The 534,526-nt window shown below is 31.2% G+C and overlaps 2 protein-coding genes and 1 pseudogene across 5 annotated transcripts; 2 read left to right on the forward strand and 1 right to left on the reverse strand.

Annotated features, from left to right (window-relative positions):
• Positions 1 to 3,529: 3,529 nt before the first annotated feature.
• On the forward strand, positions 3,530 to 75,526 carry LOC148283576 (dipeptidase 1 pseudogene; annotated as a pseudogene).
• A 4,490-nt stretch (positions 75,527 to 80,016) lies between these two features.
• Aptx (aprataxin) lies at positions 80,017 to 82,081 on the forward strand. Its single transcript, XM_088243628.1, has 2 exons — positions 80,017 to 80,823; positions 81,889 to 82,081. Exons 1-2 carry the CDS (start codon positions 80,409 to 80,411, stop codon positions 82,041 to 82,043), a joined length of 570 nt encoding a protein of 189 aa, XP_088099754.1. The 5' UTR covers positions 80,017 to 80,408; the 3' UTR covers positions 82,044 to 82,081.
• A 2,786-nt stretch (positions 82,082 to 84,867) lies between these two features.
• Positions 84,868 to 484,958, reverse strand: Nmdar2 (glutamate ionotropic receptor NMDA type subunit 2). Of its 4 annotated transcripts, XM_088243626.1 has the most exons (18): positions 484,787 to 484,958; positions 340,485 to 340,658; positions 328,967 to 329,148; positions 326,071 to 326,308; positions 292,125 to 292,299; positions 277,981 to 278,128; positions 233,647 to 233,876; positions 158,184 to 158,385; positions 137,844 to 138,002; positions 110,498 to 110,665; positions 109,186 to 109,310; positions 106,580 to 106,730; positions 104,923 to 105,025; positions 104,313 to 104,461; positions 102,851 to 103,071; positions 96,673 to 96,859; positions 90,510 to 90,614; positions 86,504 to 86,999 (listed from the first exon to the last, which is right to left on the reverse strand). In XM_088243626.1, exons 1-13 carry the CDS (start codon positions 484,812 to 484,814, stop codon positions 105,020 to 105,022), a joined length of 1,986 nt encoding a protein of 661 aa, XP_088099752.1. In that variant the 5' UTR covers positions 484,815 to 484,958; the 3' UTR covers positions 86,504 to 86,999; positions 90,510 to 90,614; positions 96,673 to 96,859; positions 102,851 to 103,071; positions 104,313 to 104,461; positions 104,923 to 105,019. The 4 variants fall into 4 exon arrangements, with proteins under 4 accessions (XP_088099753.1, XP_088099750.1, XP_088099752.1 ...); XM_088243625.1 differs by lacking the exons at positions 86,504 to 86,999; positions 90,510 to 90,614; positions 484,787 to 484,958 and adding an exon at positions 417,696 to 418,421; XM_088243627.1 differs by lacking the exons at positions 109,186 to 109,310; positions 110,498 to 110,665; positions 137,844 to 138,002; ... (6 more) ...; positions 340,485 to 340,658; positions 484,787 to 484,958 and adding an exon at positions 93,569 to 93,676 and having other exon boundaries at positions 84,868 to 86,999; positions 106,580 to 106,708.
• Positions 484,959 to 534,526: the final 49,568 nt, after the last annotated feature.

A 534,526-nucleotide genomic window follows, 5' to 3' on the forward strand; every position in this document is an offset into this window, starting at 1 on the left:
ATAAATTATTTGCTATTCCCAGAACCAGACGATTCCGGCTCTGAATTCTACTATATATAGCCTTGATACATTATGGTAAAACTTTGTTTATATTTTGACAATTATTTCAGTCTGCATATTACAGTAAATATAAGTTTGAAGTTAATGAAAATTAAACAAATAGCTGCTTAACTGCCGATATGTACAGAAAAATAGATTTATTTTATCCGCAGAAGCCGTATTCAGAAAGTGAATCGCCTTATTAATGGGTGAATTCTGACTTGCATTTGTACGGATTTTCGGTGCGTAAAACAGCGCATGAGATCTCACTCTGAAACAATTATTGGGAACATTCAAACTGATCTTTTTAAATATATTTGGATGATATATACTTCCAGAAATCAGCTTAGAGTAACGTTCCTCAAGAAAAAAAAAAGATGACGAGATTCGAGGGTGCTGTAATCTAGCATCTCTGATAAAAATAATGATGAGTACGCTAGTGAATTTTTTTTTTTTTTTAATACATAAGTTTCTCAAAAATCGTTTTTGAACCTTCTCTATTTCAAGGATGTGGTTTGATTTTCGTAAGGTAAAATACATGATAGTCGGCCTCGTGGTGTAATGGTCAGCGCGTTTGCCAGCCATGCAAGAGGACTCGAGTTCGATTCCTGGCATGGGTGATGTGAAATATTTATTTAAAACGGTGTTAAACATGAAGCATAAAACTAATCATCTTTCTTACATGTAACAAAAATGATCAAGATACGCAGCAATTGGTGTACCAATGCAGTGTTTTATGCATAATTAGGTGCGGAAAGGGAATGAAGAAAAAAATACATTATTGCAATAATATTTTTATTTGTTTCGAACATAAACGGTAGGGCCTGCCATCCAATTATATGAACTTACTTCATATTAATAAAATAAAGCGACTGTTTAAACAATGTAAAAAATAAGGGAATAAGCAACTGAAATCATGTTTTGATATAAATTAAAATAAAATAAATTGGGACAAAACAAGTGGACAGCGGGAATTGAAAAGAAGAAAAATGATAAAGAGTGTTAGAGAAGGAATGAAGGAATGTAGAAGTGTATTTGATTTGGGGACGAGAAATTAATAAAGAGCAAAAAAAGACAAAAATAATCTTCTCTGTTATTCTGAATCAAGTTTGTTAGTTCTTATCTGTACCTATTATGTGAAGTGTTAAATATATAGATACTATAACCATTCTTATTTTTTAAAAATCACATATATATCTATATAATGGATATATATATTTAAGGGATGGTAGAATGTTTTCACTGATTAGTCAAGGACTAGCGAGTGAAATATCCTCGTGTCAAAAAACATTTGGACATTCTTAGTCAAAGTTAATGCTTTAAATATTTTTCGTTTGCCAGTTTTGTCTGTGTTTCGACACACCCACGAAAATAAAAGGAAAATACTCGCAGTTGGGTAAATCTGACCCCGGCCACGTGCAAGACGCTAAATGTTCTCTACGTGACGAATAAACAAAACAGGAATATCAAATAAAATAAAGTCCGAAGAGAGTTGAGTAAACTCCGGACTAAGGTTTATTAAGAGAGAGGGAAAATGACAAGGGTGGGCTGAGTGGGAGGGGAAGAAAGTGGTGAGGGAACTCTCAATTCTCATAACCCATAAGTTGGATTTATATTTGAGTGCGCGAATTACTTGTGAGATTTGGGACTAAAGTATGGAGATATTTCAAATTTCGTGTATCGGTTTTATTTATAAAGACATTTTTAACGTGATGAAATCTTTATATATCGACGATTTATCCTTTTTGTATATTATAATATCCGTGTCGTAATGTAAAAACGAATATGGTGTATTTGTGAATAAATTTCTGTGTATTTGAGAATAACTATTTTTTTTTTCTAAAAATGGATGTGTTCGTATGATACTTATTGCAAAATAAATTGATTGGAGTTTCTAAAACCAGATCAGATTAATTTAACAATATTATTGTTTTTGTAATTCTATTTATATATACTCGTATTATTCCATTTGTTTTTCCTTAGGGCGCTAAAAAAAACAATGTATAAATGTTAAAACAACACATAATAAAATTAAAATAAAAAGAAATAAAATTAAAATAAAAAGAAATAAAATAAAATAAAATAAAATAAAATAAAATAAAATAAAATAAAATAAAATAAAATAAAATAAAATAAAATAAAATAAAATAAAATAAAATAAAATAAAATAAAATAAAATAAAATAAAATAAAATAAAATAAAATAAAATAAAATAAAATAAAATAAAATAAAATAAAATAAAATAAAATAAAATAAAATAAAATAAAATAAAATAAAATAAAATAAAATAAAATAAAATAAAATAAAATAAAATAAAATAAAATAAAATAAAATAAAATAAAATAAAATAAAATAAAATAAAATAAAATAAAATAAAATAAAGTAAAATAAAATAAAATAAAATAAAATAAAATAAAATAAAATAAAATAACCAAAATAAAATAAAATAAAATAAAGTAAAATAAAATAAAATAAAATAAAATAAAATAAAATTAATAAATTTTAGAGAAAGAATCAAGATGTCTAGGCATCTACATAGCTAACGACCTGTAATTGGGTGGTTTAAGTGGCCACTTTAATGACAGGTCATACTTATTTTTTCCCTTCTCAATGTTCTTCTTCTCTGTTGTAATATGTTAATATTAACAGTTTCTTGTTGGGTTGAATTCAATTTGGACATACTCTAAACACCGTTTAATTAATATTCATGTTTTACATTTTTATTTATTTAATACACAATTTTATAAAGCACAATTATTAATATTTGTATCCCGACTCGAGGGAAATTCTGTTTTAAGTCAGGACTTTTCCTTACTTAAATCAATTCATTTATAAATATTTTAACTCATACATAATAGATAATTAAAATTTACACACGTCAAAAAATACAATGCATATAATTAATTTAATAATACATGGTGTAGCAAATATGAGATCATATATCTAAAATTTTAATTTATTAATTTTATAATTTCGTTATTCAATTGAATAATTAATGTTGATATTAAAAGTGAAAATAAAAAAAATAATAATTACGTATTTATAGGATCAAATATACAATTTATTAGTTTTTAAATAGGAATATGAATAATTGCGTTCTAATGAATTACCTAAATATTTCAATTTTGGGGCCATTTTCAACAAGTTGTAAATAACTCACTACTGGAAAACGGGATTCAAGTTGTAGTAGAGCGGGGTGCAAACCTTGGACCTCTGATCCATGAGTCCGCGACATTAGCTACGGCATTACAACTTGGTTTAGTTAGTAAGCAGATTAATAAATAATTTAATGTTTCAATAAGCGGTAGTTAAAATATGTATCCATCGATCCTATGAATTTATTCCCGGAGTTATGTATAATAATAAGTTTTTAAAAATTCCCTGCCTTTATCCTTTACTTTTTTGCTAGTAAAGTGTCCACTCTCCTCTATCCTCGTCAATCCTCCCTTCCTTAGTACCTGGTATGGAAAGGGGGTGTAATTACAGCAGAATGACTATGGGAGAGCACTACCAATCTCCCTCGCAGGCGGGAGTGTAGGTGGAGCGTGAACACTTCCACACTTTTGTCTGCCTCCCTGAAAGGCAAAGAATTTCAGCTGAAATTGTTTCAGGAACCGTCCGAGGGTTGTATCCAGCGTACCTGGTGACATACTGAAAGTCGGGACCTAATCGAATTTCGAACGTGATAGAAAAAACAGATTATGTCACCCAGCATCCCGTTCATTTAATCGTGATGTACGTATATTAAGAAAATAATATATAAGTAAAACCATTTATTCTTTTTATTTTTGATCTTAAAATAAGGCAAGCATAAACATATTCTTATGTGTACTCTAATAAAAACAATGTTCAAATATTTCATTTACACATCGAAGTTATTGAACAAATATTTCTTAACCTCCTTTTTGAATTTAATATATTTTTTTAAATATTTTTTTTCCCAAATCAAAACGTTTTTAACTGTCGTATACAAGTATAATAAAAAATAATTTTGTGACTTCAGATTTTTTAATTTTCTTCACTATTGTTATCATGTTCATGTGCCATTGACCGTTTTTTCCCAAAATTTTGTGTTTTTTTAGAATAAATAATATAATACTCAAATATAATCGTGGCGTTAAATATTTCACATAAGGAAAGCTTTAAAAAATAATTATACTTTGATCAATAATCAAACATTTCAGAATATATCAATATACTTATACATTGAATATATGGCCTACTTAGCTCACGCCCCCCTTTTCATCCCCTCCCTTTTCTTACAACTATTTCTACCACAACATAATTTTTTTTTTATAAACTAATTAGTGCATGTGCTTATTTAAATGCATGTCGTGATGGTTACATATTTTTATGCAACTATGGTGAAGGTGTATAGTGGATTGTGCATGTTGGTTTTATTAGTGTTCTGACAAAGAAACGGGTACGTCTCGAAACCGGTAAGCATAGAAAAGTCGGTCAGTGGCTTTAAACAAATATTCAATAACATTTAACTAATTTCAAATTGTTTGTGCTTTAAATTCATTTGACATCGAATTCACACTTGTGAATCTGTTTTTTTTTTCAAAATATTTATTAAAGTTTTGTTTCGTCATATGGTTAGCATTTACAAAGTTACCTTATGTACGAATACTAACAGTAATTGCTGTATCAGCCCAAATGTGTTCATTTAAGTATCGTAATTTCTTCTACTTTTTTAATTTCTTTCCCGTACCCAATGGTGCTTAGGGCACTGCATTAGTATACAAATTACAGCGTAACATAATTTTTGTTACATAAAGGTAAGATAATCTGTCGTACGTTTCAGGTGCCAATCCAGGGACTATGAAATATTCTAATGTAAAAAACCTTTAAAAATATTTTGTTCGTGTCAACCACGGCACGAATCAAACCTGAGACCTCTTGCATGGTAGGCAAATGCCCCGTCCGTTCGACCACGAGGCCGACGAATGTTTTTTTTTTCTTCGTATTTTTTTTTTATAAAATATTTTATAATAACAATGTTAATATTGATTTCCCTTGCAACTGTTTTTTTTAAAATAAAACCTAAAACTCAACATGAGAGTTTAATCAAACGGCAACTATTATTCGTATAAAAAGAACCTTTGTTAATATTTAGGTTAGTTTAAAAATAATAACAAGAGGAAACGCGTCTCACTGTAAACTCTTGTATATTTAAAAAAAAAAGTAGAATTCAATATTTTTTTTTTAATATTTCGTATACCTTACTAATAATTAAACGTAGTAATGCAGAAAGAAGCCGGTCCACAATTTCGAAAAAATTAGATATTGGTGTTATCGAGTACAAAAATGTCAATTCTATGGTCTGCTAAGAATAGCCGGAATGCTTTCATACGAAAAACTATAATATTCACATTCCGAAAATAGCGTCAACCAAAAAAACGGCCTTTGTCAATTTTCAGAAAACATTAGGCTCTTAAAAATCTAACGATACTTTAAAAATCATTAAAATCCGTCAAAAACGTTATTCTATTCTTGTTTGTGGTCCAAAAAAAAACTTATGTATTCAATGTTTGTAATTTGTCAAAAGTCGAAAACATTCCAACTGTTGTGTAGATGTGATTATTCATTATTTTCACATACGTGCTATTATTTCAGTTCTCATTTTCTTTGACTGACTGCTCTCTGCATAATTATGTTCAATTACAATCGAATTCATTTAAATAACCGCATTTAAAATAAATAAAATACCTATTTAGTAATTTAAAATTTCCCACAATAAATCAATATTCCTGGACTAGTACCTACATCGTTAATTCATTTATTCAGCATATTTAAATAGACTGCATTTGGAGCCCTAAGAATCAGTAAATTCACAAGTTTGCATAAGGTACTGCATTGGTACACTAATTGCTGCGTATTTCGATCATTTTAATAACCTCAAAATAATATGATCAGTCTCTAACACGATTACCGAATTGAACCCGAGATCTCTTTTGCATTGTAGTCAAACGTGCTGAATACTAAACCACAAGACGGACATTACACTACACTCACGTACGTTCAATACATCTTGTACTTGCTCATAATATTATCGTTATTGTCAATCTATGTCCGCTCCCTAGTTGGGACATATGGTGTCCACAGAGAGTCTTCAGGCATCTCTGTCAGCTGACAGCTCGTCTCTTGCGGTCTCGCAGGTCGGGTTAGGATGTAAACTGCAGACAAGCAGTCAGCAGTGGAAGTCCAGGGCGTCGAAAATCCGATACCTTGTAAAGTAGGCAAGCGCGGTTAAGGCTCTTAGGAGGCATCCACAATATATAACCCAGTCAACCGTATAGCCTCCGTTTTATGACGGTTGTCACAGGAGTTTGATGCAACCATTCTCTTATTATTTAATTTCTTACAAAATCAAACCCCAGCACACCCAAGATTATACAACATCTGTTCTCAAAATTTAGTATTTTGTTATGCAGGCGTTATATGGGAGGAATTTGGTTTTCACTTAGAAAAATTCGATCTTCATACAGTCTTTTCTGTTTAATGTGACGCGTGCTATTCCTAGCCGCGTTCCCAGTTCTTTTTGGATGCTACCATTTTTCGTAACATTTACTTCCAGGTATTTGAAATTTTTGAGAATTTTTTTCATCGTGTGTTGTATCGAGACGCGTCAATACAGCACATAAGAGCCATGTAATTTTGTCCCTATAATTTCAATTTCAATGTATTTACTTTATATACGTTTATATATATTACAAAAGTATTTTAAGACATACATAACATGAAAATATAAATACTGACATTTAAAAAAACGAAGATGGTGAATTAAAAATACCCAGCAATTATAGAAAAAGGATGTTATCCTCTCTGAACTTTTTTTCTCTAATATGAAAGATGTCGATATCCAAAGAAAAACGGTTGGGCAAAAACATTGTTCTTTCTACTAGCATTACCATCGGCAGGTTGGTTCTGCAAGCATGAAAATATAACAGAATAAACTGCCTATGTCTAAGGTAGTCATTAGGAACAAAAAGAAAAATATTCTTCATTACACCTATGTTGATCGTAATACCATGGATTAATCGGAAAAAATACATAAGAAAGTATTCATTTCTTCTTTTCTCCCAACTATTATAGCCAAGCATTCCTAATATGAAGTCAGACGGGTACAACTACGGATAATAGTCGCACTCCTTTAAGTATAAATCGTCAGAAATTTCTTCTGAACCATTTCCAGCATAACAGAGTACATCAATTCGTGGGGCGCCTAGATCAGAGCCAAACTCAAGTCTGCTCCGCACCAATGAGTAATAAAGAAGCCTAAGAACACGAGTATTAAAGAACACCTTAGCTGTTTGGAGAAAAAATCCCAACATTTTGCGCGCGATCTCACAGACAGTGCCTATGTGAGTAAGAAATTTCAGTTTAGCATCAAACATAACTTGCAGGTCTTTGACAGTGGCAGTTCGCTTAAGTGAATATCAATTTAAGCTATACGCGCTAGATGGCTCCCCAACACACTACTCCACAATACATGACAGCAATGTAATCCAACCTTAATTAATAAATTTTGGACATTGTGTTATTGTATATAAATACTGTTTTGAATTGTTTATGATATAAATGTTTTTAGGATTTTGAATACCGAAAAACAAACACTTTGAGTAGTCAGTAACTTTCGAAAAGCAAAATAGTTAAATGCAAATCCATTGCTTTTATGAGTACTGAAGGTGTGGCTCTAAGGGTTAATGATCTAGCTCCAGGTTTAATACATGTTTTGTTTGAAACCCCTTTATCAACATTTAACCCACTAACGCCCCTTCCTAGTACCTGAAAAGGCACAAACGCATTTCAAGAGGGTGCTAAACAAAACAATGGCGGATAAAGAGGTTCCGTGTAGGTACTGTAATAAAGAAACTGTCACTAAAAGGCCATTTTAAGTTTATGTATAAACGGACCTTAAGAAAACATTGTTCGTAGTTTGTATGTTGTTTAATGTATCTTAAGTTTGTTTGAAACAAAATACTTCTTAATCAAACTTTACGAGTATACGTACATTATAAAATAATAAAAAAAAACGATTTAGAAAATGTATATACATATTTATTAGATTAAGGAATATTTTTTTAATCAATCATTTAAAAATAACTTATTACTCAATTGTACAATTTTTGTAACAATATGGTATTGTAGGATGGGGTGGTGCATATGCCAATAGATCAAACCCTCTTTAAATAGTACAAAGATTAATTATTAAAGAAACCCTCAACATTCAATACGGGAAGTCTATATAAAATATTTAAGGTTCATACAGTAGGCACTCTTTATAAAATAAATAATGTTATACAAATTTATAAAGAAGAAAAAATTAAAGAATTTGAGATGAATAAGTCACTTAGATACCAACATAATATTAAAATTCCTAAATTCCATACAAGTCATGGTCAAAATAGCTATGTTTTTAAAGGTGTAAAAAATTATAATAATCTTCCAATGAACTAAAAACTATTAAAAGTAATATATCGATAAATAAATTTAAAGATAATCTTAAGAATTTTTTTAACGATTTGACATGAAAAATTTTGTCGTTTTCTAATTTCGTTCCAAGATATTAGTTTTATTTTTAAGAACAATTTATGTTCCCCAGAGAAAAACGAAAATTTCCATCCATTTTCTGTATCGATCCTTTGTTCAAATTAATTTGATTAAAGAATATCACGTTTGCTCTTTTTGTGAGAACCCGTTCGAGAAAAATATTTAAGAAAATGTTTTTCAAATTTCCGCAATATATTCAAAACACTTGTGATTTGGAAGGAACTTCGAATGTCTCCTTTTCTTGATTCCTAATTAAATTTTATGTTTCTTCTGTCTTATCATTAATTTATCTTGGAGTAAAAGCCTTATCCTCCGATAAAGCCACCCTTTGGAAAACCTGTTAGATGGTAATTTAATTTTGAATCTCCCGCCACTCTGCCCGATTGCGAAAGTCATTATACATTCATTTCATTTTCATAACATCCGAAAAATGTGAAAGCGCCATTTTAAATTTGTTTCACGCTTTTCAATAAAAATTAAAAGCACATTTTTAAATAAGATAACTTTCGTGACTGCTTTTTTAACCCTTAGTGTTGAATATAAGGAAAAACAATCGGCAAAAAAAACATACATCCTTTTTTTACCCATAACCATAATTTGTATTTTTAACCGAAAGTAGTGATAAACGTTGATTGAAATTAAGTTTTGCAATTATTGTTTACCATTATTGTATTGCATCTGTTCAATAGAATTTGATCGAATTCTTTGTAATGTAATATTTTTTTTTTTAATTTTTTTATTTGTTTTTTTTAATGCATACATAGAATTTTAATTACAAAACATACACTTTAAAGATGCGTCTTAAAATTGAGCCAAAACATAATTTGGAAAAAATGCCCTCAAAGACTTCAGCGTCTGAGCGGGGACCATTCTTTTATTAATGATTTAAAAGTTTAAAGCTTATAAATATAGTATGACATAATCATGAAGAATGAAAGAAAAAAAAACAAACAAGATCAACATAAGTCTAAGTCTAGTCTCATCTATTATAAATCATGTCTGATCAACTTTTGGACCACAAGTAATAAACAAAGAACACAACAGGAAATAATTACAAGATATTCCTTAAAAGTAAATTACTATGTACCAAAAAGTAAAACAACTTTGGCTAAGAGACATTTCTCTGTGGTAGGTCCAAGAATTTTTAATTTACTGGATCAGGTAACAAAAGAATCTGAGGCATTTTCGAAATTCAAATCTGGTTTGAGTAACTGGTTTGCTCGAATGGAAATGTATTTATGCGATCAAATGTGGACTAACTGGTAAATGATTAACATGTATTTATAAATGTAAAATACAATAGGTAATGTATAAAGTATCAATTATGTGTATAAATTTAATATATATGTAAATGTATGTATAAAATATAAAATAAATATGTATGTGCGAATAGATATGTATATATGTGTGTGAATGTATGGTTATGAATGCATTACAAGTGCCCCGACTCAACACGGATTTTCTAGCGAGTCGGAGCAAGTTCACAGACATGGGTCGTTCCTGATTGTGTCGCTATTAACTGTGTCTCTGTCCTTAACAAATGTATGTATAATGTAATTAATAAATAAATAAAAAAAATAATTAATAAATAAATAATATGCTGATAGAACAAAAAACAGAATTTATTTGTAGTATTTTTTTTTATTTTTTTTTTTTTAAATCAGGTGTCTATCTATTCTTTCCATTCTAATCCAAGACCTTAAACCTACTTTAAACGGTATCAGTGATTTGATGTTTTGTAATTATTTAGGTAGAAGATTGAAAGATTTCGGACCAACATATAAGGAGTGCCTCTATGCGAGCTTAGTTGTTTTAACCACTTATTATTTGTATATAACCAATTTCACGACTTTTTTATGTCTACCGGTTTCGGGACGTACCCGTCTCTTCGTCAGGACACCAATTAATCCAACATGCAAACCAATATGCAAAACCTACTATACACCTTCACCATAGTTGTTGCACAAAAATATAAAACCAACACGACATGCATTTTAATAAGCACATGCACTGATAATAACAAACATGCATTGATTAAATTATGAAAATATTAAATGATGTTTGAGGTATAGTTAAAAAAAGGTTGAGGGGATGGAGGAAGGGTGCTTGTTGCATGGGTGCATGTTGGTTTAATTGGTGTCCTGACGAAGAGACGGGTACGTCTCGAAACCGGTAGACATGGAAAATTCGGTAAGTGGTTATATACAAATATTTAATAACATTTGACATTTGAATAATTTCATTTTTAAAATGTCTGACTACAAAGTGAATGCTTTAAATATTAATAATACCAATTATTTATTTAATTTACCACCGGTTTCAAGAAGGAAGAATTTTAGAAGTTTTTTTTTATTTGTTACATGGCCATCAAACTAAGCCCATCATTTTTTTTAAGGATCGTATTTATCACTGTGATTTTTTAAAGTTACGTAATTTAGAAATTACTCCGCCCGTGACGACACTAGTTGTTGTCGGTGAATTGTGCTGACTTTTAAAAAGATAATCCCGTGCGTATGAAAATACGCTAAACATAGCTTCCTAGAAACCGGAAATATATCAAAACACAATATTGATTGGCTATCCTGAACAGATGTTTCCTAGAACTTGTGAAGTTTTAAAGTACTTATTTTTCAGATAATAAAATAAAAAATAAAACATAAAGTAAAAAAATAAAAATTTATAGTTCTTTTATTAAAACGTATCTTTATTATTTTTTCATTTATTTTTTAGAAACTTCACCGCACAATTATATGCTCTAATTTTCACAACGTGTAAGAAAGCATTTTTAAAATCCAATTTTCCATAACACTGAACACTAAGCTTTCTCATTGAATATCAATTATATTTTGTAATTTTAACACAGTTTAAGTCTTGTACTTATGGAAGTGATAAATCAAGACATTATGTCAAGTTTTAGACTTAATACCCCGTTAAAATGATATAATAAGACTTATATTCAGTTCTCAATTATTATTCTTCAATAAAAGAGTACGCGTATCTCCGAAACCAGTCGGTAGTTAATTAAATAATTAGTGGTAAATTGGGGTATTTTTATTTTTATTCAATAATAAATAACGTCAAAGATAGCGCTTCAAATATATTAGGGCCGGTTTTATAAACATCCGTTCGTTAACCTGATACCATTTTTAACTAATATTTGGTATACCGGCCGATTATTGCGTTTTATAAACGTTCGTAGCGTTACGAGCCGTTAAATCTATGGTTAAATGGTTACTGGCCGATTTTGACCGGTTAAATGCATTACGATCCGTTACCTTCAGCGCCGCTGCCGTATTTGACATGACAGTTGTTTTATTACATTGTTATTTGATCAAATCTCCGCCCAATTAACATGCAGATAGTCATTATTTTGGGATTTAGTTGAATTACATGTTTTATATGTTTTTTACTCTGCGTGGTGGTATAAAATCAACTTTAGTCTGATGGATAAATATATTCAGCAGTTCATTTTTTAAAATTTTAAACGTGGTTTATTGATATAAATGTATACTAAAATAACAGATTATAGTAAAAACTATCCATCGTACCTGCTCGCTTTTAATAATTTTAATTTTAATTCATAGTACTCTCAATTCATAGTTCTTTTTTGCCTAAAAACTTCGTTCAAAATTGACGACTATTTGCATTTAATGTATTTTTTCATTCAATGCGAATGCGCACCGTTCGCATTTGACAGAAAGAGCTTAGATAAAAAGTTTTTCCATAGACAATTGACAGAAAAATTTCAATTTCTATGAAAATGCTTACCGGCGACCGTCCGTTAACAAAAATGGTTTATAGAACACAAAACCGTCGGTTATCGTAACGAACGACCAACGGTTCGTTACACTTACGGAAGTTTGATTAGATGTTTATAAAACCAGCCCTTAATATACCTACATTAGTATAATTTGAAACAAAAGATATTTGTGAAATTGAAGAATTTGTGAACAATACTTTCAAATTAAGATTTTTTTTATTTAGTCAGTTGTAATTGTTTTCAGAATTAAGTACTGGAAAAGCGAAAAATTATTGTCTTTATGGCTTTATTATTTTTTTTTAATAAGGCACTTCAAATGTACGTAGGGTAAGATTTTTTTTGCGTAACAGTTTTTTATGAAATTCATATTCTTTTTCCTCTCGGTCTATTTTGTGTGACCTAGACTAAGAGGAAAATCAGGAAATTTGAGTGAATACGATTAATAATTTTAAATGCCACACCTTTGTCTTCTAAAAATGTGAGTAGCCAGAAGAAAGACCGAAAGAAAAACAAAGTGGATTAGGATAAAACTCCTTGATACAATGATGCTTTTGTGCTCTTGTAAGAAAAGCTCATATAATTTTCTCGAAAGACCATTCCTGATAAAGCTCACCTGTTTTAGAATTAATCAAAGTGCATCAGCAGGAGCATAATGAGCATGCGGAATAGTAACTTATTAGAAAACGTTTCTTTTGAAATAATTATTTGTAGTTTTTATAAGAAAAGATGAATTATTTTATTTTTAATATTATTGAAAGCATAAACTTTTTGTTCAAACATTTTATTAAATGTTAGGAAAATTGTTTTTTTTTCATTTATTTCCTTTTTGTTTACATTGAGAACATTACACAGTATCCAATGTATTCCTAAAACATTAATAAAATATATATATAACAGATTGATTGAATAAAAAAAAGTAATGTACCATAAAATGAACATATACTAGTATATTACGATTTTCAAATTGCCTTCCTAAGATAAATCCCACTGTAATGATATACTCGTATATCGATATTTGAAGGGATACGACTAAATAACACGATTACCTACGATTATCTACCGGCATAATCATTGTCAGGTTGCTTCTGCATAGTGGCAAGTAGAACCACCTGTGTCGAATATGATTATCCTGGAAAGATGGACCAAATTCATTCAAAATATCTGAGTTTACAAATGCGGTCACCAATCAGTTGAAAAATAAACATCCAAATGAATATCCCTTCTCCTATAAGAATGATTGGTAGCCAAGCATTCCTATTAAAAATTCGTTTGAAAAAAGCTAGGGATATTCTTTGAGATACAGATAACGCATATATTTTTCTGCACACTATCATTTAACAATATGTAAAGCTACTTCTCACCAAATAATTGAATAATATTTTCAGAACCTGAATACTTGAAAAAATCTTGGCATTCCTAAGAAATATTCCGAGGATTTTAAGGGAATTACTGTCTAGTGATATTATACGTCGATTAAATGATAATTTCGCGTCAAACAGCATTCCGAGATCCCTGGACGTCAACGTTCGTTCAAACTTTTCTTCATTCATGATATAACGGAATATATATAACCACATACCGACTACTCGAGAAGTACCCGTCTCTTTGTCAGGACACTATTTACACTAGCATGCAAATCCACCTATGCACTTTCACCATAGTAGTATTTGTACAAAAATATTAAACTGACGTGCTTATAGGACGCATGCTGTTAATAGTAAACATTAATGTGCATTTATGTGTATATTTTTTTATGTGACCTATTATGGATTTTACAGGTTTTGTGCAAGAAATAGTTGAAAAAATGAGAGGAAAAAAGGGGTAGGCCATGAATTTACTAATTATAGGGTAACCGTTACATTGATACATCCTTTTATTGGTTATATTCTAAGGTTATTTAATTTTATCGATTTAAGGGATATAATTTTTCAAAGACTTTCTAATGTGGAATATTTTAATAATACTTCTTTCATTATTTGTATGTAAGATTTAAACTCTCCTATCTTTGTTAAAGTCAGGATTGAAATTAAGTCAATGATTTAATGTGCTCTTTACTACGAATATTCTTCCTTATATTTTAAATGTATTTCTAACGAACGTTTAAGGACAAGAATCGCATTTCAATTGGTAAACACTTGAGTTTTTTGATAATAATAATAATAATAATTATTATTATTATTAATCACTAAAAGTAGGCAGCCCTTACTCGTGCGCCTATACGTCGTGTACTGTTTTTTGTCTACGTTTTTCTTCCTTTAAAAAAGCATCCAAATGGTTTACGAACTAGTTGACCAAAACAAAATTGGCTTGGCAATTTAATCCAGTCTCTAACCATTTGCTGGAAAGAAAGTTTTATTTGGGATTGAGGTGGGATCGGGGACGATAGAGCTTCCAGTTATGACTCCGTAAATTTGTGTCTCGCAGGTATACACGCATGTAATATATACTAATTCATTATTTTTAATTATTTCAGATGTGCTGTCCGGGTCCAGGTCACTCGACCACCACCACCTGTCAGGTATGTTGATAAAAATGAAATCAAAATACCAAGATTTTGATAGTTTAAATTGAAATGTAAAGTACTTTAGTGTTCCGATAAAACTATTATTTTAAAATCATTTTTCACACTAAAATTATTGATCTTATGATTGATTTATTATTTATATATTTTTTTAAGCATAAACATATTACACCAGAGGTGAAGACCATTTTACAACTACTACTAACGTAAGTGACCTTCGCGGTGTAGAGTGGTTAAGACACTCGACTTAAGAACGGAAGGTTCCGGGTTCGATTCCCAGTGAGAACACAAAAATAAACAAATGTGATTTTTCTCAAGCCTGGGTAGTTTGTGTGGTAATTCACCACTGCAATTGGGCCTTCTAGTTTGTCGAAGTCTATTTTTTTTTTATGTTAAAAAAATAGTCCCTCAACTGGTATCTGAAGCGTAAGACTGATCATCTTGCCTTCACGAAACAAAAAAGTGATCAAGATACTCTGCGATCGGTGTACCAATGCAGTGCCATTCGGTGCGGAAAGAAAATGATGATGATGACTACCATCTCGCTAATTCTACGTAGTGATACGCAGAGAGTATGAACCACCCCACATATCTATCCTGACATACATGTTGTACAAGCCCTTCGGTCGTGTTTACATTTGACATGACCAGACTTGAGACTTTGGTTTATCGCGTCACGTATTTCTTGGTCGTCTGTGTTAATGCCACATGTACATATTTTACCATTGTTTCGTCATCCATTCGTTCTACCAGACCAAACCATCTAAGTGACCCTCTCTTAATCTTATCAATTATTCCTGTCACAGATTTACAAACATTTATGAGAAAGAGATAGAAGTCTAGGCATAAACAGCGCTATTGACCAGTCATTGGCTAGATTAAGTGGCCATTTTACACGTGTAATATCCAATATACCTCTTATGTTTGAACATCCGAATTTCTTAAATTATTATATTTATTAGTTTCTGTACAGTTAAAGAGCTGAAACCTTTATTAACTAAAAACTCAAATCAGCAATGATAAGTCATACGCCCTGTAAATGCTAAGACTTCCGTATTTGCTTTAAAATATCCCTCTTAGGGGTGAAAAAAGTAATTAATACTTTATTTTAAATCCACAAAACTTTTGACCTACGATTAGTTGAAACACTCATAATTTTCTCATTAACACCTTCGCAAAACTTTTTTTTTCAAAGGTGTATTTTTTATCAAGAGTGTTACAAAAATGTCTAAATATAATACAATACATTAGTACTGCATTTAAATTATTGAAAAATATGACATTGAATTACTCAACTAATATTTAAATTAATAAAATAAACAAAACGAAATAGTAAAATAAAACAGAAAATATATTTTTAAATGTAGAGTTTATATAGTTTCAACATTAAGTTTAAGCAAGGTGATTAGTTCAACGCTTAAATTGCAGTCTTGGAACAGTGAAAAATATTTCAGTTTAAATTTTTCAAATCAATATTTCATGATGACCTTTCTAGGAATCAAACCCAGGACCTCTACAATATGTATTTTATTTTTAGGGTTTTTGTCAGGGAGCCGCCATCTAGTATTTGTGTATAAACACATAAAAATTTATCAATTAACCTGTGAATAGGTTTAAAACAAAAAATATTTAAATGAATTAAGTTGATTTAATGTAAAATCTGGATAATTATATCTAATTCCGAATTAGATTTTCTTGTTCTCCCTCTTGGCTAAAAGGTTAGCGGTTAGCGCAAACCTAATAATAATAAATATTCCAGAATATTCTCGGGGCATGTTTTTCGAAAACATTGTTAAACAAATCGTCCCCTCTTCATTAATTAAGGTTTCATAATTTAAAATGAACATTTTAAATGTTCACGTGGAAATTTTACGTACTAAACGGAAATTGTGTTAAATTCATGTTCATTTAAATTGTTTTTTCTCCAGGATAATTAATTTCTTGATGAAAAACATGTCGTTTGTAAAGCGGAATATCTGCGCGTCATATTCCAGAGTTATCGTGGCTACAAACGACAAATGCTTTCAAAAGATTCAAAAAATAATATTCTATTCAAATGTTACCATAAATTTAAAGGTTAATTGTTTTAGGAAAACATAAAAATATTTTTTATAACGTTGAATTTCAATTGTCAAGTAAATTAAGGTACCTAAGTTATTGGAAAGCATTACATTTAAGGGGAAATTTGGATACCCCTAACACTTAAATCAAATACACATTAAAATACTTTTAATGCATCCACTTAACTTTTCAAATAAAATTAGTAACTTTTTTAAGAATATCGATTAAAAAAATGTAGTAACAAAGCTTTTTAAATGAAAAATATTTTTGCTTTAATTTTTAGGCGCGTAGCCCCGGACATGGTTATTAATTGTGACCAAAAGGTTTTAAAGATTTACAAATGTAACAATAAAAACAAAAGTCTTAAATACTTATGTAAACATAATCTTTCTTGGCCCAACTATCGCGTGTATTGCATTAAATCCAGTCATCTTTAAATTTTATCCGCAAATTATGCATTTTGTCTTCATTTTAGAAAAATAAAATATTTTACCAAGTTTTCTAGACTAGATATTTTAACTGTTACTCTTAGTCCCTGTTTTCAATTTTATCCATAATTTTGTTTTGTAAGGTAAAATTTTGCTCCTACTGGTATTTTTATTCCGTTTTCAATAGGAGAGTGGTCCCTTTTACAGTGGTTACGTTTGTTCAAATTCAAATTGATTTATTTGACCAAAATAATATATATTAAAGGCATTTGGACAACATATCAAACTAGGAACCCTCGAGCAATGGTTTGACATTATTACGGTATAATACTCTCCAATAGCAAGAATATTTGCCCCTCAAACACAGTTTCATTGATGTGAAAGAAGTCAATATCCAAAGTGATAATGTTCAGCTACCTGACTAATCTTCCAATAGGCATAACCAGAAACAGGTTGGTTCTGGAAGCCGGGAGATAAACACTCGACTTACTCTATTTATGACTTACTTTATCCTTAAATAAGAACATTATTAGAGTATTTCTTTAATAAAACTATTTTATTTTTTTTAATAACAAAAACGAAGACAAAAAGTTATTAAATCTTTCACAAATATAATAATATAAACACCGCATTTTACACACACACTCCATAAACCACATTCTACAGTTCATATTCACAACAACAAATACCTACACAAATATAATCAAGTATTATACACATTCTCGTTACATTTTGTTGTCCTGATCAATTTTTTTTAATGCATGTTGTGTTGTTTTTTGTTATAGAAATAAAAAGTAAATAATACTTTAATATGTGAATCAAAAGTATCGCTCATTTTTCATTTCTATAATTAATTACAACGAACTTCCATCGAGAATTTTCAATAACAAACTTTAAGATTTTATGTCGTTTTTTATGCGTAATTGATGCTGTTTACGTTTTTCTGAACTAATTTAAATGTATTATAGCAACGTAGCACCGTGTGCACAGTAATAAATATAAAAAAATAATTTAAATGTTATTTTAAATGCCTTAAATCAAGCAAATCAGCAAAACAATTTGAGTAAGTTAAAACAATAATGAGAAAGCAAAACATAAAATAATGTCCGGGGCTACCCGGCATTATTGCGTTCGGGACTACCTGATCGTCATGATGCAAAATTTTATGCCACAGCTCTTGATATGTTAAAAAATCTTACAAATATTATTACAAACCTGAAATAGGTTTTTTTTTTAAAAAACAAGAAAATAATTAGTCTACCTGGTAACCTCAAACGAAATTTAAGAGGAGCAATAAGAAAAAAATTGGCTGAAACAAAACACGTACCAACTAACTTCTAACTTACTCGGTGTTTGAGTCATAGCGTAATTGTTTTTGTTTTAATTTTAAAAGAGACATATCAAACACAAAGTTTGACCTGCGCAAGGCGGTTTTTTTTTATACAAACAAATATCCGGGGTTATTCGCTGTCCAAAGCTACCCAAACTTTCCCTCAATTCATTGTAGGGAGTAATTTTCATTTAATGGTTCACTTTCCGGGTTGAAAAGAAAGCTTAAATAGACTTCCGTTAAAGCATATTAATGTTTCACCTAAATTTACCACAAAATATTTGAAATAAAAAGAAAATTTTCACAATATTGTAATATTGTAAGATCAATACCATTTTGCTGAATATACTCTTTTTTACAAATAAATATATAACCCGTTAATAAATTTAATTACCTCATTATCTTACAATATTTGAGTGCATAGAACATATATATTATCTTAATATAAAGTTTATATTTGAAGCACTAACTTTGTGGTTATTCATTTAATAAAATAAATAAAACAACTTTGTTTTTAACCACTAATTTTTATTTTTCACCGACCGGTTTCAAACCAAACAAGCTTCTTCGTCAAGGTTTACGTAAACCTTGACAAAGAAGCTTGTTTGCATAAAAAGCATAATTACATAACAATGAAATACATATTAATAGTAAAAATAGTAAACAAAAAAATCCCACAAAGGCATGGCCTGTTCGTGGGTATACAAGAAAATGTTAATGAATTTTTGCTCCTTTAATAAATAAAGGACAAACAAAATTGGTTTTTAATAGATCCCAATCAGATAATTTCCCTAAATTTCTTATAACGTCTACCCGTTTATATCTTTTTACTAGATTTTTAGTAATACTAAAATAATATTATATAAATTCGATACATTTTTGAAAATCACATTCCTAAAAAAATGCACTCTTGTTGGTGAGAAGATCAGAGCTTGACATTTGCACTTTTCTTTTAGCATTTGATTTCTATATTATTTGAAAATTCATTATTTTATGTTTTGTTATTCAATCACAAACAAGTACTTGGGTACCTACTTAAATTCAATATTTGAATACTAATTATTTTCAGATTTGGAATTGAATCATAAAGTTACACCATCTATTTTACGTTTATTCTAGTGAATCTAGCAATAGCAAAGCATAGCTCGTTATTTGTATAAAGGTTTATAATATTTTTCAGATATTTTTTTTTTTAATTTCTCTTAATATTATTAAATACAACTTTTTTTCTTAAATACGCAGTACAAAAATGAACATAACGCTAATTCAAATTCTTAATAAGAAATTGTACGAAAAATTTAATTGGAATTTACAAACGAATCCGTAGGAGGTTCATAACGTGACATGACGTCATTTGGGCAAAAGTGTAACTTGAGAAATTATTACGGGGAACCGTCAAATGTTCGATTAATCATCATTAAGTCAACAGCTACATCAAAAGGTCAACGGGAGTACTAATACTTTTAGAAGTTAGCTACGGTAAAAAAAAATCAGTAAAAAAATCTGTTGAATTAACTTTACGCTTTTGGGAATTGTTAAAATTGACAGTTTTTCTAATTATTTTCAAGATAGATTTTTACTATTTATATTTTGAAAGTCAGTTTTTAAAACACTTCAAATTTATGGTTTACAATTTGTTTTTTTTTTGTGCGTTTTATAATATAAATAATATATATATATTAGCAGACAACAGTCAGCTATCGCCGACTGTTATATGCTAGAGAATTTGGCCCTTCAGGCACTGGAGGCCTGAAGGGCCGAAATTTGGGTCGAAAATGACCCAAATTTAGCATTGATACCACTATAAAAAGGCTTAAATTCATAGGCGCGAGTATAAAGGACAGACGCAATCGATCAGTTCTAGAGTACTCATATTATAGATTATTATGTAAACCAAGTACATATGTAAAGTGTTTTGAATGTGTGAAATACTTGTCAAAAATTTAGAAAGTTTCTCACTAAACGTTATTTATTTAAAGAAAACAACAGCCATTACCTACAACAAAAATGCAATATCTTCAAATAAACCAAAATTATAGGCCGATCATTGTTTTCCAAAAATATTTTTTTAAATTTTAAAAAAAGCACACTTGTGTTGGGTCATTCCATGTCACTTTATTTGCAAAAAATATTATGTTAAGATAAAAATGAAATTGAAATAATACGTACAGGAATAACAACTTTTTTGTTAATTCGGAGTTAATTTTTTATATCGCCAATAGAATCACAATGGGTAACCGCAGATGAGGTTTTTTACACAAGAAAAATTAAATATTTCATGAAAGTTTATAAATCAGTTAGATTAAAATATAACGAAAAGTTGCTATTAAGGCTCTAGCCTTTCTTTTGTAGTTTGTAAAGTGATGACATGATTAGAATAAACATTATATCGAATTTTTATTTTATTTTATTTCACTGGAAAGCCAACAGACATTTATAAATTTATAATATACAATAATATTATAAATACATATCATAAAATCCAATTAGAGGCTTCCACATAAATGCTATCCCATAAAGTTTATACATAACATTAAATGATTAATCATACACAACTTATAATATTAGTAAAAATGTATGTGTTATACATATTATTAAAAATATATCTACTTTTGAATATTGGTCACACAATTGCACATTATAATATAAAATACAACTAAAGTTGACCATGTGTACATTATTATGTGCCTGCATACAGAACTGCACATAACCTGCATAATATAGGTCGCGGATTCAAGGCGCATCATCATAACTTGATTTTTTTTTTGGAAATTTAATTTTTAAAAGAAGTTAAAGATTTATGTTATTAATATCAACACAATGAAGTTAATGATAACAAATATTGCAAGTTCTATTAACTAATTAATTTTGAAAAAAAATATTGGAACATTTAGAAATTTAAAGATTTGTTTCTGATCTGCGTTACTGGGACTCTAAAATTAATAAGCGATAGAATCTTACGGCAATCTTTCATGTTATTTAAAGTTTTATACATAAAAATGGCGTCAGCTATGTGCCTGCGAATGTGGAGAGTTTGGAGTTTAGGTAAGTTTGTAAATTCATCTAGACCTCTATTCAGAGTCAACCGTCTAAAATTGCAATAAGATATAAATTTAGGTTAAATTCGGTTAATGCATTTTTTTGTATTGAAGGCTTTAAGCTGGAGATGCGAATTCTAATTGACTTCGAACACATTTGGAGTATAGAATTCTAAGAGTGCGCGCATGATTGAATTCTCTCCCTATACGGAAGAGGAAACCTAACATTTGATATGATTTTTTCACAATTGAGTTGACATGTGCCTTATACGTTAACTTATTGTCAAGTAGAGCCCTGAGATCCTGCATCTCATTAACTTTAGTAAGTACTTGATAGTCAAAGCAATAATTATGGATAATTTAAAAGTTTTTCCTTGAGAATGTGAGCACAGAGCATTTTTTAATTTTCACTATTGGTAAGTTTTGTTTAGAATATACATTTCATCTATTGAGATCTTTTTGGAGTTTGATACAGTCTTAATTTGATTTGATTGTTAAATATATTTTCATGTCATCAGCAAAAATTGAAAAATTAGCAAATTTAAAGCACTTGCTAATGTGATTGATAAAAATTATAAATAAAAACGATAGGTCAACACTTTAATACTCAGTTCGATATATCAAAAGACGGTTCTACTTGTTATTTTACGGTAATACCAGTCTGACGATGCCGTGAGAGTGATGAAAATGGTAATTTGTATTTTAAACTTTTTTATTTTTTTAGTTTTACTTGTATCATCTTAAAATTCTTTTTGTGTTATTTGTTTTATATTATTTATATCGGGTAACGATATTTTTAATCTTGTTTTTCTGATTATTCATAATTTAAAATGGTCATATGGCTGTTTAAGTAATTCACTACCCGTCTAATTGAGCTGGAAATTAGTGATTGTTAATATAAACTAATTTTTTGGTGTCATTTATTAAAAACTTAGCTATATAACTTTAGCCCAATTTTTTCCCAAGAGTCAATTTGAATATTCTAATTATACTTAATGATTTTTATACAGTAAAATTTATGAATGCAGTCAAATTAACGATGCTGACAAAGCCTTCTGTTTGTTGTTGAAACAATTAATTAAAACAGTATCACAGTGGGGTGTGGAGTGAAAACAGCCATGTACCGCATTTGTTCGCGGATTCCAATGATTGTTTGACATTATTTTGTGGCAAAATTCATTAACTTCCTGCATTACTTGGGCTGGACAGGGGTAGTTAAATATGGAGCAAAAATGTGACCCGGAGGGGTAGTGAAATGTACCGTGATTGCTCGTGAATTGTTCATGAGGGTCTCCCACTAGTTACCGGCCACTGGCTACTCAGAAACTTTGGTATTTTAATTCAGTAATTACAACTTTCTAGAAACAATAACCGGCGCTTACGCTTTTCAACGTGGACATTGTCTCAAAATTTTTATACATGCATAAATGTTTTTTTTTGTTTGTAAATATTGTCTCCAATAGAAATAAATCAATATATTTGTATCAAGGAATTTCTTATAGTATAAGTTAAATCAAACACTTATTTAAGTCTAATGAACACTTTTTTTAATTTTTATAAATATAAAAACTAAAATTTCGTGACAATTGATTTGCCTTATTAAGGCATTTTCAAACGAATGTGAAGATAAGATCTACAAAATAAACACCAAATCAATCAATAAATAATTTCATGTTTAAGATTTTATTTTTAACATTTTTTTTTTAAACCAACGAATAAAAAAAATCCATATTTTTAGGCTCCCATTTACAAAACATTATAAGTTTCTGCAAAAGAATACAAATTTGATGTACCCTGAGACAAATAAACTTAAAATGATCGTGTCTGAAATTATTAATGTCTGATAAATATACCATACACTAATATGTACTTTTACCTAGGGGCTGTGCAAAATGTAGAAAAATAAAATCACCCACCGTTTTCCTGAAACTGTTTATAGAAACTTGTGTCCTCTTTCATTTTTATTTTCTTTCTGAACCTAATGGTGCATAGGGCACTGCATTGGTTCATAATTACAACGTATCTTGATCAACATTTTTATATGAAGGAAAGATGATCAGTCTTACGCTTTAGGTGCAATTCTAGGGACTATGAAATATTCTAGGGTTAAAACACCGTTTTAAATAAATATTTCACATCGACCACGTCGCGAATAAACCCGAGACCTCTTGCATGACAAGCAAACGTGCTGACCACTACACTACGAGGCCAACGTGTCCTCCTTCAGTTTCACGCATTCACTATCAATTGTTTAAATAAATTTAAGCGAAATTTCAATATTTCTTTAGAATCAAACCTCCAAAATAACAAAACATTTAAATTCGAAAAGTTTTTATTGATTGTGATCAACCTTATAAACATGATCAGTAAAATCACCTTATTTTCCCAACATGGGAGTGAAGGAAAACAGTGTAAGTTTTAAATTGAGACCGTGGCCATAAGTACGGAAAATATTAAATGAAAGAGGAACGTAGAAGAGGAACAAACAATATAAACAAAAACAACGACACAAAATGAAGAATAATAAAATCGTGTTTTGTACTTCATCTAGTACGTTTATCGATTCCTCGTGTCTCTGTTGAATTCTCAAATAAGCAAGTTCAGGGCCTCGATTATGATGGAAAGATAAAGACGTCATACCTTCACCTTTACGGTAAAATTGAAGATAAATTCCCTCTAGCGATTACAAAGATATACCACCGACCCTCGCCTTCAATATTTGGGTAGGTACATCGATATGAAACAAGGGGAAGCGTACGTCATGGTACACATATCTACGCTCTAAAATAACATAGCTTCAGTATGACGTCATAGTTAAAGATAAAAGTCTCCCGACCGACTGCAAAGATATACGACCAATACCTCCACCATCAAGTTTTGATGCAAGTACATCGGTTTATACCGACGGGTCTAGAACCCCTCGATACGTTTATATACGCATTAAAAGTGACAAAAAAATTCCAGGGAGCAATTTTTCCTTCAATTATCATTTGTTAAAATTTTTAATTGTTTTAAGGGTTGAACTTTTGTTTTCTAAAGCCAATTCAAAATACGATAGGGAAATAAGTAAATTTTGAAGTCGAGTCAAATTCTGACATAACTGTTATTTTAATAAAACAAACGCCTAGATGCAAAAATAATGTCTCAAGGTTCTGTCCTATTAACGTATAATCTAGGCGTTAGAAAGTTACCACAGTAAAAAAAATATTTATTTATTGTACTTTTTCCATCTGTTTTACTATTTTTCTGAGAGAACGTATCGAGAGTCCGCATTGATTTCTCTCAGTATTACTTCAGAAGATAAATGCAGATGATCGTTAAGCATATCGTTTTTGGATATGGTTAAAAGTCATATAAAAATCAAATTTAAGCGAGCTTTTTTTGCCTGAATTGGGATTTATTTGAGTTTATAATCGCTTTGAAGTGGGCACTTCTATCTCTAAAGTCAATTTAAAATATAAATAACTATTTTCAATGTTAATGACGTAAGGAATGCGGATTAATTGTTTGCGGTGATTTATTGGCTTGTTTCGTTCATATGATGTCGATATGACAAGTAAATAGAACATACCGAGGTAAGATACGGATAGTACAGAAGTTAAGTATACCGTATCGATACATATAGATGAAAAAAGCGTTTATGATCGAGGTACGGGACTGTTTAAATAATCCCAACATCATATTCGTCACCACTATTCGTCAAAACGTTTGAATCATGAGGACCAATTAACATTTTTCAATTCCTTCGTATGACCATCGTTGTCTTTTGTTCAGCTTACGATTTCTTTGTCCTTTAATTATGGTTTATTCTCAAATGATACAAAAACTGCATTTAGACATTGTATATTTGAATAAAACAAAAAAACGTCTTTTGCCTATCAAAATAATTTTGCAGTAGAAAAGCATGACTTGACCATACCAAGCTTTTAAGATTTTTTTACGGCTTTACAGTTTGATTTAGCAAAGCATTTTAATCACATATTTGTAAAACCATCTATTAACAAAAGAAACGCATTCATGAAAAAAGTTATAAAAATAGTTATTCACGATTTCGACAATCTCATATTCGAGTTGAAAATTTAAGCGCCATAGAAAAAATTCGTCATAAATTCCACAGATTGTTTTTTACAGTTTGGCACGCCCCATACCAAAAAAAATATTTTTCACAGATAAAATCATTCAGTTATTGGCAGTGAGCAGGAATGCACGCTAGTTAAATGACCAGCGTATCAATGACTTTTAATTTATTTTGCTATAAACATGCCAAAATTGTATTATATTAATTATAAATTACGGAAAATAAATTATTTGACAGTATCTTACTTCAAAATATTCTGTCATTTGCTTGAAAAAATTTAAATGAAATTATAAATATGCTCAGAGACTTGAAAATATTTTCTTCTTTATTTGTTGATATGAAGTTTTTTTTCTTTTTTGTTATTTACCCTAGTAAATATTTTTAAAAAAAGAATTTATCATAAGAATGCATGTATTCCGTTTGAAGAAATACTCTAGGCTCTGACCGGTTTTATGACTTGTCATGACAGATTTCAAAGTAACTGATTATACGTACATGCGTAAAATTACCCTCTTAAAAAGATTCTTTATCTCTTTTAAAACATTCATTAATTTAGATATTTTAACGCATATGGGGTGTACTACAAAATATGCAAATTTAGATAAACGGTTTTCAATAAAAAATAATAAACATCTTCGAATTATTGCTGTATTATATAATTGAATATTTAGGAAATTTGCTTGTCGTGAGTTTGCTTGGGTCCAGGCCATAGAAGAATACAGTTCTGTTTGTGAAATAGAACCAGAACACTGGATGAGTGTTTTTGACTCAATGCCAACTACAATTCTCTTTTCGCACCTAATCGCAGCGTATCTCAATACGAAAAATGTTACATGAAGGTAAGATGATCGGTCATAGGCTTTAGAAACCAGTCTAGGGACTTTTTAACATTCTAGCGTAAAAACACTGTTTTAATAAAATTTCAATTTGGAGTCTTCTTGCATAGTAAGCAAACGCGCTGACCCCTTCACCATAAGGCGGCAATGCCTGCTCTCAGATGAAAATCCCTAAAAAGGAAATCGGCTTGGGATAAGTCAACCTTGTAGTGTAGTGGTTAGCGCATTCGCGTACCACATTTGGCGTTCTTATGTAGTGGCCTATGCATCATCGGGTACCGATTCAGGATGATGAGTGAAAATGAAAAACCGTTATCAATATTAAAATTTTAAAAAATGTTCTTTAATATTTATATATTTATTTTTGCAATCGTTTGTATTCATATATCTCATGTTATTACCAGATTGCAATGAGTATGTAAAAAGTTTCGTAGCCTTCTGAATCGACCTGCATACTCAGTTTTGACAAACTTCCACTAGAGGCGCCACAAATCGACTCATATTAAAATGACATATCAAAATTTTCTAGACAACATGACGTTTATCTTATTCAGTTTTTTGTTTTTCGTGTAAAGTGCAAAAAAATGAAATAGGTCATGTTTCCGCTTAAGTGATAATATATTTATTTATTTCACTTGGTTATTTTGATACTTTTCATGATTAAATTGGCCTGAAAATGCTGAAAAGCTCTGTCGCTGAAAACATTGCACGGACTATTTAACAACATTATTTCCATTTTAGTACGTTTGCAATTCGAATGACTGAACAATATATGGACACCGAATGGGTGGCGGTTGGTACCGGGCGGATGCTGCTGAGTTAACGCTAATTAGTTTCAGAATAGTGCACTAGAACCGGCATACTATTTGCTCTAAACTTTCATGCAGATAACATCATTAAACGAGGTATCACAACCTTAATAAATATTAATTTTACCAAAAAAAAAAACTTCGGTAAGATGAGGCTATTTGAAATCGCGGGGCCATTCAGAATAAAAAATACATTTTCTTTTTCATCACCATGAATTTATCAAAGCTTTTTTTCAGTCGCCATTTATATTTTGTCTATGATCGTCACAGTCAAACCACAGTCTAAGTACGTTTCGCGTCTGTTCATATATGTTTGCTTTTAAAAAATAACCTTTAAAATTCTAACAAAATTTTCACCGTCTGACTTTCTGGTATATCCAAAATATTTATCAATTACTTTTTTTTTTAAACTAAATATTTTCATTCTTATGATTTACCCAAATATTTCATTTGAATGCCCAACAAATTGTTAATAACTCACTATTAGAAAATGGAAATTAAGTTGGGGTACAGTGAGATTCGAACCTCGGACTTTTGATCAGTGAGTCCAAGACACTAGCCACGGGACCACAACCCGATTTAATCGTTATTTATATAAATGGTGTAAAGCAATGAGTTTTATATTTTTTATATAATGTTTTCCAACTATTTTGGATGTATTAACTATGTATGATATTATGTACGGTCCCAAATGAGTTTTTTTTTAATACGTAACTCCTGGGAGTGTACATATGTTTTATTAATAATAAAAGAATAATAAAATAAACTTTCTTTTTTATTTTAATCAAATATTATGTAATGACAATAGGTTTTGAATTAACGTTTAAATGTCATGTAATCTTCAGTGAGGCTTTTTGAAACGAATTTTGGGGTTATTTAGAACATTTGCCAAACAGCCCAAACAGTACGAGATTATTGTTTCGTTTGAATATTGTTTGGTGGATTTTTTTTTGGTTGTTTTGTAATAAGTTTAGATATAAATGTTGCAATATTTTAAGAACACATACTCAATGCTCGGAAAGAATGTATTTTAGTTTTACATAGGTAATATGTATTAAGTTAATACAAAATCATTTAAATAGGTACCCATAATATATTTTTTATAACTGTATCGATTCGTTTAATTTTTTCTTTCACTATTGTTTAATTTTGTAAGCACGTTTTTCCCCAATCGAGTATTTCGTTTTATCCAATTTTAAAACTAAAAAATTGTTAAAAATAGATTTTCTGATCTATGAAGGGCATTTTAATGAAAAATAAAAGAAAACTACAAAAAATACATAAACGTACTCTAGTATATTCGATTTGAGAAACAAATATCGGTTCAATTAAGTGAATTGATTTTCACGATTTAATAACTTAGATATGAAGAAGACTAAATTATTAATTTTATCTAATATAATTCTCTTAGTCATAATATTTCAGAGGCACCTTTTTTCAAATCTAAATGTTGTAGATTTGCTTATAATTTCAAATTAACCTAAAAAATGTTTTAAATACGATATTTAACATACAAAAATTAAAATCCATATTTCTTTAACTCTCCCAACTGTTGATTTTTTTTTATGACTTCCTAGACTTGCCTAGACTTCCATATTCTAGTTTTCTTAAAATACTCTCCATATCTGTTGTAATTTGTGTATGATAACATGGCTTAGTTCATTGAACGGTCGACTGTAAAAATAGCGTCGCGGGTTTGATTCCCGCCAGTCGCTAGAAAACACTCCAATAAATATATTTTCTCTATTGGCCTGGGTATCGTGGTGTGTTTTTCGTAACTCCCTTTCATATGCTCTCACCTCCACCTGCTGACAAATCTCTAAAACAGAAGGTTTTCCGGTTATTCTTTTAAAAAAGGTTTATAACTCGCTTGAGAGTTTAATTCACTCATTGTTTATTAAAAAATGCAAACAAACGCAATATTCTGTTGAATACTTTTTTCGGTAAAGCTTGTTTGATGCAAATATTGTAATTTACATAACAGTCAACACAGTTATCTTTTTTGTGATGTTGTTTAACATTTAGCAAAGTAAGTTTTTGTTGCATTGAAGTTTGAAAACATGCTCGACAGGTTTCATTAATAATCTGTGGGTTAAATTTAAAAAAAAAACTGCACCTAAAAATCGAATCAAACGGTTCTGTAACGTCGTGTTACATTAAACGAAAGACAAAATATTTTCAAACACAAGCATTTAAAAATAATCGTTCAGCAAATTAATATATTATAAATACCCTAATAATATATTTTCCATGGTTCATAAAAATAATCTTAACTCGTTTGACATCCTAGTTACACAAAAGTTATACATTGATTTAAAATATGTTTTCTTTAGTAAACAATAAAAAAAAGCAGTGTTTGTAAAATACAAACCGGAAATGATGACACTATTAACAATGTCATTTGTACGATGTTTGATGGATGCTTTCAGGGCGCCTTATTCAAGCCGGATAAACAATATTTTTTCTTCTGAACATCTAGTATTTTCACACCCCAAACGTCGAAGATCATTATGTTGGATGTCTTTTGAAAGAGCGAGTTTCCAAGAACTGCCTACGCAAATTCTGTTCCGGGTAGGCGTGGGCAAAGGGATGGAGGAGAGATAAGGGAGTCTCTATACAGGACATCACGAGGAAGGGAGGGATTTTGTGGGTTTCAGTAATTGTTATGATAATATAATTCTTTGACATTGTTAAGGTTCCATATTAAAAAGTATGTTTAATTTAATAAAAAACTTTATTCAAATTAAGTCATTCAATTATGTTGGAAAAAATCCGAAGATTTATTTGTTTTTTCTGATAAACACATTTCAAAATATATATTATTAACCTAAGTATTAGTTTCAAATAATAATACTTTTTTTAAATTTTTTTTATTCAAAATTGTTTTCTTAGTTTTTTTTAACTGGTTCCAAGTATTTTTTATACCAAATTATCCTTTTTTTATCGATAATTTGTATAATATTTTTTATATTTTTTATTTTGTATAGTTTATCTCTTTTAGACTTTCTAATTCGTAAGTTAATAATATTGTTTTAAATGCTCTGTATTACTTATGCTTACATGTATGAATATTTAATTGTATGTGTAAATAATATGTAAAAGGCACTAAGTGCCGTTTATTCTAATTAAATAAAAAGGGATGGAGAATATTTTAGAGAAGGAAATATGGAAGTCTAGGCATTTACAAGGCTTTGAAACTGTCATTGGTTGGTTTAAATAGCCACTTTAAATAATTTGTATTTGTATCTTATAAAGAGTTAAAACTAAGTTAATGAAAGCGATATGACCCCAATTAAAAAAATATGTATTCCACTTTTATAAAAAGCAATACTACCATCGACATAATATAAAAAATGTTTTAAGGATAGTGAAAAATGTGTTCAGGCTGTTTCATTTTTAAAACAATGAATTTAAATAAAACTTCGTTAGGAAAAAATATTCGAATGAAGTTGGAACAAAATAATTATTAAAACGGATTTCGCATTTCGGTGCCTATGAATAAACAAAAATAAACTTTCGACTCCAAAAATATTTTATTCCCAGAATTCTGAGGCATTGAATTTAGTATTCCGAGCTTAACGAAATGAATATTTATTTCTTTGGATTGTATTGAAAACTCGATAAGTTAAATAGGGGTCGTCGTATAATTGAAAAAAAAAGACTGTTTTATAAAACCAATATTCTTTTAAACTTTGAAAAGGAGATAATATATCGATGCTTAACTGACAAAATGCTATAAGTTGTTGAAACAAACCGCGAGATGATCGCATTCAAAGCTTTTTTATTTTTTCATCGCATTATTTTTCCTACAGTTGTCTTTAATTTCAAATTTTTTGAAGCTTTGAAAGATTAATCTTTACTCTTGGCAAAGCATAAAATAAATATCTTTAAGCTTTATTTGAAATATATAAAGACTGTTGACTTGAGTTTTTAACATACACTTTAGTTTGTTTATTTTCAATTGTGAACTGAATGAATTTTTTATCGTGTAAATTTTTCGATGGGCTGACATAAGAGTATTGGTTGGTTGGAAGAAATTGCCATTTGGCAATAAGCCCGCCAATTTACGAATAACATTATGTACAAAAAGTTAAATAAATATAATTGTAAATGTATATACTATATTTCTCTTGTTGTTTTATTTTCCTTTTTATATATCCTTGTTTTAGTATTGTTATTTACTTTTGTATGACTGAACTTATCATCATCATCATCATCCCATGTCCGCTTCCTAGTTGGAGAATATGGTGTCCATGAAAATCCTCGAGGCATCTCTCCCTGCTGCCAGCTCTAGTGCATCCTCCCGAGTCAGGTTTACGTCCTGTAGTTCTGACATTAACTGCCGACAAACAGTCAGCAGTGGACGTCCATGACGTCGAGAACCTGATGCCTTGTGAAGTATGCGAGCGTGTTCAAGGCTCTCGGGGAGCATCCGCAGTGCGTGGTCGAGTCGATCGTATCGCTTCCGCTTGATGACAGTTATCACCGAATTTTGCTGCATCCGTTCTCTTATTAATTATTCCCGCACAAAAGCGAACTACCGTACACCCGAGATTCTTCTTCGACACCTATTCTCAAAACTTATTACTTTGCTGTTTTGGGCCCTAGTGAGGTGCGACGATTTGCACGGAGAATAGATGTTATGCAGGCATTATATAGGCGGCATTTGGTTTTCACTGGGTAAATATCTGATCTTTAGACAGCTTTCATACTGTTCATACTAAAATCTGCCATTTTCCGTAACATGTACTCCCAGGTATTTGAAACTCTCTACCCTTTCGATGTTTTAGATGTTATATTTAATATTGTAAAAGCACTTGTGCCGTATTATAAATAATTAAATTATTGCAAATGAGTCACTTTTCAGGAGAGCGAAAAAACGTTATAATGAATTAAATTATTTAGCTACTGAACTCATATTTTGCAAAATTTGTTATGTCATTAATTTACAGATACTTTCATATGTATCATTTGAGAAATTTGTACAAATCACAGAAATATTCAACATATACAACTTGAATTGTTAAAGATGGGACAAAAAAGTTCACTTTGTACTTCTAGAACTAACTTATATTATTTGCACCTATGAACGAATTACAAAAATGAGTCTACTAACATAACTGAGACTATCTTGTTTTATTCATGCTACTGAAAATATGACACATTTTTCGCATTTACGCATACTTATTTTTTTAAAACCTAAGTTTAATGGGCACAAAGTAATGTATTTATGTTTCAAGCAGTATAAGTGTACCATTGATGTACATTTTCTCAGTATAAATCGCAAAATGAACAAAAATGCAGTTACCCTCTCATTTATTTGTTTATTTAATTCTCGTAAACGCCCGGAGGTCTTTTACATGTATGGTTTAAAGATAAAATATAGAAAGTAAAAAATAAAATATAGCATTTGGTACATTCAAATACATATTCCTACATATAACTAGTAAGAATATAAAGATGACAGGATGTACAAAAATATTGTAAAATATTTTAATTAATTAATATACCCAGTACCCAGTTAGAAAAACATTAAAATAATAGTGTTGCTATATTTTTACACAGTTGTAAACGGGTAGAAAAGAAAATTATAAACAAATTATTTACTTACTTTGAAATCAACAATATTTTGAGTTTGTCCAAATTTTAGTAGACAAGGACTGGATTCAACTCCCCGGGGAGCTGTTAACATTAACCATATTACAAGAGAGATGAAGAACATTTAAGAGAAGGTAATATAGAAGTCTAGGCATCTACAGGGCTTATGACCTGTCATTGGCTGGTTTAAGTGGCCACTTTACACACTATGTAACATTTACCATTCTGCCCATATTTAAACATCTACATTCCTTCAATTCTTTCATCTGTTGATGTTTGTGAAGTTAAAGAGCCGAAATTTTTATTTATGCGGGTGAGATTCATCTAATTGAATTATTTCACCTACACACTAGGCAACCCCTAATTTTTTTTTTTCAATTACTGTACTTCTTTATGGACCAGGTGGATTTATCAACAATATTTTGAGTTTGTCCAATCTTTTGTAGACAAGGACTGGAAGTATAGAAATTGAAAAAAAAAAAATTTTCAGGCGTTGCCTAGTGTGTAGGTGAAATTACTTTGAAGTATTAAACATCCGTGAAAAGGAAGTAAGCAAAACTTATACACACAAGGGAACAAAAAAAAAAGGATTTATGTATCTTTAAAAAATAATCAACAATAGAAAAATAAATTTTTACTTGTAACAAATTTAAAACAATAGCAAAAGATGAAACTATTGTAGATATATAGATAAAAATTTATCTTAAAAATAATCCTCACAAAAATCGCACTTTTCCCTCTTTCCGATTATTCCAAGAAACTTAACATTTAGATATAAGACAAATATATTGTTTTCGATGTTTAAAATACGTATTCAAGAATCAAAATGTATTTACAAGTAATTCAAATAGATCTAGTCAAAGAAGGAATCGCGTGTTAGAAATACCACATTGTAAAACGAGGCTAGCACCGAAACATGCATATTTCATAGGCCCAAATTTTTTTAATTGTTCTTTTACTGATATTTTTTCATTAATCCTAAACTTTCAACATTTTCCTTCTTTAAAAAAAACACGCATTATCTAGGATTTGAACTGAAGATATTAACTCTTTTTTTCTATTACATATTTTTTTGTCCTTTAATATTAATTTATGTTTTTGTGTTTTTTTTTAAATATTTTTATATTTCCTTTTTTAATTACTATAAACAAAAAAAGTACCTTATAATCTTTTACAGATTTTTTTTTTCTCTTTCTTATATTTCACAAAAATATTATACCTGTCTATTTATTAAAGGAGCAAAAATTCATATACATTTCTTGTAAAGGTAGAAGGTCACCAAATTCCTCCACAGGCTGGCGGCGGACTTTTTTGAAGCTGGATTCCAAAAGTGGATTAGTCGTCGACAAAAATGCGTTGAAAAATCTGGTAATTATGTTGAAAAATAGTTAATAAATAAAACTTTCCAATGATTTTTTTTTCAGTTTAAATAAAAAATGCCTTAAACCTGAAAAAAAATTGAGAAGCTTTTTTTTTACAAAACCCTTGTATTTTGTATGTGTCCGGATGGATGAAAAATACAGATCTGCCTGAGAAATAGAACTAGAATCCTCGATGAGTGTTTTAGACTCGGTGGCTGCTCTCAGGTAAAAATCTCGATAAACGAAGGCGAATGGAGAAACGTCGACCTCGTAGAATAGTGTTTGGCGTATTTGCCTACTATGTTCGAGGTCCCGGGTTCAATTCTCGGGAGAGACCTTTGCATCATCGGGTTTATTTTTGATACAGTATATTGATGGAATGCCACATTAATATATTTTAAAATAATATAAAGTCTATATTCATGCAATTTATCGCATAACTGCACACATACTTATAAATGCATATCGATCAGTACGACTTTAATCACGTCTTCTACAACCATTGACATATTCAATTTAATGACAGGTACAGTTATTAAAGTAGAAAACAATTTTTTTATACTAAAACATTACATAACGTCAGTTATTCCATTAATATCTAATTAGGAGTGTAAGATTTCCGCTTTTATAAAACTCAATAATCTAATTATTTTATTATATTCTCAGAGAGAAATAAATTTAACCATCTGCGGAAATTGAATAGACTAGCTTTTTCCCTCAATGGTTGGAAGCTGGTCTTAAAGTTGCATTTTTTGCGTTTAACAAATTCCCTTCTGTTTTCTCCCTAGGGATGGAAATGTTACTTTTAATTACTGATGCAATCTTTTGCGGGGAAAGCGAAGCGAGCTTTCTGTTTATAATAATAAAAGCATTAAACAGTAAGAAAAAGAATATACATGACTTCATAGCACCAAAGTCATTTAAATAAAACTTGTCTTAGGTAATTAGTACTATGATCTCGTAATTTGAATAGTTTTCATTATTCATTATAGTTGTGTACATTTTATCACTCATTGTGATTAAAATGCAATACTCACATATTATTTTATTGTGAACTTATTATTTGAAACACAAAGGGTGTTCGTTATTCCTTCGACTTCTTGGGACTATTAACAAGGGATGCCTATTTTCGAGAACCAATCAGTGTAATTTGCCCATAGATAAGATTTTGTTTATTATTATTTAAAATAAACAATTATTTTACCAAGTACGTACCACTGTTTAAGTGTATAACCACACAACAATATCTTTATAGTTACTGCACTGTTTCTGACAAAATACTTCCCCGGAAAACTTCGTTATCTCAATCCGCCAGCGAGCAAAATGTTATATTAAAAATTTAATTTTGCAAGAACATAAATAAACGGCGCTTAGTTTGTACTTTACAGATTATTTCAGACTGTTTTACCAGTACTCTATTTGTGTACCAAAAAGGCACTTAATTCATTATTCTTCGGGAAAAATATATAAATCTCAGAATATAATAATACAATAGGAATATATCCTCCCGTGAATTATATTTGAATAATTAAAATGTCGATAACGTTTAATTATTTATTTATTGATTAAAGCGATGCGGATAATATTAAGATGTGGGAGACGAACGAATGTTAAGAATATGATCCAACTTCTAGATATCATGACAATTGATCAAAGAATCAAATTCAATGTTGCCAATGAAATAAACAAAATTATTAAAGGAATAGTTCCGAGATATTTTCAAAATAAACTAAAAAATAATGAGTTCTTTCATAACTATGCAACAAGAGGATCTAAAAATATAAGACTGGAAAAGAAATCAAACGCAATGTCCCAGAACTGCCTTATGTACAAGGGAATAAAACTATTTGAAGAAATGCCAGAAAGCATAAAAAATGAAATTAATGTAAATATATTTAAAATTAAATGTAAAAAGTATATATGTGATAAATATTAGGTAGTAAATAGTGTAAATAGTGAATATAATTAATGAAAATGTACATATGAAACAGTTAATATTATAAATTAGGATACTAAGTGTAAAATAGTGATAAATAATGTTAGAATAAGTATAGATGTAAATATTGTGTTGTAAATATATATTAGACTATGTTACATAGAACTAAATAAATAAATAAAATAAAATAAAATAAAATGATAATTAAATCTCAACTAATTACATTTCTCTTTTACTAGGTAAGACTTTATGGCGTCGTATAAAGAGTATTGAATATTTAATATTATCATTGTTTCATTAACGACACTTCCCATGGCTCATTAGTGGAGATTTATATTAATACTAAGCTTTATTATATTCATAAAACATAATAATATTTACACATAAGCTAGTTTAATAACTAATTATACATAAACTTCTGATCGAGTAGTCACTCTCTTATTTTGCTTTTGCATTGTGAGTTAAATTTAATTTCTTTTGGAAATAAATTAAAATGCTAGGTATGAAATATTTAAGTTACTATATTATATTCGCATACTTTTTGCATGTTTTTGTTACTAAACCGTTATTATACGTGAAGCGTGTATTATGGTTAAGTTTGAAAGGAATTTAGAAATTATTATTATTAAATTGTTCTAAAATGATGCAAAGCCGCAAGCAGAGTTTGAAGTGTTTTGTACATGAGAACTTTATCACTTCATTGTCTGTAAATTGCCGCTGGAACAATTCTTTTAACCATTGAGTACCGAGGACCTTGGATCATTTTGATATTAGTTTTAGTTTAATGTCCCCACGACTTTATTCCATATCTTATAATTTATTTTACTAAAGAAAAATAAATAATTTTGACAGTAATTATGAGCAAAATAAAAAATTACATATAAAAAGTATTCACAAGGGTCTGCTATTGATCACAAAGTTTAAATATTTGACAATCTCATTTAAATTTATGATGTGTTAAAATACCTAGATACTTGTACTTCTCTACAAATGTTCGCAATAACATGTGTTAGAGATACCATCATGTAAGCAATTTGTGTACAATACATGTGTCAATTAATAAAAAAACTTGGAACTTCACAAAATGTTATTGGTTTATTTTTCAATAAAATAATGTGATTAATATCAACAATATTTTGAGTTTATCCAAATTTTTGTAGACTTTGACTGAATTCAACTCCCTGGAGAGCTGTTAATATTAACATATTACAACAGAAATGAAGAACCTTTTTTTGTTGTTTTTATTTAATTTATATTTGAATAAGAAAGAACATATAAAGAACACCAACCTAAAATTATATTATTGTCATATTTTACAAAATATTGTCTAAAGATATAAAACTATAAAGCTTCATTAATTATCTTACAATACGTACATGTATGTCAGTAAATACTTACTTTGTTATAAATTTGTCAGAAATTCAAATATAAATACCTAAATTCCCCATTATCTATTAAACACTTAGCCTTGCCCTTAACTATTGGTTTCCCCGCAATTATGATTAATGTACATGCTATAGTTCATAAGATTATTTTTATTTGTTACTCAAGTACCTTGAGTTATATAACTATATTAGGACATTTAATCCATCTAATCTTCACATTCCTTTGAAAATACCCTAACAAGGCGAAACAAATTTATATTTGTAAAAATAAAATAAAGTAAAATAAATAAAACAACTTTGTTTTTAACCACTGATTTTTATTTTTCACCGACCGGTTTTAATGCAAACAAGCTTCTTGGTCAATGTTTACGTAACTAATAAATTGATTTCTTTATTGTATTAATTGTGTAGTATTTAGTGAACGTGATAGAAATAAAATAAAAAGGAATCAATTCATTAGTTTCGTAAACCTTGACAAAGAAACTTGTTTGCTTTGAAACCGGTCGGTGAAAAATAAAAATCAGTGGTTAAAAACAAGGTTGTTTGATTTATTTTATTATAATGAATAACCACAAAGTTAGTGCTTTAAACATAAACTTTATAAAATAAAGTGTTCAGTAGACTCTTATCAGTGTTTGATTTTTTATATTATAAGTTTAATTATAAATTTTCTTGACGCATAAATGCAATAAGATTTATACTGGATTTAGGATGTGTATAAAGTCATTAAAACTTATATTTTAATCAAGTCTATTATTTTACGACGAGTAATAATATAACAGCTACCTATAACAATAATATTTATTATTATTATTCCCAGTGGTATGATCTTGCTTTGTCGTTTGCCGAGGAGCTGATTCCCAGGCGCCGTTGTAACTTATAAAATGTTTGTGATAACTGCATACCTTTTGGCCCAAACACAATTTATAACAGCGTTGTTCCGAGAGTTGTAACGGGGGTATATCACACGCTGAAATACGAGCTTATGGGCTATTTGACTTAATTAATGACACGTCAGGGAGGAAGCTCTTCTACTTAACCCTTCACTTGTGACTTTTGGTCAAACGGAACGTAGGTACATGGTGAAAACACTTTGGAAACGTTTTGCATCGAGTGTAATTGAATTTAGCATAAAACAAGATAGAAAAAATATTTTTCATGGGGTAATCATTATGTTCTGTGCTGTAATTCATTGGGTTATTGGGCTTCTTCGTCTGTTGTGGTGCAAAAATTAAAAATAAATAAATAAATTTCATTTGACTTTTCGTTAATCTCTTTGCCCCTTAAACAGTATGGAATGAAGATGGATTGGCGTGGTTTAGCCCAAAGTCTTATATTTTTATCATATTCATAAATATATTGTAGACCATTATTTTATTGCCCTTGTTTTTCTTAGAAACATAGTTTAATGTTCTTTTTTTGTTCAGCTTCTTGTATTATGTTTCTTCAGGTAACTGTTGTTATTGGCCTACGCAGTATAGGTATATAATTAATAAATAAATGATGTCCAATAATCAAATAATAAAACATGTAAAAGTTCAGATTGATTGTACGTCAGTTTATAGTATCTCGGGAGAGAACATTGTTTTATGTTTCATAATTACAAAAATTTAATTAAATGATTTGAACGATTGTTTTGTACTCAACATTTTTAATTCTTTAATTCCATTTTTATTGATAAATAACATTATTTGTTATTAACATTTAAAGCTTTAACTTTGTGGTCAAACATTAATTAAATGTTATGAAATATTCGTATATAGCCACTTACCGACTTTTCGTAAAATGTTGGTTTAATTAGAGTCCTGTCGTAGAAACGGGTATGTCTCGAAACCGGTAGACATAGAAAAGTCAGTAAGGGGTTATTGACAAATATTTGAAAACATTTAATTATATATTTTTTTTTAATATTATTACATTTCCGCTCCTAATAGAGAATAGAGCCCTACACAGATTCACCAATTGCATCGTATCTCAACCATTTTGGTAATATGAAGGTAAGATATTCAGTCATACGCTTTATGTGCCTGTTCTGAAATATTCTTGTTTAAAAACACCTTTTAAGTAAATATATCATGTCAATCATGTCAGGAATCGAACCCGAGACCTCTTGAATGGTAAGTAAACGCGCTGATCATTACACTATAAGGCAAATATTTTTTTTGAGAACACCTCAATTTTTTATTTACAGATTTAAAAAATGCCTAAATGACTTTTAAATACAGTGAATATATACATATTTGAAATAATTATTATGTGCCAAAAAACTCTTTAAAATCTACATTTTATCTCGTTGACCTATTTTTCACCTCCAAAAAAACACCATCATACTGATCTACGTAAAACGTCTTATGATCGTAATATAGAGGTTATTTAATATTAAAAAGATTCGCATATTTAACAACCTGTGTACAAAAAAGTAAATTGTTGTTGTGGTTGTAAAAATTACAAACAAAAATAAGTTTTTTTTATACCATATTCTCATTCAACCACGCTTCAGCCTTATATTGGGATACTTCGTACTTCTTTCCACGCTTAATTTATTCTAGATGAGGGTTACTTTGGGGTGCTTGTGCTTTTATGTTTTATTTTTAAGTTCTCGTGATGTAGAAAATATTACAAACTTTTTCATGGGGTATTTACAAGTAAGCTTTTAGTTTGTACACTTCAAAGTGAATAAAAACATTAAGTTCTGTCACATGCCTTCCATCCGTCGTTCCTTCCTAACTTTAATAAAATACAAACCGGGATGCCAAACTTAGAGTTTTTTCATGGTTACACGGTAAATGTAACTTAAAAACTCCCCTCGCATCTATTTTCTTTTTCCATTTTTTCTTAACTCAAAATTTAGTATGCAAACTAAAACACAAACACTGGCTGTTTCTAGAAGAGAAAATTAAAGTAAAGAATTATTTTTAGTTTGTATTGAGATATATTTTCTTAGCAAACTAAATTTCAAGAAGTATAAGGTCGGAAAGATGAAAAGTTGATTTATAAGTTTCCGAAGTCTTTAAAACGTTCGAGTTTGGCTTATTGATATTTTATAAAATAAACTTTATGAACGCGTATAATTTACACACAAACATTAATGAACCAACTGAATATAAACTTACAAAAAATTTAAAATTCATTTCTATTTTCGTAATAAATACATAAGACTCATATTAAAATAACTTTGTCTTTCAAATTAAATTAAGATTTTCAAGTCTACTTTTTTGTATGTTGTTTTATAACCATTATAATAATTCTCCTTTTGGCACCAGGATACTGCATTTGTAAACCAAATGCAGCGTATTTTAATCATCTTTTACATGCACGTAAGGTGATCAGTCCTACGGTCTAGGAACAAAGAAATATTACAGTTAAGGAAAAGTAGGCAAATGTGTCAACCATTACACAACAAGGCGGACTTATCTCCACTCAATTCACTTGTTTGGATTTTTCCTGAGAACAGCTATCGATTTGAAAACACTTGTCCCGGGTTCTATTTCTATTTCAAACGAATAACTGTATTGATCATCCTCCCAGAAACAGAGCACTGTTCTATCAACTGATAGTCAAACCATTATTACTTTATAGATTTTAAAAATATTTAAAAAATTTAAAAATCCAATGCAACCTTATAAAAAGAATGTAATAACTATCAATACATAAATCCAATGAAACTTAAAAATGGAATCACACAGATTTTTCATGCAGGATTTAAAAAAATATATTTGTAATTTTAACAATAACGGGTTGCGGCTCAATGCGTAGTATCGTGGACTTAGAATCCGAATGTCTGGGGTTCGAATCCCGCTCTATCACAACTAGTTTTTCTTATTCCAAAATACATTTAAATAAATGCCCTGAAATTGAACTATTTGGATAAACCGTAAGAACGAATATATTTATTGTAATTTTTTTAATGCCCAAAATTCACTGAATGTTAAAACGTTTTAAGCATTGTATTTTTTATAAAATTCTTGTAAAAGTAATGATTGTTACAGTTATTCGAATTTGGTACAATAAATTATTTTCAAAAGTGCTAACTCATTTTAAACGGAAAATGAAATCACAAAGCACCCAGAATAAAATAATTATTTTTAGGAGCGCTTTTTATGGCTTCTAAATCTAGATATTGCTCCGTAAAAATGTATCCCCATATTTTATAATATTTGTTTAATTAAATAAAGCAATTTGAAGAATGTAGAATAATTTGTTTCCTTCTAGTTATTTTGGTTTATTCAGTGAACACCATATTAAAATGGTTTTTTTTCATTTATTTATTAATATACATGTATGACAATATACATGTGTGCCATGGCACGCAGTGCTTTTTACCTTACAAAGATACATATTATATTTGAAAGAATACAAACACTTCAATATAATGTGGAAAACACAAAAATCAAATTAAAAAGTATTATGTTTAATAAATACTTTTTTTAATTTTTTTTATTAAAGAAGGTAAAAACATGAACAGAAAATATAAAAGGAAAAATAATGAAACCCACTCAACCGCGAAACCGGCTTGTCAGCAGGTTTCTTGTTTTTCCTTTACAAAGAGAAACAATAGAGAAATTATATAAACTTAAAAATGTAAATTATTATTCACCATCTTTGAAATGATAAAATAGAGTTGATGTTTATAAATTTTTCTTATGTTAAAAATATCAGCAACGTCAGAATAGTTATTGCCGAGTACATGGAGTTGATTCAGAATTCAGAATTTATCTTTTATTCTTATTTTATTTATTTTTTATTTATTTTGTATATTTTTAATTTAATTCGAAGAAAACTATTTTCATTATTAATTTATTTCCGGTAACTGAAAAATGAAATGATTAGAAATTTGAACCGTTCATGATACGAAATAAAGTTTCATTTTTATGTGAATGTAAAGGATACGGTGTTTCATAAACTTTGACGTTAAGACTAGCAAAATGTCAAAGTTTATAAAACACATAAAAGAAAATATATTTTTCAAATTCGTCTTATGTTATTAGTGACCTGACCCATGTCAACACAAAATGTTACCGTAATAAAATAAATACGATGAGAACGTAGTCATTTAAAAAAATCTTTTTACTATTTTAAAAAACCTATTGTGTATCTATCTACCTCGAGGCATAGAAATTAAGAATTAAAACTATGGTGTCAATTATTATAAACTAAAAATAAAATGAGGTTGTGACTAAGATGTTTTGTGATGTATTAACATAGAAATATTATCTCAAGATTCATTAAGCACATATTAAATCTCAGTTTCGCAAAAAAAAACAATTATATGCAAAAATCAGAAAGGATGTAAGTTTTCAGGTTTTTCAGTTTCCTTATTCAGGCGGCCCTTGAAACCAGACGGCTGCTCCCTCCTGAAAGCTTCCGCGGACTTGTAAAGTTTTAATGAAGGCTGTTGTATTCTTTGAGCCTCTTTTTTGTTTCTGGAGGTGAGAGAGAACGCGAGATCAGTGCTAGATATACATACATATGTAGGTCATAGGTAGAGCAAACTTAACCACGTACGTGCAAAAGAGACAGCATTCAAATAGAAAGAGCTGCACAATAAGCATAAGAGGTAAAGCACCTTTTTATATTTATTTCAGTAAATAAATTTGTATTTTATTGACGCTGCTGAAGATGTTCAAAGATCAACCTAAAGATAAATTTGTTTTTTCAAATTTTTGCAACAATTTTGCATTGTACTTACATGACACACTTAAATTATATTTCATAAATACAATCATCTGTTATATTTTTTAAAAAAGTATTCACTGAAAAAAACTAAATGTTTACTTCGAAACAGATAAAATGCATTACTTGTTGCTATTTTCCATAGGACCCATTTGTCGAAAATATTTGATTTTATTAATATTTGAAGCATTTACTTTGTGGTCAAACATTTTAGTAACTAACTAACCATCACGCCATTTCCCCAGAGGGGTAGGCAGAGAGGATAGAACGCCACACCACTCTGTCCTGGCACACCACTTTGTGGTCAAACATTTTAGTAAATGTTATTAAATATTTGTATATGACCACTTACCGACTTTTCTAAGTCTACAGGTTTTGAGATGCACCCGTTTTTTTTCAGGACACCAATTAAACCAAAAATTGTAAATACAAATATTGAATAACATTTAGTAAAAGTTTATGCTCTTAATTTTAATAATATTTTATCAGCGAGTACGGCCTTAAAATCTTAATATTATAAAAAACTAACAATTAAGTATAAAATCACATCCCTCAATATTTATTTTCATCGTTTTATATTTTTGTGCAACAACTATGGTGAAGGTGTATAGTAGGTTTTGCATGTTGGTTTAATTGGTGTCCTAACGAAGGACGGGTGCGTCTCGAAACTGGAAGACTTAGAAAAGTTGGTAAGTGGTTATGTACAAATATTTAATAATATTAAGTAACGTTTGCTTTATTTAAAACTTAAATATTTTGATGCAACCGGTCTTATATACAATAACTAAAGGAAATAAGCAGTCAATTTATTTATTTATGTGTTTTGTTGTATAAAATAAAGTATTTGCGTTCTTATGACTTATGCAAATATTTAAATTAAGAGGCCATTTTCTTTAGGTCGTTAATAACCATATTTGAAAACTGGAAACGAGTTGTGGTACAGTTAGGTTCAAATTTCGGATCCTCGACGCAACCTTTGGACCACAACCTGTCTCTTGTTTTATATTAAGTAAATGGTTGAAAAAATACAATAAAATTCCATCAATAGTGTAAGGTAAATCTTAACGTTGCTCCTAAGGGTGGAAAAATACTAATTTTTCGTCTTATTTTCATCATCATTCCCTTTCCAGACCAAATCTTGCATAGTGCACTGAATTGGTACATAAATTGCAGCGTATCTTGATCATTTTTGTTACATGGAGGTAATATTATCAGTCGTGCGCTTCTTGTGCTAGTCCAGGGACTGCGAAATATTCTAGTGTAAATCGTGTCAGGAATCGTTTTTTTTTCAGTTTCTTTTAATTACACTTTAACGGCTATCAAGATGATGTGCTGAAAAATTTTACTATCGAGAATTATCTGGTTAATTTATTACGCCAACAATGTTGACGCTTATTACAATCTTAATTATAAAATTTGATAAGATTATATTTACCAGTTAAGCTGGAGGTATTTTCTGCATTATAAAATCATGCTGGTGCTAGAACATTTTAATTTTGTTTTATAGAATGAAATGTTTATGGTTTTCGAGATAACCTTACAACTTGCGTTGATGAATCACGAAGATAGATGGTCTTTAAAAATACGTATAATTTTGGTTTTATTTATTTTATTTTGAATCTTGAACACATAAATAAATTCTTATGTGTAGTCTAATAATTACGTTTTACATTATTTATGAATTTATTAACACATATATCTTAACCTTAATATTGATTTTTTTTTCTTCGTATTTAAATTTAGTGACTTCGTTTTTTTTTTAAAATAGGGGTCTGATTTTTTCCTTATTTCAAGTATTATGATCATGTTTCTGGTATTATGACTATTAATAATATTGAACTGCTATCCGGTCCCCTATTTCTAAATTGAATATTTATAGAATCGAGAGTGTTTAAAGAAAAAATCCTAAAAGAAGAAGATCACAAATTTCATTTGCATTTTCCAAATTATAAAGCTTCTTTAAATTTTCATAAACTTGATTCATTAGCACTCAGAAGAGATATTTTCGATCCGATCCCGCTCTACAAAATTTTAAATAATAAATTTGATTCCCCAGAACTAATTCATCTACTTACCGTGTCCCCTCCAGACCAACTAGACTGTCTGATATTTTAATATTCATAATATTAAAACTAATTATCGAGAACATTCTACCATCCCTCGTTTATGTGAAACATTTTACAAGAATTTTAATGGTCTTAATATAGATAATACTCCATATAATAGGTACAGAAGAGAGCTAATAGGCTTGATTCAGAATAACATTAAATATACGTTTTGTCTCTTTTCTTGCCCATATATATATATATATATATTTAATTTGAAAATTTATTTATTAACCCTTACGTAATTTTACAAAAAAAATATAAACATTTTTTATTCATACTCTCTTGTTCAAAATAATATTTTTTACATCTTTTAAAAGTTTGTCTGAGTCTTTTGTTCAGTTTTGTCTGGTAGTTTATTGTATAATTTCAGTCCCTGGTTTATTAGTCTTGATTGTCCTTGTCTTGTTTTAGAAAGTTGCAAATGATATGTTTCTGATATTTTCGTATTAAATCCGTGTTGACTACAATTTTTTACAAGTTTTAGTTCTTCGTCTACAATTACATTAGTTAAAAGAGTTCAGTTATATTTAATTGCTTAGTTTGTTCAAAAATTTCTCTAGTTGCAGTTAGATAGGGAAGGTCATATACTAACTTAAATATTTTATTTTGCTGTCTTTGTAGTCTGCATATGTCATTTTAATATCTTGTATCCCATAGTAGTTGCGAATAACATATTTTAGTTTTTATGTAGGCTTCATACATTAGATTTTTTTTCGTTTTTGGAACAAAGTTTTTTTTTTTAAAAAAGACTCGATAATGTCACCACTTTGTTAATTAAATTTTTGATATGAATTGTCCATGTCAATTGTCTGTCTATTGTTAGTCCTAAGTGTTTAACATGTTCAATTTCAATCATTAAATTAAATGCAATTTTCCACTACTACTTTCCTTCGATCTTCCTTCACCACTCCTTATCATTTTTTTTTTCCTTTCCACTCTCTCCTTGTTTTGTCAATATTTCTTATATTTTAGTATATAGTTATTTATTATTTATATATTTTGACTCGTCGTCGCTTTATTGCAGTATAATGGCGGCCCCCGTGGTGTAATGGTCAAGACGCTTGACTTACGCACGGGAGGTTCCGGGTTCGAATCCCGGTGAGAACACAAATATTAAAAATGTGATTTTTTTCTAGCCCAGGTGCTCTGTGATGTAATTCACCACTGTAATTAGGCCTCCTGGCCTGTTGTGGTGCAAAAAAAAAAAAAGTAAAATGTAAATGTAAAATATAAATGTAAATGTATAATTTAGTGAATACATATCATTGGATGGCAGGCCCTACTATATATACATTTTTTAAAGTTTTTTATTTATATTCATAATAAATAAAATAAAAAAAAATCTTTTTACGACAAGACTATTTTTTTATTTTTGTAGTTTCAAATCACTATTAATATTTGATTGTTGCAGTTAAAAGTTATCAAACTCGCCATCATTAGATCGCAAGTGTTGAAAATACCTCTAATCGCATATTAACTTCTCTTAAATGTGGTCTATCTAAATTTATACATAAACATGATTTTAATTAAAAAAACATTATGTTTGAAAAAAACGAAAAAATTCTCGTCGGCTTTACAAAGTGTTTCTCACTTTAAGAGTTCACAAGGTTCCCGCGCGACAGGTGTGAAAGTGTCGCTAAAAAAGTACTTTAATAACCTAAAAAAACCATCTACGAAATGGTTTCACGCACATTTTATGAGGTACTAGAATCTGCAGGTCCCTAAAATGGTAATATTGTGTTTAGTTTTGCTAGAGACTTGAGAAAGCTTTAACACTACCGTCTAAATAGTATTTTTTTCACTTTAAAGATACTTTTTTAGATCTTTTTATTTGATTTTGATACCTCAATAAGTTCAAAGCTGGGATTATAATTTTTGATAATTTTTGTTTTGAATAAGATCAATGGAACTGTAGTGAATTTGTTTTCGTGTAAAATAATAATTGTATATAATTTCAATTTACCAATTTTGTTTACAAGTGGCATGTATAAAATAAATGATTTCAACTAACACATTTATCTGGAGTTTTATTTTCAACTTAATTGACTATAAGTGTCCTCGGCACGGGAAACCCCAGTGAGGTCAAATTAATTTTATTATTAATTATAGTCTGTAAGCAAAAAATATGAATAAATAAAAAATTAATAACAAAATAAAATACAATGAAATGAACCAAACCTAACCAAGTTGAAAAAAATTAATGAACGTTAGATGTTATATGTAATTAACGAGGTTATTTCGAAGATAACCTGAATCAATGCTGGGCGGAGAGAGTCTGAATATAGTTTCTTAGTCGTCGGTGGTGTGTTGCGTTTCGGTGTTGGAAGGCCCGGCACCTGAAGATGCAAGAGTCCAGTATTGCAAGTGCCCAAAGAACTTACATGTAATACACCTAATGTAATTTTATCTATTATGTAGAATTCTGTTATTTAAGATACATGCATATCGCACCTCAAAAACACACTGTCGTAAGTCTAAATTTATCGAGCTATGAGCGCAGTTTAACCCCTTTTTTGTTCTCTTTCTTACAACACTCACGTATCTCAACGATTGTCTTAACAAGAAAAAGCAGAAATCGAGTCCAAAATACTCACTTAGGGTATTTTAGACACTTTTTTTTAAGCCAATCAACAGGTTTATGTAAGCCAAAACAGATTGGCTTTAATGAATATATATAATACTTAATCTGAACACTCTTAAAATCTTTTTAAATTTACAAAAGGATATGGCATAACCTAGGCGGACATGGCAAGTGTGTCGTCGCGAGTCAGCAGTGACAACATCACTTGCTTCTTGAATGCTTGCCCTTGCTGTAGCACACAAATGTATTCTTCACCCGCCTGGACACGTTTTACAAATAACATGGTGAATTATGGTGATTCAATTTTTTAGAGTGCAGTTCAGTTCTTTTCAATCATTATTTTTCAGTTCGATTTCTTTCGGGGTGGCCGAGCCTGCGCTCAAGCCTGCGCTCGGCTTCCCCTAAAAATGGCTTTGGTAGAATACCACGTAGAAACGGGGAATAAGTTTTCCTTTGAGTCGTTAATTGTATGTAGACTGAAGAGTCATCAAACGCGATGGGTAAAAGAAGCGATCGAGATTTACAAACATCTTGACAATATAAACTGATGATGGGATGCGATCAAAATCATCCTAGTACCCAGTTATAAAAAAATTACATAAAAACGTAGACTGTGAAACAATGTTTTAAATAATATGCTCCAAACAGCAACATATGTGACACAGTACAAATCTTAGTACAACGATAGGTTTAAAACCGATGTACTCATGCTTGTGGAACGCGAACAAAATGACCTTCAGAAGCGCACCAGGTAGTATGTGGAAGTAACATTCCCTCTCTATACGCATGCGTAGGTTTTGAGGTGTTGCGTTCATCCAGTGTATTTCGAGAAGGAAGTATTGAGACTTTTTCAAGTGCTATGTTAACGCCAGTTAAACAGAGTGATGTTCTCAGATTTATAACTGCAGAAAAAGTGATTCTTCCGAAATGCGGCGCCATTTAAAGGCTGTTTAAAGTGACAATGCTGTTCAAAGGTATTTTAAACACATGATGAAACACACAATGGACGTCCGGTCACTATCACAGACGATAAACATCGAAAACCCGTCGACGATTACATTAAAAATAACCAGTGAATCACTCAAAAGCGTATTGCAACCATATTGGAATATCTAAGAGACACGTCAGCTTATTTTTTGTATAATTGGGATGGCGTTAAATCTTGCAATATGACAATGCTCGTCCAATGAATTTGAGCGCAACTGAAGAGGCTCTGCGAATCCTGAAGTTTGAATCGATTTCACACCCTCTTTACTCCCCCGACCGTGCGCCTCGTGATTTTTTTTCTTCTACTTAAGAGAGACTTCAAGAGTAACCATTATACCTAATATGATGAGGAAAAGGCAGCTATGAAGTCCTGGATTTGAGAAAAGTTGGAAAAATTTTTCAATGGTGAAGTGAAAAAACTTGTTACACGTTAGGAGAAATGTGTTAAGCTTGACGGTGACTATGTTTGAAAATAAATTTACTGTTTTAAAGGTTGAGAATTGTACTCTAATGTAATTTTTGCACGTTATTGCTATTTGTGTTTGTTTGTGTTATTTTGTGTATTGCAGGCGTGTATGCATTAATTTTCATCCTACCCTCCTACATAACGTTTCTCATCATTCCATGTCCGCTCCTTAATTGGAGCACATGGTATCCAAAAAGAGCCTCCATGTATCTTTATTGGCTGCCAACTCCTTTGCGTCCTTTTTTTGTCCTCCCAAGTCAGGTTTTCATCCCAAAGTTCTGACATAAACCGCCGACAAACAGTAAGCAGTGGACGTCTAGGACGTTAAAAACCTGATGCCTTGTAAAGTAGGCAAGCGTGGTTAAGGCTCTCAGTTGGCATCCGCAGTATAAATCCTAGCCAACTGTATTGCCTTCACTTGAAGACATTTGTCACCGGTGTTTGCTGCGTAAGTGCAAGACTTTTTCTTCTGAGACACCTATTCTCAAAACTCAGAATTTTGCTGTTTTGGGCCGTAGCGAGGTGCTATGATTCGCATACGTATCGGAAAATAAGTGTTATGGGCGGCATTTGGTTTTTATTGATTCTGATTTCCAGACTGCCTTCATACTGTTGAATGTGACGCCTGTTACTTTCAACTGCACTCCCAGTTTTTTTTGAAAGCTGCCATTTTCTTTAACATATACTCTCGGGTATTTGAAACTCTCGACCCTTCCCACGATTTGGTTTGACAGAGAAGGATTCTTGTACATAACGTTACAGAATATATAATTACAGAAATAACATCAACCCTGATGATGAACGCTGTTTTACCATATGAAACGCCGGAAAAGAATACAAACGACACTCGATATAATAATCCAGAAAAAAAAAATGGAAGAAGGAATTTGGTTATTTATTTTGAGACGTTCTGTGCAAGTTTTGATTCCTCTTTGCGGGAGAGACTTAACAAAAGAACGTGTTTGTATTTGAGAAGTTTGTATAGTGAACACAAACACGTATTTTGTTACTCTATTCCTCAGTTTGAGTTGAGCCAAGCATCCTTGTTATACAGTTAGTTAGAAGTGATGGGGTTCAAGTTGCTGTTAATGTAAATCGTCATTATCACCAGACTCGACAAGTTTTCAGGAATTCCGCTGAAAAGGGACTTCGCAATAATTCTGAAACACTTACACTTTAGCTGAGCTGAACCCTATTATTTCTTACATCATTTTGTGCTGATTTATTTCATTTAAACTTGAATATTATATCTTAAGTAGGCGGGATTGTTATTAATTTAGTGAATACGTATCTTAAATTAATGATATTGATTTCATGTTTACTTCTGTAAAATGATTAACTTAAAATTAATATGCCTACAGGTTTCAAAACATGGCTGTTCTTTTGTCAAGGCTTAAGAATAAACTGTGAATAAATATCTTAAATCTTACAACAACAAAAAAACAACTAAAATGCGTCACCTGCTAAAATGTGTTAAGTATTTTGCGTCCCAGCTACAAATTCTCAGAAAAAAAATAAAGGGTAGGTGGTTTGTGTGTGATTGGTTGGTATTTTAAATTATTTAACATTTTTGTTAAATGTCGTTATTTTAATAGTTTATAGGATTATTAAGGATGATTATAAAAGATAGTTTTTTTATGCTTGCCCCTGTTTTGATATTGGTAGAAAAACAGGAAATATAAAATTTTTACTTTATTATTATAAAATAAATAAAACAACTTTGTTTTATTTATTTTATTTTAATGAATAACCACACAGCTAGTGCTTCAAATGTAACCTTTATATTTTTACTTCATCTTTACAGTTAATTAGTAATTTTCGAATATTATTTTTAGTGTAGAATGCAGGTTTTGTATTTTTTGGAAAGAATTTTTGAAATTTTAGTTGACGTATGATTTACATATAGGCATATATTATAGGCATTTACAGGGCTTATGAACTGCCCTTGTCTGGACATCCAAATTTCCTCAACTCTTCCATCTGTTGACTTCTGTGAAGTAAAAGAACTGAAACCTTTACCATGCGGGTGAGATTCATCCGGTTGAACTAATTCGCCTACTAGGCAACGCCTGAAAACAATATTCATATTTTGTATTCTTCTTCTTTTACCAGGTAGTTAATTCAACAATGTTTTGAGTATTTTCTCAAAAATGTTTTCCCTCTCTGTTGCAACAAATTTAAATATGAACAAATCCCTAGGGAGAAAATCCAGCCAGTGTGCAAGCATTTGGACATACTCAAAACATTGTTGAATTATTATATTTATCTTGATTAGCATTTATAGGATGATGTAAAAAAATATTTATTGATTTTTGTTTTAGTTTTCTAATTAAAATTTGTTTTATCATTATTTATTATTGTTTTATTGATCTGATTACATTAAAGATAACAATTAATTAATAAATCTCATTATTGTTTATGAAATTCACATACTGTAAAGAATGTGTTTTATTTAAAATATTTTTTCAATAATATATTTCTTTTTTTATATTATAAACTTCGAACCTAGTGATTCCTGTCATGCTCTAGCGCTGTAGTTTAGCCGATGGTGACTGGTTTTGTGTATGGAGGATCGCAGGTTTGACTATGCAATTTTCGGACAAACGCGTTCAATCTAAAAATTAAATTTTAAATATCGGTCCTCCGCGAGCTTACCGTCGCAATATCAATGATACAAGGCTGAAAGCTCTATGATTTACCCTAAATGTATTTTTGAGGTTTCAATGGGTACCTTAAGGGGACAATGGTGTGGCAGGAAAGAATTCGGGTGGGTAGGACCATCACGCTACCCATACATCTAGTCCGTACGTTATATGTAGTAGGTTATACGAGTATGTGCCTGCGGGAACAAAGCCTTACGGGATCCGTGTAAAAGCTTGGAGCTTTTTTGTGCTTTGCTGATAAAAGCTTCTAGGACCGTAATGGAAACTGCCTGGCAGCTCTAAGTAAAACCTTTCTATATATGCGACGCAAATATTAATTATTGACCATAATCTTGTATTTCAAGCGCACGAAAGAGTGTTTAATAATTAACTAATATTTAGTGACAATGTTAGTTTTGTCCAAATTTTCGTCGGCAAGGATTCAATTCAACTCCTTGGGGAGCTATTAACATTGACATACTATAACATAGATAAAAAATATTTTAATGAAGGGAATATACAAGTTTAGACCTGTCGTAGGCTGTTTTTTTTTTTTTTTTTATATTTTTTTTTTTTTTGTTTTTTTACAATATAAATTAGAGGTAAAACAAAGTACACAAAAAATAAAGGATAATTACATAGCAATGAAATACATACTAACAGTTTAAAAGGTAAACAAAAAATCCCACAAAGGCATGGCCTGTGGCCTTGAATATACAAGAAATGTTTATGAATTTTTACTCCCATGATAAATGGACAGGTATAATATTTTTTATTATCGAAAAATAAAAAATAAAATATTCTGTAAGAAATTATAAGGTACTGTTTTATTTTATAGTAATTAAAAAAGAAAATAGAAAATATATTTTTAAAAAAACATAAAAATATTCCTTATTAAAGGACAACAAAATATATCATAGAAAAAAATGTAAATATCTTAAGTGGCCACTTTACGCACTGTGTCACATTCACCATTCTGCCCATATTGAACATCTATAATCCTTAAATTCTTTCATCTGTGGATGGTTGTGATGTTAAACAGCTGAAACCTTTATTTATGCGGGTGAGATTCATTTCATTGAATTATTTTACCTACATACTAGGCAAAGCCTGAAATTTTTTTTTTTCAATTTCGATACTTCTTCATAGACCTGATGAATTTATAAACAATGTTTTGAGTTTGTCAAAATTTTCATAGGCAAGGACTGGATTCAACTCCCTGGGGAGCTCTTAACGTTAACATAATACAACAGGGATGAAAAAACTTCACAAACATCAACAGATGAAAGAATTGAAGGAGTATAGATGTTCAAATATGGGCAGAATGGTAAATGTTACACATTGTGTAAAGCGGCCACTTAAACCAGATAATGACAGGTTATAACATTTTTTTAAAACACTTTTTTTGCACCACAACAGGCCAGGAGGCCTAATTACAGTGGTAAATTACATCACAGAGCACCCAGGCTTGAGAAAAATCACACTTTTTAATTCTTGTGTTCTCACCGGGAATCGAACCCGGAACCTTCCGTGCGTGAGTCAAGCGTCTTGACCACTACACCACGGAGGCCGCCTTGTAGATGCCTAGACTTCTATATTACCTTCTTTAAAGTGTTTTTTAATTCTGTTTCAATAATTAATAAAGAATTATCAAAATACTGTAAAGCAAATAATTAAACTATTATGGCGTTTTTAGCATTATTCGAAGGCAGTTTAGGTACTTTAACGGTACCCCAATAGTAGCATATTATCTCGATTCCAATGAGAAGCTACATTTTAAATAAATCGTTTACATCTTGACCCTTAAGCGTGATAAGCAAACGTACCAATCTGTAAATCACAAAGCGAACTAATCTCTACTTGATTTTGCATTCAGTTTGTTTGACCCTACATTGACTTTAAAATATTTGTAGACATAGCTGGATTGCAACACCTAAAATTTATCCTGAAAACATTTATTGCAACCGAACGTGGGAAACATTTTTGAGTAGGAAACATGGAAGGGTTTATGGACTGTCGTTGGCTGATTTATGTACCTAATCACTTTACACACTGCGTAACATTCACAATGATGCCTGTGTTTGAACATTCATTTTTTTTTTCACACTTTATCATATACGATGGATAGAAAAGTTTATTCTATAACATTAATTTGCATTCTTTTTTGGACTTCTTCTCTATGTCTCTATGTCCAAGTGACTAATGAATGAAGTTCTGCTTATGAAATAGAATCAGAACCCGGACGAGTGCTTTTGACGCAATTGCCACCCTCAGGCGAAAATCCTGGCCAAGAAAATCGAGTAAAAATAAATCCGCCTCGATGTATACTGGTCGGTGCCTTTGCCTACCATTCTTGAGGTTCTGGATTCGATTCCTGGCAGGGTGAACGGCTTTATATTTTTATTTCAAGACTAGCACCTGAAGCTTAAGACTCACCTTCTTACCTGCTTGTAACAGGTCATCCAACTACTCTGCATTTGATTTACCAATTCATTACCCTATGCACCGCTAGGTATGAAAAAGGGGAATAATTATGATGATTTTAATTATTTTAACACTGTCCCAATATTCGTTGTTTCTTTTGAATTTATTTGTTTATTAATTATTTTTTTTACATTTTAAAACAATAACCAATATTAAAAATAATGTGTCCTCACGGGGTTTACCCGTATCAAGGGCACTCAACTATATACTTTTTACATTTTTTTACATGTGAGAATATACAAAGAAAAATAACGCAATGTTAAGACAATTTTAAACACTTCGTATTTATGTTTATATATCTGTATCCTAATATTATCTATCAATCAATAAAAAAACAAAGACATAATATAAACTTTACGTTTAAAAAACCAGTGATTTTATGTTGGTTTCAAAAAAGGCCTTTAAAAATGCCCACCAAATAAATAAAAATAAAATGCGTATGTTCCAAACACTGCATACGTATGTTGGTTGAGACAAAGGGAGTATACTGAAAATTTAGTATTTTGTGTAATTATTTTAGAATCTGTATTTACCTATCTCATATGTATTATTTATACTATAAAATAAAAGAACTAAAACACAACATAAATTATACGCCTGTGGAGCGGGTGATTCAACATTGGTTTGGGCGAATGCGACAATCCATTCAACTACTCTTGAGGTTCTGGATTTGATAAAATTAGTTCCTCAATAAATACGTGAAAAATTTTATATTATTATTTTTACAGCTAAAAGTTAAAATGGACTTGTATAGGTTTTCACTCTTTTTCGTTCGACGTCTCTCAGCTTCAATTCGTACAGCATTTAATTTCCTTGCTTTTGAATAATTCTCAATGCTTTTAATCATTTGGCTATTATTACGTGATCAATTTCTAACGATGCTGCAAGTTCATTTTGCATCAGACATGGGTCTTCTTCGAGTCATGCTTCCAAAACTTCGTCATCAAACTTTTTCAGTGCCGTTATACCGTTCTTTATATTCAACATCAAAATCATTGTTTTTAAAGCGTCGAAACCAATATCTGCATGTTATTTCCGACAGAACATAGTCGCTGTAAGTGTCCACAGTAATTATATATTGAGGAAGATCCGCACCCGCAGCTATTATAGAGTCCTAGGGGACTCTCTGTCAGCTGCACATTGAGGAAAGTTATTATAAATATTCTTAAGGAATACAAACTCAATGCAGATTAAGGAGGGGGAAAAAGATGCATGGACAGAGGTTAATACGTCGTCGTAACTCGTCAGGATCCCCTCAACGCCTCTGTTTTTTTTTTATTCAAAAATATATATTTCTGCAAACAATTTTCACAAATAAACACAAGTAACACAGCAAACATAATTAAAAACACGGATATTTACAATGAGAGAACGGCCTTGAATAAAGATGGACTCCCTTGGTGGTCCGAAGCAGAGGATCCGAATACCGAATACCACCCCCGTAAAGAGGGGACAAAACAAAATAACATGTGCGTTTTGCTCGGAAGGAAGCACAGTCCCACAAGAATTATATAGTATCTATATGCTTCAGCTATAGATTTTTTTTTTAAAAAGTCATGCAATAAAACTCCCACAACTGTCGCGAAATTCGTCATTTTTAACGCAATGAAAAAATATATTTGTGTTTTGGTAAAATAACATATACTGTCATGGTGGATCTTTACGATAGAGTTGGCTGTAGTATTGCCCGATGTAAAAAGACTGAGATAACATCTGTCGGAAACAGCAAAAACTTATTCAAGTTTTTTTAATAATATTATTTCGAGCGGACTGAGGCACGGGAAAAAATATTATATTTTTAAGTGTAATTCAAATTTTCTTAAACGACGTTTTGTTACCATATATGTTTTATATGCAATAATTTGTACAAATGTTCAGGTAGCTTTATTAGACTTAAAAAATAATTATATTGATAGTAAAATAAAAATTATGTCTCATAAAATATTAATCTGTAATTTAGATTTTTTTTCGTTAGTTTGACAGAAGCCAGAAGTTCTTATAGCCTTTGATGTTCTTTGATCTGTGATTGCGGACGGCGAACGCTTCGCCGCTGCGAATCTCAACTTATTATTCCGAGCTAGGAAGAAATATTTAGGTCAAAAGTTTTACTGCATGATAAATGTACTGACAGCTGAAAATGTTACCGTTATTATTACACTTTCAGGAAACACAAAGTCTGGGAACTTATCCTGAAAGCCTGAAAAATTCGAAGCGTTTTCTTCCCCGTGGCCATGTACGAGAATTCAATGAAAAAATCCAACGATTCTCGTGCTCTAGTATTTACATAATCATACCTCTAAGCTTTTTCTTGTAGTTTCCGTAGATATTTTTATCTGTCGAGTTAAGTACATCCAACTGACGGAAATTTTATTTGATAAGTGCTTTTAAAAGGTATAATATGTCCCGGCAATAAATGTACATTTGTTTGTTTAATACACAATACCAGAAAAATTTGATACTGCGTATTTTTTTGCGTAGTTTTTATTCATACATTAATTTTTATTTTGTACGGTTCCACATCCACAGAATTAATTAGATAATTCGGTAAAATTTCTTATTAATTGATGTATAAACCTGCCTTTTCCTGTAATGTAAGGTAAATTTAGGCATGTGAAATAATTTTAAATGAAATATTTTGTCTATAAGAATCTCCAAAAATCACAAAATATCTAGTACCCTGAAACAAATCTATAAAATATTTATTTGAGAGGAAGATATATAATCTAATAAGAGGGAAAGAGAAAGTGATTACCGAGCCATCATTTCCTAACCTCATGCCATCATTTCCTAACCTCAGGTTATCTAAGGTTAACCTGAGGTAACCTCAAGTTATCACACAGTGAGTTGAGGGAGTATTTTCAGATAGTATGCGTTTTTTAGTTTATTTATTCAGAAAAAAATGTACGTAAAATTAAAACGAAATAGAATATTTATTTAGATTTCATATAATATAGATTTATTTATATTAACGTTTCCCATTACTTAAAAAAAACTGTTGTGTACGTAAAGGAGAGTAACAATTTACAACAACGTATTTTTTCAAATTTTGATTATTAAATATTTTCAACCTAAAATATGAATTACAAAAGTAATGAACTGTGTTATCAATGAACCGTAATCTTACGCTCATGTAACAAAAAATCATCAAGCTACGCTGCGATTGATGTACCAATGCAGTGTCTTATGCACCGTTAGGTACGGGAAAGGAATGGTTATGATAATGATAATGTTATCAACAACTGTTACATAAACAAAAATATCCCTTAATGTTTTTTCAAACCCACTTTTTCCGAAGAAATATAAAAATTATTTAATTAAGTATTCAAAATATTATTTATTTGCTCCTACCATTTCGTATGTTTATCAATTATTATGTTAAAATATTGTACGGTATTTTATTTTCTTGTTTGCAGTTTAATGTTAACATATTCTTTCACTTCCTCTTCAAAATTCATCTCTCCACAGAAGTCAGTAGGCTGTGGGCTTTTTTCATACCCTTTCATTCGTCTCTGTCGTTTACCGCTTGGCATCACATTATATTTTTATTTAAATAAATTCTAAGATTGTTCTGGTTGAATTAGTTTAATTTATTATATGTCAGATATGCTAATCAATTAGGGATTTAATAAGCGCGTAGATTGACTTAGAAAAAAATACTAATTTAACAAATAAAAACAAAAAAATTAAATAATAATAATACTACTTTGCTCCCTCCCAATATTAAATATGTAAATATATTTGTTTTTGGGTTACGTAACGAGTAATTGTATTGAAACACCACTCACACCTGATAGTTGTTGGTGAAATTATCTAAACGTATGTACTGATACGTGTGTTGACACAGTTCCGTTTCCTCTTTGTAGCCATAAGTTCTCTTCCTCAGGTGCCTCCGAACAAACTTGATGACACTCGTAAATTTTCCTTCGCGAAAAAGCTCCGGCACTGGCACGGCGCTAACACCGAACTCTGATGATATTTATATAATATTCTGTGCTTTAATAAAGACCAATCTGTCATAATCACAATTCACACTTCACCAGGGAGCTCAAAGAGACACTCAGACAGACTATCACACCTAAGGATTTAGGAAATCTCTGATAATCCATCATAATCCTGACATCGACGGGGGAGATTTCTGCTCCGAAGAAGATTAGTCTCGAAAAAGGATAATATATTCAAAGGTCTTCTAATAATAAAATAAACGATGTAAATGTTGCTTAAAATTCCATCGGTTTTTGTTTCAACTTTGTGCACAAAATTAATTAGTCAATAATATTTCTAAAGTTGTATACAGAAATCCTAGGATACTTGTAAATTTACGCCGACCAGATTAATAATTTCAAGTTCAACATTATTTTTAACTCACGAGTACTAGTAGGAGCGTTTAATAGAATTTCTCCATCACCCACAGAATTTTGTCAGAACCATAGACAATATTCCCGGTTTCTTGTACCTCAAACAGAAGTTACTTAAAATTAGTGTTGCGAAAATAAAAGAGGGAATACTTGGTCCACAAATATAATAAATGCATAGTAAAAACTATTGAATGCACAAAAAAATGCAGCTTGGCATGCATAGAAAAATGTTACTGATAGTTTCTAGGTAAGTCAGAATGTTTGAATATCGCGCAGTTAAGAATGCAGAAAGTATTGAAATGTTTGAAATTATAAATATCTGTATCTTGCAAATCTTTTGTGATGGGGAAAACCAGATATCACATTTGAGTTTGGGAAAAAAAAAATACTATCAGAATCACATATTTTTCTTTTTGAGACCAAAAAAGTTTTTTTTGTTGAAAAATTATTGGCTGACTTTGAATAAACATAAATTTCAAGGTATTTAATTTATAAAAATATGCATATACCAGTTGCTAACGTGGCAATGAACAAACTCTGATTAGAAATGATTTCAATACTCTATCATACAATGCGTTTAGAAGTGTGTTTATATACTAAGGAATAAATATATTTTAGACATTTGGCTTCTGGAATCTCACGATCGTCGACATTAATAAATGATGTAGTCTTACGGTTATATTCTAAATACGAGACAATTTGCTAAAAAATTTCCCGAAAATTAATTGTATTTATGCCACAAAAAATTAAATGAAGGTTCCTGGTTGCGCGAGGGGTTAATGAGATTGAGTGGTTTGAGGCTGGATGGACTCTCAGTTGATAAAGGTCCACCTATCCTACATCTCACCCTTTGATTTCCCAACCTATCTCTAAATATTTATTTATTCTCCTCGTTGCTAAGGCCATGGGTAGATACGGTTGATATGAGACCAATTTTTCATATTCATAGCAACCAACAATAATTTTTTTTTTCTCTCTTCATAATTTGTCTGTTTGTCTTTTCATTCTCATAATTTGTCTGTCTGTCTTTTCATTTTCTGACCGCCGCGCCACCGCATTCATATAGATATAATAATGTATTTATTAAAAGTGCTGTGTTTTGTGTTTGCAGACAAAAACGAAGCACTACGAGGAAGAAAAAATTTTAGAATCCAGATTTCGGTCCCTGATTCTCTTAGGATTTTTGATTGCTATAGTTCGTTTTTCCGCAGACTTTTTATCCGCTTCTACCATCTCCGCGCACCGCATTTTTCTTACGCCGCCAAATTAACACAGATCAAAATTTCTATGAAATATTCTCACCAAATTATAATTTGCCACCCCATTTCATATAACCAGAACTGATTCAAAGGTCTTTAAAGAGTGGCAAAACCCTTAAGAAATTACTCGATGAATGAAATATTTTGTTAATAATTCTCGTGTTAGCGTTAGGTTCGTGCAGTAACGCGACTACATTGTTGTATTAACATATTTTTATTGATATTGTTTCCAAAGCTCATGTGCCAAAACCTTCCTTCAGACATCAGAAATAAAACAACAATTTCCACTAGGCATAGAATGTTGCAATATTTTTGGTTTTCATTTGGAAGAAACATTTGCAGGGGACATTTATTGATATTGGTGAAATTTATTGTTTTTTCCGTTGTATTTATTGTGTATTTGGCGTCTCGACGCACTACCTTCTACCCTCTACCCTTTCATTACACGGTACTAATATGCTATGTGTACTTACCTTTATCCAAGCAGGTGTTGACATTTTATGCCCAAGAAAAGCGCACTATGGAATATCGTATTTCAATCTAGTTACTAACTACCAACTCCTACGCGACAGAATAAATAATGCGCAAAGGAAATTGTACAAACAAACAATAAACTTTATTCAACCTGTAAATAAAGTACAATTTAATGATTTGCATAAAAGAGGGGCTATAAATTAGTTTTTTTTTTCATATATTGACAAAACATACTGAAATTCAAAAAAAAAAAAAAATGACATAGTAAAAATAATTGGCAACGAAATGAAAAAAGTCTCAAAGCAGAAATCACGAAAATGAGTAACGCAATATATTTATGTTAGGGAAAAAAAAATCACAATAAATTAGACCACAAAAAGTCAGAGATGTCAAAACAATGCTTAATAGAGCGGAATTTTTTTAATAAACATTGCATTAGAAATACAAAAAAATATCTTAAACTTGCTGTTAGCATTAACTCAATAAACTAAATTGTAACAATCTATTGAATTATAACAATTTCATAAATATCTACCCAAATCCCTAGAGGTATTTCTTAGAAGAAAATTACGACCTTTAATTTCAAAAGAGGGCTTAAGAAAACATGATGAGGCAAAAGAAAATTAAGGGAAATATTACCCCAAAAGACTTAAACCATGTTAACTTTAATGAGAAAATAGATATATATAATGAAAAATTGAAGACCTACAATAAAATCTACCCTGGTTGGCTCAAACGCCCAAATTACTTGGATACAACTACGCCTGGACAAGGAATGGGAATATCTCGTTAAGAAAAACCATCGACTCTCCCATCATATACATAATATCAAGGATTCTAATTACACCCCTCTTCACTGAAGATTGACGATTATATTAAAGGGATGCAACACCAAAATCTTCTTATTCGGAATGAATGTGAAAATGTAGAACGGCTCAATTGTCACTTAGAAGAAACCAACTTTAACATCATGAATTTAAATTCTATCTAGAAAAAAGGATTAAAATAAACTAGGAAACACTAGGGAAATAGTTTGATATTGCCAATGTCCTCTTTATTGCTCAACTGTTCGCCCTCTTCTAGAATATGCCTCCGTGATCTGGTCTCCATTCTATGTCAATCGCATAAACCACATTGAATCAGTCCAACATCGCTTGCTTCGAAAAATAGCGTGGATGCTCGGACTAGAGAGAGATAATTATTCTTATGCTGAAATAGAGTCAATGTTAAATATTTCTAGTCTACAAAAACGTAGAACTAATATTGACTCCATATATATGTTCGGCATACTAAATGGTATAATCGATGTTCCATCATTACTGGGACAAATAGAATTCAATATTCCGACTCGTAGATTGAGAAACAATGAAGTACTGTTCATCGATCAGCATAGAACAAACTATGGCCTAAATTCTCCAATGACCCGCCTTTGTCGTATTGTTAACTCAAGACAAGATCTGGACTTTTTTGGTTTAAGTATACAACGATTTAAACGAGCACTAAATAAATAGTCCAGATCTTGTCTCGATGTCCCTTATGTTTGTCAATGCTTCTTTTCTTTTTTTTAAATGTTTTAAACTATTCTTTTATTGTAATATTTAAACCTTATAAATTGTTTACATGGACAATGTCCGTTAATAAATAAATAAATAATAATATCACATTAAGCCTTTAGAAACCGTTTATAAACTAATTAATAAAATTAGACTTCAAAAATTTTTACTTGTACCTCCTGCCAATTATCCTTAGAAGCTGAACTTTTGGAAATTGACTGTCAACCGTTTCAAATATGTTTCTTTGTGCCCCAACGCTTATTTCCTAAAAAAAAAAATAGATCTGGCCAAATAATAAATAATGTTCTAGGGATTCCCTTTCAAGACTCTGAGACTCATTTTCCATAACTCTAAAACTTTTCATCGGATTCTTTAATTTAAAAATCTTCTCTCAAAACATTACATTATTTTAATAATTTTTATATCTATCCATAAAGGTTCTCACATCTTTTAAGTATACATCAGTCAATCTGGGTTACTCTCCGATCACATTTTCTGTTCATGTTTACAATGAATTCATTGATTTTAATTTACTTAGTAAATGTTATTTAAATTGTTATATGACCACTTACTGACTTTTCTATGTCTACCGGTTTCGAGACGTACCCGTCTCTTCATAGGGTCACCATTTAAACCACAAAGTTAAAGCTTTAAATATTCATAATATGAATTTACTTAATTTATACGGGCAATGCATAAAACGATATTACTTGCCTATGTAGCGATATTCACTTGTCTTTGAAAATTAATTCATTTTATGATTTAAAAGTCAGTAAGTTGATGTGTGAAAAACATTTCTCTTCATAAAAATATGAAGGAAACATAGTGGTTAAAACCCTAATTAAATTTTTTTTTTTTTTTTAAATAACAAATGTATTATACCAACCTGTGTGACATCAAAAAATGTAAAAAAAATACAACACTTCTTTTTAAGTCTAGGTTTAAAGAAAAATTACGGATTGACTTAAAAAATGTGCGTATATTACTCTCTCGAGTTTTAACTAATAAACTCCGTAGAAATACATTGAGATATAATATATAAAGATAACACTCCATGCAAATCCGAGCTAAAAGTCACCCCCAAAGGAAAGGGAATGACCAGTGAAGGGAGCAAGTATTGTCGCGTCATATCACGTCGACTTTGACATGCAAAACAAGTAGTACAGTAAAAAGCACGGACTGCTTACATCGGTCTATTGTAAGTTCTATTCAGTATGTCGCTTCCTTCCGCATTCGCGTCACCTTTGTTTATCGTTTCACTATACGCCCGACTAACTGAGCAGGACAGAGACAAGAGATAGCTTACAATTACGTTGTACGTATAATTACTACTGGTAACATATTAGTAAAACGTTTTTGAACATTAAAAGAGCCATATTAAACAAGTATAGATTAGGATAAAAACATTACTCACCGGTGAAAGGTTATACCATCGCTTTTTCTATATTTTCCAGATCATCATTCCACTGCATTTTAGTAATTGCGAGGAGAAAAGTACCCCGGGAATACTCGCAACAGACTAAAGTCAGTTCTGTCGAACATAATATACCAATTGGGCGCAGGTTGTGGGACCATATTTCGAACGCTCATGTTTACTCTAGTTATATACCTCAATGTAGAAATATTACAATTATGATGAAAAAGAACACATAAAAAGAATGAAAAATGAGTACAAAACAAAAGCAAAAATTGGTTTTTGAAGGCAGCATTAAGTTCTTAAGGCCTCTTCCGGATGACTTCTTCCGATTCTTTTGACCTTTATTATCTAGCGCTTTCTTTTGTAAGCAAAGCTTTTTCCCCCACGTCTAATTTCATGTTTAAATAATGTATGGACTATACAAATAAATAGATTATTTACAATATTTTAATCTTTTCGTTCAATTTTTTACTACATGTCTTCTTTAGAGGCATTCTGTGCTACTCCTGTTTCTACTCAGGACTGTTTGCCTACGGTTCATCACGTACGGGGAGTCAGTAAATGGGACAGAGTTTGTTGAACATGGGTAAATGACGTCCTACCGTATTAATCGTATGTTTCCAGAATTTAAACCATTGTGAATTCCGCCAGACCTGTGCCTGCGGTGTAACTAATGCCGCGTACCGTAGAATTACAAATGTCAAATGCCTTTCAGGTTGTTTGTAGAATCGCTTTGACATTTACATGTGGATTCTACTACCTCGCGAAATTCAGCCATCGATAAATGTGTCTATCGGCTAGAAAGATAGGACAGTAGCTCAATCACGAATAACTATCGACGTGCTAATAAGCGAAGTTATAACAATTTCTCACCATAGTCGTTTATCGTATTCGCGATCACAATGGAACATTCGTGAACACCTAATATTAAATGTCAACATATTTACGTTTCGTGACGTACAATCCTGCTGCGCTATCACGTATTTGAATTTCCCCTGTGTAAATATGGAAAATATTTCAAAACTGCTATTATTAATCATACTATTTATTGCATTTAGCCGAAAAGCATTGCATTTAGCCGAAAAGCAGTCGTCATAGTAATTGTCATTTATTTTTCACTCTTTTGTCTTAGATATACTTCTTACTATTTTTCAAATGCAATATATTGTAAAACATTTAAGTTTGTGAGTGAAAATTCTTGATGGAAGTTCATTGTAATTTGACCGGTTCATCGCCGGTCACTGGATATTCCAAATTTTTGGATTAAAGTATTACTTGTCTTTTATTTATATAATAAATTGCAATATATTGTATTATTTTTCGTCAAAAAACTGTATTTATTTACTAGGAAAACTAAAAACAAACCGACACGTGCGTTGAATTAGAGATTATACACGCGCGAACTTAAGACTGCGATAACTTAATCATGTACATTATTGTTCATTGTGATCGCTCAAATGCTTAGCATATTTTTAAGCGAGTCGATAGTTATTTGTGATTAAGCTACAGCAGCTCAGAACTCTCTATTAGGAAAACCAATTAGTCACTTTTCAAAATTTGAGAAGATGTACGATTTGGACTAATTTAACGACCCAGTGAACGGTTTCATCGCTTTCGTGACATTTTCGAGACTGGTATCTTTATTAAGGAGTTCAATGTATTTACACAAAACAAAGGTAAGGATAGAGAATTCAAAATTATATGAAAGTAAATAATATAAAATTATTTTTATCTTAAGGATCATTATTTTTTTAAGGGTTAACTAATGAGTTGATATAATGCTATTTTAATGAGTTTAGGTACTGTTTATATATTATTCTTAGTGTCCCATCTTTCGTGAGTGTGATTTATGTCAATTATGATTTCTGAAAAACAAAGGGTAAAAAGTCATTAGTAAAAATATTTAAATGGGTATAGTAAGGGAGAATGCACGTGTGTTATTTGTTCATTATATAATTCTACGTCGGGTTTATTTTTAATCTATTAATTTCGAGAATTTCTAGTTTGTCAAGTTTATGGCTTTTAAGTGCAATATGAATAATTTTTTATTATTTTTTCAAATCAAAGGAATGTTGGTTTTCTATTAAATGACTGTCAAAAATTTATTTATCTTCATTTTTAGACCATGATTGCATATGTTCTTTTATTTTATTTATTTATTTTAAATATTTATTTATTAAAAGAAAACAACAGCCATTACAACAAAAAAATAAATATTTACTAATAAATTAAAATTTAAGGCAAATTATAGTTTTCTATACATTACTAATTACAATGTCAAAAAAAGAAGAAAAAAAGCGTACATACGTGTTTTAAAGGCTCTACCCGTTTGGCCTACGTAGCATGTATTTCTAGTTACTGCAATTAATAAGGTAAGTTCCTGAGTTGGAAAATTTATCTTTTTTGTCTTTATCTTTTATAAAACAAAAGAAAACACATATCCGAAACATACTAAATCTACTTTACACATATCATGAAGATCACATTTTGCACACATCTCTCCATAAACCGCACTCCATATTCACAATAAAAACACCAACACAAATAAAATTACGTATTATATCAGAAACTTGTATTATTATTGTGTTGTATACGTAATTCCTTTGTAATAATTTCATTATATTATACAAACATAGCACCGTGTGCACAATAATTGATAAAAATTAATAAGCTAATGTGGGTTCGATGCATTTAAATCCACTGACGATAAACTTTTTAAACCCATAGTTAGCGAATCAATTTGTTGGTAAGCGTTGAAATCATTCTTCATATACACGGTTTTTCAAGGCCAGACAGTGAAATTTAAGAGTAACATTCCTCATGGTAAGCTTTAAAAATAATTCTAATAAAAAATTTCCAGCTTATAATCTCAAAATGTAGTAAATCCTTAATTTCTCGGAAGGGCAGTCTCTCCACAAACCCCTACCCCTCTCCTACCCAGCCGCTTCCCTTGTCCGTGTCTGGTGCGTATCGCTTTGGTCAAATACATTTGTATCGCTTTTTTTTTATCAGGGAGGAAGAGGGGGTTTGCGGAAGGGATGCTAGTCCGAGAAATTAAAGACTTACTCCATTTCGAGATCAAAAAAAAAAAAAAATTTTGAAAATGACTTTTAGAAAAAATTTTGAAGAATTTTTTTTAAAGCATACCATGAGGAATGTTCCTCTGAAGTTTCACGGTCTGGCCCCGAAAAACCGTGAATGTCCTTAATTATAAAACTCCACTATCTTTCATAAATTATATCAAATAAGCGTGTAGCTCAATAAAACCAATTTAACTAATAATAAAGATTGAGTTAAGGACAAGATTAATTGATTTTTAAAAGAGAAAATAAGATAGTACAAGAAGTAATAAATGAAACTAAATATTTATTTACTTACTCAAAAATAAAGATTCGATATTTGATTTCAGAAACGAAGTAATATTTTTTTATAATCATTTACCCTTTCATGATAAATGTCAATATTGACTTTTTTTCAATTTTGCTGAAGTCTTAACATTCTTACAAGAGGGTTGAAATGTGCCATATTGATTGCAAAAATTGGAAGGTAAAAGGTACCAGATGATCTCAGACGCCTACGAGAACGTACGATGACACATTTTCCACAGAAACGAATCAACATTATCGTGAATTATATTAAACAAGTACGTCATATCTGCAATTCGTTTCCTAGTTTCTAACTTTCCAATTTTAAAGAACTTCAATCGTTCTTCATATCATTGAAGTATTCTGCCCATATTACACTTAAATGACAAAGAACGAACGATTTTGTTCTGTACAGTTTCAATTATTCTTGTATTAATCACAAAATTAGGTGACCAAACAATACATCCGAATTCCAAATTGCTGCTAACAAGAGAATTATACAAAAAAAATTGATGCTGCATTTTTAAATGGCTTGGATATTTTGTATATGAAGCCCAACATTTTAAAATATTTATCTTTAACAATATTGAAATTATTGAAAAAGGTTAAATGTGAGTCGAAAGTCATTCCAAGATCTCGGAATGTGCTTTTTGAGTTAAGGTTAATATTATTAATGCAATAAGTAAAACAGCTTTGAGTTCTTTTTCTTGTAAAGCATTTTTGAACACTTAAGTGCATATCATTCAATTCACACCATTAACTTAAGAAGTTAAGATCTTTTGAAAGTATTGCGTGGTCAACTGTTGATTCAATTTTACAAAATATATTTAGGTCATCGGCATGGAAAAGATAATTACAGGGAACCAAGATTGTTTATAAAAATAATAATGGTCCAAGACTAGAGTCCTACGGCACATCAGATGTTACAGTTAATGGTGATGATGCATCTATTTATGCACATAATCTAGGTTCTGTTTTTTAAATAAGATATCATCCAATTTCGACGATCACATGTATACTCATTGCTTCCAACTTTTTTTATCAATATGTGGTAGTTAACTTTATCAAAGTGAGGCCTTCTAGAAATCTGTATTTACGGCATCCACCTGACACTTTTCATTAAATTATGAACAAATAGTCTCAATATTCCAGAAGATAAGAATTAATAGACCTTTGAGGAAGAAAAGTTTAATATTTATCTTTATTGCTTTTTGGAAGTGGAGAAGCATGCGTTTTTTGACATTGAATTTAATAACACTGATCGACAAAATATTTTTTTTTAATGTTGTAAGAACTAAATAAGGTGATTGTTGTATAGCTTATCCTGATAATTCCGAATCTGTCTTTCAAATTTTTCCTTGATAAGTAACATTGTAGGTACATAATCATCATTGCCATTCCTCACCTACTGATGCACAGGGAACTGCATTGGTACACCAATTGCAGCGTATCTTGAAAATAAAAAACAAATGTAACCAGAAGGTAAGATGATCAGTCTTACGCCCCAGGTGCCAGCCCAGGGACTGCAAAATATTCAAGTGTAAAAATACCCCTTTAAATTATAATTTCACGTCAACCGTGTCGAGAATCAAACCCGAAACCTCTAGCATGGTAGGCAAACCCGCTGATCTCTACACTACGAGTCCATGGCACATCATATCATTATTCATTTACGAAACTTATTTTTATTAGTTTTTGCCTGTATTTCATCGCTGGATTGGCTTTTCAAAGGTTCTAATAGTAGTTTGCAAACATGTTTTCGTTCCATTTTCCCTTGCAGGACGATTCAATATGGCTGTTATCTTGGTGAAATCTTTCAACACGTCATAGTAAACAGCAGATACGGGGCCCAAACCTGATCTCCAAATTTACACTCAAAGTACATTTCGTAACCTTTTTTAATCATTTAATGTATTTTTCTTTTTTGAGGATTGAAAATCACTTCTCCACACACGTAATAAAAGTTATTTGGACTATTCGTACAGTTGCGTGAGCAACGTGTTGAAAGCAAATTGCAAAGTTAAACAATTCATTATATAAAGCTTGATTGGTTCAAAAATTTGGTTGGTCAAAGTAAAAAATCAGAAAAAAAAATTAAGGTTTGCACTTCACAAACGACAGTAATAAAATGATCAATTTAGAAAATTACGAATTATTTGCCTTATAGAAAAATTTTGATGGCATATTTGAATTTGGCAGCAAAATTACTTATGAATCAGTAAGAATTATTTTCTCTAAATTTTAAAAATATATTTAACGAAACGGGATTATTTTTTCTTCTTTATGTAAACGACAATATCTTAAATATTTTTCTTGTAAAATAGGTATTTAATGTATTCAGGACCTAGATTTACATAAAATACTCCAAGGTTCACCATCTAGGTTAATAAAATGAGGACAATTTACTTTAAAATTGATAAAGCACTAAAGGATTTCAAAGTAATGTATCTTAAAGTTATCAGTATCGTCGTATACTATGTGGTAATAAAAGCAATAATTCCAATCTGTTTCAAGACCATAAGTGCTCTAGGGTATTTATAAATTCTCATAATTTATGACTGAAATTTCCCATTAATTTAGCGGTCACGTTTCCGTTTTCCGCTTTCCACTTCCGCATTCCACAACGTTCCTTCATCCCGCAGCCTGCAACCAGGGGAAGGTTGTGCGAGAATTATAAGGCCATTACGGACTTTATTTTATCAATCTTTACTCACTTCCGCGCACGAAGCAATACGTGCCGCATACAACATGCGCACTATTTTTTATGTTTATAGTCATTTTTTTTTTTTTTTTTTATGTAATGTATTTTATTCCATTTTTTTTTATTTATTATTAATAAAGCTTAGACAAAACTTGAACACTTAAGGTTGAATTTGCCAGAAAAGAGTCGGTCTATTGTGTTTGGCAAGTTTACAGAATAACATAACATAGAAACAAAAAAGCATTACAAATAAAAAATTGGAAATAAATAAACAATTAAAAACAGAAAAACAACAGCAATACAAAAAAAATATACACAACATTATAAAAAAAACATAAAATAAAGCCAAATCATTTTTCACATAAATACAATTATAAAAATCCAGTTCAGTTAGATATAATTCATAGAAGTGCATGTGCGAGAGTTTTTTTTTTTGTGTGAGCATGCGTGTGTAAAAAAGTGGAGTGTGGTTTTGGTAGGTATGTGAATATGTGTGTGATTGTATATGGGTGTGAGGGTAGGTTTAGGGACAGGGTAAGTGTGTGTTTGATATGAGTGAATAGAAACAATTTAAATTTATAATGTAAAAATATATTTTTTTATAACGAAACATAATTTTTTTCAAATAATAGTTTTTTAATTTTGGTTTTAAAAGTGAGTTTACTGCAGTTAAATATGTCTATGTTATTGAAAAATAAATTATAATTACGCGTCAAGCGAATCAGAGGAGAGTTCTGTGCATAGTTCTGTGCAAATACATACTTTATCATAATTTATTTATTTTATTTATTTATTTATTTATTTATTTATTTAAAGAAAACAACAGCCATTACAACAAAAAGTACAGTATATACAAATAAACCAAAATTTTAGGCCAATTATAGTTTTCTATATAAAAACTAAATAGAATGTAAAAAATTTTAAAAAAAAAATCATTTAACGGATCCCCACGGAGTAGCTTCAGATCAGTTTTTCCTCTTAGACATAAATACAAATGTACAAGTTTATAACAAATTACAAATGTTAAATAGATAGTACTGATTAAGTTAAATGATTATTATCTGCAATTATAGCCTTGGCATTTTTCTTATAGTTAATTAAAGTTAGAAAATATATATCAATTTCAAAAAAATGTTTGTTATAAGTATTTAAGATTCTGGGAAAAGGTGCATTCTTGTTGTTATTTGTGCTTGATCTTCCAACATGAAACAATTGCTGCAGCCGAGTTGTGCGCTGAGGGATACGAATTTTAATTTTCTCAAGAAGTTGGGGACAATCTAATTTGTTATTTACTATTTTGTAAAGGAAGACGGTATCAGATATAGTTCTTCTGGATTGTAAGGTTTCAATAATCATTCCTTTTCCGCACCTAATGGTGCACAGGGCACTGTATTGGTGCACCAATTGCAGCGTATCTAGATCATTGTTGTTAAATAAAGGCAAGACGATCTACGGATCTAGGTCTACGTTTCAGGTGCCAGTCCAGGTCCAGGGGAGTGTGAAATATTCTAGTGTGAAAAAGCACTTTTAAATAAATATTTCATATCAGCCATGTCGGGAACAGACCCGAAACCTCTTGCATGGTAGGTAAACGCGCTGACCATTACACCACGAGGCCGACATACATACTTACATACATTTTATGTAAAAAACACAGTTAATGTTAACTATGGAAGGAAGCTTTTCTTTCATTTATTTTTAATTTTTTTGAAATTAATATATTATTTTAATACATTAATTTTCCAGTACTATTTACGTGTATGGTTTAATTTTGTTTATTCAAAAAAACAACAGCAATACAAAGAAATAAACACAACATTATTTTAAAAAACATCAAATAAAGCCAACTCAGTTTTCCACATAAATACAATTATAAAAATGCAGTTCTGTTAGGTATTAATACATGTAGAAGGTAGAAGTGCATGTGTGGGAGTTTTTGTGTGTGAGGATGCGTAGTATGTTATATTATCGTCTAGAGCTCGAAGTAAAGTGGGAATTATTACGTTTCAGGGTGGTCGAGACCTGCCGGACGTGGCGGAGCGCTGCAACGGGGGGCACTTCCTGACCGCGGACTCCGCCTCCAGCAGCTACTCGTCCTCCGGGGAGCCCGCCAAAGGGCCCGCGCCGCCCCCGCGGCCCTGGCGCCTGTGGCTCGTGGCGCTCGCGCTTCTAGTCGCGCTGGGCGCCGGCCTCGGCCTGCCGCTGGCGCTGGGGGGCCCCGGGCGGCGCGACACGCCGCAGGCGCGCCTCGCCACCGTGCGCCGCCTGCTGCGCGACTCGCCCCTCGTGGACGGCCACAACGACCTCGCCTGGAACGTGCGCAAGTTCATGCACAACAAGATCGGCGGCCTCAACCTCAGCGCGGACCTGGCGCGCGTGGAGCCCTGGGCGCGCAGCCAGTGGTCGCACACGGACATCCCGCGCCTGCGCGCCGGTCTCGTGGGCGCGCAGTTCTGGTCGGCCTACGTGCCGTGCGGCGCGCAGCACGCGGACGCCGTGCAGCTCACGCTGGAGCAGATCGACGTCATCAAGCGGCTCATTGACCTTAACCCCCGCCACCTCAGCCTAGTGACGGGCTCCCGCGAGCTGTTGGACACGCACCGCGCGGGCCGCATCGCCTCCCTCATCGGCGTGGAGGGGGGGCACTCCCTCGGCAACTCCCTGGGCGTGCTGCGCTCGCTGTACGGGCTGGGCGCGCGCTACCTGACCGTCACGCACACGTGCGACACGCCGTGGGCGGGTGCGGCTGGCGGTGACCGTGGCCTGACGCCCTTCGGCCGCACGGTGATCCGTGAGATGAACCGCTTGGGGATGCTCGTGGACCTGTCCCACGTCGCGGCCAGCACGGCGCGCGACGCGCTCAACGCGTCCCACGCGCCCGTGGTGTTCTCTCACTCGGGCGCCATGGCGCTGTGCAACTCCACGCGCAACGTGCCCGACGACATCCTGCGGCTGGTGGCGCGCAACGGCGGGGTGGTGATGGTGAACTTCTTTTCGCAGCTCGTGACGTGCAACGACACGGCGACCATCAAGGACGTCATCAAGCACATCAACCACATCCGCAGGGTGGCGGGGATTGACCACGTGGGCATCGGCGCGGGCTACGACGGCATTAACATGACGCCCACGGGGCTGGAGGACGTGTCGCGCTACCCGCACCTGCTGGCGGAGCTGCTGGCCGACCCGGCGTGGAGCGAGCGCGACGTGCTTAAGCTGGCGGGGCTGAACGTGGTGCGCGCGCTGAGCCGCGTGGAGGAGGTGCGCGACAAGTGGCGCCTAGCCGCCGTGTTGCCGGCCGAGGAGCCGCCGCCCTCGCCGCCAGCCGCCTCCGCCTGCTCCTACCCGCTCTCCTGACCGCCGCCCGTCGCCCGGAGAGAGGAGAGCAGTCGCCGCGGAGGACTTCCTCGGGACATGCCGAGTTCGTGTTTTCACCTGGAGTATTCTCATTCTGTTGTCATCCTTCTCCGTTCCTGAGAAGGCGCGAACATTTCTATTCGTCCAGACTCGGTTTCGATGGTCTTGCCCATGCCTTCGTATTATTAATTACCTCGAGATCCGTATGTACAATATTTGCTTTTATTTGACAAAATAAGGGAGTCCGAATTGGAACAATTAAACAGTGCACCTTTTTATTTATGCGGTTTTTTATCACGACGGAATCCGTATTCGAGTTTACTTAATTCTGCACACAAATTGTCTCCCTAACTTGTAAAACGCGTAAGTCCACAAATAGTCAAAGATTTCATTTTCGCGTTTTCTGTTACGACTTCAAATAATCTATATGTATGTAAAACTTGTATATTCGTACAGTGTTGAATTTAATTTTTTTAATATCGAAAAAACTTCGCCACTGAAGTAAAAACTATTTTTACTCTTCTCTGAACAAAAGCAAGTTTGGGACTTTGGGACGAGTTTTACAAGTTAGGCCGAAGAAATATGAACTGATTCTTTTGATGTCATTTTTGTTGAACTTTCGCAAATTTTATCTAACTACATCGAAATTGAAATGAAGTCGATTTAAAAGAATTTAAATTGAATAAGAAATATAACACAATGTTAAAAAGTCGGTTACCACCTTCGTTAGTTAATGTGTAAGGCACGTACCTAAATAAAATTCAGCATTAAATTTAAATACTTCGAATGTCGAGATGACTAATATCCATCGTTCACAATATTAGGTACTTTTGGTGTTTGTTTTCTTAAATAATATTCATTTTGATCCTTAATTTTTCAGTAATCAATATTTGTTCTTTTTTCACCAAAAATCATACAAGACAATCTACGTGATATCACTTTGTAGCATTTCTGATTTTTATTTCCAGGATAAATGGTATGCATCTCACGATAATTATAAATAAACATCTTTACATTTAAATAACTGAAGATGCATATTAATGAATTGTTTTGGAAAACTTAAAGTGAGTTTATCTGTCGACGCACAAATGAAAATATATCAGTTACTGATTAATATATGAATTAAGTAACTACCTAATAGTCATAATAATCAGACATAATTTTTATCTACTTCTCGTACCTATCTATTATCTATTACTTACCCCATAAGCACTAATTTTGTTAGTTCTATCACTAAACTAATTAAATTTTAACTATTATTCAAAATCAATAAGATTTCGTACAAATTCGTTTGTTTATCACACAGTACTTACTGAAAAAAAACGCATTTTAAATAATACATACAAAAACAACTTCAAAGTTTTGCTTCTAAGCAAAAAACACAAAAAATAAATGTTTATGAAATTGTTATTGTGTTGATGCTAACTAATTACATATTGTGTCATTTTTAAATTAATTAAATAAAAAAATCTCCGCAGATCAAGATTTCGAAAAAATATTAATATATTTTTAATTAAATTTTAATCACGGATGGCATAATAATTATTTTCCCTTGGTAAAAAGCATTTGAAAATAATTCTTAACAAGGGTCAAAATGCAATGAGCGCACTACACGGGAGAATGTTTTTTTAAATTAATTTATTGGAATATTTAACTCATGCGAGAATTTTATTTAAATGTTTATGTTAAGGCATGTAAAATGTTAAGAACTATCGCACAATCTTTCGCAAATAATTTCTTAGGCAATGTTAGCAAAGTTTAGAAATTAAAAACACTAAAATATTATATATCATATAGTTTTGTTAGCTGTGATTTTCCTAAAAATGCTAAACCAAGTACAGAAACTTAAAACTACTAAAAATGGCTTGGCTTCAAACCGCTTGTAACAATTATATTTGGCAAATTCATTTTTATTGAATTAAACATTATTTTTTTCACCGGTAATGATTTTATCAAAATAGTACATGTGATTTTTTTAAAGATATACATTTTCTTGTTTTAACTTAAAATGACGAAAGGGTATCTAACTCTGATATACCTACAATATAAAAAATTAAATATTATTATGTTTTATATTGTAATGTTCGATAAACTAAGCGAAAATTACAACCTATGTTTCAAGTAAAATTATTGGCATTGTCTTATAAATTAGATTTTCAACCATGCCATAATTAATTTGAAATATTTTAAGGTTTTATTACAATTTTAACGTCTGTTTGAATTCATGGTGTGATGCATTATCTTTTGAGACTTAGAAACACTGAATGATTGCTTTTATGTATCACATCAAGGCTAAAATTTATTTTTTTTAATTTTACAAATATTCCAAAAAACCATATTAACATGATGTCAGTATGAATATAGATTTCTTCGTACAAAAACAATTGATTTATTAACACTTTTAGAAATATATTTTATTTACCTAAGTTAGATCTGCCAAGCACCTATATCTATTTTGAAATAGTAATGTTGTTAAACGTTTTGTTGAAATGCGTATGACAAATTTATTACCAGCAAACAAATAATTATCAAATGTTGTTAAGTTTGAAAAATTTTGAAAATTATGTTACTTTAAACAAAATATTTTATAGCCACTGAAATTTGATTAAAAACTTGTTTTGAGTATATTATTGTTAAAAAAAACATTTTTTAGTTACCAAAACATGATGTATTTTATCTTTCGTGTATTTTATTAATTGATACTGCACGCTGTTTTGTTTTATTTACAGTTATTTTTTTAAGTATAAATTTGTATCCACAAATCAAGTCCGGTACGGCATATTAATTTGTTATTAAAAATATATGGTTTAAACATCAGTAGGTAAAATGTTTTGTAATATATTAATTTATAAATGAATATATAGGTATTGTAATTAAAAAAGTATGTTTTGTTTTTTTAACCTCTGTTATTTATTATTATGTACATAAAACATTAGACACTGAACAATTAGCTCATTATCGTCATACTGACACAAAATAAATTACCTATGTACTTACTGCCGACCACACGGTTTAAATGAATTATTAATTTGTTAAATATGCCAAGCATTGTACCTAATATTACTACATAGTTTTTGTCATCAATATTATAGAAAGAATACCTATCATGATCAGCATGAAATGAGTTTTAACAGAAATATGTTAACAGATCAATCTTAGAAGATAGATATAATTAATATGTACTTGGTTGTGTTTCGTGTTTTATAATAAAATTTCGTCGATGGAGTTTCACGAAAACCAATCGTATGTTGTTTATTTACCTAAAACGAAATTGATTGAAAATATATTGATTGATTAAATCACAAATATTACATAATGACTGTAAAATCTGTACAGATTGGCAACAGAAAGCCAATATTTTGCGCACTTTTAAATTTATACTTTTTTAGTAAGAAACACAAAAGTATAAGATAAAGTACATTTGAATGCCAAAGCTCATTAAATTATAAAAAATACGGCATTATTTATATTGGCTTGCATTGGGTGTAGTCGTAGAAAAGAAAATATTTGTTCAATCCGTGTATTTTCAATTTATTACCGAGTTCGATCACAGAGAACTGAAATGGTGTAATGATTAATGAAATAAATAAGTGTAAGAAGCAACCTAAAATTGTTTGTTCTTACCCTTCCACTAATAAATTATAAACTACTTCTGACACAAATAATAGTTCTTGGGATTTTTTCTTATTATTCTGGGAGCATTTATATTTTTTCGTCATGAGGTTCAAAGGCCAGCGAATTTGCCAACCATGCAAAAGGTCTTAGATTCGATTTTCGAAATGATTGACGAATTTATTTTTAAAATAAGATTTTAAATTGTCATATTTCATAGACCCTAGACTGGCACTTAGGCTTAAGACTGATCCGAGAGAATGTTACACAGTGCTTAAAGTGGCCACTTAGAGCAGTTGATGACAGGGCATAAGCCCTGTGGATGCCTAGACTTCTACATTCCATTTTCTAAAACGTTTTTCATCTCTGTTGAAATATGTTAGTATTAACGGCTCCCTAGTGGGTTGACCCCATCAGCTAGAATCTAGTTCTTTTCTACAAAGTTTAGACAAACTCAAAATACTGTTGATAAATCCACTAGCTCCAAGAAAAAGTATGAAAATCGGAAAACTATTTTCAGGCGTTGCCTAGTAGGTGGGTGAAATAATGAAATCATATGAATCTCACCCGCAATAATAAAGATTTCAGCTCTTTAACTGTATACACGTAAACCGATGTAAGAATCGAAGGAATAAAGATGTTCAAATATAATCAGAATGGTCTATGTTACACAGTGTGTAAAGTGGCCGATTAAACTAGCCAATGACAGGTCATAAGCCTTGCGGATGCCTAGATTTCTAAATTCCCTTCTCTTAAATGTTCTTCGTATATGTTGTAATATGTTATATATTGAATCACAAAGTTCTTTTTTTGATAGAATGTATGGCATCTCGTGGGTCAATAAATTTTCATTATCTTAATTTTATACCAATTTTTCGTTTTGTGTTTTGGTCCACAATATGATTAAAAAGTTACAAGATTGCTACTTCATCAGTCAAATGCTTTAAATGCCGGCTAATCTTCTTTATATTTATATAATTCCTCTGTACGTGCGATGTCACCGTACTCCCCTTAAACGGCTTAACCGATTTACGTTCGGTTTTCATAGAAATATAGATCTTTGCGCTGTGCGTGTTTGTAGATATTACATAAATGTTTTATTCATCGATCTACCAGGGTTCCATTTGAGAAGAATGCATTTGCAAAAAATGGAAAGATGTTGTTTTTTGTGTATAAAAAATTCGTTTTTGAATGTTTACAAACAGCATTTGTTTTTTGTGGATCGCAATCAGATTCTTTCCTTAAATTACTTATAATTTCTACCCATTTATTCCTTTTTATTGGATTTTTGGTAACACTAAAATAATATTAAATTCAATACATTTAAAAAAATCATATTCTTACATAAGTACACCTCTTTGTTGGTGAGACGACCGGAGTTTGACGTTTGCAAAAAGAATGCCATATTTGAAAAAATATTTATTTTATGTTTTGGAACTCAACCATAAACATGTACCTACTTAAATTAAATATTTTTTTAATATTGTCAATTTTTAGTTTTGGAATTTAATGACAAACAAGTACTTCTAAAATGAAAATTGAGTTTTATTATAGTTTAATTTATTAACGAATTCGGTTAAACTATCGTTCTTCTATCAATGCGTTGTTTACCCGCGTTTTTACTTGAGTGAAATATAACCACTGTTTTTTTTATTCCAAATCTCAAAAATGTATTAATTTTTTACACATTGTTACACTGTGGAGTGTGACTTTGCAAACTTCAAAAAGGCGAACAAATTAAACCACGTGACAACATGGCATATTTAAACGCAATCAAATAATAACATCGGTCAACAGAATCTTAAAATAAAAGTAAATAAAAGTTTGACAATTTCATATAATAAAAACCAAAAAACAGTAAAAATATTTTATCAACTTATTGGAAAACAAGAATTAAAAGAAAAATTAAAAGACAACAAAAATACGGTAATCCAACAAGCTCTGAAATATTATAATGTAGGCATAATATAATCATAGAATTAAGAATAGTTCAGAAGGAGCGTAAAATCATATTTGAATACATTGGACTGTGTCTAAAAAACCCTCCACATTGCCCCACTTTCACCACACGCATGAGCAAAGTCGCCACGTCATGTTTAATTGCGAAAAATATTATCAAAAAATATTTGTGTTGATAAATGTTAGATAATAAAAAAAATAAAAAAACTCTTTTTAATTTCTCTAAAATTGTATTGTACTCGTGGAAATATTAATTGTCACAGCAGAGTAGAAAAGTAAAGGGTGTTTAAATAAGAGTAATTTAATTAATAAACATTGAACTTAAAAAATGAAACAAATTTAAAACAGACAAAAATAAATTTGAATGCCACAAAATTGAGCGGCCGAGGTTTGGTGGAAAAATACTGTCAAATCGCTTTCAAAATGTTTTCGTTTTTTTGACGGTTAAGTAAAAAAGTCATCGTCAAACGAACTCTCCGATTTAGATTGCTTAAGCATTGATAATCATAGTCATTTCCGAATATGGAAAGGACTATGATTATCAATAGATAGTTAATAAGATAATTAATAAAATAAAATGGTTTTAAAGCAAGGGTAGACACAATCAGAACCAAATAAATATTGAGAACTTCTAAAATGCAGATAGTGGAGATGATAGCAGGTAAAACTCGTGAGCGTAAGAGATCGCGCGAGATATAATTGAGTTTGACTACGAATATCGCAAGATGAAATAAATGGCGAAATGGCGAAATGGGGACTGGTATGGTCATGTCCGAAAAATGGACACCAGCGGACTACCTTATATTGCATTATATAATCAGCCTCATGCGACTCATTCTAGTGGAAGACTTCTTAAAAGACGGGAGGAGAGCCGAAAATTCAGTAAGCAGGAGGAACAACCCTCTGAAAAATATATTACGTAGGAAGAAGAAGAAAAAAATGAGAAAAAAAGGAAAAAAATAGTCTATAATGCTTTCATACATGCTAGAAAACGCACCATTTAAAAAAAAAAAAAACATTGTTTGTAGTGAAAAATGGAAAGAGAGGCCAATACCCTGTAGTTTACCCTGTGTTGTTTCGTGTCAGTTTTCCAATAATAGTGATTATTGCTTATTAGACTAGACCAATCTCTGACGCCATTTTTATTTTAGTTCTATGCCTTTTGAATCTAGATAATGTTGGTGGACCACATTATGACCATAGATGTTCATAATAAAATCATAGAAAAAGTTAAATTACCAGAAATATACTAGCCGTCAGTTTTTGGTTTGCTAAGATTGCTTCTGTTTTCCTTCCGTTTACTGTCAACCACCTGTCAACTGTTAACGCTGTCAAAGTGTCGTTAAATGTGTATATTGTGTATAGAAGAATACATAATCTAAATAATCTCTGTCAAATTGACGTGTTAAATGCACGTTTTTTTATATGTGTTGACTTATTTTGTTTCTAATTATTTTTTTTAAAGTTTTGTAAATTGGCGGGTGTAAATTTTACCCGGAACTTTCGGTAGTCTAATTTTATTTGAAAAGTTATCCGTTTAGTAACCAATATTGGTTATGTTAATTAAAGTAAATTGAGGTTTGGTTGTTTTAATGCACAATATTCTATGGTTTATGCTTGTCTTTACTTGTCGCGGATCGAAAGTAATTCCTCATACGCGTAATTGTTATTTTTGAAAGAAAATGTCTGTGGAAAGTAAACCACCGGCAAAAAAGCCGAAATTATCTCACCACTGGGCCTTAGGACTAATTGGTAGCATGGAAAACCCAGAAAACATAGTCGATCAAGATGATATAGTAACTATTATCAAAGATTCATATCCTAAAGCCAAATTTCACTATCTTATTCTTCCCAAAGAAGATATTAGTGGAATATTTAAACTCAATAAATCCCATTTGAAACTGTTGAGACATATGGAGAACATGGCTAGTAAATTAATATTAGGTAAAGATGCTTGTTTTAAAATAGGATATCACAGTGTTCCCAGTATGCAGAGGCTACACCTTCATGTTATCAGCGATGATATGGTATCTCCGTGCTTGAAAACCAAAATCCATTGGAATAGCTTCACAACTAAGTTTTTTATTCCTTCCAAAGGTAAAGATTATGACATTTTATGCATATTTTATAGACTCTAAATTCAGGTGTAGAATTGAATTGTGTAGTACCTATTTAGCTCAGTGTCTGTAAGCTGTTAGTTTTACCTTAAAGTTTTTATAACCTCAGACTGTAAAAATCGGCAGAACAGTGGTAAAAAGACCAAACAAACTTATTGATAATGTTTTCTTTTAAAATCGGTAGTACATCCAATAATAAGTATTTTCTGAAACTATCATTAACCCATTCATGACGAGAGTTCCACATGTAACCCAAACAATCATTGGCATTCTATCTGCCATGTTGAGTTGTCTTGTGACAGTAATCAAGTTATTTCAAGTCTCAATGCATATATGTACATTTTAAAATTTAGTTGCCTCGAATTCATCATTTTATCTGTAAGCAGAGTTGCAATTTTTTCAGTGTTGAAAATGTAAAAACATCAACAAAAATATTACTTGAGTATTAAAAAATCATTTCATATATTTATGTGGAACTGTTTATTTCTGGATCCTCCCAGGGGGTGGTGATTTTTTTTTTTAATTTTGGAAATAAATATCATTTTGTTCGAAAAAATATCATCATCATGATACGGTTAAGCTAGCTATATAAATGTCGGTAATGGGAAAGAAAGATATTTTTTTGTTATAAGTTATAACAATGTTATCTTCTAAGTCATTTTTCTTCTTTCATTTTGCTCGGGTATTTTCACAGTCAAGATGACAATAATTATAGTTCTATTCTTGATTGACTTCTTTAACCTTAATCATGTTAGTATGTGAGTCACAATATAAGTTCCGATATTAAATTGATGAATATGTAGGCAAAACAAAGTATAGAAGCCTTTCCTATATAATATAATGTGCATTAGGAGATAATTTGAAGAAAACCCCTACATTATCTGAATCATCTTATGCTCTTGACTTTAGATAAACACACAGCCTTCTTACTGTGAACTAAGTGCCTAATAAATAACAGTTCTTTGATATGTATTAAACCTTTTTATTGAATATTTATGTTTATTGTAAACTATACTTTATTAATATTAAAATTTGTTTATTCCAGATCTCATAAAAATGGTTGAGGAGAATAATTGTGTAGTTAAAATATCGGATTCTCAACGTAAAGAATACATGACAGCACTATTGAAGTGTCACAAATGTGATTTAATGCCAATAAACATGCCCCAACTTAAAACACACTTAACCACGCACTTGTAAGGCATTTCAAAACATAATAAAAATTGCCAATTATGTTACTTTATTGCATTTCATTTATGTAAGTTGCATTTAATTGTTTGTTTTTAAAGTATTGATACCCAACATTTAATATTAGATAAAAACTTGTAAAGGCGGCCCTCGCCTTTCGCACATTCTACTTTAGCACTATTCGCTATTTTGCACATTTTTAAAAATGGTTTTTTTTTTACAGATTTTTATCGTTAGTTAAAAATTGTTTGCTTCCATGCTGTTGCTCACTAAATACATATTAAACATTAAACACGTTTAGTCTTGCACTAGACCGAATCGTGAATCGTTTGCTACGATATGTTCAATTTAAAAATAAAATAAAATTATTGAATTTTTTTTACTTAAGCATTCTTCCAAACAATTTTTTAATTCCCGCCAAACTGCAAAAGCAGTTTTTTTTGCAGGTTTTTGAAAAACAATAATAAAATTTAGGAATATGTTCAAAATTGTGGAAACATCTCTTTAAAAATTGTTTCCAAAAGACACAGTAGTGATGGATGAAATGGAAAGATCTTTGTCATCATGGTTTATGGAAGAATGTGATCCCAATGGAGAATGTGTGTGCAAGTACGTAGGGCGATTGAGAAAGACAGAGTGCATGTTATTCAACTAACTCTTGACAAATTTATCAAGCAACCACTTGCAAGCAGTTAAACATGCCTCATTATCTTGTGTATAAATAAATTACTTATGTATAAATAAAAATTTTACAATATTTTTGTTGATTTTTGTACACTCCTTGACTTTTGAACAGTCAACATTTGCACTCATTTTTAGGAACTAATTATGTGCGAAAGTTGAGGGCCTACTGTATTTTTATATTATATTTACCTTGAAATATTAAATTATTAAAATACTTGGTATACTTCCACTTGCTCATTTGACAAATAAGTGATTTTACTTCTCCCCGGCGGCTTCAGGCTGGCAAATATTATACACTGTAAGTGTGAATATATTGCAACAAGAATGCCTACATAACATGCCCATATAGAATGAAAGCAATGTTTCCTTCAAATTCGACTATCTTATCTTATCTTATCTTAATTATTTATCTAATAAAGTCATCTATAAGTTAACTATCCTATCTTTTTAATAACTTACTATTTACAAGAAATATTTTGAAATGATATTGTCGTTAATCGTAGCAATCTGCGATGGGTTTGAAATTCATTAATAACGTCTAAAAAATTGCGACAAACCTCACGCGTTACCTCTCCCTTGCGTGTTTACGCGCGAACTGGAGAACAGGAAATCTGGAGTAAAAATCGCCCTGCTCCTTTTTTTCTTCATAAATGTTTTTACCCATTTAATTTTATTTTTTACTGCCTTATATAAAATTGAATTTTGTGACTTTGCCTTTTTTCTAAATGGAAGTCAGATTTCTACATTTTCTCTGGTATTGTGATCATGTCCATGTTGGCTTTGATATAAAAAAAATCCAAATGATGTGTTTTTTTTAAAATTAAAAATATTATACACAAACATCATTGTATCATAAAATATTATTTGTTTGTATGTTAGTACTTTTAATTCATTTAACATCAACTTTACACTTGTGTATTGGTTTTTTATCGTAATGATTTGTAAAGCTTTGTTTTGTAATATGGTTGGTTTTTTTAAAATTTTCTTTGTTTTAATAAAAAAAAAATGCTGGCACAATAGTTAATGCGTGGTTCAATAATTGTGTTATAAATAATTTTGCATGAATCCTTGTCAATAAATCTTCTAATTCTTCCCAAAATTCAAATTCTTTTTGCAATCTTTTTCGTTATCATCTTAAAGTAAGTTCGGAATCCATCATTACACCCAAATATTTAATTTCACTACGTTATTCAGTTTTTCATTTATATAATTAATTTTAGTGCTTTCACACTTATGTATTACGTAGTCTTAGCTTAACAGAGTTATATTAAATTTGTGATTAAACCATAGGTTATACGTATGACCTAATTATATTTGTTTTGAAGACTAATAGTCTTATTATGTTGATTTAGTGCACCATTGTGTTTTTATTATTTTTGTTTTCTCGGCGAAAACAATTAAGTACAGTAAAACTCCAATTATCTGGATTAATGAGTGCCTGACGTTATCTGGATACGCAGAAATCTGGATAATTGGACTAACCATTAAAACAAGGCAATATTTTGAAAGAAAATCCAAGATGTACTCTAAGATCACTGTTTTTATCGCCTTTGAAATAAAACAGCGATTGGAATCACATAAAAAACTTTCCTAAACATGTCCACCAGAGTTAAATTACTTTGCTGGACATGTTTTAGTAAGTTTAATTTAAAATTCATCTCTTTTATTTTTTATTTCCTGATATCGATCCGGATGTTTGGCAATCCGGATGACTGAAGTCCGGGTGAACATAGTTCTACCGTATTGTAAAGATATTTAACGAATTTTAAGTACATGGTGTAGACCACGTATAAAAAACGCCGCCTTCTGGATGAATTTTCAAGAAAATAAAGAGAAGTGTAGGTATCATTTATTTAGTTTATATATGCCTTCATAGTCAGCGCCCATGCCTACCATGCAAGAGGTTTCTGGTTCAAAACCACCAGCACCCTGAGCGCGGTTATTTTAAATTGTGAATTCCGGGTCAATTTGAACATAAAAGTATATGTATTTTAAAAATATATAATCTTAGACTTACAGAATCCGCTGCGGATAAATTTTGAAGAAGTTTTTTTTGTGATTTTCTCAAAAGTAGAAAAAGCCTCCATATTAGGTTTGTTAGTCTACGGCTCTTATCGTTTATGAAATGGTTTTAAATAAAACAAGGACATTATTATAAAAGGTACATGTATTATAGATACACATACATAATGTTTATATCTTTGTAACATTCATATCCATTAACAAAAGAAATACACCACAATGTTACAGCAAGTTGTCAGTACATATTTTGTTACCGAAACATTAGTGAATTTCTGATACATTTACTATGAGTATAATCGCTTCAACTTATTACTTTAGAAGCTATTTACAAAGTTTATTGTTTATTATCTTTTTAAAGAAACAAATGAAAATGGGAGAAATGATAATGAATGATGAATGAGTACAAAATACATACGTCTGTGATGGTGGAGCGTACACAACTGTGCGGAGTATAATATAAGCGTTATTTGAGATTCTTAATCTATACTACTTCTAAGTTTCGTTGACTGCAGTAGATTGTATTTAAATATATCCACACAAGATTTAGTATACACGAGCAACTATTTACAGAGTTTTGGCACATTTGTCTAGTTTAAATATTCATTTACCAAAATATATTCGTCACTTAAATATTTAAAATAAACGTGTTCTTCTTTTGGCATGCATTGGGAGACTGATACCACTGTTATGTCAAATCGTTAAGTCAAGAGATGCTATCAAAGATGATATTGTATTCGTATACAAGATGTAGTACTCGTGTAGAGTAAAACATAAGTTGTACCCGATCGGGTAATTACATGAAACGATGACCGACAATGTGCTTTGGATAAATGATTGAAATAAATAGCGTATCTAACATGGTAATATGTACAGTGTCATGTTGAGTATCATATTTCCTTTTCCCCAGCCATGGAATAGGAAAAGGTGACACTCGACAATTAATGCCAAGTCTACTGCAATCCCAAAACTGAGCTAAGTGATGTATAACAACAATAACAACAGTTAACAGCAATAACAATCCTTCCTTCGAGGGCGTAACGACATCTCCAACAAATTTCATAATGAGCTATCGACTTTTGTTGAAAAAAATAAATATGATCCTTTCTAGGTAAAAATATATATATTTTCTTCGAAACAATAAAAATATAATTTTGCAAGGGCTTATTTCGCTATCTAATGGGAAACATAATAAACTGTAGAAATTTAATCTGGACGCAATTTTACCCAAATAATATTTATGCGTAATGTATAAAGATCTAGTTATTTTAATCTTATTGAAATATAAATGAGCCAATCTTCAATTTCTCTACCACATATTACAGTCAATTTAAGAATTTAAATAGTTTATTTAATAATTACAACGCAGTTTATTCATTTTCTGTTTACTCTATTATTAGGCTTACAGTAATTGGTGTAAATATTTTCTCGTACGAGTCATACTCTAGGATGAAGACCAATGTTGATGGCAAATCCATAATCCGCTAACTGTACAATGTGAGAATGGCTTATACTCGGATGTACCGAGAAAATAGAGTATGTAGCATACTTTACAAATATAATATGTACCTAATTACCACACTCAGTTAAATATTAATAATATTTATCCATATTTGTCACAATCTCTTCCACTATATAACAATCAATAGTCATTTCAATATTTTCAATGCGGAGAAGTTGTAAAAATATTAGGAATAAGTTTGTATCGAACGTTGTAAAATTTGTAAGAAAAAATACGAATTTTTATTAGTCTACATATACTTACAATATTTTTTTTTCTAATTCTAGAGTCAATATTTTTGTATGTTCATCTAATACCATTGTTGCTGTCACTATTTTGCACATAATTTCACACGATGTTTCATTTATGATTACGATCAAAGCCGCGATAGAATAACTAACTAACTAACTAATGGAAATAACATAAGTACAACTTCTCCATAAAGTGCCTTTCACATTATATTTCCAGTGGCTATTGTTAATACATACGTCAACTAATGAATTACTGCTTCATAAGAATAATGGAAGCTTCATCACATTTGCATTTTCTTCAACCGTTTATCGTAATTTATCTTTCCACCATTCTCTGTTGCCCTTCTTGTATTGGGAATATATACACAAATACACCGGCAGTTTATCAACAGGGGTACGCATGTACTAGTTTACCAATCTGAATATAAACAGATATTCTGCAAGTAGTTGGCGTGGTGGTTATTCGTTGATCACAGAACCGTTTCCATTTCTGCTATTTCCGTTCGGTCAGGTCTGAAAAGAGAAATCAATATTGTATTTATTCAAATTGAAAATTAGCACTTTAACTAACATATAAGATTAATGAGGGTACTACTTGCAAACCCGGCAAAATCCATCTTTCTTTATTTTGAGCAAATCACAAAAAACTGATACAATACTTAACTTCAATTTTTTTTTCAAACATATTTTTTTTATTATAATCAGTAAATATTTTATGAGACATAAGCATGATTATGTCAAGAAACAGTAGTGAAATAATAAATTTAATTTTATACATTACCAACTTTGCAATACTCAAGTAGTGGTTGCCATGTTTGGAACAAAGCCGATAATTTAAAAATCAAGTCTTACAAATTAAGCCGTATTTTTAACTGACAATGTTAAAATTATTGTAAAAAATTGTATCAATAAGTTTCAATTAATATCTCACTTTTTTTAAATTTTGGATTTTGCCGGGTTTGTAAGTAGTACCCTCAAATATCTACTGTGATTTTGCTTTTTGCCAAGCAGGAATACTTAAAACTTTATAAATCAATAACCATTTGAATACAGCTGGAGAAACAAAGCACACATATATCAAATATAGTTGATAGTTAAATAAACAAATTGTTCTTTTATAATTATATAAGTTTAGATAACCAAGAGGTAAATAGGAAATAATAGGTTTGGTCGTTGAAATTCTGCTAGGAGCATAATTCAATTTCAAGCAAGCATAAATTGAACTTTAGCTAATAACACTGCTTAAGTCATTTTTTGTTCTTTTTACAAGACAATGAAAAAACTGCGTATTTTATTGAAAGTTTAACTTAATTACACCATCAATGTATTAAAATGAAACATTTTTCTATAAACTGTCACATATTAAAAACTCTAAGTCTAACATCTAACAGACTCATAGAGCTAATGTATAGGGCCCATTACACGTACAGATCGGATCGCGCATCTGGAACGACATTCCAAACTGGGGGTAGAAACGCGCGCTGAACCGCGCGCCGAAATGTCAGACTGCTGTCCAAACCGTTGAGTCAAAAAAGACACGGCGTTCCCTCGTTCCACGGATCAAACTGTATGTAAAGGCGTTTTGACAGTTTTTAGCGCAGTTTGGAATGGCACGTGGACTGTCCTACAGTTCAAAAGTTTTTTTACGCAGTCCCATACATTTTTTCTCGAGCTTACGATATTCTAGTAACATGGATACTTCTGAGGTTGTAATAGCGTTAGCTGGGCTTGTAGTTGGTTTTAACAAAAATAAAATGGCAAATTTGGGAGAACAAATATGGACATCGATATGGACCAATGTTAAATGAGCTGCGCGAAAATTGCCCGGAAGATTACAGAAATTATTTACGGAGTTTTTACCCGCTATAGTGTCTTCAAAAATTACCTAGAAAGATACAATTATGAGAAAATGCTTATCCGCAGAAGAACATCTTGCAGCCACATTAAGATTTCTTGCAGTCCAATCTGTACGTGTAATGGGCTTTTATTTCTTTAGAAACATCATAAAAAAAAACGGTATGAAAAAACATTCTATGCACTTTGCCAATCTCATTTAGAATATGGACTACTAGGATGGAGATCCGCTGCAGCTACACTTGCAGCTGCAGTTAAACGAATTTTCAAAGTACAAAAAGGCATCATAAAAGTTATTCTCAAGGTACCAATAAGAACTTTACCCACAGAAAATTTTAAGCCCGAGATGTGCCTGAGATATGCCTTATATACGCTAAAATTACTCTGTTAGCCAGATTGGGAGATGGACATTGTCATCACCCTACGCATGAACATGAATATATAACAAGAAATAATATCATTGTCAATAAGGCAGTTTGAACTAAGGTCGAAGGATTATTTTTCTGCCAAATTGTTTCCGCATAAAATTGTGTTAACTAATAACAAACAATATTTAAAAGAGAAATCAAAATCTGGCCGAAGAAAGTTAGGATAGGAAAAAAAAATTAAATGACATGTGAAATATATTTTTCAAAAATTGAACACTGTGCAGCGTACAGTCCTTAAAACAGGTTTGCCTAGTGAGGAAAACTTAAATTTTTTTTTTTTCCAAAAAATATTTTTTATAGTATATTAATGATAATATATATATTTTCTAATCCACTTCACTTCAATAAATTTGTAAACAGTTTGTTCATTGTCATGTAAAAATAAACAAAAATTAAGCAGTGTTAGCTAAGCGACAATATGTACAAATTCAACTATCTTGTAAATTTTAACAGTTAATATAATGAACCATATCAAATTTGTTAGTTTGTTTTAGTGGGTATAAACAAACATAATAAATAATATATATAGTACTAAATGTCATTTCATATCGAGTCCACAGGGACAGCGGATAGCCGTAGAACTCGTCAATCTGTACTCTTCGACATTCCTAACTCAATGACTAATTAAATGAAAAATAGCACTCTTCGAAGAATACAGATTACCAATAATGTCAGTTTTAGTGACATCGAGATATTACACTGTAAATACCATATTTTTATCAGATCTGTCTGATAAAAATATGGGATGTAAAATGCTAAACATTTTTAATTTATCTCCTGCTTAACTTTGAATTTTAACTTTTAATTTTAACTTTTAATTTCAACTCTTAATTTTTACTTATTCATATGTAAATCTACTACCTGCATCTAATTAGTTATTTTTAGTTTTTTTACTAAGAAGTATGAATGTTCATGGGCTTCCATGAACTGCTTAGAGAGAGAGGGGAGGAAAGTAAAGTTGGAGCTATACAATGTCATCTCCCTTTTATGTACTTTTTATTTAATTTTTACATATTTATTTTTTTGAATAAAATGATTTTTTCCCCTCTCCTAAAGTATTCTAGCATTCATAATAAATTAATGTGAAATCTGTAATTGGTCTTTCTTTTTAAAATTGTTCTTTTGTACCTTGTATTTATGAAAAGACTGTATGATTTCCTTAATAAATAAATTAAATATTTGTGTATGACACTTACCATAAGTGGTTACGTACAAATATATTTCTTTTTAATTATATCTACATATATTCAAAATAAGGTACAGAAGTAAACAAAATCTAGATTGCGCCAAACTAATAATAAATAAAAGTTTATCGGCTTTTTTTTAAAACATTTATTTTATTTTATTTTTATTTTATTTTATTTTATTTGGGATTTTTACAGCTATTACATAAACAAAATAAGTAGAAAAATATTAACAATGCTAAAGTCAATCAAAAAAATCCACTGTAAATATATATAAAAAAATAAGTTTCGTAATTGTATTTGTATGATGTTTGTATTCATGTGTATGTGAATGTGTGTATGCGTGAATGAATGAGGGAGAGGATACATGTGCGTGTGGGAATGAATGAGGGAGAGGGTGCGTGTGTGTGCGTGCGTAAGGATAAAAAATAATTGTTTAAAACTTTTAATTGTATTAAAAATAGTACAAGAAAGACAAAATAGTACAAGTTTAGTAAAATGTTTGACTACAAAGTGAATGCTTTCTATATTAATAACAATATATAGTCTTTATTCACCTGTATATGTCTCTTGCACTCCCTCCAATGAACTCTGGAGAAAGCAGTTGACTTCTTGTCATGTCTCTTGTACCAGCTCGGAGAAGGTCAGAAGCACTTGCAAGTCTGAAACATTAAACATTTATTGTATTCTTCACCATTTTAATATAGAATTTATTCTTATTTTTGTATTACATAAACATGTGTTTTTGTAAATAATTTTTATCCAATTGACATATTTTACTGAGTTGTGAAAACTTTCGATATGTTGAACATTCGACTTTAAAAATGTAACACAACCATGTATACAAGAAAACCCCTAAATTAAGATTTTTAAAGGACCGACAAAAAAAATTGTTAATGGAAGGAAGATTTAAATGAAATAATTTAATTCAATTTAATTCAAATTTGATTTAGTGATAAAAAAAATAATTCAGCAAATTTTTTTTTTTAGAGAAATTTATGCTGCAATGTTTAAACCATTTTTTCATCGCTACTTTTTCAATATTATATTCAAAAATAATAAATATCTCTGAAATACAACACATCATCTTTAAAATTACAACTGAAACACGAAAATGGCCGCGATAAATGTTCGCAAAACACAATAAAAAAAACACAAACATGGCGGCAATAATTTTGATTATCGATTTAACTAACCAAGTTAGTATAATGCTAGAGACTAACTTCAGACTCTTGTGCTGTCAGTTTTCAGTAGGAATAGCAATTTTTTCTGACCAAAAAATCAGTACAATGATTAGAGGCAAACTTCAGATTCTTGATTTGTCAAAAACACGAAAATGGCGGCAATAAATGTTCACAAAATACATTAAACTGTCTTTAATTGTAAGTCTCTATAAAAAAGTTAGTATAGTGATAGAAGCTAACTTCAGACTCTCTGTCAGTTTTCAGTACGGATTACAAATTTCACCGACGTTAATTGCGGGAATAAAACGTAAAACTGGGTTTTTAATGTACTCAGAAATTCAAAATGCAATGGGACCACAAATATTATATGTAAATCGCTGGAAAATGCCAATTGCGGGGACGTAATATCGGGGTTTCATTGTAGCTCGAGTCCAACTTTGTATTATTTTTCAAGGAAAGCGATAAATAAAGATTTTTTTTTATTTTCATTTTTTCACAGGTTATGTTTTGTTTTTTTAGTTTTTATTTACAATGTTTTTCAGAAGTATTACCTTCTAAACAACAATATTTTATACATGTATACTTGATTATATATGTGAAGTTGCTTATTTGCCATAATTTAAAACAATGATACAAAATTTAGAAAAGTATGTGTAATTATAAATATTATTTCTCTTCGATAATTGCCTAAATTTTGGAAGAAATCATCTTATTACTTGTTTAATATATATGTAAGTACTATTTATGCAAAGCATGGCATATAAAATATCAGGCATACAGAGTGCTTATACGAGTAGCATAAGTTTAGTATCAAATGATTATAAGGATTTCATTATTTGAAGCCAACCAGAGTGCATATGCTGTATGGATTACTCTAAAGATGAGATGCATTGTGAATAAGCCTAATATTCTTATCTTGTATAATCATTAGATAATTGATCAAATATCGAATTAAAATAGGCATATTTTCATATACATTAGATTACAATGAAGATAACTAATCTTCTAATTAATAGTATTTTTGTTAAATAAAACTTTTTATAAAGTATTCCTGTGTTTAATGAGATAATTTAATATTTAATAATCCAGTTCTTATTATCCTTTATTTTGATCTCATTTAAATATCAATATGTATTTTATTCGGGTGATCCTGTGCAAGTTGGATTCGTTCCGACGTTTCAGCTACCATTGCAGGAGCCATCTTCAGGGTAAACTGTGTGTTTTGTAGAAAAACATACGTGTTTATGTACAAGTACCGTGTCGCAGTCGGCCGCAGGCACATTCCTTGTTATTTTTGTAGTGTGTAGTGCCGGGAACTTAGGGGTTTATGTTGTTTGGATGTTTGTGTATTTCAATTGCCTCTTTTGTTATTCACGCTCTGTAATTTCTAGGTTCACGCAAAATCTTTAGTTCGAAGGCGAAAATATGTCCTGTGTCCATAAAGTGTATTGTAGATTTTTCTGGGTGCCCTAGTTTACACGCTCTTTTATATTCATCAATTATTTTCTTTGCTGTGCTACCTGTTTGTCCAATGTACACTTTATCACATCTTTGTCATTTTAGTTTAAAAACTGCTTCAGTTTCCAGGGGGTTCTTTTCTTTCGGGTTTAATTTAATTTAACTTACACGGGATCACCCAAAAAATATACATATTGATAACAGTGACCGTGAAACCAATGCACTCATTTAAATATGTTTTTTCTTCGAAATTTTTATTTAAATATGCTTATATTTTTTTTAATGATTTCAAATCCAAAGTGCTAACAAATAAAAGCTGCTTTTTAAAAATAAATAAAGCCAAGTAAGCATCATCATCTAACCAGCAATCAGCCCAGCACCCGGCTCATTCTAAGGAGTATCTTCGAATGCTTTTTGAAATAAGTTGCAAAGTAATTAAGATCTACAAATTATTTAGGATAACAGTTATAACAACATTAACTTATTTTATTGAGACCATCCCAAATATAGTTAGCAAATCCTTCCGAATCCACACCAATTATGTTTCCAAAATCATGTTCTTTGTCTTAGCAGTGCATGTGTTAATAATAATTAGGTATTTACATAAACCAAAATGTGTTTGATGAGTGAGTCAACGGTATATTTAAAAGCAACACATTAAATCACCTAAAATTTCTTGTCTCCGTTTAGTCAAATGTCAATGTCTTCAATGAATTGTTGGCTTTCTCTTTCCACAAACACAATACCAAAACTTACATTAAAATCAGAAATAAGACAGTTCTATTGAATGTAATATGCCTTTTAGTTTTGGTGTTATATTTGTGGACAGAAAAAACAACTAAATAACTTTGTTAATGACCCACTTAAACGGAGGCATTGAGAACACTTTTTAGTTTATGTTTTCTGAAGAACTGGTTCTGTGATGCGTATTGGTTATAATTTTGATGGCCTCTCTATTTGGGATGGAGACTTACTCCGAAAGGCGAGACTCGCTGGCTGAGAATCCTTTACAGGTTAGCACTTCTGGAGGAGATTCCGCTGGGACTGGTATGCAAGGCCAACATGATGAACCTCCGACACGCCTAACCGATACCACCCCGCATTATAATTCATATTAAAAATACAAATAAATTTTCTTTGATATTTTTACACCATTATTTAATCCTGTTTGACTTGTGTTTAGACTTTAAATAATGACGTCATTGCAATTCAAAAGTTTTAAACACACATAGATCAAAAAGGATTAGTCAAATTTGTGTGGGTTAATATGTTTTATACAGTTGTTTCTAATATTAGAAAAATACTTGTGTACTTTCATCATCGTCATTCCCCTTTCTGTACCCAGTGGTGCATAGAGCACTGAATTTGTAAACCAAATGCAGCATATTTTGATCTATCGCATGAACTTAAGGTGATCAGTCCTACGCTTCAGGTGCCAGCCCAGGAACAATGAAATATTGCCGTTGAAACAACCTTTATAATCAATATTTCACGTTCATTCTGCTAGGAATCAAACCCAGGACAGCAAGAATGGTATATGAATGTGCCAGCTACCACACAATGAGGGCGGACTATCTCCAATTGATTTCCTCATGTAGGATTTTTACGTGAGAACAGCCATTGAGTAAAAAACACCCGTCCAGGGTTTTGATTCTATTTAACATACATTGTATTCTTTATTCACCTTGACACAGATACATATTGACAGTGTACAGTGATTTGTTTTTTACGAAAACAAATTCCTTGTAATAACTTTTTCTTAATTTTTCTTTGTGAAATTGTGTTATTTCAAGCCTCAGTTTAATCCTGTAAACATGTAAGGTTATTTCAAATTCTTAATTTCGAAGTGAATAAAACTGCCTTTAGAAAATAATCAAGAAAAACATGCAAAAAGTGTTCCACATTTGTGCATTTCTAATATAAGTGAAAAGATGAATAGTAGAAACTGCAGTGTAAAATATAAAGAAATTTATAAATGACGAACACAGAAGCCAATTGAAAATTGTATAAAATGTTCATTACGTAAAACCAATGACTACTGAAGAAATAATTTTACCAAAAGTTTATTGTTTTCGAGTTTATCATAATGAAAAAATAAACAACCATAAAAGTTATATTTGTGTAGGAATATACCGTGGGTATACTGGCAAAAAACTTTAACTCTCAAATCCCTGTTTTGATAATTCAAGCATTTAAGTTTTGTTCCAATTTTACTCTTTCATATCTTATTTAAATATGTTAAGTGCTCATTTAAGAACATGTTTTTAATTTTTCCATTTCTTAAATTTATATTAAGTAAATCTAAGTTATTTTAATTAATGTTATTTAAAACATTTAGCCTTATAGAGGTCATCACCATCAAGCCGTAACGTTGGCAGGGACGAACACCGTTCTGGCTTGCAACGCGTAACCCGACGCAATCTCAGCTCGGACAAGTAATTAAACGTCGTGCAGCAAAAGAATATGCACATTTCATCTTGGCATTTCGTGTCGCCCGTCCACAAGCTCCTCGCCAGTGTTCGCTATTGTAAATTCCTTTTGTACAAAATTGTAAGGATGTAACTCGTGTGTATCTACTCAATAAATAACTTCAATTGTAATCCATCTTTCTCATTTAACCTCAAATCAATTCACGCTTCCATACAGCCTAAATAAAATACCCGGTATACGACTTAACTTTAAATTTATTTTTATAACTACAGATATGTGAAATTTCATATGGCTTAGTTTATTTTGCCAGTTTGTATAGCGTTAAAAACTTTACACAACTACATATTTTCGAGTTTTTTTTGCCAGTATATCCATGATTTATTTGTAATTAACTATTTCTGTAAATATTTTAAACTAAACAATATGCTTTAACCCTCCCAGGGAAGGCCCAGTGATTTGTAGCTAGTACACATTGCATCTAATAACTTTAATATCTTAAAAATATAATAAATGCTGTATTAAAATTTTAGGTATTTCTCCGATATACATTTGTGTATTGCTTAGAATATTTTTTATTTCATAATAAATACTTATTGGGCACAGAAAAAGTGTTTTCTCAAAAATCGAAGCTAAATCACCGATACAATTGAAAGTTTACCAATGCGCATGTCGCTGCGTTGTTGTTGTTTTTAGGTGTTAACATTGTTAAATATGTATAATGAAATTTCAATAATACAAAAAAAAATGTGCTCTTTTATTAAAAATTTTGAATTAAATGAGAGCGAAGATTACATCAAATGACACTTAACAAACCATAAAAAAAAATCCGGAAACAAGTGACTGTCAGGAGTTCTAGTGATGAAATCAATCAGGATATAAAAGTCTCGTTAGAATCAATAGGACGAAATTGGCTCGTAATATTGTGAGTTCGAATAAAAATAAATAAAAAAATCCTTAAAATCAGGATCTTATTTTGATCTTTAAAAAAGTATTCTCGTATTTTCTCCCTGGATTATGGTACGAGAGTAATGATTTTTGTACACACTACAGATATTTAACCATTGCTCTATCATTTTGCTTTTTCGATAAATTGTTTCTAATGGTAGCTAAATCGTCAAAAATCCAAAAAAGCGCCCAGTTTTATCTGCTATTTTCGGATGTACATACACATACAAAAAAAATTTAGTAATTTGAAAAAGTACTGACACGGAAAATTTCATTCCCTTTTTTAAAAAAATAACCAAATCGGTTCAGTTTTGGGGTGTGGAAAATGCGACAGCCAAACGTCGATTTTAGTTAGGCAAAATTAGTCCGATGTGCGGTTTTCTTTTTTGCACAGTATTGGGAACGTTCAAATACCTATTCATCCAAATTGTCCGGCATCGCATGCCCCTTAAAACCTTTAAGGAGATTTCTAACACCCAGGAAGATCATATTTACACCAACAGGTACATATGATCTTCGCATAAAATCCCCAAGAGTTGCCGAGATGTGTATGACAAAAATAGCCCGGAGTGCAAAGAGTTAAGATATTATTTTGTTTTTTCTTGAAAATTATGAAAAACTGATGGCTAGTACAATTATTAATTCTTATATCTTTCCTTGTATATCTTCCGGCCTTGAATGATAGATGAGTTTGATGTTGTACCTTCTGTGTGATGGTTTGACTCCGTGCGCTTCCATCTCCTTGAGAAGTTGGCGAATTCGGAGACGAGCGAGCTCCAATTCGTGGCGAGCCTTCCACAGCCGAGTATCGCACATCGGGTCCACACACCGGTGCTGGCGGATTATGTCTGTGGCTTCAAACACTGCTCCGCGGAATGTTAAAGACTTGCCTGAAATCGTTATAAAAAAGATGTTTTACTAAGGAAATAAAAGAAGTTGGTATTGGAAAAGCGAGAAATAGAAATGGCTGGAAAATCTGTCAAAAACTCCTGGTGGCGCTGGGTTTCTTTACTTTTATCAGCTACTTGCCCTTTTCAAAAAGTATTCTCAAATAAAAAGTTCTAAAAAAAGTGATTTCGAAAGCAGAATTTACAAAAGACAATTGGGTGATTTATTTTCCTATTTTTTGAAATTGTGATAATTTCATTCATGCTGAATATTTCTAAAATCATTGTAAAAAATTGCTGTACCTTTGTCAACATTTTTATTACTACGCTAAAATATTTTGTGAAATTTGAGTATCTTAAAAAATTATATAAAAGATTTTATTGTATGTGTACGAGAGTATTGTGTAAAACAGGTAAAAATATTTGAACTTGTAATAAGTGTACATAAATGCGAATATTTTAGCCAAAAATTATTGGTAAAATTAATAATAACTTGGTAAGGTATTTTCCCTATGAATAAACGTTTGTCTGTTCCGACATTAGCAGATGTTAACGGGTGGACGTCAATGACTACGTTTGGATGTATGGGCTCTATTAGTGATTATGAAGTCAATGATTGAACTTTTGCCTCTATTGTCGAGAAAAGTGTACTTGTGCTGTTCTTTATGATGGAAGAAAGTATTATCAACTCCCAGCGTATTGCGCGTGCAAAAATCCAATGGACAAGCAGGAAATAGCAGATATTTTGGCTCAGGTAGCAGAAGAACGTCACAAATTTGGGTTGGAAATAAACAATCAAAACTAAGCTTATGATCGTTGACAGGGCTAATATGCTACAACCATCAAATAAACTCCAAGACCATGAAAAAGTGCAAGATTTTATTTATTTGGGCTCATCCATCTCTGCAGGGGGTGCTTGCACAACAAAAATTAAAAGACGCATCATGACATAAATTTGGCAAGATCTGGGCATCTGAAAGGAAACATAAATTAAAAATAATAATAAAACAACATAACATAATTTAAAAAATAAAATGCTTTTTTTTTCTTCAGAATACGGTTTTGAAATTTAACATACTTAAAAAAAAAAAAAAAAAAACAATTTATATCATTTCGTCATTTGAATTTTAACAAAAAGGTTTCTTACTTTTTACTAAGCTCTTTATTGTACCATTTTTAATACAATTTACAAGTTTTAAGCAAATATATTATTTTCATACTTACGTACCCATACAAACGCACCCTCTCCCTCTTTCATTCCCACACGCACATGTATCCTCTCCCTCATTCATTCACGCATACACACATTCACATACACATGAATACAAACGTCACACAAATACAATTACTAAACTTCTTTTCTTATATATTATGTGTCATTATATTTACAGTGGATTTTTTTAATTGGCTTTAGTATTTTTAAGATTTTTCTAATTATTTTGTTTATGTAATAGCTGTAAAAATCCCAAATAAAATGAAATAAAATGAAATAAAATAAATAAAATAAAATAAATAAATGTGCATAGTGCGTAAGATTGTGTTTCCAATATTCTCATATGGCACAGAAACGTGGACAGTTAAAGCATGTGAGCAGGAGAAAATAGATGCCTTTGAGATGTGGTGTTGGTGACGAATTTTGAGGCTCCCATGGACAGCCTGAAGAACAAACATCTCCGTACTGTAAGAAGTTAATGTGAAAGTTTACTTATTGGCCGTATATTGCCAACGTATTCTGCTCTTCTTCAGACACATAGCGAGATATGACCCAGAAATTCTAGATAATCACTGGCAATGTGCTAGGATGAAAAAGTAGAGGCAGAGTGGCAGCTCGATGGATCGACCAGGTGAAAACAATTTCACGGGCGACCCTACACGGAGCTGCAGAGAGAGTGCAGAGCCAGGAAGGGTGGAGACACGTAGTCGATTAAATCGTGGGAAAGTACCAACGATGACGAGTCTCAGAACTGGAGAACAACGGAGACAAAAAAAAAGTAATACTTGGCTTGCTTTTACTAGTTTTATCTGACCAATTAGCAATATATGCTTGGTTTACATCCAGCCACCTCTGTTTTTCCTAAAATGCTTTTACAACTTTTCCTGGTTTTTTAAATTGCGACTCTATACTAAACTGAATTTGAAGTTTTGAGCTCTATCTAACGCCCTGATCCTTAAAAACTCCACAGGGAATAATTTTCTTTCGATATTTCCAAGGAAAACCATATTGATCATGACATATCATAGGCATCTGCTCTAGATCCCTGTAACCTTTTTCTTTTAAATTAAAGTGATTTCCGAATTTAAACAAAAAGAAGGGTGTTTACTCTCATGCATTTGTCACAATAGTAAGCGAGAGTGCAGTAGATTCGCATGTTTAGCGCAAGCGGCCTTTTGAATTTTTCATTAAAAAATACAGGAATGCGAGGCAGGAGTATCACCTCTGCCCCTCATTCCTGTATCATGCCATCATGGCATCATGCCGAGAGCAGTGTCAGGGATAAGGGCTTGTTTATATACTTTAGTTGTTTACTTTCCCACTTTGTTCTTACTCCTGTGTTATTAGTCTGAATGTAAAGCGAGTGAAAGCTCTATTTGGTCAAATACATAAGTAAGTGAGAGTATAATATAAGTTGTTTGCCTACATTATATATTATGAATCAGAAAAAGCAGGTTCATGCAATTACAAACATTTATTTGGATTTGTGTCTTATAAATGAACATCAAGTTGTTATCTTTCTTATATCCGTGGGTAGGAGAGTACCTACATCACAGACAATAAATTGTTCTACGGATTTGTTTAAACAATGTTCCAGTCTAAGAGAACTATTCTGTGTTTTTTGTCAAATAGGTTTTGTGGTGTTTTGAGTTTTAATAAGTTTTGTATTTCAATTAAAATTCCAGTAAACCTGGAATCAAACTAAAGGATGGGTCATGGGGTCCACCGCAAACTCTGACTTCGGGCAAAGAAATTTCAGGTTTTTGGGTCCCAAAATATACAGTGTATATCGTTCTAAAATCATGACCCAGATCCAATTTAATAAATTAGCAAAAATTTGTTACTGGACTTGAGTAGAGAGAAGTCAGAACATGTGTCAATATAAATTTAAAATAAATAAAAAAGAAAATTGATATTTAATATTAAAAATTGTAAACTAAATTCACTAATAGGTAGTAATGTTTTGTTTATTTAGCTCCACACAAAAAAAATGTCCACCTCAAACAGGAAACAGGTTGTACCAGTCAGGCAGACTACTCATAATCCAGAGATACCTATTACCATAAAAAATGTTGTAGATAAAAATACTGTAATTTTTTTTGGTAAACCATGATTATTATTATAATTATTAATTTTGTGACTTGGATCTAGAAGGGCCAATATAAGATTTTATATTTCTCTTGGCACCATTTTGTAGAGGGTCGATGTTAATTATCGATAAACTATTTTGTACACGCATACATTATGATGAATGTTATTTATTCATATTTGTTACTAAAGCCATCAAACAGTTCATTTTAAAATCACAAAATGGCTAAATAACTCTCCTGTGTAAAATTACAAATTACGACATTGGTCGAAGCCACAGAACGAGAAAGTTGAGTGGTTTATTTATTTATTTAATAGATTATCAAATCAAGCCAATTAAAAAAAATAAAATTATATGTGTTATATTACAGTACAGCGCTACAATTTTTCAAAATTTTCATTTTTTATATCCAATTTCCCGTTGTTCAGACTTCCGCATTATGCCAAGGATAAAAAAAAAGAAACGGATATTTATTAAATCCAAAAAGTTCATTATGATGAGCACACATTTTATATTATCTAAGTAAAATAAACATTATTGGTATTTACTTGAAGGTTTGATTAAAACTTCTTTGAGAATTGATTTAAAATTGATTTTCCACAACTTTTTAGCTATACATGTGTTAACAATCATTTGAGTTGTTTCAAATATGAAAAAAAACTAAACATATATAAGTACATGCATACATAATAATATATCAGTAATAGTAGAACTCCGTTTATCCGAGCTCCAGTCATCCAGATTGCCAAATATCCAGATCATTATCAGGAAATAAAAAAAGTTACGGAGATGTTAATATAAAGTAAACGAGTTTCTTCGTCATTGCAATTAACTTTGCTGGACATGTTTAGGTATACTTTTAATGTGATTCTAATTTGCTGTATTATTTCAAAAGTGATCTTAGAGTAAACTTTGCAATTTGTTTTAAAACATTGCCATAAATTAATGGTAATCCAATTATTCGAATTTCTACATATCTGGATAATGTCTGGCACTGATTAATCCGGATAATTAGACTTTTACTGTATATTGTTTCAATGGAATATTAAATTAAACTCAAAATTAATTTGCATCAAATTTTATACATATTTTTCTACTATTAGGTGTTAACATAAGCTGTGTCTGTTTTTTTCCAAATTTAAAATGAGAACCAAAAGTTAAAAAAATGGTTATACTTATATTTATATTAGATTATACTTCATTCAAAAGAAAATTTTCTGCTATTCAAGATATTGTGTTTGTTTTCATGTTACATGTATTATTTTGTTTGATTACAAGCCATTAAGCTAGGGTTTTCTAGGACAGCGATGCCCGTATCTTAACGGCCGTAGTGAATGGTGATGCGGTGGACAGCCATCGTAACGGTGACTAGATAGTGGTTTCCTAGGAAAACGGTGTTATCAACACCGTTTAACATCGTTTTCCTAGAAAACCAATCTCTAGTCACCGATACGACGGCTGTCCACCGCATCACCGTTCACTACGGCCGTTAAGATACGGGCACCGCTGTCCTAGGAAACCCTAGCTTTAGTGACTGTTTTCACATTCAACAGAGGGAATAAAACTGTCAAGCTGCTTGCGATATTTGCGCTTAGTACGGTGGATATTCCGTGAATCATTGGCTATTTTTTTGTAAAATAATGAAGTAGAAAACATTATTGACTAATATGTTGTATTTTTTTTTTATCGTGTCCTCTTGTTTTTTTCATTTGGAAAAAAACGAATACAAATTATCAAATGTCATTACCCAATATTACCATTTTAACAATAAATTATCTAGGACTGTTTATCTACTATACTATAGAGATACCTACATAATGTAATAATATTTACCCCAACGATGTAAAACTTCGTTGGTAATAAAATGTCTTCACAACTCTCAGTAATTGTAACCATGCAAATATCTACTTACCACATAAAGAATACCCAATAAAAATAAATGAAATGATACTGAACTAATTGAACAAAATGGCTTTGTAAAATTATAAAATACAAATAACTATGTATTTACATAAATTGTTAGTAAATTTAACACGTACATGCAAAAAGTTTACGCAGTAAGTAACTAAACCTTTTCAGACAATGCGGGTTCCATTACAGTAAGTGTAGACACGCTAACATATATAGGACTTGAGAATTTGTCAAGATTGACTGGAGATCAGTATCCCGATTAGCTATCTGATTTGTATTTAACCTGTTTAATGCATTTTTGAGAGTCTTATGTATTATACAAACACAAATATTTGATACAATCATATTCTGAAAATAATCAACTCGCACTGGCTCAATTTTAAACATTTAACCGATAACCTCAATTCTGTTGAACTTGATGGTTAAGGCATAAATTTACACACTTATAACATGCATTAAATAATAACTACTTGCATATATATACGATTATTACACAACAATAATGAATTGACCGCATCTATGACAATATAGAACTGATTATATTTCTCAGATTAATATTGTGATTAGTGGATAATTGTTGTAGAATTTATTCAAGATGGCCTTCTATAAAGCGCCATGGAACTAAAATTCACGGTACTAATCACTTATACAATTTTAGTTGTATCTCTATCTATTTTATTTCATTATCTAGATGCTAAGACCTGCACAAACTAAAATGAACCCAATCCGTGGGCGGGATGGGGTAATGTTAGATGACCTGTGTTAATTCCATGAGTATTACCCATAGAGAGAGAGATTAGAGCGCAGCATCCTCCCTGGTCTGACTTGGCGAGGTGTTTGCGGAGATACTTGAAGTACATGTGTTCCATGGCCAGCAGCAGAGCGGCCAGCAGGATGCCGGCCATGAGGAGGAGGAAGGCAGACAAGAACTGCTCCAGGGCGAGAGGATCTGAGGACTTGTGTTCTTGCTTCCCGGGCTTACATGTTCCTGTCATCCAGTACCTGGAATTTTGTTTTAATTTTTTAACACCGATAGACATACAAAACTAATGGAAATTTAGGTTAACATATTTCAACAGAGATGAAGAACATTTAAGAGAAGGTAATATAGAAGTCTAGGCATCTACAGGGCTTATGACCTGTCAATGGCTGGTTTACACACTGTGTACCATTCACCATTCTTCCTATATTTGAACATCTATATTCCTTCAATTCTTTTATCTGTTGATGTTTGTGAAGTTAAAGAGCTACTCTTGGCCACAAGAGCTACTCGTGTAAAGTGGCCACTTAAACCAGCCATTGACAGGTCATAAGCCCTGTAGATGCCTAGACTTCTATATTACATTCTCTTAAATGTTCTTCATCTCTGTGGTAATATGTTAATATAAACAGCTCCCCAGGGAGTTGAATCCAATCCTTGTCTACAAAAATTTGGACAAACTCAAAATATTGGAAATTTAGGTGTTTTTTTATCAATTTTTTTATGATATTACGTTCTTATAAGCAGCATTGGCTGGTGTAATTACATTATCTTCTAAATATTTTGTATGCAGTTCTCTTTTTTAAAAAAAAAATCTGAGGTGGTTTTTATTTGGTTAATTGTGATGGAATTGACAAGTATTTTACATTATTTTACAATATTATATTCCTAAAAGTAATTAACCTACTTGTTTGATATTTTTTGAAAAATATGAAAGCTTGCTAAGTGCGTTTAATATTCTTATGTACAATAATAAATAAACCAAATAATAAACTAAGAAATACAAAAACGAAAAATAATTATAATAAGGTAGGTACTTCATATTACGTTAGAAAAATAATTATATCAGTTTTTACCACTCTGCCGAAGAGTTCTTTTGAAATTGAAATGAAATAGTGGATGAGAGAGCTTTTAGATGGCCCCTTATTGGATAATTTTGCAAATTTTACATTATAAAATATTGTTTCAATTGAGAAATTTTACCAAAGAAGATTTTTCATAAAATATATATTTAAAAAAATCTTTAAATAGTGAAGTGATAAGCAAAATATGCTTATAATACAGTAACAGCTAAATTGTTGTAATCCATTCATTAGAATAATTTATAAGACGGTGTGTCAAGTTTCAAAGACTCCTTTCCAAGTAGTGCCTTACATCACTGGTACTTCTCCCTGACAATTTAAAACTGTAGTCAGGTTGTCTTGCAAATCTGAATAAACATCAAATTATATTAAAGCATGCTAATAACTTAATATGTGTATACCTTCTAAGTCTCTCAAGATCACCATTTGCCCTGAAGTCTAATAATCTCTTATTAAACATCTTAACATATTTGGAATTTCGACTAAATGCCAATCCGTAACCGGTCATCGCGTACCATGCACCGACAGTGAGCAGTCTGCAGTCTTCATCCTGAAATCATAAATAATCTACATGACACACAAAGATGACAAGGTATATTAGATTTTGGTTATAGTAATATAATAATACGATTATCTTTAACTTTCACTATCTTTAATTTTCTTTCTCATTATCTCCTTATTTTGTCAGTATTTTTTTTATCAAGAACATACATTTTAATACTTTTTATATTGTTTAAATTGTCGCTTTATTTTATAAAATTTAAGTGAACACATATGCACACATAATTGGATGGCAGGCCCAATAATTGTGTATTCTTTATTTTTTTCATCATCTCTCTAAGTTTGGCATTATAATTTGTACATCTGTTTGTATTCAAAATAAAATCAAATAAACATTTTACGAAAATAAAATATGTTTAAACAAATGAATATGGTGAAATTGGCTCGCACCATTCAGCCTTTTTGCTGGAATAAATTATTACTTTTATTACTAAACGTTTAAGCCCTTACCTGTGAAACCAAATAATCCAAAACTGTCCCGTCGTAAATGAATGCATCCATTTCTCCATTTAACACACCTCCTATTCCATCGGCCACACTTGTCTTGTTATATCTGTAATATTTTGTATGATTTTTTTAGTAGGTGCCTAATAAATCATTTTTTCAAACCTTAAAACTGAAGATTCAAATGGATAAGTATGTTTATCCCAAGTGAACATTAAACAAAAAAAAATAGTAAACAATATCAACAAATAGTCCTTATGTTTTAGATTATCTTACATCGTAATACAATAATATTTTTAGCATAAAAAATATTTACTAAGAACTTAAAATAAAACATATTTCTTAGGTTTTTCAGTGAATCTACATATTGTCACCCTAACTTGCAAAACTCGTAAGTCCACAAATGGCGAAAAATGACATTTTGTCATTTTCTGTTAGGTCTTCAAATAATCAATGTTTGTAAAACTTGTACAAGTATTCATAGTTTTGAAATTTTTTTTCATATCGAAAATAAAAGCTACCGAAGTAAAAATCTGAACAAAAGTAGTAGGTCGATGATATTTTTAGTCTTTGTACTATGGGGTGTTTTTTAAGTGTGACATATATATTTGATCTAAATATAAAAAGCAAATATTTGTTGGAATAAGTTTACAAATATGTGTTTTAATTGTATTCAAAAGAATGAAAAATATTAGAAAATTGTGAATATGCAACATTATTTCCAAAATGGTGCATATTATATTAGCTCCAATGGGAGTGAGTGAGGAACTAATGAGTTCGAGAGTTGTTTTCTTGTTTCCATAGAATATGGACTTAATAGCTTCAGGAAATAATGCAATGGCGTCAAATCACATGATCATGGAGGCCAATTAAAAGGATCATTTCTAAGAAAAAATGTTGTCGCTAAACTTGTCAGGTAGCAAATCCATTGTTTCACGAAGAGTTCTACACGTATGGCAAACTGAACACTGATTTTTAAAGTACATTTTCACAATTTGCACGCGTTGTTTGAGTGTAAGGCATATAATTATATATTGTTAAACAGCACAAATGTAATAAAAATAACTATGTATCTTCATTAGTTTGACAAGGGACTGTATTACCAACCCAAAGTTCTATCAGGACAAAAAAAACATCACGAAATAGAAACTGTCAGTAGGGTTGCAGTGATTTACATTTTGCTGGAGGGTGTGATCCTATAAAATGCTCCAAACGCCCAGTTGCATTCTACCGACAACCCACTGACTAGCCCTACTCGTTAGCGTCCATGTCGTGTACCCCGGGCAATGGGATCACACTCATAACGGGGTGATCACAGCAGATAACGAGAGGATGAGAGGCGAGTTTCTGGCACCTCCAAACCAGAACCAACCAGCTAAGGAAAGGTAATTCCGACAGAAAAATCGAGCAGAGAAGGCAACGGGAAACCACTCTGGTTATCTTTTCCCAGGAATCACAATGACGAGTACATCCATTAACCATTTGTCCTGGCTAAGGAATACAACAGTAACACAGGACCGAGTGCTTTCGCTGTAGTGATCGCCGACGTCGCGGGAACCTGACAAGGCACGGCAAGAAGAAGAAATATAAATATCTACGGGTATCTATCTATTTTGTTTCATAGTGTAGGTTTTCCAAAGTAGCAATGATAGTATCATCTTACGTTTTCATGTAAGCGTGCAATTCCTTGAAGTATCTTGCCAGTGTAGAGTCTGTGTGGCTCCAAGGAATAGTTCCGACTTGAATGTTGGTTTAGGGAGAAGGGGCGGGCTAACCTGTGATCATCTAGTCCTGAGAACTCGTGAAATTCCTCTCTGAAAGTTGAAATTTAACATTTTAAGACTTTGTATATTATAAATTTTGTAACTAAATATAAACACCTACCTAGTATAGTGTAAAAATGTACAAAATTGCTCATTTTAATAAAAATAATATTAAAAAACAAAAATATCAAAAACACATTAAAAATTTGAAATAACATAAATGTGGGAGTATATGTTTTTTGGTTTAGTTAACTTTTTATTATTACAATTATCAAATTATATTATCAAATAATAATCAAATTACAATTTAAAGCTTCAATTAAATTAACTTAACAGTAGAATCACCATGTAAAGCGCCCTTGAGGTATTTTATTACGAAAATGGCGCTATATAAGTTATCCACAATAAATAAATAAAAAATTAACATTTTGCGTTATATTTATATGGTATAATAACTTATTAGTGGAAGTTACCAATAAAAAATACTGTCTTTTCTGGTTTTTATGTTTATAACATTCTAAGTAATTTGAAAACATAATTTTGTCACGTGTTTGGCCGATAATATCATATTTGGTAATAGGCCTCATTGAAGGAAAACAAATTTGTTTTTTTGCAGTTGTAAAACTATCATTATAAAATACTATATTTCTTGATAATAAGAAGGTTAATTTGGTTGCTCACTTGGACTTTTTCTACAAAAAATGTAACTAATTGAATTAAAACATTCAAGTTGTTGGTGAAAATTGTTGATGATTGTTATTTATAGTAGAAATAATAAAAGACCAGTGATAATTTGGTAAACTCAATAATGTCATTGGAGTGTTGAAACCGGTGCATGGTTATTTCAAATTTGTAGATTTAAGTATCACTCATTTAGTATTATTTCTATAATAAATCACAGAATTTAAAATAAAAACATATGGATGCAAAACACACAACTTATACTTTTATACTAAAATTTAAAAAAAGTAATAACCCGTTAAGTAGCCTGCCAGCAAAAGGGAAGGTGGAATATGGAAGGAAGTAAAAATACATCACAACACCAGGAGTAATTGAAAAATAAGGTTTCTTGGATTTTTTCTTGCAACTGGTGGGAATCGAATCCACTAGACCAGTTTCCTAGTTGACCATCAAACCAACTGCACAAGAGGACCTGTCAAAATATCTGTATCTGAGAAGCATAACTTCCGGTTGACATCAACCCCGATGATAGACGCTTTTAGATGCTGAGTTCATCTGAAAGACTGTGAAAATCTAAGATTTTTTGTTAAATGAAAATTAGACGAAGCTTAAAGTTGAATTTCACAAATATTAATATACTGTGTTTGCTAATTAACAAACCAAAAAAGGTTATTAACTTAACTTTTTTTTTATTCAGAAAACATATTTTTTTATTTTTTATAGATGAAATTTATTTATTAACCCTTACAGATTATTACATTCATTTTACAAAAATAAGATATCATTTTTTATTTAAACTCTGTTGTTGATAATCATATATTTTACGCCTTTTGAAAAGTTTGTCTGATTCTTTTTTTTAAAGGAATAACCTGCCAAGCCTCTATTTAAAGGCTTGTCAGCAGGTGGAATAGAGGGGATATGGAAGGAGGTAATGAAAAATACACCAAAAAACCTAGACTAATTGAGAAAACAATATTTCTTGGATTTTTTTCTTGCAACTGGCGGGAATCGAACCCGCGACGCCAGTTCACAGTTGGCCGTCTACCCAACTGCGATACGGCACTGCTTTTGTTTAGTTTTACATAGTAGTTTATTGTATAATTTCAGTTCCTGATTTATTCCTTGTTTTGGAATGTTGTATGTGGTATTGTTCTGATTTTTCTTGAATAATTATGTCCCTGTTTATTACAAATCTTTTCAAGTTTTAGTTCTTTGTCTACAATCATATAAGTGGCTATCTAATGAATGAGTTTTAAAGATTGTAGTTCAAAAAGCTCATTCACATTTAATTGTTTAGTTTTTTTAAAGGGTTCTTTAGTTGGTGGTGGTCATATTATACTAGCTTCAATATTTTATTTTCTGTTATATCTTGAAACTTTAAATGAAATTTTTTGAATCATACTGTACGCGGGAGTATTTTTTTAGTTTATTTAAAAATTACAAATTTTAATTTTAATTTCACTAATTTTAAATTTTAACATATTTTGATCTCTAAATTCATGAAAATAGGATCTCAAATACACCTTTTGATTAATAAAATGATCTGCTACTTAACATGTATTTATTTTATTTAAATCACTGTTGAAATACGATGATTTTTTTTAGACAAAATCTATTCTCCTGTAAAATCATGATTATGTGGCATTCACAATGTAATGATAAAAAATTGACCATTACTGTGACTGAATTTCATTGATGCAACTTATTTTCTTTGTACCGCAGCAGGCAAAGCCTTCCTAAGTTTGTGAAATATCATAATATTATTATTGGAACTTTCTAATCATCACGCCGGGGACCACTAGTTATTATTAAGGTATATTGTTACCTTGTTATCATGAAGGCTGCCAAGTTAGCAGTATAGATGGCAAGAAACACCACAGCAAACATAGCCCATACATTAGTCATGAAGCGAGCTGTAAACCCACGGGGAGAGTCTACATGTACGGCTGCCTGAAATTACGAATCAAACATATTATGTTGTCAAGTCTATTAATTATTATTATCGTGCTCGAAAGCATGTTTTTCTTGTGAAAAATAAAGAGCCTATTGGGAAAAACTATTTGTAAAACATAAAATTTGAAAACCAATTTATATGTAATGGTAGCATGTAGAAAGCATGGATGTTAGCACATTCCATACATCAATAGCTAAAAGAACTAGCAAGGAATTAAAAAAAATAATTTAATATCAAAACGGAAATAACATTGTAATAATTGATGTGAAAGTAGGTACAGTAACCGGGAGTAAATAAAGGACATCGGGCTTAAGAAAGAGACTGCCGGCTTAATTGGCTAACTTCTACTTTGTAGAACTTCAAATCTATCATGCGAGTCGAATATTTGCATGAAGGACAAAGACATTCATAGCAACTGAATTCTTCAAATAAATCTTGTGAAAGAGCTTAAGTTTTTTTTATTTATATATATTTATTATAGAGTTGCCGATTAGATATCCTATCCTATACATCATAAAGGGCTCGTTTTTTTTTTGCAAAATAACACTGTTTCTTCAATAAACTTGCATAAGAAAAACAAAAAAAAATGTCCTTGAATGAACTTAAGTAATTATTTTTTAGTAATCCAAATATTAATATAAGATGAAATTATGTATTTTTTATGTTATTATAAACTATTCGGACACATTTTTAATAATATTATAAAATTTGAAGTGTTATGTCTTTTTCCAAGCATAATAGCAAAAGTAAATTTACGAATTGTCACAATACATTGAAATTATGAATGTATATTAAACAATAAATGAAAGAAAAAATATTATACATAACTGTAATGCGAATACAAATATTTTTTTGATATTTTATAATATTTTGAAAAGAATAAGCAAAAAAAACCATAATAATTATATTTTTCAGCTTGTCGAGACGCAAACCAAATTTATAACAACGCAATGTAAAAAAATATTGAACAGCTAAGGTTTAAACCTAAAAAAAGAAGAGCTCGTTTAAAAGTTTACAAAATAATCATACGTTGATTTAGTCAAGATGAAGACCAAAGTAAATAAATTACTCGCGGTGTTAGTGACATCTGTTGAGAGGGAATAAAATATCGAACAGTACCATTTTCGTTTCTTGCAACCTTAATGAAACTAAATTATGATAGAAACATAGCAAAGGTTCGAACCTGGAAAAGCACCGCCCACACAAGCCAGTAGGTTCGGAAAAGAGAAAACCTGTGAGGTGTGTTTGGTTGGTCCGTTCTGAGAGAAAGCTTCATGTCAAATCCGCTAGGGGAAAGCCACTCAAACAGGAAGATCATGAATGTTGCAGCCTGGATTGCAACCACTCCCACCTAGAATAAAATAAAATAAAAATTAAAAAAAACCAAACGTTTACAAGTCTAAAACGCCAGAATAATAATATTATTATATTATTAATATTTAAAGCATTTACTTTGTGGTAATTTTTTTTACTAAAAATGTTATTAAATATTTGTATATAACAACTTCTAACAATAATGATTTCTCCGAATTCGCCAATCACCTAATTAGTTTTAATCATGACTTTAATAAAAATACAGGTGTTTAAATCTTACATACAAATAATAAAGGGTTAAAAGTAAATAATATGGAAATATTTCACATTAGAAAGGCATTTAAAAATATGTTCCTTTGATCAATAATCAAACAACCTTTCAATATAGCCCGTTATACGATGTTCCATTGTAATGGTCACTCCACTCAAAACCTATTAAACTAAAGTTCCTCCTTCCATCCCCTCTCCCCCTTTTAAAATTATTTCTCAAACAACATAAAATATTATCATAATCCAATCAGTGCATGTTTGTCCTAATCAGTGTATATGCGTGTTGGTTTAATATTTTTGTGCAACAATTATGGTGAAGGTGAATAGTGGGTTTTGCATGTTAGTTTAGTTGGTATCCTGACAAAGAGACGGGTACGTCTCGAAACCGGTAGACATAGAAAAGTCGGTAAGTGGTTATATACAAATGTATGATATATTATTATGTTTTCCGCAGTCTTTTCGGGAGGGATTTGTGTAATTTTTAAGTATGTCTAGGTAGGTAAGTATGTAACATTTTTTGTAATATGGGAATAATACAGGAATTATCATAATGTTTTTATAGTTATAAATAAGGAAAAAACACAAAGAAATTGATTTTTTCACTTTTAAAAATGTATTTTGCGAGCTTACTTTGGATTACATTAATTTATTTATTTTATTAATTCATTATTAATACTTTGTATCCCGGAGCCGTGAAAACACGTGATTATATAACAATGCGTTGTGTCCCGGTCCCGTGTTTTCACGTGGTTTACCAGCTGTCTAAAAAAGTGCATTTTATTGACATCTAGTGACTTTTATAAGTACTTTTTTGCTGCTGGTAAACCACGTGAAAACACGGGACCGGGACAACGTATGGTTATTATAATCACGTGTTTACATGGATCCGGGATACAAAGCACAAAAAAAGGAGTGAGGCCCTGTATATGTGTGAACATTGCAATGCGCAATGTGGCTCTCCATAAAGGCCAATGTTGGCAAAACTATCATACAAACATTACTCATTTAATTATTTGAAATAAATCAGTAGTTTTAAGTGATTTAACTTAGTATTTTCATAATTATGACACTTTTAAGGAACCCTTCACAAAGCACGAAATTTTACAAAAATGGGCCGGGCACAGGGTAAACGCTATGTGTATTCGACCGGTGCTCTAAGTGTTAAGTACATATACTGACAGAATGCATTAAGTCAACAGTCTTTATATATTTATTTTTTTTAAAAATATAGATGCAAGCTGTTGATTTCAAATTTTATGATATGCCTAGAACAAAGATCACTCTTTTAAAGCTCTGAAAAAAAAAAAAAATATTTTGAGAGAAATAATGCGTTGAAAGAATAAAAAAGCTATAAATGCGATTATCCCGCAACTCGTTTTAATGATTTAATGCATTTTGTCAGTAAAGCCTCGATATCATGAATATTATCTCCATAGAAGAGATGGAGCATGGAGCCCACAGGTACACTCATATGTGTATATCTGCAGACAAATAGGTAGGTACCTTTTGTGAAAATTGCTTAAAAAAAAATTGGTGCCATTTTTAGTATTAAAAAAAATATTGAGTTTTACGAAATAAAATTACAAATTCGAAACACAAACAAAAAAATAGCTATCTCTGTTAACATGCAAAAGAAAATTCCAAAGGTACACTACTTGCCCCATACCTACTATAATATGCTCGTCTGTCTGTCTACCTGACCGAGTCTGTCTACCTGGTTATATCTGTATGCCTGTCTGTCTACCCCGACCCAACCCTGGCCCGTGGGCCTTCGTCAATAGACAGCTCGTTTCATGAATACATAATGCATGGACCATTGGAGCATAAATAGAGAATTGGAGAGCTTCTCTGCCAAATACGTGTTGTTGTAATGGCACTTGCACCATGTAGCAGTGACACGTCTCACGTCTGAGCACGTGGAAACATACCAACCTACACGATATGTGTGTGTGTGATTGCTTTCATTTGATTCGTCTACACACAATAAAAGGACAACGAACTTATATGAACGTTAAGGTTCAATGTAATTTATGTTTCATGTCGTCTGGCCGATGCCGGTCACGAATTTGCTTTTTCAGGTAGTTTCAAAATATTCTACGAAAGCTTGTTTACAACAGGACATTACAAAATCAATTAGTACGAAATTACTGTGATCACACAGTCTTATTAAAGACCGGATATTCATTTTCTTGTATCAAGTACCTGATTTTAGTGCAAAATGGCTGGGTAAGAATATAAATAGATAAAGTCCATTAATCCTGGGCCCCGATTACAATGAGAAGTCAACTGACTGTCTATAAAGAAAAATCGATATTTGTGTACGAAAATTAGTACATTTGATTAATTACAGAAAGGTTTGAAATTTCAAAAAAATCAACATTTGGTTTTTCACATAATCGGTTAATACAATCTTTTAATAACATGTTGGTGCAAAAAAACTTCGCCAAATTTATTTCAGGAGAGCCAAAATTGTAAGGCCGTGCACGGCCGGCGTGTGCCCGTAATCCTGTTCCAAAACTTTGACAGCGTTTTTCTTGCAACATCATTTTACGCTAGTTTTGCTGCGATCACTTAAGAACGGCTAAAGATATCGACTTGATTTAAAAAATAAATACATAAAAAGATGTATTACATAAACTAAACTATTGTCTGCATTTTTTTTTTTTAAATACAGTTTTAAAGACAAATAACTTGAATTTTTCGAAGTTTTTGATTTCTTGGCCGCAACTGCTCTAATTTTATAGATTAACTATAGAATTTATGTTCATTCTATGGAAAGAGATCTCAGCAACAAAATAGCAAAAACACTTAACTCGTTCACCCGGAATCGCGGCAAAAAGAAAGTAGTTCGCGAGTTGCGCAATTGCCTTAAGATATAAATATACCTCCCAATTATTAATGTTTTTGGAAATTTCTTAACTTGTTTTATCCATTAAGCATGCATAAAAAACTACCAAAAAAGAAAATTTGTTCATGTTTATTTGTTCGTCCACAACGGTCATTCGAATCTCACCCAGTTTTCAGCCGTTGAAACCTTTCTGGTGCCCTTAAATGTAGGTACCAATGCATATTCTGCTTTTCATACAGAAAACTCAATTTTAATTTGTAAATAAAATTAAAGGTAAACGTTAACTACCCATTGTAATCGGGGCCCAGGATTATATAGAATGTAATAAGATATTTAGACTTAAAGTTATAAACACAAGAACTGACGCATTGAGAAAACTTTGTTTTGGAATGAACGTAGTGTCCTAGAGTTTGGTTCGCCGATTTGGAATCCTCAATACAATACTAACAAAAATCGTATTGAACATATTTAAACCTATTTTCTTAGACAATTAGATTTCAAAAATAGTGTTTCATTTTCAAGTAGGACTGAGTCCGCTAATTTTCACGGTTCAAGGTTCAAAATCTCGCAACTCGGCGTACCATGTTAGATATGAGCCTTCTCTACAAAATTATTAATAACCTAATTGATAGAACGGAAATTGTAAGAGGCATTTCATATCAAGTCCCTGTCCGTAGAACTCGTCAATTTGTACTCTTCGATATTCCTAACTCAATGACTATTTATATGAAAAATAGCACCCTTCGAAGAATACAGATTACTTATAATGACAGTTTTAGTGACATCGATATATTACATTGTAAATACCATATTTTTATCAGATCTGTTAAAGACATTTAAAATTTATCTCCAACTTAACTTTTAAATTTAAATTTTGACTTTTAATTTTATCTTTCAATTTGAACTTTTAATTTCTACTTTTATTTTTAATTTAAACTTTTAATTTTAACTTTTACTTTTGATTTTAATTTTAACTTTTACTTTGAACTTTTAATTTATACTTATTCATATGTACATCTACTACCTGCATCTAATTAATTATTGTTGGTTGGGAATTTTTACTAAGAAATATAAATGTTCATTTAAACTGAGAGAGAGGGAGGAAAGTAGAGTTGGAGCTATGCAATGTTTTTTCCCTTTTATTTCTTTTTATTTAATATTTATGTTTTTACTTTTTTAGAATTTAATTATTTTTTCCTCTCTCCTCCTGCATTCATAATAAATTCGTGTGAAATCTGTAATTGGTCTTACTTTATAAAATTGTTCTTTTGTACCTTGTATTTAAATGAAGACTGTATGATTTCCTTAATAAATAAACCCATAATAAAATCCAAGAATATTTTCACTACAAACATTAAACATAATATTTTAATTGTACATAAATAAATATAAATGAATAGTCGTAAAATAAAGTACTGCAATAAAACAATACAAACAAATTAATAAAAGGTCAATAATGTTTTGAGTATGTCCAAATGCTCGCAGACAGGCTAAATTTCATCCCTCGTGATATAAATTTGTACTTACAAAAGTCAACAGATAGAAGAGTGCAAAAATAATGGTGAATGTTACACAGTGTGTAATAAAGTGGCCACTTAGACTACCCAATGACAGGTCATAAGCCATATAAATGCCTAGACTTATTTCCTCGTCAAAAATGTTTTCGTTCTTTGATGCAACAAATTTAAATCTAAATGTCTCCCAAGGTAGGAAATCCAGCCGCAGAATCATTTGGACATACCCAAAACATTTTTGATTGAACTAAAATGATATAAGAAGTATGTATAAAAATTGAAAAATTATTTTCAAGCGTTGCCTAGTAGTAGGTGAAATAGTTCAGCCGGATGAATCTCACCCACATAATAAAGCTTTCAGCTCTTTTACTTCACAAAGGTCAACGGATGGAAGAGTCAGGGAAATGTGGATGTTTAAACGTAGGCAGAATGGTGAATGTTACACAGTGCGTGAAGCGGTCACTTAAATAAGCCAATGACAGGTAACAAGCTCTGTGAACGCCTAGACTTCTATATTCCCTTCTCAAAAATGTATTCCCTCTCTGTTAAAATTTAAATTAAAATGATATGTAATAATAGCAATACCAAAAGAGACAAGGGCAAAATAAGAGACTGGCTATTCGATCAGGAGTTTATGTATTAATTAAATTCAATATTAAATATTAAAATTTGGTAAACATAGGTATATAAAACAAAAATATAATTGTGTAATATTGACATGGATATTTATAAATGTGTATATATATGGTCATGTAAATGTATGTGTATATATCTGTATATATGTGTGTATAAATATGTATGTGTGCATGTACGGGTATAGATATGGATATCAGGGGCGAACCGTGTATAGAAGCGATTATGCAATGATTGCCATTATATTTGACTAACCATAATAATGTTTTATTGTAACTTTATTTACAGAAAAACAAATAAATAATTAACATTTATTTTGAATCATTTCCACCGTTTATATTTTTATCCTAATAGAAGCATAAATTTTAATAAAGCGCGCCCAGCGTCTGCAGTGAGCTAAGAAACTAGCCGATTATTCCAGTTTATTTTTTCAGACAAATAAGTATACTATATTTTGAATGTACTAACCCCAGTGCGGGTTTTTTCTCCTAGATTAAACTTGCAGATTACACAAATTATTTAAAGGTTCTTGATTTGGAAAACAGTATTTCAAACATTTTTTCTAAAGGCCTATTTTTCTTTGAGATGGTACTTTTGACATAAGACCATAATTACTTTCATGCGTCATGTTGCAAGACATACAGCGCTCCACACGGCCGTTTTTAGCACTATAAATTACTAGAACAATTCGGCCAGTTGACATTTTAATTGAATACCTAATATCGACTGAATTCATAGTGGTATTTTTTACTTATTTTTTAATGAATTATGTAACGGATAATACATCTCTATATAATATAATATATTACGAAGTTATATTGTAAAATTTGATTAAATGAATATACTGCCCCGCAAGAGTCACTAGACAAAGTTCATGTTTATTGTTTTACCGTCCGAACGAAATGTATCCAGTATTATATTATGAAAGCTAACCCATACATGAAAAATTCATATTAATTTTTTGCTCAATTTCGCGGAGTTTCACGGAAACCTTTTTCCTTTTTTTTTTGCGTACCGCAGAGAAACATTTTGTGGGGTCGATTTCGAGTCGCATTTCTAGAATTGTCCACTGATATTAAGGCAAGAATTTGAATAAATTCTCAAAATAAACCTACATAAAAAGGCTTCGGACATCTTTCGTCCGGACGTGTCCAAATATATATGGAAAATCTGTGGGAAGGGAATAAAACTCTTATTGGAATAAAAGTTCCCTATAAGAACATTCACACGTCCACGCGGCGACATATTCACAATACGTAAGTGAATATTAGGCAAATATTTTCCAAGAAAAATGAAATCGGCGCAGGAATTTGTTTAGACGCGTCCTGAAGAATAATCTAGAAAAATTTTCAATTTTGTTCTACGCAGATTTGGGTCACTGACCGAAAAGTCAACATAATGCTGATCTAATGAACCTCACTGCGACCGTTACCTTTATTTTTATGTAGTTACTGAAGCAAAAATAAATTGCTAACTTTCAGACTTTATACCCTCGTCAAAGCTACCGGTCAAGCATGTAGGTATGCGATCATTCAGACTTATGTTTTCTATTAAGATACTTAAATACTATTTTAACCTAATGAGGAACTTCAGCCCTACGGGAAATTGGATATCAAAAATGTTTTCATGCGAGCGGTAAAAATAAAAGCATTAAATTGTAAGGAGAAGTTTCTTGATGATGTACGAAAAAAAGAATAAAAAATAATTTAATAGATACGCACTATTTTGACTGACGTCACTGGTTCATATGAACCAACCAATGGTGTGAGAGCTGTGAAGGATATCCGGTTGGCTTGCCTTAAACTAACCAATGGGAAGAACTAACAAAGAATCACCTCTGACGTCACACGCGGAGTTATTTCAGAAATGCTTATGTTTCACTGCTGCACTTAAATGTAATTTCTAAAATATGTAAAAGCCCATTGGGCGTGTAAATCAATAAATAAATAAATAAATAAATAAATACAAAACTTCAAAAAATCATAGCGCTGATAATACGATATGTATTTTTTTATTATTTTTTATTTGACTTAGTTTAATAGTCTTTTAACAAATAATAAAAAAAAAGACGGAACCTCTTCATTGAATCAAAGCGATCATTTTTAAATACGCAGAAAGGCGAGTAATAATAATTTTAAGTTCGGCGTTTCACTCAGTTTGATCTAATAATCATTATTTTTTATTCCAAGAAAAATATTTTTCAAATCACTTATCATTTGAAATATATGGTCATATTTTTAGTATTGTTGTTTTGAGTTTGTCCGAATTTCCACAGACTAGAATCAACCCCCTATCCCTAGGCTGTTAATATTAATATAGCGAAACAGAGTAGACAGGCGAGTAGACAGAATAGAAATAATAGACAGGCGCCGTGGCGCAGTCGGTAAGACGATCATCTGTGAAACTGGCGTCGCTGGTTCGATTTCCGCCAGTTGCAAATAAGAAATCAAAGAAAGATTTTTTTCCTAATTGGTCTGGGTGTTATGGTGTATTTTTCATTACCACTTTCCATATCCCCTCTATCCCACCTGCTGACAAGCCTCAAAATACAAGCTAAGCGGGTTATTCCCTTTTTCCGGATTTTCTCTGCTCTGTTTGTCCCCATAAGTTGGGCAATCAATGCACCATAAACATTCGTGTTCGCTATTCTTCTTCTTCTTCAGCCTTCTGTCCTCCACTGCTGGATATAAGGCCTCTTCCATATCCTTCTAATTTTCTAGGTTGGTTGCTACTTGCAGCCAATTTTTAACCCCTACAGCAGAAATGCCGTCAGACCATCTTTTTTGAGGTCTTCCGACGCCTCGCTTATTCTCCCAAGGTCTCCATCTTCAAATTTTAGGGGTTCATCTTGCGGGGTCTTGTCTGTCAACATGTCCTACCCATTGCCACTTCAGTCTGTTTCTGTTTCTGTTCCTAATTTCTTCATTTCTTATTTTGTCTCTTGGGCTTATACCAAGCATGAATCTTTTCATGAATCGCTGTGTGCATTTGAGTTTTTTTATATTTCTTTTTGTGAGGGCTATGGCTTCTAATGCACATGTAGTCACCGGTAGTATACATGATTCATATGTTTTCCTTTTCAGACGAATTGGAATATCTTTACACATGCCCTGCGCGTTCGCTATATACACATCAATTTTTCCAGATTTCATCTCCACGACACGCACGCGAGGGGCATGTAGCTATCGTCCTACAGTCCTGTCCATTTGTATCCGTGGTTGGAAGAAAACCATTGTCCTTTGGAGATACTCTGTTCATCTATCTCTAGGACAATGTCTCGGTCCATAGTCCTGTTATAGGTTCAATACTGGAATTTGAACGATCTCGTGTGAATTTACTATAAATTAAGTGATTAAACTGATAATGAGATAAACAATTTAACTAAGGTAACTAATTTAAAAAAAAACGAAAATTTGAAATAATGTTTTCATTAAAAAAAATTGTAGTACCGTTGTAACGACACTTCAGTTACATAATTTTTTCCATAAACTGTTAAACACATATTTTTTTTTCCAAATATATAAGACTTGATGTAATTTTAAAATCATAACCAAAAAAATCTGTTCTTTTGGCGCTATTGTATTTTTTTAAATCCCCGCCCGCTTTCTATGGTATTAAACGGATACGCTGAATAAATTAACAATTATAATTTTTGTTTGGGTTAATAACTAATCGTTATCTTTCCTGGTTAGCTATTTACTTATAAATCAGGCTTCGACGCCATTCGGTATCGGATAGGAAGCGATTGAGCTGTTAATAATTAGCAAGGGATATGGGTAGTTAACGGAAGGCAGTAAAGGTGTGAGTGGGAGGGTTGGGTTGAGGGAAGACCCCCGAGAGCCTTATTCTTAAGGCATGATTTACTGCCGATCTTGTTGGCTCCACAGTCGCTAGGATACGATTAAGTTTTATGGACAGTAAAAGTTATTATGGGCGGTTTATTGCCTAGTATTTTTTTGTATATTTTGTAAAAATAATACGTTAATTAATGTTTTTTTTTTTAACAAAAATCGTGTTTTACGCCTGTATGACAATACTGAAGAAAGGCCTAATTATAATAACCACCTTATGAGATCAAAATTACAAAAAAAACAAAAAGGGCGTAAGTTAGTATTATGCCCTTACACTTCTTTAAAATTTTGTGTTTATTAGTACATGGAAATAAGATAGAATACGTCGCATTTTTTGTGAAACTGTAGGGGCTTGTATATGTTTTACGTTTATTTGCTTCTATCTAAGTTCGCTGATTTGCAAGGCGCGTGTAGAACATACGTACATATTACAGCTTAATTTTATAGGCGTGTGATGAGTTACTGCTATATGCCATTGGACTTGGTGCCTGGCACTTTGAAGCATGCTGTCATATGCCAAGGTAAGTCTATATGCTTCAATAAAAAAAGGGAAATATAACTTCCGCCGTTATAAAGCTGGTTATCTTAAACAACTATCCTATCAAAAAAGGGTTTCATGGGTCGATGGATAAAAAAATCCAATGAAAACCAACAATAAATGTGTTTTAGACCGAAATTGACTTACGCCCAAATGCTTCTGACCGGAACATGTGTGTATTGAAACAATTATATAAAAATACAATTACTTATTATTTTTAAAGTGAGACTTACATTGCTTCATTTTCTTAAAAATAACTAAACTAAGAGACTCGTGAAACGTTGAAGGTAGTTGAAAATAGCCGTCAATATTTATTATTTTTTGTATTAAAATACTTTGGTAATATTTATTTTATTCTCACTCATTTCTTATCCGCATCAAATGTTGGATAGGGTACCCGCATTGGTACTTAACTGTAGCATGTCTGAATCATTTTTGTTACTTGGAAGTTAAGGTGACAGTGAAATATTGCAGAGTGAGACGACATTAAAAAACGATATTTCATGTACGTCAAAGGACTTTAAAATATGCTAGTGTAGAAACACCTTTTTTCGAAAAATCATATCGAATTGAACCCGAAATCTCTGCACGGGCAAAAAAACGTGCTGAACATTTAATTTGACCGCGAGGTGAACAAAAACATTTCTTTCTACGTTTTTTTGTATTTGAGACTTATATAAACAAAATAAAAAAGTTTTTTTAAGAAAATGATTTATTAAGTTTATATAAAATAGCAAATGGCGTATTGGACGTACCGGATTTAACTAGTGTTATCAGCTTAAAAGTACCTGTTCGAAATACTCGGCAGCTAACGTTATTTTTTTAATCTCCTGGCAGTCACAATTATTGTTACAATTCACCAATACCTAGACTACACCGGCTAGGTAACGAGTATGGTGAAGTCGATTTATTTCGTATGTCATCATATTAATATAGGTCAAGTATTCAAAAGGTTATAAATTAATTTGTATAAAGTTTCTTTATATTGTTCTTTATTTACTATTTTTTTTCTCATGTATCTCTATAATAATGTATAAACTTATATGTATGTATATGTATGTGCATGTATGTGCGTGTAAGTGTATGTATATATATATATGTAAATGCATGTATGTATATGTGTGTGTATTTATGCATATACATGTTTATGTATGTGTGTATGTTTTCATATGTAAATTTATTAAATATTATTCTATGTACCTTTCCTTATTTTTACTTATTATTGTATCTTTTAGCTTTTCTTATGTTATCTTTAATTTTAACTAAATTTACATACTAATGTTTCACTGAATTGAATATAATTTCTAATATATGTAAAAGCCCGTAGGGCATGTAAATTAAACAATAAATAAATAAAATTGAATAAATACATAAATAAAAGTCAATTATTTATTTCACTAACGGTAATTTCCGAATAAATTCACTATTCATAAATTCAAGCACTTTTTAAAAAAGGAATACCTTCTAAAACACATATTACAAGTTATTTTGTAACTTCCGCTTATTAGAGTGAATTTCTGAGAAACTCATAACAAGAACATTACCCAATAATTACCTTGAACGTTAAAGTGACAAAAACTTCCGAATCCGCAAAATGTTTCAAGAAAGGTGACTTGTACGATATATTATTATATACACGTCTCTTCGTTATTGTACATTCTGTTCTCACAACTTAAACGAGGAAGTGAATATTTAATTATTCAAAAAATATATTGGATATTAAATAATTTAAGGACTTGAAATGGGCAAACAAGTTATACCGTGGGCGTAACTACTGGCATAGATTATTATAGAACAGTTTTAATATATTTAAATAATATTGACGCTTAACTATTATTTAAATTTATTTCAACAGAGAGGGAAAACATTTTTGAGAAGGGAATATGTGAGTCTAGGCATACATGGCTTATGACCTGTCATTGGCTGGTTTAAGTGGCCACTTTACAAAAAACTCCCTAGATTAGATCCCTCCAAAAATTGTTGAATTAACTACCTGGTAAAAGAAGAAGTATAAAATTGGAAAAATTATTTTCAGGCGTTGCCTAGTAGGTGATTTGGTTCAGCCGGATGAATCTCACCCACGTGATAAAGGTTTCAGCTCTTTTACTTTACAAAAGTCAACGGAAGAGTTGGGGAAATGTGGATGTTCAAACATGGGCAGAATGGTGAATGTTACACAGTGTGTAAAGTGGCCACTTAAACCAGCTAATGACAGGTCATAAGCCCCGTAAATGCCTAGGCTTCCATATTCCCTTCTTAAAAATGTTTTCCCTCTCTGTTGAAATAAATTTAAACATGAAAAACTCCCTAGGGAGGAAATCCAGCCAGTCTGCAAGCATTAGGACATACTCAAACATTGTTGAACTATTATTTTTTTATGAAATACGTGAAAACAGTAATATTAATGGTTTACTAACAAACTTAACCACTTATTTACTTGCTACATTTTTTATTTTTAATAATTTATCAGAATTATGTAAATTTTACCTAACTAGGTAGAATCAATTTTTAGGAAGACATTTTTATGTATGTGGCCAAATAAACGAGACATGACTTCCTTCTAATGAATTTGTTATACAATTATTTTACATTTTTAATTATCCTTTTTATTATTTACTAAATGAACCCAGCAATGCTTTGCTATTGCTAGACTTAGATAGAATACAATCGAATGTTTGATGTAAATTATTGTACAGATAACCTTTTCTAAAACACGGTAGATTGGTTCCTATAAAATACCGTGTTATGTGAAACCGTGTTACACGAGAATTAGAGCGAGCACAAAAAGGGGGCTGAGTTCCAAAAAAAATTTATACAATTTATTTGTCATTAAAAAAATACTTTTACAATCAGCCAATTCTTGAATCAATAATTTTCCTTTCTATTTCTATTCGATACGACTAAACGTAAAAGTTTTTTCGGTAGAATAATAACGTCACCATCTTCATACTCCGAATCGTTTTTATCATTTGCGATTCCCACCTTCTTTAAAAATATGTGATTTTGATATGCTTGCTGTTCCTTAAAAGGTCGTCTAGTTTTTTTGGTACGGAAACGGGTAATTTTCCGGCTCCCCTATGAATTTTTGGCTTCTTCCAGCGAATTGTCCTTTTATTTTTTTGCTGAACTTAGGTCTTCTTGTAATTAAAGTCAATTATTTTTTTCACAATCTTCATTTGTGTTCATACTTTGAATTGTTTTAAAATTAATGTCTGAACCCATTTCCACCAAATCCGATTCGCCAATTTCATCTTCCATCAATAAATATAGAATAGAAATAATTTTTCTTAGGATGGATTGCCTTAATAAAAAAAGAACACAAAAAATATCAAACGTCCTAAATGCTCATACCGCCAAAACAAATATTAATCATTTTTTAATTTACAAAACATAAAAAAACTAAAAAAATCTTATGTATGAGTCAGAATATTATTAAATTCAATTGTCAAAACTACAGCACTACTTATTGAATTTAATTCTAAATCAGTCTCTTCTTCTTCTTCTTAGTTTTTTATTCTCTTTTTCACCTCCCAAATGGGTGTTCTAATTAAATTACTCTCTAAACGGAATCATAGAAACAGACCACGTTATTTGATCATTAGTAAATCTTGGCTTATCACTTTTTCCATAAAACAATCACTCTCTTTTTAAAAAAATATTGGCAGTATTACTTTTGACCTTTAAATATTACTGATGAACAAATAACCAGGCCTTAAAAATAATTTAGCCCCTTAACATTTTTTACAAGACCGATCGAAGATTTTTCAAAACCTTTTCAGGATAACGCTGATCATTTTGCAAAAAAACTCCGCGTAAATCGGGGCGGTAGTTTTTTTTGTTTATCGCGGATAATCAAACAAACAATCATTCATTTAATTATTTAAAATTTCAACGACTAACCAGTTTTATACTAGTAAAATAAATTAAATTTACTTAAAAATATTATAACAGATTTGTCAGCACTAGAATATTAATAAATTATCATAGTTTAATGTGTTTTAGCAATTTCGACTTTTTACTTTTCCGACTTTTCCAACTTCTGACTTTTCTCATTAATTATCTGTGTTCATAAAAATAGTTTATTTATAGTAAGTTTACTTGAACTTTTTTCTTAACATAAACGTTTTTATATTTAATTGTGCCTGTATTTACGCCCGTAGTATACCCTGTTTGCCTATTATATCACGCGCTATTAAGCTGTTTGATCGAAAATAGATGTTAGCCACGAGAGGAAAAAACAGTATTTAATCTTAATTAGTGGTTTATTTTCAATAAAATATTGGTACATAAAAGTACATACAATAAAAACGTGAAAAAGGTCCAGACCATCTTTAATGTGTTTTTATGTTTCTAAGTGAGAGTGGCTCACGTACGCGTGTGGCGAGTGACGTCATACATATATATATCAATACAAATTTTGAACACGTCCCCATTTGATGTAGTCCCCCACCCTTAAGAATGTATGTACATCTATGTTGGGTATACTGTATATAACATAACATAACGCACACACGTACTAAATATAGGCAATATACCAACTTATATTTATAGACTCAGTAAAGGATGTCTTGAACAAATCAATTTACTTATTAATACATTTATTATGCCAAACGTAACATATGTACGTCTCCATTTTTATTATTGTATTGATATTTGGTCCCCTGATTATAAATAGAATTGAATGTTCACAAAAAAATCCTGAAGCAAGTAAATTACAAATTGCATTTGCATTTTCCAAGTTATATGGCTTCTTAAAAATTTCATTACCTCGATTCACTAACGCACAGAAGAACACCTTTAACCATATCCTGCTTTACACAACTGTAAATAATATGTTTGATTCCGCAGAACTAATTAATCTACTTGCTTACCGTGTCCCTTCTAGACCGACTAGACTGTCTGATATTTTCTAGATATTGTTTTAAATGAAATATTACAACCAGAATTATCTTCTTTTTTTTAAAAAAGAATATAATTCTATAATAAAAGGTTTCAACTAAAGTATTTCAATAAATTTTATGTTATTACTGTAAGCACAATTTCAAGTAGAAATAAACGAAAATGTCACAAAAATTTATGTGATTTAAAATGCTTATATTTCTTTTCAAAAACAACAATTTAAGATTTTGCTGCGGCCACTTTCTTGTTCAATTTGTTATCTTCAAATACTTTAAGAAATTTTAGTTAAATACTAAGTCTTTATTGAGATCCCAGATACCTAAGCTTAGTCTAAATTTGGAGTGGCGTAATCTGCCGGTCTAAAAGTAATTACATTTTAGTTATATAAAACTTTTAAGTTTATTTTTAAACAGAAATACATTTCAAAAATGTTGTTTAAATCTAATTTATATTTTTTAATTTTTTTATTATTGCGCGATTAAAAATAACATCCGTTTTAAAATGACAAAATCGGATGATTTCCTAATTTTGCGTTCGTTTTACCCGACTACAGCCTTAAAACTAACCATCGGAAACATTCTACCATCCCTCGTACATGTGAAACATCTAACAAGAATTTTAAGTCTTGATATATTTGACACTCCATATGATAAATACAAAAGAGAACTAACAGGCTTGATTCAGAAAAACAGAGAATAAGCGTTATGTCTATTTTTGCTCTTTATTTCTCGTCATCGAATCAAATGCAATTTTACACTCCTATTCACCCTTCATTCATCCTCCACAACTCCTCATCACTTTCCGTCTTTTTCCTTCCCACTATCTCCATGTTTTGGCCCAATTTAAATTTTGGTAAAGATGAATAATATTGTTCGATTACCTCTCATTTTATTTTTTTGTATAGATAAAGCCATCTTCGTTTTATTTTATTACAATTAAATGAATACGTGTTATTGGATGACAGGCCCTACTATATTCAAATTTTTTTTTTGATAGTATCTATGCATAATCATTTGACCTGTTTGTTTTCTAAATAAATACAATAACATGAAAAAATACTTATATAAAAAAGTATCGATATTGTTTATTTACTAAACTTTCGTTTTAAAACTTATCTTAAATTTTTTCAATCTTTTTTTGAAATCTGATATTTACAAAGTGATACATAAAGTAAATACAGTACAATTTAACGTAGTTTTGCAGAAACAGCCAGTCTACAATTTAAAAAAATGAAATATTGATATTATCAGGTGCAACTTATTGCATTGACCTTAGTCAATTTTATGTTCTGCTAAAAACAACCAGACCGCTGTCACACAAAAAACTGTATTAATCACCTTCTGGAAATGATCTCGATCACAAGAACGGTATTTCTTAATTTGCAGAAAACACTTACAGCACTAGAAAAATCTTACGGTACTTTAAAAATCATTAATACTGGTCAAATTCATAATTAGATTCTTGTTTGTAATGTAAAAAAACTAGGGTATTTATTGTTTATCATTTGTTAAAGTCAAAAACATTCCAACTGTTGTGAAAATTCGATTATTCACCCTTTTCACAAAAGTGCTATTATTTCAGTTTCACTTTTCTATGACTGGCTGCTTTCTGCATAACTACGTTCAACTGTAATCATACTACACACAAATAAAAAAAATTACAAAATAAAAGAATACAAGTATAAAATTTAAAATGTTTGCATTTCGAAATATAAAATAATAATAACAATAAAACGTAAATAACACATTTTACAAAAATAAACAAGGACAATAAAATAATGGTAAATAATGTATTTAAACAATATGATTTACCAATAAAAAACTTAATCTAGGCAATGCCGATCGACCCACATCCCACACTGTATTAGAGGCAAGGAGATTTACGAAAAACAGAAATATCTGTTCTAAAGAACTTCAACGCAGTACAAAGAGTGAGGAGGTTCAGTTCTCTGAGAAATTAGATATAAAATATGTTTTCTTATACGCGGTAAAAACTAGAGCATTTAATTGTTCGGCGGAATTTCACAAACTGTATGAAAAAAATTATAAACATACGTTTTTATACAGATGACCTACTTCAAAGCGTCAGGGGTTCTGGTCAATATAAGAATAGCCAATCAATTATGTGTTGTGATAGAATTTCGGTTTCTGGGAAGCCATGTTTAGCGTGTTTTCATACCTACGGGGTTCTCTTTTTAAATGTCAGCAGAACTCACAGACGAGAACTAGTGGTGTCACAGGCGGGGTAACTTCGAAATTACAAAAATTTAAGAAATCATTCCGATGATAATACGGTACATAAAAATATTTTAAACATTATTTTGGCTTTGTTTGAAAGTCTGCTAACAAACAATAAAAAAACTGACTTCTTCCTTACCGACTTATTAACATATTCTCCATATTGTGGTATAAAAACCAAAGTTGCTGTTTGAAGATTTGATAAACAACTTTAAAAAAAAAACATTTCGGTGTAATCTAATCTTAAGACTACATGTGTACCTTGCGGGGAATCGAACCCGGGACCTCAAAGATATGAATCGGATTCAAACCCAACGCCACCTCAACATGATTCCCATTTCCTAATAATGATTTATTTACAACTCGTTGATCGCCTTATAATTCACATCGCCTTTATTGAAATATTTTAGAAATTATAAAAACGGTGTAAACCACAACACGGTTTAAAGCTAACACGCTGTAAATTATTGATTCTGTCAAATAATATTTCAAAAGATTTTTTTTTCCAAGTCGGTGCTTTTTATCACTAATTTATCAATTTACTGGAAAAAGATAATGTTTTGAATATTGAATACGGTAATAGCTTAGTATTTAATGACTACACAATTCTTAATGAAATTTCATCTGAAAAATACGATCATTGTTCACGTATTAACAAATATTATAGAAGCTAAATATACCGTAGACTACAAAGACACTTCACTCAGAAATCACAAAGCACTCTTTCTTAATATAGATATACCCGTTAAAAGACAAATAAAAGCATAGCAAATATACATCTTAGAATAATAGTTACGTCACATGAAATTGAAAGTTTAAAATAGTTACAAGACATTATGCAAAACGAAATAAAAAAATAACACAAAAACCAACATGAGAAACTTCACAACGTCAAAAAAATAAGGTTGGTTAAATAAAGAAAAATAAAAACAAAAAAAAAACAGTACATAAACAAATAATAAAAAAAAATAACAATCAACTTGAAACCGAAAAATTCTTTTAATGATCTAAGAAATGAAATCCGAACATCGAAAAAAATAGTATCACTAAAATTTTATACAATCTGCAGAAGGCAACAGCAATACAGTTTAGACAATAATAAAAAATTGCCAAAATCAGAAACAAAACAACATTCAGTTAACATAAAAAAAATAAAACTAAAAGATATAATTTTAACAAGTGATATATAAAAAAATATCAAATTTTATCAATGAATATTAAACCAATATAAAGGAGAACCTAGCAAGTAAATTAAATGGACCTTGCCTAAAAATATCAGAAAAATAAAGAAGAAAAATAAATAGTACCTTTCTTTTAGACCAAAAACGACAAAAAAAGAATGTAAAATAACTGATAATATTTTTTTTAATGCATCACCAGGATATGATTAAATTAAACCTACCCTAGTAAAAAACCTTAAAGATGTAGTAAGCCCTGTAATATCAAAATTAATTAACACACGTGTAAAGTTGGAGATCTACTTGGAAGAATTAGAAACTGAAAGAGCAAACTCCTATTAATAAAAGTGGAGATCGAACGAAACCTAGTAATTATAGACTTATGACAAATTTAACTGTATTTAATAAAATATTCGAAATATACATACACAAAAGATTGATAGATAATATAAAAAATCTTTATAAGTACTATAACAATAAGTGGCCTAATGGTCTCACCTTAAGGAACCCAAAAACATTCCACATAGATCCATTTAAGAATAATGTGTCCTTCTTTAATCCAGTGCCAAGAATGTGCAGACACAACACCATTGAAAACGTAAAGAGTAGAGATCGACATTTTTGACGTTGGATTGTTAAGGTTTAAGAAGTGTATACAAAATGCGTTTTTATATTGATGTATAATTTTTTTACATTTAATTTTGAAGGATTACATTGCGGGTTTTGTTTCTATTAGTATTTTATGAATTGTTTTTATTAGTTTTATATTAATGAATGAATTTTTAAAGATAATTTATTTTTAATAATTTTTATTGTTAATTTTATTTAATTACGTATATTATTCATGTTTATTTTATTATAAATTCGTAAAAATTTTGCATTTTTTTCCCAATTTTTATAATAATTTACATTCTCTTTTATATTTTATTTTACTCATTTTGTATGAAAATGTTATAAAATATTTACACGTAATTGATGAAAAATAGGTAGTGTCTATTTATTTTTATTGTTTCAATATTTATGTGTATTAGGCATTATTTTTTATTGTTTGTAAACTAAAAAAATAATATAATTTACTTAAACCAACATAGTTTTCAAAAAAAAAAAACCGGAACTGCCCTAGTCAATTGAATTAATTATGTACAAACAGACATGCATGTTAGAATTCCAATCACAGGAGTGATATTGGATTACAAAAAAAATTGATACGGTACATGTTGAGACCATGATAAAAAAAAAAATATTGGCCTAAAATTTCAAGAATTAAAAAAGTTAGCATTTCAGGAATGATTTATCAAAATTGATTAGATTAAAATAAATTTTAACAATCTTCTTTATGCGCAAACATAAAGCTGTCCCGAAAAATAGGGAATGAGGAATAAACCATCTTGAAAATATCCGTTGAAGAATCTATGCTAACGGTTGTGGATGGAACAAATGTAAAAGTTTTTTAACTTTTGATACTAAACATAAACGATTGATTGAATTCCATAAAAAATCAGTAAAAGAAACCGTTTTTACGTTAAACTTAGTTATAAAACGTCTCAAGAAACATTAAATGTTCCTATCTCTTCAATCTCATTTGTTTATTATCTTCTCTCCTATTTTTTTCTACTTCTCATTTAAGCTGTAAACGGATATAGAAAGAGGAAATCATTTGATTTTGTAATTTTAAAGCGTAGTTCTGTAGAAATCACACATAAAAAAATAAACCTTGTTAAAAATTTTTTTTTTAAAGAAATAGGAGCATTCTATTTAAAATATTTTTTTCAAATATTACGAGTATCATTAAAAATGGTTAAAGCTGAAAAAAAAAATTCGTTCAAATTATTTTTAAAAAAATGAATTTTTGTACATAAAATTTAATTTTTACAGTATTTTTTTAACAAAATAAAATAATTCGGCTTCGTGGTCAGAGCGTTTGCCTGCCATGCAAGCGGTCTCAGGTTCGATTCCCGACATGATTTAAATGAAATATTTATTTAAAATTGTGTTTTCACACTAGAATATTTCATAGTTCCTATACTGGTACCTGAAGCGTAAGACTGACCATCTTACCTTCATGTTACAAAAAATGATCAAGATATGCTGCGATTGGTGTACCAATGCAGTGACCTATGCACCATTAGATGCGAAAAGGGAATGATGATTTTAGCAAAATTTACATTTTCGTACCGGCCGTTTGACGGCATTTAAATTTTGCCACTTCATGGCAAAAAAACGGAAAAATGTTTCTGTTTTTTTTATTTTTTTAATGAATAACCTGCTACGCCTCTATTTTGAGGCTTGTCAGCAGTTGGGATTGAGGGGATATGGGTAATGAAAAATACACCACAACATCTTGACCAATTGAGAAAAAAACCTTTCTTCGATTTTTTCTTGCAACTGGCGGGAATCGAACCCGCGACGCCAGTTTCACAATTATAAATAAATTAAATCTTCAAAAGTAAACAAGCAGATAACAACTCCGAAATTCCTGCAATTGAATGGACTCTGGAAATTATCAACAAACTAAACCGAACTCAAACAAGGAGAGAAAAAAAAACTTTTTTCTGGAACTAAAAGAAACTTGATTAAACAGTAGTAAATCAACAAACTGTGTACGTAATGGCCACCGGTCACATCTGTGTAGAAACTTCCTCTCACAGACTCATCAAATATGATTGATATACACATATGAAAAGGAAATGTGGTGATAATGTACTCGTATTATTAAGGTAGGGTTCTGAAAGTTTAAATTACTCGTTTGAACGTGAATAACTGCATGAGAAGAAAAACTTGTGACGTTCTGTACAGTAAATTATGTAGTACCCATCGCCATTGACATAAAAGTTAAATATTCACGAAATATAACAATGGGCAAAAGTGAGGGAAAAAAGTGGAGGAGAGGGATTTTAAAAATATAGTTGACCAATTTGAGATTTACTTGCGATAATAACATTAACATTTTAAAAGTTACATGAAACAAACATAGAATAAATATTATATTAAACATATAATAAATATTCAGTAGAAATATACATATATACAAAATTTGTCTCAATTGCATTATAATAATAACTTTTATTATAACATAATAACATTATTTATGCTAAGTAATCGCTTTAGTGTGTCAGTTATTGTACACGTTAGTGAGAGTGAGTATACATACGAGTATATTGTGTGAGGACGCATTTTTAATGAGCGTATGTATGGGTGTATGAGTATTGTATAAAAATAGTTTTAATAATTGAAATAAAATATAATAAACCCCAAAAAAATTGCCCTAGATTATGTAGGTTACCCGTGATCTGACATTTAAAAACATAAAATTAACAACAAATTGATAATTCTTATTTTGCATTACTAATTCGACGCGACAATACCTTAATAAAAAACGTTTTTTAATTAATTAAACAATGTTTTTCCCAGTAACGTACAGTATTTAACATCAAAAGCACAAAGCCGGGCATGCTTAAATTATATCCTCAAAATACATTGTGTTAACAACATGGTGTGGTGTATTATTTGCTTGTTTAATATTATGTAGCTAAATACGATCATACGTTGTATGAGTATCAAGCTGTATGTATACATAATAACATCATGACGTAATGTTTTATGTATGTAGACCCGCTCCATTATTACATTGGCGAACCGCTTGTTAAGGAGAAATCCAATATGTCATGCATAAATCTGTCGTCCCCGTGTACATAACGTTTAAAACGGTCTGTATGAAATTCAATTTGATATCATTAACCTGTTGAAAATCTAATAGCAATCTGTTCTCTATAATATTTGTATTATAAACATAGAAACCGCAGTATAAAATGATGAAAGTCGTACCTATAATAATGAATTGGGTTGTGGTCCCGTGCCTAGGGTGTTGCGGACTTTAGGGTATTTGCTTTGTTCTGAATCCTGCGCAGTGCTTGCGGAAATATCTTTCGATAATAGATTAACGACGAAAATATCAACTATGTTTAAAAATTTCTTTAATTTGGAAACATTTGTTCAATAAAGATTTTTTACCAAACTTAATTTTGAAAATTTAATTATCAAAAATACGTACTAAAATAATGCATAGAAAAAATACTGAACTAACACTAAAAAATTTGGTTGTTATTTTAAGCCAATTTTTTTTTATCCAAAGTGTTTTTTTTATCTGCTGTTTATTTTGGGTAACATTGAAAATGGTTTGTCGAAAGAACCTACGTAATATTATGCAAAAAAAAAAACACTTTTAATCGGGTTGTGGTCCCGTGGCTAGGGTTGCGGACTCACTCAAAGGTTAGAACCCCTTTCAACTCCAGATTGATTTTCATGTTCTGATAGTGAGTTATTTACAACACGTAGAAAATGACCACGTAAACTTGAGTATTTGAGTAAATTATGAGAACGCTAATATTTCTATTAAAAAAATAAAAATATATGATAAAGCTTTTTATACCTTCTGAGAATTTTTCATTTAATCACTTTGTGTGTTGTGATGTAGTTTTCATAACTAACTACTATTTTCTCCACCTGCTGACAAGCTTAAATAAAAGAAACTTAGCGAGTTATTCCGTTTATAAAAAAAAAAAGAATATCAGAAATCGAACACAGGTCCTCAAAAATGTACAATGCCAACCACTACAACCACACAACAAGGCGAACTGATTATCCACTCGATTTTCTTACTTAGGACCCAAGAGCACCCATCGAGTCGAAAACACTCGTCGAAGGTTCTAGTTCTATTTGTGTATACATTAATCAACGAATACCTTATTTTTAGTTTTAAAAAAGAAATTTTAATGTTATCTTCTTAATATTTTTGTAAATAAAATCTCTTCCAAAATATTAGCCTCCATTCGCGTTTCGTTTACAAAACTCGCAATGATTTTGAGAGTAGGAAAAGTGTACCCACTTAGTGCTTACAAAATCATATAACATACCTTAAATAATATAAAATCTGCCTTTTTCACATACTAAGACGAATGACATAATAACGACAAAAAGGTAACCACGAAAAAGTTTGAAATTTAAAAAAAAAAAAAAAATTGTATAAAATGTCAAAAAATATCAAATCAGAATTTAATAATCTTGATATGAAATTTTTGTCTTTGTGTCTTTTAACGAGTACTTTATTGTTACAAAATATCAGAACCTTTGATATTCTTCTTTTCAAAAATATTTTATCGTGTATTTTTACATAATAGGAATATTTTAATCTAACGTTTACATACCTACATACTAAAAATAGGGGTTGAACTTTATTCAATAAATATTGAAAAAAAAATATTTAAGTTAGTTGAAATACTGTTTCTTTTATGTTTTGATTATTTATAATTTCAAAGCAGCATAATAATAAGTCTGTTGTAAAAATACTGATTTTTTGTGTGATTAAATATTCTTTTCATAGAATATGGCGTCACGTAAAGGATACGATGAAGGAAACTCAATATATATCGAATATAATACAATGCGTGCATTCTGTACTGAATTATGAAAAATAACAATCAATAGCAATAATTACCCACTTACAAAGAATAAAGACATTTAGAATTTCTTATTTTTCATATCTTCTCCTAAGTGAATCTTTTGGACATAACCAGACGTCTCCAGGAGACACTATCGCTAGCCAGCCATTTTACCTTCTCCCCCATCAATCCCGCGCCCCTTAGTTCGACCGAATAAATTCAAAAGACCCTTATTGACGGCCTTCCAGGACGGCGAAAGCCCTCAGGTTTAAAGATGAGGCAACATGGGTTTAGGTTCTTCTTAGGCATGCGTAGCACCCGTCCAAGCCAGGTCCACCGCCGCAACCGATGTCAATGTTAGTTATGAAATCGAACCACCTTATGCCTAATATTCTCCTCGAGCACTTTTATTTAAAATTTATTTGTCACCAACTCTTTTTTTCACATTTCACATTTTTCACATTTTTTTAGCTTTGCTTTGCGCGGGCAACCCCGTTGATCTATGACACGGAAGCGGTAAGCGATTCTTCTTTGAAAAACGCAACCAACATGGTGAACAACTGAGCGGGACCTGAGATCAGTCGCGCGGATCAAAGCCGTACAAAGGATCCGAAATTCGGTGAGTAAAATAATTACACAGTCTCAATCATTGAAAGCTAGTTTTGCGTACATATATTAATTATCTGAATTTGACAGGATCTCTCGTACGGCTTTGATAAGCGCGAACGATCTCACGTCCCGCTTAGTCGTTCGCCATGTTGGTTGCGTTTTCCACCGAAGAAAGCGCAAAGCAAAGCAATAAAAAATGTGACCTATACAAAATTAATCAAAAATATAAGAACGAAAATCCTGGGTTAATCCAGTGAAGCTTGAAGTATGCAATAAAACATCACATTTCTTGCTAAGTATCATCTTCATTTAAGAGTTGTATGGAACCAATATGATTAAATGAAATAGTTGGAAGAATAAACCACCTTCAAGGATATCAGTTTTCAGAAGAATAGCACGTACCTATGTTTAATATTATATGATATAAGGTTTAGTCTCTCCCAAAGTTATTTCATCGCAATTGGAACCGTAGATATGTTTGTCGTCAAAGTGGTCCACTTGACAAAAGGTTAAGAGAGTACACAATAGTACAGACGAAGATGTTCCGTAACATCAGGATTCAATTTCTGGCATTGGAATTTAACTCTTATGTTAAGCGTAAACAGGGATGTCAAACATCAGGCTCATCATCCCAAAGAAAATAATGGGGATGAAATAATAACTTCTCATATTATCACCATGCACGAGAATTGAATTCCGTAATATTGTTCAAATAAAAAAATTGCCTATCAAAAATAATATTAATTTTTACTCGAAAGTATAACTTGGATTATAAAGAAGGTGTGTTAAATCACGCCCAACGTGGAGTTCAAGGCATGTGTTATTATTTTAAAATGTCATTCTAAAAATATGACATCTAAACTTGGAAAAGGCACAATAATTTTTCGCGTATCGTGATTAATTTATTATAAAAAAGTGTTTTTTTTGTTTATCAATGAGCGAAATGGATAAATGCATCTGTGAAGATGCATTCATCTTAAGTTAACTGTAATTGATTTCGATATAGATCGATGAATCAAGCATCCGAATGGACATAAAAAAAAATATGGGTGTATGAATAATAATTCTGAATAAAATAAATTAACTCGTCTAGAACTGTGAAAAGTAGTTTAAGGTTGACATTTTTATGACCTACATACATGATGAAATACCTATGTTATATATTTTTTTACAACACATTTCTTCAAAACCGTGTTTTATTGACAGCCATTCAATTACTTGTTCTGATAATTTATATTTGATTAAATTAAAATTTATTTATTTAACGGGTTTTAAATTGCCCATTAGATTTGGTTACAGAAAACAAAAGGGAATTTTGATCCTCGAGTCTCCCTGTACTCACATATTGCTGTGAAAAGGTTGTGTTTGTTTGTGAAAATTTACGCAATTATCAATGACAAAAGGCCCATAGAAAAGAAAACGAAGAGAGTCTAGGTAAGCAATATAGTTCACAGGGTTGCCAACAAGAAACGCCGAGCTAGTCAAATAGCCAGAACCAGTTACTCTTGAGTTTAGGTGGACTAAAAAAGTCCTGGAATGGCAAACCAAAACAGCCAGTAGAAGTGCCGGCAGGCCTCAGGCAAGAGAGATAGGGTGATGTAAAATCCTAAGAGGGGAGGCTTATGTTTAACAATGGACGCAAGAGCGCTGATGATGGTGACAGTCCATTATCAAACAAATCATAACATGACAAGAAAACAGAAGTGAAATAATATTTTAAGGATTGCTCCAAAAACATAAACATTCATTTGTTTGAAATTTTGTATGATTTCAATTTTTAATTTATTTTTATATAGTAGCCACATTTGTATTTTGGCATCCTTGATTTAAGATGTTGTTTATGCACACAAACACACGGTTACTCACCCTAGGATTAGTAGTTTTTTCGCTTATTTTTCTAACTCGTTTTGCTTTAGTTTTTATTTTATTTGATCGCTCAAGAACCTTTGCAATGTCAAAGGCTTTCTGTAGCCTCTGTATTTGCGAGATACGCTGTGAAATAGAAAATTGTTTTTGAAAAGGAACGCGTCAGTAAGTCAGTTTTTTAGCGCATTTGAATAAAAATACCAAAATAATTTAAATAAACACAGAACAAACATACGATCTGATGATTGTACAAAAATCATGTTTTGCAAAAGCCCATTTATTTTTCGTTGTTCCTTTTTTTTCTAGTAAATTTAGAGATTACCCAATTTTATTTGTCAGTATTTTATAAAATTTACTGAAATCGCAAATTAAATTTTATGGTAAAGATAAACGTTTTTGAAAAATCATTGTAGAAAAAGTAGCCATGTACTTTGAATGGTTTTTTATTTCGTAGACCAAAGACTAGAACCGGATGCAAAAAATGATCGGAATACTTTGCTAAATTTGTTGCAACAGAGAGGAAACACATTTTTGAGAAGAAAATATAGAAGTCTAGGTATTTACAGGGCTTATGACCTGTCATTGGCTGGTTTGAGTGGCTACTTTACACATTGTGTAACATTCACCATTTTAAATATGTTCAAACATCCAAATTTCCTCAACACTTCCATTTGTTGACTTTTGTGTAGTAAAAGAGCTGAAACTTTTTCTCAAAAAATATTGTGATTTTTTTTATTGTGTAAAAAATTTAGTAAATCTTTTATATTTCCGACAATCATTCATTCCGAACACCCCTACCACTCAACTACAAAAAAAAGATAAAAAAACGCATTTGACCAACGAAGCAATATGCATCGGACACAGACAAGGAAAGCGACTGGGTAGAAGAGGGGTAGAGGTTTGGGGAAGGGATGCTAGTCCGAAAAAATAAGGATTTACTCCATTTTCAGATAATAAATAAATTCATTAGTTTAAAATAATAAATGAAAATATACATATGAAACAGTTAATATTATAAATTAGGATACTAAGTGTATAATAGTGATAAATAATGTTAGAATAAGTATAGATGTAAATATTGTGTTGTAAATATATATTAGACTATGCAAATACATAGAACTAAATAAATAAATAAAAAAATAAAATAAAATAAAAATTGGTTTAAAAAAAGTTTACTATTAGGAATGTTCTTCCGGAGTTTGACGGTCTTGTCCAGAAACACCGTGTTTTTTATTGGTTAAACGAAAAGTCGTACTAATAAATACATAATATGAATTATTTATTGTTAAAATGGAAGAATGGTGTTTCAAGAATAATATTTTTTGTTTACTCACCAACATCCACGAGGCTGTATCGAACGGTTCTAGAAAGGCCGTCGGGGAGATGATTCCGGTCCTTTTAGCTACTACGATGGCTATTCCTGTCTCCATGAATGGGACACTGAAATCCACCACAGCTTCACGTTCCGAATTGATCATCAGCGACGTCATCACCTGAAAACATCACGATAGCCAGTTTTCAAATAAATCTTCTAAATAAGTATTTCATATTTCGAGTAGCTAGATTAAAATATTATATTATTGCCACGGAATTTAATTTTTAGTAAAGGTTTGTGATTTGTATATTTAACATTATTTATTATCGACAGCTTTTTGAATTTCTAATTTGTCGCATTTTGTTTAATTTTAGACCTCTATAAAAAACATGTACGATATTTAAATTCCATTATTTTTATAAAAAATATGAAGTTTGTCATGTACAAAATAGAGCTCATTCAAAATACCACTGCCATTTACTCGATTCATTCATATGGCATTCCATTCATCATTGTGACAGACACGTGTGGTGAGTATTAGGCCTACTGCCGTAATATATTTAATCCGATTGTGCGCGAATGCCAACCTCATGTTATGATAACAAAGTGGTTAGTCAAGATAAGATAGACCTCTAAAGCCTTTTGGCTTTCCCGTGTCGGGAACCGTGAGTGGAAACATCGCACAGTGTTTCGTTTCATACAAGCTTGAGGCTAAAAATTCTAAAAAGTCTCGAAAACCCCTGATGCAAAATATTTCATCCTGCCACGATGAAAAATTGCGTTAAATATGATATTTATTTCATTAAAAAAATAAACGATAATTAACATTTTACAACAGAAATAAAGAACACTTAAGAGAAGATTAAAGAATTCTAGGCATCTACAAAGCTTATGACCTGTCAATGGCGGGTTTAAGTGGCCACTTTACACACTGTGTAACATTCAGAATTGTGCCCATATTTGAACATCTATATTCCTTCAATTCTTTTATCCCTTGATATTTGTGAAGTTAAAGAGCTGAAACCTTTATTTATGTGGGTGAGATTCATCTAATTAAATTATTTCACCTACATACTAGGCAACGCCTACGTTGTAATATGTTAATATAAACAGCTCCCCAGGGAGTTGAATCCAGTCCTTTTATACAAAAATTTGGATTAACTCAAAATATTGTTAATACGATAATTCACTGAAACGAACATATTAAATTCTCAAGAAATATAAATATACATACAAGTATTCGTTTTAAGAGTAAAATTTATTATTTTGTAGCTTTAATTTATTTGTACCATTATTATACACAGCCACAAACTTATCTTGCTTCGATAACCTCTTTCATCTTGAAAAAATCCCTCCCCTGAAAATCGTATTGTAAGAAAATGAAAATAAACATGATATGAGGTTTTGCGAGAAAAAAACCACAAAAGATTACGTTGAACATTAGTTGCTGTACATTACACAATTTTTTTAAAATTTTCGAGAAAAACAATAAAATGATCATACTTGTACATTTTTTTAAGAGTCCCTACCATGTTACAAAATAAAATATGGAAAAAAAACTAAACTACATACTTTTTAAAGTTATCTTCATTTTTTCCGAATAAAAATAAAAACTTTAAACTCAAAATACAACATTGGCCGTGACGCGACAATGAGCAAACGAATGCAGTTAAATACTCACAAATAAATACATATATGTAATTAAGGATGCAATCATTAGTAAATACATGAACTACATTCACCTTTTAAGCATGCATTTGTCAAGTTGATTATCCTGGAATACTTCTAAATCGTTTAAAAACACTGAAGTGGATTTATAGCGTTTATCTTTTATAAAGCGAAACAGTGTGCGGCAGTCTGATTGACATAGAGTAAGTGGATTATATTTATTATATAGAATAACCTCAAAGTTAGTGCTTCAAATATAAACTTTATATTAGTGGACACAAATTAGAATTACAAAGTCAACTAATGTGTAGGCACTTTAGTAACTTATTTTATTTTTTTAGATCAACTTTATTTGCCGTTATAAAAAGAATAAACGCTTATTTGGCCTATATAGGTTCACGATCCATGTTATTTTAGAAACCTGATACTGATCTCAGATAAGTATGTTGTTAGTTGTCAGTAGTCACGGTGTCACAAAATACCTTGTTTAATCAACCGTTAAAGTGGCCGTTATTTGTCATGCGCATCTACGCATGCTTACGCGCAGTTTTCAATCCCAGAATCTGCCCCGTAACAACAAATGAAACGGCTCAAGATTTTCCACAAGAATTATCAAACGAGAAACTGCACGAGACATTGAAATTTTTGAAAGTATTGCAAATCGCATAGTTTTAAAACTAATGTGTCATACCTTCGGATGGGGTGTTTAAAAATCAAAACTCCCCCCCCCCCCACCGCTTGACGCATAGCCCCTAGCAACCTAAAATATGTGCCCGTTGAGAATTTGTTTATATCTTCAGCAAATTAAATTTTGTCAAAAAGTCATTCAAATTCTATTCGCAGTGAAAAAATACAATTTTAAGAACACATACCTAGCTGTGACGTAGTTTTTTACTAATAAAATTTTTCAAAATTCTAAATAAACTCATGTCTGAATTTAGCTGTTTTTCATTTTACCTCCCGGATTTTCGGTCGATTGAAATGGCAACCATAATCACAAGTAGTTTTTAAGACGTATTTTTGTCAGTGACAAATGGGTCACGGGGCGTTGCGTTTCTTATTTATTTTTTTATTTATTAACATACACGGCACGCAGTGCCTTTTACCTTTAAAAGATACATATTAAAAATAATATAAACATTTCAATGTAATGTGAAAAACTTAAAAACTGAATATAAAAGTATTGTTTTGCATAAATACTATATATATATATATAACAAAGCAGTTTTGTATAAAAAACATATTTAGATATGTAAAATAATTAAACAATGTGTGCAAATTAAATTTTACAAGGAAAATAATTTATTTACATATTTTTTTAAAAGGTACAGAATATAAGTAATTTAAAATACAATAAAATTCTTTTGTCTCTAATAATAAATTTAAAACAAAGTTAATATAATGACAATTAAAGTAATTTAAAAAATAAGTATACACGTAAATATGGTACACAATAGTACTCATACAAAAGTAAATATAGAAAGCAATATAATCTAAAAAATGTAAATTACCGTTCATCATCTTTGAAATGATCAAATAGAGTTAATTTACATAAGCTATACTTCAAGTGAAAAATATCAGCAACGTCAGAATAGTTATTGGAAAGAACATGGAGTCGATCTTATGCGGGTTGTGTTTCGACAAAGCGCATCAGGACGCGACATACAACAGCACGACGTGACAGGCACGATGTTGCAATGTTCACTGGGGTAGTGGTACTACACTGTATCTCCATCCCACGGTAAACTTTAATAAGATTTGCATCCATTTAGTATGCAGCCTTTGCGAGTACTCTGTAACAGCCGCTCTAGATTTAAAACTTTTAAATGCAATAATAAATAGCGCTGAGCGCAAGGATACCTAAAATACAACCACTTTTTTACTTTTTGTTCGCCTTGTAGGACTATAGTAACAACGGTCGGAAAATAATTCACTGGAAGATTATCCAGATTTGAGATTAATTAATGACAGTTATTTAGAATGATGAATGTAATTATTATTAAATGATACACAATGTGGATTAATTACGTGAGATTTATTTTTCACTGAGTGTTGGAGAGTTGAATGAAGATTTATTAGTATTATAAAGAGCTTAAGAGATTAGATGGGGCGTATCACTGGCGAGCTGTTGGACTAAAAAAAAAGGACGATCTGTCATGTTCTTCGTTTCACAATATTTTGAAAAGAGCCCTATATTGGCTGGTCCCATTCAGTGATATGTTCAGTCGGTACAACACCTTTAGCTACCTTGCAAAGAAGCAGACGCAGCGAGAAATATTTTTTAAAATATTTTTATATATTCAAGTACAAAGAATAAGTACTTTAGCGGACTTATTGCTAAAAGCAATATCTTCCAGCCAACCAAAAAACAGACGGGTCAACCAGTGAGGGGTGAAAAAAGCCAAAAATAACTAATAAGAAGAAGAAATGAAGAGTTGGTCAAAAGTTTGTACAAAAAAACGAAAATATATATCAAAAGATACATACAAGTAAAAAAAACTAATTATTTGTAAAAAAACAGCCATTTTTTAATGCGGAGATAAAACTTGCACGTATAAACCTAAATAAAAGTAAACTGAGTTGTGTGAATCAGATAATGAGTTTGAAAGGAGAGAGAAATAGGAACCAAGGAAAGAAAATGGATAAAAATATGTATTAAAAAAAATAAAAATACAGAGAGGTCCGGATTCTAAAGATATTTAGTAATGATTCAGGCGTTTCTTAAAAGTGGCTAGAGAAGATGCATTTTTCATATGAAGAGGTAGCTCATTCCAAAGTCTAGCACCTTGAACAGAAAAGGAATAGCGGAAAAATGATGTGATTTGTCAAGGAATGAAAAGTGTTCTCTGCTGATAAGAGCGAAGCAAAAGATCATGATCAAAAAAGTTAATAAAATTTTCAGCGTGATATTGTAGAGTGCAAGAGTTGTGAAGAATATTATAAAGAAAAAATAGAAATTGAAAGTTTATGCGATGAGAAAAACAAAGCCACTTGAGTTTGGAGCGAAAGGATGATACATGTTTATACTCTTTGAGATTAAAAATAAAGCGGATGCTGTGATTCTGCAAATGCTCCTGACGATCTATGAGCTCCATATTGGCGTCAAGACAGAAAATGTTAGCATTGCACAGAAAAGATAATATAATAAATTGAGAAAGATATTTTTTTTTGTGGTTGGGAGAAAATTCTGAAGTCTTTTAAGTGAATGGAGGGTGCAATAAAACTTTTTCTTAACTTCAATTATCTGTTTTTGCCACGTTAAGTATTAGTCCATAATAATGTCAAGATTTTAACTGCTTTTGAGAAAGAAACCCCACTTTGATCGGTTACTAAGGTAGGAAAAGTTGAAAAATTCGGAAAAGGGATTTGTCTATGGCTACCAATTATAATCGCCAGGGATTTTTTCGGAATGATCAATAAGCCGTTATCTTTGGCCCAACAAAAAATCAAACTAAGATCAGAGTTGAGCGTTTAATAACATAACTGATATTTTCTATATCAGTATGCAAGTAAATATGAAAATCATCGGCATAGAGATGAAACGGGCTATTGGTGAAAACATGTTTTTTACACTGCAGTATTTGTTAATCACTTGAATGTAAAATATAATACTTATTTTACACATTGAGGTATATAACTAGAGTAAACATAAGCGTTCGAAATATGTTCCCTCAACCTGCGCCCAATTGGTCTATGTTTGATAGAACGGAGTTTGGCCTGTGGCTAAAGTTTGCCAGCTACTTTTCTCCTCGAAATTACTATAATGCATAGGCATGCGTACATATAAATGTACGCTAAGATACTGCACAAATAAATCTGAAAAAGCGATGGTATAACCTTTCACTGGCAAGTAATGTTCTTATCTTAATCAATATTCCTTTCAAATAGCTATTTTAATGTAAAAAAACGTCTTATTAACATGTTACTCTTCGCAAATTATCTCCTGTCTCCGTCCTGTTTAGTTAAGCAGCGGTGCCCGTATCTTAACGGCCGTAGTGAACGGTGATGCGGTGGACAAACGTCGTAGTGGTGACTAGAGAGTGGTTTTATTTTTTAACGGTGTTATCAACACCATTTTTATAGGAAACCACTCTCTAGTCACCGTTACGACGGCTGTCAACCGCATAAATGTTCACTACGGCCGTTAAAATACGGGCACCGCTGTCCTAGGAAACCCGAGCTTTAGTCGGGCGTAAAGCAAAACGACAAACAAATGTGACGCGGAAGGGAGCGACATACTGAATAGAACTCACAGTAGACCGATGTAAACAGTCCGTGACTTTTACCGTACTACTCGTTTTGTTTGTCAAAGTCGACGTGATGACATTTGCTATCTCCGCTGGTCAATCCCTGTCCTTTGGGGACGACTTTTTAGCTCGGATTTGTATATAGTTTTATCTCTATATATTATATCTCAATGGTTTTACACACTCAAATGAAAAAAAAATCGAGATGCGCTGGAATTAGAGAACCAACATAGGGAACTATGCACTCAGGGAATGATAATGATGATGAGACATATTTCGTAATTGTATTTATTTCATAATTAGGACACACGTCCCAACTCCATAAAACTAACGCCTAGTGTTTTTTTAAAAATTTATTTTTATTTTATTTTATTCAGAAAACATACAGTCATACAAAATAAGTATAAAAAACAAAAAATTTTTACCATAAAAAGACCAATTAAGTTTTCATGAATTAAAAAGATAAATATTAAATGTGACAAAAAAAATAAATAAATAAGAGTTTTAAGTGAGAAAATAATAATTGTTGACATTTGCGTTTCCCACAGAGGTAATAAATTAAAATAAATAAAAATACCGAATGTACACTCCGAGCCATCCACGCACACACATGAACGCACATATAAAACATACACAAACATATACATTACATGCGGCACATATACAGAGCATGTGTTATTTACTATTTTCCAAAGGCGTTTTAAAAAAACAATTAACGTGAGACATTATCCGGTGTTAGATTATCCCGTTTTAATAACAGTTATTTAGTATTATACAAGTTACGATTATTAACCTTCTGAAATTCAGAATCAAATATGTCAGTTGTAAAAAATATTTGATATACGAGTAAGATAATTATTTTAAAAATTTAGTATTTTTCTTCTTCGTGTGGTTCCGAAATTATTGCTGTTTAGTATGAAGAAACATTAGGTTTGAAAGGCTGTTTTTTATTAAATAAAAAAAATAAAATCAGTTGAAATAAAAAAAATAAAAAAATAACAAATAAATTTTAACATATTAGGTCATGGGCCATTTAACCTTACATAATGTAAATAATAAATGGAGAAATCAAACGCTCTCGAGTCGAACTGTCAAATGTGAATGCCATTTTAGGCGGTAGTACGTATTGGCAGTATGGGCACCTAGTGGATAAAAAAAGACGCCATAGAGAGCATTGCCAGGAATTAGAAAACAAGAATATGACATTATTATTTTATTATTATGGGAAAAATAAAATTGTAAAGTAAGTGTTCTACTGCGTTCTCATTTTATAGCGTTTTGACAGCGCCTTGCATATTGTGCGATATTAAGCAACGGCACAGGTAATAGTAATAATAATAAATCTTCATTAACCATAATATACAATATAAAAATAAAATATATTATGTAGAATCTACAGACTCTGAAATTTTTATTTCGTATTAGTGATTTATTCCGGGTCCAGGGGGACGAAGAATACAGTTTTGCCTTTAAAATCGAACAAAAACTCCAAACGAGCATTTTTGACTCAATAGCTACTCTCAGGCTGAAGCTAAAGTAAAAAATCGAGTTAGGGTAAGCCCACCTCTTTGTGTAGTGGTTGGCGCGTTTACCAGTTATTTATGAGGTCTTGGGTTCATTTCCTGGCAGGGCGGATATGAAAAATTGGTTTTAAAGAAATGTTTATCTTCCTGGACTGGCGCCTGAAGCGTAATACTAATTACCTTGCCTTCCATGCAACGAAGACGATCTCGATACGCAGCGATTGGAGTGCAAATACAGTGTTCTATGCACCACTAGATGCGGATAGGGAAATGTACCTATTTAAATACTCCTATACTGTATTTATGTCATAAATATTGAAACTAAAAACTAGCATTAAAATCTTAACAAAATATTGGCAAACAATGCATAAACTTTTAATTGCCCGGGGTCTTTTTTCACCGATTGTTTTGTTTCTCAGATTTCCATTTCTCTAATTCTTTTGTTTCTCCATTTTACATTTTCCATTCGGCTCTATAACGAATTTGAGTCCGTTATAACGAGTCTCTTGTGTGACATTATCAAAAAATATATAGGGGACATTTTTGTATGGGCACGTACAACATTGTGAGATAGGAACCTTTCTAAACAACGCGTTATTCAAATTATCTAGATGTAATATGTTGACAAGAAAATAACGTTCTTTTTAGACATAAACAAAACTTTATTTGAAAAAAAAACATATGCAAATTGTGATGCCAAAAAACAAACATAGCCATCTCCAGCCACCGTCATTTATGAAATTATTAGTTAATATACTAGTTTTGTTGTTTTACATAATAATATTAATTTAACACTTAGCGTTAACCTTTTTTTCTGCTACGAAAACAGTTTAAAAGTAATAGAAACTCATAGTAATATGGATCACTCACAGATCTAAAAGCCTTCGATTTTTTTATTATAGGCATAGGACCAAAATATTTGAAAACGTTAACAATTTTTTTTTTTTTTTTTTTTTTATTTATTTACAATTTTAAAAAACCCGTTAGGGTTACATTAGAAATTTAATATTGTCTAGTCATTTTATGTCTCGTCTAGTCTAGTTAGTTCAGTCAAATTCAGTTCAGACAAAGTTCAGACAGTTCAGACAAGTTCAGACAAATTTAAAATCAATCTGAAGTGCTTTTTCAGATTGATTTTAAATTTGTCTCCATTAAAAGTTTTCAAGTAGTAAGGTAGGTCGTTGTAGTGTTTAAGTCTATTATGTAGTATTTTTGACTGTCCTGTGTTTGTCTTTGCTTTTTCAATATGATAGTGTTTTTGCTGTCTGGTGTTATATTTATGTATGTCAGCATTTTTGACTAATATTATGTCGTCGTCTTGTATGTTTCCCAGTGTTATTTTGTGCACAATTTTTAAGGTCTCAATTTTAGTCAAGTAGTTTATGTCAAACTGGTGTGTTTTTTTGTACAGTTCAGTAGTAGAGGTCAGGTAGGGTAGGTTGTATGTTAGTTTAAGAATTTTATTTTGTTGTCTTTGTATTCTTGTTATGTCTGTCTTGTTACCAGTTCCCCAGAAGGCGATCATGTAACTCAATTTACTTTTGACATAGGCTTCGTATATCATAATTTTTTCCTTTCTTGATATAAAATCTTTAATTTTGTAGAAGAGGCTATGTAGTGATGCCATTACTTTAGTGAGTCCGTCTATGTGTTTTGTCCATTTTAATTGTCTGTCCATTGTGAGTCCTAGGTAAGTCACATGTTCTAGTTCTTTAAGAGTTTCGTTGTTTATTTTTATGTTCATGTTATGGTTCTTCTTTTGTGTTTCGAAATGTATTATATTGCATTTCTTGGCATTTAGTGTAATAATAAATTGGTGACATTTAGAGACCGGCCGTTAGTGTAAATTTGCTCCAAATAGACACTCTCCATATTTGTTTTGTTCCACTCTCTACCAAACACCCGGTACATAATATTTTTTTATTATTCATTTTACTTCCTAGTAGGGTCTTAAGGTTGTACACTTTCCCTGGCTGTGCGTTTTTTTCTGGTTGAGTCCTACATTATAATGGCAACTAAATCAAAAAATTAACTCAAGTAAATCTACTAAATCAAGGAACTTAACTTAAAACTTAACATTTCAGAACGATCTCTTATATAATTTCAAAATTTGAAATACAATTAAAGATCATTTGTTGTTGTCCTGCTCTATATTATTATTGTTATTCTTATTCTCAAAAGTAGGAGTCTAGAAACGTCAAGATCGCATGAGTTGCAGCGATAAATAAAAGAAAATGAAGACGATAAAATAAAGTTCAATATATTATTTAGGTCGTTCATTTAAAGCCACTATTTTATTCCCTCAGTTTCGAAGTAAATACATACCGACATTGACAGAGGTCGAAGTTCTTTTTTTTTAATATTTCGATAAACTGTGACCCTTGTTCTGCCTTCCAAGTGGTATCTTTCCTTCCCTTAATAACCTTTGTCACCTTCAACCGCAATGTATTTTGCGATTTTACAGAAACCCTTTCTTTTTTACCAACCCTTTAGGTCTAAAACCTCCAATTCCCTACATAAGATAAAGAACATCTCAAGTGTAAGATAACATAACTTGCCGAAATAATATAATGTCTTAAGGAAATTTTACAAATCAAAAATGCCGAGTAAACGGAATTTATAAAATCATGTATATTTTAAACATATATCTATATTTGTGTTTTTTTAAAAAGGAATAACCCATTAAGCCTCTATTTTGAGGCTTGTTAGCACGCGGGATAGAGGGGATATGGAAGGAGGTAATGAAAAATACACCACAAAACCCAGACCAAAAAAGAAAAAAACCTTTCTTGGATTTTTTTCGTGCAACTGGCGGGAGTCAAACCCGTGACATCAGTTTCACAGTTAGCCGTCTAACCAACTGCGCCACGTCACTATAAAACAATAGTTTGTTTTTGAATGCTGTTTTTCCAAATGATATTGCGGTACTTGATTTTTTTTATTTAATGGTTGTACTCTTGTTTATATTAATTAAAAAGGTAGGTTTTTAAACGAATAACTAGGTAAAAGAGTGTTTCGGATTCAAAATATATTTCTTACAATAAATTGGTGATAGTTCCTCGCAGTTCATATTTAAACCATGGGAGATGAACTAGACGAGGTGCTGAGTTCCAGCTGTTCTTTTATCTCTTTGGTGGTCTTCCAGGCAGACGGCGACCAGCTGGGATTTAATAGACCTCGGTATAGGAGATTCTGGAGCTGTCCATTCTATCGATGTGATCTCTCCAGAATCGTCCCATTGTTCTACTACACCGTACTATGTCTTTGGTATCGCGACGCAAGTCTGTCTAATTTCTTGATTCCGGATTCTGTCCTTAAGGGTTTAGTAAATAACTCACTATAAGAAAAATTGAATCAAATTGGGGTAGAGTAGTATTTGAACTACGGATTTTCGATGATCGGGACACGGAACCACAACCCTGGCTTACTATTCACAGGTGCTCAACACTGGTAATAAACCAACCTTCCATAGACCCACTTGTAAATCGTATTTACAACCATCATCATCATCATCATCATTCCCTTTCCGCACCTAATCGTGCATAGGGCACTGCTTTGGTACACCAATTGCAGCGTATCTTGATCATTTTTGTTCCGCGAAGGTAAGATGATCAGTCTTACGCTTCAGGTACCAGTCCAGGGACTATGAAACGTTCCAGTATGAAAACACACCTTTAAATAAAGATTTCATATCAACCACGTCGGGAATCGAGTCCGAGACCTCTTGCATGGTAAGCAAATGCACTGAACATTACACCACAGGCCGACAAAAATTCATAACCGGCATGACCTAATGATGTTTATATATGACCACAGACATATAAATGCTTCAACAGTAACCGACAAGTCAAACATATCGTTATCCTAAAGCGAGAATAAAGCAAATGACTGGGATGGACACATATACCATTTGAGGTCAATCGCGGTAACGGTGTGCAAAGTCAACTGATCAATCGACAAATTAGAATCGGCGGCGGAGAACCTTAAACGCAGCGCCATCGCTACATACCATGACAATTGCCTACTGAAAACGACTAAGATGAATCACGAGGTAACCTGATGGAACCGCAAATTAAATTGTCCGGAGAACAGCTCGAGTGTAATTCAATACTACTAGAGATTCTAGAGCTGGGAGCTATATTTGTATACTCGGCCTAGTAACCCGCCCTCCTAAAGACCTATTCTTGCTACAATAGATCTCGGAGCTTGTTTAGCACTGTCGGGAGTCAAGAGCTTATTCAACACTGACCCTCATCTACTTGATAACACGTTAGTTAACTTCTCTTTAAATTACCAAAATTGATAATTGAATTAATCCCGAGTGTTTTAGTTAGACACATGAAATACTCTGTATGCAATATTTTATTTATCCAAAGAATAAAATAACAACAACAAACCATCACGCCGTTTCCCCGTAGGGATAGGCAGCGAGGATACAACGCCACATAACTCTGCCTATGCATTCAGACCTCACTTCCTCTACATTCATACATCTTCTCATGCACGCACGCCGATTATCCCCACTCTCGACATGTCCATCTTCAAGTATTTGATGGACTCGGTCGTGCCATGTCTTCCTCAGCCTTCCTCGTTTCCCGCATCCATCCACATTTGCATATATCCTTTTAGCCGTTCTTTCGCTGTCCATTCGCTCCACATGTCCAAACCAACGCAGCACCCCTTTCTTGATTCTGTCGATAATGCTTGTCTCAGCCTAAGACAGTTCACGAATCTCGACATTTGTGAACCAATCATAGATCGTTTTGCCACAAATTCGCCTGAGGGATCGCACTTCAACAGTATTCAACCTACTTTTATCATTATTTTTCCAATTCCGCACTTCACTCCCATAAATCAGGGTCGGCACCAGAACTCCATTGTGGACTGCTATTTTTGCCTCCTGCGACTAACATTTGTTTACTAAGGTAGATTTCAGTGCACTGTTCACCCTTTTCCCGGCACTTACCCTGCTTTCAATATCTCTCCCAGTCTTCCCATCCTTTGTAAACGTATCATCCCTTTCAAAAACCATTACTTTCGGTTTATCTACATTCGTTAGCAAGTCGCTTATCTTGCGTACATCGTAGACTTTTGTTGCCACGAATTGCGGGTCTTTCTCCGTTTATCATATAGAACGGTTAATCATATACTAATTTGTTTAATTATATAATAGTTCTTGATATTTTATTTACATTTTTGATTAAAATTATTAAACACAAATGAAAAATAAAATCAGGAGAGTGATTGAACGATTTCACTAATATTATGAGACGATTAAAATGATCTTTTATGTACCTTATTGATTCATTTTTAAACACAGGACTTAATTTTGAAGTAAGTTACAGTATTACGTAAATATTAAAAAAAACAATTTTACTTGCTAAATCCACTCATAAAACCAAAGCATTAAAATGATATCATTTGATATGAAATCTTTTTGTTTCAGGATAACTTTATTTGAATGTAGTCCAAACGTTTATTTAAATTACAATATACGTGGAATTTTAGAATGTAGATTATAAAGCAAGAACCACATTGCGGAATAAAAAGATAATATTCCAACAAAAAAAACAACGCCTTTGTTATTTTTTCGGGGAAAAATGAATAAATAATGTGAAAGGTGTTTTCGGAGCATTTCGTAGTGACGTTAGCCGCTTGTTTAGGGAGAAACCTCACAAATTCCCTTCCAATTTCACGTTACCTTCAACACCCCAGAACCCGTACCGCCATAAAACACATTTCCCTGAAAGACGTGGAGTGGGGAAAATTGTAAGTTACATCCAATTTGTTTAAATTACTCACCGATAAAAACGTAATGTAATAAAAGCACTTTATTGTGAAGTTTCTTAAGTTTTTACAACTGTAGAAATTAAGGTTCCTTGACAGTTTATTGTACAAAAGCATGAAAATATATGTAATTCATTAGAAAGTAGCCAGTCCGCAATTTTGAAAAAAATAGATTTTGTATAATCGGGTGCAGTAAGGTTTATTATATGTTCTGCTATAAACAACCAGGCCACTATCACACAAAAATTGTAATAATCACCTTCTGAAAATAGTGTCAATCACAAAAACGGCATTTTTTGCACTGTGAAAAACACCCACAGCACTTAAAATCTTACGGTATAGATGCTGATGAGAAGATCAATTCCTCCAGAAGTATAGTTCTCTTAAAGAGGATAAATACATAAGTATTTTGACTATATTCATTTATTAATTTAAAAACAAATGTAATAAAAAAACGTGTTTTAATACAGAATGTCACCTTATTTATTCAAAATTTGAATGATATATTATTCAAACTAGCTCTCTTTTTTTTCTACAAAATGTATATTTTAGGTTGTGTGGTCAGTCAGACTTAAAAAAGTTCTTTGAAATGTAATAAAATTATTTTAAAAGTTATTGTTACAAAGAAAGTAAGCGATTATTTACAATTAAGTAGCCTAATATAAATATAAAATAATATGTTCAATACATAATGACACAACATACATACATCAGAGTTATACCAAGGCTGGTTGTTTTCTTAAAAATGCACATCTTAGGTTGTGTGGTCAGCCAGATTTTAAACATTATGAAAATTCAACAATGTTTGAGTATATCCAAATGCTTGCAGACTGGCTGGATTTTCTCCCTAGGGAGTTGTTCATTTTTAAATTTATTTCAACAGAGAGGGAAAACGTTTTTGAGAAGGGAATATGGAAGTCTTGGCATATACAGGGCTTATGACCTGTCATTGGAGCCCTGTAAATGCCTAGACTTCCATATTCCCTTCTCAAAAACGTTTTCTCTCTTTGTTGAAACAAATTTAAATTATGAAAATTGATCAAATACACAGAAAAACTATTTTTTTGTGTTGTAAAACAACTAAAGCATTTATTTATCATTTGATAAAGTAAAAAACGTTCCAACTGTAGTGTTGATTTGATTATTTGGTGGGTGAGTTTCATCCGGCTGAACTAATTAACCTTCTAGGCAACCAATAATTTTTTTTTACTTCTTATGAAAGTTGGTTTAATCAACAATATTTTGAGTATGTCCAAATGTTTGTTGACAGGCTGGATTTCCTGCCTTTCCATAATAGAAACGTTTAGCAGGGTGAATCTCGCCCTTTTGGTTAAGGTTTTATATTTTATTTCACAAAAGTCAAAAGATGTAAGAGTCGAAAAATGTGAATTTTTAAACAGAATGGTGAATCAACAATGTTTCAAGTTTGTCATTTTTTTTGTAGAGAAGGACTGGAATCATCCCCCTAGGAAGCTTTAATATTAATATATAACAACAGAGATAAAGAACATTTTAGAGAAGGGATGAATCTCACCCGCAACAATTAAGGTTTCTGTCCTGTCCTGTCTACAAACATTTGAACATACTAAGCGGTTGATTAAAATTTCTCTTTTATAATAATTCTAATGGTTTTAAGTGAGTAAATGCCGAATGCAAAGAGTATCCCGAAACTACCGTTTCAGAAATACTATGAGACGTAGTTACCTGTGATAATATTAGGGGCATATCTGAAAGTAAGGGAGGAAATGAGCTGTCTGATACCAATAAATATTGCAGGTAAAACAAATTAGTTAGATGAGTGTACCTTCCCTAATGGAGTTTCCTTGATCCAGTTTCCTTAAGCCGTTTAATCTCTCTGGAAGCCTGTTTACCTGAAATATTATCTTCAGCGATCTGCACTAAATAGCTTACAAACGGAAAGTTTAATAAAATATGGGCTGAAATACAATGTAATGTAATTTTTGATAAGAAATACTCGTAAATTTTTAGAAATTGTTTCATTATGAAACCTTTATTCTAATACGTTTAATTAACTAGCTTTCGGACTTAGCTCAGTGGCGAAGCAATAAGTTCAACCTAAAGTATCATCATTATTACCTTTCCACACCTAATGGTGCAAAGAGCCCTGCATTGGTACACCAATCGCAACGCATCGTGATATTTTTTTTTGCAAGAAGGTAAGATTTCTCTCTCACTTCTGTTCAATGTACTTCATAGTCCTAACGCTCCTATATACCTGCGTGAAAAATTTCAACGCTTATCAGTTCATGGTTTACCTCTTCGTTCTCATTCTCAAGGCACTCTCTTAATACCCATACACAATTCCTCTTTCTTCTCTAACTCATATAGTGTCCATGCGGCTCGACTATGGAATCATCTCCCATCCACCATCAAAGATGTTACTACATTATCTCTGTTTAAATTACGTCTGAAGAAACATCTCCTTTCTCTTCCTTAATTTCTCCTTCTTTCTTTTTTCCTCTTTCCTCTTTTTTCCCTTTTCCCATTGAGTAATACTTTTGATTTAAGGTAATTTATAAACAAATACGTTTATTTCTATTTTTATATACTTTCAGCTTTTTAATCTTTTTTTTCTATTGAATATGTTCTGTAACTTGAATTATAAAAATAAAACTTTTATTTTATTGGTTGGTTGGAAGAAATTGCCATTTGGCAATGAGCCCGCTAATGTACATATAACATTATGTACAAAAAGTTAAATAAATAAAAAGATGATCAGTCTTAACGCTTCAGGTGCCAGTCCAGAGACTATGAAATATTCTAGAGTAAAAACACAGTTTTAAATAAATATTTTATGTCAACCATGTCGGGAATCAACCCCGCGACCTCTCGCAAGGTAGGCAAATACACTGACCACTATCCCGCGAGGCCGATCGAACGAGTCATTTAATGATTTTATCACTGAGAACTTTTCATTCTTTTTGTTAAATCTTGTGTGGCTATGATGTAACACGAGTTTACGTAGCATACAAGACTTAATATGAACGTAGTTATGCAGAAAACAGCCCACCATATAAAAATGAAACTGGGATAATCATTTTTTTTATGAAAAGAGGATATAAACAAATCTACACTACAGTTAAAATGTTTTTTACTTTGACAAATAATAAATTATGTATACAGTAATTTTTTCATTTAACAAATTATGTTTTTTTAAGTCTGGCTTTTAGTACAACCGAAGACGTATATTTTGCAGAAAACAGCCAGCAAAACTCTAATGTATGTTGTGTCATTGTGTCATTGTGTATTTGTTGTCTTATTTTGTATTAGCTTTTTAAATTTTGTGTTCAAGGATTTTGGTTGTTTTTTTAAGTTTGGCTGACAATACAACCTAAAATATGCATTTCGCAGAAAACAGCCAAATCTAATATTAAATGATACCACATTAAAACTTTGAATTTATGAGGTGACATTTTGTATTAAAACACATTTTTTCATCACAGGTATTTTAAATATCGAATTTATGAAATTAAAATAAAGTCAATACTTTTTCAGCTCAAAGGCAGCAATATTATATAGGCCCGAGGGTATATAACCTTATCCCAGTTTCGTGGAAATGGTGGGATAGCCAGGCTGAGGAAGGTGTTGACTGCATTCTTAATCCATATTGGTCGGAGGGAGTCAGAGAATTTGTTGTCCGATGTAGAAGGACGTAAGCTGGTCGCTTGTTTTAATAGTAATGACTTGGGACTTAGGATATAGAGATTTTGGTATTATTTATGTTTTCTCTGGATATTCATTGTTTACCTTTAAGACTGAAAAAGCACACATTATGATAAAACTGTAAATACTTTTAAATATCATTATAAAATACATAATTTACTGCCTTAGAACGGGGAAGCTATCCCTAGTTAGGCAGTTTAGATGAACCAACAGCAAAAATAAAAAATATGTATGCTTACTGTTACTACTGAATTAATTTGTTGTATAAATAATTACTTGTATATTGCTGTAATAAATATGTAATAATAATAAAAAAGAAAAAAGAAAAAAGAAAAAGAAAAAAATACTTGTGAATTTATCCCATTAAATTTATTTAAGATAACTATATTTCTGAAAACATTAATCTTCCCATCAGCATCTATATCGTAAGTTTTTTTATTACTTTGGGTATTGTCTGCAAATTGATGAATGCCATTTTTGTGATCAACACTATTTTCAGAAGGAGATTATCAAAGTTTTTTTGTATGAAAGCGGCCTGTTGTTTTTAGCAAAACATAAAATTGACCTTACTGCACCCGAAAACACCAATATCTATTTTTTTTTAATCGTGGACTGGCTGCTTTTTGCATAACTATGTTTTATTTATTTCAATGATTAAATTGTATTTTTTGTAATCTTCAAATCGGCATTTTTGCATCAGATTTAGAAAGTAAAATTTGTATAAATATTATGGATTTTAATACAAAAAATATTTATCTTTACTTTGCGAAGAATAACTATACAAATAAAAGTAATACCAATATCACAATAAATTTGTGTTACAGCATGAGAAAGAACACAAAAATTGAACTCATAATAAGGAAGATACAGATGCTGTTCTGTGGCCGGAGTTTGTGTGAAAGAGACAAAAACAAAAGATGAAATTCGTTCAATCAGTCGGTTATTGGCAGTATACGGGAATGCACGCTAGTTATATGACCGGCGTATTCATGATATGAAATTAATTACATATTTTGAATAAATTGTGGAAAATTATTTAACATTGTGTCACAATGTGTATTAATTTTTTTAAATGTCTGAATTTCAGAGTATTTTGTCTTTCGCTAGAGGTAACTCGATGTTACATCACCGCGCGTAAAAGTTTTTATAGCACAGCCTTTTAAGAGTAAGTGTCCGCAACGTGATATTTTCATAAATTGGTGATGGATTTAATTCCTAACAAAGCATTGACCGGAAAATATTTTTTACACTGCAGTATGTCACGCTTACCTCATTTACGAAAACTTATGGGCTATATGGCGGGTTTTCCCGATCATGCAGAAAAAAAAATCACCTCTCATTCACGTAACACATGATCGACATGTATCAATGTATCAATGCAGTGACTTATGCACTGTAGGTGCGGATAAGAGAACGATGATGATGGAGATAAGGTATGTTTTAAGTCTCCTTGAATCTTTGAAATTCTCGTTAATTCTTTAAAAAATTAATGAATTAAATATCCCTATTTTAATTTTTGTACAAAAAGTAACATGGATTGACGAATATTTGCGTATATTGTAACGATTATAATTCATCCTGCCCCATTTAAGCAGCGCGTCACTGAGCACAGGTCCAAATAATATTTTTTGGTACGTCAAAATTCGAGTATGGCAATACCACGACATACCGTGCATTTTGAAAAGCAAAGACCGCCAGACTAGTAATAGTTCTACATTATCTCTGACCGCCAGTGACAGGTGAAATTCGTGAATAAACGTGTAACTTAACAAAATCTAAAATGTAGTTTTTATATTGTAGAAGCATCGCCTTATGGCATGTAAGTACTATGTAACTGAATTTGTAATCGTATTGTCGTTTCGATTTGCCAGAACACGGAATCTAATGATGTATTTTTGTCCATAATTATAGGCTTCCTAAAAACCCCATTTTATTTTTTATATTTAAAATTTATGGTACGAGTATATTACCATCTTTATTATTGATTATTATTACATCTGTCTAAATATTGTCAATTTACGTCAAGTTTTATAAATAAAATCGGGTTGTGGTCCTGTGGCAAGTGTCTCGGACTCACGGACCAAAGGTCCGTGGTTCGAATCCCCCAACTTGATTCCATTTCCTAATAGTGAGTTATTTACAACTCGTTGAAAATGGCCCCTTAAAATTAAATATTTGGGTAAATAATAAGAACGCAAATATTTCTTTTTGAAAAAAAAAAAAAGAAAAAAAAAAAATCTGAATTGTTAAAACCGGTGCCGCATAAGACAATAAGGTCGGTCTGAGGAGGTCTTATTAGGAGGAATGACGCGGTCAGCTGTGGCTTGCGCTAGGATGTTACCCAGATGTACCTTTGAAAACTGGAACCTTTCACAAAATACTCCGGCTATTTGAAACAAAAAACTTTAAATATCTACAAAGAAGATTTTAAGAATTTAACGTCGATGATTGGTGTCAAAAATCAAATATGATTTTTTTTTTTTTTAATTTCCAAATCATTTGCAATTTGGACATCTAGATTTTATATTAAGCTAGGTAAACGCATGAAACTTTATAAATTTTGCTTGTAAGAATAAAATTGTAATTTCGAAAAAATGCCTCTGTTATTTTGCAATTACCTGGTCTACATATTTTAATAAGCAACACACGGTGATTTTTGAGGCTCCGAGATTATGTAAATTTTGAATCTTATTTTTTTATCTTGATTCTTCACACATCTTGTGTGAAGGTCGGACATAATTACTGTCCACATTTTGGAAAGAGATTCTCATCTTTAATGGTTGAGCGACACTGGTGAATAGCGTATATTTTGTGATGGATTTGATCTGAATGTATTTGTTCTGCTTACTTTTTTGCATTGTCTCACTACAATGCACAGACCGGAGCTGTCAACCAATAAAGGCTCCATTTATTTTTTCTACATAATTGAGTGTTGACATTCTCTTATTTTATCAAACTTTTTTCACACTCCTCACAAAGGGACGCTGTAATATCCCGAGCTAATAATTAAATTTTATACTTTATTAAGCATCAATTTTACTTCGTCCTGGACGTCCACCGTTGACAGTCGTCTATTCATGTCTAATGTGTAAACCACAGGACATGTGTATGATGTTAAACGCACAAGAGTTTTTATGATTAATAAAAATATATAAACTATTTGTAGGGGCCTTATGCTGCAACTCTGCAGTAGACGTGAGTTAGAAGCAAAAAAAAAAAGAAAATATAACTACGTATGGTTATTAAAAAAAAACTTCAATCCTGAATAAAAATAAACAGAGGCATTGGGAGGCTCCGAGGGATGAAGACTACATAATGGCCTCATATTAACAATTCAGTTTACTTTCTTCTATGAGCAGCTGATTGTCGCCCAGGATTCTAAAACAGCTATGGGGGGTGAACTTTTAGCTCTACCAATGAATCTGCAACCTCAATGTTTCCTAGCCTTACCATGTCTGTCTTCCTGTTGACCAGGTCAGCAATGAGCCCGTTCCACTTGCCTCCCTCAAGCGTTCCCCAGCGTCCATCCTCCACGCGGACCAGTTCGTACGTGAAGCCCAACTCCTCGGCGAACTTTTCCAGCAGGTCGATACAGAACCCTGAACAGCACTGGTAGAAGGAGCCATTCCTGTGAGCTGCACCCATGTCAACCCTGGAATAAATAAATAAGGTTATACAAGTACAAGCAAAAGTGGTTGGGGAGTATGATATACTACTCTGGATCACATTTTTCAAACCTCCGTAGCTCTGAAGTATATTGTTGAATTCTATTATTAATTTTTTTTAATTTTTTTTATTTATAAATCATAAAACACAAAGTATTTTACAAGTTAAATATGTTGAATTACATTTCCAGGTGTTACAACAACTCACTTCAGGATATAAATAATATTAACATTTAAAAAATAAAATATTCAGAACAACAAAGAAACAAAGCAAGTTAAGCACCTTTACAACTAAATATAGCACAACGATATATATGCCTGAAACCTTTTCTTACACACGCAGAATTAATACTAAAAAAACGCTTTTAAGAATAAAAAAGGAGTGAATCTACTAAGGAAGATAAGGTCATTAACATCACATGCCATGCAGATGATGCAGCCATAGTGATGATGAGAATACATCCATCTCAGTAAGTAAACATCTGAATGCCTAAGAAATGTCGTATAGTACAATGAACACATGATTATTGGAAACATAATTCAGATATACAAAACGTGTGTCAGACCGATCATGGTGTAAACAATAGAGGCGAGGATAAGAGAGAAATAAAAAAAATATGAAAAACCAAGTAGAAAAACTAAATAGAAAAACTAAATAGAAAAACCAAATAACTGCTTAGAACGTCAGAGATGAAAGTACTAAAGGCAATCGCAGGCAAACCCCAAAGAGGCAGAATGCAGAGTCAAGAAGTTAGATGAAATTGCGATACCCAGAGCATAGTAAATAGATTATGGAGAGATTACGTCAATAACTCCATTAATGGACAGCTCCAAAATCCTCTAAACCATTGCCTACCTGGCCGTTTGCCATCTGCCCAGAAGACCCCCAAGGAGAGGGAAAAACAGCTGAAACTCAAAGTCTCAGGTGTTAGCTTTTAGCTGATACCAAATTAATCGATCTTAACCGAGAAGAAGAGGAAGAATAAGCTTTAAATATTTTTTTATTGGTTGAAGTTAATCGATTCACTGTGACTCAGAAATAAGCGACAGTGAATCAATCGTAAGATTACGGTGGATCAGACTGGAACACACTGAATTATAACATTTATATTTGAAGCACTTACTCTGTGGTAATGAATTATGTTCACACTGAATTTTGTTTGAATTCTCAATTCTACCATGATTTCTAGCCGTACAGATACATTATCTTCGGTACTCCAAATAAACTCATTGTCTACGAAAATTTGGACCAACTCAAAATATTGTTGATAAATCCACCTGGAAAAAATAAAGTTTTCAGGCGTTATAATTATGGATAACTTATATAGCGCCATTTTCGTAATAAAATACCTCAAGGGCGCTTTACATGGTGATTCTATTGTTAAGTTAATTTAATTGAAGCTTTTAAATTTGTAATTTAATTAAAATAATTTATTTTGTTGTCACGTGCTACGGATTTATTCAAATGATTTAGAGAACAAGTGGGTTTTAAGTTTTTTCCGAAACATCACTTCACTTTCACAGCCTCGCACCTCTGCTGGGAGAGCATTCCATGCCATAGGGCCTGCGACCGCAAATGCGCGTTCACCAAATTTAGTGCCTAGTATGTTGGTAAAATAATTCAATAACACGAATCTCACCCGCGTAAATAAAGGTATTAGCTCTCGTTCACGAAAATCAACATGTGAAAAAATTTAAGGGATATGGATGTTTAAATGTGCGCAGAATGGTGAATGTTACACGATGTGTAAAGTGGCCACCTTAACTCGCCAATGACACGTCATAAGCCCTGTAGATGCCTAGACTTCTATATTACCTTCTCGAAAATGTTCTTCGTCTCTGCTGTAATATATTAATTAAATCTTTCAATAGAGTTATGAAAAATGATGTTAAAAATGAATGTTTAGTCATGGATATAATTGTTAATGTGCATAAAATGGTTATTTCAACTAAGTCTAAAATTCCATATTAAAACCTAAAGATAAAAACTCGAAGAAATCTTTCGTGCGTAAAATCTATTCATGTATCTTTTATTTAATCATACGAGTAAATCTCATTTTGCCTTGGTTTCACTGCTGAAAGTAAATTTGTCTTTACTATTGTGGGGACCAGAGACAGGAGTAGCACATTAAAGCCCCACCCAATTACCCGAACCCGTTATAGAGGTCTTGTAGCCTTATTTTAGATACGCAAATGTCAACAAAAAAACGTTATGGCTGGTTAATTACTTTAAGAAGAAAACAAATACAAAATTTAGAATTTAATTTACTGCTTTCAATGCCCCTACCACCGCCAGTGCTCCTTTGTATACATATAAAGAAAAAAATTCCATCACTTTCAATCGTATATACAGTAAATTATTGTCCAAGCATGAGGATCCCAATGCACCAATATAAGGGCTTGAAATACGTCACTCACCCATCTCTGCCTCAACCAATATTCCTGTTTACAAGTTTTCAGCTCCCCTGCTTTTCATTTTAATATGAACCCACGACATTTCTCGCGTGTGAAATAAATTAATTGTAATTATATTATCTCTCTGTTTAGGTTCTGTTCTATTCTATACAATTCTGTTTTTTGTAGAGTGTGGAGAGTCACAACGCGATCCAGTAAGACCTATCGAATGGTAACACTGAAAACATTACCCGGTTGGCGACAGCAATTTGGTATCTCCTACGCGAACAACCGCTATGTTCAACCGTCGCATTTCCTACGCATCGATCTTCCTAACCACACGGCTCTTCTTCCAAAGTTTAAATTGTAAATTCCTTCGGAAAAAATATTGATCTTGCGTATCCATTGAAGAATACATCGTAGGTATACTGGCAAAAAACGTTAACTTGAAAATATGCGGATTTGACTTAATGATGCAGTTTTGTAAAGTTTTTAACACAACAAACTTAAAAATAAGTTTAAGGTTAAGTTGTATACCCGGTATTTTATTCAGGCTAAAACTAAAAAAAAACGTAATATTTAATTAATATAAAATTAAGAATCGGAAAAATTAAAATCATGTTCTTAAATGAGAATTTAACATCTTACTATATTTAAATATGATACAAACGAGTAAAATTGGAACAAAACTTAAATACCTAATTTCTCAAAACAGGGTTTTGAGAGTTGAAGCTTTGCCAGTATACACACGAAATATTTTGTAACATAATCCGAGTTTATCTTAGCAATCCCGAGTCAGTTTTAAAAAATAAGTGTATACGCAGTGAAAGCTTATAAAAGAAACAGATAAATTTTATTTTGTTTTTTTTTAAAAATTGTAAATGAATGAATATTTTTCTTACTACCAACTGGTTTTAAAGCTACAAAAGCTTCTTAATCAAGGTGTAGTTAACTAACGAATTCTATCCTATTTTATTTTGACAGTGATTACTAAATATGGCATCGATACATATGGAGTTAATGAGTCAAATCTTTTTGTAATTTATTTTGAAGAAGTGTGAAGTGAGATGGATACGATCTTTAAAATGAGACAGGAGTGGACTAAAGCTTCGAAATCCAGCTGTAGAAAAAAATGAAAAATAAGTAGTGGAAAACAAAGTTGTTAAATAAATATTTATTATTTATTTACTAAGTTAAATTTAAAAAAAAAAAAAAAAAATTTGGAATGTTATTGCATTTAATTCTGCTTTTATTTTTTTTTATACATACAAGGGTATAATATAATGTAATTCGTTTCGTCTTGTTAGGGTATAATTGAATTAATGTAACGTATCCTAGTAAGTGATAATGTTTTAACAAGACGAAACACATCACATTGTATACTCATTTATACGTAAATTTTAAAATTTATGAGTAGAAATGAATACTTTAATATTAAACTTTGTGGTCAAAGATTTTACTAAATGTTATTAAATATTTGTATATAATCACTTACCGACATAATATTCTTTTATTTTGGATATCTTACCAACAATAAAGCTTTTTATTTTATTTATCCAACATTTTACTTTTTTTTGCAACAATTCTTATTAGCACAATATTTGAGTTTGTCCAAATGTTTGTTGACAAAATACTGTATTTCACCCCCTCGGGAGTCATTAAGATTAACAAATTACAACAGGGATGGAGAATACCATAAAGAAGGGAATATGGAAGTCTAGGCATTTACAGGGCTTATGACCTGTCATTGGTTGGTTTAATTGGCCACTTTACACACCGTGTAACATAAAAATAAATATAATCAACAAATGGAAGAACTGAAGAAATATCGATTTTCAAACATAAGCTAAATGGTGAATATTACACAATGTGTAAAGTGGCCACTTAAACCAGCCAGTGAAAGATCATAAGCCCTGTAAATGCCTAGACTTCTATAATCCCTTAATTAAGGTATTCTCTATCCCTGTTGTCATTTGTTTTATTTAAATTATATTTAAAACCATTTTCCGCCTTTTCGATTCATAATTGGAACAAAATAGTCATAAAGAAACCGATATATTTAATTTTTTAAATGTGTAAAAACTGTCATTCCGCGTAAAGAGAAAAATAAAAGAAATATTATCCAGATGTATCGTTATCTAGGGACCAAGATGATGTTTTTTTAACCTTTAAGGGTGGTTTAGCAGGGTAGTTAGGGGATAGATCCGCCACCCTCGGCTTCGGGGCTCGGGGGAGTACGTAACGAGGCAATGGGTAGTCGAGCGTGAAATTAAACATTAAACTCAACATAAATTGAGCTTTTATGATGAGAAAAACATAAAATGTAAATATTTCCTCTGGAAATGTAAACATATAAATAGTATAATTCATAGAAAATGTATTGCCTGTCAAAAAGCTATGCAAAAATAGCTATTTTTACATTTTACGAGTATACTTGTCCATTACGGTGTTCGCGCGTAATTCGAACCGATTGTATATGATTAGAGTGATGCTTCAACGTCTCTTGACCTCCCCATTTGAGATATTGTTTCAATTTATGAAATTACTGGACTTATGTCTTTTTAAAAAAAAAATAGTAATAGGTACATTTCTGGTTATGCGGTTACAAGAGGAGATCTCAGCAAAATTCTTGTACGAGGTTTTCCAGTCATTTGAATGATTTAATACCAAAAACACGTCCGATTTTCGCTCTGGGAAATTTCTCTTCTCTGACTCCAAAAGTGTTTAATATCCTGGATAAACTAAAATGAAGGCCATTTTCAGGAGAAGTGTACAAGCTTACATTTTGTCTAAAAGAAGAGACAATTGCAGGAGACTACAGCGATACATTGCATATATTTATACACTATTAAGCGTTTTGTCCAGATGTTTATAAAATTTTTTGTTTGTGTAATAATTGCAATTTTTAGTATTTTTTAATAAAATGTATGCTTCCATTATGTTGTATCCTAATTCAATACAGGGCTCTTGGCCTCATAGAGTAAGGGACACGTTATTTTTTTTTTGAAATACGTATCTTTACAACGTGCACAACGGAGTTTGGGTCCCAATACGTATGTATGGAAGTGAAACTGGCAGAGGAAGGATGAAAGCCGAGTGAACGTGGTTGAAATACGATCTATGAGACGAATGCGTAGGAAATCAATGTATGACAAGGTTACGAATAATGAAATCAAGCGAAAGTTTAAATCTGAGTCAAGTATAACTGATAAGGTTAAGAAAGGGTCTCTGAGATGGTTTTTTCATATAGAACGAGTATACGACGAAAGAATGATAAGACAAGTATATTTGGCGAAAATTAACGGCAATGTGAAACGAAGACAACCAAAGGAGACGTGGCAAGATCAGATAATCCAAAATCTTAAATCTCTTAGTCAAAAGCAGACAGAACCGAAGGGCATGTATGACACGATGCATGAATGTGGAAGAAGCTAGGAATGTATCCCAGGATAGACGTGTGGTGGTCCATTCTCTCTGCTTACCCCTCCGGGGAAATGGCCTGACGGTAGTAGTAATCTTTTCATGAAAAAATAAATAAGTGTAAATGACAGACAACTGGAAATACGTTTTTAACGTAAAGTATGTATAATTTTGGAAGGTGTGTGGGCGAATTAAGAATTCAATTTTGTATGTGTATTAGAGTCAGAATAAGAATCTTGGACAAACAGTAAATTAAGTGAAGAGAAGTCCGACTCGTACAGTAGTGGTTGGCGCATTTACTTACCATTTTCATATTCTAATATTAATTAGTTTATTAGACCAAAATAACATTACAAATAAAACAAAATAATTAAGGCGTTAAATTTAATAATTTCTCTATTTGATCATTAAATCATTTTACTCTATTTAATAATTTCAAAGATGATGAACGGTAATTTACATTTTTTAGATTATAGTGCTTTCTATGTTTACTTTTGTATGGGTACGATTGTGTACCATATTTACGTGTAAACTTATTTTTTTAACTACTTTAATTGTCATTATTAAAGCTATTTTTTATTTTTTTTAAAAGAATTTAATTGTATTTAATTTACTTATATTTTGTACCCTTTAAAGAAAAATAAATATAAATTCTTTTCCTTTTAAAATTTTATTTGCACACATTGTTAAAATATTTTTTCATATCTAAATATGTTATTTATACAAAACTGCTGTGTTATATATTTAGTTTTTATGTAATACAATACTTTTGTATTTAATTATAAGATTTTCACATTATATTGAAATATTTATATTATTTTTAATATGTATCTTTTTAAGGTAAAAGGCACTACGTGCCGTGTATATTAATAAATAAATAAATGAATTAAAACAACGTACTCGTATCACACCAGGAACCCTTAATAAACGGCTCAATAATAATAATAATTAGTTTAACTCATTATAATTGTATAATTCTTTCCAATAGCGAGATTATTTGTCTCATAAATGTAGTTTCACTGATGTAAACGCTGTTTGAGGTCTCAGATTCGATTCCTGGGAAAGCCATGAAATGCATATTTTAAAGGTGGTTTCAAAGGCACTTTATTGTCTGATCGTGTGCTGATAAGGTAATGCTTGTTAAATACATTATTGGTAAACCCGTCACCCTTAATTTTAAAGTCGACACCATTTAACGCGCTCTAAATAATAATTTCATTAATAAAAAAAAACGAAAACTACAGAAACTATTTGTAATAATAATACAGTAAGAAGCGGTTTAAAATAAAAAAACGTTACAAAAAAAAGCAATAAAAGCGTCGAGGAAAATGACTTAATGTAATAACTTGGTAGTATAATAACATTCTGCATCGCCAAGACGAAAATCACCGAGCACGCCGAACACGTCTAACTTTAGCGGCTGCTACAAAGTGAACGTGAATACGGCTGAAAATTTTAGCATACTTCAGGGGCATGTACATCAATATAATTCTAAAAGTTTTGACAATCGGATTTTTGGAACCCGAGAAATTTAAAAATTCCCGTTATTTTCTGAACAAACCTCGTATGTACACATTGAACTTCTTGCTAACACACACACACTTCTTTAAGTAAATAACATTGTTGTTAGTTTTAAAATTTTAAAACTCTAATTTTTAGTGTTTGCGAGAATAGTTTTAAAACGAAGAAACTGTTTCAAGAAAAAAATATGTTTTAAGAATCTATTGCAAAACAGTAATTGTTGGCTTAACTTGAATAATGGTGCATTAAGATATAGATTAGTAAAAACTAAACAACTATCAACATTTTACAATGACAATCTTGGCATTTACAAGGTTTATGACCTGTTATTGGTTAGTTAAATTAGCTACTTTAAACTCTGTGTACCAGCAAACCAGCCAATGACATGTCATAAGCCTTGTAAATGCCTGTACTCCCATATTACCTTCTCTAAAATGTCTTTCATCTTTATTGTAGTGTGGTTATCTTAGTTAAAATCCCCATGGGGTTGAATTTAGTCCATGTCTACAAACAATCAGACAAATTTTAAAAAAAAGTTGATTAAAAATACGCGTTTTTATGCGTCAAAAAATAACTGAATTGTAAAATGGGCTCAGCAAGTATTGAGACTTATATTTAAATTTAAGTGTGATCAATATAGAAAACCAGCGTTTAAAGTATAAAGGAAAGAAGAAGGAAGATGTGGTTTCTCAAATAGTGCCCAGAGGTAGTCTAAAGAACCACGGCCATAATTATTCAGGATAACGGAAAGGCTCAACCAACTCTCCCCTGCAGTTAAACACCGCAAGGGTAAGCTACCTACTATAGGATTTAGGGATATATAAACGCTGTAATCGTAAAATTCTAATTGACCTTAACAGATTTAATGATTCATTTCATTGTGCATTTATTAAAATAAAATGCTACTTAATTATATGAATAGCCTATATTCCGACATTCAATTTAATTACTTGTTGATGATAAAACGTTATGAAATTTATAATGAAATTTGAATAAAGGAAATCATAAAAACACATTGTATAAAAACACTGATGGAAAAACGGATTGCGTATAACATTTTTTTACACAGAGAAAAAAGATTTGCAGAGAAGCATTTGATTTAATTATGATTGACTGTGTCCGGGTGGATGAAGTTTACAGTCGTAAGTGAGCAGTAGAACAAAAATCCTAGACGACATTTGACTCGATGGCTAAGGAACAAATCCAGATATAAAGGAAATCGAGTGAAGAAAAGTCCACCTGGTGATGTAATGGTTAGCATGTTTGCTGTCGTGCTCGAGGTCCTGAGTACGATCTCTTTTTTTTCTATAAGTGAAACCGATAGGAAGACTTTGCAGTTTCGAGTGTGTAGAGGAAGTACTTTTACTGCAACATTATACTGTCCCTGCAACTCAATCACGAATAACTATCGACGTGCTAATAATCAACGTGATAACAATTTTTCACCATGGTTGTTTATCGTATTCACGATCACAATGGAACATCCATGAATACTTATTATTAAATATCAAAATATATACCTTTCGAGACGTATAATCCTGCTGCGCAATCACATATTTAAATTTCACCGGTGTTAATATGGAAAATATTCCAAAACTGCTATTTTTATTTATATAAATTTGTTGCAACAGAGAGGGAAAACTTTTTAAGAAAGAAATATAGTCATTGTCTGGTTTAAGTGGATACCTTACACACTGTGTAACATTCAACAAATTTAAACATAAACAACTCCCTAGGGGGAAAATCCAGCAAGCATTTGGACATACTCAAAACATTATTTATTTATTATTTACCATGCAATTTATTGCATTCAGCCAGCGATTGGCAAGCCAAATCTCAAGAAAAGCAGTCGCCATAGTTATTGTAATTTAATGTTCACTTTTTGGTAAAAGATACTGCTTACTATTTTGCAAATATAATGTATTGTATTATTTCTATAGTAAACGCCGATTTTTCGCCAGTGAACTGTATTTATTTACGAGGAAAACAAAAAACATTCCGACCCGAGCGTTGACTCACAGATTACACACGCATTGACTTTTGAATGCGATAACTAAAATATGTTCATCATTGTTCATTGTGATCGCTCAAATGCTTAGCATGTTTTTAAGCACGTCGACAGTTATCTGTGATTGAGCTACTGGAATGGTTCTTGAAGTAAAAAAACTGATCAATTTATCTGCCGGTAACACAAGATCGAGAACCAAGATCGATTTTTAACCCTTTCCAGATTTAATCTACGAATACAAACCGTACTATCTTAGCATGTATAAAAATCTTTTTTGTATTAAAAATAATATTTGCGTTTGTTTATTTTCCTCCTTTTTCTAAGCGTAGGCTTTGTGGCCTGTTTTGCAAGAATGATTAGCTTTCAGCGAGGCCAATTCTAATTTCACCAGCTGCTGATTCACTTATTTGGTGGTCGGCCTGAGAGTCATTTACCTTGGGGCAATACAATACAAACCAAAGGGAGTCTGGATGGCTCCATTATCTTCACATGTTCATTCCAATGTTTTCTTTCTTGCCTCTCCCACCAAACCACATCTTTTCTCTGCGCTTAAATGATTTTCTAAAATCTTTTCATTTAAGAAACATTTTTTTGTCGTTTAAAACCATGTAAGGAAATGGGAAACAGTTATGGTAGAGCGAGGTTCGAACCGCGGACCCCAATCCGAAGTCCGCGATACTAGTCACGGGGACCTCAGCTCTTCTCAAAACTACCAAATTGAATTGAAAATAATCTTATTGTTTGATATTTAATAAACAAATTATCGAAGCATGCTGAATGCTGTCAAAATGCGATCTCTTTGGCGAATGTGTGGTAAAACTATGTATAAAAGATGCACAAATGTTAAGGTTCGTACATTGTGTGAGGCTGAGACAAGCATTAAAAAACAAAGGAAGACGTGCCGCGTTGGTTTGGACATGTAGAGAGTGAATGAAAAAAGATATAGCATGACAATTTTTTTTAACGAATACTCAAAGACAGAATAATCGGCGTGCGGGTTTGAGAAGATGTATGAATGTGAAGAAAGCGAGGTATGTATGCGAAGACAAAGTGAAATGGCATTCTATTATCTCTGCCTACCCAGATTCGACTCAAGTCAGCGTGATGGTCTGTTTGTTTGAAATTATTTATAACTTCATTTTGAAGATTTTTGATCATTAGATAAGCACTCAATATAATGTTTGCTTTTATCTAAATTAATCCAATCGAAAAATACGGTTATAAAACATTTAGCCCCATAAGAGACTTCGTTACCTTAAAAGTGTGTACAAAAAATATCTTAATTTACTCTCTATATGTCTCTCTCGTACCTTTTGAGATGAAAGAAAACCATTTATAAATGTCCCTAATTCGTTTAGACCCGATAATAAATGATCACTTTGCCGCTTTACGAAAACCAGAGCATTTTATTCAAAAAGTCATCAAACTAATAGGAAATGAATTCAGGAATTATCTCCTGACGATGTGAGGCTTTGTAACTTCCTAATGCAGCCTATCCATCTAACTGATGGATCGACATACTCCATTCTCTCTCCGTAGACTAATAAACAGGATTTTCATCCCCTATTACGTGAATAAAGGGCATGGTCATCTATCCATACTGTATTTTTGTATACTTATATATATTTAAATATTTTCCAAAACAAATTTACATATAATTATTCTTAAGTATAATTAATTGTATGGAAAAATTGTATATTTGAAGAACTTATTTTGTGGTTGTTCAGTATAATAAAATAACTTTGTTTGTGACGACTGATGTTTATTTTTTTCTGCCGGCTGGCTTTAAAGCTATACAAGCTTCTTTATCAAGGTATAATTAACTAACGAATCTTTTCTTATTTAATTTTAACAGTGTTTACCAAATATTAAATCAATACGTTTGAAGCTTATAAGTCAAGTCTTTTTATTTTTAAATGTTGTTCTTGTATAGATGGAAGACCTGAAGTGAGATGGATACAATCTCTAAAACAAGACAGGTGTTAACTAAAAGAAACAATGTATATTTAGTTATTTTTTTCTTATTATGAATCGCTTTTTTAATTTCTTAGATTTCAATGTTTAATTTTCATATTTTATTTTTAACATAACTTTTGTTTTCGTAAATGGGATAAACACATAACTAAATTATGTAAAAGATTGAGGACAGCTTAAGGCAGCATGTTAAGAACAAAATATTTTGTACCAATAAAAACATTAAGACTTATTTATCAATCATTGGCGGAATCAATAATTAGGTACGATATTACCAGTTGGGGCCTTTTTTGTAAAAAAAAATCAGTCTTTACAAAACTCGGCTCTTAAATTAATTAACAGATCAGCTAGAATTGATAAGGAAGAGGTACACAACCTTTTTGAAAAGCGCGGGTGCCTGTCTGTAAATGCTATTCTATGGCTTAAATTTGTTACTAGATATCGATTTGATAGTAACTACCAGAAAGGTAAATACATAATACAAGGCTAGCACAACGTGAAGGCTTGCCAGTACCAAGTTTTGTAAACAAGTATGGCCAAAGAACACTTCATTATACTATTACTAAAACTTTCACTAAGATTCCTAAGCAGATCTTAAAAGAAAATGTTGACAAAAATTTTAAATTTTTTTTTATTAAATCTCTAATATGTAACAATACTTTAAATTGATTATTATTTTATGCTAACAGTCATCTATTTTAATTTTTGTAAAAAAAAATTGTGTAAAAATATGTATTATTTTAAATTCTTAATATGGTTGATGTTACTTTTTAAATTTATAAAAGTTCTCTAACGTTTTTCTTTGTACAGGAAAAATAAGAAACTTGCAGACAAGCCGGTTTCGCAGTTTGGTGGGATTCATTATTTTTCCTTTTATATTTTTCTGTTCATGTTTTACCTTCTTAAATAAAAATAAATACCAAAAATCCAGTGTCTTGAATTAAAATTATGATTCATTTGTTAATTATACCCTGATAAAAAAGCTTTTGTAGCTTTGAGATGGATCAGTATTTTTCATCATTTCTTATTAACAATTGGTAAATAAAAATAAATAATATAAATGTAATAGTGAAATAAAACATGAAAATAAAAACCTTTGCTAATTCAGTATCAAAAAGATTTGTCGCCTCCTGGTTGTTTAACTTAAGCTGGCGCGTTTGCAAAACTCACACAAACGCATTTAAAATCTACAGAATGTTGATTAAAAAAAAGATTATACAAAATTTTATCCAAATGTGGTATCCTTATTGTTTATCAATACGTGTGTATACATATTTTGTCCAATATAATTTGTAGTATTTATTTTAATTACACTGTATACATTATTATTTTAATGAACCCAAAACATTAAATAAAAAACATGCTTATATAAAAATAAATAATTGAACGTTGGAACGTTAAAAGGAATTGTTTTATTTTACTCTAATCAAAAAAAGATTTTAAAAATGATTCTGAACATTAAAAATGTTTTTCTGTAAGTTTTGCAAAAGCACCAGCACTAGATAATCAACCTATACATAATAAACTTAAATGAAAATATGTATTTATAAACCAGTGTTTTTAATCCATAGCTTAATACATATACATCGAATACATATAATTATATTTTTATTATAAAAAATCGCAGCAAAATTCAGACGGACAAAATTAAATTGTGTAAGTATGTAGGTGTTCATGAAGAAAATTCATAATGCGTATAATAGCTGTTTTATACATCGTGCTTTATTGCGTCAGTAAAATTAAATCCTACCTTTTTCTACAAACATTTGGACAATCTCCAACTGTCTAAGAAGAAGTTCAAAATTGGAAAATCGTTTTCAGGCGTTGCCTAGTATGTGAAATAATTCCCTCAGATAAATCTCTTCAAAACAATAAAGGTTTCAGCTCTTTAACTTCACTTAAATCAACAAATGGAAAAATTGAAGAAATATGAATGTTCAAACACACGCAAATGGTGAATGTTACTCAGTGTGTAAAGTGGCCACTTAAACCAGCCAATGACAGGTCATACGCCCTGTTAATACCTAGACTTCCACATTCCCTTCTTTAAGGTATTCCCCATCCCTGTTGTAATTTGTGAAATAAAATCCTGTTTAAGGCGTAATAAAATATCCCATTTGTTCAATAAATTTAATTTTTAAAAAAGTTTAACATTTTATGAATAAAGTTTTATAAAGAAAAAAATGTGAAGCTGCAATTATCGATAAAAAATCTTTTTTTGGTACATTTGGTAAAAAAAAGTTTTATTTTTATGTTTTACTTCTACAAATGGAGTTTTACATAGAAAACACAACTATTTTTAATCTAAGACAATACTAATATATATAATAAATCTAACAGGTTTAATTTGGTCATGTTTTCTCGGTGAATAACAACAAAACTACGTTTATTCGAAAAGCAAAACGAAAACTGTATAAAACTCTTGTTTATGGGGCAATTGTTTTTCTATGATAAGTCTTAAAACCAGCCATTCGTTTCAACACTAAAGCAAAGCTTTGTTTGTTTTTCCGAGAAGGCAGAAAGCCTTTGTAAATCTTCATTTTATAATAAACTGAGCTTTCCATAAGAAGGTTAGCTGACTTAAGGTGGATGGATACTCGTGATAATTCTTTTAAAAAAGGTTTTGAGTTAATCGAATATGGTATTAGATATTAAGAAAGATTTTTAAAGTACGTTTTATGACCTGTTTTGATGAGATTGATTTTTGTAGTATTTTCAACTAGATTCTCCATTTCAACTCCAATAATTGTAACAATGATGTTTACTATATTTATTTATTAGTTAAAACATAATTTTTTACAAAAATTAAGTACTAGGAGTAGGCTCATTATATGAAGGGTCGGAAAGCCAGAAATATTAGTATGCCTAATGTTGCAATCGGTTCCTATATGGGCAAATGCCTTTTCTAAGAAACCGATTTGTTGCGGCAAATATGGTTTTCGAATATGTTTCCTATAAATAAAAATAAAATTGAAGAAATAGAAAAACAGTTATAGCCCAAAAGAGAAGAAAAAAAAGTACAGTGCACGTTAAATGTAAAAATAAAATTGAATATAAAAATATATATGGGTAAAAAATTATAATTATCTTCCCAATGAACTAAAAACTATTAAAAATAATATTTCAATAAATAAATTTAAGGCAATTCTAAAGAAATTTTTCGAACACGTGTAAAAACTACGTTAAATTTTAATTGGTATGAATGTATTATATTTTTATGTTTTTTCTTTATATATCCTATGTTTTTCTCATGTACTCGTATTTAAAATTATATAAACTCTTATAACAAATAATTAACAACTAAAAAAGTGTAAGTCACTCTCCAAGCACAAGAATAAGTCTCTTTTTTTGGAGAGATACAGTGATAACATTTACTAGATGTGTAAAAGTAGATATGTGTAGAGTTAAAAAAAGAACTTATATGAAATTTATTAATAAAAAATATAATAAAAAAAATATAAATATACACACATACATACTACAAAAATACACGTTTATTATTCATAATTTTCCTTTACGCACAATGATGCATAAGGTGCCACATATTCCTAACATTTGTTCCATAAAGGCAATGTGATCAGTTTTTTTTATTCCAGGACCAATAAAAAATGCCGTTCAAACATTTGTAATACATTTTTTTTTATTTTGAATTATATAACATCAAATCTACAAAATAACTAAAGCGGTGTGGTGCATCAGAAGTAGGTACCGCCGACCGTAGAGCATAGACAACAAACACGACAGGTTGGCAACGAGGATCAGTGACGTAGAAAATAATTTATTTATGAGGTTTAAAGCAACCTTGGAACAAATTGAGGGCCACGCGTGAGATGTTGGATGCAGGACTTCAGACGACTTCCTACACCACATTTTAGCCTGCAGTGCAGGATTAGAAACACCTACGCGTAGCGGATACACGCTGGTCGACCTACCGACAGAGATAATAGTAGAGTCGATAATTGAACGTAGATATGCAGAAAGCAGCCAGCCGTAGAAAAGTGAAACTGAGATAATAGCACCTCAAAGAAAAGAGAGATTTTTTCAAATCTACACACGAGTTGGAATGTTTTTGACTTAAACAAAGATTAAACAATGAATACATGAGTTTTTTTTTTATATTACAAACAAGAATTTTATTATGTAATTGACCAGTTCTAATGGACTTTTCTATTGGTGTGAGTATTTTTCGCAAATTAAGAAATGCCGTTTTTGTGATGGACACCATTTTCAGGTGGTGATTCATTCAGTTTTTTGCATGAAAGCGGTCTGGCTGTTTTTAACAAAACATAGAATTGACCTTACTGCACCCAAAAACATCAAAATCTCACTTTTTCAAAATTGTGGACTAGCTGCTTTCTGCATAACTACGTTCAATTGGTGTCCAACACAACTTACGACCCTGATAATAGGCCCCTCTACAACGGTATAGCACTCTCGAGCATAACAGCGAATCTCCGTTTTGGAAAGTTACAGTTTTAAGATTAACTGAAATTGAACATGTTAAATACTTAGGACTAACAATAGACAGACAATTGACATGGTCAATTCATATTAACAATTTAATTGGCAAACTAGCGTCACTATCGAGTCTTTTTTTTTAAATCAAAAACTTTGTTCCAAAAACGGATAAAATTCTAATGTACAAAGCCTATGTAAAAACTAAAATATGTTATATACAACTTCCACGGGGAACAAGAAATCAAAATGACATAAACAGACTACAAAGACAGCAAAATAAAATATTTTAGTTAGTGTGTGACCGATCTAACAGCAACTAAAAATCTCTTAAATGTAACTGAACTCTTTAAACTAGAATCCTTAAAATTTATTTATAAATTAGCCACTGATGTAATTGTAGACAAAGAACTAAAACTTGAAAAAAATTCTTGTCCTTAACATGGACACAATACGAGAATATCAGAAAAATATCATAACCAACCTTCTAAAACGAGACAAGGACAGTCGAGACTAATAAACCCCGGACTCAAATTATACAATAAACTACCAGACAAAACTAATCAAAAGACTCAGAAAACAACCTTTACAAAAGACGTTAAAAATATTATCATTAACAGTAGAATGTGAATTTAAAAAGTAAAAATATATATATATATATATATTTTTCTTTCATAAGGGTCATAAGCCCTGTAGATGCCTAGACTTCTATATTACCTTTTCTTGAATGTTCTTCATCTCTGTTGTAAAATGTTAATAAAAATATTTTGTTAAATGTATGTAGCCCGTAAGGGTTTATCAATGAAATTGAAAAAAAAAAACTGAAAATATGACAGTAGATTGTTAAAGAAAAAAAAAAAAATCCTTTGTAACCATATTAATTAGAAAAAAAAACAACTTCAAAATCAATATCAAAATACCAATATTAAAATCAATACCGAGGAGAACTTTTCTGCACTTGATTTCCTTACTTAAGACTTTTACCTGAAGCAGCTATTGAGTCGAAAACATTCGTTCTGGGTTTTGGTTCTGTTTTACACACATAACTGTTTTCTCCATCCGCTTGGACATCGAATTTTTATTATTTTGTAGATCTTTTTCCATAAAACTAGTCGGCACTTCTAAATAATTGTGTTGCCCAATTCGCAATGTATCAAATGACGGATTAAAAAAAAGAATTAAGGGATGAGAATTATTTCAGGACATCGATCTTACTTTATAAAGTAATAAATATGTTAATTAATTTCAAATCTGATACTAAATGGGTTATGAATGAAGCTAGGAGAGTCTTATAATTGGCTTGATAATTTTTTAAAGTAGATTTTTAAAAATTTTACTTCAAAATTACTGAGAAGTAAAATTTTTCATACGAAAACATGAATAAAAAAATAGTTACTAGTTCAAATGATAAGTTATTATAAGAGATGGCGAACGAGGCTGATGACCAATTAGTTGGTTTGTTTAAGTGCCCAATTTACACACCGTGTAACATTTACCGTTATGCCTTATGTTTGAACATCGATTTTTAATTTTTTTATTCCATTTGTTGATTTTCATGAAGTTTGGTGAAGCAGAAACCTTTTCTGAAGCGTTATATATATATATATATATATTTCAATTTCAATTTATTTATTTTAAAAACGTTTATGTACATAACAAAAAAATTCAATGCATACATAAAACGAAAAAATGAACACTAAAATTTAAATATACAAAAATGGTAAAAATAAAAAATACCCAGCAATTATAGAGAAATGAAGCAATCCTCTCTGAACTTTTTTTCACTAATATGAAAGATGTCAATATCCGAAGAGATACGGTTGAGTAAAGACATTGCTCTTCCTACTGGCATTACCATCGGCAGGTTGGTTCTACAAGCAGGAAGATAAAACAGCTTAAGCTATCTATGTCTAAGGTAGTCATTAAGAACATAAAGAAAAATACTCTCCGTTATACCTATGTTGATCGTAATACCACGGATTAATCGGAAAAAATACATAAGCAAGTATGCATTTCTTCTTTTTTCTAAACTATTGTAGCCAAGCCTTCCCAGTATGAAGTCAGACGGGTACAACCACGGATAATATCCGCACTCCCTTAAGTAAAGATACCTCAGAAATTTCTTCTGAACCATCTCCAGCATAAGAGAGTACTTCAATTCGTGAGGCGCCCAGATCAGAGATCCACACTCAAGTCTGCTTCGCACCAATGAGTTATAAAGAAGCCTTAGAACACGAGTATTCAAGAACACCTTAGCTGTTCGGAGAACAAATCCCAACATTTTGCGAGCATTGTCACAGACAGTGCCTATGTGAGTATGAAATTTCAGTCTAGCATCAAACTAGCATATAAATATATATATATATTATAAACTATCGAATATCTCAATATTATAAACCATTGAATATCTCAATAAATTAAATGGGTCCTTGAATTTTAACCGTCCATCCGCTTAGTAGCTGCAAAACTTGTTGCAATCTAACTTCTGTTTTTATAAATTTGTTTTTTATTTCGTTTTTTAAAATATCACTTTAACTCTTAACTCTATTACTATTTATTTATAAATTATTTATATATTTATTTATAATTTATTTAAATAAAAATATATTTTCAAATATATATATATATATATATAAATATATAAATATAAATAATTTATAAAGCGTCGTCCTCTAGGGCGCTGTGTAATAAATAAATATCCCAGCATGACTTGCAGCTACAGAGCGCAGGAAAAGTAAGAAATCTAGCCACATTTACGTTTTTTGATTTTATTATATTTGTCAATGAAGTTTAGAGTAAAGTGATATATTAAAAAACGAAATTAAAAACAAATTTATAAAATAAAAGTTAGATTGCAACAAGTCTTGCAGCTATCGGTTGAAATTCAAGGCCGGTTGAAATTCAAGGCCCCATTTAATTAATTGAGATATTCGATAGTTGATAATATTTACATATTGACGCTTGATTATACAGCTAGATTATTAGATTATAGAAGCTATGGGTACTGAAAAGTAGGCAGAATAGTGAATTTTACATAGTGTGTCAAATGGCCACTTAAACCAGACATGTTAAAAAGTTGGTAAATATTGAGACATCAGTATTCCCTTCTCTTAAATGTTCTCCATTCCCGTGGTTATATGTTAATTTTAATAACCCTCTAGGGAGTGAAATTGAAAAACACGACCTCGAAAAGTATTGATGGTTATTAATTCATCAATGCTGGATTTTTTTTTGAAATTTATTCACGAAATCGTCGCCTTTCGTTAGTCCTTCTAGAACAAATGTTTGATATGTGATAGCTACGTGTGAAATGATTAATGATCCGACGTTATTCAGCTGAGCTTTTTCAGGAACAACGTTAGTAAAATCTCTGCTCGACAACCATTTGTTTACCCTGAAAAACCGTTCAATCACAAAGCTGAAGGCGACCTAAGCGTAAGAAAGTTGACAAAATACGCTTTGCTTTCAAAACGTTGAACGAGATTTTGTGAAACGTAAAAATTAAAATGATCATTGGGAATATTTTAAGGAAGAATAACATTGATATGCCGTGTTGTGGAGTGGTGTGTTGGTAAGCTATGGTCGGAATTACACTGTTCTTGCGTGATGTGTTGTGGCGCGCCATCGATGCAGTTTAGATCGAACGATTTTCGGTCTGCGCCAGAGTGATGGAAGGAGGTGATGGTGCGTCACAATACACAACAAAAACGCATTCAGTCACTGTTCACAGCTACGAAAGCAGGAAGCGAGCTAAGCAAAAATGACGAATAATCAATAAAAACGACAGAAGAGCCCTTAACACACCTAACCTCTCCACTACACACAAGAACATAGTAATTCAAGGTTTATTCGTTTTAATTGATCGAATTTCAACGAAACTGCTAAAAAACCAAAATTACCACATGCAAAACAATTATATGTACTGAATTGGCGTATTGGTGTGAGGCGCTAACTCTGACAGTAAAGATCGCTGAAATGCTGGACACTTTTGAACGAAAAGTACTCAGAAGAATCTGCGGACTTGTGAGAGAGAATAATCAGTGGCGCATTCGGTATGACAAAAAACTGTACAATATATACCGGGCCCCGGCATCTCAGCACATATGAAGTTGCTTAGATTAAGATGGGCCGGACATGTACAGCAAATGCCTGACTCACGTGTCAATAAAATATTAATGAGCGGACACCCGGGTGGAAGGAGATCAGTGAGAAGACCCAGGCTGAGATGGAAAGATAAAGAGAGAAAAGATGCAGCGCAGTTTCTTGAGGTGGCAAATGGGAAGACGGTGGCTGAGGATGACAGAGTTGGAGGCGAAAGTTGCATGAGGCTAAAGCTCGATATGAGCTGTAGCGCCTTCGGAGAGATCAACGGAACTGCCATGAAAATATCAAGAACAAGTTTTTATCCTCAATAATTAAAAACTACCTGTGTATTGAATGATTTATTTAGTTTATTAGGGAACAATAGCATATAACTTGACATACATACAAGATAAACAATATTAATAGACCCGTCACCCTTCATAATTGCTCTCAGCATGCGATGTGTTACAAATAGTAAATTGATAAAAGTAATAAAAAAGTATAAAAGCTTCTTTGTCTCTCTCGCGTTGCACTTATAAATCGTATTGCACATGCGAGAGAAGGGATTACAATATCCTGTATTCGAGGAAAAGCACTCAACTCTAAAGATGCCAGTATAACGCAGTGGTATATTTCACAACCACGATCGAATTTCATATTTATTCTGTCATTAAGGGCAACAAATTGAGAGTTTGCCTTAATTTTTGTAAGTGATTAAGATTAATATATTACAACAGAAACGAAGAAAGTTTATTTAGAGAATATAATTATAAAAGGAAAATGAAAAAATACTCATGTTCAAACATAGGCAGAATGGTGAATGTTACACAGTGTGTAAATTGGCCACTAGAACCAGCCAATGACAAGTCAAAAACCCTGATTCAAAAGTGCGGAAAAAGCTTCAAATAATAGGGTAATAAATAAAATATATGAAAGTTAAGCTAAAATGGGCAGATCAACAATAAATTATCAATAAATTTTTCAGAACAGTAAAGGCACAAATAAAAATATTATCTGTTGGACGCATATTCAATAAATAGGTTTTCATTAAACGTAAAATATATATTTTAAACAATCACAGAAAATACGAAAAAAACCGATCTTTATTTTTTTTTCAATTCCTCGCTCAAAAAGGCAAAACGAGCTCGTAGTGGCATCGTCGCATTTTTAAGTTTTTTTTCGCCTGCTGTAACCACATATTTTTTCCTTCAAGTTATTACTTACAAGATAAGAAGCTTTATTTTGGTAGTTATAATTTATCATTTTATCAAACCCATTCACGAGAAGAAAATGCCATTAATATTTCGAAAATAAAAAAAATGCAAAGAGACCCTTTTTACCGTACGCTCAATATGTTTTGACTAGGATTATTACGAAAAGCGTAAGAACGTCACGAGAGACATATTTTACAATGTCAATTTTCTGTCAATAAATCTTGTGGGACATTTATAAACAAATCCCAGTAAAACTCAATGCCGTCCGAGCGAAGGGGCCTCGCTGAAATGGCCTCAATGGATTAAGAATGAAAAATTGATCTCTGACTTTCGGAAGATAGCTCGTAAATAATTGACACAATGGATTTCTCGCCATATTTTTTAAATCCCTTACGTTTGTAAAATCGTAATAACTACTCCGTAAGCAGAAAACATTAAAACGATTTTTTTTCCACATTTAGATACAATTAATTGAACGATGGGTTGATACTTCTATCCTCAAAATTTGATAGAAAAATAAATTTTCGGGTTTCATAACTTTTGCATCATTGCCGTGAGTAATATTGCAACATTTTTGTGATTATAGGGTATTTAAAAAATATATATAGATAAGTACAAACACAGTGAGTAATAATTTGACCTTTATTTTCATTGAAATTACTAATTAAAAATACTCGGTACACTTTCACTTATTTGTTCGACCAATTAGCGCTTCCACACTTTAATGGGCATCTTCAGACCGGTCTAGTGTTAGTAACTTTTATGTCAATATAAGTTATTACGTCAATACAATGGAATTCCATCGAGTATTGTTAATAAATGATTTAAATTAAATTTTTGTGATTATTGTAAAACTGTCAAAATTTGACAATTTACAAAAGTCGTACGGTGTTCCTGGTAAGGAGCATTTAAAAAATTTATGAATTTTTAGCAAGAATTTTCTAGCAGTGAGACGAAACAGGTTTCATAGTTTTTTTCTAAAACTGAGGGAATTATAAATATTTTGAATATGTCCAAATCATTGCTGACAAATATTGAAATCTTACCTTCTTAGAATTCCATTTATGACTCTAAAACTTGGACTCTGAATGTGAATGTAACTAACTGGTGGACAAAAAGCTCCGTAGTCCATGAATTGATATGGTCAGGTTAGTAAGGTTTTATATTTCAGTCATGCTGATGGGAAGATAAACATCACCTTCTTCAGCTGAAAATCGAGGGCGAGATGAAGGGACTACGGAAAATTTGCCGGAGGCAGTATTCCTGGCTCTGTAATATAAGGGATTGGGCAGGAGTGAGGACTTGAAGGTCGAGGACATGTTCCGAGTAACGCTGGACAGAGATGCTTTCACTCTGCAGTCTGCAGTGATCGCCAACGTCAAAGAAAGATGACAAGGCACCCGAAGAAAAAAACATTGTAAAAACACTGAATAAGATGTTTTTTTTAAATATTTGAATTATTAAGAAATGTGGATATTTAGGCATCAGCTGTCATTGGCTGGTTCTATTTAGACTTGACAAGTCAATTTTTAAGTATTTTTTATTTTGGTCATACCACGTCTTTTTCATTTTCTGCATTTATTAACATTTTCATCGTATACATTTTGAGTCCCCTTTTTACTATCCATGTTTTGCGTGTTAAAGTATATTAAAAAATATATCAAAGCGAAGAGTTTCAAAATGATAATATAAGAGGGTCTTTCTAATCTTGGTACTTTAATTTCGTTTACTCTGTTCAGTGAAAAATTCAGTAAAGAAACATATTCACCCCTTTTGTTAGTCCAAACAGCGTGTGACCGCTTTTCATCAAGGCTCTGTAGTGCCTTGGAGTTTAGTGTTCTACACCCTCCTAAAGTGAACCTACTAAATTATTTGAAGCCTCCTTGAACCCTTTCCTTATTGGCATGTCACGAATCACAAGCAGTTCTATTGACTTACCTTTTTCTCTTTTGTTGACCTGAGCAAAAATAAATATGTTCTATTGAGATTAACGGCGTGTTTTGAGAAAAATGAAACACTAGCAGGAATAAACAAACAGAATAAACCAAATCAATACGAACAAACGACCCTTATTTTTTAAATTATAAAATCAAAATAAGCTCTCTGTAATCAATTGCAAGGTCAACTCATTTGGCTACAGCGCATAAGTAAAACTTCTGATAGTGTTTACCGGCAAGATGTACATGAAATTTATTTTATAATTGGAATCAAAAACATTTTTCACTTTGTGGTATGACATTTTACACAAATATATTTAAAAATTCGTATAAACCACTTTTATTTTGAGTTACACTTCGACCGGTTTCATCAGGAATTAAACTAACTTATAATTACACGCGTATCTATTTATATTATACGAAAGAGACAGAAAAATGAAAGAAAGATAGAAAAAGAAGATTCAATAAATCATAACGGGAATACTTTTTAAAGAGGACTCGAAGTTAAATTTAACTGATTATTTATTATTTGAAATTTTTGACTAGTGGTTTTACTAATTTCTAATCGTTCTAAATTGTCTAAACGAAAACCATTTTAATTGACAGGCAAAATTTCTACACCCGTTTCTTGATTAAAATTATGGTTTTCGGATATTTTTATTTTTTATTTTATTTATTTACAATTTTAAAAAACCCGTTAGGGTTACATTAGAAATTTAATATTGTCCAGTCATTTTATGTCTCGTCTAGTCTAGTTAGTTCAGTCATCATGTGCTTTTTCAGATTGATTTTAGATTTGTCTCCATTAAAAGTTTTCAAGTAGTAAGGTAGGTCGTTGTAGTGTTTAAGTCCATTATGTAGTATTTTTGACTGTCCTGTGTTTGTCTTTGCTTTTTCAATATGATAGTGTTTTTGTTGTCTGGTGTTATATTTATGTATGTCAGCATTTTTGACTAATATTATGTCGTCGTCTTGTATGTTTCCCAGTGTTATTTTGTGCACAATTTTTAAGGTCTCAATTTTAGTCAAGTAGTTTATGTCAAACTGGTGTGTTTTTTTGTACAGTTCAGTCGTAGAGGTCAGGTAGGGTAGGTTGTATGTTAGTTTAAGAATTTTATTTTGTTGTCTTTGTATTCTTGTTATGTCTGTCTTGTTACCAGTTCCCCAGAAGGCGATCATGTAACTCAATTTACTTTTGACATAGGCTTCGTATATCATAATTTTTTCCTTTCTTGATATAAAATCTTTAATTTTGTAGAAGAGGCTATGTAGTGATGCCATTACTTTAGTGAGTCCGTCTATGTGTTTTGTCCATTTTAATTGTCTGTCCATTGTGAGTCCTAGGTAAGTCACATGTTCTAGTTCTTTAAGATGATTTGCAAATGTTGAAAAATTATTATTACTGGGACATCTTATATGTTTTTTGATTCTAACATTAAATTTACGTGAAGTTTTTCCAAAATAGAAATTTGCGCAATTTACACAATGTAATTAAAAAATTCCTGAATGATTTAAATCATCACCCTTTTCTTTACAATTTGATAATATTTCACCTATTTTATTATTAGAATAAAAAATAGCCTAATATTGTTGGGTAAAATTTGAGCGATATTATTAAAAAAAGAATTAATGCACAAAATTGTACGCCAATTCTCATTATTGTTAGAAATATTTTGATAAATATAAAAGTTTTTCCTATAGTTTATTTAAAGTTTTTGATTCAAGATTAATTAAATTTAGTTTATAACAATTATTGAAAGCAATACTCTTTGTAGTATTTAATTCTAAGTCAAAACTTTTTATTTTTAGTAGTATTAAAGTAAGACGATGTATCATAGAATGGAAAGCAGAATATTTATGTGATGAAGGATGATTAAAAGGTTTATGGATGACCAAATCTGTATATGTCAGTTTTCTAAATGTATTTTAAATTCAATTTTATTTTTTGTAATAATTAAAGTTAAATCTAAAAAGTTAAGTTGTGAATTTGATTCAATTTCATAAGTAAATTGTATTTTCTAAACATGAATTACATTGACGATCTGAGCCAGTCCATATACAAATGACGTCAGATAGGCATTTTAGTAATTTCGAGGAAGAAAGTATCTGTCAAACGCTCGCAACAGACTAAAGTCCGTTGTATTAAACATAGACCAATCGGCCGCAGGTTCAGGAAACATATTTTAAACGCTTGCGTTTACTCTAGTTATATACCTCAATGGCTTGAACAAATAAAAAACACTTGTAACTTTATTGCATACATCAGGGCGTTCATTGAATACGATAATTATAATAACGAATAAATTTTTTTTTTTAATTTGCTACATCCATTTTGTACGGACAGATAATGACTATAGTCAGTTTATCTGCTTAACCAAAGCACGTATTGGTATACGATACGATGGGTATCTTTTAAATGCTTTATTTTATTCTCATAGCGTCCTTCTAATCCATAAAATTACTATCTTCAGGAAATATTGATGTTCATATTATCTCCGGAAAGAATTTTTATGTCTTTGGTCTATTTATGATTTATTAGTCGTGTATAATAAACAGTAATGATGGCGAAGAAAAGTAATATATTTTTCGATAAGATTAACCGGAACGTTAAAAAATAATATTTCAGTAAAAATATTGTATTTTTCTTTGTTTTTGTGGTCAGATATGTTATGTACTTAAATAGTACGTATTGTATTTAGTTAGCTGATGGTAGACATTACGTTCTCCACAAGATGTAATATACCCAAAGTTCTGATGCATTTGGCACTTAACCATCTGGTAAAGCCCCCTAGGACCAATATTATCATCTTACGGAATGCAGAAATCATCTATTTTTATTTAACTCATGTGTGGTTATGAGGTAACGTTAGTCTACCACGGGAGAAAGACATTCCTTGACATTCCAACTACTTTTTTGTAATCCTTATATGAACTTTTTCTCACCGAAATAAGAAAACGTTTTTTTAATAAAAAAACGGTAACGTTAAAGTACAAGCTAAGAAAATGAAAATCAAGTTGGAGTAGAGTGGGGTTCAAACCTCTGACCTCTGATCCGTGAGTCCACAACTCTAACCACGGGACCACAGCCCAATTCAAATAATATTGTAAAATTTAACAAAAGAAATTTTAATGACAATTTTATCAAAAACATTATTTAAATTTAGCGAGTACTCTCAGGTAAAAATCCTGCAAAAGGAAATCGACTGGAGATTAGTCGTTCTAATAGTGTACTGGTTATTGCGTTTGCCAGGCATTAAAGAAGTAAATATTTGTGAAACAATAAATATCTGTCCACCGTATTGTAAATAAGGTCCATCAGCGTGTATACACTACGCGCAGATGTGAGATGCGATCAACTCATTACCATTTTCGTTGTTAACGTCCAAGTTTAGTTCATCCATTAGGCTAACTATTTCATATGTGATAGTTTCCAGAGTTTCAAACATAATTGTTTAGAAGAAACCCTTCACTGTTGACTATTTTATTCAGTACCCAAGTCTCCAATATAGGTTATTGCGTCCCATAATATCATATCACAATTTTACCAAAATTATCGTACTTAGGGACACCTTCTTTTTCAGTTTTCAGTTTTCTTGATGACCTGTGTCATTATTTTCCTCACACAATATCATTTAGAAGTAATAAAAAACGTAATTTATAAAATGTTCGAAATAGCAAACCTTGCGCAAGTAGAATGTGCAAATTCGAGGGCTGCCTGCATTTCGTTTATCTGGTATAAAAAATATGTTTTTTTGGAGAAACTATACGATAAATTACTCGGTTTTATCAAATATCGCCTTAATTTGCCTTAGAACATATATATGTATATATATATGTAAACTTTCTTTTTCATGCATTTTTTTCTCTGTTTTTGATGTGTATTATTATTATCTTATCTTTTTTTGAAATTAATTTATCAAATATTTTTTGTGTCCCATATATTATATTATTATCTTATAATGTACTTAATGTTAACATCTTCTTATTAATTATTTTTAATTTCAATTTGTTAATACCATTTTTTTGTTTGAATTCTTTATAAGTTATTTACAATTTGCTTTTTAATTCTAACATTTTTTTAGATCCATATTTTTTTTTTTTTTTTTTTTACTGACTAAATTAAATTAAATTTCACTTTTTATTTTGCATTGCAGCATGCTCTTTTTGTTTCTACATGTATACAAAAATTTGTAGTTTATTTTTAAAATTATTACTTATTATGTTTGTACAGTAAATTTTTTGTAAATGCCCCTTGGGCGTATTGTAAAATTAAAATATGTATTTATGGTCTAGGTCAATTTTAAACGCATGTTATACATTGTAAAAAAATAACAAGACCGTGCATTTTCCTAAAAACATATCAGTCAAATTGTTGTAATATATGTCTACATATCCAAAATCACCCCCAAACGAGTGGAGGCGTATATAATAAAAATAAAAATAAATGTCTACATATAGAGGTTGTGCACGGAATGTGCCTGCTGCCAACTGCGACACGGTACAAATTACGAGTACAAAATCACATATTTTTTCTACAGAACACTCAGTTTACCGTACCGTCGGAACGAATCCAACTTACACGGGATCTATACATTAAAGTGTAGAGAGGTTGTCTTCAGTATTCTAAATTTATTATATTCAAAGCAAACTTCATATGTTTCGGTAGAGGCAACATCCCCATGAGTAATTATTAAATATTAATAAAAATCAAAACATAAATCAGTGTTCAGAAATTATGTATAAGTACATGTAAGGTAGTACCCCCTACCCACGAACTTTATTGGATACAATGGCACTTAATTGGATACAATTACATGCTAGACTGCCTAGACGTCCATATTCCCATCTCTAAAATATTCTTCATTTCTGTTGTAATATGTTATTTTTATTCATGCTTCAATTTGTATTATTATCGGTATGTTTTCTTATTTATATTCGTGTTTTATTTTCAAATTATTAATGGTACATTTTCAAATTTATATTAATGCTTCAATTTTTATTATTATCAGTGTGTTTTCAAATTAACATTCTTTTATTTTTTTTGATTAAATGATTAAAAACACACGTAAAAAAAGAGGTCGTGCGTTAACACTGGAATTTCCTAGCTAGTCGGCATCTGAAACAATGAACCACTGTACATTTAAAAGTTGTGAAACAAATCAATAAATTCCTGATCGTTTTACTTTAGCAAGATTTTTATCTCAGAGTAACTTTAAAGTCAGGGACACTCGTCCTAGGTTCTGGATCTTTTTAAAATGCATACCTGTGTTTTCTATCCGCCCGAACGCAGAATAAGTCAAAACAATAAAAAGTCAATTCATCTGTCAAAATTTAAATGGTTTTCCAAACAAACAACTTTGATACAACCCTAACATTTTTTCATAATAAACCATTATTAACAAATAAAATAAAAACTCTTTTTCAATTCAGCTTTCACCCTACTCCGCTCATTCATCGACTGAATTAAGATTTATTGACACAGAATTTGATTTTTCGTTAGTAGAAACAAAGTGAAGGAATTTCCGTTTAATATTTATTGAGCAGACGTATGAGCATTAGATTTACTGAACGCAGAGCGAGAAGTAAAATGGTGATACTGGATGTCCCAGAAGCGAACATCAAAACTGATCTTTATTCAACTGGTTGAGTTGACTGACCTAGATTTTTTACAATCGGAATTTCGGCACGAGGAAAATAAAAAAGAAAATAAAAAATACCGTTGAAAAAGAAAACACATTTGAGAGTCAGCGAATATTGGATAAACATGAGAGTATTTGTAATATTTTCGTTTCTGACGCAATCTTGTTGTCAGGTGATTTGCCTTGTAAGAAAAAGCATACATTACTCAAAGTGACAGAATCAAAATATATCAGATATCGTATTATAATTTGTTTATTTGAAACTATAAATCTCCAAACGGACAATTTTTAATTAATGTTTTAAGCATGTCCAAATGTTTGCAGACAGGCTGGATTTCCTCCCAAGGAAGTTAATTAAATCTCAATGTGTTGCAACACAGAAAGAAAACATTTTTCAGAAGGGAATATGGAAGTTAAAACATTTACGGGGCCTGTCATTAGCTCGTTTACGTGGCCACTTTACACACCATGTTAATTTCACCATTCTGTAGATGTTCAAATATCTACATATCCCCAACTCTTGCATTTGTTGACTTTTGTGAAGTAAAAGAGCTGAGACTGAAGCAGAAAACAGAACAATTGTTTTCAGGCGTTGCCTAGTATTTCATATGACAAATAAAAATATTTGCCTAAGAATTTAGATTCTTTCGTGAATTGGTTCAGCCAGATGAGTCACACTCACGTGATAAAGGTTTCAGCTCATTTACTTTACAAAAGTCAACAAATAGAAGAAATGTGAATGTTTAAACATAGGAAGAATGGTAAATATTACACAGTTTACTTAATGGCTACTTAAACCAGCCAATGACAGTTCTTAAGTCCAGTAAGTACATAAACATTCTTACGTCCTTCTCAAAAATGTTTTTCCTAACTGTTGCGATAAATTAAAAAAAAACAATAAAGTAAATAAATATTTTTCCATTTAAAAAATCTAATTACGAAATTTGATTATAATTTGAAAAAACTTTTTCCTTCTTTTTTAACTGTATTGTGAATTTATAATTTGATACTTTTTTAAAATAAATTCTTACCTTCTTATGATTTACCCAAATATTAAAAGTTTTGAGGTCATTTTCAACGAGTTGCAAATAACTCACTATTCGAAAATGGGAATTAAGTTGTGGTAGAGTGGGGTTTGAACCTCGGACTTTTGATCCGCGAATTAACAACATTAGCCACGGGACCACAACCCAGTATATTTAATCTCATACTCCTTTAGCATGTATTCTGTGCATGTAATTTTGAATGTTTTTAAAAAAAATAAATTTAAAGCTACTATAACGTATACCTATAAGTATTTTGAAAGACGTTTCCATACTTCTTTAGCTTGAATATGTGTATTTGTATATTCAAACTTTTTCACACTTTTTAAACATTTATTACGTATATGTAATAATTATTAACGCTTAATCACATTCTTTTCAGCTTGTATACCGTAAAATACGTAATTTAGAATTTTTGTAATTCTTCATATATTCATGCTTTTTTGCTTGTATTAAATGTAATTTTTAATACTCATAATAGCTCAGAATTTAAAATATAAGTTTGTGATAAACATGTTTTATTTTCGACCAAGTTTTGATTTATAATACCTATACCATAATTTTTATTCTTTTTTTACAAATAATAACATAGCTCAAAGTATACAAACGTTGGTAATAAATAATGTTATGTGCCTGTTCCTTAAATATTTTTATCAAAAAACTCCTTGGAGATATTTAATTAAATTATGTATCATATGTTTTCTTAATAATAAAAAATTTAAAGAAAAAGAAGATGTTAATGTTTCACTAATAGAAGTTTTGATTTATATTTGATAATTTTTTTCCCCTTAGCCAGTAAATTTTGCATCTAACTAATACCTAATTATATTATTTAATTATTACAAAGAACATATAATGCATTGATTGTACCCGCAGTTCACATACACCCGGTTAACACTCCTTGCTTAAATAATTCCAGTTGACGTCACCACTTAGGAATCTTTTATGAAAGTAATTTCATTTTGTTCAAAGAATTGTCCGGTATCAAACGAACCTTGTCAGCTTCAGACAAAACATTTTGCTAAAATGGTTTCACCAAAACGAAAAAGGAGATAATTTTCCGTGAACAAAAATAATAAAGCTTTTATTTTGTATTCTTCACTTTGATTCAAGGACGATACAATATTATAAAAATAAAACTTTGTTTTTAAAATTGAGTTTTATATCACCCGATGAGAGTTTAGATCCTGTACATTGCAACCCTTAATTTGACTCTGTACATTGCAATAAAACAATTAATATTTAAAAAAAATAGAATCCTCCCTTATAGTTTATTTTATTTAAAAAAATAAATAAGTTTATTTGATTTATTCATATAATTATACATTTTTACAGTTTAAACATTTCAATTTTCATATTTTAACTAAAACTATAATCTCACCAAGCCACTTTCAGTGGCTTGTTGGTGACTCTTGAGTTCTCCACCAACTTATATTTTCAATAATTTTATCCCACTCTGTTTTATTTAAATATTATATTTATTACAGTCCGTTTTTATTTTCTATTCACTAGTTTTATATAAATTCCTTGTTACAAAATATACACACTTATTTTATGCAATAAATTTATAAAGTAAATAAATAAATATCTCTTTCGGCTTTTAACTTAAATATACCCACACTTAAAATAATATTTAGTTTTGCATAAATGATCCTTACTATGTATGATATTTACCATTTTATAATATTTAAAATTAGAGGGTGAAAGCGCAAATTGGTCAAATAAATAAGTGGACGAGAATTGTACCAAATATTTTGAATGTATAACTTATTTTATTTAAATACGAGTTCAAGTTATTTTATCAATTATATATATTTTTAAATACATTACACATTAAATTAAGACTATGTTCCTTTCTACTTTTACGCAACATGTTATCTTTATTTATAAAAGGAAGTTGTGAAAAATACACCACAACACACAGACCAGTTGAGAAAAAAATCTTTCTTGAAAACTAAACTTTAAGAAAAACTACTTTTTACATTAAAAAAACCCCATATAATTTAACGGAGCCATGCAAAAAAACAGCCAGCCGTAGAAAAGTAAAACTGAGATAATAGCAATTTTGTAAAAAGAGTGAATAATCAAAACTACGCAACAGTTGGAATGTTTTTTACTTTGACAAATGATAAATAAGGCATTGAATAGTTTTCTTCTAATTATAGAAGAAAGTATATTAATACAAAATAATGAAATTATGTATTTGACCAGTTTTAATGATTTTTTAAGTCTGGCTGATATATATCTTTTGGAGGAAACAGTCAGCTCTACTAAAACTCTAATGTGTGTTGTGTCATTAAATATTTAACATATTATTTTATAATTATATATGAGTACATAATTTGTAAAGAATCACATAAAGGAAAGTGATTATTATGGTTTTTCGTATGAAAGCTTGTATGAAGTTGCCCAGCTGTTTGACCATACTACACTCGATAACACCAATATCTCAGTTTTTCAAAAATTTTACCAAAAATCCTGTAAACTGTAGACTGGTTGCTTTCTGCATAATAATGTTTAATTGACAAATGGGCTGTAAATTAATAAAAAGACATACAAATATTTTAGAGGAAATATCCCAAGGCATGGGTGAATCAATTAATTTAATTGACTTAAAAAAAACCGTAACCCTTACTCTATGAGGCCAAAAGCCCCATGTTGAGTTGGGATAGAACATAATGAAAAGTGAAAGCTTGCATGTTATGAAAGAATACTAAAACGAAATTTAATAATTATCTGGACAAAGCGCTTTATGGTATACTAGCGGACCTAAAAGACGTTGTTCTGCTCAAACGATGACTTGCCTGCTATAAGCTAGTTCACCAAATGTTTTTTTGACATTCGAATTTTGGAGAAACTTTATATTAAGTTAAATTTGAGATTGAGTTCGACATTTCAATAATATTTTCTTTTCGTAATTTTGTGATTTGCTGTTGCCCAAAGCAAAATAATAAAAGGAAGTGAAATATCACCAGCCATATGTATATAATTTTTCTGTACGTGTGATGAATTATTATTATTCAATATATTTCATTGAAGTAGGTACCAAGGTACCTTTTTAATGGTTGAACTCCAAAACGTAAAATAAATATTTTTTCTAAATGTCAAACTCTGTTCTTTTAAAAACAGGGGTGCAATGACTAATGTTATCATATTTTGGTAGAAGGCCCTAACAAAAGAAAAAAAAACAAACGTTAACTTTATTTAGGATCGCGATTAAAAATGTATTAATGTCAGTTAATATTATTTTAGTTTTATCAAAAATCCTGTAAAAAGAAATGAATAAGTGGAAATTATAAGGAATTTAAGGTTATGATTTAAGGAATAAGTAATAATTGAGATCCACAAAAAACGAGCGTTGTTTGTGGGCATTTAAATTCAAAAATTTTAATATGCATAAAAATTACATCTTCCCAATTTTTAAGTACTCGGATACGCATTCTCGTTGAACGTAACTCTGGTAGGTCGATGAATAAAACATTTATGCTCCTAACTTTTTTTGCACATAAGATTAAAGATTTTATGATTCACAAACGTGCGCAGCGCAACGATAATTATTATGCGAAAAACCACTCGTTAATCGGTTAAGCCGTTTAGGAAGAGTTTAATGACATCACTCGTACAGAAGAATGATATATTTAAAGATAAATCTATGTAATGCCTCGCAGTAGTCTCCTGTAATGGTCTCTTCTCCTAGACCACATTCAAACTTGTACACTTCTACCGAAAATGGTCTTCGTTTTAAAGAACTTAACATGTTCATTCAAGACATTGCCTTTTGGGGCCATATATGTTTTTGGTATTGAATAATTTAAATTACAAGAAAACCTCGTAAGAGCTATTTGCTGGGATTTCTTCTTGTTTCCGCATGACTAAAAATGTATCAATGAGTAAAAAAAGCAATATTTTGTTTTCACGAGTCGTAATTCTCAAGGGAGGGCTTTGGGTTAGCGGGTGGTAACCAGTAATAACATATTACGCTGAGGCTTGACTTACGATTAATGTACGTCCTGATGGTATCACGTGTTACTCGAGTGACGTCAGAACGACGAAAAAGGGATTAAACGTAGTTAAATGTTGTGGAAGTGCGCTTATTAAGGAATTTACCCTGAAAATTGGTGTTTAATAGCCCGAGGAATTATTAGCAGGCGTTAATACAAGCTCGATAGAAAAGCAAGCACGCATTTACTGGTATAAAGTTAATAAAATAATATGGCGGCAAAGTGTTCACGTTGTCTTTAAGTACGAACACTATTGTAATAAAATGTGTGGTAATCTTACATAAGTTTTGGAAAAAACAGGGCTTTCAAGCTCTGAATTTACGTAAGCTTAAGGTTTAAAAAAAACATGTCAAAGATGCATATGGTAGAAAATTGTACTTATTGCCAAAATCATTTAATATCACAACATATGTAATTTTACAAATATTTTGAAAGTTAAAATTTTGTTCAATAATACTTTGAGTATGTTCAAATGTTTGAAGACTGCTGAATTTCACTCCCTACGGAGTTATTAGAAAACTTTTTGGAACATTGAGGGAAAATATTTTCGAAAAGTGAATTGTATTTTTCTATAAAAAATAAAAATATTTGTTTATGTGATTAACCCAATCGTTTAGATTTTGAAGGCATTTTCAACGAGTTCAGTTCAGAGAGTGGGAATCAAGTTCGAGTAGAGTGGAGCTCCAACCTCGCACCTCCGATCCGTGAGTCCGCTTCACTAGCCACAAGACCATAACCTATTTGAAATATGAAAGTCTAGGCATTACAGGATTTATGAACTGTCGTAAGTTGGTTCGAGTAATCACTTTATACACTGTGTAACATTTACCGCTCTGCCTTTGTTTAAAGATCCACATTTTCTCAATTATTCCATCTGTTGACAATTGAAAGAAAAACATTTCTATTTTGTATGAGTGAAACCGACAGAAAGACCCGCAGAAGTGCAGAATATATCGATTACTTGTTACATGAAGGCAAGGTTATCAGTCCCACGCTTCAGGTTTGAGCCCTTTAAAAGTAATGTTTTAGGTCGACGCAGGAATGAATCGAACCCAGGACCTCAATCATGTTGGATAAACGAGCCCACGATTATTTACATTGCTACGAAGATTTCATTTCACTCGCTTTACTCGTCCAGGATTCCGGTTCTATTTTGGTCTGAGAACCGCATTTCTTATCTACCCGGACAATGTTTACTAAAATGCGCAAAACGCTTTTCTTCCGCTATAGAATGAATGACCAGAATCTTAAGCGGATTGCAAAGGTTAAAGATCTAGGCATCACTTTTGTGAGTTTGTAGTAGTTCATTGAAGATGTTAGGATTCGTCTTGCGTACTGCCAGGGTTTTTGGTAGTACACGAGTACTGAGAATTCTTTATAACTCGTTGGTGCGAAGTAGACTCGAGAGTAGCTCGACGATTTGGGGACCGTGTGAGTTGAAGTACTCTCTTATGGTGGAGAGGGTTCTGAAGAAATTTCTTCGGTTTCTCTACATGAGGGAGTGCGGATATTATCCATGGCTTTATCCCACTGAGTTCCTCCAGGGTATGCTTGGTTACAGCAGTTTGAAGACTAGAAGGAATGTGTATTTAACAACGCTCTTCTTTCGATTGTTGCGCGGTATTATTGACAACTCTGAAATTATGCGGAGCATTAGCTTTTATGTTAGTGATAATTACCTTAGACACCGTCAGCATAGACTTTTTCACATTCCAATAAACAGGATCAACCTGCCAATGGTTATGCCTGTTGGAAGGGTTATCTCTATGTTGAACAATATCACTTTGAACATTGACATTTTTCACGTTTCTGAGAGAGTTTTTCGTTACAAGATTCTCATTATTCTTTGGATATTATGTAAACAAATGTGTTTTTTCAAATATATACCTAATTTTACCTATTTATTTAAATCATTTCTATATGTATGATTTGAGATATTCCATTTTGTAATGTACATATTTATGAGTAAATAAATAAATTGAAAATTGATTTGAAATTGAAAATAATGGATCAATAAAACCCTAAAATATATTTTGAATAAAATACTTTGTTTAACAACTACTTTAGTTTATTTTGAAGCACTACCCGTTTCCAAAAGTACAGATCTTTCGATCTAAATGTGTAATTATAAACATGATAACAATATATTAGAGAAAATGTAAAAAAACAGACTTCCATTTAGAAAAAAAGCGAAGTCACAAAATTTTATTTTATCTAAGACAGTAAAAAACATGCATAAAGAAATAATAATATCAAAATTCAAACAGAAGGTTAAGAAATATGTTTATAAATAAAATAAATGTACATTGTTATTACTTGTATAAGAGCACACAAAATAATATGTTTATGTGTGCCCTATTTAAAGATTCAAAATTAAATTAAAAAATAAACAATAAAACAAATCATAAATGTACATAAATGAAAAATCTAGGTACTGGCAGGGGTGAAAGGGGCTAATACAGAAGGGGGGTTTACATAACGGGATTATTGTAAGTAATGGTGAGGGGTTTTTAAATATAATATCTGTACCTCAAGTAATAAAACACTGAAGTCCTGTTTTTGCCATTTTAATGCCAAAAATCCAGAAATTATCGGAAAAAGCTATCATTTTATATGTGAATAAAACAACAAAGGCCAATTTTGTCATAAAAATGCTTTTTAAATTGAAATGAAAATCTGAAGTCGACTTTGTTTAAATGCATAAAAAATCATGTTCTAGTTTTATCAAAGTAAATTATTTTACATCGAAAGTTCTTTTGAGACTGAAATTATCTCATTTGATTCAAAAGAAATCATGTGATGAAAATCGCACAATCACAAAATCTTGTATCGTGAACATTTCGTTTGATTTATCATGGTACAGATATGATTAATTAATGTTTTTTTCCGAATTTATCTGTTTTTTGCAAAATGAGTTTTTCTGGGTTATTATACCGTGTGTCTTTCGTACTATTTCCCAACACCGATGTTTCAAATCTCGTTACGGCGACCATCATCAGGGTAGACGTGGCATAATAACCCAAAAAAACTTGGAGTGCACCTGAACGGCCCTGAAAACCTAAGAAGTTTTTTTTTTCCTAGTTTTTTTAAAGCTCATTGTTATTTGATATATTTAATCATGTTATTTCACATAGTGAATGCCGATTCAGGAAAAAACTTAAATCCTTTTCCGCAAAATTCTGAATATACTGTGTTGGATGTTTAGTCACTTTTAAGTGCAGCGCAAGTAGACGTGGCTTCATAAAATATATTATGCTTATTCCTGTTAAGAATCCCACAGGCACTGCTAAATTGCAACCTTCTTGCACTTGTGTGCAAGCTGCTGTATTTGAACAATAAGTAACAACTGCACATGTGCATCTCATGAACCCAAAACTAATCCAAACTTCACCTGGAGTGAGTAATCAGAGGAACTATCCTCTCTTCTCCAAATAATATGTGTAAATTTTTCAAACTGACCATGCATCTCTGGTATACAAATATTAACATATTACAACTGAGATGGAGAACATTGTAGAGATGGAGATTTGAAAGTGTAGGCATTTACAGGGCGAATGACCTGTCATTGGCTGGCTTGAGTGGTCACATTGCACATTGTTTAACATTAAAAGTTTTGCTCGAGTTTGCAAAACTTGATTCTACTTAGGAAAAATAAATAATTTTGAGAATATTAATGCTTAAGCTTTTATATTTCCTTCTTAAAATGGTTCTTCATTTATGTTAAAATATCTATCAATCTTAAGACAGATAAGATTCTGTAATTTTGATCCAATTTAATTTTTCTCATGTATTTTGTGATCCATTTTATCTGTTCTTCGAAAAGCATTAATTAAATCTCCAATTTGTAATGGGATTTTTGTCTCATAAAAATACAGTTAAATGAAACCTTAGAAGAATAAGTACTTAATAATCCAGTACGAAGAAGTAAAGCTCTTTTCAGACATTTTTGGTGGGCGCTAAGCTTTGAATCGCATAAGCAAGACATTTTGATATTTGACATTTATAAGCCACTAAGAAGCGCCTCGTTGGCGTTGGTCTTAACGAATAGCGCGCTATCAAATATTGCTCATCTTAAGTTGTTTAAGGAGTAATTAACGTTTTAAAGCTACTATTAATTATACTTCTTTTGATTTATTTTAATTAATTTAAGTAAAACATGAAACATTTCTGAATAATTAAGTTCATGGAAGAAAGTAATTAATATTGTATGGTACTTCCTTATTTGCGAATTACAAAATATTTCATTCATGTAAAATAAACGGAATTCAAATAGTCGACATTTGTGGTGGCGTATTTAAAAGCTTAAGTTGGATTTCGAAAGATAATTTAATATAAAACATTTTAAACAATTAAATTTTCAATTAATATAATCCCGCTTTATACTACTAACAGATTTACATAGATGTGGTTAGTATTACAAAATAGTATTGTATTTAATAATACCTCGATAAAGGAGCACGAAGAAGTTCGTAAATCGGTCGGTAATAAAAAATAATTGCTCACAGCCGAGTGTTTTTATTATTATTTTAATTTTAAAATCTTTAAATCAATTTGTCAACTTTGGCCAACCGGCGTAAAATATCAGGGCCGGTGATAAAATACGAAGTTAACAGACCTATCTTCAAGCTGAATTATCTGTTTGAAAAATTGAATTTCTTTTTTTATTTGAAAATAACTTTATACTCACAAACACATACACTTACAGTGATTAAAAAAATATTATTAATAATGTACCTCCATGAATCCACTTTCCATTATGGTGTATCCCAACTAAACACAGGACTCTTGGCCTCAGAGGTAAAGACACGTAATTTAAAAAATGTATATATGTGTATTTGTTTGACTGAATAAATAAATGAATCAATAATATTTTGAGTTTGTCCAAATTTTCGTAGACAAGGACTAGATTTAAGTCCTTGGGAAGATGTATATATTAACATATTACAACAGAGGTGAAGAACATTTCAGAGTCTCTGAAATGTTCTTCGTCTCTGTTCTAATATTTTGATATTAACAGCTCCCCAGGGAGTTGAATCTAGTTTCTGTCTACAAAAATTTGGAAAACTTAAAATATTGTTGATAAATCCACCTGGTCCATGTAGAAGTATAGAAATTGGAAAAACAAAATTTTCTGACCTTGCCTAGTATGCAGGTGAAATAATTTAATTACACGAATCTCACCCGCATAAATAAAGGTTTCAGCTCTTTAACATCACAAACATCAACAGGCGAAAGAATTGAAGGATTATAGATGTTCAAATATGGGCAGAATGGTGAATGTTACACAGTGTGTAAAGTGGCCACTTAAACCAGCCAATGACAGGTCATAAGCCCTGTAGATGCCTAGACTTCTATATTAACTTCTCTGAAATGTTCTTCATCACTGTTGTGATTTGTTAAAAAAATGAATATTTAAAGCATTAACTTTGTGTTCAAACAGATTACTAAATGTTATTAAATATTTGCATATAACTACTTATCGATTTTTCTATGTTATCGATGTTTATATATCGACGATTCGAGACGTTTCCGTCTCTTCGTTTAGACACCAATTAAACCATCATGCAAAACCCACTATACACCTTCACCATAGTTGTTGCACAAAAATATAAAACCAACACGACATGCATTTAGTAGTCAACCCTTACATGCACCGATTAGGTTATGAAATTGTTTGATGCTGTGGAAGAAATAGTTGAAAAAATGAAGGGAGGGGCGTGAGTTTAATAGGTATAGGGTGACCAATACAATAGAACATCATATAATAGGCTTTATTGAAAGGTTGTTTTATTATTGATCAAAGGAACATCTTTTTTATAGCTTGCCTAGTGTGAAATATTTCCAGATTTTCTACTTTTACCTCTTCAAATATTTGTTATTTTCATATTTATACTCAATAGAGTGATAAAAATGAGTGATAATAATAAAAACTAAAGTTAATGATAATATTTTTAACATTTTTTGCCAAGATTGTTAGGGTTATATGTAAAACATTTCGTGTATGTTAAAAAGTTTGTAAACAAAGACTTTTGATGTTCAAACGTAGGCAGAAAAGTTAATGTAACACAGTGTGTAGTAGATTTTTTTTACCAGAAAAATTATATTGATGATCATTTATAGAAATATGTTCAACGCATATTTAATATAAATTATTGATGAAGGATATAACAAAGTATATAAATAAAACCTACTGACAGGTTGCATGCTGAAGATTTAGTAAGACTTTAATATAAAAAGTAGTTTTATAAATATATTTAAAATAAATAATAAAAATCAAATAAAAAATTAAAAAAAAAAAATTAAAAAATTACTAGTATCTATCAAAATGTTAAAAGTCAAATTAAAGGTGTCTAAAATTACAATAATCTCCCCAGTGAATTAAAAACTATTTAAACTTATATATCAATAAATTAATTCAAAGTAAATTTAGAGAAATTTTTCGAACATTTTAATAATTATGAATGTTTTATTATTTTCTGTTTTTCCTTTTATATCCTATAAGTTTTTTATTCTTTTTTACTCGTTTATTCAACATTATATAAATTCTTATAAATAAATAACAATGACAGAGTAAGTTACTCTCCGAGCACAAAAGTTAGTCTCTTTTTTTGGTGAGTTGCAGTTATAACATTTATTAGATGTATAAAAGTAGATTTGTATAAATTAAAAAAAACATGTACCATTTATGAAATATATTTAATAATAAAAAAAATATGTAAAAAAGTGCTATCGGTTTACCCATTTCTCGATGCTAGATTTAAATAGGTAAGTAGGCAAAATATGAAATGGGTGGATTCAAAAGCAGTCGGTTGAGTTCTATTTGAGTAAGGTCACTCTACCATTCCTCCCGCTAATGGACCAGTTACTTTGTATTGCAAGGAAACGTCTTATTTGTAGTGCCACTTGTACTTACCTTCGAAGTGCTTGCAATATAGCTTCTAACTTTTCGTTTGATATTAAGATGCAACTATAAAGCTCATAATAAAGCCATTGGGTCGTTAAATAAGTTTATTTCGGTATCTAAAACTGTCGTTCTGTTAATTTTCTTTAGACGTCATTAATTCTTTCAAATATTTTAAGAGAAACGGAACCTCTTTATGAACGGAATGTGTAAATAAAATCATTGTCATGGCTTTTATCAGTGTTTTTTTATTTATTTAATTTAAATTATTTTTTGACAATTCTTGGTGGAATTTCATTGTAGTGATGTAATAACTTATATTTACATATAAGTTATTAATTAAATATAATTGGTACCCTTCCACTTATTTGTTTGACCAATTAGCGCTTTCATCCTCTAATGGGCAACTTCAGACTGGGGAATATTATAGAGTGCTAAGATAATTTATATAAAACAAAATATTATCCTAAGTGTTGGTACAATTAAATATAAGTTAAAAGATATATAATACGCAATATTTCAATGGAACAGAGGGACAAATTATTGAAACATTTGTTGGCGGTGTACTGGAAGAGAGGTTTCTATTCTATGAAAAACATTTATTGTTTTTTTTAGAATGTACAGGGTCCAACTAAGGGTAAGTTTTTGAATTCTATCTACTGATTTATTTAAATCCTATCGCCATTATTTTTTATCCTATTTATTTCTAAAACTTCTAATCTATCTAACTTTTGACCTTTGTGCCCTACATGTAAAATTTTTATGTTTTTTGATTCGTCAAAATAATGTTTTATATCTCAAGTCTGGTCATGTCAAGAGCAGACAAAACCGAAGCGCATATATGACAAGATGAATAAATGTGAATGAATCTACGATTGCATATCAGGTTAGACGTGTGTTATTCTTTTTCATTATTTTCTACTACCATTAAAGGTAGTATTTAAAGAATCACCAATAGCAGGACACCACACCGTCGCTTTAGTTCGTTTTTGTCCAACATACCATTTTAACGAAATTTAGTCAAAGGGGTTTTTCGACGAATTTTGTCTTGAGTTGTACTCATTATTTATGCGTATTTCGTAAAAAAATAAATTAATGCTCTATTTTTGCAGATTTGATTTTGGTCTGTTGGACAAAAACGAACCGAAACGACAAAATGCCGAACACTCTTCAATTGGATCGTAAGGTCAGTTGACGAACGACAGCAGTCCGCCTTCTCTTAGTGAGTTTTCTGTGGTTTTTTCGTCATCAAATCAAATGCAAAGAAGCTCCTAAACAGGCCGCAGCCAAAACGTTTCACCCGATTCTTACGTAATATAACCGTAATAAAGTTTTTTGTTTTAAGTAAATTTAGAAGTTTATTGTTTTTCGAAGTAAACATATAAATAACAAATATCCCTTTGAAGTAAATATAAATCTTGTACAATATAAGTACGGCAAAAAATAAAGCAACTGTCATATATATTTTTAGAAAGGCATTTATAGTTGGTATATTGTGATAAAGATTTTTATTATTATCAATCTTGAAAAATTGCAGAAAACTTCTTCAGAAACATTAAGTTAAGCTTTTTAAACCATTATAATTTGAGTGAAGTGAATTTTGAAGAAGATTATATTCCCATGGTATTAATTCTAACAATTGACTAGATAAATACTCTCATTATTGCTTCAGACACTAAGCGTACCGATGTTAATTACCGATTAAATTCTAACGATGAACAGGGAACTTTTAAAAGCGGATATGTAAATAAAGACCAAAATAGAGTAGAAAAACGACAATTTCTCTGCTGAAAAGATTCATGAATACCCGAGTATCAGATTTTTTTGCTTTATTAAGAAAACAATTAGGAACTCCTTAAATTTGAGGGAAAAGTTTCGATACAAAAAAACTTTCAGTTTTTTTTTTAAAGATAGTATTACTAACCTACATAAGATTTTTTATGATCATTCATGCGACTTTATTTTTATTTTGTATGTTGAATAATTTTTATTAGAATTAAAACCATGTAGGTACGAGTATTATTGAACGTTCTGTACATCTAAAAATTATTTGGATTGAATCGGGTTGTGATCCCGTGGCTAGTGTTGCGGACTCACGGATCAGAGATTCGAGGTTTGAACCCCACTCTACCCTAACTTGGTCTCTTATTCCCAATAGACTCAGTCATTTATAACTCGTTGCAAATGGTATCAAAATTGAAATTTGCGGGTGAAGAACGCAAATATTTATTGAATTTCAAATAAAAAACGAATTTAAAAAAAAAGAATTTTGCATGTTAATAAACAGTTAAAATAAGTTCAAGTATTTTTTAATTATTTAAACATCACAAAAAACAAGTTTCAAATATTTTAAAAGTTTTTTTTTATATGGTACGTATTTTGAAGTCACTGAACCTTCATAGAAAGTATTTATCTGAATTTCAATATTAAACTTTCTCAATATAACAGAAATGATTTTTTTATGGAAAAGGAAATAATATAAAAAAAAGCCTTAATCATTCATTCACGTGCATTTCCTACTGTAGTTTTGAAGGAAAAAGATAATGATAAAAACAATAAAAAATTGAAAGATGAGCAATTGTATTTATTTAAATTCTAAGAAATGCAATAAATAAATATAAAAATATATGTTTATCTACTATTCTGAAATAGTTTTACCATTATAATATGCAAATTTCAAATAAATCTACATTATTAAAATCTCCCTCCTCCAGTCCTCCACTTATTTTTTCACTATCCCTCCTTTATCCGTGCTTTGATTTTCTTTTATAATTTAATGTTTAATGTTTTTTTCTTTATTGCATAACATATTCTACGAGTATTATTATGTTTCAGAAAAAAATTGACTGGATGTATAACATCTGTTGTTTTTCCACGTTTAGATAAAAATACATTCATTAATTTCCACGAGATAAGCATTACATTTTGGTGACAGCGTAAACCAATCTTTTAATCTTAATATTTAATTTTGGAACAACTTGTTCGTTCGAGGCTCGCACTGAGACATGTATATTTTATAGGCCCAAAAATTATTAATTCTTTTTTTATGGAAAATATTTCATTGATTCCAAACATTCAACATTTTCCTTCTTTTAAAAAACATGCACTATCCTGGATACAAACTAAATATTTCAATTTTTTTTTAATGGTATATTTTGTTGCCTTTTAATAATAAGGAATATTTTTATGTTTTTTTTTAATATTTTTTATTTCCTTTTTTAATAACTAAATTAAAAATACCAAATAATTCTAACAGAATATTTAATTTTCTCTTTCTTATATTACAGAAAAATTATAACTGTCAATAAATTATAGGAGCAAAAATTCATTGACATTTTCTTGTATACCTACGAACAGGCCATGCCTTTGTGGGATTTTTTTGTTTACTATTTTTACAATTAATATGTATTTCATTGCTATGTAATTATCCTTTATTTTTTTAATACTCTGGTTTACCTCTTATGTTTATTAAAGAAAAAAACAAAAAAAAATATCAAGTCAAAATAAAATTGTTCAATGAACGTTTGCGTAGCTTTCCTTCGGAAACCAACAGAACTTAAAAAAAATGAGGGGTTTATTTTAATATAACAAGCAATTTCATTTAGATATCTCTCAATGAAGTTCTGGATAAAGAAAAAACAAAAAAAAAACCTAACTTCTTCCTCAGCGAAAATAAAATTACTTAAATATGGAAGTCTAGGTATTTAGAGGGGTTATGACCTGTTATTGGCTGGTTTAAGTGGTTCTTGAGAGGACATCCAACAAGTCTGCAAACATTTTGACATACTTAAAACATTGTTAAAATTTACATAATTAAATCATTTTTAAAATCTACAAACTTAAAACATTGTGTAAATTCGAACTAATTCAAACTGTTCAAAAATGAAAATTTATGGTCAAATAAAAATTTGTACGTGATAGAAAAATAGTGGTTTTTTGACATAAAATAAAAACCAACGTGTATTATCATATGTGCATATCAAAGAAATCACATTACACAATGTGTTCCCGGTTTGTTATCATGTTTTACAAAAATGAACTTAAATACATATATAATCTGTATGGTAAATCAGATATTTAAACTACCACTTTCGATCACGATCTGACTTATTAATAATTTTAATTTTAAAAAATTTGATGGTTCGAACGATAAGATTATTTTTGATGACTCCAGAAAATTGTGTACGACTGTAGAAACTAACAAAGAAGAATAAAATTGATTACCTTGTAAGTAGAATGTGCGTCAAATATACATAAAGATTTATTTATTGTTTATCACCCAAAAACTAAATAGGTGATCCCATATTTTACACAATTCCCTCAATAGTTCATTAAAATAAGTATGTTTTTATTTCCTTCATTTTAAGGTGGTTTTTACGCAGGCATAACTTTAAAAAGTTAATACCGATATGCTGAAAATAAAAAAAAATATTTTCTAAACTGTAATGTATCACAAATTAAAAATACGTTTTTTGCATCTGATTACAACGTTATCGCATTTATGTAGTCAAAACAGGAAGTGAATTTCGGGTTCAAAAAATATTATTCTAAGGAAAACAACACAAAAACTTGGTTAAGCATGAACGGAATGATAAATCGGGAAAGGAAAATAGCGAAGAGAATATCGAGAAGAAAAACAGAAGAAATAAATAAATAAGATTCTGAACGAATTGAAGTAAAGCCAAAGGAACTGCAAATCGGATTTGAGAATAATAAAAACATAAATAAAGAAGCTCAAAATAAACGGTTGATGTACTTTTTAACTGCTACACAGACGAGAAATAATAAATTGTGTTAACATAATACTGAAGCTTTAAAATGATACATTATTGTTTAGCGATTATTTTGAGATCTTATGAATAGTGAAAAAAGAATTAAGATGCATTCTTTTTTCTCTATCAATGAAAATCTATCGGGTTTTTTTATTAAGTAATAAGTACAAGTCTATTTATAATCAAAAAAGTTTCACTTCTAATAAAATGTTATTAGTCCGGAAATAAGATTGAAGTGAGGGCCTACAACAGGACAAAGAGCCTTTTCAGAGTAGCGGAAATGAGAACCCTACGCTCTATCGCACAAAAAACTCTTAGATATCGGCTTAGAAATAAGGCGATAAGGTTTGTCTTTGGTGTCTGACACAGTGGGATGAAGGAGAAGCAGATGCGTTTTTGGGGAGACCGTGTGGACGCATGGGAGATACGAGATTTGCAAAAAGTCCAAAAACCCCTGCTGCGGAAGACTTTTAGGAAGGTAACCAAAAAAATGAAAGGACAGCTAGATGTCATCACCATCACAAATAGGTCATACGACCTAGACCATTGGAAAAAAAATAGGAAGTCCAGAAAAATACTTTTTATTTAAGAGTAGTGACATTTAACTACTTATTCTTGAAAAATTCTTAATTTTCATTGATTATTTATTATTTTTAACAAAAATCGGCAACGTTATCGAAATATTCGTTTTTAAAAATATGCTTAAATTGATAAACTTGATTTAAACCAATAAGTACGTCATAAGCGTAAATAAATATACTGCTTTGAATAAGTTATGAAAGCAAATTTTTTCATCGTGAGTACCTACGTAATTTTTCTAGTGACGGTATTTCTTCAAAGATGCGATAAAAAACTGCTGTGTTGACATTCAAACGTCGTTAAAGATTGTGAATAATTTGATTATTCAAGTGGATTTTAAACTATGCAATTTTAACAATGTTTTGAGTATGTTCAAATTATTGTAGACGAGGACTGGATCAACCCCGTAGGGAGCTGTTAATATAAACAAAAAAAAAAACATCTTACAACAGACATGAAAAACATTTTACAGAAGGGAATATAGAAGTCTAGGCATCCAAAAAGCTTATAACCTGTCATTGGCTTGTTCTGGTGGCCACTTTACACACTGTTTAACATTCACCATTTTGCCTATATTTTGACATCTTTATTACTTCGATGTTTCCGTCTGTTGACGTTTGTGAAGTTAATGAGCTGAAACCTTTATTGTTGCGGGTGAGATTTATATGATTGAATTATTTCATCTACTTACTAGGCAACGCCTGAAAATATTTTTCAATTTTTATACTTATTCTTAGACCAGGCGGATAAATCAACAAAGTTTTGAATGTTTGTAATTTTTTATATCCAAGGACTGGATTCAATCCACTATAGAGCTGTTAGTGTCAACATATTACAACAGACATGAATAACATTTTACAGAAGGAAATATATAAAAATCAAGGCATCTATTAACTTCTGTAATTATACTAGAGCAAAATCTCATGCACTGTTTTACAAACCCAAAAGCCGTACAAATGCAAGTCAGAACTCACCCATTAATAGGGAAATTTGCTTGCTGAAATCGGCTTCGTCGGGTAAAATGGGTTTATTTTTCTCTACATATCGGCAATTTAGCAATTTATCTGTTTTTTTATTATTTTATTTTATTTTATATTATTTATTATATATACGGCCTAAGCCAATTACAACAGTTACATGAAGAAACATAAATACAAGAAACTGAACAAAAAAAAAAACTTTGTAGCAAAGACAAACAAGGGCAATACAAGAATGGTATACTATATATTCATAAAAAAGAAAGACATGAGACGGCGAGCTAAGCCATGCCAATCCAACTTTATCCCATGCTGTTTTAGTCGCAAAGAGATCTACCAAAAGCCGGAAGATCTGTCCCAAAGAATTCCAAGTCTTGTGATGAATTGACTTATATATACATTTTAGACATTGGGGCATAAAAACCAAAGTTTCTCTTAGAAGATTTAATAAATAGCTGATTTTGACTTCTGGTAATATGGTTGAGAACATGAAAATAAATTGATTGCAACAGAGATGGGATATCACTTATAGCATTAAGTATTTTGAAAATGTATATAAGGTTCATCTCACTTCTTTGTCTCTCCGTGAAGACAGATTAATAGATTGCTCAATTTCGAAATAGGAATAATTACCCCTTTCTAATCCAAGCAACCATGCCATTTTTCTTAGAAAACGGTGTTAAACAGACTCGATATGGTCAATATGAGTTTTGTAGAATGGAGACCAATTAGGAGAAGCGTATTCTAGATGGGGTCGAACTAGTGAGCAATAAAGAGTTTTGATGGTATTAATGTTTTTGATGTCCGTCGTCATTCTATTAATAAAACCAAGAAGTTTGAGAGATTTGTTAACAATATTATCAATGTGTTCACGATAGTAGAGTTTACTATCGAAAGTTATTCCAAGATCCTTTACTGACAAAACCATTGAAAGGGATGTATTTTTTAGTTTGTAGTTGAATTGTATGGGTTTTTTTTGTTGCAAGAAAGGTATTACTTTACATTTGTCAATGATAAATTAAAGACAATTGATGTCGCATCATTCATTAAAACAATTAATATCACGTTAAAAAGAAGACAATCACTGAAGACATCACTTTTAATAAATTTCTTACTTATATTTACAGTCTACATTACGTAGTCGCTTAAAGTAATGTAATGCAGACTACAATTTGTCAAATAAATAAATAAAACCGAGTTATTTTTGGCCTGTGTTGATGGAAATAGCTCCTAATATAGAGATACTTCCTTGTTTGTTATCTTCGGCACCAAATGGACATTTTTATGATATTTTCTTCCACTCTATTCCTCCCTTCCTCCGTCCTGACAAACTCAGCGGCCGAACTTCTAAAGAGTCTATATTTTTGGCGGCGAGCCAAGAAATCGCCAGCTAAATGACGTCAGAGTTCTGTTATGGTGCCTATTATATATCTAAAATGTTAAAAAAGTAAGTCATGTTTGAAAAACAGAGTTGAAATTGATCATCTTAAAAAAATACTTTTCAATTAATAAACTACAATAATTGTAAATATAATGGGACTACATTTTGCTTTTTTTTATCACAGAAGTTAAAAAAAATAATAATTAATGAGCACACGGCAGAAAAATGTTCGACTGCCATACTGATATGTTTTGATACTCGTATACAAACCTTCAAAACAAAAACTGCAAAACAACATCAATGAAGATCTGAATAAATTTATGTACTGGTTGGATAACTCGTTAACTTTTGTGTGGCTGTGATGTCACACTAGTCGACACAGGACACAAGATTTGATATATCTCTCTTTTTTTTTAATACGATAAACGTTATTTTTTTGTTATCTTCAAATGGACATTTTCACACCGGATTTAGAAAGTAAAATTTGTATAACTATGCTGGATGTTAATACAGAAAAAAATATTTGCTACGCGAAGAATGAATGTCTGCCAATTCAGCAACACATCTGTATAAGAGAGAGCACGAAGATAGAATTCATAATAAGGAAGACAGAGACGCTATTCTGTAGCGGGTGTTGGGTAAACCAAATTCAGTCTGTAGTCGGTTTATGACTGTAATGGGGATGCACACGCGTAATATGAGAAGCGTATTTATGATTTTTAATTTATTTTGCTATAACAGGGCAAAATTATATGTTTATTTGCATAAATTATGGAAAAAAAAATAAACCGTACGTCTTTATTTTTTTTATTTTTTTCAAATGTCTAAACTTTAGAGTATTCCGTTTTTTACTAGTGGTAACACGATGTTACATCACCACGCGCAAAAGGATTATTTACCGCAGTCTTTTAAAAGTTAACAATAAATACAAATAAGCCTAAATATATGATAATAAAACAAAAAACAAACTCTCCATAAAACTTAACAGAAAACGTAAGTACTTGGGTTTGGAAGTGGATGATAAATTAGCGTAAATAAAACATATCAAACCAGTTATAAAAAAAACTGGGTCCAAATATTGGAATAATGAGAAGAACATAAATTTTTGATAAAAGTACAAAATTAATGATATGCAATGCATTCATACTTCCACACTTTGTATACGGATTAGTAATACGGTCGCAATGTAGTATGAAAATTCAAGAACCATTAAAAAAAGCAATTAATAAAGCATTTAGAAGTAATATTTAATTTAATAAATATACAATAATTACAGATTTATATAAAATATCAAAAATACTCAATTTAGACAAATCAGTTAACACAAAAAAGTTAAAAATTATATTTAAGATGAAAACGAATAAAAAGAAGACCAATATTCAATTTAATTTTAACTACAGTATACACCAAAGAAATACAAGAGCGTCAAATAATTTAATTTTTGATCAACCTAGGGTTAACAGAAAAGAAACAGTTTCGACTATACAGCAATAAAGTTCTACAATTCACTTTCGAATGACCTTAAAAATATACAAAACATATACGTACTTAAAAACACCTAAATAAAACAGTTCTTAAAGCCCGTTTGACGAATGGTATGTGATGTTATTTTATCGACTTTTTATTATAACTATTATGTAATCAAATCCCCTTACACCAGCACCTTTGCTGATAGAGATTTAAAATAAAAAAAGTCAATCATTTATTTTTCAGCGGTATTCTAATAAAAGCAAATTGAACCCTTTCAGACCTGAATTAATTCCAGTGGATAAAAACAACATTTTTTTACTATTTATTTTGTTTGAGTAAGATAAGGTTTTTGGCTTATAATATTTTGATGTGTTATATTCGTATTTCATATTTCTTTTGAATTTTTTATATTTTTTTTAAGAATTTCTACACCTAATATATTTTGATGTTACTTGACCTGTGGGCCAGTGGAGTGGCTACATCCATAAATAAAAAGGAAATGATATTGAATGTACCTATTAAAAAAACATTTTTTGGAAACTATGTATTTGTATTATGATTAAATTAAATAAATTAAAAAAATATTTAAAAAAATTATAAACTTGCTTTGTTTATTTGTCGTTCTATATATGTGTGTTTTGTTTATTTTATGATTATATTATTTAAGTCCCGAATTGAGTTGCAGTAACTTATGCAAATGTTATTCATGTGTCATATATAATTAACTTTGTAGAACAAATCTCTTAATGTGATGTCCTCAAAACAAAAGAAAAAATGACATAAAAAAAGTGTACAAGGAACATATTATTGCAAACGTGATTGAAAAATAGTAAACGTTCATTTCTAGAATAACAGATTTTACACGATAATAAAGAAATATTCTTGATATTTTCATTCTTGGGTGTTTATTTCACAGAATAAACTGCAAAATACCGACTATGATATGATTATATTGCGGATTGTGATGCTTCCAAAGATAATTACAAATAGTTTGTAAACCTGAAACCTTTAACAGGCTTACCCGAGATAATCAGATGAATAAGACCGCCCGACGCTGATGGCAATGTTTAACAGGGTTCTTGGTTACCTACGAGAAATTATATTGGAAAATTGACATAACATTTCACAGTCTCTGTACTGATACCTGAAACATAAGACTAATCATCTTAACATAAATCTAACCATCTTAACATGAATAAATAATAAAAAAACATAAAGATACGCTGCGGTTGGTAAAGCAATGCAGTACACTTTTTTTCCTTCAATCCGTCAACTCTGAAAATCTTCTTTGGTTATCTTTGATCACTGGACTTCGCATTTTTTTATCAGATCATGATAAATTTAATTAAATATTATCTGTTTTTTATACATCCTAATCAATTTGAATCGGGTTGTGGTCCCGTGGCTAGTGTCTCGGACTCACGGATCAAAGATCCGTGGTTCGAATCCCGCTCTACCCCAACTTGGTTCCCATTTTCTAACAGTGAGTTATTTACAACTCGTTGAAAATGGCCCTCAAAATAAATATTTGCGTAAATTATAAGAATGCAAATATTTCTTTTTCTTAAAAAAAAAAAAAAAAAATCTTTTAAACACACCCTGTGATTTTGTCTCTTTCTTATCGCTATGACTACCGAATGGAGCTTTTCCCAACTATATGTGGTCCTGTTACATGTCCTGTCGGATATAAAGATTTTTTTTCATTCTTTTTTAGACGGGAAAACGTCCATCAAATAAGCATTTGACATGCTAAGTGTTTAAACATGCTGACGAAGTTGATTGAATAACTAAATATAGCGATAATTTCCAGCAACGATAAGCCGGCTGTCATTTCCACCCATGCCGTAAATAGGGACACAAAAATGAATATAGACAAAACATGGATGCAAAATTTTCACTAGACGGGCATGGACAATACTTTTTTTGAAAATAATGAAAGTCTCCGTTTCTATGTTCGAAATACGATCGCGCTCGAATTCAAAATGATGATTGACGCGTAACCTCTGTGATGAAGACATTATAATCTGTGGTTACGCTCAAAAATAATTTTAAGGCTTTTAAAAAGTTTTGTAATCATTTTAGAGATACTTTTATTATTATTTTTTATTTTTTCTTTTACAATTATGTGTTACTTTTTTAAAAATTAATGATAATGTTCCCTCTCACTGGGGTGTTCCATGCCGAGGGAGACATTTTGTGTAATTTTGAAACATGTCTTATTAAACGTTATTCAATCATAATATCAAACACATAAAACACAATGAAAACTCACAAAAAAATCACTGTAAATAAAAATACTATGTCCAATAATTTTTGTCCTCTTTTTCTCAATCAAATGAAATGCATACTATGAACTTATGAATTCAGCATAAAGATGCTAAGGCTACCAATTTACAATGATATCTTTCGGGCATCTTTTCTCGTTCAGCAACGAGCAACTTTTTGGTATGTGTGGGCACCGTCAAGGAGATTTATGTACTCAGATACGGTGTGCGGTATGTGGTGGGTCAGTTACCTAATGCACCATAAAAACTGGAAAGAGATGATGATAATGAAAAATTAGGATATAAAGAAGTGAATATACGCACAGGTCTACAGTTAATCATCATCATCATTCCCTTTCCGCATCTAATGGTGCATAGGGAACTGGATTGGTACACCAATCGCAGCATATCATGATTAATTTTGTTACACGAAGGTAAGATGATCAGTCTTACGCTTCAGGTACCAGTCCAGGGACTCTGAAATATTCTAGTGTGAAAAAATCATTTTAATTAAATATTTTCTATCAACCGTGTCGGGAATCGAACCTAAGACCTCTTGCATGGTAGGCAAACGCGCTGACCATTATACCGCGAAGCCGATTTGTAATAATACGCATTAGTAGGAATAGTTAATTATGAATTGATTAATTATTTTTTAATGCTTTGTTTAACCTGTATTTAATATTTAAACTCTTGCCCATTCGCAATATTTAAAAATAAGTAACAAAAATTCACAGAAACAGCTGGTAACCTAAATCTGGGATACAGAATGGGCCATCATAATTATATGCTGAACATTGTATTCAATGTTGACGATGCCACCATTATAGCTGAATCAGAGGACGATTTGCAATATATGCTGTATGGATTCCACGCGGCCTGCAAGAGATACAACATGTCTATTTTAATGAATAAAACTAAATGCATGACTTTAAGAAGACAACAAATTGGATGAAGCATTTTAGTTGACGGCACAAACAAACGTCAAAATTGAAATATTTAGGTGCTAGTGTAAAAAGAAGCTATTACCTCTACAGTACAGTATAGGAACATATACTAAAAGCCGCAGTCATATTCAAATATTTGAAGAATACCATCTGGAAGAACAGAAATATGAGCATCCAAAGCAAGGTGATAATACACAAGACCCATGACGTACAATAATGACTTACAGCATAGAATCTAGAGCCAACACTTTCAAAACCAAACGATTCCTTAAACCAGCGAAATGGAAAAACCCAAAAGCATCGCTTTCAAAACTCTTCCCCACAGAATGCAAAACACAGAGGGATGAAGGATATGTGAATTCGAAAATATTGTAAGTAGGAGGTTCTGAAATAAACGTGTGACCAGAAAGGCAGAATCAAGGGCCGCAAGAATAGCATGGGACAGTCAACCTCAGAGAAGCAGACCTCAAAAACAACCTTTAAAAAAAGCTATCATTCCACTTCTCAAGAAAGAACTTGATGCCAAGAGAAAAAGGTCAACTGGCCTTAAACAAGTTGAAGAAGAAGAAGGATAATTTAAAGCAAGAATAAATAGACGAATATTTTAATTTAGATTACTTATTTCCCAAAATCAATGCCACGAGCATGGACATTTATATACGAGTAATATATATGTACTTTATATGTACCTAAGCTTTATATGAAGTCTTCAAAACTTCTCTTTCTGAGAACTCACGTTGTAAAAGAATAATATTTTATCCGTTTAAGTACTAATAATTTAGATTACGATTCTAATTACGCAACGCCTATCTACTTTAATAACAATTATCTCGCAGGCTACAGACGGTTTCTCTACCGTGAAAAGTAAAGCGGAGAACTGAATTTCGGTTAATGGTTAGTACCTACCCGCGACTAGTTGGGGGTTAACTGCTTGTCAAGCGCATGACGTAACTGCCACTGTCACTAATTTCATATTAAAAAACCTAATTGAGTGACTACATATAATAAGAAAAGAATCTTTTAATGGTCATCCTTGAAAAATCGCGGAAATACAAATAAATATGGCTTTTTCATTTTAAATAATGTGGTTCTATGTACTTAAATAAAACTTAAAATAAATATGGTTTTGTGCTCGGAAATCATATGATAATTATTTTTTTTCTAAAATAAAACGGTTTTCTGCTCTAAAATAATATGGTCACCAGCTTCAAAATAATACGGTCAAAATAAATATGGTTCTTTCATTAAAAAAATATATTTATGTACTAAAATAACACGGTAAAAGTAAATACGGTTTTGTGCTCGAAAATCATATGGAAAAATAATTTGAGGCAAATAAATATAGTTTTGTGCTCAAAATAAAACGGTAAAAATAAGTATGGCTTGGTTGTAATTTCGAAACAAAATGCTTTCAAACCATAGAATTAAGAATAGTCCAGAAACCGCATACGCACATCAAACAGAAGGCGACTCCACTACTTCTGTCGAAGAAATAAAATGAAAATTTCGTAAGTGTTGCCAGGGTAGTAATTTTTTTACCCAACTTTGCTCATCTTATGAAAGAATTAATGGAAATTGGATCTCGGATTAAACAACTCTGTGCTGGAAATTTGACTGACATTATCTTTAAAACATCAAATATTATTTAACATGACATAAAAATATCCGTTTTATGTAAAATAAAATTTGTTTTATATTTTAAGTTTAAAGTTCATCAATTCAATTACTCCTATTAAATGACCCTTTACTTTTCTACTTTGTTGTGTCAATCAATACTTCCGCGTGCACAATAAAATTTTAGAGAAATTAATAGATTCTTCTTTTATTTTACCTTATATATATGTGTTATGATTTTTTTTCTCATCAAGCAACATTACGCTGCGACCTTACGAATGCGCGCGGCGAAAATAAAGCATAGTGGGAGAATTATTGGACACAGTCCGATGTATTCAAATACGATTCTAAGCTCCTTCTGGACTATTCTTAATTCTATGTTTCAAACTAATTTAGATTATTATCCTAATAAGTGCGGTTTCAGCTTAACCCCAACAAATCAAACAATCTTTTTAATATATAAAACTTTTACCGCCACAAGATAATAAACACTTATGTCAAGTACGGCATAATTAATTATACTTTCAGAAAAGGAATTTCATAGTGAGTCACCCCTTTATTACTTCATTATTACAAATATATATTTTTATTGTTATATGACTGTTACTGTGTGGCGTATAACCACAAGATAATATTATTTGTATTGTTTGCTTTTTGTATTTTATTTGTAACTCTGTATTTTAAAAGCCTTCTTGGTGTTTTATGTTATAAAAATAGTTTTAATATCGCAAGATACAACGTTCCATAATACTGAGTCGAGTTGGTGTCCCGTGGAAGAGTAAAAGATTACAAATTATAGATACAAGAATTCTGCTCAACATTTCGCATTTGAACTAGCCAATTATTCCAATTTTAAAGCGTTTGAGAAAGATATAAATATTAAATTTTTCAATTTCAATCGAAAACATATACAAGTTGCAATCAATCATCCATTTTTTACAAAGATAGTGTGTTTATTGGATTATGTAAACTAGAGTTAGATACGTAAGTGAATTATAAAATGATAGATCGGTTCAATGCATAAATAATTTTATATCTTTATTTCCCTATCCGCCCCCAGGGGTGCATAGGGAACCTCATTGGCACTTCAACTGCAGCATATCTGGATAATTTTTGTCACTTGTAAGGAAGGGTGAGCAGTCTTACGCTTCTGGTTTTAGAACAGGACTGAAAAATTTTGCTATGTAGGACGTGTGGGACTAACTTTAAAAAAAAAACAATATTTCACGTCTATCCTGCTAGCAATAAAATCAAGGACCTCAAAATGGTAAACAAACGTACCAATCACTACATGAGACAGATTTATCTCCACGCGATTATCTTCATCAGTAGTTTTTACCTAAGAGTAGCCATTGAGTCAAAAAAACATTCGTTAAGGGTACTGGTTCTTTTTAACACACATACTACATACTAGTGTTACTAGATACTCCACTCTGATGCTGCAAAAACAATTAAAAATAATACAACTTTCGGTGAAAAAGGATTGGCCTACTACTCGGTTAAAGTGTACAATCTACTTTCATTGTCCATAAGGACAATTATAAAGTACTCACAATATACAATTGCTATGAGGATATGGATAGTGGAGGTGGGTTGCGCACGGATCGATGAGTGGATCTAGCCAAATACATAAAAAAATTGTCCTGATTATGAAATTTTGTCTACAAGTTAATATGAATTGATTATGTTTTTATGATTATTATAGTTGAAATTGCTTATTTTATTTACGATGATACTTAGGTTAATTAGATAAATTACGTTTTGTTTATTTTATTATGTAAACTATGTTAAATAACAAATTTAAGTCATGTTTCATTGTACTTATTGTAAAAATTTTCCCTCGGCACGGGACTCCCCAGTGAAGGAACATTATTCTGTGAAAAAAAACATAGCAAAATTGTAAAAGTATAAATACACAAATAACTGTATTTTTTATTCGTCTAGATACAAAATAATAAATGAAGTTGAAAGACGATGAAGGCGTTGTTGCAAATGTTGAAAAATTTCAAAAATGTAATTTTATACATATACGAAGATTTAATTTAATTTATTGAAACACTTTATATATGTATACATATATATGAATGTATATGAGTGTATGTATGTGAATGTATGTGTGTATGTGTATGTATGTTTATATGTGTTCACACTTATGTATGTATATTGAGATATATAAATAAACATATATGTTAGTCTGCCTTAGCACGGATCTTCTCCTACAAGGCATTTCTTTTTAATTAAAAAATAAAAAAATATTTATTAATAAAAAAATAAAATAATAATGAATAAACGTCTACAGTTTACACACATGTGCATAAGAGCGGGCATATTGGCCTAAGGCAATTTCTTCCAAAACTTCTCAAAACATGATTTTTTTATAAGAAATACAAATTGACTAAATATCTACACTTCATTATGATTAAATGTATCGTCCTTTCATATAAAACCAACGAAACCATAAAAATGAAGCGGAAAAACAATTTTGAAAGCGAATGAAAGCTTTTTATCATCAACGATTGAACTGGTGTTCAAAATTATAAACCTAAAGATCTCTACTTTTTGTTTCTGTGACGTAACGCATTCATCTATTCATATATTGAATTATTGTGGTATTCGAGCAATATGGTGCGTTTTTTCTATTATCATCTTCATCTAACAAAAAAAAAATGTCATTTTACAATTCTGGAAGCCACATTACATTATTTATCAAAATTAATAACTATATCCAGTCCTGCATACTAAAACAAACTAATAAATGATAAAATGTATTTAATTACAAAGTTATAACAAGAAATAAATTTCAAGACGTCATTATGAAATTATTAATTATCTCGAAGAAAAAACTGCAGGGGGGTGTTATGAAACGTTTTCATTGGTCGGTGTTAATAAGAAAAGAAAAATGTTAAGGAAAAATTGGCGGAAGCCTTGCAAGGCTCGTGATTAATATGAAGATCACTCCTCGCTGCCGTGCCGTGCGTGCCGGAGATAATAGGTACATCCTCAGAAAGGAGGTCTAGAGAGGAAGGAGGGAGGGAGGTTTAGGCTACAACCCTAGAGTCCTGGATAAATGGTTTCCAAATATAATAAGACCAATTCTCTGTTTTAAAAATATTAATGAATTTCTTATTTTAAAAACATATAATAAATAATAAAACTGATAGAATGGAGGATTATGTATAATTGGAGACTAATTTGCAAACTTTACTGAGTTGATTAAACATTAAAAAGTTCTACTCTATCAGTTTTACTCGAAAAACTAACCCAATAATTTTTGACGACTCTTTTGGTGACAAACCATTAAGTAGAGTTAACATTTTTAAGGATCTCGGGGTTTATTTTGACACAAAATTAAATTTTAAATATCATCTAGATTACATAACTCGTAAGTCACTTAAGCTACTGGGGTACCTTAAGAGAATAACCAAACCTTAAAAAAAAACGGAAACTGTAAGAAGTCTATATGCGAGTTTGATTTGCAGTAATCTTGAGCATGTCTCATGCGTATGGAGTCCGCAATATAAAAATAATATAAATTCAATAGAATCTATTCAAAAAAAGTTCTTAAAGTATCTTTTGTATAAGTTCCAAAATTCTAACCCACGTTCAGATTCAAATTACGAGCAACTTCTCACTCTTTTTCATTTTAATTCTCTGATAAAACGCCGCGTTGTTTTTGATATAAAATTTCTGTATAAAATATTAAACTATAAAGTAGATCCTAACCTCCTAAATAAAATACAAATAAATGTGAGATTAAGAACACTCAGACATCGGGAAATATTTAAACTGCCTTAATTTTCAAATAATGCTACATACCACATAGCTATGACCCGCATGTGTTGGGAATATAATATATACTGCCGAAACAATAAAATTGACATTTTTCATGATACTCTCTCAGCTTTTGTGAAAAATCTTATTTTTAAAGTGCAAACGTACATCTTGTTTCTTATTGCATTGTATCCTGTTTAAAAAAATATTCAGAAATATGTTTTATACGAGTATCTTAATAAACAAATCTATTTTGTGTAATTGTATAATGTGGAACTTCAGCCATACGGGAAATTGGATACAAAAAATGTTTTCTTGCGCGCGGTAAAAATTAGAGCATTAAATTGTACGGTAAAATTTCTTAAAAATGTACAAAAAAAAATTAGATATTTTTATAAAAACGCACAACTTTGAATGACGTCACTGGTTCATATGAACCATCCAATGATATGAGAGCTTTGAAGGATATCCGGTTTGGTCACTGTAAACGAACCAATCGTAAGAACTGTCTGCTTTACAAAATTGTGACAGGAATGGTTGACTGTACAGAGCTGCTTGGTTTAATAACAATACATGTGCCAGCCAGGATTTGTAGACGGTACCACCTGTTTCATGTACCAATAAGTAAAACATCGTATGTTAAAAATGCTTTTTTTCGTAGGACTTTTTCAATGTATAATACAAAATTTGAAAATATAGATTATACAAACATCACTCTGTCAGATTTAAAATTTACACTAAAAATGTATTATGTAACTTAGTAGACATTATAATAATAAATATGTACATCTCCCCCCCCCCATCCTTATCCTCTCTTCAGGCATTTTTGTCCTTATCCCGCCCAATTTACAGTAACTTAATGTTCTTAAAATTAATATTTAAAAAATCTTTGATTATTTAGTACTTGAAAATAACATTTTTATATGTATAAATTGTATGTATTTATTTGATATGTAATATATATTTTCTTTACTTACTTTGTATACTATGTGGAAATCTGTTATTAGTTCTGAGTTTATACACTATATCTGTTTGTTTACTAAAAATTTGTATGTAGAACTGTTGATTTCCCTAATAAAATAAAATAAAATAAAATAAATAAATAAATAGAACTACCTCTGGCGTCACACGCGAAGTAATTTCAGAAATTTAAAAAAATCATATCGCTGATAATATGATTTATATTTAAAGAAAAAAAATTTGGATAAGTTAAATATTCTTTTAACAAATAAAAAAAGAAAAAAAAACACTGACCTTCCTCATTGAAGATATATATGCATGTAAAATTGTATCGGCGAATGCTTTCAAATTGTATGTTTTCTAGTAAGTATCTTTGTAAAATTACCTAATAAAATTAAATAAAACAAAATATGTCAACACACTTCTGTCTGCGCCAGATGGTGCATAGGGCACTGAATTGGTAAACTAAATGCAGCGCATATCGATAATCTGTTACATGAAAATACCGTGATCAGCCTTATGCTTTAGGCGCCAGTGCAGGAGCATGAAATATTACAGTGAATGTACATTCCTCCACATTCCCGAAAATATTTTAAGGAACATGAGTCTTCCTTTCTGTCAATATGTGGCACCCCTTTTTTAAATTTGTTTATTAACGATGTAGCAAATGTATTATTCTTTACTCTTTTTTGGCTCTTTGCGGACGACAGTAAAATTCTTAAAATAATTCAAAATACAAAAAATGACTGTTGACTGCTTCGGTCAGATATTGATTCTTTTAATATGTGCTTTACACCACCAGGTAGGCTAATTTAAAAATCACTAAACCAGACCGGATCTTGGCTCGAGGTAGTTTTTTTTTTTGTCCCAGCCTTAATATTATTTTGTTGTATATTATTTGATGAGTACCTGTATTTATTATAAGATTTCGTATTTACCATTGTAAGAATGAACTGCCTAAGTTCGTCAATAAAAAAAATAAAAAATGAATGGGCTACTTTTGATTAAATATTTCAGTGTAGAATCACCTCTTTGATCAACATTTCGAAAATGAATGATGAAACTGAAAGAATTGAAGAAACATAAGCAGAATGGTAAATGTTACACGGTGAGTTAAGTGGCCACTTAAACAAGCCAATGACAAGTCATAAGCCTTGTTTATATATCATAATCATCATCATTCCCCTTTCACACCTAATGGTGTATCGGGCACTGCATTGGTACACCAAGCGCTGTGTATCTTGATCATTTGTGTTAGATGGAGATGATCAGTCTCACGCTTAGGTGCCAGTTTAGAGCAATGAAATAATATTCTAGTGCAAAAATACTTTTTTAAATCAATATTTCATGTCTACCATGTCGGAAATCAAGCCCGAGACCTCTTGCGTGGTAGGCAAATGCGCTGACTACTACACCACGAGGCCGACTAGACTTCGATATTTTCTTCTATACAGTATATTAGAACCTGTTGTTATTTATAAATAAATACGAAGGGGATTGAATCTAGTTATTGTCAACATAAATATCTACCAACTCGAAATATTGTTGATGAAAATACGTAGTTAGAAGGAATTTATTTATTTTTAAATATTTTATTTTCTGGGCCCCTCCGTTTGAGAACCGTTTCCCTGGTGGGTTGTGGATAGTCGCGGATCGGAATTCCCCCTAAAAAAGCCTAATCCCAGTTAATTATGTAACAGTTAAGCCAGGGTTTAAGTCGGTTGAGGCCCTCTTGGGCAAAGTTCCAAGTAAAACCTTTATACTCACATATTATAATAAACTCTCATCTCCATTAATTTTTATTTCTAAAAAGATAGAATTCAAATAAAGCTGCCAAAGTTGATGGGTTAAGCCTCATCCAGGTAAAAAAAACAGTACGATATTGAAAGGAGGGTGAGGGCGGGAATAACGGGCTTATTCATTCACAATTTCGTTTCGTCAGTTCGTTTGTCATATTGCCGAGATCGTAGAAAAACGACGGATGTGCAAAAAATGCGACACTGACTTTGTTTTATATTTGATATTGAAAAAATAATATAAAGGCTTTTTTTCCATGGTCGAAACAATATGAGTATTATTTGTTTGGAAAGTAACAGCTATAACATAAAAAAAATATAAAAGTAGATTATAAAGAAGAAAAATAACATGTTTTGAATATGTAATTTCATAAATCAATCAATGGAAAAAAATTAATAATCTAACTTAAGTATCAAATGAAATACTTTGTACTTAATTGTTAATTTGTGACATACAGTTAAAAAAAAATTAAACCGCTCTCAAGTAAAGTTGAAGAAAATCACATGCGTCGTTCTACAATCCCGACGATATATCCATCTCACTCTAATGCAATAAAAAACATATTTCGCTCTTTTCCTTTTAAACGATGTATATATAAATATATACAGGGTGTTCTTTAAACCCTGTCACATCCGAAACCACGATGTTCAGTGTGGGAAAAAATACATATTGGCACATTAAAATTAATTTTTAGAACGAATCATTTTTTCAAAAATTAATAAAAAAAAACAAATGGTTGTTTACTTCTGCAGGGGAGAAGCGAGGGGGGCGCGGCCGTGCTGTTGGTGGTGTATCAGACTCCCCCCTCTTCCCTCTCCGTTTCTTCTCTGCAGAAGTAAGCAACCAGTTGTTTTTTTTTTTTTTAAATATTTTTCCATTTTATTCGTTCCAAAAAAATATTTTAATGTGAGAACATGTATTTTTGCTCATACTTATCATCGTGGTTTTGAATGTGAAAGGGTTTTAAGAACAACCTGTATATATATATATATTTTATTTTTTATTTTAAAGATATATTGGCGTTTTTATGATTGACCCAAATATTTAAGTGTGAGATCAATATGAAATATGCTATTAATAAAGAAGAATAAGTTACTTATTTATTTGTTGTATTTTTTGTTGTGTTCTCTTGGTCGCTCCGTTTGTAAAAGAGTCGACGAAACTTATATTGATACCAACAAATTAGTTGAAAAAATAAAATGGTGCATAAAAAACAAAGCTTCGTAATTTTATTCCAATTTATTAAATTATAATGTTCCATAAAGTTAGTGCTTCAAATATTAAAAATTTAATTTGGATATTTCTATTTATTGAAAAACATTCAAACAAAGTAAAATAAGCAAAAAACCACTTGGTTTTTAACCGTTTTTTTTTCCTACCCATCTTTGTAAGAACTACATGACAATTAGACTTGACTTATTAGCTCTTATTAAAAATAATAACTATCAAAATGAAATGAGATAGAGTTAATTAGTTAAGTATTCATTTTAATCATTATTCATAAGTAGGGAAATAAAACTTTAATAATCTTCCAGAAATCTTAAAATCAATAGCAACTTTTAAAACATTAAAATCTAAATTTAAAAAAAAACACACGAGACCCACCCTATCCTGAACTCCATACAGTTTAAAATTGTGTATATTTTAAAATACAATACCTAGATTTAAAGAATTTGTTCTATATAGTAAAAATAAATTTTTAATAGAATGTAATATAAATATATATTTAAATATAAAAATAAAAATAAATTTAAAACGAACTTCCCCTCTAAACACGAGTTTTCACTTTATTAGAGAGGTGGAAACGTTATAATTAACTTTGTGTTTACGAAACATTTATAACTTTATACTCACCTTGTCAAAAATTAAAAAAAAGGTTTGTTGCTTTAAAACTGGTCGGTAGAAAAAAGAAAAAAAAAGTGGCCAAAGACAAAGTTGATTTATATTGTTACTAGCGGACCCGACAGACGTTTTCCTGCCCGAACGTTAGCTTGCCTGCTATTATCTTGGGATAAGACTTTTCGTTGATAAGTAGATACCTAGGTACTTGTTTATGATTCAATTCCAAAATTAAAAATTGTTAAAATTCAAATATTGAATTTTAGTAGGTATCGAGGAACTTGTTTATGGTGGAATTCCAAAACATAAGATAAATATTTTTTTTGAATATGACATTCTTTTTGCAAACGTCTAACTCCGGTCCTCTCACCAACAGAGGGGTGTACTTATTTAGGAATAGGATTTTTAAAAATGTATTGTATGTAGTAAATATAATGTAGTATTACCAAAAATCCAGTAAAAATAAATAAATGTGTAGAAATTATAAGAATCTGATTGAGATACACAAAAAACAAATACTCTTTGTAAACATTCAAAAACAATTTATTTTTTTACACAAAAAACAACATCTTTCCATTTTTTTGTAAATGCATTCTTTTCGAATGCAACCCTGGTAGATCGACGAATAAAACATTAATGCTCCATACTTTTTTTTACATATTAGATTGAAGATTTTAATATCTTCAAACACGCACAGCGCAAAGATCTATATTTCTCTGAAAACCGCACGTAAATCGGTTAAGCCTTTTAGGAGAAGTTTGGTGACATCACACGTACAGAGGAATTATATATGGCGGCCTCCGTGGTGTAGTGGTCAAGACGCTTGACTCACACACGGAAGGTTCCGGGTTCGATTCCCGGTGAGAACACAAAAATTAAAATGTGATTTTTCTCAAGCCTGGGTGCTCTGTGATGTAATTCACCACTGTAATTAGGCCTTCTGGCCTGTTGTGGTGCAAAAAAAAAAAAATAATGTAAATATATATATAAAGATAATGAATAAACAAAAGTTAGTGCAACAAATATGTATATTTTTTAAATTGAGAATGGAGGCCCAGGTATTTAAAAAAGCCTATAAATGAAAAATTTACAACAAAATGTAAGAATATAACACAACGTGTAACATTTTATTTTGAACCAGTCAATGTAAGTCCTATAAATGCCAAGATTTCATCATTTTCAAAAGACTGTCTTCGTAAAATTTTTCGTCAGTCTTAATTTCTTCTGACAAAATCGTTTATATTCAGCCCATTCAACCCCTTACACAGAATGACAAAAAACGAATATTTGTAATAATTCGTGAGACGCTTTTTGTAGCCGTTTTCTCAATTTCGTAGGACAAATCCGTGTAATATTTCACAATAAAAGCTACCGTTATTGTTACATACCCCCGGCTGGGAACATTGCGGCACCCGAAAACCGATATGGGGATTTATAAAACACCACATTTTTTTTTTTTTTTAATTTTATTTACAGCTATTACACAAAAAAAAACATATTAACAATACAAGAGCAAATTAAAAAAATCAACTGTCAATCTAATAATACTCAATGTATAAGAAAAGAGTTTACAAAATTGTAAGTGCGCGATGTTTTGTATTCATGTGTGTATATGAATGCGTGTGAATGAATGTGTGAGGGTGCGTAAGTGTAATTTAAAACGCGTATTAACATTTATTTATATTATTTCTTGGAATAATTTTCCCACTTAAGTTGATTCCTAACACAGTGCAAAGTGATATTATTTATTTTCTATTTATTAATGCATATTTCTATATATGAATGCATTTGTTATAAACAAATAAATTGTGTATATAACAAATGCATTACTTAAAAATTAAATTATGTTTCCATCTGTCAGATTGTCGAAGAAACAAAAAGGAAATTTCGTTAGTGTTGCCATGGTAATAATTTTGTTTATTCTACTTTGCTCATCTAATAAAAGAACTAATGAAAAATAGACCTCGGATTAAACAACGCCGTGGGGGACATTTAAACGACATTATCTTTAAACATCAAATATTATTTAACATGGTATAAAAATATCAGTTTTATGTCAAATAAAATTTGTTTTATATTTTAAGTTCAATGTTCTTTAATACAATTACTCTTATTAAATGACCCTTTACTAATTTACTCTGTTGTGTCAATCAATATTTTCACGTGCAAAACAAAATTTTAAAGAAATTAACAGATTACTTTTTTTTAAGCTTACATTTGTGTTATGATTATTTTTTTTCCCCATCAAGCAACATTACCCGCGACTTCACGAATACGCGCGGCGAAAGTAAGCTGGAGTGGGGGAATTATTGGACACAGTCCGATACATTCAAATATGATTCTACGCTCCTTCTGGACTATTCTTAATTCTATGCAATAAGCTTAAATGCATGGTAAGTTCTGTATCCAATTCATTCACTAGTAAAGACTTTTACTCTAGATCTAAATCTATGTTCAATTTTAGTATCGATTTTAAAAAAAAACTCTCTTATTTAATGCAGGAGTCGATGTACCTAAGTCGCGAGTATCTAACAAAAGGAGAGTACTTACATAAAACGACCAACGCCATTTTCTGCATAACTAAAAACACATTTCTGTTCAAGTCATGAAAAAAACATTGAAGTTCTGGCAGTTTTATTATATTAATAAATTCATTCTCTTTGTCGTGAAGCAGAAAACTTTTGGCTAAAGTTAAAAGCTGAATTGAAATAACAAGTTCGTTACGAGAATTACCTACTTTGATTTATAAGCTAAAAACTTTACTTGAATTACGTGTTCTTTATCTTCAAATGTCTAAAAAAATTATAAAAATATATTTTTAATTTACCGTTATTTTTTTTTCCATTTTAAGAATTCGACATATTTTTGTCAGATTAAAAAAATAAAATATAATTAATCAATAATAAACTTTATCATAAACCATAGTTTTGCGTATGTCTTACGACATCAGTGGTGACTTTCCTTTATTTTTTTTAGGAAATATGTTTTTGGTTTGAGTCAAAGAATTGAACGTAGCCAGTACACAATCTGGAAAATAATAGATTTTGGTGTTATCAAATTTAGGAAGGTCAACTCTATATTCTGTTTACAACAGTTAGGGCGTTCTGATACAAGAAACTGTAAAAATCACCTTCTGAAAATTTCATGACAAAATATCGTGAAAATGACTTTCACGTCATACATTCAGAGTTTGTCATTAAAATCACTAAATCTAGTCAAATACATAATAAGATTGTTTTTTGTTTTATGTAAAAAAACTAATTTATTTATTTATATTTACGCCCAACGGACATTTTTCATTACATATTTATACATGGAAAAAAATATTATAAAGGAAGGTAGAAAGACACAATGGTATAAAGTAGACTTGGTGGCAGTGGAAGCGGGAGAGTGTATGCAAATATTGTATGCATTATGTATCATTTGCCAAAGTAAAAAACATTCCATCTTTTGTGTAGATTTGATTATTCACTCTTTTCACGAAAGTGGTATTACCTCAATTTCACTTTTCTATGGCTAGCTGCTTCCACATAACTAAGTTCAATTGTTATGCAACCCGGTCATATCAACAAAAGAAAAAAAAAATGAGAGGATGCGTTGGAGTTTCGATATTCTCTGCAAATTTAAGTTAACTCAACTAAGCAACACTTTCACCCTCCCAAGAGATCAGCTTTGCATCCGAAGTAGTTATCTCTTTGTTTAATAAGTAGAAATTTAGAGCGGTTATTTCACGATTTAGCTCCCCGAACTTGGCAACAGAGCCTCGTATTACTTTTGATAGGCACTTTCATAGAATCGATCTACATTTTAATGCTAATGATATTTGACACTCAAAACAAATAAAAACAAGAACTTCGGGGTTCAAATCTAGATATATTAATTTATGTATAGTAATTAACATATTCTGGACATTTATTAAAGGAAGGTAATGTGATTACTTTAGTTGCTAGATAATTTGAGAATAGTGAGACATTGCAGTGACATTGTAACTACTTTACTACAATTATTGTTTCATGACGACTCTCGCCAGAATTTATTGATGTGGGTGAGATCTATCTGGCTGATTTATTTTGTCAGCCTCGTAGTGCAGTAGTCAGCTCATTTGCCTACCATGCAAGAGGTCTCGGGTTCGATTCCCGGCATGTTCGACGTGAAACAATAATTTTAAAAATGTGTCTTTACACAAGAATATTTCATAGTCCCTGGACTGGTACCTGAAGCGTAAGACTGATTGTCTTGCCTTTATGTAATAAAAACGATCAAGATGCAATTGGTGTACCAATGCAGTGCCCTATTTTGTTATATTTTTTATTTTCTTTTATTCAGGAAACATACAGTACGGTTACATAATTTTATATTTTACACAGTTAAACTTAACTCTAATGGACCAGTGAAGTTTCTTTATTATATTTTTATTAAATCTAAAGTTGTCAATAAATTATTTTTTAGAACAATAATAATAAGTACAAAAAAGAGAAGGAAAAAAGAACATAAGAAGAAGTTTAAAAATTAAAATCAAAGTTAAAAAAGTATTTGAAAGTTTGTAGTTAGTATTTACAAATGTAAATATTATTAAAAATGAAAAAAAGGCACCATTAGGTGCAGAAAGGGAATGATGATGAAGATAATTATGATGTAATATTTTATGTAATAAGAAACGCCTGAAAACACTTTTTCAATTTTTACACTCCGTCTTATACCAGTTCATTTTTTTATAAATTATGTATACGGCCAAAACCAATTACAACAGTCATAAATTAAAACATAATATTGTGTACATTTTACAAGAAACTGAACAAAAAGAACATTCATAAACACGATCAACATATAAGACTTTGAGATAACCTATGCCAATCCATCTTTATTCCACACCGTGTAAATGGCAAAGAGATCAACGAAAACCCGGAAGATCTATCCCAAAAAAATCCAAGTTGGTTGACGAATTAACTAATCTACACATTCTGTACAAAAACAAACGTTGCTCTTAGAAGATTTGATAAATAGCAGATTTTGACTATTGGTAACATGGTTGGGAACATGAGAAAAAATCGATCGCAACAAAGATGGGACTTAACTTATAGCATTAAGTATTTAGAAAATGGATATCAGGTCAACAAACACTCGAAACATTGTTTTTCGCGTTGGTTATAAAAATACGTTTTCATAAAATTTTGTTTAACTCCAAGCAGAACAAAGCAAAACGCAATTCTTCTTACCGAGACTCTTATCCGAGAAATAATACACGCGTTCACTCCGGCGCAGTTGCAACCGACACTTTTATGGGGTAACCCCCTTTGCGGCTTCAGCCGGGGAAGTGGGTCAATGCTTCCGCCCCGTGCGCCCCATATTGCCAGCTGCCCCGCATTGCCCCGTATTACCCTACATAGGAGCCGGGGTCACTTGTCACACAGAGGCTGATATTGGCTGATCTCGCTTAACTGGAGGCTCTCGAGACTAAATTGATAAAGAAGTTACCTAACTTAGCTGTAACGAGGAACATTTAGAGCGTTACGAAATGGGATTTTTAATTATTATGTTAAAACTTAAGGCTATAGTCTGGTAAAACGAACGCACAATTAGGAAATCCTACGATTTGAATTGTGCAATTATAAAAAAATAAAAGAATATGAATTTGATAGAAACAATATTTTTAAAAGGTATTTCTGTTAAAAATATACTTAAAAGTTTAATGTAACTAAAATATAATTGCTTTTAGAGCGGCAGATTACGCCATTTTAAATTGAGACTGAACCAAGGTATCTGAGATCTCAATAAAGACGAGGTATTGAGCTTAAATTTGTGAAAATAATTTAAAGATAATAAATTGAACATGAAAGTGGTAAAAGTAAAATTTTTAATTTTTAATTTTGAAAAGAAATACAAGCATTTTAAATAACATACATTTTTGTGACAAATTTCCTTTATTTCTTCGTAAAATCATGCATTTCGTGATACTTAGATAAAAAAAATTTACTGAAATACTTTTGTTAAAACCTTTTTTTATAGAATTGTATTCTCTTTTTTGACAAAAAAAGATATTTCTGGTTGTAATATTCAATTTAAAACAATATTTTATTGACTTTTTTATGACCTTCAGACCTGCCCTAATTATTTTCGGTAAGGGTAATGTTAAAAAAAAATAGTAAAAAAATATGTCTCTACAAAACTGCGACATATTTGGCCTTGATAATTGTGACGCCAAGATTTGTGAGGATGTTTTATTTAAATTCGAGCGGTCACAAACAAAGTTCAAAATTAAATGCATCGTGATGTACTAGAGACGTGGCCAACGCAATGACCGTTTTTGCCGGAAAAATATTTGATTTACTCGACAGTATTTCATAGACCCTTATCAATTTGAAAAATGATATTTCTCTATTGAATGTGAAGTCCCTGTATCATCATTCCCTTCCCGCACCTAATGGTGCATAGGGCACTGCATTGGTAAACAATTGCATCGTATCTTGATCATTTTTTATTGTATAAAGATAAGATGATCAGTCTTACGCTTCAGGTTCCAGTACAGGGACTATGAAATATTCTTGTGTGAAAACACTTTTTTTCCGTAAATGCGTGTTGTAATTTATCGGTGTGTTAACATTTTGTCTCAAGTCAAAATCCTGAATAAGGAAATCGAATAGAGATACGTCCGTCTTGTTCTGAATGGTTGACGGGATGGACGTTTACCAGGATATGGTCCCGCGGCTAGTGCAGCGGATTTACAGATCAGAGGTCCGAGGTTCGAACCACACTACACCTCTACTTGATTCTCATATACAGTAGTGGGTTACTTACAACTCGTTGATAATGGCCCCCTTAATTGTTTTGTTTTTTTTTTACAATAAAAAATAAATATATATATTTTTTATACAAGTTGTTTTATAAGAAATAATACGATGTTCTTTTATTGGACCAGAGTCATATTACTGATAACCCTTTTCTATTTAGCAAATTATCAAGATGTGATGCATTTGGTTTACCAATGCAGTGTCCTTTGCACCATTAGGCGAGAAAAGGCGAATGGTGACGATAATACACCTTTTTTGCTTTTGTTAAGTGATATAGCCGTGAAAGGAAATTAAATTTTCTTAATAAAATAAAGCTGTTTGTTTTTGGCGCGGCCATTTGTCTCGAGAAGTAAATTAAGTCAATTTTAAGAGAAACTGAATATTTTTTGTTAGAATACATTAGGGGAGTTTCAGGAATTTAGGCCAAGTGCGCATTTTACTCTCCACTGCAGTACCCACCCCTGAGCTGAAACCTGTGGGGGTAATTTTAAGTATATGTAAGTACAATCTTCAAGATGGTCTACATTATTACAATCAGAATCGTTTGAAAAAGCTTTCTCATTCAGTCTTATTTGAAAATTAATAGTTATTGTGGCAAATTATAACAAAAAAACATCCAGACTCTAAAAGAATATTGAATTACCAAGAATCAAACGCACAACCCTCTTTTTTTAAAGCTTTTGTCTTTGCGATAACAATATAAGACACATTTTTTTTTGTTAATATTCGCATTTGCGCCACACGATGTTGTGGTTAACATGTTTGTGCAACCATGCTTGAAATCTCGATTTTGAATAAAATCTTAACCCTTCATAATTCAACTTCTTTCAAATAAAAAATACCAGTTTTTTCGATGGATTTTTGCAAATAATGAAACATGCGGTTTTTTATTTGCAAAAATCCATCGAAGTTTATCAAAATTTTTATGATAAATTAAAAAAAACAGTAGAAAATTGGAGTGTGACATTTGTGTCACATTTTGTAACAATGCCTCAAAGTATCCTAAATTTAAACAAGTGCAAAATATGCACTAAACAGCACGTATAAATACATATTTTTAATTTTTTAAATACGCGTTGCTGTTAGATTCACGGCGAGTTAATCTTAAATGAATTTACCAGCAACTAACACCATCATAAAATCATCAGTTAATGATAAAATGTACTTTAATTTAGTTGAGCGGTGTGTAAATTCGTTGCCAGATTAGAATGCCTACGAATGCCTATCTTTTACAATGCTGTCACTATGTGAGCGTATGCGTACTTACATGGTGGGGAATTTACCTGTGGTGGATTACTGATTTGAAATAAACTTTGTTGTTTATTTTATAAGCACTGAAATGATTTATAACAGAACTACTTCGCAAAAAAATAAAATAACCCAGTGGCTTTTTAAATTAGGAAAAAAATAAACCGAAACCTTATTCAACTATATTCCAAGGTAAATTATATTATTATTAATACTATCCACGACAATTAAAAACCATACAATAAAATGACAAGAAGGATATAATTTATGAATACATATGTATGTAAGGGTGTGTATGTATATGTGTGTGTATATATGTATAAATACTTACTTCAATTTCAATTTTATTTATTTATTCATATATTTGTACATTACAAAATGGAATATCTTAATTCATACATATGGAAATAATTAAAATAATTAGGTAAAATTAGGTATATATAAAAAAAACACACATTAGTATACATAATATCCAAAGAATAATATGTTAAAAAAGTAAGAGAATCTTGCAACGAAAAACACCCTCAGAGACGTGAAAAATGTCGATGTTCAAAGTGATATTGTTCAACATAGAGATAGTCCTTCCAATAACCATTGGCAGGTTGGTCCTGTATCAATATACATTCCAATGAATGTGAAACAGTCTATGCTGACGCTGTCTAAGGTAATTATCCGGAACATAGAAGCTAATGCTCCGCATAATTTCAGGGTTGTCAATAATACCGCGCAACAATCGAAAGAAGTGCGTTGTTAAAAACACATTCCTTCTAGTCTTCAAACTGCTGTAATCAAGCATACCCTGGAGGAACTCAGTGAGATAAAGCCATGGATAATATCCACACTCCCTCATGTAGAGAAACCGAAGAAATTTCTTCTGAACCCTCTCCACCATAAGAGAGTGTGATGTGGATGTGTGTATATGTACATATATGTATGTATATATGCATGGTGTGTGTATGTATGTGTGAATGTGTATGAATGTTTTTAAGGGTGCACACGTGTGTGCGTATGTATATGGAAATATATAAATAAACATAAATGTTAGTCTGCCCTAGTACGGGTCTTCTCCTACTTAGCATTACTTTATAATATAAAATTTAAAAAAACAAAATAATATAAAATTTAAAAAAAACCTAAATAAAATTTTTATTTAATAAATAAATAAAATAAATGTTACGTGCCGCTACGACTGCTTAAAGTGCCGCTCATCTGAAATAAATATTTTTTTTCAAACTTTTCGAAAATGATTTTACCTGGGATCTTCGAAATGCTGTCCAAGATAAAAATACAGTATTTAAAATGTCTTTAAAAACTTTATTATGTTGAACAAGGATTAACTTAATAAATAATTATCTATACCTTTTTTTATGAGTTTGATCTCCTACATGATATTATAAATGTCTTTTGAAATTACGCAGAAGTTTTAAGGTTGTAAAAGTGAATGTATTCTTCTTTTCTAAATCAATATCGACTTGAGTTTGAAGTTAAAAAAACACGTAGTAACAGCGGCTATAAAAAGTTACGCCAAACTATTAACTAAAATGAAGGAAAAAACAAGAATCGACAAACAAACTCTCGCTGTTGAGACATTGAATCTCAAAAGGCTATTAAATAAAATACTCTTTCCTGTCAGTACGTTTGGAAAAAGTTATTTTCTTCTAATAAGATTCAATCCATTCAGCCATAACATAAAGATACTCGACGTATGAAAGCGATCTCATTTCCGAATTTCGATGTTAGAAATACGTGACGGGAAAAGGTGAAATCGTAGTTCGGTAACATTTCGATTAATATTTGGATCAGGTAACCAGCAGGTCGAAGGTGTCAATAAGCGGACCACTCGTGGGTGCCTTTACGTTTATAGAATCTGACAAATACATTTATATATTTTGGCCTGTAAAGATAAACTCTCTGCACGCATTGAGAGAGGCATTCATTGTAATTAATAGGACGATTTTCCAAGGATCAATGCTTCGAGTTTCCCTGCGGGCGTTGTACCATTTTCGCTTTATCCATAAGCGGAGCCTGAAGGGAAAATAATGTTATTTTTACACGAGAATGGAACGGTATTTTTCGAACAACGTTAACCTTTTTCATGGTGAACATATTTGGTTGTTGATATTTATACTAAAATTATAATATGTGGGGGAGTGTTTTTCCGATCTCATTATCGATAATTCGATTTTGTTTCCATAAAACGAACAGCGGTTGAACAAAAAAAACTTTTTTTAAAACAGAAGATTTTATAAGACATTAGGCAAGCTTAGATTCACGATATAAAATATTATTTGAATAAATTATCAACAATGTTTTAGTCTTAATACGTATTTGATAATATTGCCTCTAGAGAAATTCATAAAAATTAAAAGTGTAATTGTAATAATTTCAAATATTTTTTTATTTCTTAATATTTTGTTTAATTTAAATAAAAGAGTAGGAATTCAACATGTATTTAAAAAAAATATAAGTTTATTATTGGCATATTTATAAAATGGCAACATGATATTTCTTTATTAGTATTTTTTATCTACCTCCTTACTAACAGTCTACAGCCAAATATAACTTTATTCTTTTAATTTATAATTTAAAAAAAAAACTGTGTGCATCCATTTTATTTTATCTTATTTAAAATAAAATTTAATCTATATATACGAGTATAATTTATATTTACGCGTGATGTCGCTAAACTCCTAAACGGTTAAACTGATTTACGTGCAGTTTTTTGCATACTAATAAACTTTAAGCTGCGCATGTCTGTAGATCTTAAAATCTTTAATGTAATATATTTAAACATCCTTTTATTTTTGATTATAAACTTAATGGCCAAGTTCTTTCGATTGTCACCTCTATAAGAGATCTTGGAGTGATCCTAGATAATAAACTAACTTTTCTGGAACACTTTGATAATATAGTAAACAGATCCTTAAAAATTTTAGGCTTTATTAATAGAACTACGTCTGATTTCCAAAGTATGCTTACACTTAAAACACTTTATTGCTCTTTAGTTCGCCCTATTCTTGAATATGCATCTGTAATCTGGTCCCCTAATTATGCTGTTCATATCAAGCGCCTTGAATCAGTTCAACATCGTTTTATAAGAAAAATTGCATGGAAGATGGGATTGGAAAGAGGAGACTATTCATATTCTGATATGGAGAGGTTTTTAAGCATATCAAGTCTTGAAAAACGCAGATGCATTGCAGATATAATCTGCATGTATAAAATTATGAACTGTCTCATTGATGCCCCTGAAATTTTGCAAAAGATTCTTTTTAACGTTCCCACCCGTAGACTAAGAAATAATGAAATGCTTTTCCTCGGTCACTACAGGACCAATTATGGTGCACAGTCGCCTTTGCCCAGAATGATCAGGCGGGTGAACGATCATCAAGATCTTGATTATTATGGTGTAAGGATGTCTTTCTTTACAAATCAGCTAAAGAATCTGTATAGTTAGCCTATGCTTTTTACTTAATCTAAAAAATCTATCATCTGTCTTTGCTGCTTATTTCTGTTCCTTATATTTTTTTATTCCTTTGTAAAAATTTCTTTTAATTGTAATGTTTATAATGGACTTTGTCCGTAAATAAATAAATAAATAAATAAATAAATAAATTTATAAAAATGGGAGCATAAATGTTTTCCCTTTCTGTTGCAACAAATTTAAATATGAACAACTCCCTAGGGAGAAAATCCAGCCAGTTTGCAAGCATTTGTACATACTCAAAACATTGTCGATGACGATAACTTTTCTTAAAGGTGACTTTCGACGATTTTCGTCTTCTCCAAGCAGATATATATATATATATATATATATATATATATATATATATATATATATGTATATAGGGCTTAAAAACTCAGTTTTTTCGCTACAAAATGAATGACCAGAATCTGATACGAACATCAAATGTTAAAGATCTGGGCATTAGATTTATAAGCATGCTGACATTTCATGATCACATAGAGGCAATCAATGGTAAATCATTGAAGATTTAAGGATTATTAATGTAGATTAAGAATGAAAAAATAAAAGCAATATGTATACCTGCTGACAAAATGTACGTTTGTTATTAAGAGGAACTTTAATTTTTAAGATTATTGAGTAAATATTTTTAAAAAATGATAAAAAAACGTGACGTTACAGCATCGTCTTCAGAGGGATTTTTTAGCACATTTTTTTAAGAGTTAAGAGTAAATCTATAGATATTTGCTTGAAGATGGATTAAAAAATATATTTGGATGACTTACTCAGCCATGTCGTGGTCGGCCGCCACTCTGCAGAGGACTCCCCTGTCCATGGCGCACTTGCCGGAGACAGGGTCAGGGGGCGCGAGGTTGATGTAAGGAGGCTCCTCTAGGAACGTGATCCTGAGGTGGAACTTCTCCGGGACCCCCTGAGGAGGCGTGTGCGAGTTGCCCGGCCACACGATGTCCTTTATATCCAGCCCTTCTTTCTGCCAGGATTTCCAAACACCAATCTAAAACACAACAATTTCCATAAGGCGTCGAATTTATTGAAAAATTTATTTAAAATGAGTCTGCATTTTAAACCCGATGAAATAATTTTTTTAAGATAAGTATATTTTTTGTTTTGCATACCATTTTGTGAAAAGGACCTAAATTGTATTTTTATGGTATTCGTTACAATCTACATATATAGTGTAATGTTTCTGCAAACTAAGTTTCGTAAAATTTTCATTGGAAATAAACGTAAAAATTTCATTTTCAATAAAAAATTATAAAAGCTCCATCTATGAATAATAAGTTTCAAATTTTCGTTGAGAATCACCCTAATAAGAAATTTTTGGCATTTTTGGCATTTTTGGCATTTTTGGCATTGTCGCAATGTCTTGATATTGAATGTTCTAGGTAAAATACAAACCGTATTTTGCAAAGAGTTCAAGGGTTCACAATAATTAAAAATAATAAAATTACAATAAATGATAATGAAGAAATAAATCTATTTGTAAGTATCAAAGTAGATTGTTTTTTAATGAACACACATGTTTGTATAAAAATGGAACAGATTCACTGCCGTTGCTTTTTTATTAAAAAATAGGTAAACGTTTTAATGAAAAACGTCAAGATTAGGTAAAAAAAGTTAAAGACTGGGAATATTTTCAAGAAAACATATGACTTTTTATAAAATTATTTTATGAAGAATAAAAACCGCATTCATTTAGTCAATACAACACTATTTATCTTTTACCACAATAAAACGTTTTCTTTGGCGAAAGTGAAAATGAACAACTCTCAATTTAATAAAACATTTTGGTCTTTTTCTGCTAACGAAGGCAATAAATATTTTCACAGAACATTGAGCTGTAAGAAAACCTTAAGGGTTGCAAAGTGAAACATGTACTGCAATTTATCATTTTTACTTCAGCATTCATTTGAGAACATTTCTCAGAAATAAAAGCTCGGGAGGATGTTTATGAATATAAAAGGAGCCATAATAGATCCCAAGTGAGATATCTCATTTCTACATCTTGCATCAACTTACATTATTCAAAATTAGCGAAACAAATCGGATTTAAACAGCTCATTCCGTATTGTATGATAAATCAATAAAAACAAGATAAGAAATATCATTAAACCCAGAATGAAACAATTTTGTTCTTAACCACTTAATTTATTTCATCAAGGTACAATTTAGTAATGGGTACTATCTTATTTTATAATTTTAACCCTCTCAGTATCAGCGTCATTCTTCAGGTACATGAAGAAAAAATTCATATCTCGTTAGTTTTTAAACCAATCTGATAATCAATCTAATATATATTCATTACAAAACAAAATAAAATTGAATATGTTTCTTTTTTGGGTGACACCGTGTCTGTTGACAACAGCCCAATTGACCCAAAATGACATCACCCGAAAAATAAACAAATTGATTACATGACCGTGAAAACCTTCGCACCTATTTAACATAATATTTATGTTGGAAGCCCGCACTTGTTCTGACGTTTGTGTTTTATAACGATTATTTTCGAATTTATTTTATAATTTTAAAAAAATTTCACAACAATTTAGTTTTTTAATATTTTCATTCTTATATACTCATGTGTATAATTTGAAATATTTTCTTTCATTTTTATTTTTTTATTAGGTTTTAAACAGTTATACATGCATTTTGTACTCAGTACCTTTATTTCACACTCTCTGAGCCCTAATGCCATTCCTGAAGTACAAGTTTTTTTTGGAAACTATGCAAGCTTTTTTTTTTGTGTAATTTGAGAATATATTTGAAACATTAATAGAATTTATAAATGCAACAACAAAATATTACTTACACTGGTACTGAGAGGGTTAACTATCAACTTAATAAATAAATATCCAGGTAACATGTCAAATATTTGTGACATATCGTTTATGTTAGTTCAATACGGCGTATGAGCCGAAAAATCAAAATACGTTTTCTTGGAGTTTTCAATTAAATAGAACAAGCCACATTGATAAGTTCATTTGAATTTCTAAATTGACCGATAGATTGCTTTGATTGAATTAAATGTAGTACCACGAATGAGCTAAATAAGTAAAATTACGCGGGAGTGAAGCGTACGCGTCAAACAAATCGCTATTGTCATAAGTTCATGTCCGTGCACGTTCACCGATGACAAGGTCGCCGCGGGTGGTAGTGGGGGTAATCATTGTTCCACGTAGATAGCCAGCTTCTCTATCCCCGTGACAATGTCTCGGAACAATGTTTTGTCCTACAAATTGCTGTTTACATGTAGACAATGGTCGAGTAGTGAGACAAAACAACGTCCACGTGTTTAACGGCCTTTTAATACTAAACTAAGAGTAAACCCTTGTATCCAAGTATTACCATAATAACATTTTTTGCACTCAAAGAAACATAGGGCACTGCATTGGTACACTAAATGCAGTGTATAATAGACAGAGAAAGAAATGAAGAAATAAGGCGCTGAACCGGAGTTGTAGATATCATGGATCGTGCAGCGAAATTGAAATGGCAGTGGGCTTGGGCGAGACAAAATGATGGCAGGTGGACACCCGGAATAAAAAAGTGGAGACCATGAGCAAACAAAAAAAAAGTTGGAAGGCCACAGAAAAGATGGGTCAAGGACATTGCCTCTATTGCCGGTAAAACGTGGATGATGAAAGCGGGCGATAGGAAGGAATGGAGACGTTTAGAAGAGGCCTTTATCCAGCAGTAGAGGGAATGAGGCTGAAGAAGAAGAAGAAGATATAGATCATCTATCTCTCGAAGGTAAGGTGGTCAGCTTTATGTTTCGGATGCCAGTCCAGGAACAATAAATAATATAAACCATCATTTTTATCAATATTTATTAGATCCCTCCTCAGAATATTTCCTAGAATAATTCCACTCAATTTCCTTATTCAAAAGTATGTAGGTACCGCTAACCATCAGGCATGGCCTACAAACGGGATAGTTGCAACGTTGACAACACCAGAGGTTCAGTGAGGTAGGTAAGACTATAAAAGTACCGACGCATAGATCGCTCATTCTTGTCTCTACCTCTGCTGCCCGCCACTTACTACCAAGATCCACGATCGCAGTCTTCCGAAAGTATTGTTACCCGCGTTGTAAAAAATATTCTCATAAAATGTAAATTCAGTGTTCCATTATTTCGTTTAAATATTCAGTAATAAATAGTGTTCGAGTATAATGTATATACGACTTATTTTTATGCATAATACTCGAAGCAACCTTTTGAAGAGCACAGTGAGGGCCACGACCACCGGCACCGACTTCCTCACCATACCACCGCCTGTAGTGCAGGAATAAAAACATTTCCACGTAGCGTAGACACGCTGACTGACCTATCTGCAAATACTGAATAGAGTCGATGAACTGGATGTCCAACACAACTGTTGACCCCTACTTAAGGCCCCTACTCATCAAGTGGAAAGCGCTCGTCTAGGATTTTGGTTCTATTCAGACATCGAACTGTATATTTAATCATCTTGGACAAAGGGTAAATACATCTACTACTTGAAGTAATAAAAAAATCTTTATAAAGGTCAGAGTTACAAAGAATCTTCCTAACCCTTTTCTTGGCAATATATCCTGTAGGATAGACATGTTCTCATTTTTTCTCATGAACTTTAACACGAGTAAAACAGCATTCAGATAAAACTGCTATAGATATTTTCATCCTTATTTGCACTATCATAACTCATAATAAACTTTGAGCAAAACAAAAATAAACATTTTTGTCTTTATTGAATGTGTAATAAAAAATTCTTTCAGCCAAGTTAATTATTTCATGTTTTTCTGTTTTTGCTAGTTGTAGAGTCATTTTTCAAACAACGTGTATTGGGCAACTACGTGTATTGTTTTTATTATTCTAGTTTGGTGCGCGGAAGATTAATTTTCATTTAACGTAATACCAGAGTTGGGGCTGGTACCGGCCAGACGTAAAAATGTTTGTATTATTTATGACTTGTATCCGTTCAGAATAACTCAACGGTTATTTTAAGCGTTTGACGTGCACGGGGTGGGAACATTAATTTAACGAGATATTGTAGTGAGAAAAAAATCCCTGAAAAAACTGTTTAAACAAATCGAGCCTCATCTTACTTTTTCATATTGTTAGTCCTGTATTTTCTTTCTTTGCAGTCTCAATCTTGGGGATTGGTTTGCAGCAAAGTCCTGCATCTCGTCCTCCATTGGTTTCTTTTTTGTGCAGCCCTCTTTAGTTCGACATAAGAGGCGCAGTTAAAATCTTCGCACACTTGCTCTAAATATTCCCGTCGGGGGCGCCCTCTAAAATTTGTCCCCTCAGCCATTCCCTCTATGATGTCGTGCAGGAGACCCTCATGGCGCATAATGTGGCCGATCCACCAGGCTCGCCTCTCTGAGATGGTTTTGATTAGGTGCCTACCTTTTTCGATTCTATTGAGAACCTCGTCATTAATGATGTTTTTTTTTTGTATTTTTATATTATGAAAATTAAAATAATATTTTTTTTAATTAATTTAATTATCGATTGATTTTGGAGCTACTCGTGCTTCTCTTCTTCTTGCGGTGCCTAGTCAGGTCCCCTCGGCGTTGGCGATCAATACAGCGGAAGCATCTCGGTCCTACGCTACTCTTATATTTTGCAGCTAGAACAACTGCTTATTGGATGTACTCGCCATAGCAATTCCTGAGAAAAGATGACTAAAGTGCTTTTGCATTGCCATCTCTGGTGGATTTCTGTTGAGACTACCTTCTCTCAGCTGGTTGGTTCTGGTTTGGAGGCCCCAGAAACTCGCCGTTCACCCTCTCATCGTTATCTGTTGTGATCACACCGTTATAAGCGTGACCCCATTGCCCGGGGTTCCCGACGTGGACGCTAACGAGTAGAGTGGAGAGTCAGTAGTGTTGCTGGTGGAATCCAACTGGGTATTTGCAGCATTTTATCGAATCACACCTACGAGCGAGAAATGACTCACTGCGACCCTACTGACACTTTCAAACCCTTGCTTCCAACCCGTGCTTCTTTATCAAGGTTTAATTGAAAATTGATTACAATTTTAATTAATTGATTGATTTCAGAAATGAATATAATTTGAATTAATCATAACATCTTGCTTCATAAACTGAAATGTTATAAAATTCATGGCTATCTTTTAAGGTGGTTAAATTTTTACGGAACAATTAGATCCTAGATGGTAGCTACAAACTGTGACTTATCTAGTTTCAAATATTCCAGTTCTGGTGTTCCGCAAGGTTACATTTTATTTTCTTTTTATATTGATAATATAAATCAGTGCATAAAACTTTCTCTACTTCTACTTTTTGCTGATGATGCGAAGATATTTGTTAATATCAACGATACATCGAACTGTGTAAATATCCAAGAAGATCTTGATCGTCTAATTGATTACTGTAATAAAAATCAGTTATACATTAAAATCTCAAAATGTTATTTATTGACATTTACATAAAGTAAAAATTCCATGACGCACAATTATACGATCAATCAGATTAGAAACTTAACAATTATTTTTGGTACTAGATTGTTGTTTGGGTCTGACATAAATTCTATCGTTGAAAAAGCTTACCAAATGCTCGGCTTCATTTTGAAAATTTTCAAACCCTTTAAAAAACCTAATACATTGAAGACTCTATACAACACTTTTGTTTGCAGTAACTTGAAGTTTACATCCGCTGAGTGGATTTCACAAAACATAACATACATCGACGTTATTTAAAATGTTCAACGAAAATTGTCTAAGTATCTACTTTTAAAAATTAATTTAATATCCCCTTTAGCGTGACAAGAAATACATATTTACTACATCTGCCAGTCTGTAGCACAACACTTTTTTCTCTATTGTTCTTGCTTAAACGTTTTTTTTTTCATCTATTGATATATTTAACATGACTTTTAATTTATTAAAAAATAAATCGAGACTCATTCGATCTGGCTGAGTTTGCTTTTTAATGAAGTTCACGCTTACAGATACCTGAACACTTACTTTCATACAAATACACACAAACACACCTTTTTTCATATTTTAAAAAAAAAAATATAAATAAATATATGTACTTGTATTAATACATATATATACGCACGCACAAATTAAAAAATGTACCGTAATTAAATTTGCATGATATTTACTTGGAAACTTCGCTGGTTTGTCTTTAAACCTTATTTTTATGATGTAATCAAAACATTGTTGACTGTAAGACCCATATTGATTTTAAAATAGAATTAATTTTTCTAATTTCATTTTACATATTTTTATTGGTACTCGTAGTATGCGATATATCCCTATTTAAGGTACATCTTTGCAAGTGTAATTGTGTCAACAAATATCCCAAAATTATATGTTTTTTAAACTCTTATGTGTATTTGACGAATTGTTCTATATTATATCATGTAATTAATTTTTTTAATTACGAATATATTTAAAAATATATATATTTGCTTTCTAATAATTGACTGCAACATTTCCATTTCAATATAATATAAGAAGGTATTCACACGACATTAATAATCCACTGACTATATTTTACATAGACCTAAAGTTGTGGGAAATCATAAACTTGGTAGTAAAGCTTACGGAAGGTTGGTTTTGGGGTATTTCGGGGTCGGAATTTGGGCAGCTCTCGATCAGTTTACACCCTCTGCTCTTTCCAAACTTAAATTAACACAGATCACTTAATACTAATATTATCAAAAAAACGTGTGATCATTTTTATTTTTTTATATGCGGGTGTCAGTGGAAAACGGAAAAATATAATTCACATTGTTCTGCAATAATTATCAACGGTAGGTAGATATGAATATACCGAGAGAATGGTAAATATCAGCTGAATAAATAACATAAGGGAAAAATTTTCAGTGAGTTTCCTACAATATTTATTTAACTTATTTCAAGTTAGAGTTCAGTTTGGTTTTCAAGTTTTTATGAGCAAATACACCCATTTGAAATGTTGGTTTTCGAAGGCTTCATAACGTGTGGTTTGAATGTTGAATTCTGGGCAAACTTTATCACCTTCAGTAAAAAGCATGAAATAAAATTTACAAAGCAAAATAGAGTCTTATTTTATGGTAAAAATATTTATCTGGACTTATAACGTATTTTCATAAATCGTGAAAATAATCGATTGCGCATATTTTGGAGGAGAAATTAAATAACAACTAATGATAAAACTCTTTCCACACTCTAAATATACCAATCGCGGCATATCTTGATCTTTATATGTTGCAACAGAGAGAGAAAACATTTTTGAGAAGGGAATATATATAGTTGGATAATTTATTTAGCGCCATTTTTGTGAAAATCACCTCAAGGGCACTGTACAATTAATAAATATCCCAGTACGTCTTGCAGCTACAGAGCGCATGGACGGTTGGGATTCTAATTCCTCGTTTTCAATTAAGATCAATAAAAAATTATAACAGATAGGAGCTAGATTACAAGACGTCTTGCAGCTATAGAGCGCATAGACAGTTAGAAATTTAGCCCCCATTTACACATTTAAAAAATTGACAAATAAGTTTATTGTATTAATAATATTTGAAAAAAGAATAACATGAGTAATAAAAAGAAGTAAGATTACAACACGTCTTGCAGCTACTAAGCGTATAGACTATTGGAATTCTAGACCCCATTTACAAAATTTAGGTATTTTAAAGTTGATATATGAAAGCTAGATAACCAATCATCGTGCAGCTACAAAGCGCATGGACGAGTGGAATTCTAGCAAAGTTAAAAGGATATCAATAAAATTACAAAAAATAGAGCTTTGTAGTAAGTTTGTCAAGTGTTCATGCCAAGAAGTAAGCAATAAAAAACTAAATAAACAAAACACTGTTTCAACTCCATGTTTAACAAAGGGAGATGGATGTCCGATGAGAAGCTTTTGTAGGTAGTAGGTAGATACCGTCGCCATGTGATAATTTCTGAAAACGCACGTGGGTAGTTACTGAGGGATTATGACTATTGTTCCAACGACTTGGTGTCCATTTTGGTCCGTATTATTTCGTTTTATGAGAGAGAGGGAATTATGGAAGTCAAGGTTATTTACAGGCATCACAGCCAGTTGTTGGCTTGTTTAAGTGGCCACTTTACACACTGAGTAACATTCACCACTCTGCCTATGTTAAAACATCCACATTTCCCTAACACTTCCACCTGTTGACTTTTGTGAACTAAAAGAGCTGGAACCTTATTATGAGGGTGAGATTTATTCGTCTTTGAATCATATAACCTACTAGAACACGCTTGGAAAGAAGTTTTCAATTTATACGTAAAATATTTATTTCAACAAATTAATGTTAGTAAATATTAGTATATAACCACTTACCGATTTTTTAGTCCACCGGTTTTAAGACGTACCCATCTCTCGTCTCAAACATGATGATGATTATAATTTTTATTAGTTAAAAAAACTGATTATATTCTAAAAATCCTAGTCTAAAAAAAATATTGCAGAAACAGTAACTTTGGAAACATGTAGATCTTTTCGTTATGCTAACAAAGGATTTTATAATTTGATTTCTCTCTAAAAACAACTTCCGTCACGTTTGGCGTGGAGAAGAATTAACCTTTTCAGAATTTTTCACTTCATTTAATCTTGTTTCTGTATTCGCTCAACGATTTAAATATTTTATTTTTCATTTACAAAAACATTCACAAATGTAGAAAATTAATTCAAAATGCTTTGTACAACTGTTATGAATAATGTAAGCACGGTTTATTTTTTACGTAAAAAGTATCTAACCTCGAACGGTTTTCTCAAGATAGATTTTAGGTCATTTGCTAGTTAAAGTGATCACTTTACACAGGTTGTAATATTCATGATTATTTTTATCTTCGAACATCCATATTTTTTCCAGCTGCGAACATAGAGTTCAAACTTCGTTAAAAAAGTTATAGGCTAAAACTTTGTACCTTCTACACATCTAATTATTATTTTCTTTTTTTGGATGTTTGTAGCACTAACTTTGTAGTTCATTGTTACATTTTAAATGAATAAATAAAATTACTTTGTTTTATGAACCACTTATTTATTTTTACAACCGACTAGTTTCGGCAACTCACGTTGCCCTCTTCAGGGTTATATAATGAAATTATATAGTTGCCAAAACTAGTCGGTTGTGATAGTAAATAAGTGTTCTATAAAATAAAGTAATTTTAACAATATTTGAGTATGTCCAAATGCTTGCAGACTGGTCACGTGATAAAGGTTCAGCTCTTTTACATCACAAAAGTCAACAAATGGAAGAGTTGAGGAAATGTGGATGTTCAAACATGGGCAGAATGGTGAATGTTACACAGTGTGTTAAATGTCCACTTAAACCAGCCAATGACAGGTCAAAAACCCTGTAAATGACTAGACTTTTATGTTCCCTTCTAAAAAATGGTTTCCGTCTCTGTTAAATTAAATAAATTTAAATATGAATAACTCTCTAGGGAGGAAATCCAGCCAATCTGCAAGCATTTAGACATACTCAAATATTGGTGAATTAACTGCCTGGTAAAAGAAGAAGTATAAAAATTGGAAAATTGTTTTCAGGCGTTGCCTAGTAGGTGAATTGGTTCAGCCGGATGAATCTCACTCACGTGATAAAGGTTTCAGCTCTTTTACTTCACAAAAGTCAACAGATGAAAGACTTGAGGAAATGTGGATGTTTAAATAAGGGCAGAATGGTGAATGTTACACGATGTGTAAAGTGGCCACTTAAACCAGCCAATGATATGTCATAAGCCCTGTAAATGCCTAGACTTCCATATTCCCTTCTCAAAATCTTTTCTTTCTTTGTTGCAACCAATTTTGATTTGAATATCGGATACTTTTTACAATGAGAAATCCCGCTAGTCAAAAAGCTTATAAGTCTTAAAACAGTTTTATTTATTTGTTTCAGAGCTGAGAGACAAAAGAATGCACCGGACTCTGACCCTTCTCAAAAATGTTTTCCCTCTCTGTTGAAATAATTTTAAATACCAAAGTAATTTTATTTATTCCTTTAAAATATTTTTTTACTTACGCCCCCTCATACACACACAGACCCACCCACACCCTATTAAGTAAACTCCCTCGTCTATATTTATTATAAGATTAACAGTGGATACTTTTACTGCATATTATTTAATATTATATATGTTATTTGTCACGTACGCCCAAAGGGCATTTACAAAAATTAATATTTAAGCGATTCTTGGTATAATAAGTCGATATTATGGTACTTACTCTCTTCATAATACAGTGTGGATATTATCTTTTTTTTTTTTTTTTTTAAATATAAGTTTATGAAAATTTTGTTCTATAATGAAAAACCAACAATTTGTACATATGCCACTGATTATCTCAAATTGAACGGTTTGGGTAGGTAGAAATTGCCTTAAGGCAATATGCCCGCCCTTGTGCATATGTACATATGTAGACTGAAAATAAAAAGTGTTTAAATAAATGAATACTTACCTAATTAAATATTTAAGTTTGTAAGTGAAAATTAGGTGCAACTTGAGAGAGAAGTTAATATTTTTTTGGCTCAAAGGCAGCAATACTAAATAGGCCTGAGGATATATATATAGCAAGGTCCCTTACCTCAGATTCATGGACGTGTGGTGGAATTGCCAGGCTGAATGTTGGCTGCATTTTTAATATGTATTGATCGGAGGGAGTCAGAGATATTGTAGTCCGCTGTAGAAGGACGTAAGTTGATACCTAGTTTTACGGCTTATGGCTTAGGATTGAAGTGTTAGTACTATATTTATTATTTATTTTTAAATAGGGAAGTAGAGCACTCATTATCATATTTTAATAATAATAACGAAATATATATTTAAAAAAAATTAAAAAATCGTATTGACTGTCTTAAAACGGGGAAGCTATCCCTAGTTAGGCTATTTAATTTATTAAAAAAATAAGTATACATATTTTAAATAAGTCACTATGGAAATTAAAAGGTAATCTATTGGTCTGTGTTCATAATTTACTATGGAGTTATTACTCCCTGCGCTTTATATATTTTTTTATACATATTTTTTAATTTTCTCTATATTCTACTCTATATCTTACTTTTAATAACTTAAGCTAACTGATTTTTTTTTCTTTTAATTATTTTCAATCTAGTCTCTTTAAACACAGTCTTTCAGTCGTTCAGTCACACTAGTCTCTTTAGTTAGGTGCGTAGGTTTTGACGATCACTGTTATCGTTCTGACTTTTGGCTACCATTGCAGAGGCCACTTTCACTTTTCACGCTTTATCAACGCAGTTTACCCCGAAAGTGGATCCTGCAATGGTAGCCGAAACGTTGTAAAAAATCCAACTTACACGAGATCATCCAAAAAGATACATATGATAGTCTCTTAAACTTTTATACTTGATTTAAATTTTTATTAACCGGTCAAAAAACTACATTACACTAATCGTCGAATGAACCGGGTTTCTAAACCCACAAAATAAAAAAATATTTATCATAATACATAATATTTAAAAAAATAAAACTTTGGTTTTTCTGATTAGACATTTACTCAATTAATTGTGTGCAATGAAAATTATACAGAATTTTTAATATCGCAAAAACCCACATAGGTACTGTGTAACATTTTGTGTCTTATTTCCCAAAATCCCTAACTGTCAAAACGAATCATCAAAAGAATTGAGAGTTTTAAATACCTAAGTATATGTTACGGAAAATGGTAGCTTCCAAAAAGAACTGGAAGTGCGGCTAGGAATAGTAGGCGCCACTTTCAACAGTATGAAGGCTGTCTGGAAATTAAATATTTACTAGGTGAAAACTAAATGCGGCTCATATAATGCCTGTATAACACCAATTCTCCTCTACGGATGCGAATCGTGGCACCTCACTATGGCCCGAAACAGCGAAATTCCGAGTTTCGAAAATAGACTTCTCAGAAGTGTCGTGGCTGTGCGGTGTTTTGACTTTGTAAGGAATAAAGTAATAAGAAAACGGACGCAGCAAACTCTGGTGATTGGCTAGGCCATATACTGCGAATGCCTGCTGAGAGCCTTAACTACGTTTGCCTACTTTACAAGGTATCAGGCTCTCAACGTCCTGGACGTCCACTGCTGAATGTTCGTCGGCAGTTTGTGTCAAAACTCCGGGACGTGAACCTGACTCAGGAGCATGCACAGGAGCTGGCATCCGATAGAGATGCACAGAAGATCTCTGTGGCCACCATATGCTTCAACTAGGGAGCGGACGAAGAATGATGGTAATGAATTAAATATTATTTTATTTATTTACATGCATAAGTTTATTGTACATTATTTGAGACAATAAGTCCCAACTCCATGGGAATAAAAGTCTTGTGTTGAGATGGGACGAGCAATTATATGACACAGACACATGAGTATATAACCACAAATATAGGATTAGAAAAAAAAAAATATAATAAAAAAATATTTTTAAAAACATATATATATATATATGGCACATCATTATGGTAAACAGCAAACTCAAGCATTCGGAAAATCATCAAGGAGTTTCCGACTAAGGAATATCCAGTCCTTAACTCCTTTCTTGAAAATATTTTTTGTCCTTGAGAGCTTAATACGTTTTTCCAAACTATTAAACACTCTCGGTGCGATAAATGAGAGATGTCTCTGAGCAAAAGTCGTACGGGTTTTGGGCATGACATAATTCATGCTGTGGGAAAACCTCGTTCGGACATTTTGCTGAGACCTCTCCTTATTGTTGACCAGAGGTGTGTAAGTCATTTTTTTAGGTTATTTATTATAACTGCTGATCTGTCAATAGAAATATTTTAATTGAATGAATTAATTAGATATAGGTACAACGTAATTTTCTCGGTGTTCAATATTTATTATGTAAGTCGAATACAAGTTAAACAAGAAATTGTTTAGACTCCGGTATTTCATTATTAACGGTTATTGGAAACCAATGTTAGCCTACTGCTCTGTTATGTGGTTTGCGTTCGATATAATTATCGTCGAACGTAAAATGGCGAATATTTCACCATGAAATTAACCCTGTATTTCGAAAATCATTACAACTTTACATTATTAACCTCTAATTTACATCATAATTGGATAGTGTTATGCAAAAATGTGTCAAGCATCATTATCCAAAAGTGACATTTTTAACAATATTTTGAGTTTCTCCAAATTTTTGTAGACAAGGACTGGATTCAACTCCCTGAGGAGCTGTTTATATTGACATTTTACAACAGAGATGAAGAACATTTAAGATAAGGTAATATAGAAGTCTAGGCATCTACAGGGCTTATGACCTGTCAATGGCTGGTTTAAGTGGCCACTTTACACACTGTGTAACATTCACCATTTTGCCCATATTTGAACATCTATATTCCTTCAAAAATTTGGACAAACTCAAAATATTGTTGATAAATTACCTGGTCCACGAAGAAGTATAGATGTTGAAAAAATAATATTTTCAGGCGTTGCCTAGTATGTAGGTGAAATAATTCAATTAGATGAATCTCACCCGCATAAATAAAGGTTTCAGCTCTTTAACTTCACAAACATCAACAGATGAAAGAATTGAAGGAATATATATGTTCAAATATAGGCAAAATGGTGAATGTTACACAGTGTGTAAAGTGGACACTTAAACCAGCCATTGACAGGTCATAAGCCCTGTAGATGCCTAGACTTCTATATTACCTTATCTTAAATGTTCTTCATCTCTGTTGTAAAATGATATTTTTAACTTTTAAAAATATTTGGATGAGCTTAACCTAGCTGGGCCAAAGGGGGGGATTCAAATCCCTCATGGACCGATTTTAATTCGATAACTCAAGTATTATTTAAGCTATTTGCCACATTTTTTTTGTAATCGTGAAATTAAAATAAATGGGCATTTTCCTGTTTTTGTTTTTAAATTTTGAAATAGTGTTTTTTTTAATATCCAAACAAAAAAAGACGTAAATAATACAAGCGTCAATTTCACTTTGTGTACATAAGCATTCGGCAAACTAACAACAAAAATAAAATACACGAATGAGTAAAACATGTGTACTTACGCGAAAACATGAATAAACTATTGCATGATCATAAACACTTCCAACGTTTTATTCTCCTGACGCCATATACAAGTACGCGCTGGGGTCGTTTGGTCCCCCTGTTTGAATCATGTGTAATTTTTGGATGCTTAGTGAGGGAAAGGTTGAACTTACAAATTCTTTGTAATACTTCGATGTTTTGACTAAAAACCTTGCAACTAGACTAATAACAATGTAACACTGTTTTAAGACCCTTGACTTAATGTGTGCTTTTTTTTAAATATACGAGTACAAAGAAGACTTCATATATTGTGAGAAATTACGAAATATAAAAGCAGTTTTAAACACAACGTATTTATGTTTTTAATTAATTTCTGTATACCCATATTATTAACATTATAAAACGCACAATAAAAGGACAAAAACATAACGTAAACTATACGTTTGTGGAGCAAGTGATTAAATATTGGTTTGGGCGAATGAGACAATCCACTTCACTTCTACCCACTTCCACTATTATTTTTTTATAGCCTTTTTGGTCATTTTTTCGTTACTTATTGTTTTGATGGACAGTGGAAGTAGATTATAAATAAACTAAGATTAATATATGGGCAAAAAAATTACCGTATTGTAAAAAGGTTTTAACATCGCAATATACACGTTCTTTACCAGAAGTGCACACAGTTCTTATTTATTACAAACGGCAGTTAAATTTTTGTAATTGTGATTCATATTGATAGTAAATCCTAAGGTATTTTAGAAGTCTGATTTTTAAACCTATTATTCCAATTGTCTTTTTTATGCAAAATTTTTCATCACACTAAAATGTAAATTTTTTTATTTTTTTTATAATTTTTTATTATTAATAAAATATATAATACAAAAAGTACATATTATACTCACAGGAGTTATTAAAGAAACTCATTTGGGACCGTACAAAAGAAAAAAAATTTTTTTGACATAATATCATACATATTAATACATCCGAAATAAAAAGATAAAATTTTTGTCTAAGAAACATAAAAAACCATCCATATAAATTACATTAATAATTATCATTATCAAAAATTTAAGAAATATTTTTTAATTGCGGCACTTCTGGATTTGTATTTATTATATCTAAAATTTATATATTTTTTTAAAAATATGAATAACAGGTTTAATTAATTATATTATTTGGGAAATAACAATGTTTAAAACATTTTTGGGTTATTTTTTAATAATTATTTATTCATATAAAATACTTCAACTTATCCTTTCTCCATGAGGCCATGAGCCCTGTGTTGAGTTGAGATACAACATAATGAAAAATGAAAGCATTGATATTATTAAAGAACTCTAAAAATAAAAATTGGTAAATAGACATAATTTATAATAAACATCTGGGCAACACGCTGAATATTATATAAATCTATACAGTGTCTCGCAGCGTTCTTTTCCAATGGTCTTTTCCCTTAAACAAAATCCAAATTTGTACACATCTCCTAAAATGGCTTTCATTTTGGAGAACTTAATATGTTCTTACAGGACATTCAACACTTCTGGGGCCACAAAAGATATTCTCTGAGTGTTTTTGGTATTAAATAATTTAAATTACATAAAAACCTTGTACGAGCATATCGCTGGGATCTCTTCTTATCATCGCGTGACCAGAAATGTGTCAATGACTCTTTTTTGAAAAATTGACAAATGTCCAGTACCTTCTTAAATTGAAACAATGTTGATTTATTTTTACTATAAACGTAACAGTTTTTTAAGTCTTCTATAAAAAAATGTTATTCTACTTTTTTGTTGGATTTTAATATATAAAAAAAGATAAATATTTTTTCAATTCTTTTGTTCTTAAGTGCTTTTATAAATTCAACTGAACAGCTCAGAAAAAATATTTTTAATTGTATTTTTTTTAAATGCACCAAATTTTAAATATAAATAATCTTAATTTGAGATTGGTGTGGCTCAACACATTTTTGCATAACACCATCTAATTATAAAACACATAACTTATCGGAGAGAGAATAAACAATGAATACGTAAGTGTATGAGGCAATATTATTTAATAGCTTTTGTATTGGAAATTCTCGATTATTTCTAACAAGATTAACATATTTCTAATACAATTAACATAACTGAATGTTTGAGAAGCGTCCTTATTCAAATGTCATATATGGTTATATCGAAACATGGCTAAAAGATAGCATTTTTTATGCTCAGATTTTAAACCAAAGAAACAATAAAATCTTTAGGAATGATAGAAATACTGGTCAATCAAGGGAAGGTGGTCTACTCTGAGCATGTATAAATTAACAAGATCTTCATTCGAAAAAGTTAATAAATTTTGAAACTCATTAAAAAGGGATGTGGGTAAAAGTCACTTTAAACAGCTCTACATTATACATTTGTGTTATTTACATCCCTCCTGATTCTCCAGTAAAACGTGATAGTGCTCTATTCAATAATATTATTATTCATCATGAATTCCTAGCTAACAAAACAATATAAGTCATGGGAGATTTAAATTTACTGTCCACGCATAAAGCGGTGCATGAAGAAACTGTGTACTTTAAGGAACTCTTTGCAACTATACAAAACAACCATACTTTCAACAATTTTCGAAAAACATTAGACCTTATTTAACAAATTTTGAGGTTGATGTGAAGAGGTCGCAGTTTTCTATAATTACTCAATATCCTTATCATCCATCATTAGAAATAGATATTTACTTAAAACAGAAGAAACAAAAAATGAATCGTGTTGATAATAATACTAGGCAGCCAGCTGATGTATTTCGGGGATGGAACTTCAATCATGGGGACTTTAAGTCTCTTTGCGTAAGTTTCAAGATCTTTTAAATTATAGTGATGTAGATGCGATGTTAGGCAACTTTTACAGAACATTGTACATGTATTTTGATATGTTCTATGTGAGGAAGAGTGCACGGCGTGTAAAACGTTTGTATCTTAAGTGGTTTGATCATGAGATTATTAAGAACTTAAAGGGCTAAGTAAAGGTACCACAGGAAATGGAAGAGATCAGGCTCGGCAAGTGACTAAGAAATGTATCGTTTTTATAGATGCATTGTAAAACAGAAAATATTTATTGCTTATAATGATTATATTAAAACACAAAGCGATCAATTGGACCTGACTTTATTCCCCAATTCATATCGAAAGGTTGTTTAGAGCCGTTAGTTATTCCCCGTCTAGGAATTTTTAACTTTTCATTAAGTTCTTGTATATTTTTATCAGTATGAAAAATATCAAAGGTGGTGGTGCTATTACACAAAAAAGGCTCTAGGTCTTTGGCTCCAAATTAAAGACGGGTGCCAATTTTGTCCTCACTTGCGAAATTATTTGAAATAATAATCAAAACAATAGTATATAGGACTGAACGGTTTACTATTAACCAACAACATGGTTTTAGATGTAATATATACACAATTACTAATCTAATGGTAGTTACTGACTATTCGTGTACAACTTTGGATTACAGAGTAAACGTTGATATTTCATATTACGATTTCGCAAAAGTTTTTGATTTGGTGGATAACTTGATGCTGCTCGAAAAATTTGAAATGATAAGATTTTATAACTCCTTATTATTTTTTTGCCAGTTATTTATGTAATTGGCAGCAGTTTATGTCGTACGAAAGATACAAATCGAAAAGTTTTTTAACTTGGTCTGGAGTACAACAGGGCTCAAATTTAGAGTTGCTACTCTTTTGTTTATTTATAAATGATATTGGTATGCGTAAGATTTTTTGCTGATGATCTAACTAATATATTAATATTATTTATATTAACGACTGTGAAATGGTATAAAAGGATATAAATGAAATTTTTAACCAGTGAGGATGATAAACTAGATTTCAATATTGACAATTGCATGGAGATGTGTTTCAAAAGAATTTATTATACTTTGTGATTAGGTTGCTAATGTTTCTTTGAAGCAAAGCTTGTCAAACAAGGACCTAGGAGTGACATTTGATACCTCACTAACGTTTCACATTCACATTGTCAATGTGAGTCGTTCAGCTTCCAAGATGTTGGGATTTGCGATACATAATTCAATTAAACTTTTGGATTCAACTTTAGTGCGTAGCATTTTGGAAAGTAGTGCGGTGATGTAGGGGGCTGAAGAACCCACTCAATCACTAATGGTTGAGAGAACACAGAAAAAGTTTATTCGTTATCTCTACCTGAAAGAGTATGGATACTACCCATTGCAGTACCCATTATTGTTCCTTTAAGAACTAAGCAACACTGACTATTTGTTTTTACAGAATGCAGGACAAATTTACCGTTGTTGATGCCTGTGGGGAGAATGATTAGTCTGTTGAACAGCCTACGGAGAGAAGTGATTTTTTTCCATGCTGGAATTACAAGTTTTAGACTATTCTTCTCTAACTATGTATAATAATGTGTATTGGTGACTTATTTGTCTTTGTACATTATTGTTTTTGTAGACCTGAATAATAATTTGTTGTCCTTTTTTTTTAAATCCTGTTTTTAAAGATACTTGGTTTTATAGTTTCTGTACATTCTAATTGGCAGTAGTGCTGTATTGTACATTTAAATCGATAAATTTGTTTAATATTTATTTATGGTTGAATTAACAATGAACTTACTGGTAAAACCCCTGCCAAGGAATACATTTCACATGTTTCGTTAAGTTTGATTTTTTTTTCGCAAATAGTAATTTTAGAACAGACTTTTACACAAACAACGAATACTTGATTTAACAACTAAGTGTACTGCTTGAGAAAACTTTAAAAAAAAAGTAAAATGTTGATGTTAAATAAAACTTAATTATTACAGATATGAGAACATACAGGATAAGGAAGTACGGAAAATAAGGCATTTAGAAGGTTTAATTGGTTTGTTCAAGTGACCACTTTACACTCTGTCTAATATTTACCATTTTGCTCTTGTTTGAACATCCAGTTTTCCTTATCTCTTTCAAATGTTGATTTTTGCGTTGTTAAAGACCTGAAACCTTTATTGTTGCAGGAAAGATTTATCTGAATGAATTATTTCACCAATGTACAAGACAACGCCAGAAAATATTTTTCTATATTTATACTTCTTCTAATACCAGTTGGTTAATTAAACAATACTTTGAGTTTGCCCAAATATTTGTAGAGAAGGACTAAAATTCACTTTCAGAACATTGAAAAGAAAAAAATATGTAAGTTTTAACATTTTCAGGACCTTTTATTCATAATGAGAATTTTGAAATGTAAATATTGTTTTTATTTCATTACTGTAGTTTAGGATAAGTTTATTATAGAAATAATAGACGAATGATATTTTACACCACGAATTAAGAATATCACTTGTCTTTTATTTTTATAATAATAAATAAATAAACTCCCATCAAGAATTTTCACTCACAAACTTAAGGTTTTTTAAATAAATTAGCTCTTATTTCAATATTTCGACGCCTCAATAATATTGTTATAGAAAGTTGAATAGTAAGATTAATAATCATTCAGATTGAGATTGATTAATTAATATCTCAATGGAAAGGGAGGCATGTATAGTTTTTTTAAATACGATCGTTCAAGCAGTTTCAAGATTTATGACCAATCATTTGGTGATTTAGGTGATCACATTTATAAAACTCAGTCTTCTGTCACTATTTAAGGCATGAATAAACGTTAAATTATTTTATTATATTTTCTATATTTGAAGCACTAACTTTGTGATCATTTATTACAATAAAATATGTAAAACAACTTTGTTTTTAACCACAGTTTTATTATTTTATCCACCAATCGGTTTCAATTTAAAAAAAAACGAAATACAATAAAGTAGATTGCTCATAATAATGGATTTAATGAGAACTTATTTGATAAAATATTAAATCAAAAACAAAAACAAAAAACGCACACTTATAAATAAATATTTTTTTCCACAGTAAATAAAGCATAACCACCTAAACAATGAAGGCGGATTCTTTTTCTAAAAAAATGTCTAATTCCCTACCATCAAACATCAAACCTGCATTCTACATAACTAATAATATGGGAACATTGTTGAAAAATCAAAAAGACTAAGTTCATCAATATAATAAATCTGGCATTTACCAATTACATTGTAATGATTGCAATTCAATCTACATTGTAAAAACTAAAATAAACTATAATATTAGAGTAGAAGAACACTTAAGGTAGCTGAATATTAATATTGTTTTTGAATTCGCAAACCATTTAATAGAAAATTTTAATAATTTCCATAAAGACACCGGATTAAAAGTACTTCATGTTGAAAATAAAATACTAAAATTAGACAACTTGGGAATGTAAGAAATAAATAATAAGAAAAAAATAATCAATAACGATAATAATAAATAAAAAAAATAACAAAACTAATAATATTTCTTTTAGTCCACTCCTGTCTAGTTTCGAAAATACGCATCTCAAATTACCACCCTTTAAGGAGAAAAAAAACTTGATTAATTAGCTCCACGTGTAGTATTTAGTAAACATGGATAAAATAAAGTAGGTAATAATTCATTAGTTACGTAAACCTTGACGAAGAAGCTTGTTTGCTTTGAAACCGGAGGGTGGAGAAAAAAAAATTGGGGTTAAAAACAAAGTTGTTTTATTCATTTTATGTTAAATTATTTATTCATTGTGTATGCAGATGAATGGTAGAATTCCATAATGAAATTTGGTGAGGTATTGATTTTTAAAAAAAATGTTTCGTCTTGTTAGGACATTGTTGGATGCTCGATACCTTCGACCTCGGGACTGTAAACAAGGCCTGCCCTCTCGCAATACGGGTGTTCGAAGAAAACAGGTAACGTTTGATTTTAGGTAAACTAATTGACGTTATAGTTTTGAGTGTCAATCCTGGAATTAATGAAAGAAGTAAGGACTTACAATATTACTCCCTTTGGCCAGTGCCAGAAAACCGTTGTCGTTTGCACTGGTCACTTTGAACGTTTCCTTGTATGTTGGTGATTCGAAATCACTGTCACGCTCGCGGTACGGTTTTCGTTGTTGTGTTTTATTGTTGTGTTGTCACGCGTTGCTTTCTTGACTCGCCGTCAGGGAGGAGTAGGTACATTGGGATTCAAAACAAAGACCACCGGAATCAAAGGAAGGAATGGCTTGAAACTTGAATAAAAGATAATGAATCCTAAACAGACATCGTCAAACTAACTAAAATATTGGCAAAGTTTCCATATAAACGATATTTATCAAGTGATACAGGCAAAATAACAAAATCTTTTTTCAAAAATTCAAAGGATGCCGAGATATTTTGGATACTTTTGGGCAGCTAACACAAGTGCTTTCAGGTCATGGTGCTTTCCGGAAAAATCTTCATGGATTAAAAAAAAGGGATAATGACTGCTGCCCTTGCGATGGACTCGCCTCTCAGGACGTCTTTCACATAATAAGCGATTGTCCTATGTTTGACGCCAAAAGGTTAAACTGCAAGCAAATGTGGGAAGAAAATGTCAAATTTTTTGAAAACCAAGAGAACGTAATAAAAAATGAAGTCACTGCGGAAAAAAACATTTACTTTCTGAAGAATTTTTTTATATTTTTTTTTTTTAATAATGAAGCAACGGACCCAGACCTGTGAAAGTCAACTATTTTACAATATGTACAGACTAGAAAATAAGGCTGTTTTAGCATAAGCAAAGCGATAAAAAACCTGAATAGGAGGAAAAGAAAAAAAGCCTGACAATTAAATTTAAATATTAAATAATTTACTTTGTCTTCACCGTACAGTGGGCAAAAATTGCGAGCAGATTTGACAGTTTAACTCTTTCTTTTGAACGCGAACAGCAAAAGGTTTCAAAAATACTCACTTTCGTCTACTTGTCATTCCATTTTAAAGGCTTTTTATTTGATTAAATAATACATGTAACGTCTCGTATTTTGTACAAAAAAAAACATAAATATATACCAAAAGACAGGTACACACAGAAAATAAAAAAAATAAAAATTAATTAAAACAACGGCTGTTTTTTAATTGGGAGATAAGGCTTGCATATATTATCTTTAATAAAATTTTAAAAAGTACATTATTAAATGATAAGGAATATGGGATCAGATAATGTTAGATAATGGCTAGAGGATTTTGTTACTTATAGATCACAATCAACAATACTCCAAACACCACAGGGAGTTGTACGAAGTGAGGATTCCAATATCCTTTATGGAGTTCCACAAGGAAGTGTCTTGGGACCTGTTCTCTTCCTTCTATATATAAACTCTTTGTGTGATTTGAGTAATGGCGGAAAAACTATAGCGTTTGCTGATGACACGGTTGTTTTGTTTGAGGCTAGTGACTGGAACTCTTTGTTTCAAAAAGCAAATTGTGGTATGAGAAGTGTCAAAAACTGGCTGGATGACAATCTGCTAACGCTGAATGTGGATAAAACAAAATATCTTACATTTAGTATAAGAGATGGATCACCACCTGAAGCCAGTTTAAAGCTTCAAATAAACTCTAGAAATTCGTGCCAATTATTGAAATCAGTTGATAATATAAAATATCTAGGCATTGTAATTGACAGAAATTTGCGATGGGAGACACAGGTTCAGTCCCTGGTATCTAGATTAAGAAACTGTGTCATGTCTTTAGCTCACTCAGAAACATCCTGGACGTTAGCACTTTTAAAAATGTCTACTTTGCGCTTTTTAAATCGGTGGCTGTTTATGGCATAATTGGCTGGGGAGGTTGCTCGACAGTTGTCATGAACCCCCTAATCAAGACGCAAAAACTTATTCTTAGAGTTATGTTTCGGTGCCCTCCGACCTACCCATCTGAACCAATATTTCAATTGTTAGAAGTTCTTGATATTCGTCAAATCTATATCAAAAATGTATTGACAGTTTTCTAGTCAGACGACTACGGAAGGAGGTCCCAACAGAATACCCGTACGAGGTTTTCGCGTAACCTAAACTACTTAATACCGAAAACGCGTACGATGTTTGCTCGAAGTCACTTTTCATATATAGCTCCAAGAGTGTTCAACGTCTTGGATGAACATATTAAGTTCTTCAAAACAACGTCTATATTTAAGATGAAGATCCATAACTGGATTGTATCGAGGGGTAGAGACCACTGTATGAGATTGCTTCGGGAATAAATGCATAACATCGCTGCTGTTTTCATTATTATCCATATACGTAGATCGTATATGTGTATGTCATTACTATCATACGTATTATTATATAACTTTTGATTCCATTTTCAACATGTATTATAAATTTTTATTATTTTTATTTTTCTATTATTATTTTGTAAATTGTTTTGATTATTTTGCATATTTTTTTTGATTACCTGTATATTGTTTTAATATGTCAATAAATATTTTTGATTTATATATCGAAGAGTCCCGACATAACACGGAATTTTTTAACAAGTCAGGACATAAAAAACATATAATTGTGTCTATGTAAAATTGTGTATTTTGTGCATTAAATAAATAAAAATAAAAATAAAAATATGTTTCGAAGGAAAGAGTAAGGAACAAATGAATAAAAAAAGGGGTAAAAATATTTATTCAAGAAAAATTTAAAAAAAGTAATAAAAATCGCGGAGTTCAGGATTTTGGGGATATATAATAATATTCCAGGCGTTTCTTGAAAGTGGCTAGAGAAGGTGCATTTTTTATATGAAGAGGTAGCTCATTTCAAAGTCTAGCAGTTCGGACATAAAAGGAAGAATAAAGAAGAATAAAAAGGAAAATCTTGTATGACTAAATTTTTTAATTCGAATGCCATATAACCTTTAAAATGCTGATATATTTTTATTTCTAATTTTTTAATTAGGAAAAAAAGGAAAAATGCAATAGTTTTCCGAGATTTTGGAAACAAAAAAGGATTATTTTTGGAAAACAATGCCCGGGTTGTAAAAGCTGGCGTACTTACAATACTTTTGTCGGAATAATGAAAGACTTACTACTTACCGCTCTCTATTCACCGCTCTCTCAGCTGAGAGACAGCCGCGTAATGAATAGGCAATCAGACAAATAAATGAGCAAGGGAGGAATGAGAAAAACATAAGGAAGTGAAGACCTTTGTTCCTACTTGGACTTAGTTACGCAGGTGTCTTTTGCACTTGATAAAACAAAATTTACTGAGGAATTTCAGAATTATACTCTTCCCGTATAGTAAACCAACGGAAATGATATAAAAAAAATCGCAGAGTATTTCATTATTACGGGTGATAATTTTGTACAATCTGCATTTTGTCCATGTGATCGTTTGTTATCGTGCCTTTATGACGTGTTATCAACTCACTCACTGTGTTCTGAAAAAATGATATTGGAAAACGCACCCAATTATGGAGCCCTTTCAGGCATATCAATATTTTTTTCGTATTTTCTGAAAATTCGAGAACGAAACTATAATTCGTTGTATTTTAATTTAAAGGTAGCTAAAATGCTGAATTTTATAGTTTTGTTTTTAGAAATACTCTTTTCAAACATTTTTTTAAAATACCAATTATTCGCATTATTTTCTGCAAATATTGATACTCTACTACTCAAATTAATAAATAAAACAAGGAGTTGCTTTAACTGTAAAAAATCTGCATTGTTACTTAAATACTTATCTTAAGCTCGGCAACGATTGCGTTTTGACATTTTGAAATTCACAAAGAAACTAATTTACCCAATTATTCTAATTGATTTCATAATAAAAACTTAAGAATCTTTCAAAAGTAATCTTTTTCTTTTGATCTTTCTTCTGGATCTGTTAAAACATCTTTTTTTGTTGTTGGATTTTCAAATATTTCCTAAAATACCATTTTTTTATTAATCATTTTTCAAAAGTAATAACTGTTACGTTTTCATCAAAATTGGCAAAACAATACATAGATTGAGAATAATTATTATTTAGTCAAGTAAACATTTTTTTAATAAGCCTCTACTGGTTTGCGAGTGATTTGGCTCTCAAAAACAAGAACGAGAGAGTTAGAAAATATACAAATGACAAGAAAAAACTTACCTTAAGTTTAAATTAAGTTTAATGTTTAAAATCAGAAGAGTAATGTTACAGTCAAATATTATAACCGTATATACCAAACGTAAACATCACATGAAATAATGGGGTAAAATTTAAAAGGGACATTCAATTAGTGTTATTATTAAGATTTCAAAAAAAATAAGTTCAAACAATAAACCGATGGAAATATTTTTATTATTTATACATAACAATTAAGTCAGAAGTAAATAAGTATCCGTATAATTTTGGGCAAATAATTTTGATAAAATAAATTGTCCGTTGATGTTTTAATTTATTTATTTTATTTGCACCACATAGAAAGCATAATTTTTAGTAATATTAAATAAAGCACACAACCCGGGCTTGAAAAATTCCCATTTCATTTTTTTTATCTGACTGAGAATCAAATACGAAACCCGTACGTAAGACAAGCGTCTTAGTCATTACACCACGGGCTGCCCAATTATTGCATAATCTATTAATAACATTAAATATCTCATTTTGTCTTTTGTAGTTGCATGATAATTTATTGCCCGAGAGTTATATTAACTACCTTTTGAAAAATCATTGTTTTCTTATTTATTTAAAAAAGAAATGAAAACCATATTTAAAGAAAGACTGCTGATATGTGGATTAGGAATCGGGAGTTTATTCTATAAATCAAAGTTCTTTGCTTGGCGAACACCTTTTTGGCTGTCAGCAAAATGTTTTTGCTTCGTTAACAGTTTGGTATAATTAAGGCTCACCTCTAAAGTACATTTTAATGTTGACATGTCAATGTAAGGAAGGAGTAATTTTACTGACTTAAAAAAGTTTTGATTTATATTCATTGTGAAATATTTCGTAATCTGTTTGTATCGTACAAATATGTAGATTAAGAGACGGCTACTGACAATTTTTTTTTTCGATTTTAAGGATCATGAAACTTCAAAGAAATTCGGAACAAATGATAAAAAAACAATATTTTAAAAACAAGAGTTTAACAGAAAATCAAGTATTATCTCCCTTCCACATCTAATAGTAGATAGAGCTCGGCATTTTTACACCTTTCGCAGAGAAACCTTTTGCGTGACCAGTAAACGTGCTGACCATTTGACCAGGAGGCGGACAATTGCAGTTTTAAACTATAAAAGGACCAAAATACATAATTGGAAATGCATTTTTTTACCTTTAAAATTCAATATTGTGATCATCGTGTCATTGAAACATGATACTTACATAAAATTTCGTGGACATTTCAGCTGTCGTAAACAATATTGTTAGATAATGGGTATCAAATTATGGTAGAGCAGAAAGCAAACCACAAACCTCAGATTTGTTAACCACTCCCACGAAACCACAACCCGACACAACTAAATATTAATCAATTTTCTAGACAAATATTACCTGGAATGAGGGTGGTCAACTCAAACCGAATAAACAATAAATTCGTTTGATAAAAATCGCCCAGTAATTTACCCAAACTCCCATAAAACATGTGTATTTTGGGTCGGGTATACGGAGGTACTTTGCATGTAAATATTTGTGTTAACTACACCTGTCTCCCGCAGGAGCATAAACAATTTTCACCAAGGAAGGGTAAAATGATCGATTAAAATTCAGGAGAATGGCATCGTAATCATTGAATAAAAAATACCAACACTTTTAACTTTTCCAAAACTTCTAGTAAACGTATATTTTTTGTAAAGTTCCATGTAAAATGGATTCGTTCCGATGTTTTGGTTACCGATGCAGGAGCCATCTTCAGGGTAGACAGTCTTTTTTTATGGATTTTTTTTTTGTTTACTAGTAATTTGAACCGCGTCGCAGTCGGCAGCAGGCACATTGTGTGTCATTCTCTCATAGAATAGTAGCCGAATCGTTGGATTGAATCCAACTTACTTGGGATCACTAAAAAAATATACAATTTAATAACAGTTACCGTGAAAACTTACGCACGCACTCTAGATGAAGGTTCTGCAGTGCACATGAGGAAACACCTACATGTCCTATACACATTCTCTGTGAATGTGATACTTTACATAATTAAACGAACCTCATTCTCGGGGGACCACTGGTTAAACCTGAGAATGTGAAAGAGCTTGCTCCCAACCTAATAGCCTGATACTTTACGCTTGGAAGGGGAGATTTAGCAAAATGAGAACCCTTACTTTCCACACAGTAGTCAGGCTCTTTAAAAATATACCTACATTCAAATATACAGAGACGGTAAAATAAAAATAACCAGAAATTAGAGATCAAAAATGCTATCCTCTCTGAATTTTTTTTCACTAATATGAATGATGTCGATATTCGAAGAGATAAGGTTGAGTAAAAACGTTGCTCTTCTTACTGGCAGCATTGCCATCGGAAGGTTGGTTCTGTAAGCAGGAAGATAAAACAGCTTAAACTGCCTATGTTTAAGGTAGTCGTTAGGAACACAAAGAAAAATACTCTCCATTACACCTATGTTGATCGTAATACCAAGGATTGATCTGAAAAAATACATAAACAAGTATGCATTTCTTCTTTTCTCCAAACTATTATAGCCAAGCATTCCCAGTATGAAGTCAGACGGGTAGTATCCACACTCCCTCAAGTAAAGATCCCTCAGAAATTTCTTCTAAACCATCTCCAGCATAATAGAGTATGTTTAATATAATAAGTATAATTTGTGGAGATCCTCACTCAAGTCTGCTTCATACCAATGAGTTATAAAGAAGCTTAAGAACACGAGCATTTAATAACACCTTAGTTGTTCGGAAAACATATCCTAACATTTTGCGCGCACTGTCACAGACAGTGCCTATGTAAGTATGAAGTTTCAGTTTAGCATCAAACCTAAATACCAGGACAGATAACAAATAATCTTTCGGTTGAAGATAAGATCCAGTTATGGTAGATGATAAAGGAATACTAAGGTAGGAGAGGCAAAGTTTTAGGTAGATTGGGTGTAGAGATTGCGACAATAATTGACACCAATGCATCTACAAAATATGAGCAGCAAATATTTAAATAATCAAGAAAAGCTTTTTTTACAATACAAAATTAATAAATTTTACTGGCCAGTTTTTCGTTCAGAAAATATTTAGTGTTAAAAATTGAAAACAATTATTGTAAAAATTGAGTTTTGTTCACGACATACAAGACCAATTTTTTTTGGTAGAAAAATCATTTTTGCATATTTTTTTTACATGAGAGTGAGTCATTCCTTTTCAAAAGTGGTTATTAAATAAACTCCAATGGATTAGTCAAAAACACTTTATTAAGTTCAGATATAAAAAAAATGTTGAAAATAACGTTAAGTTACAAAATAAAAAAAATAAATAAAATTATTATTATCTCGAGGAGACAAGACGTTGCCCTGTCAGTAAGTGTAATTACTTGATAAAAGTCAAAGAAAATATAATTATTGTAGATATAGAGTTCAAAACAAAGAAACACGTCTTAAAGCAAGGGAGCGCTGAATCTGAGTGCCGTTCGAGTAATCAATATTAGCCTCTGGTATGTTGTAACATTACACGTAGCTCCGCCCACTTTGACGTCATAACTGGCACTGCAGCAATACCTCTTGAGCTATGAGAGTCATTACTTTACAACAGTAAGTTTTACCTTTGATTACTTTGTTTTATGTATTTAACTTCGATTTGTTCAATACTGAAGATTAAATAAAACTCACGTTGTGTTTTATGGATTGTTTGATTCATTCAAAACTTTTAAAAAATAAATCATTTTATTGAAATCGCCTCTATTGTAACGATGTTTTGTCAATTCTGAGTAAACGCAGAATTTTTATTTAATGTTTGCCATATTGGTCGTGTCATGGAAATCTCTCCGCCCTCACTTTTCCCGCTAATGGCAGAAAGCGCTGGTTGATTGATACGCCGCCATCAGTCCGAATCACTGTTTTGTTCAGAACGTTAAGCCCTCATACCATACTCATATATCATGCGGGAATTTCCATGAAAAGAGCCCTAATTCTTTTCATGGAAAAATGCCGCTGAGCGCGTACGTACTTCACAGATACTCAGTACTGGGGAAATCGAATGATTCCATTTGATCCCCTATGCGTGAGGTAAACGTTGCGTTTAAAAAATCGCGATTAGGTATTCAACTTGAATATTCACCGTTTGGTTTAATTTTTAAACAATTCAAATTATTTCTTCAGCTAGATTTATTCTGATTTATTTGCTAAATTAACCATACACATTTAATTTTAACATGTTACAAGAGAAATAAAAAATATTTAAGAGAAGGGAATAATTAAGCCAGGAAATCTATAGGGCTTATGACCTGTTATTGGCTGGTTTGTAATATTCACCATTCTGAAATTTAAACATCTGTATATGTGTGAACATAAATATTTTAATTAAGGCAGAATGGCCAATATTGCACAGTGTCTTAAGTAGCCACACAAACCAGCTGATGATAATTTATTTATGTTCACATATATACAAATGTTTAATTATGGGCAGAATGGTGAATGTTACACAGTGTCTAAAGTGGCCACTCAAACCAGCTTATGACAGGTCATAAGCCCTGTAGATGTTTAGACTTCTATATTACCTTCTCTAAAATGTTCTTCATCTCTGTTGTAATATGTTAGTATAAACAAGTCCCTAAGAGGTTGAATCCAGTCCTTGTTTGCAAAAAAATGGAAAAATTCAAGGCATCGAAAACTCATTTTACATAACGTAACATATCATATATAACGTAACATATAATAACGAAAATAAATAAATAAAAAGAAACCAAAACACATACATTGCATTCATAGAAAGCTTTTGACAAAGTAGAATGGAAAAGACTCTTCGAGATTTTATAGAAAATTGATACCAAATATAGAGATAGGCGAATAATCCAGGCGCCATACTAAAATGAGGCCGCTATAATCAGATGTGACGATGATACAAAATAAACCAATATAAGACAAGGAATAATACCCGTATGCAGGGACAAACCTTAAGGTGAGAAAAGTACATTCTATCGTCTTCACCTTCGGATAATTCTCTGCATTTGAAATTAGAATGTACTTTCCTCACCTTAATTTTGTCTCTGCATACGGGTATTAGTTTTAGGTCTATATTATTTGATTCTATTATTTTTGACTTTTTATTAAATGCAAGTCTAGCTTGATGTATTCGGCTGTCGACCTCGCTCTTAGACCGACCGTCCCACGTTATTTTGCTCCCGAGGTAGACAAACTCCTTGGTGTTCTTTAGTGGTATTCCCGACATCACTACTCTCATTTGGTGTTGCGTTCGGCCTACAGTCAGTAGCTTTGTTTTGTCTTTATTTATCTTTATGCTGTAGTTATTTTGAAGAATGCTTTCCATAGTTGTAAATTCTTCTTGCAGTTCTTCTTCACTTTCAACAACCATAGCAATATTGTCAGCAAACCTTATCATATCCACCTTTTGCCCGTGTATCTTTACACGTTCTCTGTGACTCATCGTCTCTCTCAAGTCATCAATCACACTTTGTATATAAGCGTTAAAAAGAACATGTGATAGTGAGCATCCCTGCCTTATACCCGTATGCCGAGACAAAACTTAAGGTGAGGAAAGTACATTCTAATTTCAAATGCAGAAAATAACCCGAAGGTGAAGACAATAGAATGTATTTTCCTCACCTTAAGGTTTGTCTCTGCATACGGGTATTATGATCACATGAAAAGAGTTCTAAATATTTATTTTCCATAAAGTGTGAACATAAATTAAGAGTTACTTGGCTGTTTAAGCACTAAGAATCCACAACATTTTGTTATGAGAGCAGAAAAATTCCAGCTACTACAATTTATAATACAGAGAAGAATACAAGGCAGAAGAAAATTAGGTCGTCGGCGTCGGTGGGTTTCTGGGCTCTGAAATGTGAGGAAGTGTTATGGAAAGAGTACCACATCAATGTCTAGGGCTATTGTCAACAAAATGGCAGTGCGAGCGGTAACTATTTTTATAGGTAATCAACAAAAAAATATCATAAATTTGTACCTACATATTAGTACATAATATAAAAGTAACCAAATTATAAATACATGTTTTTTTCTGTGGTTCTATGAAAATTAACTCAAATCACAATTATTATTTTCTTTGCTATATATGTAGTTTATTCTACATTATTTCAATACAACCCTTGAACAAAAGTTTATTTAAAATACCACAATGACATTTGGCAGATATTTCCATTGTGATTAAAATGACAAAACTGAACACTGGCCGATTGCATTTAAAATAAATAATGCCAGAAACAGCCACTTCGAACGCCACATGCCTTATGTGGTACATAATATGTCAATGATCTTTCAAAGGAAAATAGTCCTTCAGAATTATTTATTATGGAAATAAAAGACGAGTGAAACTTTAATCCACAAATTTGAAATATACAGTGACCGGTTTTATCGCTTTCGCGACATCTTCAAGACTGGTCACTGGATATTCCAAATTCGTGGATTAAAGTATCACATGTCTTTTATTTCTATAATAAATTACAATGAACTTCCATCAAGAATTTTCACTTACAAACTTATATGCTTCAGAATTATGTTCGAAATATTTGTTTCCTTATAGGGAATCTTCAAATAGTATTTGTAATCTGCGAGCTTATTTTAGTACTAAAAACCACGACGAAAGATGTAAAATATAGTGTCTTTTTTTGTATAGAGGAACAAGCTGAGGTAATCGGCTAGTTTCATCGTTCACTGAGAACGGGCTGGGCGCTGCGCTGGGCGCACTTAAGAGATATTTTTTTTGTAAGAAGATACAACCAACTGATGATGATGATTTAGTTTTTTTTTTTTTAAACTTTTGTTTTGTTGCTTAAAAAACTTTTATTTTTTTAAGTACTTATGTTGTATTAATTTTTAACTGTGTTATATTTATATTTAGTACATAAGATTTTCTCATGGTTATTGATATCTTTTATTTAGAAATGTTATGTTACTTTTTAACTTTTTGTATTATATGTTTACTAAATTGTTTCGTTTTAATCATTCTATTATTTTAAACTATGTATGTACTACATGATTATTGTACACTGCTGTGATTATTTCTGTAAATTATTATTTTTTGTAAAAGGTTCTTTGAACCGTTGATGTATAAATAAATAAATAAATACATGATCGGTGGTGGAGATTTATAATAAATAACAATTATTTTATTTGTTTCATTAAAACATTACTAATGAAAATTCAATATAATGATAAGCTATGCATAGCCGTTTATTTGGACGATCCGCCCCTGCGAGGTGGTGTTAGCTATGATGATCGCCAACCCCCGCAGAGGAAACGGCACTTAAAAAGAAATACTAGAAAGACACAACATATGGGATTTATATATTTGGGTTGGAAAGATTTTTTTTAATCCGCTTGATTTCGCCATAGAATCTGCCATCTCTGATATAATAATATCTCACTGAACATAATTTATTACCGGGTGTAAAAGCTAAATTATTCCGAATATGGAAGCAAACATGAGACTAGCGGCTAATAATATTTCTCGCTTGTTTCTCCGTGATTTATCTGTGCAAAATATGAAATAAGATATTATTTATTAACCAACATGACATTAATTTCCCAAGAATAATAATGACGCAGCGGATTCACGCTGAGAATGAAATTAATTTTCCGTCATCTAATTCAGATAGCCACTTTTAGTCTGCATTTGTTTTCTTTATTGAAATACATTGACCTATTACACAAATTTCATGCTTTTAAATATATGGCTATTTTATAAATCTAATGGTAAAGTTATGAATAATATTCACTCGCCTATTCAGAAACTGCATAAAATTGCCAATAAATTGAGTACATATTTACTGTAGGTACAGCTAGTAGTTTTAAAGTATGAATTTTAAAAAACGAAAATCAAATTAATGACAAAAATATTTTTTATACATTTTTTTACCCCTTATTTTTTTTTCTACAGACCAGTTTCAAAGCTACATGAGCTTTTTATCAAAGTACACTTAACATATAAATTATTTCGTATTTTATTTTAACAGTCATAACTAAATATTATCGAATAAATATACACCGAAACACATGGAACTAATACATAGGCAAGTCTTTTTGTCATATTGCTCTTGTAAAAATGGGAATTGTAAAGTAAGATGGATACAATCTTTAAAACTAGACAGGAGACGATTTCTATCATTACATGACAAAAAGACTTGACTGTTTAGCTTCAATATAAATCAAATCACTTTTAAAATTAAATAAGATAATATTTGTTAGTTAACTATACCTTGATAAAGAAGCTTGTATAGCTTTAAAACTGGTAGGTAGAAATAATAAAAATAAGAGGTATAAAACAAAATAATTTTATATTTATTATATTATAACATTTTTATAAATAACAACACCGTTACTGTTTTAAATGTACTCGTAATTTTTATATATAATTTTTTTATTTTGATGCCTTACCAATAAATACATTTTTGGTCTATTAAAAACTTTTGTTGTTTAATATCGAAATCAAAAAGTAAAACGCTAAAATAAATTACTGGGTCTCATTATTCCGTTTTTGCTTAAATTCTTATATTTTTATATTTTTTTCCCGTTTGTATAAAAAATCATAAATAATTAATAATTACATTTAAAAAAAAAACTTGTTCAGGGTGTATAAAATATATGAAATAAAATAAATTTCTTGATTTCGTTTTCATGTATAAATATTCCATATGCATATTTTTTGGGTGATCTTGTGTAAATGGGATTTGTTCCGACGCAACGTTAGCCTACTATTGTAGGAACTTTCGGGGTAAACTGTGCTGGTAACCTTTTTAAGTTTGATTTCAGACAGTCGCGTCGTCTTTATTAATGTTATTTGAATGTTACACAATACTCTACAAAAATGACACGGAATGTGCCTACTCCCGACTGCGACACGGTACCAATAACTAGTACATAAACACATATTTTTTCCACAAAACACACATTTTACCCATGGTTCCCACAATGGTAGCCAAAACGTCTAAATAAATCCAACATACCTACACATGATCACATGAAGATACAGTGATGATGAAAATCTGCACACCTGTCTAAATATTTAATAAAAAGTTAGTGCAATATTCGAAAATGATCCTTTTAACTTATGTTTAAGATATAAATGATCTTGTGAGATGGCAAACCATTATATGTCAAACGTAATACACGATAAAGCCTACCAAACGTTTCGTTCTTTTTACGACGAATACTTATTTATTGGATTACTGCAAAAAGGAAAGCCATTCTCTAATGATCTCGTGGTAAGCCTTATTCAAGATCATCCTGTAATCTCCTTTTTACTTTTCAGGTTACCAATTTCCTAACAATAGAACCCACGCAGGAGTGGGGGTGCTGATATGCTGAAAAAATCATTAAGGGTGACTAAGTATCCTGAAAGAGGTTGTTAAGGTTGGTTTAAGGACTAAAAGTACTGAATAGCAGCGTTTTTAAATCTTTTATAAATTGACGTATGGGAAATTTAGGCTTGATGTCTGTTAAGCTATTTTTTTATTGCATGAATATCTTTTGCGGGAAAGCTAGAAACAAATTTGATAAATTTTTCGTTTTAACTGTACCACTTTTGAGTCAAATTTTAAAGCGTGTAGTAATTTACTATCGGGGAATAACAAAATGTTGTTTTCTATCAAAAACATTTTTTTTTTGCAAATAAAAGAATACTTATAAACTTATTGTTGAATATATTTTCAACAACGACAGTAATTTAAGCGGGTTCATTAGCAAAACTTTATATTATCCAATATTCAAAAGAAAATTCATTTCGTCAAATCATTGTACATTACGTTAATACATTATACATTACGTTTTTTCATAGAAAACATTATACATTACAACGAGCTTATGTACGAAGAAGAAAGTGAAATGGTATTTTAAAAAAATACAAGTAGGTAGTGTTAAAATTATAAAATTATTTGTTTATTTATTTACATCGCATTCACATGTGTTTTGTAGTATTTTTTCTATCGATTTTTTCTCGATGTGTAGACTCCTGGGTTTAAAGAAATAGTTTTTAAAAAAAACCTGATCCATGCAATTTAACCATGGCTTAATTTGCGAGTAAAAATGCAGTGGTTGGCTTGTTGAAACACCCTGATGGTTGAACACCTGACTTCTGGTACATGTAAGATTTAATATTTTTTAAAGACTTTACTTCTTTACGTGCTTTCTGGATTAAATTGTGTATTATCAGCACCCACAAGTATAACTTTATTGAAAATAAAACACTTGTTTTAAATGCATTTTTTACTGGGTTTTTAAATACGTTTTTTTGCTGTCTTTTACTATGTTTCTTAGAATGTATTCTCTTTTTATGATCTATTTTACTGGGTTCTTAAATACGTTTTAACTATATTTTTTAAAACATTTTTACTATGTTTTTTGAAACTATGTTTTTTAATACGTTTTTCACTATTTCTTATACTTTTACTTATTTTTCTATGTATAACTTACTGTTTCTTATATGTTAATGGGAAATTCTAATAAAAACGGGGTAAATAATCCTAGTTAGTCAAAGAAAAGTTGTACAAATGTATAATTTTATAATAAATAAAGATCACACATGAATTTCATATTATAACACTAAAACTAGTTGTTTCATTTTATTAAATTCGTGTGTGGTCTATATAAACAAAGTGTTTTACTTTAAATATATTTAAAATTTTATTCCACAAAGTGAATTCTAAAACAATACATGAGTATTACATTTACTTTCTAAGATTGAAATGCGTTATGGAAAATCCAAACTAGGAGATATTCAACAAACATTTAATTTTGTATTAATTGTGAATGCTGTTATTTGGTAGAATTTCATTTTAATTAGTAGTTAGGTATCCAAAACAAAATAATATTATTTGATAAGATTTTACTTTTTTATGTTTAAATATATTCAATGTGACAGATTTTGTCTTGTTAGGACATTATCCAACTAACGCATATATTTAAAAAGTTTTCTTATGTCCTGACAATAATTGCTGTTAAATGATATAGGTGTATTATGGTACTAAACATTTATGGCAGTATTTAGCAAGTTTTGAGGATTTCTATATAAACCAAGATGAGTAAAGTAATTATAAATCCATTAGGGTATACTGAGAACATTTTCTTCTTCTCTGTCTTCCTCAGTTCTGAGGGTCGTGATCATTAGTACTCTCACCAGCCATTTCATCAACAAAGCGTCTCTACTCTTCACGACTCTGCGCCCTCTCCACAGCTCCATATAGGGTCACCCGTAAGGTTGTTTTAACCCGGTCGATCCATCGAGCTGCAGCTCTGCCTCTGCTTCTTCGTCCTGGCCGTGATTATTATTTTCTCCAGATTTTCTGGGTCACGTCTAGCTATGTGACCGAAGAACTACAGCATACGTTGGTAGCATATGGCCGATAGGCGACTTTTATGTTGAGTTCTTCTAGTATAGATACATTTGTTCTTCTGGCTGTCCATCTCATCTCAGCATTCAACGCCAACACCACATCTCGAAGGCATCTATTATTTGTTGCTCACGTGCTTTAATTATCCACGTTTCTGCGCCATACAAAAATATTGGAAACACAAGCGTACCCGCTATGAATAGTTTGTAGTTTTTTTCGAGATGCTCCGATCTTGCCAAATTTTGGTCAGTCGAGTCATGGCATTTTTGCTACATTATTACTTACGAGCACATTATATATACATTGTGAAGAATCTTCGTGGTAAAAACAATAATAGTTTATTCTTTTATTATTATTTAGAACTAAGGTTTATGTTCCACATCAAGCAAGGTAGACGTCTATTGGGATTATATAAAAAAATAAAATTAAAGTATGTTATCATTTAAATAAAATTAATTTAAAATTGTTTTTTTTTAATTTTTATGCTATGAGTAGCGTCACATTGTATACTCTAGTATATATAAAAAAATATTATGTAGTCTAATAATATTATTTTATTTTGGATATTTTACCAATATATAAATAACATTGTATCGTTACTTAAACATACAATCGAAAAAATATTCATGAATTTTGAGTATTAAAAGATTAAATTATTATAACCATGAGTTGCCATTATGATGGAAAAACTTAAATGACTTTGATCACACGTAACATGAAATAAATTTATTTTCAAAAAAAGCTTTGTAAAAAGTTTCCGATCAATGTTTCTGGTTCCCGGGGGATGTGTCATATGACGTAAAGGAACCTTCGGGGTATTTGCTTTGTTCTGAATCCTGCGCAGAGCTTACGGAAATTTCTTTCAATAACATGAACTGTCAATAAAAAGGATAAAATTCAGTGCCCTTAGCTTTAAAAGATCAACTATGTTTGAAAATGCTTTTAAATTTGGAAAATAAGTTCTTTTAAACTATTTGTAAAAATCCTTTTTTTTAAATTGCAAATACCTAGAGACCATAGTAAAAATAAATGTATGCAAAAAACTTTTTTTTTAGTAATGTATAAAAAAAATATTAAACTAATACTAAATAGTTTGAATGTTTTGTTAGTCCATTTTTTTATCCTCGGTTTCATTTGTGTCATATAGAAAATGGTTTGTCTAAAGAATCTACTTAATATTATATAAAAGCTCTTTGTAAATTCCCGTGACTAGTGTAGCTAACTCACGGATCAGAGGTCCGAGATTCAAACCCCACTCTACCCCAACTTGAATTCATTCCATTAAAAAATGTAAGTTATTTACAACTCATCGAAGAAGGACCCCAAAATGGAAATATTTAGACAAATAAGAATGCAAATATTTATGTTTGTTAAAAAAAAACACTGCTCTAAAAATAGAAATAGTAAACTGATTGTTTTTATAAGACGTTTAAAAGGTAGTTATGTACTTATTCACGTAAGCACATTTCAAATTTTCATACATTATTTACAAAAGAGATTGACAGTATGAGTTATATTAACTTTGAATTCGCAATTCCTAAAAACATTTTCTATGCCCATACCACTGTGAGTTTCTGTGACGCATTGCTGAGATGTTGAAATTTCAGATTATTCACAAATCAGGTGAATTTCACAGGAATAACTTTTCTCTACACAATTTACTACCCTCTCTCGGATTCAGCCTTGCGGGTGGAATCCTGAAATATTTCAGATAATTCATAACTTCAAATTAGCATATTCATCATCTAATAAAATATACATTTGAGTTACAACATGCTGCGTAAGCAACAGGCCTCCGTTTTTGCTCATCATAAATACGAAGGCACATAGGTACATATATTTTGAATACTTTTATTTTATCTACGGTTTTTTAGTAAAGAAAATAAATTTTACCCGGCGATTTTTTATTTCACCATTTCTGTACAAATTATTTTTTTTTTTATATTTTAAAAAAAAATATCAAAAACTGTACTTTTGAAGTGCGCCTTCAATGTGTCCGCTATTAAAAAAAATATTGTTTATGCCCCGTCGTATAAGGTGAAAAACAAGTCAAGTTTTTTTTTTCAGATATCTTTGTTTAGAATCAAATAAGTACATAAATCAAATTACATATAACATAAATAATATTAAAAAACGTCTTCGCAGACTAAATCAAAAGGATATGGATTGTCATTAAATGGCGTCATGGTGTTATGGTCAGCGCGTTTTCCCACCATGCAAGAGGTCTCGGGTCATATTATCAAAATGGTTGATATGAAATATTGAATAAAAAGGGTGTTTTTACAATACAATATTTTATAGTACTTGGACTGTGACCTGCAGCGTTAGAATAATTATCATATATTTACGCAACAAAAAAAAATCAATATATGATTGGTTTACCAATGTAGTGCCTTATGCACCATTATGTACAAAAAGGGAATGATGATGATGAATATTTTTTTTTTCATAAAAGTATTTTATAAAATTTCATTAATTATAAGCAAAAAAAATGGTTCTAATGGTTTGTTACCTTACAAATATGATACTATATTTGATAAATTTCGTTTTTATCTACATATATATAGTATGTTTATTATTTATATATTATAGTATTACCAATACCCCTGAAAGGTTTCTTGGCTTGAGAAGTCGAGTAGTATTATTAAGATAAACGCAAAAAAACATAATTTTTAAAATATTTGTTTAGACAACGTTATTTATATGAATAATTAGGATAGTTTTTGATCTTAACTTAAGTGATTCCGAACATTAACATTAAGTATTCAAAAGGTAAGTACTCCAAGTAGGAAGTCAAGAACACAAGACAAGATAGATAATTTTATGTTGCAGCTGTTTTACACAAGTTTATGTTACACCCGCTGTTAGACAAAATTATACATTTAGTTTAATGAAAAATTACTTTAATTTCATCTCCGATGGAATGTAAGTTCGTGGAAAATACAAAAAAATATTTTTAAGGAAATGAGGAAGTTCAGTAATTTTCGTATTTTTATATAACCAAATAGACAATCAAAACCAACCAAAAATTTAAAAAAATATGTGTCGTACTATCGGCGCAAACGATTTTTCAAGTTTTGTAATTTTGTAATTACTCCGCACGTGGCGTCACAAGTTCACGTCGGAGAGTTCCACCGAATTGTGAGTTGCCTTCCCGGAAACCGAAAATCTATCACATAATTAATGCTTAATTAATTATGTATATTTTTTTAAATATTTTAACGACACGTTACTATAAAACAATTTCTGTATAATATAGTGCTACCTATCTATGTTCATTTAAAAATACAAATGATACGTTTTTTCTTGTATCACGTAAAATTACTCCAATATCAAAAGTTTATCTGACATCTTAATTAAAGTAAAATAATAATAATCAGAAATTTTAAGCGGGAAATAATGCGTATAATAATAACAAACAAAATTAACAAGCGGATAGATTCCTTGGTACCTACACTCTACACTACGCATACAGATGCGTTTCCACTATCATCTCCCAGGGAACAGCCAAATGTGAACCAAGTGTTTTTACAGTTATTTACTAGGAAAAAGACAAAAGATCCTGTTTACCGCATAAAGCTGTTTACTGCATAAAGCAGGGACGAGTTTGAGTTTGACTATCGTTTATTGTCTTGTTAACCTTTATAATAAGTTAAGGAATGCTATCTTTGTTTAGTTTTTTTTTTATATTTTACTTTTTGTGCTGTTACATGTTCACTTAATTGCAATACTTACTAGTTCTTTGCTCAATGTATTATTATTGCATTTTTAAAAATTATTTTTTATTATTAACTTTTTAAAATCATTCTTTTTGTTGAAATTCCATTTGTCGATGCGTTTTGAAGCTCCAAGACTTTTTGTGATGTTAACTATTATATTATTTTTATAATATTATGTAAATGTTATCAACTATCAAATATCTAAATTTAGTAAATGGGGTCTAGAATTTCAACCGTCCATGCGCTCAGTAGAGCTGCAAGACTTGTTGTTATCTAACTTCCAATTTTATAAATTTGCTTTTTATTTCGTTTTTAAAATATCACTTAAACTCTAAACGTCATTGTCAAATAAAATTTTAAAAAATAAAAATGTAAATAGGGGCTAGATTTCTTATTGTCCATGCGCTCTGTAGCTGCAAGACGTTCTGTTATCTAGCTCATATATATCATAATTGGAGACGAAGAACTAGAATCCCAACCGTCCATGCGCTCTGTAGCTGCAAGACGTGTTGGGATATTTATTTATTTTACAGCGCCCTTGAGGTGATTTTCACAAAAATGGCGCTATATAAATTATCCAAACATTATTATTATTATTGTTGGTGACGTTGATGATTTTAAAATGTTTTTTAGGAAAATAAGCCAATTCTTTTCTTATTTGCTGAATATTTTTTTGCCATAAATGATTAAAGATGATTTTAGGCATATGGCCACGACGGAATTGTTTTACGAACATCATCTTGGAGCTCAAATTTTTACCACTTTTCCAATATTGGGAATACCTGGGATCAACAGTTTGCAACTTGGATGGGATGGGTTCACACTGACCCATTTTTTCAGACTGATAAGAGGTTTTATGGAGCACTAATTTTAGAGCCGACATTTTTATGTTTCTGACGGTTATCTCCGACAATGACTTTTTATCTGTAATATTATTTTTATAAAATAATTCAGTTAATAAATTAAACATTTGTAGCCATATATGCCAAGTACAGTGAGTAAGATGTTGACTTTTAAAGCTGGACACGTTGGCGTTGTTGGCTTGTCCAAATATACCAACAACACTTCATTGAAAATGTGTAGATGCGTAAATTTGCATGTTTTTGGAGGCCAGTTTACAAATCTACTTCTCGAGATAAAATTGTCAACGAAATCTTCCTTCAATGGGTCAATGGTTTTTTAAATTTCCAGGCTAGTCTAAAAGAGTTATTTTTTTATCATTGAAATACTCTAACATAAACTTCGATAAGTGAGAAGAAGCTGAGTCCCGTTGAAAACAGCCCCACTATTAGGACAACATTTACTAAATTCTGTACTCAAGTACTGCTCCAATAGAGTTTTATACTTTAAGTTGTTCATCGTTCCTTCTATTGGTATCAAAGATACGATCCCCATCTTTTTTACAGGATATTTCACTGTTTGGTTAATATGAGCCACAGTAAGATTTTCATCCTCACTTTTTCTAACAAATTTTGTACGATATTCCTGCATGAAAAATTGGGTCTCATCAGAAAACAGCACCTTCTTCCAGTCTTCTACAGTTCGTTTGGTATATTTTCTACCCCAAATGAGCCTTTGCTTCATCATACGTGCCGTTAAGAATTGTTTCTTCTGTGGTCGAATTGCCTTTCTTCCAGATTCAATGAGTCTTCTTCATACAGTTGAGTCATGTACTAACACGCTAGTGCCTGCCAAATCCCGTAACTAGGGTTTAACTTACTATTTTTGAAAGATATTTTATCTCGGACACGAGTTTTCCGGTTTCTTTCACATTTTCCGATTCTTTCTGCTTCAACTGACCCCGTTTCTTCTTTCTGCTTAATCATTATGCTGACTGCTCCCGACTAACAAAACATTAATTTGCAATCTCATTCTCAGTCATTGATGTATGTTCAATTTAGATCATAATCTTTTGCCTTTTCCTTGGCGTGACATTCATGATTTAAACCAACTCAAAAACACTGTTTAATATGCAAGCAATTGATAAAATTAGGCCTTTAATGAAAAAAAAAAACAACAGATAGTACACCAACTAACACCAATATGAGCTCCCAAAGGATGAATGAACTGTAAGTCATAGTTTTTGGCGCTAAGCAACTGTCAACTGACGTATGAGTGTTGCTATACGTAAAACATGACAAAAACTACTCTTATTTAATTAATTCTCACAAAACTGTACAAAAACACACAAATTCATATATATTCATACATATATATATATACACATATAAATATAAATGCATAAACAAATATACATATGTTACACACATACCTATCTACTTCAACCTACATATGAGGGTACTTCGTGCAAACCCAGCAAAATCCAAAATCTAAAAAAAGTGAGATATTAATTGAAACTTATTCAAAATACACTTTTTTACAATAATTATAACATTGTCAGTTTAAAAAACAGCTTTATTTGTAAAAACCTGACTTTTAAATTGTCGGGTTTGTTGGAAACATGGCAACCTCTACTTGAGTATTGTAAGGTTGGAATGTGTAATTTAAATTTATTATTTCACTACTGTTTCTTAACATAATTATGCTTATGTTGTCACTGCTTACGTGTAAAATATTTACTAATTATACGTTAGACGAGGACGACCAAGGAAGACGTGGCATGATCAGATAAACCAAAATCTTAAGTCTGGTCATGTCAAAAGCAGACAGAACCGAAGGGCATGTATGACAAGATGTATGAATGTGGAAGAGGCTAGGAGTGTATGCCAGGATAGACGTGTGTGGCGGTCCATTCTCTCTGCCTACCCCTACGGGGAAATGGCGTGATGGTAGTAGTAGTAGTAGTAGTAATAATTAAAAAAATAAGTTTAAAAAAAAAATAAGTTAAGTATTGTATCAGTTTATTGCGATTTGCTCAAAATAAAGAAATATGGGTTTTGCTGGGTTTACAAATAGTACCCTCATATATATAATTAATAATATACCGTTTTAAAGACAATATTAAATATACAAAGTTTTCATTGTATGATGAGTATACCCGATTAATGTTTTTTTTTTTTTACCCAGATTCGATCTTTGTTAGTCTACTTTAAATCTGAGTTTTCTAAATTTTATTAGTGACCATTTTAAAAATAAAACCCCTTAAAACACCCGTTATTTTGATGTAGCTATGATGACGTCATAAGGCCTATCAGGGTTTCGTTAAATTGTGAACGGCTGGTTAGTGTGTAAACCTTTTTGTCTATATTCTGGAATGTCATATTTTCTAGTAAAATAAAGTCGTATTGCTGGATCGTGATGTGGTTATTATATTTAACGGGTGTACCCGTAACGTAGAGGCTGTCACAGTGAGGGTGTTTTTGTTATTTTTATTATTTAATATATTTGTTATTAGCCACCGAATATGTTTTTATTTGCAGAGTGAAAATAAAATTAAGAAACAGCTGTTACTGTACAAACATGATTAACAAAAGTAATAACATTTATTGAAATGTTTGACCACAAAGTTTGAGCGTTAAATTGATATAAATAAAACATTATCAGTTATATTTAAACCATAAGAAATAAGAGAGCAAAAAAAAAAATCGTTCAAATGTAAGTTAAAAAAACCTTTGTGTAGCAGATAAGTTAGCTCTTCAAATGTTATCGTATTCAAATTGGCTTTAAGGAAGTTTTTTTAAGTCTATTTATATTGTTTAAAAATGTTAATAATTAATATATGTTTTATTTATAATTAGATAAAAATTAATATTAGGACATTATTATATTATACCGAAAATGGCATTTTCTTTCAACCAACCATTAAAATAAGAAGTGTTTTTAATTTATTTTCCAGAATGTATACGCAACAAGAACTAAATTAAGTACATATGTAGAATTATATGCACGTAAATATTTTTTTATCGTTCGTAGAATTAATCCAAGTTATTTGGTTTTGGGACCAATTTTTTAAAGTCGTAAATAACAATACAAGAAAATGAGAAACAAGTCAAACGGGGTTTGAACCTCAAACATCCTGTTCCGGAGTCCGCACAATAGCCACCGGACGACAACACGTTTTGTTAATATTGATATTAGTGTATTTTTTTCCTGATACTAAAATGATATTTCTTATAACGTAACTTTAAAAATGTTTTACTGACCTCTTCCCAAACCAGCTGCTTGGAGACTCCTGGCCGAAGGTTCATTATCTTCAGCTCGGCTGCTTTAAGGTCTCCATCTGCCGTGAACTCCACGTTTGGCTTCCCCTGGTCCCCTTCTACGGATACGTTGCGAAGGTACTTGAAGAACCTGTGCAATGGATAAATAATCATATTATTCTAATTTGTAATCAACAGTTGGCAAGGCTGTTACTGCGGATGCTATAATGACACAGTGAGAAGTATTACAGAATAATACCACCTTTCAAATAAACAAAATATGTCAACCGTGCCAGGGCCCCGATTACAATGGGAAGTTAACAGAGTTATCTTTGACTGTCTATAAAGAAACTCACTTTCATCTTTTCTCAATTCCATGAAGTATATATTATGTACTTCTGGATAACTTTCTTTCAGCAAAATACTAAGGCTAGGTACGCGATTACAGAAAGCTCTTTTGGGCAGCTTTTCTCGTTGGGCAACGAGCAAATTTTCCGTGAATGTTAGACTTACCAAGGAGACTTATGTCCTCAGGTGCGGTGTGTGGTATATGGTGGGCAAGCTGCCCATTAACTCTTGTGTGACTGTGATGTCACACAAATTGACATACTACACAAGACTTGATATATGTCTCTTGCATATATTTTATATAATCTTTGTATATATCTTACCCTATGACCCTATCAGTACTTCAGTATTAATATGTGTATATATTTAAGTTTAGTTTATATTTACACCTGAGGATGGGTAATACTGATTACCCGAAACTAGTCCTGTTTTAATGTATTAAACTCTTGTTTGGTAAATTTACAAAATGTTTTATTTTCAATAAATTGATTAAACTAACCAAATTGTTATTCCAAGGGTTGTATTCTTAACGCTAAAGTGAGCGTAGAGAACGCATTTTTAACGCGCTCTTCAGGCGCTGTACCGTTCAGAATACCAGCTCAAGAGACACTATTTTCATTCTTTATGTCATGGATGCAACTAAACTCGAAGTTACTCAAATGCAGAAACGGAAATAAAACGTTTCGTTTGTTCCGTGTGGCCTGGCCTGTGAGACCGCGCGTCACCAGTTAAGGTTTAAAAAGAAACTTGTTATTAAAATCCATAAAAAAAATGCTATAAAATCACAATTCGTTTTAAGCGCTTTGGGACATTCGGTAATCGAGTTGTTCGGTGCTCGGGTCCTACATGAATTATGTATTTACGCATTTAAGGACCCCAAGTGGTACACTGCATAATTTGAAATGTCCCTTAGCTGCGAAAGCATTATACATTAAACATGTATGTAAACATGCCAACGAGTATTGTACAACGAAAAATGAAATTCCGAAAATTCGCCAGACCTTTTTTGCGTCACCAGATTAATTTGATCGACGACATGAATTTGATTTCAAATATTTTCATTGTGAGTTTCCTGATGTGACTTGTATCAACATTGTTGAATGATAATTTATCAAATTAAGAAACATAGGTGCAACAGTAACATTTATTATGAAAAATATTTTTTTCATCCAATTTCAAGTACAAAAACATCGTCTTTGACAAGTTATATGAACGTGGAAGGAGATAAAAATGTATTTCAGGATAGAAGTGTGTGGCGGTTCAACCTCTCTGCTAACTTTGTCTAACCAATCTGTTTTCAAGGCAGCAGCAAGGCTTATTACGAGAGTGAAAAATATTCTCAAATCTCACAACATCTTCGAGATTTGCACTAGTTAAAAAACCCAGAAAGAATAAAATACAAGCCTTGCTGGACAGTATTCGAATATTTTCATAAAATGGCTCCAAAATACCTATCAGACCTTCGTATTATGGAAAATACATGTAAAAAAAAAATAACTCTTAGGTCAGTATTTGATTCAGGCAGAGGAAAACTTGTCGGAATCCGGCGCTCTCCAAACACTAGATTCGGAGATCGGGCTTTTGCCGTTGCCAGCACCTCTGCCTGAAACCAATTGCCATCAAACTTACGAATCTTTGACAGTCTCAGTCAGTTCAGATCCCAACTAAAATCTTACTTCTTTCGTTTACGATACCCTTAATTTTAAATCAGAAACTATAATATGTCAGTTTCGCTCAGTTAGAATGTAAGTATACAATTGTAAAACGCCCCTGAGTTTATTTTTCACTAAAATGGCGCTATATAAATCAGCCAATTATAATTATTATTACCTCTTTAAGGAAATGGCGTGATAGTAGTAGTATTCCATATAAATAATAAAATCAATCGTGAAAACTTTTGCCTTCCATTTAAATGTACTTATCACTTCAAAACGGAAGTGTATCATCAGCATTCTCTGATCAGCAGCAAAAGGTGCATAAAACATGTCATTTTTTTTCAAGTACAGCGAACATCAATTATTTCCATATGACTTCATTATTTATTTTTTGATAACTAACTCGCAAATAACATATTTTTGAAATCACCATCCGACAATTTTTCAAGTGATTGTGCAAAATTTTGTTATGTTAAAACTGTTTTTTTTTTAAAACATATCAAAATGAAAGTTTTGCTCTACAAAAACATATTTTGAAAAGGATTAGAAAGTTGTGCGCCAACCAATCACGGAGGCTGACGGAGCTGTTTTGAAAACACAAAAACGTTAAAATTGGGCTGAAAAATAAGCAAAGCAAACAATACGAGACTTGAAAAATAATATGATACCTTAACAGTGAGAATATTTTGTGAAAAAATAAGACATTTTACGTATAAATCATTGAAACATATATTTAAAAAGCCGCAGGTCAGGTTTAAGGGAGATTGTTTCTGGAAAAAATCGAATATTTAAAAGTTTTATCATTTCATTTTTTAATTTAATAAAAAAAAACTTTTTATGTTAGTAAATACAAGTTCTCGAAAACGAAAGCCATTTTCAGAAGGAGTGTACAAGTCTGGATTTTGTCAATGGAAGAGACCATTGCAGGAGACTGCTGCGAGATATTGCATAGATTTTTATACTATTAAGCGTGTTGGCTAGATGCCCTTTGAAATAAATGTATGTTTATGTAATACTATTTAATATATATTTTTTTGCTATCATTTAATTATGGACGTGCTTCCACTTTCCATTATGTCGTATCTCTACTCAACGCAGGGCCCTTGGCCTCATAGAGTTTGGGATACGTTCTTATTATATTTTTTTATGTATGAATAAATATATAAAATACTAAGATTTAACCACATACCGACTTTTTTTGTTTACCGGTTTATTTAGGTATATGCATGAAAGTGTATTTTAGTATTTGCCTGCTGGTGTGGTGAGTGTTTTGACAAAGAGATGGGTACGTCTCGATACCGGAGACATAAAAAGTCGGTACGTGGTTAAACACTTATATTATTAGAACTAAGTTCACACAGAGTCACTCCTTACATGTTGGTCCAAGATCCTTCAATCGTCTTACTAAGTAACTACAAAACATTAAATCACTATTACAGTTTAAAGTAGGTTTGAGGTCTTGGATTAGTATGGAAGGAACAGATAGACACATTCTTAAAAAAAATTTGTTAAAATTAAAAATAATTGCATACCGACTGCAAATAAATCAGGTTTTCGTAATATCAGCATATGTTAGTTTGGTTTTTCTTTTCTTTTCTTTTCATGGTCATGTCGTACATTTGTCATACCATATTTATAAGCAAAAAACATTTTAATATTTTAAAAAAGAATGGTCCACGCTCAAACGCTGAAGTCTTTGTGGGCATTTTTTCAAATTTATGTAGTAGCTTAAATTTAGGATGTATTTTTCTAAAGTGTATTTTTGTAATTATATTTCTATGTAAATAGTATATGTATGGTAAAATAAACAAATAAAAAAGAAAAAAAGAAAAAAATTTAAAATTAAAAAAAAACTAACGGTAATTAAAATGTTCGACCACATATTTTATGCTTTAAACATAAATAATAATAATACTATAGCTAGATGCGTCGACATGGGTTGTGCCCAGTGACGTGTTCATACAAAAAAAAAAACAGTACGACATTTAGATGTAAATAAATAAATTGGCAGCCTCCGTGGTGTAGTGGTTAAGATACTTGACTCACTCACGGAAGGTTCTGGATTTGATTCCCGCGAGAACACAAAAATTATATAATGCTGATATTTTTTGTTAATATTTCTTGGTAAAACTCCATAGTAAATGATTTTTATAAAATTATAAATAAATTTATCAATAAAACTTCTTGGTTTAGTTTTATTTTTTATTGTTTTGACCAACAAGCGCTTTCGCCTAAGTAGGAATCTTCAAGACTGGTGAATTGTTTACAACGTTTACAGCTTTTATACTATTTCTAACATATTTTCGAAATAAGAAGATCAAATAGGTATTTTAAGCGGCGACAGAAAACACATATTTTTAAACATAAACCTTCTCTTAAATGTTCTTCATCTCTGTGTGTTAATATTAACAGCTCTGTGGGGGTAAGATGCAATCCGTATCTACAAAAATTTGGGCAAACTAAAAACATTGTCAAATGAATTAACGTTTTTTGTCAGTAGCATTAAATACATACTCCATCCAACATGAAATTTTAAGGATGTAAAAAGTTTTAATTATGTATTCAGTGTTTGTTTTCGCTTCTTTAGTAAACTATGCCCAGCTTTAATTTCTGCAGGGAGACTTTACTCCTTAATATTTGAGCAAAAAGGAGGCATAAAACGATTATTATGTCAGGGGCTTAAAGTTATTATTCCAGATAGCAAAACTTAAGCTAATGGAATTATAAATCTTCTTAATACGTCAGAGTTCATTTTCGCTAAGCAGGTCTTACATGGAGGGGGAATTGTTCTAAATTAGAATATCATGGAATCTTCCTGCCCCACTAGTAGAGGCATTGAAAATATTGTGATAGAGTGAGATTGCATAAACGCCTCTAACATATTTGAGTAAAAAAAACAATGTTTTCTTGCAGATTTTTTAGGAGCTGTTAAAAACTGTTATCATATGAACTTACATTAATTATCATCAGCATTCAAGGTATTTTGTAAATATGAATATTGTAAGATATTAACCAGCCTATTCCTGTAATACAGGCTCTATAAATTGCACTAAATTAATTAATATCTCGGCAACGTTGTCCTGCCAGAATGTTGGCTTACCAGCTATTACCTTGAAAAAAGACTTTTCATTGATAATCAGGTACCTAGGTACTTGTTTATGATTTAATTCCTAAACTAAAAAAAAATTATTTTCAAATATAGAATTATTTTTAAAAATGTTAAACTCGGTTCTTCTCACTAACAGGGGTGCACTTTATTCATCAATGCGATTTTTAAAAACGTATTGAATGTTAGTCAATATAATGTAAGTTTTACCAAAAATTCAATAAAAAATAATAAATGGAAAGAAGTTATAAGGAATGTAAGGAAATTATTCGATTGTGATCCATAAGAAGCAAATGTTGTTTGTAAACATTCAAAAATAAACTTTGTTTAAACACAAAAAACAACATCCTTCCATTTTTTTGGTATATGCATTCACGATGCAACCCTGGTAGGTCGGTGAAAAAAATATTTATGCTTCTAATTTTTTTTTACAGATTAAATTAAAAATTTTAATATCTACCAACACGCGCAGCGCAAATGTCTAAATTTCGCTGAAAACCGCACGTAAATTGGTTAAGCCGTTTAGAAGTAGTTCAGTGACATCACACGTACAGAAAGATTATATGTATCATAAATAAAGATAACCACGAAACTTTTTTGTGACTTTCAAGTGTACTTAACACACATTGGAAAATAAATATAACGCTTATTTAGGAATATTAGATCATTTGAATTAAACGCTTTGTCCATCAAGGTCTCCGAAAGTGGCAAAATATTAAATACCCTTAAACAAATACAGGTTTATAACACATTCAGTTGAGAGAAAAATGTGAAGTTTAATTAAATCACTTAGCAAGACACGCATACAATTTCAAGTAGATAAAATAAACAGCGATTATCTTAAATTAAGAAACTTCTACTTTTTTTTCAGTTTAACCACTTAAATTTCCTCGGAAGAAGCCGGCCTGTTGACAGTCGTTAACAGGCCTTCCGTTCTACTTGAAAAGTGTTTGGGATTTTGTTTCCTATTTTGGTTTATTTTCCGAATGTCCTGCACAAACTTGACCATGTAGGATACTACCTCTATGTAAGTTTTTTATGAAGGAGTACCTCAGGTTAACACACAGAGACTCTAGGAAGTTTTTTCAGACAGTATGTTAGAGATGAAATTATAACTTGTGTGCTTCATTTTGGTTTAAAATATAAAGAAAATATTGTGAACACTACAGTATATTTATGCACTTTTTACCACTTTGATATAAATACTCTAATTTAGAGGTGTTTAATAAAAAAGAAGAAAATGAAATGCATCAATTCCTGGCCCAGTTTTATTATTCTTTTTCAATGACACTGCAGACCATATCGAGCCTTGGCCCCGTTCAACCACTTCCAACTACTGTCATCAGCCGCAACCCTCTAGTTGCTTCTAGTAGTTAAGGTGAATCCTTTTTTTATGTCATGTTCCTCAGCCTCGATCAACCAAACTTTCTTCTGCCTTCGGATGCTTGTTTTAGTTAATCAGCGATTTTTTTAATCAATTAATAGTAAATTAAATAAATCTTTTGGTTTGATTCAGAGTTAGTAGTTGTTATTTAATGACCGCAAAATAAACAATGTTTTTCTTTGATTTAAAAAGACTTAAATTTATTTCATTTAGGTAAAATTAGTTTGTTTTTAACGTAAATTTTACTTCGTACTGAATTAAACGTTAAAACAAACTAACTGGAAAACCACTTTCAACTCAACACTTAACTAGAATTTGCTCCCTCAAACAGTTGAATCTAAAAAGTCGTATTTACAATACATCAAGATATTCACAAACTAACGTGTTTTTAACTCACCGAGAGCATTTATTACAAAATCTAAGCGATAATAAGACACCATAAAGGGTTATCAATTTATTTAAGTTCGAGCTCCAGACCGCTCTGATTTATTAGCAGAAGCCAGTAATTAGCCAACGAAAACCGCTTTTGTTCTATAATTTAGAGATTGTTAATTAGTTTGACTAACTCTAAATAGTTTCACCCGCCATTCATCTCTCGAGAGGCGCTGTAGCGCGCTGCCGAAGATCGCTTAGCCTAGAGCAGAGGTCCCCGAACGTTTCTGTCCCGTAAACCACGTGCCGATTTATTCTGCTTTAGGTCACCAATGTTTGCGGAATTCTCGTATCAGAGAAAACGTGCAGAACGTTTGGTAAATTTTATATATTGTCAAAGGAGCCTCTGGGTATGAACCGTACAGATATTTTGTGCCGTCCTTTCCCATCGAAAGGAAGTAGTATTGCGTTTCTAACCCTCGGTGTAGAAGTTGTCAAATTTAAAACCTATTGACAATATTTGTACCATCTTTTAATTAAACTGATAAAGTTATTCCTGATCTTTTTCATTTATTGTATGATGATTGGGAAGGCTTTAAAATCCCAAACAATTTTATGTTTTTGTTTATTATGAATTAAAAATATGGTTACGCAGTGTTACTCGTGTTTTAGTTTATAAAAAAAAGATCATGTACATGTATATCCTATAAGATTCATGGCAAAAAAAAAATAAACTGACCCAGGAGCAGAAGGTAAACGATCATAGACAACGACGTGTGTTCGCTGAATGGGCTCTGGAGCAGTTGGAAACGGAACCTTATTTTCATCGAAAAATCATCTACAGCGATGAGGCCCATTTCTGGATGAATGGGTACGTCAAAAAACAAAATTGTCAAATTTGGGACAATACTTATCCACATGAAATCCAGAAACGTATAATTCATCCAGAAAAAGTCACTTTTTGGTGTGGATTTTGGGCTGGCGGTGTTATCGGTCCATATTTTGTTGAGAACAACGTTGGCCAGGCTATCACCGTTAACGGTGAGCGCTATAGGTTGATGATAACCAACTTGTTTTGGCCTGAATCGGATGATATAGACACCAAAAACATGTGGTTTAAACAAGACGGTGCTACGTGCCATCCAGCTCATGCGACATTGGACACTCTGCACGAGCGATTTGAGGGCATGGTCATCTCACGGGCAGGTGATGTGAACTGGCCACCGAGATCGTGCGATTTGACCCCGTTATACTTTTTTTTGTGGGATTTTCTTAAGTTGCAGATCTATGAGAATAAGCCACAAACCACAGCGACCCTCAAAGCCAACATAACCCATGCCGTCAGTCACATTCAGCCTGATTTATGCGCCAGAGTCATGAAAAATTGAATATTTCGGATGCGCGCCACCCAGAGAATCCGCGGCGGACATTTGAATGATGTTTTATTCTTTACATATTCATTGAATATATTTGTTTTATGATATCTCACACACACTTTGTTTTATTTCATTTTAAAGATAGGAAGCGCCTAATGAAAGACCCTATACTTTTGCAACTGGATTTGATACAAGTAAACACAGTGTTGCTACCATTCGTGTTCGCAATATGATCATGAAGATAAACTACAATATCCAAAGAAAGCCGGCCATATAGTTTGACAAACTCACAGTGAAAGGGACAGTAAAGGCAGTTCAGTAAAATTTAGTTAAAATCGTGATATATGAAATTGAATATTTGAAAAAAGTAACTCGTTTATTGACAGAAAAACATTGTTTTGTATGAGTTAAACCGATAGGAAGACCCACGGTCTTTAAAAAAGTTTCGGTTATGTGGAAGTTCACTGTTATAGGTAGACCCCCAGCTATTCAAGTAAAAAAAATACAAGCTACTAAAAGCGTCGTACCAGCACGTTGGTTTATATTTGACTCAAACTTCTAAGGAAAGACCGTTAAGGTTCTTATAATCCTAATCATTGTCCTAACAAAGAGACGGGTACGTGTTGAAATCGATAGACATAAATTAGTTGGTAAATAGATATGTACAAATATTTACTGACATTTAAAACAATATTGAAACACAAAGTTAATTATTATTTATATCACTACAGAGATGGGTAGAATTTTTGTTTCAAGATTATGGATATTCGAGCGTTTACAGGGCTTATGACCTGTCATAGGTTGGGTTCAAGTGGCCACTTTTATGTAGGTTCTACAACATTCCCCATTCCGCTTATTAGCGAATATCCATATCGGTGACATTTTTGGTTTTTGTATATATGTCATGAAACAAGGAAAACTTTCGCTAGCGCGTTTGGAGCGCCATCTATGTATTTGATATTGAGGTTAAAGTAAATTACAATGAAGTAAATACAAAGTTAATTATTTAAATATTAATAAAATATGTGAACTTTAAATGTGTTTTTAAAGCTAACACAGAGCTACTCACTTTGATATGGTTTACTATAAGAGTGGAAAAAGTTAAAATAAAAAATACGTTTAGTTTTACATTTTTAAATATTTCAATCATGGCGATACTAAATGCAAATCTAGTGAAATTAAAAAATCTTTTTTAAGGACAAGGTAGTGTCAAATGCTTTGATGGCAAAATTTATAGGAAATTTATGTTTCTGTTATAAGAAAGTACTACGTACGTACCAGGGGTGAACCGTGTATAGAAGCGATTATGCGCAGCTTACTATTATATTTGACTAACCATAATAATAACTTACTGTAATTTTATTGACAGACAAACAAATAAATAATAACTTTTTATTTTTAATCATTTCATTTTATTTATCCTAATATAATTATTAATATTAATAAAACGCGCCCAGCGCCTGCGGTGAGCCAAGAAACCAGCCGATTATTCCAGCTTATTTTTTCATACAAATAAGTATACTCTATTTTGAATGTCTTAACTCCAGTGCGGGTTTTTTCTCCTAGATTAAACTTGCAGAGTACACAATTTTTTTGAAGATTCTTGATTTGGAAAACGATATTTCAAACATTATTTCTTACGGGCTTTTTTTCTTTGAGATGGTACTTTTGACATAAGACCATAATTACTTTCATGCGTCACATTGCAGGACATATGCACTTGACGCTGCCGTTTTAAGAATTATTAATTTTTAGAACAATTCGGCCAATTGACATTTCAATTAAATATTTAATATCGACTGAATTCGTAGTGGTATATTTTATTTATTTTTTAACCGATAATATATCCTATATAATATAATGTATCACGAAATTACGTCGTTTGAGTTGATTTTATGGATGAGAGTTGTTGTATCACACAGAACGAAAAAAAAAACAAATTATAGTATGTATTACTTATATTTTAATATGTACCTTCTATGTAGGAACAGATATATGATATTTTTTTTATGGCTTACCTGTAAATAAAACCACCATTTGCCACTGGTACGTACCTACAAAGATATTTCTATTTATTCACCATATTGGCGACTCGATCAAAAAATGCAACTACCTTCTCATTACTGATGAAGCCAAGATTTGCAAGTGCATGCCTCTAAAATAATTTGATTAATTTATGGCATTGGTCTAATTCTAACAAATTGTATTTTAAAATTACAAAATGATGCGTTATTTCGTAAACATCTCTTTTTCCTTACAACATGAAAAATGTACTTTTACCACGAAATTACCAAATTAAAGATCTTGGTTTAATTTTTGAAGTGAATTTTACGTTTGAGTCCCATATTACTAGTATTCTAGATAAATCTTGTGAGACATTTCAATAATACTACTGCAATTTGCACATTGTATGATACACTAGTCCGTAGCATACTAAAATACTGTTCTATCATTTAAGACTTCTAAATCAACCGACGGCATCGAAATACAGAAGATTTAAAATCGATTTATGCGATACTTATATCTTACATTATTCATTCTTGTATCCTTCATTATTTCTAGCAGGAATGCTGAATTACAACACCCTCGAATCTCGTCATCAATTTTTTTCTCGGGAAACAATTATATAAGCTGATTTCTGGAAGTATATATACTCTTATCATATTTTAATCCAAATATACTTAAACATATCAGTTTATATGTTCCCAATAATTATACAAGAGCGAAATCTCATTCACTGTTTGACACACCTAAAAGCCATTTGAATGCAAGTCAGAATTCACCCTTTAATTGGGTAATTCGCTTGCTTATTATGGCTTCTGCGGATAATATGGACCTATTTTGCTGTAAATATTGCCAGTTTTACAGATACCTGTATTCAATTAATTAATTTCTACCTAATATTTACAATCTGCATTACGTGATGGGTCAAACAATCTGTCCAATAATGCAGATTACAATTGTCAAATAAATAAATAAAAATGTGCTATCTGTGTAAGCTGGGTTATTAAATTTACTGACTGCCAAAATTTCGGTGACGGCCTGTCTAAATGGGATCCACTCTCGCAGGCCCTCATTGACGAGTAGATACCCCTCGCACACCTCAAATATTTTGTTTACTGACATGGACCCCTTGCAGACCGAAGTCGACCCATACAGGTCGATAAAGACTACTTTGGGAATGACTGGTCTAGAGCGATCAATACAACGCTCGACAGTTTTATGGAATTTAAATACATTTTATGAACCTCGCATTTTATTCATCAACAAAACAACATCAATCACCCTTTCAATGCTCTTCAAATTTTGCCTCAGGTGCTCTTTTCATGTGCGATAATGTATTTGCATAATATTGCGATGAATAGCATAAAAATCTTGAAATTTGATTTGATGTGAATATAAAAAAAGTACGGAACATTTCAATTTTTAAAGAAAAGAAGGAAAAAAAGCTCTTTGCGATGGAATCGGGCCAGAACATCATCATTTTTAAATCTCATTCCTTCACCTCTATCAAATGTAATTTATATTCGAAAAAAAAATGAAATGATTTGTTTTCGTTTTAGTTACGGCTGTAAGTTATTGTTGTACAAAAAAAATTGCAGCATTGATTTACGCTTGTAATTCGTATCCACACAAACATTTCTGGATTCTAGATTTACGTTTTGAATACTTCGAATTTCCTATTTTGTTGTGATACAGATTTAAAAAAAAAGTCAAACTGTTATTTTTTTACTCAATCTTATAATTATTCAAATCTAATACGCGTTGACATACTAGTAATGATGTATGCAAGTAGTCAGGCCTCGTAAATTTTATGGTTTGTTTTTAAACCTTTGAAAAACTTCCTCAAATCATTGTGTGGTAGCCAAAAGTTACCTTAACCCGAGGACAGGAAATGATCACCTGATAATTACTGTCTCTTTTCATTTTATTCATCTATCTTCATATCTTTTTAGTGCTCTTAATATGTTATATCTCGTTTTTTCAAATGTTTTATATATTTTTTTTTATTCACGTTGTTGTATTGTTGTATTGAGTCGGGATACAACAAAGCGGAAAAGTGAAAGCATTAAATAATAGCAAAAATAAAAATTTAAAATGTTTTGTATATGTCTAAGAATCTCAATATTTTGTCATTTTCGGAGATCCTGATGCAAAAAAATTGGGTACAAAATTATTTTGAATACCTGAATATATGTTTTTTTCCAATAGAGTTTACTTGAAGATTACAAAAAATTCGTGGTTATTCATAGCAGTTGCCGAGATATTATTTAATTGAGTGAAATTCCCATCGCCCCACCGCGCCGGTCAAATCAGGAACGGGTGGGTTAATAAGCACAAATTATGATCACGTACTTGTTTGAATAAGTTAAGCTATTTTGCTCTCCTTTTTCGGATTTATTTTTAAAATCGCATTTATTATTAAATTTGGATTTTCCCAAAAGTATAAAATCAACTTTACCAAATATTAGGTACCTACATTAAAAAAATCAGTTCGTGGTAAGCTATTCCAAAAAAAAGTTTACTCAAGAACTATTTACAGAAATGAAATTATGTCCAAGGATAAATCGTTTTCTGATTATCCACCTGAAGATAAGAGTTTTTTTTTCTGCCCTATAAATTAATTTGAGTTGAATATACTCATCTGCTTTTTTCCGGTGTTATTTGTCGTCTTTACTCCAAAATATTTTACTAGTAGGTGACTGAAATTTTTTTTTAAAGCACTTTGAGAAAAAATTTTTTTTTAACCAAACAGGCAAATAAAAAAATGATTTTAGCATAAATGAGATTTTCTTAAGCCTGAGTGTTCTGTGATGTAATTTACCACTGTAATTGGGTCTCCTGGCTTGTTGTGGTGCAAAAAATAAAATGAAATAGATTAATATAAAAATTATAATGGTGATAATTTTAAAAAAAGTAAGATTGTTTTACACGAACAAGTTGGCCTTATAAACTTGTGTATCAGAAGAGTAATTATAGTTACTAATTCTATTTTCCATTACAACAAACATTGAAATTTTCCCGAATAGTCTAATAACGAAAATACCAGACGGCTAGATATAGTAACTGAACCATTTATGTAGTTCTCGTATATTGATCTACTCAGCTAAGCTGTTTCGAACAGTTGAAGCTTTTGTTAGGAAATTAACTTGTGCTCGTGAACGTTACTTTGCTGACTCATGATACATTAAGATTACGAATGTGATTGTCTTTGAGATTTGCAACTAAATCACTAATGTGTAACTTTATTCACAATACAAAAGCCAATATAAAGTTTCATTAAAAAAATATTGATGTATGTCATATTTTATAAAGAACTTTGGTGGCATGGCAAGGCTGATTTTGCGTTGATTTAAAAAAATAAATTTGGCACTGTTAGGAGATTCCGATCTCTGCTACTGACAATGTAACACCAGTTTTTATCAGATTCACAGTTTTTTCCAGAGTTCTTTTCTTTGTCATAAGTATACGAACTGATATGCAGATATTAAAAAATCGATCACAAAATTTGTACACTGGCTGGATACGAGGACATTGCGGAATTATTGGGAATAAAAGAGCGGACGAAAAGGTTTGAGAAGCAACTCTCAAAAATACAGTTCCTGATTTTGGTGACTTTCCACTAAGTTTTACCAAAAGCAAAATAAAAACCGAGAAAAATAAAAAAAGGTATAATCACATTGTATCCTGATTATTTTTTGTAACACCAAGATGATCAGTCTTATGCTCCGGGGACAATAAAATATTATCGTCTTAAAACACATTTTTACATAAATATTTTATATCAACCATGTCGGGAATTAAACCCGAAACCATGAAACCGACTACATTTACTATTTAATATGATACTTCATCTTGTGATACGGTTAATAATAATCAATTAACTAATCTACAGATAGAATTACCTGTCTCCAGTTGGCCAGCGGGCGTCTCCGGGGCCCTCGCAAGACAGCTGTGTCCCTAGGGGTCTGTTTGAGTTCCGGGGATCAGCCACGTACTCCTCGACTCCATAGGCGTACACTTTTATAGCTGTCGTAATTTCGTTCACCAGAGAAGCCGAAGACGTATCGAAGTGCACCCCTAAGACAAACAAAAAAAGTAAATTATGTGTAAATAAGAAAAATATATTTTATGTAATTTGGTACTTTATGTATATTCGTTCTATACCTTATTAAATAAATTAATGTTTTGAGTATGTTCAAATGTTTGTTCGATTATAAATAACTCCTTAGGGAGGAAATCAAGCCTGTTTACAAACATTCAAACATCCACAAAACATTATTGATTATCTGACTGGTATAAGAAGCACAAAAATTGGAAAATTAAATGGTTTTCAGGTGTCGCCTAGGAGGTGAATTGAATTGATTTAGCCAAATAAATCCCAACCATATGATAAAGGTTTCAGCTTTTTTACTTTACAAAACTCACCCACTGACACGGATCGGTTTTAAAGCTTTTGTGGCCTCTTTTCAGATCCGCACATTGCAAAACCATTTTTTTTTCAGATGTAATGAACGTTAATTTTTTTTTTAAATTCTTTGTTTTTAAATGATTCGGGTTTTTTTTAAAATAAACATTTACTGCATTTAATGCCAATTTATTTATTTATACTTTTACATTGCTTGTATTCATTTTTTACACAGAATAATGTTACCTTACTGGGGTGTCTCGTGCCGAGGGAAACATTTTACAAAATGTGAAACATGCCTAAAATTAGCTTTTCAACAAAGTTAACAAAATTAACAGAATAATAACAATAAAAAAAACGTAATCAAACCAATTAACAATAAAAAACAAAAATATTCATAAATAACATAACTAATTTATATAGACTATATCTAATTTATATAGACAATTTATATGCATTCAACAGATGGAAATGTGGATGTTTAAAAGTAGACAGAATGGTGATTGTTACACAATGTGTAAAGTCATAACACCTGTTAATGCCTAGACTTCCATTATTCTTATTCTTGGTGGGGGGGGGGGGGGGCAGTTCTATTGTGACGGGTCCCCGTAAATAGTTCTTGTCCTCCAAGCTCAGGTCTATAAAGAGCCTGGCTTCTGTGTGAAAAGCGAGAGTTTACTTTTTTCTAAATCTCCCCTTTCAAGCCCAGATCCGTAAAGTATCGGACTATTAGGAAGGGGGCGAGCTCTTCAACATCCTTAGGTTTTACCAGTGGGCCCTTGAGGATGAGGCTTCTTTTAAGAGAATGAGTTTAGGTATTCTCTCATCTGCACTGCAGAACTTACATCTAGAAGTTTCGGAAAGGTTGATTCAATTCAGTGTTAGTTCAATCCGCAGTGTCTTGTAAATGCTCTAGTAATAACTAATGATAACTTTGCCTCTTGCTTGCGACAAACATTTATTTACCAAGGTTGATTTAAGTGCACCGTTCACTCGGTTAACAGCACTCACCCTCCTTTCAATATTTTTCTCAGTCATTTCATCCCTAGTAAACATACTTCCCAGATACACAAATCCCTCTACTTATTTGAGTATAACCCCATCCCATTCACAACGATGTCACATTTAGTTATACTTTCATTTTTTTAAAAAACCATCACATTCGATTTGTCGACATTTATCAGCAAATCGCTTCCCTAACATACATCGTAGACTATTGTTACCAACAGTTGAACGTAGTTATGCAGAAAACAGCCAGTCTACAATTTGGAAAAAAATAATAAATTGGTGTTATCGGATGCCGTAGGGTCTATTTTATGTACTGCTAAAAACAGTAGATCGCTTTTAGACAAAAAAACAGTGATTTATACCTTCTAAAAATAATGCTGATCACAAAAACGGTATTTTTCAATTTGCTAAAAACACCAATAGCACAATAAAAATCTTACGGTGTAGATGCTGATGGGAAGATAAATGCCTCCAAAAATGTAGTTCTCGTAAACAAATTGTGGTTGATAAATGCATAAGTATTTAAATTTCATAAATTTGTTTTTAAAAAAAATACCTGCGATAAAAAAAAATGTTTTAATATTGAAATAACCTTATACATTTAAAGTTTGTAAGTGCATGCTGTTTAGAGTATTTTTTTTGGAATACTTTTTAAAAAAATATTCTTAACATTTTGGGTTTTCCAAATTTTTCATTTAATTTTATTTCGATTATGTTTTGACTTAAGCCCTTTTTCCCGCGCATGGAAGATAAATACATATACACAGAAATATATACATATGTAATTTTTTTTTTAAATACATGTTTATAAAATATATATGTATTTAAAAATACATGCATACACAAATACATACACACACACACACATACACACACATACCCATGCGCATACACATACATACACACATTTAATATACAAAATTCAATTAATACAATCGCAGTTCCTCTTTGTTGTAAGCATTTCGTTAATCCAGATATTCACTTATCGTGGTTTCTATATAACGCGGTACGAATAGTCTGATTAGTATTAATTCGGGGTTTCTTATAGCGCGGTTTCCATATAAAAGGGTAAAGAGTAATGGCGTTGTAGGAGGGTTGACTGTATTAAAATTATAGTTAAAAAAAAAGGTTTAATAAAAGTTCAGAAAAGTGATTATTGTTTATTTGTGCGACGTTTCAAATTAAAATCAAGAACGCAAAGTTTATTGTGAATCCCATTTCAGTTATATAAATTATTTTTTGATGAGTTTAGTTGTGTTCAGCCATCTCAGAATTCAAGCTCGGCCCTTAAACCCGTCTGCTGAGAATCTGGAATGAATTTCCAACAATATGTTCGATTAATCCAATTTAATCTATTCTAACTTTGGATCTGAAGTTATCTGCTGACACCCTTGTCCGAGGATCCCCCCTCCGGCCGACTCTCACCAAACCATCCAATTTATTCCATTTCGGGTAGTAAGCCTGGTCAGATAATGTGATTTAAAACCATTTCCGAATCCATGCGCGTACAATGGAACTGCGATATTACATATCCGCGTACATAGTTTGCGTTTCGTATTCGGCCAACAGTTATTCGTGAACAAAGGTAGACCACACGTTATGTTCTCCACGTTTGGCATATTCTTGAATAAATTATCACCCCCTCAACGCACGAAACATCAACAGTAAAAGAGATCAGAACCACGTTAAATCGGGTCAATAAGTGTTTTCTCACGCTCAGTTTAAATTGCAGCATTTTCCAAAAATGCAATAAAAATGACTTTAACTTTTAAGAGTATGTCCAAATATTTGCAAACTGGCTGGATTTCCTCCCCAGGGTGTTATTTAAATATTCATTTGGACATACTCAAAACATTATTGAATCAACTAACTGGTAAAAAAAGAAGTATAAAAATGTCTTCACAAAAGTCAACAGATGGAAGAGTAGAGGAAATGTGGATGTTTAAATATAGGCGGAGTTGTGAATGTTACAGAGTGTGTAATGTGGCCACTTAAACCAACCAGGGACAGGTCATAAGCCATTTGTTTATTTATATTTTTATATATACGCCCAATGGGCATTTTTATAGACGCATTTATACATAAAAATTATTATTAAAAAAGTAGAAAGACTCAATGATTTATAGTAGACTTTGTGGGAGTGGAAGCGGGAGAGTGGTGTTTATAATCGAATTTGATTCAGTGATCGTTTGAAAGAAGACAACTTGCTTTCAAGACATCAATACTGGTATGTTTGTTGGCAGACCTAAGAATTCTGGACATAGGGGAATAAAAACCATAGTTAGTTCTATGGTTATGATAATATAAATGTCTAGACCACCATATTCCCCTCTCAAAAATGTTTTCCCTCTCTGTTGCAACAAAGTTAGATAAAAATGGTTTAAATCAAAACGAACTTCTTTGAATGACATAAATTTAAATTAAGGAATGATAGAGTGTTGTGATAGATTTCTAGTTTACGGGAAGCCAATCCACCAATCGGCAGCTTGTTGCAGCTGCAGCAGCTTGCACCAACTTGCGACGTCACAGGCGCAGTAATTTCAAAATCACAAGACTTTAAAAATCATCGCGTTGATATGATAATACGACATAGTTTGATAGTCTATTAAGAAACAAATTTATTTCTTAAAACCACAGAACTTCCTCATTTGACTATCACGTTGACGAAATCAATTTTACAAATGCCAACTACAAATAGTGTAATCTATTTCATTTAAATGCCAACATTTGTTTTGAGTCAAAAAAGACAGAATTTTCCTATTAATTTAATCGAGGACCTTTTGTTGAAGGTAGGACAAAAGATTCGTTGTATTTTAAATTGAGTTAACACGTTCAATAAAAAAAACTCTACTTATGAATCTGTTACGTTATTTTTTAGAAACATTGTACTTAAAACACCAACGAAGTTGTATTTAAACAAAGAAAATCAAAATAAGGTATTGCGCACCTACATATTATTTGTTCGGAAACAAAGGCCTGTTTTCTTTATTTTTTTTAGTATATTATCATAAATGTATTTTTATAATTTTAAAAAAATCACTTGGAAGGTGCTGTACAATGAATAAACATCCCAGCACGTCTTGCAACTACAAAGCGCATAAACGGTTGGGATTCTAGTTCCACGTCTCCAATTATGATATATTACTTTTTTATGTAGGAGCTAGATTACAGCACGATTTGCAACTACATAGCATATGGACAGTAAGAAATCTAGCCCTCATTCACATTTTTTTAATATGACGATGAAGTTTGGAGTTTTAATAATATTAAAAAAATTAAAATAAAAAAAACAAATTTACGAAAATAGGAGTTCGATAACAACAAGTCTCACTACTTGGGATTATTAATACTTAATTAATGTGTAATATTAGTATTGAATCAGTCCTGAAAAAATATATAAATGGTTGGATTTATTATGCGGGTATCGATACCATTTAAACATGCAGAGACCTATTAAAAACTTTATAAAACATTTGATCGTCCCCGGCATGAATACTATACTCCTATTTATTCACCTTACTATAATGTTAGTATTTTTTTTTTTTTTTTTTTTTTTTCTTTCTGTTGACGCCCATGGGGCTTTTACATTATACATACTATATAATAAGAAAAAGTTACACATTAAACATAATTAACATTTTTTCAAATATAAAAATTTAAAAAAAAATATTATTAAAATTTAAAAATAAAGTTACATAGTTAACATAATACACTATTAAGACATAATACATACATTATATTATGTTTATAATATAAGGCATAACAGGATTCAAATAAAACATAATTATATATTTTTTAAATTTTTTTTTACACCGGTAAACTAAACTTTAAAGTGAAGTTATTTAAAATGTTGAAAACTGAAAAGGGTTTTATAAACTAAAAATATAAAACATAACACGGGCCAACTTTTAAGCATACATAAATACGATCGAGGATTTATTGACTAGTATAAAGCGGCCTTCGTGGTGTTGTGGTCAAGACGCTTGACTCACGCACGGAAGGTCCCGGGTTCGATTCCCGGTGAGAACACAAAAATTAAAATGTGATATTTCTCAAGCCTGGGTGCTCTGTGATGTAATTCACCACTGTAGTTAGGCCTCCTGGCCTGTTGTGGTGCAAAAAAAAAGGGTTCCGTGTTCAATCCTCAGTGAGAATACAAAAAAATAATATTAACATTTAAAGCATTCACTTTGTGGTCTATCATTTTGTATATAACCACTTAATAACTTTTCTATGTCTACCAGTTTCAACACGTACCCGTCTCTTTGTCAGGACACTAATTAAACCAACATGCAAACCAACATGCAAAACCCACTATACACCTTCACCATAGTTGTTGCCCAAAAATATAAAACCAACACGACATGCATTTTAATAAGCACATGCAGTCATTAAGTCAAAAATGCGCTAATTTAGTTATAAAAATATTCTCTTGTTTGAGAATTAATAAAAAAAGTAAAGGGGATGGAGGGATGGCATAAGCTTAATGGGTTTTATAGGGTGACCATTACAGTGGAACATAGTATAAAGGACTATATTGGAAGTTTGTTTGATTATTGATCAAAGGAACATTATTTTTTAAAGCTTTCCTAATGTGAAATATTTCCATATTATTTACTTTTAACCCTTTATTATTTGTATGTAAGATTTTAACTCCAGTATTTCTTTTAGAGTCATGATTTAAATTCATTAGGTGATTTGCGAATTCAGAGAAACTATTATTGTGAAGACACCTCATATGTTCTTTAACACGAATATCAAAAGTTCTTGATGTTGATATTGAACTATGGTAAAGGTGTATAGTGGGTTTTGCATGTTGGTTTGCATGTTGGTTTAATTGGTGTCTTGACAAAAAGACGGGTACGTCTCAAAACCGGTAGACATAGAAAAGTCGGTAAGTGGTCATATACAAATATTTTATAACAATTAGTACAAAAATTTAATTGTGATTTTTCTCAAGCCTGAGTGTTCTGCGATGTAATTGACCACTGTAATGGGAACTTCTGGCCTGTTGTGGTGCAAAAATAAATAACAGACAAGAAAGGGTCCAACAATTTTTTTTTATACAATTCGACTACCAGTTTAACCTTAATTTCTCTAACTATGCTGAAAGTATGAAGGACCATGGAATAAAATCTTTTAAAAATAGAAGAATAATGTCAGACCAGTTATTTTTATACAAATTTATAAAAAATAAAATTTTCTTCCTTTAATTATATAAAAAAATATGCTTTTAAAGTTAAATAAAAGAGGAATAAATTTTTAAGCCATGTATTAAACTAATACGGCTTACTATGGATAACATTCGCATATAAAATACAGGCAGTATTTTACTTTGTAGCGTTACCTTTTGAAAGCATAACCTTTAAAACGATGCATAAAATTACACCCCATGCACGTTGAATATATGGAAAATCGTGTTATCTCAAAATCTTTTTCTATCTTCTTATTATTCAGATCAGCGTGTATTGAATGATTACATATCGCTTCTATATTGAGGGTGCTAAACCTAACCCCTGAGTTATCGGACCCTACTCTCGGGTTGATATAAAATTGGCCCACTTGACCACTTCCTTATTTAAATTTTGGGTAGGTTAGTGAACCAGATTTAAAAATATTTCGTTTTGGTAGAAGGGTTTTCGCCTCCGCGTACTAGGATGTCTGCTTTTGCGATTGCCTCTGGTCGGCGAGGGACGATTTTATTTCTTCCTTACAAAGACTTGAAGAATTGGTGACTGATCGGCGTGCCATGCAAATTAAGAGTCCTTTCGATACTCTTGAAGAAATTGCATTCTCGCGTGCCGCAGACTAGAGTCCACTTAAGGGTCGCTATTCTAGGCTAACAGATTCTTTCCAGTGCAAGTGTTGAACGGTTTGAAATAACACAATGTACAAACGTAAACCGTTATTAGAAATTCCTCCGACGAAACGACTCCGTTGTTGGAATTGTGTTAATATGACTAGGGGTAAAACCGAAGCAAACCATCACTTATTTTGTTATTTAATTTCAAAACACAGTACAGTATTTTGGATTTCTCAAATTGTTTGCAAGACTGGATTTTAGGGAGTCATCAAGATTAACAAATTACAACGGGGATGGAGAACATATCAGAAATGGGCATATGGAAGTCTAGGCATTTAATAGACTTATGACCTGTCATGGGCTGGTTTAAGTGGCCACTTTACACACTGTGTCCACACCCTATTATACACTGTGTCCATATTCCCTTCTCTGAAATGATCTCCATCACTGTTGTAATTTGCTAAAAATAGTGAAAAACTAAATACTTTTTTTTTCTACATGAATTAGTTTCAATCATTACAATTACGAGGTAACTGTGTATTTAGTCGGCAGTAGTTAAAAAAGTCGCGTAAATAAACTAAATTAAATATAAAAGTCGTCCATACAAATTTGTATAAAACAAAAGTGTAAAATTTCATACCACTGCTTTTTTAGCTTTTAAGGTAAAAAATAACGGTTGTAAATATAAAATTAGAAAAACAGTAATTACAAAAATTTTCGGACTTACCAACAAAAAAAATTTCACCGCAACATGATGATAGACTCTGATACGGTGTCATAGTTCAATCATAACTCTGACGTCTAATTTGTTGCATTCCGTGCTAACAGTTTGAATTTTTTTTTTAAATTTATTTTGTCGGTTGCACAGTGATGATCACTTTGTTTTTTAAGATTATAACCGATTCGTTTTGACGTACGATGTCGCGTATTAACTAAACAACGATAATTGTCATCATTGTGGTCGCGGACTCAACATTTTGTGGTTACACAATTTATAAACCGTGGAATCATTTATAAAGGCAATAGTACTGCTCACTTTGCAAAAGAACGTAGCCGACTCGTGTGTGTTGTCCAGACTAGATTATTCGGGGTTATTGGTGGAGTAGGTAGACATCAAGTGAAGTTGATACGAAATCATGTAAAAAATACGAGTGCCTCTGGCGAATTTAAAGTGGAGTTTGATTCGGGAATAAAATAAATAAAGTTGGCACGGAATGCAACAAATCAGTGATCACAGATATGATTCAACTTCGACAGGTTGTAAATAAGCATAAAATACTGAAACGAATAAAATCAAATTACTCTATAGTCGGGAAAATAACCCGTTTTTCTCGTCCGTGAAATAGGTAGGCATTGAATTTTTTCGATGGTTTTAATTATAAAATAAATTGTCAGGTGCGATTTTAGTTCAAATCAGTAGGAAACAGAGCAAAGCACGCACTGCGCGCAAATTATATTTGCTTCAAAGGGATGAAATTTTAATACAGTAAATATTCATCCTAAATCTCCCCTCCAGGACAATTACCATGATCCCCGAGGTACTAGAATTCATCACTTAGATTACCATTTTCCAAACTCATCACCAAAATGATAATTTTAATTTACACCACCGAGTTAGTTATAGTATATAAAGCACAGTGGTGGATTCCTGTATCCGTGCTGCCATTTAATATTATATTATACGAGGAATCTTCTCAAAACGTTTCACACTGAAAACTCATTAAATTTTCAGGACCATGAAGGGGAGGGCTCCCGGAGGAATTCGGCACCAGAAATAAACGGAACAATGTTCAGTGAAATGTAACTCTGTTGTTATAGTTCCGAGCTTCATATTTTGTTTAATTATTCCTGACAATCGTTTAAGCGTAAACTAACAGTTATATTAAGTTTAAAGTTTGGACTAAAGGACTGTTTTACAACATCATTTAATTGGACCTTAGAAATAAAAAGCTGTACAAGTAACAACTATTGCAAGAAGTTCTAGAATTTTACAGCTGCACCAGTAAAATACGAACGTTTTAGATCAAACAATATTTCGTCGATTACAGGTAAAACCCTTTAAATACATTTTCGACTTGAGAAAAATTACTTTAATGGTCTGACTCAACATATGTTGGAAATGATACATGCTCATGAAACCGTCTTAGTTCCCTTAAATTGTTTCAACAGATAATTTTTTTTAAAAGTCTACTTAATGAAATGAAAAATTTTCACCAAAAAACACAAATGTATTGATTACACGATTACTTTAAAAAACTAAACCTAGGAGGATTATGAGGATTTTATCAGTTGACCAAATTCAAAAAATAATTTACTATAACTGCTTATATTTGAAGCACTAACTTTGTGATTATTTATTATAATACAATAAATAAAACAACTTTGTTTTTAACCACTAATTTTTATTTTTCACCGACCGGTTTCAAAGCAAACAAGCTTCTTTGTCAAGGTTTACGTAACTAAGTTAGTTAAACCTTGACAAAGAAGCTTGTTTGACAAAGTTGTTTTATTTATTATACTATAACTGCTTTTGCACATGACTTTTTTTGACAAATTTTGTCATTCATTTATTTATACAGAGATATATATAACAAATAAAAATAACATATCTCCTCATTCTATGCGACCAAGAGCCCTGTGTTGAGTTGGGATTTAACATAATGGAAAGTGAAAGCATGCGTATTATTGAAGAATACCAAAATAAAAATGACATAAACATTAATTGTAATCAACATTTGGACAACCCGATTAATAGTATATTAATCAATGGTCTATAACCTTAGATAAAACCGAAACTTGTACTGTTCATGCAAATGTCTTGTATTTTTTATTTTATTTGTTTTTATTTCACGTTTTACAAAACACTTTTGTTTTTAAATATGAATGCCTCACTGGGCACAAACCATGTCGAAGCATTCATTAACAAGATTCAAAAAATACTTACGGTGTCAAAAATATGAATAAAATAATACATATTTGTGCTTAAATTTACGCAGATTTATGTACATAAATAATGTAAGAAAAAAAATATATATATTTGTACAGCTCACATATTTAACTAGTGTGCAGACATTAGGTCAAGTAACAAGCTACTATCGTAGGCACCTTAACATCGGTAAATTCCCGGTGGCCCAACATATTATACCGACAATTTTGAGTTTGTCCAAATCTTTATGGAAATAAAAATAAAAACACCGTAAGAATTTTAAGTATGAAGAAACAAAGTTAGATTTTGCTAAAACCTGGGCGTTCTGTGTTTTAATTGGGTTTTCGGCCTGTTATGGTGCAAAATGCGATAATACAAATACAAAAAAAGGTGGTTAAACTTAGAGTAGAACACTGATCACCTTACCTTCAAGTGAAATATCAAGATTAATTGTATTATGCGTGTCATGGCAGTACCTTATGCACTTCTAATCGAAGATAAGAAAACGACGATGACGATGGTCTAAAAACCGTTTGCCAGAAGATTTCTCGAACGATTTAATTTAGTGTCTACTTGTTAGAATCTTCCTACATTTTATTACAGTGCCAACACCGACGAGACGCCGGCGTTGCGTCGCTAGTAACCCTTAAGTTGGTAAAAGGGTTCTGGAGTATTTACCGAGGTATCGTGTTAAAAGGAAAGCTACAGGGGCACAATCAACTTCAACAGATTACGTTGATTATTGATTTCGCACTTAACCTTGGTAGAAAATCAAGAGAAGAAATTGAATCGAGTGCAAAACATCAAATTTGATTAAAATTAGCCCAAAAAATGTGATAGTTCACGTTTATTTCCGTAGAGTTGTGGAAAAGCCATTACATCATGGCGTTGAAATAAATATATAAAATAAATGGATCAATAATAATGTTCAACTATCTCGTATTTTGCGGATTGATCGATGTTCTTCTTCTTTTTCTTCAGCCTTCTGTCCTCCACTGCTGGATTTAGAATTCCTTATATCTATTCATTTCTTTTGGTCGGTTGCTGCTTGCAGCCAATTTTTACCTCCCACAGCGGCTATGTCATCGGACCATCTTTTTTAAGGTCTCCCGATGCCTTTCTTATTCTCCCAAGGTCTCCAACTTAACATTTTAGGGGTCCATCTTGTGGGGCCTTGTTTCGCAACAAGTCCTGCCCATTGCTACTTCAGTCTTGCTAAGCGATCCCCGATATCCGCTATTCTGGTTTTATTTCTAATTTCCTGATTTTTTATTCTATCTCTTGAGCTTGTACCGAGCATGGTTCTTTATATGGATTGCTGAGTGCATTTGAGCTAATCTACGTTTTTTGTTGTAAGGGCCATGGTCTTTAATGTGTTTGTAGTCACTGGCAGAATACATGATTTATATGTTTTCCTTTATTGACAAATCGACACATTGACAATATTTTGAGAATTGAAGAATTGAAGCAGTATCGATGTTCAAATAAAGACAGAATAGTAAATATTATAACGTTTTCAAAATGACTGCAAATGGCCTAGATTTCCACATTCTTAATAGTTTCATCTCTGAAAAAAAATATTAAGTGCTCTTGAAAATTTGTTTTTCTAAATGTTCATATATTTGTGCTCAAAGTTTAAATAAAAACACAATATTATAAAAAGTATAATATTTTAAACAATATTTTGAGTTTGTCTAAATTTTTGTAGACAAGGACTGGATTCAACTCCCTGGGGAGCTTTTAACATTAACATATTACAACAATGATGAAGAGCTAAAAACTTTATTTATCCGGGTGAGATTCATCTAATTGAATTATTTCATCTGTATACTTGGCACCCTAAGCTCGTTTACTTCACAAACATCAACAGATGAAAGAATTAAAGGAATATAGATACTTGAATATGGGCAGAATGGTAAATGTTACACAGTGTGTAAAGTGGCCACTTAAACCAGCCAATAACAGGTCATAGGCCATGTAGATGCCAAGGATTTTATATTGCCTTCTCCAAAGTGTTCTTTTTCTCTGTTGTAATATGTTAATATTATATTATAAATACACGTTTTACTTAAGTAGAACCGATGTTTGAGTTTATAAATTTAAGAGCCTTTCAATACCCGTTTTTAAGTTATTTAGACGAGTATCAATAATAATAGAGCTTTTAGTCGACGTCGATGGTAACAAAATAAAAACGCTGTTAATAAAAGTCAAGTGAAAAGGCAATTTGTTAAGGTATGGTTGTATAAACTCATTTTACATTTAATTTTTTAAAAAAGTATGAAAAATTCATTTAGTTTCGCTATAAAACTTTCAGTGAGGATCGGGTCTCGTTTTATTAAAGGGAGACGTCAGTCCATATTGGCAGGTACTATATGAGCTGTCACCTCACTAGGAAAGGGGTTTAGACGTAATGAAAAAATCATTTCACACTTTCAGGAGAGTCACTGAAGGATGAAAAAAGTCTGAAAAAGTTTCATGAAAGCCCTTGTAGTGACAGAGCGGATGGCGGACACATTTATTATACCCGGGAGAAATTCACTCAAACAGACTGTAATAGAAATACCTAAGAGAGTAGTTATTGGAAAAGTTCATTATATACGTTACTTTGAACTAAACGAGAAATCGCATGATTACGGACTTAATATTGTATGAAGGGTGTCGGCAGAATTAAATAAGCTTTCAAAATAATGATGATCATAATCTAAATAAATGTGGTTAAATTTGTATTTAACACCATTAATAGTAACGGATATTTGGAAATATTGGGTGTTGTGTCCATGTATGATTCGTAAATTGTATCCATTTTTTCTAAATGAAGAGACACATTATTCATTGCATTTTTACCGTTTAATACGTAAGAATCACGAGCAGCTTTGGCAGCTTAATTTTCGGGATGCAACGCCAACAGAAAGAGGTGTAGAAAATGCTCACTTTCGTCTACTTGTCATTCCAATTTAAAGGCTTGTAATAACATAAAATAACATATGTAAACAATATTTTGAGTTTGTCCAACTTTTTGTAGACAAGTACTCTATTTAACTCCTGTGAAAGCTGTTTATGTTGACATATTACAATAGAGATAAAAAACAATAACGAGAAGGTAATATAGAAGTCTAGGCATCTACAGGGCTTATAACCTGTCATTGGCTGGTTCAAATGACCACTTTATACACTGTATAACATTTACCATTCTGCCCATATTTGAACATCTATATTCCCATAGAAAGTATAGAAATTAAAACAAAAATTTTGGCGTTACCTAGTATGTAGGAGAAATAATTCAATTAGATGAATCTCACCCGGATAAATAAAGGTTTTAGCTCTTTGACTTCACAAACATCAACAGATGAATGAATTGAAGGAATATAGATGTTAAAATATGGGCAGAATGGTGAATGTAACACAGTGTGCAAAGTGGCCACTTAAACCAGACAATGACAGGTCATAAACCCTGTAGATGCCTAGATGTAGATGTAACGTAAAAGCAAACAAAACATCTTAAAGAGCGGATTTTTTTTCGAATGGCGTAAAAACCTTTCCATTTTGTTTTAGTTTTTGTGATTATTTTAAAATTTAGAAAACAAATGGACACCTTTTTTTATAAAATTTATATTTGAAGCACAACATTGTTTTGATTAACTTTAAAGTTGTTTCACATTTATTTTATAACAACTTATTATATTTGGATTTCAATTCATGGGAATATACATATTTTTGGTCTGGGCGGAAGAAGAAAGAGATCTGTATGTGAAATAGAACCAGAATCCTGATCGAGTCAGTAAAATTATCAGTGGAGATAAGTCTGTCTTGTTGTTTAAAACAGATTAACGCGTTCGCCCACCAATCTCGAGGTATATACAGCGATATTTTATTGTTCTTGGACTGGCACCTGAAGCGCGAGACTGACGTCCTTACCTTTATGGTACAAATGATCAAAATACTTTGCATTTGGTTTCTAAATGTAGTGTTCTATGCCTCACTGGGTGTGGAAAGGAGAATGATGATGATGATAAATATATACCACACTTTACACATAAAACTTGCATCTCTCGATACGAGTTTACCTACATAGATAGATGCAATAAAAAACTAACATTTGAAATATACAAATTGTACTGTACTTTTAGGAATAATAGAAAAATATTTTTTTTCTAAATTTTTACATTGTATATTATAATGTCATATTTTGTGTAATGTAAATATGTTTTTTATAAAACGCCGAATAAAGATATAATTAATATTATATTATATGTCTCGTGGTGTAATGGTCAGCGCGTTTTCTTACCGTGTAAGAGGTCTCGTGTTCAATCCTTGATACGGTTGATTTGAAATATTTATTTAAATGGGTGTTTTTACATCAGAATATTTTATAGTCCCTAGACTGGTACCTGAAGCATAAGACTAATCATCTTACTATCATGTAACAACAATGATCAGGATACGCTGCGTTTGGTGTACCAATGCAGTGCCCTATGCACCATTATGTGCGGAAAGAGAATGATGATGATATGAGAAGCAAAAAATGAATAAATACCGAAATGTTGATGAAGCTTTGATTCAGGTTGTGTTTGTTAAGGTATATATAGAAAAAAATATATTACGCAAAATTAATTCCAATTTAATTAAATTTAATTTGTAAAGCTTTTTACGTCGAAAACCAATGATATATGATATTAATTTATTTTTCGGTGCTCTCAAGAAACACTCTTCAACCGAAAATTTTGTAAAATTATAAATTTCGTTACTTGCCTTAAAGGCTTAAATGTCTTCATTCCGTTTTGCGTTTGTTATTCAATTTTCTCCCGAATATCATCATAATCAATAAGGGTTGTTAATGGCTTCCATCACAGTTGTGACAAAAACGGAATGACGAGGATGAAACTTATTTCCAGAATACGAAATCCCGCGGCATGACTAAGGAATATATTATTATTCTGAACCGGTAAAATTTATTATGATTACAATCATAATAAATCATTAACGGCGTAAACAAGAACCAAGTTTACTCGCCGCTTAGGTTACTGAGATGAAACAGGCGAAACGGGAGTAGGGGTAATGTAATTTCGATACTAAATTACTATCAAGGGTTGAGAATATAGGTAAACCGATACAGGATTTAGGATCTTTACGAGTAAAGATAACATTTAAGTTTGCAAAACCGAGGCATGTGACAAGGGCGTAAAGGCAAACTAAATTGTAACGACTAATTTGCTCGATCCCAATGAATCGAAATTGGGATAGTTATTATTTATAGCATTGTTTTTTAAATCTGTGGGTCGCGACCCCCTGGAGGGTCGCGGAGCCTCTGTAGGGGGGTCGCGAGAGGTCGAGAAAACTTCAGTTTTTTTATACAACATGTAATTTGTGAGACTGAAATAAAAAGTCGATAAGAGTTAAAATTATTATATTTAACAAAATTTCCCTATAATCAATCATACAAGTCAGAAAAATGCTAGTTCAAAACATGTTATTACAAAGAAAAATGATATTAAAAATGTGTTTAAATAGAAAATGATTACATCTGTGCTTGCTTATCTTCGTTCATTTCAATGTGAAGGTTGCGCTTGAGTTTGTTCAATTAATTTCTCCCATCGTGGATCCGTTTTTGCCACATTAAGTATTGAATCGTTTTCCAAATTTAAGCGATTTCTTAGTTTACATTTTATTCGCGCCATTGATGAAAATGCCAACTCGCACAAGTACGAGGTAGAAAATGGAATCAAACACTTCAAAGCCTCGGTTGTTAATTCCAGGTATACTGTTTTTCTTTTTAACCAAAACGTATCCAAATTTTCAGACTTGAATTCCAAGTGTAACATTCCATCGGCAGATAGTTCCAGCAGATGCTCTTTGAGCTTAGTTGTTAAATTTTCCTTGTTTATAGCTGCATTAAAAAACGGATTTAAGATCCATCTTTGCCCAGTGTTATCCGATATCTCTTGCAGTGAAAAGTAATGGCAAAATTCTTTCTTCAAATTATGTAACACCATTTTCATACCAGATATATATGAGTTGATGTTGATCTCGCTTCCGACTTCTTCAATGAAAGACTGTGTGGACGAAAATGAATCAAATTTGTTTTGATTTATAGATGATGACCACAATTCAATTTTTTTTATAAAGCCATGGAGTTTGTCTTTTGCAGTGATGACATTTTCATCACGCCCTTGAAGAATTTATTCAAGTTATTTAAATGTTCAAATAAGTCAGAAAGAAAAGCCAATTTTAAAAGGAATTCCGGGTCAGATATGAATTCAGAGTAATGTGACTAAGCTTGCTGTAAATATACTAATAGAAGTTTCATAACTCTGGTCAGTACTTTGCCTTTTGATAACCGCCTGACTTCTATATGGTAAAGCAAATTACGGTGTAGTGTCCCCATATCTTCACAAATGATTCGAAACAATCGAGTCTGCAACGCTTTTCCTTTAATAGAATTTACAATGTTAATAATAATATTAAGAACTTGACGGTATTCTTGCGGTAAGGATTTGGCTGCAAGAGCTTGGCGATGGAGAAAGCAATGTATCCAACAAGCGTTTGGCATTTGTTCTTTCAGTCTAGCAATAAATCCACTCTTCGCACCAGTCATGGTTTTTGCTCGGTCACACAAATAGCAATGCATTTTTGTGCCCAATCGATATTCATATCTTGCGTAGCTTCAAAGAACATGTCATGCAAGCATTGACCTGTTGTATTTTTGGGAAGTGCCTTGCAAAATAGTATTTTTTCCATTATTATTTCATTGGATTCAAAACGCAAAAAAGCTACAGATTGCGCACAACTCGCAATATCCGTTATTTCATCAAATTGCAAGGATACAAAAGAACCTTTCATTATTTTTTCTATGACTTGATCACGAACATCAGTCGCCATATTGCTTATTTTATTTTTATTTTATTTTATTTTTATTTTATTTTTATTTTATTTTTATTTTATTTTTATTTTATTTTCATATTATTTTTATTTAATTTTAATTTTATTTTTATTTTATTTTTATTTTATTTTTATTTTATTTTTATTTTTATTTTTATTTTATTTTATTTTTATTTTATTTTTATTTTATTTTTATTTAATTTTATTTTATTTTTATTTTATTTTTATTTTATCTTTATTTTATTTTTATTTTATTTTTATTTTATTTTATTTTATTTTTATTTTATTTTTATTTTTATTTTATTTTTATTTTATTTTTATTTTATTTTTATTTTATCTTTATTTTATTTTATTTTATTTTTATTTTATTTTTATTTTATTTTTATTTTATTTTTATTTTATTTTTATTTTATTTATTTCGATTATTTATTTATTTACTTATCCTGCGTTGAATGGTATTGTCAGAGAGAGGTATACTTTTGAGCTTTTTGACCTTTTGCTTGTCAAACATAATCTCTGCTATATCTAAAGCCGCTGGTCAAATCAAATTTTCGGCAATAGTGTGAGATGTCCCTGCTTTAGCCACACGAAAAGCTACTCAATAACTAGCGAGCAACGCTTTCTCTTTCATGTTGGACATTTGTCCTATAGCAGTTTTTGACGTTTAAGAGCTTTCAATTTTCGCTCAAAAAATTCTACGGGTTTATTTTTTTCATTAGGATATTTTGTATTTAGGTGGCGTACAAACTTTAATGGCTTCATGCTTTCTCTTAACAAAATTTCAAAGCAAATTACGCACTGCGGTTTACTGTCAATCACAGTAAACCCAAATTTTAAATAAATTTCGTCATTTAGACGTTAATGGTTCTGATGATCTTTTCAGGAATTTATCTATTTTCAATTATAACAACTCAAATAAATGCGTACCGTAAAACAAGTGGTTCGCGTTCTTCAAACAATTAAACAGCAGACATGACCACGCGTGATTTACGCTCACAAATAAGTCTATAATTACTCCAACTCCAAGGCACCTTACAGTCCACATAACACCAAATTTACACTTCTGAATTGTTTTCACTTATCGGGATTGCTTCTGATTCCACTTGCTTCGCTGTCTTGCATTAAACTGCCATGGCCGCGGTCGACCGCCGTATTTATAGGTCAGCGTATTTTAGCGAGAATTATCTCGAAGCGTAAAGAAACGTCTCGAAACTTGTAGATTTTTCGGACTACCAGCGCCATCTGTTGCTAACATCCGGAACCTGCACTAGTTCCTAGTGTTACCAACAGATGGCGCTGGGAGTCTCACCCTTACGATATATTTTATTTATTTATATACATCTAATATGTTTGTATTTATTTATAACAAATGTTAGTAAATATAAGTATATAATCACTTACTGACTTTTTGAGTCTACCGATTTTGAGGCGTAACCGTCTCTTCGTCAGGACACTTTAGTAAGTGGTGTAGTCACCAACATGCAAATATTTAAATACACATCCACCTTCGCCATCACTGTAGTATATTATACAGTTTTTCCAAAAAATACATAAATCATTTGCAGATTTATAGAGATGCGAACACCATCATGTCTAAACATGCACTAAGGTTGATTAAAAAATATTTTATCTTATATTGAAGAATTGGTAAGGGGTTGAGAGGGGAGGAGGATAGAGGTGGGGTTGCCTAGTTGTTTTTTTTTAGTTAAAAAAGAGGGCTGTACTTATTTGATTATTTACTAAGGAATATAATTTTTTAAGCATTTTTAATGTGAAAATCTGCATATTATTTAATTTAAGTCCTTACTGAACGTATGAATATTATTTAATTTAAGTTTTTAAGGTATGTCTCGAAACCGGTAGGCTTAAAAAGTTGGTAAGGTGTTGTATTCTAATATGAAAATACCAGTAATAACATAAGAAATTAAATTAATTGAATCGTAGCGAAATGGAAAAATATTTCAAAATCTGTATCTTGGTAAGGTATCCTTGGTAAAGTGATATAATTAATGGGTTTCTTAATTTGGCATTCACGTTTGATGTTCCTACAAATGCGTCTCATGTTGAGAAGGTATTTTGTTAATCCGTTTCGTCTCTGAGTTCTATAAGGGAGGGAGGGGGGGTGACTGATGACACACATTGAAGTTCTCACGCGTGACAGCCAACTAGAAAAATGACTGAGAACCGCAAGGCAAAACGTACCCCCGTTCCGTTATGGAATTTATTCCTTTGGTAAAAAATAACAAATGAAAAAACTTTTATTCGTATAGTTTGAAAACCTCACTTTTGATAAATATGACGGACGAATTTTGCAGACACATTGATATAGATATAAAATATAAACAATTGAATTAAATTTTTACAAAAATGCGTTGTAGTCATGTTAATACACAGAAACGGTAAAGTATTTAAAGTGGTACGTAGAAAATACGTAAAACATCACTTTTATTTCCATTTATTTATAAATTAATACGGGTCTTTAAACCACCGACAATTTTAATAAAAACGAATAATTTTTTAGTAAGCTGTTTGTTGTATGCTGATGATGCAGTTCTGTTAGGAAGCAGCAAGGATGATTTGCAACAAATAGTCTCTAGAATGTATGGTGTATGCCTGGAGAGCGAATTGGCGATGAACGGAAGTAAGTCAAAAGTAATTGTATTTGAAAGGGGAAGTGAGGTTACTGACTGCATAATAAATGTCAACGACGAATGTCTTGAACAAGTAAAAGAATTTGTGTTTCTGAGAAGCATGTTTTCAAGAGATGGAAGAATATAAAAAGATGTTGAAAAGAGAGTGAATGCGGGCAACAAATGAACGGAGCACCAAACACAGTAATTGCAAATAAAAATATGTCAATCGAAGCTAAACTAGCAGTGCACAACGAAGTTTAAGTCCCAACACTTTTTTTTGGAAGTGAAACATAAAACTGGAAGAAGAAAAATGAAAGCCGAGTGAATGAGGTTGAAATGTGATCTCTAAGATAAATGAGTGGGAAATCAATGTATGCCAGGATTACGAATGATGAAATCAGACGAGAGTGTAAATCAAGTATAAGTGATAAGAATAAAAAAGGGTCTTTGAGATGGTTTGGTCTCGTAGAACGAATGGACGATGAAAGAATGGTTAAACAAGTATATATGGCGAAAATGAACGGTAACGTGAGACGAGGACGACCAAAGAAGACGTGGCATGATTAGATAAACCAAATTTTTAAGTCTGGTCATGTTAATAGCAGATAAAACCGAAAGGCATGTATGACAAGATGTATGAATGTGAAAGAAGCTAGGGATATATGCCAGGATAGACGTGTGTGGCGGTCCATTCTCTCTAATTACCCCTAAGGGAAAATGGCGTAATAGTTGTAGTAGTATATCGAGTAAAAAAAAGTTGTACTTATTAGTAGCATAACCTATATATTAAAAAGTATAATTTGAAATTCCTGCGAAAACGGTTCATTGCATTGACCACGCCCCTGATACGTCGCGACTTGATAAAATTTTGACACTTGTTTGTAACTGTTTAAATTTAAATAGAACACCGTCACGAACCTTGACGTCCAAATTGTCAAGGCCAAACATGTCGCGTTTTCGTAGAGACGTATTTTTATGAACAATATTTTTAAAAATGTGAATGAAAAACCTTTTCTACAATCTCTTTATTGATTTTGAAAAGACGATTCTTTTTTTAAAATCCATTTTACACATTTATTATCGGTATTCTTAATATGTGATTTTATTGATTTTATATTATTTATTTCACTTTTGTATGTATTATTTAAGCCCATTATAGGTAAAATGAACTGACAGACATGTTAAAGGTGAAGCAAACTGGTAACTTATACCATTTTTGTAATCAGTATAATTCAAAAACCTTATTTTCATGGTTCTTTATGTACAAAACAACCAAAACCCCGGGCGAAAATGGCCAATGCCAAAATCAATACTTCGGTCCATCACTACTAATTAGTAATAGCGTAAACTCTTAGTGTCGTGCACCAGAAATAATCTCATACAGTGCTAAACACGGACCATGTATACAATACCCAAGAAATATCATGCCCAATGCACAAATAGGTGCGGTTAGAAAAAAAAAGAACGGGTTACACATGGACTTCAAAATTGTAGAGTGGGTGGTAAAAATCGACTTTGGTCGAAGCGGGTAACAATTTAGAATCAAATTAATGTCCATGAACTTATATAACGTAGGCTTGTATTTTCGTTTGTAGGTGGGAAATGTACTAGTTGAGTATTTGGCAAAGAGCCAACGAGTTGGCCATTTTAGTTTCAAGTTGATCCAGTTTACCGAACCCTCGAGAGCTGAGGTACAATCGTTATGTAACGGAGGTGTACCTCGGGAAATCGAAATCGTACAATAAAACTAGTTAAGGTAGTACTTAATTATTCAATTTATTGCAAGAAATGCCAAAATGTCTGTTATTTTGGTAGGTGAACTAGATTTTTTTTTAACGTAATTATTTTTGTGTAACAATTCACGAATCAACTTCGAAATGCATTCACTTATACCCAGGATACATAGGTATGAACATCAATTTGAACAAATATTCGATATCTTCAATACAAATTCTGTTAATGAATTAAAACGTGATATTAACATTTAAATTAATTTCAACAGAGAGGGAAAACATTATTGCGAAGGGAATATGGACGTCTAGGCATTTGATGAATTCGGACATACTCAAACATTGTTGATATTTCCATCTGCTAATGGGTAATTCGGAACACCTGAAACTAGTTCTAATATTAAAGCTCATGTGTGATATTTATATTTTTATAGAAAGTGTTTTATTTCAAATATATCAAAATTGTTATTAGACATAGTAAATAAAAATAAATGTATTGTCAGTTTTTTAAATAATCTAATCATGTAATTTGAGTAGATTCAGTAATTTAATTTTAGTAAGCAATGTAAAAATCTGTAAAACTTCCATTTTATTATACATAAATAATAGGCGGAAAGAAAACTTTTCATTGAGAAGATAAAGGGCCTTAAAATGTTCATAATTTCATAAAACTTTTCAAAAGTATTTTTTTCCAAAAACCAAAATTTCATTTCATTCTCTGCATGAGTTGAGTATTTCGGTACAAACTTTATCTAACAACGAGCCACAATCTCTCCCAGCTCGGTGTAAAATATTTCTTTGTAATTGAGTTTATATTAAAGTCTCAAAAAGTCTGACATCGACGAGATTATCATCAATATAAATATTCAATTAAACTTTTATAGAAGCTAAAATGTTCTTTCATTGGAATTCCAATAAAGAAAATTTTTTTTATACATTGATTAAATGTGAAATCAACAAAGTTTTGAGTTTGTCCAAACTCAAAATATCGTTTATTTTAATATTGTATTTCAGATGAAAAAAAGTCATGTACCTAAACATGGCACGAAATGCAAGAACGGTCAACAGAGGGCGCTATCAAAATTTTATAAAACAAAGAATATCAGATCGCTCTCTTTTTTACGCCAACAGCCTCCCAACGAGTACATGCCGTTTAATCTCAAAAGCTCCAGTTAAAAATTATTTTTACCATTGAAAATTCTGTGATATTTAAATCTCATGTAAGTAATCTTTATCACGTATCATTTAATAATCATGACCGACGTAAAACAGTGTTTTCAAATTTTTCTTTAATGTTTATATTACAAAAAAAATCTTTTTTTCATGCAACGTAGGATAAATTGAATACCAAGGTTTAAAATATGCATATTTTGAATTAATTCATTTTAAAAATTCATTGCATATATGAGTATAAATATTTAATACCAGGGAATATATATAGAACTAGTGAATAAGAACATTTTTTAGAGCGTCTTCTGGTTAGGATAGTCTTCATCTAACATGGCTCAGCCTGTTTTAAGATGGAGATATTTTGATGATTGAAAGCATATTTTTAGTTTTTTTTTTTAATCTCTCTTCTCATAGTTATGTTATCAGTTATTATTATTACACAAATAGTGTAATCATATATTTGAATGTAAATTATCTTTATCGACAAGCAATATAAAAGGGCTTAGTGAGTCCTGTAATAAAATGTAATGATAATATTAAATTTAAAGAATATATTTATATGTAAATTATATGTAAATAAATTTTAAAAATAAGTAGTTACATACTAATATTGCCTAGCTTGGAACGGGGTATGTACCCTTGTTAGCTGGGCAAAGTGAATATGGAATTGTATTTTGATAAAAAGTGTGAATAAATAAATAAATAAATAAAATAAATAAATATAACAATTACATTCATCATCATTCCCAGTCCGCTGCCTAGCTGGAGCATATGGTATCCACAAAGAGCTTCCATGCATCTCTGTTGGCCGCTTACTTATTTGCGTCCTCCTAAGTCAGGTTCTTGTCCCGAAGTTCTGACATAAACTGCCGGTGACCTGTCAGCAGTGGACGTCCAGAACGTCGAGAACCTGATGCCTTGTTAAGTAGGCAAGCGTGGTTAAGGCTTTCAGGATGCATCCGCAGTTTATGGTCTAGCCAACCGTATCGCCTCCTCTCGACGACAGTTGTCACCAGAGTTTGCTGCGTCCGTTCTCTTATAACTTCATTCCTCACAAAGTCAAATTACCGCACACCTAAGATTCTTCTGAGACACCTATTCTCAAGACTCAGTATTTTGCTGTTTTGGGCCCTAGTGAGGTGCCACGATTCGCATCCAAAGAGTTTGTTTCGAGTCATCCATAGATTTGGTTTTCACTGAGTAAATATCCAATCTCTAGACAGCCTTCATACTGTTGAATGTGGCACCTGCTATTCCTAGCTGCATTCCCAGTTCTTTTTGAAAGCTGCCATTTTACGTAACATATATTCCCAGGTATTTGAAACTTTCGACCCTTTCGATGATTTCGTTTGACGGAGTCAGGGGATTTTGGTCATCAAAGGATGAAGTGTTACACATGACATGGGTTTTTGCAATATTGATTTTTAAACCAATGCATGCGAAGTACCTATTTAGGCTATCTACAGTGACTTGAAGACCCGTGACTGAATCGTCAATTGAACGTAGTTATGCAGAAAGCAGCCAGTCCACAATTAAGAAAAAATGAGATATTGGTGTAATCGGGTGGAGTTGGGTTTTATTTATATTCTGCTAAAAACAGCCAGACCGCTTTCATGAAAAAACTGTAATAATCCCCTTCTCAAAATAGTGTCGATCACAAAAACAGCATTTCTCAATTTGCAAAAAACACTCACAATACTAAAACAATCTTACGGTACTTTAAAAATAAATTAAACTGACATAATACATAAAATGATTCTTATTTTTCATCTAGTTAAAAACTCATAAACTCATTGTTTATTATTTGTCAAAGTCAAAAACATTCCAACTGTTGTGTAAATTTGATTTTCGACTCTTTTCATAAAAGTGCTATTTTCTCAGTTTCAATTTTCTATGGCTGGTTGCTTTCTGCGTAACTACGTTTAATTATAAACGCAACATTGGGATACTGTAGGTTGCAGAGTTTTTGGAAGGAGGAGATGGATATTCCTTGATCAAGTGGAATCGACTTCTTTAGGATGAAGTTCACAAGGATTATAAAAAGGAATGGTGCAAAGACACAACCTTGACGAACTCCAGTGGTGAGCTCAAACCAATCTGTGAGAACATATTTGATTCTGATTTGGCATTCTCTACTTGAATGGAGGGCTTTAAAAAGTTTGACTTATTTTATAGGCACGCCATATGATTCTAGTATTTTCCAGAGTGTAGGTCTGTGCGGACCATCAAACACTTTTTCGTAATCTACGAAGCACATAGCCAAGGAACTGTTAAGTTCTTTGTTCTCCTGTAGAATACAGTGTATGTTATGGATACGATCCGCACATGACCTACTAGGTAGGAAACCCGTCTGGTTTTCGCTCAAAAATCGCAAAAAAGGGTCCTCGAACTCATTGCAGTACTGTATACATTTTGTAAGTACCTTTCTCGGTACACCAAGTAGCGTGATGCCACGATAGTAATCACAGTTTAATGGATCACCCTTCATGTGCAATGCGATGATCTCCCCATTTACCCAGTCTCTTGGGCACCTCTCTTGTCCACACCTTGGTCATTCGCGAAAACACCCTCGAAAAATATATTATATTTTTAACATTATTCCCGACTTGTGAAATACCCTTTTCTAAATAACTGTTTTTAAATAATACCAAATCAAAATAATCTTCTGACAAATTATATTCTAACATTGAACACAGAAAACTAAGTTGCGATAAGATTCAAATAACATACCTTAAACTTTGAACATAAAACTTAAACAATATTTGTTCCTTCCCTGATATGCTCAATTTTCAACCTTCGAGTTTTGAAAATAAATCATTACAACCACTCTTATTAAATAAGTATCACTGTCGCGTTGTTCTATTGTCTTTTCTTTAATAGGTATTTTAATGGGTAAACTCCTCAATAGAATCTCTTCTACCTCCTGTTTTATCCTAACACTAATCTTTCCTTACCTTATACATCTCTTCTAACGCCTTGAGAACTTAATTATTATTTTAACTCGTTTGAATATTTTTTTTTCGTTCATAAGTATATTTACAAATAGTGTTGTTATGAAAAACTTCAAACGGACTCATTGTGAGTTATTCATAATTCTTCTGTTGTTTTTTCAAACAAATAAATAAAACAATATGCTTACGTCGAAATCGAACATAATTGACTGGACTTTTATTTGTATGGATGTCATAAACTACCAAATTATTTCAGACCTAAAATTCATTAATAGGGTTTCGAACTCCAACCGCCTTTGCGCTCTGTATCTGCAGGATTATCCAGCTCTTATTTGTAAACGAATATAAAAAATAATAAGGAAAACCAAAAATTACACATTTAAATAATGTAAATAGTGGCTAGGTTTCACATTACTAATGTGCTCTATAGTTGCAAGAAATGCTGTAATCTAGTTTCTATATGATATCTGTTCTTAATTTAAATTAAAATAAGTAATATTTTATTTATTTTTATATTTTTGACACTTGCACAATAATATTTACACACATGTTCACCCTCATTCCATTAAAACACCCACTCACCCACCCTCTCACACACTTGCACTAACACAAACACACTAGCATGTATTGAACGAGTATTTAATGTATTTCTGTGGATATCTATCATTAGTGTTATTCTCTGTATATTTTATTTGTCATATTTTTTTACATGTATTAATGTTGATATCCCTAATGAATAAAATTTTTAAAAAGTAACTAGAATCCCAACCGTCAATGTGCTATGTAGCTGCAAGACGTATAGGGATATTTATTGTACAGCGCCCTTGGATTAATTTTCATGAAAATGGCGCTTTATAAATTAACCACATTTAAAAAAAAGAAACGGGTTAGTAGAATCAAAAGAACCCTGACTAAACTAAATACAATGAGATGTGTTAGTTTCCCTTTAGCTAGTTTATATTTGCAGTGTGCATCAGGGAACAAGCATTCTTCCTATATAGTCATGTAGTCCTAGACATCTCTAGCATTTAAGCAGTCTGCAGTCTTCGTAATGTCGAGTTCCTGGTCTCGAAGGGAGCGGAGTGGAGTCGAAGGGTAATGGAGTTTTGTACAAAGACTTTAGGTGAGATACATTGCCGGGTGTTGTTCCTTAAACTCTCGGAAGAACTGAAATGGAAATTTAAAGACAAAGTTCAGTACAAAAGGAAAACAGCCACATTATCTGTTTAAAAACTTCCTTAAAAGAATATTTATTACAAAATTACTCCCTTTGTGATCGTAATTATCGTATTTTAGTACTTACTAAATTATACAAATGTTCCAAACATATATTTGAAGCACTAGCTTTATAGTTATTCATTACAATAAAATAAATATAAAACAACTTTGTTTATGATCACTTTTTTTTTCACCCACCGGTTTCAAAGCTACACAAGCTCCTTTATCAATGTATTTATTTTTTCTTCTTCAACTCGTACTAATAATACAATCTCTAGATCCTCAATACAAAGACAACAAATATAAACTAATACCACTTTCGGACAAAGAGATTTTGAGTTTTATGTAATAAAAATCAATAACCTACTTCTACTGTCTATAAAAACAATTTGAAATCAGAAAATATTCAAAACGGCTATAAAAAAATGGATAGTGGAGCTGGGTAAAAGTAAAATGGTTTTTCTCATTCGCCTAAACCAACATTGAATCAACTGCTCCACAAATGTATAGTTTATGTTATGTTTTTGTTCTTTTATTGTGCGTTTTATAATATAAATAATATAAGTGTACATAAATAATATATAAACTTAAGTACGCAGTGTTTAATAAAATTTCTCGATTATCTTTGGGTATTTAGTCCTCTCTCACATGTAAAAATATCAAAAAAATATATCATATTTAGTGTGCTCGGCACAGGTAACTCCAGTGAGGTAACTTTATTTTTAATATTAATCTTTGTTTATAATGGAAAAAACAATTTTTAAAAAAATAAGGTATATTTAACTAATAAAGTCTATCCTATTCTATTTTCACAATGATTACTAAATATTTCATTGATACATATAAAGCTAATAAGTCAAGTATTTTTGTCATGTTGTTCTTCTAATAATGGGAAAGGTGAAGTGAGATGGATACTATCTTTAAAACTAGACAAGAGTCGACTAAAAAAAATATTGTTTATTTAATTTTTATATTTTTTTTTCCTTCTTGTGAATTGCTTATTTAATTTCTAAGATTTCCGAGTTGTAAAAATTAAAATATTTTATTTTCAACATGAAAATCTTTAAATCGAGTGTTTTTATTTAAATTATAATTATTTATTCATGTTATTATTATGACCATTTAAAATATTATATTTAGTAATCAGTGTAAAATTAAAATAAACTAGAATTAATTAGTTAAGTATACCTTGATAAAGAAGCTTGTGTAGCTTTGAAACCGGATGGTAAAAAAAATACAAAATAATTGTTTAAAAACAAAGTTGTTTTCTTCATATTTTATTGTTAAAATGTTATTTATAAATAACTTAATTTCTTTATATTTACAAAAGCATCGATGAAAATCAAAAACGGCTCTTCAGATGCACCATTTATTTTAAAAGGGAATTACGCTACGTATTGCTCTTACTCTTTTCCGAAGTTACGGATCGCATTGCCTACATTACGAAAATGCCACTACCATTCACATTCAACATTCTGCCTATATTTAAATACCTGTATTTCTTTATTTCCATGTTCAATTTTAATAACTAAAAAAATATTCCGCATCTAAATAACTTCCTAGTAATTTAAAAGTAATCTTCTTGTTTTTCTATGAAGCATATTTTGGAATTTATTGAATCAGCCCACGTATTAAAATTATCCTATCTTGAAACTAAACTTTTCCAGCGTATGAGTAAAATCGTCAACATATCTCACACAATAGACTCGATATTTTGCAAATGGTAATTCAAATATTTTATATTATCCATAAAAATTACGGCAAGAAAAATGCTAAGAGGACTCTCTATTTTTCCTTATTTTTTTAATGAAAAAAACAAACGAAATAAGTTGACCAAGATCAGCGTTTTATTTTGTTATTACAATATGGAGTTCTCCTTAGTGAACGCCGAGCCAATATACAGAAGTGAGAAAATTGCTTAAAAGTAAGTAAATAGTAGGATAATAAATTATGCAGGGGATGGATTTGGTTAAACGTTTCTGGATGGGGGTAAAATACCAACCCCGGTCCATTACCGAACACATAGTTACCATTGTTGCGTAAATAAAAAATGTGGATTCCAACCCACCATTACCCTTTTCTTAAAATAATAAATTTTTGTTGTTGGAATGGAAAAGAAAATGGATAAATGGCTTGTTTGTTGTTGTTGATTTACAATTTTATAAAGAATTTTTGCCCAATATCATGGTTTTAATGTTTTTTTTTATTTTCATACAAAGTATATTATTTTATTTATTTTATTTTATTTTATTTAATTGAAAAGCCAACATTTATAAATTTACTAACGGACCCGACAGACGCTGTCCTGTCCGAATGTTGACTTGCCTGCTTGGAAAAAGACTTTTCATTGATAAGTAGGTGCCTAGGTACTTGTTTATGGTTGAATTCCAAAACATAAAATAATCTATTTTTAAATGAAGAATTCTTTTTGCCAATATCAAACTCGGCTCTTTTCACTAACAGGGGTGCACTTAATACATAAATGCGAATTTAAAAAATGTATTAAAATGTGTCAATGTATCAGTTAATATTATTTTGGTCTTACCAAAAATCCAGTAAAAATAAATAAATGGGAGGAAATTATAAGGAGTGTAAGGAAAGATTCTTATTGGGATCCATAAAAAGCGAATTTTGTTTGTAAACATTCAAAAACAACCTTCTTTTCAATACAAAAAAAAACAACATCCTTCAATTTTTCTGTATATGCATTTTTGTCGTATGCAACCCTGGTGGTTAGATGAAAAAAATATTTTTGCGTCTAAATTTTTTTTCACAGGTTCGTTTGAAAAGTTTTATATCTACGAACACGCGCAGCGCAAAGATCTACATTTCACTGAAGACCGCATGTAAATCAGTGAAACCATTTAGAAGGTCAGTGAAATCACACGTACAGAAGAATTATATATATAAAGATAAGATACAATTATATTGCAAATACATATCATAAAGTTCAATCAGAGGCTTGCACAAAATATTGTTATTGTAAATGTTGTCACATAAAAATTATACGTAACATAAAATAATGAATGATACACAACTTGAAATATCACTTAAAATGTAAATGTAATATAAATTATATAAAATATATCTTTTTTTTAATATTGGTCACACAGTTGCACATTATAATATAAAATACAAGCTTTTTGAATTCAATATTCCTTCCGAAATAAACTATGTTGTTGCAATATATTTGGGTTTCGTCAAAACCAACATGCTATACTTAATGTTATATATTATAAGACCATGTCTGACGAAACTCCAGTTGCAAGTTACATAATTTTTTTCAATTTTTGCGCCACACAAAGCAAATCACCAATCGCTTGAATCGTATTTGTGGTAAAATGATTAATGATAAAAATGACAAAATTTACTATGCACTGTCAAAAGATTTAAGAGGTGGTTGTTGCGGTAGTTTCAACATGTAGAGCTATAAGACAGCTAAATAATAATAAACATGTGTGTTTTAAACATTTTAATATAACTAACAATGAAAGTGTTTCTTTTTGTAAACTTATAAACAAATAGTGAAATAATTGAAAGATTTACGATGTAAATGTTGAAGAGTGCAAAAAACATAAAACAGTAATCCCTAGTTTTTTTTTATGTAACCCTTATTGATACGTCATTTTTGGCGAAACTCCACTTTGATAATAAAAAGGGAAATATAACGTTTTTGTTAAGTACTGATTTTACATTTTCTATACTGGCAACTCATATAAGACTGTAAAAATTCCTTTCCTACCCAGATCCTTCCAATATTAAAACTCTTGTTCTTCTACCGTCCTGTGAGGAAGTCACATGAAAAAGGTTGTCACTCTGATAAATCTTTATCATATCTTTATCTTTATCGCGTTGTATAAACTTCTAAATTATACAGTTCATCATCATCTACACGATACCGGTATCCGTGCTGCAGTAATAGTGAAGTGCTTAATAAAAGAAACAATTGGAAGAACTTTAAAAGTGAGTAACAATTTCCATACAGTCCACTAAAACTCTAAATCCCGCTGTTTATCAGTACTCAAAGCCTGAAAGGCATTGAACTGACCAAACAGTTTTTTTAAATACATTTTTAAAGTAATAAAGGTCTATGAAATACTGTACAGTAAAATATATATTTTTTACTAATTGTTAGTAGCATAAAAAATACTTTTAAATTCCCGGTGATTCGGTGAAAAAGCGGCGATTCCATTGGCCTCGCCCGTAATACATCACGAGTCATGTTTATTTGTTCCTTGCCATTTAAATTTGTGTAGAACAATATCATGATCTCAACATCACAACAACCAAGACCAAACACGTCGCGTTTTTCTACGAACGTATTTTTATTAAACTTCTTTTTTTCGTTTCTCCAGAATATCCATATTGATTTTGAAAATACAATTATTCTTAATCCATTTCAAATATTTTAATCGGTATTATCGATATTTTTCTATTGACAAAAACGTTATTTTTAACACCATTTATATCTTAATGTTTACATGTCGTAATGTTCGACTTGAAAAAAAAGACTATATTTTGTATTTAAATCATTCTAGCATGTATTTAATGTGATTTTTCAAAGCTGAAGCTATTTGCCGATAAAAGCGCCAGCGAAGAGCCATCAACTGCCTCTTTTCTATGACAAACGCCCTAACTCCCAGAACCCCTGTGACCCTTCCACAGAACCCAGGGTTCCGCGGAACACCTATTAAGAACCGTTGACATAGAATACCAAGAATGAGGTGACCAGAAGGAGCATTGTCTTGCTTATGAGGGCTTTTAGACGTCTAAACGGGTTAATTTATAATCTCAACATTTTGGATCGCATCGAATTATATGTACCGAGCAACTATTTAAGAGCTAAGTAACACGGATCAATTATTTGTCCTGAATGCAGGACAAATTTACCGTTAAAGATGCCTGTGGGAATAATGATTGGTATGTTGAACAGCCTAGCAAGTGAGGTGAATCTTTTCAATGCTGGGATTGCCAGTTTAAGACCCTTCCTTTCTAACTTTGTATCATAATGTGTATTTATTTTATTTTATTTTCTTAACATAAACGGCAAATATGCCTTTGACAAACATTTATATTATTAGCATATTTGGATAAATATATATTTTTTTTTTAAAAACATGAATTTGCTTACACCCAAGATTTATAAAAAAAAATATACCAAAAATTATACAAGATTTATATTTAAAAAATTAACCTAAAAATTATACAGTATATTCAGTAGAAAGTTTAAATAATAAAACATTTTACAGTAAAACAACAAAAAATCATAAGCACTGTTTCACACAGCCAGGTAAAGTGAACAAAAAACTGTATGTATATATATTATGAAATGCATAAATAAATAAATATAATTACCATTCACCATCTTTGAAAACTTTCAAAAGGTTTGTTCTATAGGAACAATACCCTACACTAAATATATCAGATACGTGGGAATAACTATTGCCGAGTTCATGAAGTCTATTTAATACGGCATAACAAGTATACACTGTCTGTTATTAGTGGCTTATTTGTCATTGTTTACTATTGTTTTTATGAACTGTAAATTGGACCTTAATCATTTATTGTGCTCTTTTTGAAAACATGTTTTCGTAAAAACCTGATAATATAATGAATGTACATTGTAACTGGCAGTAGTGCCGCTGTATTGTATATTTAAAATAAATAAAACAAAATTTAACAAACAGGTACTTCGAAATTTATTTAATTTATTTATTTATTTAATTTATTTTATAAGGTAAACAAACAGTATGTACACATATATTGCCAATTTCTTTGTATATTAGAGTAAGAAACTCATGCACACACCAAAAAAATTGTTTACACTTAATACAATAATTTAAATTATGTTCAATATAATAAATGTAAAAGAAACGAAATGAAAAAATATTTATATAATAATAATGTTAAATGTCTGCTTCTCTCAAAATTTCAATAATTTTTGACCTAAATTTACATACATTGTCACAAAAAATATCAGCCTCGGTAAATATATTGTTATATTGGTCGCATATTCTAGGTATTGTATTTATTTTATTTATTGTGGATAACTTATATAGCGCCATTTTCGTAATAAAATACCTCAAGGGCGCTTGAGATTGTAGATTGTTTAAAATAGTTTGTTGACGCGTTTTCAGTGTAAAACAAAAGATGTTGTCTTGTCGGTCTAGATGGCACATGGAATGGAAGTCTTCCTAGTAGGTTAGGAGAATCAATTTTATTATTTATTAATTTGAATAAAAATAACTGGTCCAACATTATTCTTCGATTTTTAAGAGAGTTATTATGAAATGAACTATTGTCCAAGCATAAGACGCTGTAAGTAAATTACGTCTGAAGAAAGAACTCCTTTTGCTTCTAGAATCTCTACTCCGTAATGATTACAATAATTTTTTGTACAAATATTGCTATCTCTATTTTTGTTTCCTTTTTTTTACAATTTTTATTTTCTCCCTAATACGCTTCTTAAATTTAATAAAAAAAAAAAACTTTTATTTTATTGGTTGGTAGAAATAAATTGACATATGGCAAAGGCCAGAAAGCAGAGCATAATGCTCTGAGATAATTTGCCTGGTCAACACCTCACGAAATAACTGATAAATGGACACTCGCGAATCTATTATTTCCACCTAATACAGCTCAGCCTCATCAAGTCAAGGTTGCCCTTAGAGGAAACTGCAGATTGAATAAACACCTTGCTAGAATGAACCTTTCTAAAACTTCTAGATGTAGGTTCTGCAGTGCAGATGAGGAAACACCTATACACATTATATGAGAATGTGATACTTTAATTCATAAAAGAATCTCATCTTCAGGGAACCACTGGTTAAACTTGAGGATGTCAAAGAGCTCGTCCTGTACCTAATAGCCCGATACTTTACGGATCTGATCTTGGAGGAAAAGGTTAAGAAAAATGTAAATTTTCGCCTTCCACACAGAAGCTAGGCTCTTTATAGACCTTAGCTTGGAGGGTGAGAACCATTCACGAAAATAGATCTTCACCGGTCGCAGTGACGTCAGGAGCTTGCATATCGCTGACCCCCACCACTAGGAATAAGAATAAGCCCGCCTGTACAATACATATTATTATGTACAAAAAATTTTACAAATAAATAACATAACACTAACCGAGCATTCCGACGGGGAACTGGTTCGGCGTCTGCAAGTTCTCAATGACGCTCTGGGTGACGACCCACACATAGTTCTCTCCCGTGATGTGAAGGTCCCGGGCGGCAGCCAGGATCCTGGCCGCCTCCTCGCGTGTGGCGTATAGTAGCAAAACCCTGGACTCGCTGGAGACCAGTTCCACCAGGTCCGCTGGCTTCGTCACCAGGACGGCGTTCAGGATCGTGAATTTGAAGCGGTCCTGGAAATTAAAATCATCAAAACGTTCATTATTTTCAATACACCTATTTAAAACTTTAAAAACACCGAGGAGCTTTTCTGTTCAGCTCTTAATACGGTACCACGAAGTGATTTTTTCATTTAACGAATTCAATTTAATCCTGTTTTACATATCTTCGAATATTTCTTTGTATGTATTTCTGTAGGAACTACAATTAAAATGGTATATACATTGTAATTATCATAAAAACAATACAAAATAACTATTAACAGTTCACATACAACAAAATCTCGTCAGTAAAGTTAGAAGTAAATATATGTGCGGGCATGACGTGCACTATTATATTTACTTCAGCAATGTTTTGTACAAAAAAATGTGTATATGATAAAATGTCTAAAAAAATGACGTATAAAAATTGGAAAATTGTTTTTAGGCGTCGCCTAGAAGGTGAATTGGTTCAGCTGGATGAACCTTACCCACATGATAAAAATTTGAGCTCCTTTACTACACAAGAGCAGATGGAAGAATTGAGGAAATGGGGATGTTTAAACACGACAGAAGGGTACATGTTACACAGCGTGCAAGGTGGCCACTTAAATCAGCTAATGACAGGTTATAAGCCCTGTAAATGCCTAGACTTTTATATTCCCTTCTCAAAAATGTATTTTCTCGCTATTGCAACAAATTTGGATCTAAAAAATGAACTGTTTATTTAACAAAATACATTACAATGATCAAAACTAACTTATTACACACATTATGTTAAATGCTAGCAACGAAATCAGATGACTAATTCAGTGCAAAGCTCTGGAGTGCATCAACTAAATTTCTACCATAGAAACGTCCAGAACAAAAGAATACGACAACAATACGAAACGACCACAGGGCGTGGTAATTCAGTTCAGTTTAATTCAGTGTTTATCTTGTCTACATAAACCAGTGCGATTTAGTTCAGTCCTGTATTATATTCACCTTCTAATAAATACACATCGAACATCAAAATCGTTTACTCTGTCATTTCCAATTTATTGTAGAAGTTCTTTTAACTTCTAAGCCCATTCTTAAAATATTTAAAAGTTTCACCTATTTACCACTGTTTGATTAAATATGCGATTTTCACCCGAGTTGCACGAGTCGAACTTAGAATTGCTTCCACACGTTCCGCATTCTCTAGATTTGGCCCTCAGCGACAATTGGATATTCTCAAAAAATGTTCCAAGGAAAGAGATTTGGCCCTATTGGAGAAGTCATTGCCGAAACTGAAGCCTATTTTGAGGCCAAAGATAAAACGTTCTACAAAAAAGGCATCAAAATGGTGGCCTCCGTGGTGTAGTGGTCAAGACGCTTGACTCACAAACAAAAGGTTCTGGGTTCGATTCCCGGTGTGAACAAAAAAAAAAGTGATTTTCTCAAGCCTAGGTGTTCTGTGCTGTAATTCACCACTATGATTGGGCCTTCTGGTCTGTTGTGGTGCAAAAAAAAAACTTTAAAAAAAACTAAAAAATGTTAGAGAATCGTTGGAATGAATGTGGAAGGAGACTGTGTAGGGACTGAGAAAAGGCAAACTTAGCTTAAAAGTGGTTACTGAATTATATTGGTAACCCCATAAACTTATTGAGTGATGTATATTAGGAATATGATAAAAAATTCGTTCGCCATAGTAATTTTTAAATGTAAAAAATACTTATTCAGCATTTTTAACTTTACTTGATTTGATTCCATCTGATATTTAAGTTAAGAAATTAACAAAGCGTAATCGTCTAGTTTAAATTATTAATGTGTCACATTGACAATTGAACGTAGTTATGCAGAAGGAAGCCAGCCATAGAAAAGTGACACTGAGATAAAAGCACCTTTGTGAAAATAGTGAATAATCAAATCCACACAACAGTTGAAATGTTTTTGACATTAACAATTAATGATAAACAATTTATACTTTTTAAAAAAAACATATTTTGAACAAATGCTTTCTTACGTATTTGACCAGTTTAAGTGGCAGTTTTAAACTTTTTTAAGATTTTTGTAAAGCTGTGGGTGTTTTCTGCAAATTGAGAAATGCCGTTTTTGAGATCGACACTATTTTTAGACGGAGATTATTACAGTTTTTTGTTTGAATACGGCCTGGCTGTTTTTAGCAGAACATAGAATTGACCTTATTGCACCCGATCACTACAATATATCGTTTTTTCAAAATTGTGGACTGGCTGATTTCTGCATAACTACGTTCAATTCTGCTTATGTCTTAGCTTAAGTAGGCAACTTTTTCTAGTTTCAACGCGTGATTATATAACCATGCGTTGTGTCCCGGTGCCGTGTTTTCACATGGTTTACGTGTAAATTCTATGTGTATTTGGCCAATATAGATTTTATCAAGTCCTAACGAAAAGCTAAAAAAAAATACTTTTGACCATTTGTGGACTTACAAGTTTTACAAGTTTGGAAGACAACGTGTTTAATTTCTTTCAATCCGTGTCAGAACCAAAAACAAACAACTTACCTTAACCGCTTTGAATAATATTCCACAAAAAGAGCGATTTGATCGAAAATAATTCATGACTTCTAGCACAGGTATTTCATTGGATTCTTCGTATCGGTAAATAGTTTCAGCAAAGATTGTTTGATTTAGCACAAAATGTGTCAATTTTATGAATGTTTCCAATATGAGTTTTGATTGCTTACCTGCATTTCTGACACTCTCTCTCTAACAGCCTGAATAAAATCGTCGTGTCCAGCGATTTGGGAAGTGACCACAGAAAACTGGTGCCATTTGTACCGCTCCAAGATACTGAGCATTGCTGCTGTCTGGTGCTCTATGGAGGGAGCCAACTGGAGTTGAAGAGTGGACTGCGAAGCTCTTCTCTCTGAAATAAAATGAATATTATAAATAGTACTTTAAAAAATAAAATTAAAATGCTTTGTATTACGGTCTACAAATATTTCACACCTAAAAGAGGTTTAACGAGCGTTTTTTTTTTGGTTGTAATTTGATCGAAAATTTACATGCTTCATGGACCAATTAATATTTTTCAATGCTTTCATACTTCTGTATTTTGTATATGGATTATAATATGATCGCAGTGTAGTAAACAAACGCAAGACATATTTAAAAGATCAATGAATAAGGGACTTATGTTACATTTGAATACACTAGAACTAAATATGAAACCAATAAATTAATGTAAAATTACTTTACTGAAACTAAAGATTTATATAAAATAAAGAATTCTTGAAATTTAGATTCATTAGTTTACACAGGAAAGGTAAAGATAATATCTTTACATAATTCCTCTGTACGTGTGATGTCACCGAACTCCTCCTAAACGGCTCAACCGATTTACGTGCGGTTTTTATATAAATGTAGATCTTTGTGCTGTGCGTGTTCGTAGATATTAAAATCTTCAATCTAATATGTAAAAAAAAGTAAGGAGCATAAATGTTTTATTCATAGATCTACCAGGGTTGCATTAGAGGAGAACGCATTTGCAAAAAAATGGAAAGATGTTGGTTTTTTGGGTATTAAAAAGGTTTGTTTTTGAATGTTTACAAACAGCATTTGTTTTTTGTGGATCTCAATCAGATTATTTCCTTTAACTCCTTATAATTCTACCCATTTATTTTTTATATTGGATTTTTGGTGACACATAAATAATATTAAATTCCATGCATTTTTAAAAATCGTATTCCTACCCCTTTTTTGGTGAGAAGACCGGAGTTTGACGTTTGCAAAAAGAATGCCATATTTGAAAAAATATTTGTTTTATGTTTTGGAATTCAACCATAAACAAGTACCAAAGTACCTACTTGAATTTAATATTTGAATATTAACCATTTTTAGTTTTGGAATTAAATCACAAACATTTATCTAGGTACCTACTTATTAATGAAAATTATTTAGCCAATGTTTAGGCAGGACAACGCCTGTTGGGTCCGCTAGATTAAGATAAAAAACAATAAAATAATAAATAATTAGAACTTCAGTATATAGTCATCATCATCACACAGCCGTTCCTGTTAACTGCTGAACGTAAGCCTCCTTTGTACTCTTCATTATAGAAAATTCCAAAATTGATGTAGTAAAGTCCATCAGAGATTTAGGAGTTTTTTTGGATTATAAACTTACATTAAACGAGCAAATCGATAATACAGAATATAAATCACAGAAATTACTTGGCTTCATTAACAGGATATCCTCTGATTTTACTAATGTCCGTACAATCAAAACTTTATTGCTCAACTGTTCGCCCTCTTCTAGAATATGCCTCAATGGTCTGGTCTCTATTCTATGTGAATCGTATAAATCACATTAAATCAGTCCAATGTCACTTGCTTCGAAAAGTCCGTGGATGCTTGGACTAGAGAGAGGTAATTATTCTTATGCTGATATAGAGTCAATGATTAATGTTTCTAGTCTACAAAAACGTAGAACTAATATTGATTCCAAATATATGTTCGGCATACTAAATGGTATAATCGATGTTCCATCATTACTGGGACAAATAAAATTCAATATTTTGACTCGTAGGTTGAGAAACAATGAAGTAATGTTCATCGATCAGCATATAACAAACTATGGCCTTAATTCTCCAATGACCCGTCTTCGTCGTATTGTTAACTCAAGACAAGATCTGGACGTTTTTGGTTTAAGTTTACAGCGATTAAAAAGAGCACTAAATAAATAGTCCAGATCTTGTCTCGATATTTCGTATGTTTGTCAATGCTTCTTTTCTTTTTTTAAAAATGTTTTTAACTATTCTTTTATTGTAATATTTAAACCCTTTAAATTGTACTGATGAAAAATGTCCGTTAAAAAATAAATAAATAAATACGTCCTTGCTTGCGCTTTCTGTATTCAGTCACCAGCAATTCTCTTTATATCATCTGACTCGTCATCATCATTATATAGCCATTCCTGTCAACTGCTGAGCATAAGCCTCTTCCGAACTTCTCCATACGTTTCTACTTGCGCTTTCTGCATCTAGTCACCAGTAATTATCTTTATTTCATCTGTCTCTTCATCATTATCACAAAGCCATTTCTGTCCATTGCTGAATATAAACCTCCCCAATACTCCTCCATACATCCCTACTTGCGCTTTCTGCATCTTGTCACCAGCAATTCTCTTTGTATCATCTACCCATCATATGGAGGGGTCTCTCTCTACTTTTTTTGTCTCCATTTGACTACCCTTTTAGTCCGTCTTTGGCCTTTTAACCTGGCAACATGCCCCCCAAATGACCATTAAAGCTTAGTTAATATTTTGGCTACGTTCGTTACTCCCGACTTTTCCGTATTTCAGTATCCGGTCAGAGAGTTTTAATGTAATATGGCTCTTTCGTGTTTTCCCTATGCTACTTCAAGCTTCCTCATAGTCAATTTGGTAAGTATAACCGTTTGTGCTCCAAATGTCAATACTGGACGTGCACACTGGTCATACATTTTGCGTTTCAAACTCTGAGGAATGTTGCAGTCAAATAACTTCTTCAGATTGCCATATGCTGCCCACCCAAAACAGATTCTTCTCTGAAACTCAACGGTCTGGTTATCTTTGGAGAGTAAAACGTTGTGGCCGAGATTTTTATTTCATTGATTTCTTCAACAAGATGACTGTCAATATATATAGCACCACCGAGGATCAGATTCATCGTTAATTTGGTGTTTTTTCTGTGAGCTGTTTTAACACGACACACGCTTCATTCAGATCTTCTTATATCAATATGTTGTCATATGTTTATATCACACAATATATAGTTTACTTGGAAAATACACGGTCGCCATATAATTTAACTTGTGAACAACCTAGGACTAACGTTAATAGTTTTGTGTTTTCAGCAATAAAGTTTTAGAATTCTACTAAATTTATGCACCTAGCTTTATTATATTATTTATCAGTATATTTAAAGTTATTTATAATACAATTTCAGCCAAGTTTTCATAATATCATTTACATTTATTTTTTTTATAAACCTTGGTAACGCATCAAATGTGAAACTTATGAAAATGCTCATCATCGTCATTCCATGTCCGCTCCCTTGTTGGAGCATAAAGTGTCCACAAAGATTTTCCAAGCATTTAAGTCTGGTTTGCGTCTCGTAGTTCTGACATGAACTGCCGACAAACAGTCAGCAATGGACGTCCAGGACGTCAAGAACCTGATGCCTTGTAAAATAGGCAAGCGTAGTTAAGGCTCTCAGAAAGCATCCGCAGTACATGGCCCAGCTAACTGTATCGTCTTTGCTTGGTGACACTTGTCACAGGAGTTCGCTGCGTCCGTTTTCTTATTTCTTCATTCCGTATAAAATAAAATAAAAATTTGAATGAAATAAAAGTATATTAAAACATGTTACACATAAACTCCCGAGAAAATAAGTCCATCTGGCAGTGCGGTTGTTGACACATTTACCTTCTGCACTGGGTTTGATTCCAGGCTTGAAATATTGGTATTATAGATTGAAATACATTTCGGAATTCCCTTCCTATGCACTCAACATACCGCATTATTGAGCAATGATAAATACAACACCAGAGAAGCTGAAAATTTTACATTAAGAAGAGCAAGCATTTTCCAAACTATGAGAAGATGTACGATTTGAATTTGTTCAACGACTCAGCTTTCCGCTACGAACGGAAGCCGAGTCTCATTGCTCTAATCTCTTGTATTATTAATACCCTGGCAGCTTGGCATACACAACATGACAATATTGTAAAATGGGGAGATGTTACATCTTCGCCTTTATATTTCAAATGTGGAGTCCAACAAGGAGGCTGTTCGTCTCCGGCGCTTTTAAATAGTTACATGGATAATCTTACCGTGCTCTTTAATTCAACCAAAGTAGGATGTCATGTAAACGGCGTCTGTGCTAAAAATATGAGTTATGAAGATGATATGGTATTATTGTCTCCATTTATTAATATTGTTGCTCAATATTTGCGTAAAATATGCCAACGACCACAATATAATATACAATGCTATAAAATCTACCATACTTATATTTAAACACAAGAGGTCATTTTCAGGGTATTACCACCTGTGTTCCTGGACAACGACAGTTTAATGGTAACTGCAAAAGTTAAGTATCTAAAGCACATACTAACTGATGATTGTAAATATGATCAGAAAATGGAGAGACAGAGACGAGCCATCAATGTTAGGGCGTCTATGCTAGCAAGACGCTTCTTTCAGTGCAGTGACACAGTGAAGACAATCATCTTTAAATAGTATTTGACGTCCATGTTTACAGCGAAACTAAGGAACAATTATACGCAAGCAGCATAAAATAAATTAAGTGTCACGAATAATAATTCATACAGGCAATTATTCGAACTACCTATTCACTGCAGTGCCTCCGAAATGTTCACAGCTGGACGAGTAAACACCTTCGCTGCCCTACTTCCTCAAAGAGCCTGGAGCCTATGAGGACCCCTGAAAAGCTCTAACCACGCGCTTCTTCAAACCACTGCTGGGTGGATCCATTCTCTCTTGTTCGAGCAATAGCGGAGTATGTTGAGACGACCATAAGTTCTTCAAATATAAAATTTTGTTTTATATGGTAGAATTTTGGCTCTGCACTATATGGCCATTTTACTAGAAAAAAAAATATTCAGTCTTTTTTTAATATCCTAATCTACTCAAATGACATTCATAATAAACACACTACATTCTACACACATCCTTTCATATACCACTTTCCAAACACCACACTCCAAACTCACAAAACAATAACAACTTCAAAACAAATAAAACCTTTTGTTGAAACCTATTCTCATCACATCTTGTTGTCTTGTCTAGAAATTTGTATTATACCTACATATCGAGTTGTGTACATTATTGGCGACTGTATGATTAATTGTTTCAGCATTTACTTTGTGGATAAACGTTTTGATTATTTTTTTTTAATGAAACACTTTTTAATTTTTACTACATAAGAGTTTAATATATTATAACACGACTAGTATCAGGTACTCTGAATTTCCCATCATCAGGTGTAAATATAAACTTTACTTAAATATATATACTGATTAGTATATAATAATCGCGAATTAAATATAATAATAGAAATAGCTAATAACAATGGATATGACTTAATAGAAAAAATGTTTAAGAATAAAAATAAAAATAAATTCATCGAAAAATACTTGTATTTGGCAAATAGAATTATATAAGCTGAAAATAAATCCTGGAAGAAAATAATATATATGGTTGAATATTTTTAAATATAAGTAAATTCTTACTCCCCAATATCCAACCCGCGTTCTTAGAACAACAACAAACAACAATTTATGGAAAATTCTTGATAAATCCAAATCCTTCCATATCCTTCAAAAGATTTTTGTATGTAATGTAAAAGGAAACTGTAGGATTAAGGTAACTGATAGGGTTGGAGTTTCTACCCCAATTAGAGATTGACAAAAGACACAAGTTTGCTGTTTGACGTTTATTTATTACGTGGTGAATAAATAATGAATTATGTCGCACGAGCGCACGAGCACGGTGATAGGGAGTTGAAGAGACTGCACTTGAAATACATGCTGGATCTGAGTGAACTGGACTTGTTGGGCTGACTGACTGGCGTTGCCACGCCTCGAGGTCGTTTTATAGGCAACGTTCTTTTGTAGTTTATTTTTTAATGGTAGGGACGATGTGAATGTACTGCAAAACGATGATCTTGATTTCATGTCCAATATTGATAGAGTTGCATTGAATGTAATATTGAATTCTACATGAGACAATGATACTGCTTTCTTCGGTCTTCACACTATTTCAGGGTAAACGTTTTAGCACGTGTGTGTCGTTGATTATGAACTAAGAACCCCGAAAAACTGATGCATTCATTGTCCATCATTTGTTAAAATCTAAACCATTTCAACTGTTGTGGAAATTTTATTATTTACTATTTTTACAAAGGCACTTTTATTTCAGTTGCATTTTTCTATGGCTGGCAGCTTTCTACGTAAATACGTTCAAATGTTGTCATAAAAATTAAAAATTGTTTTTAAAGTTAACACTATATCTTTTAAATTGAAATGAGATATAGAGATTTAACATATTCGTAAAATTCACAGCCATTTTGATCAGATTACACATTCAAGGCATGTTTACTTAAAAAGCTCCATAATCCATACCTTTTCACGGCTGATATAATTTACGCGCCAATGGCTACTCTGCTTAGAAAATACGAAAACATTTTTCAAGGCGGAAATGGCTCCTGCTCGTTTATTTTCTCAGTAGAAGAAAGCCTACGGCACCCCAAAGTTAAAGTTCATCCCTCGTTAGGTTAGGTAAACCTAAAGCCTTTTGAGTTTTGAGGCCAAGAGATTGTATCAATGTTACAGGATTAATCATGATTCTCTAGATAACGTTAATCTTGTTAAGACTTAGGAAAATTTAAGCAAGAGGATTATTATTTTCATAGGGAATCGAAAACCTTAAAGCGTAAATATTAATACATTTTCCTCAAAGACTTCATTTTTATTTTTAGTTCTTCTAAAAAGAAATCTCTTTTCTTAAAATTGGATCGTATTTTCAAATCCTCCCTATAAAACTAACCCATCTGACCTGTATTTTGTTACCAACGTTCAATAACGACCGTCGTTATTAAGTAGACAACGTATCAACTTATACAACAGATACGAAAAACATTTTTGAGAAGGGAACATGGAAGTGTAAGCATTTATTGGGCATATGACCGGTAATTGGCTGGTTTAAGTTGCCCCTTTACAAACTGTAACATTCACCATTTTCCCTATTTAAACATTCGTATTTCTTCAATTCTCACATCTGACAATTTTTGTGAAGTAAAGAGCTTAAATATTTATTGATGTTGGCAAGACTCATCGGATTAAATTATTTTACCTACTAGGCAATGCATGTAAACAAATTTCCAGTGAGTCCAGTCTTTTGTATACAAACATTTGAACAATTACAAAATATTAATGTCTTTTAGTTTAAATCTCTGTTCCACAACTTGTTAAAAAATTTGTAAAAAAAAAATGTATCGTATTACACAAATATTTTTCTTAATTTTCTTGAAAACAAACGTTTTTTTTTTAGTTCCACGCTTTCCAAATAAGGTATTTATGTCTTTCGACTTTTATGAAATAAACTTCAAAACCATAAATCCAAACTGTCCACTTTCCATTGTGCCGAACAGAACACAAGGCTGTTGGCCTCACAGAGTTAGGAATCCGTCATTTTTTAAATTATAATATGTATCTTTTTTTAAATAAATAACTTATAAAAAAAACTTTGTAATAATGTGGGTTATATTTAAGAATAATAAATTAAAATGATTGAAAAATTATTCCAGTAATCACCTGTAAAGAAAAGTGTATTGTCATTAATGTTTTAAACCAAAGGTATTTAATTCAACTTGTCTGAGCTCTTAATTCAGTTATTTGCAGACATAAAATTAATATGCGTAGCCGAAAACAATATAGATGCGGCAGCAGTATAAATAAATCATGATCTGGATGAAGATTTGACACGGTTGAAAGTTGATTGACTTAAATTAAAACGTCGGAAAAACCATTACAAAACTTCTGAACGCAATTACAAACTAAATGATGAACTACCTTCATCAATTAGGATATATTTGGAGGTTTACAAGAGTTGTGGCGATGTGACTCTTGGAAAAGGCGCAGTGGCCTTAAAAAAAAAGTATATTATTTATGTATCAATATCTTTTTGCTAATGACATATCTATATCATACTTAGAATATATATTCATGTAAATGTTTAGACCTCTAATATGTGGATTTATAGAGATATTTAAACTCTGTATTTGATCTACTGGAATATTCTGATAATGTCTGATCGCATATAATCAGGGAAATTTTTTTTATGACGTAATTGAAACTGACATTTTTTTGTACATTTTCTTTGTATTTCAGTTTTGAAGTTGTAAAGATGTGCTTTTGCCTAATCATTATTTTTAGACTGTTGTGTAATGAATAAGAAAACATTGTATATTGTGTATGTAACATTGTAAGAGTACAACGGGGCGTTTTATGAAAAATATTTTTGACCGTTACTTTATATCTTTGAACAACGCAATTCGTATTTAAAGCTCTTTTATATTTAGATTTGCTGCGCAGTAATATTACTCACAAAGGAAATAGAACTTATGTCAAGTTTTGGAATCATGTCTTTTGTTTTAGATGACTTTATTTTTTACAGGCGCGTCTTGGCGCTGGCCATTTGCTTTAAAACAAAACTATTTTTTCTCCTATATACGGGTAAAAAGGGAACGCATTGAAATCTGTCAGATTAAAAAGACAGTTGGTTTGATCAGTGGAGAGTGTTAAAAGCGCCGTGCCCCCGCAGAGGTAGGCGGAGAGGAAAGAACGCCGTATTACTCTGTCAGTGCATACAGACCTCGCTTCCTCTACTTTCATATGCCTTATCTTCGCAGTTGACATCTACTACATTGTACTTCTAAATTTGTGAGAAAAATAAAAGAAATATTAAGCAAGTGATTTTTCTACTTTTCGACATTTACTAGCCACGAATTCCGGAGACAAAAATACGATACAGTATATGATTTTGTACTTGTGGGAGATATGGTAAGCGGCGATGGCAGGGTAGTCCGCTGTCATTCGGGTAAATATATAATCATTTGAGTGAGTGATCGTTGATCGTCTTGCTATCGCTTGCTATGTTGCCTGCGGGTGCGATACCATACCGATGCCACACCATATAGATACAACTTGCGTCTTTATTGGTACGGGTTTACTTTCATAAATAGATGTAATAAAAAACTAACATTGGATATTTTTATTTATAAAAAAATAAAATTCGTATAATTTGTGATAGGAAAATGTGATTTTATCTTAAAATGCTAAAAAAAATAATAAAAAAGAGAGCTAGTAAATTTTAATACTGCTAACAAAACTATTAAAATTAATAACAGATATCTCAAAATTCTCTTCTACAGGGTTCTAAAAATGTATGAAAAAATATCTAAAGTTATAAAAATTAAATAAATTGATGACACGAGTAGATAAAGGTGTTTATGACAAAATCAAAAAGGAGAGAGATATCTAGGGTAAAAGTTTCGAACACTAAAACAATTATTGATAAAATAACACCTTGATTCACTCTCGTAACATATTGTTGCAACCTTTTAATCGTATTTCGGCTTTATGTGAAAGGGTTGTGTGTAAAATTTTCAAAATTTGTCACCTAACGTGTTTATCTGCCGCTGTCTGTCTTTAAATTTAAATAATTTTTTCACGACAGTTAGTTTCCTTTCGAATTCTTATGAATTATGAAAATTGATGTATTGTTTTTATATAGATAAGTAATTTTTTCCGATATGAGTGACAGTATTTTATGATATCATACAAAACCTAAAAAAATTATGTTTATAACGATGAAAAAGTTAAAAATCATCAAATGCATGCAAAGCACGAATTGAATATTCAAAATCTGTACGCAATACTCAATAGCGAATGACTTTTTTATGCAAATATGCGCAATTTAATTCTTTGAATTAACAAAATAAACATAAAACATTTAAATCATTCTTAAAATGGTAGCTTTTCATAAAATAAATGCGTACATTTTCGAGTTATTAACTAATGAGAGTACGAAAATGGTAACAATGATCCTTTACTGAATTCGAATGATAATATTATAATCTCACAATAAATTCAATAGTCTTTCGACAATGTTTACCTTTCGCGCTACCGCAGTTTCCTGCTGTCAATAAATCCGTTCGTGAGGAATCAGGATTCTCAGTTTAAAGCGGAAAGTAATTACGGGGTGAAGGTAATACGCTTTACTGCTCTAATTCATCCCTTCCAGAGTAAGAACCCGTTTCCCGAATTCCTTCATACATACCGAACTAAACTCGAGTGTTTTGATTTTCCATGAGGAATGTGGTTCCAGGTATTACATCTTGGAATATAATAATAATGCCGGGGTAATATTCCGAGCTGCTTTGAGGTGTTTACTTCATATTTAAGTACATTACCAATAAAAGGTTGCTTGAATATTAGGTACTGTATTATAACACGTGTAGCGAACTTAGTAACAAACGAAATATGTTGGTATAGAAATTCGAAAAATTGGAGAGCAAAATCTCCCAAAATTAATTTTAATTTCGAGTTTAAGATGGAACAGAGACTATCGAAATTAATGTTTAACAAAATGATTTCCTTATTTTATTGGTTTTATTTAAATTGTGCTGGCTTGAAGATATTATTGTTAATTATTTGTTGGTATTAATTAATTTAAAACAATTGATGGATTAAAATTTTTTTCTTCATTTTCATTTCATTCCGTATAATCATAACAATTAAAGCAGACGCCGACCCCGACGGTTGGATAAGCGAACACTGGTTGATATTTGGTTTCATTGATAATAGGAAAATATTACATACTACAAATACCGATAAAAATATATGAAATAGATTTAGAATAATCAATTGTATTTTCAAAATCAATATGGATATTGTGGAGAAATGTTTCCATACATAAATGTAAAAAAAGAAATTTAATAAAAATACGTTGCTAGAAAAATGCAACATGTTTGGCCTTGGTTGTTGTGACGTCAAGATTCGTGATATTGTTCTGAACAAATATCGAAGGCCAGGAACAAATAAACACGAATCGTGAGGTATTAGGGGCATGGCTAACGCGACTAATAATTAGCAAAAAAAAAAAAAACCTTTATTTTAAAATGTTAGAAATAATGATAATTTCCTATTATGCACTAATAATTAGTTGTTCAAGTTGTTAAATACAGTATTTATCTTTTCAATGTGTTTTTTTTATACAGTAGTCATTCATGTATTAGATAAAAGTAGATTTTATAATGAATTCTAGATTAAGTATACCCACACACAGGCCATGCCTATGTAGGATTTTTTATTTTTATTAAAAAAGTGACATAAAAATGTACGAAATGTAAACAAAAAAAATATAAATAAAATTAATGAAGTGACCCTTGAGTATTTCCAGATTGTTTTCGACAGGTATACAAGTAGTACTGCCAGACTGACAAAACCGAAAGATAAAACATTATTTTCATTTCCTTGTAGAAAAAATAATAATGTAGGGAATGAGTTTTACTTCTAAAATCACATCTTATGTCTTATTTGGCCGATTTCCGCAATCGCAGAAAAATCCACCTGTAATGCGATTCTGGTTGTACTGACTCGTGAATGAATAAGGATTAAACTAGTAATAGAGGCTTACCAAGGCCGGAGTTGTCCGCGTTCCAAGCGATGACCGGAATGCCCAGGTAGCCAGCCAGCTGCAGGAAGTACTGCGCCGAGGCTGTGGAGCGACCGTAGGACTCGTAGTTCATGAGGTACAGGATAGCCGACACGTTCACGGAGAGAAACTCCTTGCACAGAGAGTTCAGGATAGCTGCGGACAAGGAATGCAAAGCAACTGAATAACTGCATAGAACTATATCCACTACGTACTAAAAGGACAACGTTCATTCGTGTTTAAGGAATGGAGTTGCCGTAACGCGTCCTCGGCGCGCTTATTATATCTACATAAGTTAATAAATCTGAACGTTTTTTTGTAATATCAATACTTTAGGTTATAATATTAATACTTTAGAATCGACTGATTGCGTCTGTCCCTTACACTCGTGCACAAGATTTTGAGCCTTATTATTGTGGTATCAACGCTAAATTATGGTCATTTTCGTCTGTTTAAATTGTCTGGAACACTCTGTTTTTTGTTGAAATAACTTTTTTTTTTCAATTTTAATCACTAACTAACTAATATTTTAGAGCAGGTATTAAATATTTCTGTAAATTTCGTGTGGTTTTTATAGCATTATTTCGCGTGAGGTATTAATATTTATTAAATTTAGATTACTCTGAACAATAAAAAAAAGTCCGGAATCCTAATCAACCGATTCGCATAGAGCTGAAAATCAAAGCTCAGATTACTTCATGCCCAAAGGGCCAAATATTTCAACATATAACAGTCTACAGTTTATTTCAAGTAATAAGAAAAGATAGATAGAGTTATCGCCCAAAATATTATCAATATTTAAATCAAAATCTTGGTTACAATATTTGAGTTTTTCCAAAGGTTTGTAGACAAAATACTAGATTTCACCCCCTCAGGAGTCATTAAGATCAACAAACAAATCTGTGGTCAAACCTTTTACTAAATGTAAAAATATTTTTTAAAAAGTATAAAACTAAGTATCCTCGGCACGGGTAACCCCAGTGAGGTCACATTTTTTTTACAAAAAAAAATAATAAATAAATAAATAAAATGTTAGTGAATATTTGTATATAACCACTTACCGACTTTTTTTAAGAGAAAGGTACGTCTCGAAACCGGTAAATATTGAAAAGTCGGGAAGAGTTTATTTACAAATATTTAATGACATTTAGGACAGTAAAATGTTGAAAATTTTCTTCAGAAAGGCAGAGTATCTAGTTAAATCAACAATACTTTAAATATGTCTATGTGTTTTTGTAGACTTTCAAATTCCCTTCTCGCGAATGTTTTCTTTCTCTTTTGTAATAAATTTCAAGCTTATCTGGTTTATCAAATCTATGAATAGTTACAGTATTTCTTTAATTGCTTTTGCAAAAACACTTTAAAAAATATTATGTTGTACATTTTGTGGCCACTGGGATAAGCCACACGAGGTTTATAAAATGGATAACTGTTGTACGTTTCGAGCATTTACAGTGCGGACTCTACGGAGCTCTCGCGATTACACTGTGTGTTATAAAGAATGAACTGAACCTGGCAATGCTTTGCTATTGCTAGATTTGAGTTCTTGCTAAATAGATGAAATGAACACAATCAAAAGATTGATATCAATTATTGTATTTGGTCCAAATTAGATATGTAAGTATACATTATTATATTTGTGTTTTGGTTTAGATAAATTGTGAAGAGAGAGAATTTTGATAAATAGGGGTTCGAACATTGTTTTACTGTCACTGTCTTGCAGATGCCTCCCCGATACTGTGCGAAAAAGACAACTCCTGTTAGACCTTTTTTTTAGAATAAACGAAATTGACGTTTCGCTCTACCGTCTTCCGCACCTCGAAACTGAACCGATTTTGCTATTTTTTTTAGACAAAGTATCAGAATAAAAGTTCCTGTATCGGTATGTTTTGCGTTTTTCCAAAATATTTATATGTGCGTGCGCCATGCGCCCAAAGATAGCATATAAAACTGTGCTTTTTACGGGTTAAGATGGTTCTAGCTGCCATAGTAAACAATTAGCTTAAAAACGAAACAGTATAGGGATACGCCAATGGTAAATATCTGAAATGTGTAAAAAAGAGCTCTGCGCTGGTTTGGACATGTAGAGCGAATGGACAACGAAAGAACGGCTAAAAATATTTACAATGCAAATTTTTATGGATACAGAAATTGAGTAAGACCGAGAAAGACATGACATGACCAAATCCAACAAATACTTGAAGATAAATATGGCAAAATTCGGATAATTCGGCGCGCGTGCTTGAGAAGATCTACGAATGTAGAGGAAGCGATATCTGAATGCAAAGATAGAGTGATGTGGCATTCTATTCTCTCTCCCTACCTTCGTGGGGAACGGCGTGATAGTTTGTTGTTGTTGTTATTGAAAAAAAATATATTTCTCTAATACCATAATTCAGAGAGAAAACGTGAATACGTTTGTATGAAGAAAAGTCGGACTGTATTTCCTCTTAAGGTTAAACATAATTGAGTATACTTACAGAACTTTACTAAAAAATCTTTAGTAAAAACCGTTCGGATAAACGTAAAAAAGATGCGGTAACTTTTCATTGGTAAGTAGGTACTTGCTAATGATTGAATTCCAGATCTAATAGTAATAGATACTCAAATATTTCATTAAAGTAGGTACCCAAGTACTTGTTATGTTTGAATTCCAAAACATAAAATAACTAATTATTTTTCAATAAAGAATTATTTTAGCAAATGTCAAACTCTGCTCAGGGATGTAAGTCAAGAAAGCGATTTTTAAAAATGTATCAAATGTTAGTTGATATTATTTTAGTTCAACCAAAAATCCAGTAAAAAGACATAAATGGGTAGAAATTATAATGAATTCAATGAAATAATCTGATTAGGATAAAAAAAAACGAATGTTGTTTGTAAACATTCAAAAACAAACTTTTTTATACACAAAACAAAACATCCATCCGTTTTTTGTAAACGCTTTCTCGGTGAATGCAACCCTGGTGATGGATAAAAAAAACATTTACTCTCTTGACTTTTTTGTACTTAATAAATTGAAGATTTTATGAGCTATAAACCTTCTCGCGGCGAAGATGTACATTTATCTAAAAACCGCACGTAAATCGGTCCGGTAATTATTCAGTCCATCGAAGATGATCATTCGAACATTGCCTTTCTTTATATATATAATACTTCTGTACGTGTGATTTCACCGAACTCCTCCTAAACGGCTTAACCGATTTACGTGCGGTTTTCAGAGAAATATAAATCTTTGCGCTGTGCGTGTTCGTAGATATTAAAATCTTCAATCTAATATGTAAAAAAGAAGTAAGGAGCATGAATGTTTTATTCATCGATCTACCAGGGTTGCATTCGAGGAGAATGCATTTAGAAAAATATGTTGCTTTTTTGTGTAAAAAAAAGTTTGTTTTTTAATTTTTACAAAGAGCATTTGTTTTTTGTGGATCTCAATCAGATTATTTCCTTAAATTTCTTATGATTTCTACCCATTTATATTTTTTTAACTGGATTTCTGGTAATACTAAAACAATAATAAAATTAACACATTTTAAAAATCGTATTCCTATATAAGTACACCCCTTTGTTGGTATGAAGACCGGAGTTTGACGTTAGCAAAAAGAATGCCATATTTGAAAAAATATTTATTTTAAGTTTCGGAATTAAACCATAAACCGGTACTTACTTAAATACAGTATTTGAATATAAATTTTAGTTTTGGAATGTAATCACAAACAAGTACTTAAGTACATACTTATTAATGAAGTCTTTTTCCAAAGTAATAGCAGGCAAACCAACGTTAGGGCAAGACAACGTCTGTCGGGTCCGCTAGTTTTATTTATTTATTTATACTTTTGCATTGTTTGTATTATTTTTTTTTATACAGAATAATGTTCCCTCACTGGGGTGTCCCGTGCCGAGGGAAACATTTTGCAAAATGTGAAACATGCCTAAGATTAGCTATTTAACAAAATTAACAAAATTAAGAAAATTAAGAAAATTAAAAAATAAATAACAATAAAAAAACGTAATTTTACCAATTAACCTAATTATAATTAACATAATAAAAAATAAAAAGCAAAAATATTCATAAAAAACAAAACCAATTTATATAGACTAATTGATAAAAATCATAAACAGTGCATACATTTTACATATTTGGCTTGATCCACTCATAGATCCGTGCGCAACTCACCTCCACTATCCATTTCTTAAAAGCAATTTAATATTTTGAGAACTTACTAATTGTCCTTATGGATAATGGAAGTACATTGTACGAGTAGTAGGTCAATCCTCTTTGACCGAAGGTTGTATTTTGTATTATTTTTTTTGCAGCATCAGGGTGGAGTATCTAGTAACTCTTGTATTTGTAACGGAAGGTAGAGAATAATGTTTACGTGCGTATAGTAACAAAGCTTATACATAAAGTTGTTATATAGATTTTACATTGAGATTTTCAAATATACCGAGGGAGCTAGTTCTGATTGGGACTCTTAGGATAATTTTTATCAAAGCGTTTTGTCCAATAGATTAACATTTTACCTTAGCTCGGCTTCTTTGAGTTTAACTAAAAGAGCGTTTCACAATACGTGTGATGAATCAGACTACGGCCAAGCAAACACAATTGTTTTTTGAAAAAAAACAAAATTGAATGCTACTTGGTAACACGTTTTTAGTTAAAGGGAGGTTATTTACTTTAAAAAATTGCTCAAGTTTGTTAAGTGTGATATACCACTATTCTTGTCTATTTTTGTAAAAATTGTTATCCTAATGAAATCCTTGGCCAGCGACGCACAACGCCCACGGAAACGGAAGCAGCCCCGCGTGACGACATCTCATTAGCCGCATGTCTAGACACGAGCACAGATGATCGCTTTCTATCCCAGTGGAAAGTTTTTTCTAACACGTCGGAGCAATTTGGTTCGATTGTTTGCGTAGTTTGGCACTCGTACACCCTATATTCTGGAGAGAGTAGAGGGTGACAAAGGGATGGTTCTTGCCTCGTTTGCTTAAATCCGATAAATTTATGCATGAGACACGATATGTTTGATGTTCGGGTCCATGCGGAAACACGAACTCTGCTGAAATTCTCAATCCCGGCCATTTGTAAATAGAGAAAAGCAAAGAGTCATTGACAAATAACTGTAGAAAAACAATCACAAATTCCGTTTCATTCTTGTTTTATACGTATATGTGACGGAAATGTTTAAAACACCTATGAAAACAGTAAAACACTTAAAACTTACTTCCAATTTACTGAGCAATATACTTTATTTAGTCTTGTAAATAGAAGCACCATATTTGACATACATTCTTTTTCGTTTATAAAAGTAATTTTGCGGTGTTCACATTTAATTGAAAAACAATATCTAAAATAACAATTTGTGATTATTATACCAATTTCATGCATATTGTTTATTGTTTGTGTTTGTTTGTATATTGTTTATAGTTTGTGAATGTCTCAAAATTCGACAGCGGAGGACTATCACAACCTTTCACTTCTGTTCAATGTACTTCATAGTCCTAACGCTCCTATATACCTGCGTGATAAAATTCAACGCTTATCAGTTCATGGTTAACCTTTTCGTTCTAATTCTAAAGGCACTCTCTGAATTCCCATCCATAATTTCTCTTTCTTCTCTAATTCATATAGTGCCCATGCGGGTCGACTGTGGAATTATGTACTACAGTATCTTTGTTTAAATCACGTCTGAAGAAATATCTCCTTTATCTTTCTTAATCTCTCCTCCTTTCCTTTTTCCTATTTTCTCTTTTTTCTTTTTTCGCATTGAGTAGTAGTTTTGATTTACGGTCGTTTATAAACAAATACATTTATTTACATTTTCATGTATCTTCAACTTTTTAATCTTTATTTTCTGTAGAATATGTTTTGTAACTTGAATAATAAAAATAAAACTATTATTTTATTTGTTGGTTGTAAGAAATTGCCATTTGGCAATAAGCCCACCAATGTTCAAATAACATAAAGTAAAAAAAGTTAAATAAATTTAAAAAAAATATAAGTTAACAAAATTACTACTAAATACAACTTTTTCACACATTAAATACATATATTTTCACAACCGTTTCCCGTTACATAAAAAAAAACTATTTTTGTGGATATTTTGGGAAGTGACGTCTTACGATGATTCGTTAATTTTATTTTTAATTATATATATTTTTAGCAAAACATATAAACTATTTAAACATAGTACAACAGAAATGAAGAACATTTTAGAGAAGGTTACATAGAAGTCTAGGCATCTACAGGGCTTATGATCTGTACTGGGAGTAATCCTTAATTCTGACCTTTCTCTTGACGCTCAAATAAGTAGAACAATAAGTTCATGCTTTTACCAGCTGAGACAGATTAAATGCATAGGCAAACATTTGCCAGTTGATGCCGCCCGTCAATTAATAAATGCGTTTTTAGTGTCTAGAGTCGATTATTGTAATAGTATCTGCGCAGGTCTACCAATGAATAAAATGACTCGCCTACAGGCTGTACTAAATGCCGCAGCGAGACTTATTTTTGGAATCTCTAAATTCAGTCATATCACTCCACTACTTCGGGAATTGCACTGGCAACGTTTTCCACAGAGGGTGGAATACAAACTCTGTTAGATTATGTATAAGTCACTGCACAACTCTGCTCCAGAATATCTAAGGGAACTCTGCATTCCAGATGAATTAGCTGACAGACGTCTTACGCTTAGATCAGCTACATCTACGTCGAAAGGAAAAGTTATTATACCTCTACGCAAACAGCGCACAAAATTCGGCGAACATGCATTTGCGGTCGCAGGCCCTACGGCATGCAATGTTCTCCCAGCAGAAGTCCGAAACTGTGAGAGTGAAGTGATGTTTCGGAAGAAACTTAAAACCCACTTACTTGTTCTCTAAATCATTTGAATAAATTCTCAACATGTGGTGGAAAAGTAATTTAAAAAAGTACATTTTTTTTCTTAAATTAAAAAGTTAAAATTAAATTTATATCTTTATATAATCACTTTGTAAAGCGCCCTTGAGGTATTTTATTACGAAAATGGCGCTATGTAAGTTATCCATAATTATTATTATTATTATTGGCTGGTTTAAGTGGCCACTTTACACACCGTGTAACAATCACCATTCCGTTCATAATTGAACATCTATACTCCTTCAATTATTTTATATGTTGATGTTTGTGAAATTAAAGAGCTAAAACCTTTATTTATGAGAGTAAGATTCATTGATCGGGTTGTGGTCCTGTGGCTAGTGTCTCGGACTCACGGACCAAAGGTCTGTGGTTCGAATCCCACTCTACCCCAACTTGATTCCATTTTCTAATAGTGAGTTATTTACAACTCGTTGAAAATGGCCCTCAAAATTAAATATTTGGGTAAAAAAAAAGAACGCAAATATTTCTTTTTAAAAAAAAAAAATATATATTTAATTAATTTTTTTTATCTACTTACTAGGCAACGCCTGAATTTTTTTTTCTTTTTCTATACTTCTTTATATACCATGTGGATTTATCAAGCAGTGCTATACAAAAAAGAATAAAAAATATAAGTTTTTACTTCTTTCTTACACACGTTATATTCCCGACTGCACTTTTTATTTCATTTGTTCATTTTATTAAAGAGAAATATTCTTCTGTAAGTAAAATGATGAGCTCTAGTTGTTTTAATTTTGAAATCAAGATATTACCAGCTGTTCTAGGTCGTGTACTAACGTTTTACGACGCATAAATACTACTATTAATGTTGTCTTTATGGATTTGAAGTAAACAATTATTTTTAAATAACAATTTAATGTCTAAAATCCAATAATTTTATAATTATTGGAGAGTGAAAAAGCAAACGATTTTTTATGTTACTTTTATAATTTATTTTATTTTTTGACCCACTTATTTGCCATTAAAATTATGAAATCCTCAATATGACTGTTTTAAAAGCCTTTTATCCAAAATTAATTTTAATATCCATTTTTTGACTACTTTAAGGTTTGTAGCACGTACTTTAGGGTTAATATTAAAATCATACACTGATTTGAGTCTATATGAAATCAATGCTAGTAAATATTATTATTTGACCACATACCGACTGTTTATGTCTAACGGTTTCAAGGCGTATCCGTCTCTTCTTCCGGACACTCACTACACGAACATGCAAATATTAAAATACACTTTCACCTTTACCATCACCGTAGTGTACATAGTTTAATATTAATAAAAAAAATACATTAGGTAAGTAATCAAATAAGCATGTAAAAGAAGAAATAAAAAATTGAAAAATTGTTTTCAGGCGTTGCCTAGTAGGTGATTTGGTTCATCCAGATGAATCTCACTCACGTGATAAAGGTTTCAGCTCTTTTACTTCACAAAAGTCAACAGATGAAAGAGTTGAGGAAACGTGGATGTTCAAACATAGGCAGAATGGTGAATGTTACACAGTGTGTAAAATGGCCACTTAAACCAGCCAATGACAGGTCATAAGCCCTGTAAATGCCTAGACTTTTATATTCCCTTCTCAAAAATGTGTTCCCTCTCTGTTGAAATAAATTTATGTATGTAACCATTTACCTTATGTACAGAAATTACATATGGTTAGTGGTTCATTACTAATATTTACTAACATTAATTAAAAATTTTGACAACAAAGTAAATGGTTCTAACATAAATACTACTATACTACAAAAAAAACGGACAATTGGACCATCCGTGTGTGAGTAAAGCGTCTTAACCACTACACCACGGAGGCCTTCAGTTGAACAGTTTTGATTATTATTAAAGTCTGGCTGACCGCATAACCCAAAATGTGCATTTTGCAGAAAATAAAACTAAAAAAAAGTAAAAGCTTTCGTAAAACTCTGATGTATGTATAAAAATGGTTGGCCAAAGGAATTTCTATTTATTTATTATTTAATGCTGAAAAAATTAACTCTGTAAATAAATGTATTAAAGCGTTTTTAGTTTTAATAACTGTGATCAAATAATATATTAATCTTTTAAATTTATTATAAAGAAACGTATTAACCGTTGTTAAATGGACTGAATAAGTCCGTAAATAAATAATAAATATACATGGATCGTATTCACGGATGTTATTTCAGAATCAGCTGTTCGTGACATTAAGTGCCAGGAATAAATTTCTTTATCTGATACAACGGAAAATAGCGTAGGAAGTTTGTTTTCTTTTTGTACTCCTGCTATCCTTAAAATATACGCATACTTTTATTAAAATACTTAAGAATATTATATTTTATTTTCGCTTCCCTGAAAAAAGTTCTGTGGAATTATTTAATACTGTTCTAGTAGATTTAACAATTATGTTTTATGAATAAGGTTTCATTTCATTTTCATTACATATTTAAATATGTCACCGCAAAACAGTTTAATCAGCCACTCAATTTAGCGGCTAGGATGTTTATTAAATGCCGGAATCAATGCAGGCCTTTCGATAAATGAACTTTTGACCAAAAGGTTGAACGTCACTTAGTCTTCTTAATTTTGGTACAGCAAAAATAATTGCTCTTTTTTTATTTATTTTTTGTTATGTGAATTTACGTTAGACAAAGATAGGTTAAATTCAGAAATAAAATAAAAACGTTTTTATACTAAACTTGATTCTTAATTTAACTTAATAATGAATCCTAAACCCGACTTATTTACGACCCGATTTAAAAAACTTTTTTTTAAAATAATAAACTCGACCCAACCTATCCTAACCTGTACGTCGGTCTCGTGGTGTAATGGTCAGCGCATTCAGGTTTCAGGTTCGATTCCCGACATGGTTGATAAGAAATATTTATTTAAAAGGGTGTTTTCAAACTAGAATATTTCATATTCCCTGGACTGGTACCTTAAGTGTAAGGTAGGACTGATCACCTTACCTTTATGTAACAAAATTGATCGAGATATGCTGCAATTGGTGTACCAATCCAGTGCCCTATGCACCATTACTTGCGAAAAAGGTAATTATGATGATTATAATGATCCTAACCTAACCCGGTCGCTTTTGATTAGGCCGTTTCTAAAAGGTTAGCTTTCAACACGTTGAACGATGTGTTATCTTAATTTATTTAACGAATGGCCTAGCCATTCATCTGAATGCCGGCATTTAATAAACAGCCTAGCCACTTGGTTGAGTGATTGATTTAACTACTAAAAAAATAATTTAATGCAAAATAAAATTTATCGACTATTTACAAAAGAGTACATATGGAAATATTATGTTGGCTGGAAAGTTGGAAATCACAAAACATTATAAATACCAAGGTTCGTAGGTTTTCACGGCCTTTCGCCTGCCTGCCGTATCACGGCATAATAACCCAGAAAAACACTATCTGTATTATAAGTACCGTTCCAACAAGTTTAGGTTCATGCTTACACATAATTTTATTTTAATAGTGGAAAGTTATTTTAGTGTCTTTAGTAGAAGAACAATAAAACAGATTTAACCTGTCACAAAATACAATCTCTAGTTTTAGTTTCAGGATCGTATATTTCGGGTCCAGGGTTGGTATTTATAAACATCCCGGTTAGGATTAAGGATACCGAAAAGTTATTTACTTGCGTATTTGCAACCTATTTGTCCATGGAAGGTTTGCGAAACATCAACATAAATTAAATTAAGGATCCTTTTATTGCAGCCTCTAGACTCGACCCTCAAGAATGTGTCGCGCATGTCGCTGGAAAAGTTCCACAGACCTCGCTAGATGGTGTCAAAAATATTCTGCGAATGAAATTACCAATAAACGTAAAGCAATTCATTTTTTTTTCTCGTGTACACAAATTTTATGATCGCTTTTGATTTCTTATTCTAAGAATGCACGTATTCATCTGTTGAGGTTTTTCAATATATGGATAAATTATGGATATGGATAAATTTATGAAAAGGAAAAATACATATACAGTCCTTATGCACGTTGAGGATCAAACTATCCCAAATAAATAATGTAGATTTGAGTTTCATTAAACATTAAGTACATATACGCATAAACATAATTTTTTTTTTTTGTTTGTATACTGTAATCTTAAATATTTTCATGTTTTTAAATGTGGTAACGAAAGTAATGGAACTGACTAGAGTCACATGTAGTCTAGATTTATCGATATCAACTGGGAGAGGAGTAATATGCCTGAACATTGAAATATCATATCATGACTGGCAAACGCAGGACGCTGTCAAAACTCTTTTCCACGACAAATAAATCATATTATTAATATATAAAGCATAAATTTTGTGGTTAAACATAAAAAAAATGTAATAAAATATTTATATACAAGGTGGCGCAAAAGTTGTCACCCGATGTTCTTTGGTTGTTATTTTTTTTCATGAATCTAAAAAATTGGTTCTGCTTTTGAACTGGGTTTTAAGTTTTTTTTCATTAAGTCTAAAAAATGATATTGACCAAATGGCTTCCACTGGAATTGACGATCATGCGGGCCAGATTTATGTCATTTTTCATCACTCTTTCCAGAACAACTGGCTATGAGCTCTCGTATTCTTGACGGATGTTCTCTTTGAGAGCTTCAAAAGTCGCAAGCTTGTTGACTAAGACTAGTGGTTTCAAGAAATTTTACAAAAAGAAGACTGGAAAGGTTAAATCGGGTGATCTAACCGGCCAGTACAAATCACCAAAACGAAAGATTAGACTACCCGGAAATGCAGCCCTCGTAGACTTGGTTGTCGTTAATGCAGTATGCGACGTTGCTCCATCCTGTTACAACCACATGTTTTCTAATCTCAATTCATCAAATTGAGGAAGAAAAAAGTCATTGAGCATGGCTCTGTAGCCCTCGACGTTCACCGTTATCGTTTGGCCCGCGGCTTTTTAGAAAATAGATCCGATTACGCCCCCAGCGTAAACACTACATAATGCAGTACCTTTGAGGAAAGGTAATGGGTCTTAACGAGTTATCCGCGGATTTTTGGTGCCCCTAAAGCTATTATTCTGCTTATTCACATATCCACAGAGATGAAAATGGGCCTAGTCGCTCATGATGATTTTCGATAAAAAGTTGGCTTCCTCGTGGTCGAGATTTAGGATGGCTTGAGCGTAGGTTACACGCGCTTGGCGGTCAATGGCTAACAGCTCATGTGTGCATTTTTGTGCAACAACTTAGGTTATATAGTGGGTTTTGCATGTTGGTTTAATTGGTATATTGACGAAGAGATTTGTACGTCTCAAAATACGTAGACAAATAAAAGTCGAAAAGTGATAACATACACATATTTAATAACATTAAGTTCACTATCAATTTGGGATAATCTTTTAAACGGATCGTATCGCAAATATATATTTATTTATTTTTTGTACCACTCCAGTTCAAAACGTCAACTAACTGAAAGAATAATAGCGCAAAATGTTCAGGGTTAATATCGTATCAATTAATAAATTAATTGTATTAATTAAGTATTTCAGCAGAAGTACGAGAATTATTTTTCGGTTTTAAAAAAAAAATTGTAAATGTTCGAATACAATACAAACCAGCCAAATTCTTCTTCAAAATTAAAAATAGAAGCAATGTAAGAAGACTTTGAACATTTTTTCAAGTTACAAAAAACCTTTGTCTTTAATAGGAATATACCGTTGATTGGGGACAAAGCTTAAGCGCTCAAAGAATAAAAGATTTTTAATCTGATTTGTATTTCAAAGCTCACCGAATACGGAATAAAAATGTCGTTTTGTTCCGATCATGACTGTTTCCAAAATTGTAAATTAATAAAATTATAATGAAAATTTGGGCTTCCTAGAAATTTCAATTAATTTCTATGACCATGGGTATTTTATTTTGTTAAATAAAAAACGAACGGTAAAAATTTTCTTGAACGAGTAAGAATTTTATTTTTTGCGTTAATCGTGAGGTCAATATTGACTTTTAAAAATAGCTGTCATTTAAGAATAATGCGGTAATTTGTCTTTGTAAAAAGTCGATAAAAAGCGATATGAAGGGTAATTAGTTAGGTCACACATGCGGATGGTTTCCTAGCGTCTGGACCTACGCGCGTCCATTTTTAAAACAGCACCAAGTTCTAGTTATCCTGGACGTCCATAGCTGTAAATTCCGCAGTTTTAATTACAGGTCACCTATTTAACTTGAAGGACACACAAGAAAAGCCTAAGCCTAAAGGGAGTTTGAGAACACCGTAAGATCCACCTACGATGCGGCCATGGATTATGTATGTATATATTGTACATGATTAACGTATCTGTGTCTAGGTGGATAAATAATACAGTTTTGTAAATAAATAGAATCAGAATCGTGGTAGATGGCTACTTTCAAGTGAATATTCTGAAAACCGAAATCGAGCGGAGATAAAGCTTTCTTAAAATGCATTAGTCGGCGCATTCCTCTACTTTATTTGAGGTCCTGGGATCAATTCTACCAAGGGTGGAAATGAAACATTGTTTTTTTAGGTGGTTCTACAATACAGTATTACATTGTTTCTGGACTGGCACCTGAAGCGTTGGACTAATCATCTTACCTTCAACGTTAAAAAAATATCGAGATCTTATGTGATTGCGCTACGAACGCAATGCCTTATACATCACTGAGTACGTATAGAGAAATAATGAATTTTGATTCTTCTTTTTTCAAATGAATAACCCGCCCTAGGCCTATATTTTAGAGGCTCGTCACCAGGTAGGAAGGAGACGATATGAAATGAAATTATGAAAAATACACCACAAAACCCAGACCAGTTGAGGAAAAAATGTTTCTTGGATTTATTTATTGCAACTGATGGGAATCGAACCGACGACGCCAGTTTCACAGTTGGCCGTCTAACGTCAGTAACGGATTTTCATTGCAGATTTTTTAACAATACTAAAATACGCATTAACATACACACACACCCCGTATCAATATAACTTTCTTCATGTTTGTAGATTAAGTTATTGGTTTTACTTTATGTTTTTTTGTACTATTTACATTTGCTGTATTACTGTTGATACGCTCAACAAATACAACAAGAAAAAATACTATCAAAATGAGTGATATTTTCGTATCGGTTCGTAAATTATGATATCGGTAAGCGATCGCTATTCTCGGTTCGCAATATTGTCAATATCAAGCGGCAAGCGCAGTTTCTCTGCCAATTTCCTCCTTACTTTAACTCGCTCGATCTGGCGACCGGTAAACGATTCTGATAGCATTTCGGGCTAGGTACCGGCATATCCGTCAGGGGAGACGAGACGAGACGAGACGAGATGCGAACAGCGGAGAAATAGGGGCAGATGGCGAGAGAAAAACAGCTAAACAACAGAAAAAGAGGAATTTTAGGAATGGCGAGAGAAAAACAGCTAACCAACAGAAAAAGAGGAATTTTAGGAATGGCGAGAAAATTCAACTGCGTTTTATGCAATGATCCATTTATAAAAAAATCTGTTTTATCGACACGTTATCATGAAAACATTTAAGCCTTCCGGGCCAAAGGGGGTATCTCGTGTCCTCCAGGTAGCATATTCTTTCTTAATAATTACATTATTTTATTTTTCAGATATTCCACCCCATAATATTAAGAGTGTATTTAATTTATTAAAATACAATTGTTCTTTTAAAAATCATTCAATCAGATTATTCATTTTCAAAACGCAAATGAAAGCTGTGATTCTAATCTGTACGAGTTTCTAGTACGTAAAGTTCCATGCAAAACATTAAAACATCAGAATAGTATCTAATAGGGACTTGAAAAAAATATCTCTGTTTTCTAACCGATAGTTTTATCTAAGTTGTTTTACATCGGGCGATACAACAATTAACTTCATCGTGAAGTTCAATTATAAGGCTTGAAATCGCAGTATTTGTTGTTCCGCCGAAGTCTAAACGACATATCTGTACTTCAGAGGCAGACGGATGTAAATTCTAACGTAATTTTTTTAAAAAAGCCTAAGGAATCTACTTTCTTTACTTAATTTCTTATCATTGATTTGTATTTTCAGTATCTTAATTTGATTGATTAAATGCAAAAAATACTCAATTTTGTCATAGCTTAGTTATAATTTTTATGTCCCGACTTGTTAAAAAAATTCCGTGTTAATCTTATCTAATAAATCAAAAACATTTATAAACATATTGAACAATATACAAAATAATATATACATCGCAAGAAATGGAATGCAGAAAAGTTATTTTATAATACATAGCAATATGTTATTTATAATTTATTGTAATTCTATAATTCATTCTGTAATTAATTGATAGTAAAAATAAATACAAAATAATACAATAAAGTAGTTGGGTTAATACATTGGTTCTTTCATTTTATGACTGAATTTTGTTCAAAATCAATGGACATGATTATAAACTGGATACAAAAATCGAAATGTTGTTTCATTAAATTCTGGATTTGCATCTGTCTGCCTCTGAGGTTCAGATGTATTCTTTATAGTGTTAAAAATGTCGAATTTTTTGCTTTAAAAAAATAGTGTATTCGGAGAATTTTACTTGATCACTTGACTTTTTAACAATCTGCAGCTGAAGCACATTGCAATCTTGTTGATATTTGATCTGACTATTCTCTGTCGGAACATCATCGAATATCTTCATTATCATATCTGCTCTGCATCATGATCAGCTGGGTGTAGTGTATTATGAGCTCCTCAAATCCAATGAAACTATCACGAGAGATCGCTATCGACTACAATTGAGTTGTGTGAGCCGAGCATTGAAAAAAAAAATGGCCGCAATAGGAGAGATTCGATTAAGTAATTTTAAAGCATGGCATTAACTCCACCCGTCATATTTATTGGACATTGTTTCTTTCGATTACCACTCGTTTTGATTGATGACTCATGGCCTGGCTGAGTAGCAATTCCATTCTTGTGAAAAAATGGCTTGCTTCGTGGATAACCTAATAAAATGAGTCGTTTTTTAGAGATGATATCTGTATGCAAACAGAAAGGTGGTAGAAAGTAGTAGTAGCGATTCACAATACTTTTAATGACAGTTTTTTTTTAAAAATTAAATAAATAATTAAATTTCACGAAAAAACGGCAAGAACTAATTTAAATTTCAATACATAACAAATATCAGTAATTTTAAAGAAATCAAGCTTTGCAAAAACAAATTGATAGTTAAAGAAAAAAGTGCTTCGTATTAATTTTTTTTTTTTGTTTAAGTTGTGACAAATAACTTTAAAACATGCTGTATGTATAGGTAGACAAAAAAAATTCTCAAACAAAATGAAATTGATAAAAAAGTTTGTTAATTTAATTTATATTGGGTAGGAAATATCTGAGTATCCATTTATAAATGATTTAAAAACCAATCATCAACTATTTTAGATACCACATTAAATTCATTGCTGAAGTTAATTTCAATAAATTATGTTTGGTAAGACGCGTTGAGAAAAGCCAAACAGGCAAAACGAGGTGAAGTATGTTCCTAGCTAACCACCAAATTGTGACGTCACTTGAACATTGAGTTATAACTATGAGAATACTTTAGAGAGTTTGTATGGCGCAAAATATGTGCTTTTGGAAACATATATATAATATATATGTTTACTTTTATAACTTAATATGCCAAAAATAACTTTAAATTATGTATGTTTAAACATAATAACAACGTTATATTCAAAAAAACCATACCAATACCCGAGTGATTCGCTCTTCAAAGAATTTCAAGTGCTGGAGTGCTATTTGTCGACAGTATATATATATTGAGGTCAGTAGCGGTCACGCATCTCAACAGGGAAAAATACGCAAGGGTTTTTCATGTTCATAATACTAGACACTCCAATAAGGATCTGATTCTACAGAGAGGAGTTAATACTTTTTTGGCTCAAAGGCAGCAATATTATATAGGCCCGAGGATATATAACCTTATCCCAGATTCATGGAAATGTGGTGGGATTACCAGGCTGAGGAAGGTGTTGACTGCATTTTTAATCCATATTGGTCGGAAAGAGTCAGAAAAATGGTTGTCCTATGTAGAAGGACGTAAGCTGATTTCTTGTTTTACTAGTAATGACTTAGGACTTAGGGATATAGAGATTTTGGTGTTATTTATGTTTTTACTGTATATTTATTATTTACTTTTAAGACTGAAAAAGCACACATAATAATAAAACTGTAAATACTTCTTAATATTATTATAAAATACATAATTTACTGTCTTAGAACAGGGAAGCTATCCCTAGTTAGATGGTTTAGATGAACCAACAGCAAAAATAAAAAATATGTTTGTTTACTTTTACAACTTAATTAATTTGTTGCATAAACAATTCATTGTAAATTGCTGTAATAAATATGTAAAAAATAAATAATATATACATATATATATTTCAAATCATCTAGTTATTATTATTACTGTCAAAATTTTCTAAAATATTTTAAATTACAATATTAGAGTAATTGATTAGTTTCCAATAACAGTATAAATGCATATTTTTTTGAACAAACTATTTTTTTTTTATTATCAAGTAAAATAAATGTTTGTATTTTTTATGGTTTCTTACTATCCGGATTGAAATGAATGATGCGAGTTTTGATGACTGTGGGAAACGAGAAAGACCAAGATAGACATGGCGTGACCAAAGCTAACAAATGGTTGAAGATCGACAAATGCACATGTCAAAAATTGGAATAATCGGCGTCCATGAGAAGATGTACAAATGTAAAGGAAGTGATGTCTACATGCAAGATATGGCGTTACGTTCTCTCTGCCTACTCCTATGGAAAAACGGTGGGATTGTTTGTTAGTTTAATTAAAAACCAAATTTCGGACCTGTGGATAGTGTCGTGGAATCACGGATCACAGGTCCGAGGTTCACACCCCGCTCTATTTCGAGTTGTTACCCATTTCCCATTAGTGAGTTATTTACAACTCGTTGAAAATGCCTCCGAAAATTAAAATATTTGGGTAAATCAAAGGAACGCAAATATTTCTGATTAACAATAAAAGTATAATCATTATTGTGTACTGTGGGGTTGTGAAATACTAAATTGACTAAAAAGGTAGTCGAGTGGAGACCTCGTGAAGACAAAAAAAGTAGAGGGAGACTCCCCGCACGATGGTCAGATGATAAAAGGAGAATTGTTGGTGACTGAATACAGAAAGCGCAAGACAGGAACGGATGCAGGGGTATGGGGAGGTTAATGTTCAGCAGTTGACAGAAATGGCTGTGTGATGATGAGAAGATGAGAGGGTTAAACCCTGCGGTTTATCCTTCTTGGGAGTTAAGCGTTATCTAACGTGTAGTGATGACTGAAACCAGACATTGACAGGTCATAAGACATAGTATGGCCTTTTCCAAAAGGTTTTCCATTTCTGTTGACATAAACATTTTGAAAAGTTTGTAGTACCAAACATATAGTTTAAACAAAATAAGATTTGGTACACACAAAATACGTGTTTTTTTAATTAAGGGTTGTTAAATTTACGATGGCATTTATTAGGGTCGCTTAACCGTGTGGCGTAAGCACTAACAAAAAGGTTTTTTGAATGTTATAATAAATTGTACAAAACTTCATAAGGCTTAATAGTAGGGAAGTTTTTTCGTATCGTTATGTATCTCGCAATATTTAAACAGATTAACTTAATTCGTTTAGTTGGAAATTAAAAACCTCGGTGATAAAGATAAATAATAAATAAGTAATAATAATTGAAAATTTGTTAAAGTGGATAAAATGATGGTTTTAGTAAGCAGTCATGAAATTTTCTTGTTGTCAGATTTATAATTATCTTTCAATAAAGTTTTGATTCAATGAGGATGTAAAATTTCCAAAATAATATCATAATGTCATAATATCATAATATTGCGCCTTGAATCCGCAGCCTATATTTTGCAGGTTATGTGAATTTCTGTATGTAGGCACATAATAAATGTACACATTATGGTCAACTATAGTTGTATTATATATAAAAATATGTAACTGTGTGACCAATATTCAAAAGTAGATATATTTTTATTAATATCTATTACATTTACATTTTTAGTAATATTATAAGTTGTGTAATATAAATGATTTTATGTTATGTATAATTTTTGTGTGACAACATTTACAGTAACAATTTTATGTGGAAGCCTCTAATTGGAGTTGATGATATGTTTTTATAGTATAATTGTATCTTATAAATTCATAAATGTCTAATAATAATAATGAAAATACGTATAAAGTTTTATTCCACTTTTATTTATAAATTTTTACCAGTGACCGGGTTTCGTCGTGACCGACATTGTCAGACTGGTGGGAGACTAAACAAATTTCTAACTAGTTGTAGAAAAAACTAATTGCATCACAACTCAGTTAAAGACTTAGTTTAAAAGATTCAAAAACTCGTAAAAAATGGGCGACACTATCATATCTCGGAGATTGTAGTAATTTAATTAGTAAAATAGCTAACAGAGATGAATGTTCTATTGCATTCTATAACAATTGAAATATGGGGAAAATGATAATTAATAATAAAGATCAAAGGGAAAGGGATACTAACTCAGGCTCATATTTATTACGCTGCGGCTCATGCGAAGCCTAGTACGTAGGCCAAACGGGAAGGTCGTTCAAAACTAGGGTAGACAAACACTCTTAAAGTTGGAGAAATAACAAGGAAAACTCTACGTTTGCGAACCACTTTATTGAGTCAAATCATGTTTTTGATAAAAATACAAAAGTTCAATTGCTTCACACATGCAGCAAAGGCCAAAAATTTAATAAACTTGAAATTTTAGAAATAAACCGCCTAAAGAATTATATTATCATAATATGTTTATTTTTTTCAAGCATTAAAAACAAAAGGATATATATTAATTATTTTATATGTGAGTTTTCTTATGGTGATTATGTGTACAATATTATGTCTGTATTCTTTTATTTGATTCTTAATTAAAACTAATGTCTGGGCACCCGATGACAAATTATTATTAAATAATTTATCGGGACGAAATGTGATTAATTCTTTGTTTTCTTTTTATAATGTATTAATATTGTAAAAATTTGTATTTTTTATTATTTTTGAACGGCAGTATCTGTGAGATGATGATGTTTAATTTAACCATATCACACGCTCATTTCAAGAGTCCACCAACTTAAGAGGAATTAAAGAGGCAATGAAAATATTACCATTTAAAATAAGTCCACTTTTAGCAGTTTAAATTGGTTTGTACTCTGCCTGTTCTGACGATCAATCACACCCCCATTTTAGGTATAGTTAAATTTCTAAAACATCCGATATATTGGTAGAATTAATCTATGGAATCCTTTTTACAGTATGGTTAAAAAAGTTCTGAAGTTTAAAACTTACCTTTGTTACCAAATTATTTTGTAAGATGGATTATACCATAAAGAACATATTTTAATAATTGGTATCTGCCTCTTTAAAATGTTTTAAAATAGACAAGGTTTTATCCTAAAAAATATTAATTGCGGTCTGCCCGTCACTTTCAAGTCAAATTAACAAGCTGTTTTTTAATTCCGGGGACGAATTTAGAAATTTTTCAATTATACTTTCTTGCGTCTTATCTCCAACTGACCTTAGTGCTTGTGAGTGAGAAAAACTTATTTGATCTACTCCAGAATGTTTTATTTAGTTTGTGGTTTTATTATTTTTTGATGATTCGGAAGACTTCTCGTAGTCCTCGCATGGTCTACCTCTTTTTGATCCGGTTGATATGGATGTTTCTGAATTGTCGAAGTTAATTATAAATTCTGTATTTAATCAGTCTTGATTATAAGCGATAAAGCGGTCCTTTATTTTAAACTGAGGTAAAAGTGTTTTTTGAATGTTCGCTTTGACGCATGTAAATTGCGTTTCTGCTAGATTAAAATTATTATTTAAATGGTTGAAATATGTTTTCCGTATTTTTCGTATTAAAAAAATTTATATCAGCATTCTTATGAACAATTATTTAATTCCCACCATACTGCAAATGATTCAACAAAATCATACAAAGATCTTGGACGTTGATCTTGACAATCAACATTATTTTAAGTTTTACTCAAACAATAAAAATATGTTTTACGTAAATGTGCGTTTTTAGTAAAAACGAAATATATGTGTATACAAAATTAGTCAAAAAATTAAGTAAAAATAAAAATTGCAGAGTCATCTGCAGGCGATTACTAGTAATTAATTTAACTCGGATAGAGTCTTAGCTACATAAATAAAGTAATTTGCTTTAATACTTAACCTCAATATCAAATACATAGATGGCGCTCCAAACGCGCTAGCGAAAGCTTTCCTTGTTTCATGACATATATACAAAAACCAAAAATGTCACCGATATGGATATTCGCTAATAAGCGGAATGGGGAATGTTGTAGTATCTACGTAAAAGTGGCCACTTGAACCCAACCCATGACAGGTCATAAGCCCTGTAAACGCTCGAATATCCATAATCTTGAAACGAAAATTCTACCCATCTCTGTAGTGATATAAATAAAAATATGTGTATACATTTCAGAAACTAAATTTGCAGGCATGTAAAAACATTTTCAAAGTTAAACTACAAAATAAGAAGGGTGCAAAATGCGTGTGGAAATATGGAATATATAAAAAATATAAATATGTATTTTTATTATAATATGATGTAAAAATATTTTATTTCTGTTCCTCAAATAAAACTAATTGCCTACAATAAAAATCATAATATACAACTTTCTATAAAAAATATATATAAAAGCATGGTTCAGTGCAAATAAGACAAAAAAAATAATATTTCTAATCAAAACAGGTTATTCGAGGGTTTGAAATTTCACTTAAAATCTTAGGTATCATAATTATTAATGAAGCAATAAACAAAGTTTTTAATTTACCCCCACTTTTCCCACCTGATACATTTTTTTAAATAGCAGGTCGTAAACATGAAGGTACTAGACATTAAACATTAAAAAAAAAAAAAAAGATGAGCAAATTTCTGGTCATGCGATTACAATACAAGAGAAGATCCCAGCAGAATGCTCGTACGAGGTAAAAGGTAAGTCTTTTGCTCAGAGAAAATTGTTGTGGCTCCATGAGTGTTTAATGTCTTGAATGAGCAAATGAACATATTAAGTTCTCCAAAACGAAAACCATTTTCAGAAGTATAAAAATTTAGATTTCGAAAAATTGACTTTTGGACAATATGGACGCACGTATATATATTGTTATAAACAAATCATAAATATCGTTGGTCATTTTAATAAATATTATTTATTTAAAACAATAATTCTTACACGCTTCAACATTAAATTTGACGCTCCTCCCATCTTATAAATATTCAATGAGAGTCTTTGAAATTTGATATCTAAATGACTTTTGTTTATAACGGAATTATTTTTCAGACCTATCTAATCTTACATAATCACTTGTAACCGAACCTTTCAACATTACTGACCCTCATCAGAAGATATAATATCATATTATTTACACCTTCCTAATCCTTATCCTATTTCTATTACGGAAGTGCTAATTAGAACTGACTGAAATATGGAACGTTTAATGAACAAAATTTAGCATAAGAATTATCTTTTTACAAAAAAATACAAAACACACTAATTGAATACATACGGTTTTATTTAACACGAAAATAAATTCAAATTAAATTAATTAATATTATGTTAATAAAATTTGTATAAAACCACTCACCGACTTATCTGTCTACCGGTTTCGAGACGTAACCCGTCTCTTCGTCAGGACAACAACACTACACCAACATGCAAATACCACTACACACCTTCTCCATAGTAGTGACTACTACACCTTCACCATAGTAGTACTACTATGGTGAAGGTGTGTAGTGGTATTGCATGTTGGTGTAGTGTTGTTGTCCTGACGAAGAGACGGGTTACGTCTCGAAACCGGTAGACAGATAAGTCGGTGAGTGGTTTTATACAAATTTTATTAACATAAAATTAAAATGTTGGACCACAAAGTTAATGCTTTGAATATTAATAATAAATTAATGACTCTTTAACCTCACAAAGATCAACAAATGAAATAATTTAATGAACACAGATGTTCAAACATAGGCAGAATGCTGAATGTTACATAGTGTGTAAAGTGGCGGCCTCCATTGTGTAGTGGTCAAGACGCTTGACTCACACACGGAAGGTTCCGGGTTTGATTCCCGGTGAGAACACAAACATTAAATGTGATTATTCTCAAGCCTGGGTGTTCTGTGATGTAATTCACCACTGTAATTGGGCCTCCTGGCCTGTTGTGGTGCAAAAGAAAAAGTGGCCACTTAAAGCGGCCAATGCCAGATCATAAGCCCCGCAAATGCGTTGACTTCTAGATTTTCTCGTACAAAATGTTATTCGTCTCTGTTGTAATAAAAACGAATCGTTTCGACTTTTTTAGAATTCGCAATAATTTTTCAATTCCCTTTATACAAACAAACATATTTATTTCAATATGTACCGAAATACAAGTATAAAACTAGAAGAAACTGAGTTGGACTAACACCGAGCATTTGTAATGTTCCAATGGTCCTCAAATAATCATATATTTATTTATTTATACTTTTAAATTGTTTGTATTCTTTTATTTATACAGAATAATGTTACCTCACTGGTGTGTCCCGTGCCGAGGGAAACATGCCTAATACCCGTATGCAGAGACAAAACTTAAGGTGAGGAAAGTACATTCTGTTGTTTTCACCTTCGGGTTATTCTCCGCATTTGAGATTAGAATGTACTTTCCTCACCTTAAGTTTTGTCTCTGCATACGGGTATAAGATAAGCTATTTAAAAAGTTAACATACTAATAACAATTAAAAAAAACGTAATTTATCCAATTAACCTAATTATAATTAACATAATAAACAATAAAACACTAAAATCTTTAGAAAAAACATAACCAATTTATAAAGACAATAGAAAAAAATTCATGAACAGAGCACACATTTTATCTATTTGGCTTGATCCACCCATCGATCCGTGCGCAACTCACCTCCACTATCCATTTCTTAATAGCAATTTTATATTTTGAGAACTTACTAATTGTCTTTATAAATAATGGAAGTAGATTGTACACTTTAACCGAGTAGTAGGCCAATCCTCTTTGACCGAAGGTTGTATTTATTTTATATTTTTTTTGCAGCATCAGGGTGGAGTATCTAGTAACTTGTAGAGTAGAGAATAATGTTAACATGCGTATAGTAACAAAGCTTTTACATAAAGTTGTTTTATAGATTAGACAGTAAGATTTCCAAATATACCGAGGGAGCTAGTTCTGATTGGGACTCTTAAGTTATTTTTTATTGAAGCTATTTGTCCAATTATTATTTGCTTGATCAGTGTGTCATTTGCACATCCTCATCCAATTATCACATATTCCAAAACTGATTGAGTTATTGTGTAATATATTTTTACAAGTTCTTTTGGACTAATTATATTTCTTATAGTTTTAAAAAGTGTATCATTATTTCACGATTGTTCGTGTTAGAAACAATAAAAGAGCATGTCAATTATTTATTTATTTATTTATTTTATTTATTTATTCACACTTATTATCAAAATACAATTCCATATTCACTTTGCCCAGCTAACAAGGGTACATACCCCGTTCCAAGCTAGGCAATTACATTTTAATATATTATAATACTTAACAAATTAATATAGAGCACAGACAAACAAAATATAAACTTATTCGGATACACATTTTGATTCATATACATACAGACATACACATATATACACACATGTATATATAAATATACACATATATACATATGTACATACACACACACGTACATACACGCATGCGCATACACATACATACATTCATAAAAACATAGACAATTTATTTATGCGAAACTTCATGGTTGTCATCTATAAATATATATTTTTTAAATTATTCTTTATTTTTTATATTTTATTTTTGACATCCAGTAAGGTTCTCCAATCCGTGGCATGCATCAACTTTTCTGACTCCCTACGACCAATGTCATGAAAGAGCGAGGTCAACACCTTCCGTAACTTGACAACACTCCCGTCTTTCCACGATTCTGGCAAAAGGTTATGGACCTTTTTGCCTACGTTATAGTGTTGTCTCGATGCCAGAACAGTGTTGACCCCTTCACTTAGTATCAGATCCCTATTAGAGTATCTTGTGTTATGGTTGTGGTTGACGCTTGGGTAAATGTCTCTCTTTATGTGTGTAACCACTACCGTTCTCAATATATACTGTTGAATAATATTCAGTACTCTGAATTCTTTGAAGAGCAAGTCACTTGGATAGCGAAATGTTTTTTTTAAGATGACTCGGATTAAAGATTTCTGTGCAATTGCTACAGGTTCAAGGGCGGTTTAAGGCGGTTAAGATGTATAAATGTGGAATAATCTAGTAATGTATGTTTTATCCTTTCGCTTACCCTTTCCTGGAAATGGCGTGATAGTTAAACAGTATCAAGTAAGAAGGAAAGGTTCGTCGCTAAAAATAGTAGTGGTAATTATTATTAATAAAAGCACTCATTAACTTTAAGGTACCTGGACGAATGACTCGTCAAGTACCTCCGTTTGGTTGTAAAAATGAGGAACTTAAGCCCAATAGGAAGTTGGATACAAAAAATGTTTTCTTGCGCGGGGTAAAAATTAGAACATTAAATTGTAGCGCTAAGTTTCTTGAAAATGTATGGAAAAAATAATTCAAAAATATTTCAATAAAAACGCACTACTTTGAATGACGTCACTGGCTCATGTGAATCAACCTATGATCTGAGAGCTATTGAAGATTTCAGGTCTGCTTGTCGCTTCTGGACCAATGGGAAAAACTGAATTAGAATAAGCGGAAATGAACCTCTGACGTTTCATTTGTTTATTTCAGAAATACAAAACTTTAAGAAATCGCTGGGCTGATGAAACGATATGTAAAAATTAAAAAACAAATGGCTTAGTTTAATAGTCTATTAACAAATAATAAAAAAAAATTAAAAACCACTGAACCAATACAAAATTTAAAAATATAGATTATACAAACATCACTCAGATGTCAGAATTAAAATTTACACTAAAAATGTATTATGTAACTTAGTAGACATTATAATAATAAATATGTACATCTCCCCTCCCCTCCCCTCCTTATCCTCTCTTCAAGCATTCTTGTCCTTATCCCACCCAATTTACAGTAACTTAATGTTCATAAAATAAATATTAAAAAATCTTTGATTATTGAGTACATGAAAATAACATTTTTAAATGTATAAATTGTATGTATTTATTTGATATGTAATATATTTTCTTTACTAACTTTGCATACTATGTGGAAATCTGTTATTAGTTCTGAGTTTATACACTATATCTGTTTGTTTACTAAAAATATGTATGTAGAACTGTTGATTTCCCAAATAAAACAAAATAAAATAGAACTTCCTCATTCGCGAACAGTATACTAATATAATACTATACTGAATCGACTCTATGTACTCGGCAATAACTATTCCGACATTGCTGATATTTTTCGCATAAAGTATTGTTTATATAAATCAACTCTATTTAATCATTTCAAAGATAGTGAACGGTAACTCACATTTTTTAATTTATGGTGCTTTATATGTTTACTTTTGTATGGGTACTATTGTGTATCATATTTATGTGTATACTTTTTTTGTCTTTTTTTTATTGTTATTATGATAATTATTATTTTTTGGAGACAAAAGAACTTAATTGTAATAATATAAATAAAACAACTTTGTTTTTAACCACTAATTTTTATTTTTCAGCGACCGGTTTCAAAGAACTTAATTATATTTAATATACTCATATTTTGTACCTCTAAAAGAAAAAAACATATAAATTATTTTCCTTTTAAAAATTTATCTGCACACATTGTTGATTATTTTTTTTATCTAAATGTGTTCTTTATATAAGACTGCTGTGTTATATATAGTATTTATGTAACATAATACTTTTTAATTTAATTTTTAATTTTTTTTTGTTGAAGTGTTTATATTTTTTTAAATATGTATCTTTTCAAGGTAAAATGCACTACGTGCAGTGTATATTAGTAAATCAAATTAAATAATATAAAAATTAGCCTAAGAATATAAGTTCCTATTCGTTATCATTGTAAGTCAATGCGGAATTCAAGTTTTAATTAACTGAAAGCCACGTAAACGGTACAGCAACCAAAATATTACGACGACGTTATCTTGAAATGAAACTTAGTTCCATTAGGACAAGATAAATGGAAACAAATTGAATTACTGCTTCTGAAATTTTTTTGTCGCTCTTAGGCAAATAACGCGAGGTGTAACTCTGAAACTGTATCAACTTTACGATATTGAGGAAAGGAGCTTTGTATTCATTTTGTGATCTAATTTTCTCTTTCAAACTTATTGGCAATTTTGCTGGATTAACTCTGCTTAGTTTTGGGGGTCTTAAATATGAAGTTTAACATATTTATGTGCTAACATAAGTTTAGCTTTAGATTATTGCAAACTAAGATGATATTATTGTCGGATTACATAAATAATTATAATTAAATATTTTCATTATTTTCTAGTATATAGTTTATTACTAAAATATCGATGTTCCGAATCATTAATTATTTAAATACTTACTTAAAAATAAAGTGCATTGAATTATAAAATATATTTATATTTTTAAAACAGACATTTATTTATTACTTTTACATAAATACCCCCTTATTATTTTAGTTGAACGTCACAATTCAAATATTAAAAAACCTTTTGATTCACCGCAACAATTTGTGCACATTCGACGGATTATATGCTTATTAAAAATAACGAGCATGTGTCAGACAACTCACACCTAAATAGTAAATAATATTTATGAAATGAATATCTTAACGACAAGTGGATGAGTACTTAAGAAATATAAACTAGAAAAAATAAAAAGTACAATTAGCTTTAGAACCGCTTAAGCTATTTACATTACTGCATTGCATAACATTATTTACATTGCTCCAAATTAATCTTTACCATCCATACCCATATCACTTCCAATTTATTTTGACGCAGCTCCACTCACAATGATCACACCTGTGAGTGCCAAAACAAAAACATCGCTCATACTGAATAACATTACCAAAACAAAGTGCTCCCAACACTTTTTATCCAACTAAGCTGTGTTCACTCCTCAATATCTCTTTCAATCGATTAACAAATTTAAAGTTAACAATTACCGGTTTCACTTTTTTTGTTATAAACGTAATATTTTATATAAAAGGTTGAAAAAAAATAGCCAAAATAATTACTTTTAAGTACGTATTATTAAGTGCTGGTGAGGGTTGGATAAAAATTATGATTATTTTGTGTTTTAATTGGTTTGGTAGTCATAAACTCTGATTTCGCTCACAAAGCCTGTATTGTTTTGTTTATTTACTCCAAATATTCCATTGTTTGAACGTATAGTTCTGAAGAAATAAAGCTTTCTCTATTTACCTTCAGGTACGTAATCAGCTCAACCAAAGCTAGCGAGGCAGCCGACAATAGAAAATATAATATAAAAATCAAATACCGTCAAGCTCACGTAAGGGTTGAAATATAACCTTTCTTGAAATTTCATTAAATGACCAGCGGTTATGAGTTACGTTGTCAAAAGTTGTAAATGAAATAAATACAAAATAACCTCGATTTCTTTGCTTCAGCTCGTTTTTGTTCAACGAATCATAGCACAAATCTGCATAAATAGAGCCTTAAAGTTTTTTCCACGAAATAAGCATAAAAAGACCACAGTCTAAGACAAAACTCGTTAAAAAACCACTTAAATAATTTGAAAAATATAATAATTCCATTTTAATTTATAGAGAAAAGCTTTTTCAGAACTCTCGTACACTTTATTGAATTTCGATCAAAATAGTTTGTTGGAAAAAAACGAACTATAGCGACGATATATCCATAAATATAAATGTCTCAAAAAAAGACAACAGATAGGAATTTAAAGAGTTATTTATTGGTTTTAATTTTAGTAAGTAACTTTTTATATCAATATAAACACTGTGAAAACCATTCAGTTTCTTACAATTGAACTTAGTTATGTAGAAAGCAGCCAGCCGTAGAAAAGTGAAACTGAGATAATAGCACCTCAGTGAAAAGAGTGAACTTTTCAAATCTACACACTAGTTGGAATGTTTTCGACTTAAACAAATACATTTGTTTTTTTTATATTCCAAACCAGAATTTTATTTTGTAATTGACCAGTGCTGTGAGTATTTTTCGCAAATTAAGAAATACCGTTTTTGTGATCGACACCATTTTCAGGTGGTGATTCATACAGTTTTTTGTATGAAAGTGGTCTGATTGTTTCTAACAGAACATAGAATTAACCTTACTGCACCAGATAACATCAAAATTTCATTTTTTTTTAAATTTGGACTGGCTGCTTTCTGCAAAACTACATTCAATTATTATTTCTTAAAATACCCAAGTGATCGATATCAAATCGGGACCTACTTAAAAGCTGTTTTGGTACTTGGGCTTGAGTGACAATTAAAAAAGAAGCGTTATTTTCTCTTGGTTCTTAACAAAAATTTGTTTATAATTATTTAATTTAAATTATCCATTGACAATTCTTGATGGAATTTCATTGTAATGATGTAATAACTTATATTTACATATAAGTTATTAATTTAAAAAATACTTGGTACACCGCCAACACGTGTTTCGATCATTTTGTCTCACTTTGTTCCATTGCAATATTGCGTATTGTATTATTTTCAACTTATTTTTAAATGTACCTACACTTAAGATAATATTTAGTTTTATATAAATTATCCATACACTGTATAATATTCACCAGTCTAAAGATGCTCATTAGAGGGTGAAAGCGCTAATTGGTCAAAATAAATAAGTGGAAGTGTACCAAGTATTTTTTAAATTAATAATTTATATGTAAATATAAGTTATTACATCATGTTTATAATTGTCAATCACGGTTTCTGGATAAGTTTCAAAACACGCTCCATCGCAAAGTGAATTTGATAAATTATTTGATGTTATTTTAAGGGTGTAAGCCGGAAATTCCTCATCTCTGATTCCTGGTAAAACTATCAACGATTGGTACAGGATGTACAAACGTCGAGTTCCATTTATTATGATGGGCTGAGAAAAGCATTATCGGCAAAATAAAGAAAGATGTGGGGCGTTGTTTTAGACAAATAAATCGAATGTCAAATGAAGAAACGGGTAATATGATTTCCCGTGCAATTGTTTCTGGATTAGGTAAACGAAGAAGACCGAAAAATACATGGCCTAATTTAATAAATACTTCAAGATAGACAAATCAAAATCAAGAACAATAATATGGCGTAGTTCCACCCTCTCTGCTTTACCTCACGGAAAAATAAAATGTGTGTTTTTCTGTTTGAAATTAAAATAACAAATTTATCAACATTTTAATTGAAAAAATATTGAAATTTAAAGATTTTTTATAAAATTGAATTGGTTATCCAGACCAAGTCGAATTTAAGATTCATCACAGGTTTCAAAATTTGTCAAGAAACTTATTTACGAAATACATAATAATGTATTATATTATATATAAAATGATTTCAGGAATTCAGGAGCAAGTTGGATTCGAGGCCGACTTGAGTTTTGTGAAAGCGTTGGCTTTTCAGAGAAATTCAGGCTATTTCATGAATCTTAAATATGCTGAAATTTCATACTAGGGTAAAAGTTTTTAAGAATTCTTTAAGAGATCAATTAGTTTTCCATCCTAGCGCTTCGTTCTAATTATTTTGCGCTACAAATCGTGAATCACTTAACATCTTTAATTGAATTTGAATTTATTGAGAACTTTGAAATTATATTTTTATGACAGATTCATAGACATAATTTGGAACGTTTAAAAATTTGATAATAAATTAAAAAAACAAGACACAAACTTGCTGTCTGCTGACGTGCGACGCTGTTATTATTTGTTCCACATCCCGCCTTATATTAAAAAAATAATCCAATTCAAACCGACGTGCGTCTAACTCTAAGTAAATCTCTGAACTGACGAATAAGTGAATGAAATGGCATGCGATGAGTGAAAAATTCGCATATTAATTTGTATGGAGACAAGTGGTTTCACCACTTACGTATCTCAATATTTCCTAAATTTGATTGCATTACTGTGAAAATTTAACCACTAAGAAATGGTTTAAAACATCAGAAGTATCATTTAACTTATTTTATATTGAATTATGAAAGCTTTTTTTACTAAAATGTCTGTTACGTTGGAAAAGACATTTACACGTGTTTTTTTATGTAAGTTCCTGCATTTATTTCTAATAAGAAGTTTTTGATTATAAAGATTTTGATCACTTAGATATTTACCTATCTGTAAATATCTAAGTGATTAAAATGAGATGGAATTAGTCGGAATGAGGCAAAGAGACGGCTTTTATATCCGACCCTTGTAAACTCAAGAAAAAATAGGTTAAACCTGTCTATGGATTTGTACTTTTTTAAAATTATTATATAAACAGCCTCCTGCCGTAATTGCTTAGAAGCTTTTCTTAGAAGACTTCTGGGTTTTGTTTCATGTTAGATAACAATAATTTAATGAGTTTTTTTCTTAACGTTGCGTTGGGTCTATTTTTCTCATTCGCCACTGTAATAATAAGACCTCTTGGCCTGCCGTGAAACAAACAAATACAAAAGTTTAAAAAAAAATGGCAGCACCAAATTTGTGCAATCTTTTTTGTCTTAAGTTTTAATAAAATAAAAAAACTTTTAAATTGTTCAAATTGTAAATTGTATTATTTCTACACGGTTTTTCAGGGCCAGACCGCGAAACTTTAAAGAAACATTCCTCAGAAATTCCAATTTTTTTTTTCCAAAAAGTCTTTTTTTTTTAAATCTCAAAATGAAGTAAACCTTCAATTTCTTGGACTAGCATTCCTCCCGCAAACCCTTACCCCTTCTTTACAAAAAAAAAATGTGGTAAAAACGTATTTGACCAACAAAGCGATACGCACCAGAGAAGCGGCTCTGATAGGAGAGGGGTTTGTAAAGGGACTGATTTTCCGAGAAGTTAAGGACCTACCACATTTTGAGATTAAACATTTTTTTTTTTGACAAAGACTTTTTGGAAAAATTTAATTAGGATTTTTTTTAAAGTTTACTATTAGGAATGCTCCTCTGAAGTTTCGCGGTCTGGCCCTGAAAAACTGTGTATATTAAAATATATTATAAAAAATAGACCATGGATCTACCACCTAAAAATTTTTGTGCATTTATCGAACTATAAAATGAAACATTGGTACTCGTGCGGGCTACGATAGTTATTCCAGGTGAAATTTTTAACGATATTCTTTTACTTGTAGACATTTGGGAGTTTAGCGTCCATGTATTATTCAAAGCAAATGTACCTTTCAAATCAGTGCCGCGAGAACGCTGAATGTAAGCACACGAGATTTGTTGTTGAATCATATGGACTATTAATTAATGCGAGCATTGAATTCATTTATTAATTTTGAGAGTAATTGTTTTTTCCATTAGGTAGGAGGTTTTTTATACAAACATTAACAAAAATATTGAATCATGTGATATCTTAGAGAGTTTTTGGTTAATATAAGATTAAACTTTTATTTAAGGTTAAGAAAATAGAAAGGAACATACAAAACATTTAATTGGTCAACAAAAAAAATGTATAAAACATATGGGAAATAGGTTTGTCCAGATCATCAGGCTGTAATATGTACTCAATTTGGTTAAACAAATGATTTCTAAGTTTTTTTTTCTGATCTCTCAGAAATTAAAAAATACAATTTTTAACCATGTGCCTGTAATTGGAGGTTATGTTTGATTTTTTCTATCTTAAATCTTTATGTTGTATTTTTCATCTTTGAATTATAACTTATATCCTAATTTGGATCTATCGAATTTGTATAAAATATTTAAAAAAATAAAAAAATATAGGCCACGTAAGGAGCATTGGGGTAAAAATTTAAGCACGGGTACTTAACACAAGTACATGATTGTATTTATTTTATTATTTCAAATTTATTTATTAAAGGGTGACCATCGCAATGGAACATCGTATAACGGGCTATATAGGAACGTTGTTTTATTATTGATCAATAATATAAATACAACTATGGTCCCACACGTAGAAAAAACATCAAAAAATAAAATATTCGTGTTCAAAAACATATGAAATGACTTCACAATAACAATTTCTCTGATTTCGCAAATCACCTAATCTAATTTAATCGTCATTCAAATTAAGATAGAGGAGACAAAATCGAACATATTTTGCTATAATTCACCTACATTAAACTCATCGAAAACTGAACAACTTAATTTAACAACAGAATTACTATTTAAAGCGCCCTTGAGGTATTTTATTACGAAAATGGCGCTATATAAGTTATCCATAATAATAATCATATAATTATTTTACAAAACTGAAAATACATGTCTGTGTTTATTTTTTTTATTTATTTATTCATTTTATTCACAATATACTTATGTTACATTTATTAAGACATAAATCCCAACTCTATGGACCCAAAGTCTCGTGTTGAGTTTGTTTGTTTGTCCGTCACATCTCCGAAACGGCGAGTCGTAGCGGCCTGAAATTTGGACACATCATTTAAACATTGCTATGTTCAAATAAAATTTAAATTAACCACTACTCGATAAAAACTCAAGCTTTATGTGGATGCCTTGTGCGGCCCCGGCATATTGCCCGTAATCAACTGTCATTATCGAAAGTAAACATACTGAATAAAAGTAAATTTGTGAATATAAGGAAAGTTTTAATGTAACATTATACACGAGTCGGGACAATAAATGCTAAAAATCAATGTAAATCACGGGAAAATATTCGGCATCAATTACCTGTGAAAACTGACTCCTTTAACACCTTTGACGCTCCTACTGCTGCAACCAAACATACTGCAATACACCATAGTCGATTTATTATAACGTAAATATCCAAGTTATTTACAAACAAAGACAAGCATAGTGACTAAAGCATCCAAAAGAACCGTTATGTTTATGTTGTCAAACAAAACAAAATGGCCACCAATTTTTTCCTAACCAACGAACCAACTTTGCTCGCGTTCTATGAAAAATAGTGATTGGACTTCTCTATACGTTTACGCATTATTACTCAGAGAGATATTTACAAATATTAAATAATATTTAGTAAAATGTTTGGTGACAAAGTTAACGCTTTACTATACAAGTTATTTTGGTCGATTTGACCTACTTTACTGATTATTTCAATAGTTTATCACTTTCAAAACTCATATTTGTCAAAGACTTGATGAATTCTATAAATTGGTGTAGTGAAAATCTAAGGGATTAAAATTTTAAAGGCGAGTTGTACTTTCAACTTTTTGATTGATGACACTTTCTTTTCATTAACATTAAGAATATTTTCAAGTATAAAATAATTGAATGAATAATCACAGTTATTTTTTATTGTAAAAAATATATTTTCCTCAGTTGGAAGTGAAAAGTTTTTTCTTGCGTTCAATAATAATTATAATCGTCAACAAATTTACGTAAAGTTAGGTATATAACCACCTACCGATTTCTCATGTTTACCGGTCGATTTGTCAGGATACTCACTAATTATTTGCTTTTAAGGCTGTACTTGCCGATAAAACACTATTTATTTTGAAAGCATTATTCACTTATGCTTAAGCACACAAAATAAATGCTTTGTTTGTGACCGTTAAAATTAAAAAAGAACATAATTATATATCTTGATGTCACAACTATCAAGGCCAAACATGTCGCGTTATTGTAGGGACATATTTTTGAATAATTTATTTTTTGTATGAAAATATTTCTATAAAATATTCAAATAGATTTCGATTTTACAATAAAGTTTTCTTAATTCATTTAATATATTTTTATTTGTATTCGTAGAACGTGATATTTTCCTATTGTGTGTTCCAGAAGACCAATTTTCCTGATGGCGTGAGCTGATTGCTGACAAGGAAGAAGACTTAACACCAGGTCAGTCAGACTTCATCTCAAGTAAATTGTTGGCTGCATTATCCACTAGCTCATAGCATCATCATCATCATAATCATTCCCCTTTCGTACCAAATGGTTCATTGGGTACTGCATTGGCGCATCAATCGCAACATATCTTGATAATTTTTTTTACATGAAGGTAAGATTATCAGTGTTACCCTTCAGGTGCCTGGACTGGGTCCGAGGACTATGAAATATTCTCGTGTGAAAACACCCGCTCAAATTAATATTTCATATCGGGAATCAAACCCGAGAACTCGTTGGCCTCGTGGTGTAATGGTCAGCGCATTTGACTTAGCTCCGCCCCTTCCTTATCTTCACCCCTTTGAACATATTTCCAAACATTATTAATTTAATCTTAGTGCATGTTTGGACATGGTAGTGTTTGCATCTCCTTTAACCCTGCGAGTAATTCATGTATTTTTTCGTTAATAATTTGTATATTGTGATGGTAAAGGTGAAAGTGTAATTTAGTATTTGAATGTTGGTGTAGTAAATGTCCTGACAAAGAAGCGGGTACGTCTCGAAACTGGTAGACATTAAAAGTCGGTAAGTGGTTATATAATATTTACTAACATTAATTAAGTAATGATATAAAATATTTTTCAACACACGAAACAAAAAGAAAGTACAATTTAGAACAAAGGAAGGCAATAAGTTTTTAAAAGGTATAAAAAACTTTGATACTTGTGTACTTTTATACCGTATGTAAATTTATTGGATTTTGGTGAAAGTTTTAAAAGTAAGAATAAAAATGAATAATTTATGATTCTCCAAAACTTTTATAAAAGTTCGATTAACGTAATAATATTCAATGTTTACCGGGAATAGTCAACAATAATAGATATTAGGGATAAACCAAGAAATAACTTATATAAACACCTGCTTAAGTAATTTTAAATTTTACGTTTGTATTATTGACCTATTGATACACACAGACGCGCCTTATACAGGGTGCTCTTTAAACCCTGTCACATTTGAAACCACGATGATCAGTACGGGCAAGAAGACATATTAGCATATTAAAAAAAATATTTTGAACAAAGAAAACTTTTAAAAATAAAATATTTAAAAGAACAAATGGTTGCTTACTTCTGCAGGGAAGAAGTGAGAGGAAAGCGGCCGCGCAGTGTCGACGCATCAGACTCCCCATCCCCCTCCTTGTTTCTTCCTGCAGAAGTAAGCAACCATTTGCTTTTTTAAAATTTTTTATTCGTTCTGAAAAAAATATTTTAAAGTGCCAATATGTCTTCTTGCTCATACTGATCATCGTGGTTTCGGATGTGACAGGGTTAAATAAACACTCTATGGAGTAAAATATGCATAAAAGTTGTGACACCAAAAGTACCCATAGTTTTAGTACAGATTGATAAATGTTAAACATTGTGTAAAGTAACCACTTAAACCAGCCAGTGAAACGACACTATTCCAGTAAATTGGTAGACTTACAAATTTCTTTATATTCTTCATCTTTTTCTCTGTTGTATTATGTTGATCCGTTTTATTTGTTTTTTTTTTCAAAAATACAATTTTTAGTGTCAGAACTAATTGGGTAATACAGAATCAATATTATTAGCTTAAATAGTATTGATAACTAGATTATTAAATTGTTCCATCTCTCTTAACCAAAACCACGAAACACTTTACTGAAAACGGGTTTAAGACTTGCGTCGGTTGTGGTGACAGCCCGACATAACTCAGGGTCTTAAGTACGTTCGAAATCGAATTACGTTTGCAATTCCAGAAAATATTAAGTACAACCATAGTATAGAGGCTTGGCATCTTTTGGTTAGGCTAAATGTACATATTTAGTTGGAGATGTAAAAAGTTGGCTAACATTAAATATTTGATTATTCGGTCAGTATTTTTTTTAATGCAAATTGATATATTGATGTTTCCATGAGTGATTTAAGCTGTGAGCAACTCAATAAACTTGAACGACTTCAAAATACATGCTTGAGGTGCATTTTTGGTCTTAGAAAATATGAATACATTTCTGATTATCGTCGGCAACTGAAATGGGTCAAAATTAGACAGCGGAGAGACTATCACTTTCTCTCACTTCTGTTCAATGTACTTCATAGTCCTAACGCTCTTATATACATGCGTGAAAAATTTCAACTCTTATCGGTTCATCGTTTACCTCTTCGTTCTTATTCTCAAAACACTATCTTAATACCCATCCACAATTCCTTGTTCTTGTCTAACCCATATAGTGTCCATGCGGCTCGACTGTGGAATCATCTCCCATCCACCATCAAAGATATTTCTGCAATATCTCTGTTTAAATCACGTCTGAAGAAACATCTCATTTTTCTTCCTCAATCTCTCTTTCATTTCTTTTTTCTCTTTTTTCTTTTTTCCTATTAAGTAATTGTTTTGATTTAAGGTAATTGATAAACAAATACAACAATGTTTGATTATGTCCAAATGCTTGCAGACTGGCTGGATTTCCTCCCTAGGGAGTTGTTCATATTTAAATTTATTTCAACAGAGAGGGAAAATTTTTGAGAAGGGAATATGGAAGTCTAGGCATTTACAGGGCTTATGACCTGTCATTGGCTGGTTTAATTTTTACTACCTGGTAAAAGAAGAAGTATAAAAATTGGAAAATTGTTTTCAGGCGTTGCCTAGTAGGTGATTTGGTTCAGCCGGATGAATCTCACCCACGTGATAAAGGTTTCAGCTCTTTTACTTCACAAGTCAACAGATGGAAGATTTGAGGAAATGTGGATGTTCAAACATGGGCAGAATGGTGAATGTTACACAGTGTGTAAAGTGGCCACTTAAACCAGCCAATGACAGGTCATAAGCCCTGTAAATGCCTAGACTTCCATATTCCCTTCTCAAAAATTTTCCCTCTATGTTGAAATAAATATAGATAAACAAATACGTTTATTTCTATTTTTATAGATTTTTAGCTTTTAAATCTTTATTTTCTATTAAATATGTTCTGTCACTTGAATTATAAAAAAAAAAAACTTTTATTTAATTGGTTGGTTGGAAAAAATTGTCATTTGGCAATAAGCCTGCCAATGTACAAAATAACAATTTGTACAAAAAGTTAAATAAATAAATAAATATATTTCATGTGCTAAAACATATTTATATTCTCTTTATATTACTAAATTTGGCTATTCAAAAAAAAGTATCTACATATTAAATATAGTGGTTTATGGGCTACGATACCATACACTGAATAAGTTCAGCAGCGCGGAAAATTGGATAAAAAAAGTTTTCTTACTTTCGATAAAAAATAGAGAGTTTAATTGTGTGTAACGGCAAAGTTTTATAAAATATATGAAAAATTAAAACTTTTAAAATAAAAACGAACTGATTTAAACTACGTCACAAGTTCTTTAGAATCAGAAGAAATCAATTAAAGCGTGAATTTATTTTGTGGTAGACTTTTAATAACATGGAAACTTATACCCGCATGCAGAGACAAACCTTAAGGTGAGGAAAGTACATTCTAATCTCATATGCAAATAATAACCCAAGTGAAGACAATTAGAATGTACTTTCCTCACCTTAAGGTTTGTCTCTGCATAGCGGGTATTACTGTAAAGGAACATTATGTAAGCATAGGTACCTACCTAGTTAAAAAGTCTATAAACTATCGTTTCAGAGATTACTTTACAAATTTACTTTAATAGTTAACAGATGGAAGAGTTGAGAAAATGAGAAAGTAAACTTAGGCAGCATGGTGAATATAATACGGCGTGTAAAATGGTCACATAAATAACCTAGTGATAGGTCATTATTCCTGTAAATGCCTAGACTTCCATATTCCCCTCTCAAAATTGTTTTCTCTCTCTTTTGCTATAAACCTAAATCTTTATAATTCCCTAGAGAGTGCGAACCAGTCTTATTTATAAGTATTTAGGGGTACAAACTACTCAATGTACTGTTCATTAAACTAACTGGTACGGGTGAAAAAAAATTTTAAAAAGCAATTTCAGGCGTTGCCAAGTAGGTTCAATAATTCAGCCAGATGAATATCACACACATCAGTAAAAGTTTTAGCGGTTTAACTTAACAAAAGTCAACAAAAGAAAGGGTTGAAGAAATCTTGATTTTCAAATGAAAAATAATGTTTAGGTATTTAGAAAGCTCGTGACCCGTCATTGACTAGTTCAAGTAACCATTTTAAAACGATGTGTAATATGACTTTTAAACCGTTCTCCATAATATTTTAAAATAAGTATCCATATGTCTCGAATTATTCATCTATTAATTTATGTGAAGTTAAAGGGTTGAAATTTAAATATGACTGATAAAACCATCTGGTTCAAGAAAAAGTGGAAAAGTAGAGTGTTTTTTTGGCATCGCCTAGTATTTAGCTGAAGTCAAATAATTCTCACTAGCATCAATAAAGAATTCAGATCCTGAAATCCAACCGATGGAAGAATTTGAAAATTACGGATTTTCAAACGTAGGCAGAATATTAAATGTACTTATTTATAAATTCGTATAAACCACGTTAATTTCTAAGTTTCACGTCGTCCAATTTCGAGGTTACTTCCTGATTATTATCTTGAACTTACTTAAAATTACTCGTGTTGCTACTTGTGTTATTTATTTGGCAATTGTAGACGGCATCATTGAATGAAATAAAGTAATTATAAAATATTGTAAGAAAAAAACTGATGAATAAAAGAAGTATAGAAAGAGGATTGTTTAAATCATAACGGAAATATTTTTAAAAGGGGACTCGAGAGTTAGATTTAATTGATAATTTGGTGTGGGGAATTAGTGGCTTAACTTATTTCTATTTTTTTTAGATTCTCTAAACAATGACTATTTTTATTATTCCTTAAAAGGCTGTGCTAAAAAAGTACCTTTACAGACGATAATGTAACATAGCGTTACCCCAAGTGTAAGTCCAGATATTTTTTTTAATATAAGCTAAAAAAACAAATTGTTTATATATTTGACTAATTGTAGTCTGCATTGCTTTACGAGCTGTTTAAACCATTACGTAACGCATACTGAAAATGTAAGTTAGAAGTTAATGAATAGAAAGCAGATAGCCGCTGAACCGCTGATTTGTACAGAAAAATAGATCCAAATTATCCGCAGAAGCCATATTCAGCAAGCGAATTGCCATATTAATGGATAAATTCTGACTTGCATTTGTTCGGTTTCTGGGTGTGTAAAACAGTGCATGATATCTCGTTCTGGTCTAATTTTTTGGGAACATACAAACTGACCCTTTTCAGTTTATTTGGAAAATAATCGATTTAAAATCGGGTTGTGGTCCCGTGGCTAGTGTTGCATACTGATAGGACAGAAGTGCGAGCTTCGAATCCCACTTAACACCATCTTGATTTCCCTTTTTCTAATAGTGAGTTACAATTCGTTGAAAATGGCCAATAAAATTGAAATATTTAGATACATTATAAAAACGCTTATATTTTTATTAAAAATATCTAAATATATTACAGTTTACATACTTAAATAAATCAGATTAAAGAAATGTTTCCTAAAAAAAATTGACAACGAGATTCGAGGATGTTATAATCCAGCATCCCTGCTAAAAATAATGGTGGACAAGAATTAGTAATAATTTATTTTTTTAAGTTAATATTATCGCAACAATCGCTTTTAAACCATCTCTATTTCAAGGATGTGGTTTGATTCAGAAGGCCCCCAAATTATGGAACAGTATTTAATGCTGCGGATTTGTGTATCTTACAATGTGCGAATTGATGTAGTATTATTGAAATATCTAGAGTTTTTAAATACAGATCCAAGTATTTTACGTTAACGTGAAATTCGCTTCAAAAATATCACCAAGATCTTTAATTGGGTAATAGCGTGGTAAAATCACATTATCCATATAATTTTTTTTTTTTTATACTTAAAAAAATTGTATATTGAAATCTAGTCATATACAATAATACGGTTTAAATATAATAGATACTTAAAACTAGGCAAAAAATGATCTCAAACTTATAATTATCAATATACGCAATGTGTAATAAATAAAGTTATATTATACAAGAAAAGAATTTGGAAATCCATAAATAAAATGTTTATACATATTTACCATTGTAAATTTAAAATTAAATTAAAAAATAATATTATATTTACTCATCACTACTCACCCTCGGTGACAATGCCTGCACGCTATCGCTGATTTCCCTTTTGAATTTATTTTTATTCAAGTTGAAGATATCACTCGTATGGCTCAAATAATATTATTGTATGGAAGGCATATTTTTTAAATGCACGAATTTTTAGCTGCATTAGTGTTGACATCGGTGCAGTAAAATAATTTGGCGTGACAGTTACATTTTAAAGGTACATGGAAATTATTTAAACTTAGTAAATTGGGGCAGTCAGTAATACCATTTAAAAGCTTACATAGAAACATTAGTGGAACTAACGAGATAACGCAACATTTTGGTATTCTAAAAGGTTTATACAAATTAACAATGATATGTGTTAAAAATGATCCCTATTTTGAGATGTTACATAGTAAAAATATAACTTTCGTATATTTATGCAAAATTAAGTAAAAATTGTGTTCATTCCATTTAAAATTCTGCCGACGCGGACTCCTGCCCACGTTTTGTAGTCAACTGAATTTTGAAGCGAGGCTACTAACTTTGTTAAAGATGCTTTACTTAAGGTGATTTATATTGAAAATACGAAACTTATCATCCATAGATGACGCTTTTATAATTTTTATTGAAAAATGAGATTTGGAAATTTATTTTCGTTTGAATTTTTACAAAACTTGGTTTGCGAAAACATTACACTATATTGATTGTAACAAATACCATAACAATATAATTAAGGTCCTTTCCACAAAATAGTGTACAAAACAAAAAAATATTATCTTATCATTTTTTTAAATTAAAAACAGGAAAATATATGTTTATAGAAAAACCTGTACATTTATTAAACAACCGATTCATCAATTTCAATAAGAATCTTTTATTTTTTGTTTAAGGTAAAAGAAATATTTGCGTTCTTATGATTTACCCAAATATTTCATATTGACGGTCATTTTTAACGAGGTATAAATAACTTATTATGAATCGCAATGTGTTAGAGAGAGATTCGAACCACGGACCTTTGGTCCATGAGTCCGAGACACTAGCCACAGAATCACAACCCGTGGACACAAATGGAGTAGGTTATTTAAATAAGTAAGAAAGTTATTCAATGTTTTTTTACGCGATGTAGACTTATGTTACCTCATCGCCACAGATAAGTTAATATTTAAAATTTCTACACCTGTTTCCTAATTAAAATTATAATTTTCAGTTATTAGATAATCAGTCAATTCTGAGGAACTTTTGTTGAGACAATATCGTAATTTTATGTTTATTTTATTTATCGGGGATATCAAAATGTGAAAAAATATAATAAATAAAATATAAAAATAGAAAAACCGTTGACATCTGTCAACATGGATATCTATCCATGGAAATAAAAAAAAAAAACGGTTTCTTTGCGTGTGTGAAATATGTTTTAGACATTAGTTGTGAAGGTTAGTGTATTAGGGTGAGTGTAAGTGTGTGAAAGTGTCGGTGAGTGGATGTTTAATGGAATCAGGGTGGACATGTATATGTTTATTATTGCACAAGTGTTAAAAATAAATAAAATATGTCCCTAATTCTTATTGGAAATTAAAGACAATTAAAACAACTTTATTTACAAATTCCCGAATGATTAAATGTATTTTTCCTACTCAATTTTTCTTTATTACAATTTAAAAAGCTGGATGCGTTAGACTGATGACATTACATTTATATAACCCAAAATAGTGATCAAAACACATGGCGATCAATGCACTTATGTAGGATCCCATGCACCATCAGATAAAGAGAAGGAAATAATAATGATGACGATAAGGAGAGAATGTTTTTATTGATGTGATCGAATTCGCTAATGGATTTAATCTTAAATAATTAAGCATGATCAAAATATTGTTTACTTCATCTACGTACTATTCATTTGTAGAATTTTAGTGAGCGATTTGAAATAATCAACCCCTTATGAACAGGCATTGGTATCAAATAAATCGTCGCTAATTTTATGTTCCATGATTTAATTAATTAATCGTTACTTTATTATGTATAGGCAACCAGAAACCTATCGGAGCTTTCAATATACAGCGCGGAGCTTTTATTTCCCGGCCTTTATGGATTTTGCGTAGCTTTATGAAAATTGAACGTAATAACATTACCTGAAAACACGATACCACAGATAACGAAAATGTGGTGCAGATAATGTACACCGAAGAACATAAAAATTAAATACCTCCCGTAGAAGGAATTATAGTGTTGCATTGTGTAGCTTACCCTGTAGTTTTAAAAGAATAACCCTAGTTTGAAATTGATATACCAGCTGCACATATACATACAAGGTTGTTATATACTATCACGCAATTTCTCCGTTGGGGTAGGCAGAGAGAATGGACCATCACACACGTCTATCCTGGCATACATTTCTAGTTTCTTTCACATTCATAATCCTGTCATACATGCCCTTTGGTTATGCCTGCTTTAGACATAACCAGACTGAAGAATTGGTTTATCTGATAATTCCACGTCTTTCTTGGTCAACCACGTCCCATAAACCTGTTTTGCTATTCTTTCGTCCTCCATTTGCTCTATATGATTAAATCATCTCGAAGATCTTTTCGTAACCCTATTAATTATGCCTGACTCAGATTTACACTCTCGCCTGATTTCATCATTTGTAACCCTGTCATACATTGATTTTTTCCCACATTCGTCTAGGAGATCGCATTTCTACCGCGTCAACTCGATTTTTGTCGTTTTTCTATCAGTTCTATATTTCACTTCAATACACAAGTGCAAACTTTGTTGTGCACTACCAGATTAGCTTTGATTGGCATATTTTTATTAGCAATTACTGTGCTCAATGCGCCGTTCTTGTCCGCTTTTACTTTCTTTTCAACATTTTACTCTTTCATCTCTTGAAAACATGGTCACTAGATACACAAATTCTTCTACTTGTTCAAAACATTCTTTGTTAACATTTATATTGCAATCAGTAACCTCACTTCCCCTTTTAAATACCATCACTTTCGACTTTCTTACGCTCATTACCAATTATTAATTCTCCAGGCATGTATCATACATTCTTGTGACTATTTGTTACAAATCCTTATTGCTGCTTTCTCATATCAGCGTCAAACAAGCGGTTTACTAAAAAAATAGTTTTTTTTTATTTAAACCCATATTTTATATTTCCATCATACAGTTGTCCAATGTATAGACTAATCAACCATGGTGACATTACACATCCCGGTTTTACGCCTTTTGAGATCACAAACCAAGATGTGAATCCCCCATTAACCGGTAATATAATACGATCAGTTTGTTAAAGTTACATACCAAACTACTCTTAATTAACTTTTGATGTTTTTACATAATCATTCTACCCGATGGAGCATAAAACTTTCGTTGAATTACCGAATCCAGCGTTTCTCAATAATCCGGTGCACAGAAATAAGGTGTTTAGTTTTGCGGCCCAGATGTGAGTCCAGGAATAAAAAAATGTGGTCGTTTAACACATTTAAAACAAATATATTATGTTGACTCAAACCTGGGACCATAAGCATGGTAGGCAAATGCACCAATTACCATAATACGAGGCATCGTTATCTCGTGTCATCATTATCATCAACATTCCATGTTCACTCTCTAATTGGAGCATATGGTGTCCACGAAGATTCTCGAGGAATCTTTGTCGACTGCCAGATTTTGAGCATCCTCCTAAGTCAGGTTTGCGTCCCACAGTTCTGACATGAACCGCCGACGAACAGCCAGCAGTGGACGTCCAGGACGTAGAGAACATGATTCCTTGTAAAGTAGCAAGCGTGGTTAAAGATCTCAGGAGGTATCCGCAGTACATGGCCATGCCAACCGTATTGCCTCCGCTTAGTGAAAGTTGTGACCAGAATTTGCTGCGTCCGTTCTTTTTTCACTTCATTCTTTACAAAGTCAAACCACCGCACATCTAAGATTCTTCTGAGACATCTATTCTCGAAACTATTTTTTTTTTGTTTTGGGCCCTAGTGAGGTGCCACGATTAGCACCAGTAGAGGAAAATAGGAAGTATGCAGGCGTTACAAAGGCGGCATGTTGAACGAACCTGTATAAACGAACACATAAATTTTCACAAAATAAAAAAATGTTAAAAATAAAATAAATCAAACTTAACATGTTATTTGATATTACTGTTACGAATTTACAATTTATTTACTCTGATAAAAGAATACCGTCAGTCATGCTGCATACCGCGTAATCACCCACGCATTTTGCGTATTTCAAATGAAAATTATCCTATCCTGTTTCCTCGACTATCAAAAATAGGATCAAATTTAATCCTCAGTCCCTACCATTGTTGAATATAAATAACATTTTGAAATAAATGGGCTCTGTCTACCTTAATTTACAATATTATTATGGTAGGTCACTTTTGGGGTAAAATTTAAATATAAGAGATCTGATACAGTAATAAATAAAAACAATTGATCCAGAATCAATGATGTCAGTAAAGCGAAGTTAACAGTTTTACTTTTATTTACTCGTACAGAAATAAAACGAAGATAAAAAGTAAAGAAAAACCAACCAAATCAACAACAACCCCACTGTATCTCATGTGCTTTGTTTCTCTATTACTGATCATGACACCACTGCAGTTAGTATTAAAACCACAGTTCATCACCCAAAAAAGTCGATAACTAATCAAACTACAATTTTTAAGTTCTATATTTTTTTTTAAATTATAGTATTTTTATTAATAATTCAATTTTTACTAATTTTCTTGAGACATCTCTAATAAAAAATACGAAAAAATATTTTAATAAAAAATTCGGTCTACCTCAGAACAGATATTTACCATACCTTGTGAGAATAGGTAGTGGTTAATATTTATTTATTTATTTATTTATTTATTTATTTATTTACGGACAAAGTCCATTATAAACATTACAATTAAAAGAAATTTTTACAAAGGAATAAAAAAATATAAGGAACAGAAATAAGCAGCAAAGACAGATGATAGATTTTTTAGATTAAGTAAAAAGCATAGGCTAACTATACAGATTCTTTAGCTGATTTGTAAAGAAAGACATCCTTACACCATAATAATCAAGATCTTGATGATCGTTCACCCGCCTGATCATTCTGGGCAAAGGCGACTGTGCACCATAATTGGTCCTGTAGTGACCGAGGAAAAGCATTTCATTATTTCTTAGTCTACGGGTGGGAACGTTAAAAAGAATCTTTTGCAAAATTTCAGGGGCATCAATGAGACAGTTCATAATTTTATACATGCAGATTATATCTGCAATGCATCTGCGTTTTTCAAGACTTGATATGCTTAAAAACCTCTCCATATCAGAATATGAATAGTCTCCTCTTTCCAATCCCATCTTCCATGCAATTTTTCTTATAAAACGATGTTGAACTGATTCAAGGCGCTTGATATGAACAGCATAATGAGGGGACCAGATTACAGATGCATATTCAAGAATAGGGCGAACTAAAGAGCAATAAAGTGTTTTAAGTGTAAGCATACTTTGGAAATCAGACGTAGTTCTATTAATAAAGCCTAAAATTTTTAAGGATCTGTTTACTATATTATCAAAGTGTTCCAGAAAAGTTAGTTTATTATCTAGGATCACTCCAAGATCTCTTATAGAGGTGACAATCGAAAGAACTTGGCCATTAAGTTTATAATCAAAAATAAAAGGATGTTTACATTTATGGTATGAAATAATTTTGCATTTATCGATGTTAAGTTCCATGTTATTAGTTTTGCACCAAGTATGAAATGCATTTATGTCTTCTTGGAGTCTGACACAGTCATCAATATTTTTAATTAGCTTAAGTATCTTGTTATCGTCAGCAAAAAGCCAGAATTTTGTAAAAGAAAAAACATTAGCAGCATCATTAACAAACAGATTAAATAGAAGAGGGGCCAAGTGGGCACCCTGTGGTACACCAGAAGTTACTAGGAAGCTATTTGATATGAAGTTATTGATTTTTACACTTTGTTTTCTATGTGAGAGGTAGGATTTTAAAAACGATAAAAAGGGATCTCTAATGCCTACAGCACGAAGTTTAGCACATAAAATGTTGTGATCAACTTTGTCAAAGGCCTTGGAGAAGTCTGTATACAGTACATCAGCTTGAAGATTATTCTCGAACGCTGTAAAAATAGTATCAGTAAAAGAAAGCAAATTGGTCGTCGTTGATTTGGCTGTCCTAAATCCATGCTGCTCCTCAATCAGCACATTTTTAAATATAGGTGTTATTTTTTTTGTAATAATTGATTCGAATAGTTTAGGTACAGGAGATATCATTGAAATGGGTCTATAGTTAGTTACGTTAGATTTATCACCAGATTTGAATATCGGTCTTATTATAGAAATTTTCCAAATATCAGGAAATACACTCGTTGTTAAAGACATATTAAACAGTAAAGACAGAGGCTTGGCAAGACTAGATTTACAATTTGATAGTAGTATTTCAGGAATACCATCTGGACCAATACATTTACCATTACCAAGTTTACTTAGAGCGATTCTGACATCCTCAGCTGACACTTCACAATTATTCAGGTCTACAGTATTAGTATAGCTAAATAAGGAATTAACATTGGAAGAATTATTAACATATACTGAAGAAAAATGCGTTGCAAAAAGATTAGCTATGTCGGTACCATTAGATGCGTGTTTATCTTTAAGAAACATACTTATTGGCAGATCGTTATTGAAACGCTTATTAGAAACAAAACTCCAAAACTTTTTGGGATTTATGGACAACATTGTTTCAGTTTCATTGATGTATGATCTATAACAATTGGATGATTCAGACTTCGCAAGTTCTCTTAGTTGAGAAAATTGTTGATAAAATTTGAGATTCCCAGTTTGTTTATAAAGTTTGTGGATCCTTTTCTTTTTCAAAATCAGAGTCTTTAAATCAGAGCTAAACCATTTTGGAAACTTAGGTTGAATAAAATTTCCTTTTGGGATAAATTGTTCCATCCCAATTGCGACTTTATCATTAAATAAGATGACTGCATCATTTATATGAGAATTGCTTAGAATACTGTTCCAATCAATTTCTGAAAGATATTGACTGAGGCCAGCATAATCACCATCTTTAAATTTAAGATATAATGAGTCATTAGGTTTGAGTAAGTTATTAGAAAATGAATGGCAAATATCTCCAGAAAGTGGAGGGTGATGTTTATCGACTGGTAATAATGGATCAATGGATTCAATGACAGTAGAATTAGAATTATTGCTAAAGATTAGATCAAGGCAATAGTTAGAGCAGTTAAGTATAGAATTCAATTGGAAGATGTTTAAATATGAGAAAATGTTAACAATTAGAGAAGCATTTACAGATATGTTTGCTTATAATTCAATTTAGCTTATTTGTATATATTGTTTACCTTCTTTACTGTTTTGCAAATAGAATTTAAAATTACTTTGCTAATAATAAACGAGGATTTTCGGTACTGATCTGAACTCATGAGTAATGTAATATAAATATGTATCCAGGTGGATGAAGAATATGGTTATGTGTATGAAATAGAACCCTGTTCTTACACTCTTGTGTTTTCAACGCAATGCCGCCTGCAAATTCCTGAAATAGGAAATCGAGTGGAGATAAGTCTGCCCCATAGTATAGTGGTTGGCACCTTCACCTACCAGGCTAGAGACCCAAGATTTTGATTATCAGCAGAAGGGACGAGAAATATTGGTGTAAATGGTATTTTTATACTGAAATGTTTTATCGTTTCTGGACTAGCACCTGAACCGTAAAACTGTTCCTGTCTTACATAACCTTCCACGTAATAAAAATAATCTAAATACGAAGGAATTAGAGTACCGTAGAAGCATACAACTTGAGACAGTTTCAACTTCAACTGACTATTTCTTTTTATATATTTAATATAACGCTTTTAAATTGTATCACAATTTTGAGTCTATGTTTCAGGTAAGCGAAGCATTCTACATGTGTGGACATATTAATATTCTTCAATTTCTTTTTTCTTTTTTGTTGTTGTCCCAATTAACCTGCAAATGTTGCAAAGACGATACAAAAGTCGTATTTTCCCATGGGAATGTTACATGAAACATTTTGCTATTTTAATCATGAGACAGTGAAAAATTAAAAAATATTAAGTTTCCACGAATAATATTGTAAATACGTCGTGCACAATTAGAGAAACTAAATAAAACAAATTTTCAGCTTTAAAAGGCATGATATTATTTGAAACGCTTACGTCATCAAATAATAAACAAATCCAATCAAAAACAAAATTAAACCTCTTTCAAAACTAGTAAAAAAAAATAATTTTAAAACTGAAAATTAAGACGGTGTGTAATTTAAGACGCGTACTTATAATGTTAGAACAATTAACAAATATTCAAATGCATACACTATATTCACAGTCTGTACTTTTCTGTCATAAAATAACTACTATAGTCGTACGTTTTTATAAAATAATTGAGTTTTCTCCTTATTATTAAACATAACTTATTAACAGTAGAGGTTTGAGACAATTTGAGACTTAATAATTGAGACTTATTCACCTTATTTGAGACAAAGTCTCAATTAACCTTCCAAAAAAAATGCTTTTATTTCTGCAAATTTTTAGTTTCACTCTACCAACCTACGCTGAAATTGTCAAACATGACGTTGTTTTGTTTACGGAAAAGTGCCTCACGGGATCATATTATTAAAGCTATTTAGATCACAACCGTTTTTTTTTACTAATAATAGAGATTTGCGGCATATGTAATTCGGGAATGTATTTGAAATAAAAATCAATGACAATTTTTCAATCAATACTACTTGCTTTGTCTAAATTTCCTCTTGACAGCAATAATACGTCCACCAGAAAAAACTTTGGAAGGACACTGCCAGTGCTACCTGAGTGGCAATGATACCAAATGTAATATTATGTGCTGAGAACGTTTCGTCTCAAATTACATTCAAGTTTCATGTTGTATGCTTTTCCGATACCAATGCAGTGCCATATTCGTCACCGGTTGCGAATAAATTACAGTGATGTTTAAGCCTTCCTTATTATTTTATCATATAATCTTTATTTGTGCAAACAAGTAATCCAATATTATGTGTACTCACAAGTAATTAATTTTCCTAGAATGTATTCTGAGATCACAAATATCAATAATCCTAAGGTGTTCTCTGGCTTACGATAAGTTAAATATAAGTTACTATTAGTACACCCACTTAGAGTGTCTGTATTGGCATTACAACTAGATATTTCCACTAAGCCTTTTCCTACAGTAGTACACGATTACTTCTCCTACATATTAATGACTGGAATTGAATTAAACTACTGCTAAAGTTGCCTTAAACGGGTAGTCTATTGAGATCAACTGAACCTAAACTGGGTTCAATCTTAATCTGAATCTCTGATACAAGAATTCCCCAGAGAGTTTATAATAATGAAATGTTATTTTTTTCAACAATGTTTGAGTATGTCCAATTGCTTGAAGACTGACTCAGTCAAATTAAATAAATGGTAAAACAAGAAGTATAAAAATTGGGAAATTGTTTTCAGGCGTTGCCTAGTAGGTGATTTGGTTCAGAAAGATGAATCTCACCCACGTGATAAAGGGTTCAGCTCTTTTACTTCACAAAAGTCAACAGATAGAAGAATTGAGCAAATGTGGATGTTCGAACATGGGCAGAATGGTGAATGTTACAGTGTGTAAAGTGGCCACTTAAACCAACCAATGACAGGTCATAAGCCCTGTAAGTACCCAGACTTCCATATTACCTTCCTTCCATATTTTTATTTTAAAGGAATAACCCGCTAAGCCTCTATTTTGAGACGTGTTAGCAGGGGGGATGGAGGGGATATGAAAGGAGGTAATTAAAAATACACCACAACAATCAGACCAATTGAGAAAAAAAATCTTTCTTCTATCTTTTTTCTTGCAACTGGCGGGTATTGAACCCGAGATCTCTTGCATGGTCATTATACATTACACTACGAGGTCAACTTTTTACGGACCGATTTAACAAAAAATCTTAATTTATTTTCTCAGAATGTCTGGATTTAAAATTTCTAATAATGTTTTTCCAAATGGTTTTTTCTTTACGTTGTCCACAGTATCAAAAATCAGACACCCACCTTATCCGAAATTAAGATCCTACTTTACACCTCGAAAATAAAAAGGTTTCGGAAGAATATTTTTTCCATTGCGATGGGTGTTCAATTTTTTTTGATCAATTGAATACATAATGAAGTAATAGATAATCCCAAAACGTGAATTATAAGTTTCATATTTTGAATTCTACGTCATAAAAACAAAATGGTATGCGAAATACGAATACTTCATTCGACTAGACATTATTTGATAACTGCAGTATTGCTGTGAAGTCCTTACTTACCTACTAACTTGTTATTATACAAACTTTTACTCATTCAGCAAACAAACTTGTTAGTTCTTGAAACTGCTTTGCATTTGACAGTTAGCAGATTTCGTAATTTCCTAAAAACGAGTACCTACTTAAAATAAGACCATCGAATAAACATTTTTAATTTTTAAGTAAAAAAAAATTAACTTTTTTATACAATTTCAAAGTAAAATGCTTTCAATAATTTAAAAAATGCCTCACAAAAAAGGAGCACAATCAGACATTTTCTGGCCAAGAATTTTTTTACAACTTAGTAAAGATTTGATTATTATTTAGCTGTTTTGAACAAAGTTATATTTTCTTTCAGTGCAAGTTTATGACAGGCGCTGTAGCGCAGTTGGTTATACGGGTAACTGTGAAACTGATCACGGGTTCATTTCCCGGCAGTTGCAAGAAAAAAATTCAATAAATATTTTTTTCTTAATTGATCAGTTGTTGTTGTGTATTTTTCATAACCTTCTTCCCTATCCTCTCTTTCCCTTCCTGCTGACAAATCTCTTAATAAAGGCTTAGCAAGTTTAACATTTAAAAATAAAAAAAAAACATAAATCTTATTTTAGGGTACTACAGTATAATATTATTGAGTAGTTAAATGGTAGCCAAAAATGAATAAGAATAACTTATAATATAAGAAATCAAGCAATGATTTAAGTCTACTGAAAACTTCATTTTATTTTTACAAATATAAAATAAATAATTCGTGACAATTGTTTTGCCTTGTTAGGGCGTTTTCAAACGAATGTGAAGATAAGTAATCTTAATAGTAATAAGATTACTAATCTAGTTAAGTCTATGGTACACACATCAATAGCAATAAGATTACTAATCTTCACATTTGTTTGAAAATGCCCTTACTATGTGAAACAATTGTCACGAAATTAATGTGTTTATAGGTTGAAATATGGAGTTCTACAAAACAAACACTAAATCAATCAATAATAATTAGAATAACATTATAAAAATCTAGGTTTTTTTTAAATTTTGAAATAAAATCCGCCGAATAACTTTTCTATATTTTAAATTTGCTAATAAAATAAAATTAGAATTTTCTTAATATTAAAAAGAATAAATATTTTAAAAATGTGCGTTATTATTTATACAAAAGTTTAGAAGTAGACTAGAAAAATCTAATATTTTTAGTATGCCAAGAGTAATCGAATATTTACGTGTCTTTTTTACCTAAATATAATTTAAAACTTGTTGCAATTATATGTTAACGTATTTTAAACTTTATTTGAATGTATTTCATATTTTATTTGTGATATATAATTCCATTTCCATTTGCTCAAAGCAATAAATACGAGCAGTAATCACTAGATTTGCAGGGTGGACCCATGAGTTCGTTATTTGAGATGAAATTGTCTTGATAACGTTTATGGTGTCACCACCAGTAGAAAAGTAATACCTTGGATCCTCAATAATCATTAGCTGAGGTCACAAGGGATGGGAGGAGACCATTCAACACAGCCTACAGAGGGGCAATTGGGGTAGATTGTGGTATAGCAAATACTATTTCTGGCAGAGAGAAAGCTGTCTTTGTAGCTGGTAGCATAATGATCTTTGTAAGCAAAAAATAAGTTCTATTCATTATTTATTATAACCGACACATTAACAGGTAATTTTATTTTATTTTTAATTTTTAGAACAGACAAATATTTATATTTTCAATGAATACTTAATATTTATATTAGAACATAAAAGCCCCTGCTTTTACAAAACTATTTCTTTACATTGCATAACCAGTAATCCCTTTCTATACCCAATTCTTCATAAGTCACTACTTCGGTAGACCAAACGCAGCAACTTTTAATTATCTTTTTTACATCAAAGTAAGATGATCAGTCTTACGCTTCAGGTTTCATTAATATTCAAGTGTAAAAATGTTCTTTTTTTAATAAAACTTTCATTTCAATCAAGTCAGGGAACTAAACCCGAGACCTATTGTATGGTAGGGAAATGTACTGACTATTTTACCACAAGGCGGACAAAATTATCGGATATATATCTAAAAAAAACCTACAAGAGTGAAAACAGTAATTGCCGGGAAAAAAATAGATACCTGTTAAAATATAATAAAACTACGGGTAGGCAGAGGATAGAACATCAAACCACTCGATCTTTTCTTTATTTTTCTCGGTTTAGCATACTGATGTGTACCATAGACTTTACTCAATCTTAAATAAGTAATATCATTTATATAGGTACGTTTATTCCGAAATGTGATGTTCATTTTCAAAGATTTGTTTAGATTAAACTTTCCATTTTTTTTGTGATCGTTCTCGTTTTCCGCATCTAAGAGCATTGATAAATCAATAGAATTTTTTTAAAAAATGCTTGTGGATAAAAATAAGTAGAATAAATATATATTTTCGACACTTAACACTTGTGCAGTATTAACACACATGTCCACCCTCATTCCAATATTACACCCACTCACCCACGCTCTCACTCACTTACACTCACACAAACACACTAGTATGTATTGTACGTGTATTTAATGTATTTCTGTGGATATCTGTCATTGGTTTTATTCTCTGTATATTTTATTTGTTATGTTTTGTTTTACGTATTACTGTTGATATCCCCAATAAATAATAAATAAAAAAATTAAAGAATCATTATCACACCCACCTCGTTTAAATTTTTGAATTTAAAATTATGTTAAAAATAACAGTGCTAAAAAATGTTTTGTGATATCATGTTGACAATAGAACTTACGCGTATATTCCGTATATATCAAGTTGGGAAAAAGGTAATTTATTATTTCACGCCATTTTTTTTTCAACTTAATGTATCTAGTTCATTATTAGTCACATTGGATTAAAAAACACGGCGTTGTAAAGGTGTGAGAGTATACTACATTTTTTTCTAAACAATACTGCGCTTAGTTGGTTAAATCGTGAACTATCGTGCGTCGAGTATGGAGGTCTCAAAAGAAGAAGTTCGCCATATTTTACATTTTGACTACCTGAAAGGGAAAAACGCGTCGAAAGCGACCAAAAAATTTGCAATGTATACGGGGCCAATACTCTTTTGGTACGTGCTGCACAACAGTGGTTTTGGTGATTTCGTTCTGGTGTAGTAGAGGTGAATGATGCACCATGCTCTGGTAGGCCTGTCGTCGAAAATGTCGATAAAATAATGGAAAATGTCGAGAAAGACCATCATGTTAGCGGTCGTAGAGCTAAATATCCATCATAAAACCATTTTGAACTAAATGCAGAAGGCTGAATAAAGATAAAGGTTGATTTTTAGGTAGATGCCACAAGAGCTGACGCAAAGAAACCTAATGGACCGAATTCCCACCTGCAAATCACTGCTGAATCCCAACAAAATCGACTCATTTCTGAAGCGGATTGTGACTAGTGATGAACAGAAGCGGCCAGCATTGGTAAATAGGAGAGGAGTCGTGTTTCATCAGGACAACGCCAGGCCTCACACATCTTTGATGATGCGCCAGAAGCTCCGAAAGGTCAAATGGGAAGTTTTTATGCATCCACTTTAAAGTGCAGACCTGGCAATAGGTGATTACTATCTGTATATGGCCAACGCACTTAGGAATAAAAATTTAGTCTCAATAGAGGCATGTGAAAATTGGTTGGCCGAGTTTTTTGCCAATAGGGACAAGGGCTTTTGCGAAAGTGGCATTATAAAGTAAGATTTTGGTTAGCAACAAATCATCAAACAGAATGTTGTATATTTTATTCAAATCGGACGACTGTCACACTTTTTATAAATCATTGAAATTAAGGGAAAAATAAGAAATTACTTTTTCCCCAACCCATTATTTTAATTTACCAACACACGTAAAGTTTTTGGTTGATTCTGTTTTTATAGAAGCGTCTTATCATAAAATTATAATACTCGTTTCTTATAAAAAGACGATAAAGATAAAGCCTTTTAACGATTCGTAAAGAAAAAATCGGCAATTTAGAAATATAAAATAATCGCAGTTATGCAGAAAGCAGCCAGTTCACATATTTGAAAAAAAATACTTTTTTGTGTTATTGGATGCAGTTAGGTCAAGTCTATGTTTTAAAATAAAACTTCAAGATAAAAACAGTCAGGCCACTTTAATACAAAAAAAACTTTAAAAATCACTTTCTGAAAATAGCGTTGTTCACAAAATCGGCATTTCACCCACAGCACTTGTAAAATCTCACGATATGGATCCTAAAAAGAGGATTAATGTATACAAAAACCTATTTCTCTTAAATAAATAATAAAATAAAGTGGATTACGTAAGTATTTTAATTTTAAAAATTCAAAAATTTAAAAATACATAGAATGAAAAAACACGTTTCTACGCAGAATTTAAACTCATACACTTAAGAGTTTCAATTAGGTATCACTCAATATTAGATCTGAATATTTTCTACGAAATGCATATTTTAGGTTGTGTGATCAGCCAGACTTATTAAACTACATAACAAATTATTTTTGAAGTAATTTTAATAAACAAATTAAGTGATTTTTTACAATTGTGAAAACTTTTATTATTATATAGTAGACCATTTTTAATACATGCTTGTAATGATACAACATGCATTTTACTAGGGCTAATATTGGCAAATACAAAAAAAAAACTGTTTTGTGCTATCATCATTTGTCAAAGTAAAAAATATTTTTACTGTTTTATAAACTTGATAATTATTTTTTTTACAATAGTGCTTTTATCTTATTTTAATTTTTTTATAGATGGCTGCTTTCTACATAACTACGCTCAAATAAAGGCCACGAAAACCCCATACTAGATTTTTGACACCCTAGGGGCGTAAACACATATTATTTTTTATGCTACATAACTTTAAAAAAATTGCACCCTTATCAGCCGAAAAAGTTTTCTTTGTAAAAAGGTCGGGGGTTGTATAAAAAATATGAGATATAAACATTTTTGTTATCTTTACTGAGGATACCTTGAGAGAAAATTTTACAGGAAAATTCAGTTAAACATAATTAGTTTATAAACCGTAATGTAATTCTTTCTAATGCGTCATTGGCACGTAAAGTGTACGACTAATAACCTTATGCATTGGTAAGCTGATTAGTTTAACGCTTTAAGTGCCAATCAAGGCACGGTAAAATATTGCAGCATTTACTTTTAAAAGACTGGTAAAAAATCTCCTTGCGCGCGGTGATGTAACATCGTGTTACCGTGGTGTAACTACTAGTAAAAGACGGAATATTCTAAAGTTCAGACATTAAAAAAAAAGATTGGAGACATACTGATTAATAATTATTTTTCCATATATTTGCAAATAAACATTTAATTTAGCCCATTTGTAGCCAGTCTTCTTTATTATGAGTTCTATCTTCTTGCTCTCTTTTATACAGATGTGTTGTTGAATTAGCGGACATTCATTTTTAAAAATTATTTATATTTTATTTTTTTTACAGTATACATAAGGGGTAAAATAGAGAATTAAAAGATGAAAGGTAATCACATAGAAATGAAATACATATTAACAGTAAAAACTAGTAAAAAAAAAATCTCAGAAAGGCAAGGCCTGTTCCTGGGTATACATGAAATGTTTATGAATTTTCACTCCGATGATAAATGGAGAATTTAATATTTTTGTGTAACATAAAGAGAAAAGAAAATTTTCTGTAAAAGACTCTTCGTTATTTTTTTTATTTTAGTAATTGAAAAAGAAAATAAAAAATATAAAAAACATAAAAATAAGGGGGACAAAACATATCATAGAAAAAAAGAGTTCATATCTTTAGTTTGAATCCAAGATAGTGCGTGTTTTTTAAAAGAAGGAAAATTTTGAAAGTTTGAGATCAATGAAATATTATCAGTAAAAAAGGAATCAAAAATTTTTGGGCCTCTAAAACATGCATGTTTTTGTGCTAGCCTCGTTTTACAATGTGATATTTCTAATACACGGTTCCTTCTTTGACTAGATCTATTTGATCTTAGTAGTAAATAAATTTGATTTTAGTAGTCAATAAATTATGGTTCTTAAACATATATTTTAAACATCGAAAACACTATATTTGTCTCAGGTCTAAAAGTTTAGCTTCTTGGAACAATTGAAAAGAGGCAAAAATGCAACTTTTGTGAAGCATTATTTTTAATATAAAGTTTTGAACAGTTTCTAATGGTTTAATATGGTTGTTATAAGCTTCTCCCATCCAATTATTCCATAGAAATACGATGACTGTACGAATGCATAATATACTATTTTAATAGTATTTAGCTGGGCGTAATTACTAAGCCGTTTTAACACATAGGTTAAATATCTCAGCTTATTAACAATTATTTCAAGATAATTGGTCCATTGAAGTTGACAGTCCAAGATTACTCCTAGGTATTTTATGCACCTTTCATACTTTATTTTTTCGCAGTTATTACATGTCAAGATTAAAATATTTATTATTAAACATGACATTAAGGGAAGAAAAAGAGAAGATGATTTTAAGTTATAAACTGGAATAAACAGTGTTTTATTACAATTTAGTCAGAGAAGATTTCGATCTAACCACTCATTGATAATAGTTATACATATATTGGCTTTTCGAAAGTAGTATCCCAGGTATTACTCTGTACAATTATTGCAGTATGATCTGCATAAGAAACTTATGTACCAGGGACAGCTTTATTACAAAAATCATTAATATACATAAAAACAACAAAGGGCCAAGAACCGTTCCTTGTGGGACTCCGTGTATAACAGTCTTAGTAAGACTAACATTAATTCCGATCCTGATATATTGCCGTTTATTTGTTAAGTAATTTTTTAAAAAACAACAAGCCCTCATTTTTATGGCAATTTTACGTAATTTGCTTATTAAAATTCTATGATTATCAAATGCTTTTTAAAGATCTAAAAAAATTGATAAAGTTTTCATATTCGCATCTAGACCAGTATAAATTTGATGCGTAAGTTTTAATATTGCATCATTTGTACTGCAATTGAAACTCAATCCAAACTGGTTATTTGACAAAAGAGAATTAGTTTCCATAAAATTCATAATTCTTTTTTTTTACATTATTCTAGGATTTTGGCTTATTGTGAAATCAATGCTATTGGTATATATCTATTTGTTTTACATGTAAAGCCTGATTTGTGAATTGGTATTTTAATCGAAATTTAAATTTATTAAGAAATACACCCCTGCGTAGCAAGGATAAATATTTTTTGTATTTACATTCAGCATAGTTATACAAGTTTTACTTTCCAAATCCGATTTGAAAATGTCCGTTTGAAGATTATAAAAAATACAGGTTCATCATTAAAAAAATAAGAGAGATACATCAAATTTTATGTCCTATGTCGACTAATGTGACATAACAGCCACACACGAGTTAAATAACCTTTATCGTAGTCCCGAGTTCAATTTCCGGTAGGATCGACATGAAATACTGGTTTAAATGGATAAATTGCGAAGTTTTAACACTCTAATATTTATAAACATATTATAACAACACAGATAAATAACATTTTAAAGATGGTAAAAAAATAAACAAACCTACCACCCTTGGTGAAACATCGAGAACAACTGGAAGCAACTGGCGTTTTGTTGCCAGTCGTACAATCTGGCCTGCGTCACGCGCAAAATCGTATTTTGAAGAGTGATCTCACTCGTAAATAGTATTTGAGACACTTGGTTCTCTTTAACTAAATTACAAAGTGAGTCTTTTTTGGCCAATTAAACCAGCCAATGATAGATCATAAGCCCTGTAAATGCCTCGACTTCCATATTACCTACTTTAAGGTATTTCCTATACCTGTTGTAATTTTTGAATATGATAGATGTTTAAAAAAGAACCATTTATGATGCTTTAATTTCTGAAAAACATAACTCAAATTGACTGCAGAAAGCAGTCAGTCCACAATTTTGAAAAAAATAAGGTATTGATGTTATCGGGTGCCGTAAGGTTAATCCTATGTTTTGTTGATAACACCCAGGCCACTTTCATAAAAAAAAACGTAAAAATCACAGTTGAAAAAAATTATTGATCACATAAACGGCATTTCTCCATTTGCAAAAAAGAAAATTTTACGGTATTGATGCTGATGGGAAAAAAATGCCTCCAAAAATTTAGTTCTCTTAAAAAAAATTACTTACTTAATTTTCTTAAATTCATTTATTTAAAATACCTACTTAAAAAATATTTTTCAATTCAGAATGTCACCAACTCATACATTCAAATGAAGTATTTTTCGATTTTGGATCTGACCGTTTTCTGGTAAATGAATACTTTAGGTTGTGTGGTCAGACAGACTTTAAAAAATCACCGAAATTCCTTAAACACAAAATTATGTTTAATTTTTTTTTCACAAATTAGTTAAGTACCTAATTATTTACAAGTACCTTTATAAAAAAAATAAAATGTTGAATACATAATGACACAACATACAACAGAGTGTTAATAAGGCGTGTTTACTGCAAAATGCTCGTCTTAGGTTGTGTAGTCAGCCAGATTTTTAAAATCATTAAAACTGGTCAATTACGCAATTAAATTATTTTTATAACTATCAAAAAACGAATGTATACATGATTTATCATTTGTCAAAGTAAAAATCATTCCGACTCAACAACGTTTTGAGTATGTCCGAATGTTTGCAGACTGGCTGAATTTTCTCATTGGAGGCCACAAACCAGCCAGTGACAGCTCATAAGCCCTGTAAATACCTAGACGTCTATATTTTTTACTCAACTTTTTTCTTCTGTTGCAACAAATTTAGATTATTCCGACTGTTGTGTAAATTTGATTATTCACTATTTTAACAAAAACGCTATTATCTCAAATCTTTTTTTTAGTCTGGCTGCTTTCTCCATAACTTCGTTCAATTATGAATATTTTGTAATTATTATCTGACGTAGAATTAAGAATATCCTTATACATTTGATTGAATAATAATGGGTACGCGATGGTTTTGTTTTATTTCATTAGTGCTTCACACCACTGAGAAAATAGTGTTTTGTGGAATAATGGCGAGAAATATTTTCCATTGCTAATACCTTTGACCCCGGTCATTATTTCCTCTAACCAAGCTTACAAAACAACTAGGGGGTATAGGGTATATTTTCCTTTAACATTACGAGTATGTTTCACTGTTAGTTCTATCTACAGCAATTCTCACGTGAACGGAATAATGTTCTTTATGCTAATGTCCTCTTGTTTCTAATTTAGATGTAAGTTAAAATAAATATGAATTTACAGTAAAAGAGGCGTATCTAAAAGCGAAGTAAGTATAGTAACATATATGTACTTTACGCCTTAAAGCAGCACTTGGGTGGAAAATACTGTATTTACAAAATAAGCAAAAGTATTTTCGAAGAGATTTCAAAATCCTCCAGGAATAAGTAATACTGAAATGTGCTGGGATTGCGTAGCGTTAAGTTTAATTCGTGAATTTAATTAAATAAAATTTAACACATGAAAACCCGTACGAGTTCTGCTTCAAATATCCGAGTATTGGGATAAACACATGAAGTATCGAGATTACTCTATTAGTGACGATGGAAGATTTTGCTAAGATTACTCTTGATTTAATTTAGAAGCTCCGTCCGCGTAAGCAACGCTAAATAGAGGCTCATCCATGGATCATGTATGAAGTTTTTTTATTTTTTTAGACATAAAAGTGAAAGGGGTCTTAAAAGTTGCATTTTGGATCACATTGAACGTAAAAATTATTAAAAAAAATATTCCATACTACTTTTGGCTTTCAACCGAGGTTTGAAGTTTAAAGTTTAATGTTTTATTTTTAAATATTTTTCATATCCTTTCAATTTGTGGTGAATCATAATTTTTATTCTTCTTTTGTAAATAATGTTAAAGTTTAAAATATAAAAACGTCTTTAAATAAATATTGTTATCTGATGTCCCTAAATGATTTTTTTTGAAAACTCCTTGGAAATATTATATAAAATTATGTATAGTATGTTTTCAATTTAATAATAAAAAAAAAGCTATCTGAACATTCTGTTAAAAATACATATTAAGGGAAAAAAAGGCAGTAAAACTCAGGGAGTTCAGGATTCTGGGAATATATAATGATGTTCTAGGCGTTTTTTGAAGGTGGCTAGAGAAGGCGCATTGTTTATATGAAGAGGTAGCTCATTCCAAAGTCTAGCAGCTTGGACGGAAAAGGAATAGCAAAAAAATAATGTGCTATGTCAAAGCATGGAAAATGTTTTCTCCTGAGAAAAGCGAAGTGAAACACCATGATCAGAACGGTAAATGAAATTATCCGCAAGATATTTTGGAGCGTGAAGATTGTGAAGAATATTATAAAGAAGTGAGAGAGATTAAAAGTTTATGCGCTGATAAAAAAGAAGCCACTTAAGTTGATATAATGTATCAATCTTTCGCTTCGAACTCAAATGGCTTCATGGTCATACTTTTTGAGATTGAAAATAATGCGGATGCATTGATTTTGCAAGCGCTCCAGACTTCGTTTTGGCGTCCAGATAGCAAATATTTGCATAGCACAGACAATATAATAGATTGGGACATATTTTAATTAATTTATTGAATAAATCACAAAATTTTAATTGCTGTAATAAATATGTAAATATGTGACAATAAAATAAAATAAAATAAATGCGCACGTTGTATTTATTAATTCACTCAACATTATGTCTGAATAATTAAAAGTTACTATTTTTTTTAATTAAATTTAAACAACCTTAAAAAAAACTTCACAATTTTCAAATTAGTATTTGATCAAAGTGAGAGAGAAATCACTTCCCAATAAAAAAATATACATAAATTTTCTACTTGAATTCATTTTAGTAATACTTGGTTTTCTTGTTAATTCAATTTTGATTTCTTAATGTAAAAAGCGGCCTTATGTAATATTCCCGGAAACATGCTGCCACATTAAAAGTTTCCGGGACATCAAGCATTTGCTCGAATTTCATAAGAACTGAATAATTTTACAATATATTTTTAGAAAACTTGTTAAATGTACATAACGTGAATTCTCATTAAAACTTTCCAAACCCATGAACAGGAAAGATGGTTAATTTTTTAATTATCCTGTCGGAATTTCGGAAGCCGGAGAAATCTTCAAGGTCTCGAAAAAATTTAGGAAGAGAGACTTATTGTTAAGGAAACAATTTAGAGACACTCTTGCAAAAGGTCTCCAGTGAAACCAAAGCCTCCTTTCTCGTCCATAAAGTACCCCTGCAAGAATATATTGTCACCCTTCTCAAGCGATTTTGCTAACGCCGTTTGGCTGGTGGGTTGTTATGCTCCTTTTTAATGGTCCATTAATTTAAATTGACAACGGTATTTGTTTTATAAGTACTCAGCTTCTTCACATTAGTGAAACATATTATTTGAATTCAGAGCATTTAACAAAGAGAATAGTCCTGGGAAAATTGTTATTTGGATAGATAAGATAAATTAGATTTGTAATAAAAACGCTAAGCTCAATTAATTTTTTATTTAAAAATATGACGTTTTTTAATTTTTTGGCGTTTTCAATGCCCATATTTTGATAAAACACAATAAATTCATATTTATTAAAAGTCAGAAAAAATAAAAACGAGTGAAATTATTTAAAGTTACGCGTATTCAATTTAAAAAACAAATAAGCGATAAATAGTTCAAGAAATATATTTTATTAAAAATTTTATTTATCGCGTAAGTGTACATTCGAACGTAGTTACTCAGAAAGTGGCCAGCCGTAGAAAAGTGAAACTGAAATAAAAGCATCATTATCATAATGGTGGATCGGATTGGTACACCAATCGCAGCGTATCTCGATCAGTTTTGTTACATGAAGGTACGGTAATCAGGCTTACGCTTCAGGCACCAGTCCAGGGACTACGACATATTCTAGTGTGAAAACACCCTTTTAAGTAAATATTTCAATCAACCATGTCGGGAAACGAACCCGAGACCTCTTGCATGGTAGAAAAATGTGCTGACCATTACACCACGAGGCCGTGACCACACAACCTAAAATATGCATTTTGTAGAAAACAGCCTGATCTTATGTTAAACGATACCTCAGTCAAACGTTGAATGAATGAGGTGACATTTTGTATTCAAACATATTTTTTTATTACAGGTATCTTTAAATAAATGAATTTACAAAATTAAAATACTTTTGAATTTATCCATTTTTATTTATTTAGGAGAACTAGATTTCTAGTGGCATTAACATTCCTATCAGCATCTATTATGTAAGATTTTTCCAGTGCTGTGGGTGTTTCTGCAAATTGAGAAATGTCATTTATTGATCAACACTATTTTCGGAGGGTGATTATTACAGTTTATTTGTACAAAAGCGGCCTAGCTGTTTTAAGCAGAATAAAGGGTTGCTTTACTGCAACCTGATAATTTTCGTTTCATTTTCGGACTGGCTGCTTTAATTAAAATATTTGAGCTAAAGATATTTTCGGGATTGTCATACTATACACTACTTTGTAGTTTAATATTACGTAGATACTTTGTGGATGACATAATACATAACATTATAAAATAACTTCTCATAGATCTTAAGGATGAACCCAAAGATGTTGTACTTCAGCAAATCATTTATCTAAAATAAACGTTGAAGAAAGTTTGCAGAAACTTAATTGTATTACTTTCTAAAATAAATTTTATGTGGCATTTGTTGCAAAACCATCATATTATGTTATGTTACTTTATTTTATTCAAATTTAAAAAATTAAACTATCGTAATGATGATTTTCAACACAGTGATATTTTTTCTGAAATCACTTTTTAAAACTTGACAGCATAAGTGCGTGAATTTCAAGTTGCGCCTTTGTAATGAATATTTTACTGCTTTCCTGATTTTTTTTTGAGTTGTTCTACTTTTATTCTCATGGTAACAATATTGAACGAAGTTGTGACGGAGCTTCTGAAGAAATATTCTTAAGTAAATAATCAAGTCGAAGTTGGCGAAAGTCGTTAAACATATCTAAATCGGTTCTCAAATCCAAAAATACATTTCTTTTCACCGTATCTTCTGGTCGTGAAAGATATGAATTTGCCAAGCTAAAACTTTCATAAATTTTTATTCGTTGCGTAATTTCGAGTCGTACGCGTGGAGTTATGAACTCACAGCATATAAAACTCTAAAAAAAAGTAACATTAAATAATTTTACATCACGGAAAGTCAACTGGTTACAATTTTAGGCCAAGAAACTATTTATATTTAATACAAAATTTACATTTAAAGCACTCATGGTTATTCAGTATAATATCAATAAATCAACTTTGTTATTTACCACATTTAAAACAAATTTGTTTTAAATGATATTTTTTTATTTTATTGGCTTGTTATCTTTCATCATCTTCATTATTTCAATTTCGCACTTAATGGAACATAGTTACTGTATCGGTAAACCTACCACAGTGTTTAACATATTTTTTGTTTTATTCAAAAGGGAAGATGATCGTATAACGCTTCAGGTGTTAGTCTAGAGACTACAAAATACTCTAGTGTAAATACATTTTGTAATAAATATTTATGTCAACCATGTCGGGAATCGGAGTGCATGTTATGCAAATACACTTCCCATCAAACCACAAAGCGGATGATTCAGCAATTGGCAATTTGGAGTAAGTTTGCTAAATGTGCTGATACTAGCATTTTTTATCTATTTGGCTAATAGTACCATGACATATTTGACAAAACTAAGGAAGGTGTTAACTGCATTTTTAATCCATATTGGTCAGAGGGAGTCAGAGAAGTTGTAGTCTGATGTAGAAGGACGAAAGCTGGTTTCTTGTTTTCATAGTAATGACTTAGGACTTAGGATATATAGATTTTGGTATTATTTATGTTTTCTTAAGACTGAAAAAGCTCTCATAATGATAAAACTCTAATTACTTTTAAATCAAATTATTAAAAACATAATTTACTGCCTTAGAACGGGAAAACTATCCCTAGTTAGGCAGTTTACATGAACCAACGGCAAAAATAAAAATATATAAATGTTTACTTTTACTACTTAATTAATTTGTTGTATAAATAATGACTTGTAAATTGCTGTAATAAATTGTAAGAAAGAAAAAAAGAAAAAACACTGCTCAAAGAGATAATTTTTTTAAATTGTCACTTTTTTTTTGTAATAAAAAGAAATACCAGCGTTCTTATAACTAACCCAATAATTCAATTTTGGTGGCCATTTTCAACGAGTTGTAAATAACTCACAAAAACAAAATGGAAATCAAGTTGTGGTAGAGTAGGGTTTGAACCTCGGACCACTGGCCCGTGAGTCTGCAACACTAGCCATGGGACCACAACCCGTTTACTAAAAATTAATTCAGAAAAGCACGTCAAACTACTTCAAATAACAATTAAAATTAATATGTTTTACCAAAATAACATTGTCATACAAGTCGTAAAATTGGGACAAAATATCATCCCAGGAACCTTTAAGCAACGGTTTGACATTATTAAGGTATAATACTCTCCAATTTCAAAAGTATTTGCATCTTAAACAAAGTTTCACTGATGTGAAAGATGTCGATCTCCAAAGTTATAATGTTCAGCTGCCTCTTCTAATCAGCACAACCAGAAACAAGCTGGTCCTGGAAGCCTGGAAGTAAAACAATATGTGCCGACGCTGTCAGAAATATCCAACAGGAACATAAAAATTGATTCTCTTTTAAATTACCGAGCTCTTGATATAACCTCTTATCAGCCTAAAATATGGGTCAGTGTAAACCCATAACTTCTAAGTTGCAAACTGTTAATTCCAAGCATGCCCAATAGGCAGTAAGACAGATCCACGGATTACCTTACTCCCTCATGTAGAGATACCTTACTTTTTTCTGGAACAACATGAAGAAATATCTCACCTCGTGCACACTCAATATTACTGAAGCACTTTTAAGCCTGCTCCGAACAATTAGTTGTACAGAATTTTGACGGTACTGGGATTCTACAAAACTTCACGAGTTCTGAGAATATATCCCAATACCTTCAGTGCAAGGTCACGTGTTCTCTCGATATGAGCTTGAAAAGTCAAACTGCTTTCATAGATGATCCCAAGAATTATAATTGACAATACACGCATGAGTTGGCGGATATTCATAATGTATCTTCTGTTTGAGTTCAATCGACGCAATAAAGCTTCCAAAGCTGCTTGCGGTATTTACCCAGAGTGCGGTAAAGATTCTATGAATTATTGACTATGTTGATTTGTTGTAAAATAATGAAGGACAATACATCATAGACTTTTTTCTCGGTGTTAACATAAGTTGTGTCCGTTTTTTTCTAAATGTAAATAACAAAAGAACACCAAAAAAAATATACGACAAATGAATCAATATTGTATTTTTCTTCAATATCATACAAATATTAAGTCAGAAATTCAGAACCTTTCTTTTAAAAATATTTACAACAAAACCTTAGTTGAGACAAAATAATATAGGTACTGTACATAATACAGTTTTGAGAATTTCACGAAAAACGTCTTATTTTGTAATTTAAAAATGTAGACGTCGGATGAAGATTTTATGATTGTGATATTGAATATCGCAATTTGTGGAGATAAATGATTTATCTGCATGGAATAGATGAAAAATTGAACAAAATAAATGTGAAGAGCTTCCTAATAATGGAAGTTGAATGATGTTTCCGATTCTGCCCGAATAAGCGCACACTGGCGGTTCCCTGTAATTCGCTATGAACGGAGATGTTCTGTGGCTTATCTCAACTTTCGGGAAAGGGGGAAAATACATACATCAAACTTTTGTGGGGATCGTGAATATATCCCGTCAATTGAATAAAAAATATGCTCACTCGAGAATAAGAAAAGCCACTTTTAGGTGAAGCATATTTTCTAAATTTGAGGTATTGGAGCAAAATTTTATAATTTTTTAGTTAACTGCTTGTTGTATGCTGATTGAGCAGTTCAGTGAGCAAGCAGCAAAAAGGATTTGCAAAAAAATAGTATCTATAATGTATGATGTATGCCTGGAGAGCGAATTGGCGATGAACGAAAGAAAGTCAAGAGTGATCGTATTTGAAAGGAGTAGTGAGGTTACTGACTGCATAATAAATGTAAACAACGAATGTTTTGAGGAAGTAGATTTTTTTTGTATCTGAGAAGTATTTTTTCAAGAGATGGAAGAGTAGAAAAAGATGTTGAAAGTGAATGCGGGCAACAAAATGAACGCCGTACTGAGCACAGTGATTGATAATAAAAATATGTCAATCGAAACTAAACTGGCTGTGCACAACGAAGTTTTAGTCCCAACACTTATGTGTGGAAGTAAAACATGAAACTGGCAGAGAAATGATGAAAGCCGAGTGAACGTGGTTGAAATGCGATCTCTTAGACAAATGTGTGAGAAATCAATTTATGACAGGGTTACAAATGAGGAAATCAGGTGAGAGTGTAAATCTAAGTCATTAAAAAAGAGTCTCTGAGATCGTTTGGTCGTGTAGAACGAATGGTAGAACAAGTAAATATGGCAAAAATAAAAGGTAACGTGAGACGAGGACGACCAAGGAAGACGTGGCATGATCAGATAAACCAAAATATTAAGTCTGGTTATGTCAAAAGTAGACAGAACCAAAGGGCATGTATGACAAGATGTATGAATGTGGAAAAAGCTAGGAATGTATGCCAAGATAGACGTGTGTGGCGGTCTATTCTCTCTGCCTACACCTACAGAGAAATGACGTGATGGTAGTAGTAGTGGTAGTAGTAGTAGTAGTAGTAGAAGTAGTAGTAGTAGTAGAAGTAGTTGTACTTAAAAAAGTCAACAAATGGAAGAGATGAGGAAATGTGGATTTTACACAGTGTATTACAGAATACAGTTATGGGTGTGAAAAAGAACCTTAACCCTGGACGAGTGTTTTTGACTCTATGGCTGCTCTCAAATAAAAATCTTGAATAAGGAAATAAAATGAAGATAAGTCCGCCTCGTTATAGAGTAGTTCACGCGTTTGCCTACCACTCTTGAGTTATTATGCTCAATTTCAGCAAGGTGTACGTAAAGTTGATTTAGGTTGATTAAGGTTGTTAAAACTGCAGAGTTTCATTGTACCTGGATCGTAAGATGGATTATTTCACCTTTATGTCAAAGAGGATCGAAATACGATGTATTTAGTTGACTTATGTAGTGCCCTGTACACTACTGGGTATAGAAAGAGAATGATGATGATGATAAACTTTAAATATTTACAGAATAAAGTTATTTTAATCGATTTAAATAACTTTAAGTGATAATTAATCAACAACTAATGGCCGATACAAAAATAAGGTATTGTCTAACCTTGCTCTTGCGTGGGTACGTAACATACATTAAGGGTATCAAGCTCACTATCCACCCGCAGCTGTTATTAAGTATCGGAGGACTCTATCAGCTGCGCATAGAGGAAAGATAGCAAAAATATTCCCAAAGAATACAATACTTATGCAGATAATTAAGGGTGAGGGAGGTGTAAGGACAGAGTCTAACATGTTGTCTGCACCCCACAGAATCCCTTCAATACCTTTCTTTTTTTTAAATGTTATAATATAATATTTAAGGGTATTAAAAGCAAACTTAATAATTTCCGTTGAAGGAGTTACTGAGATATTTACAAAAAAGTTGAAAAAAGAATTGTGAGAATTCTAAATATTTATTTATTTTTCATTTCACGTTTTACATAACACTTTATTTAAATATGAATACCTCACTGGGCAAAACCCGTGTTGAGGCATTCATTTACATGATTAAATATATTTTACTTATAGTGTCTAAAAAAGATTATATAAAATACACATAAAATAATACATATTCATACTTAAATCCACACAGATATATAAACATATATACAAGTAAGAAGAAAAAGAAAAGATTATATTATTAGTACATCTGACATACTTAACTACTGTTCAGACATTAGGTCAAGTAACAAGCTACTGTCAGCTCCCGGTGGCCCAACATCCGCACAAATGCCAAATATACAAGTTTACGACTTATATTTATCGAGACACTGAGCTTTTTTAACTGAATGGAGAATGTTTAGTTTGCAGTGTGAAGTATTATCCTCGTAATTGAAATTAGTTTTTTCAAGATTTAGAGATGGTTTGAATTTAACGCTGTTATTAAGGAAAGTAGGTTTTTGTGTATGATTTATTTTGGCATCAATAAGTCATTTTTCGTTTTTCCAAAACCAAACAAAAAAAAACACGTTTCTAATTTACAAAGGAACCGAATGAAGGTTTATACAAATTCCAACAAAAATAATTAAAACTCAGTTTTTTACAATTATATAACAACCTTAAATACAGAAGGACTCCCAGGGTGAACCGAGACAAAGGATCTCCCGCAAGAAACAAGAGAACGTGTGCGTTCCGCTTGGAAGGAAGCACTGTCCCATTTGTATCAGCACCCCACAGGAACAGATGCTTGGCCCACCATATTTATCCTACCCAGGCGTCCGCGTAGTCAAATCAATGTAATCTTAACTCTATTAACTACAAACTATAACCACTTATGTGATATTAAAATTTAGAGCGTATGCAGCTAGAGGTGCTTTGTAGAAGTCTGAATGAGGACCAGACCTGGGGAATGTCGTAACCGTGATCTAATAAGGAAGGTCACGCGAAGTTACGATAAAAACAATAATGGCAATTCTTGAAATAAACCAAAGAAAGACACAAACTGCTGAAGACTGTCTGAGTGGAAGTGAAAATCTGTTTATGTTTATCAATAATCCAACTTCTCCTACACGGCCACAGACGAAATTCCCACTATTTGGAAGAAACACACATCTTGCAGTTAATATAATACCTGTACATAATCATAATCATCACCATCGTTCCCTTTTCGCATGGTACATACGCACTGCATTGGTACACCAATCGCAGCAATCGTTATTATTTTTGTTACATGAAGGTAAGATGATCAGTCCTTCAGTTCAGGTGCGAGTCCAGGGACTATAAAATATTCAAGCATTAAAACACCTTTTAAATAAATATTTCATTTCGACCATGTCGGGAATCGAACTCGAAACCTCTTGTATGGTAGGCAAACGCGCTGACCACTACACCACAAGGCCGAAAAAATAAGAGAGGCACGTTATAAGCGAGGCAAAAAACAAACAAATCCGGCAACAAAAAAATATATATATTATCTGGTAAAATTTTTAAACAAACTAAGATAAAATGCCATATCACTCTGTCTTTGCATACAAATTTTTCTTCCTCTACATTCATTCATATTCTCATGCACGCGCGCTAAATATTCCGACTTCTGACATGTCCTTCTTAAGTATTTGTTGGATTTGATTTTTATAACAACTTAATTTTACTTTCCAATATTTATTTAATATACAGTAATTACGTTTTTTTTTCTATTGTAAACAACTATTTCATAAACAACTTATTAATTCAATTATTTAACACCCTTTGATTTTTGACATAGCTAGAGGGAAAAAAATGGGCTAAAACAGGACAACAAAAAACGTTATATGAAAACTTGTTTGAAAGTTATCTTGTCTCTTTTTTATTCAATGATTTCTTATCTTATTTGTGTGAAGAGCCAGGCATATTGCTTGACTTCCGGAGGAACCTATTGTTATTCCGCGCCGCTCTTCCGAACAAATGTTGCAAAGTCAACCCATAGTTGTTTTAAATTACGAATCATGGAAGCTTATAAAACAAAGGAAGCTTTATATAATGAAACAATACCCATAGCCAACAAATAATATATTAAGAATGAAAGCATGTTTTCGTAAAGCAATTTCGACCGCAACCAAATTGAACGCCTTTAGAAATGTTGTCTAAAAGATAATAATATAATACTGGTCTACCTTCGTTTTGTTGTGGTCAAAGCCTCGATTAATATTCATATTTGACTAATAGGTCAAAAAGATACTAGTTTGCTTGGTACAATAACCATAGATCGATGTCACAAACGCTACATTAAATTATTTCAGCATATTTATGAAGAAGAAGACATATTGTTTTTGTAAATATCATTTTTTCTAAAAAAATTATGTATTTCCTTAGCATCATACATTAAAACTGCATTATACACAACTAATTATATAGGAATATTGTAAAAAGAACAAATTAGAAAAGTCCTTAAATATACTATATCCAGCATATATCAATTAAACTGTAATGATTGAGACTCAATCTACACTGGAAAAACTAAAATAAATAATTACTTTGAATTTGCAAACCATTTGAGTGAAAAAATAATAATTTAATAGTGGCACTGGATTAAAGGTCTCCGTGTTAAAAATAAAAAAATTTAAACAAGGCAACCTGGAAATCTTGGAAATTAAAAAAGCAATTCATGATTAGAAAAAAACAATTAATAACCAAATAAACAATATTTTTTTTACTCCACTCATGTCTAGTTTTTAGCATATCCATCTCACATTACCATCCTTACAAGACAAAAAAACTTGATTTATTAGTTCCATACACAACATAATACTGATAAAATAAAATAGGATATAATCGATGAGTTAAGTATATCTTGATAAAGAAGCTCGTATAGCTTTGAAGGATAGCCAAAGTGCCGAAGAAACAAAATATTGTAACAATGTTTTAAACTGTAGGAAAAATAAAAAAAACATTTATTGAACCCAAAATATATTAAGATAAGATAGCCTGGAACCGGATGTGATAAAGTGTACATAAGACACACAGGGCGTACAGCAAAGAGAAGGATTGACAAACACAAAAGATTGTGTAAACTTGGGCACCCTGACAAATCCGCAATAGCGGAACTCTTTATAGACACCGGTCATTTTTTTGCCTTTGTACCAAGAATTTTATAAAAACTCAGTAATTACAATGCACGAATAATAAAAGTGGCAATTGAAATACGGACATCCAAATAACATAAACAAATTACAACAGAGATGAAGAACACTTAACAGAAGATAAAGCATCTTCAGGGCATCTTCAAATGCCTAGACTTTTATATTACCTTATATTAAGTGTTCTTCATCTCTGTTGTAATATGTTAATATAAACAGCTCCCCAAGGAGTTGAATCCAGTCCTTGTCTACAAAAAATTTAGACAAACTCAAAATATTGTTAACATAAACAAAGACGTCGGGTTTAAATTAAACTCAATATACCCCGTACTACATACTACAAAAACTAATAAAATGTGCCTACTGCCGACCGCGACACGGTACAAATTACTTTTTTCTACAAAAAACACAGTTTTACCCTAAAGATAGCTCTTGCAATGGTAACTGAAACGTCGTTTAAGTGGTTTTATAAAAACTTCATACGTAGGTAAACTATTACTAAAAATATTTAATTCGGTATATTTTTATGTCTTGACCAAAGAAAACTCTTATTCTGAAACTAGTTGAAATTTTAATTTAACTTTAGTGATTATTTTCAAAAAGAAGCCAAAACATTCATTTCGCATAATTGATAAAATTTATTTTATATTATTTGAGTGCTTTTGATTATTTTTTTAATTAAAGGACTTAATTGCTCTAAAATTCCTTTGTTATTTCCTTTACAGTTTTTGTACTAAGTGCATTCCTGAAGTTTTTAAACTTTTCAGAGCTTTTACTTTAAAATTTCTCTTATTCTAATTTGAAGGGAAATGAGAGAAGGCTTTGCGGAATTTAAGTAGATTCTAAAAAAAAATAAGTGCTGAATATTTCTAAGAATTTTCTCCCGACGTTATTTATTCGTTTAAAAAAATGGTTTGATAATAACAGCTAGGTATAATATTCATAAAAAAGTAGACATTTTGATTCTCTCGAAGGAATTTTTCAATTCGCAATACTTTTTCACTATGTATTCTTAAATAAAATATTTTTTGCTGACGTAAATTTAATATTGAAATATTTATATATAAGGGTGTTTTTATACTAAAATATTTCTTAGTCTCTGGACTGGTACCTGAAAAACTGATCCTTTTACCCTTATGTAACAAAAATATTTAAGGTACGCTGCAATTGGTGTGCCAATGCAGTGAATTATGCATCAAAAGATGTGGAAAAGAAATGATGATGATGAAATCTTTTATAAACATATGTTTTATAATTCTATTCAAACCAAATAAAGTATACATAATCTAAATATTCTACATACTATATTTACTAAAACTTCTGACATTACATGTCCGTCTTCAAATATTTGTTGGAATTGGTTACGCCGTTTCTTTCTCGATCGTCTTTGTTTTCGGCATCCATCAATATTTGCATGGTTAATCTTTTAAACCGTTCTTTTGTTATCTATTCACTCTCCATGTCCAAATAAAAGAGCAGTAGTTCCTTGATTTTGTTGATAGTGTCTTACATGACGCACATAACAATGCAGGTAATAGTGTATTAAACGCATATAGATTTATCACACATTTGCCTGACATATATTACAATATTTTACAATACAACGATATTTGTTCATAAAATTATAAACTCTAATAAAAAAACAGAATTTTGGAAAAAAATTGATCGGAACCAGCATGAACACGATCACAATACTAGAGAAAAGAACAAAATTAGACTTCCATTTAGGAAAAAGGCAAAGTCACAAAATTCAATTTTATTTAAAGCAATTAAAAAGTATTACGAAATGGAAAAAAAAAATATGAAGAAAAAAACATATCAAAATTTAAAATAATTGTCAAGACACATGTGATAAACAATTTATAAATTAAATATATTTGCAATGTTATTATTAGAACACACATAACAATATATATGATATGTGTGCCCTACTTTAAGATTTAAATAAAATAAAAAAAATATTTAAACTATATTGTGTTTCAACAGCATTTAGTCTTCAGTCTATTTAACAGTACGTCTACTATCTTTGAATCATATTTACATACATTTGTGTACCAAAATATGATAATTTTACACATTGAATGATATCGGTTTTCCAAAAATTGTTGCATTATCATCATATTAAACATCATCACCATTCCATGCCTGCTCCCTGATTGGAGCATGTGGTATCCACAAAAAGCCTTCAGAAGTTCTGAGATAAATTGCCGATAAACAGTCAGCAGTGGACGTCCAAGAAGTCGAATATCTGATGCCTTGTAATGTAGGCAAGCGTGGCTAAGGGAGGCATCCGCAGTATATGGCCTAGCCAACCGTATCGCCTCCGCCTGACGACAGTTGTCATCAGAGTTTTCTGCGTCCGTTATCTAAATACTTCATTCCTCACAAAGTGAAACCACCGCACATCCAAGATTCTACTGAGACACCTATTCTCAAAACTCAGAATTTTGCTGTGTAGGGCCTTAGTGAAGTGCCACGATTTGCATCCATAGAGTAGAATAAGTGTTATGCAGGCGCTATATAAGTGGCGTTTCTTTTTCACTGAGTAAATATCCAAATTCCAGACAGCCTTAATATTGTTGAATGTTATTTTTCACTTCCAATTCTTTTTGAAAGCTGCCACTTTCTATGACATATACATCCAGGTATTTAAAACTCTCGACCTTTTGATGATTTGGTTTCACAGTCAGGGGATTTGTAGCATCAAGGAACGAAGTATTACACAGAATATTCAACATACATGAATATTAACTCACACACAAATAATGATTCTTTTTTAAATGATGTCAAATATTTATAAAAATATATATATTTAATTCCATAGCAGGCCAAGAGTCCCAATGAAAGTAGTGAATTACAGAACAAAATACCCAGCCTTGAGAAAAATCACATTTTTAATTTTGTGCTCTCATCGGCAATTAAATCTGGAACCTTCCGAGCTTCTTACCCTACACCTAGGAGGACGCCTTTAATGATCTCTACATTTTTATTAATAAATGTTTCTATATGTAGCAGCGTTTCGACAAACAATTACAAAACTAATTAATTATAAGACAATTGTACGAGACATAAAATATGTAGGAATTTTTATTGACGCACACCTTAACTGGAGAAAACATATTAACTATTTAGTAGGTAAAGTTAGGAAACTAATCTATATCTTTATAACACTGCGTCACATATTTTACATTTTATATACTAAAAGTATATACTATGGTTTATGGTACTCTGTTTTGGCCTACGGTTGTATTTGTTGGGGAGGAGCTGCCAAGACTATTCTTGATCACTTGGTTAAGGTACAAACATAAAGCAATATTAAGGATAATATTGCGAAAACCGTACAATCATCCGAGTGAAGGCCTTAAGTCAAATCTACACAAGGAAAGTAATACTTGACATTCACAAAAATAGGAGCACTCAGGTGATTGTGAGTCATGTGCACTCAACCAGGAGTACAGTAAGAAATGATTTGGTAATTCCAATAGCACGTACAGCGGTATTCCAAAAATTATCTCCATATAACGGACCTTAACTATACAACCTGATAACGTGTTTTTAAAAATCTGAAAAACCATCAGTACTGAAAAAAAAAATAAAGATTTGGTTGACAGACATTGGTAGTAAGGAATTTGAGAATTTATTGAGGACAGTAATCTAAATATTATGCTATGCCATTGAATCATTTATAAATTTATTGTATTTTTGCATGTGCATATATATTATGTATGTATGTATATTTATATGGGTATATATGTCTGTGTGTGTATATGTATGTATGTAGTATGTATGCGTGTATGTGTATATTTCAATTTTATTTTTACATTTAATGTAAACTATACTTTTTTTTATTTTCTTCTCTTTTGAGCTATAAATGTTTTTCTATTTTATTTTTATTTATAGGAAACATATTTGAAAACCATATTTGCCGCAACGAATTGGTTTCTTAGAACAGGCATTTGCCCTTATAGGAACCGATTGCAACATTAGGCATACTAGTATTTCTGGCTTGCCGACCCTTCATATACTGAGCCTTTTCCTAGTACAAGCAGAATTTGCCAGAGTGTTTTTTGCACCATTTTTGTAACAATGTCTGTTTAAACTAATATATAAAAAAATAAAAATCGATAAATTCAATTAATCAATTCAACAAAATTAGAGGATTTTACACTGAGGGGTATTCGGGAACATGAAATAATAATTAAAAATAAGTGATAATTTATCCATAGTGCAGCCTTAGTTATTCTGTTTATATTATTTTAATAGCTATTTGATTAAGTAGAATTTAGCTAAAAGGAATAAAAGTTTTCGCGGTTTCGGTTGACGAAAATTATTGATGGATTTATTTGTTAATATAGACTATTTCTTACGTAAAAATTAAATGTAACACAGTGTTTAATGTATTCACTTAAACTGGTCAAAGACAGCTCAAAAATTCAAATTTCCGTTTTTAAAAGTTTTATATTTCAATAATTTTGTTTTATATATTAGCTCAAGTTTTTTAAAAAATATTATAAAATAAATATACTAAATACAAACTTGAGTTAAACGAGTCCTTACTACGAGCACTAACCTACTCGCAGCACAAAAATACATAAATACTTTTTTACAATAATGGAATTTAAAACAAAATAAAAATATAAGTTTTTTTTTAAAGCATCAAGATTAATTTTTTGAATTCGAACTTAATTTTTTCGATAGCCAATGACATAAACATTCATTGATTCAATATTTATGCGCTGTATTTGTGAGTTTAAAACAATATATAAATATCAACAATAATAAATGTTCGGACTCAGCACGCCACCAGCTACTAGAAAATGGAAAATGGTTCGGCGCTGGTACTAGACGTGAAACCCAACGTCACAACCAACATTCGACATTTTCGTAAATTCAACTATTTTTTTTGCAAAGGCTAAATTCGTTTAATATTGCATTTATTTCTTGTTTTGATAATCGAACTTCGGTTATAATTTAGTAAGGTCAAAATAAGTAATAAATTCCTGTAATATGTTAATATTTTTTTCATTTGAAAACACGCAACTAATACAACAAACCTCCTGGTAAGTTAAAATTTCAATCTAATATAATAATTATCTTTACATGAAAAACATTCACCACAACCACATAGTTGAACTCTTGAAATATCTGTAAAAAAAATACATAAATATTAAATTAAATCTTTGAAATTGTTACCTGTCGGACTCGGTGTCAGCGAGAACATGACGAAGTTGACGTTCTTCGGAGTGAGGGCGTACTGCTTCAAAAAGTTCAACTTCGCCCCTCTCCCTCGGTGCAGACTTCCCACCGCCGTGTTCACCGCGCGAATGTACTCGCGGACGCCGAAGTTGGTCTTCGGCACGATCAGGCCGATGTTCAGGTTAGCGGCGCTCTTGGCGTGCGACGAGTGGCTCTTCCACGCCTCGGCCTCCCGCTCGGCCGCCGCCCCGAGCGCGAGCAGCAGCGCGAGGAACGCGCACGCGCGCGACCGCGACCCGCCGCGAGAAAAAATAAGAGAATTCGCACCGAGACGCATCGTAGAAGTCTACTAAAGTCTAATAGATTGGCATTTTCTATCTAGTGTTTGTTACCTCCGTACAAATAAAACATTCATCGTACATCATTTCATTTTGAATTGTCTCTTTTCGGCACTTTTTTCCGCTTGAGAACACCGATTTTCGGAGCGCACATTTTTAGAAGTCGTTTTCTGCGTTCCTGAATAAACATTCGAAAGCGGTTCACAAAAAAAAAACAATATAAATCGAACGGTCCAATAAGTCAGAACCGATGGATAATATTTGCTTTGCGGTTTTCAATTTAAATAAATTGTCGACGTTCGTTTATTCGTACAGAGAAACGTGATTACGATGTTTAATAGTATTTTTTGTTTGGGAAAAATTGTAAAAATTATCTTTCCCTTTTCTAAAACAAACAAAAAGCTTATTAAACTTAAATCCAATAAAGTCAAGCATTCGTGAAGTATGATATATGGCATTAACGTAATCAAGAGAATACGAATCTCTTTTGAAGTTTCGCTGTTATTTAGGGGCGCCTATACAGTTTCGGAATTTGTCATCGTTTCTGTTGGTCTTTTTGGTTGACCCTCTCTAAGCCTTTCTGTATTGTTGGATCCCCCAAAGGGGTCCGACTATCTCTTATATTGTACCATTCACCACAATTCACCATTAAATAACAAAGTTTTCGCATCATCGGTTTCCCGATCTTTTTATCAACATATTTTTTTCACATGCGGTACTAAAATAAATTACCATTTTGATCGGTCAAATAAATACAATGTATTTTTATTGAATAACGAAATCGAAATAGTTGATACCTTCATAAATTCATTAGCAACCATTAAAATTCATTATCATTTCCGTTTCGCAAATCAGTAATGCTTAAAGCACTGCATCGGTAAACCAAATGGGGCATAGTTCAATTATCTGTTTTATGAAGGTAAGGTAATCAGTTTTTCGCTTCAGGTGCCAGGAATAATAAAATATTTCCATTTAAACAACCTTTAAAAACAATATTTCACGCACAGACTGCCAGAAATCGACCACAGAATCACATAAACTGTTGGCTAAAGAATCAACCACTTCATAATATGGCGAGTTTTTCTCCACTAGAATACCTTATTCAGGATTTTCACCCAAGAGCTGCAATCGAGTCGAAAACCCAAGTTTTGGTCTATTTCATTCACAGAAGTCGATATTAATCCTATTGATAGTTTGAAAATGAGAAACTCAATTTTTAAAACCAGCATCGGATTCTGTCGTTAAACATTTTACCCTTTATTGAGATAGCAATTTTCTTCGGCAAGAAACTCGTCTCGTTTTGCGCAGCAGTTTCGATCATAAAGCATTTAGTGGGTACTAACACCGGTGACCTAATGGTCCATAGAAGCCACGACTATTACGTATGTAGGTTAATACTACGTAATATGCAGTTGCACAGTCGCAATCATATCACGAATTACCTGGATGGCAAAATTGTAGGGTTCTTTTCCAAAACTGACTATTTAGAAGTTTAACCGTTTTTAGAATCGATATTGTTATTAGACTGTCAAAAGTTTAAAAATAATAAGATACAGTTAAGAAGGTATGACCGATATTTTAAGTTGCTGAAAAAGGAAACAGGCTGGTCCACCAAATGCATAAAAAATATTCGAATATTTTTGAATTTGAATTTTATTTTAATTTACTTTCTATAAATAGTCAGTTTTGTGGTTTTTTTTTTCAGAAGACATAATTAAAATTGTTAAACAAAAAAATACATAAATATACCAAAAGAAGCGCGTTAAACAAATTAAATTCAAAGAAATATTCAGTTTTGCGTTAATACATTTTTCATTTAGACATATTTGAAATAGTTAAAAATAGACACATATAAATGCACAAAAATAAGTGCGTTTTGATTAAATGCATCAACATGTTTTTTAACATGTCTTAAGATGTGATATAAAAGTCAATCCTTCATATTTTGAAAATAGTCAACTATAAAAAAGAACCCATTAATATCAACCATAACTTATGGAAGTTTTCATATCAAATTGCTATTTTTTTTAATCCTTTAAAAAATCGTAACACTTCGTTTTAAATAACTGTTAAAACAATGTTTTATTTTATATTACTCGTCGATGGGAGCAGTGTTTTCCTTAAACTATTGTTATGTTAAGAATTAATTATTTAACTTTAATAAAAAAGCAAGTAAAGTAATTAAATTACTGATGATAAATTACTTAGCTTGTACTAGTGTGTTATTTCGGTTATTGTTCTACTTTTCTCTTTCTGAGCACTGAAAATTAATAAAATGTCATGCAGAAAGCTTAGAATAGGGGAATGAGGATGATATTGGGATGTGGCAGATATACAATGATTCAACAAATGTTGTCAGTACTGAACGTGTTTTCGATAAAGCCAAAAGTAATTTTAAATACAATAATGTTTATATTTACATTGAAAAATAAATTTTTGCCAGAATACATGTTTAGTAAAGTTCAGCGTAATAACGAAATTTATCGCTATCCTACGAGGGGAGGTGAAGGTTTTAGACTCCCCAAAATAGGAATCCAGACAACTCAAAACAATATGTATCATTTAGATATTTAGTTGTTAAATGAGTTGTATGCAAATATAAGGGATAGTGGGTCTATAGAATTGTTTTTTTTTAATCAAAAATCCATAATGGCAGATACAGTGTCATCAGAAAGCGTCTAGATTTCATAACGATGTTTTGTTTTCAAAATTATTTTCGATATTATTATATTGTTTATTATTTCAGGTAAAACAAAGTGTTCAAATGTTATTTGTACAACTACCGAAAGAAAGACAGTACAAACATTAATTTAATAAATCACATTCAAACAAACATGGATGCTGGAATTTCAATTACAGAAGTAATATTAGATTTTAAAAAAACCTTTGATACGGTACATATTGAGGCCATGATGAAAAAAATTATGATATTGAAGTTAACTCTCAAGAATTTAAACTATTAAAATCATATTTATCAAATTGGAAGCAGTATACCTTTGTAAATGAAAAAAAGTCAAATACTAATATTATAAATATTAATGACTTATCACTGTATAATTTCGAGGGAAAAAATATTATGTATACTGATGACATTGGACTTTTCTGTAAAAATCAAATAGACGTTTAAAGAAACAATGACATAAACAAAAACCTTACTATGTTGACCAAATGGACCAACAAAAACAATATTTTCCATTTTGAATCTAAAAAAAATGTCTTAAAGTAGATGCTTACATAAATGATGAACACTTTACTGAAATTGAACATGTTAAATACTAAGGACTAAAAATAGACAGACAGTTGACATAAAAAATTCATATCAACAATTTAATTAGCAAAGTGGCGACATTATCAAGTTTTTTTTTAAAATCAAAAACTTAGTTCCAAACGGCAAAAAATTCAATTGTATGAAGCCTTTATAAAAACTAAAACATGTTATATGCAACAAATATGGGGAACAAAAAATCAAAATGATATAAACAGACTACAAAGACAGCCAAATTAAATATTAAAGTTAGTGTATGCCCGATCTAATAGCAACCTAAAAACTCCTTAAACAAACTAAGCAATCAAATGTAACTGAACTTTTTAAACTAGAATCCTTATAATTTATTCATAAATTAGCCACTGATGAAATTGTAGACAAAGAACTAAAACTTAGAAAAAAATGTAGTAGGACACAATACGAGAATATCAGAAAAATATCATAAACAACCTTCTAAAACGAGACAAAGACAGTCGAGACTAATAAACCAGGGACTGAAATTATACAACTAACTAACAGACAAAACTAAACAAAAGACACAGACAATCTTTACAATAGATGTTAAAAATATTATTATTAACATTATAATACGAATTCTTAAAGAAAAACATTTGTTAAATATATTTAACCCGTAAGGGTTTATCAATAAAAAATTGAATAAAATAAAAATAAAATAAATACATTACATTACAAAAGTGACGTAAATGAACAAATTAAATGAAACATTAAACGGTATATATATATTAACTTTATTTTTGAAACTGTATATAGTAAATGTATTTTTATTTTATTTGCAATTTCTAAGTGCCTTACAATTGTTAATTGCTTTTATTTTGATACCGATAATGTACTTAATCAATATCTTATACCACTGGGGAAAATTTTTATTGACTGTTTTCACAATTTTTCATGCATTCTTATATTGTTCATATGCATTCTTATTTTCTGTATCCAATATATTTAAAAAATGTTGTTTTTTCCCCAAATAAAAATAAATAAATATAAATACAATTAGAGGAATTGATGGAAAATAAAAATAAAAGACATTCGGTCTCTTAACACCGACTAACCACATATTTAATAGTAAAAACAAATTGACCATAAGCACCAATACGAATAAAAACAGAGTAAGTGGTTTGTAGCAAAAGTCTACAAATGCATTTATAATTGAATGCAATATAATATCTTCGTTGATAACAAAAAATGGATCTTCATTTTTTAAATGTAATTTAGGAAAATTTTAAGTTAAAACTGAGTTGCGAGACGTATTTTAATTTGATAATTACTCGTGTTAATAATGTCAACCATATTCCAATTTTTTTTTAAATAATTTTCAAATACATGTGTATATTTTTTTTTCGATAGAGAAGAAACAAAATGTGCTCGATATCAATAAGGTTAGATGGTAGAGGTGTATATATAGAAACAAAGACATGACTTATGTACTCGTATATTCATAAAACAAATTAAAGAATTATACATTTGAAATTGCTACACATCCCCTGTGCCTGTGGTTGGTAGTAAACCAATCTTGATTTAATGCGAATGGAAGATTCGAGTAATCGCTCAAGAAATAATCGACTGAAAAAATAATATCGTTTGCAGCCGGTGCTTACCGCCCACTGAGCGCCGTATGGGGTGGAAGTAACAGCGTCACCTCCCCGCCTACCTGGGATCACGAGAGGTTGCCATTTTTTATGCATCGTTTCAAGATATTAATTTGAAATCGATTGCGAAGCTTTCTCATAAAATGTGCTTAATAGCTTTTAAAAGTATCAAATTTATGACCTTCAATAAAAGTTTTTTTAAAATCGGTAGCTCATTAAAATGTCAAAACCGCATCATTAAAAAATAAACCGACTGGCAGGATAACGCATACCGCTTTCAGTTATACTTAATTAATTTTCAAACAATTTAACGAAGAAGTCCAGCATTTAAAAAAAAAATTTTTTTTTTAATTTATCAAAAAACTATTAAAATACTTTTATGTTTTGCATTATCTTAGCTTTAATTTTTTAAAGTTTTACATTTCTAAAATTACTCCGCGTGTGAAGTCAAAGGTTCTTATCTGTCAGTTCTTCCGGTTGGTTTGTTTACTGAAAGCAAACCGGATGTCCTTCATGACTCTCATATCATTGGTTAGTTCATATGAACCAGTGATGTCGTTAAAAATAGTATTGCGTTTTCATTTTTTTTTTTTTTTTTAATTTTTTTTCGCACATTGTCAAGAAACTTTCCCTTACAATTTAATGCTATAATTTTTACAAATTTTCCGTAGGGCTGAAGTTCATCGTTGTAAAATATGGAGTAGTTTGTTATTGAGATAGTGGCGAGATTTAGAAGAATTAAGATGAGATTAGATTATCTCGGAGGTTATTAAATCAAGTTCCGCGGTCACGCGTATGCATTCTCTTTCGCTTCTCTCTGTCAGTTCTGCCGATTAGTCCGTTGACGAAGTTGTGTCGTTCAAAGTAGTTTGTATTTGTTAAAAAAATTTAGAATATTTTTTTGATACATTTTCAAGAAACTTAGCGGGATAATCGCCCCAAGAATATTTTATGATTTATTGCCAAATATAAAAGACTCAAAATAAAAATAACTCCACATATAAATAGTGTAGCGAGAGATTTTTTTGAAAAATATATGTATATCAAAAAACGTAGTACATTTATATAAATGGTACACATATTATTTGTATTTTTATGTATTCCATTACTTTATATTTGTTTTTTGTTATATATAATACTATATTATTTTTGTTTAAGTAAAATGTATTCTTGGTACATATATACACTTTATTTTTGTATGTATGATAACATTTTTTTATTCCTTACATTTGATTAGCTAGGCATTTATAATGAAGTAGTTTTAGTTTTTTTTCTTGTTATTGTTATATTAGTATTGAACTATGTACTTATGCTATAAAAGATAAAAAATCTCCATCTTAGAACAGGCTAAGCCATGTTTTATGGAGACTATAATAAACAGAGAATACTCCGTTTTCATTTTATCATTAGTTTCATATAGATTCCCTGTAATTAAATATGTATACTAATTTTTAGGCAATAAATTTATAAAATTAAAAATAATGATTTACTGCTCTAATTTTTACCGCGCGTAATTAATCATTTTTTGTCCACAATTTCCTGTTGGGCTGAAGTTGTTCATTATTGAAGATTCTTGGCATATTTATTCAATATTTCCAATTTTAAAACCTGAAGGTAACTAAAACAGAATTCCGCTATTTGAAAACAACCTGTAAATCAGATCAGCTAATACTACGGTACAATACGCTAAAATACGGTTCAAATAATAAATACACAGTAATTGTTTGTATTTGAAGCGCAAGTTAAATATTACAAGGCCGTGTACCGAGTTGTGGGAATAAGTTCCATACACGAGTAATAAAGAAATAAAGCAAAGGACAGTACAGCCTCAAGTGACGACTGTCATCAATCGGATTTGATTTGGTTAGCTAGGTCACGTACTAAGAACTTAACTTCGATCCCAAGAGCTTTGTCCTAGCTTGTCTACTATACTAAATCTAAAGCTTTCCAAGTCCTAAACGATCACTCCAGATAGATCATTGGTAGTTGGTATTTGAGCTGCAAGATACGGTCCTAACTTAGAAATATATGCAACGAGCACTAAATAAATAGTCCAGATCGTGTCTCGATGTCCCTTATGTTTGTCAATGCTTCTTTTCTTTTTTTTTATGTTTTAAACTATTCTTTTGTTGTAATATTTAAACCTTATTTATTATATTTATGGACAATGTCCGTTAATAAATAAATAAATAAAGTTTCTATAAAAAAATATTTTCTGCTGGTGGCATTATAATCTTTATATATATAATTCTTCTGTACGTGTGATGTCACTGAAATCTTTTTAAACGGCTTAACCGATTTACGTGCGGTTTTCAGAGAAATTTAGATTTTTGCGCTGCCCGTGTTTGTAGATATTAAGACATTTAATTTAATATGTTAAAAATAAGTAAGGAGCATAAGTGTTTAATTCATCGATCAACCAGGGTTGCATTCGAAGAGAATGGATGTACAAAAAAGAGGGAAGACATTTTTTTTCAGTACAAAAAAAAAATGTTTTTGAATGTTTACGAACAGTATTCGTTTTTTGTGGATCTCAGTCAGATTGTTTAGTTAAATTTCCTATAATTTCTACCCATTTATTTCTTTTAACTGGAGTTTTGGCAATACCAAAATAATATTAACTGAGTGAAAAAATTGCATTCCTACATAAGTGCACCCCTGTCGGTGAGAAGAGCGAAGTTTGACATTGGCAAAAAGGATTCCATATTTGAAAAATATATATTTTATGTTTCGGAATTCAACCATAAACTAATACCTAGGTACCTAAAATTCAACATAGTAAAATTTATTATATTAAATTATAATGACATGTGATGCAATAGAATAACAATCTAAAAAAAGGGTACAAGTAATGAATAATAAAATTCCAACGAATACAACACAAAAAATAATTTTAAAAATATAAATTATGCAAATGAAGATTCACACATAATCAAATATAAAAAAATAATGGTATTATTAAAATCAACAAAATAATAGTAAAATATGGAAGTTTAAAAAAAAACAAAATAAGAGTAGCATTGAAATCAACAGAAAAAAAATGTATATATAAAAACAACATTAAAATGATACTTGAGATATGTTTTCTTGAAACTCACTCAATACTATAGTAAGAAATATAAAAAATAGGAGAAATAAATAATATGTCAAATAATGGTACATACTTAATTAAGTAATGCAAAAATTCATAATGAAAAACATAAAAATATCAACATAGATAAAATGCAAATAAAAGTAAAAGTATGGAAGGAAAGCAGATTTGTAAATCTTTGCTAATTGCTAATCTCTAATTACTAATATAAATTTGATAATAATGTAAAAACTACTACTGTGCAAATTTGATGTTAATAAGTCAATGTCGGTGTGAATGTTTACTTATTTATTTAATAACATCATTAAACATGGTAAACAAAACCTCGTAAAATGCAAATCTCGGGTACCGCCTTGAGTAGGATATTTTAGAAACTATTTGAAGTAAGCAGTAAAAGGGGCTTCGGAGAATATTACGCCTTTGACAACTCGTAAAGCGAATCACTGGATTTATAGCGAGCACCTTATTAAGGTCAGTGCCTATATAGCAGTTTGCTCAATAAAAATAACATGGAATTACGATCGTGTGCAAGAGATGAGGGCAGAATAAATTGAAAATACCGTAAAATATAGTTTAATACTCGGGCCGCCATAAGCCCTTTCCAGCATGCATTCTGATATTATGTGCAAATTTACATAGTTATGCAAATATTTGTTTGAGACTTAAAAACAAAATCGTTTTTGTAAATATCGCAACAGAGACGGAGAACACTTTAGGAAAGAAATATGAAAGTGTACTTATTTCAAGGGGCATTATTTTTTCATTGGCTGGTTTAAGTGGAAAAAAAATAATTAGTTTGTTTTTTTTACAATAAACATAAGTGATAAAACAGAGTATTCAAAAAGTTAGCATAATTACATAGCAATGAAATACATATTATTAGTAAAAATAATCAAATAAAAAATCCCACAAAGGCATGGCCTGTTTTATTTATTTTGACACTTTATATACATATACAATAAATATACATATAAGGGCGGGCATATTGCCTTAAGGCAATTTCTTCCTACCTACCCAAACCGTTCAGTTTGAGAAAATTATAAATACATTGACATATTGAATCTTACAATTTTATACAAAAATTAAAAGCAAAGATTAACAAAAATAAATATATATATTAAAATAACACTATACTATGAAGAGAGGAGAGGGGATGGGAAGGAAAGAAGAAGGATAAAGGAACAATTTAAATATTTAGATAGTGACATTTCAATCTTGACTTAAATGTAAATAAAGAAGGGGCGTCTCTAACATTAGTGGGTAGATTATTACACAATCGAGCGGCTACTACTGTGAAAGAGGAGGCAAAAAAATTAGAGCGATGACAGGGTATTAAAAGGGTTCTCTCGTTACTAGAACGAAGAGATAGTCCGTGTTGTGAAAGAGGTTGGATGAGCTCTCTCAGATAAACAGGTGAAGTGGGATTATTTAAAATATTGTGAAGAAGTGATAGAATGTGAATGTTTCTTCTATGCCTGATACTGAGCCAGTGTAGTTGCGTGCGATACTCGGTTATGTGGCCAAATTTGCTAAGATTAAAGATATAACGAATACTTATATTCTGCAATCGTTCTAACTTATCAAGCAATTCAGAGTTCGCATCTGGATAACATACATCCGCGTAGTCCTGTTCGTGGGTATACAAGAAAATGTTAATGAATTTTTGATCCTATAATAAATGATGGACAGTTATAACTTTTGTGTAACATAAGAAAGAAAATGAGAAATATTTCGTAAAAGATTATATGGCATTTTTTTTATAGTACTTAAAAAGGAAATAAAAAACATTAAAAAAATAAACACAAAAATATTCCTTATTACTAAAGGGCAATAAAATAAATCATAGAAAAAAAAAGAGTTCATATCTTTAGTTTGAATCCAGGATAGTGCATGTTTTTTAAAAGAAGGAAAATTTTGAAAGTTTGGAATCAATGAAACATTATCAGTAAAAAGTAATTAAACATTTTTGGGCCAATCAAATACGCATGTCTCTGTGCGAGCCTCGTTTTACAATGTGGTATTTCTTAGTTTGTCTTTGTTTTCTTTTTTGTTTGTGCTAACATAATTGTATATGTTAGCATTTATAGTCAATTTTAGGTTATCGTCTTGCATGCTTCTCAGGGCAATTTTGTGTACATTGTTTGTCAAGTATCTTATGTCAATTTGGTGTGGTTTATCATACAGTTCAGTCGTAGGCGTCAGATAAGGTTAGTTGCATGCTAGTTTAATAACTTTTTTGTTGTTTTTGTTTCCTTGATACGTCTATCTTTTCCTTTAAAATTAAATTAAGAACCTTTGGTTTGCGTTCCATTGAGGAGAACACATTATGACCAAGCTGTAAAATAATGAAGAAGAATACGTTACTGACTAAGTTGTGGTAATTTGTCCTCTTAAATTGGAAAAAAATGGACAAAACTTATGTTAACAACTAGCACACTCAATATCTCTGTCTTGAAGGAATTTTTTTTTTAAATGATACCCTATTATGTTAGTACGTGCGGTAATTGAAATTAAATAATAAACTTATAATCGTAGGCATATTAATACGCACAGATATGCCATTAGCCCTCTAAAGCGACGATACTTAACTCATTTTCTAAACGCTCAGTCATGCCCGATGCATATTTAGTCATCCAGCCAGGCGTGACGTTTTGAATCGAAAACAAAATGCCCGCTTGTGTCATAAAAATGTGTAACAACCTTTCGGATAAACATTATAAAAAGGATTATGTAAATTTTCGTGGGTAAATATTTGTTTATGAGAGATTAACAAAGATTAAAACAATGAATATTATTTTTTGCATACGTCAAACTACGTCCGATAGAAAAATGTTTTTAAAACATAATAAAAGTGAAGTATTATTATTTTTGCACTTTCGAAAATCTAGTGAAAAAAAATAAATGGGTCGAAATTTTAAGAAATTTGTTGAAAGAATCTGACTGGAATCCACCAAAAACCAATGTTGATTGTAAACGTTAAAATTTAAACTTTTTTATCTGCCAAAATTGAGTGTTCTAATTTTTGGTGGCATATGCATAATCGTTGAATGCATCCCTGGTATAAATAAACAATTCTAGTAACTATGGGGTCATTTTCATATCAATACTATTTATGGATACCCGGTTCCCTGATGTAAATTTACGTATTCAACCCAAAGCAATGAAACGATTTTTTCATTTACTGAAATCCTGTTATTTTTAATTACTTTTAAAACCCCCAACAAAGTTGACTGTGGCGGTTAAGGTAATCCGAGCGCTGGGGTATTGGTAAAAAAACAATTACAAAGATCTTAGTACCTCTAAATATTCAGGTTTAAGTGGCTTTTCGCTACAGTTGTGGATTAAGTGAGAAATAAACACAATTTAAAGCAACAGGTGAACGCATCCTTTGATTGTGAATGTCATCATTTTTATCGTTTAATAAATAAATAAAAGTATTTTTATTCTGAACATGAAATGACAAACATTCCTCTTTTAGTAAACATACATAAGAAATTAAATTTACAAGTTTAATTTCTGCTGGTTAAAATGTTCTTTAGATATATTAAATAAATAAAGCTCGTGTCCACGAGATACGATTTGTATTTAATGTGTTATTTTTCGTCAATTGTTTAAATTAATGTTAATGAACGTTTGAATATTACTTGCAGTACATTTGTAACATAACTTTTTTTAAGAATAAAAATGTTTAAGTCAATGAAACATTGGTAATTTATCAGTTTAATCTGTAAAATTGGCATTAGTTTATAAATAATCCACTTTTTAACCAAAATTGATTTGAACATGCAAAACATGTTATTTAAATATCATCAAAGTGTTATGACGGTTATTTTTTTTTAATGCCCTTTCGTCTTACCTAAGTTAATCAAAGGTTTGTAATAATAATATTATAATTTTAAATTTTAAAAATAAATTAAGTACTTATATTAAAATAAATTCATTTGTAAGAGCTTTTTTGATAATACTTGTTTTTATATAACATAAAACGCATAACTTTTTCAAAGATACTTAAATTTGATATTGAATTTGGACAAAAGGTCGAACTCACCCAGTTTTCTAAGAATTTCCATATTGATCGAATAGTGTCTGTTGTTAGGGGAAGAAATACCAAAATAAGGGAACAGATAAAGGATCCCTAGAATGAACAAGAGAAATGAGCCATAACTTTCGGTTAAGTAAAACGCGATGGCCATTGTAGGGTGTCCTTGGAAAATAAAATACTTTTTATTGTAAATAGAGTATTTTAAAAGGCTTACGCGAGCTTTGCAGATGAGCTTTTAAGGTTCTATACTCTTGCTATTTTTAGTAGATATTTTTCTGCTACAGACAACTGGAATTTCAGAACAGCTAATTTTTGAGTTTCTCTACTGACATTTCTTGGTGGAACTGCATTTTAATTATAATAAAAAAAATACTTTATAGTTTTATCCTACTTTTATTGGTAATTTTTTTATAAATAAAAGTGGAATAAAACTATTAAGTATTTTTATTATTATAACTAATTTTTTTTTAAATCTATCACCGCATCATAGATAAGTTCGAACATAATAGTGATAAGAAGTATTTGTACACCATTTTTTTATGAATTTCATTAATTTATTTATTTATTTATTAACGGACATTGTCCATGTATACAATTTATAAGGTTTAAATATTACTATAAAAGAATAGTTTAAATTATTAAAAAAAAAAAGAAGCATTGATAAACATAAGGGACATCGAGACAAGATCTGGACTATTTATTTAGTGCTCTTTTAAATCGTTGTAAACTTAAACCAAAAAAGTCCAGATCTTGTCTTGAGTTAACAATACGACAAAGGCGGGTCATTGGAGAATTTAAGCCATAGTTTGTTCATTTGCAAAAGAAAACTTTTTTTTTGTCATTGGGGTAATTGCTTTAAGTCACTGAGCTATACTTTATAAATCAAAAGTTTGAAATTATATTCCAATAAATTAGCGTTGACGCGCTAAAATTGCAGTGCAAAACAGGAAGCAGAGTAAAAAATACTGTCTATGTTTATATGTTTGGCCATTTTTTTGGCCAGCCTTTCACTGCCCATTCGCGCTACAATCAACGTAGAACCTTCTTCTCGATTTTGTGGATAATGCTGATCTCAGCCTGTCGTACATAGTTTTACCACACACTTGGCTGAGAGATCGCATTTCGAAAGCATTAAGTCTACTTTCATCCTTTTTTTCTAATTCCATACTTCACTTTCATACATAAGGTTATGTACCAGGACTCTCTTGCGGAATGTTAATTTTTCCTCCTCCCCGATAATTATTTGCCAAGGTTGAATGAAACAATATATTACAATATTTGAGTTTGTCCAAATGTTTGAAGAAAAAAGACTGGATTTTTACCCATGGGAGTCATTAAGATAATAAAATTACAACAATAATGGAGAACACCTTAGAAAAGGGAATATAGAAGTCTAGGCATTTACATGGCTTATGACCTGTCATTGGCTGATTTAAAAGGCCACTATACGCACCGTGTAACATTCACCATTTTGCCTATGTTCAAACATCCATATTTCTCCATCTTCAATTCTTCCATTCGTTGATTTAAGTGAAGTAAAAACGCTGAAACCTTTATTGTTGTGAAGAGATTATTTCATATGCTAGGCAACGCCTGAAAACTATTTTCCAATTTTCAAACATCTTCTTGGACCCGTTGGTTTCATTACACGTAATCATGTTATAAAACCAGGAAGGACTGAATGAGTTTAAGCGGAAAAGAACCTCTGACGTCACACGAGTTATTTCAGAAATAGAAAACGTTAAAAAATCGAAGCGCTGATAATACGAAATACATTTTTTTTTTTTTTAAATTGACTTAGTTTATTAGTCTATTAATAAATAAAAAAACAAACAACACTAATGAATTTTGTCATTGAATACTTCCCAGACACACTTATTGCCCTACCTGTTTCTGTATAACTCCGTTCACAGTGATTTCACATTTAGTCATTTTATTTTATTTTATTGAAATAAACGGCACTTAGTGCCTTTTACATATTAGTTACAAATACAATTAAATAAACATATATGTTAGCATAAGTATAAAGTAATACAGAGCATGTTAAGCAATATTATTAATCAACAAATTAAGAAAGTCTAAAAAAAAAATTACCAATAATAGAATTATCGATAAAAAATGATTATTTTGTATCAGAAATAATTTGAAGCAGTTAAAAAAAAAAATAAAAAAAACAATGTTGAATAACATTAAATTTAAAAAAAAAGTATTATTATTTAGAATTAATACTTAGGTAAATAGTATATATCTATTTTTAAAAATATATAATTATGTAAGAAAAAAAAATGATAAAGAGAAGTATTTTGTACTTATAAATAAATTCAAGGAAAGAAACGAACAAAGAAAAAAAACACTAATGGAGATGTTTAAACAATTTTTAACAATAGTAACAAATAGTTATCTAGAATTATTACCAATGAATACATTCAATTTAAAAAACCATCGTGAATCTCTCCCCTCGCATCCTTTACGGTTATAACTCGTAAAGTTATGAGGACTAGAAATTTAAAGTAAATAAAAAAAAACATGATTTAAATAATGAATGATCTTCATGGTTCGTTTTTTAAATGACATTTAAAGGATTAAATGAATGAAAGACAGAAGTTAGTACTCCAGTTAGTAACTAATGATAATGGTACCGTAAGGAGATATAATATACGAGTATTTTCATTAGTGAACGCAGTACACGTTAGTATCTTAATATTCCTAACCCTAAATTGCCTGTTTAGCAACGAAATTCTCAAGGGATGCGCCTTTTAGATAAATAATTTATCCTCATCTCATTTGTAACAATTAAACCGCTTTTATTTTAAGATTTTTTTATCTGGGTACGTTTTATTGAAAACAACATTTTGAGTTTGTCCAAATGTTTGAAGACAAAATACTGGATTTCACCCCATAGGGAGTTATTAAGATAAATAAATTACGACACGGATGAAAAATATATTAGAAGAAGAAATTTAATTTCATTTATTTATTTTTAACAACATTACAGAGTATCGAATTAATTTATTAGATATTAGTTATTAATTTATTAGATAGAAAAGAGAAAAAAAAAGTCATATAAAATTAACATACATATTACAATTTGTAAATTACCCTCCTTAGAGTGATCCCACTGTCATGAAATATATTGACATCTTAGGCAATACGATTGAATAACACGATTGCTCTACCTACCGGCATAACCATTGGCTAGTTGGTTCTGCATCGTGGTAGATAGAACAACCTGTATTGCTTTTGTCGAAGACAGTTATCAGGGACAAATAGACCAAATTCATTCAGAATATCGGAATTATGTATGCGACCATCAATGAATTGAAAAAAGTGAACACCCAAATGAAAATCCCTTTTCCCCAACAATGATTGGTAGCCCAGCATTCCTAGTAAGAAGTCAGTCGGGAAAAGCCACGGGTAAAAAAAAAGCTGAATCCGAAGAAAGACATTCATTCTTTAATACTTTCATTTTATTAAAAAAAGTAATAGATAGGTTTGAATTTTTTCATTCGTTGATGGATGTCAAAATCAGGGTGTCTTTGAAACAGGCGAAAAAATGTGATAAGGTTGCTTTGTAAGAGCTGTTAAGGCATGACCGGTAGAGGGGTTGTGACGGGTCTGTTTCTCCGGTCGGACTTGTTTCGCCCGGTTTACTACCAACTAATCAACTAACATACTTTTTGCAGATGATGCACTAATTTACATATCAGAAGAAAATTATGAAACAGTGATAAATGAGATTAAAAATAAAGTTAATATATCAAAATGGTTAAAACTGGAAAAAAAAATCAAATATCGCAAAAACAAAACATACGAATATTGGGAGAAAAAATATACCCCAGGGATATGATATTCAAATTTATGCTTTTAATATAAATTATGTGTATGAAATAAAGTATCTCGGAGTTTAATTGTCTAGATTTTAAATTTGAAAATACATTCTCAATATGTAACATAAAAAATGATCATTTTGGGAAGATTACGAAATGTAATAGATAAAAAGAGTAGTGTTCTTATATATAAAACAATTATACATGTAGTATATTGAGTTTTTCTACTGACATTTCTTGGTGAAACTGCATTTTTATTATAATAATAAAAATACTGGTGATGTCAACCAGTCTGACGATGTCGGTTACGACGAAACCCGGTCATTGGTAAAAAAAAAAAAAATATAAATAAAAGTGGAATAAAACTATAATGTGTTTTTATTATGATAATCATATATGTCATATTAAAAATATACAAATTCTTCAATATAAAGCGATGAGTATTATACTTAAAATAAATATCTATTCGAATGTAGAAATAATGCACAAAAAAGTTTGCTTGCTCACAGTAAAACAGCAAATCAAATATAATGAAGCAATTTTTATGCATAAAATAATTAAGGGGATGAATAAAATAAAAACTTTAAAATAAATAATTAATAAATTATTAAAGTTAGCCAACAATGTCATATTTATAAAACAAGGGATAGAAAAAAAGATTACCAATGGGGAGAAAAAAATAATCTCAAAATTCACTGTACAAGGAATCGAAGCTGCACAATGAGTTACCTGAAGAAATAAAAGAGATAGAAAAAATCTAAATATTTAAATTAATTTTTTAAAAAATTGATAAAAAAATATAATGTTTTTAAAAGTTTATATTAGTTATTAAGGTGTTATGAACTAACTTAGTAAAACATAAATAAAAAATTTCCCTATCGCGGTCAGAATTGGACAAATTTTATTGAAAGTGACAGACAACTTGAGTATATAAACTAAGGTGCACTGAGGGTGATAGGCATTAAAAGCAGTAAACGCAAATTTTACAAAAAATGCGAATGTTTTGTAAGCAAACAATAGTAATTTTTTTAAAAATTAAACGTTCATAAAAGTTGGAAAAAATGTTTTTGCATTGTGCGATTCCGAAAAAAAAGACAAAAACCTTGACGTATCCGGTAAGAGATTTTTGCTTTCAATGTTGATTTTAGTAAAATTAAAGAGTTAAAAACATTATCGTTGTGAAGAGATCCATCTAATTAAATTATTTCAAATACGAGTACAAGGCAACTCCTGAAAACAATTTTTCAACATCTTTGACCAGTTGGTCCATCGTAATTAGTTGATTTTAATAAATACTATAAAAACTAAACACATTTTTGTTTGATTATTTTTTCCAAGTAAATAAAATCCGCTTTGCAGTTTAATGTTCGGCGTGATTGTTTTTTATATAAAAGATCTTATGAACATAAGATGATCAGTTTTTAACTTCAGGTGCCAATCCCGAGCAATTAAATATTGCAGTTTAAACGACCGTTGAAATAAATATTTAAAATGTTTTGAGTATATCCAAATGCTTGCAAACTGGCTGGATTTTCTCCTTAGGAAGTTGTTTATATTTAAATTTTGTTAAATTATTGTTGAATAAACTACCTGGTAAAAGAAGAAGTATAAAAAGTTGGAAAATTGTTTTCAGGCGTTGCCTAGTAGGTGAATTTGTTCAGAAGGATGAATCTCACCCACATAATAAAGGTATCAGCTCTTTTGCTTCGCAAAAGTCAACAGATGGAAGAGTTAAGAAAATGTGGATGTTCAAACAAAGGCAGAATGGTGGATGTTATACAGTGTGTGAAGTGGCCACTCAAACCAGCCAATGGCTGGTCATAAACCCTGTAAATGCCTAGACTCCCATATCCCGCTCTCAAAAATGTTTTCCCTCTCTGTTGCAGCAAATTTAAATATAAATATTTTACGTTCATCCTACCAGTAATCGAACCGATAACCTCAAGAATAGTAGGCGAATGTGCCAACCACTACAAAAATATGCGGACTTATCTCTAATCCATTTCGTTGTTCAGGATTTTACTCAAGAGCAGCTATTGAGTCGAAAACACGCGTCCAGGGTATGGTTCTATTTCATGCACAGAACTATATTCTTCATCCGCTAGATTTAAATGACTTTTACTGTATTTTTTATTATGAAAACTTTTTATTTGTTTAGATAATTTATATAAATTTTGGCTCAATTCGGATAAAGTCTCAACAACCGCAGTACACACGTATTTAATAAAATGTACATAATGAATAAACGACGCGCCTAGACTGCCATAATTTCTTCCCTAAAATGTTCTCCATCTCTGTTATAATGTGCAAATAACAAGTACTTTAATATAACTTTAAAAAAAAAAAATTTCAAGTTATATCAAAAATTTTTTTTAATATTTTATTTATTTATTTATGCTTTACTCAGTTAGTTCATAACATCTTAAGTACTAATAAAAATTTTTAATAACATTCCAACTTTTTTATCGAAATTTTTCAATAACATATTTTTTCAAATTAATTGAAATATCGATCTTTTATATTCTTCACGTACAGCTTCAATCCCCTGTACAATGTGTTTTGAGATTCTGTTTTTTTTATTAAGCCATAGAATTTTAAACAAAAGTAGGGAGATTTTGTAATACTTTTTTTTTGTTGTGCTTAATGTAATTGTGGTGGATTGAATATTTTACTGTTAATGACAAAACCGCACGCAGTGGAATCATGTCTGATTTCCATTCATCAATGTGAAAATTCAGTACGTAATATGTATTTAGTGATTGTTTCATATAAATAATAATATAATAAACATTAACCTTTCTGTTAAGTAGTGAGGTTATAGCCTAGTTTTCCCAGTTCTAATGCTCAACACAACACAATAATATAATATTTTATCACCGACTAAGCTCGCAAAGCTTAAATTTCTACGGTTTGAATAGTACGTACTACAAATAATTGGTAAAATCATATTTGACTTATAAATGTTTTATTACCTTTAATTTAAAATTTATTTTCAAAAAGTATTAATCACACGGTTTGATACTTTAATTGTGAAATTAACATATTTATTTTTTTTAAATTAAAAAATTCATCATTGTGTATTAAAAAATAGACATTTATTTTGTCATAACGTTATTTGCATTAATTTTACTAAAGTTGCTATAAATACGTTTATATGTACAAAAAATAATTAATTTATTATGAGTTGTATATATGTGACCGTGATTAAAAAAAATAATTGTTGTGTAATTCATTCATAAAACATTAATATTATATATTTGAGGTACTTAAAAAGTAAAGTAAAGTAAACTTTTTTAAAATCACTTATTCATTCAAAATTGGCAAAAAATGATTTATCAAATTACAAACAAAAACTATTTGCAGTCATATTTGTTCACGGTGTAAATTTAAATCAATTAACAAAATGAATTAAAAGATAAAAGAACAATGCCCTTTTGTTCAAGAAAGATCTATCTCTCAACACGTGTTATCACAAGGCCTGCCACCCGCAACATCCTTCACAACACTCGCTGATAAGGATCGCACGACCTTCCAACACCCTTAACAGGTTCGGCACTGAAAACAACCCGTAAAACGGCTGAAACACTAAAAAAACAAATAAACTAAAACCCGTGGCTACTGAAACGAGGACTACAAAACAACACTGATTTTTTTATTTTGTTTTGAAGTTTTTTTTTTAATTACGTGGGTTGGGGTGACGTTCGGGGGTGCGGGCGGGTAAAGGAGATGCACGTCAAGGCGTCGAGCGAGGGGCGACGCCCAACTCATACTGAAGAGACTAGCGCCGGGACGCTTCTCCCCGCGGCTCACACGCCGTGCAGCCTCCGTACGGGTGAAAGTTGCGCGCTGTTTTGGTGCGAGCCTTAGACAGCGCATTTCACGTCACTTTCGAGAATTTTAACTTTATACCCGTTAGAAATAATACCTAGTGTAACGCAAGTAAGCGGCTGTTCTGTAATACGAATTACTGTACTAATTTAAGGCAATTGAAAACCACAACAACTACTTTAGAACAGTATTCATTTTCACATTTTTTGTTTACAAATTTTTATCAACCACTCTAGTGAAGAACTATATGTTGACCACAAAATACTAAAATTATAAACATTTCATACCCATCGCAAAGTAAAAAATATTCTTTACCTTAAAAATACCCTTTTTATTAATACACTCATTCCAATTAATACTTGTTGACATGAGATGTAATATAATAAAAACCAGTTTAATAGCAAGGTAATATTAAATATAGTAAAAGTAAATAAAATAACAGAACTCAGAGCACTAACATAATCAAGACCCCTTAAAAGTAAAAGTTTAATCGGATTGTGGTCCCGTGGCTAGTGTTGTGAACTCGCGGATCAGACAGAGGTCTGAGGCTTGAACCCTACTCTACTCCAACATGATTTATATTTTCTAATAGTGATTTCGGCCTCGTGGTGTAACGGTCAGCGTGTTAGCCTGCCATGCAAGAGGTCTCGGGTTCGATTCCCGATATGGTTGATGTGAAATATATATATATATTTATTTTTTTTTGTTTGTTTTTTTATAATAAACATAAGTGATGAAACAGAGTATTAAAAGAATAAAGCTTAATTACATAGCAATGAAATACATATTAATATTGAAATTAGTAAACGAAAAATCCCACACAGTTAAATGTTTTTGAGCAACTTTTGTTATTTATATTTGAAATTCATTCCAGTTTAATCCAAATTTTCAACCCGCTCATGCAAAAATTTACAACGCCTCAGCACTTTTCACCACTTTCCCGAATGTTTTCATAGTCCTCGGACTAACACCTGAAGCGTAAAATTGATCATCCTACCTTCATGTAAAAAAAAATTTTATCAAGGTACACTGCTATCGGTGCAAAAACACATTTTCTTATACACCTTATGGTGCGTAAAGGAAATGATAATATTTTTCATATTTCTCCCCGCTTCTGACAAATTATAGATACAAATTTAAGCTGTCGACAAACAGATTAAGAAACAGACCCAAGATTTCTAGGAATTTAATTTTCACATTTTGTTAACTATTGAATTTTTTTTTACAGAACTGACGTAGAAAAACCCTGAATAAATATTTCATTTTCAGTTGAACAGGCAATCGACTTCTATTTATCCTAGAATGTTGAAAAGAGCTGGTTTGAAAATACCACAGAAAGCCTTCTTTTTAATAAACATGACTCTTGATAGGTACTGGAGATTTTCATTTTAAAGGCAAACTGATTAATTTTACGTATTTTTGGTAATCAAATATTGTGTTTTAAATGCTGACTTCGGAATTCGCTATAAAAAAAAAGTTTTTTGGTAAAGATTTTTTCTCTAATAAACTATTGATTACGTGACTTTGTATTTAAATAAGAATAAGTTGACACACTAAATGATTTATTTTGATATTTTTAATTGCTATAAGAGGGTTGCGACTTAAGTTTTGAGATATGGCAACACCAGTGTGAATTTGTCAAATCTGACATTGTCATCGTAAAGTTTGCCATTTTTGATGGTAAACGCACTCAGAACGTTTTGTCATACGATGAATATTTATGTTATCTACAGATACTTGAAAAAATTATTCTGTTAAAAAAATGGAACTTAATCGTGAACATTTTCTTTTTGACGTGGATTAAACCAACAACAGTGTGCCGATTAACTCACTGTGACTTTTAGTGAAAAAATATCATCTCAAGTAACCGTGTTTTGCTGGTTTTCTGAATTCAATCATGGTCACACTTCCTTACAGGACGAAATTTGTGAAGGTCGTCCAAAGTCGGCTGTTGTGCCAGAAAAAATCGATGCTTTGCGTGAACTGATATTGCAAGATTGTCATGTGACATACTGTAAGATTGAAACATGCTTAGATATAAGTTCCACTTCTTCTTCTTCTTCATGTGCCTTGCCGGGTCTCCCCGACGTTGGCGATCACTAAAGCGAAAGCATATGTATTTGTCCTGCGCTAATTTTTCATTTCGCAGCCAGGACTACTGCTTATTGATGTACTTGCCGTAGTGATTCCTGGGAAAAGATGACCAAAGTGGTTTCCCGTTGCCTTCTCTGATGGATTTTCTGTCAGAGTTTCCTTCCCTTGGCTGGTTGGTTTTGGTTTTGAGGCGCCAAAAACTCGCCTTTTATCCTAACGTTTTCTGCTTTGATCACACTATTATGAGTGTGATCCCATTGCCTAGGGTTTCCGAAGTGGACGTTAACGAGTTGGACTAGTCAGTAGTGATGCCGGTGGAATGCAACTGTGCGTTCGCAGCATTTTATAGAATCACATCCTCCAGCAAGATGTGACTCCCTGCGACCCTACTGACCATTCAAACCCCGTTCCATTAGTTCCACTTGCATAAATTTTTTTGGAGATTATTTGGTCGTCAAAAATATTTGTTCGCGTCGGATACCGCATAATTTGATAATCGCTCAAAAAATGGCTTGTAACGATTGGTGCAAACAAATGTTTAAAAAAATTCAATCGCGGTGCTTCAAAAAACGTCTATAAGATCATGATAAGCATAGAATCATAGATTTGTGCATATGAACCCGAAATCAAACAACAATTAACTGTATGGGTCTTTTAAGACAAGCCAAATCTAACATAAGTTGTTCGCGCACGAATCTCTTCCAAGCAAATGGTTGCCTGTTTTTTCGGAATCACTGGACATGTCGCAACCGTTCCATAAAAGCAACGTAGAATGGTTAATTCTAAATGTTACACCATCATCGTTTGCCAGAAGTGTAAAAAAATAAAGGGAAACCGATTGCAGAAGACGAATCACTCTCACAACAACAATGCAAGCTGTCACACATTAGCTCAAACAAGTGAATTTTTGAGCATTCAAAACATCGAATTGATAGGTCATCCACCCTACAGTCCTAATTTGGCACCCAATGATTTTTTCTTATTCCAGCATATAAAAAAATTGCAATGTCAACGTTTTTCGACGCTTAAAGAAGCGGTTGATACGTTCAAATTACATGTTTTGGAGGCACTTCAATCGGACTGGAAAAAGTGTTCGGAAAATTGGTTCAAACTCATGCAAAAGTGTATTGATCATCAAGAAGAGTATTTTGAAAGACAGTAAAGCCATTTTTGATTAAAAATATTTATTTTTACTTGTCTTTCTCAAAACTTAAGTAGCAACCTTCGTATTTATCATCACTACCATCATTATTCCGTTTCCGGAGATAACGGTGCACAAGGAACTGCAATGGTACATCCCGATCACTTTTGCAACATGAAGGTAGAATAAGCTTCAGATGCCAAACAAGGAACTTTGCGGTGTAGATAATTATTTAAATGGGTTATTAGCATCATACTTACTTTTAAGCTATTTTGACAAAAATGTTTTTAAATTTTCTAAAACTGATATTGTAATTTATTATTTTATCTTTGAGTAGTATGTAAGTGCAGTTATTGGTGTATCATTGTGGTATCTTATGCACCTGCCACTTTTGTTCCTTGGTTGTCGAACGTTTTTGAATACAGATTTATAAAGGATTTCATTGTCTAATCTCTTTCTGCATCCAAAGGAGCTTAAGATTTTTGAGCTTTAGGTTTGGCTTAAACTTGGAACAGTAAAATAAAAATATACCAGAAGGCGCGTGGAATCAAGTTTGTATACATAGAACAGTGTTCAAAAGTTTTCCAACTACCCCTAACCTGCACGACATCCCGCTTGCGCGCATTCGTGAAATGGACGCGTAATTTTGCCAGACCGCGAACAATTATTATCATAACACAAAAAAAAGTTAATTTATTGTTGTGTTAAGTTTAACCACAACAAATATTTAACTGACTATTAAATTAAATTGGTGTACCTTTATTCGGCAAATGTAATAATAAACAATAAAAAATAATCGATTAATTAAATAAATTAATACCGTATAATATTAAACCAGGGCAAATAAATAGAAAGCTTAGTAAAATTTGACTACTTTGAAAATACTAACAAAACATCCATCTTGTTTTATTTTAAAATCTGACAGAGAGTGAATTCGCTACTTACACATGAAATGTGATCACACCCTATTCCCATTTAATTTCAGCAGTATTTTGACACTTCAAAACGACACAGCATGGCATAATAACCGGCAGTTACGTATTTAGTAAAGTCTACAGAGTAACTAAAGGCCAATACCTAAAACTACCTATTTATGAGTAGTTTAGTCGGCTTCAGTTTGATGCGCGTACGTGGTTTCTGGACTATTATGATTATATGCTTAGGACCTTAAGTTTATAGTTACATTAAAGGCTCGAGTGAAATTTTGCCTGAAACGATATCCCCTAATATAGTTCCTCAGTTCGAGCATAGCCCGGTAACCAAGCCCAAGGGAAGGTGGACGAGGAACGTTTATTTTCAATTCATAAAAAAAAATCCGAAAGCAGGCACAACCACACAACATAACATTAAGAAAAATACATTATTGTAAATGTCAATAAAAACTAAGATTTTTGAAATTTTGCGCTGATATTTTCACACTTTTTTTTTTTTTTTAAAAACCTTTATTTTTGCATAAATAAACAATACATTCAGTAGAACAATGAAACACTTAAGGTTGAACTTGCCAAAAAAGAGTCTAGCTCTTGTGTTTGGCAAGTTTACAAAATAACATAAAAATAAAAATAATTTCTTAGTCTTTTGCACATTGAATCTATTTGTTCTTTCCATTTAATATTTTGGTCGATTATTATTCCCAGATATTTCATCTTAGATTTTTCGGTCAGGGTAACACATTGAGAAGAACAGTTTGTATGGTCTCCGCAGTTTTTGTCGTGAGATTTTAGGTCTATATGGTTATGTCTATTTCTATTGTTTAATGTGAATGTTAGGTAGTGGGTTTTTTCTGAATTCATTGTCAAGTAACTTTGATCCAACCACTCTTTAAAAACTTTTAAGTCTTTATTAGCCATTTTATTAAGCTAATTCCAAGTTTTTTCATTAAAAATCATCACAGTATCATCGGCGTAAGAAATGATTTCGCCTTTAAGTGGTAAATTGAACATTATATTGACATATATTGTAAATAGTATAGGACCTAGAATAGTACCTTGTGGGATGCCAAAACAGAAGGAAACTGAATCGCTCAATGTTTTGTTTATCCTGGTGTACTGGATTCAGTTTTTTAAGAATTCTTCTAACCACACAAGAACCGTTCCACCAATCCCATAAAATTTCAATCTTGCAATTCAAGCTTGCATTTCAAGCTTGCACTTTACTTGCGCATAAGTTTTTTCTTGCAAACTCGAATGCATATTTTACCATTTTTTTGTTGCATTTAATCCGATCTAGTGACCCGCATAACGCTCTAAGTGAATAAATAAGAATAGTGTAAAATATTACTATTAATAACTCTGCCAGAAATCGAACCCGGGACCGCACGCATGATAAACGAAAGCGCAAATTAGCACTACGAGGCGGACTCATATCAACACGGTTTCTCTTTTCAGACTTTTTGCTTAAAAGTAACCATGGAGCCAAAAACACTAGTTAGAATTTTTTGTTGTATTTTACACAAAGCTGTATTTTTTATCCACCTGTATACTTTTATAGCTTTACCGAGTAGTAAAAAAACGATGTTTTTGAATAGCTTTAAAGAAATATCACATCTGAAATACTTCACTCAAATAAACAATAAATTCATTTAATGATATTTAAATTATTTTAATTTCTTTTTTTTTTAATGAACAACCACAAAGTTAGTGCTTCAAATATAAACTTTATGTTTTACTTTCGTTTAGAATATATTTATTTCAATTGAATTTTTAACTTTATAATATTTCTAATTTCATTAAACGTAATAAATTTAATATTTATTCCTGCAAAAGTAACATGTTAAAGTTTTTTTTTCTTTAAAACTCGCTTACTCCAAATATTAAAAATAAAAAGTGTTTGAAGTTTTCTTACAGAAGTCAGAGAAAATTAATTTGCATCAAATTTCACCACCTGGTCTCAAAAAGTTTCAAGATCCATTATTGAAAAGAAACAGATAATGTTCTGAAAATACGTCACTCGGGGAAAAGCCGAGACATTTGAAAAACATTTCCACCCCCGCGTTTTCATCATAAATCTGACATAAAAAGATTTTTTTATCAACAGGTTGGTTTTATAACGGTTTTAGTACTACTGAACAGAAATGTGCTCGATATTACCCTTAACAAAAATAGCAGTGAAAAATTAAATGGTAAATATTTATGTTTTTATTGTATTTTTTAAATGTCAATGGTATTCATACAATTTGAAAAATGAACCTTTTGACATTAAATGTGTATGTATACAAATTATGTACGTTAAGTATAAAAACTCTTGTACACGTTACAAAATGTTAATCTATTACTTCAAGGAGTATAAATATACGAGTATCAGTCAAATGAAAGAAAAGACAGCAAACTCAGTTTACTGACCGATCAATTTAACTAGTCAATTACGCCAACTTCGAATTTATTAAAGGACAACAATAGTGTTATATTTATTATTCTAACCAAGTTTTGTTTCCGTATTTTCTTGTTTCAGAATTTTATCCATCGAAATTTTTGTACATAATGTAAATTGTACATTAGCGGGTTTATTTCTTAATGGCAATTTTTTCCAACCAACCAATAAAATAAAAGGTTTAATTTTATATTTTAAGTTCAAACATATTCAATAGAAAATAAAGATAAAAAAAATCTCAAGACATAAAAATAGATATAAATGGATTTGTATAAAAATTACCTTAAATCAATAGGTACTATTACTTAATAGGAAAAGGGAAAAAAGAGGAAAGGAGGAGAAATTAAGGAAGAAAAAGGAGATGTTTCTTCAGACGTGATTGAAACAGAGATACTGCAGTAATATTGTTGATGGTAGATAGGAGATGATTTCACAGTCAAGCGGCATGGACATATGAGTTAGAGACGAAAGAGGAATTGTGGATGGGTATTGAGAAATTTCTTTAAGAATTAGAATGAAGAGGTTAACCATAAACTGATAAGCGTTGAATTTTTTTTACGCAGGTATATAGGAGCATAAGGACTATGAAGTACATTGAACAGAAGTGAGAGGAAGTGATAATATCTCCGCTGTCGAATTTTGAGCCATTTCAGTTGTATAAAATACTTACAAATGTGGTCATATTTCCTCGGACCAAAAATATATCTGTGCATGTATGCTAAAGTCGTTTAAGTTTATCGAATTGCTTACAGCTTAAATCAGGCATGGAAACATCAGCGTAATTTAGAATGGGTAGTAGTAATGCTTGTACCAGAATGCATTTAGTATTAATGGGTAAGGATTTTTACAACCTTCTAACTAAGTGTAGACTGAAAACATTTTTGCTGCTTAGTTCATTAGTATGAGCTCACCAGCATAGATGTTTATCCATTAGTACTCCTAGAAATCGTGTATTGAATATTGGTACCATTTACATAAAGAGGATTAAGCAAAGATACGTCTAACTTACTAAGCAATCTTTTACTACCCGCAAATACAATTTTTTGACATGGGTTTATAAGTAATTCATACACTTTTGTTCATGTTGACATGCAATTTAGTGTATTAGACATCGATTCTTTTGCTTTGCTGGTGCTTTCAGGTCTGCAATAAAAACATAGTTGTAAATCATCTGCCCAAAGATGATATGAACAATTGAGACATTCTGCTCTCGGATTGATAAACAGGGAAAATAGTAATGGTATTAAAACACCACCTTGAGGTACTCCAGCGACAATATAAACCGATTCCGATTGATGATCTGGTGTTTTGATGCATTTTTGTCTAATTCGTAAATACAATCAAATATTAAAGTTTATTTTCCACTCAATAACTTGATTATTAATTATTTTATTATTTATTTTAGACTACACAGAAGAAAATGCCAAATTGGACAAATCCAAAATGTTGTTGATAAAACAAGCTGGTCTAAGACCAAATGTTAAAAAGTGAAAATTATAATATTTTCAGGCATTGCTAAGTATATTAAAAAAAATAATTAGGTCAAAATCTCACCAGCATCTATAAGGGTTTCAGTTATATAGTTTCACAAAGATGTAAGGAATATAGAAGTTCAAATAAAATAATAGTGGTCAATGGTTCTCAGTGTGTAAAGTGGCCCCATGAACCAGCCGATGATAGGTCATAAGCCTTTTTAATGCTCAGACGTCTATATTCTCATCTATAAAATGTTATTTATGTATGTTGCAATACATTAATCCAGTGCTTGTTTAATCCAGTTCTTTTCTAAAAGAATTTGGATAGACCCAAAATATTGTAGATATAAAATATTACAACAGAGATGAAGAACATTTTAGAGAAGGTAATATAGAAGTCTAGGCATCTACAGGGCTTATGACCTGTCATTGGCTGGTTTAAGTGGCCACTTTACAAACTGTGTAATATTCACCATTCTGCCCATATTTGATCATATATATTTCTTCAATTCTTCTTGATGTTCAATAAAGACAAAATGTTCTTCATCTCTGTTGTAATATGTTAATGTTAACAGCTCCCTAGAGAGTAGAATCCAATCCTTGTCTAGAAAAATTTGGACAAACTCAAAAAAAAAAATTATATCGTAGATACTTTGATATTTGTATATATTCTAGGTGGTTGAATTCCGTGAGTGCAAATATAATGTTAATTCAGTAGTTAAATATTTGAATAGAATAATTGATTTAGTGAATTTATTAAGCGTCGTAGTCTAAATACAATGTTATCTCAACTTTGCCAATTGCTTTAAATTGCTAAACACAAGAGTCCAGAGAAGTTAAGATAAGTCGTATCGCCATTCTGTTGCAAGTAAACAAGCAACCCTTGGTAGCTTTAAAGTAATGTTATTCCCTGTCTTTTGGGCGATTTTTGTACTGCGGAGAGATTTAACTACGAGATGGCTGAACAAAGACACTCCCAGTCAAAATGCAATTGCTTAACCTTATAAAGCCACACTGGCCAAAAGCATCAATTTATTTATATGTACAAATATAAATGAATAGATGATAGGGGCGGGGCAATAAAAGAATTAAATGTTCATTTTTTTTTAAATAAAATTTGTTAAACATAGAATAATTATTTAAAAAAACTAATTAACCGTTCATTTATGTAAAAAAACTTGTTTTTCCTATTTGCAGATCTGAAAAAAGGCCCCACGACTTCTAAAATGCAACCGGATAAGTGGGTGAGGCTATCGAAAATAACCGAATCTTTGATGAATATAAAGGTACTACTAATGTTATTAAATATTTGTATATAACCACCTACCGACTTTTTTGTGTCTACCGGTTTCGAGACGTACCCGTTTCTTTGTCAGGACACAAAATAAACCAACATGTTACCCCGCTATACATATTCATCGTAGTTGTTGCACAAAAATATAAAACCAACACGACATGCTTTTTAATAAGCACATCTACTGATAAGGACAAATATGCACTGATTAAATTATGAAAATATTATATCTTGTTTGAGAAATAGATGAAAAAATGTGGAGGGATGGAGGAAGGGGGGTGAGCTTAATAGGTTTAGGATGACCATTACAGTGGAACATCGTATAACGGACAATATTAAAAAGGTTCTTTGATTTGAATCGGGTTGTGGTCCCGTGGTTAGTGTTGCGGACTCACGGATCAGAGGTCCGAGGTTCGAACCCCACTCTACCCCAACTTGATTTCCATTTCCTTATAGTGAGTTATTTATAACTCGTTGAAAATGGTCACCAAAATTTAAATATTTGGGTAAATTATAAGAACTATATATATATATATATACTAAATATTAGGATATTTATTTTATTAAAAAAAAAAATTGATCAAAAGAACATTATTTTTTAAAGCTTTCCTAATGTGAAATGTTTCCATATTTTTTACTTTTAACCGTTTATTATTTGTATGTAAGATTTTTACTCCTGTATTTTTAATAAAATCGTGATTTAAATTTATTGGGTGTCTTACGAATTTGGAGAAATTATTATTGTGAAGACTCCTCATATGTTCTTGAACACGAATATCAAAATTTCTTGAAGTTCTTCCAACGTAAACTGAAGGATAAGAATTGAAATTTAATTGGTAAACACCTGGTTTTGCATGATGGTTTAATTGATATCTTGACGAAGGATGGGTAGGGCTCGAAACCGGTAGACATAGAAAAGTTAGTAAGTGGACCACAACTCCGTTCATGTACATGACTTATCGATTTATCATTTTCATCTGCCTATCAACACCAAGTAGTGCATACGGAACTCTGCATTTGCACTCTAATTACAGTGTTTCTTGATAGTTTTTGCTACATGTATGGAAAGGTGATCAGCCTTACGTTTCGGGCGCCAGTCCGGAAAAATACAATATTTACACTTAATAACTTTTAAAAAAACAAAACAACAAACCATCACGCCGTTTTCTCGTAAGTGTAGTAAGAAAATATTGAACACCATAATACTCTATCTTTATATACCAACTTCGTTTCCTTTACATTCATACATCTCATGCGCGCACGCCGACTCTTGACAGTATGCCCATCTTAAATTATTTGTTTGATTTGGTTGAGCCATGTCTTTCTCGGTTTTTATCGTTTTCTGCGTCCACAAGCTTTCACAGCTTTTTTACACATAACGGTTATTCGTTTGTGTGTAAAAGCCTGGGATTTAAAATTTATAAAATTAAAATAATGATTAGTGAATTTCGTTAACATTTATCAGTATAAAACTATGTATCTTTATTTTTTATTTAAGTATTTAATTAATTTACTTAAACACTTAACGTACATTAACAGTTTATAAATACATATCATAGCAAGTAGTATACTGCTTGTTGTTGTTCATTTTTAAGTTTTCATTTATATCCTATTTTAAAATTATTTTTCTCCTTTCGTTTGATTTTTTCACCACAACAGGAAGCTCAATTTTAATGGTGAATTTCTGCACAGCATACCCGGGCTTAAAATTTTATTTTTTATTTTTATTCTTACCCAGAATCAAATCCGGAACCTTTTGCGCGTAAGTCAACTATTTTAATTACTTAACCACGGGCCATTGAAAGAAGTATTTTTTTTTGGTTAATGTTTCTTTTTCCTATTTTTAGGATATTTTTATTAAAACTATTACAAAACATAGACAAAAATTTAAAATTATGACAAAAAATTCATTTTTCTTCAAAAAGTTTTTTTTTTTAAATCTATACAAATAATCAAATAATATCAGTACGTTTATTTTATGTTTCACACTGTTGCAAAAAGTTCAAAAATATACACTATTCCGAACCTAGGTTGAGGCATATGATCCGACCCACAGCAGCCTAGAGGCTGTAGCCGGGGGATGGCCGGGAGGGGGGCGTCGGCGCGAGGCGGGAGCGTCGTTGTCATGGTAACGCCGCGGTGCCCGGACGTTGCCTCTGCAGACACATTACAACCCCACCACCCAACCAAACTAACGTAAACCTAACCTCACTTTGCTAATGTTTATCAACTTATCTTTTCTTATATAAGATTTTATATTTTCTATTTATTGCGCAACATGTTCTATAATTATATAATATTTTAATAAACCTTAACTAGATTCATTTACTTTTTTTTTATGTTTGATTATTTATAAAACATCTGTTGTTTTCCTCTAATATAAAAATTAACCAATTAAAATGCCTACATTAAACGGGAAAAAAATATCCGTATGTTGAGTTTGTCAAATTTTTATAGAAATACGATTTGTAATAACTTAAACACAACGACAACCTTACCATATTTATTAGCAGATCAAAAAGCTTAGAGTAAATGATTATTTATTTTCTATTTATCAAATCCTCAAGATTAAACATTTATTTTTACAATATAATGTTAAAAAGATTTACATAATGTAATTTGTCACACAACTTGAAGTTCTTTAGGATTTATCTACCTGTTTTTTTTTAGATCGCATTACGAGATGAAGAAACATGCAATGAGGAAGTTTTTTATTTGGTAATAGGCTGTTAAACTAAGTCAATTTTTTTTTTTTAATTTTTACATATCGTATTATCGGCGCTACGATTTTTTAAAGTTTTGTATTTTTGAAATAACTCCGCGTGTGACGTCAGAGGTTCATTTCTTCTTATTCTCATTCAGTTCTTCCTATTGGTCCAGAAGCGACAAGCAGACCGAAAATCTTTCATAGCTCTCAGATCATAAGTTGATTCACATGAACCAGTGACGTCATTTAAAGTAGTGCGTTTTTATCAAAATATTTTTTATTATTTTTTCTGTACATTTTCAAGAAACTTTGCGTTACAATTTAATGCTCTAATTCTTACTCCGCGTAAGAAAACATTTTTTGTATCCAATTTCCTGTAGGGCTGAAGTTCCTCATTGTAATGTCGATCGGGTTTTTTAATAAACTACTTACTTCGTAACGTAAAATAAACATTTTTAATGTACTTGTTAGTTTTTGCTTTACATATTAATGTATTATCTGTTTAATTTATTTTATATTTATGTTTTTTGATTTAAGTGTTGTAATTGGTTAAGGCAGAATATATAATAAATTAATAAAATAAAAAGTAACATTATTTTGATTATGTCTGAATAGTTGTAAAAATTACCTTGGTAAAAAAATATGGACTGTGTTCCTATGGAAATGCTACGGACTTACAAATCAAAAATTTAAGCCTTAAATACCGCTTTTCCACAATTTTATTTCCATTTTCAGAACAGTTATTATTGGCTGTTTGGTAATTATATTACAGTTAAAATATTTGTGTCATCGCAAGAATATATTAATTCCATTCAAACACGGATCTTCAAACAGAGGTAAACTGGTGAATGTCACGTAGTGTGTCGAATAATCACTGAAACCTTCCTTTCTCAACATTTTTTTATCTTAGTATTTTTAAATGTCTTATAATGCTGATGAGTTGTATGTATGCAACTCATCAGGACTTAAATTTAAGACTATTTTGTAAATATTAAAAAAAAAAAAAAATGTTGGTGAGTTTCTCAGAGACTAGAAGTCAGTATTTTTGTCTACAAAAAAATTGACAACCTCCAAATACGGATCAAAATATTTTAAGGCAAGTATCGTTGAGAAGTTTAAATCAATTCGGAAAAATATTTCATTGTGATTTTTAGTACATAAAAATAACACGAAATGCAATGATTTAAAACTCCTAACAATTATTGTTAGTATCAGTAAAATATTAAATACTGTTATATTCGAATGAAAATTTAATATGTGTTTAAGCAGACAAAGAATACAACATGTGTGTGAAACAAAACCAGAACCCTAGACGAGTGTTAACAGCTCGATGGCTACTTAAAGGAGAAAATTCTAAAATATAAAACCGAGTGGGTATAAGTCAACCGCAAAGTGTAGAGTAGTAGTGATTGGCTCATTTTTGTGCTTTGTTTGAGGTACAAGGTTCGATTCCTGGCTTGGTTGACTTGGAATATGCGTTTTTAAGTTGGCTTAACACTCTGAGTTTCTGGACCAGTACCTTAAACCTAATTTTCGTCAATATTTACATTTCAATAACTTTAAAGTAGCTGCAGTAAATGACAAAATCAATACCTCACAATCTAGAAGAATCATTAATGATACCGCCTTCCTTTACAAAATATGCAATAACAACTTAGGTTGCCCTCAACTGCTTGAGAAAATTGAAATTCGTATCCCCCAACGTACAACTCGGCTGTTACAATTGTTTCATGTTGGTATTTTAAGCACGAATAATAATAAAAATGCTTTTTTACCCAAAATTCTTAATAATAATAACACGTTTTTTACTGAAATCGATATATATTTCCCCACTTTAAACAAATTTCAAGAAAATGCCAGAATCCCAACTGAAAATAATCATTATAATGTAATCTAACTGTACCTACCTTATATTTTATATTTTGTGCACTTAAATATTTTAATTATTTTCTCTTGTGTAAAAAAAGAAAAAGGGGAAGGCTGATCTGGGGTTACTCCGTATGGAACCGCCGGTGAAAGGGTTTTTAAGTCCGAGTGAACAAAAAACTTTTTCTTGTATTTTTTTATTATTATTGTAATATTTTATTTTATTTTACGTGTGTAGTGGTTTTTTAAGGGTACGTTTTTTATTCTGTTTATGACATAGTATTCAATAATGTAGAGAAAACTATAATTACTCGATAATTTTGTTTTATTTGTAAATATTTATTTTCTTGTTATAATGGCCGTTGTTTTCTTTTATTTAATAAATATAATAAATAATAAAACGTACCACTGATCACCTTGATATAATATTTGATAGATATAAATTGCATTCGGCGTTCAAAATAACATTCTTCGTACCATCAAATGCGGAAAGGGGGGAAGTATTGAAATAGTCGATAGTTAAGAAAATTTATTTTATATCAAAAAAACTTATTCGAAAACTATTATTTGCAATTCAATTATTTGGAACTTTTGCATAATTTGACGTAAATACATATTTTTTTATTTTGATTTTTATAGAATACATTTTGGCATAAGTCCAACATTTTATTCGTACTCTGATGGCGGTGGTGGTATTTTTAGCAACGTTAATAACATTTTATAACTCCTTATGCCAGCGTAATTGAAACATTTACTTGAAAATGTCAAAAACTATAGTGGTTAGTGCCAAAATTATCCTTATTATTATGAATTACACAGATTTTATTCCTTTATTTATCATAAAAGCTAATATTATGTAGTCCTGTAATTATTAATCATAAAAATAAAGTTTTATTATTGACCTTTTACATTTCTTTTACTTCGGTCAAAATATGCGTATTTATTAAACACAAACACCATACATTTTTCCCTAATCTGTAACCCTAAATTACAAGGACGGGTGCACTAATTACTGCATATTTTATGACTAGGCATTTGTTTTAAAATCAAAATTAACATGTTTTTTGTAATTTATATGCTGTTAACAATTGTTATTGAGAATTTCTGGCCCAAAATAGCTTTTTTAAATGAAATGTATTAATTTAATTGCAAATCACAGAAAAAAATTAATAATTCGTTTCACAATAGCAAAATAATATGATCTACAGATAAATGCCATATGTAGATGTGCAACCATTGAATATTGGTTAGTGTATTGCAGAGAAGAAAAAAATTACAATCATGGCGTGAATTGGACTTATTAAAATGAAATTTATGAATCAGCATCCTCGAAATAATAAAATGCAAGTAAATCGTAACAAATTATATTTTCATATCAGTGTATTGTTTTAAAAACTGGTTTTTTGCATATTTAAAATTACTTTTTTGCTAAGATAAACATTGAATTGTTAATTGGAAAATATATGAAATAAAAATAATCAAACAAAAAATTTTCTCCGTATCCACGCAAATACAGAATGCATTACTGTTTGTCAAATATAATCAGAACCATGGACGAGTGTTCAGGAGATAAGTCGGCCTCGTAGTGTAGTGGTTGGTGCATTTTCCTATGATCTTTGAGGTTACGGATTAGATTATGGCAGAGAAACGTGGAATATTTGTTTTTATGGTAGTTCGACTCTGCATATGGTAGTGAAACATGAAACTGGCAGAGGCCGGATAAAAGCCGAGTGAACGCAGTTGAAATGCGATCTCTTAAATGAATATGTGGGAAATCAATCTATGTCAGGGTCACGAATTATGAAATCAGGCGAGAGTGTGAATCTGAGTCATGTGTAATTGATAAGATTAAAAAAGGTTATGTGAGACGGTTTGGTCATGTAGAATAAATGGATGATGAACAAATAGTAAAACAAGTATACATGGCAAAAATGAACGGTAACATGAGACGAAACGATGAAAAAAGACGTGTCAGGCAAACCAAAATCTTAAGTCTGGTCATGTCAAAGCAGGCAGAACTAAAGGGCATGTAGGAATGTGGAAGAAACTAGAAATGTATGCCAACATTCTCACTGCCTACCCCTACGGGGAAATGTAGTGATGGCAGTAGTAGTAGTAGTAGTGGACACTGCATTATTTTACTATATCTGCGCTGGTTACGCGAAGCAAAAGACTACTCTCCTTACTTTCCGTGCAACGGAAATGATCGAGATTAACTACGATCAAAGCACCGCAAGGTGTAGCGCCTAATGCACAAATAGGCGCGGACAGGAAAATAAAATTGAAACAAAAGCTCTGCCAAAAACCTTTATCGAATTGTGAATGATATTTCCAAATCCTCCAACCGAAAAATAAAAGTACCTATTTTTATAATGAATTCAATAACTTCGTTAGGATACGAAAAGAAAAATTCGATTTTCCTTTTTGTGTTTTCTGAGAAGTTGTATTTCACTGAAAGGAAAACTAATTATGTATTGTAGCATTACATAACATTCAAAGGAAAAACTCCGACTTCGAAACCATTTTATCAGTATAAATATAATCCTTTTTAACATTAAGTGGGACGAATCCATATATTCGCATTTACCAAAAGAACGGATATTTATTGTACAAACAGAACCGGACTAAGCATTTAAGCTTCACAAAATATAGAACTATAATTAATTATAATGTAAAATCTAAAAAACTAGGAATAATAATGGATGAATGTCTACGCTGGCGAGCTTATGCCTATTAATTAAGCCGCAAAATCTTTTTCAGTCTACACTCATTTAGAGGGTTGCGAAAATTCTTACCTATTAATACTAAATGCTTTCTCGTACAAGCATTACAACTACATATTCTAGATAACGCTGATTAAAGCTGTGAGCAACTCAAAAAACTTAAGCGACTTCAGAATACATGCATAAGGTGATCACATTTCTAACTAAAGTTAAAAACAGAAATGGCTCAATATTAGACAGCGGAGAGACTATCACTTCCTTTCACTTCTGTTCAATGTACTTCATAATCCTAACACTCCTTATGTTAGGATAATGTAAGGTTTTTGTTATTTTCATTGTGTGTTTTGTAATATAAATAATGTAGATGTACATAAATACCGTGTTTTTAAAAACTGTCTGAATATTTGTAAATTATATCTGTTTTTTAAGTTAGTCTTTTTTGTTTATTCTCAAATGTAATTTCAAAAAAGTATATTGTTAAGTGTCCTCGGCACAGAAAACCCCAGTGAGATAACAATATTTTTATTATTAATAATAGTTTGTAAGCGAAAAATATGAATAAATAAATACAAAGATTAAAATACCTGTTACAAATTTCAACGTTTATCAGTTCATGATTTATCTCTTCGTTGTAATTTACAAAGCACCATCTTAATACCCATCCACGATTTCTCTTTCTTTTCTAATTTATAAATAGTGTCTATGCGGCTCGAATGTGGAGTCATCTCTCATCCACCATCAAAGATGTTACTACAGTATCTCTGTTTTAATCACATTGAGTAATAGTATTGATTTAAAGGAACTTATATGCAAATACAATTATTTTTATTTTTAAATATCCTTTTGCTTTTTTGTATGTGGATATTTTCTAATGAATATGTTTTGTATCGTAAATTATAAAAATTAAACTTTTATTTGGTCGGTTGGTGGAAAGAAACTGCCATTTGACAGTAAGCCCGCCAATGTGCAATTAACATAACGTATGAAAAATTAAATTAAAAAAATATTTTGAAAAGCCGTCTAATCAGATAATGGTCAGCGGGTTCAATTCCCGACACGATTGACATGAAGTATTTACTAAAAAAGGCCGGGACGTAATTTTTTTTTTTTTTTTCATTTTTTCATTTTCATTTCATTTATTTTTGCACCACTACAGGCCAGTAGGCCCAATTACAGTGGTGAATTACATCACATATAGATAATAAGATCACTCATCATGCTTTCATGTGACAATGATGATTAAAATACGTTGCGATTGATGTACCGACGCAGTATCCTATGCACCGTTAGGTGCGTGAAGAAAACGATGATAGTTATGTTTGTATTGTGAAATTATTTTGCTATAGTTTTCGCACCACATCAGACGACAGACCCAATTCCAAAAGTAAATCACAGCTCAGAACATCTAGGCAAAATCGATTTTAATAGTTGTGCTTTCAACAAAATCAAATCCCAAAACACAAATGCAAAATCCAGTTTTTGGTAATTTCAAAATTGTTTAATTGTTTTATTATAACGTTTAATATAATATATGCACATTTTCCCATGCTACAATTCAGAGGGTTTCATATTTACCATTACTTGTTTTTGTTACACTTGCAACTTAAAAGGAAATGGGGTGTTTTTGATGATTAAGTATTTCAGCATTGTTTTTCTGTCACTTTCTCGCAGTTGCTTTCCCGATACTGTGCAAAAATGACAACTGCATCTCGGACTGATTACATTTAATAAAAACTTAAGTTTCGTTGCCCCGTTTTCCGCACCTTAAAACTTAACAGAGTTTTTTCCTTTTTTTTTGGAAAAAGTATTAGAATAAAAAACAAATTTCTCGGTAAATTTTGAATTTTTCAGAAAAAGTCATCATATTTGTACCATTTATCCGAAGACAGCTGATAAAACTAGGCACTCTAAGGAGTTTTTTGATGGTTTTAGTTCTCACAATAAACAATGTATCGATATAAACAAAGCAGTGAAAACATAGCAATGGTAAATATCTATATCGTGTAAAAAAACAACGTTTTAGTGCCATAATTCAGAGAAAATACGAAAATACGTTAGCATAAAAAAAATTAGACTGATTTTCGTCTTTAATTATTTTTTAAATAAATATTATTTTATAAAATTTGTAATCTATATCCGTATTGCAAATTTTTTCACAAGATTTATTTTAACATAAATTTTATATATGTCACTGGTTTTTTTTCTTGATATATTTTTTAGGTCCTAACTAGCTAGAAATTTATTGTGTTTATGCGAGTCATGTTTAGCTACATGTGTTTTTTTCGTTCGATGGTGCTTATAAAAACTATTTAAATCAATACTACTAATTATAAAAACTGAAACATAAATATTAAACATGAAAATTAAAAAAATCAAATGACGAGGTAAAATTAAAATTAAGACATTCGTAATACCCGTATAAGGTATTTATGATTTTTTTTATTGTTGCGGGTGAGATTCATCTGATTGAATTGTTTCACCTACATCCTTAGTAACGCCTGAAAATATTTATCAATTTTTACACTAATTTTTGGACCAAATGGATTAATCAACAATGTTTTGAGTTTGTCCAAATTTTTGTAGACAAGGACTGGATTTGACCCCTTTGGGAGTTGTTTATATTAACATTTTACAACAGACCAGAAGAACACTTTACAAAAGGGAGTATAGAAGTCTAGAAGTCACAAACTTCAACATATAGAAAAGTCGAAGGAACATAAATGTTCAAATAAAAGCAGAATGGTTAATGTTACACAGTGTGTAAAGTGGCCATTTATATAGGTCATACGCCTTGTGGATGCCTAGACTTCTATATACCCTTCTGTTTAGTGTTCTTCATGTCTGTTGTAATATTTTAATATAAACAGCTCCCTAGGGAGTTGAATCCAGTCTTTGTTTACATTAAAAATAACACATTGAAAACATTGTTACTACTACTACTTCCACTACTAAAATTACGCCATTTCCCCGTAGGGGGCAGGCAGAGAGAATGGACCGTCACACACGTCTATCCTGGCCTACAATCCTAGCCTAGCAATGAAAACATTATTTATTAATGAAAACGGTTCGTAAATCTTAATAATGGTTGCTATTAATTACAAAGTTATTTTTTTGATTCATAGTTCTTAATAAATAATTGATACGTTCAACTTAATGTTAACAAAGTGGGTAACATGAAAAAAAATAAGATAAAACCTTTTATTGAGCCCATTTTGACGAAAAAGCAGCAATTCAACCATTGTTACCTAATTTTTTATGGAACTAGTGGTCCTAGGAAGGGCAAGCAAAGACAGATGTAGTTTAAAACGGACTTCGTTGTTTTCCAATACAACCCTGGAGAAATATTATTCAGTTCACCGCATTGACTTCTTTCAGTCTTATTCTACCTTCCTTTATCCATTTTCTTCCCTATAAACTATTTATTATAATTGCTACTTTATTCAATGTCCAATATCAATAAAGCAAACTGGAATTTAAAACACGGCTAGATATAGATAAGCAAATTTCATTTATTTTATCTCTGAACTGCATTAGCTAATCCCCGTTATGCCCATAATGATAAACACTCGTAGATCTTTGATACACTTTTCACAACTATTTTAAAAAGAAAAATAAATCACTTACGTGGTAAATAAGGGGCGCATTTTCACATAAACAGTATTGGGAATACAATTTTGGGTAGCTATTTTTGTTTGAATACTGTCAATACTAATATCGCGTCTTCGTCACGCAATAATGCAATGTTCTGAGTGGCAAGTAGGATTTTTTGCAGTCAAAATTCAGTTCAGTCAAAGAAATTTTGCAGTCAGTCAATAAAACATTTACAAGCTTACTAAAAACATACCATTTATGCTTGCAACCCGCCTAGAATTGCTGAAGCCACTTTTAATATGATGCGTGCTGTCTGGAACTCTCTTCTATACTCGGTCAAAACAAAATTCAACCAAATATGTACGTATCTCGGCTCCTTTCCAAAACTCAAAACACCAAACTTCAAAGTTTTCAGAGTGATTACTGTAGGAGAATATTAGGTATTTTAAAACGAGCGTTTTGTACAGCCGTGGACATGACTTGGACGCACGATATGGATGCCTTAGAAGAGCTTAAACCCGAGTTGCCTCTTCTTTACACCTGCGGGCTCCCGCCGTCTTTGAAAGCCATCGGTGACGATCTTTCAGCTTTATTCGGTGAAACTTGGGGACGCGGATTGACGTGGAAGGAGGCGATAATGCTGGCTGGCAATAGAGTTTGGAGGCATCTGGTTACGTTCACATGCTCCGCGTAGAACCGAATGCGAAAAAAGGTAAGAATTATTTAAATGTGTGAAGAATATAGTTAAACGAAAGGAATTTCGCTAGCAGTTGAACAAAATCTAACGGAACACTGCCTTTGTGTGATTACACAAAAGAAATTTACAACGTTACAAATAAAATCATTTAAATACCAATCAATGTGAATCAAAAATTATTTAATCAAATTTACTTGATAATCATTAATGGATCAGGGATGTGGATGTGGTGGCCGCGGTCATCTGATGATTTGATGCGGCAATTGGGAATTGATAATTAGGGAAGTGCATATGGATTATCGGATTTGTGGGGATTGTGTACACTGTCGTGTATGTAACTGACTAATGAGGTTTTGAAACCAAATACTACTTTTTTATATCTAAAAAGATATCCAGAAATCTGACAGTAGTCAATTTTTTTTTATTTGAAACAAAAAGACCTCATTCAAAATTCTTCATTTGAAACCTATGTAAAATCCAAATTAAATACTCATAATAAAATATTGTAAAGTTAATAATTTGAATAGATATTATTGTAAATACTATATTGAGAAATAATTGATGGGTAGAGTTACAAAATTAGAACCACTTTTTACAGTTCGCAGGCAAGTTCTAATTGAAATACAGATATCAAATCTTATTTTACAAACTATGATAATTATAGAATGTCGATTTTTTAAAATCCTATTGGAATTTTTTGTAAATTTGTTTAATTTTAATAAATGCAAATTCAGGCGGATTTGAGAATGAGTAAAAATGAACGAAATGTCAAAAATTTCAATAAAAATACCTTAAACCAGAAACCATTAAAGGCATACATAAAAGATAATTGTTTTTGTCCGAGTGGATGAACAATACAGTTCCGTGATAAAAATAAAACCAGAATCCTAGACAAACATAAGTGGCTTTAGTAAAAACGTCAACCGCCAGGTTCTCAAGTAAAAATCCCGAAAAAAGAAAATCCGTATAAAAAACATCTGCCTTGTAGTGAAGTGGTTGACGTGTACGCCTACCATACTTGAAATTCCGAGTGTGATTCCCGGAAAGGTTGATATGAAGTATTCGTATTTTAATTGTCAAGCTGACCACCTTACGTTCCTGTAACAGATGATCGAGATAGGCTTTATTTAATTTAACAATTCAGTGCCTTATACACCACCTGGTGCATATAAGTATTTGATGATAATAATAAACAACAAATATACAAAAAAGTTCAAGATAAAAATACGAAATAAGAAATACAGTGACTATTAAATACAAATAAATCTCAGAGTACAGTACAAAAGATAAATGCCTTAAAATGTTATTTCTGGCGTCTCAGCTTATTTTCGTTTTAACTTTTTCATTACTAAATTTATTTGTGGGTTGTAAAAAACCGAGTTTTTTAAAAAAGTAAAATAAAGTACCATTTCTGGTTACAAAGGTCTGATGGGCTTAGAAGGGATGATCGCTTTTTTATCGGGCGTGGTAAAAACAAAAAGATTTTTCATTACTATGGTACGAAGAAATTGGTTTGCCTAAGCAATGAGTCGTTAAAGAAAGCTTTCTGGGTCTTACTTATCTTGGCAAAGTTTTCTAACCGCGATTACTTTTAGCTCTGAGTACCTCCAGGACACGCCAGGACGTGGAGTTAAAGTTGTAACAAAAGGTAACGTAAAGGTACTACATTTCGTGAGTCAGCCAAATAAGTAGAATAATATAGGGGAATTCGTTTAAACAACCCTTCCTTACGTATAAATCAGACATGTTTGAGATGAATTTTAAATGTATCTGAGTTAATCATCAAACGCATAAAAAATGTGTTTAATGCGACCAGTTATATAATATTTCAAATGTCTCTAACCTCTATCAAAATCTTAATTTTATACTTAATAATAAAAATAATTTGTATGAACCATGTTGCGGTCCTGTTGCTAGTGTAATAGACTTATGAATCAGTGGTTCGAGGTTCACAATAAAAAAAATACGAAAAACAAATAAATTGACAAAGTTTTTTAGGCATTGAATTTGTCGTCCAGTTTTTTTTTAATCAAAGTTTTAATCATCTTTGCGTTAACTTTCCTACAGTTAGTTTTTTTATCGAAACAAAAAACTCGTAACTATTTTGCAGTTAATTTTACAAATTCCGAAAAGTACGTATTTAAATAATATATGTAATATTACGGTTCATATATTTATAACAATTAAACAAAAGCTAACGATTCACTCGACTATTTTATAAGATGTCTATATTGAAATCATCTCTTGGCATATATAAATAAATAAATAAATGCGTCCTACCTCAGAATAGGTATTTACTATACCTACTGAGGATAGACAGTGTCATATATGTTCACTTATAATTTAATTAAAATTTAATTGTACAATACACATAATTTGTTGGCCTCGTGGTGTAATGGTCATCAGCGAGTTTATCTAGCGTGCAAGGGGTCTCGGGTTCGATTCCCGACATGGTTGATATGAAATATTTATTTTAAAGGGTGTTTTTACACTAAAAATATTTCATAGTCCCTGGACTATGAAGTATTATGATCAAGAAACGCTGCGATTGGTGTACTAATGCAGTGCCCTATGCACCATTAGGTGCGGAAAAGGAATGATGATGATACACATAATCTTTTTACTGTTTTTTAAACAAAATATATTGTATTAATTATTAAAATAATTACCGTTTTTTAGCATTGAACTGGACTAACTAATATACTTATTGAAATAATATATTATTCATCTGTTTATCTCATCTGACAATTTATTGGGTGTTAACATAGTTTTTTCCAAATGAAAATAACAAAATGACACAAAAAAAAAATACGTCAAATTAGTCAAAATGCATTTTCCTTCATAACTTTGGAACACATTGGTCAATAATGTAAAGCATCTTTGGCATACACTGCGTTAATAACACGAGAAATTTTGCTAGTTTTATTACCTTAATTAAACGCCAACAAAAGGTGTCAAAAATGCAAACTTATGTCTGCTTGACATTCCATTTTGAAGATTTGTATTCGAATAAAATAACAAATGTGACGTAAAAACAAATACAATGTCTTATAGAACAGAATATTTTATTTCAAATTACGTATAACTTTTACCATTTTGTTAGACTTTTGGTGGTCATTTTTCAATTTGGAAAAAAAACTGACACAATTTATGTTATCACCAGACAATGATGTTTAAAGAAAAACCATAGATCGTTTTCCTTACAAAAAATACAATATTTTAAATACTACCAATATTGTCGTTTATTTTCCGTTATATAAAATACGAATTTTTGGTTAATATGAATTTTTATTTTATTTTAGGCACTAATTTTGTTGTACTTTTACCTAATTTCTGAATGGTTTCGGATCAGCACGTGCTCCTTTATAGAGGTGTATTTAAGAATTCCAAAAACTGCATCTTAACCAATCGGTTTTGTATCCATTTGGATTAAAAATACAGCTCTGAGTGTTAAAAAAACTTTCAAAGTAAATAAAACTGGACCCTGAACGACTATTTTCAACTCGATGGCTGATGCTTAAATCCAAAAAAATGAATTTTAGTTTAAACATTCAAAGTCTCAGGTTCGATTTCTGGCAGGGTAGGCTTGTACAAATGTTAATTTTCATTTCGAAAACATATATCTAGGATACAAAGTCAAATTTAGTAAAGATAACCAGACTGCGGAGTTGCCAAGAAGAATAAGGACTAACTTGGGCTGTTTTCGGCAAACTGAAGTATATATTTAAAAACAAACCAGTCTCAATATGCCTAAAAAGACAAGTCTATGAATCTTCTGTATTGCCGGTCGTCACACACGGACTTGAAACCATGTTCGTGACACAAAAAGGTAGCCAGAAACTAAAATGCACGCAAATATCCATGGTACGACAGATATTTGACAGAATAAGAAATAAAAAAATAAGGCGACGAACCGGAGTCATAGATATGATGGATCGTACAGCAAGATTTAAACGGCATTGGGCTTTGAACTCTGAAAACATTGCAAATTTTTATTTTATATTTTTTTTATTGGTAATCATTTTTTTTTTTTCTGAATATTTATTTATCTTTTTGCACGATTTACTTAATCGTCAAATATACATGCATGCGTTATATTTATCAACTGTCAGAACAATGTTCATGATTTTATGCCCTAAATTGCTTTTGACAGCATTTCAAAATGCAAATAGAAACATTTATCTAAGTTCCATGTTTCGAGTTTTTCTAGCACTTTAGCACTGACCATTAATTTTCGAGTATGTGAGTTTAAATGAAAAGGTTTGCAATTGCGTTTATTAGCCCACTCTTTTGTTCACAGTTGGATTTTCAACTGGGTCAACTTAATTACGAGGATATGTTACTGAAACATGAATATAAACTTTATACTGGGCTCTGAAGCGTGAGATACATTGAAAATTCGCCTCTACCAAATACGTATTATTGTTTAAAGGAGATGGTGACAAAGTGACATTTTTAAAATTATTATTTTTTCCATTGTTTGAAAATATCATGATGTTTATTATAAATATAAAAATATCTTAAATATCTCACCATCGAGGGTGCCATTTTAAACAAAATTTGAATTTTGACTTGAGTGTGATTAATTATTTTATTATTAATCACCGTAGCCAATTTGAAGCAATTCTATAAAATAGTAAAAAAATAATAAAATATGAGATAAATACTTAGTTTATAAATTGATTCAACTCTTATGTGGTGTCTAACACGAGTCTTCAAAGGATACAAGACATATCTTTAATTTATTTAAATTAAGTTTTTTAAAGAAGAAAATCAAACAAAGACATTCAAAAAAAAACTTTCACTAACGGTAAAGTATTCTATATATTTTTACCCCAGCTTAAAATTGACAATAAATATAAAAAAAACACCCTGCCTTACTCCCTGAACCCAACGTTCTGTGTACTACAGTACTAATATCTAAATTTACATTGTTGTACCAAGTATTTTTTAAATTAATAACTTATATGTAAATATAAGTTATTACATCATTACATTGTTGAAGTTTGTTTAACCCCAATAATGGCATTCAGAATACCTGATACTTGTAGTATTCTCATTAATATTGAACTCATGTGTAACGTCAAAGTACATTAAAAAAAATATATATATTATGCAAGTAAATGCAGCGATCTCGATTTTATTATTTAAAAAGATAATTTTTTTTACCATATCATACTTTAGTGGCGATAAGCAAAGTATTTACGTTTATATTATAAAACTTCTGTAAATTTAAAACTTATTTTATTCATTTTTTGTCAAGTGATTTTGTTTTGGAATAATTCAATGTTTAAATTGAGTTATTTTTCTATTTATTCTGCTATCAAGTGCGTTTATCGTTATTTATTTACAAATTATTTAAAGTGTAAGATATTCAGCGGAAACAATTTTCCGACAAAACTTTGTCAGCATAATGAACAGGAAACGGTTAAATACTGAAGTTCTCAGCTTTTTTTCAACTAGTCTCAAAAGGCTTTGAACGCGAATGGAAATGGGGTAATTTGCTTTTTGTGAAAGAATTCCTGAAAAATGTACCCTTTAATGACTGTTTGACGATCGAATTACACAATTCCGTAGCAGCCTACAAAATTGGGAATAGTTAGGTTATCTGTTAAATATATATATATATATATATATATATATATATATATATATACATGTATAATGTAAGAAAATCCTCAAAAATACTGAAATCCTATTCTTAGCCTGTTTTATAGTATTTTCAAAAAATATTTCGTTCATTTTATTTATTCGGATCTTTTAACGAGATTTAAAATAAAATAAGATTGTGTTTTTTCATTAATTAACTCTGAACATTGGAAAATTAATGTTGCTGAATCTAGCTGCTAAACATTTGAAATTAGAGCGGTTTAAAAATAATAAGAATATCCGTTGTAAAATCATAGATTAAAAGTGATTTTCTAGGGCAAGGTTGTTTGTCATTAGTTTTAGGTAAACTTTTGAAAAGGCATCGGATTTTCATACAAAAACGATTTTCTTTGCAAACTTGTTACTATAACTAACGATTTTAAATAATATTGCTATTGATCACGCAAACAGACCTCAAGTAAAATATTAAGACAATTGAAAAAATAATAATTAAAAAAACATGACCAATGTTTACCGGCTTCAAATATCAAACTTTGGTTTTACTTCAGATTAAATGTAGCCTGCTCTATATTTACCGTGCGAAATTTGCATTTCAAAAATGAATATACCCTTCGTACTTATGAACGTGTCTTGTATACCCGTATAAAACATAATATCAAAGTAAACATTATTTTTGGAGCGAAAATATTCTTCAAAAATATTTTCCTGGGAGACGTATATCTCAGATCCATAAATTAATGATTACATCCGCTCTGAAACATAGTAATACGAAATGAGAAAAGTCGTCCATACGTTCATCCCTTAAAAGGCTTCCAGATAAAAGTGCCACCTTATACACATACATACCGCGCTACGTTAAAACATTTTCATCAAATAATTTGGTTTATCCGGCGGAAAATATCGGATATAATGAACCTACATAAAATAATACATTTATCCATAGACGCACCAAACATAACTATACTCGTAAAAATTGATTTTTTAGTACCGAGAAAAGCACCTTAACATTACCTATCATTTTTTTACTAACTCTTGTGTGGCTGTGATGTCACACTAGTCTAAATAGGACACAAGACTTGATATATATCTTTTCAATCGATGTATCTACGTTTATGTACATTAAAAAAATATATTCAAGGCATACATAGCAAGATAACAAAAAAAATGTTGTGCTATTTAAATTTAATAAAATGATGAAATAAAAACAGCCAGTAATTAGACTCAATGGAAGCTATCATCTCCTAACTTTCTTTCGGTAACACGAAAAATGACGGTATCCGAAGAGATACAGTTGAGTAAAGACATTGCTTTTCCTACTGACATTACCATTCGCAGGCTGATTCTGCAAGCAGGAAGATAAAACATTTTTTTTTTGCCTTGCTTATTATTAAAAAGGCTTTTACTAACTGAAAAGGGTACGTTATTTCTAATCAGTCTGACTATAGTGTGAAAGCCGAGTGGAATAATTGGCTGTGGTCTTTATGAGTAATATCTCCGCATTTGCTTTAACTCTTAAAAGACTGTGGTAAATAATCCCTTTGCGCGCGGTCATGTAACATCGTGTTACCACTAGTAAAAGACGGAATAATTTAAAGTTCAAGAATTGAAAAAAAATAAAAACATGGAGACATACTGTTTAATAATCCCTTTTCCATTATTTACGCAAATAAACATATAATTTAGCCCTGTTATATTAAAATAAATTAATAATCATAAATACGCCGCTCAGATTACGCGCGTGCGTTTCCCATCACTGTTATCAACCGGCTGAAATCTGAATCTATTTTACACTTTACTTGCTTTTGTTTTTGTCTCTTTCACACTAACACCTGCCATAGAACAGCGTTTCTGCCTTCCTTGTTATTCTGATTTCTTATACATATGTGTTGCTGAATTAGCGAACACTCTTTTTTCGCGTAGCGATGATAAATATTTTTTCGTATTAACATCCAGCATAGTTATACAAAATTCACTTTCCAAATCCAGTGTGAAAATGTCCATTTGAAGATTAGAAAAAAATCGAATTCATCATTTAAAAAAACAAGAGAGATATATCAAGTCTTGTGTCTTATGTCGACTAGTGTGACATCACAGCCACACAAGAGTTAAGAAGAAGAAACCACAGAAAACTCATTCAGGAAAAGTTGGACTATTGACAGACATCATCAGACCTTTCGTTCCACTTTGAGAATGTTGGCTTATGCTATTTAAATAGATAAAACTGATTAGGTTGCCTATGTCTAAAGGAGTAATTAGGAACATAAAGAAAAATACTCTCAATCACACCTAAGTTGATCGTTATACCACGAATCAATCGGAAAAATTACATGAAAAATATATATTTTTTCTTTTCTCCAAACTACCGCAGCTACGAATACCTAGTATAAAGTCCGATGGGTTCCATCACGGATAGTATTCGTACTCCCTTAAGCAAACATACATCAGAAATTCATTCTGAACCATCTCCAGTATAACAAAGTACTTTAACTTGTAGAGTGCTTAGTTCAGACATTCACACTCAAGTCTGCTTTGCACCAATGAGTTATAAAGGAACCGAAAAAAACGAGTATTCAAGAACACCTTAAATGTTCGGAGAACAAATCCGAATATTTTGCTCGCATTGTCACAGACAGCGCTTATGTGCGTATAAAATTTCAATTTAGCTTCAAACATAACTCCAAGGTCTTTGACAGTGAAAGTTCACTTGAGTGAACAAACCCATACTGTACCCCACGAAGATAGTGCCCTAGTAGATAATGCCCTCGTGTGTGACAAAATTTAAAATTAAGAAACATTTAAATTTAATTAGTTCCCCAATCTAATATATTTTTTATTTATTTATGTGGTCACGGTGCTTTCTGAAAATATCTTCATAGATTTAAAAAAAGAAATAATGATTGCTGCCCTTGAGATGGACTCATCTTTTGAGACGTTCTTCATACATTATACGATTGTCATATGTTTGAAGCCGAGAAATTAAACTGCAAACAAATGTTTATAGACAATACGGCCAAATTTTTGAAAAACATCGAGGAAATAATAAAAAATGTAGCCAATACAGAAAGATACATTGACTTTCTAAAGATCTTTTCTATAAAAATGAAAAAAAATAATGAAGGAACGGACCCAGACCCCTAAAAAATAACTATTGTTTATAAATACATACTAGGAAAAAAGCTTTGCATGCATAAGCAAAGCAATTAATAATTGGAACAAGAGGATATTTTGTTCTATAATAAAATTATAAATGAACCAACATTATGTTCATATCCCACTGATTTCCACAAATTGAACGGTTTGATTGGTAGGGAGAAATTGTTTTAAGGCAATATGCCCACCCTTATGCATACGTTTGTAAACTGTAAATGTTTATAAAGTTTTTTAATAAATATATAATTTCGGATAAAACGATATCCAACGTTTTTGCTTTATCTGTTAGAATAAAAAGCATTTATTGCTATTAGCAATAAGCACTTTCAGATCTTATACGTGAAACATTTCTCTACAAAGTAAAAGATACACAGAGGAAGAAAACCTAAGATGTCACACGGCTGTGTACGACTTGGTGGACTTAGTGCGTAACCATAATTATTTAATGTAAAAATATTTACTGTAAAATCCCAATCCATTTTCTCATCGAAGAGCAATAATCAATATCTGTGTAAACAGATAAAAAAAATTACATATTATAACAGAGATGAAGAACATTTAAGAGAAGGTAATATAGAAGTCTAGGCATCTACTGGGCTTATGACCTGTCAATGGCTGGTTTAAGTGGCCACTTTACAAACTGTGTAACATTCACCATTCTGCCTATATTTGATTTTGTGTGTAAAGTGGCCACTAAAACCAGCCATTGACAGGTCGTAAGCCCTGTAGATGCCTTGACTTCTATATTACCTTCTCTATAATGTTCTTCATCTCTGTTGTAATATGTTAATATAAACAGCTCCCCAGGGAGTTGAATCCAGTCCTTGTCTACAAAAAATTGGACAAACTCAAAATATCGTAGATAAAAAAATGTTGAGTACACGTAAGTGTTAGCTGCTTTAAGTGTGTGTCCTATCAGTACTCATTTTTATTTTTCTTTTTGTGCAACCTTTATGGTGAAGGTGTATAGTGGGATTTGCACGTTAGTGTAATAATGTCCCGACGAAGAGACGGGTACGTCTTGAAACCGAAAGACGCAGACAAGTCGGTAAATGGTCAAATAAAATTATTAATTAACATTAAATTGAAATAAAATTGATTTATATGGAAATCTTATTGATAAAGACTTATCATACTAATAATAATAATTTTCCTAAAACTCAAAATCTCGTAACTCGGCGTATCATGTTGGATATGAGCTTTCTCTATAAAATTGTCAATAACCCAATCTATAGCCTAGAAATTGTTAGGAGCATTTCATATCGAGTCCTTGTCCGTAGAATTCGTCATTCTGTACTTTTCGACATTCCGAGCTCACAGACTAATATTATTTGAAGAATAGCACTCTTCGAAGAATAAAAACCACCTGTAATGATGGTTAAAGTGACATTGACACACCATTATACTGTAAATTTACATTTTTCATTTACATTTTTTTTTGCACCACAACAGGCCAGGAGGCCTAATTACAGTGGTGAATTACATCACAGAGCACCCAGGCTTGAGAAAAATCACCGTTTAATTTTTGTGTTCTCACCGGGAATCGAACCCGGAACCTTCCGTGTGTGAGTCAAGCATCTTGACCACTTCACAACGGAGGCCGCCGTACTATAGTAAATAGTAAATACGTACTATAGTTTTATCAGATCGGTTGGAGACATTTTAAATTTATCTCCTGCTTAACTTTAAACTTTTACTTTTACATACATCTACTACCTGTATCTTATGAATTTTCATGGTTGTGATTTTTTTGAGTAATAAATATAAATGTTCATGGAAGCAAAAAGAGAGAGAAGGAAGGGAGAATTTGAACTTTACCATTTATTCTCCTTTTTATGTACTTTTTATTTTATTTTTATATTTCTTTTTTTTAGATTTGAATTTTCGCCCCTCTCCTTTTGTATTCTATTTTCATATAAATAAATATGAAATCTGTTTCAATCGGTCTTACTTTCAAAAATTGTTTTCTTGTTCCTTGATTTCATTAAAAAGACTGTATGATTTCCATAATAAATAAATAAATAAAATGAATAAATTATTTTCTTCTTTGGACCGGTTAGCGAAAAATTAAAGGCAAAGTCCTGGTCGATTTTTGCGTAGTAAATTGACTATTTTTTTCATATTTTTACTAGCGTATGCACAACTTGCCGAACCTTTTCAGCTGGCAAGATTTATTGTACCTAATCCTGATTTAGTAGCCGAATTCCTGATTACTTTGCCAAAATCACATTTGGATTTCAAACCAAAACTATTATTCAATCTTGAGAGCTTCCAAACTGAAAATGTTATCTAAAATAAGATTCTCACACTTAAGACAACAAGCTTAAAGTGGTAGAGTTTGCTGGCGCATTTTGCATGTAACACAAAACGTAATATTTGGGTGGGTAACAGTCCAATAAATGTTATCTTTTGAGTGGAGGTAGGGTGATTCAAATAGTGTGACTATCACTTTACATAATTGTGTTCATATCTCTCTACCTACATCTAAAACACGTCCTGTGCCCGTCCAGGGAAAATGCATGTTTGGTTAATGCATTGTATTTATAAATCTCGATTACGATGACGAATAATACTGACACGTAGTTTATTTTATTTCGAGAATCATTTCAGTTTATTTGATCAACACGATTGTGTACATGACAAAAATATATCTAAGTTATAGGTACTTAACACGAAAAAAAAATTAACAATTCAATAAAGATGTGATGAAGATGGTAAAATAAAAATAGCCAGTAATTAGAGTAAAAAAAGGCTATCCTCTCTGAACTTATTTCAGTAACACAAAAGATCCAATTTGATTCAATTCATTTATTTAAAAAAAACACATACATACATTATAACAAATTAAAAATACACAAAAGAGAAAGAGAAAGTAGTAGGAGAATCCCACAGATCAATATCCAGAGCAATGTTGTTCAGCAGCGGCCCTGGTCCGATATCTGATTCCAATATTCCCGAGAGATCACTGTTATAAGAAGGAATTTTATTTATTTATTTATTAATATACGCGGCACGCAGTGCATTTTACCTTAAAAAGATACATATTAAAAATAATATGAACATTTCAATATAATGTGAAAAACTAAAAAATAAATGTAAGAGTATTATTTTACATAAATACTATATACATAACACAGCAGTTTTGTATAAAAAACATATTTAGATATAAAAAAAAAAATTAACAATGTGTGCAAATAAAATTTTAAAAGGAAAATGATTTACATATATTTTTCTTTAAAATGTGCAAAATATAAGTATATTTAATACAATAAAATTCTTTTGTCTCACACGTAAATATAGTACACAATAGTACCCATACAAAAGTAAACATAGAAAGTACTATAATCTAAAAAATCTAAATACCATTCATCATAAATGAAATGATTAAATAGAGTTAATTTATATAAGCTTTATTTTAAGTTAAAAATATCAGCAACGTCGAAATAGTTATTGCCGAGAACATGGAGTCGATTCAGAATAGCACTATACGAGTATAAGGTTCGCGAATTGTTGCAACTAAACGGAGGTACTTGACGAGTCATTCGTCCAGGTACCTTGAAGTTAATGAGCGCTAATAGATATGGGCAGTCCCATGTAAAGTTGACAATCTTAAATAAATCTATATTTTTTCTTCTCTCAGTTAGTTTTAACAAGTTTAAAGTATTTAATAAGAAATCATAGTTAGTAAATTCACATCTAATTCCGAGTTTAAAATTAACGTATCTTAAAAAAATATTTTGAACTCTTTCAAGAGTATATTGGTGTAAACTATAATACGGATTCCATATAGTGAAGTTGTATTCCAATTGGCTCCCAACTAAAGCTGTATACATCAGTTTCAATTTATTGTATCCAATGAAAATATTGTTTTGAAAACGCATTATGAAGTGTTACGAGTATTTACTTAAAAGTTGATTTAGTAAAGATTTTCAAAAATCGTTATACATGTTTACACTTTTGATAATAAGATTATATTTTTATTTTTTTACCACGACATATCAATTCCTTAGCACAGGCATTGCCCAATTAGATAAGTAAGTCACTTGTTTGACACATTCTCGATACATAAGTAGATAATCGTACATTTGTGATCTTTTTAAACATAAATAAACATTTTAGGTGATTCTAAACGCCATCTGTGAATAATTAGTTTCATATTTTTGTTTAGAATCACCTCAAATTACATTTTAAATGTAAAACCAAAGTCTAGTTAATTTTAATTTGCAGAATATACAAACCTATTTTTTGTTTTTGGACTAGAGAGTTTGTCAAAAAAAACCATTTGTTTAGAAGCAAAATCCTCTCATTATAGAAAAAACATGAAAACGTTTAATTTGTTTGCGTAAATTACCGAATTAAAATGGGTCAGTGCACATAATTGAATGACCATGGAGATTAAAGTATTTTGGGTCCTGATTAATGACCTCTGAGTGAATACAATACGCCGCGGCAGGAGAAGGGGGAAGAGTTAGACATGACCTGCTCACCCCTCGTCCCGTGCGGGGTAGTTTGCGTGTGACACTGACAAAGGACAACCAGGGAAGGGAATCCCACACGGTGGCCATCTTGATAAAGCCGGGCAAATAATTGCAGGCTCGAATAAAACATAATTGCCGGTTAAACCGGAGGCTATAACAGAATTTAAAAGTGCTTTAGATAATCAATCTTTTATTTTGTCTTTCAACCGTATTTAAATGTAGATCATAATCAAAAAAAGCTTTACCTCTTGTTGAAAATCGGTCAAACTGATCGATCGAAATATATCAATTCATCATTTTTCCATTGTTAAACTTAGTAGTGCATATGCTACTGCATTGGTACATCAACCAAACCGTATCTACCTGTTTTTTTTTTTACATGGAGGTAAGATGATCAGTCTTACGCTTCAGGTGCCAGTCCGGGGACTATGATATACTGTTGTTTAAAAACACATTGTAACTCTTGTGTAGCTGTGAAGGCATTAAGTCTACAAACGATATTGTACTAGATATATTTCTCTTTATTTTTAATGATGGAGTTTTATTTTTTATAATCCTCAAATGAACATTTCTATCATGGGTTTAGAAAGTTAAATTCGTAAAAATATGATTAATTTTAATATAAAAATAAATATCCTTGTCATGTTCAGAATGATTGTAATCCCAATTCAGAAATAAATCTGCGTAAGAGAGAGCACGAAGATATAACTCATTACAAGGATGACAGATACGCTGTTCTGTGACCAGTGTTTGTCTGAAAGAGATTCAATCGGTAATTGGCAGTGACCAGGGGTTTACGCATGTAAGATAACCAGCGTGTGCTTGTTATTATTGATGAATTACGTAATTATCACACAGCATGTCTCCGTATATTTTTTTAAATATCCGAATTTCAGAATATTCCTTCTTTTGCTTAAGATAACATGATTTTACACCACCGAGCGCAATTATTTTTTCTACCTCAGCTCTCTCTTCTTTTTACATAATGTGTAATAATTCATTCTCCGTAATTTATTCAATTAAACATATTTTTTAGCCCAGTTATAGGATAATAAAAACGTCGCTTATGTGACGCGCTAGCGTCCCCCATCACTGTCATCAACCGACTGAAGTCTGAGTCTGTTTTACACAACTCCCACCATAGAACAGCGTCTCTGTCTTCCTTGTTATGAGTTCTATCTTCACGCTCTCTCTTATACAGATGTGTTGCTAAATTAGCGGGACATTATTCGCGTAGCAAGGACATATTTTTTTTGTATTTACATCCAGCATAGTGATACAAATTTTACTTTCCAAATCCGGTTTAAAAAAGGAACATTTAAAGATTACAGCAAATACGAATTTATCATTAAAAAAATAAGAGAGATATATCAAGTCTTTTGTTCTATGTCGACTAGGGTGACATCACAACTACACAAGAGTTAATAACAACGCAAACTGCAGACTTATTTTTTACTTCATTTATTTATTTTACAGAAATAAACAGTCAACTATGATATAAAAAAATAACAAAATAAGGACAGAATAGCAAAGTTTCTTAATCAAAATCATACATATTGAATTGTGGTACAACAAAAGGGTGTGTGTATGTGTATTTGTATGAGAATAAGTGTATAGACGTGTTTGTGTATGTGAAAGTAAGTGTTCAGGTGTGTGTAAGTCTGAGCGTCATCAAATAGCAAGTGAGATCGTATCGCAGCCAGAAAGAATGAGTCTAAATTTATTCTTAAATTAATTAAATATATCAATAGGTGAAAAAAAAGCATTATAGTTAGAGCAAGAACGATAGAGAAAAGAGTTTTGTGCATAGTTAATGCTACAGACTGGCAGATGGAATAAATACCTATTTCTTGTCACACGAAAGGGGACATTTTTAATTTTTTTTTATTATTAATTACATAATATATTACATTTTTATTATTTTAAAAAAATAATTAATTTTTTTTTTTACTAATGAAAATTAATTCAATTTGGAGAGTTAAATAAAGATTAATTTTGGAGCGTAGGTTAAAAGAGTCTACTTTATAATTTAATAATTTATCCAAATAGCATAATTCAGAGAAAGTGCGTCATTTTCAAGGGTACGAAACCCATTTTGTTTAGCAGATTGGCTGTAAGTGCAAAGCGTTTTATTGGTTTTGTAATCTAGATATTTAAAAAAAAAATGTTATCAATTTTCAATTCTTTGAGTTCTTATTATTTAGTTAAATGATGAAATTTTCAGATCATTTCCTAAAAGTCGTAAAAAACTTATGCTGGAAATATAGAAATCAAATTGTGGTAGAGTGGGATTTGAACCTCGGGCCATTACCTCGTAAGTCCACAATACTACCACGGGACCACAACCCGGTTCAAATATACTAAAAACTGTATATTTTTTGACGCAATATAAAGAATGTATTGAATTTCGGAACATTGGCTTATTCAAATGAACGAAGTTACAAAATAAGAATAAAAGAAAACTTCCATAACGAGTTTTACAAATTAGAATCCTTGAAACAAAGGAATAAATATTTGAAGGAAATGGACACAAACAAAATGCTGAATAAACCTGGTAATAAATTTTCAAATTCAATTACAGAACAAGGTTATATTTTAATATGAGGTACGATTTTGACTTTTTCAATTTTAATTCATTGCAATATAGACGAAACTATTTTTGAGAAGGATAAAGAAAGTCTAGTCATTTACATGAAACTTCCACCAATCTGTATAATAATATGTTCAATTGGCTTCATGTATTTTTTTTTTTTTTTAATTAAATTTTTATGTTTTTTTTTTACAATAAACATAAGAGGTTTACCTCTTGGTTTGTTTTAACAAAGTATTCGAAAATAAAGAATTTTATAACACAGCAAAAAAATACATATTATTAGTAAAAATAGTAAACAAAAATCCCAAAGGCATGGCCTATCGTGGGTAAATAAGAAAATGTTAATGAATTTTCGCCACTATAAAAAAATACAGTTATAATATTTTTGTGTAACATAAGAAAGAGTCATTGGCTGGTTTAAGTGGCCACTTTACACACTGTGTAACATTCACCATTCTGCCTATGTTTGAACATCCACATTTCCTTCAACTCTTCCATCTGTTGAATTTTGTGAAGTAAAAGAGCTGCGTCGCAAGGATAAATATTTTCTTTATGAACATCCAGCATAGTTATACAAATTTTATTTTCCAAATCCAGCGTGAAAGTGTCCATTTCAGGATTACAGAAAATACGAGTAAATCATTAAAAAAAATAAAAGAAATATATAAAATCTTGTATCCTACGTTGACTTGTGTGACATCACAGCCTCATAAAAGTTAATAAATCTATTAAATGGGAAAAATAATAATATGGGCACCCTTTTAATCGTGATTATAATGTATAAATTGTATAGTAAGAATCTAGTTACGCCATATATTTCTAACCGCGTCATGAAATATCCGACAAAGTCGGCCATTCTTGTTCCACCTTTTGATGACGACAAAGGAATTCCCATCGTCCTTAAATAATAAAACATAACGATGGTCCCTACCATAGTTGAACGATGACCAGCAGGAATATTTTCCTTTTGAAATACGAGGCACAAGAAAATAAATGAAATATTTCAAGGATGACTGAAAGTGCTGAAAAAATTAATCCCTTCTCAAATTTATTGCAAAACCAAGGGAAAACATTGTTGAAAAAGACAATTGAAAATCCAGGAACTAGAAAGGTTTATTGCCTTGCCTTTTGTTGGTGACTTAACACATTGTGTACCATTTATAGTTCTCCCTATGTTTGAATATCCACAATTCCCCAAATTTTTAACGTGTCTACTTTTGTATCAATTTTTCAACGGAAAGAGATAACAACACTTTTCACCCTTTGACAGGAAAGGATGTCACATAATATTATTTCAGTTTATATGAAAGTCACACCCCTACAATACATAACATACAAACAATATAATCACTAGATCCTCAACACAAAGACAACTTAAACAAATACAAACTAATACCACTTTCGGACAAAAGGATTTTGAATATTATTTAATTACAATCTATGACCTACTTCCACTACCAATTAAAACAGTTATTTACCAGAAAATGTTCTAAAAGGCTATAAAAAATGACAAGTGGAGCTAGGTAGATAAATCAAAAACATAAATAAGTAGTGTTTAAAACTGTCTGAATAATTTGTTAATTATCTCTGTTTATTAAGTTAGTCTTCTTTATTTATTCTAAAATGTAAAAATATAAATTTTTTAAAAGTATAAAGTTAAGTGTCCTCGACAAAGGTAACCCCAGTGAGGTTACATTATTTATATTTTAAAAAATAGTTTCAAATGGAAAAAATATGAATAAATAAATAAAATACCAAGAAACATATTGGTGTTGAAATTGTTAAACGTAGTACCTATTGTCTTACAATTATTTTACTGAAACGTGAATTATTTTTAATTGATGTAGTTAATAACCTTTAAAAAAGAGGTGTCACATGCACGATTATGATATTAATAGTTTAGTGACATATGAAGGCCAGAGTTCAGATTTTGTAAATAATTATTGTAATAACAACTGATCTAATTAAATAAACAAAATTACTATGATGGATACAGGTCATTGTGGTACTTACGAGTAGTTTTTCTACTATTCATGTTTGTAATATGGTCGTAAAGATGAGTGACAATATTCGACAAAGACTCCTCATAAAATTTTCCAAACCCACGGCGAAAGTTGTAGAGTTAATAAAATCGCGATATATAAAATTGAACATTTTTAAAAATAACTCGTTTATAACAAAAAAAATATTTTTTTTTTATTTCTTAATACAATAAATGTACAATACATAATTGTTTTCCTATGAGTTAGAAAACTCAATTTAAGACAGTTACAATTAATAAGATAATCAGATATAAATATTTATAGTTAACGTTATTTTTTTAATCTCCTGGCAGTCAAAATTATTATTACAATTCACCAATATCTAGACTACAACGGCTAGGTAACGAGTATGGTGATGTTGATATATTTCGTCTGTCTTTATATAAATATAGGTTAAGTATTCAAAAGGTTATAAATTAATTTGAATAAAATTTCTTAATATTGTTCTTTATTTACTTTTTTTTTTTCTCATGTATCTCTATAATAATGTATAAACTTATATGTATGTATATGTATGTGTGTATGTTTTCATATGTAAATTTATTAAATATTTTTCTATGTACCCTATACCTATGTTGGTACATTTCCTGATTTTTACTTATTATTGTATCTTTTAGCTTTTCTTATGTTATCTTTAATTTTAACTAAATTTACATACTTATGTTTCACTGTTGCACTTGAATGTAATTTCTAATTTATGTAAAAGCCCGTAGGGCGTGTAAATTAATAAATAAATAATTAAAACTAAAATGGACAAATCACGGAGATTTTTTTAAAAAACAAATTGCAATATATTATTTAGCATGAGGCTACATTAGTCAAGGGTTATCGAGAATTAGTTTAAGGAAATATTTTTTAACTTGGTATGATTATTATCGGTAGGCTGATAAGGGATTGATTTAAAGTGAATAGGCAGAATGTTGATAAATCCACCTGGTCCATGAAGTAAAGAAATTGAAAAAATATTTTTTTTAGGCGTTGCTTAGCATGTGGGTGAAAATTTTAATTATATGAATTTCACCCACATAAAGAAAGGTTTCAGCTCTTTAACTTCACAAACATGAAAGAATTGAAGACATATAGATGTTCAAATATGGGCAAAATGGTGAATGTTATTCAGAGTGTTAATCGGCCACTTAAACTAGCCAATGACAGGTAAAGGGCCTTGTAGATGCCTAGAATTGTAGATAATCTTCTCTAAAATGTTCTTTTTCTCTGTTGTTATAAATATAGTAATGTTAAATAATAGTTAAATTTATTTTGCAATATTTGTAGAAAAGTCTTCAATTTTTCATGTACATGTAAACTACCAAATGGGATGATATCAGGGGTAGAATATATTTCTTTCACGTGTTTATCTATTGGAAAACAAAATTCATTCCATTTGTATAAGTGAAACCAATCGAAAGACCCATAGATTTTTAAAACGTTGTGTGTATGTGGAAAAAATACTTTTACTGTCTACTTTTGTAAAGTGAAAGAGCTAAACAGTTTATTGATGTGGATAAAATTTTATTTGCGCAATTATTTCACTTAATCTAGGCATTGCCTGAAAATACTTTTCAATTTTCTTATTTTCTTATATTTTTATAAATGTTTATCAAACTTATATAAAACATATTCAGGCATTGCCTAGTAGGTGAATTAATTCAGTCAGATAAACCTCACCCACGTCTATAAAAGTTTTAACTCTTTCATATCGCAAAAGTCGAGAAAAACAAAAGTTGAGGAATCAAAACGGAGGCAAAATTGTGAATGTTAAACAGCCTGAACTGTGACAACATAAACCAGATGACCGGTCATAAGCCCCGTAAATGTCTAGACTTCCACATTTTTTTTTCTCAAACATGTTATATATTTATTTATAGTTTGATAATTTATTAAGCGCCATTTTTGTGAAAATCACCTCAAGGGTACAGTAAATAAGTGGTTAAAATTGTTTTGTTTTATGATACGCAACATTTTAGCTCAATTATTTTTTCCCTTATTTTCCTTTGCTGTTACAATGAATGTCAATCTTGATAACTCTATTAGGAGTTGAATCCAGCCTTATCTACAGACATTTTGATATACTCCAAATGTTGATGAAACTTATCCCGCATAATTGGAAAAAGCAAGTTTTGAATGATATAAAGGGTGCAAAACAGGCAAAAAAAGGCATACTGCTGGTGTTATGCGGGCGGTAACTACTTGCCTAACAGTAAAGAATTGAAATATTTAAAACAAATGTTCGCAAAGGAAATAAAAGTTACCATGAAAAAAACATTATTTTTATTTGAAATATGTGAACACAGATGATAATAATTTATCTAAATATGAGTGAAAATGCTTAAAAACTTTGAAAATCCTTAGGCACAATTAAAAGTCTTAAAACACGCTTACCTCAAAATTAATTCTTAACACTAAGGCCAATAATATATAATTTTTTGTTTTTATTCATTCATTTCAAATTACATTTGCGTATATATTCACTATCAATTTATTGCTTTTTAGGCCGTTCCCGTGTTAAGCCATAATTATCAACGAATAAAAATTTAATTAAAATTAATCATAATTTTATATGATAAAATATGAGATTTTAAAAAAACAAAATCTTTATTTGATAATAATCATTTTATTTAGTTAAAAGAAACATTTTTAAATTTTTTTTAAATTCAAATTAAAGAAAAAACATTTTTCACCAAACAACAAACAACACACAACAAACAACACAAACACAAAAAAAAAACAAAAACACACAACACAAAAACATAAAAGTAACATAATATAAATCATAATTTAAGTGACAAACTTATATCAGGATACAAAATATAATATTCTTAAAATTAATAGAATATGTAGTGCAAAAATATAGTTCTTATAATAATTAACAGATGGTATACATTTAAAGTATAAATGTAAGTTATCAATAAGGCAAAAAAAAACGGTTAAAATGATATAAAATATGGAACGAGACAAGAAAAAATATAAAATGGAAAAAAAGAAAGGAAAGCAAAAAGGGGTACAATGAATTAATTTATTTAATGAATTAATTAATGCCTGCGTGAAAATTTTCACTATTCCTAAACCTTTAACAACTTAACAACCTCGCCTCTATCGGTAATAGGAAGAACATTCAAAACCCATAGAAAAAAACAGATTTTTTTCGACCATTTACCTAAAAAAATAATAATGTTAATGGATTTTGCTGAGCAAACCGAATGAATGGTTAAAATTTAGTCCAAAACAAAAATCGGAGATAAACAGACGTCAAGTTACTTGATGTATTGTTCATACAACTACCTCCAAAAAAAAATAATTGTGAGTTGGATTAAATATATAACTTACGTGTCCTTGCCAGCCTACTTTCCTGTATAATAAGTGATACGAAATCTTATTTTTTTTAATCTTAAATACGATTTTTTACATATATTTCAACTGGAAAACAGAATTCAAATTCTAAGTAAAACCAATGTTTAACAAGCGTTAAATATAATTCCATTTGAGCGTGATGTTTTAAAGGCTAATGAATCTTCCTCTTGAATAATTTTATTTACACGAAGCGTTCGAAAAAGACTGCCTATTTCAATTATTTAAACCATCCCGGCCTCCTATCTCCGCTGCTCCCTTTTTTATTCTTCCCAAATATCTCTCTCACACCTCTCCTTGTTTTCAATCCCCCGTGAAGGATATACATTCTTGACAACACTTTTATTTTGAGAATACCATCCATCAAAGAGAGGCACTGTGGCACAGTCGGTAAAACGGTGAAACCGGCGTTGCGGGTTTAATTCCCGCCAGCTTCAAAAAAAAAATTTAACCAGTTAATGACTTGTAACAAGCCTAAAACCAATAAACCTAAAACAAAATCTAAAACTTATTTATCTTTTTCTACCTTTTTCAAACTAAATCTCGGTTGAGATATATTTTTGTATCTAGATAGCGTTATTTTAACAATTTTCGGTTAAAAGCTCTGATATCTGTTCTCTGATTTATTGATTACTTAGAATCGGAAGTTTGGATCTCTGCAAAGCTTTTGAAAGAAGAGTTGAATTCGAAATATCCGGATGTACCTTTTTATATTGGTTATGATCAAAGCACTAACTTTGTGGTCAAAGAATTTAATAAATTTTTTAAATATCTGTTTTTAACCACTTTCCGGTGATTAGTTAAATACACATATTTACCAACGTTGAGTATATTTTTTATTTTATTTTTAACTCCAACTGAGTTTGCACATATGAGAAGGTTACTCTATTAAAACCATATGAAAGGAAGAATATTTTTTATCTTTTTATAACTAGTAAATTAACTTAAACCAGGCAATAAAAAAAAAGGTTGTGTATAAATGAGTAGAAAAAGAATCTCAAAACGCGTTGTTTATTAGTTCAGTGTTTGTTGTTTGTTACCGGGAAAAATAAATAAAACATATTTTTAAATTTGTTGCCACAGAGAGAGAAAACACAGAGAGAAGGAAATATAGAAGTCTAGGCATAAACAGCAAACATTTGCTATTCTGCCTATGTGTAAACATTCACATCTCCTTAAATCTTCCATCTGTTGACTTTTGTAAAGTAAAAGAGCTGAATCTTTTACCATGTGAGTGAGATTCATTTGGCTGAACCAATTCACTTACGAGGCAACGCCTAAAAATAATTTTCCAATTTGTATACTTCTTCTTTTACCAATTAGTTGATTCATCAATGTTTAAAGAATGTTCAAATGTTTGCAGACAGGCTGGATTTTGCCCTTGAGGAGTCATTCAAATCTATATTTCTTGCCACATGAAGGGAAAACACTTTAATAAGGGTATATGGAAGTCTAGGCATTTACAGGGCGTATCACAGATTTAAGAGGCCCCTTTACACACTATGTGACATTAATTATTCGGCTTTTGTTAAAATATCGACACTCTCTCGTATCTCCCATTGTTTGACATCTGCGTAGACTTCAATATTCCTTTCTCAAAATTGTTTCCCCTCTCTGTTGCAATAAATTTAGAGATATATTTTTACTATCTGAATGACTCTTTAGGGAGAAAATCCAGCCTGTCTGCAAACATTTGCACATACTGAAAGCATTGTAAAAAAATATTTTATTTAACATCCATAAGTACAATTACTATCTTAGATTTAAATTTTACCTATCCGTTTCTGTGATGTAACAGGCGCGGCGTGGCGGTGCAAATTGCACTCAATTAATTAATATCTCGGCAACCACAGCGATAATTATTTGTAACGATTTTTTTTGTAATCTTCAAGTAAACTTTATCACATAAGAAAAAAATATAAATCACGCATTTAGATACATTCAGTTATTTTAAAATATTTTTTTTTATCCACCAGGATTATCGAAAATGACAAAATATCTAGTCCCCCTGGACAAATGTACAAAACATTTATTTTAGAGAAATAGATGCAATTCAATTAGTTAACTGAGCAAGACAAACATATATCTCGGGTAACCATGCAGTGACTCAATGGAATTTTTACACATTATATTAATGGTTCAAAATATTAACGAGGTAAATTATGATCAAACTATACACATTTTAAAAGACGTCCGTGTCAATGAAGGTAAAGAGTGCAGTTATGTGTGTGAAATAGAGCCAGAATCCTTGACGAGTGTTTTTGACTCGATGGCTACTCTCAGGTAAAAATCCAGAAACAAGAAATAGAGTGGAGATAATTCCACTCCGTAGTGTAGCATGTTTTTTAATCGTAATTGAAGTTCGAGGTCAATATGAAATAAAATGATGGTTTTTTTATTTTTTTTATTATTTATTTTTGCACCACAACAGGCCAGGAGGCCCAATCACAGTGATGAATTACATCACTGAACACCCAGGCTTCAGAAAAAAGTTATTTTAATTTTTGTGTTCTCACCAGGAATCAAAACCGGAACCTTCCGTGCGTGAGTCAAGCGTCTTGACCACTACACCACGGAGGCCGCCACACCAAAACACCTTATTGACCTTTGACTAGCACATGAAGCGTATACTCATCACCTTACATTCACGTAACAGATTATCAAAATATACTGCATTGGGTGTATTAATACAGTCCCCTATGTACAATATAGTTCAGATATTAATTTATTTATTCATATTTTTCTCTTACAAACTATAATTCACAATAAAAATAAAGTGACCTCACTGGGGTTACCCGTGCTGAGGATACTTAACAATATTCTTTTTTGGAATATTTTTACATTAGAGAATAAACAAAGCAGACTAACTTAATTAACAGAGATAATAAACAAAATATTCACAGTTTTAAAAACTAGGTATATATGTACATCAATATTATTTATATTACAAAACGCACAATGAAAATAACAAAAACCTAAAATAAGCTATACACTTGTGAAGCGGTTGATTCAATATGATGAGATATTTTAGATTTCAGATATTTACAAAACTTTAAATGTCTATTTATTAACTGACTCGACAAAACATAAATTCGTTATGAAAAAGAAATTTGAATGTTGAGATTTTTCTCATATATATTTTTTCAAACTGATTTCTTTATCTCCGTTGAGATATTAATTAAAATTGTAATTGTATTTTATCAAGACTTTTAACTTTATACCCGTACGTATCCAATTCAATATTACAGAAATGAAACGTTTAAGCGTATCTTTCTTTTTAAGAATTATAAGAAACCATTTTCTGTTGTATAATTTAAAAATAAAAGCCTCGCTTTGAAGCTAATTAAATCTTATTTTTCAAACAGACTTTTATTTTCACTCGAGATCGCATTTAATAAATTGTTACATTAATCTGATTTCAACCGCTATTATTTTCAGTCTTTTGATGAAGGCTAGCTTTTACCTTTATGTTTTCAGATTTTTTCAGCAAAGTATCGTACTGCAGTCTTAGCACTGATTTCTCCATTAAAAAAAAGGATTAACATTTATTTCGAAATGATATATTGAATTTATAGCCATATTTTGAGTGTAAGGAATAAAAGAGCATGTATAAGGAACAGCGTGAATGTGAGGGAACCCAGGCCCAGGGAAGGGATGAATATCGGGATAGAAGTGAGTGGCGCTCACTCCTCTCCCGCAAGGGAGCCATGGGGCGTGAGGCGTGATGGTATAGATAGATATTTTAATTACAGCATTGTAACGTAATCATATATCTATTATAAGGTTGGTATTATTATTTTGGTAAGAAGCCCTGTAAATACCTTGATAACCCATATTTGTTTCCCGATCTTCTCTGTTGAGATATCAATAATGTTGTTATTAGACCAGCATGGGTATAATCTAATAATCATTTTGTATACGTTAAAATAACAATGATCAAACTCATTAAAAATATTTAAATAAAATAAGTAAATATTATTATTTCAGACTTGTTGCTCTATGGAATAGAACCAAGATACATTTATCACTCGCCATTCTAATTTCCACACAGAAACATGTCGAACTGTTTCTGTGTGGAATATATAAGTTTGACCGAAAGAAAAAATCTACAAAGAAATATGTAGTCTTTATAAAGAGAAAATAACCTCAATTTAGTTTTTGCCGAGTGGGATTGGAAGAATATCGGCTTTTTGACTTGAATCAATGTCTAACTCAAACATGACAATTTTGGACTTGTTTCCGTGTGGAAGACAGCGATTTATTTAAATCATAATGATTATTAAATTCTTAAATTTTATTAGCTAGGCATTTTTAATAAGGCAATTTTATTTTTTTGTAATTGTCATATTAGTATAGAATTACTTACACTTAAAAATATAAAAAATCTCCATATTAGAACAGGCTGAGCCATGTTAGATGGAGACTTTCTTAACCAGAGAATGCTCCGTATTCATATTCTAATCCACTAGTTTGATAAAAATTCCCTGGTTTTAAATATGTTTAATTTATAAAATAAAACTAAATAAATCAATCTTGGTTTCATACATTTGATTGGATGAGTTGGTTTCATCAACGATAGTTTAACTTTGTTTGATTTTTTTTTGATACGATTTTTTTAGAACCACGTTGGTATTTATCAAGATAATCATATTACAATAAAGAGTTTTGTAAAAGCCTAGCCTTCTATTTCCCATTCTCTAAAATAGTCTAGATTTCTTATTTACGAACATTTAGATAAACTCAAAACATTGCCATGAAAAATCTTTGTTATGTAAATCAATTGGTACTGTAGTTCCGTAAAACGGTCATGCAAAATTTTAGGAAGTCATTCGAAGTGTACTTGCTCGTTTGAGTGCGCTTAAAACTTTAAGGTTTTGTTTAAAAATTAAAAATATTATATTAAAGAACTTACCCATTGGGCTCGGAGTCAATTCCTTCATAGCGTAGCGGACCTTAATTTCATATCGCTTGAAGAGATTAAGCTTCCTCGTGAGACCGGAAATAGCTGACGTCACCGCCTTGGTGTAGTCTCGAGTGCCAAACGACTTGTACGGGACCACCAACCCGACTTGCAGTTCTCGTGTACCCTGGAAAGAAAAATTCTCATAAGGCGAAGGATCAAATACTATGTATAACGGAGTTTGCAGTCGAGGGAATAAGCTTTAAAGCTCGCATGTTACGTGATTTTATGATATTGCTTCACGCAAAGAATATCAAAAGCTCAATTCTGGATATATGGATGTAACAACAATAAAAAAATATCGACCGCAGAAATTCGAATTCGAATTGGGACAAATTGTATATTATTTAAATAATGAAACAGAAAGTAAAAATAAAGTAGTATTTCTTATTTGTTTCAATAAAAAACCAATATTATTTTTAATTCAGTAAAAATGAAAATTTAAAGCATTTATTATTTTCTTCAATAATTTCAATTAAAAACGATTAAGATAAAATTATGAACAAAATTATCAATAAAATTTCTTGGTTTAAAATTCACTTTTTTTTATTTGACAAACGAGCGCTTTGCTTAAGAAGGAATCTCCAGGACTGGTAAATCGTTTAAATATAAACTTTCATAATCTTTGTATAAATTTTTTTTTGATATTTTGGAGGTTCGGATAAAAAAAAACACAGAAGTATTTTATTAAAAGACAGACAACATAAATTAATATAATTACAACTGGTTTGCAAAACCGTACTATCATAATAATAAAACAAACTATCATAAATTCAAGATATTGTGCCAAGTAAAACTGTTAAAAGCATGTTTCCAACTTTATTTATAACTTTATTGTCTTCTTCCGTATGTTTTTTTATTTACTTTTTCAATAATAAGAAATTAAAAAATAATGAAAAAAAAAAAAAAATCGGCCGTTTTTTCTCGTGTATTTCGTGTTTTCTCGTGTAAATACACGAGAAAAACTGGTTTTCTCGTGCCGCGAAAGTGGTTTAGAATAGCATCCCTGAAGGTGCCTGCCTTCTTTGGTGAAAGCGCTCGTTGGTCAAATCAAATAAAAGTGAAGCTACACCAATAAGTTTTATTGATAATTTTATTTATAATTTAATCTAAATATTTCTCCAGTTTTATGAAGATATATCTACAAAAACATCATATAATTTCAATAAATTTTATTTAATATTTTTGCATAATAAACTAACGATGTTTTCTACGAGTTTTGAGATGAACCTACCTTTAGTTTGTCAGAACACTAATAACACTGACATGCAAATCCACTAGACACACTTCATGTAATTCATTAAAATGATTCCCCTAGTAAATTCAGATTCCTTTTCTTCCTCGCTTCCTCTCCTTTTATTTCAATAGTTGATCCGACAAGATTAAGCATATTTTTGTATAATGCACTTATTTAATATTTTTTTTTGTATAAAATAAGTTCATATTGGCGTTAGTTGTTCATGGCATGTGTTCAATTGACACGTTGGTTTTATATTTTCGTGCAACTAACATGATGAAGGCAAATATTAAGTTTTGTGTTATAATGTTATATTTTATTTTACTAACCATTATTTGTGGAAACTTAGACTTCTGATAGGATAGGCTTCTGCAATGATGTAATGCGTCATATTTACATAAAATGTGTGTGGGCGTTTCCTCATATGCCCTGCAGAACCTACATCTAAAAGGTGTTCATTCTTGCAAGGTGTTTGTTTTATCTGCAGTGTCCTGTAAGGGCATAAATAACCCTCACTTGATTTTGGATGGGCTTTATTAAGTGGAAAACAAATATTTACGAGTACCCTTTTATCAGTTCCTTCGCGTGGTGCTGACCGGGTACTTTCTGCTAGAGCATTATGCTCTGCTTCCTGGCCTATGACTTAGTTCGTTACAAATAGCACGTTTGGGCAACCCATAGTAAAGCTCAGAGCCTATTGGGGCTGCCAAAAATTTTATTCCGCCGAACAATTATACCTTCAATTACGATTTTTAAAATTTCTAATTGTTCTGAGTTTGGCATTTTTTTCTCAAAAGCCTATTAAAAATATAAAAGATAAATAAATAAATTTTGAAGTCTAGTTAAATTCTGACATAACTGTCAGTTTTATCCGAACGCCTAGATGCACAGATAATGTGGTTAGATTCTGCCTTATTAATAAATAAGAGAACCTAGGCTTAAAAATGTTGCCACTAAAAAAAAAAAAATTAGTTTATATATTTTTTCCATCCGTTTTACTATCTTTCGGAGTGTTCTTATCGAAACGTTAAAGTAGCCACCTTTGTAATCGCTCGGTAGAATAATACAGACGACCGTTAAGCAAATCGTCTTAGTAATTGTCCAAAGTTATATGAAAATCATGTTCAGTGGATTTGTTTGACTTTCAAATCGATTTGAAGATGCCACTTTTTACCACAGAAGCCCATTTCAATTATAAATACAAACAATTTTAAATTATAATTATGTAAGGAAGGCGGACGTAGATAGAGATAGTACAGAGGTTAAGTATATTGTCTCGGTATGTACCGATAAAGATAGCCTTTATAATTGCTGCCCAAGTTCTTAAAAAACCTGGGCCTTGAAGAACTGTTCACGGGAACCCGTCACACAGTCTTTACAGGTAGCAGTGATGTCAGGAGCTTGTTTAGCACTAATCCTCACCTTTGAGAATAAGAATGATATTTTTTTGGAAATGTGACAAACAAATTATTTGAAAATAATAATAAAAATAGCTTGTTGTTTATTTACAACTGGTATTTAATTTTAATATAAATTATTTATTTCAACCACTTACTTTGTAGTTATTCATTATAATGAAATAAATAAGACAACTAAAAACAACAATAAAAAAATAACAAAATGAAAACTGAAATGATAAAATATTACATAAAAAACAAAAACGCAAATTAATAGATAAATATTCATATTCTACTCCCACAGTAAATAAAGCAAACCCACCTAAACAATGGAGGCGGATTCTTTTTACTAACGACATTTTTTCTAAACAATTATTTTTTCCCTACCATCAAACATTGAACCTGCATTCTACATAGCTAATAATATAGGAATATTGTTAAAAAAAATCACAAAAACAAAGTCCATAAATATAATCTATCTGGCATATGCCAATTAAATTGTTATGATTGCGACTCAATCTACATCGGAAAATCAAAAAAAACCTTAATATTAGATTGAAAGAACAGTTGAGGTGCCTAAATAATAATTATTTTCCTGAATTTGCTAAGTATCTGATAGAAAACATTAACAATTTCAATAAAGACACTGAATTTAAAGTACTTCATGTTGAAAATAAAATATTAAAATTAGACAACTTGTAAATTTTATAAATTAAGAGGTTAAGCGATTAGTTAAAAAAATAAAATAATTAATAAGCAAATAAACAATATTTCTTTTAAACTTATAATTAGAAATCAAACACTGATTTGAGTCTACTGAACACTTTATTTTATTGTAACAGTTAAGTTGAAGAAAGTGAAGTTGTTTATTGTGAAAATGCCCTAATAAGGTGAAACAATTGTCACGAAGTTTTTATTTTTACATTTTTATATTTGTAAAAATAAAATATAGTGTTCAGTAGACTCAAATCAGTGTTTGATTTCTAATTATATGTTTAAATATGGAGTTCTACAAAATAAACACTAAATCAATCAATAATATTTCTTTTAGCTCACTCCTGTTAAATTTTTAAAATATGCATGTCAAATTACCACCCTTTTAGGAGAAAATATGTTTTATTAGCTTCACGTCAGTATTAAGTAAACATGGATAAAATAAAAAAGGAAATAATTCATTAATTACGTAAATCTTGACGGAGAAGCTCGTCTGCTTTGAAACCGGTCGGTGGAAACAAAAAATAGTGGTTTAAAAACAAAGTTGTTTCATTTATTTTAGAATGATATTTAACTATTTATTTGATTTCTCAAGTCTTGCCTCATCTTTGCCACACATTTTCACCTCCACAATCTAAAAACCTATTTCTTTGCAACACTTAATAATATTGCTGATTAAATCAAATATAATTTCAAACATTGAGAAAATTTTTAAACAGATAAATTGAACGCATTATCCAGAATAATCATTTTGAATTAATTAATCAGCTATCTTCTGAGTGCTATCATTATCATCCCTTAACGTGAGTGATTAATTCCCTAGTCTGGGGTAAATAACCTATTTGGTAAACACACCAAAACACTTAACTGTGGTTTGACAATGTCAAACAATTTACTCAGTTTATATTTAGGGTGTAACAGTACCCAATGTGTAGTTTAAATCAGCGTATTCAGTAAATAATAAGACTTTGATGCAGCAAATAGCACGCTTTATTGGCGTACGTGAGTTCTATAAACCACGGAATTTATTCGTTCTGACATAAAAACTTAATTCGCAATAGGAAACGTAAAAAAGGGCCATTTCGAATAATCAAACACGTAGTCGTGAAATAAAAAAGTGGCTTTTATGACAATTTTTAAGCAAATAACCGACAAGAAATATCAAATGAGATTATTATTTATTGTCAGGCTAAAACAACCGCAACAAAGACAGTACAACCAAAAAAGGAATTTGGATAATAAATTGTTTTGGATTATGTTTTTTAGTTTTTATTACCTTATTTTGATTGTATCAATTTTTCGACAGTTTTTTAATTGTTAAATCTACAAAATACAAATAAGTAGTAAGTATATCCAGCGGATTAAGAATACAGTAATGTGTGTGAAATTGAACCAGAACCCTGGGATGCTATTTTCAATCTTACAAAATCTTTCATTTAATTATTTAATATACTTAAAAATGTTATATATATTTTTTCTGTATTGAGGTTTTTTTGAAAATTAAAAAAAATCGTGGTAATATTCATAGTAGTTGCCGAGATATTAATTGATTACGTGCATTTTGCAACGCCTGCGCCTGTTGCATCTCAGGAACGGACGAGTTAAAATTATGAAAATGAAAATACTTAATGATATCTTGATATGGAAGTTTGTGCAGTTTCGAAACCGGTGGGTAAAAAATAAAAACAAAATGTTTTTATTTTTATTGTAATTAATAGCCACAAAGTTTGTGCTTCAAATAAACATTTTATAATATCAAATATTTTATTAATATATGTATGGGTTTGATCTGTTTTGATTTCTGAAACATGTTAGACGTTTTAATGACAAAACATGTTCCCACTTTATTTAATCAGATATACTTTCCCAGTCAAAACATCAAAGTTTTGATCTCATAATATTTATATCAATTCAAGGGAGAAATCAGTGGCTCAGTCAACATAATTTCAATGTTAAATCACTCACAAAGCCAACATAAATATCAGAATAATTTTCGACGAAGTTTATTTCATAATTCATACGTTTGTGTATTTCCTGGATAACTTGGGGAGTAAGAGTATGTTACAAGCGATAATATTAGTAATTTAAGGGAAAGTGTAATATGTCTTATTGCTAGGAAACAAAAGAAATGCCTTTTCAATGTTCCTTTCAAAGAGGAGAGATTATATTATTATTTGTGAACTGCTGTCCTTTTATTGTAGTTTTCAAATGAATTATTTCACACAAAAGTTCTGAACTTGCAAAGGATCCATTATTTATGTGTGTTTCCTTTTCCCAATTCAGAAATATTGAAGTAATGTGTTAATATCGCAACAACAATGAGTATCGGAAAAGTAAAATGGGTTTTTCATGCAAATGTTTTTTCTCTTTCAATCTATCGGCTTACGTTTCGGACATTTTCTTTATAACACAAACTTTTAAAAAGAAATCATATAAAATTTTTGAAGTCCTACTGAATATTTGTGGCAAAAAACCAACTAAAAATGTGCTTTACAAACGTGAAATACGAGAGCCTTCATTTTCGAAAAAAATAAATAGTTAGAAGATGGAAGCAAAAAAAATAATTAAAAACTCTTTATGTCTGTAACACAACAAATTCAGAATATTTGCTGATGAAAATAAGCGTAATTTTTGCCAATTATAAATAATATTGTCATTAGCACAAAAAAATACGACATTGGAATTCAACCATAAACAAGTACCTACTTACCAATGAAAAGTTACAGCATCTTTTTTACGTTCATCCAAACGGTTTTGACTAAAGATTTTTTAGTAAAATTTTGTAAGTGTACCTCTTAAAAGGAAACGCGGTCCGCCTTTTCTTCATACAAACGTATTCACGTATTTTCTCTTTGAATTTTGGGACTAGAGAATTTTTTTTTTACAATAACAACAAACTGTCACGCCGCTTCCACGTAAGGGTAGGCAGATAGGATACTCTATCTTTGCATTCAGATCTCGCTTCCTCTACATTCAGAGATCTTCTTATGTACGCGCGCCAATTATTCCGACTTTTACCATGTCCTTTTTCAAGTGTTTGTCGGATTTGGTCATGCCATGTCTTCCACGGCCTTCCTGTATTTCTGTATCCATGAACATTCGCATTGCAAATCTAAAAATATCGAACCCCGAACACCGAAAGAACCGCTAAAAAGCGGTTCTTTCGGTGTCCATTAGCTCTACATGTCCAAACCAGCGCAGAGCTCTTTTTTACACATTAAAGATATTCACAAATGGCGTGCCTTGTTTCGTTTTTAAAAAAATGCGCACACCTATTTATCGAAATTCTCTGTCCTCACAATTTATCTAAACCAAAACACAAAAATTATGATGTATACGTACATATCTAATTTGGACTAAATTCAATTGATATCAAACTTTCGATTGTTTTCATTTAATATATTTAGCAAGAACTCAAATCTAGCAATAGCAAAACATTGCCGGTTTCAGGTCGTTATTAGAAAAGTTTAATAAAAAATAATAAAAAAAATCTTGAAACATAGTCGGTTTTAGTATTTTTTTTTTATTTTCCATATTTCGCTCAAATAACTTTTTGAGTAATTCATTGAAAATTCAACCCTTTTTACTATTGAATACTTTTTTTTAAATGAATAAACCTTTCGATGCTTTATACAAATGGTCTATAAAGTAAATAAAATTGAAAATCAATAGCGGAAAAGATGACAAGAAATGTTTCTACGTATTTATTCCGATAAAAGCTTTCAGAGCCTTTTCATTCTGAATTTCCCAAGAGAAGTAATTACTTAAATACACTTCTCAGGTCCAAGATATTATTTTCTTTGGGAAATAGAAACTCCAACTGAATATTAACCAAACAAATTAAATTAAAAAAACCTTTGAAATAGGATGACTGTTTCTAACATAAAAGGCTAATTATTCTCAGCAATTAAAATACCTTTTACATATGACAGATTTCTAATCATAAATGTATCTGTAACCTGTTTGAATGTGTAGTTAAAAATGAATATCAGTCCATTTAAATATTTGATAACTTCTTATATTTTTGACGAAATTATATTTTTGTCAAAGCGGTTTAAGGATACAGTTCAGCGTGTGAAATACGACCAGAATCCTGGACAGGTGTTTTTGACTCGATGGTTGCTCTCAATTAAGAACCAAAAATAATCGAGAAGAGATAAACCCGCCTCGTTATACGAGGTGTGGCAGAAAAGTAATGAGACAGATTTTTTATTTACAAAAGTTTTTATTTTTTTCAAACATCAATCCCATCCCCTTTAAAGTAGTTCCCTTGGGCAACTACACACCGATGGAGACGTTATTCCCACTGTTGGTAGCAGCGCTGGAAGTCTTCAACCGGTATGGTCTTCAGCATATCTGTTACACCCTTTTGAAAATTTTCTTAAGTCCCGAAATGACGTCCTTTGAGGACATTTTTCAGTTTAGGGAAAAAGAAAAAGTCACAAGGACTAAGGTCAGGTGAATCAGTCCCTTTGGAGGTCAAACGTTATATTATGCATAGGGCATTGTGACAAAGGGCGTTGTCATGATGGAGCATCCATTTGCCTGCAATGTCTGGTCTCACGCGAATGACTTTTTTTCTGAGCTTTTCAATGACGTCTTTATAAAAAAAACTTGCTTTACAGTTTGTCTTGGAGGAAAAAATTCTTTATGGACGATTCCCCTTCTGTCAAAAAACAAATCAGCATCGATTTGATTTTCGATTTTCTACTTTGAGCTTCCTTTGGTCGAGGAGAGTTTGCAGTGTGCCATTCCTCACTTTGCCTCATGGTCTCAGGATCATATTCATCACCTGTGATCACACTACTAAAGAAATCTTGCTCATTAGCAATTCTGTCAAGAAGATCAAGACACTTATTTTTTCGAATTTCCTTCTGCTCAATTGTAAAGTTTTTCTTCACCATATTAGCAAAGATCTTTCTAATGTGCAAATGTTCAGTCCAAATTTGATGAACAGTAAAACGGTTTAAATTTAATGGTTTACTCAACATTTTTAATGTTAACTGACGGTCTGATCTAACAAGAGTGTTCACACGTTTGATGTTTTCGTCGGTTTTCGAAGTTGAAGGCCTTCCTCAATGATGTTCATCTTCAACGTGTGCTCTGCCTTCCAAAAATGATTTATTCTACCAGAAAACCTGTGCTTGGTATAAAGAATGTTCCCTATAGGCCTGTTTTTCAAACGTCACACTTGCCGATTTTCCAAGCTTAACACAAAACTTGATGACACAACGTTGCTCCAAATTCCGCTGTTCCATTTTCCGTGGCACACAACCAAAACACAACTTCACTTTTAGCAGCCACAAAAATCACGCGGATAACGTAAGGAGTTAAAACTCGCACTTGGCTATGGGAGGTTACTGATACACGTGCTGTATAAAGAGCAACAACGCAGTGTTGCCAGATTGCTTGCAGTGTTGCCAGTCTCATAACTTTTCTGCCACACCTCGTATAGTGGCCGAATTTTTCGACTACCATTCTTAAGGTTATGGGTTCAACTCCTGGCAGGACTTATTATTGATCATTGGCGTTTCATCAATGGCGTTTTATAATTTCTTGAAGACATAACCCAGTTTTCTTATTTTCTTAGAGACGTAGTCAATATGATCAGCCCAGTTAAGTCTGCTATATATAATAACACCTAAATATTAGAACGATTTGACCTTCTCCAAAGGTGGACAGTCACAACTTTTGTTACATGTAAAGATTTTAATATGAATTTGTTAATTGTTTAAGCCAGTCTTGTTTATAGAAAAGATGCTTATTTCAGTTTTAGTGGCATTAACAGTCAGCAAATTTAGATCAAAACCAATAAATTATTTTGTTAATTCCTATTTGACTTTTGGAGAATCTTTAGTTCAGGTTTTTTTTTTAAATATTTCGACAGTATTATCTGCTAAACATTTATTGTTTCCATCTAGTTCTAATGTAAAAAAATTGTTAATGTACAGCAGAAACAGTACTGGTCCCAAAACGCTTCCCTGTGGTACATCATATTTTATGTTTTTGGTTAAAGACAGTTTATTGTCAATAAAAACAGAATGAGTTCTTTTATCAAGGTAACTTTCAAATTAATGAAGGGTATGGTCATTTACTCCAATATTCGAAAGTGTTTTCGTACAATTATTTATGAGATAAAGTCTCGATAGCTTTTGCAAGATCAATAAAAATTGCTGGACCTTTTACACTGTGATCAATACTGTTGACAATGTAGTTGTTAAATTTACTCATAGCAAGTTTCGTACTAATATTTGTTCTTAACCAGAATTGGTTTTGTGAGATTATGGAGTGTCTTTCAAGGTAAGTTACTCAATCGTTTTATAACTATTTTTTTGAAATTGTTTGATTCAATGTGCAGTTTTTGTCACCAGACTTAAAAATAAGGTTGATAATTGCATGTGTTAGGATGTCAGGAAGCACTACGTGTTAAATACTAATGTTAACCATGTGGATTTAAACATTTATTTATTTATTAACGGACATTGTCCATGAATAAAATTGATAAGGTTTAAACATTACAATAAAAGAATAGTTTAAAACATTTAAAAAAAAAGTAAAGAAGCATTGACAAACATAAGGGACATCGAGACATGATCTGAACTATTTATTTAGTTCTCGTTTAAATCGTTGTAAACTTAAACCAAAAAAGTCCAGATCTTGTCTTAAGTTAACAATACGACAATTGGAGAATGTAGGCCATAGTTTGTTCTATGCTGATCGATGAACAGTACTTCATTGTTTCTCAATCTATGAGTCGGAATATTGAATTTTACTTGTCTCAGTAATGATGGAACATCGATTATACCATTTAGTATGCCGAACATATATATGGAGTCAATATTAGTTCAACGTTTTTGGATATGGGATGGATAAGAAGTTCTGATTTTAAGAGGTTTTTTGAACTACAATAGTACAAATTTCCTGGTCTGGTACCTGTAGCGAGAGACTGATCTTCTTACCTTCATATTTCAGGTGGTCAAAATACGCTGCATTTAGTTTACCAATGCAATGCTCTATGCCCTATGAAAGGGGAATGATGACGATGACTGTTAGAAATAAACAATAAAACTAACGCAGAAACATCCATTCTCGACTGCGCTTGCCTATTTTACAGGGCATTAGGTTCCCCACGTCCTGGACGTCCACTGCTGACAAACAGTGGACGACCGCGTTTTCCACGTTTGACTATTTGTCAGCAGTTCATTTCAAAGCTTTAAGACGCAAACTTGACTTGATAGGTCACACGGGAGCTGGCAGCCGACAGACAAGCCTGTAGTTAGTTTGTGAACGCCATATCGTCGTTGCGCCTTATTATATTTTATATTCCAAATAAGTGAAACAAAACACTAGCCGCCTTTTTAAAACATTTTATTGATAACTACGAAAACTGGTTAAATTAACTCTTTTTATACAACTTATAATAGTCTACAATATATAAATCCAGCCACTTAAATTCTAGACCTACCTTATTGTGACGTCTAGTTGACGTATTTTTTTTGTAAATTCTTCAATCGTCAGACTACAGCGGCTCGGAAACGAAGATAGAGAAGTTTATAGTTTAGTTTTCCATTGCCAGTTTTTAGATTCAAAATTCTTACGGCAATTAAATCAAAATAAATCACTGACTTTTTGTATTTCATTTACAAACACTGAAATAATACCGAATGTTTACTTAATTTTTTTGCCTAAAAATGTTATAATTTTTAGAAATATTTTTTTATATACCTACTAACTTTTATGTAATATTTTAATTAATTACGTGTCTATAAAAAAAAATAATCGATAATTTACATATACGAGTTTATGTGTGTGCATATACATTTATTAAATACATATTGGACCTATATACCTTTTGTAATAAAATGCTTCAATTGTAATTTTTTACCTGTCATATAAAAGCTATCTGGGCGAATATAATAAATAAAATAAAATAAATTAATTAAAATGTATGTCAATAGAGACTAAACATTTGTATACAATTTAAAAAAGGGTCTCTTCCTGAAATTCTTCAAGAGTTTAATAATGTATTTTCGATACATTTGACATGTTCATAATAATATATATTTCTGAAACGCGTTTATAATATAAAAATAGCTATTTTTAATTTACTTATGGCAACCACGAACATTTTTATTTTCAAGACAAAAGTATAAATTCCATTCTGATTTTCCGTACTAATTGTCGTGTAAAAAAACAATCAGAATAACAAAAAATCCTTCAGAGGCATGAACTGTGTGTGGGTACATGTCTGAGTAAAAAACTTATCGGAGGCGCTGTCAAGAAAAAAAATCGTTAAAGGCCACTGAAAGGATACGATCGGTATTAGTAAAAAAACTAATAATATTTTTTTTATTAAAATTAGAAAGAATACATATTATGCTTTGCATTCAAATACGCTTTTTTATCCATAGTTTTAACAAAATAAAATCGACACAAATTACTATTTTTAATAAATGAGTTTTGATCTTTTTTTTATTTATAGGTGAAATTTTTTCTATTAAATTCTTCATGCAATTACAAAGGTTTTTGCAATAATGACTGAAGCATCATCTGTTAACGCCCCAAAGTAATACGTGCAACGGAATAATGTGGTATTTCATTTCACGGCCGACAGATGTCACGCATCACGATCGGTTTTGTTCGGTTTTAGGGTGAACGCGTTAACGTTTTATAGTAATTCGCCCGGCGGCCGCATCGTGAAAATGGCGCTAATGCATGGTTGGGCGTGGTAAATCGTCAAATACAGGAACTAAATTAATATTTTTCACAACGACCATTACATTTCTTAATTTTATTTTGTCGAAACAGAAACTTGAGAAATACGCAACGGATTCATTTATTATTATTATTTATTTATTGTTTTTGGTAAACAAAGAAAAAAATATTCTCTAAATATGTGGATCTTTAAAAAACAAGAACGTACCGATTCGTTTTTTTAACAAAAAAATGATATCTTCTTCTTGCGGTGCCTTGTCAGTTTCCCCCGACGTTGGCGATCACTACAGCGAACGCATCTCGGTCCTGCGCTACTCTTGTATTCCGCAGCCAGGACAACTGCTTCTTGGATATACTCGCCATAGTATTTCCTGGGAAAACATGACCAGAGTGGTTTCCCGTTGCCTTCTCTGGTGGATTTTTTTGTCGGGGTTGCCTTCCCTTAGCTGGTTGGCTCTGGTTTGGAGGCGCCAGAAACTCGCTTTTTATCTATTTCGTTATCTGCTGTGATTACACCGTTATGAGTGTGATCCCATTGCCCAGGGTTAGCATCGTGGAACTTAACGAGTTGAACTAGTCAGTAGTATTGCCGGTGGAATGCAACTGGGCGTTAGCAGCATTTTATAGAGTCAAACCATCCAGCAAGATGTGACTTACTGTGACCCTACTGACAGCTTGAAAAAATATATAAATATCAAAATACTATCAAGTCAGCTTAGACATTTGAATGGTATTTAAGGCCGTAATTATGATAGAAAGCTAAGAACGTCATACCTTCACCATGACGTGAAAGCGAACGCCTAGATGCACAGATAATGTGGCTAGATTCTGCCATTTTAACATATAAAAGCAACTAGGCGTAAAATGTTGCCACTATAAAAAATAAATACAGTTATTTTATTTTTTCCATCTGTTTTACTATCTTCCGGAGTGTACACATCAAGACATCAAAGTAATCGCTCGGTAGATAAATATAGACAAAACTAGTTAAGCATACTAACTTGGTAATTTTCAAAAGTCTTTTGAAAACACTGTTCAAGGGAGCGTTTTATGCTCTAATTAGGATTTAATGGAATTTATAAACGCTTTGAAGTTGGCACTTTTTTTCACAGAAGCCTATTTAAAATATAAATGAGACCAAAATTTTATTTTTAAATTTTATATTTTCGTATTAACTATTTTATATGAAATTTAAATTTTTATGAAGTAAGGAACGCGGAGTAAATTTTCGTGATAATTTATTGGGTGGATTTGATTATATGACGTCGAGATGACAAGTCGGTAGAACATATCGAGGTAGATATAGCTAATACAGAAGTTAAGTGTACCGTCTCGATATGTACAAATTAAGATAGCAATATTGGTAGTATTTGCTCTTATAAATGTCCTGTGGGCAGAAGTCGAACAATTTTATGAAAGCATTTATCGCTGACTCATCAGGGTACTTTTTAAAATAAAATTTTAAAAAAACACTTTGTATTTTAACGTCACATGTAGAAAAAAAAGCGTTCAAGTAATAATGTTATTCCACAAGGTGAATTCCGAAACAACAAATAATTGCATACTAAATGCATGGCACGTTGGTTTAATTGGTGTCCTGACGAAAGACGGGCACGTCGCGAAACTGGTTTACATATAAAAGTAGGTAAGTGGTTATGTACAAACATTTTATAAGATTTAGTAAAATAACCCCTTTTAAATGTGAATAATGTTTTTTAGTGTAATTGTTGCATTTTAAGAAAAAATTTAAGCGGATGGAGGCGGATCGTAAAGACACACTGTGGACCCAAATTCACAAAACCGTGTAAAAAATATTATTTCGATAATTTATTACTAAAAATGTGTTTAAATATAATTTTAATCGAAAGTTTACCAAGTATTTTTAATTTGTAACTTATATATAAATATTGTTGATAAAAAACCTGGTCCATGAAGAAGTATAGAAATTGAAAAAATAATATTTTCAGGCGTTGCCTAGTATGTAGGTGAAATAATTCAATTAGATGAATCTCACCCGCATAAATAAAGGTTTCAGCTCCTTAACTTCACAAACATAAACAGATGAAAGAATTGAAGGAATATATAAGTTCAAATACAGGCAGAATGGTGAATGTTAGACAGTGTGTAAAGTGGCCACTTAAACCAGCCATTGACAGGTCATAAGCCCTGTAGATGCCTGGACTTCTGTATTACCTTCTCTTAAATGTTCTTCATCTCTGTTGTAATATGTTAATATAAACAGCTCCCCAGGGAGTTGAATCCAGTCCTTGTCTACAAAAATTTGGACAAACTCAAAATATTGTTTATATAAATATAAGTTATCACATCATTACGATGAATTTGTCAAAAAATAATTTTAATAAAATATAATGTTATTTATTTATTTATTATTATTTATTTTTACGTAAACTGCATAAATTGCCTTTAACATATATTGAACATAAGTATGGAAAAAAAATACATAGGTACATAATATCACTTTGGCTCGTCACGCTAGTAAAATTGCGGACAATAATTTTGCCAGGCGTCGACTACTAATCACGCATTATTTATTAACATCATGAATTGCAAAATTTGCTTGAAAAACATGAGCCCAACGAAGACTTTAAAGTGCTCAAGGTGCTATATGAGTGCGCACCATTCATGTTTGGGTACTTCCTCTTCTGTTTTTAAAAGAATGTCCCAAATTTCACGCGGTAACTGGAAGTGTGAATCATGCAAATTGCAGGACCCACGCTCTAGATCCTCGAGCCCTCATGTGATTGCAAGTCAACTCTCTACGTCACCTACTGCGCAACCTTCTCATCCGGCGCCCCCAACGATACAGGCCCCACAAATAGTGTCTTCGGCTCTTGAGGAAAGATTGAGCGAATTGATGAAATCGATGTTCGAGAAATCAATTGACTCCTTGATGTTGAAAATAAAGAAAGTAATTAAAGATGAAGTTAGCGCTGCACTTGATTCATTTGCTTTCGATATTAATAACAAAATTACAGAACTTGAAGGTAAACTTTTGCAATCCCAGGTACGTATTGCCGATCTGGAAAACCAATTCGGTGATCATCAACAGTGGCTTCGAGTAAATAATGTAGAGATATCCGGAGTTCCGGAATTGAGCAATGTTTCACCCCCTGATATCATGATGAGGATTGCTAAGCTCGCTGGAGTGTCTCTGAAGCCTGATGATATCGAGTTTGCACATCGCGTGCAATCTTTTAAACCAGAGGCCGGACGTCCGAAAACCATAATTGCAAAATTAAAAAACCGTCAGCTCAAGGACAATATATTATCTGGTATTCGGAAACACAAAAATTTCTCATCTGCGAACATTGACCTACCCGGTGAACCTAGGAAGATTTTTGTTCACGACCATCTGACTCCATCTAACAAGAAACTTTTTAAAGACTGTAAATTGTTGTGTAATTCTTTAAAGTTCAATTATATATGGGTGAGAAACTGTAACATTTATGTAAGAAAATCCGACGGTTCACCACGAATCCATATTAGAAACGAATCGGATTTTCTAAAACTAAAATTATCAAAACTCGCCGTATAGTGTTATATAATATATTGTATCACTATTTTATCTTTTTTTACATACAACTTTTTACGATACTTCCATTTGCACAATTGTTCTACACACACTTGCACAATCTACCACATACATTTTTATTATTATTAAAAAATCAAATATTCAATATTTCACACTATTTTATTGTCAGAAAACTGTATCCTTATAGTGTACTATCATTTGCACACTTGTCCTGTACACACTTGCACATTCTACTGCACACAATTTTATTATTAAAAAAACAAATATTCTATATCTCGCACTTTTTTATTGTCTTTAAACTGAATCATCATAGTTATGCGCCTTTACCAAGGAGTTTAGTCACATTATTTATGGAATTATCTAAAGGTATATATTTTTCTCAGTTATATTATGTTTATGAAAGGCGATAAATTACAAATTCTTTATCAAAATATAAGGGGAATTCGCTCTAAATTATCTCTTTTTTATCAGAATGTCTTAAGTAACTGTTATGATGTAATTATAATCACGGAGACTTGGCTACGCGAAGGAATCCTCGATTCCGAAATTTGCGACAGCAGGTACGATATTTTTCGCCGCGATCGTGATCGCGTGGAAAGTGGTAAGCTCGACGGTGGGGGTGTGATGATACTGGTACATCGGAGCCTCGGTGCACGGGCGCGTCCCGAGTGGTCGCGAGTGGGTTCGGAGTGCTTGTGGGTTACCATTCCTTCGGAGTCCTTGCGCTCCCGCATGGGTTCGGCTGCGTCTTCTTCAGCTTCTCGCAACTTACATATTTGCTCTTCGTATGCCCCTCCTGACAGCATCAACTATGTAAACAAGGGTAAGAACCAAGTTTTCCTATCTCAACATATATTGCGTTTAACTTCAATATTTGAAAGTGTTTTTGAACTTGGTGGCGATGATTATTATTTTGTTGCGGGTGATTTTAATCTATCCAATATTCAATGGATTTCTTTTGACTCCCCGGTTTATATTCATAAAGGGTCAGCCGAGTTACAGAAATCAGCCAGGAACTTGATCGAATTACTCATAAAAAATAACTTTCGTCAGTACAATTTGAATAAGAACTCTAAAAATAATATTCTCGACCTTGTTTTTAGTAATTTTACATCGGAAGTAAGTCGCTCTAATTCTCCTTTAGTAAAGGAAGATGTTTTCCACCCCTCGTTAGAAATTTTCATTAATGATATTTTTACTGTCCCTCTTAAGGAAAACAGTTTACCAATTAGAAGGTTTCGGAAAGGAAACTACGATCTGATTAATGAAAAGTTTTTACAAATTAACTGGATTCAACAATTCCTCGGCTTATCGTTGGAAGATACCGTCTCCAGGTTTTATGATTTAATTAATGATTTGATCGTAACACACATTCCTCTCGACACACGTAGTCGCAAACGTTCATATCCTACTTGGTTTAGTGATTCTTTGTTAAAATTAATTAAAGAAAAAAAGAAAGTTCATGCCAAATGGAAAAAGTTTGGTAACCTTCTCGATTACGATGAGTTTGCTCTGTTGCGTCATCGACAAAAAATACTTCAGGAAGATTGTTTTCAAAAATATGTTGTATCTTTACAAAATAACATCAAATCCAACCCCAAGCAACTCTGGTCATATATAAAAGAACGTCGAGGTGGCTCTGCTTACCCTAAATCCTTCGAGTATAAAGATCAGAAATATAACAGTGGTCAGTCTATTTGTCAAGGATTCAATGATTTCTTCAGTTCGGTCTTCAGCAAACCTTGCACTTCATATTCTGTAGAAAATCTTGCACCACCATATTGTGATGACGGTAGTTTAATAGATAAAATTGAAACTACTGAAAGGGAGGTACACAAGTTCTTGTCTACACTCGACGTAAATGGAGGTGCTGGAAGTGACGGAGTACCTCCATATTTTATTGTAAAATGTGCAAAATCATTATGTATCCCTCTCAATAAAATAATTAATTTATCTCTCAAGCAAGGATATTTTCCCCTGAAATGGAAAGAAGCTCATATCTTACCAATACACAAAAAAAGTTCAAAAAATAAAATTTCTAATTATAGAGGTATTTCCATACTCAATACTTTCAGCAAAGTGTGCGAAAAAATAGTTTATTCTCGGATTTATCCAATCATAGTAAAAGGAATACCTCCCCAACAACATGGGTTTCTGAAAGGCAAATCTACTATCTCCAATTTGATAGAATTTATAGATTATGTTTTTCATTGTATGGACAAACTTGAGCAGGTTGATGTAATTTATACAGACTTCGAAAAAGCTTTCGACCGAGTGGATCATATCATTCTTATGAGAAAACTTTTAAACTTGGGTGTAAAAGGAGACGTTCACAGATGGATCTTATCTTATCTCAGCAATAGAAGCCAAGCTGTTGTTCTTGGTGGTTTTCGATCTGAGTTTGCTGATATTTCCTCCGGAGTACCCCAGGGTTCACATTTGGGACCATTGTTTTACAATGCGTATCTCTATGATATTTATGTTGTATTTATGAACGCAAGATTTTTGATGTACGCAGATGATAAAAAAATATACTTCAAAGTTAAGAATCCCCTTGACTGTCTTAAACTTCAAGATGATCTAAACCGTTTGACAGAATACTATTTGAAAAATCGTATTAACGTCAATGTATCAAAGTGTTTGCTTATTTCTTTTTCGAGAGTTACTTTTTGTCAGAGTTATCATTAAATGTCCCCGGCTACCGCACCCGTCACACGTCGAGCTCTCTATTTCATGTGCCAGCAGTTCGTACGAACTATGCCCAGAACTCTCTACTTATACGTTTTGCTAGTGAATATAATTTGAACTTTCCCCTTATTGATCCATTTGATTGTAAAAAAATAACATTTAAAATGCGCGTCTTAAAACATTCTTTTTTGTCTTATACTTAGTTTCAATAATAAAGTTTTATTTTATTTTATTAAATTTTATCTCTATTTCTTAATATTTTATATATATTTATATTTTCGATACCTGACACCCTCTTTCCAATATAACACCCACACACCCACCCTCTCACTCACTTACACTCACACAAACACACTAGTATGTATTGTACGTGTATTTAATGTATTTCTGTGGATATCTGTCATTGGTTTTATTCTCTGTATATGTTATTTGTTATATTTGTATTACATGTATTACTGTTGATATCCCCAATAAATAAAATTAAAAAAATTAAATTAAATACATAGCAAAAAATGATACATTAGCAAAACTATAACAACAGTAACAAGTAGGTAAATACACATACGCAACCAAAAATATTACGGAAATAAATACATGAATATGAAAAAGCAAAAAAGGAAAACATTTTTAATTATAAAGAAAAGTTTAAGAATTGTTTTGCGAGATAAAAAAATAAATCGGACTCTTTTTATAACCAAGTTCAGAACCAAATATATCCTCCTTGTCCTCATACTGATTACCATATCTTTAGGGCCTAGGGATAGGCGAGTGCATGTAATAGTTAGTCCTAGAACTTGCAGAATAAAAAGGAAATCTGTGGCGGGTATGTCGACCAGGTACACGGAAACACACCAACTACAGCATATCTGAACCGTCAATGAATGAATTGATCACTTTATAAAGTAATTTAAGGTCAGTTAGGATTCTTCAATCGGAAAGTTTTAAAATATTTGCTGAAGAGAACAATTGATTATAATTAAATAAAGCGGCTGAAATATGTTGTTTAAAATTAATATATTTTAGAATTTTTTTCTGGACGAGTGAATCAGAATGTACACTATAATAGGGTGACCAGACTGGAGAAATATATTCTAAACGACTTCTAACCAGGAAGCAATAAAGTTGACTTTTATCTTAATTTTGTGCTTTTTATCCTCGACTATCTGTCGTATTTCTAAAATTTGTTACTAAAATTACTATAATATTAATATTAATACTAAGATTCTGGCGCTTCCAAAGATAACTAATTTTTTATTGTTCTTAAGGTACAAAGAGGTCCAACGGTATAAGAGGCATATTTTATAATATATCCTCGTTGATATAAATTTTCTATTTTTTACGAAAAGTTTCACGTCTTTATTTCTTGCCTCTTTCTTGCTTCTTCCGAATGTCATCCAATAAGTAACTCAGCTAATTCTATGACTTCAGAACCAGGAGAAAACATGGCAATGAAAAAACTGTAAAAAAAGAAGAACTCTTTAGTAACCAAGGATATAAATTTAAAACATGTTGGCTGTTCCTTAAGCTAGGGTTTCCTAGGACAGCGGTGCCCGTAGTTTAACGGCCGTAGTGAACGGTGATGCAGTGGACAGCCGTCGTAACGGTGACTAGAGTGTGGTTTCCTAAGAAAACGGTATTATCAACACCATTTAACACCGTTTACCTCGGAAACCACTCTCTAGTCGACGTTACGACGGCTGTCCACTGCATCACCGTTCACTACGGCCGTTAAAATACGGGCACCGCTGTCCTAGGAAACCCTAGCTTTTGCCATGTATTCTAAACGTGTTTACCGAAATTTGATATTCATTTCATATCTGTGTGTCGTATCTGTATTGCATAAACCTACTCGGGCATTGACGTTATATGTTTCAGTTCATTTTAGATTGATTGCTGAAATCTTAAAATTCGGATAGAGACCCTGCTTGATCCTAATTTGTACATGTTGTTTGAGACAAAAAATACTTCGGCTCCATTCGATGTTTTAATCATTTCTTCTCTTTAAAAATATATTGGAACTGTAAGTACTTGCAATATTGCAAATTGTGACGCATTACGATTTTCAATAAAAAAATAATGACCTTTTACACAATTAGTGCGTATTTGCAATATTTTTTGTAAACACCTGCTCTGCTAATGGAAACATATTTTTTTAGGTTTTATTAAATAATAAAGCTCTTTCTGAGACAAATATATAATTATGGTTTATAAAACGATAAGATAAAAGTGAATAAACTGAGTAAAAATTCGTAAACTCTGATCTGATGAAAGATATGTGAGATAACCAGAAAGATTTGTTTACATAAAGAAAATATTTTAAAAAGCTAGTTGACCTTAAATGTAGTTACAAAAGTTTTTTACTAGACATATCAAGGAATATTTCTGCAAAATTAGATGTCTAGGGCAATGGGCGGAAGTGCACTATAAATCAACGCGAAATATTTGTTTCGTAAAAAGACGGTACCAAAATTTGCCTATATTCAACTTGAATATTTCGTTATAAATATGTGTATTGTATTTTTTAAATACAAATTACTAAATTGATAATTTAATATCAAATACATGATAAATATAAATTTTTAACTAAAATATGGAGATTTGTCGCAACACTATTGGAATACTACTGATACAACGGGTCGTCGCGTGATTTCACGGTGTCCCCTCCACTCCATGAATGCCATTTTTGGTTTAAAAATGCTTTTCTATTCAAAATTTATATGTGTGTGCATAAGTAAAAAATAATAAAAAGCATATGAAAATTTGGTTCCACAGCGCGACGTGCTTCTCTCTTGCCAATGTGACCACGATTGCTCTACCAAGAGCAAACGACTCAGAAGAAATATTTTAAACTACTACTACTACTACTACTACTACTACTACTACTACCACTACTACTACTACTACTACCATCACGCCATTTCCCCGTAGGTGTAGGCAGAGAGAATGGACCGCCACACACGTCTATCCTGGCATACAATCCTAGCCTCTTCCACATTCATACATCTTGTCATACATGCCCTTCGGTTCTGTCTGCTTTTGACATGACCAGACTTAAGATTTTGGTTTATCTGATCATGCCACGTCTTCCTTGGTCGTCCTCGTCTAACGTTACCGTTCATTTTTGCCATATATACTTGTTTTACCATTCTCTCGTCGTCCATTCGTTCTACGTGACCAAACCATCTCAGAGACCCTTTATATTTTTAAAATATTGAAAAATATCACCACAGAAATAATAATAAGAAAGTAAAGACATTTTTAGGTACAATTTTATTAATTGAAACGAAAATCAGGTTGATGTTTTAAGTTACAGGGTAACAAAAGACTCTCAAATTCCGTGATATATTATTGGTGTTTAGTATGCCGCAAATTTTTACAATTTAACAAACATTTGTAAGCCCCTTTCATTCTTTTGGACTTTTTTAACCACCAATATGGTAAAAGAAAAAAGTTCCCAACCAAATAATGTATTCCTAGAACGGATAAAATTTTCAAAGCCGTGATTTAACAAATAAATTTATTCAAATGAAATGGAAATACTTGGAAAATCTTTCTTTAGAATCTTTGCTGACAAACAAAAGTTTTGATTGCAAAACAAAGATCAACAATATTGAAATACATCAAGTTTTGTGTATTTTAAAACAGCAATTCTCTGTGGTCGCGTAATGTATAAACATTTTTTATTTTTAAAAAAATGTTGTTTTAAAACAAATATGTTGTTAATGATTAAGATAAAATTGTTAATAAAATTATCAATAGAACTCCTTAGTTTAGTTTTACATTTATTTTATTTTTACCACCTAGAAGTTTTATTGATAATTTAATATAAAATTGTATCTAAATCATTACCTTACTAATATAGTATTATGTACATAATTACATATATGTTGTATTTTCCTTACCGATGTGATTTATGTGACGTGAATAATTTTATCAAAGTAAGGGTAAAAGAGAAATCAAAATATAGAATTGATTCTAAATTTCTTTAAACTTAAAAGATTAAGCTAAAAAGTCTTTTCAGAGACGGAGCTGTATCGTCACACACAATTTTGCTTCATGCAAGCTAGACTAAGAAGTATTCCAGGATAATTAACTTAACAAATACATGCTTAATGGATCCGATTAATTCATGCGTTTACCAATTATTAAATCATAAGGTACATATATTTTAACATATTACAACAGAGATGAATAACATTCAAGAAAAGGTAATATAGAAGTCTAGGCATCTACTAGGTATGCATAGTAGATTTTTTAAATTATTTTAAAACATGGTAGGCGCTCCAGTAAAACAAAAATTAATTTGATCACTGAATGTTCTAAGTAATTTTTTACTTCTCTCGATTTTTTTTCGAAAACATAAAAAAAAAACATTTTTTATATTTTATGGCATAAGAATAAACACCAACTTATGTTTAATTTAACTTATTATCCTTTTTTCTCGCGAAATTCCACATTCGGTTTATTTTATATTTTTCATTATATACACGATTTTTAGGCAAGAGATTTACTTTAAATGAAAGAGTTTGTCAAAACTAGAATAATTTGGAACAGTGTATAATAATTTTATGATTAAATTTCGACTGAAAAATAAAATATTATAAACTTTAAACAAGTATTTTGCGAAGATTTCAATTTCAAGTTCGTTTTAGTTAACTATGACATGTAAATATGAATATTTTAAATTAATCATTTTAACACCATTTTTCATCATGCAAGGTACATCGCACAGTGGGTTTCGAGACCTTTTAGATTTGTTTGCGTCTACCTTAGGTATATGAAACGAAACATTGTGCGTCATGTTATTCTAAGCAAAAAATGACTTGTATTATAAATACAGACATTTAAAAACAAACATTTAAAACCGAAAATATACCATTTTATAATCTATTTTCCATGTTTCAATAATCTTACAATTTAGGTCTGTTGTAGAAAAATACGACTCGATTATTTAAAAAAACAAGAGACATAATATATGAAGTCTTTTTTTTTATCTCGACCCATTTTACATCATAAAGGGTTAAATAAGATTTATTTTTGTTTGATTTGTAATAAAAGAGCTAGTTTTTCGACATTGAATTTGTTCGCAACCCATATAAAAAAAAAAAAAACCTTCAAATTTCCGTTTGAATCGAAAGGTCATTTAACCATTTTTTACATGATATGCGGTAGGGAATTAAACTTAGGACGCATTCGCAGATTTTTCTACTTTGTGTAGTATTTCGGCAAAGCCCCCACGGGAAATGTCAGATTTATTAACTCCATGATTTTGAGTCCACTAAGTTAGTATTAAGTCTCCGTTCTCTGTTGTTTATCTTCTTTTTTACTATCGAGAAATAAAAATAATACACTTCTTCCAGATAAAATTTTACGCGAAAACACATTTGGCCCTGAGTGCAAAGAAAAATAAATAATCCCCCAAAATAACATGGTACAGTCACTCCATGCCCTAGACCCTTTATTTTTTAAAGCTATTTTTTTTAAAATTCAAAGGTTTATTAAAATGACTCCAACATCGCGTTAATTGAGTTGAAGTGAATATGTTTTCATGTAAAAAATAAGCACTTATGTATTTGTATTAGATAAACTAAATAAATAAGCAAACAATGAATGTGTTATGTCTACTTATTATAGATATGTATATTCAATTTTGAAATATGGTATTATTTTTTGTGGAAACTCTACTAATGTACAAGATTTTTTTTAAAAAAGAATACCCCGCTAAGCCTCAATTTAGAGGCTTGTCAGCAGGTGGGATAGAGAGGATATGGAAGAAGGGAGTGAAAAATACACCACAACACGCAGACCAATTGAGAAAAAATCTTGATGTTTTTAAAATCCAAAAAAATGTGTTTGGAAAATTGTAAATGCTGTTTACCTGGGAACATGGAGGCCAATGTTTATTAGATTAAATTTATGAACCGTGACGAGTGAAAATTTCAATGTCGATAAAATCATTTATAAAAAGAGTCGGTCCATTAGCAAATTTATGATGAGCTCCCCAAAAAAATTAAGCAATAAATAGTATCAAAAAATTTGTGGGAGTGTTAAGTGTTATTAATAAATAATGGTTTCTATACTATAAATTAATATTTAGAAGATGCAATTAAATAAATAAATGTAAGCAATAGACACCATAATTTTATGAAATGTTTTAATGGTTTGTTTTTTTAAAACTTTTTTTATTGTTAAAACTAATTTTTATTGTTTTATTTTTTATTTGTTTTAAGTCAGGCTGTAAAAAGTTGCCACTGGCAATAAGTCTGCCATTTAACCATGTATACCTTTGCTCCATTTTGTATTTATCACATTGTTTACTTTTTATAATAAAGGTTTATTATTCTTATTAAAGAATACTTACGTAGAGTTTTGATGAACCGAAGTTTTGTTGTGAGATTACGTGTATAAAATAAAATATTTTAGTTACATATAAGTCTGGAATTGTATTAATAACTTTACTCACTTTACAAAGAAAAAATATGATTAACTGAATTACGAAAATACTGGCTGAATTTAACCGTAATATTGAATCTAATTTACGTCAATTGTTGAAAGATGTTAACGACGTCGTGCCAAAGCAATCAAAATCAGTACCGGGCGATGAGAATCTGATTTTGCTTTGTAGCTGCTGGTGTCGTGTTGCGTTGCTGTGTTGGTAGGCCTGTAACTTGGTGTTGCAAGTGTTGAGTATTGCTAGTGCCCATGAAGTAATTTAAATTTAACGATACATTTATATGACTCACAATGCAACGAAGATCGTGAGTATACATGATATGGGAAAACATATTTATGTATTTGTGTAAAAGAGCAAAGAAAAATATAAATAAAAGGATAACTTCAGATATCTGAGAATGACTCTTAAACATATGTAAATGTTCACTTAATTAATGTTTCTGGAACTGTTTCATAAAACTTCGAATGTAAAACAAAATAATCTTATGTATCTGGCAGTTCAAAATCTATCCTATATTTTATTAAGGAAAATATTATTTCATAAACTCACTGATTCAAATAATTAAAAATAATAAAGTTGGACCATTACGCTTACAAGAGGCCATTAAAATGATAATCACACTATCCGCAAAGACATTATTATAAAGAAGAAAATATATATTTGACTGAAATATGTTGCAATCAAAAGGAAAGACAAGGAAAATGGAAGTCCAGGCATTTAGAAAGTTATCATTAGCAGGTTTATAGGCTTTGTAAATGCCAAGACGTTCATATTTCCTTACCAAAAATGTTTTCTCTCTCGGCTACAGTAAATTTCAGTATTGGTTACTCCATGGAATGTGAAATCTAGCCTTGTCTATAAACATTTAGACGTACTCGAAATACTGTTGATTTATTTGACTTTGTCATAAAAAAAGTAGAGTTTAAAGTATCTGGAAATGTATGAAATGGAAAATAGCTGCATTAAAAAATAATCAAATTGTAAGTACGGCTTGGATTTGCAGGCGCCACATCCAACAGTTTAAAGGATGCTGATAAGGCAAAAATAAAAAAATGTTTATTAGACGCTTGAAGATAAAACACCTTTCCTCTTCTATTTCTCGTAGACCTAAAACAACAAAGCTATTTACTCGACACATAAAATCTCAGTAGATTTATGGGTGTACGGTAGATTGACTTTGTTAGGAATGTAAAAATAAGATTCCAATAATAACAACCTCCAGTGACAATAATCATCTAGCCAAGGCGATATTGCTAGGTAATGTACTGCGGCCACTTTTGCGTAGGCGTTAGGTTCTTGAATTCCTGGATTTCTACGGCTAACAATCCGTTGGCAATCCGCTTCTGAGCTATGGGACGCGGACGTGGCAGGAGCCATATCGTTTAGTCGTTTACAGAAAGGCCGACCTCTCAACGGCCACGTTGGTTATATGAGCCATCTTCACCGCGTTAAGCTCTCAGATGTCAAAAGTTGTCCATAAGATGACGAGACACCCTAAAATGTCTCTTATTTGTTGTTGCATTGTCCCGTTTTCAACTTAGAGCGAATGCCGCCAGAAGCGCGATGTAAAGGTCTGAACGAGGACCTGAGAGATATTGTTATCGCAATAATTCATAAGGACTTATCGCGTGAGGTAATATCAAACATGGTAAAAATAGTCGAGGTAATTGTTGAAATAAACTTAAATAGGACACAAAGTTCCTCACACTTGTCAAAGTGGAACAGGACGTCGGTTGATGTCTGTCAATAGTTCAGCTTCTCCTGAATGAGTTTTCTGTGGTTACCTCCACGTTATTGAGCAAATGCGGAAAAGTTACTTAGCAAAGCCACCGCCGACTATATCACCAGATTTTGAAACAATAGTTTGACCAGTTAGAAAGAACTAACAATAAATATAAGCCTTGTACATAATATTTCGTTTACTATTTTTTTGATAATATGTATTTGATTACTTTGTAATTATACTTAATTTTTTTGAATACTCTGTTTTACCTCTTATGTATATTGAAAAAAAAAAAACTAAAAAAAAAAATTTTAAAAATTAAAAAAAAAATAATAAGCAAGAAAAAAAAATACACAACACGTTTTGAAAAAAAGAAAAACACAGGGACCGGGAAAAAATATGTGGATACCATTTTATGCTCCAACTAAGGAGTTGGACATGAATCAAGTATCATCGTTAACGTAAAAAATAAATGGAAACTGTAAGAAGATTGTACAGAAATCACGAAGAAAGTGAATTGACTTTAAAATTTTGCTAATAAAAAATATCTTTTACTTTAGATTGAATTAGTAAAAAACAAAAAAATGTTATCAAATTGATGTTAAATATTGAAAAAAAAAACTGTACGTAATCATCCAAACATCTTAATCAAATTCTCACTCTTGTCATAAAAAACATCTGCTCCCCTCCAACAATTGTAATTATTCAAAAGTAACTAAAACTTTATCTCAGTTAACCATTTATATAAACTAATCCACAGAAATAATTCGCCAGAGAGAAATAACAGAGCTGTTAAAGTTTGGACAATTTTCGTCTGTTGCTATCCATCATTCGCATTAAAATTAAATAAATATGCAACGAATCTACAAATTATGTATAACTTAAACCAGGCCTGGCCAACCCAAATTGCACCCGGGCCGCATTGACGACCTAAAATTTTCCCAACGGTAGCACATACAGACATTAAATCATAATTATTTCTTTTTTTTATAGAAGGAATTTCATACTTATGGATTTTTTGGTGAGTATAATAAAAAAAATAATGCAGAGGTAATTTTACAGAACAATTAAAGTAATTGTGAAAAAAAAACAATTTTACAACCAGTTGTGAAAAAAAAAACACATAAAACAAACAGATAAATATATCACATATACATTTTTAGACTGTATTATTATATATATGTAAAGCTTTTGATACTTTTTAAACCTATATTGGGTACATATATTTTGTAAATTTGAAAAACTTTTTTTTTTTTTGTAAAAATAAATTGTAATTTTTTTAACATTTGCACTCCCATAATATGCACGTGATTTTTATTTTCTTAATATTTTTATATATTTTTTATTTTTTGTAAATATAGTATTATGTAAATACCATTTTGAATTTATTTCCATGCCTTGTATTGTGTTGATTTTGTAATTTTTTGAAAAATTTTCATAACCTTTTAATTTGTAGTGTATCATTATTTTTATTTTGTAAATAATGTTATAGTTTTAAATATAAAAACGTCTATAAATAAATTTTGTTATCTGCATGTCCCGTGAGTTTTTTGCAAAAACTCCTTAGGAATATTATATGAAATTATGTATAGTATGTTTTAAATTTAAATAAGAAAAATAATAAAAAAGTATTTCATATCGTGATAAACATTTTGAACCATCAAAATAATGAACTAAGCCATATGTTTATAAACAAGAAAAATACTGCTTATTTTATTTTGAATAAAATAATTTATGTATGACCACTTCTTTCAGTGCGCGATTTGAGTTTCTTTTTGCTAACCTAATTTTTCTAAATCTATTTTAATGGTTGAAGTTGCATACCTCAATTGGTTATCCAGGTTAATGTCTGTTATTAACGCCCTATTTTTATTTTTTCTACGATTCATCTTGGAAAAAAAAGCTTTACAAACGTATGTATATCCAAAGGCACTCATAATTTTTTGGGCAAAACATCTCATGTATATTGGGAATTTTTGTTGTTGTTATGTACTTCCTATAAAATTCCATTTTTGGAATCAGGCGTATATTTTTTTTTGTTGAATATTGCGTTGTAGGTAGGTTAATTTCATCAAAACATTGTTGAAATTACTACCTGGTAAAAGAAGAAGTATAAAAATAGGAAAATTATTTTCAGGCGTTGCCTAGTAGGTGAATTGATTCAGCCGGATGAATTTCACCTACTTAATAAAAGTTTAAGCTCCTTTGCTTCTCAAGAGCCAATAGATGGAAGAGTTGAGGAAATGTGGATGTTCAAACATAGGCAGAATAGTAAATGTTACACAGTGTGTAAATTGGCCACATAAACCAGCCAATGACAGATCATAAGCCCTGTAAATGCCTAGACTTCCATATTCCCTTCTCAAAAGTATTTTCCCTCTCTATTGCAACAAATTTAAAGATTAATTCCACTTTTGGAGAACTGAACATCTCGAATGCTTTCTCATAATTTATTGGTTCTAAAAAAAATATTCGCCATACATGACCGCGGGCCGCACGCAAAAGCGCCGCGGGCTGCGTGTTGGCCAGGGCTGACTTTGACATTAGAACAGAGATGCAAAATATTTTTTAAGGCGAAATAAATTCATCAAATTCAAATATTTTCATATAATATTGATATGATTAATATGTGTTATCGTCCATGTCTTGTTTTGTTTGATCTTACTGTTTGTATATATTTTGTGTAATATTGTGTTGAGTTTTAAAGAATTATATTTTAGTCTATTAATTAGTCCCAACTCAATACAGGGCCCATGAAGTTGATAATTTAGCCTCAATAAATGTTAATAAAATTATTTATGAATAAATAACTAAGAATTAAATCTATTACAGTATGTATTATGGCTTTAACGCATCTGATATAGTTTCCAATACAACAGAAAAAAACAAACCATCACGCCGTTGCTGGTAGGCAGATAGGATATAACGCCGCACCACTTTGATTTTGCATAAAGAATACGCTTCACATTCATACGAGGATGTCTAAAGACTTCGATATTATATAAACTCTTAAATCTTTTTACACAGAATTCGTTTGTAGTCAAGTGGAGTATTTTACTCAGATATGGTTTGCGTATTATAAAATACACATGATTTTTTTTTAATTGATAGAGAACAAAATCTAAGATGCATTAACTTTAAGATCATTATCATCAATTAAAAAATTAAGAGCAGAACTAAAACTACCTTCAATTTGTGACAAAAAGGGATGTTATGTTTAATGTTACTATATAAAATAATCATTTCTCTTTTTGATTGCCCAGAAATTGTACAATTAGTTTTATGTACCATAAAGACGTACTTGGCAACAAATGTTATTTCTGGATGAAAACTGCCGAACCAGCGTCGATTACTATAACGTTATTAATAGGTTAGCAATAGTAACTTAGAAATTTAAGAATATTGTTTATATTTTTAACAAAAGTGATTCGCAAAAAAAAAAATTCCTAGACTCTAACTTTTTAACTTTAAATTTGCGTTAATTATAGTTTACTCTTCATATACAAGTCTAGTGTATTCGTATCTTATAATCAATGTTTAAAACATAAAATTTGTTAATTTTAACATATTGCAACAGAGATGAAGAATATTTTATAGAAAATAATATAGATGTCTAGGCATCTACAGGGCTTATGGCCTGTTATTGGCTGGTTTAAGGGTCCACTTTACACGCTGTGTAACATTCACCATTCTGCCCATATTTGAGCATCTATATTCCGTCAATCCTTTCATCTGTTGATGTTGTGAAGTTTAAGAGCTGAAACCTTTATTTATGCGAGTGAGATTCATTAATTTTTATTGTTATTACGATTTTTTTTTTACAGTATACATAAGAGGTAAAACCAAGTATCAAAAAATTAAGGATAATTACATAGAAATGTAATACATATTAACAGTAAAAATAATAAACAAAAAAAGATCAACTTCCAAACGATTTAGATACGCTGCATTTGTTGTTCTTATGTAGTGCCCAATGAATTGAGTGTGGATGTGGGTATTATAATGGAAAGTGGTCCATTTTTAAACTTGCGCTATGAAGCATTCACCATTATACCTATGAACTTTAATATTCTTAAGTTTCCTATCTGTTGAATATTTTTTGTGATCAAAGGGGGAACGTAAAACGTGTGTAAAATGATTACACCTTCTAATCAACGACAGCTAAAAATCCCTGAAAAATAGACCTTAGAGTAAATTTTTCGATTTCTCCCGAAAAATTCCCTTAATTGAATGATTAATCCAACTATTCGGATAACGTCTGGCACTCATTAATCCAGATCATTGTAGTTTTTCTGTATGTCCAAAGCTTAGTACCGGATTAAGCAATCCAAGTTTGTTAGTCAAAAATCTAAGTGGAAATTTATTATAGGAAAAAAATACGAGTGATGCTTGAATTCTCAAATTTGAATAATAATAAAGATACGAGTTAACGTCGCGAAAGCGACAAAAATCATGAAGTAAAATCGGGCCTTATAAAATTGTGGGTATACTGGCAAAAACACAAATAAAAACAATGTTTTTTTTCTCAAGCCTGGGTGTTCTGTGATGTTCTGTTCACTACTGTAATTGGGCCTCCTGGCCTGTTGTGGTGCAAAAAAAGCATTAAAAAATACTTCAACTTTCAAATCCCTGTTTTGAGAATTCAAGTATTTAAGTTTTGTTCTAATTTAACTCATAAAATCATAGAATAAAGAATAGTCCAGAAACCGCATACGCACATCAAACAGAAGGCGACTCAACTCATTAATGAGTAGGTTTACGTTTTGACCCATTAGTTTCTTTGTAGACGTCGCTCAGTACGCAACTCCTGATTCGAATTCAACCATGCCGTGTTGTGTCCTTTGAAAGTGTAGAAATACTGCTAGGATCTTGAAGAGTTAGGATGCAATCACATTTTATGTGTTATTATCAAGTGAATGTATTTGTAACAAATGCATTGCTCATTAAATAACATGTTTTTAATTTTTCCGTTTTTTTATTTTACATTAACTAAATATAAAGTTATTTAAAGCCTTCAGCCTGAATAAAATACCCGGTTTACGACTTAACCTAAAATTTATTTTAAAACTACAGATACATGAAATTTATTATGACTTAGGGTATTTTGCCAGTTTTTAGAGACATCATTAAGTCAAATCATATTTTTGAGTTGACGTTTTTTACCAGTATACCATACCCATGATATTGTTTTACATTCATTTAAAACCCAAAGTATAACTTGACCCCATTTGGCACTTACAACATGCTTACGCGATAGCTTTCTAGAGAATATTTAAAAAAAATACATATCATCGCTTAGCCCAACACCGCATCATTGTTGTCCTTTTTACAGAACGGCAAAAAAACTGACTATTTTATTTAATGAGAAAATTTATCAAACAAACGGTAAATTAGATATTAAAAATGTATTCTTAGACGCGGTAAAAATTACAGAATTAAATTGTACAGCTTAGTCTTAACATTAAGTGCTGCTGAATTGTAAGCATACATCCGATTACTGTTTTATCTATGGATTAGTATCACCGCAGAAATCCATCGGCAAAGTTCAATGTTTGAACGTTTCCCGCCATAGATATTAGACACTGGAGTGATATTGTAACTTAAGGGGATAATATGATTTATGAGCGCCATTCGTTAACAGCGGTAACCGCTACGGCTTTATACGCCTCTCTAAATTAATATGATTTTATTGCATCACATGACTCAATTTCAAAACTTGATTTCATTATTTCGAAATTTGTAATAACGTTTAATGAAATAATGGTTATGATTAAGGACAAATTCATTTCGTATATTTGGCTCTTGGGTAATGCCAGTGCTCCTATATAGATGCGAATTCTGGCATGACACTTGAGCGAATAATTGTATTTAAATTAGATTTAAAACGAAAACAAACAGGTGAAAATCCCGAGTAAGGAAATTGAGTGAGAACAGAGGAAGTAATAGAGGAAATAAAAAGAGGAACTAAAAAGCTATCTCTCACTAGATGAAGACAGGAGGAAATTGAAAAATTAATTACACATTTGGTACACTTCTCTCTTTTTATTCGTTTTAGTTTTTTCTTTATGCTCCAAACTCATGTTTTTAAATTCTGTGCTTCAAAAGAAAAAAAAGGATATGGGTCCGAGAACAGACGCAGCAGCTTTCAATAACACGTATGTGTTATTGAAAGCTGCTACAAATAATGTTAGGTGGTGGATCGGGCTTGAACACTTGCTGCGCATGCATTGAAGAGCTATATTCCTATAAAACCGTTAATAATAATATCTTAAATGTATTAATCGGAACTTAGAGATGCGGCATATGCTGCAGTTCTTCGGACACATAGCCAGACAGCAGAGCTGCAGCTCGGTGGATCGACCAAGTGAACAAAACGTCACGGGTGACCCTACATGGAGCTGTGGAGAGGGCGCAGAGCCGTGAAGGGTGGAGACGCGTTGTCAACGGAATGGCTGAAGAGAGAACCAATGATCGCGACCCTCAAAACTGAGGAACGACAGAGAAGAAGAGATGTGGCATTGATATCGCAACTGGGCAACTGCAATTTTGGCCGAAATGCATATTATTGACTAGTCATATTACAAAACGGCTTCACCTAGGCTAATTAACTAAAAAGCTAATTAACTTAAAGCTGTATTGCAATGATTATTTTTTTCATTATTTTCGGCTCATACAACAATCAGCCATAGTGTTTTAACGACTTTTTTTTCAAGAATATTCAAATTGAAATTTATTTTAATAGGGCAAACAAACATTTAAAATAAATCAAAATATTTAAGGCGTTCAATTGGGACGAAATATCAATCCAGGAACCCTTGAGCAATGGGTCGATATTATAAAAGCAAAACACTCTTCAATAGCAAGAGTATTTGCCTCTCAAATAAAGTTTCACTGATCTGAAGGATACGATCTCCAAAGTTATTATGTTCGGCTGCCTGATTACTCTTCCGATCGGCATAAGCAGAAGCAGGTTGGTTCTGAAAACTTGAGGTGATCGCTGATAAAAATGTCATTTTCGTAACAAAAATATGACTTTTAGCGAAAAAGCTGATCCACAAATAAACATTATTTAATATTGTGATAATAAATGCCGAAGTTATATTATGTAGTATAATAAAAAAGAGTACCTATATTACTGAATAACCAACAATTATTATTAATTTGTTACATTGTGCACAAATGTCGAGATCCGTGCACTATGTAAGGCTGATGAAATCAAGAAAGGGATGCTGCGCTGGTTTGAACATGTAGAGCGAATAGACAGCAAAAGAACGGCTAAAATGATCATAAATGCAAATGTTGATAAATGCAGAAAACGAAGAAGACCGAAAAATATATGGTAAGATCAAATCCAACAAATGCTTGAAGATGGACATGTCAAGAAAAGGAATAATCGGTGTGCGTGCATAAGAATATGTATGAATGTAGAGGAAACGAGGTTTGTATGCAAAGACAGAGTGATTTGGCGTTTTATTTCCTCTGTCTATCCCTAAGGCAAAACATCGTGATGGTTTGTTGATGTTGTACATAATATTCAGTACACTTCTTGCTAAAAATATGTTAACCCTACACTTTCCAATGATGACGATCTCCTACCTACCGATAATCGGAATATAAAAGTGATTTCAAACATTTTTATTATTCTGCGACATGTGAATTATATTGTAAACATACAAGCCTTAATAACTTTTAAAAAAACCTATACCAAGGTGAAATAGTTTGACAAAATTTGATACATAATGTCAGTAGCGCGTGTTTTGTCAAAAGTATAATTTAGCTAATGTTCAAATAGTGATTTCTTTGTATTTTCTAAAAAGATTTGGCATAATTGTTTCCGCAATTTTCGTTATAAGATAAAAATGTGTTGACAGAAAATGTTATTTCTAGTTTTCTTTGTATTTTCCAACATTTTATGCCCGTAGCATATTGTCTACACACCTAAAATATGAAAATAAAACTGAAATTTCATTATTTTTCCTAGCATCTACACCATAAAACAGACTTGTGAAATTAAATATTTGTGAAACATACATTGGTTTTTTTGTTAGGTTCTTACTTTAATTGGGTATTTATTATATTCACACTTCTTTGCCCATTTTTTCTAATTTTAACTGAAAAGTTACATACAATCCTTAATAACCCTTTTTCAAAACTAAAATGTAAGAATTAGAAAAAAATGGGCAATGAACGGTGAATGTAATGAATACCCAATAAAAGTTAGAACCTATATTGATCAGTTTACATATCGGCTAAATTTGGCTCGCCAAATTGTTAAATACCAACTTGTATTGAAAATGCGGTTAGACATTGATTAGCCTTTTTACAATTCGGAGCCGTTTTGTAATATGGCTACTGGCTAGTCAATATATATTCCGGAAAAAATACAATCCAGCTGCGACATTGACATGGGCCATAGGGTCATTGGTTGGAAAAATAATGGAAAAAATGTAAATTTAAGGGTTTCTTTAAACCGTGTAGGTGGTTAGCGCTTTATTTGGTCCTGATTTCGATTCCTAGTTGTTGTTACATGTATTAATGATATTAATTGATTTGAAATAATGTATTTTAGGGCAACATTTATTTTTCAACACTCAACATCATAAATTGTTCAAATCTAATATACGAGGGTTGCTACTCATATATTGAGATAGACAAGTAAACACAAATATTTACAATCGAAAATGTCTTTATTGTCTTTCAGAATATTCTCCTTGATGATCAATATACTTTTGCATGCGTTTGAACCAATTTTCGAAGCACTTTTTCCAGTCCGATTGAGGTACCTCCAAAACATGTGATTTGAACGTATCAACCGCTTCTTCAGACGTCGAAAAACTTTGACCTCGTAATTTATTGTTGATATGTGGGAATAAGGTAAAATCATTGGTGCCAAATCAAGACTGTACGGCGGATGACCCATCAATTCGATAGTTTGAATGCTCAAAAATTCACTTGTTTGAGATGATGTGTGACAGCTTGCGTTGTCGTAGTAAAGAATGATTCGTCTTCTGCAATTGGTTTCCCTTATTTTTTCAAACACTTCTGGCAAACAAATGATGATGTACCATTCAGAATTGATTGTTCTACGTTGCTCTGATGGAACGGTGGCGACATGTCCAGTTATTCCGAAAAACAGGCGACCATTTGCTTCGAAGTGCTTCGTGCGCGAACAACTTTTGTTGGATTTGGCTCGTCTTAAAAGACCCATACAGTCGATTGTTGTTTACTTTCAGGTCCATATGCATAGATCTACGATTTATCGCCTGTCGCAATCTTAAAGACGTCTTTTAAAGCACGGCGGTTGAATTTTTTAAATATTTGTTTGCACCAATCGACACGAACCTTTTTTTGAGCAATTGTCGCATTATGCGGTATCCAACGAAAACAAATATTTTTAACTACCAAATGTTCATGCAATATTTAATGTATGCAAATAGAACTAATGCTCAAACATGCCTCAATCTCAAGGTATGTCACATGTCCTTGGACTGGTACCTGAAGCGTAAGACAAATCATCTTACTTTCATGTTACAAAAATGATCAAGAAACAATGCGATTGGTGTACCAATGCAGTATTCCATGCACCATTAGGTGCGGAAAGGGAACGATGATGATGATGTAAAATTTATTTTTATTTTTATTGCAGGTTACAGAAAGCTATTTTAAACTTGCGGCTAGAAAAACTCCACGGCAGGATTTAAAAGTTCCTTAAGCGTTTTCTAACAAAAGAGGTTAGAATTACAAATGGGGTGTGAAAGTAGGTAGTTTAGATGGACTGTGTGAGTGGCGGGCAAAGTGAAGGTGGCCCATGGCGGTGGAAGTAAGGTGTTGTTTTTCTGGATCGCGTATTTCAGTTTATATTATCCCACAACATCTGGAATCTGGACATTGGACATACTTTATTCAGTAACTTGGCACCCCACAACAGGAATCGCTTCGCTTTTGTGCTGTAGTAATATTGTAATATTAAGGCCAATTTTTGTGCGTGGGCCTTTATCGTCACAATAATGCCAAGAAAACAATCCTTTCTTGAGTTCGCTGCGAGTTTTTTCCTTTATTATTTATTTATGAAAACAAAATTGCTACCAGATCCTTGTAACATGAATTTATACTTTGATAACATGCAAAAAATATTAATAAAACTGTTTTTTTTTTTGCAATAGGTACTCAAAACATAATTTCAATGTTTGATTTAAAAAGTGAACGCAAAAAGGTGAAGTGAATATAAAAAAGTAAGTCTTATGAGCCACATTTTAAAAAAATATGAAAATCATTCACAGAAGAATACATAAAAAGTGTGAGGAAAATTTTAGCGAATCACAATTTGGTTTTAGGAATGGATATGGTACAAGAGAAGCTCTCTGTTGTATTCAATTGCTTGTTGAAAGATGCCGTGACATAAACGTAGGTGTAAACGCATGTTTCATAGACTATGCTAAAGTTTTTGATAAAGTACGTCACCAAGAACTTAGATTCTAGAGATATAAGAATAATTGGTAACCTATACTGCCATCAAAAAACTGCAGTGAAAGTGGATGATGAATTGACATCGGATATAGACATATGTTAAGGAGTCCGGCAAGGATGCATTCTGTCTCCTCTCCTTTTTAATATGTACTCGGAAGCCATTTTGAGAGATGCGCTAAATGAACTAACAAACGGCATTAGCATAAATGGACAAATTATAAACAATATCCATTACGCGGATGATACTGTCCTTCTAAGAGATAGTATGAAAAGCCTTCAACTATTATTGGACAAAATTCACGCGGCAAGTTTGAATAAAGGGCTAAAGATGAATATTTCCAAGACTAAATGTATGGTTATTTGGAAAAAGCCACAAACTTTCCCAATGACTTCAAAACTTGTAGCGCAGGTTATTGAGTAAGTTTATCAATATAAATATTTAGGATGCTGGCTGAATGAAAAATGGAATCACTGGCAAGAGATCAAAGTCAAAATAGAGATGGCGGGAGACTGTTTATTCCGGATGCTTGACCTTCTTTGCAGAAGAGATTTTAATTTAGACCTCCGAATGCGCATTGCTCGATGTTACGTTTTCTCAGTACTTTTTTACGGCGTCGAAACATGGACACTCACCCAAAACACTTCAAAAAAGATCAAAGCCTTTATAATGTGGTGCTACAGGAGGATATTGAAAATCTCCTGACTGGATAAAGTCTGAAAAGATGATGTTCTCTGACGGATGGAAAAAGATAAAGAGGTACCGAAGACCATAAAGAAAAGAAAACTTAAGTACTTTGGGCATGTGATGAGAGGCGAAAAATATAAAATTTTACAAGTCATTCCCTGTGGAAGGATTGAAGGAAAACGCAGTGCAAGTAAAAGGCGCATCTCTTGGCTTAAGAACTTGCGCGACTAGTTCCATTGCAGCACTCAGTCCTTGTTTAGGGCAGTTGCCGACAAAGTCAAAGATTTGGCTATACAAAGTCGTCTTGCGTGGACAGTCTGAATTTTATACCATTTGTATATACCTACACATTAAATCGCCCACTTATTATTATTATTAATTATTGTTTCATTTATTTATATAAACGGGCATTTTTAAGGACATATTTATACATAGAAAAAAATTATACTGGAAAGTAAAAAGACACAATGGTATATAGTAGACTTGGTGGGAGTGGAAGCGAGAGAGAGGTGTTTATTATTGAATTTGATTCAGTGATCGTTTGAAAGAAGACAACTGGTTATCAAAGAAATCAAGGCTGGTTTGCATGTTTGTTGGCAAACCTAAGAATTCTAGACATAGGGGAATATAAACTATAGTTAGTTCTATGGGTATCGGTATGAAAGAGTAAGTTTTGTCTGAGGTTTCTAGTTGGGATATTTAATTTTACTGAGTTCAGTAGTTCAGGCGCATCAAAGAGTGAGTTGAGAATTTTAAATAGTTAATAAATGAAATGAACATTAAATTTTTAATGAACTTGAAATACTTATAAACAACTGTGCACGTAATTAAAATAAAACTTAGTGAGGGATGACTAAAGACACAAACGATCATAACAATATTTATCACAAAAATAAAAAGACATGTTGAATAATTATGAAATGAATAAATGTAAACGTGATGACACTAGAGAAGAGATTAGTGGAAACAAAATCAAGCAAACTTGTATCGACTATACATATTATTTACACGTTTTCACAAATACCTAGCGTATTTCTCAGTTATCAAATATAAAATCTTTGAGCATTAGGATACGGCACAAAATGCGCCTCGCATAACTGTATTTAGATCAAGAATAGCTCATAAAATTAAGTTATTGGATAGTAAAAAAAAAGCAGAAAAAATGTTCAATAATGGGCAAAAACGTTGTAGCAAAATATGACAGCCATATATTAGTGCTTCATGAAATCGTTAATATATTTTTTGATTAGGGAGAAATAACATATAACTGGACATAAATGCATAGATAACATTCAAGATACATTAAAAAAAAAACATCATTATTAACCATAATATAAACATTGTGATTAAGAAAAAAAAGTAACCAATTAAAAAAATAGAAAACATTTATAAAGTAAATAAATAAGAAGTTAAGAAAATACAAACAGTAAAAAAAATATATTTTACGGTGTCTATTTATTACGTTATTAATATTTTAATATTAATATTATACCCGTCACCCTTTATAAATTTTACAGAATGGAATGTGTTATAAATTTTTAAATGAAAACAGTAAAAGAAAAGTAGAAAATCTACAGAAACATATTTTAAAGAAAGTAAAATGAAAAACAATAAGGAAAACACTTCGAAAGAATTACATTTAGGTTATAGCAAAACTCTTAGTAGGAAAAAAAACCTAGGAAAATAATAAAAATACATAAAAGAAATCTAAGAAAAAAACCATTATGGTTACTTGTTGGAATTCCCAGAAATGTCTTTATCTTTCGTGTTGCACTTATGAATCTTATTGTACTCCCTGCACATGCGAGGGAGGGGATTATAATATTCTGTATTCGAGGAAAAGCACTCAACTCTGTAGATGTCAGGATTACGCTGTCGTATATTAGCGTGTAAGTTAATATCGCTAATAAGTGACTTGTCAACGTGATATTTAAGAATTTTGTATAGTTAGGTGAGGTATATTATATTTCGTCTCATTTCAAAGCTGTCCATTTTGAAAAAAGTTAAGCTAATTTCATTACAACTCTCCCCGGACCTGTAGGCTGGTGTTCTAAAAATTTTTGCTAGAGATGATTCAACTCTATCAATATAAATCAAGTAATTATGACTCCATATATGAAATACACCTAAAATGCTTCTAACTAGATTTACATACTCACTATGTTAATGAACAATTCATGATAACAACAACTTCGAAATCGATCGAGGATAGCTTGCATGGATAAATTAAATAAGGTAAAGTGCTACTAAAATGATCGAGTGCTACCCTGGAACCTGTGCTAAAGGAAGGAAAACGTAAGTCTTTTTCCCTTCGTAAGATTTCACACTAAGATTCTCAAACAGATTGACAACCCTTCCGATTGTTCAACATTACAATCTGATTTACTGTCTTTTAGCACCTGGTGCTTATCCAATAATCTACATCTCAACTTAAGTAAGTGCAAAGTTATGAGATTTTTTCGTCTGGAAAATCCAATCACATACGACTACCCACTGAACGATGAAATATTATCATCAGAGTCTAGTATACGAGATTTATGTATTATACTTGACATTTCACCTTCTTTTACAATTCATATTGAACATGTTATTAATAAATCCTTAAAACTCCTTGGATTTATGAATAGAAGCACAACTGACTTCAAAAATATCAATACTCTTGAAACTCTCTTCTGTTCCCTAGTTCATCCGCACCTAGAATCCTCCTCCTCTGTTATCTGGTCTCCATATTATGATGTTTACAAAAAAAAATTGAATCAGTTCACAGTTAACATATGTATCAGTGACGCGCGGTGACAATTATCCATAGAGAGAATCTTTTAACCACCTCCATTGTGGGTAGGTGATTTGTAGTAACTTAAATCTGAAATAAAACATTATTAACGTTCATCATTATTATCTTACCCCAGTCCGCACCCGACGGTGCATTGGGAACTGTATTAGTACACTTAATGCAATATAAATTAATCATCTGTTACACGAAGGTAAGGTCATTAACCCTACGCTTCAGTTACTAGTTCAGAAAAATTAAATATTGCAGTACACTTTCACCTTTTTAGTTAAAATTTCATGTCATTTACATGGGACTGCCCAAATCTATTAGCACGCATCAACTTCAAGGTACCTGGACGAAGGACTCGTCAAGTACCTCCATTTAATTGCAACAATTTGCGAACGATATACTCGTATAATGCTATTTAGAATCGACTTCATTGACTCAGCAATAACAATTCTGAAGTTGCTGATTTTTTTAACATAAATATGATTTATATAAATCAACTTTTTCAATTCTTTCAAAGATTGATGGTGAACGGTAACTTACATTTGTCAACCTATATTTATGCACCTATAATATATTTTGAAAATTTATTTCTTTTTAGTTACTTTCTTACTAGTTTTTGTATATTTTTGTGAATATACGTTATATGTTTTTTGGATTCTTATCTTTAACTTTAAAAAAAAAATAATGTTAAAAATGTAACTCTTCTCTTCAACTTAGTATAATTGTATTTTGTAATTATTTTGTTGTTCAATGTACCTATAATTAAGGATATACCTATCCTATTTTTCTAATTCTACAAATAAAAAAAAAAAATCTTACTTTTTAATCTTTAGATGCAAAATGCTATTTAGCAAACTTGTTACTGAATTAAAATAAACGTTTTTATTGCACTCTCCCTACTTCCTACTGATCTCTGTAAAAAATCGCATAAAGTCGTGCATTTGTGACAACCCTGTTTAATAAACACCTGAAAACGAAAGACGTCTTTACTAAACATACGACCACGCCCTCTTTTCAAAAATTCTTACAAACTTTGAAATAGTACAGACTCTAAGATGTATACACGATTTGTCTATAGAACCTATAGACGAATCTTCACTGTTATGTTTGTATAATTATAATAATTCCAAATAAAAACAAACAAAATAATAAAACCCGCTGACAAGCCTTGGGTTTGCGGAAGCAAATATACAATAAATGGGTGCAATTTTTTTGAAAATTTATTTGAAAAAAAAACAGTCACTGACAGGTCATAAGCCCTGTAAATGCCTAAACATACATATTCATTTTCTCTTTATTTTCTGTCGCAAGAAATTTCAATCTTGATAATTCCCGGGGAGTAAAATCCAGCCTTGTCTGCATACATATGGACATACTCAAAATATTGAATACTCTTTGCGGACATTAAATCCCTAAGGATAAAAACGATTTCACTGAAAAAAAAAAAATGTGTTAAGATCATAAAACGACTTTAATGAACACTATTCATCTTCCTGGGTGGGAATGAGACAAAACTGTTACATCCGGCTCTTTTTTGCTTAGAAAATTTAGATTCCGTGTCAGGAAGCGACGTTATTAGTGTTGTGTTCACATTGCTGCGTAAAGGATGCAACGTGTGATCGAAAACCGGTTAAGTCGATTTTATTCCGATACAAGTGACAAGTTTACTTTATTTTTTAATGGATTATAATGACCAATTTAGCTTTGTGATTATTTCGTTTCGGATTACCGATAATCTAAGTGACTTGTTTAATTTTATGACATTTTATTATTAAAATTATTGACAGTCTTAGTGACTTTTTTACGTTTATGTCATTTTGTGAATAAATAAAACCTGGCGACCTGATCTGGCCTATTAAAAATTATCTCATCTTATTTATCACAGTGCATTTGTTTATTTTATTTTTTTCAATCTAAAAAAAATTCATTTGAAAAATGCTTTGTTTAAACTTATAATTATATATTTTTACTGCGGTTTTTTTATAAATTAATAGCTGAATGCCTTTGGTATTATTTTTAGCTCAAAATTTGGTGCTTACAAAGGTAAAGAATACAAAGGTGTCACAATTTACATTTTTCTTTTGTAATTTCCCAAAAAGTTGATTTTTATAGTTGAGTCGTTTTTGCCCTAAAAGTCCGCTGATAATGGAGGCGATGATAAGATTCAAAATGTTCTCAAAGAGCGCAAATGATAAGCGCCACAAAAGCCTAGAAATAATTTACGTGAATTAAAACGGATCTTATGAATTTAATCAGTTAATTTTCGTTATTGAAAATTCATTAGGTACTTTATGTTTAATGTCTTTTTGTCGTATTTTTTTATTAAAAATATAAATTTAAAACGTGTAGTATCCCAAACACTAGAAATACAAAGTTAAAACGTATAGTACCCCGGACACTGGAAATACAAACTTAAAATGTGTAATATCCCGAACACTATTAATACAAAGTTAAAACATGTAGTATCCCGAACACTAGAAATACAAAGTTAAAACGTGTAGTATCACAAACACTAGAAATACGGCGTCGATGGGCATCATTCAAAGGATCAGAAAAAGGACGAAATTTAACCCTCTCCAAGTGACACTGATTGAGTAGGGACTAATGATGATGGCGTCGATGGCGTGAAGTTATAACGTGTAATATCCCGAACACTAGAAATACAAACTTAAAACGTGTAGTATCACGAACACTAGAAATACAAAGTTATAACGTGTAATATCCCGAACACTAGAAATACAAAGTTAAAACGTGTAGTATCCCGAACACTAGAAATACAAAGTTAAAACGTGTAGTATCACGAACACTAGAAATACAAAGTTATAACGTGTAATATCCCGAACACTAGAAATACAAAGTTAAAACGTGTAGTATCCCGAACACTAGAAATACAAAGTTAAAACGTGTAGTATCACGAACACTAGAAATACAAATTTAAAACGTGTAGTATCCCGAACACTAGAAATACAAACTTAAAACGTGTAGTATCCCGAACACTAGAAATACAAACTTAAAACGTGTAATATCCCGAACACTAAAAATACAAAGTTAAAAGTGTAGTATCACGAACACTAGAAATACAAATTTAAAACGTGTAGTATCCCCGAACACTAGAAATACAAAGTTAAAACGTGTAGTATCCCGAACACTAGAAATACGGCGTCGATGGGCATCATTCAAAGGATCAGAAAAAGGACGAAATTTAACCCTCTCCAAGTGACACTGATTGAGTAGGGACTAATGATGATGGCGTCATACAGAAGGTTACTGTACCGTTAAATTTATAAAACATGGAGCTCTGCCGTAACACGAAACAAAAAGCGATTTAATATAAATTATTACCCAACATGTAACTTGTTTCTATAAATACATTAAAGAATATGCGGAGGCAAAGATATTTGATGAATAGGTATTTGAACATAGTTTTTCTGTCACTCTCTTGCAGATACCTTCCAAATAAAGACAACTGCACGTTGGAGTGATTAAATCTAACTTAAATTGACAAAATAGAGGTTTCGTTGTCCCTTTTACCGCACCCCAAAACTAGACCGAATTGAGAAAATTACAACAGGGATGGAGAGCATTTAAGAGAGTCATGCAAGAGGTCTTGGGTTCGATTCCCGACGTAAAATATTTTTTTTTAATGTGTTTTTACAACAAAATATTTCATAGTCCCTGGACTGGTACCTGTAGCGTAAGACTTATCATTTTACCTTCATGTAACAAAAATGATCAAGATACACTGCAATTGGTGTACCAATTAAGTGCCCTATGCATCATAAGGCGCGGAAAATGAATGATGATAATGAAGGTGACCTGTCATTGGCTGGTTTAAGCGGCCACCTTACACACTGTTTAAATTTTCCATTTTGCCTATGTTTGAACATCCATATCCTTCAATTCTTTCATTTGTTGATGTTTGTGAAGTTGAAGAGCTGAAACCTTGATTTATGCGGGTGAGATTCATCTAATTTAATTATTTCACCTACATACTAGGCAACGTGCCTTATGCATCATTAGGTGCGGAAAATGAATGATGATAATGAAGATGACCTGTCATTGGCTGGTTTAAGCGGCCACTTTACACACTGTATAAAATTTACCATTTTGCCTATGTTTAAACATCCATATCCTTCAATTCTTTCATCTGTTGATGTTTGTGAAGTTAAAGACCTGAAACCTTTATTTATGCGGGTGAGATTCATCTATTTTAATAATATAAGGACTGGATTCAACTCAAAATATTGTTGATAAATCCACCTGGTGCATAAAGAAGTATAGAAATTGAGAAAAATAACATTTTCAGCCGTTGCCTAGTATGTAGGTGAAATAATTCAATTACACGAATCTCATCCGCATAAATAAAGGTTTCAGCTCTTTAACTTCACAAACATCAACAGATGAAAGAATTGAAGGATATGGATGTTCAAATATGGGCAGAATGGTGAATGTTAGACAGTGTGTAAAGTGGCCACTTAAACCAGCCGTTGACAGGTCATAAGCCCTGTATATGCCTAGACTTATAGATTACCTTCTCTTAAATGATTTTCATCTCAGTTGTAATATGTTAACTTCATGACTTTATTAGTAATTTCATTAGTATGAGAAATACATTTAAGACTAAAGCATTTTTTGGACGAAAGTGGACTTTGGTATTTTATTTACAAATAATATGGCTTATTACGATAATGTCTGCATTTTTAACTTCAAAACAGCAAAAAAGTGGTCTTTTAAAGTGGTGTTTTACGCTCTAAGCCAGCGTTTCTCAACCGCCGGTCCGCGGACCGGTACCGGTCAGTTGAAATGTTCTCCTGGTCAGCAGAAATACTTGCCGCCCTTTTTAAAACTTAAAAAGCGTCATTTCTTATTTTCATACCTGCTGTTATTTAATATGAAAAACCAATAAACAAAACACTACGGAAATAAAAGTTTTTATACCCGCGTTACCTTGCAGCAAACTTTTTCTCTTATTTTTACCAGTCCGCAGGCTTTAAAAGGTAAGGAAACGCTGCTCTTAGCTACAAATAAAATATTTTATATATTGGATCGGATGAATTTCGATTATATCGGAAAACATGTTATATATTGGATCGGATGAATTTTGATTATATCTTTCGATTCTGGAACCGGTTGACGGACAAACAATTGATTCCCATTGACAGTTACATTATCCTTTCGATGTTTCGCTTCACTGAAAATTTATTTCACAGTGACAGTTGACTATTAACCCTACACTGCCCAATGTAAACGATCTGCTACATACCGACAATCAAAATACAAAAGTGGTTTTAAACAGACTATTATATTATATTTTTGACTATGCACATAGTAGTCTTTTAAATTCATTTCAAACATCGCCATCAAGGTAATTTTTTTTTATAAAGTTTGAAACAAAATGTCAGTTGTACGTACTCTGTCACAAATATAATTTGGCTGATGTTCAAATGATGATATTTTTGTAGTTTTTGAAGATTTGAAGAAAATTTATAATTTTGTATGCGGAAGTAAACTACGGTTACTCCAAATATGACGAAATTGTATTTTATGTTCAAAGCGTTAACTTTGTGGTCAAACATTTGAACTAATGATAGTAAATCATAGTATTTTATTTTATTTGGGGAACCAAGAGTTCACATACATATTTATAGTAAACAAACACATGTTATAGTGTATAAACTTAGAACCCATAACAGATTTTCACAAAGTATATAAAGTTAATAAAGAAAATATATTACATATTATATAAATACATATAAGTTTGCATACAAAAATGTTATTTTCGTGTACTCATGAAATATATAAACACTTGCCGTATAACCAATTAACCAATCCATATAACCAAAAAACCAACCATGAAATTTTAAACCTCCTAGCCCCCTCTCTTCCTAAACCCCCAAACCAACACATTCTGCAACATACCACTAAATATAATTAATCTTATTTTAGAACATGTTCGGACATAGTGAATCCCGTTAAATGCTGTATGTAATTAATGCATGTTTTCGTTAATACTATGTAAACTGCAGTGACGGTAAAGGCGAACGTGTAATTTAGTATTTGCATGTTGGTGTAGTTAGTGTTCTGACAAAGAAACGGGTTCGTCTCGAAACCGGTAGGCATTAAAAGTCAATTAGTGGTTATATACTTATATTTACTAGCACAAGAATGATGAAATTGAGTAATTAATATATGGGAATCACATTTTTCATCCTCTTACATTGTTAATAGCATTTTACAAAGATAATTTATTTACTTTTTATTATAACTCCACACCAAACTAGAAGATAGAGACATTAAGAAAACATACAGAATTCTCAAAGATTTCATAAATCGGTATTTTTGTAAAATATTACAATTTGTTTTAAAAAACAGATTTACATGAAAGCCTCTCATTGAAAAAACAAGATGTTTACATTATAAAAAATCACTAACTTTTCTCTCCTAATAAGTTGGGTTTTTGAAAACACTTTTATTTACTTCTCGTTTACAAGATTGAATATAAGAGAGAATGAAGGCGTTTTGTCGCAATTTTTTTTTAAATTTGCCTTTTTACATAAACGAAGATTGTATGTTCTAGCTTTTCACATAAAGCCAACTTCATCACCAAAAAGAAGCAAAAAACCAATTTCGTGGGAAAATAAAGGTGTTTCTTATTTTATTTTATTTCATAAAATTATTGCAAAAATAAGTATGGATATTTTATACCAGGGAATTTATATAAAACTAGTGAATTATAAAATAAATATGGTGCGTTTTCTGGTAAGAAAAGTCTTCATCTAACATGGCTCAGCCTGTTGAAGATGAAGATTTTTCTGTGTTTTAAAGTAAAAGTATTATTTATAATGAGAGAGTAAGAAAAGTTACAAAGGATAGAGTGTGGGATATTCAGAGCGGTTTTATGAATCGAAGAGGATGTATGGATCAAATATTTGCTTAACGAAACATGACAGAGAAATTCCTTGCTAAAAACCAAAACCTTTTCTGCGCATTTGTCGATCTGCAAAAAGCGTTTGATAGAGTTGACAAAGAAAAATTATGGAAGGTGTTCTCGGAGTACGGAGTAAGCGGAAATCTAACACGTGCTATTGCTTCTCTGTATAAAGACAGCACAGCATGTGTTAGGGTAAACGGATCATACTCATCGTGGTTTGACATTCATAAAGGAGTGAAGCAGGGATGTATTATGTCACCATGGCTGTTCAACGTGTATATCGATAACTGCATGAAAGAACTAAAAGGCTTAAGAATGGGAGCAAAAATGGGTGATTTAAATGTCAATTGTCTTTTGTATGCTGACGATGCTGTACTCCTTGCTAACAACAAAGAGGAACTGCAATTCTTGGTAACAAAGGTCTACGATCTATGCAAGAGAAGCGATTTGCTGATGAATGTCGATAAATCGAATGTGATGGTTTTTGAAAGAAATGAAAGTATGACTAAATGTGAAATCACTGTGAATGGAGTAATACTAAAACAAGTAGAGGAATTTGTGTATCTGAGAAGTATGTTCACTAGGGATCGAATGACTGAGAAAGATATTAAAAGGAAGGTAAGTGCTGGGAACAGAGTGAACGGTGCACTTAAATCGACCTTGGTAAATAAATGCTTGTCACAAGAGGCAAAATTGGCAGTTCACAACGGAGTCCTGGTCCCGTCCCTGATGTAAGGAATTGAAGGATATGGATGTTCAAATATGGGCAGAATGGTGAATGTTAGACAGTGTGTAAAGTGGCCACTTAAACCAGCCGTTGACAGGTCATAAGCCCTGTATATGCCTAGACTTATAGATTACCTTCTCTTAAATGATTTTCATCTCAGTTGTAATATGTTAACTTCATGACTTTATTAGTAATTTCATTAGTATGAGAAATACATTTAAGACTAAAGCATTTTTTGGACGAAAGTGGACTTTGGTATTTTATTTACAAATAATATGGCTTATTACGATAATGTCTGCATTTTTAACTTCAAAACAGCAAAAAAGTGGTCTTTTAAAGTGGTGTTTTACGCTCTAAGCCAGCGTTTCTCAACCGCCGGTCCGCGGACCGGTACCGGTCAGTTGAAATGTTCTCCTGGTCAGCAGAAATACTTGCCGCCCTTTTTAAAACTTAAAAAGCGTCATTTCTTATTTTCATACCTGCTGTTATTTAATATGAAAAACCAATAAACAAAACACTACGGAAATAAAAGTTTTTATACCCGCGTTACCTTGCAGCAAACTTTTTCTCTTATTTTTACCAGTCCGCAGGCTTTAAAAGGTAAGGAAACGCTGCTCTTAGCTACAAATAAAATATTTTATATATTGGATCGGATGAATTTCGATTATATCGGAAAACATGTTATATATTGGATCGGATGAATTTTGATTATATCTTTCGATTCTGGAACCGGTTGACGGACAAACAATTGATTCCCATTGACAGTTACATTATCCTTTCGATGTTTCGCTTCACTGAAAATTTATTTCACAGTGACAGTTGACTATTAACCCTACACTGCCCAATGTAAACGATCTGCTACATACCGACAATCAGAATACAAAAGTGGTTTTAAACAGACTATTATATTATATTTTTGACTATGCACATAGTAGTCTTTTAAATTCATTTCAAACATCGCCATCAAGGTAATTTTTTTTTATAAAGTTTGAAACAAAATGTCAGTTGTACGTACTCTGTCACAAATATAATTTGGCTGATGTTCAAATGATGATATTTTTGTAGTTTTTGAAGATTTGAAGAAAATTTATAATTTTGTATGCGGAAGTAAACTACGGTTACTCCAAATATGACGAAATTGTATTTTATGTTCAAAGCGTTAACTTTGTGGTCAAACATTTGAACTAATGATAGTAAATCATAGTATTTTATTTTATTTGGGGAACCAAGAGTTCACATACATATTTATAGTAAACAAACACATGTTATAGTGTATAAACTTAGAACCCATAACAGATTTTCACAAAGTATATAAAGTTAATAAAGAAAATATATTACATATTATATAAATACATATAAGTTTGCATACAAAAATGTTATTTTCGTGTACTCATGAAATATATAAACACTTGCCGTATAACCAATTAACCAATCCATATAACCAAAAAACCAACCATGAAATTTTAAACCTCCTAGCCCCCTCTCTTCCTAAACCCCCAAACCAACACATTCTGCAACATACCACTAAATATAATTAATCTTATTTTAGAACATGTTCGGACATAGTGAATCCCGTTAAATGCTGTATGTAATTAATGCATGTTTTCGTTAATACTATA

This window comes from Micrasema longulum, unplaced genomic scaffold, assembly GCF_059751315.1.
Source record: "Micrasema longulum isolate JH-2025_06_02 unplaced genomic scaffold, ASM5975131v1 h1tg000221l, whole genome shotgun sequence".
NCBI lineage: Eukaryota > Metazoa > Arthropoda > Insecta > Trichoptera > Brachycentridae > Micrasema > Micrasema longulum.

Coding starts and splice junctions, on each gene's coding strand:
- Aptx (XM_088243628.1), top strand. CDS start 80,409: ATGTCTGTGGAAAGTAAACCACCGGCAAAAAAGCCGAAATTATCTCAC. Junction 80,824..81,888: donor GTTTTTTATTCCTTCCAAAG/GTAAAGATTATG, acceptor TGTTTATTCCAG/ATCTCATAAAAATGGTTGAG.
- Nmdar2 (XM_088243625.1), bottom strand. CDS start 418,035: ATGCGTCTCGGTGCGAATTCTCTTATTTTTTCTCGCGGCGGGTCGCGG. Junction 326,309..328,966: donor AGAGAGTGTCAGAAATGCAG/GTAAGCAATCAA, acceptor TTTAATTTCCAG/GACCGCTTCAAATTCACGAT. Junction 233,877..277,980: donor AGCAGCTGGTTTGGGAAGAG/GTCAGTAAAACA, acceptor GTTGTGTTTTAG/ATTGGTGTTTGGAAATCCTG.